The following is a 576,716-nucleotide window of genomic DNA, read 5'->3' on the forward strand; positions in this document are numbered from 1 at the left end:
GAGATGGCTCAGAGGTTAAGAGTACTGGCTGCTCTTCCAGAGGTCTTGAGTTCAATTCCCAGCAACCACATCGTGGCTCACAACCATCTGTAATGGGATCTGATATAAATCAGTGTACTCATATAAATGAAATAAAATGCAGTTGAGACTTCCTGGAACCTGTGAGGGTAATCCTAGGGAGGACTCCTAGTAGCGGAGGATATGGAGTCTGAACTGGTCATCATCTGTAACTAGGCAACACTCCCAGTGGTGGGACTGGGACACCCAACCAACCGCGAAACTTCGACCTACACAACCTGTCCTGCCTGCAAGATGTGACTGGACAGTGATGGCTCAGAGGTTATAAGAGTGGCCAACCGAAAACCGGCCTAACCATGAGAGGGAACCCATGCCAGACTGTGCTGGAAGTCGAACATTCCCCGAGCGGGGAGTGAGGATGGTTATAGGAAAGATAGAAAAAAGATACAGAGATAAGAGATAGACTTGGGAGGACTGCCGGTGCATGCTGCCACAGTTCCACATTTATTTTCCATAACCTTTTTATACCCCATTGTACCGTGGGAAGAAAAGCCACAAGCTAGCAGAAACAATTGCTGAAATATACACAGTACATCTGTTCTTATTCAAAAACTTCCCTGTTTCTTCCACCAAGGTCAATAGAATTTTCAGCCCTCCCCTTGAGGCTCAAGTGATTGCCTATCGTTCTGTGATTGCCTCAGCAGTTCAGGAAATCTGCCAACAGACCCTGACCTGCCTTGCTTGACTCTGTGTGGCTCCAGATGCTGCCAGACACTGCCTGGATAGCCAGGAACAGGAAGCTGGATGTCTCAGAGACCCAGGGCAGAACCAAACACAACTGGCAAAAGAAGAAAAAGAAAAAAAAGTCAATGAAGTGATTCCCAGTAATATTCTACTATCTTCATAGGTTGGTGCCCAGTCTGATTGTCATCAGAGAGGCTTCCTCCTGTAGCTGATGAGAGCAGAGGCAAGTATTATTTAGAGCTTGTGGGAACACCACAGAAGAGGGGGAGGAAGGATTGTAGGACCCAGAGGGCTCGAGGACACCGGGAGAACAGGGTCCAGAGAATCAACTAAGCAGGCCTCAGAGATGCTCACAGAGACTGAAGCAGCAATCAAGGAGCCTGCTGGGTCTGTGCTAGGTCCTCTGCATATATGTTATGGTTGTTGATGTTCTTGTGCACTTCCTTTCCTGGTGCTACAGAGTTACAAGGGTGAAATGAAATCTTGCTCACAAGAAAGCATGCCTACTTTAAGCTGTGAGGTTCTGCAGAGCTGCATACCAAATAATCACCAACACAAAGCTTCACACAGCAAAAGACTAATGACACCAAATGCCACTAAGCATTTGGAGTTTCAGAAATTGAGAACACTGCTAGTAGTATAGTCATCTTGAACGATGATAGTGCAATGTCCTCCCCCAATTGAAAGATGTAAACCATTAGCCTCTGATGTTACATTTCTACTAGTGTGTGCATTGCAGATGAATACAGAAGAGATATTCTTAGCAACATTCTCAGAGCCTGTGGTGGTTCAAATGAGAAGGGCCCTCATAGGCTCGTATGTTTGGATATGTGTTTCCCAGTTGGTGGAACTGTTTGGGAATAATTAGGGGGTGTGGTCTTATAGGAGGTGTGTTATCGGGAGTGGGCTTTGATATTCCAGCCTTTGATGTTCCAGCTAGTTCTCTCTCTCTCTCTCTCTCTCTCTCTCTCTCTCTCTCTCTCTCTCTCCACCTTCCCCTTTCTCTCCCCACCTCCCCTCCCCCTCTCTCTTCCTCCCTTTCCCCCTCCCCACCCCCTTTTTTTGTGCCTGGTGCTTACTGATCAAGATGTAAACTCTTAGTTACTGCATTAGTACCCTGCCTGCCTGCCTGCCTGCTGCCATACTCCCTGTCATGGTGGCCATGGGCTCACCCTCTGAAATTGTAAGCCCCAATAAACTCTTTCTTCTATAAGTTGCCTTGGTCATAGTGTCTCTCACAGCAATGGAAAGGTAACCAAGATACTACTTGAAGCCCTGATTTTTATTTTCTGCCTGCTGGTGAGATGGGATGCTTTTAATATATTTATAGTTAAAATTTTCTACTTGTTTTTTCATGGTGACTGGGCCTTTCCTTTGCCTCATTTCATCTTTTCTTATCTGTCCAATACAAATACCAAACCCACTGTTTGATTATGTATTGCAGATATATTTTCCTCTTTATCTCTCTCCACACAGCATTAGGCCAAGAGTGTGGACTTCAGGACCATCCCTCCAAAATTAACTCCTATCTTGGATACGTGACCTTGGCCAAGTTTTTGCACTTCCTCCAGTTCCCTCATCTGTGAATGAGACTGGAAAGGGTAAGAGGTTTGAAGTAACATTTTTGGTCCCTTTTCTGCTATAGCAGAACCTCACAGGTTGGACAATTTATAAAGGATAGATATTGCAATGGTTTATAGTTAGTTCTCTAACCCACTGGAACCATGATCACCAGATTAAATACTTTCTTTTAGAAAGTTGCTTTGGTTATGGGGTCTTGTCACAGCAGTAGAGAAGTATCAAAGACAACCCCCACCAAGGACAGAATTCAATTACCAGCAAATGCCTTTCCTCCTGTAGTGGACTTTACCCTCAAATGGTGAACCAAAACAAACCTTCCCTCCCTTAAGTTGGTTTTGCCAGGTGCTTTGTCAAAGTCTTTGGCAGTGGTCAGATCCTGCCAATGGGGCCTCATGGAAGGTGAGATTTAGCGTCTTTCCTCTCCTTGTGAGGGCGGGGCAATAAGGAAGTCATCTGCAACCTCACAGGATTTTGACTGATCTCAGACTTAGAGCTTCCATGCTGTGAATGGGAAGTGACTAAGCTTGAGGCTACCCACTTCTGTGGCCTAAACTGTCCCTTTTGACCCTTAAAAGGAAGAAAAATGTTCCATCCATAGTAGGAAGGAATGAAGAACATTTGTTCATGGAATGGATTTTACAGTGCAACAAAAATGAGTTCTCAGATGCATTGGGGGGATGTGGTTTTATTCTTAGGACCATAATATGAAGGAGGAGGAGGAAGAGGAAGAGGAGGAGGAAGAGGAGGCAGAAGAGGAGGAAGAAAAGGAGGAAGAAGAGGAAAAGAAAGATGAGGGAGAGGACGAGGAGGAGGAGGATGAGGACGAGGAGGAGGAGGAGAGGAGGAAAAGCAGCAGCAGCAGCAGCAGTAGTAGCTGCTGCCAGGTATATAGATAGCCCTGTCCACTGGATGCCCTATGACCACAGAAGGTGTGATGTGGGAATTTGCCAAGCAGCTCAAGGGAGTGGTGCTATGGTGTCCGGGCTGCAGGTGGCAGGGTGGCAGGGTGGCAGGGAAGGGAGCCCAGAGGCAGAGGGATGTTCTATGTGCCCTGGCTCTATCGGTGTTTGCTTTAACAAACTGGCTAAGCTGAAGGCCCAAATTCAAAAGATGCTTCTGAATGGTTACATATTTCTCAGTAAGGAAGACTGGAGAGGAGGAAGGAGGCGGGAGGAAGCACAGAAGCCTCCAAGAGCATGGTTGCCTGAGGGGGGAGTGGGGATAAGACTTTTCCCTGGATCTTTCATGTATCCAAGGATAACTGCCCTCCACTCCTCTATCCATATGCCTGGCCACCTGTCTCTTCCCTCTGCTCTCTTTGATGGGCTTTGAACCAGCCCATTGGACTGGCTATTGGCCCTTTCTTGTGATGTCTGTTTTCATTGCCTGGTAAATATCTGTGTTCCCACTTGGAGTTCTTTTGTTTGAATTTGTTTGTGTGCGTACTTGTTTACTTCATGTGTGCCTGTGTGTGGTGCATGAATGTGCTGAGTGCACATGTGCTTGTGCACACGCAGATGCCAGAAGAGGGCATCGAATGTCCTCCTCCGTCACTCCGTGCTTCCTTTATGCCTTTGAGGCAAAAGTCTTTCCATGAACCTGAAGCTCACAGAGTTTTAGCTAGGTTTGTGGTATGTGTTGGGGTCCAGTTGTGGTTCTACATCCTCTGTTTCTTCCTTTAGGGTGTCCAGGAGTCACAGCACACCAGGCTGGAAGGATGAAGTGGACTCTGAAACAGGTGGGGTCTGCAGGATCCTAGTCCGGCTGTGAGTGAGTGCAGGGGTGGCAAGGGGATAGGATTTTAATGAAACACCTCTCTTAGATGATCTTAACTTGTGCACATACACTTTATTCAGGGTGACTAAGGTCTCTATACGAACCTTGAAGAGTGGGAAGGAGTTTTCAGGGTGAATGTAAAATCACTGGCTAGAGTTTAAAGTAGGGTCAATACCTCATTTGTATGGAGAGGTATTCCAGGAATCCCAGGTACTTGCTGGACTGGTTCTTACTGGGAAAGGGGAAGGTGAACTTGTAGGTTTTCCTAGGGCTAGGTGTCCTTTCTCAGGTAGATGGTGTGGGGAGTGAGGCTCCCCAGACAAGAAGAGGAGCCCCTGCTGGAAAAAGGATTCCTCCATTTTTTCACCAAGCTCAGAGTTGCTATTCAGACATGGTAGACTTAATCCTTAGGTAACAGGGTTTGCCAACGTAGGCTGGCAGCTAGCTAGCCCTGGCAGTCTTCCTGTTTCTACCCCTCTCCACAGCAATGAGGTTACAGGAATATTCAGGACTTTGCCTGGCTTGTTACATGGGTTCTGGGGTCTGAGCTCAGATTGCCATTCATATACAGCAAGCACTAATATCCAACCAAGCAGTCTTGGGTTTCGAGACAGGGTTTCACTGGGTAGCCCTAGGCTGGCAATGGACATTTGTAATTCTTTTTTGCCTCTGTCTCACAATTATTGGATTACAGCACCGTACCCAGCCCGTAGAAACATTGCACCTATCTATTTATTTCCCTTCTTTCTTTTTCTTTCTCTCCCTCCCTCTCTTTCTTTCTCTCTCTCTCTCTTTCTTTCTTTCTTTCTTTCTCTTTCTTTCTTTCTGTGTGTCTGCCTGTCTGCCTGCATGCCTTCTTCCCTCCCTCCCTCCCTCCCTGTCTGTCTGTCTGTCTTTTATAATACTGGTTTGGTATTATAAATATTTGGTCACCCTGAATAAAGTGTATATGCATAAGCTGAGATCATCTAAGAAAAGTGTTTCATTAAAAATTTTTTTTATGTCTGGTCCTAGCTCAGTTCCATGGCTTCACACATGCTACATAGCCCTCACTGCTCTGAGTTCTTTTTTTCTTTTTAAAAATTTATTTTATTTATTTTATGTATGTGAGTACACTGTTGCTCTACAGATAGTTGTGAGCCTTCATGTGGTTGTTGGGAATTGAATTTTAGGACCTCTGCTCACTCAGGTCGGCCCGGCTTGCTCTGACCAATTCTGCTCACTCAGTCCCTGCTCGCTCTGGCCCAAAGATTTATTTATTATGTATAATAAAAAATACATAATAAAGCACACTAAAGCTGTCTTTAGCTACACACCAGAAGAAGGTGTCAGATCTCTTTATGGGTGGTTGTAAGCCACCATGTGGTTGCTGGGATTTGAACTCAGGACCTTCCAAAGAGCAGTCAGTGCTCTTCCTGCTGAGCCATCTCACCAGCCTGCTGTTCTGAGTTCTTATGAAGATTCTGGAGCATTTTTCTGAAGTTCAGTAAAGTTTCTTTGGAGCTGTCTGCTCCTATCTGGTATGGCTTTCATGATCTGTGAGGAGACTTGGGAGCAGAGCTCAGCCCAAAACAAGTTCACGCTGATATTGAGATGTCTGGTCTGGGAGGGAAAACCACAAAGGCAGAGTTAGAAGTCCTAGCTTTCTGCCTCTCTCTGCCTTGCTAAGGCCTCAAGCATCTTCCTAACAAGTGTTATGCTGAATTCTCTCAGCTCTTGCCTATCCAGGGCCACTTCCTGCCACCCTTCCCCTGTCCTGAGGCCTCTGACCATCTCACTTCCCAGAACTTGGAGTAGCTTCTTCAACCCAGGGTCTCCACTTGCTCTCCAGGGTTCAGGCTCACAGTTGACCCGCCAACTCTCTGTCTGCCCCTCATCTCTGGTCCCCCACCTTTCCTGTCAGAGTGTTCTCAGATCAAGATAAGGTGTGTAGAGGCACTTCAGTGTGGGGAATATCTGATCCTTGCTCCTCTGTCCCAGGGGAAGAGGAAGATGGAGGGTCAACTTAAACATAATGTGTTGAGGGCAGTCTTGGAGAAATGGAAAACTGGTGGTACAGAAGAGAGGGACAGGAAAGCCATGACTAATGTCCTTGAGTAGATATGACGGGACCAGTGGGCACAGCTCTTCCCAGCTGGGATTACCAGGCATTGGGTACAAGTTGAGGGTAGAAGGTCTGCCATGACAACTGGAAACATTGAATCAGTGTAGCTTACTTAGGGAAGGTTAAGTCCAAACCCTACTGTTTCTAGCTTCAGGCAGCAACAGTCTTACTCCAAGATTGCCACACAGATATGAAATCGATTCACTCCACTAAGGTCGAGGCCAGGCCTGGTCTGCACAGGGCCTGGCATCTTCACACTCTTGGTTCTGCAGAAATATCCAATGGACCTCTGACCTGGAATTCTGAGTAGTGTATCTGCTTTGGCACTGTGCCTGGCTAGTTCCACTAGAGGGAGTTATCACTCTTGGGCCTGGCTTGAATGTCTACATAGCTCTGATCCTGAGACCCTGCCTGGAAGGTTTAAATGACCTTGGCAACTCCACTATACACAGCGGTAGAGCATTCTGGTGGACAGCGTGGGCCACCTGCCTCTCCCTGCATGCTGGCTGCAGTCTGCCTGAACACAGGTGCTGCCACTATAGAGTCCAAATGGCAAGTCCAGAGAATACCGGGTCTTGGTGCTGGATGGTGGCCAGTGCTTTCCAGATTTGGTGTCTCCATAGGTCACAGGTCAGGGTCCACTCATAGAAAGATGTGTCCATATGACCTTTATTTTTAAACCACCAAGAGAATTTGGTCACCCAGGAATGGGCCAAGACAATGATCCTCTGAGAGCAATACCTGTAAGAGTCCTGGAATATTGGACTGGTTTTCTCCTTCTCTGGCCTTCAGATTTGTACCCTGTTGCTGTCCATTCATGGAGGCAAGGACAGTCTAGGAGAAAGGGCTCCAGTTCCTCAGCTCCAAGGCCAAGTCCATGACTTCTAGCTCTGTTCTGACTGTCATCAGTCAAGAAGCCTCCCTACCTGCAGGCTTTGTTGTCCTGGGGAATGGCACTTCAATGCCACCCACTCTGAGAGCTTAGCTGTAAGCTCTCTATGGAGGACACAGCCCTGTTCCTGTGTGGGCCTCACTGACTGGCACCTGTGAAATGGGTGTCTGGCCCAGGCAGCCCCTAACAGTAAAGGCTCCATCTACTCTCTATCTGTTCTTCTTCTCTATGGGAGAGGTTGTTGGCTCTTCTGGGGTTTTGGCTGCCTTCCTCTACGTGGAGTATCCTGGCCCTCAACTACATGTCAGACCTACCATATGCAGGCAAAACTGTGGGTGGAGATGTGGGGGAACTGGCTAATCTGATTGAGGGAGGGGAGTGGCCACTGCCTGGAAAAAAGACCACTCAGCACCCTCTGCCCTGGTGTTAGTGTCTACCAGGGTCCTGGACCAGCTCGAGGTGCTCAGCTCCTTGCTTCACAATGGTTGCTTCATCTCTGTTGGCATCTCTCAACATGCCTACCCTACAGATGGAGAACTGAAGCTCCGCAAGTTGAAGTGACTCAGTTGGACTGACATGGCTGGATACATAGTTGCCATTGGTTATGGTGTCAGATCAGAGGCAGTAAGAAAGAGGCACTTTCCATCTAGGAGAGTCCAGAAAGTTGCTAAAGCTGACAACAAACTAGACACCAGATAGGACTTGAGCAGAGGACAGGGAGGAAGGACAGAGTGCCAGTGCCCATGGCAGAGTGGGAAGTTCCCCAGTGTTCTTGCCTACCCTGCAACAAGAGCTTTAACAGAGGGGAAGCTTTGGACACAGAAGGGCAGGGGATGGAAGAGCTCAGAACTGGATCCTTCCTATAAGCCCTCCCAGTCACAGACGCAGAGAAGAAACTTCCAATCCAGGGAGGGTTCTGTTTGGAGAGACGCTGGAGCTCAGAGCTGGATCTGCTGAGACCTGGAGCTAGTTATGAGCAGAAACCAAAAACAGGTTTGCCGATGAGTCATCTCCGAGAGTACCCAGCAAGAGGCAGGGGGGATGTCCTCTTCCCTGCCCACCAGGCAGGGCCTGGCCCTTCCTGCTCCCACCACAAGCAGCTTGTGCCTCTCTTGCTTGCTTCCAATTCCAAGACCATCGAGCAGAGCAGCCTGCTGGATGACTTCCTGCATGGGCACCCACCCTTGTTGCTGTGTCTAGACAGCAGCTGCTGCCCATGTTGGTGGAGGGTCCAGGAGGGACGCAGCAGGGGGCTGGGGACTGGCTAGAGCTATGTCTGAAATCTTGTTCAAAACCACAGGCAGGGTGAACTGGTCGGAAAATATTCCTTCCTGGAGACATTGCAGCCTTGCCTCCTTGAATCAGCCAGCCACTTCCTTCCTGTGTGTATCTTATACATGCTAGGGGGGGGGGTGGGCTCAGCCCTGGTGTTTTTTTGTTTCAAGGTTTTTGTCTGTGGTATTCCTTTGGTGTGTTGTAGGGTACAAGGGTGGGGCTGCTTCTAAAGGGACTTTGTCACAGGGTTGTGGGAACTGCTTGGGCTGGTGTGTAAGGTGAAAGCTTTTGACTGTTAAAGTGAGGAAGAGCCCTGGCGTCACGTCTGGATCCTCGTATGAGGCAGTTTCATCACAGACAGGTCACAGGAGCTGGCTCTGATTACTTTACAGGTAACTAACTGCTTAAGAAGGCCAAACTGCTTAGGGCGTCAAAGGCAGAGAGGCTAGACTGACTTCCTGCCTCCCACGCCTAAGCCCTTCCGGCAGTCAGTGCATAGGCTCTTCAACACTGGCTCAGATCCTGCTTGCTCTTACTAAAAATCCTGCCAGCTTATTTCCTGAGAAGCCAGGGGGCTTTGGTTTATTAACATTTTCTTTCTCTTGGAGTGAATAGGGCTGCTCAGCAGCTGACACACCAGAAGTAATACAAGTTACCTGGAAAACCTATACACATATGTGCATATATAAACACACACACACACACACACACACACACTACGTGTTATGTCTACAAGAAGATACAAGTTTCAAGAAAAATCTGCATTTAGCCTACAGGTGATGACTTTCCATTGGCATGTGTACTGGCTAGTTTTGTGTCAACTTGACACAGCTGGAGTTATCACAGAGAAAGGAGCTTCAGTTGAGGAAATGCCTCCATGAGATCCAACTGTAAGGCATTTTCTCAATTAGTGATCAAGGGGGAAAGGCTCCTTGTGGGTGGGACCATCTCTGGGCTGGTAGTCTTGGTTCTATAAGAGAGCAGGCTGAGCAAGCCAGGGGAAGCAAGCCAGTAAAGAACATCCCTCCATGGCCTCTGCATCAGCTCCTGCTTTCTGACCCGCTTGAGTTCCAGTCCTGACTTCCTTTGGTGATGAACAGCAGTATGGAAGTGTAAGCTGAATAAACCCTTTCCTCCCCAACTTGCTTCTTGGTCATGATGTTTGTGCAGGAATAGAAACCCTGACTAAGACAGCATGTGTGCACATTTGTCTGTCCCTGTAGATGTCTGTACATACACATACCAGTGGCCTGACAGGACTTTTTGACTAAGCCATAGTGTGAAATTGGTGTGTATTCAATAGAAACCATACACTGAATAGTGAGTTTGGACTTTTTCTCAGGCTAGTGGTATATACTACAATCCCTTTTCATGATGCTGGGCCCCACCTTTGAGCTGACACATCCAAGAACTAGAGACCAGTAGAGGAAACAGTCAGTCATCCCTGTGCAGTGTGTGTGGCTACGCTGGAGGTAAACAATCAGCAGATTGGGGGGGGGGGTATTTTTCAAGACAGGGTTTCTCTGTATAGCCCTGGCTGTCCTGGAACTCATTTTGTAGACCAGGCTGGCCTCGAACTCCGAAATCCACCTGCCTCTGCCTCCCGAGTGCTGGGATTAAAGGCATATGCCACCGTGCCGGCGACAATCAACAGATTAATTGTACTTCACACATTTTTCATGTATGGTAATTTTTGAGTGAGTGCACACGTGTGTGTGTGTGTGTGTGTGTGTGTGTACTTGATATCCTTTGCATGAACCAATACCCATCCCACAGAATTACAGATTGTCTGATTGATACACTCTCCTTTTTACTGACAGTCACCCACTGAACTAGCACTCAGTTCTGATTGGGTCTCACACTGAGGTCTGGCAAAGAAAACCACAAATTGCACTTGTGGGGTCTCAAGGGCCCCCAGCACTTAGCCCTGTGCACCTATGCTCCACCCAGTCAAGCACAAGCACTCTGGAAGGGAGAAGCCTCTTGCCTCAGGCTGTACCATATGAACTGAGCCTTGGGGGACATCCTCTTGCCCCTAGACTGGACTTACTTTCTCTCTCTCTCTCTCTCTTAAAGATTTATTTAATTATTTATTATATGTAAGTACACTGTAGCTGTCTTCAGACACGCCAGAAGAGGGCATCAGATCTCATTACAGATGGTTGTAAGCCACCATGTGGTTGCTGGGATTTGAACTCAGGACCACTGGAAGAGCAGTCAGTGCTCTTAACCGCTGAGCCATCTCTCCAGCCCTAGTCTGGAGTTTCTTAATGGATGAAGCATTTCTGAAGTCCCAGGTATAGCTAGAGTTTGCACCTCCGAGACTTTGAGTCTTGCACTGCTAGCCCTTCTGAGCCTTTTTTCTTCTAAATGGAGGGTGGGGAGATATCCCCCGTGCAACTGGCAGCCTGCTCACATCTGGGAGCATGTGCTCACCACATCTGCACTTCACATGGTAGGAGTGCAGAGTGGGTTCATGCACCACTCTGGCCTGGGTGCGGGTGGGAGAGGGCATGCAGAAGACAAGAGTCTCTGACCTTGCAGAATATTCACTTCCTAGGAAGAAACCACAAACCTATCCAGAGAGGATAGCCTGGGGCTCCACTTGCCCTGTGGCCATGGAGTGCTCTTATACCATGTCATGTGACAACATTGCCTCTCAGGGAAGAACCTGAGGACCAAGCCCTTTTACAAGTAGATATTTTCTGTCTGGTGGCGGTAGTACATGCCTTTAATACCACCAGCTCTTGGGAGGCAGAGGCAAATGGGTCTCTCAATTTGAGGCCAGCCTGGTCTACGGAGTGAGTTCCAGACAGCCCAGGCTATACAAAGAAACCCTGTCTCAAAAAATCAACCAACCAACCAACCAACCAACCAAACAAAAAAAAACAAAAACCAAACCAAAAACCAAAACAAAACAAAACCAAAAAAGCCCACATATATATTTAACATTGTGTGTGTATGTACATATGTACATGTGCAGACATGTACATGTCTAAGGAGGATAACTTGTAGGAATTATTTCTCTCCTTGTATCATGTGGGCTCTGGGGTTCAAACTCAGGGCATTAGGTTTGGTGACAAGTGCCTTTACCATCTCCCTGGCTTGAATGATCATTTTAAATAGTAGCTAGCCTGGCAGGTCTCCCCATGTGAATGGAGCCAGTTATCCAGCTTACTGTCCTGGGAGGAATTCCGCTATCCCAGGTCTGGGCAAGCTCAAATACCATTGCCAGCCTTTAGATCACTCAGGCAAGCACTGGGTCTAAGGGTGTAGAGTGCACAATGTCCAGAGGCCTTACCTCCCTTGGGGTACCTCTTGGTGTATTAGGCAGCTTACAGCATCCCTGCCTCCAAGGGTCTGAATGATTGTCTCCTGGACACTGAACATAGATGGAGCAACAGTCTTGGACCAGTTTCCAGGTTTGCTCTAGCTTCAGAACAAGCACTAACAAGCTTGGCTTCACACAATCATTGCTGGGAGCAGTCATCTGCAAAGAGACAAGGTGGTGGCTGTCAGGTGGCTGTGTCCCGATGGGCAGTGGGGGCAGCTTGCTGCCTTTTCTCTATCTTTGTTCTGTATGATGGTCTGCTTTGGTATTTCTTCTGTAACGTCTGTAGCTTCCCACTGTGCATGGGGTGCTGCTGGGCTAGCTTTAGTGGCATCAGTGGGGGCAGACACACACAGGGGTGAACTCAGAAAACAGCTGGCAGGAGGTAATTCATGCTTCCCACACTAACCATCCTCCACACTGGGCCTTCCCTGACTACTGCTGCCAGGGTTTAGCAAATGAAATTCTTGGATGGTTTGTTATATTTGAATTTGAAATAAACATTGCAATGACGTAGTCGAAACATATCCTGAAGGTTTAGGGAAGTGTTTCTATGTTCTCTCTGGCAACTCTACCTTCAAGACCTCCATGGCTGGGCCTGTGAACCTGTGGTTTGAGGCTGCTGGCCTAAGTTAGCCAGAACTTTCAACAGGCAGCAGAGCCATAGACAGAGAGCAGGTACCTGAAGACCTCTATAGAAGCCAGACCATGTAGGCGGCAGAGAGCAGTTCTGTGCTTCCACATGGGTGGCCTGGGGTCTCCAGCAGTTTAGGAAATCCTGCTTTACTTATGTTTACTTGAGAAGACCTTCTGCTTCCTTGTTCCCAACAGTACCCTCATTGTGCGGTGGGACATGGCTCACCTTCTCCTTCTTATGCTAAGGAACCCAAATCAGCTGATCCAGGGGCCACCAGCATTAGAGAAATTTCTGCCTGTCCTGACCTCCCCCCAATCCCCTCCCCTTGACCTACAAGACGTAGGAGTGAGGGTCAGGAGAGGATAAGGTACTGGAGGGGACATGCAGTGGTAGACACACCCCAGCAGATGAAACTTTGTATTTCCAGCCTCCACACCAAGGTCAAGGAACTTGTTTTGTTTTGTTTTGTTTTGTTTTGTTTTGTTTTGTTTTGTTTTGTTTTGTTTTCCACTAGCAGAATGGTCTCTGGGGAAAGGACAGCTTCTGGAATTCGAGGGACGCATTTGAGCAGTACAGCCCAGCTCAGGAGAACTCTGTGCTGAGCTTGGCAATCCAAGCCAATTGGTCATTCTAGCATTTGACAACACTTGACAAAGTAAAACACAAAGCAAAACCACAGTGGTTTTGTAACATTGAACCCAGGAGCTCCAGATGCACTTGAGGTTACCCCCTTCACTCTCTCAACAATTCTCTTCCCGTTCCTGTGTGTTTTGGTCTTTATCTCGGTCCAGCACTCCCACAAGGTGATCAGTGGCTTCTGAATTAGAGAACTATGGAATGCAGAGCATCAAAGTCCCTGTGGTCTAAGTGTTGCCACTTGAACCCAGCCCTGGTCATATGCCTGGGCTAGGGAAGCAGAATTCAGGCTGGTGGTTACCCATGCCTCTGTGTAGACAACAGCTCTGTACACCAAGGGGGAAGGAAAACTGCTCAAGCTGCTGCCTCTCCCAGCATAGGAAGAAACTGGCGTAGCCTCTGGCAGCCAAAGCAGGCCCATTAATGATGGATACATTTCTAGACCTGAGCCTACCTGCTTGCCTGATCCTTCTAGATCCTTGGGAGATGAAACTTCTGGGTCCCTCCCAGTCTGTGGGGCTCTGTGCCATTGAGGTACCACACCAGACTGTCACCTTCAGGGGGAGATTCAGTTCTTTCTCTTCCCTGCCATAGGGACCAGGCAGAATATCTCCTTGGCAATCAAACCATAGGACAAATTCAACTTGGCCGGCTGCCTGCCACCAGGCCAGTAGGGGAGCTAGGCCTTCCTTGGCGTTCATACATGGAGATTTGTTATGGCTGGTGGCTGCAGTTTTCATGGCCTCTCTGACACCTTAGCAGATCTTTTGCCAGGGCGAACCCCATCTCATTAGGCTGGCTTCCATTCCCCGACCCCCTAGCAAGGCTCCTGGGTCTTGCTCCAATCTGCCTTCTTTGTTTGATATTCCTGGCCTGCTTGTTGGAGATGCTGATTTGAGCCATTTTCTTGATAATTTACTTTCAGTGGAAGAACAAAAATTGTAAATATCAGATAGATAACCAGAAGTTTTGAGGCTTGGATGCATTACAACAATGTTAAATCAAAATGATTGGCATACTCATTACCCCCTAGTGTGTCTCATTACTCCGTAGTATGTCTTAGGCTACAGTCAGTCTCCAGAACTTATTCTTGACATTCTGTATTTGTTTTTTCTCTTTTCTTATTATTTTTTTCCTTTGAAACAGTCTTTCTATGAAGTCCTGTCTGTCCTGTAGGTCCCTGTGTAAACCAGACTGGCTTTAAACCCAAAGAGATCCTGCCTCTGCCTCCCCAATAATGGGATAAAAAATCATTAAAAAATGATTTCTTGGAATATGGAAGCTGGGAGTGGGCCTACTCCTTTTCTCAGGCTGCCAGGAAGATGGTGGACATTCAGAAAGAGTGTGCTTACCCAAAGCAGCCTACAATCTTTCAAAATAAGAAACATATTTTTCTGGGAGAAACCGGCAAGGAAAAACTCCCTCGGTACTACAAAACCATCAGTATAGGCTTCAAGATGCCCAAGGAGGCCATTGAGGGGACCTACATAGATAAGAAATGCTTCTTCACTGGTAACTTCTCCATCCGAGGTCAGATCCTGTCTGGAGTTGTGATGAAGATAAAGATGCAGAGGACCACTGTCATCTGCCGGGACTATATCCATTACATCCGAAAATACAATCGCTTTGATAAGTATCACAAGAACATGTCTGTGCACCTGTCCCCCTGTTTCCGGGATGTACAGATTGGAGACATTGTCACTGTTGGAGAGTGCAGGCCCCTTGAGCAAGACTGTTCCATTAAATGTGCTCAAGGCTGCTGGCACCAAGAAGCAGTTTCAGAAGTTCTAAGGGGACTCTGGCCAATGCCCTAGAACATTATTTTATGTTAAAGTTATTTTCCAACTTAAAAAAAAAAAGATTTCTTCTTGTTTTTGAGATTATAATAAAATTACAACACTTCTCCCTTCCCTTCCCCCTCCAAAACCCTCCCACATACCTCTCTTGCTCCCTTTCAAATTTATGGCCTCGTCTCCCATTAATTGTTGTTACACACATAGAGGATCAGGGAGTCTGCTATGAGATTGTGTCTCCTAGGAATGTTAGGAGGTCACAAAATCTCCCAACATGACTGCCTAAACATGGCAGAACAAGAAGAACGATGATAGACATGCTAAAAGGGCCCGGACAGTACACGACATTTTGTTTCCTTTTATTATTCATCTCTCTTCAATCCCTCTGCATTCACCCCCGTCTCCAAGGCTCCATTCATCACAGAGAAGGGTTCATCTTACACGTTGGTGTCTACACTTCATCAAGCACCCTCTCTTTTTCAGCCTTTGCTAGCCTGAGCCTCCTTGGTTTCCCTGGGACTAGGAGAGCCCTAGTTCCAAGACTCAGTTCCAGACGTGAACGGAGAACAAGCTCCGGATTCCTTGAGGCTTCAACGCCTCAGCCTTGCAGTACCTCGGGTGGCTTCTGCGCATGCACATGCGACAGTCAGGGTGTTCAGCCTCATTTAAACCCTAGCTCACTGGCCAGAAGGACTCTGGCAACTCACCAGCACTAGGACGCCCCACCCCGGTTGTGGGAGGGGCTGAGGGTGGCTGGGACACTCAGAATGCTGGGGTTCCCCAGCTGTGTCGCCCATGTGGCCGTCTGGCGGGCAGCGGGAGTAGCCGCCCGTGGAGACCATGTCTCACAGTCCTCAATGTGCCAGCGGAAAATACAGGTTGAGTCAGTCCGGCCTCAAGGTCACTGTGACCTACCAGGAGCCAGTTGTGGGCGAGTTCCCTGGCTGCTTCGCGATCCTCTACACTGGAGAATGAGGGAGTATGCCTGGCTTCAGCTCTAGCGAGAACTTCTTGGGGTTTTGTTGTTGTTGTTGTTGTTTTTAAAAAGATTTTATTTATTTTTTATATATGAATGCAGATAGCAAGAACTTCTTAAACCTGGACGTTGCATAGAAGGTTGCAAACAATCTTTAATAATGTGAAGGAAAATAAAAATGATAAACTGTTTTTTAAAGTTATATGAATGTAAGAAAAAGCAAAGGGCATTAATTAGCAGCGTTAGTGAGTTGTTGGTCACACCGACTTGCTGGCTTTTAAATGGCTAAACAGCCAGGGCTTTTATAAAGTCTACTTGCTTCCTGGGCTTTCCTGTCAGCTCTTTCCATGCCATGAGCTATCAACGTTTAGTTGTTGAGATAGAGAACAAGTAGGGAGTATCGGATGAGGAGCAATCGCAATGGCTGCTGGACCGTGGAATCACTCACTGTGTTGGGTAATCCATGGCTGGAAGGAGATAGAAAGGAGATGGTGAGACACAAAGATAAACAATCCGATCCAAGTTATCCAAAATTACTAAGCAGTTAATTAGAAGGCTGGACTCAGGATGGACATATTGGTTGCAGAGGCTTCCCAGCACAGGGGTCTAAAGTTCATTACCCTGAGTGGCTCAAACACAGGAGTGAGCTGATGACATTGTGACTTATGCTCTCCCTCACACAAGCACTTGGAACTCCAGCAGATAAAGAAAAGTACCCCTGGAGTAGCTATCTACCTGGGTCATAAGGCTATATACCCACTGGCTTTCTACAGCTTTGAGGCACCTCCGGATGTCAACAACCAGGAGAGGAGTTTAGGCAGGTCTCATCCATGACTTGCAGTGGGATGTCTCTTTTTCGAGGCAGCCCTCAACTTTTTGTATCAAGACCAGATTGCTCGCTTACTCATTTATTGTGTGGAGATGGAGCCCAGGGCCTCATACAAACTCAGCCATGCTCAGCCACTGAGCTACAACCTGAGATAGTTTCCCCCTAGTAATTCATTTTCTGTTGTTGTTTTTATCCTGGTATGTGTATCATTTAAACACACTGCTGATATCTTATCTTCTTTTCTTTTGTCATTTAGGTCCTTTCTTCTGTCTGAGTGGCAATCAGGCTGGACTCCCTGGGAGGTCTGGGCAGTATCCTCCTGTTTGTGGATGGCGAATTTCCATGCTTCCTGCCACTGACATTGCCTTAGCTGAATGCTTTTGTTTTTAAGAAAGTCAGACTGTATACATGCGGTATCTATCATTTACAAACAGTGCCTCCTAAAAGTTAAACTTTAGGTGCTGGAGAGATGGCCTAGTCATGTTCTTCCAGGGAACGTAAGTTCAGTTCCCAGCACCCACCTCGGACACTCACAGTCTCCTGTAATTCTAGCTCCAGGCAATCCATTACCTTCCTCTGGCCTCCTCCACACATGTGATATACACATACACAAATACAAACAATAAAAACGGATCTTCAAAAAAAGTACAACTTTGGGGCTTAGAGATATGGCACAGTGGTTAAGAGCCAGTGTTCTTAACTACTTTTGCAGAGACCCAGGTTCAATCCCCAGCAACCACTTGGTGGCTTACAACCACCTGTAACTCCAAATCTAGGGAATCTGATGCCCACTACTGTTTTCTGCAGGCACCAGGCATGCACAAATTGCTTGAACATACATGCAAAACACCATAATCATAAAACAAGGTTTCTCTTGTTTTATGGCTGTCTTGGAACAGTCTGTAGACTAACTAGGCTGGCCTTGAATTTAGAAATCCGCCTGCTTCTGTCTCCCAAGTGCTGGGATTAAAGGAGTGCGCAACCACCACCCATCAAAACAAAGTATTTTTAAGATTACACTGTTGTCGTTGGCAGTTTACTATGCTAAAGTGTTCTTTTGTTTTTTTGTTTTTTCTGGTTTTTCGAGACAGGGTTTCTCTGTGTAGCCTTGGCTGTCCTGGAACTCACTTTGTAGACCAGGCTGGCCTCGAACTCAGAAATCCTCCTGCCTCTGCCTCCCAAGTGCTGGGATTAAAGGCATGCTCCACCATGCCCGGCTCCTGTGCTAAATAAACTTGCTGCCTTTTGATGTTTATTGAGAGTTCCTCTGTATAGCCAATATGTAATCAGTGTTTGTGAATATTGCTTGAGCACTGGGAAGTTCTCAAGTCTTACATAAAGTATGCTTGTAGACCATACGCTTCTGGCAACACAGTAACATATATGTCCTTTTTAGACTCAAATAATGGAGCTGGGCAATGGTGGCACACACCTTTAATCCCAGCACTTGGGAGGCAGAGGCAGGTGTTTTTCTGAGTTCTAGGCTAGCCTGGTCTACAGAGTGAGTTCCAGGACAGCCAGGACTATACAGAGAAACCCTGTCTCGCAAAACCAAAAAAACAAACAAACAAAAAAATGAAGACACAGTCAGCTCCCCTCCCCTCCTCCACTGCCTAGGGCACGGTTCTTCACAGATATATCCTACTCTTTATAGTAGCTGAACCCTAGAGACCCCTAAAGTCATCAGCTTTAAGCCATACTTTGTCACCTGGATCAAGCAGAGTATCCATTTTGCCCCAGGCTAGTGTCTAAGATTTCTTCAGCAGATAGTTGATCTCAGATGTCCAGAAGTTTACTGGATTATGCAAGAAAGCGTTATTCCTGAGCTTTGGGCGCTGTAGTAGTTACTTTTTCTTGCTGTGATCAAACACCATGACCAAAAGTGACTTCAGGAAGGAGCTTATTTTGGCCTATGGTTCCAGAGGGAATAGTCCCTAATGGTAGGAGAGGCGTGGCACCAAATGGCTGAAGCAGAAGGCTGAAAGATAGCATCTTCAGTCACGCTCAGAAAGTAGGAACTGGGCATAGGTGAGGCTATAAAAATCTCAAAACCCCATCGACTACTTCTTCAGCAAGATTCTGTCTCCTAATGATTCTATAGTTTCCTCAAACAGTACCACCTACAGGGGACCAAGTGCTTACATACAGGAGCCGATAGAGGCCATTTCTCATTCAAACCACAGCAGCTTCTCACTCTCAGGGTCTCAAACATGATACAACTGCAGGCAGCACTGTCCCTCAACCCCAACATCGATTCCCACCAAAGGTTCTTAAAGGAAAAAAAAAAGCTCACATGACAACTGATGTATATGAACAAACTTTCGTGCTGGACAGAGATGGGAGGTGGCTTCACTGACTGTGTCTGTTAAAGCAGGGCTATTTATTGCTCTCACTGGGGCTTATATATTTCTTTTGAACTTTCATTTTTTTATGCTCTGTGCTAGTTGGCTTCCCATTGCTTTGACAAAACATCCATATGGTTTATTTTTGTCCAGATGTCTCAGTCCATGGCTTCTTGGCTCTGTCACTCTGGGCCTGAGGCAAGGCTGAACATCCTGGTGGGGACTATGCTCCAAAACAGAGCTGCACACCTCTTGGCACATGGTAAACAAAGAGCAAGAAGAGGCCAGGGTCCCACTGTCACTTTCGAGGACCCTATCTCCAATGACCTCATGTCCTCCTAGGTCTCAGTTCAAAAAGGTTGTACCACAGCAGCACCACATCTGGCACTAGGCTTTAACACTAGCCTTTGGGACATTTCCTATACTAAAAGTGTTAGCTAGGTTTCTGTTGCCGTGATAAAAGATTTTGATGAGGAAAGGGTTTACTTGGTTTATAGGTCATCAGGGGTAGCCAAGGCAGGAACTGAAGCAGAGACTGGAGGAACACTGTCTACTGACTTGCTATTCATGGCTTGCTCAGCCTGCTTTCTTATACACCCAATGCTTCCCAGGGAAGGGGTGGGGTTAGAGGGTGGAGGGTGGTCGAACTGTCCTTAGGTTGGCTCCTTCCACATTAATCAGCAATCAGGCTTGCCTACAAGCAATCTGATGGAGGCATTCTCTCAATGGAGATTTCTCTTTCCAGATAACTCTAGTTTATGTTAAATTGACAAGAAAACAACCAGCGTGCTAACCGTGTGTACTGGCTATTTTTGTGTCAACTTGACACAGCTGGAGTTATCACAGAGAAAGGAGCTTCAGTTGAGGAAATGCCTCCATGAGATCCAACTGTAAGGCATTTTCTCAATTAGTGATCAAGGGGGAAAGGCCCCTTGTGGGTGGGACCATCCCTGGGCTGGTAGTCTTGGGTTCTATAAGAGAGTAGGCTAGGCAAGCCAGAGGAGGCAAGCCAGTAAAGAACATCCCTCCATGGCCTCTGCATCAGCTCCTGCTTCCTGACCTGCCTGAGTTCCAGTCCTGACTTCCTTTGGTGATGAACAGCAGCATGGAAGTGTAAGCCGAATAAACCCTTTCCTCCCCAACTTGCTTCTTGGTCATGATGTTTGTGCAGGAATAGAAACCCTGACTAAGACACCGTGGTTTCTGCCTCCACCGGAAGTGTGTTAAATATCCAACTGCAATTACATTTGTGGCAGTTTCTTGTATCATAACATCTTTTATTTTACACATTTGTTTTGTTTTTTTTTTTCGGGACAGGGTTTCTCTGTGTAGCCCTTGCTGTGCTGGAACTCACTTTGTAGACCAGGACGGCCTCAAACTCAGAAATCTGCCTGCCTCTGCCTTCCAAGTGCTGGGATTAAAGGTGTGCACCACCACTGCCTGGCTTATTTTACACATTTTAATGGAAAAATATTTTACATATAGGAAGGATCATGGGAAACTTTCAAGAGGAGTGTTGCCCTCACAGATTTCTTCCTCTTTGTAATACTGTTATTATACGTATCACAATGTCACATAGTTATAATTACACTGCATGCATGTTAGGTCTCAAAGAACCCCGAGATAAATGGCTGAGGTGCCCATTTAACATACCAAAGCAGACTCCGGTGCCAGTCTCCCTTGGTCTCTAAAAGTACCCTTTACAGAGTCATCCTGGCTGGCATACCCCACCTCCTGTCTCAACCACACCTAGGAGCAGTCATGTGCTCATTTTGTTGTTCAGCTGGTGCTGAAATCTAATGTATATACAGATCGTTTGTTTCCTTTGCTGTTCTGTACAACAGCTGAAGGTGTAATGCTATTGTGTGTGGTAGCCAAAGACTGCCATTCAAGACCACGAGAACCTAAGGTAACCATTTAGGTAGTGGGTAAGTCTCAGTCATTTTAGTTGACACGTGAGCCTTTTGGATTATATTTCCTACTTATTCTTCTCAGATCTCTGATGATACTGCTGGCTCACTGTTACTTTATGTCAATGGCAGCAAGCAAAACAATTTCCTCCCCAAAGCAGTCACTGTCTATTTAGTTCACACCGAAAGAGATTATTCCTTTACTTAAAGGAACTTGCTTTGTGACGGCTGTTCTCGGTAATCAACCACCTGTGTCTCACGGTAAATGACTAGAATCTGGAAGGAAAAGATTTGAAGTTTCAGTTGTAAAGGTCTAAGAAAGTAATTCAAGGTATGTAAAGGTCTGAGGATAGTGAAAGAACCTAGTGGGGAAACCCCCACCCAACTCCCGATTCAGCGTGCACCCAAGAATCACGAATAGAACACAACACCTTGATGTAACAACACGAGGTATTTTAATGGCGGAGCTCCGGGTCGAAACGTATCTCACACAGGAGACAGTGGATTCGACCACGAGGCTTGGAAGCTAGGGGTTTTTATAGAAAAGGAGTGGGGCTGGGGGAGGAATTGGCGCGGTTTTACATGATTGGTCCATTTAAACATCAGCAGCCTGAGGTCAGAGGGGTGGGAGATAGGGAAGCGATGGGCCTGCCCGGGCATGTCCTGGTCTGTTCTGCTATGTTCTCAGCCCCAGGTTTCAAAGCTCACAAACAACTCTTTGGGCTATTTGACATACATTACATGAATCACAGGTCTCAAGTTTTATTTCCTTTCATTCCCCTCTTCTTCTGTTTAGACTAATTCTAATCATAGAATTTTAGAGATTGGTGTCCCCTAACTCTTCATCTACCTGAACTATAGGTTGATATTGCCTTTGAAGAACCATGAGTTTTACTGTATCAATTCTACTCTGGATAAAAGCCATTCCTCTATTTATTATACAGGGGCCGAAAACTAAAGCTAAGCATATCATAAGGATTGGTCCAGCTACAGCGGAAATCAAAGAAGTTATCCAAGATGGTCGTGATTCAAACCACGACTCAAACCACCCCCGTTGAGCATCCCGTTCCCGTTTCCTTCGCTCTAATCTTTCTCTCAGTTTCTGCATAGAGTCTCTAACTATTCCTGTATGATCTGCATAGAAGCAGCACTCTTCTTTAAGGGCAGCACACAGTCCTCCTTCCTTTAGGAACAACAAATCAAGACCTCTCCTGTTCTGCAAAACTACCTCAGACAGGGAGGTCAAAGATTTTTCTAAAGCATCAATGGACTTCTCTATTGCCGCTAGGTCTTCATTGACAGCATCCCTCAAAGACTGAATTCCCTGTCTTCCTTCTATCAAAGCTGACACTCCTGTCCCCACTCCTACTGCCATACCTATTCCCAAGAATGCAGCCAGGGTTAAAGTAATTGGTTCTCTTTTCGACCGCCGGCCAGCATAGCTTTCTTCTAAACTGGATGCAGGGTGATAATATACGCGGGGTAACAGCTGGATCATGACACAAAAATCATGAGATGAATTAAAAACCTTAGTTGATACACAGGGAGTAAGTCCTGTATTGCAAGCCCACCATCCAACCGGGGAAGGTACAAGATAGTAATTAGCTTCCGTTCTGGACACGGACTGAATTTGTCCGCATAGGTGTTTGTGAGTGGAAGGTGGGGTGCCTATACAGAGACCTGGACTCCTCGCAGATACTTCAGTCAGGGTCAGTTTTTGTCCTGTTCCCCAAGAGCAGGAAGTATGGCTGCTGGTTCTGTTGAAATCTCCATTGAAAGCAATTCCTTCATAATAAGGCTGACCCGAGGTCAGGCATAGCCAGCAGTCCTCAGTAGCCCTTGGATCAGTTCTATTAAGGGCATAAAAGGCTCCTCTCACTAGGTTAAACATCCTCTGTCTTGTTGAAGGAATCTCAGGGGTAATAATTAGAGGTACCTGAGGAGTGGGAGGTTGGGTGATAGCAGCCATACTAAGAGGGTCCGCAATCACCGGAGTAGGCTGAGGAATAGTATGGGTGAGGGGTGTGGACTTGGTTGGGGGGCCTAAAGGATTGTAGGGGGTCTCTATTTTTAGTCTGATGGTGAACAATAATCCCTCATCATATCTTTCCTTGTAAATCCTAAGACCCCAGGTATACCCTTTTGTCCATCCCAGAGCTCTTTTCCCTGGTTCAGTAAAGGTGACACGGAGCGGATGGCACCAGTCAGTACACTCGTCTAGGTCGAATCCTCCAGGTACATAAGACGCTAGGGAATAGTTGGCTGTTACTCTAATATAGTCCCAGCTTGAGGAGGGCTTCCAGTGGGCTGTACCTGAAGTCTCGCAACCCCAGCTCTTGCAATAGAAGTCAGCCTTACCTCCACATGTTGGATTAAGGGATTGACTTCGGTGGGGCCCGGGACAGACATAGAAGGGATGGGTTCGAAGCATACTTCTATCCCTTTGGTTAGAGCAACCACCCTATGGGTCTCTCGAATGTTTTTCTACGTACGGAGGGGGTGTTAAAGGTGCCCTCTGAATGTCAGAGTACCCCTCCAAGTCCCATCCAGGAGGGGCTCCTATAGCCAACTTACAGATGTCAGGGAAAAGATCAGGCCACCAAGTCCACAGAGGGTGTACCTCGGCGATTGTCCATACAGCCCTACCCCCCTCATTGAGTACCTCCCACGTTTGTTGAACAGGACTGTGGGGGTTGAAGTCCTTTGGGATCGCTCTTACGAAGCAGGCGCAACTTAAAAGGGTTAGTAGTCTTCTCCAAAGTCCACTCATCATGGCTGACTCCAGGGGGTGCTCTCTTGACGTGGGATGCGTGGACCCAAGTGGGGATTCCTTCCACTTTGACCGCGGTGGGCGTTGTCAGTAGCACCAAGTAGGGTCCCTTCCACCTCGGTTCTAGGTTTCCCGCTCGGTGTCTCCTCACCAGGACTGCGTCTCCTACTTCAAACTGGTGCGGCACCTAGCCGGTTTCACCTCAGTGAAGTCAGTTTCCCAGTAGGCTCCAGGCCTGTCTCCTCGCAGTCGTTTTCCTTCCTGGAGCCTTCTACCACAAAGCTGCTTCCGTCTGTGAACCAAGTCATCGCCCCTGGCCAAGGTTGGTCTGTGAGGTCTGGCCGGATTCCAGTCTCTTCTGCCAGTATCTCTTCACACTTATGTGCAGGGGCCTCGTCAGCCTCAGGTAGTAAGGAGGCAGGGTTGAGAATGGCTGGGGGTGCGAAACTTACTCGCTCTGTCAGCAATAGGCTCTGGTAATGCGTCATTCGGGCGTTGGTCAACCAGCGGTCCGGTGGTTGCCTGACGATGCTCTCAAGAGAGTGTGGGGCCACTATGGTAACATTCTGGCCCATAGTCAGTTTGTCAGCATCTCTTACTAGCACAGCCGTGGCTGCTATCGCTCGCAGGCAGGAGGGCCATCCACTGGCCACAGAGTCCAGTTTCTTTGATAAGTAGGCTACCGGGCGCTTCCATGGTCCCAAAACCTGGGTAAGGACTCCCCTTGCCACTCCATTTCTTTCATCAATGTATAGGGTGAAAGGTTTGTTTAAATCTGGCAGGGCCAATGCTGGAGCCTGCAGCAGTGCCTTTTTGAGAGTTTCAAAGGCTAGCTGATGTTCCCTGGTCCAGGTGAATTCCCCTTTCTCTTTGGTTAGTGGATACAAGGGAGCTGCCAGTGAGGCAAATCCGGGAATCCAGAGTCTGCAAAACCCGGCAGTCCCCAGGAACTCTCTTACCTGGCGAGCAGTAGTTGGGGCCGGGATCTGCATAACAGCTTGTTTTCTGGCTTCTGTGAGCCACCGTTGTCCATCTCTCAGGACATATCCTAGGTAGGTCACTTCTATCTGGCATAACTGAGCCTTTTTAGCAGAGGCCCGATACCCCAGCTTACCTAACTCGCCCAGGAGGTTATGGGTCCCAATTTCACAGTCCTCGCGTGTTTCTGCAGCTAGGAGCAGGTCATCTACATATTGCAAAAGAGTCACCTGTGGGTTATTGGCTCGGAAAAGAGCAAGATCTCGGTGTAGGGCTTCATCAAACAAAGTGGGCGAGTTCTTGAATCCCTGAGGCAGCCTCGTCCATGTGAGCTGTCCGGCTTGTCCACTCTCGGAGTCTCGCCATTCGAAAGCGAACAAGGGCTGGCTGTTGGGGTGTAACCTCAAACAGAAAAAAGCGTCTTTGAGATCCAGGACTGTGTACCATGTCCGACCAGGTGGCAAGGTGCTGAGGAGGTTATAAGGATTTGGCACCGTGGGGTGTATGTCCTGAACTCTCTTATTGACTTCTCTAAGGTCCTGGACTGGACGGTAGTCACTGGTCCCTGGTTTTTTTACTGGAAGTAGAGGAGTGTTCCAAGGGGATTTGCATGGAACCAAAATCCCTTGTTGGAGCAGTTTGTTGATTTGGGGGCGTATACCCTCTTGAGCTTCTCTGCTCATGGGATATTGTCGGACCCCTATAGGGGTGGCCCCGGACTTAAGTTCAATCACCACGGGGGGGGGGGGACCAGTTTTGCCATCCCCACTCCTCCCGTCTCTGCCCATGCCTGAGGGTATCGATTCAACCAGTCCTGTAATCCCTCATGGGGCTTTACTTTATTTTGGTAAAGTCGATATTCCTCTCCTAGTTGTAAAGACAGCTCTAGAGTCTGGGGCACTTTTATTCCCCAGAAAACCTCCGGTCGATGAGAGGTGAAAGTTATTTGTGCTTTTAACTTGGTTAGTAAGTCTCTCCCCAATAAAGGCATAGGACACTCTGGAATGACTAGAAACGAATGAGTTACTCGATTTCGCCCTATGTCTACTACTCGGGATGTGGTCCATGGATACAACTTTTGTCCCGTGGCCCCAATCACCAAGGTTTTTTCATTTTTTTTCACTTTTCCTAGAGGTGTTTTGAGTACTGAAAATTCGGCTCCCGTGTCAACTAGAAAGTCCACAGGGGTCCCCTCCACTTCTAAGGTTACCCTAGGCTCGGGGAGGGGGTCCGAGCCCCGTTCCCCCTAGTCTTCATCTTCTCCAAGATGAAGACTTTACCTCTTCACCTTTACCTCTTGTTTTTTTTTCGGACAGTCGCTCTTCCAGTGGCCCATTTCCTTGCAATATGCGCATTGGTTCCTCTCCAGGCGCTGCCTGCCTTCTCGGGGTCTCCTTGGTCCCTGCTGTCTTTTGTCTCCCAGGTACCCTGACTGTCTACCTTTTCTTCCGTTATCTCTTTCTCCTACTGCGGCCAGGATCCTAGTCAAAACCTTTTTTTGCCTCCTGTCTCTCCTATCCTCATCCTCTCTTTTCTCTCTTTTCTCTCTCTCTAACTTTTCATCTTCTGTTTCTCTCCTATGATACACTTTCTCTGCCTCTCTAACTACATCTCTTATGGTGTAATCCTGCAAGCCCTCAATTCGCTGTAACTTCTTCCTAATGTCAGGAGCTGACTGGCCAATGAAGGCCATAATTACTGAGGCCCTTTGACCCTCAGACGTGGGGTCGAATGGGGTATATCTCCTATAAGCCTCCATGAGCCTTTCGAGGAAGACTGAGGGGGGCTCAGTCGCTCCCTGCATAACCTCTCTTACCTTGGCCAGATTCGTGGGCTGCCGGGCAGCACCTCTGAGACCCGCCACTAGGACCCGGCGATAATTGGACAGTCGTTCCCTACCTGGTGCCGTATTATAATCCCATCGGGGCCGGGTTAGCGGGAATCCTTCATCTATTTCAGCTGGAGTTTGGACAGGGCGCCCAGCCTCGTCTCGGACGTTTTTCCGAGCCTCAAGGAGAATTCTCTCCCTCTCCTCGGTTGTGAATAGAGTCTGCAGAAGCTGCTGGCAGTCATCCCAGGTCGGCTGGTGTGAATACATTAATGATTCAACCAACCCAGTGAGTCCTGCAGGGTTCTCTGAAAAAGGGGGGTGATTAGCTTTCCAGTTATAGAGGTCAGAAGAGGAAAAAGGCCAATACTGTAGGGGCTGTAGACTGTTCGGATCGGCAGGGGGAGCCCCAATAGCCCTGAGGGGGAGCGCCACAGTTGAATCCGCAGGCCCCTCAGGGGTGACTCCTCACCGGCTCCTTGTTCCTGTGGAGGGACCCCCTCCTCCGGCCGGGGCCTGAGGCAGGGGTCCCGAGGGAGCTGAAGGTTGGGGCTGGGAAGCATATGGTGGGGGTTGAGGGGTGTCGGGCCACTCAGGGGGTTCTTCAATCTCTGGATAGATCTTGGGGGGTTTCGTCACTGGTGTGCTGCGGTCATCATCTCCCCCGAGCGGTGGTTTCGGTTTCTCTTTCTCACCATTTTCTCGGATGGCTAGAATCTTGGTGCCAGGGCGGAGAGGCGGGAGGAATGGGCGAACCCACGGGGGTGGGTAGCGTGCCAAGTCCTCCCATACCGTGATGTACGGTTGCTGCTCTGGATACGATCCTGGCCCCTCCTGAAAAACAATGGCCTTCACAGCCCTTATGGTGGGTAAGTAAAAAGTTCCTTCTGCTGGCCAACCTACTCCAAAAACAGGCCATTCCGAGGAACAGAAAGTCATCCATGACTTTTTTTTCACTGTTACTGACAAATTTCGTCCTCTAGCCCTAACGTCCGTCCAATGGTCCTTAGTCAAAGATAAAGGAGTAGACACGGTCTGTCCCATAGTGAAGAATAAGAATAAACACAACACAATGACAGAGACGGAAAACACTAAGACATCCAAACACACTCGTCCGCGTCTGGACTTATACAACCAGCCAAACGCTACCTCTGACGGAGTGGGATTCCGCGTCCACTCCTCTGGCAGGAAGAGCACTCACTCTTCTTCACTCTGCCGGGCAACAGCCAGGTCCTCCTGACTGTTCCGTACCCTGGGCACTCCAGGGTCTCCCTCGGAACGTCTTCCAAGGGTGCAGCCTGTGGGGAAATAGACCATCGTCTTCCCACAGCCACTAGGGTCCTTACGGTCCTCAGTGGCAGCTGCCAGAATACAGAAAACCAGAACTGGTAACACAGGTGGGACTCAAACCCACAATCTCAGAATTGAAAAACCAAGACACAAGTTCAGCGGTTTCACACTTACACACTTAGACAACAGACAACATATAAGACTCACACAAACAAACGTACCTCCAAGGGGTCCTTCGGGGTTCTTGGGTGTCACGCAGATCTCGGTGGGACCTCCAAATGAAAGAACCTAGTGGGGAAACCCCCACCCAACTCCCGATTCAGCGTGCACCCAAGAATCACGAATAGAACACAACACCTTGATGTAACAACACGAGGTATTTTAATGGCGGAGCTCCGGGTCGAAACGTATCTCACACAGGAGACAGTGGATTCGACCACGAGGCTTGGAAGCTAGGGGTTTTTATAGAAAAGGAGTGGGGCTGGGGGAGGAATTGGCGCGGTTTTACATGATTGGTCCATTTAAACATCAGCAGCCTGAGGTCAGAGGGGTGGGAGATAGGGAAGCGATGGGCCTGCCCGGGCATGTCCTGGTCTGTTCTGCTATGTTCTCAGCCCCAGGTTTCAAAGCTCACAAACAACTCTTTGGGCTATTTGACATACATTACATGAATCACAGGTCTCAAGTTTTATTTCCTTTCAATAGGAAAGCTTAAGTAAACAAGTTATAAAGGTCTAAGACTGTTTCAAATTTCTTCCACTCTCACTATGTTATTGCTATATTAAGACTTCAAATGATCAGTCATTGAAACTCTTCAGTGGAGTTCTGATAAGCTATTAATCTAGCCGGGCGTGGTGGCGCATGCCTTTAATCCCAGCACTCGGGAGGCAGAGGCAGGCGGATTTCTGAGTTCAAGGCCAGCCTGGTCTACGAAGTGAGTGCCAGGACAGCCAGGGCTACACAGAGAAACCCTGTCTCGAAAAACCAAAAAAAAAAAAAAAAAAAAAAAGCTATTAATCTAGCTCCGGTAAAACACCGCTATTATTACCATTATCCCAAGTCCAACATTTTAAATTTCCTTTGGTTGTCAGAAAGTATAGTGTTAAAAGTGCTTCTTAATCATGCTAAAAACCATCTCTGCCTAGTCTATATATCCATCCCTCTGGAAAGAATGTTCAAGCTCTTAACCCAGAATCTATTTTTGGGGTCCCCAAGCTTTTGCTATCACTCAGAGGTATGAGACTATTGCCTTTTCTACAATGTGCATTTTAGTACAGATTACAAAGAATGGTAATGCTAATATGTCTACAATTTTTATCGACTTTGAAAACGTAAAAAAAAAAAAAAAATCATGTAAGCTTCTGGGTATTGACTTGGAGCCACTTCCTGAATGTCAAATGGACTCCAGATAAGCATTCCTGTCAATCAAAAGCCTGTGTTTCCCTATCTGCCTATTCCTAAGGGTGAGATAGCTCTCTCTTTTCTGGTCTTGGGACTCCTCTATACCCCTCAACTACCAGGACCTCAGGCTTGAAAGTTACAAATGTATACACAAGATAAAAAAAAAAATCCCGTAAGCTCCTTAACTTTAACTTTCTGTCTCTAGTCTATATTTTCCCAAAGGATTTCCAATCACCCAAACACTGCTCCAAAACTGCCCCAAATGTGTCATCTCTAGATGCATCTGATAGAATTTCCCACCAGCCTGAGCTGCTTCCAAAAAAAAAAAAAAAGCATCCTGGCCTGCTTCAAAGAGGCTTACTTAGCCCTGGGTGGTCCGACATCACAGAAAGCCGCCAGTACTTCCCCAGCCTGAGGTGGTCCCCGAAAACCAGGGCAGCTAGTGAAACAGATGTCCTCCCAGCCTGCCTCTCTCTCCTTGCTCTCTGGCCTTTATCCAGCCTTCCTGGGCCACAACACCAATGCCCAATTTCAGCAGGAAGGAGTTTCAGAAGAGATTACATTGCCCTTTATCATCAACAAAAGGCTAGAGTGGCAAGTCTCAAAGAAACCTGGGACAAATTGCTAACCAGAGGTGCCTATTTAACATATCAAAGCCGACTCTGGCCATCAGTCTTCCAAGTCCTTATTCTTGTTACAGATTTATCCTGGCTGGTATGCCCTGCCCCTAGCTTCAAACTTCCCAGCCCAGGGCTGGGCTTCCCTCACCGCCAAGCCTCTGCTCCCTGAATAACCTCAGGCATTTTGGGTTCTCACTTGTTGTCTTGGTTCTGCTGCTTTCCTGGTTCCTGTCTGTCCCTTCTATCTACAAAAGTTCTTCCCTTCAACCATATCTTGGAGTAGTAATCATTGCTGGGTTCAGACCAGGGACAAGGGACTGAGGTACATCCTTTGCATACCAAAGCAGACCTGGTCTCCAAGTTCTCCCAGCACCCCTCAGTCCCTACCTGGCATACCCTACCCTTTCCTCAGAGGCTCTTGACTATATAATCCAGGTGTTATGGTCTCTTTCCCCATTTTTCCTTTTCTCTGTGCACACACTTACTCTTTCTCTTCCCCATGCCCCCCTCTCTCCCTTCCCCTGGTGACTTCCCTGGCTTCCTTCCTTGTGGCCAGTAAACTTGTCAGAGAAACCTGTGTTTATATATATATATATATATATATATTTCAATCCAGCTTGAGTTGGCTCATATGACTGGTGGAGAAATAACCTATCAGTCATGTCCTTATTTTTCCATTCAGTATATAGTCAGGTTTTGCTTAAGGATGGGAAAAGTTCAAAAATTAAATACTTTAAGGAGATTTTCGTAGTTCTGCAAACATTCTATAGTGTACTCCCACAGACACGGTTAGATATAACCCACTATTGGTTGCCTGGGATGGCCTGCTGCCTCTCAGTTTCAAATTCACATGGCGTGTTATTGTACTGAATAATGTAGGCCACAATGTAGGCCACAGTACACAGTAATACGCATTTGTGAGAGTGAACATAGAACAGTGTGGTAGAAATACTCTATAAGAGATCAACTCTGGCTGACGAGATGGCTTAGAGAGGGAGGGAGCAAGCTACCAAGCCTCATATTAGATTGACCGTGGAAATTCTCTTGGTGGACGGTAGTACCTGGCTCGCACAAAGTGTCCACTGACCCTATACATGCACGCCATACATTCATGCCCACACACTCATATACACAAGAGTAAATGAATAGAATTTAAAAATCAAAAGAAAAGAATAAACAGGGACCCACCAATGCAGGCACACAATGTTAGATGCCTACAGGGCTGGGAGGTTCGGGGCTGGTCAGAAAAGGATTCTTTAGAGAGTCCTTCAGGCCTGGATCTGGGACGCCCATGCAGGATGCTTAGGATACAGGAGATTCAAAAACATTCTTCTTCAATAGTAAAGTTTTCCTTTCAGGAACCTTTTGATTTTATAAACTTTAAAGATTTAAAGAAAGAATTTTGACCCGCTTTTAATAATAAATACTAGCTTAAAACACAAACACAGCTGTGCAACTGCATCTGCTGCTTTGTATCTGCATTTTGTAAACGGTTTCCTTTTTTTTTCTTTTTAAGTAATTTGAACATTTTTCTGCTAGGAACTAAAACACACACACACACACACATGCACTCATACACTTACATATGCACACATACACATCTGGGCCTCCGAAAGGTCAGGGCTTTCATTGTCCTCACTACACCTCATTCCTCTGAAGGTATTTGGGGACAGCAGCATGCACAGAGGTGCCCCCCTCTCTTATGGCTGTGTCTTCTGGTATATCTCCTTGTAACCTCCCCAGCCTGAAACCTGCTTGTTCAGGGGTGGAATTGCCACTCAATCGTTCCGCCATGCCCACTGCTGGAGCTTGCCGCTTTGCTGTTCCGAAGCCATCACGTGTTCACCTGCAACCTTACTCCAAGATTATTTGGCGGGAATCGGGCCCTCTTCCCCTGCTTCATAACGGCGTGCGGAATAGTAAAATTGAGCTTTGATCAGAATGACTGTCTTAGCTGCATCTTTCTCTCGCCGCCTAGCCCTTCTTCTCTTCCAGGTTTCCAAAATGCCTTTCCAGGCTAGAACCCAGACATGTGAGCTGCTGGCCGGACACAACATCTCCTGAGCCCCAAAACTGTCTTACTGCTTTTTTTTTTTTAAATAAGCAGAAGGAAAACTCTTTAGAGTAATGATATTAAGTACAGCAGAATGACTCCCTCAACTACAGCCTCAATGAGTGTGATAGCCTGTGCCCCATGCCATTGATGGCTTCTCTATGATTCCAAGTGCAGTGTGCTTGATTACAGCAGCCTTGCCACACACTGTGATACCTCTGATCTCAGGGAGCTATAAGACTCTGTCACCTCCATTACAGTCTAGGGGACCACCATTGTATGTGTGGCCCACCATTGTCTGGACTGTTCGCAGAACAGGGTTGTAACTTTCTGCCTTCTAAAGAAGATGAGAGAAGGAAGGAGGGTGTGTGTGTGTGTTTACAGTTTCTGTTCTAGGGGTCCTACTTGTGTGTAGCTCTCTCCCTTGTTCCTGCAGATGCCGGGTTCACTCAGGGATAATGTATGTACGCACCCAAATTCAGCTTTACTGCCACTTACCTTCCTATGATGCCACTGGAAAACACACTGTATCCTGTGCTCTATGCCCAGCTACACAGGGTGTGCATATTGTCTTACACAGACTTTTCTTAAATAAGCTATGAGAAAAGCACTCTCTATAATGTCTCTTATAATTACACAAGATACTTACAAAATCACCAGTATTGATGCAATAAATGATTGTTATCTAATCATCTTACAAGGTCACTGGTTTCCTCAAGAAATACTTCCGTTAGTCCTTTTTATAAGCAAAGAAGTATTTTCTGCTAACAGTACCATCTGATCAATTTTAAAAAACATTTTAAAAAGGTTTATTTACTTACTATATATAAGTATACTGTAGCTGTCTTCAGACACACCAGAAGAGGGCATCAGATCTCATTACAGATGGTTGTGAGCCACTGTGTGGGTGCTGAGATTTGAACTCAGGACCTCTGAAAGAACAGTCAGTGCTCTTAACGGATGAACCATCTCTCCAGCCCTGACCAATTTTCTTTATTTTCATCTTCACCCTTGAAAGGTGGCCTCTGGCTGTCAGGTTCACGGTTGACAGTTTCTCTTTGAGCAGCTTAAGCTCACTATTTCCTTTTGGCTACCATAATTCCCCATGGGAAGTCAGCTGTTAATCTCAGTTTCTTTGGAAGCTACAGTATGTTTTTTTCTGGCTGTTTTCAGGCTTTTCCACTCGTCCTTGGCTTTCAGTGTGTCTTGCTGTTCATATACAGTGCCCTGTATTGACTGTGGATCTCAGAGCTCACCATGATTCGAGGTTGCTGAGCATCTTGAATTTGCTTTGTCTTGAATCAACTTTGGAAGTTTTCAGTATTCATTTTTTTCTTTTTTTCAGGATGTGCTTGCTGGTTTGCTTATTGGGCTCACACATAAATTCGAGGATCTATTGGCTTTTCTCTGCATTGGTTGGCTGTGCAGAGGGCTGTTTTCAAGTTATAGCACCTTTCTCCTGTGTGGAGAGCACTGTTGAGACCATCTAGAACAGTTTGATTTCCATCAAATTCCAGCATTTCCATTTAAAAGATTTTGCTCTTTATTGTGAGTGAAACTATTCTCAGGGTCACATCCTGGACCACAACAAGCCAGGCCTGGACACTTGTCCTTGATAAGCTAAATAAAACAGCAAAATTAATGGTGAAATAGAAGAAAAGTAGCGTTATTTCATGTGATCACACTGGGATGAGCGATCCAGTGACCTTAAGTCCATCTTTAGGGTCCTGAAGTAAAGTTGAGGTTTGTAGAGTTGTGGGAAGCCTCATGTGCCGTTGCAGAGTGGCAGTTGGCTACTGCTGGCCACCACGCATACATAGGCAATAAAGTTCTTTTGCCAAGATGAGGTTTTGAGAATTAACCAAAATTAACCAATCAGATGAGAGAGAAGTTAACCAATCAGATGAGAGAGAAGTTAACCAATCAGATGTAGGCATGCAAGTGAGGTGGTAAGCATAACCCAAGCACAACCAATCCGGGTGTGAGACACGCCTCTCCTAGGCCTATATAAGCAGCACCAGTTCTGGGCTTGGTGGGGTCTCTTCATCTCTGTAATTGAGCTCTCCCAATAAATGTGTGCAGAAGGATTCTGTTGCTGGCGAGTAGGGCTGCGCGGGCAAGAAGTGGTGCGGAAAACCCGGGAAAAAGAAACATCTTCAGGCACGAGCGAAGACCCCCTGCTACAGGGAGGATTCAGAACTGCATCATGGGGAAGGAGTGGTTAATAAAGTGTTCCCACAAAACAGACTGCTGAGAAGGATCCAGCGTGGATTCAGAACTCTTCAGCTGGGGAATGGTGGTAATAAAGTGTTCCTGCAAAACAGGTTGCTGCAGAAGGATCCAGTTGTTCACGTGTGTGTTCTTGCTGGTGAGACAATAGCGCACGAGATAGAGTGCCACAGACATGCGTATTCAGGTAGTTCTGGTCAAGTGTAGCCATGCCTATTGTCTACTCCTCATTGACTCTTCTAAAATGTGGTCCAACAAATTATAAATCTGGTTCCTGGATAAAAGTACTCCACCCCTGTCGGGCTGGTACAGGTTTTAGGTTTTCTCTTCTCCCACTTCAGACTCCTGGGGGATTTTGGTTTTAATAGCCTGAGAGCCAGAGTAATGGATACAGTATCCCTTTGCAACATCCTCATCCCTACAGGGCTGGCTTCAGTGTTTTCTTTCTGGTGTGTATAGTCATGCTGCTTTGTAAATAACTTCTTTCCATTTCCATTTATTTTCATAAACAGAAATAGCATCGATGGTTGCATATTAATTTTCTATGTAGAAGCTTCATTAATTTGTTTATTTAATTTCATAAATTTCTTCATAATTATGAGAGCAAACACTGGTTCTCAGCTTGATAGGATTAAGAACCAATGAAGAGACAAACCACTGGGAATGTGTGTGAGGGATTATCTGCTACTGATAGGGTTTGATTCATGATAATTAAATAAACAAAAGAAAAAATGTCGGACACAGTAGGCAGCAATAGGCAACAGACTTTATTAAAATGAAGAAACACATACACATACATGCAGGAACATACACACACACATGTATGTGTGCATGTAAGTGTGTGTGTGTGACCAAACAGAGAGAGGACTTAAGTTGAAATCCTTTTTTTTTTTTTTCTCAAATAGGGTTAAGAGTTTTGTGTGGGGCATTGGGCTATGCACAGACAGTCTTGTTTCCAGTCGAGTTGAGGTTTGAACCCCAGGACCTGGTGGTGTTAATTCACCTACATGGGACAGAAGGAATTCTCTCATGTCTCCTGGAACTCTGGCTCCTGTTGAAGTTACCCCCCAGAGCCTCCACAGTAGAAGTGCGTGGCTAGCAGTCTTGTAGGCAAAGTCCCAAGCTTCTGACCTTCAGGCTAGATTCCTCCCCAGTTACCTAGCAACAGAAAAGATAGCAACATACTTTAAAAAGGGCTGTTTGGGCCCTCCTTGCTCTCTCACTCCTCTCTCCTCTCTTTGTTGTCTCCTCTCCTCTCTCTTCTTCTCTCTCCCTCTTATTCTCTAGCCTTTCTTCTCTCTCTCTTTCTTCTTTCCTCTTGGCTATGGCTGGTCTCTCTCTTTTCTACCTTCTCTCTTTCCCCCTGCCTTTCTACAATAAAGCTCTAAAACCATAGGCAGTCTCTGCTCTGATCAAGGCCCACTGTGCTTGGAGGATGGGATAGGTTTTCTCCTAATGAGCCATTTCTAATCTCCCAATGGAAAGCCTTCCTGTGCTCCAGCCAAAGTACGCTGCGCTCACTCTTGCCTGTGTGGGAACCTCTCTTCCCTCAGCCCTCTCTCCTAAAACCCCAGGCTAGAGGGTGTAACCCCCGGCCCCTTTTGGCTTCGGGGGCTGCCCCTTGTCTACGCCCCGTCGAGTGGGTCAGAGGCTTAGATGTCCACCCGGGGCCCAGTGGAAAGCATCTGGCAGCCCTCCCACATCTGCCTGCCCAAAGCATAGGAGGAATTCTGGCTGGATGTGGGCTATCCTCCCTCCCCACTCTTTCCCCAGGCCCCTTTTTTGTTCCCACACTTTTGAGTGGTTTTGGTGGCCTGAAATGGGTCTCCTTCCCCTTGGCTGGTTAGCTTAAACAAAGATAGAGGAGTTGATAGTTCTAAGAGCTGCAAGTAACTGTGTTCAGGACCCGCCTTATCTGACCAGCTTGGTATGTTTAGCTGGAAGAAGAGTCATGCTGATAGGAGCAAAAGCCCACTAGGCCTGTGTCTCAGACTTAGTGACTGAGGAAGAAGTGAGGACCTTGCCACCCTCTTATCTATCTGTGGCCCCTTCCCATCTCTCTGCCTGTCAGGAATCAGTTTAGTTCTTGATCCCTGTGTGTGGAATAGGTTGAGTTGGAAGACCCACACCAAGTGTAGGTATCACTCCCCGGGCTAGAATTCTAGGAATTTAGATTCTAGCATCAAAAGAACACTAGCTGAGTCCAGGCCTTTCCTTTTTCTTTTTGTTCCCTCACCTCCACACCACCTCCTACCTCTGTAGAGACAGAGTCTCTCTGCAGAACCCTGTCTGTCCTGGAACTTACTGTGTAGATCAGGCTGACCTTGAACTCTCAGAGATCTGCCTATCTCTGCTTCCCCAGCACTGGGATTCTGAGCCTATAAAGGCCGTTGCTATTCAAATCACCACACCCCCTTCTTTAGATTTGTTTTGTCAGGCATTTTGTCAGAGCAATGTGTAAACTAATCAATACACTAATATCACTGTAATTCTAATGTCTGTCAGATTCATGAACTAGTCCACCACTGGCAGCTGAGGGGGAATTATTTTCACCATTCTATTTTTGTTTATCATTACTTCCTTGAGTTGGTCGGACATATTTTGATCACTGCTTTGAAACCTTCATTGTATGTGATGTCTGGTCACTGTCACAAATCCTTCCCTGGTGTGTCAATTATGCTTTCTTGATTCTTTGAATGTTTCAGAATGTTTTGCGGGGGACTCGGTAGCATACTCTGGCAGCTGTGGGTGCTAGGCCCCTCCTCCCAACAGAGCTATTATTTTCGTCTTTATTTGTGTGTTGAATGGCTGGATTGCCTTAGTGAGAGTCTATTCACTGCTCTCTTGTTCCTAGTGGCCAACATTTCACATCGCTCTTTAGCGTAGAGAAGGCAGCCCTACACATAAAGCAATTACCACGCTTCAGCTCCAGCAGTTGGCCGCCCACACTTTGTCTATGGCATCTTCCTCAGAGCACATCCAGGAGTTAGGCCCCATTAATTGCTCACTGATTGCTAGGCTGTTCTCAACAGTGCTATTTGGCATAAATGGCTCCACAGGGAAACCCAAACCCAACTGCTATCCTTGAAGGAGCTGTTCTGGAGGTCAGCTTTGTGTTTTGTTCTCTTCCAAGGGCCCCGTTCTCGTTCTTTGAATCTCTCCTAGAAAGGGGGGGTTGGGAGGGGGAGGAGGGGGACCAATGGTGTCCATCCTTCTCTGTAGGTGACACCCACATTTTAGGAGCTCAGTTGGATTGGTGTGGTTGGTAGCTTTGGATTTTCTCACATTGTGTCTCTCTGCTCTCCTCAGAGCACCTTGCCCAAAGCAGAGTCTTTTTTTTTCTTTTTTTAAAGATTTATTTATTTATTATATGTAAGTACACTGTAGCTGTCTTCAGACACACCAGAAGAGGGCATCAGATCTCATTACAGATGGTTTCGAGCCACCATGTAGTTGCTGGGAATTGAACTCAGGACCTCTGGAAGAGCAGTCAGTGCTTTTAACTGCTGAGCCATCTCTCCAGCCCACAAAGCAGCGTCTTCATCCCATAGCACATCCCTTAGCAGCACAGGAAGCTACTTCTGGCCACACTTACCTCAGGCAGCTAGAAACAGCACAAAGTACTGCCTTGTTCCCTCTTTGTAGATAGGATGGAATTCCCAGAGCAGCTTCAGAGGCGAGCCGAAGGACACATTAGAAATGGTAATGGGGAGAAGAGAGGGAACAGATCCCAGGACCACAGATCCTTGCTCTTCTCTGGAGTTAGAGATTTTCATCGAATGAATGCTTTCTGTTTTGTAGAGTATTTTAGGACAATTACTGGGTGTGTTAAGTGGTTGTTTCCCACCAATTTTATTGTTACTAATGCTGTGTCTCTTGGGTGTCTCTCAAAAGCCCATGTGTTAAAGTCTTGGCCCTCCAATTGTGGTGCTGTTGGAAGATTGAGTTGCTTTAGGAGGTGAGGCCTAAGGACAGGTTCTTAGGACATTTTTGGGTGCCCTTCTTCTTTTCTTTTGCCACCCCTGTCTTGTGATATGAGTGGCTTTGCTCTACCACAAGCTCATCGAATGCTGTGTTGTAGTCCAAGCTAATGGGACCAATCTGCCCTGAAGCAGTCAGCTGTCCACAGAACTCCTCATTGTGGGTCACGCCAGACATCTTTCTCTTGTATCCTACTGTACATTCTTATTTATTTTTAATTAACTTAAATTAATTTGTAAAAAATTTGTAAAAATATTTTATTTTTTATTAGATATTTTCTATATATTCATTTCAAATTTTATCCCTTTTCCTGATTTCCCCTCTGAACTTCCCCCTCCCATCCCATCCCCTCTCCCACTGTTCACTAAGCCACCCACTCCTGCTTCCCTGTCCTGGAATTCCCCTGTACTGGGGTACTGAGCCTTCACAAGACCAAGGGCCTCTCCTCTCATTGATGTCCCACAAGGCCATCCTCTGCTATATATGTGGCTGAAGCCTTGAATCCCTCCTTGTGCACTCTTTGGTTGGTGGTTTAGTCCCTGGGAGCTATTGGGGGTCTGGTTAGTTCATATTTTTGTTCTTTCTATGGCACTGCAAACCCCTTCAGCTCCTTGGGTCCTTTCTCTAGTTTCTCCATTGGAGATTCTGTGCTCAGTCCAATGGATGGCTGTGAGCATCCACTTCTGTATTTGTCAGGCACTGGCAGAGCCTCTCAGGAGACAGCTATATCAGGCTCCTGTCAGCAAGCACTTATTGGCATCCATAACAGTGTCTGGGTTTGGTGACTGTATATGGGATGGATTCCCAGGAGAGACAGTCACTGGATGGCCTTTCCTTCAGTTTCTGATCCAAACTTTGTCTCTGTATCTCCTCCCATATGCATTTTGATCCCCCTTCTAAGAAGGACTGAAGTATCCATTTCATGATCTTCCTTCTTGAGTTTCATGTGGTCTGTGAATTGAATCTTGGGTATTCCGAACTTCTGGGATAATATCCACTTATCCATGAGTGCACACCATGTGTGTTCTTTTGTGATTGGGTTACCTCACTCAGAATGATATTTTCTAGTTCCAGCCATTTGCCTAATAACTTCATGAATTCATTGTTTTTAATAGCTGAGTAGTACTCCATTGTTTTCTGTATCCATTCCTCTGTTGAAGGATATCTGGGTTCTTTCCAGTTTCTGGCTATTATAAATAAGGCTGTTATGAACATAGTGGAGCATGTGTCCTTACTACAAGTTAGAGCATCTTCTGGATATATGCCCAGGAGTGGTATAGTTGGGTCCTTAGGGAGTACTATGTCCAGTTTTCTGAGGAACCACCAAAGTGATTTCCAGAGTGGTTGTACCAGCTTGTAATCCCATCAGCAGTGGAGGCATGTTCCTCTTTCCACATACTTGCCAGCATCTGCTGTCACCTGAGTTTTTGATCTTAGCCATTTTCACTGGTGTGATATAGAATCTCAGGGTTGTTTTGATTTACATTTCCCTGATTGTGGAGAGTCGTGCCGCGAGCAATCTCTGTGGAGAGCCGTGCGTGCCGTGAGCAATCGCCATTATAAGATGGCGCTGGCCTCCGCTGTGCCTAACTAGTAAACAAGCCTTGTACGCAGGTGTGAGAGTGAACTCACTCCTAGTCACTGCCCATTCTCGGGGTGTAATAGTGGGGTGATGGGCGAGCAACAAATCAGGAGCTGACATGCCATATCATGGGGTTAAAACACCATGGCTGAGGGCTATATAAGCGACTCCATTTTCTGGGGTTGGGGTCTTCCCTCTTGAAGAAGCAATAAAGCTTTTGTTGCAGAAGATTCTGGTTGTCTCCTGTGTGTTCTTGCCAGCGGGAACAAAAGCTCGGGATACGTGGGGACTTTATACTATCACACAGGCGCAAGGGAGATCACTCGTTCGCAGGGCGGACCAGAACTGCAGGACATTACAGCTCTCTGGAAGGTACGTACAGTCTTGAAATTTCTCCAGAGTTAGATGCCCTTTTGATTGTTTGCACGGCGATTGCACTTTTCCTTTCAGTTTCGTTTTGCTTCCACTGCTGGAACTGCTGACTGGTTCCCAGTCAGGCCTGGACAGTGCCTGGACAGCGACCAGTTTCAGTCGCGGTCAGGACTGGACAGCGGCAGTATGGGAATCTCCCACTCTGTAATAGTGGCATTACGGTCTGTCCTGAAGCAGTGTGGCCTGAAAATCGCCACTAAGACTATAGAGGGATTTGTCAGGGAAATAGACCGTGTGGCACCATGGTATGCTTGCTCAGGGTCATTAACTGTCACCTCTTGGGACAAACTGGAGATCTAGTTAAGGAACAGCAGAATGGCAAACTTAAAGCAGGGATCATGCTGTTGTGGAAATTGGTGAGATTGTGCTTAACAGATGAGGATTGTCAGCAAATGGTAGAAGCGGGGCAGAAAGTTTTGGATGAAATTCAAGACAGTCTATCAGAGACATAGTGGGGAGAGAGAGTAAAAGTAGAGAGGAAACAAAGTGCACTGAAGAAATTAGGCCTTTCCACGGGCCTTGAGCCTGAGGGAAAGAGATATAAAGGAAAGAATGCCTTGGGAGAGTTTTATAAAAGGGATGGAAAGGGAGAGAAGAAGAGAGATCGAGCTGGAGAGGCACATAAGGAAAGGAGCCTCTACCCGCTATTAGATGAGTTCAAGGCACTAGCTGTCAGTAGCTCAGGATTGGATAAGGAACTCAGCTCCTCTGAGGAGACAGACTTAGAGGGAGAAGTGGCTCGCTATGAGGGAGAAAAATACCAGCCAGATGAAACACGAGCTAATCAGTCACAGAATAACATAAAGAAGGCAAAAGTAGCTAGAGACAAATGTCAAATCGCTATGCGGTCTTTGGGTCTGCAACCTCTGGGTCCTAGCACACCTCTGCCCTATGTGCAGAGGTATCATTCAGACCCATTCATTTCAAAAGAGGAACAGAGAAAAGTGCAGCAAGTGTTCCCAGTCTTTGAAGGCGCCGATGGCGGATGCGTTCATGCCCCGGTGGAGTATATACAGATTAAAGAACTTGCGGAGTCAGTCCATAACTATGGAGTCAATGCCAACTTTATTGTGGCCCAAGTTGAAAAGCTTGCGACTCTGGCAATGACCCCCGGCGATTGGATGACCGTAGTAAAAGCCACATCTCCTAACATGGTAATGTATTTAGAATGGAAAGCTTTGTGGCAAGACTCCTGCCAAGCACAAGCAATGGCCAATGCCAATGTTGAAGGGGACCAAGGAACATGGACTTTTGAGTTGCTTACAGGTCAGGGACAACACGCTAATAACCAGACAAATTATCATTGGGGAGCTTATGCCCAGATCTCAGCTGCTGCCATTAAGGCATGGAAGGCACTCTCTAAGAAGGGAGAGGCAGCAAGTGGGCATTTGACCAAGATCACTCAGGGCACCCAGGAGTTGTTCTCAGATTTTGTGGCTAGAATGACAGAAGCGGCAGGGAGAATTTTTGGGGACCCAGAGACAGCTATGCCTTTAATTGAACAGTTGATCTATGAACAGGCTACCCAGGAATGCAGGGTGGCTATTACAACTAGAAAGAGCAAGGGACTGCAGGACTGGTTGAAGGTTTGCTGTGAGCTTGGAGGGCCACTCACTAATGCCGGTTTAGCAGCTGCTATTCTACAAGGGCAAAAACGTCCTGACACGGCTGAGCTCAAACTCTGCTATAATTGTGGCAAACCGGGACACTTAAAAAAGGATTGTAGAGCCCTTGTCAAAAGGAGAGCACCAGGACTGTGTACTAAGTGTGGAAAAGGATATCATTGGGCTAGAGATTGTCGTTCAGTCAGGGACATTCGAGGCAGGCCCCTGCAGCCAGGATTCCCTCAAGCAGTAGATAATGAGACCATTCCAAAAAACCAGTACAGGGCCCCGAGGTCTCAGGGCCCAAAAACATATGGGACCTTGACAGGCAAAAGGTGGACCCCACAGTCCGCAGGGCAACAGAAGGATCCGCTGGGTTGGACCTCTGTACCACCACCCGATTCATGCTAATGCCCCAAATGGGGGTTCAGCCTATTCCTACTGACTATAAAGGACCTCTGCCATCTGGGAGTGTGGGCCTAATATTGGGCCGGGCCTCCCTTACCTTACAAGGTCTTATTGTTCACCGTGGAGTCATAGATCAAGATTATGAAGGGGAACTTCAAGTTCTCTGTTCCTGTCTTCAGGGTGTCTTTTCTATGTCACAAGTGGATAGAATAGCTCAGTTAATAATTTTGCCAAGCCTACATGGCTGTTTTCCTTCCTCTGGTGTCCCTCGAGCTACCAGAGGGATTGGTTCTACTGGAAATGATTCTACTGGAAATGACTCCAGGCCATTCTTAGAATTAGTTATAGAAGGAAAACAATTTAAAGGGATTTTAGACACAGGAGCAGATAAAAGTATCCTCTCTTCCCAATGGTGGCCAAAAACTTGGCCCGTTTCTCAGTCATCACGTTCTTTGCAAGGTTTAGGTTATCAGTCCTGTCCCACTATTAGCTCCCGTTCTTTGAGCTGGACAGCACCTGAAGATCAAACGGGACGATTCACTCCCTATGTTTTACCACTCCCAGTAAATCTCTGGGGGAGAGACATCTTACAGGCACTAGGACTGACCTTGACTAATGAATACTCTCTACAAGCTGTTCAAATGATGAAGAAAATGGGCTATAAAGAAGGAAGAGGATTAGGGAAAGGAGAGCAGGGTAGACTTGAACCTATCCCTCAAAAAGGTAATAATGGGAAACAAGGATTGGGTTTTTCCTAGGGGCCGTTGAGGGCTCCATGCCCATACCATGGCTTACAGAGGAAGTTGTATGGGTTCGTCAATGGCCTCTCTCCTCTGAAAAATTAGAAGCAGTCACAAAACTAATTTCTGAACAGCTACGCTTGGGTCATTTAGAGCCCTCTACCTCACCCTGGAATATACCTATTTTCGTAATTAAGAAAAAATCTGGCAAATGGTGCTTATTACATGATCTTAGAGCAATTAATGCACAAATGCGTCTGTTTGGACCAGTTCAGCGAGGGCTACCATTGCTTTCTGCCTTACCCCAAAATTGGGAAATTATAATTATAGATATTAAAGATTGCATTTTCTCTATACCTTTATGCCCTCAAGATAGGCAAAGATTTGCATTTACCATCCCAGCCATTAATCATGTAGAGCCGGATCAAAGATACCAATGGAAGGTCCTACCTCAGGGGATGGCGAATAGTCCCACCATGTGTCAACTGAATGTGCAATTGGCACTTAAGTCAGTTAGAGAGCATTTTCCATCATTACAGGTGATAATTTATATGGATGACATTTTGATTTGCCATAAAAATTCACAGTTATTGCAAGATGCATACCCTATATTAATAAAAATGTTAGGGCAATGGGGATTGCAGGTGGCCACCGAAAAGGTGCAAGTTGCTCGAATGGGAGCCTTCCTAGGGTCACTCATTTATCCTGACAAAATTGTTCCTCAAAAATTAGATACTCGCAAAGATCAACTACATACCTTGAATGATTTCCAAAAATTGCTAGGAGATATTAATTGACTAAGACCATTTTTGAAAATTCCATCAGCAGAATTAAAGCCCTTATTTGACATATTAGAGGGAGATACCCACATCTCCTCCCACAGAGCACTTACCCCAGCTGCATGTCAAGCTTTACAAACGATAGAAAAAACCTTACAAGATGCTCAATTACAACGCATTGACGAGTCAAAGTCATTTGAATTGTGCATATTAAAAACTGCACATTTATGAACAGCAGTCTTATGGCAAAATGGACCCTTATTGTGGGTCCATCCTAATGCTTCCCCTGCAAAAATCATTGAGTGGTATCCTAATGCAGTTGCTCAACTTGCACTTCGGGGGATAAAAGCAGCCATTACTCATTTTGGGAATGAACCTCATATACTAATTGTGCCTTATACCTCTGCTCAAGTTCAAACCCTGGCAGCAACAACTAACAATTGGGCAGTCTTGGTTGCCACTTATTCAGGACAAATTGATAATCATTATCCAAAACATCCAATTTTACAATTTGCCTTAAGCCAAGCCATAGTGTTTCCAGTAATAACAGCCAAACACCCACTTCCGGATGGGGTAGTAGTGTATACAGATGGATCCAAATCTGGTATAGGTGCATATGTAGTAAATGGCCAAGTAACATCTAAACAATATAATGAGACATCACCCCAGGTTGTAGAGTGTTTGGTAGTTCTAGAAGTCCTTGAAACTTTTCCGGGACTGCTCAATATTGTATCTGATTCCTTATATGTGGTTAATGCAGTTAATATGCTTGAAGTTGCTGGCTTAATTAGATCCTCTAGCCCACTTGCTCACATTTTTCAGCAAATTCAGTCAGCCTTGTTACATAGAAGACATCTTGTGTATATTACTCATGTCAGGGCTCATTCTGGCCTTCCTGGCCCCATGTCTCATGGAAATGACTTGGCAGACAAAGCCACTAGAATCGTGGCTGCTGCTCTGTCCTCGCAGGCAGAGGCTGCAAGGGAGTTTCATAAACGCTTCCACGTGATGGTTGAAACATTACGCCGCCATTTCACTTTAACCAGGAAAGAAGCTCGTGACATTGCCACCCAATGTCAAAACTGTTGTCAATTTCTGCCTACTCCTCATGTAGGGGTAAACCCCTGAGGCATCAGGCCATTACAGGTCTGGCAAATGGATGTCACTCATATTTCCTCCTTTGGAAGAAATCAATATTTACATGTTTCCATTGACACCTGCTCTGGTGTTATGTTTGCTACACCTTTAACAGGTGAGAAAGCCTCTCATGTTATACAGCACTGTTTAGAAGCTTGGAGTGCTTGGGGCAAGCCCACAATTCTTAAAACTGATAATGGGCCAGCATATACCTCTACTAAATTTCAGCAATTTTGTCATCAAATGGATGTCACTCACCTGACTGGCCTTCCTTATAATCCTCAAGGACAAGGCATTGTGGAACGTGCCCACAGTACACTCAAGTCTTATTTTATAAAACAAAAGGGGGGAGTTGATGACACTCTGCCCTCAGTGCCAAGAGTAGCTGTATCTATGGCCCTCTTTACACTTAATTTCTTGAATCTTGACGAGCAAGGTCGCTCTGCAGCCGATCGACATAGCTCAGACCCTGATAGACAAAAAGAAATGGTCAAATGGAAGGATGTCTTAACTGGTCTGTGGAAAGGCCCGGATCCTATTTTGATAAGATCCAGGGGAGCTGTTTGTGTTTTTCCACAGAGTGAAGACAACCCATTTTGGCTGCCAGAACAACTCACCCGCAAGATAGTAATCAAGGATGGTATGGAAGATGCTGACCTCCCGAGGACTGCTCCTGATCCTGACAATGCTGAACTTGTCTCAGGTTCCTAGTATGAGCGGCGAACAGAGATGAGCCATTCTCTCGAGTTTCCCTAAACCAATGCCAGTTCGCCATGATGCTATAGTTTTTACTACTAATAAAATTCTTTACTACTAATAAAACATTAGATTTACCATATCTACCCTATGATCCTACCCGAGCACCATTAGGAGAAAATCGCTCTTTATTAGAACAGGGTTCTTTATGCTTTCAAATTAATGGACCAGGAAAATGTATTAACCTCACAGCTCGAGCTTTGGGGATGTTAAATGAGCACCGAGGAGGTTGGGTAAGCACAACCCAAGATACTTCCAACGCAGATATAACCTTTACAAATCGGACCTTTTGGCAGGAGGCAATTTGGGTTAATGGTACATTTCTACCACCTAACTTTTCAGACAAAGAACGTCCCCACCAACCAAAAATAGCCCCTCATTGTAGCTTGGAAGATGAAGGGCTGATACTGCCTTGGTCTGATTGCAATCCTCCATCACTCATTGGGCAGATCAGAGTAAAACCTTTTCCTTTTCTCCCAACATGATAGATGACCCAGAGAAGGAATTTGTTATGAAAAAGGGACTTTTCATACAGGACTTTAAAATGCATCCCTTTCACAAGTGGGTGCTTTGTGGAGTCAATGGCAGTTGTACAGAACTCAATCCTTTGATCTTTATCCAGGGAGGAGCAGTTGGAAAGGCTTCTTTAATGGCATCTCAAGATTTGCTCAGTATTGGGGAATACATGATGCCTCCCAGGACTCTTATGGATATACTAATACCAGTGTAGAGATCACTGGGTTCAATAAAACTTTGGTAAACCAGATTAATTATCCATCTACCCCAGTCTGTGTTTACCCCCCTTTCTTGTTTATTCTTTCAAATGATTCATTTGAAGTGTGTTCCAATGATTCTTGTTGGATTTCTCAATGTTGGGATGTAACAAAGAACACCCGTGCCATGGTGGCACGGATCCCACGTTGGATCCCTGTTCCAGTGGAAACACCCTCCACCTTATCCCTGTTTCAACAAAAGAGAGATTTTGGCATTACTGCTGCCGTGATCATAGCAATTTCAGCCAGTGCATCTGCTGCTACAGCTGCAGGGTACGCTATGGCTAGTGGGGTTCAATCAGGCACAAAATTAAATCAGCTTTCGGCAGATCTGGCTGATGCCATCACTGTCCAAACTTCTGCTAGTACGAAGTTAAAGGGAGGGCTGATGATTTTGAATCAGCGCCTTGACCTGGCGGAGGAACAGATACACATTCTATACCAGATGGCCCAGTTGGGTTGTGAGAGAAAACTGGAAGCTCTGTGTATTACCAGTGTCCAATATGAAAATTTTACTTATGCAGCTAATCTGTCTAGACAGCTTTCCTTGTATCTTGCAAGAAATTGGTCCGAGGGATTTGATGAGACTCTTGAGGCCCTGAGGGTGGCAGTTTTAAAGATCAACTCAACGCGAGTGGACCTGTCATTGACAGAGGGCCTCTCCTCCTGGATTTCATCTGCATTTTCTTATTTTAAGGAATGGGTGGGCGTGGGTTTATTTGGTGTTGCCACCTGCTGTGGACTTGTGTTCATGCTCTGGTTGGTTTGCAAGCTCAGAACCCAAGTAACAAATGACAAGGTTGTGATAGCTCAAGCACTTCCTCCCATTGAGCAAGGGGCCTCCCCTGAAATTTGGCTATCTATGCTCAAATATTAGTTGACATTGGTGGCTGGCCTCTTCTGTAGAGTTCGCCCTAGGTCATTTAGTCGTTACTGTCACATAGCACTGCCGTATCCAGGGACGGGCAACTTTCCTCATGCACAGATCAACCTAAGACACGGGGCCCGGTGGCGATAGGGTTACCCTATGACAGGAAAGGCTGTGACATTGGAGGAATGACCTAAGACAGGAGCCACAGCGGATGGGCATAATTACACAGACCTAGTCCAGCCTCAATTTAATAAAATAAAAAGGGGGAGATGTGGAGAGCCGTGTTGTGGCGAGCAATTGCTGTGGAGAGCCGTGTGTGCCGCGAGCAATCGCCATTATAAGATGGCGCTGGCCTCCGCTGTGCCTAACTAGTAAACAAGCCTTGTACGCAGGTGTGAGAGTGAACTCACTCCTAGTCACTGCCCATTCTCAGGGCGTAATAGTGGGGTGATGGGCGAGCAACAAATCAGGAGCTGACATGCCATATCATGGGGTTAAAACACCATGGCTGAGGGCTATATAAGCGACTCCATTTTCTGGAGTTGGGGTCTTCCCTCTTGAAGAAGCAATAAAGCTTTTGTTGCAGAAGATTCCGTTTGTCCCGAGTGTGTTCTTGCCGGCGGGAACAAAAGCTCGGGATACCTGATGACTAAAGATGTTGAACATTCCTTCAGGTGCTTCTCAGCCATTCAGTATTCCTTCATTGAGAGTTTTTTTGTTTAGCTCTGTACCCCATTTTAAATAGGGTTGTTTGGCTCTTTGTACATATTGGATATTAGCCCTCTATCGGATGTAGGGTTGATAAAGATCTTTTCCCAATCTGTTGGTTGAAGTTTGACAGTGTCCTTTGCCTTACACAATCTTTACAATTTTATGAGGTCCCATTTATCAATTCTTCATCTTATAGCATTAGCTATTGGTGTTCTGTTCAGAAAAATTTCCCCTGTGCCCATGTGCTCAAGCACTTTCATTTTTATTAGATTCAATGTATCTGGTTTTATGCGGAGGTCCTTGATCCACTTGGATTTGAGCTTTGTACAAGGAGATAAGAATGGATCGATTTGCATTCTTCTACATGCTAACCACCAGTTGAACCAGCACCATTTGTTGAAAATGCTGTCTTTTTCCACTGATGGTTTTAGTTCCTTTGTCAAAGATCAAGTGACCATATGTGTGGGTTCATTTCTGGGTCTTCATTTCTATTCCATTGATCTATCTGCCTGTCATTGTACCAATACCATACAGTTTTTAATCATGATTGCTCTGTAGTACAGCTAGAGGTCAGGGATAGTGATTCTTCTAGAAGTTCTAGGGGGTTGTTTGCAGTTGTTATCAGTGGAGACGGGCTCTGCATGTGGGCCCTCTGGCCGTTTCCCTGGACCGCAGGTAGTGGGTGGCCATTGATATCAGTCTTAGATTGGCAATCTCTTGCCCAATGGCGGCCTCTCTTGCACTTAGGGCAAAGACTGGGGGGTGGAGGGGACTTTTGTTGGGTAGCAGGCATGGTTGAGACTAGGGTGCTCTGTCTTTGTGTAGGGCATTCTCTAGCAAAATGTCCAGGTTGGTTGCATCTATAGCAAGTTTTTTCTCCTTTATTTAGTTGTAAGGCAGCCCCAATAGCCAGGTTGATAGACTTAGAAAATTGTTGGGAAAACACATCTACTTCATTACAAAGCTTGATCATACCATTTATATCTAAACTCTTGGTTTTACCTCTCAGGGCAGCCCTACATGCAGAATTGGCGTTTTCAAGAGCAAGTTGCCGGACTAACAGACCCTCACTTTCCTCAGGTCCTAAAATTCTCTCAGCTGCTTCCTGCAATCTGGCAACGAATTGTGCATAGGACTCTTGGGGCCCTTGTATAATCTTGGTTAGGGGCATAGTTAGCGCCCCTGCAGCAGGGTCAGCATGCCAAGCTCCCAGGGCCGCCTGTGCCGTCTGGGCGAGGACATCAGGGGAGAGCCCTAATTGTTTTTTGTCTGCAGCAAAATTGCCTTTACCGTAGATTTTATTAGCAGTCCAGGAGGCTGTCTTACTAGTAGGATTCTTCCTATTATTTGCAGCCAAATTTTCTCCTCTGTCCACAAACTCTGACTTCCAAGTTAAATATTGGCCTCTAGTGAGGACAGACTGAACAACTTTATTCCATCCATTGGGTATCAAGTAGCCTTCTCCTGCTAAACCTTCTAATATAGATACTGTGAATGGGGCATTAACCCCATAATTTTTGACTGCTGAATGAAGATCCTTTACATGTCTCAGTTTTAGCTTTTTGTAGACTGGTTGGCTGTTGATGTCCAACTCTTCATCGGGGGACATGCCACCCTCATCGAAATCAGAGTTTGCTTGATCCCCCTCCTCATCACTCTCTGGTTCCCCCTGATCTTTTTCGGAGGAGCCAGTGGGGGGATTCTCATGTCCTGGAGCAGCCTGACGGGCTTGAGATCGGTTGAAGACAGGGAAGGTCAATATTTCATTCCCTTGTTTCTGAGAGGGACCCTTGCAGCCAGTTTGAAGGTTTTTTTTGGGGGGATGGGACCTTGAAGGTTCCCCATGAGGGCTCTTTGTAGACTCTGAGTCTCTAGACTGAGGTCTTGTAGCTCCTTTTGAAGCCCTAGAACATCTTTAAGATTGGTGATCTGAGTCTGAAGTTCTCTTTTAGTTTGAAGTAATCGCTGAACGGACGAAGGGACCAGCGATATAGGCCGAGGATTAGGCTGAGGATTAGGGAGAAAGGGGGGCAAGTAAGGAGGGGGGTGGAAATTGAAGGGCTCGATGGTAAGATAGGCACTGGGCCCGGGACCATAGTGGTCTTGTTCATATTTAAAGGCTTCCTCATCCAATTCTGCCTCCGAGGCAGGATCGAGGGTTTCATCTGACAACTCCTTATACAAAATGGGGTAAATTCTTTTTTGTCTAACAGGGGGTCGAACAGTAGCCCCTTTTCTAGAATCTAATGTAATTTGGGGAGAAAGAGGGGAAGGCAGGGAGTCCTTAGGGGCCGGGGCATCCGATGATGGCCGAGACTGATGATTCGCTGGCGGCTCAGTTTCGCTTTTGCGAGACGGTGATCGGGAGTTTCCTAAAAAGTCTTCAGTAAGGGCTAGGAGGCAGGGGCCTTCTCCGCCCTCTTTTGCCTGTTTAAGGAGCTCTCTGACGATTCCTCAATAGCTAAAAAAGGAGTCAGGGACATCTTCTCCTTGTTTTATTAAAGCATTGATATCTTTGCCTACTTTATTCCGAGTTAAAGGGTGTATTTCAGGACCATTCAATACCAACCATGGACATCTCTCGTCCACAAAACAAAACAAAAAAATTTATTAAATCCTTTTTCTTAACTCTTATCCCTCTCTCCTTAAGAGACCCCTTCATCTCTTGAATAAAAACTGCCTCTTTGGACAGAACCTTCCCCATGGTTATTGGAAAACAACTGAATGCCCAGACTTACCTCTTGACATCCGCGACACTCGAGAGAAGTGGCGGGGAACTGTCTCACTGTCTACGCGGTACCTCTTGAATCCATTGTCCGGAGGGTGGTCGTAGCTCGTGCCCCACGTCTGACGCCACTTGACCGGTCCAGCAGGTCCAGTTATTCGAGGGTCTTGAGGGGACCTTCTAAGAACCAAATGGGGGGATAGAGAGAGACGAGGACCAAGTGCAAGAATGACACAGAAACATTCTGAGTGGCATCAAGGTCCCACTGTATTGAGAAAGGCTCAAGGCTTAAATGCACAAGCAAAAGGGAAAGTACTTTTCAGCAGGAGGGGTGGGGCAGTAGAAATGCACAAGTAAAAGGGGAAATACAAGTCCTTATCAGCAGGAGGGGTGGGGCAGTGGAAATGCACAAGCAAAAGGGGAAGTACAAGTACTTATCAGCGGGAGGGGTGGGGCAGTGGAAGTTCTTCTTTTGGCAGTTACATGGGGAAGCAGGAACTTGGTGGTATCAGGGTGTGGTCAGGACATCGGCGCTGACTTAGGGCTGGAACATTCTGTGGTTGTTCTTGGAACAGTGTGTCGGTGGCCCGCTTTTGACCCCCTTTTCTTCTTGGGGGGAGAGGCCCAATTCAGAGATCAGGACAATAGTGTTGTCTTAATAGCTCCCAACAGATTTCCATATATTGAACAATCCCTGCATTCCTGGAATGAAGCCTACTTGATCATGGTGGATGATCCTTTTAATGTGTTCTTGGATTCGGTTTGCGAGAATTTTATTGAGTATTTTTGCACTGATATTCATAAGGATATAGAAATTGGTCTGAAATTCTCTTTCTTTGTTGGGTCTTTGTGTGGTTTAGGCATCAGAGTAATTGTTGCTTCATAGAATGAATTGGGTAGTGTTCTTTTTGTTTCAATTTTATAGAATAATTTGAAGATTATTGGTATTAGGTCTTCTCTGAAGGTCTGATAGAACTCTGCACTAAACCCATCTGGTCCTGGGCTTTTTTTGGTTGGGAGACTATTAATGACTGTTTCTATTTCTTTAGGGGATATGGGACTGTTTAGATCTTTTATCTGATCCTGATTTAACTTTGGTATCTCGTATCTGTCTAGAGAATTGACCATTTCATTCAGATTTTCCAGTTTTGTTGAGTAGAGGCTTTTGTAGTAGGATCTGATGATTTTTTTGGATTTCCTCAGTTTCTGTTGTTATCGCTCCCTTTTCATTTCCGATTTTGTCGATTTGTATACTGTCTCTGTGCCCTCTGGTTAGTTTGGCTAAGGGTTTATCTATCTTATTGATTTTTCTCAAAGAACCAGTTCCTGGTTTGGTTGATTGTTTGTATAGTTCTTTTTGTTTCTACTTGGTTGATTTCAGCCCTCAGTTTGATTATTTCCTGTCTTCTACTCCTCTTGTGTCTAATTGCTTCTTTTTGTTCTAGAAATTTCAGTTGTGATGTCAAGCTGCTAGTGTATTCTCTCTTCAGTTTCTTTTTGGAGGCACTCAGAGTTATGAGTTTTCCTCTTAGCACTGCTTTCATTGTGTCCCATAAGTTGGGGTATGTTGTGGCTTCATTTTCATTAAATTCCAAAAAGTCTTTAATTTCTTTATTTCTTCTTTGACCAAGTTATCATTGAGTGGAGTGTTCTTCAGCTTCCATATGTATGTGGGCTTTCTATTATTTTTGTTGTTATTGAAGACCAACCTTAGTCCATGATGACCTGATAGGATGCATGGGATTATTTTTGTATTCTTGTATCTGTTGAGGCCTGTTTTGTAACCAACTACATGGTTAATTTTGGAGAAAGTACCATGAGGTGCTGAGAAGAAGATACATTCTTTTGTTTTAGGATACAATGTTGTATAGATATCTGTTAAATCCATTTGTTTCATAACTTCTGTTAGTTTCACTGTTTCTCTGTTTAGTTTCTGTTTCCAGGATCTGTCCATTGATGAGAGTGGGGTGTTGAAGTCTCCCACTATTATTGTGTGGGTGCAATGTGTGCTTTGAGCTTAACAAAGTTTCTTTTCCTTTTAAAAAAAGATTTATTTATTTATTATTATATGTAATACACTGTAGCTGTCTCCAGATGCTCAAGAAGAGGGCATCAGATCTCATTACAGATGGTTGTGAGGCACCATGTGGTTGCTGAGATTTGAACTCAGGACTTTTTGGAAGAGTAGTAAGTGCTCTTAACTGCTGAGCCATCTCTCCAGCCCAGCAAAGTTTCTTTTATGAATGTGGATGCCCTTGAATTTGGAGTATAGATGTTCAGAATTGAGAGTTCATCTTGGTAGATTTTACCTTTGATGAGTATGAACTGTTCCTCCTTTTTTTTTTTTGATAATTTGAGGTTGCAAGTCAATTTTATTCAATATTAATATGGGTACTCCAGCTTGTTTCTTGGGACTATTTGCTTGGAAAATTGTTTTCCAGCCTTTTACTCTGAGGTAGTGTCTGTCTTTGTCACTGAGGTGGATTTCCTGTATGCAGCAAAATGTTGGGTCCTGTTTACATATCCAGTCTGTTAGTCTATGTCTTTTTATTGGGGAATTGAATCCATTGATATTTAGAGATATTGAGGAAAAGTGATTGTTACTTCCTGTTATTTCTGTTGTTAGAATTGGAACTATATTTATGTGGCTATCATCTTTTTGGTTTGTTAAAAGATTATTTTCTTGTTATTTCTAGGGTGCAGTTTCCTTCCTTGTGTTGGAGTTTTCCATTTATTACCCTTTGAAGGGCTGGATTTGTGGAAAGATATTGAGTAAATTTGTTTTTGTCATGGAATACTTTGGTTTCTCCATCTTAGGGTCTGTATGACATCTGCCCAGGATCTTCTGGCCTTCATAGTCTCTGTTGAGAAATCTGGTGTAATTCTGATAGGTCTGCCTTTATATGTTATTTGACCTTTTTCCCTTACTGCTTTTAATAGTCTTTATTTGTTTTGTACATTTGGTGTTTTGACTATAATGTGTCCGGAGGAATTTCTTTTCTGGTCCAATCTATTTGGAGTTCTGTATGCTTCTTGTATATTCATGGGCATCCTTCTTTAGGTTAGGGAAGTTTTCTTCTATAATTTTGTTGAGGACATTTACTGGCCCTTTATTTTGGAATCTTCTATACCTCTTATCCTTAGGTTTGGTCTTCTCCTTGTGTCCTGGATTTCCTGGATGTTTTGAGTTAGGATCTTTTTGCATTTTGCATTTTCTTTGTTATGTCAATGTTTTCTATGGTATCGTCTATACCTGAGATTCTCTCTTCTATCTCTTATATTCTCTTGGTGATGCTCAGAATCTATGACTCCTGACCTCTTTCTTAGGTTTTCTGTCTCCAGAATTGTCTCCCTTTGTGATTTCTTTATTGTTTCTACTTCCATTTTTAGATCCTGGATGGTTTTGTCCAATTCCCTCACCTGTTTGATTGTGTTTTCCTGTAATTCTTTAAAGGATTTTCATGTTTCCTCTTTAAGGCCTCCTACCTGTTTACTTGTGTTCTCCTGTATTTCTTTTTTTTTTTTTTAGGTATTTACTTTATTTACATTTCAAATGTTGTCCCCTTTCCTGGTTTCCCCTCCGAAAATCCCCTATCCACTCCCGCTCCCCCTGCTCACCAACCCAACATGCTCATACCCGCTTCCTAGCTCTGGCATTCCCCTATACTGTGGCATAGAGCCTTCACAGGACCAAGAGCCTCTCCTCCCATTGATGACCAACTAGGTCATCCTCTAATACATATGCAGCTGGATCCATGAGTCCCACCATGTGTACTCTTTGGTTAGTAGTTTAGTCCCAGGGAGCTCTGAGGGTACTGGTTAGTTCATATTGTTGTTCCTCCTATGGGGGTGCTAACCCCTTCAGCTCCTTGGGTCCTTTCTCAAACTCCTTCACTGGGGACCCTGTGCTCTGTCCAATGGTAGGCTGCAAGGATCCACCTCTGTATTTGTCAGGCACTGTCAGAGCCTCTCAGGAGACAGCTATATCAGGCTTCTGTCAGTAAGCACTTGTTGGCATCCACAAAGTGTCTGGGTTTGGTGATTGTATATGGGATGGATCCCCAGGCAGTCTCTGAATAGTCATTCCTTCAGTCTCTGCTCCACACTTTGTCTCTGTAACTCCTTCCATGGGTATTTTATTCCCCCCTTCTAAGATGGATAGAAGTATCCACACTTTAGTCTTCCTTCTTCTTGAGTTTCATGTGGTTTGTGAATTGTATCTTGGGTATTATGAGTTTCTGGGCTAATATCCACTTATCAGTGAGTACATACCCTGTGTGTTATTTTGTGATTGGGTTACCTCACTCAAGATATTTTCTAGTTCCATCCATTTGCCTAAGAATTTCATAAATTCATTGTTTTCAATAGCTGAATAGTACGCAACTGTGTAAATGTACCACATTTTCTGTATCCATTCCACTGTTGAAGGACATCTGGGTTCTTTCCATCTCTGGGATATTATAAACAAGGCTTTGATGAACATAGTGGAGCATGTGCCCTTATTACATGTTAGAGCATCTTCTAGGTATATGCCCAAGAGTTGTATTAATGGGTCCTCAGTAGTAGTGTGTCCAATTTTTTTGAAGAACTGCCAAATTGATTTCTAGAGTGGTTGTACTAGCTTGCAATCCTTTTTTTTTTAATTTTTAATATTTTTATTACATATTTTCCTCAATTACATTTCCAATGCTATCCCAAAAGTCCCCCATAGCGCCCCCCACTTCCCTACCCACCCATTCCCATTCTTTTGGCCCTGGCATTCCCCTATATTAGGGCATATAAAGTTTGCAAGTCCAATGGGCCTCTCTTTCCATTGATGGCCGACTAGGTCATCTTTCGATACATATGCAGCTAGAGACAAGAGCTCCGGGGTTCTGGTTAGTACATCATGTTGTTCCAACAATAGGGTTGCAGATCCCTTTAGCTCCTTGGGTACTTTCTCTAGCTTCTCCATTGGGAGCCCTGTGATACATCCAATAGCTGACTGTGAACATCCACTCCTGTGTTTGCTAGGCCCCGGCATCGTCTCACAAGAGACAGCTATATTTGGGTCCTTTCAGCAAAATCTTGCTAGTGCATGCAATGGTGTCAGCGTTTAGAAGCTGATTATGGGATGGATCCCTGGATACGGCAGTCTCTAAATGGTCCATCCTTTCATCACAGCTACGAACTTTGTCTCTGTAACTCCTTCCCTGGGTGTTTTGTTCCCATTTCTAAGAAGGTGCACAGTGTCCACACTTTGGTCTTCATTCTTCTTGAGTTTCATGCGTTTAGCAAATTGTATCTTATATCTTGGGTATCCTAAGTTTTGGGCTAATATCCACTTATCAGTGAATACATATTGTGTGAGTTCTTTTGTGATTGTGTTATTTCACTCAAGATGATGCCCTCCAGGTTCATCCATTTGGCTAGGAATTTCATAAATTCATTCTTTTTAATAGCTGAGTAGTACTCCATTGTGTAAATGTACCATAATTTCTGTATCCATTCCTCTGTTGAGGGACATCTGGGTTCTTTCCAGCTTCTGGCTATTATAAATAGGGCTGCTATGAACATAGTGGAGCATGTGTCCTTTTTACCGGTTGGGACATCTTCTGGATATATGCCCAGGAGAGGTATTGCTGGATCCTCCGTTAGTACTATGTCCAATTTTCTGAGGAACCGCCAGACTGATTTCCAGAGTGGTTGTACAAGCTTGAAATCCCACCAACAATGGAGGAGTGTTCCTCTTTCTCCACATCCTCGCCAGCATCTGCTGTCACCTGAATTTTTGATCTTAGCCATTCTGACTGGTGTGAGGTGGAATCTCAGGGTTGTTTTGATTTGCATTTCCCTGATGATTAAGGATGTTGAACATTTTTTCAGGTGCTTCTCTGCCATTCGGTATTCCTCAGGTGAGAATTCTTTGTTCAGTTCTGAGCCCCATTTTTTAATGTGGTTATTTGACTTTCTGGAGTCCACCTTCTTGAGTTCTTTATATATATTGGATATTAGTCCCTTATCTGATTTAGGATAGGTGAAGATCCTTTCCCAATCTGTTGGTGGTTTTTTTGTCTTATTGATGGTGTCTTTAGCCTTGCAGAAGCTTTGTAGTTTCATGAGGTCCCACTTGTCAATTCTCGATCTTACAGCACAAGCCATTACTGTTCTATTCAGGAATTTTTCCCCTGTGCCCATATCTTCAAGGCTTTTCCCCACTTTCTCCTCTATAAGTTTCAGTGTCTCTGGTTTTATGTGAAGTTCCTTGATCCACTTAGACTTGACCTTAGTACAAGGAGATAGGATCGATTAGATAGAATGGATCTATTCGCATTCTTCTACATGTTAACAACCAGTTGTGCCAGCACCATTTGTTGAAAATGCTGTCTTTCTTCCACTGGATGTTTTTAGCTCCCTTGTCGAAGATCAAGTGACCGTAGGTGTGTGGGTTCATTTCTGAGTCTTCAATTCTATTCCATTGGTCTATTTGTCTGTCACTATACCAGTACCATGCAGTTTTTATCACAATTGCTCTGTAGTAGAGCTTTAGGTTCGGCATGGTGATTCCACCAGAGGTTCTTTTATCCTTGAGAAGAGTTTTTGCTATCCTAGGTTTTTTGTTATTCCAGATGAATTTGCAGATTGCACTTTCTAATTCGTTGAAGAATTGATTTGGAATTTTGATGGGGATTGCATTGAATCTGTAGATTGCTTTTGGCAAGATAGCCATTTTTACAATGTTGATCCTGCCAATCCATGAGCATGGGAGATCTTTCCATCTTCTGAGATCTTCTATAATTTCTTTCTTCAGAGACTTGAAGTTTTTATTATACAGATCTTTCACTTCCTTAGTTAGAGTCACGCCCAGATATTTTATATTATTTGTGACTATTGAGAAGGGTGTTGTTTCCCTAATTTCTTTCTCAGCCTGTTTATTCTTTGTGTAGAGAAAGGCCATTGATTTGTTTGAGTTAATTTTATATCCAGCTACTTCACCGAAGCTGTTTATCAGGCTTAGGAGTTCTCTGGTGGAATTTTTAGGGTCACTTATATATACTATCATATCATCTGCAAAAAGTGATATTTTGACTTCATCTTTTCCAATTTGTATCCCTTTGATCTCCTTTTGTTGTCGAATTGCTCTGGCTAGGACTTCAAGTACAATGTTGAATAGGTATGGAGAAAGTGGACAGCCTTGTCTAGTCCCTGATTTTAGAGGGATTGCTTCAAGCTTCTCACCATTTACTTTGATGTTGGCAACTGGTTTGCTGTAGATTGCTTTTATCATGTTTAGGTATGGGCCTTGAATTCCTGATCTTTCCAAGTCTTTTATCATGAATGGGTGTTGGATCTTGTCAAATGCTTTTTCCCCATCTAACGAGATGACCATGTGGTTTTTGTCTTTGAGTTTGTTCATATACTGGATTATGTTGATGGATTTCCGTATATTGAACCATCCCTGCATCCCTGGGATGAAACCTACTTGGTCAGGATGGATGATTGTTTTGATGTGTTCTTGGATTCGGTTAGCAAGAACTTTATTGAGGATTTTTGCATCAATATTCATAAGGGATATTGGTCTGAAGTTTTCTATCTTTGTTGGGTCTTTTTGTGGTTTAGGTATCAGAGTAATTGTGGCTTCATAGAATGAGTTGGGTAGAGTACCTTCTGTTTCTATTTTGTGGAATAGTTTGTGAAGAACTGGGATTAGATCTTCTTTGAAGGTCTGATAGAACTCTGCACTAAACCCATCTGGTCGTGGGCTTTTTTTAGTTGGGAGACTATTAATGACTGCTTCTATTTCTTTGGGGGATATAGGGCTGTTTAGATCATTAACCTGATCTTGATTCAACTTTGGTACCTGGTATCTGTCTAGGAACTTCTCCATTTCATCCAGGTTCTCCAGTTTTGTTGAGTATAGCCTTTGGTAGAAGGATCTGATGGTGTTTTGGATGTCTTCAGGATCTGTTGTTATGTCTGCTTTTTCATTTCTGATTTTGTTAATTAGGATGCTGTCCCTGTGCCCTCTAGTGAGTCTGGCTAAGGGTTTATCTATCTTGTTGATTTTCTCAAAGAACCAGCTCCTTGATTGGTTGATTCTTTGAATAGTTTTTCTTGTTTCCACTTGGTTGATTTCACCCCTGAGTTTGATTATTTCCTGCTGTCTACTCCTCTTGGGTGAATTTGCTTCCTTTTGTTCTAGTGCTTTTAGGTGTGTTGTCAAGCTGCTAATGTGTGCTCTCTCTAGTTTCCTTTTGGAGGCACTCAGAGCTATGAGTTTTCCTCTTAGAAATGCTTTCATTGCGTCCCATAAGTTTGGGTATGTTGTGGCTTCATTTTCATTGAACTCTAAAAAGTCCTTAATTTCTTTCTTTATTCCTTCCTTGACCAAGGTATCATTGAGAAGAGTGTTGTTCAGTTTCCACGTGAAGGTTGGCTTTCTATTATTTATTTTGTTATTGAACATCAGCCTTAGTCCATGGTGATCTGATAGGATGCATGGGACAATTTCAATATTTTTGTATCTGTTGAGGCCTGTTTTGTGACCAATTATGTGGTCAATTTTGGAGAAGGTACCATGAGGTGCTGAGAAGAAGGTATATCCTTTTGTTTTAGGATAGAATGTTCTGTAGATATCTGCCAGATCCATTTGATTCATAATTTCTCTTAGTTTCTCTGTGTCCCTGTTTAGTTTCTGTTTCCATGATCTGTCCATTGGTGAAAGTGGTGTGTTGAAGTCTCCCACTATTATTGTATGAGGTGCAATGTGTGCTTGAGATTTACTAAAGTTTCTTTAATGAATGTGGCTGCCTTTGTATTTGGAGCATAGATATTCAGGATTGATAGTTCCTCTTGGAGGATTTTACCTTTGATGAGTATGAAGTGTCCCTCCCTGTCTTTTTTAATGACTTTGGGTTGGAAGTCAATCTTATCAGATATTAGAATGGCTACTCCAGCTTGTTTCTTCATGCCATTTGCTTGGAAAATTGTTTTCCAGCCTTTCATTCTGAGGTAGTGTCTATCCTTTTCTCTGAGATGAGTTTCCTGTAAGCAGCAAAATGTTGGGTCTTGTTTGTGTAGCCAGTTTGTTAGTCTATGTCTTTTTATCGGGGAGTTGAGTCCATTGATATTAAGAGATATTAAGGAAAAGTAATTGTTGTTTCCTGTTATTTTTGTTGTTAAAGTTGGCATTTTGTTCTTGTGGCTGTCTTCTTTTAGGTTTGTTGAGGGATTACCTTCTTGTTGTTTCTAGGGCGTGGTTCCTGTCCTTGTATTGGTTTTTTTCTGTTATTATCCTTTGAAGGGCTGGATTTGTGGAGAGATAATGTGTAAATTTGGTTTTGTCGTGGAATACTTTGGTTTCTCCATCTATGTTAATTGAGAGTTTGGCTGGGTATAGTAGCCTGGGCTGGAATTTGTGTTCTTTTAGTGTCTGTATAACATCCGTCCAGGATCTTCTGGCTTTCATAGTCTCTGGTGAAAAATCTGGTGTAATTCTGATAGGCTTGCCTTTATATGTTACTTGGCCTTTTTCTCTTACTGCTTTTAGTATTCTATCTTTATTTAGAGCATTTGTTGTTCTGATTATTATGTGTCGGGAGGTATTTCTTTTCTGGTCCAGTCTATTTGGAGTTCTGTAGGCTTCTTGTATGTTCATGGGCATCTCTTTCTTTAGATTTGGGAAGTTTTCTTCTATAATTTTGTTGAAGATGTTTGCTGGTCCTTTGAGTTGAAAATCTTCATTCTCATCCACTCCTATTATCCGTAGGTTTGGTCTTCTCATTGTGTCCTGTATTTCTTGGATGTTTTGAGTTAGGATCTTTTTGCATTTTACATTTTCCTTGATTGTTGTGCCGATGTTCTCTATGGAATCTTCTGCACCTGAGATTCTCTCTTCCATCTCTTGTATTCTGTTGCTGATGCTCGTATCTATGGTTCCAGATTTCTTTCCTAGGGTTTCTATCTCCAGTGTTGCCTCATTTTGGGTTTTCTTTATTGTGTCTACTTCCCTTTTTAGGTCTAGTATGGTTTTGTTCATTTCCATCATCTGTTTGGATGTGTTTTCCTGTTTTTCTGTAAGGACTTCTACCTGTTTGATTATGTTATCCTGTTTTTCTTTAAGGATTTGTAACTCTTTAGCAGTGTTCTCCTGCAATTCTTTAAGGGATTTTTGTGCTTCCTCTTTAGTGTCTTCTGCCTGTTTAGCAGTGTTCTCCTGTATTTCTTTAAGTGTGTTATTAAAGTCCTTCTTGAAGTCCTCTACCATCATCAGGAGATATGCTTTTAGATCCGTGTCTAGCTTTTCCGGTGTGTTGGGGTGCCCTGGACTGGGCGAAGTGGGGGTGCTGGGTTCTGATGATGGTGAGTGGTCTTGGTTTCTGTTAGTAAGATTATTACGTTTACCTTTCGCCATCTGGTAATCTCTGGGGTTAGTTGTTATCGTTGTCACTGTTTAAAGATTGGAGCAGAAGCTGTGTTCCACTCACCAGCAGTCTCAAAATCCTGCGGCAGGGGTCGTGGGTAGCTGACGGTACCCCGGTGCTGGTCCAGCCGGAAGAGGCCTGTGGTCCTACTCAGGCCGGTTTTCTGCTTCCCTAACTAATGCAGTCTCTGGTCCCGCGTGCAATTGGATTGGAGCAGAAGTGTGTTCCACTCACCAGAAGTCTTAAGATCTTGTGGTGAGTGTTGTGGGTAGCTGGCGAGTGTCAGCCGACCCTGCACCCCAGCTGCCCCAGTGCTTTTCTGACTGGAAGAGGCTTGTGGCCCTATGTAGGCCGGATTTCTCTCTCCCCAACCAGAGCAGTCTCAGGTCCTGCGTGATTGGACTGGAGCAGAAGCTGTGTTCCACTCACCAGCAGTCCCAAAATCCTGCGGCGGGGGTCGTGGGTAGCTGGCGGGTGTCAGGCAACCCTGTGCTCCAGCTACCCCGGTGCTGATCCGGCCGGATGAGCTTTCCTTTGTTCTTATTGGGCTCTTTCCTGATTGCTGATCTGGACTTTCATTCCTGAAGGATGCAAGTCTTCAAAGGCCATTTGTTGGATGCTAGTTTGCTATTAACTTTTATGCAGGGACATGGACTTCACTGTAGCCTACCACAAGAAGGCCCTGGGTTCCACACATTATCCCCCTGGTCCCACTATTTAGTTTAAAAACACACACACACAAAAACTAGTTTTCTTTAATAAAGGATTCAGTCCCACAGACAGTAGAGTAATGAATGACTTTATTTGTGTTGATTCAGTGGCTTACAAAGTCTCCAAGATTCTCAGCTTCCATCTTCCTGCTGGAAGATTCAAGAAGGGACCTAATGTGGGAGAAGAAAGCATAGCCTTTCATTTAGGAGTCATAACAAAAATGAGAGCTACTCACCAGGCCACCTCTCATCCCAGACTGTGGTGGCCACGGGCACGTCATGGGAAATGATGATGGATTCCAGCCCTAACTTTCATAAGACAGGACCTTACCCTTCAGACAGTTGTCTCCCTGTTGGAACCGTAACTAAATGGCAGACAGGGAACCAGCCTAGTCAGGCCAGCTGCATCTATCTGAATGAAATAGGATTAAAAGATAAATGACAAGGAGTTACAGTGACAGATGTACACATAGGAAAATACGGGGATCGATCTCCAGATATCTTGAAACTTTTGGAGGCATGTTCTTCCTCATCCAAAAAAAAAAAAAGAAATCCTGCATGAAGAGGCTCTTGAGACTCGGGGGGATGGGCAGCCTACTCTATGATGTCATCCTCATTGCCTAGAAGGAAGGTATAAAAAGAGCCCATGGTTGCAGGGGCAGAGAATATGACTTTCAAGGCAACACAGAGGTCTCCTTTTCATGGCCAGCTTACAGGCCATGGCTACTATGATTCTGTCACCTCACAGGAAAGACCTCTGTGGTACCCAGCTGATTACAAGGGATCCCTTCCAAAATGGAGGGATTTTCGACCTGGAATGTCCCACAGAAGTCTGCATTATTAAAGGCTCTGTCCACAGCTTGCTCTATCAGAAATGGACAAGAAGTTAGACTACTAGAAGTACCACTGAAAAGGAGGGAGGCTACAATCTTCTCCTCTGTGTCTTTCCAACCATGAGGTGACTACACCAAAGTCCACCATCCATGTTTCTCTCTATACTCCAGAGCAACTTGGCCAATCCATCAGAGACTGTCGCTTCCCAAGCTGGGCCCAAACCACCTCTTCTTTTATTTGTTTGTTCTTTACTTGACAGTACTGGAGAATGAACCTAGGGCCTCATGCACGCTCAACATGTACTCTTCTCACTGAGTTACAGGCCCAGCCCCAACCTCTTCTGTTTATGAATCAATGACCTTGGGTAAGTAACAGAAGCAGAAGCTGAGTGATGCTGAAGGAATGCAGTTGCCCTCCCTGGGAAGATGCGCTCTAGATTCAGGCTTACCTGCCTGTCATCCTTCTTCCATAAGCTATCATGAAGGGCTTCCAGGGCCTTGTCTGAGATTCTGGACTATGTTTGTTTTATAGCAGCAGGAGGATGCACACCCCCAAATGTCCCTGCGAGAGGATCAGCACTGGAGGCTGAAAGCAGAAGGCACAGGTTCACTCTTCTGGGTGCTTTCCAGTCCTGAAAATAATAATCAGTTGTTTCAAATGGTCTGCTAAGACCTTTTTCCTTCCCTGCAGCTTAGAGTTACAATGTTCTCCACTAAGTCTTTCCTCAATTGGTACCCAGATGTCCCAGGGAACCATTTGAAATAATGCTCCCTGCCTTAGTTAGGCTTTTACTGCTGTGAAGAGACAACATGACCACAATGACTCTTATAAATGAAAACATTTCATTGGAGCTGGCTTACAGTTACAGAGGTTTAATTCTATTATCATCATGGCAGGAATCATGCCAGGCTATGGGCAAACATGGTGCTGGAGGAGCCAAGAGTTCTACATGTTGATCCAAAGGCAACAGAAGGGGACTGAATTCCAAAGGCAGTCAGGAGAAGACAACTTGCACACTGGGCAGAAGGTAAGCATAGGAGACCTCCAAGCCCACCCCCACAGCAGCACTCCAACAAGGTCATGCCTAGTCCAACAAGGCCACAGTTCATGTGCCTCTCCCCATGGGCCAAGCATTCAAACACATGAGTCTATGGGGGAGGGGGAGCCAATTCAAACCATAAGCTTGTAGCCATAACATAATGCAAAATGCATTTATTCCAACTTCAAAAGTCTCCATAGTCTGTGACTGTCTCAACAATGTTTAAAAGTCCAAAGTTCAAAGCTTTTCCTGAGATTAATGTACTCTCTTAACTGTAATCCCCTATAAAAACAAAATCAAAAAGCAGATCACATACTTCCACATATCATGGCACAGGACATAGATTACCATGCCAGAATGCAGAGAAGGGAGCCCAGTGAGAAAATACTGGACCAAAGCAAGACTGAAAGCCAGCTAGGCAAACTTCAAACTCAGCACCTCCAAGTCTTATGTCAAAATGTTCTTCTTTGTTGACTACAAACACACTTCTTTCTCTTGGGCTGGTTCCACTCTTTGTTAGTAGTTTTCCTCAACAGGCTCTGGTATCTCTAACATCCTGAGGTCTCCAAGGCAATATACACTTCACCTTCACAGTTTCACACAACAGCCTCTCTAGCTGCCATGCAGGAAGAACCCTGCCACACAACTGGCCTCAGCGACTTTCCTTAGGCATCAAGGGAGATCCCATAGTCCCTTCTATTTTTGATTCTAAAGCTAGAGCCATGTGGCCAAAGCTGCCAAGTTCTGCTGCTTGCCAGGGTGAACCATGGTCCCCTTGTTCTATTACATCTTTAACAGCTTTCTGTTCTTGATGATTTCCTTCACTGCCTAAACTTGGCTGTTCTGGAACTTTCTCTGTAGACTGACCTTGAACTCAGAGATCTACATGCCTGTCTCCTGAGTGCTGGGATTAAAGGCATGTACTGCCATACCTGGACCTAAGATTTTCTTTAATTCCTTTTCACAAGATGAAAGCCTAGTTGGGGTGGGGTGGGGGTGTTCTTGACCCAAAGTCACAACTCCCTTAATTTCACTTAATGTCTTTAATCTGTTTATGACCTTGAACATAAGATTTGGCTCCATTCTACTTCCTGATGCTCCTTTAATCTCTGAACCATATGTTTTGTTTTGTTTTCTTTCTTTCTTTCTTTCTTTCTTTCTTTCTTTCTTTCTTTCTTTCTTTCTTTCTTTCTTTCTAAGCTTGCTACATTTAATCAAAATGCTTTTCATAAGAGTAAACCAGAAGACAGAGTATTTTAGGTTGTTTTGAGATTTACTTTGTCAATACAATTAATCTAAATCTCTTCATTTTAACCTTGGGCAGACTCTTTAGACAAGGACAAAATGCACCCCCCAATCTTCACCAAAATATCACAAGAAGGATCTCTAGGCAACGTACTAAAATTCTTCTCTGAAATTTCTTGAGCCAGGCCACCATAGTTCAAATCACCCTCAGCACCACTGTCTTCCATGCTTTTACTAGGATGGCCCATTAAGCCCCACTTAAAGTATTCCACTGCTTTCCTAATCCAAAGTCCCCAAATCCACATCCACTGAAACAAAAGCATGGTCAGGCCTATCGCAATACCCCACTCCTGATAACAACTTCTGTCTTAGTTAGGGTTTTGTTGCTGGGAAGAGACAACATGACCACAGCAACTCTTATACAGGAAATTATTTAATTGTGGCTAGCTTACAGTTTCAGAGTTGCAGTCCATTATATTCATGGAGGGGAGCATGGCTGCCTGCACACAGAGATGGTGCTTGAGGAACCAAGAATTGTACATTTTGATCTGAAGACAGCAGAAAGGGACCATAGGCCTCAGGCCAGGAGGAGTCTATTTGCACACTGGGCAGAGCTTGGGCATAGGAGTCCTCAAAGCCCGCCCCGCTTAGTGATGTACTTCCTCTTAAAAGGCCACAAATCCTAATAGTGCCACCTCCGCCCCATGAGCCAAACTTGAGTCTATGAGCTCATGTTGTCAGGACTGGCAAGGTTGTTTATGTGGACTGAGGGAGATGAAAGAACACTGTTCTACTACAGGGTCTGAGCCACCTGTCACACACACTGTCATGGCCTCTTGGCCTTTCTCAAGCTGGGATTCTCATATGTTGTCTGAATCTGACAGCAGCTTCTAGCTGCAGTTGGTCAGGCAGAGGAAATGCTGGACCCTGTCAGATCAAGGATGCCCAGACACAGTCATCAGTATCAAAAACTCCAGCAGGTTTGGTGGTTTAGGACCAAGGAGAAACCATGGATCAGGGATCCAGATAACTACATAGGCTTCCTAGAAACCAAGGGACAGTGAGTCAAGAAGCAGGTGGCAGTGAGTTACCCAGGGTAGGAGCTACAGACACCGCTCAAGTTCTGATCTTTCTCCTCCTCCTGGTAACCTCTGTCTCTCTGTGCCACTTGTGAGACGCGACCACCAGAACTTTCATCAACTGGACATCAAATGCAGAAGGGGCCAAACCTTCTTGTGTGAAGCCAACAGGCTTAAACAGCAAAATGTCCCTGCTGGGCTCCTGTCCTCTGCTCTTGGATGGTTTGAGAAGTATAGTCAACTCACTTGCTGGTGAGGACATTTTTGCTTCCAGAGGGCATGTTACTGCTCTTACGTGAGGTCTGGGAATCTGCATTTTAGTGAGAAAAACAAAAGTCTCATAAGATGATTTTTATTTTTTCTAAAATTAAGTCTTAGGGAGTTAACCACCTTTTATGTCTAATATGATGCTTTAGGCTAGCAAAAAAAAATTGCTAAAGTCACATGAGGTATGAGTTTTCTAGCTTTTCCTTTGGATTTGCTGTTAATTATCAGTCTGTTAGTTTAAACCTTATATTCTTACAATACTAAACTCATTAATTCTGCCCTTCATTCACAAACCAGTTTGAGACCAAAGATGATATTTACATTGGGCAGAAGCAGAAAGCAACCATCTGCCTCATAAGAGGTGAGTCCCATGCTGGGTTTGAGGCTTTGGAGAAGCTGTTGCTTGACTTCCTGGTGAGACATGAGAAAATTCTATTCACCACAGACCAGGCACTGACAATAGACCAAAGAAAGAATTCACTCAGTTCTAACTTAATAAGCCAGTGTGGGTTTCTTGGGGTTGTTACAAGAACCTGGGTGACTGCAAGCAGCAACTTCACAGAAAAACCTATCCTGGCAGGCAGCTCAGCAACCCAGACAGCCGCATTTTCCCAGCAATTGTTCCTGCTTCTATCACCATGGCTGGGACCTTGTGACTCATCACAGGAGTTCCATGCCTCTTGGAGGCTTTATTTAGGAGCTTCCCTCCTGCCAGGAATGAATGTCTCAGTTCAGAGAAAATAGCTAAAAATCAGGATCTGGGGAAGTGTCTTAGACACCTTAGATTCCAAGAGTGCAAAAAAGCTCATAGTGGGACTTTCATGTTTGGGGTTTGGGCAGTGAGAGAGAAACTCTGTAAACTGTCTCCAACCATGTGACCACTTCCTACTCCACTCAAACCAAGTGTCCTGACTAGTTTATTGGCTCTGTGGTTCTCCATTTGATGCTCCTGTAGCCCCAAATTCAGAACCTACTATGGTACACCCACCACAGTGAATCGAAAGACTGCGATTCACACTTTACCATCACACAAAGTGCCGAAGTTCCTTACCCTCTGAAGCCAGCAAGCATATGGAGGGAGCATCCAATCCATGCATTCCCAGAATCCATTCATAACTCCAGAAGCAAGCAACTTCTTCTTCTTCTTCTTCTTCTTCTTCTTCTTCTTCTTCTTCTTCTTCTTCTTCTTCTTCTTCTTCTTCTTCTTCTTCTTCTTCTTCTTCTTCTTCTTTCTTCTCCTCCTCTTCTTCCTTTTTCTCCTCTTCCTCCTCCTCCTCCTCTTCTTCTTCATCTCCTCCTCCTCCTCCTCCTCTTCTTCTTCATCATCATCTCCTCCTCCTCCTCCTCTTCTTCTTCTTCATCATCATCATTATCATCTCCTCCTCCTCTTCATCATCATCATCATCATCTCCTCCTCCTCCTCCTCTTCTACTTCTTCATCATCATCATCTCCTCCTCCTCTTCATCATCATCATCATCATCTCCTCCTCCTCCTCCTCTTCTTCTTCATCTCCTCCTCCTCCTCTTCTTCTTCTTCATCATCATCTCCTCCTCCTCCTCTTCTTCTTCCTCTTCCTCTCCTCCCCTCCTCCTCCTCCTCCTTCTTCTTCGCTTGTTTGTTTTTTCGAGATAGGGTTTCTCTGTATAGTCCTGGCTGTCCTGGAACTCACTCTATAGACCAAGCTGGCCTCGAACTCAGAAATTCACCTGCCTCTGCCTCCTAAGTGCTGGGATTAAAGGTGTGTGCCTCCACTGCCCAGCGCAACTTCTTTAAGAACAATCAACTCCCTAGGTTAGAATTGTTTTAGGTTTGTTGCATTTGGTTTTTTATTTGGTGCTTAGAGTATTAAAAACTCTTTTTCTAAAGTCAGGTATAGTGACTTATACCTCTATGCCCAACACTAGGGAGTCTGGGGAAGTAGGATTTTGAATTTAGGGCTAGCCTGTAATACATAGCCAGCTCCACATCAGCATGGACGGAGAGACTATTATCTATAGGAAAGATAAGTAAAAGATTCCTTTCCTTGGTGCTTCACCTCTGCCATCAGGAGAAGAACATGCCAGGATGGAAGAAAGAAAGGAGCAGAGGAAGGGAGGGAGGAAAGGAGAGAGGGAAGAAGAGGTGGGAGGGAGAAAGAGAGGGCTTCATTAAAAATAGATATCTACCTCCCTGTGGAAATAGCATTTGACAATGGTTTTCATGCTGCAGGATGGCCTCTAATTCATGTACTTTTATTGCCCTCTCTCTCCCCTTTCCCTCAAAAAGTAAAGAAGTTTGAGTGTTTTCTTTTATGACCCTCACTTACAGTTCAGCTGGCAGGTCAAGGTTTCATACAGGTGAGGGTCACAGTACACCTGCCTGCACTGCAGTGGCACTAATCTGCAGACACGGAAAGGCTGGCAGCAAAGGGCAGTGAATGAGGAGATGGAAGGCCCTGATAGAACCTGGCTGTCACAGTAGATGTTTTAGCTAATAGCTGCGCTGCTCCGAGTTGTTCTTCCAAGGTTTTAAGAAATTATTTTGAACTCAGGAGGCAGTACTCCTCTGCTGAACACTCAAATTCTGTGGGGGATAAAAGTAGAAATACTTATTATGTTCTGTTCAGACATTCAAATAGTATTAATGACTTTTCTGAAAATGGCATCAGAGCATCCAGCTTCTGGTCAGGAACATGGGTCATGTTAGCAACAGGAGAGCAATGGGTGGGGCCTGGGAGGCCATGCAGAATGAAGATGGAGCGAGGAGGAGAAAGGCAAGAAGACTTTAGTTTACATCCATGCCACACCATGAAAGGGGCAAGTGCTGAACCGGCCAGACCATGGTCTGCTTGTGCTTAATGCAGGTCAGACACTGAATTCCCTCACATACATCCCCCATTCAACAGGCATGAGGGCCTCATGAACACACTGAGGGAAGATCTGAGGAGTCCCAACAGAGTAGCCCACAACCAAAATGACCTTTGCTGTCAGTGGCAAAAAGAAAGACAGGGCAGGCGTGGTAGTTTATTTCTAAACAGCAATTGAACAGTAGCCAGTGTCTCCATTATAAAACAGGACTGCCCCATGGTTGTAGGTGTTATGGTTTAATTGATTGCATGCCTAGAGTTCACATCATAAATGGCTAACCAAATGTTTTATATTTAAGTAAAACTGGCTTGTAGCAAAGTGGCCATAATCTTTTTGTAAACAGCAATTCCAGTGAAATACCCTCCCTACTTTCCCTTTTAAAGATAAAACTGGGTCTAGTTAATAATGGTCTACCTTCCACCAAGATGGGGAATACTACCTCAAAACCTACTCCAGGTTGGTTTTATGTTTAGATTCAAATAACTGCTTATTCAACTACATTTCTGGAGGAGAAATCCCTGCATCATCTCATAGCAGAACAGACTCACCTGTTTCAGCTTATGTTCACAGCCTGTTGCAAGCACGCATTAAAGATAACAAAGTGGTCTGATTTTGTTCTTGTCTATTCTGATTTAGTTAGAATTCTCTGTATTTATAAAACTCTGTCTTTGACTTATGGAAAGACATTTTAGTGTGGCTTATATATAATATCAAATGAAGAATATTTAACATCTCTCATTTTTTTCTGTAAAATCTAAAAATTCCTAAGTGTGCCCAGATTAAAAGTCAGCAGAATATACCTGTCAGGTATGCCAAGCCCGTCTCAGCTGCTGAAGAGCGCTGCCTGCAAGAGTCAGTGACATCATTGCTGAGCATCAGGGTATCTGGAGCACTAGACAGGGGCATCCTTCAGACTCTGCCTTTGGGCATCTCTTGGAAATGGGTTACGATGACTCGGAGTGATGAACAAACCCAGCTTCCTGACACCTCAGTACACAGACAGCTCAGAGACCAGCTGACACTGGCTGAGGAGTAGTACCAGGAATTAACATGATTTGTCTCCCAAAGATGTACGTTAGAAGCTTGGTCCCCAGGATCTCAGTATTGGGAGATGATGGGCCACCTTTAAGGTGGAGTCTCTAGTAGGAGATACTTAAGTCACTGAACATTGAAGGAATGCCTTTGAAATGGATTAAGGCAGAGGCCTTGGAACTACTGAACAATGGAGAGAGAATGAATCATAACTAACACTAATCCCTGAGAGATTGAATCTCTTCCTTACATACTTGATCCTCTCACTGTGGAACCCATGAAAATTTCTTCACCAAAAGCTAACTTGTTACCAAGTCCTGCATAGCTATGGGGAAAGGACAGAGTGACACAGTTCCTGACCCGGAGCAGAGCTAGTAGGTTGACAGTTGCTGGGAGTAAGGCTTGTTTATATAATAATGTGCATAATTTACTTTATGTTCCTCCCTCAGGAAATAGTCTCCTTGCCTAGGTTAATGACTCCATGATAATTAGAAACAGCATAAGTTCAGGTTTCAAGTGTGTGTCTATGTTCCTCAGCAAAATGGTGAATGCTGTAACCTCCAGGACAGCCCTAAAGGCTGTGAGAAAAACTCTGAAACATGAGTTCAAAAACATATGAACAGAATTTCTCAACTATGCAAAATATAAGGATATAATATGAATTATATGAGGGGCTTCATGGACCTAAAAGAACAGAGGCAGCTGCACATGAGCCAGCTTGTCAGGAGATAAAGAGATTTAGAGAGTGTTGATCTCAGGATGGGATCCCACCCAGCTAAATTTATTGTTTGTGCTTACAAAGGCAGATGGATTCCTGAATTCAAAGTCAGCCTGGGATAGAGCAAGTTTAGGCTCAGGCATGGTGAAAATGGTGATCTCAGAGCAAGATCCCACCCAACTTGCTTATTGTCCATGCTTACAAAGGCAAGCAGATCTCTGAATTTAATTACTGTTTTAAAAAAAATGTACTTGCTGTCTTTTCTAAGAATCAAGGGGCTAAAGTCATAAGATGCTGATTCCTGGGTTAATCAAAATGGAATCTACAGTGGATAATTGAATTGATATGTAAATAAAAGACTGGGCTTTGGTCTGCAAGAGCTGAACTATCTGGATGAGCTGTCTGAAGAGCTAGCAAAAGCAGAATATAGGGCTGTCAGCTAGCACCTCTTCATTAGCTTTGAGTTATTCTTTTGATGCTCTCAAACACTCCTTCCTCAGGAACTCCTCTTCAAGCCAAGGCTGGTCCTTGACAGCCAGTGACACCCCATGGACCAAAAGTTTGAAGATTTTGCACAAAATAGACTTGCATTCATATGATAACCTTCAAAAGACAAAAATATATGAACAGAAGACATATTCGAGTCATAGGTCTTAGAGAACAGCTGATTATAAACGGTGTTAATAAACAGGGTCATTTCTAAAGGTGATGGAACCACTTTGTCAGGTATGCAAACTATAGTCACAGGAGTCTCTGGTCTTGTTAAAACCCACAGAACTGTTCTTCCTAACTGTCTCTCTCAGACTGTTTGCATCTGTATATAAGTCTGCAGATCTGTGTGTTGCACATATGTGTGCTGGTACGTGAGGCACTGTTTTCTTCTTGCTGTCCCTTGAGGCTCTTTATTCACTCGGACGCCACTTCCATGTCTTGTGGTTGCAGACATAGATGCTTCTAGCTCCCATCTCTAACCAACCAAAATGTAGCCCATGAGGGCTTCTTGGGACTGAGCTTCTATGATTCTACAGTGGCATACAGGGCAGGGTCCACTCTAGGTGAGTCATAGTCCCATCTCTAGCCCAGACAGTGAAAGCAGTTTCTGCTGAGCTGGAAGATACTGGAGACTCAGTTTATCCTAGACAGACAGTAAATAAACAGGAAACTCCCCAGTGTCCAAAGAAAATGACTTTCAAAGAATTGGATGAGATGGATACTCTTAAGAAAACTTGAATTCACCATTTACACCTTCTTTCTCATCTCTTTTTCCCAGAGAGCTATTTTATAGAAGGGTCTAGACAGCTGGCTCTAAAGGGATAGGATCCTGATTTTGTTAAATAAGACAGTAATGCAAGGAAATGAGGCCTGACACCCACACCCACAACACCACAGTGGTGTGTGGTATGGTTCTAATTTGCCCCAGCATTTTTGGCCATGTAGGAGAATATTTAGGAAGTGCTCAGACATAGGGAAGCATGGTGATGTCCTGACCAAAACAAGGGGATCTGTAGAATCCTGGAAAAGATGAACCAGATGTGTAACTATCTTCTGCTTTGCTGAACAGTAGGTATTTACTAACTTTCACTGCTGTATTGAGAGAACAGCTCTCATTTGATTTGCTCAGTTGTAAGTACATCTGTTGCAGGTAAAATCCTACTGAAGGATCAAGTATGGTAGCACACATTTAGAATCTCAGGACTCAAGAGGGTGAAATAGGAGGATCACAAGTTCAAGCCCAGCCTGAGCTACATATCAATTTCCAGGCCAGCCTGGTCTACAGAACATGACTCTCTGTCCCTAAATAAGTAAAAAATCCTACAGAGGTAATTGTTAAGTCGAATGTGTACAAACAGCTGTTCCCATGCTGGCACCTAGCAGGACAGAGATGAGTGGGTCCTGCAAAGCAGCGCATGCCAAGGATGACAAGATACTAGCCTCAAACACACACCATTGGAAAGCAGAGGACCAGGCACTGAGGAAATGACACATGCCCACCTCTCTGGATACCTCAATAAGGAGAAAGAAGATAGTGATCTGATGAAGCAGCATTCATTCCTAAGAGGCTGTGCTCATCAGAGCTCTGGCCAGGAACAGCAGGGAATGAGTCCCTATGAAGCATCCAACCAAAAAGACAAATGTGGGAAAAGTCTGCTAATTAAGGTCAAAGTCTACCATGACCACTGGGCTCAGCTCAATATGGGAGATTCCCTTCATTAGCGGGGCTTCTCTTTCTCTGACCTTGTCTGGGGAATTCTTTTTTTATTTTTTTTTTTTTAGAATTCTTTTTTTTCTTTTTTTTTAAATTAGGTATTTTCTTCATTTACATTTCCAATGCTATCCCAAAAGTCCCCCATACCCTTGCCCCACACTCCCTTATCCACCCACTCCCACTTCTTGGCCCTGTCTTTCCCCTGTACTGAGGCATATAAAGTTTGCACGACCAATGGGCCTCTCTTTCCACTGATGGCCAACTAGGTCATCTTCTGCTTGCATATGCAGCTAGAGACACAAGCTCTGGGGGGGGGGTACTGGTTAGTTCATATTGTTGTTCCACCTATAGGGTTGCAGATCCCTTTAGCTCCTTGGGTATTTTCTCTAGCTCCTCCATTGGGGGCCCTGGGATCCATCCACTTCTGTGTTTGCTAAGCCCCAGCATAGCCTCACAAGAGATAGCTATATCAGGGTCCTTTCAGCAAAATCTTGCTAGTGTATGCAATGGTGTCAGCGTTTGGAGGCTGATTATGGGATGGATTCCCAGAACGAAGACCAAAGTGTGGACATTTTGCCCCTTCTTAGAATTGAGAACAAAACACCCATGGAAGGAGTTACTGAGACAAAGTTTGGAGCTGAGACGAAAGGATGGACCATCTAGAGACTGTCTGGGGAATTCTAAGCCTCCACATATGCCTCTACCTGAGGAATGTCACATAGACTCAATTAGATTACAGGATCAATGTCCTTTCTCCTGATAAGAAGCTGTTCAGCCAGCACCTGAGATTCCTGTAATGCTTTCCCATGCTAATAAGGCATTTCAGGTACCCAGCAAATGAACTTTGTCCATCCTGGATGTTCCTAACCTCAGTCCCCCTCCCCTCAAACTTTATAAGCCTTGAATCACCCTAAGTAAAGTTGATCTGCCTCCTGATAGCTGGCCCCAGTGTGTCTCTTCACCATAGGGACTCACGGGGCTTTGACCCCATCCCCACCCTAAACCATACACCCCTCAACATCTCTACTCCCACTGCCCTTGTGGGCCAAATTGGTGGGTGTTCCATGAGAATGGGGAGACCCACAAACAGGACCTGGGGAGTCCAACCTTCTAGGAACAGGAGTAAAAAGCTACATTTCTGGGCTTAGGAGAAGAGCACTCCTTATCCCCAGTGCAGTGGTTTCAATGTTGCCCTTCCTCTAAAACCCTTCCTGAAGTCTAGATCACATTTCGGCAGTCTTTAAAGGTAGGAGTTTGAGATGGTTGGGTCACTAAGAAGGATTAAGGTAGTTCTTGCAAGACTAAGGTGGGGAAAGCAGTTATCTAGTTAGCTCCGGATAGGTGATTAGGAAGGGTAACTATGCCATCAGCTTTATGTCTTTTGAATGCACCCTCATACCCTCATGCCTTTTCCTGTCATGGGTTTCAAATGAAGGCCCTCCCCAGACACCAGGCAAACACTGCTTCGCACTCTTAGATTTACCAACCTCCAGCACCATGTGCCAAAATAAATTTCTATTCTTCATAAATCACCTGTAAGTCTCCCTTCTCCCCACAGTCATTGGCCACCAGCCCACAAGGACGAAAGGAGTAAAGCCCATGAACAAAGTTCTGACAGCCTGTAAGTACAATGGAAATAACAGACTTATCTCTGGGATCAGCTCTATGGAGACAGATCAACTTTAATCGGGGTGGATCAAGAGTTATATGCTTTGGAGATGCAGGTGGAAATATCCAGGGTGGGCAAGAGTCATTGGCTAAAGGCTGAAGTACTAAGATGCCTCATTTTGCAATGAGAAGTCATTTCAGGAATCTCAGGTGTTTGCTGATTGGGTTCTTATTGGAAGAAACGAAGCTGAACCTGTAACCTAACTAAGGCTACATGACATTCTGCAGGTAGAGGTGGTGTGGGGGGTTTGAGCTCCCCAGACAAGGTCAGGGGAGGAGAAGGTTTACTGACAAAGGAAGTCCACCATTTTCTGAGGAGTTCAGAAGGCTATCCAGTGATAGACTTTGACCTTAGCAGAACAACAAGCACCCAGTGCACATATTGTGCTACAGTAATGAAAAGCCATAAAAATACTCTCTCTCTCTCCCTCTCTCTAGATGCTGTACATTATTCCTTCCAAGACTGGCCACAGTAACTGAAGCCATGTGCTGTGTGCCTGCCTGGGCCCAGCTTCCTTAGCACAAAGAATGGTTGTTGGTAAGATTTCCAGGTCATGATAGATAACGTTGGCTTCTACTCAAGACCTAAGGTGCATTTGGCTGCTTCTAAAGCCTGTGCTGGGCTCCTCTGTGAGACTCAGGAGCTACACCGGGGTTTCCTTCACTCCCATATTCAAGGCTTTGTATATGTCTTGGAGCTCAGACTAACTCTGGTAGCTACATGGTGAAAGGAGAGATATGAATTAGCGGTTAGGAATGATAGTTGTCCTGCTTACGGACAACACTTCCCACCTGCCCTTGAGACTACACTTCCCAGCTGCCCCTGGGAAGTATGGAGGTCATTTCTGCCCCTATAAGAGGTCAAATTCCATCTTCCCCTGTAGACATCTTGCCATCTGACCACATGGGTAGTAAAATGCTCCGTTGCTATGAATAAGCATGGTCCTACCTAATGTCAGGCCAAGCTTCTGTTTCCTTCCACCTCTGCTTTCTCTACAGTTGCCTCTTTTTAAAGATAATCTAATGGAATTGACTTCCAAAGTTTCCCTCAGATTTCCATACATGCACTATAGCACATTTGCACCCACACAATAAATAATTAAATAAATAAATAAATAAGCAAAACATAGCTAAATTTATTTAAGTTGTTGTTCTCACTCCCAGGCTCAGAGGTGAGATTGCCATTTTCTCTCCAGTGACAGTCTAAGGCAGGACCAGCTAGGAACACACAGGCTGCAGGTGCAGTGGAGCAGCTGGGATAGGGTCTTTCCTGCCCCTATCTGCACCCAGGAGCAGGGGCTGTCCCAAAGCCCTCTGCACTGGTCTTGCCAGGGGAGAGCTGGTTTCCCAGGATAGCTGACACAGGCTTACAGACCCACAGGATGAACAAGCTCCAGCCAGAGACAGCAAGAACATCAAACACCAGAGATTACCAGATGGCAAAAGACAAGCTCAAGCACCTTACCAACAGAAACCAAGGCTACTTGGCATCATCAGAACCCAGTTCTCCCACAACAGCAAGTCCTGGATATCCCATCAGACTGGAAAAGCAAGGTTTAGATTTAAAAGCACATCTCATGATGCTGATAGAGGACTCTAAGAAGGATATAAATAACTCCCTTAAAGAAATACAGGAGGCTCTTCCGGTCAGAAAAGCACTGGGGTAGCTAGGGCGCAGGGTCAGCTGACACTCGCCAGCTACCCACAACACCCGCCACAGGATCTTAAGACTTCTGGAGAGTGGAACACAGCTTCTGCTCCAATCCAATTGCGCGCAGGACCTGAGACTGCATTAGTTAGGGAAGCAGAAACCGGCCTGAGTAGGGCCACAGTCCTCATCCGGCCGGATCAGCACCGGGGTAGCTAGAGCACAGGGTCGGCTGACACCTGCCAGCTACCCACGACCCCCGCCACAGGATTTTGAGACTGCTGGTGAGTGGAAGACAGCTTCTGCTCCAGTCCAATCACGCGGGACCTGAGACTGCTCTGGTTGGGGAGGCAGAAATCCGGCCTACGTAGGGCCACAAGCCTCTTCCGGTCAGAAAAGAACCGGGGTAGCTAGGGCGCAGGGTCGGCTGACACTCGCCAGCTACCCACAACACCCGCCACAGGATCTTAAGTCTTCTGGTGAGTGGAACACAGCTTCTGCTCCAATCCAATTGTGCGCGGGACCTGAGACTGCATTAGTTAGGGAAGCAGAAAACCGGCCTGAGTAGGACCACAGGCCTCTTCCGGCTGGACCAGCACCGGGGTACTGCCAGCTACCCACGACCCCCGCCACAGGATTTTGAGACTGCTGGTGAGTGGAAGACAGCTTCTGCTCCAGTCCAATCACGCGGGACCTGAGACTGCTTTGGTTGGGGAGGGAGAAATTCGGCCTACATAGGGCCACAAGCCTCTTCCGGTCAGAAAAGCACTGGGGTAGCTAGGGCGCAGGGTCGGCTGACACTCGCCAGCTACCCACAACACCCGCCACAGGATCTTAAGTCTTCTGGTGAGTGGAACACAGCTTCTGCTCCAATCCAATTGTGCGCGGGACCTGAGACTGCATTAGTTAGGGAAGCAGAAAACCGGCCTGAGTAGGACCACAGGCCTCTTCGGGCTGGACCAGCACCGGGGTACTGCCAGCTACCCACGACCCCCGCCACAGGATTTTGAGACTGCTGGTGAGTGGAACACAGCTTCTGCTCCAATCTTTAAACAGTGACAACGACAACAACTAACCCCAGAGATTACCAGATGGCGAAAGGTAAACATAATAATCTTACTAACAGAAACCAAGACCACTCACCATCATCAGAACTCAGCACTCCCACTTCGCCCAGTCCAGGGCACCCCAACACACCGGAAAAGCTAGACACGGATCTAAAAGCATATCTCCTGATGATGGTAGAGGACTTCAAGAAGGACTTTAATAACACACTTAAAGAAATACAAAGGAACACTGGTAAACAGGTAGAAGACAATAAAGAGGAAGCACAAAAATCCCTTAAAGAATTGCAGGAGAACACTGCTAAAGAGTTACAAATCCTTAAAGAAAAACAGGATAACCTAATCAAACAGGTAGAAGTCCTTAATGAAAAACAGGAAAACACATCCAAACAGATGATGGAAATGAACAAAACCATACTAGACCTAAAAAGGGAAGTAGACACAGTAAAGAAAACCCCAAATGAGGCAACACTGGAGATAGAAACCCTAGGAAAGAAATCTGGAACCATAGATATGAGCATCAGCAACAGAATACAAGAGATGGAAGAGAGAATCTCAGGTGCAGAAGATTCCATAGAGAACATCGGCACAACAATCAAGGAAAATGTAAAATGCAAAAAGATCCTAACTCAAAACATCCAAGAAATACAGGACACAATGAGAAGACCAAACCTACGGATAATAGGAGTGGATGAGAATGAAGATTTTCAACTCAAAGGACCAGCAAACATCTTCAACAAAATTATAGAAGAAAACTTCCCAAATCTAAAGAAAGAGATGCCCATGAACATACAAGAAGCCTACAGAACTCCAAATAGACTGGACCAGAAAAGAAATACCTCCCGACACATAATAATCAGAACAACAAATGCTCTAAATAAAGATAGAATACTAAAAGCAGTAAGAGAAAAAGGCCAAGTAACATATAAAGGCAAGCCTATCAGAATTACACCAGATTTTTCACCAGAGACTATGAAAGCCAGAAGATCCTGGACGGATGTTATACAGACACTAAAAGAACACAAATTCCAGCCCAGGCTACTATACCCAGCCAAACTCTCAATTAACATAGATGGAGAAACCAAAGTATTCCATGACAAAACCAAATTTACACATTATCTCTCCACGAATCCAGCCCTTCAAAGGATAATAACAGAAAAAAACCAATACAAGGACAGGAACCACGCCCTAGAAACAACAAGAAGGTAATCCCTCAACAAACCTAAAAGAAGACAGCCACAAGAACAAAATGCCAACTTTAACAACAAAAATAACAGGAAACAACAATTACTTTTCCTTAATATCTCTTAATATCAATGGACTCAACTCCCCGATAAAAAGACATAGACTAACAAACTGGCTACACAAACAAGACCCAACATTTTGCTGCTTACAGGAAACTCATCTCAGAGAAAAGGATAGACACTACCTCAGAATGAAAGGCTGGAAAACAATTTTCCAAGCAAATGGCATGAAGAAACAAGCTGGAGTAGCCATTCTAATATCTGATAAGATTGACTTCCAACCCAAAGTCATTAAAAAAGACAGGGAGGGACACTTCATACTCATCAAAGGTAAAATCCTCCAAGAGGAACTATCAATCCTGAATATCTATGCTCCAAATACAAAGGCAGCCACATTCATTAAAGAAACTTTAGTAAATCTCAAGCACACATTGCACCTCATACAATAATAGTGGGAGACTTCAACACACCACTTTCACCAATGGACAGATCATGGAAACAGAAACTAAACAGGGACACAGAGAAACTAAGAGAAATTATGAATCAAATGGATCTGGCAGATATCTACAGAACATTCTATCCTAAAACAAAAGGATATACCTTCTTCTCAGCACCTCATGGTACCTTCTCCAAAATTGACCACATAATTGGTCACAAAACAGGCCTCAACAGATACAAAAATATTGAAATTGTCCCATGCATCCTATCAGATCACCATGGACTAAGGCTGATGTTCAATAACAAAATAAATAATAGAAAGCCAACCTTCACGTGGAAACTGAACAACACTCTTCTCAATGATACCTTGGTCAAGGAAGGAATAAAGAAAGAAATTAAGGACTTTTTAGAGTTCAATGAAAATGAAGCCACAACATACCCAAACTTATGGGACGCAATGAAAGCATTTCTAAGAGGAAAACTCATAGCTCTGAGTGCCTCCAAAAGGAAACTAGAGAGAGCACACATTAGCAGCTTGACAACACACCTAAAAGCACTAGAACAAAAGGAAGCAAATTCACCCAAGAGGAGTAGACAGCAGGAAATAATCAAACTCAGGGGTGAAATCAACCAAGTGGAAACAAGAAAAACTATTCAAAGAATCAACCAATCAAGGAGCTGGTTCTTTGAGAAAATCAACAAGATAGATAAACCCTTAGCCAGACTCACTAGAGGGCACAGGGACAGCATCCTAATTAACAAAATCAGAAATGAAAAAGCAGACATAACAACAGATCCTGAAGACATCCAAAACACCATCAGATCCTTCTACCAAAGGCTATACTCAACAAAACTGGAGAACCTGGATGAAATGGAGAAGTTCCTAGACAGATACCAGGTACCAAAGTTGAATCAAGATCAGGTTAATGATCTAAACAGCCCTATATCCCCCAAAGAAATAGAAGCAGTCATTAATAGTCTCCCAACTAAAAAAAGCCCACGACCAGATGGGTTTAGTGCAGAGTTCTATCAGACCTTCAAAGAAGATCTAATCCCAGTTCTTCACAAACTATTCCACAAAATAGAAACAGAAGGTACTCTACCCAACTCATTCTATGAAGCCACAATTACTCTGATACCTAAACCACAAAAAGACCCAACAAAGATAGAAAACTTCAGACCAATATCCCTTATGAATATTGATGCAAAAATCCTCAATAAAGTTCTTGCTAACCGAATCCAAGAACACATCAAAACAATCATCCATCCTGACCAAGTAGGTTTCATCCCAGGGATGCAGGGATGGTTCAATATACGGAAATCCATCAACGTAATCCAGTATATAAACAAACTCAAAGACAAAAACCACATGGTCATCTCCTTAGATGCGGAAAAAGCATTTGACAAGATCCAACACCCATTCATGATAAAAGTCTTGGAAAGATCAGGAATTCAAGGCCCATACCTAAACATGATAAAAGCAATCTACAGCAAACCAGTAGCCAACATCAAAGTAAATGGTGAGAAGCTTGAAGCAATCCCTCTAAAATCAGGGACTAGACAAGGCTGTCCACTTTCTCCATACCTATTCAACATTGTACTTGAAGTCCTAGCCAGAGCAATTCGACAACAAAAGGAGATCAAAGGGATACAAATTGGAAAAGATGAAGTCAAAATATCACTTTTTGCAGATGATATGATAGTATATATAAGTGACCCTAAAAATTCCACCAGAGAACTCCTAAGCCTGATAAACAGCTTCGGTGAAGTAGCTGGATATAAAATTAACTCAAACAAATCAATGGCCTTTCTCTACACAAAGAATAAACAGGCTGAGAAAGAAATTAGGGAAACAACACCCTTCTCAATAGTCACAAATAATATAAAATATCTTGGCGTGACTCTAACTAAGGAAGTGAAAGATCTGTATAATAAAAACTTCAAGTCTCTGAAGAAAGAAATTATAGAAGATCTCAGAAGATGGAAAGATCTCCCATGCTCATGGATTGGCAGGATCAACATTGTAAAAATGGCTATCTTGCCAAAAGCAATCTACAGATTCAATGCAATCCCCATCAAAATTCCAACTCAATTCTTCAACGAATTAGAAAGTGCAATCTGCAAATTCATCTGGAATAACAAAAAACCTAGGATAGCAAAAACTCTTCTCAAGGATAAAAGAACCTCTGGTGGAATCACCATGCCGGACCTAAAGCTCTACTACAGAGCAATTGTGATAAAAACTGCAATGTACTGGTATAGTGACAGACAAATAGACCAATGGAATAGAATTGAAGACCCAGAAATGAACCCACACACCTATGGTCACTTGATCTTCGACAAGGGAGCTAAAAACATCCAGTGGAAGAAAGACAGCATTTTCAACAAATGGTGCTGGCACAACTGGTTGTTAACATGTAGAAGAATGCGAATCGATCCATTCCTATCTCCTTGTACTAAGGTCAAGTCTAAGTGGATCAAGGAACTTCACATAAAACCAGAGACACTGAAACTTATAGAGGAGAAAGTGGGGAAAAGCCTTGAAGATATGGGCACAGGGGAAAAATTCCTGAATAGAACAGTAATGGCTTGTGCTGTAAGATCGAGAATTGACAAGTGGGACCTCATGAAACTACAAAGCTTCTGCAAGGCTAAAGACACCATCAATAAGACAAAAAACCACCAACAGATTGGGAAAGGATCTTCACCTATCTTAAATCAGATAAGGGACTAATATCCAATATATATAAAGAACTCAAGAAGGTGGACTCCAGAAAGTCAAATAACCCCATTAAAAATGGGGCTCAGAACTGAACAAAGAATTCTCACCTGAGGAATACCGAATGGCAGAGAAACACCTGAAAAAATGTTCAACATCCTTAATCATCAGGGAAATGCAAATCAAAACAACCCTGAGATTCCACCTCACACCAGTCAGAATGGCTAAGATCAAAAATTCAGGTGACAGCAGATGCTGGCGAGGATGTGGAGAAAGAGGAACACTCCTCCATTGTTGGTGGGATTGCAAGCTTGTACAACCACTCTGGAAATCAGTCTGGCGGTTCCTCAGAAAATTGGACATAGTACTAACGGAGGATCCAGCAATACCTCTCCTGGGCATACATCCAGAAGATGTCCCAACCGGTAAAAAGGACACATGCTCCACTATGTTCATAGCAGCCCTATTTATAATAGCCAGAAGCTGGAAAGAACCCAGATGTCCCTCAACAGAGGAATGGATACAGAAATTATGGTACATTTACACAATGGAGTACTACTCAGCTATTAAAAAGAATGAATTTATGAAATTCCTAGGCAAATGGATGGACCTGGAGGGCATCATCTTGAGTGAGGTAACACAATCACAAAGGAACTCACACAATATGTATTCACTGATAAGTGGATATTAGCCCAAAACTTAGGATACCCAAGATATAAGATACAATTTGATAAACGCATGAAACTCAAGAAGAATGAAGACCAAAGTGTGGACACTGTGCACCTTCTTAGAATTGGGAACAAAACACCCAGGGAAGGAGTTACAGAGACAAAGTTCGTGGCTGTGATGAAAGGATGGACCATTTAGAGACTGCTGTATCCAGGGATCCATCCCATAATCAGCTTCTAAACGCTGACACCATTGCATACTCTAGCAAGATTTTGCTGAAAGGACCCAAATATAGCTGTCTCTTGTGAGACGATGCCAGGGCCTAGCAAACACAGGAGTGGATGTTCACAGTCAGCTATTGGATGTATCACAGGGCTCCCAATGGAGAAGCTAGAGAAAGTACCCAAGGAGCTAAAGGGATCTGCAACCCTATTGTTGGAACAACATGATGTACTAACCAGAACCCCGGAGCTCTTGTCTCTAGCTGCATATGTATCGAAAGATGACCTAGTCGGCCATCAATGGAAAGAGAGGCCCATTGGACTTGCAAACTTTATATGCCCCAATATAGGGGAATGCCAGGGCCAAAAGAATGGGAATGGGTGGGTAGGGAAGTGGGGGGCGCTATGGGGGACTTTTGGGATAGCATTGGAAATGTAATTGAGGAAAATATGTAATAAAAATATTAAAAATCAAAAAAAAAAGAACAAAGGAAAATTGAGACAGTTACAGAACAGGAAATTTAGAAATGTTTTCCAGGACCCAAAGGGGCTATAAAAGAGATATATTTTTTTCTTTGCTCTCTGTGTTTTTCTGTCTCTCTCTGTCTATCTCTCTCTGTGTCTCTGTCTCTCTGTCTCTCTCTCTCTCTCTGTATGTGTGTGTAGGCACACATATGCCTACAAATCTATAGCTCCATATCTACCTGCTGAAGACTCAAGCACATATGCATCAAATACTCTATAGACTGTGCTGTATAGAACATTACTAAGTATGTACATATAACAACAACATATAACATTACTCAGTATAGTTGTTTAAGTCTAAAGGTTTAAAGGCTGTGGGAGATGTGCAAAGGCTCTGTGTAGACACTGTCACTTTATATAAAGGATTTGAACATCTATGACTTGTGATATTTGAGCGGGGGGTGCTGGAACCAGCCCTTCTGACATGGGGACAACTGTACACTGTGCACACTGTATGTGGCAAGACACACACAGAGGGCCTGCTTCACGTTCTGTCACCGTTGTCCTAGCAACGCTTCTTTCCTTTCCAGCTGCAATTTGTTCCAGTTTGTTCCTTCCATATAGAAGAATCTTTCAGAGATTATCAACAACTTGTGCTCAGTTCCCAGAGCCCAGCTCTGTGAGCTGTGACCTCTGGGCCCCAGAGATCAGAGCTCCAGCTGAGCAGTACTCCTTCTTCCCTCTCCACAGGTATGGGTCCCCCGACTCTGTAGAACCCCCTCCTCTTTTCTTGTGTGGTAAGAGGGACCACACTCAGGTACTTGCATACTAGGCAAATGCTTTGCCATGGAGCTACAGCTGTGAGATGAAGCTGCCTCCTGCAGGATTTCCTTCCTCTGTGACCTCTGCTCCCTGTTTCTGTTTTTAGCCTTCCATCATTAGCTTGACTAGTTCTCCATATTAAAATATCTCTTTTAAATAACCAAGACATCCTTTACTTTGAAAGGGTTTATTTTATTTTTTATTGGTGTGTGTGTGTGTGTGTGTGCGTGTGTATTAGGAAGGTGTATGTGTGGGGTATGTGTGTGTTAGGGAGGTATGTGTGGTTTGTATGTTCATGCATGTGTGTGCATGCATGTATGTGTCTGCAAGGAGAGGAAATTCAATCCCCCAGCTTTAGAGTTACAGGCAATTATGAGATACCCAACATGGGTGCTGGGAACTGAACTAGGCACTATGGAAGAGCAGGAAGTATTCTTAACCACTGAGCCATCTTTCTAGCTCCCTGAGGCATCTTTGTTTTTCAAATGATATATGTATTCCATGGCATGGTTAAGATCCTCTCCTCCCTCTCCCTCTCCCTCCCCCTCCCCCTCCCCCTCCCCCTCCCTCTCCCTCTCTGTGTGTGTTCAGAGTAGAAATTGAGAGCCAGTATTAGTTAGCTAATGCCACCCCCCCTCCTGTGACCTTTTAAGCACCTTTCCAGACTTCCAGTGAGAAGCCAGCCTTCTTCGGTGGAACTTTCTGTCAGCCAGCGGAACTAAGAAGGCTCTTGTGTATCCTAGTGTGGGAGACTATCAGAGCCAGACACGATGGGAGCTTATTGGCCTCAACTGGACCTAGAGTAAATAGGCTTTTGTGTAAGAGAACCCCACAGGCTAGCCATTTGTGCTAATTCACCCTCCTAGCTCATGGAAGTCAGATGAGGATTTGTGTGCTAGCTTTCCTGGACTGGGGGCTCCTGTGAGGCAGGGGCCTGGCTCCTGTGGACGAGCAGATCCTGCAGAGTGCCCTGAGAACACACATCTTTGTACCAGACAGACCTAGGCTCAGGTCCTCACTCTGTCACTGGCTGTGCCAAATTCCACTATTCTCATCTATCAGATGAAGCTTTTGATTTCTCACTCACTGGATCCCACTGTGGGCAGGAGGATGTACCATGCCCCGTGGAGCCATTCAGTTACAAGGTGGGGGGTGGGGCAGGTTACCACAACCTTCATCACTACCCCAGTGCTGGGCATGGGGTGTAACATACAGTGGGCACTGGACACATGGCTGCATCTGAGTCTTGGCACAGTTCTGTGCCTGAGAGAGGTCCAGGATGCTGTCCTCTTCCCAAAGAGGGAAGAACATTTCTTCAGTTCTACTCCATGGAAATCAGAAAAGCACAAACCAAATTCTGTCACGCGTACAGCTGTATCTTCTTGTTTAGCCCCACAGCCCCTGGTGATTACCTGTCAGAGACCTCATCAGTTTTCATCCATGTAAGGAGTGTTCTAAGCATTTGCAAAAGCTAATCCTGGGATTCACATTTCCTCTAAGGGGAAAAAAATACTTACCCCTTTAAACAGGTATGTACAACATAAACGCCAGAAAGACCTTTTTTTTTTTTTTTTATAGCCCTGGCTGTCCTGGAACTCACTTTGTAGACCAGGCTGGCCTCAAACTCAGAAATCTGCCTGCTTCTGCCTCCCGAGTGCTGGGATTAAAGGCGTTCACCACCACGCCCAGCCCATAAAGACTTTTAAAATCTATTTTATATTATTATTATCATTGCTGCTATTATTATTGTTATTATTATGACTACTACTATTACGATTATTGTGTGTGTGCATGCTGCACTGGCCTGCACTTGGAGCGTAGAGGACAGTGGTTTGGAGTCGGCTCTCTCCTTCTACCTTAAGTGGGTTCCCGGTCACTTTTACCTGCTGAGCCATCTCACTGGTTTCACGATGATTTCCTCTGATGGCCTCTTGTCAGCTACATGGAAATGGGTGAGCAAATAAGTGGACCAACTCATGCTTTACAAACATGTCCATTTTATTGTTTAGGCATCAAAACTTCTCTGTATCAAGTAATGGAGAAGCCATGTCACATGGGTTACAGAGCTATTTTTTTTTTTACTTGAAATAATCTTTCATAAAAGAAAGAAATTAAATACTGTTTTTCTATACAAAAGTGCAGTAGTCATTACTGGAAGTTTTCTAAAATGAAAGCAAGGTTCACTACATATTGCAAAAATTGGTTCAGTGCTTTAATACTTTACAAAGGAACGACCCCATCACCTTAGACAGCTCTTACAATGGGTTTCTTCACCAACAATGGACCAGATGGAAGAGAAGACTTATACGGACTTAGCATAAACACTCACATGTGGGTAGAAAGGATTTCGAACAGCGTGGTCAAAACACGATGGTTTATGTCCCAGTTTGCCTTAGTGTTTGCCTTTGCCCATGATAACGAAATAAACAGAAAGCAAAGCAATCTGTTTCAGGTCAGTCAAACAGGAGGGAGGGAGGGAGGGAAGGAGGGAGGGAGGGAGGGAGAGAGAGAGAGAGAGAGAGAGAGAGAGAGAGAGAGAGAGAGAGAGAGAGAGAGAGAGAGAGAGAGAGAGAGAGATTTTTTCAAGGTTAAATGATCCTTTAAAGGAACTAGGCAAATACAGGGCAAGGAAGTCCTTTGTTATAGTCAGCTTCAATATCCCCAGTTACAAAGAGGCTTAACTGGTTAAAAATGGAGGTGGGTAGGGTGCAGGCTCTGTAGATGAGGCAGTGATGGGTTACCAAGCTTAGTCCCTGCTTGGACTCAGTTGAGCCTGCTTTCTGCTCCTAAGTGTTTCTTTATTTATGTCACTGAGGGTCCAGTGTGTGCCACCTGGGGTTGTAGCAGAGCTGAGCTCCGTGGACTGTATAGTGGCTCTGTTGGAGACAGGTTGGTCTTTGTGCACATGGCTGGTCTGTTTTGTATGCTCATGCCTACACAATAGTTGGGGTCGTGAGTGAGTGCTGACAAACTGCTCCACTCTTCCTGCCAAGTCTTACTTTGAACTCTGATGTGCTCACACAGAGGCCAAGAGCTGGGCAGCTCCTAGGTACTTGCCAGGGAGCCCAGTATCCCCTGGGAAGCCACTTCTCTTTGTTGTCTTGGCAGGAGCAGGGGCCCAAGCTGTTTGGGCAGCAGTGAAAGAAATATATATTTGTCAATTCAAGTATGGGGACACACGTGTATGTGCCATTTGCACAGCTAGACAGATGTAGAGGTGATTTATGACGGATGTCATGCTCAAGAGGAACCCTAAAGTATAGCATCCAGGAGATGAAGGCAAGAACCACAGAAGAGGGTTAAAGAGAACACAGTCACAAGAAGATGAAGGTCCAGTGAGCAGCTTGTAACAGTATTTTGCCAGTGATTCTTAGAGGAAAGTGAGTTTGGCCAAAGGACCAGGAAGTAAACAGTGTGGTTAGGTAGCTGTGAAAATACCTGGCAGAGGGAGCAGGCTTGGAAAATGGCTCTCCTAGGTGGGTGAGGTCGCCTGTCAGAGCAGGACATCTCCATTCGAGTCCTGGGCCCATGGAGGTGTGTGGCTTGGCTCTGTCCTTCCAGTGCACAGTCAATATCAAACCCATGGAGTTCCAGGGGGCCTTGTCTCTCACCTCTGCCCCAGATCATCAAAGTAATCAATTCCTTCTCTCCCACTGAACTGCATTTTGGTGACTGGAGAATGGATCCTTCATCTGGGCTAGGAGATCCGTGCCACTGTGTCTGGGACAGGAAGGACAGAGGGATACCTAGGAACTAACTAGAAAGGCTTCTTTGGAATGATCGGGGTCTCCAATGACATCATAGCCTGTATGATGGGGCTCCCCACAGTGCATCTCAGTCCATGAGCTGCGCAATACGGACTGTTCTCACTTCTGCTAGACCCAAAGCGCCCCCTTGCCCCTTTGCAAACAGCAGAGTCCACCACGAGGAAGGGCTGGCAACAGGAGCCGCTCAGAGTCTGACGGTGACCACCGATGCCATCAGTGATAAGCTATCATATCTAGTAACTTGGTATCTCCAATCTAGACGAGCCAGGCCACCTAACCAACCTATAGTTTTTAGATGGAATGGAAGCAGAAAAATCAGGACTCAGTGAAGGATGAGGCCATCATTTTGTGGTATATCAAACTAGTGATTTATTTCTTTTCTTTAACTGGTATTTATTTTATCTAGTGCTTGGAGTGTGCCAGGCACCGCTGTAGGCACCAGAACACAGCAGTGAACAAGACACACGAGAAGTCCTGCCTACATGGAACTTACATTCTACAGGGGCCTGGGGTCTATGATGTATTGAGTAAACAAGCGGTTAATTCACACAGTGATCAGCGGCTGGGAGAGGGAACGGAACACAGTCTGAAGGGTGGGATGCATTAGCCTCTTCAATAAAACAGTTGGAGAAGGCCTTGCCGAGGTGGTGGTGAAGCAAAGATGAGGGGACAGTGACGAATAGAAGAAATAACATGCAAAGGTCCTGGGGCCCAAGGGTGCCTGATAATTGTAGTTGGTCCAGACTCTGGCTACGAGCATAATTGGGCTGGGCAGGCTTTTGTAAGGTCTTAGCTTTTACTATGCTATGGGAAACTGCATTTCATGGAAAGCCATCCATCAGAATGTGGAAAGATATTCTGAACAGAGCTGATGTCACTGCTTGTTCTTAATATATTACCAGGTTGCTTTGGTTTTGGTTTTGGGCAGGTTCCACTTATATTCATCCTTAAAACCAACTAAAATTTTCAGCTTATGTCAGATAGAATATATATATATATATATATATATATATATATATATATATATATATACATACATATACATATATATATATACACAACATACATCCTTGAACTACTCTTTGGAGGATAAAAGTATAGAGGTGTGCATTACTTCATATATACAAAATTAGGATTTGTGATCTTTGTTTTTAAAGTTTTGCAAAATTATTAGAAATAGTCACATTATTGATTGGAGATGATGGCTTCTGTGCTTGTCCTGTAAGTTACATATTGCATATCCATATAGATCATGCATTCTTGCAGATGCCAAGGCATCTCTGTAGGGTGACCCCTTCATTCTTCTCTGCTGGCAGTAGAGTGGGAGTCAGGCTGGGTCTTTAGGGGAAGCATCAGCCTGTGTAGTGCTGACATATCTCACCCCATGTTGGGAACTCTCACAGATTATCTTGTCTCTCATTGGGAGGTGTCATGAGAATCTTGTATCCTGGTCTTCCTTAGCAGCATTCCTCACAGTGCCGGTCTGTTTGGGGTGAGATACCCCCAACATCACTGTGGAGTATATATGGCCTTTATGATGAATTTCCTTGGAGCTAGTCTTGTGAGAACAAGGTAAAACTTCAGAACCAGGACTTAGGCCAACAGAACACTAGTTCTGCCCAGTAAACCTGGGCAATAGGCAGGATCTGAAGTCAACAAGGAGGAAGCTGAGGTCCCTGCCCTGAAGACCTGCATCTGCTGGACCAGTGACATCTTTGATAGCAAAGAGGGCAGGGTACTCAGTGGTCTTGAGCGCTGCTACTTTAAAACTTTTGGGAAGGGCCTGCCTGCTTCCTGGTGCCAGGAGTACTGGCCACATCTGGGTTTTTCACAGTGTTTCTCTTCAAGGGCCAAGAACGGGAGACCCTGGTGCTCTGTCCACACTCCTCTATATCAAGGGGATTAAGGTCAGAGCTGGCTCACTCAGACACTGCTTCTAGGGCTTCTAGTAAGTGGGAAAGTACTCAAAGAACACACCTGAGGTAAGCCTTCTGCCTGTACCTAACGATAGAGACTCTCACACAACGGAACTGGAACAGTCTCCTTTTTTTTTTCCTCCACAAATTTTCCAACACCAATATCTATAATCCTGACCCTCTCCTTGTTTTATTGGATTTGTTTGTCTCGTTTTGTTTTTAACATATGCTAAGGGAAGGTGGTGTCTTAAAAGCTGGCCCTGTTCCAGAGACTTGGGTGTGGGGACTGCATGGGGGAACCCCACACCCTGAGGCCTGTACTCAGATGGATTCTTTTATCTTCTGTCACAGGAGCTACTTATGACAATAAGCTACCAGAATTTCTAAGCTAAGAGATTTTTGGAAAACTTTATCTTCGTAAAACAATAGGTTCAAGTAGCACTGGATACTCACAGGTAAGGAAGCGGGCACAGTTACTTAGTGACAAAGTTTTCATTAATAGGAATGACTGCAGCACCACAAACCCATACACAGAAAAAAACCAAAACCAAAAAAACCAGAAAAACAGAACCAAACCAACCAACCAACCAAAACCTCAGTTAAAAAGAAGCTCTTAACACAGTCCTGGTTTCAGAGGGCCCACATAAAATCTCAGACTCCGCAATCACTGTGTAGCCCTGCTCACCTCCAGTTCCTCTTCTAAGGGACAACTCTGTGAAAACAAGGGTGCAAGATATTGCTCTGTGGTGCATTCTGAGAATCATATGAAAATAATTTCTATAGTACCGTTTAAAGTTGGCCTGTCAAACTTGAACATAACAGCACATAAAGTCTATAAAGAGATCGGGCTGGAAAACTAGTCCATTCATTCTCGGGCAAGGCATGTGAAGGAAATGTGAAGTTAATTCTGATGTGATCTCCACAGGGGTTTACAAATAAAGGGGATTCTTTTGGACATTGGATGTTGCTTAGAAATACCCAAAACTCTCAGAAAGTATGGGTGGAGCTGATGGGGAGCCCTACTTACTACTGGCACAGGCAGTGTCTCTCAAGCTGGGCTTGCCACCTTCTTCTTCCTTGATCCACAGAGAGCTGCCAAGTCAAAGAGGGCTGTAAGGGAACTCAGCCCACCCGCTCCTGTCTCCAGTCACTAAGCCTGGCCAGGGAGCACGAGAGCCAGCTCTTTTGAGGATCACGAAGCACAGAAGCCACTCGTTCACATTGCACGACCCTTCTCACTTACCCTGGTTTAATACTGCACAGAAGGCAATGGCTAGTCTTAAACACTGGGACTGTTTGGATTAGGTTCCCAGCTGGTACCCCACCTTATTTAGTCCAATGAGACCAAGCGGAGGGGCCTGGGGTCCTTTATTTGGCCAGATTAGTAGGACTACATTCTGGGTCTATGCCCTTGGTTCTTCTGCACGGCACATTCATCATAAGATGGAAGAGGGAGAAGTAACCTGGCCACGAAGGAGATCAGAGTCTGCCATCATGCTTCAAGAGTACACAGCCACTGTCCTGTTTGGGAGGGTTTCCTCTATGACAACAAACTACGTTAATTCTCAATTTACCCTGTTTATTTATTTATCTATCTTCTCTGGCAGAGTGCATGAGAAAGATAAAGGATTTGTATAGCCAGCCATTTTAATATCACAGTATGAGAAAGACAAACACGAATGTCTACTTCCAGTGTATAAGGACTGGGCTTCTGAATGGACACGAGAATATTCGTCAGGTTGCTTCGAGAGTTGAGCTAGAGTGCTGTGCTGGCCAGAGGCTTTTGTGACCTATAGCTTTGGTGGGCGAAGCAGCTGCTCAGGTGTCATGTTCAAAAGAAACTGTCCCCCACTCCTCAAAGCTGCCACAAACCCTCTCAGCAAGAGATTTTTTGAGAATCAATTTTTCTTTCCAAGTAAAAGGAGAAACCCCAGTATTCTCAGGAACATGAATATTAGTAATCCCCACACATTTAAAGTATCGTGTTCAGCACGAAAAGTAAGACTTTGAAAAGGACTTCTTAAAGATTCTATTTAATAAATAACTTTGATTTAAGGAACCACTTTATGCAAAACTTGAATACATTACTGAAGACTCCTCAGCCTGTGGAATAATTAAAAACAAAAAAGAAATTACTCACAGGAGATACTCAGTTGTTTTATTATAAGTTTCCAAACAAGTAAAAAAAAATCCCTCCCCATCTTTTGAAAATTTTATTTATTTATTTTTGCTTTTGCTGCTCTGGATGTCAGTGGATGAAGCATCCTTTCAGGAGTTGGCTCCAATGAAGGTATAGCCCAGCTCCTGTGCTTTCTGAGGATAAGCAGGTGCTTTCTCATTTTAGGGCTATCAGGGGCTAGTCTAAAGCTCTCACAGGCGTGAAAGTATTGTCTCGTTAGCGAGAAGGTTACCCATCTCCTCCATATGTCCTGGAAGCAAGCTCGCTAGCTCTTTAGTGAGGACTGGCTCCTCAGTGTCCTTGGCCAAGAACAGTGGTCTGCAGAGGTAATCTTGGACGGAAGAGGCTGCATATTGCTGCTCAAAACAGGGTAGCTAAGGACACATTATTATTATTATTTTTAAATTTTCCTCAAGAAATGTAGGAGGCACCAAAAAGGAGACTGCTCGGAGACTTGGCTGCTCCCTCAGTGTGGCATGGAGCCAGGAGCAGGGCCGCTCTGGGAAGGGTCTCCACCAGCAGAGAGCCCTTTAACCCGGCTGAACCCTGACAGAGGCAGGTGGGGTAGGGGTGGTTCCCTTCCCTCCTGGCCTCTCTCAGCCCCTGCCCTAGGGAAGAAGGCTAGGCTGGGTTCAAAGCAGCCCAATGGGCTGACACAGTGACCAAGGGGTCAATTCTGTCCCCTCCTCTGCGGCACGGATGTGATCACACCTCCTAAGGGGCCCTCCAGTGACAGTTCATTCCATATCTTCAAAGGAGATATGACCAGTCTATCATGCTGGCTCATAGGTGGGCCGGTCCGATTGTGGGTTCAGGACCCCGCTTTTTTTGCACCCCAAGTGTCTCTGGGAAGCCCCTGTCACCTGAGCTGCCCGGCACTGGGAGCGATCGCTACACCTCACCGTGCCCTGAGAGGTAGGTTGTCCGGTGCCCATTCTGTGGTCGCCCGCAGCTTGGACGGCAGTGTGAATGTTGCTCGAGCGGGAGGGGTGGGGGAAAAGAGATAGGGGGTGCTGTGGGAGGAGGGTTTGCTTATGAAATGGAGGTGGGGAGTCCTAAAGGGCCAGCGTCAGCAGGTAGCAAGGTGACTGCTGGAGGTCTCCAGGGACCCAGGTGGGAAGCAGGTGGGAGCTGCAGAGGAAGCTCCACCTCAGGCCAGGCTGCGCGTTTGCTTCTACACCCTGCGTGCTACCAACTGCAGGCAAGTGACCGCTACTTGGAAGAGGTCAGTCCCTAGGTTAGGAAAAAAAAAAGCATGTAAAACACTCCCTTCTAAAAACAAAGGGCTGCGATTTTCTTTATTTCTCGTATAGAGGAACAAAAATACTCTTGCAATGGCTATTGAGTTTCCACAGGTACGAGGCAGATGCTAGGCTAGCACACCCACTTCCAACAGTATGACTTGTTTCCTATCCGTCTACTACCTGAGTGGCATCAGTGTAGGTTCAGGCACCATTAGGAACGTTTGACCAAACACGTACACAGCACTGATCGAGGAGGCGCCGGCCCTTGGGCTGACCAGAGCAAGTAAAAAAAGACCCACAGGATGGAAAAAGCAGTCCTGGACGGCTCAGGGTCGCGCCGCCCGCGCCTCGCGCCGCCGCCGCAGCTCCTCTCGGTAGCAATAGGAGCAGAAGTGCTCGGTCTCCGCGCGCCCGTAGAACGCGCAGTTCTCCCGCTGGCAGCGCCGCTGAGCGGGCCCCGGGCCTCCGCGGCCGCACTCAGCGTTCGAGCGCGCGGCCGGCGCGTCGGCGTCGGCGAACTCCAGCCCGTCGCGGGCTGCGCCAAAGCCGTTGCTGTAGGTCTGCGACTTGTGCTCCGCGGGCCCCGGGGCGTCCGCTCCGCCGGGCGCCAAGGACTCCACCGTATTGACGGTGCGCATCGCGCTGCGCGCTGGGCTGTAGCTCTGAGACCACAGCGAGCGGTTCTGCTGCGGGTACGTGGCGCACGGCCGTAGCGCGCCCACGGTCGGCGCGCACGCCTCGTCCCGGGCCGCCGCCTGCACGTGGATGACGCTCTGGCGCGCGGGCGCGGGCGGGCTGCGGCCGGGAGTCTGTCCGCCCGTACCGGGAGCCGCGCGCCGCGCGCCGCCGCCCGGACCCGGGGATGCCGCGCCGCCCGCCGCCCGAGCCGCCCGTGCGCTCGCTCCAGTCCCGGGGCTCGGCCGCTCCTTGAGCTTGAGCACCAGCTGCGTGGGCGGCGCGGCTGGCGGGCCGGGCGAGGCGCGCTCCGGGCCCGGCGCACCTTCGGCCTCTGGCCTGCGCGCCGGCCGCTTGGCCGTGGCGGTGGCCGTGGCTGCGGCGGCAGCGGCCGCAGCGTCCCGCCGCCGCTGTTCTTGCTCCGCGCTGAAGCGCTCCTGCGCGCTGGTCAGGTAGTAGCCGATCATCTCCTCGTGAAACTGGTGCCGGTGGCTGGTGAGCAGCAGGCCGGCGAAGATGAATTTGCGCTCGCCTTGCATGGCGGCGCGCAGGATGTTGAGGCTCAGCTTTACGTCCGTACTGTACTTCCAGGCATCGCCTCTTGACCCGCTCCCCTTGTCGGCCGGCGACGCTCCCGACGCTTTGTCCGTGGGCGATGGCGTGGTCTTCTCCGACGGCGAGGTGCTCGCTGACGCTCCCGATTCCTCCTTGCTGCCCTTGCGCGACTTGGACTTTTTCTCCTTGTTGCGCTCGGCGCTGTCGCCGTTTTTACCGTTGGCAGAGTTGGCACGACCCATCTTACCGTGCACCAGGCCGCCTAGCCCGCCCATGTTTTTCTTCAGCTTGATGCCCAGCGTCTTGCTGAAGCTGCCCAGCTTGTTGGCTACGGAGTCCGCGCGCGTCTTGTCCTTGTCCTTGCGCTGTTTCTCCTTCTCCTTGTCCTTACCATTCTTGCCATTATTGCTGTTGGAATTGCTGCACACAGAATCGCGGTCCGAGTCCAGCGATTCCGCCAGGGACTGTACATCCTCCCCTGCTGAGGCCGTTGGAGACTCTGGCTGTGCAAGGGGAGCCTGTGGGGAGGGAAGGCAGGAAAGGAAGGTTACATACAGAAAAGCTGTCCCCGTGTAGGCCCCAAGAACACAGGTGGAGCTGAGACTGGGATACTGGAGTTTCTTTGTGGGGACTCTGCTGCTGTAGGTGTTGGGGGTGGGGGCTGTCTACAAGAGAGGGATGGAGGCGTTTATGGAATAGGAGCCCACAGAGCACGTAACTGTTGCAAGGGTGGATGGAACACGGCTTCCAGATGTTGACAGAATGCTCTGTAGGGACCTCAAACTTCAGTGCCATCCTTTGAGGGAGGATGCATGAACTTTCTCTTGGAATTCACAGATACCCGAAAGTCTAGAATCCTGAGTGGATGAATAGAGCCAGAATGCCCATAACTTAGCTGGTGTCCTCAGTGTATTTTATAGAGAAACACTAGGTCCACACTTTGGCCTTCCTCCATGGTCAGACTACTGGCACCATTAGAAACATGTTTCAGATCTCCGTGTAAAGGCAGAGGGCAGCAAGGAAGACAGCATCTCTCCCACACAGATGGTTCACCTACTTATTCCAAGCAGGGGCTACGCACCTGGCCCTAAACCCTGTTCTTCATCTTGGACCCACCACTCCCTTTACCCAGCTATGACATGTTACTTCAGGGGTTCCCTTCTCTTACTACAAATGGAATGCTAAGCTGAGAAGGATGCTGGAAATGGCTTCCAGTGAGGATGTGGGGTCTTGTGCGACGGCACTAGTGAAGGAATGCCATGGAGAATAACCTGGACGACACTACCTGGGGGCAGCCAGTGAGGAGGGTGAGACCATGCAGAGCATGGCTAGGCCAATCTCTGGGATAGCTGGCAAGCCTGAGAAGGCTGTGGGAGGAGGTAATGCTGGGTAGGCAGCTGCCATAGGTTCTCCAAAGAGGGAGCTTCCTGTGAGGAGAGTCATTGGAAAGACAGCATCTCTCCAGCCTGCATCTGGGTGTGTCAGGAACTAGTACATTCCTGGGCAGGCTTTTTCTGCTCTTTAGAGGAGAAGCGAGAAGCCATTGCTCCTCACTTTATTTTTTTCCTCTGCTCAAGCAGGTTCCAGAAGGATGAGCTGCTGTGGCTAGGTTAGTAGAAGCAAGGCTGGCAGACCTGTGCTGACCACCACCCAGGCACAAATCCCTCCTTTCACTTGGGTTTGGAGAGAGTGTTGAGTTTTAGGTTGGCTTGCCGGGGATGGTAAAGAGTGTCAGCTTCAAGGTTGAAACAGGGAAAGGGGCCCCAGTAAGAGAGGGGCCTTGGCTGTGTGCCCTTTAGTAGTGGGGTTGTCTGCTGAGCTTTGTACTTGATATGGAGGTCACCAAGGTCTGGCCATGCATCCTGCTCTTTGTAGGGAAAAAATGTGCTCAGCTGGAAGGTACTGATTATGGATCTAGGGCTGCTGCCATTGCATACCACGTAGGTGCTACAGAGCATCATCCTGGGGCACAGTGGCACCTTCCAGCATGAGAGAGGCAAGATTCTGATTGTCACTGACTGGCTGTCTCTTGTGCCCCAGGAACATGGCGAATCAGAGCCACGTGGGGGCGCCCTACTTGGATGATGTCCAGGTGAAGCGGAAGTGAGCAATCAGAACAGTGGGGGCAGGAACCATTCAGCGGGATGTCTCCTTTCAGTACTTTGAATCCGCTGGATACATAAGTAAACGGATGTCAGGGAGGACCAATTATTTGCAAGCAATTTTCACAAATCCCTTCCCTTGGGAGTTCCCTCCCAAGATTATGAAAACATCAGTCACAAACTTAAAAAGAATCTCTCAGCATCTGCAAGCAGGGGCAACCCCCCTCCCACCCCTGGGATGGGTCCGCGGCTCTCCGCCTTCTGCTAGCTCCACCAGAGGCCACCTCCGCCTCAGGGAGGGGAAGGGCGCGCGCTGAGGACTAGCGCTGTTGGTTCCCTAGATTTTCTAAGGATCCACACACAGTTATAATTAATTCTGCTCTGCCGCGGCACATTTTGTTCCGATCTCAGCAGAGATAGTTTTGTGTTTTGACTTGCCTACGGTTTGCTTTGTGAGTGGGTGTGTTTATTCCTCTCCTGCTGTGTAAAATAAGAGGTGGAGGGGGGTGGGGGAGAGGGAGGGCCCCTAATACGCGCCCGCCTCCCACCAGGAGGAAGTGTTTGGACTAGGAGTCAGAGTAGCTGGGTCAGGTTCTGGGGCATGAAGGTGTGGGACCTCCCTGAGGCGTGGAGCCGAGCGCTGCGTGGGGGACATTCGGGAGGCACAGCATTGCCCGCACCGCGCAAAGCAGCTGCTGCCGGGTCACTGGGTGGGGCTTCGTGTACTCAGGCTCACCCGGGTCTCGGAGGGGATGCGGATCCACGTCACATTCATGTAGCTGTGTAGAAGGTTCAGCTTGGCTTCTAGGGACAGGATGAGGCTGACAAAAGAACACCCAGTGAGAAGCTCCGGAGGTGGCAGGAGCTCACTCGCGTGCAATCCTCTCCCTGCCCTTTAGTCCCCAAAACCCCAACAGGAGTCCTGTCACCACCACCCTCCCGCAGGGTGTTGAGGTCGGGGCTGGACTGCAGGGCAGGACTGACTTACTTGGCTAACCGGGCATTGTCGTTGTCATCTTTCCCCCATTCCCAGTCCTTTCCCGGGTCCACTGCAAAGTGCAAGGGCAGCAGCTTGTGTTCCGAATCCGTCAGAGGGATCACAGCTGAAACAGAAGAAGAGAGAGGCATGGTGACAGGCAGCTCTCCTGCCTGCCAGGAGGCTGGAGGCACCAGCAGAGTTCAGAGCTCAGAAATTCAAAAATAGCTGTCCCAGGGCAGGTGACCCAATGGAGACAGAAGGTAGACTCAGAACCTGCATACCACGAATGTTAAGACTACAGGTTTCAAACTCGACCACATCACCATTTTTCTATAATGTAGGCGAAGAGCAAGCAGGTGGAGGCATCACCTGGACTGACAGGGTCTCTTTCTGTTAGAGGGCAGGCATCTCTCTGCGTGTCAGGATGAGAAAAAGCTATGGCTGCTTTTGCTATTTCTGAAGAAAGACCCAGGTGGGTGTGGTGAACCACGGAAGGCCACTTTTGGATGGCCTGCTCCTTGCCTCCATTTCATCTCAGGGAAGGGCAGAATTTGCAAGTTGGGAGAGGTGTGTGCTGAGCTCTGCAGGCAAGACTGGAGGTGGGGGCTGCCCCCCCCCCCCAGCTCATCTGCGTAGGACCAGGCAGCAGGCTCCTACAGAAAGCATCTAGTGACAAGTCCAGGGGAGGCAGTGTTGGCCTAAAGCCCCATTTAAAAGGGGAGCAGAGAGGGAGCCTTCTGTGGCGGCGGCGATTAGGTGGGGGAGTTTGGCCTGTTACTTCTCAGAGGAGCTGGTTCACCACAAAGCATCTGGACAGAGGCACACCAGCCACCGAGCTCAGTACGGGTGGGGTCAGTATGTACCTAAGGGTGTACTGAGATCTGATAAGAGTTCCTGAGGGATCCCTGCTCCTAGCAAATGGAATCCTTAATGTCACATCTGCTTTCTCCTCAGGGTGTTGCCAGGGGTAGTGAACAGGAAGAAGTGTGGCGATGGTTTCCAAATTCCACCTTCCTAATGAGTACCAGTCTCCTTTCTGTCACTCCGCTCAGGATGCCCCACCCCTCTGGAGTCTCACCACCGCAGAGAAGCCCAGCTCAGGGCCTCTGGCAGCTGCTTTGTCCCTTTGCTTGCCCGTAGCCTATGATTCATACTAGCAGTGCTATGGCAAGAACAAAAAGGCAAACAAAACACAGAAAATCCAGGAGCCAATACTGCAAAGTTGAGAAATTAGATGCGACTCAATGCTGCCCTCTAGTGTTTCTAAAGAGACTGTGAGTGCAAACTGCTTCCTCCCCACCCCCCCTTTCTTCCCACCTAAACAGATGAAAGGCAGTTTTGTGGATCACCAGCCAGTTTAGGGGTTTTCCTTGTGTGTGGCCAGCAGTGGAGCACTGTAGGTAAGGTCTGACGGGGGAGGGGACTGGGACATCTCATTCTGCTTTGATGTGGCTTTCCTTTCCAGGGCCGAGCTCAGCCTGTCTTGTAGGTCAGCAAACACACATTGAGGCTTTGGCGTGGCTTCCTACCGGTGACTGGGGGCAGCAGAAGTGATCCTTAGGAACACTGCATCCCAGACTCACTAGAATTGTGTCCCCTAGGGATCTGTACTTCATACAGAGGGCCAACGCAAGGGTCCTGAATCAGGATGGAGGATTACGTTGTAAATATGCATCCCCGTGGATCTTGAAATCAAGGTGTTTTGGAAAAGATTATTATAGAGGATAATAACTTGTCAGAAATAATTCCTGTGGGTATAATTTGGGTGTTCTGGGTTAGGCTGTCTACCCCGTCATGGGCCAGCTGTGACTATACTTTCCATCCTCTTAGCAAGGGGGTGTGGTGGGGAGTGGTTTGCTTAGCTGAATGCACAGGCTGTGAGCAAAGTAATATGGTCAGTTCTGGGCAATATGGCCAGGCTTAGGGGACGTTTCCCTCTCTGCCCATGTCTCCTACACAGACAATGCAAGTATATGACGTCAGGAGCAGGCTCTTGAACCTCATTTGGAGAAGAACTGTCTGCTAACCAGAACTCCAGCACAGGTTTTGTTGACTTGGGAGCCCAACCTGTATGTTGTTAGCCACTATGATTTTGTCTGGTTTCTGATAAATTACCTAAACCAGGACGTCCCAGCTTTCTTACCTTACAGCTACAGCGTGCCTGGGGATTCTTACCCTCAGCAGACAGCCTGGACTGGGTTCCTGGTCTCTCCACTCTGAGAAGACAACTGAAATACATCTGAAGATTCTAGTGCTGGCTGCCTAGAAAGAGCCTGACAGTCTGTCCACTCTCGTGTCTTAGGGTGAAGACTACGTCCTAAGTGAGGGGTGGAGACACATAGCTCATACCTGATCTTTCGAGTATGAGCTGCTGCCTGTTTGAAGGCTGAGGGGAGGTGCAGCCAGGGACATCTCAAAAACAGGCTGTCCTCATGAGCATCAATTGCATTTCATATTTGTCCCGTTGTACATGGAAAAACATCTGCTTTACCCAGGCAAAGAAATGGCGGCATTGTAGGGCACCCCCTGGTGGCAAATGTCAATAACAGCAACAGCTTCCAAAATGGGCCTTAGAGGATTTACTCTTCAGTTTGCTTTGGAAAGAACTCTTTCTTACCTTTAGCCTGTAAGCCTACTACAGCATCTCTAACTGGCCCATGAAGATTTGGAGTTTTCATTCTATGAAACACAATGGATATTTCTGCTTGAGGTGTTTACCATTACAATGAGAAAGCATGGATTCTCAGCATGTCTTTAGCCTACCCCTGAGTGGATGGCTCAGCCAGTCTAAGTGACTCAAATTCGAAGGAAAGAAAAATGCCTCTGAGGGAAGATGGAGACAACTTGGAGGGGTTGACTTGACCCCAGTAGGAAGAACTTAGCTAGATGTGTTATATGCATGAAAGAAGAATGCAAGCCAGTGAAGTTATGCAGGTTCTTCCTCCAGAAAAGAGAAGTAGGAAACCAGTTGGCTCTTACAGGCTCCCATCTATAGGACTGAGCATGGTGTTCACAAAAAGGATGGGTGAGGGGCTAGAGGAATGTTTCAGTTGGTAAACTCTCCTTGCAAACATGAGGTTCAAAACCCAGCACCTATTAAAGGCTAGGTGCAAAAATTCATACCTGTAATCTCAGGGCTGGGGAGCTGGAGATAGGAGGAGCTGGGGCTCGCTGGACAGCCAGTTGAGCTACATCAGCAAAAGACCATGTCTCAAAGTAAAAGGCACAAAGGGACTGAGGAAGACACAATATTGACCTTTGGCTCCCATAAGCATGAGAACATGGGTGCACCCTCCACCTCCCCCAGCCCCACAGAAGATGGGCAAACATCCCAACGTGTGTTCTCTGCAGAGCTTGCGCTCTCTTCTCCACCAAGGAGCAGGAGCGCAAGTTGCAGAGCTCAGGTCCACAAACTCAGGGTACGGTTAGGACAGTGTTCTGTGCTACCAGGAGGGGGTGACCTGCCTTGTGTGTCCTGACAGCTTTCAACATGCTGTAGAGAAAAAAAAGTGTGCCTGTTTCCAGGAACGAAGTGATTTCCTCAGTCTTTTCTGCTTAGAAAAATGACTGACTTTCAGTAAAACAAAACAAAACAAAACAAAACAAAACAAAACAAAACAACCTTTGAGGAAGGAAGAAAGAAACCAACACTCTAATGTGTTGAGAAGACTCTAACACTGGTGCGCAGGCGTGAAGTTCTCTTTTGTTTGAGAAAGCATGACTCCTGCATGCCGTGGAGCTGTTTAATAGATAATTTGAGAATAGAAGTTTTTCTTTCAGTCTTTAAAGACACCACTTCATTATCTTTCACCTTACCTGTTTTATGAAAGTCATTATGATACTAGAGACAACGCTAAAGGGGCCAATTCTCTAAAAAGACACAACACTATGGTATGTATGCTCACGTCTCATATCACGTCAGTGTTAGAGCAGCCCACTCCACTTTATCTGCATCTGAATACCAGTGGGTGCCAACTTAGACACAACCGAGGTGTTGCAGCTATTGGGGACTGAATGTATCCATCTATAATACTGTGGGCACCATGCAGGAATTGATATCTGATTGTAGAGAGAAGAAAGTATCAAAGAGAAGAGCTATAAATAAAACAATAACAGTAAAAAACAAAACCAAAACAAACCCCACAACAAACTAAAACAGATGAAGAACAGTTTTGAGAGAGTCACAGCCAAGGAAAGACTATGAACATCAAGACTGACCAATCATTGTAAAAATGGCTATCTTGCCAAAAGCAATCTACAGATTCAATGCAATCCCCATCAAAATTCCAACTCAATTCTTCAACGAATTAGAAAGTGCAATCTGCAAATTCATCTGGAATAACAAAAAACCTAGGATAGCAAAAACTCTTCTCAAGGATAAAAGAACCTCTGGTGGAATCACCATGCCGGACATAAAGCTTTACTACAGAGCAATTATGATAAAAACTGCGTGGTACTGGTATAGTGACAGACAAATAGACCAATGGAATAGAATTGAAGACCCAGAAATGAACCCACACACCTACGGTCACTTGATCTTCGACAAGGGAGCTAAAAACATCCAGTGGAAGAAAGACAGCATTTTCAACAAATGGTGCTGGCACAACTGGTTGTTAACATGTAGAAGAATGCGAATCGATCCATTCCTATCTCCTTGTACTAAGGTCAAGTCTAAGTGGATCAAGGAACTTCACATAAAACCAGAGACACTGAAACTTATAGAGGAGAAAGTGGGGAAAAGCCTTGAAGATATGGGCACAGGGGAAAAATTCTTGAATAGAACAGCAATGGCTTGTGCTGTAAGATCGAGAATTGACAAGTGGGACCTCATGAAACTGCAAAGCTTCTGCAAGGCAAAAGACACCATCAATAAGACAAAAAAACCACCAACAGATTGGGAAAGGATCTTTACCTATCCTAAATCAGATAAGGAACTAATATCCAATATATATAAAGAACTCAAGAAGGTGGACTCCAGAAAGTCAAATAACCCCATTAAAAAATGGGGCTCAGAACTGAACAAAGAATTCTCACCTGAAGAATACCGAATGGCAGAGAAGCACCTGAAAAAATGTTCAACATCCTTAATCATCAGGGAAATGCAAATCAAAACAACCCTGAGATTCCACCTCACACCAGTCAGAATGGCTAAGATCAAAAATTCAGGTGACAGCAGATGCTGGCGAGGATGTGGAGAAAGAGGAACACTCCTCCATTGTTGGTGGGATTGCAAGCTTGTACAACCACTCTGGAAATCAGTCTGGCGGTTCCTCAGAAAATTGGACATAGTACTACCGGAGGATCCAGCAATACCTCTCCTGGGCATATATCCAGAAGATTTCCCAACCGGTAAGAAGGACACATGCTCCACTATGTTCATAGCAGCCCTATTTATAATAGCCAGAAGCTGGAAAGAACCCAGATGTCCCTCAACAGAGGAATGGATACAGAAATTATGGTACATTTACACAATGGAGTACTACTCAGCTATTAAAAAGAATGAATTTATGAAATTCCTAGGCAAATGGATGGACCTGGAGGGCATCATCTTGAGTGAGGTAACACAATCACAAAGGAACTCACACAATATGTATTCACTGATAAGTGGATATTAGCCCAAAACTTAGGATACCCAAGATATAAGATACAATTTGCTAAACACATGAAACTCAAGAAGAATGAAGACCAAAATGTGGACACTGTGCCCCTTCTTCGAATTGGGAACAAAACACCCATGGAAGGAGTTACAGAGACAAAGTTTGGAGCTGTGATGAAAGGATGGACCATCTAGAGACTGCCGTATCCAGGGATCCATCCCATAATCAGCTTCTAAATGCTGACACCATTGCATACACTAGCAAGATTTTGCTGAAAGGACCCAAATATAGCTGTCTCTTGTGAGACGATGCCGGGGCCTAGCAAACACAGGAGTGGATGTTCACAGTCAGCTATTGGATGTATCACAGGGCTCCCAATGGAGAAGCTAGAGAAAGTACCCAAGGAGCTAAAGGGATCTGCAACCCTATTGTTGGAACAACATGATGTACTAACCAGAACCCCGGAGCTCTTGTCTCTAGCTGCATATGTATCGAAAGATGGCCTAGTCGGCCATCAATGGAAAGAGAGGCCCATTGGACTTGCAAACTTTATATGCCCCAATATAGGGGAATGCCAGGGCCAAAAGAATGGGAATGGGTGGGTAGGGAAGTGGGGGGCGCTATGGGGGACTTTTGGGATAGCATTGGAAATGTAATTGAGGAAAATATGTAATAAAAATATTAAAAATCAAAAAAAAAGATCTGTGTACTGTTATTCCAGAGAAATTAGAGCAAGGCAGAGAAAAATGTTAAAAAACACATACACTCAAACAAACAAACAAAAACCAAACAAACAATCCCACCTATCAGGGAAGCCATGAGAACATCAACAGGGACAATAACAGCAGCCATGTAACAACAAATACATCCCTTCCCACAGCACATTAAAGCTCCCGAGAGCAAAGGCGCGTTTGATACAGAGAAAGGAGGATAAGATTTGGAGCCTACAGTTCAACGGTAGCAGATAAAGCAAAAGGTGAGATCTTTAAAGGGATGAAAGAAAAGCTGCTAATTCTTATTCCAGCAAAGCTCTGAGAGAAAGGTGATCAAAAGGTTTTTCAAACCCAAAGATGCCAGTTTTCCACCTGCTTATCTGCACTGGGGAGTGTGAAAATCTCACAAGAACAAGAAGGAAGGTGTCTCCAGTAATGACTTAGATTTACCTAGAGTGATGGAAATGGAATAAATGAAGGTGAAGTTCAAATTCCCTTTTTTCTTCCTTTTAGTAATTCTGAGATAACCAAATCTCTGCAGCCAAGACAGCAGTACCGGCTTTCATCCATGGTGAGTGTATGTGTGTGTGAGTGTGTGTATATGTGTGTGTATATGTGTGTATATGTGTGTGTGTGAGTGTATATGAGTGTCTGTGTGTGTCTGTGTGCGTGCGTGATGTGTATATTATGTGTGTTTAAGTGTATGTGTGTCTCTGTGTGTGTGTGCATGCATATGTGTGTGTGTGCATGCATATGTGTGTGTGTGTGTGTGTGAGTGTGTGAACAGGTGGTGCAGAGAGTGAGAGGATTCTGGGATGCAGTTTCTTTGCAACCCAGGAAGCAGACAGTATCACTTGAAAATAGAATCTCCTTAAAGAGTCTATCTGTAATCCCTGAATAATCTGGGCAAATAGAGTTACTAAGTACGATTAATCCAAAATAAGACATAGAAGGAAAACAAAAGAACAGGCAGAGCTAGGAGAAAAGACTAGTGAAGATGGTGGCTTTCTCCCATCCTTACCATTCATATAATTAAATACATGTCCAAAGATAATTATTGTTAGATTGGGATTAAAGCAAAACAAGCGAAGGCAGCTCGCACCACTAAACTAATTCCATAATGAATCTAAAGATCTAGGGAGTTTAAAAGACACGCTCTAATACAAAGAGCTAGGGGAAGCCACCCAATATCAGACAAAGAAGAGTTAAGAAAAATGGTTACAAAGCAGAGGACCATTACATAACAGCAAGTGGACCAGTTCTCCAGACAGTCATGTGCAGTAAGTTGCTTGCAAGTTCACCACACATGCACTAGCTGCCATACCTGCATCTCATGGGCCCGTGGGTGCCTGAGCAATGGCGTTCACTCGCTCACTGCCTGTGCTCTTTCTACATGAACACACCAAGGATGGAGTTTAATTCGTAAATTAGTCACAGTAAGAGATTCACAGCAATAACTAATGAAATACAACAGTATAAGATATACTGAAATGAAAGCAACGTGAGTGTGGTCTCACTGTTGACTTTTGGAATTTTCCATTTAATATTTTCAGGCTATAGCTGAATTCAGGTTATGGGAACAACAGTGAGCTGGGGCTGGGGGCGTGCTCTACCACGCTAACAACCATAAAGGAGAAAGGGCAAATATGGTTTTGCTGGACACTTGGCCACCCTTGTCTTAGTAGCTGACATCTGCCAGTCCATTGGTGTGTGCCCTATCCTAAGTCCCACTGGCCCAGAAACACAACATAAGCCTGGAGAGATGCCAGCAGCCGTCAACTATGTGGAGTGAACTGGCCGTGGGCTTAGAAAGGTGGGAGGATAGGAGTGTGCCCAGTTGCCAGCCTCTCCTTCAAGCCCTACCCACCCTTTCCTGAGCTACACAGCAGGTGCAGACACCCAAATGCTTCACCAGGCTTCCTGAGGGATCCGTGCTGGTGCTCTCTGAAGACCCTGGTTGCTGTGTCCAGGTATCTGGTGGATAGAACATTTGGCCAGCATCATTCAACTGAGGCATGCATAGAGAACATCCTATGTAGGGACAAGTGGCACCACCTGCTCTTAGGAGCCAGGAGCTCAGGACTGTCGTTAGGACTGGCCACTCCCTTTACCTGAGGGCATCATTAGCACCACAGATCCTTTCATTTCTGTATGGTTTCCCATGCCACCAGCTTGAGCTGTTGTGGCAGAACACCACAGACAAGGTGGCCTGTAAGCAACTGAGATTTCTTTTCTTCTCAGTCCTGGAGGCTAGAATCCAAGGTCAAGGTACAGGCAGATTCAGTGACTCTTAAGGGTGTGCTCTAGGTATGCAACCTGGTATAGAGCTTGTTAGCCATTAAGTTCATCCACAGGCTCTGGCCTCCTTTCAATCTTTAGTGAAGTTTGTGGGCCAAGAGTCAAGTGTGCCAAAACGTGACAGCCTGGGCTGTAAACTAGAAGCCCTGTTACCCTCACCCTGGCTCCTCTTTCTCCAGCAGGTGGTGGTGGAGTGTGAAGGAGGTGAGGAAGCCACAAGGAAATGTATAAAGATCAGATGAAGTTCTTAATGAGTGGACACAGCCATGTCAAGACCAGTGCCTCAGACCCATGGGGAATTAGCAACATCCCATTGTGTCAGGCACAGAATGGCAACACCTTTCTCTGGTCTAAGTACAGCTCTTTACAAATGACTGGTCAGTGTGTGCACTGTTAAATGCACTGAGAGTTAAAGCATGCCGTCAGGGCTGGAGGTGTGGCTCAGTGGTAGAACACTAGGCCCTGGGTTTGGGTTCTGGCATCGCGTAAAAAAAAAAAAAAAATCCTAATTTGTTGACCTGGAACTACTAAAGCACAGATTAATGTGCTCTGGGTTGCACATCAAATGTAGCCGACAAGCAAGCTGCTTACACACTTGCTGGCTCCCTGGAATCTCTAGATGCCTCATTCTCACAAGTGTGTGTTGTGTCTAACAGACAAGGTTGCCAGATGCTCTTGGTGAAGTTCTTTGTGTTGACTTACTGTTGCAATAAACAAATCGTAAACCTGAACATCTGTAGGCTTCCTCCTGGAGTCTGAAGCTGTCCTGCCCGGTGCTAACCTTCTCTCCTCTCCCAGAGTCTGACCTGATGCCCCAGGGTTTCTTGCTTTTGGTGTAGCCCAGATGTTTGCATTCAGGAGAGCTATCTAAGCAGCCACCTCACACACTCCTCCGTCTTTGTGAGGTACCACCGCCCCTGCTCCCCTTCTCTAACAACGTAGACCCCTGCATCACCAGGTCAAAATGCTGTGTGAATCCATGCACTGTTGACCTGAGACACCACTTCCTCAGGCCCCTCTCTAGCACTTGCATACTACCCAATCACTGGGCAACTGTCTTTGGGGGCCAAGTGTCCCCCTTTAGAAGGCATGGCATCCACTCTACTCATTGGCCACTCTAATGCTATGTCACTGTGGCCATTCCCTGGAGATGGGCTCTCCTTCCTCATGCCCCCCCCCCTCCTCTGTAAAGTGCGGATGGAAGATGATGAAGTCTAAGAAGTCACCTCTGGTAAGAACTAAGAACATGACCTGTGCGTGGAAAGTACATGGCATGAGACCACCCAGAGCCTGTGATTCCAGCCCTGCTGTTCTAGCCCAGCGCCAACATTCAGGGACAGAGAATGCCTGCACCCTCTGCACCCAGTGCAGTGAGACAAGGTAAGGCTGCACTTGTCTTCGTGGGCACTTTGCATGGAACTGATTGGTTATTTTGGGAATCTTGCCATTAACTGCAGACCTTTAAATATTTGAGAGCATTGCTCAGGACACATGCAACCCCCCATCTGTAACAGATACACTCTGATATGTGGGTGCCACATAGGATCTGAGCACCCACAGACTGTAGTGCAGATTAGCTTATCACACATCAGTGCTGTGTGTGGATAAGTGACCTGTGTTGGTTGGCCTTTTTAGTCAACTTGTCAGGAGCTAGGGTCATTTGGGCAGAGATTACTCTGTTGAGAGAATGCCCCATCAGATTGGTCTGTAGACAAGTCTGTGGGACATCACCTTGGTTACTAACTGATGTGGGAGGGCTGGAGGACCCAGTGAGCAGACCGTGTTACCCCTGGCAGGTGTTCCTGGGTGGCGTAAGAAAGCAGGCTGAGAAAGCCATGGAGAGCAAGCCAGGAAGCAGCACTCCTCCATGGTTTCTGTTACAGTTCTCTCTCCAGGCTTGGCTCCTGCTTTGAGTTCTGCTGTGACTTCTCTCAATGATTGACTGCTAACCATGGTGTGTAGGTCAAAACAAAATAAGCAAGCAACACAGACACAGACACAGACACACACAGATACCCCCCCCCCAACCAACCAGCCAACCAACCAAAAAAAAAAAAAAGAAAAAAAAAAACTCTAACCAACCAAACAACAGTAAGACAAAACAACCCCCTAAACAAACAAAAGGTCCCTTTCTTCTACCATTTGGTTTTGGTATCTTCTTAGCAATTGAAAGAAAACTAGGAGAGGAACTGGTACCGGGATCATGGGTACTGCTGTGGTGCACCTGACCACGACGATTGGGGAGGACTATGGAGATGTTAGGAACTTTGGATTGGACAAGCTATTGATGTCTTAGAGCTTAATGGTTAGTGGTTATATGGCAAATTGGAAGGTAAGAGTGTTGAGAAAGAAATGCAGATGATGGAGGCCTGGCTTGTGAAGTTTCAGCGGAAAGCAAAGACTCTATTAAGGCCACTCATGTGATAAATATATTTGAATTAAGAACCTGTAGTTCTTGGTCAACTGTAGATGAAGAATCAGTTATGATTAACAAGAGACCAGAGCCACGGAAATGAAGCCTTTGCTTTCCTGGGATTGACGCTGTTTAGCTGGGGCTGAGAAATCAGCTGTGATTAGTAAGACAACAGCATCACAGAGGTGAACTCTCCTGGAAATATTTCTTCAGGGTCATCGCACAGAAGCTGTGGTCCAGAGTGAGCCAAGGCTGCATCTCAAGCTGGAAGCTGAACGTGGTAATGTGTAAGAGTCTCCTATGATGCTGAGTTTCATGAGATGAAAGCTGCAGGATTTGAAGGGGTCAAGGCTTGGCATCATGTGGCAGGGTCAGGGTCCCTGAAGAGAGGCCAGTAGAGGCCATTGGTGGATATACAGACCAACTGCCATGGAGACACCAGCATGTTAGAGATGCCAGGGCTGTGCTGTGAGCACCAAGGACAGCAGCAGATGTGGAACAGTGCTTGCCTGAGCCTATGAGACAAGCTGTGTGCACCGGATGGCAGTGGTGAAGTAGAGCTCCAGGCATTTTGGAGCACAGACAAGCAGTAGTGAGTCCCAGATGTTGGGTACTGAGTTAACACCGTTGGAATCCGGTTTCTGTTTTGATTGTGAATGTACCTAGTGGCACCTCTTGGAATAGGGAAGTATGTAACTTAGTTTTAATTTTATAGGAGCCCACAGTGGAGAGATGTTGGATACTGTAAAAGAAAACTTGAACTTAATATGTTTGAATATTTTAAGTACTGTTGGACCTTTAAGGTCATATTATATTCTCTATTAATAGTAACACAATTTTGGGGACAAACAGGAAAAGAGAGGTTATGGATTAATACTGATGTGGTTTTGTGTGTGTCAAGTTCAGAAAGGATACATTTTTGTGTGTCAAGTTCAGAAAGGATACATTTTTGCTGGTTGGCCTTTTTTTTTTTTTTTTTTTTTTTTTTTCTTTTTGTTCAGCTTGACACAGGCTAGGGTAATCCGTGAAGAGGGAACCTCAGTGGAGAAAATGCCCTTATCGGATTTGAATGTAAACATGCCTATGGGATATTGTCTTGATTGTGATTTATGTGTAAGGGCCAAGTCCATAGGTGGTGGTACTACCCTTGGAAGGTGTTTCTGGATGGTATAAGAAAGCACGGTGAGAAGGCCGTGTAGAGCCAGCCAGCAAGCAGCACTCCTCCGTGGCATTTGCTTCAGTTCCTGCCTCCTGGTTCCTGCCCCAAGTTTCTGTCCTAACTTCCTCCTGTGATGGAGAGTTGTAAGGTGAACGACAGGTTAACCCCTTCCCCAAAGTTGCTTGCTTTTGGTCATAGTATTTATCACTGTAATAGAAAACTAAACGAGGACATGGCCCTTGGGTGTTGAAGGTTTGAACTCCAGGGTGGTGCAGGAGAAGGCGGATTTGAGGGAGAGGGTAGAGCTTGAGGGAGGTGGGACTATTTGGATCAAACCTCAAAATCCCAAGTATGGTTTCTACTGAACGTGTCTCTTCACAATTGTAGTTGAAAAGTCTGATTTAAAGTATTGTGAATTGGGCCTGTTTGCAATGAATTGACCTAGGTCTTTGGGCCCTGGATATTTGTCCCTGAAGGAGATTGTAGGACCATGGCCTTACTTTTAAAAGGAGAAACTTCTGGGCCCTAGCTATCCAGAAGTTCCTGACTTGATTCATCACAGTAACTTCCTTGGCCAGTGTATGCTGTATCTGATGGTCTGTCACCTACTTGATACATGTGTTTCCTGGTGCCCAGTCACCTGGAAACCACCTGTTACTCCTGCCACCTGTTACAGCCAAAGGCAACTTTTTAACGTGATACTTGGTAGGTTCTCAAAGACCCAAGCCCCCAAGTTACTCTATGATAGAAGCCACTAAATGTAGTAATAATTGAATAATTGTCCCTTGAATCTGAGGGACACTCCATGATTTTCAAATGGCTCTTACCTTCCAGAGGATGCCATCTCCCCCTGCCCCTTCATCTTTAACTTTCTAGAGCCATGTCCACAAGACTCAGGGAACCTTTCCAACAAAGACTTGGCCAGCAGGACACATTCCTACCTATAAAGCTGCCGGGCTTCCCCTCAGGGAGCTGGGTTATATAATACCCATTGTGGAGATTTGAAATAAATGGCTTTCACAGGTCCATAAGGAGGGACACTATTAGGAGGTGTGGCCTTGTTGGAGGAAGTGCATCACCAGAGGGTGGGCTTTGAGGTCTCAGAAGCTCAAACCAGGCCTAGTGGGTCACAGCTCCTTTCCTACTGCTGGCAGACCCAGATATGGAACTCTCAGCTGCCTCTTCAGCACCATGTCTGCCTGCCATGATGATAGTGAACTAAACCTTTGAACTGTAATCCATCCCCAAACAAATGGTTTTCTTTACAAGTGTTTCCATGGCCATTGTGTCTCTTCACAGCAATAAAACCTTAACTAAGACAACTAACTACCTCACCCATCAATCCCCAGGGTTCTCTTGGTCTTGAGAATGGTTCTAGCCCAACTACATACACTTGTTGGGCAGGTGGCACATGACTTCAAGTCTTTTATACTTAGGGTTTGATGGGTGTTCACTGCTTATCTAGAGGTGCTGAGTGTCGGTCCACCCTGACTACTGCACTGGAGCCATGAAACAACTTCTCTTATGATAAAATACAATATAAACCATGCTCACTACATAGGTAAAGAGTTCTATCAAGAATGGAAGATGAGCTGCAGCGGTCCTACGTCACTCCTGCCTCTGGCTGGGATGGCATACGCTGGGTCTCCCTGGGGTGTACTCAGGATCCCACCTGCCTCAAGTCTTTGGTCCCAGTTGGGTGAGCATGGTGGGAGACATGAGGGTGGCAGCAAGTCCCAAGCACATCTTTCCTGTGGCCTTCTCCTGAGACCTGAGAGCCACCATGGTGCCATGGCCCCAGGAAGTGAGTGCCCTCCCCATTTCTTCTGTGAAGGCTCTCAAGGCGTGTATCATAGTTGCATCTTATTTATCAAGCAAATACATGTTGAAGAAACCATAAGCAGGAGTGGGGAGGCCTGCATTCATGCCCTCTCGTGCTGCTGGCTGGCCAGTGACCCATCCGAGCCTGTTCTGAAGTATGGCCAGGCACTGGGTGGGCTGACGATGGAAGCTGTTGACAAATGGCCGTGTCTCCTCCTGCATAGCTCTTGTGTTGGCAGGGCTGCTCAGTGAGCAGAGCTTCATGCAGTGCACCTTCTTCTGCAGCAGCCCTCCATCATGTAAAGGCTTCAATGGGAAGCTACAGTGACCTTGAAGCTCTGACTAGTCCTCAGTGGGCGGTGCCTGTCTTAGTTACTTTGCTGTTGTTGTGATAAAACACCATGACCAATGCAACTTAGAAAGGAAAGTGAGTAATGTGGCTTACTATTTCAGAGTGTTATAGTCCAGGCTGCAGCTGAGAGCTCACACCTTGATCCACAACCTTGAGACAGATCCAGAGCTCTGGGATTCACACGTCTTTTAAAAGCTCAAAGCCTAACCCCAGTGACCCACCTCCTACAACAAATCCATACCTCCTAATCCTCCACAAACAGTTCTGCCAACTGAGGACCAAGTATTCAAACGTGAGCCTTTGGGGGAATTCCCATTTAAATTATCATGATGCTTCCTAGCTTCCCTGGAAGCTCTTGCAGAAGGGTGTGCCGTGAGGGAAAAAGCCTGGCGTCATGGGTGGGGTGGGGATGGTGACGCCAAGGGACCTCCTCCTCTTCCTCCTCTTCCTCCTCCTCCTCCTCTTCTTCTCCTCCTCCTTCTCCTCCTTCTTCTCCTCCTTCTCCTCCTCCTCTTCCTCTTCTCCTCCTCCTTCTTTTTTTTTAGAGATTTGTTTTAATTTTATGTGCATGTTGTGAATATCTGCATGTCTACATATCTAACTCATGATTGCCTGGTACCTTCTGAGGCCAGAAGAGGGTGTCAGTTTCCCTGGGCCTGGAGTTACAGGTGGTTGTGAGCTACAAAGAGCTGGGAACTAAACATGGGTCCTCTGCAAGAGAAGTGTTCTTGGTAACCGAGTCATCTTTCCAGCTCCAGAACCTCATCTTTGAGGATTGACGGGGGTTTGTAGGGAGTGTCACACTTCATTCAAGTGGGATGGCACTGGGATAGCATCCAGCATAGCCCAGGCAAAGAGCTGCTGGTTAAGCTGTAGGTTTGGAAGGCATGGTGGACCCAGAGCTCTGCAGCTGTCTGGGAGGCTCTAATTTGAACTCTAGTTACAGCAGGTTTGGAAACAGAGGACTGCACCACTGAGTCAGCTGCTGGGGGCCACTGCCAGGGCATTGGCACACTCTACTCTTGAATCTTGAACTGGACAGAGTGTGAGTGACCATTAGGTAGAGCCTGCACCCACAGACCGCAGCTGCGAACCTCTGACATCCACTCATCTGGCTGAGAGCCTAGCAGCCAGCTGTAGTGTCCCCAGATACGACCTGTTGGTGAAGGTCCAGTTTCTGTATCCAGGCCTCTCCCTGGATGAATGGGCATTGCAAGCAAGAGGTAAGATTCCCAGTGGAACTGTCTGGAAACACAGACAGTTCTTTTTCCTCCACTATACCTGCTTCTCAGTCTGCTCCATAACCAGGAAATGCCAAGCTGGGAGCTCAGCCTAGTGGAGGTAAGATGCTAGCACAAGTCCTTGAGGAAGGGCAGGATACATGGGCCTGCTCTGCTAGGTCATCAACACTTGACAGTGGCCTATCATCATCTTTGTCCATGCTAGTTTGTCTCTGGGTACCCCCTCTCCCCCACATCACCTCTGACTGCCAAGGCCAGTTCCAATCACTCTTTCTTCAACTACAGCCCTTGCCATTGGGCTAATAGTACAACATACTGAATTCTTATCACATGTCTTCCTGCTGGGGTTCCTTTCCCTTAGAAAAGAGAGAGAATTTATGAGGGATGCTGAGATCTGGTGCTTGGTGTGTGTTCATGAAACTGACTCTTGTTCCTGCATCACAAGATATAGGACCTCTGGCTAATGTGGGGAGTAGGGGACAGAGGCCCTTCCCCCAGCTTTCCACAGCTTAGCAGCTGCTGCCCCAGGTTAGGGTTCAGGTGGCACAGGGGATGGACCAGTGAGGCAGGAACTCCTTTATCTGAAAGCTTCTGCAGTCTCATTATAGCTGAGCATGCTTTAAAATATTACATAGAAAATTCCAGAAATAGTTTACAAGTTGAAATTGTGCATTGTTCTGAGTTGTGTGAAGAAACTTCCCACCTCTCACGCATGTAAACCACCCCTTTGTGCAGCGAGACGACACAGTAGATGCCGTCTTTAGCTGTCTGCTGTCAGTAGCCACCTGGGCGGTTAGCCTGACTGCTTGTGCATGCCTCCCCTTATCTAGGGCTCCAATGTACAAAGCAGCAATGATGGAGACCAGCAAGGAGAAGCTAGGAAGTACTTCCTTGAGGCAGAAGGGAATCTTTTTTCAACATTAAAAGGAAAGAAAATCACGTGTGCTACTAAAGTCCAGAGCCACAGCGAATCTATGTGTGAAGGAAGGGAGATATCTGCTAATTTTGCTGTGGTCCGGAAGCTGCCAAAGTCCAACCCATAGGAATGGTGAGTGCCTACAGTGGGGAGGTTCACACACAGGGACAATGTATTCAGGCTTTGGGCCATTCAGAATGTCATCTAGCCATGGGCATCTCTGCAGTGTTTCCCTTGGGTGATGGCAGAGCATCTACTGGTAAAGGCTTATCCTCTGTAAAGACTGCATCCTCTCCAGGGCTCTAACCTGGCCTCTGGTCACACAGTGGCCTTGCAGGCAGAACCCACGGGGACTCTGGGAGGATCCAGAGAGCTACTTAATTGCATTGTGTTCTAGGGCCAGAACCCAGGCTATGGAAAAAGTTTGTCCCCTAAGGTGAAACACTCCCATTCTGCCTTTAGAGGGATACAGTGACAAAGACAGCTTTACAGTCACCACAAAGGCATCTGGAGAGACTGGAGACCATGAACTTGATGGAGGCTGACTTCAGGGACTCTTGCTGACAAGGAGGCCCAGACCTGGCCCAAGCCACATCCTGATGGAGGCTTCTTTTGCCTTGCAAGGGCTACAGGACGAAGGATGGCAGGCACCCTTTGTGTGCATATGGTTTTAGTAATTTGGAAGCTGAAGCAGGGGGATTACTTGAGTCCAGGGGTTTGGAGGTCATTTTGAACAACGGAGGAAATCCTTATCTCAGACCATACCAAAACAGAAGCAGAACAAAACCCTAGAAAAGCCGGCAGGTACCACTGGACACAGAGAGACGGGGAAAAGCACTGTTCCTCCCAGACTTTAATGATGGAGAGTCTCTCTTGGTGATCAGTGGCAATGAGTGAGTGATGAGCAGACCGTTACCCTGGCTGCCGGGACCCATTTCTGGCTACACTGGCATGCGAGCTGGGGTTTGATTTGGCTTCTGGGGAGGAGGCAAGAAGCCTCTTTCAACTGCCTGGCTTCAGATTCCATCCCATAGATCTTTTGACTCTCTGACTGACCATCAGGCAGGAACAGATGTGGAAGGGCATACAATAAGGGCTGGAGGAGGTAGGGCCCTGGACTTGTGTCTGTGCCCCCACCTTGCCAGCTGTCCAGAGGAAGGGGCAGGATGTAGAGGCTCTGATCTACTCAGTGTAAAGGGTCAGGATGAACACCCCGAGCTTCCTGCTAGTGGAAGCCCTGAACCAACCACTTGGAGTTTCCTAGAACCACATCCAAGGGCAAGAACACATGCCATCTTCTTGACCTTCAGTCTCCTGTGAGGAAATCTCAGTCTGTACTGAAAATAAGAGTGGCAGTAACAAAGCCTTGTCCTTCCCTCTCAGACACTCACACATCCTTCATAGCTAACAAGACCAAGCCCTCTTTGCCAGCAGTGACAGTACTGAATATAAATATGACCCACTGTGTTTTATTGATAACTGCAAGTGTGCACTGTGCAGCAGGTGGCGCTGGTTCACTCAGCACATGAGTGCTGAAATGGCTGTTTGTCTATAACGATCTAAAGGTAGTGTTGTCTTTTTGGTTTAAAAGCTGACTACAGCAGGAGTGGGCATGAACAGCGCTAGTAAATTAAAGTCAGAGGCCAGCTGGTTACACACATTTTGCTACCCCATTGCAGGGCAGTCATAGGAAAATGTCAGGGAATGAGTTTGGCTGTGTTCCAATAAAACTATTTGCAAACTAAGTGCTGGGCCACAGCTTGCACAAATTCTGCAGGGAATTTGTTTCCATCTAAGGTGGATTGCATCTATATAAAAACTCATACAGAGCATTAGCGATAATTAGCTTTAGAGTTAAAAATCCCTCTAAGGACACAGACAGCATGCATTTGAAAAGGCTAGAGGTGGACTATTAACACGCAGCTCGGAGAGCATGATTCGGGGCTTGAGCTGCTGTTTCAGAGTTTGAGCTGCTGGTCCGGCAGTTTGCAAGATGCCCAAGGCTAAGGGAAAGACTCAGAGGCAAAAGGTCAGTTACAATGTCAACCAAAAGCGTCTAAACTGGAATGCTTAGAATGCTCGTTGGAGGGCAGTGCCATGGACCACACCAAATCTGTGCGGCAGAACCTGGCGGAGATGGAGTTGGTCATAGACCCCCAACAGGGCGGTTCCCCTCCGTAAGAGGAAGGTAAAGTCCATGGAAGTAGACACAGAGGAGGGACCCAATCTTGTATGGAAGCTCTATGTCGTAAATGACCTGGAGGCAGAAGCCAGCCTCCCAGAGAAGAAAGGAAATACTTTGTCTCGGGACCTCATCGACTATGTTCAGTACGTGGTGGAGAATCATGGGGAAGACTATAAGGCCATGGCTGGGGAAGAGAATTACTATCAAGACCCCCCACCCCCAACAGATTCAGAATAAGATCAATGTCTATAAGTGCTTTTACCCAACAGAATGGCAAGCCTTCATCAATTCTTTGCAGAGTAAGAAGATGGAGGTAGACTGAGTGGTACACACCCCCGGACCTAGGTCTATTGGACCAAAGAAAGCAAACCCAGGCTGTAAGGCAAGGGATGTAGAGTTTCAGATGATGCTGGCTAAGTCCTATGGAATCAGGTTTTACATGCACACTGTCTCTGTCTCTCCCCCGCCCCTCCTTCCTTCTAGAGAAGGAACTGTCCTTTTGTTTTTTTGAGAGAGAGCATCTCTCTAATAGCCTTAGTTGTCCTAGACCTCTCTCTGTAAACCAGGTTGGCCTTCAACTCACAGAGTTCCACCTGCCTCTGTCTCCCAAGTGCTGGGATTAAAGGCTTTGCACCACCACCACTTGGAGGAGAAGGAACTCTTTCAAGGCCATGGTTGTGTTTCGTTGGGAGCTTACAGAAAGCCAGGGCCTGCTGTTCTGTGTTCAGAGGGGATGCTCTATTTCAGTGTGTTCTGTACATGATAAAGGAGTATTTTACCTGTGTAACGTGATTAGGTGTTTTTGTTTTGTTTGAGATTGGGCTTCTCTGTGTAGCCCTAGGTAGGATTAAAGGTACACTTGTGGGGGGAAAAACAAAAAGAAAGAAAAAAGAAAAAAAAAGGAAAGGCTAGAAGCAAGGATTTTGAATACTTTCAACATAAAGAAGTAATGAGTATCGGAGAAGATAGGTATGTTCTCCCTGATTAGACTACTACACAGCATGTACACTGTTAGAATACTACACAGCATGTACACTGTTAGAATACTACACAGCATGTACACTGTTAGAATACTACACAGCATGTACACTGTTAGAATACTACACAGCATGTACACTGAGATACAACATGGTGCACTTGATTTGATGTGCCAGTTAAAGTTAATTAAAATATAGAGGATTTAGATACGCCTGAGACAGAAGCCAACAGCCAAGTATAGGCAGTGGCGTCACTCATTTCCAATGTGACTTAGGTGGACCCATTGCCTCTAACACATCTGCATTTCGACTAAGCATGGCTATGCAGAAACCACGGTTGATCCCTGCAGTGGCTGATCCCTGCAGTGCATGGACTCTAGGGAGTTGTCCATACACACCACATCTTCAGTGTCCCCCGCCCCCCACATCACCTTACCCCACTCTGTCTCAGGAGCCGGACAAACCTTGTTCTCTCTGTTGGTCTCTCTGTTCCATGGACACTAGGGCTGAGAAGTGCGCTTGATCGTAGGCCAGAACCAGGGGTGAGCAGTGGCACCTGTTGGGAGGCACCTCCAAGGGCAGGTAGATCCCTCCAAACGGGATGGGTGCAAATGCTATGGACACAGACATGGGGAGGGGGCGAGAACGGGGCAGGGGAGAGCAGGGCAGGGAATGCAGAGAGAGGGAAGGGAGGGTTGGTGGCAGGGAGAGGGGACAGGGGAGCAGAATTAGTGCTCAGGGCTAGGGCTAGAAGTTTCCATAGTGACCTGTCTGGATAGCCTGCTCCTGAGAGCCACACCACAGTCAAAGAGTGGCAGGGTTAGAGCTAAGACCACACCCAGGATGGTTGGTGATATCCCCCACCAGCTTGGCTAGAAGTCCATGCTGTCCTTTCTCTTCCAGAGTCACTGAAATGTCCACACACCAGGCAGGACCTATATTTCCTGCTTGTGTCTGGTGTGTATTTTGATAACAAGTTCTATGGAACAGGAAGGGTCAAGCCAGAGAGCAGTGGTATTGAGCTGTAGATCAGGTGGAACACGGGAAGTGGAGAGTGCATCTTTGTGTGACTAGATACCATCTTGTTCATTTTCTTATGAGAAGTGAGGGAAGAGCCTGAGAACCACGTCTGTGAATAGCTGCCCGAAGCAGTAGCTGTTTCTTTTCCTTTTCTCTTTTTTTTTTTCTTCTTCACTGAAACAGGATCTCATGTAGCCCCAAATCATTATGTGGCAGAGGATGGCCTTGAACTTGCAGTTCTTTTGACTTGGCCTCCCTGAGCGCTGAGATTACAGGCATGTACCACCATGCCTACTTTATGTAGCGCTGGGACGGAACCAGGGCTTCCTGCATGGTAGGCAAGCAGTCTACCCACGGAGCCACGCCCCAAGCCTAGCAGCTGGGTTTTTACCATGAAGAATATTGCTTTGGCCTCAGAGTGGGGATTGTACCCTTCTTGTTGCAGAGCACAGGGGCTTTTAGAACGTTCTCCGAGGATCTCTTAGTTTCCCCGCCTCTTTCACTCAGTCTGTACTAGGCAGGATGATTCTACCCATACAAGGATCCTGCTTTGAGAATCATTTAAGGAAAAGGAAGCAAGGATAGGCTACAGAGGGCTGCTGGCTCTGCCCCAGGGAGGAGAGGAATGCTGGGCAGGATGCATGTTCTGTGGCCTCTGCCCTCGTAGAAGCCACGGCCGTGCTGTCTTTTCTCTGGCATGAAAACTGATGCTTTATTGGCAGGACTCTAGGAGATGTATGGGATAGATTAAAATTTCAGCGGAGCTGAGTGAAATGTCACAAGGTCACTTGTTGACTGGAATGTTGTAGTAAAGAGATATTGTGGACAGTGTTATCTAAAAAGTGACCAACAAGAAGAAATGGCAGCAGGGGGGAGCTGAATTGCACTGTTGCTACCAAGGAGATTGGAAAATGAACCACATTGCAGAGAGTGCGGGGAGTGGGGTCTGCTGAGTGGGAAAGGATCTAGGGATAGCTTTCCTGGCTCTCCATCATTTCTGACTCTTCAGGGCATGGCCATCCCTGTGGCATCTCAGGCACTCTTACTACAGCTGACTCTCAGAAGCTCCGGGCTTAAGGATGGCGTGTGAGGGAGGGTATATGCATCTCCGGCTAAACCTGTGTGGGGATATTGTCTGGTCTGATCCTGAGCTTCAGTGTGCTTATCTATCCGGGGAAGACCGCAAAAGGCCGAGGGAGGGGACATTCAAGGAGAAGTCATGCACAAGCCAGGGTGTCCGTGGGCCTACAGCAGCAGCTTGCCTACCCTGAAGAGTCTTCACCACCCACCAGAACCTCTGCACTTTGCCTTCCTTCCTTTCCTCTCTAACAGTCTATCCTGCAGAACCTCTGGAACAGGGCCTGGGGCTTTTCAAGGGATCTGTGCTGTCTGTGGTGCTTGGCCAGATTTTTCATGGCCACCTCATGGTGTCATGCAGGGCTGGTGGCCAGGAGCAATTGCTGCTGCCCTGGAGGAAGAAACACATGAAATAATGCTATCTTTGTGTATGTCTCAGAGGGACAAGATGACTCTGCCTATATGCAGATAGACACCACCCTTCCTGGGCCACCATTAACTGTGGCTCCTCGAGGATCCTACCTTCTCCACCAGAGTCTCTTAGCATGGTGTCTGCCACCACCACAATGGGTCTCCGTAGTATGTGGGCGAGGACAAAGACGTGGAACTCTTCCAGGCTTTCATATACAGGGTCCTCAGAGTTGTCCACACTAGGAAACACAACAGAGATATCTTGTCACGAGATGAGACGGGGTAGAGAACAGAAGAGACAGGAAGGCTCTGTAGGGATTAAGCACCCCCAAACACTGGACCCTAGGACCCTTCTAGGAACAATTCCGGGAAAGAGATCATGCGAAGCCTGCCTGAATTCTGCCTTGGGGGTAGAAGGAATTTGAATGTACAGCCTCACTTTCACACCCTCCCCAGCCAGGGTCCAAGCTCCTGCCTGGCCTCAGGGATAGAGCTGTCATTCAGGCTGTGAGACTAGGACAGAAGACTGTGACCTAGATGTCCCTTAACAACAGGGACACCCTCCAAGGGAAGAGAGTCAGAGCTCTTAGATGACAGACCTTGTGTAAGTCTCTACACTATGACAGTGTACAGCAGGAGGTAGTAAATTCTTGGCTTTCCATACCCTGGGGCTCCAGGAATCAGTTCCTTGAAGACATCAAGGGAACAAGGGTGGCCCTTGGGGCTGGGATGACTGGGAAAGAGCTCCAGGCTGTAAATCCTAAGAAACGCACCTTTGGGGGGAGATCCAATGTTGCATTATGTTTTTCTTCTTTTTCTTTCTTCCTATTTTGCCTTTTTCTTTGGTGGCCAATGGACTTTATAGTCCAAATTGTGGCAGCAGTCAGAAGTCACAAAACCTCATATAGGACCACCTAAAAGTTATTCTCCAGCCTGCCACCTCTTTACTTTGAGAGGGGTCAGAGTATTTACAGAGCCACATTTGACACCCCAGGACACAGCCACCAAAACGAAGAGCTAACATCTGCCCACCAGGTTTGCTCACAGTGGTCCTACCAACACCTTCAGGATCCAGGATCCATCAGGGTTGTGAGCTTTCTGCTGAGGACTCCCTCAGCCTGCAATGCTGCTCTGTGTTTCTACAACTGCAACACTTCTGAGACACAACCGCAGGCCTGGTAGGTGTCTAGTGGAACTTTCTGAGTCTGAGTCTCTCCATTGCCTGACTGTGATGTTAGAAGATGGTCTGGGCTTGTCCTCTCAGGTGGCATGATATGAAGGTTGTTCTACAGTGGCAGGGCCTTGGTCACTGGCTCTTCTTCCAGCCACAACCTTTTGAGCTGCTCAGGCCACCTACTCCATCACCATGTGTTCCACAGGGGAGTTTGGAACCTCTGCACGTCTCCATTCCTTCCCAAGCCTGTTGGCAGCACTGTGGATTTCTGGTTTTATATTTTCATTAAATGGTTTATAATCCATTTGTAATGTCGTGATGCTCAAACACATTGATTTGGCCATTGTCACTTATATCAGCTTGGTCTGTGTCCTTATGGCTTCTCCTTGCCATTCATCACCTCATTGTTCCCTGGCATAAGATGATGGACCAAAATTCACCCTCCCACACACTACTGTCCTCTCTGTGTGTGAATCACTTACCACAACTGCCACAAGATATGTCAGGTTCACTAATACTTTTAACTGCAGTCTAATCTTGACCAAGTTCATCTTACTGATAACTCTCTGCTCTACAGTGGGAAACCACCTGGAAGGACCTCACCATCCTTAGCGTTTGATCTGCCTCCTGGCCTACACGTGGTCTCTCATCTCTGCTGCCATCCCCAGGACTGCCAATCCTTAGGTTTCCCTCTCCATGTGTATTCTTTGGTCGGTGGTTTAGTCCCTGCGAGCTGCATATGTAGCAGAGGATGGCCTTGTCTGTCATCAAAGGGAAGGGAGGCCCTTGGTCCTGTGAAGACTTGATGTACCAGTGTAGAGGAGTGCTAGGGAGGTGGGGCAGGAATGGGTGGGTGGGTGGGGAAGTGCCCTCGTGGAGCCAGGAGGGAGGGAGTGTAGAATGGGGGGTTCTCGAAAAAATATATTAAAAAAATAAAAAAAGTTTCCCTCTCTACCCTGTTTGGCCCTGGCACTTGATACAGTCTTTGTGTTCTCCCCCTGTCCCCGTCAGATGGCCTACCCTGCTTTGTTTACCTAATGGCTTGAAGATAGAGTTTTTTTTTTTTTTTGGAAAGAGAATAGTAGAATGTTTAAAACATATATTGCTTTAAACAAGTAGCTCTGGCTGGAGAGATGACTCAGTGGACACAGTCCCTGTGCAAGTGTGAGTGTCAGAGTTAGGATCCTTGGAACAGAGGCAAAAAAAGCCAAACCAAAACCAAAACCAAACCAAACAAACAAACAAAAAAAGCAGGCAGGTATGGTGGCTACTTGCAGTCCTAGCACTGTGGTATAGAGATGGGATTCCCAGGGACAGCTGACTAGCTAAGACAAACGGAATTGGTTAGGTCCAGGTGCACTGAGAGAACTTACCTCAATAAAGAGGTGGGCAACTGAGGAAGATACCAGTCATTTACTTTGGGATTCTACATGCAGCCTGTCTGGACACATGAGAATGTTCATATACTCACACCTTCCCCCACACAAATCAAATAAATATCTACATCTGTAGGCTCCACATCCAAAGATTTAACTGAGATGAAAAGCGCTAAAAGAATTGTATGCACTTTTTTCTTATTCCCTAAACAATACACTATACTTTCTTCTTCAGAAGTGCCTAATTTCAGGTAATTTGTTATAGAAATGGAAAACAGACTATAATATGTATTGTTATTACTCGTTTTCTCCCCCTGTGCTTCACCAGAAGAGATTTGGTCCTCCGGCAGCTGTCTGACATTTATCTTCTCCTTGGCAGGTGTGGGAAGTCCAACAGTGAAGGAGACACTGGACTGGAAGGGCCACCCAGGACTTGGAGGCATGGAACAGATAAGAGCTAAGGTCTCAGGAACAGAGACTTCAGATGTTCAAATATGCCTGTTTGGATTACTGTGTGATTTCATTACAACAAAGCAACAAGCAGCCCATGGAATTGTGGGTTTCTGCACTGAAGGGTCTTATGTAGGAACACAGTTCTAGACGGTGCTTCTGTGGGCTCTGCTGGAATTTATCCTCCAGCTAAAACCTCAAGAGGGTTAGGCCCAGTGGGTACAAGGCCCACTGTGGTGTGGTGTTAGAGCACAAAGGATGCCTCAGAAGATGAAGCAGAGGCTGGCCAGGAGACATGCATGTCTGTGTTCTTAGTGTCAGTATTCATTCTTCTTGCTGTGTCAGAGACCTTTTCGGGGTGATACCTTTCCTTCAGGATGATGAGCAAAAAAAAATCAAAGCATGTACCTTCTGAAACTGTATGGCTCAATGGTCCACAGTGCTGCTGTTGGTCTGGCCTGCCCTTCATTCCCACAGTAGGATACTGGAGCTGACCTGCATGATCAAACTATTCCTGAATGCATGCACAAGGCCTTTGTGCTAGGATCATGTGTAATAACCACGAATCCATTTGGGAAGCACTGAGGTGGTTTGATGATCTCTTGCCTTCCATGTGACTTGAAACCACAAAAACAATTAAGGAAAAACTCCACAAATAGCAGCTGGTGTCTTCATACCCTGAGAGGCAATGACAGCTGTGGCAACAACCACTATCACAGGCTACCTCCAGGCCTGGCCATGTCCCAAGTCCTCTACCTACTACTGTTTGCTCTGTATGATGAGCCTGAGGGAGACAGACTGGGCAGCTCTCCTGAGATCATGTGTAGGAGCCTGGATACATGTGTCCAGCCTCCCCCCTCCCATGTAGCTTCATTTGCAATGAAAATTCCCTGTCTTCTGCTACCTGGCTAGCATGCAGGGTCACTTCTCCTTCTCCTAAGCTCTTTGAGGCCCTGGAAGACCCATGGAGAGCAGGTTAGCACTCACCCACCACCTGTGCCACTGCCATTCTTGCTGAAGTGTGTGCGAGGCTCGCTGGAGGCCAGTTTTAGCAGCTCTGTCCACTCTCGCTCCCATTCCTCCTCAGTGTACACCAGCCCTGACTGGCGCAAAGGGAAGCTGGTTCATGAGGCAGCCTCTGTCACCTGCCCTCACCTCCTCCTCCCACAAAGGCAGTAGTACCAAGCCACCCAGGTTGGCCTAAGCCCCGTTAGGACACTGACTGGACATATCTGCAAGTGTCCCCTGTATGTTTTTTCAGAAATTCCAGTGTCTGATTTCAGAGCTGGAGAGTCCTCCAATCACCAAGATCATTCCTCTCTCTCTCTCTCTCTCTCTCTCTCTCTCTCTCTCTCTGTGTGTGTGTGTGTGTTTGTGTGTGTGAGAGAGAGAGAGAGAGAGAGAAAGAGAGAGAGAGAGAGAATGCGTGAACCTGGCTGAGGCTGATGGATGGACAGTTTAAAGGGCCATCAAACCCAAATGTAGGCAGATTCTTTTCCTAGTGGAGCAAAGTGCTAATGTCACCATGGCTTGGGGCTGCTGAGATTTCCTCTGGATTGAGGGCTTCAAGAGCTTCACAGAACAGTACATGACTATATAGTTCATTATCCATGCTGGGGCACTTGAAGTGAAGGAAGGCAGCTCTCCTAACCACAGCAGCACAGGAGGTGTGAGTGGGCATGTACTGCTGTCCCACAGGACTGGGCTGTTGTAAGGGGTCCCCTAGGGTGTAGCACAGCTGAACGCTGCACCTGATGTGGATGCTGCCTCCAGCAGAGGCGGGTACCAACCTCCTTGTTCTGCTGTGTCTGCTGCCACCTCCACCTCCGCTTCAGGGCTTCCCGCTCAGCACCCGTCCTCATCATGGTGTAGAGAGCTTTCCTCAAAACCAGGTCCCGGTCATGAAAGCCCCACATTCCTGTAGCAGGGAGGCCATGAAGGGCAGAGGAGGAAGGGACAAAAGAAGAGTTGAGCCGGAGGAGACTCAAAGGGCCACAGCTGAACAGGCTGACCTCCCACATGGGTGCAGAGGAAGGGACTAACATATCAGGAAGCCGTTTAGTCTTACCGTGGACTTGGATCCCCCTCCCACCACCACCATGCTGCTATGTATGTTTCCCACCAGCTTAGATATATGAACGAAGTGGTACTTCCTGTCCTAGCAGAACAAGGGCAGCTAAAGGTTGAGTGCTACCTCTCTCTGGGACCTAAGGTTCACCATTGTGAACACTTGTCTTGTGTTTGGGTGAAAGCGCCTCTGGGGACAAGTTGGTGAAAAGTTGGAGGGCCCTGAATCTGGATGGCTAATAGTGACCTGGCTTCTCTAAGGCCTACTAGAGATGATGTGTGAAGTCCTAGCACAGGACATCTCAGCTCTCTGAGCAGCAGTATCACTGCACATGGTTGGGACATAACAGGGACTTCTTAGAGAGAAGGACTCCATTTTGTTATGTGTTGAGGGACTGAAAAAACGAACCATATATTCCTGAGTACATACTGTGGGTGGTTGGGACATGGTCAAGGTACTCAACCATTGAGAAGAACATTGAAATGAGCTACAGCCATATAGTGACACAGGAAAAAAAGAGAATCTATCCACCTACCAACTCACTTTTCTACCTACCATCCATCCATCCATCCATCCAACCATCCATCCATCCATTCACCTACTACCTACTTAACTTTCCATCCATCCATCCATCCATCCATCCATCCATCCTTCCATCTATCTATCCATCCATCCATCCATCCTTCCTTCTATCCTTATATCATCGATGGATGTACCCACTCACGATTCTATAATCCACCCATCTATCAATCCATCTACCCATCCACCCACTTTCCATCTATCAATATTCTCACCCTTATACCAACCCCCCCACCTGTCTACCTCTCTACCATCTATCCATTCACCCACCTGCTCACTCACCCATTCACCTATTTGTCTGTCCATCTCTTCACCATCTATCCATTGTCTTGCCCACTCATCTCTCTACTGCCCACGCCTCATCCATCCATTATAGGTGCTGAGAATATTCCTAGCACAACAAACTTCCTACAATCTAAGAGCATATATTATAGGCAACTTATAAATGAGGTAGCTATTAAATGAGCTTATAATGTACAATGTTCACAACACAAGGAGAGACAAAGTAGGGAGGGGAGAGTGTGACAGGAGTGTTTGATATTGTGTGAATGGATGGAGATGTCAACAAGAACGTCAAATGGGTGAAGGAGGGAGCTGAGCTGGCAAGCAAAGCAGAGGGTTTTTCCCAGGCACTGCTGCATTTGAAAAAGGGCGAGAGCTAAAGGTGGTTAGGACCAGGATGGAGGGGAGGGGGCAGAGGAGAAACAGGCTGGCTCGCAAGGAGCTGGAAGCCTCCAGAGCAGTGGTTCTCAACCTGTGGGTCACTAAAAATCACCAGAAAACACAGATATTTTACATTTACATTATAATTCACAACAGCAGCAAAGTTATGTTTTGTTTTCTATATGATGCCTTCGAAGTCTAGGTACATTTTAGAATTATGTAATTTTAGAAGGTGGCAATGGAAATAATTTTATGGTTGGGGGGAGTCACTACAATATGAGGAACTGTATCACAGGGTTGCAGCATTAGGAAGGCAAGAACCGCTGCTCTAGAGTGTGACTGGAATTGACTGCAGGCTTGTAACCCTTGTTAGGCAATAATCCAAGACTGCTGTGGGCATTGTAGCATTTCCGGCTCTTGTCTTTCCCTACAGCACGGATGGAGAGAAGCAACCGCCATTGTCATGTTCTCGTCTCCAGACACATTCCCTCACCTTCTGGTGTTCCATGGACAGACTCTTTCCATGCCTCTTTCACGGCCTTTCTCATACAGGATTTCCTTGTCTCAATCATATTGACCTCCTGGGCTCCAGGACAAATACCATTTATTTTTGAAAAAAGAATTTATTTTTACTTGTGTGTGTGCACACACAACATGCATATACTCATGTGAAGTTGTCTCACAGGCCAGAAGAAGGGGTCAGATTCCTTGGAGCTGGAGTTATATGTGGTTGTGAGCCTCCCAACATAGGTTCTGGAAACCAAACTCTGGTCTTGGTTCTTGCCTAAGCTATCTCTATAGCCATTGTCTGTTGTTTCTATGTGTGCCCAATTACCCTGTTCAGTGTCAGGCCTGCGAAGCAGCTGTTCCCACAGTACCCATCCTATCATGCATGGATGCTTTGGGTAGCTGTGTCAGCCCAAAATGCAAAGTACAGGTTGAGTACCACTTTCCAAAATTGCCTGGGGTCAGGAGAGCTTCTGATTCTGGGATATTGTCATACAAAGAAACCTTGGGGATAGAATGCAAAATTAAAATATAAAGTTTATTGGTGTTGCCTGTGTACTTTGCTTACAGACCTAAAGATATTTTCTGTTATATTTTTAAGTGATTTTGTACACAAAACAAAAGTTTATGTTGTGGAATTGAATGCCTGTATCTTTCCCATTGCTGCCATCCAACCTATGGTCTTACTCTAGGTTCTGAGGCTTCTGGGCCTCTCTGGGCTACATGCTGAGGCACTCTGTGATGCACAGAATTCTTTTCAGTGTCCCCTTAGCCTGTCTTGTACTAGAAGGCCCCATGATGGTCTAAATCAGGTGTGGGCCTCACCCTGGCTCAGCTCACATCTTATCCAGGGGTCCTGTTCCATTGACAGAGAGCATCTTCTAGGATTGATGAAGAGCTATGGACTTGATGTCTAGACCCCAGGTACAAATCTAGATTTGCCTGTCACCTGGAGTCAGTCCTGTGTATGGAAGACTGGTCCAGAGGGATAGACAGAGATTCTAGGAAGTCCAGCATGACTGTGAGTTATCTAGTATTGCCAAGCACACCCATGTATCTGCTGATGTAGCTCCCTGGGGGAAGGTAGCGAATCATATGCTGTGTATCTGACTGTGATTACCTGAGTATAGCTACACCCTACGCCTTATCATCATACATTGCTGTCTACAGGCAGCTCCCAACTACCCTGTTGCACACACTGCTCCCAGGTCTTCCTGCGGGAGCCTTACCCTGCATAGCTCTGCCTCTGAACACCCCATGATTTCTGCCTTTGTGCCTTGTCTGTGTTGTCTCCTGCCTACAGTGTCTTCTACTTCTACTCTTTGAAGTTTCAGTAAAGCATACAGCATTATCCAGCAAGTCTTCTTAGATTGCCCCAGGCTACCCTGTTCCACCTGTTGTCCTAGAAGCTCCTGCTCAAGGCCTCCTAGCAAGACAGGTATTTACCCCACACTGTTCTGTCTCATCATCAACCCAGCCAGACCAGAAGGACCAGGATGTCACAGGCATCCTTCCAGATGACAGAAGCATAGGAGGCTCTGCTTGATAACTGTGCATCAGACAGATCCAGAGCCCCACTGGCCTCTGTTGGTGCCAGGGTGCTTACCTAGCGAGGCGGCATGTAAGAGGCAGTTCCCATCTCCTGTTGTGGCCAAAGGAAGAAGCCTTTTACAGCTCGTGCACACGGTAGACCACCAGTTCAGGCGACCTGGAAAGGAAGTTCATTTTAGAACAGATGCTCTTTTGGCAGAGAACAGGCATGTTATGTATGCATGAGCATGTGTGTGTGTGCACGTGAAAGATTTCTTTTTCTCAAATCATAAGGAGAAAAATGGGTGGGGGTTGGGGCAAAATAGGCTTTTCTTTCCCTGAGACCAAAAGTTACATAGTTTGTCGTAGTGTCTGTAGAGTATTTAAGACAAGCAGATGGATGGTGAAGAACAAGGAACACAGAAGCGGGTAAGATGTGCATGCCTCCTTAAAGTTAGCTAAATCTCAATCAGTGAGCTTTGCCAAGGTAGTGTATACACTGTAACACTCATAACAAGCTTCAGGGAGAATGAACTGAACCGTAGTCAGACCAATCCTAGTTGAGCATGGTTGGCATGTGCTTGTAGTCAGTGTTGAGGTTAAGACAGGAGGACTACATATTTGGGGCCAGTCTGAGTTGACCAGTGAGATCTTATTTCAAAGACAGATGAACCAACCAACCAACCAACCAACCAACCTACCAACACTATACGATGTACTCCTTGACCCTAAAACCAGATGGAGAATATATAGGCAGAAAGCACTCATGAATATGCAGCAAAAATTTCAACATGTAAACGAATAGTCCTCAGAAATGGACACCAAGAATGACACAGCAGGACCATGTAAGGTTGATGCTAATGATGAGAAGTTGGCTTAATACTTAAAAACAGATTAATATAACCCCATAATAGATTACAGAAGAAGCAGTTAAAAAATCATAACATGAATAGAAAAAATAATAAAAGTCAATACTCACATCTGTGATTGATTGAGACTAGCAATGGGGAGTACTACCTGCACTTGACAAGGAGCACCTGTAAAGCCCATGGAGCATTCTGAATGGTGACGGCATGACTGCTTTTCTTTTAAGTGAGGGGAAAGCCCAGGCTGCCCACTCTTACCATTGTGTGAACCTTCCCAGTGAAGGAAGCTAAGAATACCATTTTGCAGCCACAGATTAGAAAGGAAGAGGTAACAGCCTTATTTTTAGATGACATATTGGCATATGTAGAAAATCCAAAGGAAATTGCAGAATACTATAATTATTTTGTAAAGGTCACAGGATATAAGATCAATATTCATAAATTAATTGTATTCCTACATACTAGCAATAGTACATGAGAATCATGACAAAAATGTAACAGCATTTATAACAGCAGAGAAATGACTTAGGCATAGATCTAATGCCCCTGTTCAGCACTCTGGCTGGCCGGGGAGGGCAAAATGTTGACGAGAGGTTAAAGCTCTGAACACTCAGGGAGGCACCACAGTGACAAAGGGAGTTCTCCACACACTGAGCACGTGGATTCCCTCTAGACTGACATGCCAAAGGCATCCACACAGAGGGGTTTCTTACAGAAAGGAAACAATTAATGATATGGAATTCTGTACCTCAGATAAACTGGAAGAGATAATTCACTAGCATTAGACCAGCAGCACAAGCATTAATTATGGCAGGAAAATGACCCTGGGTAGCAGTAGAGTACGTACATGGAATAAAGAAACTTGAAAGACAAAGACGTTGCTAATAGTGATTACTGTATAATTAGCAACATCTCTTGGAGACTAAATTATATGTGAAGCTACAACAAATGTAGATGTCAGCTACAGCATTGATTATAGCAGTCTGTATATGTGAGGTGACGTCTAAGGCCTTGTATTGGACAGCAGATGGTAAAATACCAGCTTACGGGCAAACTGCAGTAACGCAAAGGTACATTTTCTAACCTGCAACATCTTTCCAAACTATCAACATAGTGGAAGGGAAGACAGAATAATAAAAAACCCATACCCTTAAGCAACTCGAAAGGAGGCGGGCTGCTAATACAACAAAAAGGCGAGATGACAGATCTAGATTTAAATAGTAATACATTAAAACCACTTATATTCAATGTGAATGAACTGAACACCCTAATAGCGATTCAGGATGAATAAGTTCTGTAGATCTACTGCACAGCCTGGCTCCCATAGCTAACGAAACCATAGTGTATACTCACAATCCGCTATGAGAGAGATCTTAAATATGTTCACTCTCACCATAAATGGCCACTGTCTGAGGTGGTGGGCATTCTAAGGAACACAGCTATGTTAGTCATTTCACAATATATATGTATATGAAACATCACCTTGAACACTGTAAATCTACACAGCCAGCCTGCCATAGTTTCTTGGGCACAGGATAAAGGCTCCTAGATCAGAGACAAATGACTTTATTATTCATAGCACAGCAAGCAGCAGGAGCATCATTTCAATACTGGATCTTCTTGCCCCCCAGATCTCACAGGGATGGTGGGAAGGCAGGCTCAGGTGGACACTTCTCTCAGTGGTCTGTGTTACTGCTCAGAAACCTGAAGTTTAGTAAACCTAATGCTTTTTGCATTTATAATGAGCTGCTAAAACCTCTGCTGAGAGAGAGACACAGAGACATACAGAGATATACACAGAGGAATAGACGGACAGAGAGACAGAGATACACCAAGAAAAAGAGAAAGAGAGCGGCAAGGAGAAAGGGGAGAGGGGACAGGAAAGGCAAAGGGGAGCGGGGAGAGGAGAGAGGGGACCCGGGGGCAGGGGATCAGGGAGCAGGGAAGAGGGGAGAGGACAGAGACTTCATCTCCTCTGGTGAACGGTGAACAAAGCTTCCCTTTCCTCAGAGCAGGCAACACCCCTCTTTATGAGGGCTTGCTTTGCTGACAGCTCTCCGCATGGTTCTAAACCCTGCTCCCGCTCCACTTCTTATGCCTTTCTGGTCAGGCTGTCAGGCTCTCACCCTGTGTGCAGCCAAGTATGTAGTGAAAAGTCCTTTACAGGTAAAGCCACACTATGCCTAAGGGACCCAAAGTCTTGCTAAACTTTTTCCCCTGTGGATTTTGTGGCTGCTTCCAGGGATCAGGTGGTGCAAATGGAGTCGCCTCTCAGAGATGACCCTGTGGGATCCTTCTTTGTCTAAATCTCAGCATCTCAGCATCTCAGCAGGTTTGGAAGCTTGTAAGATTCTGACTGTCTCTTTTTTCACTGGGTGAGGCAGACAGATCCACCATTAGCTGTTCCATTGATTTTTTGGGAGCAGGAGACTGTCAGTGCACTATTTCTGGTAGTAATTCAACTCGTATCACTGGACTAAATCTGACATTGTTGGAATGTATGGATAGGTTCACTTTGTTAGATATTTTGTGTATAATTATGTCGTGATTATTCATGAGTGACCCTGGACCTATTACGTGTCAAATGGAAATGGAACATCCAAGAATACTACTAACTAGCTTCTCGAGGCATCTTGGGATTATATGAAAAGTGGAGACGGATCCTTTTGGGGAAGACTTGCTTTCCCATGCTGATGCCCAGTGTAAAACTGTTGACTGTGTGAGTCTCTTAACACGGTCTCCTAAGTGCTGGGCTTGGCTCACTGATGCCTCTGCCGAGCTGAAACCTAGGGGTATTCGCTGGACTTTGGGAGCTCTTCTGCTCTGATATGAACTCCGCAGAACCCAAAATGGGCTCAGCCATCCAATCTCTGAGTAGGACTCAGGATGCTCCTGTAGATCTGGCTAACATATCCTTGATGAAGCTGCTTCTCTTTGTCATGATCCCTGGGCTGCTGTCAATGACACAGCAATTCATCTACATGTGGTAAGCTACATCCTGGTAGATTAAATTCTATAGAAGATCTCAGCTGCTAATCTAATGTCTGAGCCACTCATATTGAAGTGCACCCTCAACATTTGTTCTATGAGGAGACCAACTGGCATTGGCTGGCCTGCAGTGCCTATACCTCTCAGATGCCACCATGGTCACCTGCATCCTTAGCACATGGTAGCATTCCCACTATCTTGGGGGGGACAGAATAGAAGCCTCTAAGATAGCTCTTATGCAGAGATGGCCACTGTGCGCCATATACACCTGACCACTGTCATGGCAGAGGGGGATGCAGGGCTAGGCTCTCCTTGTAGCAGATTTCCATCAGGGCTTTTGGCACTCCCTCCCTGATGTTGACCTTTTCAGGAAACGGAGCTGCAGTTAAAGTTCAACCAAACAACTCTGGCCACATTATTACATTCTTTATCCATGTTGTATTCCACCACAACATACTCATCGGCTCAATGCTCTAGATGAAAATTCACATGGCAGCTTTGTCTAAATGTCATACCTAAGTGAAAACTAAAACTCACAACTTCCTGTTTAACTCCCCTCTAGAGACACTAGAGACACTGTGTCTCTAGTCCTGATTTTCTTCCATGGGGGTCTCCTAATGGAAAACAAAAGCCAGGTAAGAAACTTAGCCCCTCCACCCCTGTGCCACACAGACACTTGCCTTCCTGCTCTCTCCCCTAACAGGCAAATCCCCTTCAAGCCTACTGCTTGGCTTTTCCCATTTCTTGATATTTCAAGACACCTGGCTGGGACAGCACTCAGATGACAGGTCATATCACCTATATGCCACCACCAAAGACCTCTAGATCTCCACATGATGTCACAGTCTGGCTTTCAACTTTTGCCAATAGCCATTTCCTCCCACCTCCTAAATGCCTCTGTAGTCTTCTATGCCTTATATTTATATGCCCCCATGGCAGATCAGAAATATTGACCAGGGCCTCTTCACAGACCTACTCAGCTCTGAAGCAGGTCCAGAGATCAGATGTTTAACCACTGTTACTGATTGCATCTTGCTGATATGTCAGAAAGGAAATCTGCCAATAAAAGGCCAAACATATAGCCACATGCTCACACTTTAGCAAGCAGGCACCAGTACCTGACGTCTGACGTCTAATAGTAAGTGCCTTATGCAAACATCTGGAACACAAGTCCCAGTGACCAGACTCAAGAAAAGCAACATCTGGCCGGGCATGGTGGTGCACACCTTTAATCCCAGCACTTGGGAGGCAGAGGCAGGCAGACTTCTGAGTTCGAGGCCAGCCTGGTTTACAAAGTGAGTTCCAGGACAGCCAGGGTTATACAGAGAAACCCTGTCTCAAAAAACCAAAACCAAAACCAAAAAAAAAAAAAAAAGCAACATCTGGTATAAAATTTACTACTTAACAAGATAATGAGATGTCCACCACTAAATCCAGATATGCCTGTCCCATGGGATAAACTGACCCCCACACCCCAACTACTATAAAAAATTTCCATCCCTTGTTAGCTGGATATCTCTGTCTAACCTGTCTTCTTCTTCTTGCAATGCAGTCTTTGCCTTTCTGTGTCTCGAGTAATTCTTGTACAGCCACTGCCATCAGCTTTACACACACACACACACACACACACACACACACACACACGAGCTCTTCTCTGACCCAGGATTGTCAGGTCTTCTGTCAGTATGCATGAAACCAGGCAGATGGATGTAGTTATCAGCTGCAGGCAGAGTGAACTCTCAGACACTGCAGTTCTTGACACAAAGCAGACTTTTTCAGGTATGACATGAGATACTGAATTCAATACCCACTAGGGAAGAAAAGCTGAGAAAATATAACAGGATGAGCAGAAAATACTGGCAGACCAGGCATGAACCTGAAGTAGATGGAGCCTTCTGGGACTGCAAGCCTGTTTCAATTCAGTGCTCCCTGACTGGAGTTATGGGTTGAGCCTCCAGATGGAAGTGTGGGCCTCTCTAGAGAAAGGTAACACCATTTACAGCCTCCGGCTTTATCTGCATGATATCTAGATGCTAGTAAAAAAATCACTAGCCACATAAACAATGAACCTCTCAGGCTTAAAATGAGGTTAAGGAAAAAAGCCTCATAAGTCATCTAGATTTTGGATTAGCTGACACAGACTTTGACGTAACTTGGATAGAGTAAAAAGAAAAAGTAGAAGAAATAGATCAAATAACACAGTAGAACAAATATAATGTTCAAAATGTTTCCAAGTTGGAGATAATAAATTTTAGAAGGTCTGTAAGCACAAGAAATATTAATACAAAGTAAACCATGCCAAAACACACAGTAAAGCTGCTGAGAATTAAAGACAAGATCTTAAAAGCAGAGGAAAGCATTGAGAGGGTGATAATGAGATAAGGCCAGTGCGTAATGCACAGTCTTGGAAGTGCTGATAAAAATACCCCCAGACCAGGGTCTGTACTGAGACAAATCGTCTTCAACAGCAAAATGAGAGGAGAAAAGCAAGAGAAACAAGGAAGCCTCCTGGAAGGATAGACGACCCCTAGGAAACCACAATGCTAACACCACAGAGGAGCCACCTGGACTCTTCCTACAGAGGCAGGAAACAACACTCAACCTCGACTAAGGCTCGAGCCAGGCCTGTCCTGTGAGAGGTAAAAGGACAAAGTATGGGAAATCAAAGACGGAGGCTGAATTTATTACTAGAAGAAATGGTTTTATATAGAAAATACCTAGGAATCTACAAAAACTTCTTGACCTAATAAGAAATTCAAGTTTATCAAAACACAGGCTACAAAAAATTAACAAAACAATGCCAACAACAAACTTAAAATTGTAAAAACTTAAGTACATATCTGTCGGGGAGATCTGACAGATTCCCAGAACAATACAGGCTACTGCCATTGCTCTTGGTTACCCAGAAGAACTTGACAGCAAGATGCCACTGCTGAAAAGTCTCATACCTGGGCTACTGGACAGTGGAGTCATTAAGCTGGCACAGGTCTGGAGGCTTTGTCCATACTGGCTAACTTTCATAATGCCAGAAGGTGCTACACAGGCTGCTTTTGTGGAAAGTCTTACTGACTGTGAACACCATAGGCTACCATAAAGACGCCTGCTAAGTCACGCCTGTGGGTGCCATACTGACATGAGTGTTACAGGAGTAGCCAGCCACGTTCTGATTGGATGTAAGGCACGCCACAAAATACAACACATAGCTGGTATTTTTAACTGGACTTAGATCATAAAGTAGAACCCGTTATTCTGCTAAGTGGACATAGTATCAAACTGCCCTCTGAATACTTATCTTTATATAGACGGGTGCAGATCTTAATCCTCATCAGAGAAGCCGCTTTCCTTTTTTTCAATAGAGAGGTCTTAATATAGAGACTAGCAACTCATCCAAGTGCAGAGAATAAGATCTTGTGGAGTTCTCAGCCCTAAATAGGAATCTGAATCATACCTCCAAACTCAGGGATCGTCATGGAAGGGAGAGGAAAGACTAAAAGAGTCAGAAGCTGTGGAGGACTGCTGAGGGACAGTAATTTCCTGACAAGGCAGGCCCACTGGACAGAAGAATTCACAGCAGCTTCGACTGCACGTAGGAAACTTGCACAAGATCAGGAAAGTCCCAATGCCCGCAAGGACAGGGGTGATCACAAGGCCCAGCACTAGCTCAGGAGCTTTGGGTAACTGCTGGCTGCTGGGGAGGAGAGTCAGTTTCCATCAGTTTCCTTCAGGGATGTGTCCCCTTGATAGGCTCCCCATGCTATAGTGGATGGCTGTACAGCCAGGTGCAGACTGTCTACACTGACTAGATCCAGTGAGTTTAAAAGAACAGTAAATATATTTGGGAGGGAGAAATGGTGGTGAGGGAGGTGTTGCAGAGGAGGAAGCGGGGGTGGGCTTGAGCAAAACACATTGTATATGTTTTCGAAGTGTGCAATTTCAAGTAAAAAACCATTTTAGAAAAGTGATTAACCAATAAAACCTGAAAGAAAAATCAATCCTGAATACTCACGTCCCCGGTTGTGTAATTTATTATGAAGAAACAGTAGTCATCATAATGTAGACTTGGTGTAAAGAAGACAAATCAATGGAACAAAATGTGAAGGCCAAACAGACCCATGGTTACAGCCAAACACTTTTCTACAAAGCTGTGTGGACTACCAATGGAAGAATGAGATTAGAGTTACACAAGTGGTGTGAGCATTAATGGATACATGGAAAAAGACCTTCAATGTTGTCTTTTCACCTTAAGCACAAATTAATTTGAACTAAGTCATAGCCATAACCATCAAACTAAAACTTATAAAGATTCAGGGCCCTAAATAAAAAGCTAAAACTGCAATATGTCCTAGAAAAAAATGTAACAGAATATTATTGCCAAAGAACAAAACAGTGTCCTTGACATTACTGAAATAAAATGTCCACTCAGAGATATCAATGCCAAGTGAGGGGGCATGCATCTGAGAGGGAGATGAAGACGGACAGAGCAAACAACCTAATAACAATGGGCACACAACTTAACATGAATTCGATCATAAAGGAATTATTAATGGTCAAAGAGGACACAAAAAACATCCTCAATATTGATAGCCATCAAATACCACAGATTGAAACTGAGGAAAGCCACTGCTTCACACCCAGCAGAGCAGTCTGTCACAGCAAGACTGGAGACACACGGCAACTAGACTTCATGTACGTCACAGCTGAAAGTAGAAATGGCACTGTGGTGTTGGAAAACCTTTTGGCAATCACTAACAAACCGAAGCATATGCATGCCACACGATTCAAACATTCTATTCCTGGATATTTACCCGAGAGAAATGAAAACGGAAGGCATGCACAAAATCACCCAGAGCAGCCTCACTTCTCAGTAAAGCCAGTTGCTAACATATCAGAGGTTTTGCTTATGAAATAATTAGCACTTAATGATGATCTTGGGGTATGCCTCTAGTGAATTTATATTAGTTATTTTCTATATACTATATATTATAACAAATTACCTGAGGTTGAAAACAAACCAAAGCAATCTATTTAGCATGCATATTTTTATTCTTGACAATTTCATACACAAACAAACACACACATATATATTCCTTTATATATTCATATATATTATACATATATATATTCTATATATATAATATAAATTTTGGTCATTTTTATCCACATCTCCCTCACTCATTTTCCTCTGTCTCCTCCTGAGACCCTCCTTCATCCCAAAAAGTTCCCCTTTAACTTTGGTGTGCTTGTGTGTGTGTGTGTGTGTGTGTGTGTGTGTGCATATATGTGTGTAGTGTTGCTTGCATGGGCAAAGAGTTATTTACTGATACTTGGGCAACCTACCAGTGGCTATACCACTGAACAAGTGATATCCCATTGCCTCAGACACCTTCAACTGCCAACTGTTCTTGAGTGGTGGGCCTCAGGAGTCTCTCCCTAACCCATGATGAAATGTTGGCATCCAAATCTTGCAGGATACAAACTTTTGAGGCTGCAAGCTCAGGACCAGATAGATGTATCTGAAGGCCTCATGGCTGGATGACATCATGGTAGGGATACATGTCAGAGAACAGAGCTTTCACATACTGAGACAGGAATCCAGAAGAATTCAGGGGTCAAGCTCAGTCTTTTATAATGATTTATTATCATGGGAGATATCCAGGGACCCATAGTCACTACATTAATCCCTTTTGAGAGTGGTACCCCAAATGAAAAAAACCACATCTTCTTAGACATTATGCCTTAAAGGTACAGCTGCTACCTTGCAACCCTAGGCTTCCAACATGTGAATTCTTAGCGGGCACGCTGAAACCACAGCAACCATATAGTTCAGTAATTCACCTTGGTCTTTACTCAAGAAAAATGAAAACAGGAGTTGTACAGAAGAGCCCCAGCAGCAGGACTTCTCCACGGACCATTTGCTGATAGGTTGGGATAGCATCTTGGACAATCAGCATGATATGTGACCTCAGCCTGTCTTTGCACAAGGATCTGGGTCGAGATATCTCCATTCACTCTTCCTTGGGAAGCTCCTACACAGACTCTCCCAATGAGGGTGCAAAAGGAAAGCAGCAAGATGAGGTGAGCTACACAGGAGTGAGGCAGGCACTGTCACCAAGATGTTGCCATGGGTGACTGTTCCATCTGGATAGAGTACATTTGCACTTGACGGCTTTTCAAGAGAATGTGTTCCTAGATCATCGGACAATGGTATGCATGCACCATGTAAGTGACACAAACATCATCTATAAGCTGCTTCTTGGATATTAAAATTGTTCAATTTTAAGAACCAAGTTAACATATGCTCATGTATCTATACTTATACTTTTCATGTTTATGTATGTTTGTATGTATGTATATAAATTTGAATTATGTCTATATATCAAGTTTCTAATACTATATAAAACTACTTCTATACATCATTATATGTTATGTTAATTATATTTTACTTGGGGGATAAAGTACAGTACTTAGTCACCCCTCAGAACTTTCAACTATTTGTGAACTTCACTTGAATAAGAACATTTAATATAGGTATTCCAAGACATTGTAGGAAACATCTCAGTTGACATTTTTAAGGGACTAAGCCATGTATGGTGTCTCACATCTGTAGTAGAAGCACTTGAGAGTGAGTCCATAGTACTTTCTTGAGGCCAGCCAGCGTTACACAGTGAGAGTCCACGTCAGCCTAGGGTAACAAAGTGAGTCTCTGTCTCAAAAACGGGGAAAAAAATCCCCAAAAGATAGAAAAAGAGACTAATCCTAGCAAGCGTTGGACAGCTGCAGGCCACTGATTTGTTTGTCTTCATTTCATGTCTAGCTAGAGAAATGCAACTGATTTTTTTTTTAACAAAAAGTGTTAATGCTTTCAAAATAAAAACAAGAAGATATGAAGGTAAAGACTCCAGCTCAGTTGTAAATTAAGGTTGTCAAAAGCATATCCAGTTTAGAGCCAGCATGCTGGCAAGGTTTATTATAATAAGCTTGTTAGCAATCTTGTCTCAACTGGTCTCTGATCTGCTCCCCAGTGCTGCCTGGTTAATATTCAGTAATTCTCTTTTAATGATGTATTTTATTGGCGCAAACTAAGTACGCCCTTAACTGTAAATGAAATAGGTATTGCATGTAATAAAGTGCACACTACAAAATGAAATGGATATGAAGAAGCTGATGCTTATGCTAACAATGGGTACATTCTTACCACCTGCAAGTTATGTTACTGAAGCTGAATGAGAAGTACAATTAGGGGCCGTAATTAACAGTATCCGTGGATGGCCTGTTGGAGGCATAAGTGGGAATAATATTCAATCACTTAGTAACCCTCTGTCTCTAGGCTGTGTAATAGCAATCTGTCTCACCTGACTTTTAAAAGTTGAAAGTTCCAGGCTGGGAAATATCAAAACTATGCTGCTACAAATTAACAACAACAACAATAACAATAACAACAACAACAACAAAAAAAGGGTAAGATTTGTTATAAGAAAGGCATCTGTCTTAGTTAGGGTTTTACTGCTGTGAACAGACACCATGACCAAGGTAAGTCTTATAAAAAACAACATTTAATTGGGGCTGGCTTACAGGTTCAGAGGTTCAGTCCATTATCATCAAGGTGGGAGCATGGCAGTATCCAGGCAGGCATGGCGCAGGAGGAGCCGAGAGTTCTATGTCTTCATCCAAAGGCTGCTAGTGGAAGACTGACTTCCAGGCAACTAGGGTGAGGATCTTATACCCACACCCACAGTGCCACACCCATTCCAACCATGTCACACCTATTCCAACAAGGCCACACCTTCAGATGGTGCCACTCCCTGGTCCAAGGATATACAAACCATCACAGCATCATAACTGACACCTTCAATCTGAATGTAGGTATCCTAGCCCATGTCTTAAATTGTATCTATGGTGCAAGGATCCCAGCAACATTCATTCCATGAGCAGCTTGGAGAAACAGGGAAAGGAGCCGGGCGTGGTGGCGCACGCCTTTAATCCCAGCACTTGGGAGGCAGAGGCAGGCGGATTTCTGAGTTCGAGGCCAGCCTGGTCTACAGAGTGAGTTCCAGGACAGCCAGGGCTATACAGAGAAATCCTGTCTAGAAAAACAAACAAACAAACAAACAAACAAACAAACAAACAAACAAACAGGAGAAACAGGGAAGGGAGTGTGCTGGGTAGGTTTGGTCAACTTGACACATGTTATAGTCACTTGAAAAGAGGGAATTTCAACTGAGGAATTGTCTCCAGCATACTGGCCTGTAGGCAAGTATGTGGGGGAATTTTCTTGATTAACGATCTATGTAGAGGACCCAGCCCACTGTGGGTATTGCCACCTCTGGGTAGTTGGGCCTGGAGTGTATAGGACAACAGGTTGAGCATGCTACGGGGAACAAATCAGTGAGCAGCAGTCCTTTGAAGGTCCTGCTGGTGCTCCTGTTTGAGTCCTTATCCTGGGTGGATGGTCTGTGGTCAAGATGCATAGGCCAAGTAAGCCCTTTCCTCCCTTCTTGCTGATGATGTTTTGACACAGCAATAGAAAACAAAGTAGGCCAGGTATTATGCTAATGAGACAGGTAGTCTGCATATAAGAGGAAGAGCCCTACAGTTTGTCCAAAACTAGTGCTTCCCCTTCTTATCTTTTTTAATATAGCAGGGAGTGTGTCTCTCCATCTTCTCTGTCTCTTCCTATTTTACAGAGAAGGAAACTGAGACCGGTAAAGAGTAAATAACTTGTCCATGCTAGCAGGAGACACAGCTCATCCCAGGAAGATCAGGATGAATGATAGTCCCATCTACTTGGATGCACTTACTCTGCAAGCTTGAGAACCTGAGTTTGAATGCCCAGCATCCATGGGGAAAAAAAAAGCCAGACATGGCAGTGCACTCCTATAACTCCAGCACTGAGGGGTAAAGAGAGGCAGGTCCTGGGATTTTGCTGGTTAGCCACAGTGTCAGGTTTCGGGGTCAGTGAGAGACCTCACATCAAGGCAATGGGGTAGATAGTGATGGAAGGCACAATATCTGCTCTGGCTCTACGTGTACTTGCATGGCCTCAGATACCTGTATACTAGTGTCCATCAGTGACACAAAACATAAACACACACACACACACACACACACACACACACCCTACAGATGCTTTAATAAGGACCAAGAACTTGGAGAGCCCTGGGGTAAGATGGCAGATTAGAAGCTGCTTCAGTTGGATGTTGTAAAGGAGAGGGGTCAGGATAATAAAGAACAGACTCTGTTCCAAAGAAGGAAAGATGGAAAGAGTATTTGACTGAAAGGTACAGAGAAACTAAAGGTGTAGAGAAAAGGGGTGATTTGCATGAGGCTTCAGCTCCAGTCACTTCCTGGCAAGTCCAGGCAGCAACCCTGGAGAGAGCTAGGTAGCTCTACACGGGAACAAGCCATAGTTCTTGACAGCCTTCGATCCTGGTGGGACTGTGGCTTGAATGTGAAAAGCTCCCATCAGTCTACGTTTTGAATAACCTGTTCCCAGCTAGTAGTACAGTTTTGAGAGGCTGTGGAAACGTTTCAGTGTGTGACCTAGCTAGCAGGAATTGGTCTCTGGGGGCAGTGTCAGTTCGGACTGAGGCCCAAAAGTTCTGCTTACTGACCTGCAAAGATATGAGGCCCTCTACCACATGATCCCACTGCTGCGAATCCCACCACGTAGCCACTGCCATGCTGACTGAAACTATGAGCCCAAGGAGGCTTTCTTCTCGTAGCTAACTGAGACCGCCATGTGTTGTGGCAGCAGTCAAGGAGTCAAGTCAGTCTATTTTGTCACCCTCCAAGACTTGGAGGGGTGTGGCCTTTTACCATTTTGAGAAGAAAACTATTATTTAGGGCTAAGCTATCCTGGGGCGTCCAGATAAGAAGGTCCAACCCCAGGCCATTGAGCTTGGGATCCATCTGCCACCGTCCCATGTGACTGACAACTGCAGGAGGCAGTTAGGGAGAAGGCTGGTCATAGACACACTGAGTTCAGGTGGCAGGAGGTTTGGCTGAAGGAGTGAAAAGGATGGGGGTTGGTAGCCCTACTCTCTGCTATTACTTGAGGATGATGATGGTATGGGATAGCCCGGAAGTGGAGGTCAGCCGGTAGTCCATCCTGGAATCTCTGAGAACTCTGAAGATCCAGAGGAGGAATTTGACTTTGCAGGCTTCTTCCACGATGTTTAATGCTGAGCAGGTTTTTCAAAGCAAGGACACTCACTAGTCCTCTAAACTGTTCAGATCCCAGAGCTATGCTTGCTTCCTCCACTCCTGTATGCCTGGGAGACATGCTCTGGCTTGGACATTAGCCACGCCGAGGTGTTGGGGGAAAGCAGCAAGCTTATCCCACAGACTGCAGAGTTAACTGTGTCCAGCAGAGCTCCTGGGTACATAAAAGAAAACTCTCCGAGGAGAAGCAGTTAAGGCAGGCATGTGGCACTGGATTCCTTGACTCCAGCCATCAGCTTAGCTGGCCAGAAAGACATGAGTCTCCAACCTCAGTGGAGTCATTGCATTCCGGAGACAGATCAGTCAACGGGACAGAACTGAGTCCAGAATCAGAACACTCTATAGTCAACTGCTGTATGTCAAAAGCTTTCCTGTAATGTCACTGAGTATATAAAATCGCCCCACTGCTCAAACAGGAAGACACTTTACAAGGGGCAAAACCCTAAAAAGGCTTCTCTCTGTTCACTGCCTTTGTCAGATAACTCCTCTCAGCTCCATCTGCACAGCTGACACTGTATCCTGACCTCACGGAATACTTTTGTATTTGGCCCTTGAAAGATCATTCCTTTGGGAAATTTCCTTGGGCACTGGTGACTTATTCTTTTAGGGAAAGAAATTGCATAATTCCTATTTGGAATGGGGTATTTAACAGGGAACCTTGAGGAGAGAGTGATGGTTTAGATGGCTTAGAAGGTATGACACAGAGAGGGCTGGGAGCATGCAGAGCTGGGGTCTCCTCAGCTCAGCCATTTGGGGAGGCACAGGTAGATGCCCACACTCTCAGTGGGAGCTCATTTTTGTCAGGTGGAGGTCATTTTGGAACTGGTACGAGTTTGATGTGAGAGCTGGCAGTTAATTTACTGCACACATGTATAAGAGTCCTGCATGAACCTCCAGTATGTGCTGGGTGCTGCTACCAAAACCACAGATGTTACTGTGCCTACCCCACCCCTGAGGGTCTCAGTTTTGATTGTCACTTGCAAAAGGGTCTGGTTTCCTCCAAATTTCAGTGGAAGTTTGGAGCTTGAAATCATTAGGAAGAAACTAGAAACCAAATACATGCACTGTCTGCAGCTGCTGCATACTATAGTATGCAGCTTCAAGTAGAATGGTTAAAAGTAGAACACTCAGGAAACTGGGAAAATTCCTTTGCTTCCCAACATATACAATATGATGTAATATCTCACTGTGATTTTTAGCTCAGGAGAATAGTTATCTACAAATAAGAGCTCTTCATATGTGGCAGGCAGATCTCTAAAGTAGCCCTAAGATTTCACCTCTAAGTGCACTGGTGAAATCCCTTTTTCTTGAGGGTGGATGGGCCTCATGCTACTCTATGTGATTAGGTTACAATCCATGGTTAAGTGAAGAGACTTTGGGGAAGTCAGTTCTTGATTCTGGGTTGATCAAAGTTTTGTCTTGGGTTATCTTGATCTATAAGGAGGAGGGTGGTCAGATGGTCAATAAAGCAGCAGCGAGAGGGATTTGGAACAAGACAGTGAAGGATGGAACATACAGGGGAGGGGGAGACAGGACGGAGTCTCTGGCCAGTCTTGAACAAATAAGCAGTATGTATGCATATCTATGTCTATGCCCTTATCTGTCCATCCATCCACCCATCCATTCATCCATCCATCCATCCATCCATCCATCCATCCATCCATCCATCCATCCATCCATCTATCCATCCATCCAGATTGAAAAGTACTGGATAGCAAAGACGATAGTCTTCCAAGTGGTCTTTGACAAAACCAATCATTTCTCACTTTTTCTCACATCTAATATCCAGTAACTCTAGAATGTTCTAGAATCCTGAGATAAGGAAGGATGTGGTAAGACCAGCTCTGACTGTCACATTCTGTAACAAATGTCCTTCTGTTAGTCTTTGATATCTATAGTATCATCTGGCATACAGCAGGTCCTCAATGAATGTTTACTAAGAGAACAACTGTAGTGGTCTAGAGAACCTTTATGGCAAATATTTAACCACCCAGCTATCTCTCTGTATCCCTTTCTGCTTCTTGACTGTGAATGCCATGTGACTAGCTGCTTTGAGTTCCTGCTTCCATGACATCTCCAACAGAACGAACCTTTTCTTCCTTAGCTCACTTTGTCATGACATATATATTTTTTTCACAGCAATGAACAGCAGAAAAATGACTAAGTAAGAAAACTGGTACAGGAACTGAGACCATGGCTGTGGGTAAGCCTGAGCACATGGTAGTTCTTAGGGTGATGGACTCTGTTGTGAGTGGGATATGGAAGAGTTTGGGACTATAGGCCAAGCCCTTGGATACTGCAAATAGAGCTTAATGGGCCATCCTGTCAGGTGCTTGGAAGACAAGAATTCTGAAAGAAATGGCCAGTAGAAGCTGGCTCATAAAGTTTCGGAGACAAAAAAGAACTCTATCTGGAACTGGGCCAGAGGCCATTAATGAGCTACTTTGGCCAACAATCTGGCTTCAATCTGCTCTGAGAACTTGCGTGGATTTGAATTTAAAGATCATGGATTAATTTGTTTGGCAGATGGGATTTCAAGACAAGAGTGCATGTGAACTGTGGCACTGACTTTTTACTAAACCTATCCAGTGACAATGAAAAAGATTAAAAATTTGTGTATAAAGACATGCAGTCTGTTGAGGAAGAAAGGCACTTGAACAAATTAAACTCTGAAGCCAAGGGGTGCCGAAAAAGAGGCTGTGCTTGTCAAAGAAAATCATAGTTCATTGCCCACCCTGGGACAACAGGAGAAGTGTCCTGAGAGTGAGACCTCATCTGTCAGAGTTTATTTAGTGAAAATATACATTCATTGAAAGGAGACAGCACCAACTGACAGAGAGAACAGAGACTGCCACTCTGAAGGGGTCCCTGGCCCTCAAAAGCAGCTACCTCACCAGGGTCAGAATACAAGGTGGTAAAGATCCAGCTTGTGCTGGCAGCAGGACTTGGCAACATTGTCCTTATGGCACTGGTTTTGCAAGCATGAAAGATGCAAGGCTGAGGGGCCACGAGCCTTTGTACAATTTCAGAGAGAAGGCTCAGTCAGGCAGTGTGTAGAAGAGTTGGAGTCCTCACAAGGAGCCCCGGAAAGGCCATTGCATGAAACTGTGGAGGTTCAGGCTCAAGAATGGTGGAGAGCGTAGGGTGTCTGAGACCCCAGGACCATTCGACATCTTCCAAGGAAAGATAAAGTAAAGGTGGCCTAAGAGAAAGGATATGCATGCTACAGGGAGCAGAGCTGGAGGGGTGGTGCTATACAAGTCTTTTGAGTCCAGACGATTCCACCATGAGCCCCACTGCTGTGGGATTTGGTGTTTTTTCATCCTGTATTTTGGTCTTGCTTTGGTTTGTCCACTCCTCTCTATGTCCCCATTCTATGTCCTGAAATAGGGATATTTACCCTGTATATTATATGCTGAAAATATGCGAGTTATTTTTGATTTTATAGGAGAACACAGCTAAGAGGCTCCTTAAGTCTCAGGTGAGATGGGGTTTTCTTTAAAAAGGTGTTGTAATTTTTAAAGACTGACGACTTTACAAGTTGGACTGAACGCATTTTAGTTAGTTGTTATTTAAGATGGTCATAAGATTATGGGGACAAGGTATAGAAGGTAGTGACTAAAAGGAATTAGCTCTGGTTATCAAGTTCATTCAAGGTGGGGGTTGCAGTGATTATGGAGAATGCCAACTTGACAGGATTTGATATCACCCATGAGAGGAATTCTGAAATTCCACTGGGGAATACTTGTGAGAAGTTATTCAGACTAGGGGACAATTTCATTAGGTTAGTTGAGAGGGATAAGACAGCAAGACATGGAGCTGAAATGAAAGGATGGACCATCCAGAGACTGCCCCATCTGGGGATCCATCCCATAATCAGTTACCAAACGCAGACACTATTGCATATGCCAGCAAGATTTTGCTGAAAGGACCCTGATATAGCTGTCTCTTGTGACTCTATGCCATAGCCTGGCAAACACAGAAGTGGATGCTCACAGTCAGCTATTGGATGGAACACAGGGCCCCCAATGAAGGAGCTAGAGAAAGTACCCAAGGAGCTAAAGGGGTCTGCAACCCTATAGGAGGAACAACAATATGAACTAGCCAGTATCCCCCCCCCCCCAGAGCTTGTGTCTCTAGCTGCATATGTAGCAGAGGATGGCCTAGTCGGCTATCAATGGGAAGAGAGGCCCCTTGGTCTTGCAAACTTTATATGCTCCAGTACAGGGGAATGGCAGGGCCAAGAATCGGGAGTGAGTGGGTTGGGGAGCACAGTGTGGGGAGAGGGTATAGGGAACTTTGGGAATAACATTTGAAATGTACATGAAGACAATATCTAATAAATAAATAAATAAATAAATAAATAAATAAATAAATACATAAGAAATACAGCAAGACACACCCGGAAACTGGCCTTGGGTCCTGGACTGCATAAAAAGGAAGCTAGCTGAATACGTTCCTTTAGCTCTATGATCCCCGGGCAACATTTTGACTTGCTACCTGGAGCGTAGGCACCATGATATCCCTACTATGATAGATGGAACCTTAGAACTCTGAGCTAAAACCTAACCACTCTTTTCTCTTATGTAGCTTTTGACAGGATGTTTAATCACAACAATAGAAAAAGTAACTAGGACAAAGATCATGTGACCATGTTCCACAAGGTAAGTCCAAACAAACCTTTAACTACCAGGCTGATTAGACCAGATATGTCATTACAGCAAAACAGAGCTCATTTATTCAGGATGTAAAAGTAACAGACGTGCAGAGAATGCAGTTCACCCACTGGGCAATTCCTAGTGCACAAGGCTCATTGGCATCATGGGTCCTCCCTGTTTGGTATGCCCCTTTTCCTTTTAATTTTGGCTGCTGTCAGCCACTGGCTTTCTCAGTTTATTAGACTGTACATTCTCCATCTTGTTTTGGATTCTTCTCCCATTCATAGGCTCTCAGTGCTGGACAACCCCAGCTAGAGACTAGTGTCTTTTTTGCCTTTGCGTCAGAATCATACAGAATCCTTATCCTACACAGGGTGGTGACAGGGGCTCCACCGAAGACCCACTGAAGAGATTATCCCACTTCACAAATTTTACCATATATCATAAACTCCCATGATGATTCTCTTAGCCTAGATCTCTCCCTAATCTCAAAGTCACCTGCTTGGCTGTTCAGCAACTTTACAGGAATCTCAGGCTTTGCCTAACAGTGCAACCTCTTAACTACTGCCTGCTCCCAGCATGTCACCTATTCACATAATGAGGCAACCCTCTTGGGGCATACTTAAATCTTCTATAATAGTTCCAGCCACTCCCTCATTAAGGCCTTCAGGTTCAAACCATACCCTGGTTTTGTTTTCTGCTCTGTCTTAGTATATACTGACTTCTCATCGCTCCCATTGCTACCATCATCTACTAGAGCACCTGCATCTTTCCCATCCCTCTTGATTCGTCTCTTTACAACGTCATACTCCATCCTTGGCTGGCACCAGAATTCATTAGATGCTAATCAAGATCTGCAATTCTCCTGCCCCAAACCTTCTTGAGGCTGTATATTGTATTTACAGTTAAGACCCCAGAACATGAATGCTTCCCTAGGCTCTGAATCTCATCCATTTGACTTTCTTCTCCACTCCTGTAGCCTCTGTGGCACCTGTGCACATAGCTCCTGTTACTGTTTAAACTATGTCCAGCCTGTGATAGTATGCTCTGACTGCTTCCCCAGCTCCTCCTCCCTCTGGTTTGCACAGGCCCCTCCTCCTACCTTATGCCCACTTACCTTGCCCCCAGCATCTCTATGGCAACCCTTAGTCACTACTCATTTAACATGTATGGCCTAGCTCTTATCTTTCTTCCATACCAGAATATAATCAGCTCCAGGGTAGAGTTTTATCCACTTGATTTGTAGAAATAGTCTTCAACCTGCACAGGAATTTTTTTTTGGCAGCATATACAGGTATAACTGGGGTGACTCTGTCTTCATTTGATAGCTACTATTAAACTGATCAGATGAAAAGTATAAGCATGCAAGATGTAACAGCCCATGGGAAAATCAGTCAGTAGAGGCTGACTTCAAAGCCTGAATACCTCTGTCATATCTTAGACTTTCTCAGTAGGTTCCCTCCAGTCCTGTTATCCTCCACTGGAAGCAGGCATAGTGCCAATTTTAAGGCATTTTGAATATTTATGTTATCTCCAATCTCCTGTGTCTGTAGAAACCATGATTATATAGGTATGCTTCTGTCCTTTGGCCCTATGACATCTTGTTCACGTGGAGGTCATCTCCCAGATGAGGATTGTGCCTTCCCAAACCCTTTACCTCTGAGTCTTATGTGTGGATGCAGTAAGGTCACTGAGTGGAACAATGGATGCATCCTTGAGTTCTCAATGGCAGGATTGTTACTAAAGCATAGAAGACATTTTCCTTTCTCTCTTTGAAGATTCATTTTTAGCTGAAGAAGACCAGGTCAGGGCTGTCATGTGTAGAAATTTGTTTGTAATCCCAGGATCATAAGGCTGGGGAGGACTGGTCCCTCAACTTGTGGCACCTGTGTTTAAGGTACAGCTCTACCTTCCCCATCAATAGACCAGTAAGAACCAAGATGCAGGAGCTGCAACAGATTCTTCACTCAAAGGTGTTGGGGTTAGGGAAGAGTCAGGACTCAGAGGGACTCTAATGGTAGCCCTTGATTAAGGGCAGAGGACAGAAGTCCAGAGATGTCAGATGGTTGATAGGCTGGGTCAGGTCATGCTCCCCTAGCCCAGGGACCACCTTGCTTTGCCCACTCCTCAACTATACCCTGTTTGTAATGTGAAGGATGCCAGAGGTGTGATGAGTCCTATTCAGAGCTTGATCTTCAGACCCTTGTTGTGCCAGTGAACACTTCACGAATTGCAACTGTGAGATGGCCAAAATGTCCAATCTGCTTTCCCTTCACCTTGAAGACCCACCTTACCACGCTTGTGCCCATAGCTCAGCACCCAGAGTGTGCTCTGAACAGATGTGTCCACAATCACCTGACCACTGTCTTGTTGCCAGTGTGATGTCCTGGCTAGTCTGCACAGTAGAGGAAGACTGTGGTTAGAGTCTATTTCTCCAACATCTCCTCTCCCCAAGGTCATATCTCTCTCCACACAATTACTTATCCTTCCCCTCTGTGCAAGGCACAAGGGTAGCAATGGCCTTGATAGGCTATTTGTTGGTATGACACTAGTCTTTGGTATCCTTAAACCATGCACATTGCTTGGTACACATACCCTTTTCTGAATCTTGCCATCTTGTTAGTCTTCTTTTATGCCAGTATCTTGACTACCAATGTCCAACCTCTGAATCCTACTCTTACCTTTTTCTGAAAATAGGGATGTATGGCAATGCTCACTATGTCTTGGTCAAGAGCTGAGTTGCACTTCCTAGTGGATGCTGCTGACTGAGGCTCTCAGCAGAACACCTTTTCTGCTGTCTGCTAAGATGTCATACCTCTGAGGCTTCTCCCCCTTCTCTACTGGGGCAGGTTACCTGGAAGTCACACCCGCAGCCAGGCTTCTGGAAATGGAGGCTTGACATGGCAAGGGCTGGCTGAATGCCAAGTCAGAATCAGAAGGCCTTGTATTCCTATTCTCTGAGGAGCAGTGGGAACCACTGCTGGGGACACACCCTCAGTGCATGCTGGTAGCGGAGCCCTCCTGGGAAGTGCTTGGGAAGAACATACTCTTTTGCATATATATCTGAGAAGTCCTTTGATTTTCAACTTTGCAATTATTTATAATGCAAGCGATGATGCTGGTATTGTCTTGTCTCAGGAAGAACTTACATCTATCCAGACATTTGCTTTGAGTCAACTGTATTCATACAAAACCCAAAGAGGACACATCTGGCTTCCTCCCTGGCATCTGAGACACTTGGAAACTCAATCCACTTCTGTGTTTCCTCCACTTTCTGTGAAATTCCTGAAAGACTGGGATTTCAGAAAGAGTGACACATGCCTGTCTTCACAGAGCTCCCCCTGGCCATCAGCATTGTCAGCTTTGCAGATGGGAGGTTGAAGTTCTGGGTACAGGACTTCAACTTCCCATGTGCATAGGAAATGGCAGGGACACCTGTTTTTCTTCTAATTCAACCATATTTCTTATCCTTCTTCAGCTCCCATGGGGATGAGGGATGTAGAAGAGAGAAGCAGGGTCAAGCAATGGTGCTTATTTACAAGGGAAAGATGGGATTCAGGAAGAAGGGAAATGACCTTAGAGGCACCTGCACCCCACTCACTGGCCCCACACCCTGCCAGTGCTTTGTGACAGAGTACAATGATCTTTAGAGCAATGATGGTACAAATGGAGAATTCTGATGGCCAATCCCAAGAACCCCAATCTTTCTCCTGCTTAATAGGGAAAGAGTGCCAGGCTGCTCTACAGGAGTAGGGGTGCGTATGAATGGGGTTGCTAAGGAACAGGAGCCTGTAGGAAGCATACACACTCACCTGCTTGCTCCAGAGCTACCATAGTGGCCTGCTCGATCAGGTCCCGTTCGATGAAGCTCCTGAAGTCCTCACTGTATACGCTCAGGTCCGGCAGCTGGAATGTATAGATGGGCATCTCCAGTGGGAACTGCTCATTGTTGCACTCATTTGCCACGTGGGATCGGGCCAGGGAGACTATGGCTGAGCTGGCATGGGAGATCCCCCGGGACAGGCGCTTCTCTGCTGATGAGAAGGAAGGATAGCCTCAGGGACCATGTCACTGTAAGTGTGACTCTTGAGAGTGTATGCATCCATGCTTGAACACTCATGTACACACAGCACATCCCACATATATGCATACACATGGATGTAGATCAATACACAACACACAAACTGCTTCACATAAACACATATAAGTCACTTATGAACACATGATAAACACACATACCTATATAAACAAGCATACCTATATAAATAAGTGCAAATGTATGTGCATATTGTACGATAAAAATACACACCTACATGTAAATATGTATACTGCATACATTTGTGCACACTGTATACAGAACTACTAATAAATAGGTCTATAAATACACATGACACTTTTATTACTTATTTTTAAAATTAGATTTATCCATTTTATGTGTGTTTTCTCTGAATGTATGTATGTGTACTATGTGTGTGTTTGGTGCCTGAGGAGGCCAGAAGAGCACATTAGATCCCTTGAAACTGGAGTATGGGTGGTTGTGAACCATCTTGTGTGTGCTGGGAATCAAACCTGGATCCTCTGCAAGAGCAACAAGTTCATTTAACAACTGAACCATATTTAGAGACTCAACATGACACTTTTAGACAATACATTTATTTATAAACACATATACACAGGGACACACCATATAGTTTATACATGGATGAATATATATATATATGCATACATGCATATATATATATATATATATATATACATGCACAGGTACACAAATATACTAGATACTAGAAATGTGGATACATATAGCCTAAAACATACACTCATGCAATGCACTACACACTATGTGTATGCTATACACACATAAACATTGATATGCGTACACTACATATGCTATATAATATTTACACAGCAAGTATATAATATGAATACAGAGATACAGTTATGAGAACACTATACTGTACTAGTGTACACATATAGAAACATAAGTGCATACCACACACACACACACACACACACACACACACACACAAACACACATACACCTTTCACAAGTCAGCCTTTTTATTTTCTAGCTTGCAGCCTTTTTATTTTCTGCCTGCTGCTGGAGTAAACCTGGGGTGTGGCTCTTCCTCAGCTGAGTCACAGAACCACTGAGAGCAGTGCTGCGCACCCACTGACAAGCAGCAGGGCTTGTGGTCCTGATCTCCATTTAATTCCACTCGCAGAGCTGCTTTCGCCCAGCCTTGAGTGGGACCTGGGAGACCATCTTTGTTTTCATGCATTTATAGATTTAAAGCTCAGGTTGCACTGGAGTGGCTAGGCTTCTCAGACACTTGGTTACTGTATTTATGCTTCTCTGATGAGCAGTTTCTATGTGGGCATCCTGGGGACACACAGATGGAGGTTGTACACGCTTTTTCTTTTGTCCCAGAACTCTCTGGTACCATGCTCTACTCTGTTTTATTCTTTGTGGACTTTCTGCCCAAAGACTGAGTGAGAAACACAGAGGAGGATGTCTGAACTGTTGGAACTTGGGTAATCTAAAGTGGATCCATCTGTATTCTTGGTGCATACTTTAAAGAGGAGACTAGTGTTTAATGGGTAATGTTAACATAAATAAGAAATGTATTTTTTTTTTTGTAGAGCCAAGGCTGGCCTTGAATTTACTATCTTACTGTCTCAGCCTCTGGGTGCAGGGATTATAGGTATGCTCTGGCCATAAATAACAATCCTGGAGCATATGATGTAGGAACAGTCACTACAGAGTCAGTGTTTGTGGCATGGGACTTCTTATGGAAGAAGTCCTCTTATTCATTCCAGAGATAAAGGACCCTTAGTGTTTGAGTGAGACTGTGGTCAGAACCCTGTGTCAAATTCCTGAGTGTTTTCCAGAGAGTCCTAAGGTAGCTCACCTCCTTTCAGGATAGCATCCTTTGTGTAGGGAAAATAGCAGCCACTGCCTTCCTCAGAGCAGGACTTCCTACGTAGCCTCATTTATAATATCAGTGGCCAGAAATGGCATTCACACAATTTTGTCAAAACAGACTGTCAGGCAGAGGCTTGCCTTGACAACCTCATGCATTTTCCCCATTCAAATCAACAGAAAGGCATGGAGATTGCATGCTTCAGAATGAATGGCTTCAATTCACTTATATTTCATTCTGAAACAATATGATTAGGTTATCTTATATGTTGAGGAAAATCAAAAAGAGAAATGAAATAACAGAGGCTTTCAGGAATAGGAGAGACAGAACGGGAGGTCTGAGCTGTCTGTCACTGGGAGATACCCCCATTGCTTCTTGCATTTAGCTCACATATTTGATAGCATGAGCCAAGGTACTCCAATACCAATAAGCACTGCCTCCCCTCCTTCCTCCAATAGCTGGGCATCAGCCACAATTGGGATAGCTCTTAGAAACAAGCAATTTCTATAACAGTAGTTCTGGAAGGTTCCCTGAGGAGAAATACAGCTGTAGGGAAGGGGAGTGTTAAACCTAAGTTCAAACACTTAAAGCTCGGTAATTCTAATACTGGATGTATAACCAAAGAGAAGAACATCCATGTGACCTATCTGCATTCCCACGTGCTTTACAGCGTAATTCACAACAGTGCAGAAACAGAAGGAACACAAGTAGCTGTCAGCAGAATGGATAAAGAAAAATGAGCTTGACCAGGGTTACAAGTCCCTTCCGGTTGGCACCAGCACTGGGGCACCTTGGGCGCAGAGTCTGTGGACATCCCCAAGGTCACCACAGGACTCTCCACGGGATCTTAGGACCTCTGGTGAGTGGAACACAACTTCTGCCAGGAGGCAGGTTCAAACGCCAGACATCTGGGCACCTTCCCTGCAAGAGGAGAGTTTGCCTGCAGACAGTACTCTGACCACTGAAACTCAGGAGAGAGATAGTCTCCCAGGTCTGCTGATAGAGGCTAACATAATCACCTGAGGAACAAGCTCTAACCAGAGACAACTATAACAACTAACTCCAGAGATTACCAGATGGTGAAAGGCAAACGTAAGAATCTTACTAAGAGAAACCAAGACCACTCATCATCATCAGAACGCAGCACTCCCACCCCACCCAGTCCTGGGCACCCCAACATACCTGAAAAGATAGACCCGGATTTAAAAGCATATCTCATGATGATGGTAGAGGACATCAAGAAGGACTTTAATAACTCACTTAAAGAAAGGAGAACACTGCTAAACAGGTAGAGTACCTTAAAGAGGAAGCACAAAAATCCCTTAAAGAATTGCAGGAAAACACGACCAAACAGGTGATGGAATTGAATAAAACCATCCAAGACCTAAAAAGGGAAGTAGACACAATAAAGGAAACCCAAAGTGAGGCAACACTGGAGATAGAAACCCTAGGAAAGAAATCTGGAACCATAGATGCGAGCATCAGCAACAGAATACAAGACATGGAAGAGAGAATCTCAGGTGCAGAAGATTCCATAGAGAACATCGGCACAACAATCAAGGAAAATGTAAAATGCAAAAAGATCCTAACTCAAAACATCCAGGAAATACAGGACACAATGAGATGACCAAACCTACGGATAATAGGAGTAGACGAAAATGAAGATTTTCAACTTAAAGGGCCAGCAAATATTTTCAACAAAATTATAGAAGAAAACTTCCCAAACCTAAAGAAAGAGATGTCCATGAACATACAAGAAGCCTACAGAACTCCAAATAGACTGGACCAGAAAAGAAATTCCTCCTGACACATAATAATCAGAACAACAAATGTACTAAATAAAGATAGAATATTAAAAGCAGTAAGGGGAAATGGTCAAGTAACATATAAATGCTGGCCTATCAGAATTACACCAGACTTTTCACCAGAGACTATGAAAGCCAGAAGATCCTGGACAGATGTTATACAGACACTAAGAGAACACAAATGCCAGCCCAGGCTACTATACCCAGCCAAAGTCTTAATTACCATAGATGGAGAAACCAAAGTATTCCACGACAAAACCAAATTCACATATTATCTTTCCATGAATTCAGTCCTTCAAAGGATAATAACAGAAAAAAACCAATACAAGGACGGAAATCATGCCCTAGAAAAAGCAAGAAAGTAATCCTTCAACAAACCAAAAAGAAGACAGCCACAAGAACAGAATGCCAACTCTAACAACAAAAATAATAGGAAGCAATAATTACTTTTCCTTAACATCTCTTAACATCAATGGACTCAATTCCCCAATAAAAAGACATAGACTAACAGACTGACTACACAAACAGGACCCAACATTTTGCTGCTTACAGGAAACCAATCTCAGGGAAAAAGACAGACACTACCTCAGAGTGAAAGGCTGGAAAACAATTTTCCAAGCAAATGGTCTGAAGAAACAAGCTGGAGTAGCCATTCTAATATGGAATAAAATTGACTTCCAACCCAAAGTTATTAAAAAGACAAGGAGAGGCACTTCATAGTCATCAAAGGTAAAATCCTCCAAGAAGGACTCTCAATTATGAATATGTATGCTCCAAATGCAAGGGCAGCCACATTCATTAAAGAAACTTTAGTAAAGCTCAAAGCACACATTGTACCTCACATAATAATAGTGGGAGACTTCAACACACCACTTTCATCAATAGACAGATCACACCACTTTCATCAATAGACAGATCGTGGAAACAGAAACTACACAGGGACACAGTGAATCTAACAGAAGTTATGAAACAAATGGCCTTAACAGATATCTACAGAACATTTTATCCTAAAACAAAAGGATATACCTTCTTCTCAGCACCTCATGGTACCTTCTCCAAAATTGACCATATAATTTGTCACAAAACAGGCCTCAACAGATACAAAAATATTGAAATTTTTCCATGCATCCTATCAGATCACCATGGACTAAGGCTTATCTTCAATAACAACATAAATAATGGAAAGCCAACTTTCATGTGGAAACTGAACACTCTTCTCAATAATACCTTGGTCAAGGAAGGAATAAACAAAGAAATTAAAGACTTTTTAGAGTTTAATGCATTTCTAAGAGGGAAACTCATAGCTCTGAGTGCCTCCAAAAAGAAACTAGAGAGAGCACACACTAGCAGCTTGACAACACACCTAAAAGCTCTAGAAAAAAAGGAAGCAAATTCACCCAAGAGGAGTAGAGGGCAGGAAATAATCAAACTCAGGGGCGAAATCAACCAAGTGGAAACAAGAACTAGAATCAACCAAATGAGGAGCTGGTTCTTTGAGAAAAACAACAAGATAGATAAACTCTTAACCAGACTTACTAGAGGGCACAGGGACAGCATCCTAATTAACAAAATCAGAAATGAAAAGGGAGACATAACAACAGATCCTGAAGAAATCCAAAACACCATCAGATCCTTCTACAAAAGGCTATACTCAACAAAACTGGAAAACCTGGATGAAATGGAAAAATTTCTAGACAGATACCAGGTAGCAAAGTTAAATCAGGATCAAGTTAACAATCTAAACAGTCCCATATCCCCTAAGAAATAGAAGCAGTCATTAATAGTCTCCCAACCAAAAAAAGCCCAGGACCAGATGGGTTTAGTGCAGAGTTCTATCAGACCTTCAAAGAAGATCTAATTCCAGTTCTGTACAACTATTCCACAAAATAGAAGTAGAAGGTACTCTACCCAACTCATTCTATGAAGCCACAATTACTCTGATAACTAAACCACAGAAAGATCCAACAAAGATAGAGAACTTCAGACCAATTTCTCTTATGAATATCGATGCAAAAATACTCAATAAAATTCTCGCTAACCGAATCTAAGAACACATTAAACAATCATCCATCCTGACCAAGTAGGTTTTATTCCAGGGATGCAGGGATGGTTTAATAAACGGAAATCCATCAACGTAATACATTATATAAACAAACTCAAAGAGAAAAAGTACATGATCATCTCCTTAGATGCGGAGAAAGCATTTGACAAAATCCAACACCCATTCAAGATAAAAGTCCTGGAAAGATCAGGAATTCAAGGCCCATACCTAAACATGATAAAAGCAATCTACAGCAAAGTAAATGGTGAGAAGCTAGAAGCAATCCCACTAAAATCAGGGACTAGACAAGGCTGCCCACTTTCTCCCTACCTCTTCAACATAGTACTTGAAGTCCTAGCCAGAGCAATTCGACAACAAAAGGAGATCAAGGGGATACAAATTGGAAAGAAAGAAGTCAAAATATCACTTTTTGCAGATGATATGATAGTATATATAAGTGACCCTAAAAATTCCATCGGAGAACTTCTAAACCTGATAAACAGCTTCAGTGAAGTAGCTGGATATAAAATTAACTCAAACAAGACAATGGCTTTTCTCTACACAAAGAATAAACAGGCTGAGAAAGAAATTAGGGAAACAACACCCTTCTCAAGTCACAAATAATATAAAATACCTTGGCGTGACTCTAACTAAGGAAGTGAAAGATCTGTATGATAAGAACTTCAAGTCTCTGAAGAAAGAAATTATAGAAGATCTCAGAAGATGGAAAGATCTCCCATGCTCATGGATTGGCAGGATCAACATTGTAAAAATGGCTACTTGCCAAAAGCAATCTACAGATTCAATGCAATCCCCATCAAAATTCCAAATCAATTCTTCAATGAATTAGAAAGAGCAATCTGCAAATTCATCTGGAATAACAAAAAACCTAGGATAGCAAAAACTCTTCTCAAGGATACAAGAACCTCTAGAGGAATCACCATGCCTGACCTAAAGCTTTACTACAGAGCAATTGTAATAAAAACTGCATGGTACTGGTATAGCCACAGACAAGTAGAGCAATGGAGTAGAATTGAAGACCCAGACATGAACCTACACACCTATGGTCACTTGATCTTTGACAAGGGAGCTAAAACCATCCAGTGGAAAAAAGACAGCATTTTCAACAAATGGTGCTGTCACAATTGGTGGTTATCATGTAGAAGAATGCTAATTGATCCATTCCTATCTCCTTGTACTAAGGTCAAATCTAAGTGGATCAAAGAACTCCACATAAAACCAGAGACACTGAAACTTATAGAGCAGAAAGTGGGGAAAAGCCTCAAAGATATGGGCATAGGGGAAAAATTCCTGAATAGAACAGCAATGGCTTGTGCTGTAAGATCGAGAATTGACAAATGGGACCTCATAAAACTGCAAAGTTTCTGCAAGGCAAAAGAGACCATCAATAAGACAAAAAGGCCACCAACAGATTGGGAAAGGATCTTTACCTATCCTAAATCAGATAGGGGACTAATATCCAATATATATAAAAAACTCAAGAAGGTGGACTCCAGAAAATCAAATAACCCCATTAAAAATGGGGCTCAGATCTAAACAAAGAATTCTCATCTGAGGAATACCGAATGGCTGAGAAGCACCTGAAAAAATGTTCAGCATCATTAATCATCATGGAAATGCAAATCAAAACAACCCTGAGATTCCATCTCACACCAGTCAGAATGGCTAAGATCAAAAATTCAGGTGACAGCAGATGCTGGCGAGGATGTGGAGAAAGAGGAACACTCCTCCATTGTTGGTGGGATTGCAAGCTTGTACAACCACTCTGGAAATCAGTCTGGCGGTTCCTCAGAAAATTGGACATAGTACTACTGGAGGATCCACCAATACCTCTCCTGGGTATATATCCAGAAGCTGTCCCTACCTGTAAGAAGCACACATGCTCCACTATGTTCATAGCAGCCTTATTTATAATAGCTAGAAGCTGGAAAGAACCCAGATGCCCCTCAACAGTGGAATGGATACAGAAAATGTGGTACATTTACACAATGGAGTACTACTTAGCTATTAAAAAAATGAATTTATGAAATTCCTAGAGAAATGGTTGGACCTGGAGGGCATCATCCTGAGTGAGGTAACCCAATCACAAAAGAACTCAAATGATATGTACTCACTGATAAGTGGATATTAGCCCAGAAACTTAGAATACCCAATATACAAGATCCAATTTACGAAACACATGAAACTCAAGAAGAATGAAGACCAAAGTGTGGACACTTTGCCCATTCTTAGAATTGGAAACAAAACACCCATGGAAGGAGTTACAGAGACAAAGTTTGTAGCAGAGACAAGATGATGGACCATCTAGAGACTGCCATATTCAGGGATCCATCCCATAATCAGCCTCCAAATGCTGACGCCATTGCATACACTAGCAAGATTTTTCTGAAAGGACCCAGATATAGCTGTCTCTTGTGAGACTATACAGGGGCCTAGCAAACACAGAAGTGGATGCTCACAGTCAGCTATTGGATGGATCACAGGGCCCCCCAATGGAGGAGCTAGAGAAAGTACCCAAGGAGCTAAAGGAATCTGCAACCCTATAGGTGGAATAACAATATGAACTAACCAGTACCCCGAAGCTCTTGACTCTAGCTGCATATGTATCAAAAGATGGCCTAGTCGGCCATCACTGGAAAGAGAGGGCCATTGGACTTGCAGACTTTATATGCCCCAGTACCGGGGAATGCCAGGGCCAAAAAGTGGGAGTGGGTGGGTAGGTGAGTGTGGGGGAGGGTATGGGGGACTTTTGGGATAGCATTGGAAATGTAAATGAGGAAATTACCTAATAAAAATATTAAAAAAAGAAAAAGAAAAATGAGCTCATGTCCAGAAGAGAATGGGAGTTATTCATAGAAAGAATGAAAGTGTGTCATTTATGACAGTGTAGATGATCCTAAGGAACCTATGTAAGATAAGGCAGGCAAAACCCACAGATGTGGCTCAAGGCAGAAACAAAACAAAGTGATCAAGTGGAAAGCTAGAGTGGAAAGGAGGGAGCAAGGAGCGGGAGGGAGAGAGGACCTGGGGTTGGGAGTGCGTACAAACTGAACCTGCCTGGGGAATATATCCTAATGTCTCTTAGCTCACAGTGAGCACAGTTCACAATTGACTGTTGTTTTCAAAGTTGCCAGAAGAAAACATTTTGAATGTCTTCAGGAGAAAGCGATAAACGTGTAGGATGACAGATGTGTAGCCGCTCCATGGTTATTAGACATTGCTCTTATATCCTGAAACTTCATGTCACCCTATGAATACGTGTAACTATTGTGTGTCAAACACAGACAGAAGACTCAAGGCTGGTCAACCTGCAGCCCTTTCACACTGTGCTGGGGGACCTGCTAGAGCCCACACGGCCTGCCTTTTGTCTGATGCGTTCCCGTCTGAGGCACTGAAAATTGTAGCACCAGGTGCTCTCAGGGAAACTGAGGAAGCACCCGAGGAAGGCACGCACACATAAAATAGTAAACAAGGTACTTACATTACAGGAATCAGGCTGAATGGACGGAGCTTATAAATGAGCCCAGCAAAAGTATTCAGAGAAATGCGGAGAATATTGGGATGTGAGGTACTAATGATATCCTAAGAAGTAATCTGGAACAAAAGGGCAAGCATTGACTCACAAAGAACACACAGGACAAAGAAGGAGGTTAGAGTACCAGGGTGAGCCTGTCTCTCAGAAGATGCAAAGAGCTTCCAGAAGACAACCTAGGAAGGCCATAAAGGATTCAAGGAAATCAATGTGACCTGGGGAGTTCTGTTCCACTAACACAACTGTAGCAGGTCGTGTAAACCTTTTCAGGTACTAAAGGCTGAAGGGGTTTCTGAGAAAGTAAGATTTAAAGGGAAACATTCTTTTAAATGAATGTAGCCACATGGCTCTTAATGGACAGATGCCTTCTGAGAAATATGTCTCTCTGTGACTCCAGGAAGTGGCCTCACACAGACCTGGGTGACGCAGCCCAGGCTTTCAATGTGGCCTCTTTATGTCACCAAGAGGCAAGGTAAGTGCGGAGGCGGCAGCCAGTATAACCCGGAAGACTCTCACAGGAAAGCATTTGGTCAGCAAGATAACAATAAATAGCATAGTATAGGAAATATATAGATGCATATTTATGATACTCGCGCTGACATCATTTATTACCGGTGCTGTAATATACTAGGTGACATGCTGTACTGTCACATAACTAATAGTCCAGACCTGTTCCCACAAGCATCAGCCAAACCTTGAGTGATGTCTTATGGCATTGTGAAGCGGTCAGACTCTTTTGGCTTTGTTATGATCTTATGCGGTTGTAGCTATGGTTGGCCACTGCCAAAATGTTTAGAGCACATGACTTAAATAAATACAGGCAGCAGAAAAGAGTGTAAATGAGGGGGCGTGGTGGAAGGAGGGGTTAGGAGCATGTGACACACACAGTTCTCAGGGTGAGATAATGTGCTTATAATATTTTAGAAAGTGAACATAAACATAGACATGAATGATAAAAGGACAGTGGGAATTAGCAGATGACTAAAAGTTGAACATATAACCTTTGAATGTTAGAAAAAAAGAACCCTAATCAGTCAGAGAAGAAAAAATTATATAAGAAGCTTGACAAATAAAGTATGCAACATAAAGTACTTTTAAATAGTTATAGTGTATACTATACATAGTAGAGGTATAGATATGAGATAATTAAAGTAAACTAAATGGACTTAAATCTCTGCTTGAGAAAAATATTGTTTGGATGATAAAATAAAATCTCATGGAAAATTGCCTTCAAGAATCATACTTGGAATTGGGGTTGTAATTCTAGTATACATGAGGCTCAAGCAATATATACCTCCCACTGTGTTCAATGCTGAGAAGAATTAATAATAAATATAAAGAATAATATCTGGAGGGATGAGCCCCTTAATTTAGGTTATCCAAAACTAAGTGGTCAGCCTTGATATCATGCACATATGAACAATACTAAACATACTCAGTCAGTTTTGTTTATATATTTGTGTGTGTGTGTGTGTGTGCACGTACGTGCATGCATGTATACAACAATAATAAAAAGAGGCCATGAATTTAAGGGAAATGAGAAGAGAAATGAGAGGAGTTAGATGGAGAAGGGAAGTGATATATTTTTATTTTAATGAAAAACAGCAAATAACAAGAAATAGCAAGTACTCTTAGATGATGTGATTCCTCTGTGACAATAACAATGTATCTATCTGGATGCTTGGAAGACAGGTTAGCACAGAACAACCTACTTTCTCCAGTGTCTAGCCTTAGCAGCATCTGAATATGTGGATAGCAACAGCATTGGATGCAAGTATGCCAACTTGAAACACTAGGAGCCCATTCAATTACAATTAGAATTGCAATAAGGCTCACATACAAGCATAGCTCATAAAAGTAGTGAGTACGCTTGGGAAGGCAGGGGGTTTGCATTAGAGAGTAACGTACATGAAACAGACAGACTCCAGGTGAACAGCTAGACAGCTGCACGCTACACACACAGGGTCCACAAACAGATCTTGCAGTGGCCAAGACTTTAAAATATGGTCCAGTTGGCATTTAGTCCAGAGGGGAAAGGTGACCTGACCAATATCCGGGAAAGTAGCACTCTATCCAGAAGACGGCATCATAGAGACTTTGCTATTGTTTATAAGGGATTTCAAACTGATGGAAACACTTGAGGACTACATTGACAAATAGCAATAAGGTTTATCGACTATGTATTTTATTTCCAAATCCAGAGACAAGCACATAGGCTGGGGCATTAATTATGTTAACACCTCTGTATGGCAAACTCTTCTGAATAGAAAGCCATAAGCCAAATGATACAGTGGGAGATACACATGGATAGAAATCCTGTGCTTTCCTCTTACAGAGGAACTACAAGTTGATAAGGATGCCGATAGATAGAAAAAGGAACGACACAAGGAAACAGGCATGTAGCAGAGGAGAAGGCCACCTAGCAAGCACACCACAATGTTAAAGTTAAAACAAGATTCCAGGCTCCACTCTTCAAAATATGCAACCAGGCAAAGCCAGAGCCACACACAGAGCTGGCAGAAGCTGAGCGAAAAACTGGGTTTGCATGCAGTGAGCAAACACTTGATCAGGAAGACATTTATGGGAAAACAGAGCAAGCTCACTTCATGGTTCCAGCCTGCAGGGAGGGAAGTAGCAGCCTGAGATTTACAAGACTAAGCATTTCTTTAAAGATTTTTTTTTTATCATGTATGAGTGCTTTGCCTGCATGTATGTATGTGTACCTGGTGCCCTATGAGGTCATAATAGTGCATCAGATCCTCTGGAGTTAGAGTTGTCAGCTGCCAGGTGGGTTCTGGACATTGAACTCAGGTCCTTCTGGAAGAGCAGCAAGTGGTCTTATCCACTGAGCCACCTCACAATATTTATTATGTGTGTATGTGTGTGGGGACAGTCAAAGACAAACAAATGGCAAAAAGAAAAATCCCAGAACCAGGATGGTCATTTACACATAAGGTCTAAATATGTGATATAACAAAAGGTAGCAACTGAGAGAATGTACTAACTCTCACTGCCCAGGAAAGTAGGCGACTTGTAAACTACAAGTCTCCTTGGCTCTTGCTTGTTTGTATCTTGAACAAGCTCAGCAGCAGAAGAGAGTAGACTTGGCTGATTAACGATTATTAAGACAACAAGCACTGGGAGATGAGACAAAAACCTTTTGAGTTTCCTCTTATAATCACTGTTACAAGTGTATCTTGGTCTGATGATGTGAAAGAACAATTGAGAAGAAGAAACTCATGGAAGAATCAATCTACTACTGAATGACTTGGAGACCAAGCTGGAGAAGATGCCTGTCATGAAAAGCAGGAATGAATCTCCTCTAAAGGCTCCAGTCACACTCCTGCTTTCTGGAGATGGAAGCCACAGATGTTGCATTTTAGCCCTACTGTGAGGAGCAAGGCATTGAGGGGTCAGTTTGCCTCAGCTTGTTGATATTGACCACTCTGTTCTCCATACTGGCAAGCCCCTTGTCTGGTACCTTGGGCAATATCGTCCTGCCTCTGCAGGCAAGGCCGCTCCACCTTGTGCCCAGGCTGGGGCAATTCTCGCTCGGCCTGCTTGGCACACCTCCCTTCATTGAACACATGTGGCAGGTTGGCTGTGTGCACCTGTCGCAGTTGCTCATAGTCGCTTAGTGCAGCTGTCAGGTCCCAGTTTTTACCTGTGGATAAGAAACAACAGGAGATTATAACAGGAATTGAGGAATCCTAGATTTGCTGGAGAAAATGTGCCAGTCAGCATGTTAATGAGCAGTATCTGAAAGTAGAGTGTATACACACACACACACACACACACACACACACACACACACACCCCTGTAAACATTATGTCTCTAATGACCACCAAAGTGTACTGCTTAGTGAGAGGTGTACCAGAGGAGAAAATGCAGGCCATACAGCACTGGTTTCGGATACTTCAAAAGGAAGTGGGAAGTTTTACAGGTCAGGTTTGAGAAACAGCATGGCTGAACTTCTGAGTTGTTGCATACAATGCCACATGCTGACTTTGGGGACCTCTGCTCTGGAATGAAAATGGTCACCCTTCCAAGGTCTATGTCAAGGTACTAAAAGGGTAGAAACTTAAGACATTAGGTCATTAGAGGTGAGTCCCCACACCGAATTCTGGTAGCTTTATGAGAAGAGAATACTTGCACACATGCACACACATAAATACACAAGCAAAGATGCACACATTCACAAACATATGTGTATAGACACACACACTCACAAACACACATGTATTGACACACACAGATACACACACACATGTACAGATATATACATACTCACACAAGTATAGACACTCACAGATAAATGTTCAAATATACACATACTCATGGCACACATATATACACACACAGTCACACACATTTCTGCCATGACATGATGAAGCCTGGAACACCCCTTGCAGGAGCATACCCAAGCTGGTGGAACTTATAGCTTCTAAAATTAGAGGAGGGGAGGGAGGAGAATCAGAGGCATAGAGCATTGAGACATACCATAGGAAATGAACTTAACCATCTAAAGAAAAGAGAGAGAACAAAAGCAGAAATAAAAGTAACTACTAGTCAGTGGATGCAAGTTTTCTAAATACCTGAAAGAATTTTTGAGATAAAAAGCTAAGAAAACATAGTGATTGACATTTAAAGTACTCATTTTAAAGTAGAATGCATGATACAACCAATCTTATCTCACACAGCACCGTGGGAGTAGGCTTAACACATCATTTAAGGAAATGGAATGAATATTTGTTGTATGTAAGTGATATACATGGTGGTGCAGGCCTGACATCCCAGCTACCTGGCAGGCTGAGGCAGGAGGATTACACTTTCAAGGCCTGCCTGGGGTAAAAAGGGAGCTGAAGGTGAGTCTGGGTGACTCACTGAGACTGTATCAAAATAGAAAGTGTGTGTGTGTGTGTGTGTGTGAGAGAGAGAGAGAGAGAGAGAGAGAGAGAGAGAGAGAGAGAGAGAGAGAGCTGTGGATGCAGCTCAGGTATAAGGCTGGGGGAACATGCCCAAATCCTTAGGTTTAATATGTGGTACCACCAAAAAAATTTCACATCTAATGCAAAGCTATTTTTAAAGGCCACTACATGATGGACACCAGCCAAGGCAATACCAATGTAATCCTGCCCTTGTAACAATACAGAATTCAGGCATAAACCATTAAACAAGACTAAGAAAGTAACATGGCTAGGCTTAAGAGCTCGATTTACAACAGAGGTGGTTCACTGTTTTTCATTTTCTGTATGTGTGATGTGTGGCACACAGGAGGTTCTGCCTCCTGGAAAGGAGAGGCTGTCCCTCGCCTCTGTGACCTCCATGGCACATCCTACCTCCACTGGGCTGTTACACTGCCTTTGCACTGCCTTCCTTAGGCATGCTAGGACACCCACAGCCCAGGATGGCTTCTACCTTGGAGCCTGCTGACACTGAGACTAGCCCATCCCAACCATGCTTGTCTGCCCTGTCCCCTTTCTCATAGAAATCTTGTTCCCATGCCTCTCATCCCTCCATTTCCTGACTAACCTGGTACTTCCATGTGCTGGGCCTCCTGATTCACGAACAGACTTCCTACACCACGAGTCTGTGTTTGCACAATCAATTAAAGCAAATTCTAGGCATAGATGAAAACTCAAGATATAAACAGCTACATATGGAATTTAAAAATTAAAAGGTGGGAATTACCGCAAGGCTCTGAAATAAACACATGGGCATAAATGATTCCAGAGAGTACTGTAAGTGGGGCAGATCTGTAGTCTGGGCATGGAACCTACAGCCTCATGCAGACCTAGCAGATGTTCTACACGCCAGTTCCATGGGGCAGATTCTAATGTCAGCAAACAAACTGAGAATCAGTCAGCCTGGGCTCTTGTTTTAGACCTGATGAGCAGCCACACGGCAAACTTGGTGATACTCTGGAATGCTCCCCTCGACCCCCTCACAACTGAAAAGCTCTGTCTCAGGAATGGCATCTCATTTCTGCTCATCACCTCAGACTGAACTCCACCTTGAGGCTGTGTGGGATACCTTCCTCCATCCTCACAGGGATGGAAAGCAGGTTACCACCCATAGACACTGTTTCATGATTAATAAACTGGATATAAATGAACAAGCTTGAATAAGTAGCCTTCATTTGTAATGACAAAGCTGTTAGAAAACATAAAGGAATAGAATATTACAATTGTATTAATAAGATATGTTTATAATTTATAAGTTTTAACCCAAAGATAAAATACAGAGGACTATCCTTAAATGTAGGATACATATCCATCAATCTACCTCACCAGGCTACATAGTATTTCTAAAGGGCACACTAGGGAGTTTACATTCATTATGTTCTTTGTCTGAAAGATTAAGTATTATAATTTCTTCCTAAGTTAGCTTATACATTTACTATGACTCCCAAACCATAAGTAGAAGCCTGTGACTAGCAGCATTACACTCACACAGAATGAGGTAAGGTTAATGAATTAACTTGTCTGTTTGCAGCACTGGGGATGAAACCCAGGACCTTGTACATGCTTGGCAATCATTCTGCTACTAAGCTAGGAACCCTGGTAGTAAAGCTGATCTTTATCTGGAGAAGTGGGCCAGAACAACCAGGTTTGAAAAGAGAAGTCGCCCCAAAATCTCAAATGAATTGGAATGCCAGGACAAATGCCTTCCCGGGAGTTCCCCCAGAACTCCCAGGGACTAAGCCATCAACATCCAGCTGCATATGTAGCAGAGGATTGTGCCATGCATCAATGGGAGGAGAGGTCCTTGGTCCTATGAAGACTCTGTAGGCAACTCATATCATACATTAAAGGCTTATTTGCAAAATAAGTCAGTTAAAAAACAAAAAAAAAACAAACAAAAAACACGGAAAAAAGTGCAGGCACAGTGTCTGCAGAGTGTGAAGGCATTCAGAGTGCTGGCTGAACTGTGTAGTTATCAAATAGAGACATAAAGAGCCAACTGAACAAAAACTCAGGTGACAGCAGATGCTGGCAAGGATGTGAAGATAGACATACCTCCATTGCTGGTGGGATTGCAAGCTGGTACAACCACTCTGGAAATCAGTTTTGTGGTTCCTCAGAAAATTGGACATAGTCCTACCTGAAGACCAAGCTATATCACTCCTGGGCATATACCCAAAAGATGCTCCAACATGTAATAAGGACACATGCTCCATTATGTTCATAGCAGCCTTATTTATAATAGCCAGAAACTTGAAAAACCCCAGATGTCCTTCAACAGAGGAATGGATACAGAAAATGTGGTATATTTACACAATGGAGTACTACTCAGTTATTAAAATGATGAATTAATGAAATTCTTAGACAAATGGATAGAACTAGAAAATATCATCCTGAGTGAGGTAACCCATCACAAGAGAACACACATGGTATGCACTCACTGATAAGTGGATATTAGCCAACTTCTGTATTAGTTAGGGTTTTACTGCTGTGAACAGACACCATGACCAAGGCAAGTCTTATAAAAAACAACATTTAATTGGGGCTGCCTTACAGGTTCAGAGGTTCAGTCCATTATCTTCAAGGTGGGAGAATGGCAGTATCCAGGCAGGCATGGTGCAGGCAGAGCTGAGAGTTGTATGTCTTCATCCAAAGGCTTCTAGTGGAAGGACATTATACCACTGACTGTCTGAGCTGATTCCCAGTAGGTTGTAGGACAGCTGGCTCCATCCATTTGGAAATGAAATGACCATGTTGATATTCTGCTTAGTAATTGTAATAGGGAACTTTAAAATCTAAAACCACCGCATAATATCCCACTGCTAACCCTGTTCTGGACACACAACGTATCCTGGTGTCTGCTTTCCGATCCTCTATGAATTGCTCTTTTGTCACTCTGCTGACACAGCAGTAGTCCTGTCCACATTCCATGTGTCCAGCCTCTGTTTACCCTCTGGCTGGCCTTTTCTTCCCCCACTACCCTCCTCCAAGCACCTCTTGTGTCATGTTGCTGTTCCAGCCCTCCTTTACTTCTGGACACTGTCATTTCTCAGTGCCAGATCAGGACCTTGGTCTGATGAAACATTTGTGATTATTCTCTCCTTCTGACTGGAGAGTATCCAGGCATAAGAGGAGGGCTGCTGTGTGCTGACTTTCCCCGACTCCTAATACTTTGGATGCCAAGATGGTGGGCTATGGAGTTGTGGCAACCTTTTTGCAAGCAAACATGAGTTCGTCAAAAAAAGTCCAACAGCTAAGAACATCTAGAAATAAACAAACAAATGAGGGCCTGAATGAACCGACCATCTCTCATCTCTGTTATCTTGGCACGTTGGTGCACACCTGTAATCCCAGACATGAGGCTGTGGCAAGAGGATAATGAATATGAGGTTCAGCCTGGGCTTCATACTGTATTTCATGCTAGCCTCAGCTATACTGTGAATCTGGCACAAAAGTAAAGCAAGGTCATGATTTCTATGTGTATGCACGCATGTCTGTGTAAAGATAAATTATTAATTATAAATACATAACTCCATATATATACAGGTATACAATTGTGTATATTATATATTATATACATATATATGTATATATATATGTGTGTGTGTATATATGTATATATATACAAACACAATTATACACAATCAACTTTTATATACTCTTGATACTTGTGTCCAATATATTCCTAAATACTAAGGGGAAAAGTCAGAACAGATAATTCCAATGGGACCTAAGTGCCATGTAGGGTCACAGGGTCCATTGGGATACCTAAGAGGGGATGGTAGCTAAGATTGTGAGGGTGATCCAAGAAGCCAACAGTCTCTTGGTGAAGAGCCAGGACAGGAGCTTACAGAGGACTAACCTAGCAGCTAAGTCACCCAGCAGGCTGAGGCTATACAGGTGCAGGTCACAAGGAATGGGTGCTGGGAGGTGAGGGGAGAGATGTGGTCAGGCTGATGGCAGAAGCTGTAGGTGGGAGGATGAGGCTCTGGGAGAAGAGCAACAAAGGCATTCTAGATAAAAGTGTTATTTGGTAAATGTGGTTTGAATAGCTATGGCCCCCATAGACTCATGTATTTGAATGCTTGGCCCATAGGGAGTGGCACTATTAGGAGGTATGGCTTTGTTAGAGGATGGGTGTCACTTTGGAGGCACCCATGATTTGAAGTCTCTTATATTCAGCTGATACAGTCTCAAGTGATACAGTCCGTGGATCAAGATGTAGAATTGTTGGCTCCTCCAGCACCGTGTCTGCCTGCACACAGTCATGCTTCCTGCCATGACAATAATGGACTGAACTTCTGAGTCTGTTAAGCCAGCCCCAGTTAAATGCCTTCTTTCATAAGAGTTGCTGTGGTTATGTTGCAATCAAGTCTAAACTAAGACACTAAGCCTTTCAGTTTAGAAAGATAATGTTCATTTAAGAAAAATGACCCTGGTGAAACAGCAGAGGCTGTGGCAGAGAAACACCAGAGCTGCAGGGAGCTTAGGAGCTGACTGAAGCAAAACAGGACAGACTGTGATGGCATCACCAGTGAGAGTGGAGATGAAGGCTCTGGCTATAAGGATGGACTCTGAAGGAGAAAAAAGGGAAGAGACATGTTCAGGGAAGGATATGCAGATTCCAAGCTAGGTGCATTACATGGCTTCAGTTCATCCTAATACGACTCTAGGAGGGATTCCATTTTCCTACTCATTTTTGTCTTTCAAAGTAGACAGACAAAGAAGGCACAAGGAAGAGGAGGGAGAATAGGGACTGGACAGTGGGCTGGTGTGGTGGGAGGAAGCCACTGGCTTGAGTTTTTTTTTTTAACATCCATTTCTTCAAACGAGTTCACTTAGAATTTGAATGAAAGTCTCAGTTTAGCTTGCACACATAGTGTGAACAGCTTAAACACCCATCAAGCTAGAACAAGGTTGTGGTATTCAACAGCCAGCCTGCAGTGACAGAGAGCAGTGTTTCCTACATGAGAGCCGGCTGAGTGGTGAGTTGCAGGCATTCAGTGAGATGTCCCATGAATTACACCCTGTCAGTGGTGGAGCAGCCCTGCCTGAACTCCCTCTGTGACACTGGGGAATGTGTCTCTCTTGTTTTGTACTTTTGGCAACACTTGGAGGAACTAGTTGAGGTAAAAATGTAAGGGACATTATACATTTTATGATTTTAAAAGTGAAAACCCACACGGGCTGGAAATGGTTTCTTTGGCTCCTCGGAAGTCTAGCTGGAATTAGAAGAAAAAAGGTAGACATATCCTCCTGGGAGTTGGCCACAGGAACCAAGGGAGCAAGCAAGATGGCATGGCTGCACTCTCACTGTGAGTAAACAATTCTAGATTTGTCTGCAGTTGCTTGTCTTGTGGTTGTCATCACTGTAGTGACAGGAGTCCTGTAACCAGCATCAATGACCCAGGCTCTGCCAGCCTCCAGGAACACTCAACACTATTCAGTTCTTTCTGTCTTCTTTTTCTTCTTGGCACTGGGATATCAAAATACCTCTTATGAAACTTGTAAAGCATTTATTGACACATATTAATTGTGTGTATTGGTGGAGCCACTGTGATCTTTCCATACACACAGCATGCTCTGATTAGACATGACCTGCCTTTTCCACTTTCCTTCACTCAGACCCTTCCTGACTTCTAGGAGTCCCTGTTGTACACGTTCCAGCCTTCCTGTTTGAGAGGGAACATGCGACACTTGCTTTTCTGTCTGGCCTTTCTCACTTACCCTAATGTCTCTCAGTTCCACGCACATCCTGCACATGACAGGTTTCACTCTACACTGCAGCTGCGTAGTTCCTCCCTGTGTCCTTGCCTCACTTTGCTGACCCTGTTGCATAGGCAGGCTCCTGGGCTGATGGTGAATCCTCTGAGTCTATCTGCTAGTCCTTTGACTTCACCTCTTTTATCCTTCATGGCTCTTTTCCTCTTCTTGTGAAAGGCTTTTTAGTTCCGAGATACAACTCCCCACTTGCCCTAAGCTACTCAAGAATGTCATCTCGGTGCTGACATCCCTGGAGACTGGCCTTTCCACAAACCTTTTTTATTTTTATTTTTTCTTCTCCCTGTGCTGGGGATCTATTCCTGGGCTTCACAGTTCCCTGAAAGTTCTCTGTGACAGCTAGTCATCCAGGCTTCCTGGACAAATTCTTGACTTTCACACCCTATTCCTTACCCAGTGGCTTAACTTAGCTTCTCAAGCCATGACAGGAGTTTCGTCCACACGCTGGCTGTGCTGGGATCCCACTTTGTCACAGTAAAGCAAGTACCTTTTAGAGAAGGTGGCATCTCTGATTTCTCCCTTTCCTCCCATCTGGTGGACCCTGCTGTCTGCTCTCCATGGACGCCAACTAGCCTTGTAGCCAAGTCTCACTCTGTTTCTCTCCTCTGAGGTCCCAGAAATGGAAACTTCTGACTATTTCTCTAGTAACTGCAGAGTCTTCTGCATTGCCCCCAGCCTCTTACAGTGTACACTGGGGTGTCAGCCTCTCCTTTTCTCTTTCTCTGGCCATCCAGAGAGAGCTTCCTACCATGGGGCCTTAATACTGGCTGACCCTTCAGCTTGGAATATCCATCCCTGCTTCCTCTAGTTTCTGGTGGACTCTCCTGAGATAAATCATCCCCCCCAACCTTTTTTAAAAATATTTAGATGTCACACACCCTGGCATCCAGCAGCATCAAGAAATGCCTGCACACATGACACCCTGAAGGAACTCTATGGAAACCTGCTTGGAAACTCGGTTCATGTAGAAAAAAGACATAAGGTACATGTTTATCCAAAGCAGAGTGAATCAGAAAGCATACACTCATGCGCTTAAACAGTAGACTGCTCTGCAGCAAGGACAAGGCAGTTACATTTCATACAACACAGATGGGTCCCAGGAACACCCTGTCGCCGGGGAGAAGAGTGATCCTAGGGGGTCCTATGATCTTAGCTTTCATTTCTGAAGTTCAAACCTGTAATTCTAAACAACACACAGCTACAGATGCAGGTGTGTGTGATCAAGCACTGAAGGGAAGCAAGGGAAGAAGGAGAAAATGCAGGGGGCCTGGCTCCCTGTGCTGGTGTGGTGGCTAGGAAGAGACACAATGGGGCTCCAGTGTTTATGACTAAGCCTTCGAAACTGCGGTACGCGGGGTGAAGGTGAAGCTTGGTGCAGCATCTGCCTGGGAAGTGCAAAACCCTGGGTTCAATACTCATCTCTATAGACAACAGCACCAGCAAAACTCCAACCGACAAAACGAAAGCCAAACCTGTAATACTGAAATAATGAATTTCGTTACATATAACTTGGTGCCATCTTAGTAGTTTTATTTATTCTTCTCTCATACTGTACATCTCTACCATGTCTACTGCAACCTTCTCATCTCCACTCCTCCCAGTTTCCCTACCCCTGCCATCCCTTCTCCCCCAGATCCACTCCTCCTCCATTCTCTTTTAGAAGAGAGCTGGCCTCCGAGAGACATGAACTGAACACAGCATAACAAGATCCAATAAGAGTAGGTCCAGCCCCTCATATTATGGCTGGATGAGTGAGGCAGCCCAGTATGAAGAAGAGGGTTGCAAGAGTAGAAATAAGAATCAAAGACACCCCACTCCCTCTGTTAGGAGTCCCACAGAAACCCCAAACTAAACAACCACAATATATAGCAGAAGACTTAGCAGCCACCTATGTATTCAATAAAAATAATGAACTAGGGTCAGTTGAGCTGTGGCAATCAGTGGAGCTCACATCCCTTGTCATTAACTTGCTAACCAAAGGTCAATTCCTTCTACCCGTGGCAGCCAATCCCAGGAGTCCAGGCTGGGAGTGGTTCTGCTCCACACTGTCATCTAGGAATCCATGCATGCATACACACAGTTTTTGTGTGCCATCTTCAAAATGTACCAGCCCACTTGGCCAGGAAGGAAAGAACCCAAGGGCATAGTTTCTCCTGTAGGTCACTGAGATCTTTCCTCTGCTGTGTCTGCCCGTACAGGCTGCCAAGGCTGGGCTGGAATGTTTGTGCTTTTCTCCCTACCATTCCACTGACACATGATGTTCAAAGATCCTGAGGAATGAGTACTAGGGGCTTGGGCAGGGAGAAGAAGGGTGGCTCTTGGTAAACAGCCCGTTGTTGACATCTAAACTCCCAGAAGATGTGGGCTTAATCAGAATGTCATCAACCTAGGTAATGACTTGAATATAGGATACTCAATACCAATTCCTGGGTGTGTGCACATATCGAATGCATGTATACAACACATGTATGTACATATGCACACATACATTGATACACTGTATGTGTAGTCTGTACATGAAAACTGAGATGAGAGATACCAGAATTTCCTTGCAATTCTCTCTAAAGCCCACGGCGATGAGTGACCTTCATTTTCTCATTTTATTCTTCAACAGACTCACACTGATGTTAAGAAAATCCACATGGCTTAAGTTCATGTGTCTGGTAGACATGATTTGTTTGTCTGGATAACAGCTGGCTCCTTTTCATTATTTATGTTTTCTTGCTATGTGGCCCAGGTAGGCCTTAAACTGCAATCCTTCTGCCTCAGCCTCCCAAGCATTGGGATTACTGGTTCTGTGCGACCATGCCCAGTTTGACTTTAACTTTAATGAGTATGTTCACAACTCCAAATGAAAATAAATTGTGGGTTCGATCATTTTATATTGCTTATTAAATAATTTTGATATAAAAAGTTTCAATTTGGTTATATATCTTAAAGAAATAAAAGGAAAGCAGGTTAAAATTATATAGATTGTAGATGCTAACTCTGTTGACACAGTTCCACAAATTAAATTGTTTTATTATTTTTTCTTTCTTTTTTCAATTTTTTTATTAAATATTTTCTTCATTTACATTTCAAATACTATCCAGAAAGTCCCCTATACCCTCCCACATCCTGCTTCCCTACCCACCCACTCCCACTTCTTGGCCCTGGCGTTCCCCTGTACTGGGGCATATAAAGTTTGCAAGACCAAGAGGCCTCTATTCCCAATGATGGCTGACTAGGCCATCTTTGAAATTGCTTTATTATTATATGAATGTATATGTGCTTATGTACTTACATATTGAGATCGTATACCTAAGATCCCCACCTAAGCTTATAAACATAGCATGATTTTCAATTCTTCTCTACATTTAGAGCACAATTAGTCTCAGTGACTGTGCAATTGCAGGGAGAAACACTTTCATAGAAGCCTAAAAAACAGCTAAACGGAACAGCCAAAAGCTACAGGCAAGGACCTAAACAAGGATATTCTGCTTGGTGGCCCTGGGTCACTTAGCAGTACAGGAAGACACTTCTGGGTGTTGATGACATAAAAATGAATGAAGACTACTGGGCACTTTGTAATCAGCTAATAATTGGCTGAGCATGCAGGGGACAGCTGTGGTGACCAATGATGGCTGAGAGGTGTGTGTGAAAGGACAAGGAGTCTGCATAGGGGTTACACACCTATCATTTGTGAGTAATGGAATGGATTCTTCTCAAAGGAGAAGGAGAAAGGCAGTGAAGAGCACAGCATATACAAGGGACCGATGATTTGCAAAGCTTCTTCAGGGAATTGCACAGAAGTGACAGCACTGGAGAGACTGGGGCTGCACAGGGAAATAAAGACATGACCACAAGGTGGCAGTAGAACACACAGCTTTCCTGGAGATGCTCAGTCAAGCATTCTCTGGAAAGATGCCCACAGTAGGAGTGGGTGCAAGCACAGCAGGGGCCTGAGGGAGAGGGAGGAGGCACACATCTCCCAGAAGAGACAGACTGCAAAAGGATCCCAGGGGCTGTGACAGCTCATTTGCCATGTAGACCTGACTCTGCCACCAGGTGCCAGACAAAGCCTCAACTGTGACTCTGGGTACATCTCTGACTCTGGGTGAAGATATCTCTTGACAAGATGAACATATGAATCTATAGGCTGGGTGAAGTCTTCCAAGGGTGGTTGGGCCGCATCCAATTGTCACCTGAATGGAACAGAAATGCTTACCAGGGATATAGCTCTGCTGGCAGGGGAGAGCCTGCTGTCACCATTAATCCTCCTGTCCTACAGTCTCCTTACTGCAAATCATGGGCCCCTTCAGTCCCCACAACTGCATGTGCTACTACCTTGATTCCCTGTGATAGGTACATCACATTCCCTCCTCTCTCCTCCTTTTTCTATGTACATATATGTCAATGTACAGGAACTATGTAGACACAGACACACAAGCAGAGGCTCCAGGTCAGAGAGTTTGGAGTCAAGCCACACAAAGCTGATAAGTGTTTTATCAGTTCCTGGGGAGAGGTTAGCAGGCTAGGTAAAAGGTTCTAGATAAGTTCTCAACCTGTGGGTTAGGACAGGGGTTGCACATCAAATATCTTTTTTCCACCCTCTGTGGATATTTTTTCTTTTTTTGTTTTTTTATTGGATATTTTCTTTATTTACATTTCAAATGTTATCCCTTTCCCAGTTCCCCCCTCCCAGAAACATCCTATCACATCCTCCCTCCCCCTGCTTCTATGAGGGTGTTCCTCCACCCACCCACTCCTGCCTCCCCGCCCTTGATTCACCTACACTGGGGCATCTATCGAGTCTTCATAGGACCAAGGTCCTATCCTCCCATTGAAGCATGACAAGGCCATCCTCTGCTACATATGCAGCTGGAGCCATGGGACTTTCCATGTGTATTCCTTGGTTGGTGGCGTAGTCTCTGGGAGCTCTAGGGTGTCTGGTTGGTTGATATTGTTGTTCCTCCTATGGGGTTGCAACCCACTTCAGTCCTTTCTCTAACTCCTCTATTGGGAACCCTGTGCTCAGTCCAATGAGCTGTGAGCATCCACCTCTGTATTTATAAGGCTCTGGCAGGGACTCTCAGGAGACAGCTATATCAGGCTCCTTTCAGCATGCACTTCTTGGCATCCACAATAGTGTCTAGGTTTGGTAACTGTATATGGGCTGAATCCCCAGGTGGGACAGTCTCTGGGTGGCCTTTCCTTCAGTCTCTGCTCAACACTTTATCTCCATATTTGCTCCTGTGAGTACTTTGTTCTCCTTCTAAGAAGGACCAAAGCACCCACCCTGTGGTCTTCCTCATTCCTGAGCTTTGTGTGGTCTGTGAATTGTATCTTGGATATTCTGAGCTTTTAGGCTAATATCCACTTATCAGTGAGTGCATACCATTTGTGTTTTTTGACTGGGTTATCTCACTCAGGCTAGGTAAAAGGCTCTAGATAAGTTCTCAACGTGTGGGTTAGGACAGGGGTTGTACATCAAATATCTTTTTTTTTTTAAAGTTGACTTTTTCTTTCATATATTACATCCTAACCACAGTTCTTCCTCCCTCCTCTCCTCTCAGTCCCTCTTCCCCAGTGCCTCTCCTTCCTCCCTCCTCTCCTCAGTCCCTCCTCCCTAGGGCCTCTCTTTCCCAGATCAAGTCCATCATTTCCCTTTAGAAAAGAGCAGACCTCCTAGGGATATCCACCAAACTAGGGGTTGCCATAACTAGGGGTGGTGGGGAAGGACTCCATTTTCTTTAAGAAGCTGGCCTCTGAGAGTTTGACCATGCTCCAGTGAGTATACAGGCAACACGATTGGACTAATTTTTATTTTTTTCCTTTCTTTCTTTCTTTTTTTTTTTTTTCCTGAGGGTCATCACAAGGGTGCGGGGGCCGGGGGGGGGGCGGACATGGGAGGACTGTGAAGTGAGTGTGATCAGGGTGTGTTATGTGAAATTATCAAATAATCAATAAAGATATTATATTGGGGAAAAAGACTAGGCACATACCCTCATACCAAGGCTAGATGAGACAACTGAGTAGGGAGAAAAGGATCCCAGAAGCAGGCACAAGAGTCAGAGATACCTCTACTCCCACTGTTAGGAGTCTCACAAAAGTACCAGGCTGCACAACCATAGCATGTATGCAGAGGACCTAGGGCAGCTCCATGCAGGCGGCCTGTCAGGCACCTTGCTTATCAGATATTTTTACTACAATTCATAACAGTAGCAAAATACTACAATTCATAACAGTAGCAAAATTTATAGTTTTGAAGTAGCAATAAAATAATTTTATGGTTGGGGGTTACCATGACACAAGGAATTATATTAAAGGGTTACAGCATTAGGAAGGTTGAGAAGCGCTGGCCTAGATGATAGTTACCTCTGCTTGTTTGGACTGTGCTTAAGATAACTGGAGATTTAGGGTTGGAGGAATAGATCAGCCTCAAATTCTTTTGCCCAGTATGTATAAGGCTTTTGATTCCAAGAACCAGAAAAGGAATCAGAGATGTGAAATTCTGAGTTTGGAGATTGCAGGTTTTTGTGCTAACACATTTCATACTCCAACAAAGAAATAACCAAGCAAGGGGTTATAGAGTCAACCTTTGGATCAGTTAAACCACACAAGGCCAGCAGGACCGAAATGATAGTCTCCCAGTTAGAGCTTTATAAAATACCTAATTTTATAAAGTCTCAGATGGGTTGAAAAAAATATTACTTGATTTCAAAGGCAAATGAGTGAGTTCAGGGAATGGCTCTCTCCTACTCCACCACACCCTTCTGCCGTTCACCCAGGTGTCCAGGCAACACTCTGCTACAACTGCTTCTGTGGAGGAGGGTGGGGGTGTGCGGGAATAGCATGCCGTGGAGTAGAAAGCTGTAATTAACCTGTGGTTCAATCTTCTCACTGAGCTGAATCAACCTCCTTTTAGCCAGCCTGCAGCTACACACTGAGCTCAGCGACAGCAAGCAGCATCAGTGTCGCTAACCCAACTGGCATAATTAGGATACTTAATACTGCTCAGAAGAGTGTGTGTGTGTGTGTGCGGGCACGCATGCACGTATGTATCCATGTCTGTGTGTGCTTCCTGGCTGGTGAGATAGGCAGTTTTTCTCTATGACATGCTTGTGTGACCAGGTATTGCTCCACCACAGGCTCAGAACAAAGGTACCTAAAAATGATTTCCCTGAACCTCCCTAACTGTCAGCCAAGAGAAACCTTTCCTCTTTCTAGATCACCTCATATCTTTGTGATAGTGATGGAGAGTTGACTAAGACAACTGAGCCTCCTGGCTTTTAATTTTAAACTGGTGCTTCACAAGTAAGCCCAACACCGATGCTTAAGAAGCTTAAGAGAATGAAGTCAGCTGTCAGCATGAATCTGGATCTACGTAACAGCGAAAGCGGGCTCTGCTGAAGCTGTCAGAGGCTTCGGAGGGAGGGATGTCTGCCAAGGGCCCTCCTTGGGCAGTGCCTGTCCTTACTGTGTATCCAATGCTGTCAGTCTGCATGGGATTTAAGAACCCATTCCTTTCAGCTAAAATTGTTTTAGTTAAAATTCCCCAGGCAGGCTTGAAAAACTACAGTAAGCGCACAGTAAATCCCGGAGATCTGAGAAATAAATCACTTCGTGTGTGTGTCTTGGATGTTTGCCAAGCTAGCCCCCAGGAGGAGTCTTAACATGTCACTTGGAAGAAAAGCCTTACAGCTCTTTCTATCCAGTTTTTACCTGGAAGTCTACCAGCTCTCCTCCTACAGTGTCCATGTACCACAAGGGAGACAATGAAAGCCGTGATAGCTACTGGGGTCCAAGCCTCACACCTGGGCCTAAGACTCTCCTTGAAGAGGATTAGCCCATAAGGGATCCATAAGCCTAGTGCACAGTTAGCAGCTGTCCGTGGGTGGTCAGTCCATCCACACAACAGAAAGGCTGATGGGCTCTAAGGATATTTTCTGCGTGTTCAGAATCAAAGAAATCTTGCTGAGAGACTGAAGGCATACTCATGTATCAAGTGGGACTTGGGGGGAGCTGTGACTGTTCCCACTTCCCAAGTGTCCAGGAGAGCTTGGAGCAGCAGGCTGCAGAGATAGAACTGTGCTGTATATGGAAAGGAGGCCACACACTCCTCTCAAAAGACCATGTCCACCAAGGAGGTTGTGTCCACTGAAGAGGCTACATTTGCCAACTGTGTCTATCCAGGAGGCTCTGTCCATCAAGGAGGCTGTGGCCAGTACAGAGGCTGAATTTACCTGGAGACTGTCTACTGAGGAGACTATGTGTACCTAGGAGGTCATGTCCACCAAGTACGCTGCTCCTCTTCTTCTGGAGACCATTCATCAGGGAGTAAAGGTCTACCCAGCAGACCTCAAGACTTTCCACGGGACCCTAACTCTTCTCTGGAGACTGTGTCTACCTAGAGGGCGGTGCCCACCAAGGAGTCTGTGCACCAAGGAGCAATGTTAATGAAGTCAGCAGAAATTCAGGGGTGCCTAGTCTATGGTACTACTAAGGCAGCAGAATAGGTCCATAATAGGTGACTGCAGGCAAAGGGCCCTCCCGAATGAGGGAGTGCTGCAGCTATTTGGATATTACATTTTCAGATACTGGCAAGGTTGACCATACCACGGACCGGCACAGTTATGTCATCTGTCTACCTTGTAGTACACAAGGTAGGACTGTGAATACTAGATTTTGTTTTGGCGACAGAACCCTGGACAGTTTTCATCTGTAGAATGTTCTGAAAATCCTTAACTTAATTTTTTTGTGGTTGATTCATTGCTGGTAGGATACTGAATGCCCAGTTGTGTGCTCACAACTGTGAATGCTGGGCTTGCTTAGTCCACCACTAGCAGAGGCAAAAGCTGGAGAGTACCACCCCATCACACATCCTTCATGGCCCTTCCTCATCAGACCTGTCATTTTCTCCTGCCTACCGTATTATCACACGCTGAGCGGCTCACAGAAGCATGTGTTTATTTTCTCATGATTCTGAAAGCCAGATGTCCAGAGGCCTCAGTCAGTTTCTTTGTTCTAAGTCTGACAAGGCTGAGGTCAAGGTGTCAGCAGGACTGTGGTCCCCCCTGGATGCTGGTAAAAAAAGGCCTGATCTCTGGGGCCTGATCCTACCCCAGGTGGCTGGAGTACTGAGTTTCTGTTTCTTTGCAAGATATTAGCTAAAGTTCAGTGTCTAGATGCCACTCGGGATCTATGGCTGGTGGTTTCTCCTCTACTGTCAATAGAGCAATGGAGGGTTGTTTTGCTGTGAGAAAACTGTCTCATAGTCTGGATCCTTGCTGGGTGTGTGAGTATGTGTCTGTCTGTGTCTATGTGTGTATATGTTGTGTGCATATGTGTATCTATGTATACATGTGTGCATGTGCATATATATGTATATGTGTGGATGCATGTATGGTGTGTGTATGTGAGTATATGTGTGTGTTTCTGTATGTGTCTATGTGTAGGTGTATATGTGAGTATATGTGTGTGTTTCTACATGTGGCTCTGTGTGTCTGTGTCTATATGTGTGCATATATGTTGTGTGTGTGTACATCTATGCATGTGCATATGTGTTTGTGCATGCACACGTGTGTGCATGATACATGTGTGTGTATGTGTGTGTGTGTGTGTGTGTGTGTGTGTGCGTGCATGTGTGACTCAGAGGCTAACATTGGGCATTCTCAGGTGCTGTGCACCTACATTTTAAGGAAGAGTCTCTCATTGACCTGAATCTCACTGGTTAGGGTAGGCTGGTTGGCCAGTAAGCTCCAGGTAGTTATCTGTCTCTGCCTACCTAGTTCAGAGGTTACAAGCACACACTACCACCATACCTGGGTTTTACATGTGGGACATGAGGAACAACCTCTCTGGCTGTGAGGGTAATACTTTATTGATCACCACCTTTCCAGCTGTGGTGCTTGGCTTCCCAGAGGGGAAACATTTAACCTCAAGCAGCCAAGTTGAGACAGACATTCTTAAGATGAGAAAGCAGGCCAGTGATGGTATTTAGGTTACAACTTCCACTAAAAGCAAGGAAATAAGGGAAAGAAAAGCTACTTAATTGACCACAGCCGCAAAAGGAAACTCACCACAAACGATGCAGATAGGTTTCAAGAGTATTTGAATATGCTCCTTTATCCAAACAAAGAATGTGTTTTGAATGGGGCCAGGCCAGAGGAAGTGTCCCAGGAGTCATGGGGGAAGCCATTTTTGCTTTGCCATCTTAGGTTAAAAAAAAAAAAGTCTTGGGCCTGGTTATGGAGCTGAGTGATAGAGCATACACTTAGTATGTACAGGGCCCTGGCTTCATTCTCTGCCACTTATATATCTATGGGAATGGTAGGGCTCTTTCAAACTCAAGGGCCTCCAGGCAGGGGCCTCAGCTGCCACCACTGCTTTGCTGTTTGCCCTTTCTATGCCTGCCCTTCAAGATGCTCTCTGGGTAGCAAGGTGGATCTGTTATACCTGGATCCCACAAACACTTGGTAGACAGTGGTGCTTTTACTAAAAAGGTCTTCCCTTTACATCCCCCTTTCTTCTGGAGTAATTTTACAATGATCCCAGTCAGTAGCTGCTGTGCCCACACCATGGGAAAGCTTTCAAGGGCCCAACATAAGTGACCTGTCATCGTGACCATCAAGTAATTAGCAGTTGCCCCTCTGTGTAAGTTGGACCAAGAAAATATATATATTATATTAATTTAAGCAGATGTCTAAACTATATGTTTTTTAAGCTTAGGAGACCAGGAAAAGAGGCCTCCTCATAAACAACCTGAAGATTTCTCAGTTTCGAATGATCAGCTCGACTAGTTCCCATAAGCACTTCAGTTAGCTGGGTAGCTCAGTACAGGAGGCAGGGATGCTGCTGTGTCTCTCAGCTTAGCCTTGAACTTCTAGGCTCAAGTGTCCCTGCTGCTTAGACTGCCAAGTTAGGTGGGACTGCAGGTGTGTAGCACACCTGGCTTCTTCTCCATCCCTTCATTCTGAGGAATATAATCTAACTTATTCACCTTTTTTTTTTCTTGGCTTTCCAAATTGCACAAAAATTCTGGAAAATCATGCAGAGGACACACGTGATGTTAATTTCCCATTACTGGTTTTCCTAAGTGAGTTCATGCCACTTTGTTCAGGAGTAGTTTTCTACGATGAACAAGGCAAGGTACAGGGTTTGCTGCGGGAATACCTTGGCAGCTTCACAGTTACTGCAGAACTGCAAGTGCTGCTTCCCCTTTAGGTAGGGATGGGTGCTTCATTAGCAACTATGTGCTTGGCTTCTTTTCAGAAATCTTCTTAATTAACTTCTAATATATGCAAAGTGGTGAGACAGTGTCTAGCGCATGGATGTTAGCCACACTTCTATTTTTTTGTTGTTGTTGAAGTTTTGCAGTCTATTGGAGTATGGCTTCATTTGAAAAATAAAGGTTAATTAGCCACCTCATAAAAGGGTTTAATAAACCATCCCTTCAGTGATTATTGAAAACATGCTTGCACCTTCCTGTGTGTGAAGAGCTGTGAAGCTGCAGAAGCCAGTGGGCGGGTAAGATGGCTTCTGTAGATGGAATGTAGTCTTTACTGTCTGAGCTAAGTTCAGGTGTTAGTTCTGAACCAGTGGCAGTGGGCTCTGCTCTGTCCTTGCTGTGGAACCTCTGGAGATTTTCTTGGCTTCAGCTTCCCCAGCTATCCAGTAGGAAATCTAACCTCTCCTTTGCTAATTCACTGTGAGAAAAGAAATGATAGCGTATTTAAAGGGTTCGATGTCAAAGCTCCCCTATTATATATTCTATGATGATCTAGAAGAAAGGAACTCAAGGCCGAAACACAAGAAAAAATTAGGAAGATGACTAATAACCCTGATCTGTGCAGAGCATTCCATTCATGCAGAAGGATGAGTCACGCTATGTCCCCCACTAATGCTCCAACTTTAAGTTAATCAAAAGTTTTCATAAAGTGTCTTATAACACTATAAAGTGTTAATGGTTGTGACCATTAACAATGTTTTTGTTTTTCATTCTTTCTTTTTTTAACTTCCAATTACATGAAGAAAATAAATCCTGGAGTTTCTGATCTACGTTGGAGGGTGCTATGGGTTGACTGAAATGTTCTCCATAGGATTATTAGCAACCCACTACAGGTGGGACTTGAGGTTCTTTAGCATGGCCCATTTCCTGTCCATACCCGTATCTAAGAAAGCAGCCTAGACTCCTCATGCCCCAGTCAAAAGCTGTTTCTGATGCCATGCTTTCTCTACCATGAGAGCGACACTCTCAAAGCCATTTCCCCAAACAAACCCCTTTCCCCTAGTTGCTTCTTGTTCAGTATTTGGTTTCAGAAACAAGAAAGGTGACTAATGTGCCCTTGAATAAAGTGTGTATGTAGAAGGGAAGAGTCACTATGGATTAAACAAAAGCAGGGGTTGGTGGGTCTGGGGAAAGGGAAAGCCAAGGGCCTGAGGAGATTATGAAGCAAGAAGAATAGGCTGGGCCAGATGCTGAAGGGACCAAAGTGGAGGGGTTGGGGGAGGGGTGGCGGGGAGGAGCTCCTTCTGCAAGTCACTAGGGTGCTAGGTCAGTGGTTTATCTTTACCAAAACACAGGTTCAAATCCAGTGGCTACTGTGGCAGTGTTGGGAGCTAATCTTTAGAGCTAATCTTTCAATTAGTACCTTTCTCATGGGAAGGACACCTCACTCTGAAGGACTCAGTAAGTTATCAGCAGGACAGGCTGTTACAAAGTGCGGTTGCCCCCAGTGTTCTCCCATCTTAGTACACTAGTGTCCTTCTTCCTTCAGCCATGCCACTTCTCATACCCTCCCCAGGGGATGGGGAGACAGTGACACACTCTTGGACTTCCTGACTCCAGAATGACAGGTCAAAGAAGATCTCTATTGCTTACAAATTATCCAGCCATGGGTATCTTTTTATACCAACAGAAAATGCACTTCTCACAATTCCATCACTTTGGGGGAACAATGTCACTGGTTCTGACATTTTCCTTGGCAAAATGTAAGGGACAGACAAAGGAGAAAGGTGGCAGGTGGCAGGCAGGAACACCTTCCATCTGGAGGCAGATCCTGGTTGACTTTCTCTGTCTCTGTCTCTTTGTCTTGTTCCAATCTTGTCTCTCAGCCAGGGTCTGTATCATTATAACAGTTTTGATCCTAACCATCCTTCTTGTACAGTACTGCGATTCTTATGACAGGCTTTCCTTCTTTTGGACTTTTAATATTAAAACAAACAAATTATACGCACAAAATTATAACAGTTTGAGAAGGCTCAGGTCCCTTCTGTCCAGCTTTGTCACTGCAGCTTCCTCTGACCCTTCAGACTCCCGTCTCGCTTCCTGAAAGGAGGTGCTTTCTCCATTCTCCCAGCACACACCTCTGAGGCCTGCCTATGAGAAGACTTCAACATTGATAGCACCACCAAATAACCTGATGCTTAAAAGAACCCCTCTAATTTGGAACCACAGTCCCCTCACTTATCAAGAAGGAGCTGTGACCAGCAATGTTCAGGTGACTCTGATACACATTGTTTAACTGAATGCTGCAGCTGGACACCAGGCAGTTCAGGGGATGCTACAGGACTCAGGAAATGACCTCAGGCTATCCCAAACCCAGTGAGCTATCATCTCATTATGGCTATTAAAAGAAAGTAAAACAAGTAAAAAAGGTGTGGTATGTAGGGAAATGACAGCCCTTTCATATTGCTAGCTGGAATGCAAATTAGTATCACCACTATGGAAAACAGCATGGGGGGTTCTTGGCAAGTTAAAATCACAGCTACTCTATGAGTCAGTAGTCCCACCACGGGGCATGTGTTCAAAGGCAGTAAAGTCAATATATCAAAGAGCCATCTGTACCCCCACACTCACTGTGGCACTATCCACAAGCAAGAACTAGAAACAATGTAATTAATTACCCACAGTCAATTGAGGAGCAGATACGGAAAATATGATACACAGACACCCTGGAATGCTATTTGGCAATAAGACATGAAATTCTGTATTTTGTGACAGCAAGGGTGAATGTGGAGGATATTATAATAAGGAGGATAAGCCGGGAAGAGAAGGACAAATACTTCGTTAGCTTACTCAAAGGCTGCAGTTAGAAAGCTGAATTGGTGGGTGGGTGGGGGACTGGTTGGGGAGTGTATTGGGGTCTTTTTGGATAGCATTGGAAATGTAATTGAGGAAAATACCTAATAAAAAAATAAATAAAAAGAAACATCACAGATGCAAAAAAAAAAAAACCAAACAAACAACAACAAAAAAAGAAAGCTGAATTGGCTTCTCCTGTAACCTGCTTAAGGGCCACATGTCCCACTTGCCTTTCTGTGTCCCGTTCTGCATACATCCCTCAGTTAGGGAGGCTCAACTTGTCCACTCACCCCATCTACACCTGCCAGATCCCCATAACCCACGACTCTAGCTGAGGAGTTTAGACTTCCCTCATTGCCCCTACTACCCCACCTACCCCACAGATCCCCATTGCATATATTTGGCCCTTTCTTTGGGTAGACACAAGATTCCCAATGCTAACTATACCTACCTCTTCAACCCAAGAACCAGTCCTCTCCAGGGAGGGGCACTAGACCCAAACAACAACTCTATCCACCTCTGTAAGCTGCTACCTAATGACCATATACTTTTCTTGCCTTTTTGCACCCTTCTGTACATGAATCCCTTTGGTAGGGAAGCCTGACTTGTGTCACTAGCTGAGGAGTATCCTTGCTCTCATCTCTAGCCCAGGACATACTCCAACAACTCCACCCATTTCTGTGACTCACCTAAGGACCCGAGTCCCACACTTGCCTTTCAGGTGAAAAAAAAATCCCATATTTATATAGGTAACTGCCAGTACCCATGTGCTCATCTTTCTGAAGACTGATTCTGATAATCCTCTAACTCTAGAAAATCTGCTCCTGAGCTTACAAATCTCATTTAGCTCAAACTTAGCTGGGTCTACTTCTGAAACCCCATTTGAATATCAACACAGTATTGTTCAAAAACTGAACCCTAAGCCTCATGTAGCCTGACAAGATGGGATAATAGTCAAGAGAATATCAAACACCCATTCAACAAAAGAGAGAGAAAATGTCTCTACTAAAAAACAACACTAACTACCTATGTCTAAGTCCCATTGCAAAAATACAAATATGAATAACCAAAAGAAGCCTCCAACAAAAATTTAAGTCACATAGTAATGTGACTTGAGGAAACTGGCTTAGATAACATACAAGAGGATGATTTCAAAATAGCAATAATCAAAGAACTCAAAGAGGACACGAAGAAATACCAGAAAGAAGTACTGCATTCTGATTTTTAAAATATTTATTTTGTTTTATGTATGTGAGTGCTCTATCTGCACATACACCCATATGCTAGAAGAGGGCATCAGATCTCATTATAGATGGTTGTGAGCCACCATGTGGTTGCTGGGAATTAAACTCAGGACCTCTAGAAGAACAGCCAGTGCTCTTAACTGCAGAGCCATCTCTCCAGCCCCAGTGCATTCTGAATTTTACAGACTGCAAAAGCACTGACAGTTTAATAAAATAATGAAAATAATTCAAGATGTAAAACCAGAATTTAATAAAGAAATAGAATCTCTGAAAAAAAGCCAGAATCAAAACTTGAAATAATGAAAAAAATGGAAATTCAAATAAAAAATGTAGAGAAAAGCTGTAATAATAAATTGGATGAAATTGCACAGAGCATATCATATTTTTAATACAAGGTAGGGGAACTGAATCAATCTGTCAAGAAAATGTCAACTCCTAAACAAATGTCAAATCCAAGAACAAAACATGAAGGAATCTCTGGGACACTATGAGAAGACCAATCCTTTTAATAGTAAGTACAGAGGGAGAAAAGACCCAAGTCAAAGCCACAGTAAATATTCTCAACAAGGCCAATGAAGAAAAGCACCTTGGGGCACCAGGAATGGTAGTTAGTAGGGATAATACTGCTAGCTAAGCAACAGTTTGGTTTCTTCATGTTCCACTGAATAGAAATAAGATGTGTCTCCAGTAATGGGGGTCTTACTGTCAGGTTAAGGAGAATAACCAGAACCATATTGCATTGGCAATAGCTTATGATGCTTGGGGCGGGGGCTGTTTATGGGATTCCTCTCACTGAGGACTGAGTAAGCTGTAAACCAGTATTTGCACAGAGGTTTTACTTGGTGGCATAAGATACCTATTTTGGACATTGCTTCCCCCATTATATGGTGACTTCATTTGCATGCAATTGGAGGAGAAAAGTAATCAGCCATGCCACCTAGGTACAAACGCTGAGACCTGAAACAGTGACCTGATTATAATACAGACTAATACAATAGTGGCACCGATGTAATGGAAGTAACCAGTCAACTTTAAAAAAAATGGACTTAAGGCCCATCCCACCAGGTGGAACCCATACCCGACACTGCCAAAATGGCCAAGAACCTCAGATTTGATAGATCATGGGACACATAGGAAAACATAATACTATTATTCTGCTAAAGGAACATAGCAGTAAAATGACTCCTAATGGCATACTGCTATAACCATAGATCATTGAATCACTCAATCCTCATCAGAGACACTTCTCACAGTAGATGGGAATTAACAGAGGCCCACAACTAGACAATGTGCAGTGAGAGACTTTGGAACACCCAGTCATAAGTCATATCCCTTTATAAAACTCTTCCTCAAGCTCAGGGATCTATTGGGAAGAGGAGGCAGAAAGACTGTAAGAGTCAGAGGTGGTGGATGGCTCCAAAAAAGAGCATCTTCTAAATCCAATGGCAATGACATGCATATGAATTCAGAGACTCCGAAAGCATACAAGACCCACACAGGTCCAATCCAGACAAAATATCACAACTGAGAGGTCGAAGGGCTTATAAAAACCTACCACTAACCACAAAGGTATTTAATTATTAATGATACCTCCTGGGAAAGGGAAAGTTGTTTTCTTATTAATCATATCACTGGGCAGGCCTCATGCTCAGGAGTAATTGGCTAACATGAATTGGGCACCATTTTTAAATTTTTATAATCTTTGTGTGTGTGTGGTTGGTATTTTTGTCTTTTTGCATTTTAAAAAATGTTTTTCAGAGGTGGGGCATGAAGAGGTTAGTGAGTGGGAGGTATGGGAGGTGGAGGGAGAGTCTGGGAGGAATTGGGGAAATGGAAAGAAAATGATCACAATATATTGTCTAAAATTTTTGATTAACATAATAAATTATAAAAACATAGAAGAAAAGCTCCCTAGAGGCCCACCTGCTACCATGTCATATGGCATGGACAGGGGAAGACATCCAGAGGCCCACCAGCTGTGTGGCCTGCCTGTGTCGGAAGCCACAATCATGTGCAACCATGTGTGTGTGAGAGAAGCGGAACGGTTTGAGCATTATGAAAAGAGGTAGGACCAGAGACTCGAGGGTGGAGAGAAGTAGCCCAGTTGTGAGTAACCTGCCCTGCCACTTGAGCCATGTCTGTGTCCATGGCCATGCAGCAGCAGGGGTTTGTGGCTCATCTTAACCACTAAAGACCATGCGGCTGCCCCTGGTCTGGGCTGCCTCCTGGGACCATGTTGATGTCAAAGGGCTGTGCAGAGCCAGGTCTTCCCCTCACTGGTTGAAGCATTTTGGTGAGCTGGCTGTACCCCTCACTGGCTGCTGCACTCGGGAGAGTGGGCCCTGGTGGGGGGAGCATGGGTGAATCAGTCCTAAGAGCATGAACCCCTCTACTCATCTGCTGTGAGGTGGTGAGGGCGAGAGTGGGTGAGCTGGCCCTGCTCCTTACTGGTTACAACACTCAGGAGAATGGGCCCTGCACCTCACCTGGGCAGCACAGTAGAGCTAGCCCTGGTGGCGGGGCTATAGGAAAGCTAGTGGGCTGACCAACTCAGCTACCACCAAGGCCAGTTTTAGGACTTTGAGTTGGCCCAGACCAATATCTGAACTTCTGGAGCTTGTGAAAGGGTAGCCCTGTAGATCCAAAGTTGCAAGATCTCCATGACACAAGGCAAGGATAGGATATCTGAGAGGAATCCTCATTCTGTGTTAATGGTATAGCAGAATCCAGAGGCCCCAAACCAGACCAATGACTCATTGCAATGAACATATGCAGGTAAAGGTATGTGAACAAAAGGGTATACTGTGGGACACACTGTGATACAACAAGATTTCAAAAGATGTTTTGTTTATTTTTGTTTTTTATTTTCTTTTGTGGAGGATGTTGTAAGGATGGAGGCAGATGTGAAAGGGCAAGGATTGGGCTGCATGATACGAAATTCACAAAAAAAATCAATAAAAAGTTAAAAAACAAAAACAGAACAAAAAAATCCCTTCCCATAATCTAAGAAAAGAAATGATTATGAAGATCCAAGAGATGTACTGAACACCAAACAGACAGGATCAGAAAAGAAACTACCCATGTCATATAATAATCAAAATACTAAATATACAGAACAAAGAATATTAAAAGCAACAAGAAAGAAAGAGCAACTCATGTACAGGGCCATCAATATCCCAAGGGACTTCAACAGAGAGCATGAAAGCCAGAAAGAACCAGACCAGCATTTAACAAGTTATAAAAGACTACAGATGCCAGCCCAGCAAAACCATTAGTCATAATTGAAGAAGAAAGGAAAAATTTTCATGATAAAACAGATTCAAGGAATTTGTGACTACTAAGCTGGCTTTAGAGAGACTATTGGAAGGAACACTTAGGTCTGAAGAGATTGTGAAACATACACATACACAAGACAGACAGGACAAGGAATGAATCAATTCCAGAACACTGAATCAAGAGAGGTCTAATGGAACTCCATAAAAGCAACAAAATTACAGGAATTAACATACACTGTTGAGTAATAACTCCTAATATTAACAGTCTCACCAGTCCTAATGAAGAGGCAAAGACTATCAGACTGCATTAGAAAATGGGATCCGTCTTTTTGCTGCCTTCAACAAACACACCTCATGTCCAACTACACATACCACTTTAGGGAAAAAAGGACAGATAAGGGTATTCCAAGCAAACAGAACAAGAAAACTAGTACCTGAAATCATTATAATATTCAACAAAATTGCCTTCAAACCAAAACTAACAAGAAGAGGTAAAGATGGCCGTTATGTCCTAATAAAAGAAAAAATTCAAGAATAGTGTATTATAATCCTAAACACATATACACGTGCACGAAATTTTATTTGAGAAACACTATTAGACTTAAAACCACAGATCAACCCCAATAAAGTGATAGTGTATGAGCTCAATACCCAATTATCACCAATAGTCAGATCTTCTGAAAAGAATGCAGTTAAATGACATCACAAATCAAATGGACCTAACTTATCTACAGAATATTCCACTGAAACACTGACAAATACATATTTTCTCGGCAACCCATGCAGCTTTTTCCAAAGCAAACAATTTACACAAGATAAATCTATACAAATATAAAAGAATTAAGATTATATCCTGCATTCTATCTTAGAACTATTTATTAAAGATTGATAAAAGATAAAGATAAAAGGAAAGGAAGAACGTGCATAAATTCATGGAAGCTCTACAACACACTAATAAGATCAAAGTCAGGTGAAAGGAGAAATCAAGAAGGAATTGTAAAATTCCTATTACTGAATAGGAATGAAAATAAGACATACCAAGATCCATGGGGCACAGTGAAAGCGGTCATAAGAGAAGAGCATATACGCCTACATCAAAAACCTCTTGAGGTCTAGAGTTAATGATGCACCCAAAGGCCCTAGAAAAACAAGAATAATATCCCAAAAAAGTATGTGGGAAGAGATAATCAAAATATGGACTGAAATGAATAGAAATGAAGAAAAATACAAAACCAAAACAACAACAAAAGCATAAAACAATGAAGCTAAGTGTTAGTATTTTGAAGTGATTGGTAAGATTTACAAATTAACCAAACCAGTCAAAAGAAAAAGAGAAGAAATCAAAAGTAATAAAATTAGAGGTGAAAACTGAGATATTATGACAGAAACTGATGAAATTCAGAATCATAAGGACATCCTTTAAAAAAATCATATTCCAGCAGACTGCAAACTCTAAAAGAAATGGATGGATTTCTAGACAGTTATAACCTACCAAAGTTAAGTCAATATGAAGTAAGTAATTTAAGTAGACCAGAACACCCAGTGAAATAGAAGTAGCAATTAAAAATCTCCCAGTTGAGAAAAGCCCAGGCCAGATGGATTCAGTGCAGAATTCTGCCAGCCTTTAAAGAAGAACTAACATCAAATGTTCTTCAAGAGATTCTGAAAAATGGATAAGGAAGGCACATCCCCAAAGTCCTTCCAGAGTCCTACTCTGAAACCCAAATCAGAGAAGACTCAATTGAAAAAAGAGAAAAATTATAGGTCAATATCTTTGATGAATATAGACACAACATTTCTCAATAAAATAGGTGTTTACTGGTCGCTCTTTGTGGCTTGTCCAGCTTGCTTTTGTTTACGCACCAGGACAATCTGCCTGGGGACAGCACTACCCACAGTGGTTTGGGCCCTTCCACACCAATCATTAACTCAAGGAAATTCCCACAGCCTTGCCTACAGGGCAATCTGAGGGTGACATGTCCTTAATGAAGGCTCCCTTTTCTCAGGGGACGAAAGAACTATTAAATACATAAGGGTATCATTAGAAACAATTTAGTCCAAACAATGGTCAGAGAAAAAAAAAAGGCCGGAGAAAGTAAATTAAGAAAGCCTGACTACTATATCAAGCAAAGCTTTCAATCACCACAGATGAAGAAAATAAGATAATCCATGCTAAAGCCAAATTTAAATAATAACTATCTGCAAACCCATCCCTAAAGAAGGTGCTAGAAGGAAAACTCCAACCCAAAGAGGAGGTGGAAAGCACATAAGAGCCAGAGCAGATGGAGGGCTCCAGGAGGACATGCCCCTCTCCAGGAGAACACGCCCCTCTCCAGGAGAACACGCCCCTCTCCAGGAGGACACGCCCCGCTCCAGGAGAACACAGCCCTCTCCAGGAGGACACGCCCCACTCCAGGAGAACACAGCCCTCTCCAGGAGAACACGCCCCTCTCCAGGAGAACACAGCCCTCTCCAGGAGAACACGCCCCTCTCCAGGAGAACACCCCTCTCCAGGAGAACACCCCTCTCCTGGAGAACACGCCCCTCTCCAGGAGAACACCCCTCTCCAGGAGAACACAGCCCTCTCCAGGAGAACACAGCCCTCTCCAGGAGAACTTGTCCCCCTGAATCAGCTAAGCAAGGTGCATATGACTTCGCGGAGACTGAAGCAGCAAGCACAGGGCCCCCAGGGTCTACATCAGGTCCTTTGTGGATATATAATAGCTTTTAGCTTAATCCTTTTATAACATCCCTGACTATGAGAATGACTGGGTTCTGATTCTTGGGCCTGCTCTTGGGACTCTTTCATTTTGTTTGGTTGCTGTGTCTAAAGTGATGGCTTTTGCTTTATCTTATATTTTATTTTGTCATGTGAGAAACGGAGTGGATCTTAGAAGCCTGTTCTTTTCTAATGACAGACAGAAAGGGAGTGGATCTGGAGGGGAGGAGAGGTCCATGGGAGGATACTGTGTGTAGAAGATACTCTTCATTGCTTTCCCCATCCTATCTCACCTCAAGATTATGGCTTGCAGGCTGCTCGCTCACAGACGATGCTCCTTCTGAGATTAGCCAAACCTATGTCATTGACCCAGTTATACATAATAAACCTACCTCTTGTTTACCTATATATAATAACTCTACCTTTCTATTTAACTATACATAAAAAATGTATTGAGCTTCCAGGATGCTGAGGTTTGTCCAGCAGAGAGTTCAGACCACCCCATGACAGCTTTCTCTCTGTCTTTTCTTTATTCCCTTGATGGCCAGGCAGGTCAGTTAAGCACTGGACTAGGCATGGCGTGAAATGTTAGTTCTGAAAGATCAAATAGCAGGAGTCCATGATCTCAACAGCTCTCTGGAAACAGAAAAGCCAGCTGTGTGGACAGCACTATGGCTACCTCAGGAACTGGCTGGGGCCTAGTCCTTGAAGGTGGGGCAGCAGTCTGTGTCTGACAGTAGGAACACTCACAGAATCCAACCATATGCTAAAATGCATAGATTAGTACAGAAAATACAGTTTTTATGTACCTTAATTTAAAAAAAATGAAGAAAACCAGAAAAGGGATAATAGTGCTTAGACTCCGTGTAAGAGGAAACAAGGGACATGAGATGAAGACACTGGCTACGGCTGCATGAGCCACCTGCACAGATTCTGGGGCACCTTTTCTCGGCCACCATCATCCTGAACAGGTAAGTTGGGGTCAACTTAGTTAAAAACCTCTCCCCCCAAAACCTCTAAGGATAAAGGGATAAAATAAATGACCACTCTCACATGATAGGCAGTGGAGTCTGACATGGACCAGCGCTATAGTACCCTCCTGCCCATTTCTAGGCAGATCCTAACAGCGGTAGGGATCTACAGGAGACTGATTTCACATGACATGAGGACAGGGCAGCCAGGACTACATTTTTACTCACATACATTGCTGAAATCATGAGCTAGGCTAAAATTATGAGAGGCTGAGAGGACTTTCAGACCCTGTATGGTAGTTGAATAGGTATGGCCCCCAAAGACTCATGTGTTTGAATACTTTGCCCATAGCAAGTGATACTATTAGGAGGCATGACCTATTAGTAGGTGTGGTCATGTTGGAGGAAATATGTCACTGTGGGGGCGGGTTTTGAGGTCTCCTATGCTCAAGCTATGCCAGTGTGGCACACAGTCTCCTGCTATCTGCATATCAAGATGTAGAAGTCTCAGCTCCCTCTCTAGCACCATATCTGCGGTGCTTCCTTTCATGATCATACTGGACTAGACCTCTGAAACTGTAGGCCAGACTCAATTAAACACTTTTTTTTGTTTTTTGTTTTTTGTTTTTTTCGAGACAGGGTTTCTCTGTATAGCCCTGGCTGTCCTGGAACTCACTTTGTAGACCAGGCTGGCTTCGAACTCAGAAATCCGCCTGCCTCTGCCTCCCGAGTGCTGGGATTAAAGGCGTGCGCCACCACGCCCGGCAAACACTTTCTTTTTAAGTTTCCTCCATCAGGATGTCTCTTCCCAGCAATAAAACTGGAAGACACCATGCATGAGGATGCCCTTGGTGCTCCAACAAGAACGTCCAACTTTCAGTGGCTACCTTTGTTCATGAAGACGCCTAGTAATTCAGTTTTCTCTAAATGACCTTGAGAATCACTGTGACTTATGCTGCTTGATGGCTCCCAAGTCCACAAACTGCAGGGCATGCATCCAAGACAGATCAGTCTTGAAAACACAGTGCCCCTCCTCCCCATGCTTGAATGTCCTGAGTGCCCATGACCAGCTTTTCATTTTCCTTGCTTCAACAGCATCATAACTCAGAAGGAAGAACCGAGGTTAACTCTGGTCTGATGAGCATGGCTGAATAGGGCTGCAGAAATATCCCATGTACACCAGACACAATTTTTCATGTCACAAAAGCTTTACTTAAAAGCCTCAAGGTGCATTTGATTTCCTGGCTACTACATGGTTCTTTCACTGATAACTTTGACCTAAGATATTGGTGTCTCATGTTGTGCTAAGACAAAGATATGAAGAGACAGTTTCCATGGGAACCATCTTCTTGAATGTTGTCGAATTTCTAGTTCATTGAGTATATTGTCCTTAAAAATGATTGTTAGTTAGAATAATCCTCCTGACGCATTTGCTGACACAATCTTCTCTGTGTGCACAGTCACAGCTCATAATCCATGTCCTACCCTAAATACTGGCAAGCAGAGTAAAGAATTCCATCCCCAACATAAACACTTCATTTTGCTTCAAAAGTGGTCAAATGCTGCCCAAGTGACACCTTTGTCAGACAATGAAGACCTTCTTATCTTCTCTGTCTGTTGAAAGATGTCCAAGTCTGAGTGGGTGGTTTGGGGACAATGAGGTCTACATACCTTCCAGCAGATCTCTGGCCAGACCAGGTTCTGCCCCCGTGGACCGAACAAAGTCTGACAGGACTGCGTCCATATCAAGCGTCATAGGATCATGTAGAAGTGCTGCCCAGCACTCAGCCGAGGGCGGGTTTGGAAGCAGGCTAGAGACCATCCATCTGCAGGAAACAAGAGAAGGGTATCTCACCATGCAATGGACCAGAGGGGTGTGTAAGTGCGAGCTGGAGAGAGAACGTGCACACACACACACACACACACACACACACACACACACACACTCACACTCACACACACACACACACACAAACACACACACCTCAGAGGCCTAGTAGGCAGAAGAAATCCCTACCACCTTTGTTGTCCAGTTGTAAATCAGATTCTGAATAATTCTCTTCTTTTACACACAAGATGTTATATCATTAAAGTCAAACTAAAGCATCAATCCTCTGCAGCACTGTGAGATGGGGCACCGGGATCTGACTCTCTGTTTTCTAGTATGTAGAAGGCTAATTTGTTGGCTATTATGAGAGCCTCTCAGTTCAGTTCTGGCTGACTGGAATTCAATACTTATTCATGATGACTGCTAAAATGTCTGCTGCCTCCTTGAGTCTTCACACTCACAGTGACAACACCACTGTACTCATAGGATGTTGGATATTCTGAGCACAGCAGCTGTAGGCAGGTGTGGGGTTTGGGAGGGCAACATGGGTGTTTGAAACAGCTAGAGAAAGCAGTCCTTGGGTGTGTATCACCTGGAGGAAGCAGCTTTGGAGCTACTTGGGTTCCCAGTGAGGGCTGATAAAACAGAGGCCAAATGTAGCCCTCTGTTTTTACAGATAAAGTTTTATTGGAGGTCAGCCACAAGCACATGAATGAGTTGAGTAGCAGAGAGTGTGAATCCCCAGACTTACAGTTATCACTAGGTGGGGTTTATGGGAAGTTCACTGATGCCAGGACAGATGGTGCACAGTTTTATACTATCAAGTATGTGGTTATTTTTACACACTACATAGTATTATTGATAAATACCTTTTGATCCTCTTCCTATAATAATAGAGTGGGAGTTTTCAGTGAGCAGGTTTTGCATCTTTGGAGCTAGGTACACTGGCCTTATGTGGCTGGCTATAACAGGGTGTTCACTGCTGTGAGAAGGGAAACTCCTTTGTCCAGGATGTGGGGACTAAGGTCTCAGGCAGGAGTCCATACTCTCAGACTTAGCCATATGTTCTGTCTTATCTACATGTGGCTGTTAGTTGGGAGTACATTTTGGTTGGTGTGACTAAACATGAAGAAATGGTTGGACCTGATGTATGTGGCACCAGTTAGGAGACTCCTTCTTCCTTCGCCTCATGCAGTGCAGCTTCAGCCGCAATGGTCTCCTCTTCTGTCACTGCCACCTGGGGATAAATGAGAGCATAAGAGCATGGTCTCTCCTCTCCTGTGCTTTGTTCTTTGTCAAAGGAATCTGCATTTAAGGTGAGGCCAGTTGCTACCACAGGCACTTCCTGGACAGCTGATCACCAGCTCCCACAAGTGGATGCTGGCAGAAAAGAATGGTCTTGACTCACTTTGGCAAGCACTTGGGATCACATTCACAGGATAAAAACATTGTAAACCTTGCTAGTGATTACTGGTCAATACACTTGATCGGAGCTACCATTGTAGCCACATAGTGCAGTGACATTGGCTGCAGCAATCCGCTTTCACCTGCAGAACATTTCATCTTCCTAAATGGGAACCGGCCCCACTAAACACCAGCTCCCAATTACTACTTCTCTCAGAACGTGGCGACTTTCACTTTACTACCTACCTCTATGAATTTGACTGGTTACTCCTATAAGTAAACTCTCATAGTATTTGGCTTTTTGTGATTAGCTTATTTCGCTTAGTAGAAGTTCATAAAAGTTCGTGTACATTGTAGACTGTCAGAATTTGAAGGTAACTTCAGATGTAAGACTTGGAGGAGCTAAGTTGTGTATGGCCTCCGAGTCTTCTCCTTATGGATTATTTTTCATCATATGGTGAAAACACAAGGGAAGAATGCAAGCAATAGTCACACCCAGTTGTGATGCCTAAGAACCACAACTATTACCAGCGTATTATGACATCCCTAACATGCAATAGTGGGACGTATATTTTGGTGGTAACCAACAGCTATGCAATAAGATTTAAGGCCATCTCAATAGGAGGGAGTTGTTGCCTGATACCGTAAACCTAGATGACTAACCATGGCTGCTGAGGCCACAGAATATAGAGAGAACTCACTACTGCCAGTTTCCACTTTCCCAAACAGGTTTAGTCCCTAACTGCTGAATACTTATACTTACCCACAGATAAACGTAGCTTTCATCTCTCATAAAAAAAGCTTCTCTCTGCAGCAGATGGAGACCGTTATAGACACTAGCAACTGCCCAAAATGCAGAGAACAACTGACCACAGTGTGCCCAGTCCCAGTGAATATATTCCCAACAGAATGATGAAAATTCCACTTGGCCTTCATCGTAGGCTTGAAAGCCATTTTATAGTTAAGACAAACTACATTCATTCCTGTTTATGATTAAATTTGTTTCTCAATGGTTGGGCTATGCTCTACCTGTAACCTTAACTACAAAGGGTTCTGTACGGTCCACTCCAGGAAATGGCAACCAGGCCTTTGTTTCAAAAGGTTATTATGATCACATTGTTATAACTGCTTGTTCTGACTACTTTGCAACTATGTCTTTGTTTCGGGAGGTTGTTATAACTATGCTTAAGCTCTGCTTCAGTAATGTTGCCTATTGCCTGACAATCCTCCCCTTACTCCTGAACTACAAAACCATCTTACCCATGTCCAGTGCTGAACTCTTGGGCCCTGCCATTCAGAGAGACAATCCTTGTACACACATTAAAAAACATGCTTTAATTAATTGCTTGCTTTAGTTCATTTGGCCATGATTTGGGTCAGTGGTCTTTTCTCTTACATCTATGGGATTAACAAGAACCACTAATATTACAACTCATGGATTCTGGTGAAAGAGGGGGAAGAAAGACTGCAGAACCAGAAGATCAGGACTTCTGTTGTGAGATAGTGCCTTCTAAACATGACAGGAAAGCTTTACCCATGAAATCTCAACAATATAGTTGCTCAAACAAGACCAGCCAACAACAATACCAGTTGACATGACAAAGCAGATTGAGAAAATCTCACAAAGGTCCTCCTCTAAATGAAGAAGTACAGGCATTTAATGCCTTCTGAGGGAGAAAGAATCAGTTGTTCCCCAGTAAGAGTCCAAAAACCAAGTGGCCAGCCCTAAAAAGATATACATTTGAGCAACCTAAGTGAATATAGTAGGTTGTATGTACATATTTATTCATTTATATATTTATACACATAATGCATAGTATATTTAATATATGAAATAAAACAAAAGAGGGCATGAATTTGAGTGTGGCATGGAAGGGTTGAGTGTGGGGTAGGGCCATTATATGAATACAGTACACATACATGAAAATTTTAAAAAATAAATGAGTATATATATACCAATGAACAAAAGAGGACCATTTTCAATGCAGGCATGAGCCTTTGACTCTGGAGGGTGGCAGGTGTTGGACTTCATCCAGAATTTCTGACTGATGCTGGGAGGCATGTTAGGGACTTATACACCTGCTACTGCAGAAATATGTTCAGAGACTGCTACCTTCAGGTGAGGGTTGGCCAAATTAGTGGGAGCAGGGCTCATGTAGATCTCCCTAATGATATTACCCACAGAGTGCAGGGAGGGAACGACTACGGAAGTCTGGAGTGGAGCTTGGTTTCAGGTTCAAGTAAAGGTCCCAGGGTGGAGCACAGGCTGGGGCCAATGGCTCACCAGTGGTGAACTTTCACTGTATCTAAACTGCCTGATTTGGGCAAGTGAGTGGCTCCCTAGAACCTTGCTCTCTTGATCTGAAAAATGAGACTAAGAACAACCCTGCCTCTCAAAATTGCTGAAAAGACAAAAGAAAATGATGTTTAATGAACACAGAATTGAAACAAATAGCTGTCTAGTATTAGGGATCTGCTCTATAACTGATGTATTCACACATCCATTCTATGAAGAGTAACATCAACAAGGGTCACATATGTTTCAGTCCATCCCACTCCACAATAGAGGAGCCCGTTGTAGTGAGAGGCTCACAGGTGCACAGATGACATTGGTAGCTACATTGGCTGGTTTTGTGTGTCAACTTGATACAAGCTGGAGTTATCACAGAGAAAGGAGCCTCCTCTGAGGAAATGCCTCCATGAGTTCCAGCTGAAAGGCATTTCTCAATTAGTGATCAAGGGTGGGAGGGCCCACTGTGGGTGGTGCCATCCCTGGGCTTGTAGTCTTAGGTTCTAGAAGAAAGCAAGCTGAGCAAGCCAGGGGAAGCAAGTCAGTAAGTAACATCCCTCCATGGCCTCTGCATCAGCTCCTGCTTCCTGACCTGTTTGAGTTCCAGTCCTGATTTCCTTTGGTGATAAACAGCAATGTGGAAGTGTTAGCTGAATAAACCCTTTCATCTCCAGCTTTCTTCTTGGTCATGATGGTTTTTGCAGGAATAGAAACCCTGACTAAGAAAATAGGATACATGGCACCTCAGCTCAAATGGTGACATTTCTCTTTAAGTCATCTGCCTGTTCCATCCCTGTGACTTGGGACAAGTTCAGTGACACAGACTTCTGTGCATGCAGCTAAAAATGACAACTTGAGTTTGATCCCTGGGAACTGACTTTCTCTACATTGTCCTCTGACCTCCACACACATCTCATATAACATTTGTACACACAGACAGACAGACAGACAGACACACACACACAATGTAACTAAAGCATGTTTTTCAATGAAAAGATTTAATATGCATACAAGCAGACAAAAGAATATATGATAAATACCAATGGACCACTGAGTTATGGAAGTAATTTATAGCTAATCTTATTTTTTCCATTTGTCCAACCATATCACTTTTGACATCATTTTGAAAAAGAAAAACTTTTAGCATTCCTTCATCCACAAGTAGATAAGTATTTTTCTAAAAGACTCTAAAGCATAACCACAGTATTATTATCCCACCTAGAAATTAACAATCCATTTTCAAGGCAATTAATATCTAGAAGGTAGAAAACTGTCAGCGTCTGACCAGAACCTCTGGGACACAGCCTAGAGAGTTCTCTGAGGGAGGTTCACAGACATAAATACTCACATTAAAAAATCAGAAATATCTCAAATAAATAATCTAATCATGTAACTCAAGGTCCTAGAAATATAAGAGAAGCAAAATGCAAAGCTGTAGATGAAAAAAATAAAGACTAAAGAAGAAATTATGAAACAGATGAAAAGAACAATACAAAGAATCAAAGAGTTCTTTGAAAAAGTTGTAAGTATGACTGACAAATCTTAGCTACACTAACCAAAAAGAAAGAGAAAGAAAACATAAAGTAATTAAATCATAGACAAAAACAGAGTTGTTCTGATGAAACCTAGAGGCTGATAGAGAACACTTTGAAAACATATTCCCAAAAGACAGAAAACCTAGAAGAAATGGATAAATTCTTTAACACATATAATCTATTTAGATTGGATCAAAGAGACAGAATCAACTTAAACCCATAACAAGCAAGGACACTAAAGCAAAAACAAAACCAAACAAAGCATTAATTTAAAGCTTTCCCACAAAGCCTGGGACCCGACAGATTCACTCCTGAATCTTACTGCGGAAGACAGGACACAAAACAGAAAGAAACACTGCCAAAGTCAGTCTACAGAGCTAGTGTTAGCCTTACAAAACCCAAAGAAAAACCCGTCAGGAAAAAAACAAAAACAAAACAAAAAACCCAACAACAACAAAAAACCCAAAGACTACAAACCAATTTAGCTGATTAACTAATATAGAAGCAAAGTTTTTCAATAGGTACTTGCAAAACTTAATAAACCATTAGGAAGATAACAGACAACGATCAAGTAGGCTTCAGTCTAGGAATGAGAAGTGGGTTCAACATACTCGCACCAACAAATTTTAATATACTACATAAAGAGATCTAAGGAGAGAATTCACATGAAATCACACGCAGAAAAGAAATTTCTCAAGGTTTAACATCCTTCCATGATAAACATTCTTAATAAACAAGGTGTAGAAAGAACAAATATCAACAGAATAAAGCCTACATGTGACAGTCCTCTGGCCAACATTTACTAAATAAGGAAAAGCTGAGAGCACTGCTGAAGGTTAGGATGAGACCCCAGTGCCACTCCCCATTCTTATTCAGCTCAGTGCTCAGTCTTAGCTTAGAGCAATTAAAGAAACAACAGGGGTAAGGAATAAGAAGGAAGAAGTCCCAGGCTTCATATTTACATATGACATGACACTATGCTGAGAGGTCCAAGGAATCTAGAGGCCATCAAACTCTCAGATCAGATAAGCACATCCTGTGAAGTAGCTGATGCAAACCCTACGTACAAAAGTAGCTTTTCTAATCAGCAGCAACAAATTGCCAACACAGAAATCGGGAAAAACATCTCCTTCATATGAACTTCAAAAATTCCAAGGAATAACTCTAACCAAGGAGGTGAAAAAAATCTCTACAATGACAACTTTAAGACTTTGAAAAATAATAAACAGAATGACATACCAGACACTGGAAAAACCTTCCATGCTCATGGATTAGCAGAGCTGATATTCTAAAAATGGCAATATTGCTTCTCAAATCACCATCCTGCAGACAGGCATGGGACAGGTGATGAAGTTGTTGAGCAATATCTACAGTGTGTAAGGGACTCAGGGTGGCGCTTAAAAGATCTCCAAAACTGATGGGAAAGAATTCCAGGAAATTTCCATGGCCACAGCAATAGAATTTGCTATAATGGAATTCAATGGCTTTCATGAGAAACTGATATGATATCCCTATAAATAATATTATTGTGGGTGGCTTAATACTTTCTCATTCTGGGAACCAGTGAACGAACAAGGCTGTGAGACGCTCATGAAGTAGAAACTTGCCTATATAATTTGTAGTTCTCCTTCCTGTTACTCTTTTAACATGTTTTCTATTTCTAAATTAAAATATTTTAAAAATAAGCACACTTTTCTATAACAAAAGTGGCAATATTATAAAAAGTGGTATAGAGATCAATGTAGTTCTATCAAAATTCTAATAATTGTTTGTTATCATATAACTATAAAATTAATAAAATTCATATGAAAATATAAAAGCCAAAAAAGAAATGTGCTGGTTACCATAATATCTGGCTTTAAATTATACTATAGGGCAACAGTGACAAAGATAGCCTTGGTTCTGGTATAAAAACAGGGAAGTGAAAGAGAAGTCCCAGAAATATACTGAGGCAGTTATAGCGCCCTACTTTCTGACACAGGTGTTAAAAAATATATATACTAGCAAAAGGGAATCTTCAACAAGTAGGCTGGGAAAATTCTGTATTCATATGCAAAAGAATAAAATCTGATCCCTATCTCTCAGTTGCACAGAAACAATTTCCAAACAGATCAGAAACCTGAACATATTGTAGCTACTAGAGGAAAACACAGGGAAAATACTGCAAGATACAGACATAGCAAGGGCCTCCTGCAAAAGTCTCCATCAGTCCTGGAAATAACCTCATGATCATTCACAAATGGAATCGCATGGTATCAGATGGAATCAGCAGAGTGAGACAGCCACAGACGGGGAAAAACACTGTTATCTATATTGCACACATATGGTTAATATGAAGACGTATTAAGAACTTCATAGTCAAACATAAAAAATTCCTAAATCTTCCAATTGATAAATGGGCTTACAAATGGAGAAGACTATTTTCAAAAGCAAAATGCACAAGTGGCCCAAATAAATATTTTTCAAAGTGTTCAACATCTTTAGCCACCAGGGAAATGCAAACTGAAAATACTTTGGGATTCCATCTCACCCCAGTCACTGTGGCTGTCATCAAGAAAATAAGTCTTCGTTTCTCAGGCCTTCCTTGTTTAGCTTCTTTGGGTCTGTGGAGTGTAACATGGTACCTGTATTTTATGGCTAATATCCACTAATACGTGACTACATACCATACATATCCTTTTAGGACTGGGTTACCTCACTCAGGATGATATTCTCCAGGTCCATCCATTTGCCTGCAAAATTCATGATGTCTTTATATTTAATAGCTGAATAGTATTCATTCCATTGTGCAGACATACCACATTTTCTCTATTCATTCTTCAGTTGAGAGACATCTAGGTTGTTTCCAGTTTCTGGCTATTACAAACGAAGCTGCTATGAACATAGTTGAGCAGATGTCTTTTTGGTATATTGGAGCATCTTTTGGGTATATACCCAGGAGTGGTATAGTTGGGTCTTGATGTAGAAATATTCCCAGTTTCCTCAGACACCACCAAATTGATTTCCAAAGTGGTTGTACAAGTTTGAAGTCCCACCAACAATGAAGAAGTGTTCCCCTTGCTCCACATCCTTACCAGCATGTGCTGTTTCTTGAGTTTTTGACTTTAGCCATTTTGGTGGATATTCAATGGAACTTCATAGTTGTTTTGATTTGCTTTTCCCTGATGACTAAGGATGACTGACACAGGGGTGGAGAGGGTAAGGAGGTTTGGGAAATCTCCAGGACAAGACAGAGACCTGGGATAAAGGAAGTACCCAAGAATCAATGGAGGTTATCTTAGCTGTGACTCACTACATTGGGGATATGGAATCCAAAGTGGCAACCTCCTGGAGCCAGGCAGAAACCCCAGTGGAGTGAAAGAGACACCAACTCATCATCAAACCTTTCAACCCAAAATATATCTTGTCTACAAGAAATTCAGACATTGGGGATGGAGCAGATATTAAGGCAATGGTCAACCAATAACTGGCCCAACATGAGACCCATTCCATGGGCAAGCACCAGTCCCCAACACTATTAATGATACTATGTTATGCTTGCAGACAGGACCATGTTGTCCTGAGAGGCTCCATCACTGCTGACTCAGACAGATACAGACACCCACAGCCAAACAGTGGATGGTACTTGGAGACTCTTATGGAAGAATAAGAGGAAGGATTGCGGGCCCAAAGGGCATAGGGACTCCACAGAAAACTATCAGAGTCAACTAGCCTGGACCCTTGGGGCTCTCAGAGTCTAAACCACCAACCAAAGAACATACACAGGCTGAACCTAGGCCTCCCTGCTCATGTAGCAGATGTGCAGCTTGATCTTCATGTTTGGTCTCAAACAACTGGAACAGGGGCTATCTCAAAAGGTGTTGCCTGTATGTGGGCTTCCTTGTCTGGCCTCAGTGGGAGAGGAAGCACCTAGCCATGCAGAGACTTGAAGTGCCAGGATTTGGGGAATATCCAGGAGGGGGCCCACCCACTTAAAGAAAAAGGGGAGGAGGAATGGGGGGAGGATTATGCAAGGGGGTGACCTGGAGGGGGGTAGTGAGTAGGGTATAAGGTGAATAATTAAAAAATAATTTAATAAAAAAGAAAGAAAACAAGTAATGGCGAATGCTAGAGATAATGTGGGAAAGGGAAGTCAGTAGTTGGGTATGTAAAATGCTATAGTCACTATAAAAATCTGTGTTGAGATTTCTCAACTAGAACTACCATGTGATCTAGCTGGGATACCATGTGATACCACTCCCATGAACACACTCAAGTTTTAGGTAATATCACAGATACTTGCATATTTATATTTATTGCTTCAGTGCTCATTAACAGTAGGAAATGAAATCAGCCTAAATATCTACCAATATCTGAATAAGTAACATGTCATACTTACACACAGTGGAATCTCAATCAGCGTAAAGACAAACAAAATCATGTCATTTGCAGGAGAATGGGTGTGACTGGAGATTTTTATATTCATCAAACTAATTCAGACCAGAAAGACCAATACCACAGATTCTTTCATATATAGATCCTAGATATGTGTGTGTGTTATAAGTTATAAGTGAGACCATGAGAGCGTAGACCGATGTCTTAGTGAGAGAGGTTGGAAAGAGTCATTTATGTAATGGAGGCTATTGTGAGGTGGACCAACGAAAACAAAGTGGCATGGAAATACCATAAGGAAACCCATTACTTTGTAGCTAATTAAGACACTAATAATTAAAAATACCCAGAGTGGGCAAATTCCCAGTGATTTTAAGTGTTACAATAGCTTTCCAACGTGCTTGAGCCAGGATTGGAGAATGAGTGATGGGCTGGGATTGGTTTGACTAATTTTAACTTGTAAGTTTTAGTCTATCTTTTTTCTTTTGGTTTGTTGGGGAAAGAAAACCTAATAAATTCCTAGAGAGTTTCACATTTCTTGATTGTTCTTAATGTGCCCGGTGGCCTTAGCGCTTCCTGCAAGTTAGCAATTGGTTACAAAGACTGTCAGATACACATTCAATCTGTGTATGTTTTGGTGTTGTCTTTTCCTATTAGGGACCTAAATTGTTGAATCCCTAACTTGGGAGCAGCCATTGCCTGGGTCACTGCCTCATATGCCATTCTGTTCCTCAGTTTCCTGTTTGTCGAGCCTGTAATTCTGTCATTCTTTCTTCATGTATCAGCTGGATTGTGTGTGTGTGTGTGTGTGTGTTTGCATGAGTGTGCATTTGTGTTGAGGCCTTGAGTAGATCTTTGGGTATTTTCCTTTGACAGGATTGCTCTATAATTTATATTTTGATACAGTGTCTCTGTGAACCTAGAGTTCAATGACTCAGCCATACTGGCTGGCCAACAAACTTCAGAGCTTTGCCTCTGTCATACCCGCATCATTGGTGAGGTTAAAGGCACACTGCCACATCTGTATTTCTATCTGGGTGCTAGGGATCCAGACTTGGGTCTTCGTGGTTGTGCAGTACAGCAGAGGCTTTACTAAGTCATCTCTCCAGTCTCTTTGCTAGAATTCTTAAAGAGAAACTTCCAGTACCTCTACCATTTGAACATATATGATGGGCTTCAAGCAGGGAAAGCAAGGCCCATGCTGAGCTGCTTTTGCTTCATTTCAATGGCTGAGTGGCTTCGCTGGCTTCCCTCACTGACCACAGTACTTCTGGTTTCCTTTTCTCTTCCTTTCTCCCCCTTCCTTCCTTCCTTCCTTCCTTCCTTCCTTCCTTCCTTCCTTCCTTCCTTCCTTCCTTCCTTCCTTCCTTCCTTTCTCCTCCTCCTCCTCCTCCTCCTTCTTCTTCTTCTTCCTCCTCCTCCTCTTCCTCCTCCTCCTCCTTCCTCCTCTTCCTCCCCTCTCCTCCTCCCCCCCCTCTTCCTTTGTGTCATTCTAAGAACATGCCTAACACATGTTAGGTCCTAGACTTGATCCCCACTAGTACTACACACAGAAAAAACCACATAATTTTTGCATCATAATCTTAATATATCTGATACAGTTCAGTCTACTAAATAAATGCAGTTAGCATTTTTATAGATGTTCAAATTGGCCTCCTTTTGGCCAGTGAAGCCACTTCAGGTTAGCTCTGCTGTTCTGAGCCAGACTGATTTGATTCTGGTGTGGATGAAAGGAGATGACAAGATGTTTTAGGTTCCTTTTGTACGTTTACTGTCCCAGATCTGCAATCTGATATTTTGACATATCCAGTAGGAAGGTTTGCTTTTCATTTTTTAAATAATATATACAAATATGCCTAGTGATAATGGATTTTGAGAGTTTGGTGCACCAACTGATGCTAGATTAGTCAATGTCTATAGGGCTTTTTAGTGGATGCAGGTATGAAATATATTTAAGATAAAATAAAATTTGATTACTTGAATATTTCCAATTCAAATGGAAGACTTCAGTGTTTTCGTTTTTTAAAGATTCATTCATTTTACGTGTATGAGTGCTTTGCCTGCATGCATTTATATACCATATGTATGTAGTGACCACAGAGGTCAGAAAAGTATCATTGGATATCCTTCAATGGGATCTACAAATGATTGTGAGTGCTGAGAACTGGAACTGGGTCCTCTGTAAGATCATCAAGTCCTCTTAATTGATAAGCCATCTCTTCCCTTTCAGGGTTCCCACTTAATCTCATTTATTTAAATATGACCTTCTTTGCTTACCTTTAACCCTATTCCTGAGTAATGTCAAGAGTGACAGAATATTACACAATTATTCCATGTATCCTGCAAATTCTACAGAACTTCACAATCATAGGGGCTGGGGAAATGACTCAGTGGGTAAAAGTATATCATGTACAATCGTGAGGATCCAAATTCAATTCTCCAACATCCAAAACCCAGACATAGCCATGCATATACCTGAAACTCCAGTACAATCTGTGTGTCAGGGGGTAAGAAGACAAGAGGGCTATTGGCCCTTGCTGGCCATTACTCTAGCTTGAGACCCTCTCTTAAAGGACTTAGGTAGAGGGAGATAAAGTAGACTCTTCAGAATTGGTTCTAAAGCTTAAGTTGTAATCCAAGACCTGAGTATCCCTGTCCCCAGCTGGCTTCAACTGATAATAAATAATTGCCATACAGCCATTGATTGGGAAGGGAGATGGGTGGGACTTTTAGATTTCAAGGGCAAGGGACAGAGGGAGGGAAAAGAGAGGAGAATCACCATGACTTGGAGGAAGACAGATCAGATTTAAGAGCTGCAGGAGAAAAGTCATCCAAAATGTAGGTGGAAAGGGAAGGTGATCTTATGGGAGGTGGGCGGCTGCCCAGAAGGTAAAAGGGCAGCAAAGATAAAACACAGATTTGGAAGATGTTAAGCCAGGAATACTTGAGGGAAATGTATGCTAGCCACGGGGAGGAACAGAAATGCACAGTCATTGAGCTAGTCAAGGCATAACAAAATTAGCTGGCATGCATCTTCTATTAGAGAATTCAGAGAGCTCTTGGGTGGGTGAAGCAAGCACATGTCCCACAGGGAGCCAAAGTGGTTTAACTAACAGATGGCACCAACGCAGTAGGCAAGAACTCACTTTTAAAAATTAATTGGAGATTCCAGAATGGAATACACACATACCATGTTATAAGTTTAGGAGGAGGGGAAAATTGGTTTCTCATCGAGCTGAGCCGAGTCACATGGTTCCTGTGTAAGCTGCAAAACTAGAACACAGGAACTCAGCCTCCGGCATGGATTTACCCTGGGTTCTTCTAACAGGTTTCTCGCTGCCCCAGGGAGCTTGAGGAATAAGACTCTGGGAGCCCCTGCTATGCAAAGAGACTGGGAGCCCCTGCTATGCAAAGAGACTGGCTGCTTGGAGGAATTCATCCTTTAACTGAACTGTGCATCTTACACAATCCCTACGAATGTCCTCATAGTACTAAAATTTTGTCTGCAAGATTCATATATTCCAGAATTTGCAGCTCTGACAAGATTCACCCACAAGGACACTGCAATGACCTGCTGCTCCAGCCCCCTGCTTCCTGATGCTGTCCAGAGACTTGCTTCCAGAACAGCTTCAGGAATTGCTACTGATTCCCAATGAACCTGGTTCATACAGTCTTTCAGACAGATCCAGTCAGAACTTCAGTTAAGTCCTTCTCAACATACAAAGATGCTAAAGCTAGCATTCTTAAGTCTAACCAAATTTCTAAGTTTCCTGCCTCTCCCCACCCCTTGAAAGAGTTTTTTCATTATCCTTATTCAGCAGGAAGAATTTGTGGAGAGCTGGCATTCTGATCCCTTGGGTTTGGGTGTCTGGTTATAGTTATTTTATAAATTATAAATAAGTTGTCATTTTAAGGGATAACTTGGAAATGATCATAATTTTGAACACGAAGGAAATAGATGGGATTGTCACTAAATTTATTCTAGAACAAAGCATTATATAGCCATAATCTTACATTGGTAGAAATTTTTATAATTGATATGAAATTGAAGTTATAATTTTTATATTGGTACAAAATATATATATTGACATAGAATTAAGGTTTTCATTGGTAGAAATTTTTATAATTGATACAAAATTTGAAATTAATATTGTTACTCTTAGATAGGCATTGTGCCTATACAACTCATTTATACAAGACTTACACCCAGTTCTTCTAATAGCTTCTTTTACAAACTGTTTAGGATGATTAAGTAACACAAATTAAGGGCCAGATAGTAAACTCATGGTTATATTAGATTCTGATTTAGTTATAATAAAGTGTTTTCAATATTTCTCAAATAGAAAATGCTAAGAGTAGTTAAAGTTTAACACTTCAGATATACTTTACATAGTCTTCAAAAAAATCAGAAAATCACAGAATATGACATTTAATACTATTTCATTATTAAAGATCATTTGACAATGAGACATGTCTGCTCCTGACAGCTTCTCCATTCCCCTTCAAATAAGAACTGAGCATCAAAACCTCCATATGGAGTTGTTCAAGTTATGGCAAGATAACCAACCACTGGATATAATTATCCTATTCATCTACAGGCAAAAAATACTGCCCAACAAAGGACACCCAATGCAGGATAGTTGAAAGCTTAGCTCTGCCAATATTAAGTAAAGAAGTCCTTTATAGTTCCTGCTTCACTTCAACTTCTGTCAGATGGTTCTGGGCCAGAAGGCTGAAGACAGATGCTTTTACATTTTGAGGAATGGGGGACTTCCAAGTAGTCGGCTGTCTCTACAAATTGGTTAAGTTTGGGAAGATATGCTTTGTGCTTCCTAAACATGATGATAATAATTTATTCTCAGATTTCTGATAGAGTTGCAGACTAGGTATAGTCTCATAATCAAACTCAAGTTGTTTAACATTGACGAAGATGATATAGAAAGGATAGTTTTCAGGTGGTAATACATGTTAAAGTCAGAACATAATTCAAATATAGAATTGTAAATATTTTAAGACATGATAAATTTATCTAATTGACATATATGATGGACTGAATGATAATTATATATATCATACTTTGTAATTTACATAATTGTTATGGTTATGCTCAATTTGTTTATTTTAATTTAATTTATTTATATTTCAAATGTTATCTCCTTCCCTGTTTTCCCTCTGCAAACCCCTTATCCCATTCCTGCTTACCCTGCTTCTATGAGGGTGCTTCCCCATCCACCTATCCACACCTGCCTTACCATCCTAGCATTCCTTTACACCGGGGCATCAAGCCTTCACAGGAACAAGGGCCTCTCCTCCCACTGATGCCTGATAAGGCCCCTTCGGCTCCTTCAGTTCTTCCCCTAACTCCTCCATTGGGGTCCCTGTGCTCAGTCTGATGGTTGGCTGCGAGCCTCCTCATCTGTATTGGTCAGGATCTTGCAGAGCCTCTCAGGAGACAGCTGTATCAGGCTCCTATCAGCAAGCACTTCTTGGCTTATGCTCAATTTGTATTTGAGAGAAGAGCCTTTCTTTTATTTGGACAGAAATGGTGAGATGTTGGGAATTAGTTCTAATGCTTTGTCTTATTTTGGCTCCCAAAAGTCACACTTCCAATTCTGAGGGTCCCTGCCCCCAGCTGGCTTAATTGGTAATAAAGAATTGCCATATAGTCATTGACTGGGCAGGAAGAGGGGGCAGGACTTTTAGATTGCATGGACAAGGGGCCAAGGGGCAGGAGGGAGAATTGCCATGACTTGGAGGGTGAGGGGTCAGATTTAAGAGCTGCAGAAGAAAAATCATCCAAAATGTAAGTGGAAAGGGAAAGCAGCCCTATGGGGGGTAGGGGATTCCCAGAAAGTAACAGGGCAGCAAAGATAAAACATGAATTTAGCAGATGTTAAAGATGGAATACTGGAGGGAAATGTATGCTAGCTGTGGGGAGGATTAGAAATGCCCAACTATTGAGCTCTGTGCAGTTTGGGTTTATTTATAGCCCTTATTGCTATGATCTTAGGGAAATCAGACTATGGACAAACTATTCTTACGTAACTGAGTAATGCTCCCCATGTGGCATTGCCACAGAGGAAGTAAGCTGAGGGTTTCTGTTGTTTCATTCTGTGGTTAAAGACTTTCAGAGTTAATTTTATAGAATTGTTTTATAAAATAGCAAAAGATCACTAGTTGAATCTTAAAACTTAGCTACATCTAAAGAAGTATGACTTCTATTCTGTGCTCTCTGCCTTATTTCTTCCTTGTCTTATATTTTTGAGTTTAATCATATGACTTGTCCTTAATTCTAAGTGAATCTTTAAACTTTATATTTTAACCTCCTACTAGGTGAATAAATAATGTGCCCTACAGTCATATTTTAAACTTCATGCTTTTGCCTCTGGATAAATCTGAATTTCATAGGTATGAAACTCTCTCACTGTAGTCTCAACTTAAACCCCTCTTAATATTTGTGACATTGAGCATCTTTCATGCAACCAGATCAATGGCCAGTTCATGTTTTGTGACCCTTCTGATTCTCTAGTGCATTTCTTCCTCTGGTCTTTTACACTCCATTATTAGCTCATTTATTTGATTTCTTCTTTGATATGCAGACAATATTTTTTCATGCTTTGATACACCTCCTTCCCTTGTGTTTTCTCCTTGTAACTGAGAATTTTAAATTGAGAGGAGGGGAATGAATTGAGCAAAACAAAGAGGATTTTTGGGCAGTGGAACCATTCTGTGTGATTTGATAATGGTAAAGATATATTATTTATTTGTTCAAACTTGCAGCATTCACAATCCTGCCATTATGATGTGTCCATGTGCACTCACCAACTGGTGGGGAATATTAATGAGGAGAAAATGGTGACGTGGGAAGTAAATGGAAACTCTTTGCACCTTCCACTTAATTTTCTCTATGTATTAAAGTATCTTCTATATAATTGCTTGTCCTTCAGTGTGTATGGATTTAGGTCTAAAAACCATAGCCAATGACAAATTAAAGAGGATATCATCAAAGCTTCCTTTCATAGTTCCATAGTTTAAAAGTATTTGAAGCTCTAATGAAACGGAAAATTCTACTTATGAAAAAAAAGCACATTTGAGATGTTCCATTACTGTAGGATGAACTGACATTTACCACATATAAATACACACACACACACACATATGTATATATATTGGTTGGATTTATGTCAAGGCATTTGTGAAAGATATCTTCTCTGCCCCTATTATGTGTGTCAACTATTATATTTATAAACAAAGCTACTGAGTTTCCTGAGTTGAATGTGTATCTTGAGGGTCTGGAGAGATGGCTCAGTGCTTAAAAATATTGGCTATTCTTCTAGAGGACTCAGGTTCAATTTACATGGCAGCTCACAATCTTCTGTAACTCCAGTTCTGGAGATTTGATGCCCTCTTCTGACCTCCCTGGCATCAGGTATGCATGTGGTATACACACACACACACACACACACACACACACACACACACACACACACACAAACACATACACACACATGTATTTATATATGTATTTATATATAATTAGAATATATAATAGGATATTACACATAGACATACACAAACACACACCTATTTCTTGCTTTCAACTTACATGAACACCAACCATCCTCTCCCTCAAAAGGAAAAACCTACGAGGAATGATGAGCACTAATTCAGATGGAATGATTGGACCTAGAAGTGTTCTCAGTAAAGCTAAGGTGCATGAAGCTGCCTGTCCTGATATGTAAGATCCACACCCTTGCAGTTGTGGTTAACCTTCCAGAGTAGATTTGATATGAGATATGTCATTTCATCTTTGGAAACCTGTGGCAGGGCTTTGCCATGGTCTTTGAGGCTGTTAGCTCTGGAATATGTGTAGCTCCCTTGTTCTGGAAGATCTATGTTCTAATTTTTCCAGGATCAGCAATCTAGCTGTTACACAGGTATGAAATGTGTATCTGAATTAGACCACTGTGCCCTCAACAAGGGATCTTCTTAGAACCAAACTAGCCAAGCAGGTTGATCCCTCTGCCACGGGTTGGTCTAGTCATTTTATTCAGCTTTGTATCTAGATGAAGATACAAAGGGAACAACAGCCTAGGTCTGGCTTTTCCCATAGCTTCTCACCATGACTGAGCTGGTGCTGTGCCAGCCTACCTATCTTATTCTTACTCTGCGCAAACCTCTTTGGAGGGAGGGCTAATTTTTAGTTGTCTTATCACCAACAGTTAGAGTATACCAGATACTAAATGAATATGCTGAAGGATCGAACAAAAGGGACCAGAAACTCTAAACTCAGGTTCTTTCTAAAGAAAATTTATTTATTTATTCACTTTATATCCCAATATCATGTCCCTCCCCTGTTGGCAATCAAGCACATCCATTGAAAGCTAGAAATAGCTTCATTACAGGCATCTTAACAGCCAGCTCTCAAGGGACTCAGCAATGAGACACGTCATTTCTAGTGGCCCAAGAGGTGACAGTGTCACTCCTGTGTCTGTCCCTTTGAGTATGTGTCATGGGCTCAACAAAAGCCTCTTTCTCCCTGCCCTTCTCTCTTCTCTCCTCCCTCTCCCAGAGATTGCCTCTATTTCCTCCTCCCAATAAACCTCCCATGTGAGACCTGCTGTATGGTGTGAATTGTTTGCTGCTTACTTCTAACATCCTCTCTTCCCAGTCCCCCCCTCACACAAGTCCTCCCCCAATCTACCTTCTCCTTCTCTTTGAGAAGGGGGAGCCCTCCTCTGGGTGTCACCCCCTATTACACCCTCCTCCACATAACCAGTCACTGTGGAACTAGGCACATCCATCCTCTTCTCTCTGAAATTCAAGTTCTTACTCCATTCTGATGGGTAGAAATGAAAATAACCACAACCCAACTTAGACTGGATTAAGCATAATGCTATTACCTATAATTTTATTTATATCCATTAGAATTAAAATAAGATTTTTGTGGGTATCGTTTTGTGGTCTTGAGGATGGAAGCCAGAACTTTGTACAGTCTAGCTGAACATTTAACCACTGAGCCACTTCTAGTCCCAATTCAGGTTTCATGGTTGTTTTTATTTTTGTCATTTGGGCTGCCACACCCAGTACCCTATGCAAGTGAGAAATTTGCTCTATCATGGAGCCACACCCCTGGCCTAGGAGAAGAATGTGAGGAGAATTTAGAATGTTTGAGTAAAAGTCAAGAATATAGACACTGTTGAAAGCTCAGGCAGGGGCTTCCATCCACGAGGGCTGTGGGAGAAGGGCAGAACCAGCCATCTGTGCTGGCAAGGCTGTATCCTAAGGGCTGTGAGAGTTTCTGAGACAGAGCTGACACATGTGCTTTAGGGAAAGAGGCAAAGCTACAGAAGTTGGTAACAGAGTGATCCACACAGGCATGGTCAGTGAAGCAGTGGGAAGGTACTTGCTCACATGCTGGAGCTTGCCCACTCTCTCCACTCTACAGCCTACTGCAGACAGACTCATGACTCAGCAGGAACCAGGGGAAACTCTGGCTTCCAGTGAAAACAGACAGCACTCTGAGCTCAGGGAGCGTCATGCATGATCAACACCAGAGAAAACAGACAGCACTCTGAGCTCAGGGAGTGTCATGCATGGTCAACACCAGAAATACTTTCAGTCCCCTGGCCTGAGATCTCCAACCTGAGCAAAGTTATGATGACAATATGGCCCACCTGAAGGAAACTGCTGTCACCCAGTCTGGCCTGTGAGAAAGTATCAGCTTACCAGGCAGAAGGTAACAGGCTGTCCAGTATAGCCCACTCCCATGGTGTTTTCTTCTGTCCCTTCGTTTTAAGTCAGGGACTATAACCACAAATCTACTCTGTATCTTGGGACTGTGGAGTATGAAGCATGAGGAGAAAATGGACATAAAATTTGGGAAGAGCCTGGTACCATCAAACATCTGCACTTACCTTAGCCTGCACTTGGGGTTTTATTATGATTTTCATATAAACTCTGATTCTTTCAAGTCAGTTATGACAAATCTTTAAACTTGTGCATTATTGATAAATGAAAGTAAAATGCTTTGGATGTCACAATTAGAAATGAAGTAACAGTGAGAAAACAAACTCAAGACAGCTGTTACTCAGAAATGTACATGTACCACTACCAATGAAAGATGGACAATGGCATCTAAGCTGCAGATAAAGACATGAAAGACCAAGCAAAGCCTGGGTGCTGCAGGGCTCAGAAGCTATAGGACTCAGCACCTGCAGGGACCCTCTTCTCTTGGGTCCATACTGAGGAGACTGCTGAGCTGAAAGGGTCAGGTTTGAGTGTAAGAAAGTTTCTAGAAATTCTACACTCATCATAGGGAGGTCTCATCCAAGACTCATGAGAGAAAAATACATTTTTATCTTATTAAATTCTCCATTATTTCTTCTGTCCCAAGTAGACAGACATAGTTCCGATGCTGATAAAATATAACAAAAAATTGAGGAGAAAAATCATACAATCATCTCAAAAAGTGTGAAAAGTCATTTGCTTGTATATCATCTTGAAACAAATCAGAGGTAGAAGAAAGTTTCTTTTGCCTACTAAAGAACACAGATCGAAACTCATAAGAATGAGCAGAACTAATAATGAGACCATCTAAAATTCAGAGCAACTTGTAACTGATAGGAAACAGGGAAAACTTTAGATAGCTGGAACAAGACCAAGACATAAAACTCAATACTTTTTTCCCCATTTAGTTACTGAAGCATTTTAAGCACAATAAAAAAATTCATTTTATAGAAGCCAACACAAACTAGTCTGTGAATCAAGCAAGGGAGCACAACAAAAGCAAGAGACATTTTTATTTTGTTCTTTTTCAGAAAGCAACACGCCTTCCCTGAGGTATAAAACTTAAACACAGACAAAAGACAATGTCTGAATGATGTTGATTTTCCTTATATTTGAATGCAGTCATCATGGGAGCTATTCATTGAGGAGCAGCTTAATAAAACGTAAGTGGATAGGCACAAAACTCTAATATAGTTTGATAAAGGAAGAAAGTCATGTCGGAGCACATGTCAAACCTGTGGCCCGTGGGGCTCCAAGAAGCAGAGGGTAGCTATGAAAGTGGTCCAATAAAAAGCTGTAACTTCCTTCAAACAGAGCAGCATTATTTTTAGGTGATACTAATTATAACTCAGCTACATAGACCTCAGGGACAAACTTTACAGATAAGAATGTAGTGTTGTAACGTCAATGGTTCGACATGCTTGAGAGGAATTCGTCTTCCTTAAATCCCCATCATACATGGAAGTATGGTGATTCAATAATGATAAAGGAGAGCAGAGGGGAGGACCAGAAGGGTGTGTGTGTGTGTGTGTGTGTGTGTGTGTGTGTGCATGCGGGCGCACACACACTTAAATGTGTACGACTGAGTGAGAGGAGAAAACCTGGTATAGGATCCTGGCATATGTGCTTGGTTTACTGCCTAAGACCCATCCACTTCCTTCTTCACTACTATGCTTGCTTTTGTTCTATGCTTTTGGGTATGATGGCTGCATCATACCCAATCATGTGATGCATCATGGTTAGCAACTGATCAAGACAATTTGGATATGCTCTACCAGTTTTTCTTGCATCTAAAAGCATTCAGGTGGCCATTTTCCCCATGAATGTCTAAAATTCAAGAGGAAACCTGCTGGTCTCTGTGTGACAAACATTTTGCTTTCTTAACAAAAGAAACACACATAATGCCTTCCTTTTCCTGTCCTTCTTTGAAGAGATGTGATAAACGAACCTGTGATTATGAGGAACAAACCCAGATGCTGCAGCTGTGACAGCCTTGAACAGCTTCCCTAGTGTCAGTCAGCATCAAGTGCTGACAGTCCTGTGAATACAGGCTGGGTAACTCTCTTGTCACTTGGGGATGAGAGTTTTGTTAGCTGAAAGAATGACAGAAGTGGAGAATCCTAAGTACATGGAATTCCAAAAGGAAGAATCATCCTTAAAGTGAGTTGGACATCTTTTAGGAATTTCAATGTCAACAAGTTCCATAGAAATTCATTAACAAATGAAATGCTTTCTTGTCTGTTATTATTATTTGTTAAACAAACAAAACTACAAGTATGTCAGAGGATGAATATAGGTGAGTACACTTGGGAGCTTAAGGTAGAGTAGACTGCAAGTGCTGGTGATGTGGAGTTTGGGTCTCTTCATGAACACACAGCATTCACGTTTTATGCAAGGTTGTACCTTGTGCTGGCAGCCAGATTTGGTAAATTGTAACAGTCACTCAGGTGGTACTGGTTTTGAAGGCATTAGGGGGTCATGGAGAACAGTTGAGGCTTGATACTATGAGAGACCAGGAGAAGCCATTGGTGAAAGTGCAGCCTCTGTGTCAGTTGAAGTCCCAGGACTGAAGGGTTCATGCAAAGAAGCTGAGGTTTGGCACTATGGGGAGAGTCTATGAGAGGCTATTGGTGAAAGTGCAGCCCAGTTGCAGCAGAAGACCCCATTGTTTTGGAGATGTCAGTACCATGGGATCACCACAAAGTATAGCAACAGCACAAGCAGTGTTCCATAACCTGTGAAGGTGAAGCCTGGCGTGCCTTGGAGACCCCAAGAGATGCCAGAGCCATAGGATACCTGCCAGGGTGAGCTCCTAATAGGGGTAGAATCAGCCCAAGAGAAAGAAGTGTGTTGCAATCAACGAATCTGAACGGAATCAGAGATCTGGAGAGTGCTTTGGCAGGCATTGAGATGCAGAGTTTGGAGTTTGTCCAGCTGGTTTTTGGTCTTGGTTTGGTCCAGTATTTCTGTGCTACTTTCCCTACAGTTTGGAATGGAATGTATATCCTGTGCCATGATATGTTAGAAGTATGTGATCTGCTTTTTGATTTTGATTTTAAAGGGTATTATAGTTAAGAGAGCACATGAATCTCAGAAAAGACTTTGAACTTTGAAACGTTGTTGAGACTGTGATAGACTATGGGGACTTTGAAGTTGGACTAAATGCATTTTGTAATTGTGTTATGGCTACAAGCCAATAGGAGTCAGAGAATGGAATGAGGTAGTTTGAATAGGTTTGGCTCTCATAGACTCATGTGTTTAAATGCTTCGCCCTTAGGGAATGGCAATATTAGGAGGTGTGGCCTTGTTGGAGGAGGTGTGGCCTTGTTAGAGAGGTTTTTCACTGTGAAAGTGGGGGTTTAAGGTCTTAAATTCTCAAGTTATGCCCAGTATGAAACACATCCAGTCTTCTACCAATTGCCTGAAGATAAAGATGTAGAACTCTTGGGTCCTCCAGCACCATTTCTGCCTGCATGTTTCTATGCTTCCTGCCATGACGATAATGGACTGAACCTCTGAAACTGTAAACCAGCCCTATTTAAATGTTTTCCTTTATAAGAGTTGCCTTGGTTACAGTGTCTCTTCACAGCAAAAAAAAAAAAAAAAAAAAAAAAAAAAAAAAAAAAAAAAAACCCTAACTAAGACACCATGTTAAAGCAGAGATCTGGGGAAATGTTTTAGAATTTATCTGTCCTCTAATACAGGAAAATTTTAATAAAAGCTACAACACCAAAACCTCAAAATTTTAAATGTGATTTAAATGTAAATTTAAATACAAAACATGTAATAACATTTTCTTTATTACATAAGAGAATGGGAAAAATTTTTAGAAACTACATAATAAAGAAGTGATTGGAGTTAGAGTCTGTGTCTGGTGCTCGCCAGTAAGGAGAAAAAAGACACATGGGTTGATAAAAAATTGAGTGGGTGATTTATAGGCAATTCGAATGACCAACAGACAACTAACAACCCTGGTAGTAATTAGGGAGAGGTAAAGTAAACCCCCCAAGAGCCATTGCCCTTTATCGCTCATCACAGTGTTAAGGGAAAAGTCTGAAACTCCAAGTCCTGGTGAGCCAGATTGACTGTCATGTTGCTGGTGAACTTTGTAGGCTACTAGTATGGTCAGGGGGTCATCCTTTCAGTAGCTAATGCTTCATTTTAATGTGTTTAACGTTGTAAGTCAGTAATTCCACCCCTGAGCACTTTCTTATGTGTGTGTGTAAGCACATCTGAGGATGCTGCACTGAGCTAGAGGCAGAACAGGCGTTATCTACACAAGGTTGCACTTCTGGTGTCAATGTGAAATCTCCCTAAGGCACTTGGAAAATATTGACATTTTATAATATGATTAAATAACACTAAAGGGGGAAAGACAAGCTCAGATAGGAAAATGTGCATAGGACACTGGATGTACCCACAAGGTGACAATAATTTTCTACTTCTTACTAAGCATTATGTATTGCTGCCATGTCACAGAGACTGACACAGAGGAAAGCCCCAACAGTACTGTCAAGCTCCTCTTCCATGCCTTTCAGAAACTCAGTTTTCACCGAGTCCTTGCTTTGTGCCACGTGACATGGATACACTCCCAAATTAGGCATGGTCTGACTTCTAGGAGTAGCCAAGCTGATAGTGTTAAAAATTAAAGTAGGTACCTTACATGCTGTTTAGTGTCAGAGAGAAGCAGGATAGTGGGGAGGCACTTATAAAAATTCATCACCCTAGACAGGAGACAGGAAACAGGAGACAAGAGACAGGAGACAGGAGACAGGAGACAGGATACAGGAGACAGGAGACAGGAGACAGGAGGATACAGGAGGCTTTGGGGATGTTATGGGATGGCAGCAAGCCCCAGGAGCATTGGGGATTTTGCAAGGAAGCAACGGGATGGCTCCATGTGATTGAATGTGTGTGTGTGTGTGTGTGTGTTTATGTCATGCAGAACCATGAAGTGCATAGCCAGGGAAAGAGGGAAAAAGGTGTATACAGAAATGGTGAACAACAGCAAGGGCATTCTGCAGAAGTTAGAGCGTATGACAAAATTCAGATGGGGTAATCCAAACAAGTGGGTAGATGTGGACAGGGTAGCCCAAATAGTGTGGAGAGATAGACCCATACATCAATGTAGCAGGAAGCACACAACTGACTTTTGACACAGATCGGACAGCAATCCAATGATAGGAGAGACTTTCCAACACATGGTGCCAGAATGAATATGTAATAAAACATAATAAAATAGCCTACATCTCATACTCTGTGCTACAATTGACTCTAGTCAGGCTGCGGGTCATGTGCATGTGTGTTCACACATCCTTGATGAGCATGTTCATATGCAATTCTTGTGTATGTGTGTTTGTGTATGTGTGTTTGTGTGTGTATGTCCATGTGAGTTTATGCATGTGTGTGAGCTTTTGTATGCCAATGCCTGTGGGTATGGGTTGTGCACTTTGCATATATGCTCATTATGGGTAAGAATGGGTAGACATGTGCATGAGCAGAGTGTGTACTGAGTTTCAAACAATAAACATTTGCAACCAGAGCCCATCTATTGCTGGTGGGGAAAAAACAACCAGACATGGGGGCTCTTCACTTATTTTCAGGAAATAACTGGACTTTTACAAGCAGAGGAGAACTTCAGAATTGGAGCTTAAGTAGGCCTATTACAATTGAAAATGTATATATCAGTTGCCAGTAATAGTCAGTGTTCAAGCATCTGCGTCTCCAAGCAGATCAAACTAGTTTGCCCAAATAAATAAGTAAATACAAAAAAAGGGCAAAAAAAAAAAAAAAAAGCCATAGGCATGCAAAGCCACCATCCCTATGACTTGAGACTGTCTTAACAACTCTGGCTTCTATGGTTCTTTTGGGAATTTCATAGACTAGTGAACAATCTATACTATTTTCTTATTTAGTTATTTGTATTTTTATTTTTTTTAGACACTAGAAATATACTATATCCACACAGGCATTTCAAAGGAGCTAGGGACACTGGTGTCTAATCTTGGGTCTTCACTGCTTTCTTTAAAAAGTATTTTCTGCCTCGTTGGGACTGAACCTAGAGACTCCCTCGAGCTAGGCAATTGCTTTATCTTTGATCCATGCTCCTGGGCCCAACTGCTTCCTATTTGATGTGGAAAGCACCATCTGCAGTAGTGTGGCTTCCTCAAGCACAGGGTTAGTATTGAGGAACAGCAAGAAAAGGCTGGCCTGTTGCAGCTGATGTTAGTGTCTAGCACTGATTTGCAGATATATCCTTAAACTAATAAACTTACAAGCCTAGCAAAGCACTCTGAAGTTCCATTTCCTCACAAATTTGCTAGAACAGCAGAATAATTCATAATTCTTAAAAGGTTGTTTCAGTATGGATAAATAGGAAGTCCAAGATTTCAGGATCCGCTGTTTAGGTTGATAAAGGAATTGCAGTCCCAAGCAGAAAGTTTATTTGCATATATTCCTCTGAGAAGAGAAAGCAAAAAACAATTTCACTCTAGTACTGGGCAGTGGATTAAGATCGAGCAAGTGGTACCCAGCTCGGGGAGAAACAGTCTCTGAAAGTCTGAAGCATTGATTCCAATTAAGGAAATTGTTCTCTTTTGGCCATGGAAGGAGTGGGTCTTTCTGAATTTAACATTGTCCTGCAGATAAACTGCCTGCGAGTCCAGTCTCTGTAATCAATAGCCAAGGACACCACTAAAGCTGTAAAGAAGGGGAGTCATTCCTTGAGTGTGAATCAAGAAAGGGAAGATTAATACATCCAAGAATGGGCAGTGGAGGAAGGCTGGTGATCTCTCAACAGAAAAAGGGACAAGCAAAAGGTCTGCTCAGAGTTGTACATCTGAGGGCACACATCTTCCACATCAGACAGCCTACCATTACAGTAAACAACTGGCACCTTAAATGAAATGTGTTTATATCCTCATATTGCCTATAGAGCAGCAACCTGCATGCAACTTGAGTGGATTCTCTCCCCAGGCTGTCAACCCAATGCTGGTTAGGGCTATGATCTCAGGGAAGGCTCAGCTAGAAAAGCGTCCCATACTAAGACCCCCATCATTTCTTGGCTGGACTGCTGATGAGGATTGTCACATGCTGGGAGGCCATCATCCTTGTGGCAGCCATCACCTTGTATTCTGTTTACCAAGGACCAGTCACTGGGCCCCTGACACAGAATGGTATATCAGGAGGCAGAAATATTGGGGATCCTTGCCAGCTGCTGACTGCCAGAGTATCCACACTCTGAATCAAGTTCACCATGCAGGCTAAAGGCACCTAAGAATACTACACGGTATCTCATCACTTAGCAGCCACCATATTTTACCTGTTACCCAAAAATTTATACTCCAGTTAGCAGAAAGAGGGAAATTCAGATTTCTTAACATTTTGATATCCTGCTCCAATATAAGCTGGTAAGCCTGCTTGATCTCATTCTAAAACTCTTGAAAAGCATCATAAATATTTAATGATTCACCTCTGATAAAAATTCAAAAGTCAGAGGTCTGTGGTAGAAATTGATAATTATGATTTTTATTGCCTAATAAAAAGCAACCTCGAATGGTTCATATTTCTCTGTAGAAGTGGTTTAACTTAGTGTCCTACACCTAGGCGTTCTTTTCTGACTATATATAGCTTAGCTACTCAAAAGCGCCTTCGCCCAGACGATTTGCCTTCTGCTTGGCTCCCTTCTGAATGAATACGTGAAATGAAGATTTGAAATGTGCTGCTGGGTGATTCTGTCTGAGAATTCAGCATCTGCACAGCTTAGCAGTTCCTTTGTACACTATTGAACAATGATTTTAATAGAAACTGGCCTTCCTTGAGAAAGTGCTTAAAAGCTTCCTAGGCTCATGCAATCTTGGTCAGCTCCTTCATACATTCACGGTGACACAGTATCTGTGTGGATGCAAGTTCTTCCCATTCCTGAAGATTTTAGAATCACCTTGGGCTGGCCCAGCCTTTCACTTCCTTCTCATGCCCTCTTGCTGTGGGCTGAGTCTTGTTACCATGGATGCTGCGGAGGCATCAAAGCTGAGTTCTGAGAACCAGCGCTTTCTTGACTGGCAATCCTTTGTCGTTGGTCCTACAGAAAGGAGGCACACAAGGAACATGCCAGCATCTAGGCATGTGCTGGCTACAGGGGCAAGACACCCAGCATATCTTCTGTAAGTTCACCTTGGTCCACTGTTCTCTGTTTACTCATTCCCTTTCATGGCCACATAAAGGACATCATAGTGTCTTAGAAAATCCTATGGTTCCCAGGGAAGTTCATGGTGTATGTGCACAAAACAGATGAGCACCAGTGACAGAGACATAGGCATCTGCTGGGGCATGGCCCCAGGTCCACTGGCCTTGGCAGGGGATGGAGGAAGACATGCATAGCAGGAGCTCAGGGCAGTGACCATCTGCCAGCCCTGAGCATCCTAGGCACCCATTCAGTTATTTCAAGGGGTAGTGAGCATAGAGTGCTTTTACACCATCAACTTTCACACTGAAGCTGCAAATAGAATCCTTCCTAATGCTCACCTGTGGGCAAGTTCATGCCTGGAAAGCCCTTCCCTGGTACTGCATTGTCCTAAGGAAGGAAAACTCCCAGTACTGGACAAAGGGACTGACCAGGGACTCTTCGAAACATATCTCCTGTGTTGTCTACTTCATTAACAGACCTTTTCCTTTTATTTTCTGTAACTATTCTAATCAGCTGTGCACTAGCAGTGATCTATAAATAATAATCTAACCTGTAAGGAATGTTTTATCACACACATGCATGCTTTCCTGGGTTATCTGCACACACACACACACACACACACACACACATACACACACAAAGTGTGATATGAGGGGCCAGAGTGAACGTTAGCATAATTACAATGTAGTTGGGTGGGGACAGTGTTAAAGCTTGAGGGTGTCCCTGACAGTTCATGAGCTGGATGCATGCTCCCTGGGGTGGTGGTGCCAAACCTGTAAAGATGGGGCTGGGTGGAAGGTGTATGGGTTCCTGATGCATCACTCTTAGAAGGGGTTGACACTGGTTGGTAGATCAGCTCCTGGAGGGCAGGCCACACACTTGCTTCATCCTTTTGGAAGCTTCTGTTTCCACTGTCATGTCATATTGCGAGTGTCAGGGGTCTGGAAAGTCTAGAAGCTCAGGACTGCCTATGGAGAGAGCTGTCTATCCCAAGTGACCACAAGTCCTGTGGGGAGGGGCTTCTCCTTCTATTTCCTTTCCTGGAACACAGGCTATCATATGAATTGAAATTCTAGAGGATATACTTGGGGAATGAAAGCAGAGGCAGCCTGGTTTCCATCCATGCATTCAAATGCAATGTGAGTGAGCTCTTTTGTGTTTATGTGGGACCAGAGACAACTCCACTCATCTATGTACTATTTTGTTATGTCTGAACCTTGGAAACGAAGGAGGCATAGTCCTGTTCCTGGGGAGTGAATTGGGGGTCAGGGGATCGGCGGTGGAGCAGTTGCACACCAAGGGCTGATAGGGAGGCAGCTGGAGGTGATGATGGATGCTAGGAGGCCTAGGACCTTGGGTTTTCTGGGCTCCCTGGAGTCCTGGAGGAGGACATGCGACATCCACAGGCCCATCTCCCCAAGCTTGGCGTGCAAGAGGCAGATAGAGAACACACAGGGCACATGGAGAGCACAGGACGCAGCACCAACCATCATGCTGTGTGACCATCAGCCCTCCACATCCTTGATGAATTATATGGCTAAAGTGGGACAAGTACAATTCTCAGAAACAGCAAATCTTATCTACTCTCCTTTGTAGGACTTACCACCGTGTTTATTGTGCTGGCTACTTTTATGCCAACTTGATGCCAGCCAGAGTTATTTGGGGAATGGGAACCTCAATTGAGAAAATGTTTCCACAAGATTGGCCTGTGGGTAAGCCTGGGAGCATTTTCTTGATTAATGATTGATGTGACAGCTGACTGTGGTCAGTGTCAGCCCCAGGCAGGTCCTCTTGGGTGCTGACTTCATGGTGAGCAAGTCAGTAAGCAGTACTCCTTCATGGCTTCTATTTCAGTTTCTGCTTCCAGGTGTCTGCCTGAATTTTCCTCAGTGATAGACTGTTACCTAGGACTGTAAGGTCAAATAAGCCCCACTTCTCCCCAAGTTGCTTTTGGTCATAGTGGTTTATCACAGGAATTGAATCCCTACTTCAGACAGAAATTGGGAGCAGACTATGGGGTACTGTGACAAGCCTGACCGTGTGTTTTGGCATCTGAACTTTGGTTTGGAAAGGCAGCAGACTGCTCAGTAGTCAGTGGGCTGTTCTGTGGCAGCTCAGAAGACAAGCATGTGGATAATGATGCAGAGATAGAGGCCTGACTTGTGAAGTTTCAGAGGGAAATAAAGACCCCCAACATGATAGTTTGAGAAATATTTTGAATTAATAACCACCAACGTAAAGGCTTTGCTTTGCTGAGACAATTGATGCTGGGGTCCAGAAGGAGCCAAAGCTGTTCCTGGAAGCCAAACTTGGCAATGTGTATGAGTTTCTCAGGTTATACTGGTTTTGGAGACATGGATGAGTCATGGAGAGTAGCTGGGCCTTGGTTCTCTGAGGCAGAGCTGGAGTCTCTGAAGAGAGAGCAATGAAAGTATAGCCTCAGCTGCAGTGTAGGCCCAGATGGAAGTAGTCCTGGAGGGAAGTTGAGGCTTGGTACTCTGTGGCACAGCCAGAATCCCTGAAAAAAACCCAGGAGAAGGCAGAACCCTGCAGTGGTAACCACGAATCTAAGGGAAGCCAGTTCGATGGACAACTGCCATAGATAGCAAGTGTATAACGGAGCTGACCTCAGCCCCTGAGACAAGCTGTGTGTGCCTCTGATTGCAGAGCCGGGGAAGTGACTTTGGCCAGGCAGGCCTTTTGGAGCCCAGGGGTCATGAGTGTGTCCCAGATGTGAAACACTGAGCTGTTTGGTTTGGTTTTGCTCTGATTATAACTGAATTGTGATTCTTCCCGCTTGTAGTTAGAAAGTATGCCTTGTTTTTGATTTTATAGGAACCCACAGTTTAAAGACTTTGAAATTTTATAGTGATTTGGGAATTTCAAAGACTTTGGATAATTTAAGATACTTTTGGTATTTTAGATGACCTTTGAGTTTTAAAAGAGACTTTGTGTAAAAGAGAGTGAACTTTTAATGTGCTTGAAAACTTAAAAATTGGGACTTTGAAAAGTTGGAATGCTTTACATTATAATATGCATGTTATCTTGGGAACAAATGAGAAAGGACTTATTCTAATTGAATAGTGACATGTTTGTTGACAAGAGGTCAATTGTACTGGTTAGTTTTATGCTAGCTTAATGAAGGTAGAGTTATTTGCGAAGAAGGCATCTCAACTGAGGAAATGTTTTTACCGAACTGTCCTGTAGGTAAGCTGGGGTGGGGGTGGGGCATTTTCTTGATTAACATTTGATGATGGCTGGGGTGCTCAGCTCACAGTGGGTAATGCCACATCTGGGAAGGTGGTCCTGAAGATGTCATGATGAACAAGTCATGAGTCCTCCATGGCTTCTATTTCAGTTCTTGCTTCCAAGTTCCTGCCCTGCCTGAGTTCCTGCGCTGACTTCCCTCAGTGATAGAGTGTTACCTAAAAGTGTAAGATGAAATAAACTCCTTTTTCCTCATGTTGTTTTTGGTCATGGTATTTTATCATAGCAATAGAAACTCTAAGTCACACACATGGTAATATATACATAGTGTAGTTTCTATGCTAGCCTGTACTCCCACAAGTGTTTTTCTTGATAACATTTTCAAAAAATTCTCAAGGAAGGTTCATTACATGGCAAGAGGTATACTTAAAGCCATAGACTTGGTCCATACAGGAGAAAGTTAGCACTCTTCAGACACACATCTAGTTATTACTGGTGACTGAAAAGCCCTGTGGGAGTAGATGAGGGAGTCCTGGGAATAGGAGAAGGAACTGAGGTGACCAAGTAGGTTGGAATGAAGCAGGATGGCAGGTGCCATCTCCACCTCCCTGGGGCACTGTAGTGACAAATACTTCCTGTTGTGGTGACTATGCTTCTAAATGTCCATGAAGATCATAAGACCTGCTGAACTTTGCCAAGGGTTGTTCTAAAGTTCTTAGCAGGAGTGTGGCACTGAGTCTGAACTCTGTCCATTTTCCGTGTTCCTCATGACTCATAGCCAGTTCTCAGTGAGACAGACAGACCACAGCTCCTCCCACACCACAGGCCTCCATAGCATCACTTAGCCTAAGGACACGTTGAAGGCTGAGTTGATCTAGGTTTTTTGCTAGTGTGTGACAGACAAGAGGTGCACACCACAGTCTCATCTCACCCCTTCTGTTGACCATAAAAAATGCATTCTGCTGTGCAGTGATCTCAGAAGCATGGAAAATATGAGACAGGAGAGGATGTGTGAAATCCAGACTAATGGGTAAATTAAAAACCCCTGTGTGACTGTGGGGGTTGCTAACGCTATCCAATGAAAACCAACCACAGAAGACAATATCCACAGGGTCTCATTTTGCCAAATTTACTAATTGCAAGAAATAAAAAAGGTAATTTATAAAAGGGATGTTTGACAGAAACCATTTTAGGAGAATATCACAGGGCCATCTCTTATCAGGGCGGATGACAATACCCTGATGGGCTGTTCAGGTAAACCCAGATGCTTATCTGAATCTAAGGAGAAGGAAAGAACCCAGTCAGTTTGTATCAGAGTCAGCTGTGTGAGTGACTTAGATGTTTCAAGAGTATCAACACAATAGAAATGGAGATATAGTGTAGTGGGCAAAGCATGTGCCTAGCATGCAAAAATCCCTGGTTTTGATCCCAGCCCTGCAACAGAAAACAAAAAATCCCATATACATAACTTGTTCCTGGCCATGGGAGTAGCTCAGCTGCACACTGCCTGCCTAGTATTGAAGAGGTCCTGGGTCCTGGGCTGAATCTCTGGGGCTCAAACAAGCAAGCAAGCAAGCAAGAAAGCAAGCAAGCAAACAAACAAACAATAAGAAAACCTGCAATGAAAGAAGCGGGTATGTGCACAATATTTTGTGGTGTCAGCAAAGACACAGACAAAAACAGGGCAGAAAAATGGCAGAGATGTACATGGCAGACAGGGAAAAAACAGTGAAGACGAGTATTCTCCAGACAACCAAGGGCATTTGAATTGGGACAATATACTGGGCACCGTTCTGTCCACAGCTTGCTTTGATATGTTTCTGATACAAAGTCTGAATGAACACAGGCACCTATTATAATCTCTCTCTGTTTAACCAATCAGTAAATCTGGGTAAAGACTTATTAATGAGTTTTCACTGTCCTAGTCTTTAGATTTTTTTTCTGTATATTTGAAGTTTTTAATAATAATAAGCAACAAGGCAAAAGGGGAATGAAAGCATCCATTCCGAGAGCTATACGATGAAAAGCCCCTGCTCATGTGGGCTGCACAGAAACTGTGGCTCTGGACAAGCATTAGAAGGAAAACAGTGTCTTAAGACACAGCCCATTTTCTTTGGTTCTTAATCACGGCGCTCTGAATACTCACAAAACAAGTCATAGCGCCAACAGTGACAACGCCAGTTTTCATGAGTGTGCATCAGGGTACCTGTCAGTCACAGGTCACATTCTTCTCAAGACTGGTGCCATTCTATGCTCAGATTGCACTACAGTGTTAAGGGCATTCCTGGCCTCTCTTCCACTGCACTCCTGTGAACTCTAGCAGGCTGCATGGGGTCTGACCTCATCTCCTGGTGGTCTGCTCTTAGGAGTCTGAGGTCTTCTGAAGCAGCCCCCCTCACCCTGCTACCAGAACCCCAGCATGGGACTTACTTTTCAGACTCCTCACTCTCTGGAGGTGAGTGGCACTCAGGCATTTGGGTCAGCATGGCTCCGCCTCTGGTGGAAATGGCCCATTGCTGCCACAGGGGAGGAACGAGAGCCCAGTCAGCTCCTGAGGACTCTGGAAAAGCAAGGGTAGAGAATGTTCAGTGTGTCGAAAGTGCAAATTAAATCTCTTAATGATGCAGTATACACTCGATGACAAATGCCTCATCCAACATGGTGGGGTGGTCACTCTGTTACCAAAGTGCAGCCCTGACCCAGGAACCATTTCTCCTTTTTGAAAATAAAGTGTTCTGAAGATGTATTTGACTATTATTAAAATGATCTATGGCTATGTGTCTGCACCCGCATGTTAGATATGCTCATGTGTGTGAGGATGCAGAAGCCAAAGGCACTGGATACCCTGGAGCTGGAGTCATAGGTGGTTGATGTGCTGCCTGGTGTACATGCTGGGAATGGAACTCAGTCCTTTACAAGAGCAGTGTGCACCTTTGACCCCCAAGGCATCTTTTCAGCCCCTCAGGAATCAATCATTGTTGTAAGCTTCTTGGCCCTGTTATCAACAAGTATAGGACATGACTATGTTTCAGGAATTTTGCTAATCGAGCATGAATAATTAACATAATTTCTCTTGATGTTCTTTTCATTAGGGGCCAACTTTGAGTAATTCCCTGTAAATGACTTGTGTAGGCAATACATTTTTAGAGTTCTTTAATAAAAGTCAGAAGAATAAAATAGAGATTAAGTACAAGGGCTTGAGTCTCCACAGTCAGAAAATGGCCTTGAAAACTGGAGCTCTCACATCTGAGTCCTGACCATTAAAAGTCTCTGGTAAATGAAACAGTGTGGTTTGTGATAAAGACGCATGTCCATTGACAGAGCATGGAGCCCGGATGTCTACTGACACTTAGATGGTCTGTGATTTTTGATTAAGGTACCAAGACAATTCAATGAGGAAGAGATAGCCATTTTGCTACAGGAAAACTTAGGTATTAATATACAAAAGATGAGGTTAGGTCCTTAATAGCGTACCTATATTTGAGGCCTAAGATAAATCATCATCATCATCATCATCATCATCACCATCCTCTCAGAGGGAAAGCCTGGGAAAAAGCATTATAGCATTGATTTTTGACAGGTGTTACTTCGTACGGCAGAAAAGACAGGCAGATGTGAGTGACACAAGCTGCTCCCATGAAAACTACTATGAAGATAGTGAGTAGAGGCCGCACACTGGCATAACATTTACAAAGTACATAGGAGACTAAAAATTAGCATCCATTTTGTTCAAAAGTAACCTTTGTGAGATAAGTCATTTCTTCCCTATCCCATTCCACCTGCCCTGGCCTGTGGTTGTCCTAGACCCACAGCCTGGCTCCACACCTGCAGCCAAGAACCAGGTTGTTCGGGAACCACCTGTGCCTGGTGAGTTGCTTACTCCTTTTTTCACCCTTCACCCCACCTGTTGCCATCTTCAAACCACAGGCCTAGCTCTAGACCCTTGACCTATAGACCCACTTTCATTGTCTGACTGGTAAGACACTCCTTTCTTCTCTGACCTTCCTTCCCCTCTGACCTTCTGACTGCTGCTACTTATGCATCTACAAGCAAAGCTCAAGACCTAAGTTTGGGAGCCATCTTTCCCTAGTCTGATTAAATAGCTTATAGACTATCTTTACCTGGCCTAGCCCAGGTCTTTCATCTCTTGCACTTGCCAAATATAAGGCATGCAGATTGTCTTATAAGACCTACAACCAACTCCACATGCCCAGGTCATATCACAAAATCCAAACCAATATGAATGACCAAGACAACATGTCTCCCATCAAATTCACTAGTTCTATAGAAGTGTTCTCCAATGCGAATTACCTAGAGGACACAGAATTTAAAAGAACAATCATAAACTTTATGAAATAAGTCAAGGGGTTTAAAGAAGACATGAACAAAGACTTCATTGAATACGAAGAGGATAATAATAAACACTGGAGTGAGAGTCAAGTAGAATACTAATACAGACTTAAATGAAATAACAAAGGTAATTCAGGGTTTGAAAGATAAATTCAACAAAGAGATTGAAGAAAAAAATCTCAGAAAAAAATCAGAGAAAGACAAGTATAAAGAATGAAGCAGAGGACAGACGATCAGGACTTGAAGATAAAGTAAAGGATCTGGACCAAACTGGCAAAGGATGCGAAAACATAGGAAAGGAATGTGAAGGAAATGAGGGATTCCATCCGATGATCAAACCTTCAAATTACAGGCATAGATGAGGAAGAAGAACCCCTAGCTAATGACATACATCAGATCTTCAAGAAGATTATATACATGAAGCAAATAGAACCCCAACGAGATGAGACCAGAAAAAAAAACCTCCAAAAAGAAAAAAAGAAAAAAAAACCCTCACAGCATACCATAGTTAAACATCTAACTATACAGAACAAATAAAAAAACCTTGAAGACTGACAGAGAAAAAAACACATCACGTATAAAGGAAAGTCCATCAGAATATTAGCTAATTTCTGATTGGAAACTCCAATAGCCAGAAAAACCTGGAGTAATGTATATCTAAGTTCCAAAAGACCACAACTGTCAACCTAAACTACTATGTCCAGTAAAACCATGTGCCATAGTTGGAGGGGAAAGAAACAAAATCCAGGTGTGAAGAAAAAAAATCATATCCACCACTACCACCACCACCACCACCACCATCACCACCAGATACCCACTAAGCAGAATTATTGGGAACAATACTTAGAACCAAAGAGAGGAAAAAGCATAACCAAGAGACTCTAGAAAGAAAACAAAGCTACAATTAACAAATTACAATTAAGCAAACCAGAAGAAAAAGAAAGCCAAAATGACTGTAATCTACATACACCTTTCAATAATAACTATACATATCAAAAGCCTTACTTATCTAATCAAAAGACACAGCCTAGCTGAGCTGATTAAGAAACAAATCTCTTCCTGTTGTCTGTAAGAAAGCTATCTTAGCTTTAAAGTAAAGGATGAAAAAAAAAGTATCCCAAGAAAATGGGATCAGGAATCAAGAAGGCAGGACAAAAAGAATGGACCATCTAGAGACTGCCATATCCGGGGATCCATCCCATAATCAGCCTCCAAACCCTGACACCATTGCATACACTAGCAAGATTTTGCTGAAAGGACCCAGATAGAGCTGTCTCTTGTGAGACTATGCCAGGGCCTAGCAAACACAGAAGTGGATGCTCACAGTCAGCTATTGGATGGATCATAGGGCCCCCAATGGAGGAGCTAGAGAAAGTACCCAAGGAGCTTAAGGGATCTGCACTCCTATAGGTGGAACAACAATATGAACTAACCAGTACCCCGGAGCTCGTGTCTCTAGCTGCATATGAATCAGAAAATGGCCTAGTCGGCCATCAGTGGAAAGAGAGGCCCATTGGTCGTGCACAAACTTTATATACCTCAGTACAGGGGAACCACAGGGCCAAGAAATGGGAGTGGGTGGGTGGGGGAGCGTGTAGGGGATTTTTGGGATAGCATTGGAAATGTAAATGAAATAAATACCCAATAAAAAAAAAACAAGGCAGGACATAGATTTAAGCTCAAACTAATCAGAAAACACAAAGAGGGACAGTTCATTCAATCAAAGGAACAATGAACCAAATCCACGTTACTTCCCTAAACATATGTGCATCATACTGTGGTGCACCTAATCTTATATAAAGCATCTTAATGGAATAAAAATCATGGGTGAACACAAACCCAATAAGGTTATTTCAAATACCCCCACTTTATTCAAAAGATAGATTATCGGGCAAAAAAACCCCAAAACCCAAAAACCAAAAAAGAACTAAACCTCAGAATTACATCAAAAGGACATAGTAGATATCTACAAAACAACCCACTCAAATCACACACACACACACACACACACACACACACAAATGAAACCCCATATATTCTACCCGCACAGCTCATGAAAGCCTCTCTAAAACAGACCATATGCTGGGACACAAAATAAACCTTAGCAAATACAGAAAACTGAAATAATTCCAGGTATCCTATATGACCATTATACAATAAAACTTAAATAAAACTGACAGCAAACAAAACTCCAGTAAGTGCATAAACCCATGGCGATTAAACAACTTATTACAGAACAATGAAAGGCCAAAGAAGAAGTCAAGAAAGAAATAAAAGTATTCCTGATACTAAATGAAAATGAAAGCACAACTTCCCCCACCCCCACCCCTCTGGGCACATTGGAAGCAGTTCCCCAAATGCCTACATAAAAAATCAGACAGAGCACACACACACACACACACACACACACACACACACGTGACTTGACACTACTAGAGAGAGAATTTGAAAAAATAAGAACAAACCAAATCCAAACCCAGTCAATGGCAAAAATTAATTAAAATCAAAGCAGAAATCAATGAAATAGAAACAAAGAAAACAATTCACAGAACCAAAGAATTTAAGGGCTGGTTCTTTGAGAAGATAAAATTGATAGACTCTTGGCCCAGTTAACTAGGAAAGAGATGACACAAATGAATATAACGTTTGGGATAAATAAATAAATAAATAAATAAACAAATAGGGAAACATTGTATCAGATACCAAAGAAATATTATATTGGAATTATATTGGATATTATAATGGAATGCTTTAAAAAAACTGTATTCCACTAAATTGAGAAATCTAAATCAAAATAAAAATGGATGAATCATTTGATTCTTCCAAATTACCAGGTATAAGAAACATCCCTTTGAGTGCAGTTCAATAGACTCCATGGCATCTTTGCTGTCCTGGGTTGCCTCTCAGAGGCTGAAGTCAAGTCCCATCGCTGAAGCCATCACACACTTAGGACACAGGACTTGGATGTTTTGAGCTGGATCTAATCCAAAAGCCCCTTTCCTTCAGTGTATCTTCAACAGTGCCATAAGCTACCATGCAAGGTCCCAAGGGAGGGAGCAACTAATAGCCTTACTGAGCTGTGACAGCAATGACCACCATGGGAAGATATCCAGAAAGGTAAAGTGAGTGGCATCCATATGTTAGTAGTAGCCAATAGCAATCTGTACTGGCTATTTTTGTGTCAACTTGACACAGCTGGAGTTATCACAGAGAAAGGAGCTTCAGTTGAGGAAATGCCTCCATGAGATCCAACTGTAAGGCATTTTCTCAATTAGTGATCAAGGGGGAAAGGCCCCTTGTGGGTGGGACCATCCCTGGGCTGGTAGTCTTGGGTTCTATAAGAGAGTAGGCTGAGCAAGCCAGGGGAGGCAAGCCAGAAAAGAACATCCCTCCATGGCCTCTGTATCAGCTCCTGCTCCCTGACCTGCTTGAGTTCCAGTCCTGACTTCCTTTGGTGATGAACAGCAGTATGGAAGTGTAAGCCGAATAAACCCTTTCCTCCCCAACTTGCTTCTTGGTCATGATGTTTGTGCAGGAATAGAAACCCTGACTAAAACACAATCCAATTGGACTCAGGGCACACTCAACTGGAGCCAAATCTTGCCTGATGCTAGAAACCTAGCCAACTTCCTAAGGCTCGTGAGGTCATGGATTTTAGAAGACAATCTCTTACTACCGCTTTGCTAGACAAGCATAATTCCTGAGTGTATAAGGATAATGGTATACACACTTATAAGTGTGGCTCTCACCCCTCATCAAAGAAACTTCTCTTTACAGTGAATGGAGACCATTACAGAAAACCACAGGTAGACACAACATAGAGATCAAGAGATTCTGGGGGATCCAGTGCTGGTGGATAGAGTTGTAGCATGCATGTATCGCTCAGAAAACAGAATTGTTTCTCCCAGAAGTGGCTAAACAAGACCTGGGCAATGACAATATCAATAGTCATGCTAATGCAGAAGGGGCAACAGTCTCAGGGGTGGCGGGGTACCACCCCTAGACAGAACTTTAGCTAACTAATGACTGTGAGAGAAGAAGAAGAAACCTATCTCAAGGTTGAGCTTTCTGATTGGCTACCCAATGCAAAGTGGTCAGCCCTGAAATCACAGACACACAAACAACAGCAAGGAAACTTAGCAGGTTGAATTTTCATAACTGTGCGTATATTTATGTGTGTGCAACATTAATAATCAAAGAAAGAGAGACTATCAATTTAAGAATGGGGCATGGGAAGGAGTGAATGGAGAAAAGGGAGGGAAATAATAGAATTATATTTCAATTAGAAAGATATTTAAATATAGCACCCAGAATATTTAGAGAATTCTAAAATAGAAGAAAATAAACAACCAAGTAGAAAAATGATCTAAATAAATAGTAATTTTGAAAGTACAGAAGAAAAAGTAAGTGAAAAATAGAAAAAAGCCCTCAAAATTTCCCATTTAATCAAAAAATATATAAAATTCACAAAGCTAATATTGTGCCTACTAGTCCTCAGTGCCAAAGGAGACAGGCTAAGGCCAGTTGTGTGTTCTCCTACTTCCAGCATCTCTTTTGTTTGCCTTTTTACCTAGAGGATTTTTCAAAAGCCCCTTCTGCCCTCATTTCACTCAAAGGTCCTACTTGGAGAAATCTGAACTTTTTTATTAGATATTTTCTTCATTTACATTTCAAATGCTATCCCAAAAGTCCTCTATACCCTCCCCCCACCCTGCTCCCCAACCCACTCACTCCTGCTTCCTGGCCCTGGCGTTCCCCTGTACTCTTAACCCAGCCTCCAGCCCAGGGGAGTGCCCTCTGCTTCCAGGCTGGACATCCTGCCCAACTGAGGGTACCAGCTCTCCAAAGATGCTTTCAGGGTGGCTGAAGAATGAAGGCTGCTTCAGTCACCTTCTCTCATCCCCTGTCAGGACAGGCACATGAAGGATGACTTTCTCTCTCATACATACTAACAGCCTTAGGGCCAGGGGGTTCCAGGCAAATGGACTAAGTTTGTACACTGGCCTCTCAGGCTGTCCCTGGATTAGTATGGCCCAGGTATTTTATATTCTGACCAGGTGCCCACTTCTGCCTCAGTCAGGCCTGCTGGGACTCACTTTTGTTCTGGTTCTCGAATGGAATCCAAACCTGTAATGTGCGCTGGCTAGGTTTTCAGGAAATCTAAATTCAGAAAAAGGCTAATGGCTTCTGAAAATAAAGAGTAGGTTCACTTCACCGTCAGATGCTGGGCATCCAGAGTGCATCAGGGATGAATTATGTAGAGACGCAGAAAGCCAAAGAGCTTCTCAAAATTCCATGTCCCTAAAGAGGAACCCAGGAAAGTTGCTATTGATTTAAAAAGAAGTTTGGACCTGGAGAAAAATGAGCATGGGGCTACTGGGAGGAAAGTTATCAGCCAGTATCTAGGTTAGAATGAGGTGTGTACTTCAGTCCTAGGAAGAATAACAGTTACAAAACTCAAATATCCTGTTAGGTGGGGTATAGCTCAGTACTTGCCTAGCCTGTGTGAAGGCCTAGTTCCATGCCTAGTACTGAGACAAAACAGAACAAGTCAGGAAGACCTGGGCTCATCTCTAAAGAGCAGCTTGGCTGGTTGGGATAGGCACACCCTGAAGACCCTGCCCATCAGGAGACTGGGGCTGCTTGTGCCTGGGACTGTGAGCACAGTGGGCCATCCAGAAGTTCCAGTGAAAACAGACTTCTGACCTTAGTGCTGACACATTATAGTCCCCTTTTCCACAGCCCATAGACTCAACACAGGTCCATCCATGTCCTGGAGGCCCCTTCAGATCTGCTCTATACATTTTTCTGTTAACCATAAGATTTGGACCATTTCAAGGGTCCAAGTGAGAAAGACAGGGAGCAGAGGCCTGAAAATGCTTTAGAGACCTATAGGATTTCACTGCCCTAAGGTAACACCATTCTTTTTTAAAAATTGTATATTTTCTTTATTTACATTTCAAATGCTATCCCCTTTTCTGGTTCCCTCCCTCCCCCCAAACCCCCTATTCCATCCCTCTTCCTCCTGCTTCTCTGAGGGTGTTCCACCCATTCCCACTACCTCCCTGCCCTTGCATTCCCCTATAATGGGGGCATCAAGCCTTCACAGGACCAAGGGCTCTCCTCTCATTGATACCAGGCATGGCCATCCTCTGCTACATATGCGGCTGGAGCCATGTGTACTCTTTGGTTGGTGGTTTAGTCACTAGGAGCTCTGGGGGGTGGGGGGGTCTGGTTGGTTGATATTGTTGTTCTTCCTATGGGGTTGCAAACCCCTTCAGCTCCTTCAGTCCTTTCTCTAACTCCTCTATTGGACTCTCTGTGCTCAGTCCAATGGTTGGCTGCCAGCATCTGCCTCTGTATTTGTCAGGCTCTGGCAGAGCCTCTTAGGAGACAGCTATATCAGGCTCCTGTCAGCAAGTACTTCTTGGCATCCACAATAGTGTCTGGGTTTGTTGTCTGCATATGGGATGTATTGCCATGTGGGGTAGTCTCTGGATGGCCTTTCCTTTCATCTCTGCTCCACACTTTGTTTCCATATTTCCTCCCATGAGTATTTTGTTCCCCCTTCTAAGAACTGAAGCCCCCACACTTTCCTTCTTTTTGAGCTTCATGTGGTCTGTGAATTGTATCTTGGGTATTCTGAGCTTCTGGGCTAATATCCACTTATCAGTGAATGCATACCATGTGTGTTCTTTTGTGAATGGGTTACTTCACTTAGGATGATATTTTCTAGTTTCATCCATTTGCCTAAGAATTTCACGAAGTCATTGTTTTTAGTAGTTGAGTAGTACTCCATTGTGCAAATGTACCATATTTTCTGTATCTATTCCACTGTTGAAGGACATCTGGGTTGTTTCCAGCTTCTGGATATTATAAATAAGGCTGCTATGAACATAGTGGAGCATGTGTCCTTGTTATATGTTGGAGCATCTTTTGGGTATATGCCCAGGAGTGGTATATGTACAGTTTTCTGAGGAGCTGCCAGACTGATTTCCAGAGGGGTTTTACCAGCTTACAATTTCACAGAAAATGGAGGAGTGTTTCTCTTTCTTCACATCCTCAGCAGAATCTGTTGTCACCTGAGTTTTTGATCTTAGCCATTCTGACTGGTGTGGGATGGAATCTCAGGGTTGTTTTGATTTGCATTTCCCTGATGACTAAGGATGTTGAATATATATATATATATATATATATATATATATATATATATATATTACATTTCAATTTTTTTCTTTAAAAGGAGTGAGTTGTGTATAGGGGGGTTAAATGCTTTATAGATAAGAAAAAAAACTGTGCTAGAACCAACTTATTCATCATCATCTTCATCTTCTTCCTCCTCTTCCTCATCCTCCTCCTCATCTTCCTCTTCCTTTTTTCTTGCTCTTTTCAGCCTTGACCACCCCCTTTTTCACTGCATCAGGTTTTCCTTTAGCTCTGTAGGCAGCAATATCCTTCTCATACTTCTCCTTCAGCTTGGTAGCCTTCTTCTCATACGGCTGCTTGTCATCTGCTGCAGTGTTGTTCCACATCTCTCCTAGTTTCTTTGCAACATCACCTCTACTGGGGCATAGAACCTTCACAGGACCAAGGGCCTCTCCTCCCATTGATGACCCACTAGGCCATCTTCTGCTGGGAATTCTTTGTCTAGCTCTGTACTCCATTTTTTTTAATAGGTTACTTGATTCTCTGGAGTGTAACTCCAGGTAACACCATTCTAAAGGCAAACTATAGGCTCCTATCTGAGCTACAAATAAAAGCAAGTCAGCTGCTAGGAAATATTAGGCACCAAATAAATAGCTGTCACCAACTAGGTCACTCAGGAAAGAGGAGGGATACTGCTTCACTGACCCCACAGACACTCTGGTGTCTGGCATTGTCTATAATGGCTGGCCACCTGGCATCCTGTTTATACCTCCCTCCCCAACCTCCACCTCATACTTTCACATAGAATTTGCTGTATCTTTCTCCCCATTTCCCTCTTTATCTGTCCAAGCCCCCATCTGCCCCTTGTCAGCAGAGGTACCCATAAGCCTTACTTTTCCTGGAAGGCTTTGCTGACCATTCAATCAGTGAACAAAACCCTCTGGTTTTCTTTTTTTTTTTAATTGGGTATTTATTTCATTTACATTTCCAATGCTGTCCCAAAAGTCCCCCACACGCTCCCCCACCCACTCTCCCACCCACCCACTCCCACTTCTTGGCCCTGTCGTTCCCCTGTACTGAGGCATATAAAGTTTGCACGACCAATGGGCCTCTCTTTCCACCGATGGCTGACTAGGCCATCTTCTGATTCATATGCAGCTAGAGACACAAGCTCCGGGGCGGGTGTACTGGGCATATATCCAGAAGATGTTCCAACCGGTAAGAAGGACACATGCTCCACTATGTTCATAGCAGCTTTATTTATAATAGCCAGAAGTTGGAAAGAACCCAGATGCCCCTCAACAGAGAAATGGATACAGAAAATGTGGTACATTTACACAATGGAGTACTACTCAGCTATTAAAAAGAATGAATTTATGAAATTCCTAGGCAAATGGATGGACCTGGAGGGCATCATCCTGAGTGAGGTAATCCAATCACAAAGGAACTCATACAATATTCACTGATAAGTGGATATTAGCCCAGAAACTTAGAATACCCAACATATAAGATACAATTTGCTAAACGCATGAAACTCAAGAAGAATGAAGACAAAAGTGTGGACACCTTGCCCCTTGTTAGAATTGGGAACAAAACACTCATGGAAGGAGTTACAGAGACAAAGTTTGGAGCTGAGACGAAAGGATGGGCCATCTAGAGACTGCAATATCCGGGGATCCATCCCATAATCAGCTTCCAAACGTTGACACCATTGCATACACTAGCAAGATTTTGCTGAAAGGACCCAGATAGAGCTGTTTCTTGTGAGACAATGCCGGGGCCTAGCAAACACAGAAGTGGATGCTCACAGTCAGCTATTGGATGGATCACAGGGCCCCCAATGGAGAAGCTAGAGAAAGTACCCAAGGAGCTAAAGGGATCTGCAACCCTATAGGTGGAACAACCCTCTTGTTTTCTATTTATTCCTGGTAGCGTTTGAGTATGACTAGGCTGTCAGTATGCTGTGCAACAGAACTCAGCAACTGACTCCTTGCCTGCCTGAAATGCTGCATCCTTTGCGCATATCACCCTAAGTGTCTGGTCTCTGGTAACCATGACTCAACTCTTTAAGAATTTATTCTCTTTTGATTCTGCACATGAACAAGATCACGTGGCATTTGTCATTCAGTGCCTGGCTCATTTCACCTAATTTAAGGGTTCATCTATGTTACAAATGGCAGGATTTCCTCTATGTTTCAAGGCTGGATAGTATTTATATATACCATAGTGGTTCCCAACCTCCCCCCCCCCTCTCTCTCTACACACACACACACACACACACACACACACACACACACACACACAGAGTTTTTGATGTATCTGTTTTTGTATTATCCCACAACTTGGTTATTATGAATAGTTTAGATGTATTTTTTTTAATTTTTAATATTTTTATTACATATTTTCCTCAATTACATTTCCAATGCTATCCCAAAAGTCCCCCATAGCGCCCCCCACTTCCCTACCCACCCATTCCCATTCTTTTGGCCCTGGCATTCCCCTACACTGGGGCATATAAAGTTTGCAAGTCCAATGGGCCTCTCTTTCCATTGATGGCCGACTAGGCCATCTTTCGATACATATGCAGCTAGAGACAAGAGCTCCGGGGTTCTGGTTAGTACATCATGTTGTTCCAACAATAGGGTTGCAGATCCCTTTAGCTCCTTGGGTACTTTCTCTAGCTTCTCCATTGGGAGCCCTGTGATACATCCAATAGCTGACTGTGAACATCCACTCCTGTGTTTGCTAGGCCCCGGCATCGTCTCACAAGAGACAGCTATATTTGGGTCCTTTCAGCAAAATCTTGCTAGTGTATGCAATGGTGTCAGCGTTTAGAAGCTGCTTATGGGATGGATCCCTGGATACGGCAGTCTCTAAATGGTCCATCCTTTCATCACAGCTACGAACTTTGTCTCTGTAACTCCTTCCCTGGGTGTTTTGTTCCCAATTCTAAGAAGGTGCACAGTGTCCACACTTTGGTCTTCATTCTTCTTGAGTTTCATGCGTTTAGCAAATTGTATCTTATATCTTGGGTATCCTAAGTTTTGGGCTAATATCCACTTATCAGTGAATACATATTGTGTGAGTTCTTTTGTGATTGTGTTACTTCACTCAAGATGATGCCCTCCAGGTCCATCCATTTGGCTAGGAATTTCATAAATTCATTCTTTTTAATAGCTGAGTAGTACTCCATTGTGTAAATGTACCATAATTTCTGTATCCATTCCTCTGTTGAGGGACATCTGGGTTCTTTCCAGCTTCTGGCTATTATAAATAGGGCTGCTATGGAGACGATGCGGGGGCCTAGCAAACACAGGAGTGGATGTTCACAGTCAGCTATTGGATGTATCACAGGGCTCCCAATGGAGAAGCTAGAGAAAGTACCCAAGGAGCTAAAGGGATCTGCAACCCTATTGTTGGAACAACATGATGTACTAACCAGAGCCCTGGAGCTCTTGTCTCTAGCTGCATATGTATCGAAAGATGGCCTAGTCGGCCATCAATGGAAAGAGAGGCCCATTGGACTTGCAAACTTTATATGCCCCAATATAGGGGAATGCCAGGGCCAAAAGAATGGGAATGGGTGGGTAGGGAAGTGGGGGGCGCTATGGGGGACTTTTGGGATAGTATTAGAAATGTAATTGAGGAAAATATGTAATAAAAATATTAAAAAAAAATAGGGCTGCTATGAACATATTGGAGCATGTGTCCTTTTTACCGGTTGGGACATCTTCTGGATATATGCCCAGGAGAGGTATTGCTGGATCCTCCGGTAGTACTATGTCCAATTTTCTGAGGAACCGCCAGACTGATTTCCAGAGTGGTTGTACAAGCTTGCAATCCCACCAACAATGGAGGAGTGTTCCTCTTTCTCCACATCCTCGCCAGCATCTGCTGTCACCTGAATTTTTCATCTTAGCCATTCTGACTGGTGTGAGGTGGAATCTCATGGTTGTTTTGATTTGCATTTCCCTGATGATTAAAGATGTTGAACATTTTTTCAGGTGCTTCTCTGCCATTCGGTATTCCTCAGGTGAGAATTCTTTGTTCAGTTCTGAGCCCCATTTTTTAATGGGGTTATTTGACTTTCTGGAGTCCACCTTCTTGAGTTCTTTATATATATTGGATATTAGTCCCTTATCTGATTTAGGATAGGTGAAGATCCTTTCCCAATCTGTTGGTGGTTTTTTTGTCTTATTGATGGTGTCTTTAGCCTTGCAGAAGCTTTGTAGTTTCATGAGGTCCCACTTGTCAATTCTCGATCTTACAGCACAAGCCATTACTGTTCTATTCAGGAATTTTTCCCCTGTGCCCATATCTTCAAGGCTTTTCCCCACTTTCTCCTCTATAAGTTTCAGTGTCTCTGGTTTTATGTGAAGTTCCTTGATCCACTTAGACTTGACCTTAGTACAAGGAGATAGGAATGGATCGATTCGCATTCTTCTACATGTTAACAACCAGTTGTGCCAGCACCATTTGTTGAAAATGCTGTCTTTCTTCCACTGGATGTTTTTAGCTCCCTTGTCGAAGATCAAGTGACCGTAGGTGTGTGTGTTCATTTCTGGGTCTTCAATTCTATTCCATTGGTCTATTTGTCTGTCACTATACCAGTACCATGCAGTTTTTATCACAATTGCTCTGTAGTAGAGCTTTAGGTCCGGCATGGTGATTCCACCAGAGGTTCTTTTATCCTTGAGGAGAGTTTTTGCTATCCTAGGTTTTTTGTTATTCCAGATGAATTTGCAGATTGCACTTTCTAATTCGTTGAAGAATTGATTTGGAATTTTGATGGGGATTGCATTGAATCTGTAGATTGCTTTTGGCAAGATAGCCATTTTTACAATGTTGATCCTGCCAATCCATGAGCATGGGAGATCTTTCCATCTTCTGAGATCTTCTATAATTTCTTTCTTCAGAGACTTGAAGTTTTTATTATACAGATCTTTCACTTCCTTAGTTAGAGTCACGCCAAGATATTTTATATTATTTGTGACTATTGAGAAGGTGTTGTTTCCCTAATTTCTTTCTCAGCCTGTTTATTCTTTGTGTAGAGAAAGGCCATTGATTTGTTTGAGTTAATTTTATATCCAGCTACTTCACCGAAGCTGTTTATCAGGCTTAGGAGTTCTCTGGTGGAATTTTTAGGGTCACTTATATATACTATCATATCATCTGCAAAGAGTGATATTTTGACTTCATCTTTTCCAATTTGTATCCATTTGATCTCCTTTTGTTGTCGAATTGCTCTGGCTAGGACTTCAAGTACAATGTTGAATAGGTATGGAGAAAGTGGACAGCCTTGTCTAGTCCCTGATTTTAGAGGGATTGCTTCAAGCTTCTCACCATTTATTTTGATGTTGGCTACTGGTTTGCTGTAGATTGCTTTTATCATGTTTAGGTATGGGCCTTGAATTCCTGATCTTTCCAAGACTTTTATCATGAATGGGTGTTGGATCTTGTCAAATGCTTTTTCCGCATCTAACGAGATGACCATGTGGTTTTTGTCTTTGAGTTTGTTTATATACTGGATTACTTTGATGGATTTCCGTATATTGAACCATCCCTGCATCCCTGGGATGAAACCTACTTGGTCAGGATGGATGATTGTTTTGATGTGTTCTTGGATTCGGTTAGCAAGAACTTTATTGAGGAGTTTTGCATCAATATTCATAAGGGATATTGGTCTGAAGTTTTCTATCTTTGTTGGGTCTTTTTGTGGTTTAGGTATCAGAGTAATTGTGGCTTCATAGAATGAGTTGGGTAGAGTACCTTCTGTTTCTATTTTGCGGAATAGTTTGTGAAGAACTGGGATTAGATCTTCTTTGAAGGTCTGATAGAACTCTGCACTAAACCCATCTGGTCCTGGGCTTTTTTTAGTTGGGAGACTGTTAATGACTGCTTCTATTTCTTTGGGGGATATAGGGCTGTTTAGATCATTAACCTGATCTTGATTCAACTTTGGTACCTGGTATCTGTCTAGGAACTTCTCCATTTCATCCAGGTTCTCCAGTTTTGTTGAGTATAGCCTTTGGTAGAAGGATCTGATGGTGTTTTGGATGTCTTCAGGATCTGTTGTTATGTCTCCTTTCTCATTTCTGATTTTGTTAATTAGGATGCTTTCCCTGTGCCCTCTAGTGAGTCTGGCTAAGGGTTTATCTATCTTGTTGATTTTCTCAAAGAACCAGCTCCTTGATTGGTTGATTCTTTGAATAGTTTTTCTTGTTTCCACTTGGTTGATTTCGCCCCTGAGTTTGATTATTTCCTGCAGTCTACTCCTCTTGGGTGAATTTGCTTCCTTTTGTTCTAGTGCTTTTAGGTATGTTGTCAAGCTGCTAATGTGTGCTCTCTCTAGTTTCCTTTTGGAGGCACTCAGAGCTATGAGTTTTCCTCTTAGAAATGCTTTCATTGTGTCCCATAAGTTTGGGTATGTTTTGGCTTCATTTTCATTGAACTCTAAAAAGTCTTTAATTTCTTTCTTTATTCCTTCCTTGACAAGGTATCATTGAGAAGAGTGTTGTTCAGTTTCCACGTGAAGGTTGGCTTTCTATTATTTATTTTGTTATTGAAGATCAGCCTTAATCCATGGTGATCTGATAGGATGCATGGGACAATTTCAATATTTTTGTATCTGTTGAGGCCTGTTTTGTGACCAAATATGTGGTCAATTTTGGAGAAGGTACCATGAGGTGCTGAGAAGAAGGTATATCCTTTTGTTTTAGGATAGAATGTTCTGTAGATATCTGCCAGATCCATTTGATTCATAATTTCTCTTAGTTTCTCTGTGTCCCTGTTTAGTTTCTGTTTCCATGATCTGTCCATTGGTGAAAGTGGTGTGTTGAAGTCTCCCACTATTATTGTATGAGGTGCAATGTGTGCTTTGAGATTTACTAAAGTTTCTTTAATGAATGTGGCTGCCTTTGTATTTGGAGCATAGATATTCAGGATTGATATTTCCTCTTGGAGGATTTTACCTTTGATGAGTATGAAGTGTCCCTCCCTGTCTTTTTTAATGACTTTGGGTTGGAAGTCAATCTTATCAGATATTAGAATGGCTACTCCAGCTTGTTTCTTCATACCATTTGCTTGGAAAATTGTTTTCCAGCCTTTCATTCTGAGGTAGTGTCTATCTTTTTCTCTGAGATGAGTTTCCTGTAAGTAGCAAAATGTTGGGTCTTGTTTGTGTAGCCAGTTTGTTAGTCTATGTCTTTTTATAGGGGAGTTGAGTCCATTGATATTAAGAGATATTAAGGAAAAGTAATTGTTGTTTCCTGTTATTTTTGTTGTTAAAGTTGGCATTCTGTTCTTGTGGCTGTCTTCTTTTAGGTTTGTTGAGGGATTACCTTCTTGTTGTTTCTAGGGCGTGGTTCCTGTCCTTGTATTGGTTTTTTTCTGTTATTATCCTTTGAAGGGCTGGATTCGTGGAAAGATAATGTGTGAATTTGGTTTTGTCGTGGAATACTTTGGTTTCTCCATCTATGTTAATTGAGAGTTTGGCTGGGTATAGTAGCCTGGGCTGGAGTTTGTGTTCTTTTAGTGTCTGTATAACATCCGTCCAGGATCTTCTGGCTTTCATAGTCTCTGGTGAGAAATCTGGTGTAATTCTGATAGGCTTGCCTTTATATGTTACTTGGCCTTTTTCTCTTAGTGCTTTTAGTATTCTATCTTTATTTAGAGCATTTGTTGTTCTGATTATTATGTGTCGGGAGGTATTTCTTTTCTGGTCCAGTCTATTTGGAGTTCTGTAGGCTTCTTGTATGTTCATGGGCATCTCTTTCTTTAGATTTGGGAAGTTTTCTTCTATAATTTTGTTGAAGATGTTTGCTGGTCCTTTGAGTTGAAAATCTTCATTCTCATCCACTCCTATTATCCGTAGGTTTGGTCTTCTCATTGTGTCCTGTATTTCTTGGATGTTTTGAGTTAGGATCTTTTTGCATTTTACATTTTCCTTGATTGTTGTGCCGATGTTCTCTATGGAATCTTCTGCACCTGAGATTCTCTCTTCCATCTCTTGTATTCTGTTGCTGATGCTGGTATCTATGGTTCCAGATTTCTTTCCTAGGGTTTCTATCTCCAGTGTTGCCTCATTTTGGGTTTTCTTTATTGTGTCTACTTCCCTTTTTAGGTCTAGTATGGTTTTGTTCATTTCCATCATCTGTTTGGATGTGCTTTCCTGTTTTTCATTAAGGACTTCTACCTGTTTGATTAGGTTATCCTATTTTTCTTTAAGGATTTGTAACTCTTTAGCAGTGTTCTCCTGCAATTCTTTAAGGGATTTTTGTGCTTCCTCTTTATTGTCTTCTACCTGTTTACCAGTGTTCCTTTGTATTTCTTTAAGTGTGTTATTAAAGTCCTTCTTGAAGTCCTCTACCATCATCAGGAGATATGCTTTTAGATCCGTGTCTAGCTTTTCTGGTGTGTTGGGGTGCCCTGGACTGGGCGAAGTGGGAGTGCTGGGTTCTGATGATGGTGAGTGGTCTTGGTTTTTGTTAGTAAGATTATTACGTTTACCTTTCGCCATCTGGTAATCTCTGGGGTTAGTTGTTGTCGTTGTCACTGTTTAAAGATTGGAGCAGAAGCTGTGTTCCACTCACCAACAGTCTCAAAATCCTGTGGCGGGGGTCGTGGGTAGCTGGCAGTACCCTGGTGCTGGTCCAGCCGGAAGAGGCCTGTGGTCCTTCTCAGGCCGGTTTTCTGCTTCCCTAACTAATGCAGTCTCAGGTCCTGCGCGCAATTGGATTGGAGCAGAAGCTGTGTTCCACTCTCCAGAAGACTTAAGATCCTGTGGCGGGTGTTGTGGGTAGCTGGCGAGTGTCAGCCGACCCTGCGCCCTAGCTACCCTGGTGCTTTTCTGACCGGAAGAAGCTTGTGGCCCTATGTAGGCCAGATTTCTCTCTCCCCAACCAGAGCAGTCTCAGGTCCCACGTGATTGGACTGGAGCAGAAGCTGTGTTCCACTCACAAGCAGTCTCAAAATCCTGTGGCGGGGGTCGTGGGTAGCTGACGGGTGTCAGCCGACCCTGCGCCCCAGTTACTCTGGTGCTTTTCTGACCGGAAGAGGCTTGTGGCCCTATGTAGGCCGAATTTCTCCCTCCACAACCAAAGCAGTCTCAGGTCCTGCATGATTGGACTGGAGCAGAAGCTGTGTTCCACTCACCAGCAGTCTCAAAATCCTGTGGCGGGGGTCGTGGGTAGCTGGTGGGTGTCAGCTGACCCTGTGCTCTAGCTACCTGGGTGCTGATCTGGCCGGATGAGGCCTGTGGCCCTACTCAGGCCGGTTTCTGCTTCCCTAACTAATGCAGTCTCAGGTCCTGCGCGCAATTGGATTGGAGCAGAAGCTGTGTTCCACTCACCAGAAGTCTTAAGATCCTGTGGCGGGTGTTGTGGGTAGCTGGCGAGTGTCAGCCGACCCTGCGCCCTCGCTACCCAGGTGCTTTTTCTCTAGATGTATTTTTGACAAAAGGTTCTCACTTCCTTTGTCTATATAAATAATGGAGTTGTAGGGTCACATACTATTCCTATGTTTAGCTTTTTCAAAAACATCCAAAATGTATTCCATAATGGCTAAACTAATTCATACTGTCAACACCAGTATGAGTGGGCTTCCTCTTCTTTATATTTTCTTTAATGTTGTTATTTGTCTTTTTAAAAATAATAGTTACCCAGTTATGAGAATGTATTTGTATAGTCAACAGGCAAACTTTGAATAAATATCTCTTCTCTTCTCTTCTCTTCTCTTCTCTTCTCTTCTCTTCTCTTCTCTTCTCTTCTCTTCTCTTCTCTTCCTCCCTCTCTCTCTCTCTCTCTCTCTTCCTTTCTTTCTCTTTTTCATTTTTGTTTTGTGTTGTTTTGTTGTTCTTCTTGCCCTGCCCTCCTCCTCATCTTCCTTCTTCTTAAGTAGCCTTGGCTCTGCTGGAACTAGCTATACAGATCAGTCTGGCTTTGAACTCACAGAGATCTGCCTGCCTCCCAAATCCTGGCATTTAAGGCATGTACCACTACTCCCTGGCTGAACACTTGCTTTTCTAGTTGCAGTGGAGTAGAAATAAAGGGAACCACCTCTCCCCTTCAATGTCCTGCAGTCAGAAGGAGGAGACAGACATGGATACCAGTAGCTGCACTATCTCTTGCTCAATACTTACCATGAGGGTATAGACTCTATAATGAAGAGGGTAATCCAAGTCCAGGGAAACCACTTGCTGTTACTTGCCTCAGAGGACACAGGGTTTTTCAGAGAGAAAGAAGCACATATTTAGTCATTAAACACAAATTGAGAATTCCTACAAGAAGGAAGAGAAAAAACATCAGAGGGATCTGGTCCTTGCACTAGCTGGGTGCCTCAGCTCAGGCATGGGCAATTCAACATGTATGCAGTTATGAGCTCCTGGTGTCTGGTGGAGAAGATGATACTGGGGAAAGGCTGAATGCAAACACAGGCCAGGCAGTTGGTAGCTTGTTGCTAATGGAGTCACTATACATATAAGGAATGGAAAAGGATTTGGTGAAATCTAGTATGGATTCTGTAAAGTACAGAATGGAAAAAGAAGCAGGTCGTCCTCCCAGGAGGTTGAAGGCAAGGCAGGAGGATGTGTTATACAGTACATTACAGGGAGCTTGTGCACAGACAGGTGGCAAGTGTGGTGCTCTGAGGCCTGAGACCAGCACGGGAATTTAAGAGCTCATGCTGGACTCTGGAAGCTGCCTGCTTGGGTATATCAGAGTTGAGGCTTCCATATGTACAAGCATCTGCAGAAAGAGAAGGAAATGGTGCCTGGTGCCTTGTAGCTCATCCATATTCCACCACTCTGCCATTTTCATTATTTCACTTGCCCTTGGTGGACTCTCCACCTGCAGCAGTTCCCACACCTGACAAAAGATGGCTGTGGGATGCTCTTGGCACCATGGAAGACAGAGGCTGAGGAGGCTCAGGCTTAGGTATGCTTTGGGGGCCCAGTGGGTGAATTTGAAGAGTCTTGGATTTGATTCGGATATAGGCAAATTCTGTACAAGCAATTCCCACTCCTTCATAGCAGTCCTGTGAAACAAGGGTCAGCTAGCAACCAGATATTACCTGTCCTACCAAGAATGCAACCTGCATGTGTTACCCGGCAAGTCAGCTAGGATCTGCACATCAACTGGCCTCACTGCTGTGATTCACAATGCTATATCCAGCTGTGAAGGCACTGGCTACTTGATTTGCAGGATGCCTGATGCTGTGGAGGTGTTTTGCATGGTATAAGGCCCATCTTTCATAAGCGAGCCCAGAGTATACTACTGTCCCCCTTAGACAGCATCACTTGTCTTTCACAGCAGCAGCCTGCAACTCTCTCTGAACCTCCAAACATTCTTTCCCAATTCTTGCCAAAAGTGTTTCCTATTTCGCAGTGGTTTAGATTAGGATGTGATAATTATGTCTTATTCAAGGTGATTTTCTACCCTATATTTGGAGTGAAAAGTGTCTATGATTTTCTGTTCTTTTGACCCAGAAGACGTTCACATCACATCTAATCAGCTGGTACACGTTTTACTCGATTGTACTGGAATTCATTAAGCGTTCATAAATTTTACTTATTGTATCCCTAGTTTGGCTGTTCTTTCTCAAGAGAACCCCCAATCTCTTGAATCTGAATGAAAAAAATGTAGCCTATGGGTTTATATGTTCAAATGCTTGGTCTCCTGTGCACAGTGCTATTTGGAGAGGTTGTAGGACCCTTAGACGGTGGTGACTAGCTGGACAAAGTGGGCCACAGGGGGCAGGCTCCCATCCATTGACTCTCTGCTTCCTGATTGTTGATGCAATGTGACTCAGTGGCTTCTTGCTCTTCCCTCATGTCCTTTTCTGTTGACACCATGGATGCATCACCTCTGGATGCATAAGCCAGCATACACCCTTGCTTTCTTTAATTATATTTTCATTAGTTCTGTGAGAATTTCATACAATGTATTTGATTATATTTGTCTAGTTTCCTCTCAGATGCATTCTCCCTATCCACCTCCTCCCCAGTTTTGTGGCGTTTCTCTCTTTAAAAAATTAACTCATTGACTCCATTTTGTGCTATCTGTATACTCCTGGTTTTGGGGCCATCTACTCGAGTGAGGTCACTCTATCCAGGAGCCACATCCTTAAAGAAAACTGACACCCACCCCTTCCTCCAGAAGTTACCAACTATCCATAGCTCTTTGGCTAATGGTGGGCACGCATGAACCCTTTCTCACTTCATGCTAGAATGTTGGAAGGCTTGGACTTGTGTGGATAACCAGTCTGCGCATAAATATAGTGGTCCTGTCATATCCAGAACATACTGTTTCTCCCCCATCCTCTCTGACTTCAGGCTCTGAAACTGTCTCCTGCTTTGTGATGGTCCCTGGGCTTTGAGGGAAGAACTGTGGTGGAGCTGACCATGGCAGAACACAGCACTGGCACATATTCTCTGTATTTGGCCAGTTGTATAACCATCCCTTTCTTAACCTGCTTCTTGTCAGGTATTTGATTGCAGCAATGAGAAACTTAACTAATACACCTTCCAATACTGCTCCCTAGGCTTCCTCTCCAGGCCTCAAAGCTCACCTTCTCTCTGACCTTTCCTTCCAGCTGGTTTATGACATCCTTGGCCTGGCCTGCACATGGAACTGCCTCTTCTCCTACTGTGTCACCTGGTCAACTCCTGAATTCTTCTGGAACATCCTGTCTTCCTTTTGAAGACAGAAATAATAGTGCCTAACAAATAGCTTGCTATAAGGAACTAGGGAGAGGACATGCAAGCGGGAGGGAAAAGTGCTATAAGAGTAAATTCCAGAAGGCCTGGGATTGCCTGGATTACTTTCATGAAACAAGAGCATCATGGACACGATGTATGAAGCACAGTGATCGATGATGCTCATGAATCCAAGGAGAGTTTTAGGGGGGTTGTGCCAGTTTGTCAGCATTGCTCATTGACAGCTATGAGGATAAATGGTGTACAGAGCTTTGTGGGCAGTGTGTAACATCAGACGTGGATCTGTTGTAACGCCTTACCTACCTGAGCAGAAGAATATGAACAGCCCAGGCTGTGACCCCATTTTGACAGCTTATGCCAATGGGTAATACTGAGAGGGAAGTCACATTTGGTACATCCCACAGAAGTAGGAGAGTGAGAAGGAGTCTGTGTCAGGCTCAGTGTTCACACTTACTGAGAGGGAGCTTTAGCTGCTGTGCAGGGCCTTATCTAGAGAGGTGGTGCTGTATCATGTCCTGTCTCAGCAACAAACTTATAGAGTTGTAAACATTGTGCTTCAGGACTTGCGCCATGTGCCTCTGTTGCATTAGAACCCATGTGACTACCACTGTTAGAGTGATACTATATCTACTGTCTTTCCATACATTCATCAAACGCAATTGCATGTTGAACTGTTTATGAATACATTTTCCCTTCCTCTCTTCATCACTTAGCTCATTCTGTCGACCCCAGTATACTTTAATCAAATCTGAATCCTGGCCTTACCACTTGACTGAAGTAACGGCCACAAAACCACCACTTTCTGATGATTGAACTGACTTTCAGCTTCCAGTTCATATGCTATTCATGACTACCATCTGGAGCTGGGCTTCACAGTGGTTCTTCAGCTTTGGGACACTGCATCTCATACTACTGCTGTTTGCCTTCCTGATCCCTTCTAGTTTCACAAACTAGGAGTATTCCTCCCAATTCCTTGTGTTCATCAATTGTTAATAATCACCTATGTTAAGTGACTGCTGCCTTTCTGTTGCCCTGGTCTCTTTTCCTTCAGTTCATATGTTGTAGAGACCTTTGTTCATATGTTGACTTATAAAGATCACTGATTCCTCGGAGTCATTAAAACCAAAGCCACTTGGTGGAGCACCCGACTGCTCTGTAAGGCAACAAAACCTGACAAGATTCTTCCTTGCTTTCTTCCTCCTATCTCCATGGCTCTTTCAGCTGTCTCTCTTCCTCTATGAGCCATTCTCCATCTCTCCTGTCTACCCCCTTTCTCCATTTCTCTCACTCTTTACCACTTTTCCCCTACTGAGATGTTATAAAGTCATGACATTCAGCAAATGGCTTCCCGCAGCTTTAGGAAAAACTACCCATGTTCTTGGTGTAGCCTTCACCAGATCACCTGACTTCAGGTACACAAATTCAATTTAGTCATGAGAAAACATCAGATAAACTCAAAGGTCATTTCACAAAATAATTGATCAGTACTCTTTGAATGTGTGAAGGTTAAAAAAGATATGGAAATCTGAGGAACTGTCACAGGTGGGAGAAAATCAAAGGGACCTGGCAACCCAATGCAATATGGGACCTGGGCTGGATCCCAGAACAGGCAGAGGATGTGGGGAGAAAATAAGTGAAATGCCAACAGCATTGTTAGTAGATAGATTAATGAACACTGTTCTGCTGGTGTTAATTCCTGGAATTGGATTACTATGGTTCTGTAAGGTAGTAATGTTCAGGAAGACCAAAAATAAACTGGAAATCTGCACTCTAAATAAGTTATCTCGAAGCCTAAAATTATTTAAGATAGGCTTGGTGAACTTGGTATGGTGGCATGTGCTGGTAATCCCAGAACTCATGAAGCTGAGGCAGGAGGATCACTGAAGGTTAAAGGCTGGCCTGATCTACATAGGTGAGTTCCAGGTGATCCAGAAAGACCCTGACTCAAAAGAATTACTAAGCTAACAAAAGGCTACACATTACAGATACCAGCAATAAAAGAGGGTTATCACCACACTCTGCAGATATCAGAAAGACAATGAGGAAGTAACAAGTTAATGGACAGCCTATACATATGTTTAATAATTTAGTGGAAACAATAATTTCTTGGAGAGCCCTGCATTCTCAATCCATTTAATGTGAGACAGATAATTTATGTAGTCCTAAAACTATAAGAAATCAAATTCAGAATGTAAAAAGTCCCTTAAAGAAATGTGTAGGCTTACATGACTTCACTGGTGAATTCTATGAAACATCTAGATAAGAATTAGCAACAATTTTATACAACCTCTTCCAGAAAAGAGAGCAGAAGGGAAGATTATCACATTTCTAGAAAGACAATATCACCTTCCTTCCTGAGCCAGATAGATTATGTATGCATTATAGATTCATAACTCTCATAAATATACATTTAGAAAACATTTAACAAATATTAGCTAATAGAATTCAGTATTACAGAAAAATAATTACACATTATGATCAAGTAGAATTGATTTTAGGAATGCAAGGGTGATTCAATATGTGAAAACCTTTTAGTATAACTTGCCATATTAACAGACTAGGAGAAAAATGACATGAGCAGATAATGATATAGAAAACAATCTGCCCAACTTAACATCTCTGCCTGATAAGACTCAGAGATGCAGGAACAGAAGAGAATTTTCTGTGTTTAACAAGCAGTCTAAACACCCCATATTAACATTGTAGATCATGATATTAAAACAATGTACTTTACTTCTAAGGTTGGGAATAAGACAGGGTATCTCTTCTTCTCATCCTGATCTGAGTGCTAGGAATCCTAGCCAGTGTCGATAGATAGATCGATCGATAGATACAATAGATAGAGTACATATTAGAATAAAAGGAATCAAACAATGCTTGTAGGTGACATAACACCCAGTGTAGTGAATTCACATAGAACAAAACCTCCTAGAAGCAATTTGCAAGCACAGCAAGGTCATAAGATACAAGGGTGTACATGTAATCAATGTATTTCTCTATATTATTGCTAAACAATAAGTTCTTATTAGGTACTTAATACTTACTTAAGTTAAGCACTTAGTTGTAAGTCTAAAATAAAAAGACAGTTCTAAACTGGCCACCATAAATCAGAGCTGAAAGATAGTAGACACAAATGAATGTAGAGTACATTGTTCAATAGATTGGAAGATTCAATGTGCTAAAAGATGACAAGACTGCTCAAACCAAAATTAGATCCAGGGTAATGTCTGTCAAAACCTCATATAATTGTTTTTGGATAGAATCAACTATATTATAATATTTATATAAAAATCAGAGAGGCTATAATACTTAAAATAAAATTGAAAGGGGAAGAATAAAGTGGTAGAATTCAATGTAGCCAATAATACAGAGCCTAATAAGAGTTTGGTATTGATTGAAAGCAGATATTTTGTTAGAACACAACAGAGAATCCCATCTAGACAGATACGAGTAAGTTAGCTTTTTTTGTTTTCGTCTTTCAGGAGATGACAGTCTTTAAAGTGTTTTATTAGTTCAGGATTCTGAACTACAGTGTGCTTTGATCACACTCACCCCTTCGTCAACTCTTCCCCGACTCCTGTTCCTTATCTACCCAGAGTTGTGTCCTCACCACCCTTAGCCCACCAAGACCGATTTGTGTTGTTCACTGTTCCTGAATGTATAGCCTTCCACTGGAGCGTGGTTTACTGACCAGGGCAATACTCTTAAAGAAAATCGACTCTTCCGCTTCCAGCAGCTTATACTTACAAATATCCCCTTTGCTAGGAACTTCATGTCTACCTCTGCCTCCATGCTGGAGTTTGATCTGGCTTGAGCTTGCACAGGTCTTATGCATGCTGTCTCAATTGCTACAAATCCACACAGACCACCATTTTCCTGTGTTCATAAAACACTGTTTCCATGTAGTCTTCTAGCATGTCTAGCTCTTCCACTCTTTCTGCTCCCTGTTCCACAGTAATCCCTTTGTTATAGGAATAAAAGCAATCTTGTACCCAAATTGTTTGCTTGCTAACATATGGTACTGGAAGAAGTGGATGAGTGAGCATGGGTAGACTTTAGTCTTACACTGTAAACACACACACACACACACACAATATGTATGGTATATGTACAAAATTAAAACAAATCATAAATTTTTGTCTTAGTGTTCATATTGCTGTGATAGAATACCATGGCCAAAATCATTGTGGGGAGGAAAGGGTTTATTTCATCTTACAACTTTCAGGTCATATTCCATGTTGGAGGGAAGTCAGGACAGGAACTCAAGGCAGGAACCTGAACGCAGCAACTAAAGCAGAAGCCATGGAGAAATGCTACTATCTACTAGCTTGCTCATCTTGCTTTCTTATTCAGCTCAGGTTTACTTATCCTGCTTTCTTATTCAACTCACAATCACCTACTTAGTTGGGCAGGCCCTTCCCATATCATGCAGTAATCAAAAAATGCCCTAGAGACTTGCGTACAGGCAATCTGATGAAGGTATTTTCTCAGCTGAAAATCTTTTTCCAAGATGACATTAGTTTGTATTTTGTTGAGAAATCCTAACCAGCACAACTTAAATGTAAATATGATCATAAAGCATTTAGAAAATCAACAAGAGGGGACATTTATAGATGCAGGATTAGGAAGGGAGTTTATTTTAGACGTAGTATCTAGAAGTAGAGTAATTGACCAACGTGAGTGCGTCAAAATTTCAAAGGCTTGTTCTGTAAAGGAGGGTAAAAGAACTGCTAACAACTGAGAGCAAATACCTGTAAGCTGTGCATCTGGCCAAGGGCTGCTATGGATGCCGCATAGAGACTTGACTTCTCAAAACCCCAGAGTAAACAAAATATAATGAGAAGAAGCACAGAGATCCATGTCACTGAAAGGTTATGGCTAGCAAGTGAACACATAACAAAATGTTAAGCATCATTGGCCACAAGGAACAAGCAAACGAAGACAGAATGAAGTACCGCTGCACACACATTAAAGGACAAAAGTAACCAACACTTGGGTGCTGGTGCCCATCCAGGGAGTGGGTCACTAACTCCATGGGCTTGTATAATACTAAATTCTGACGAGTTGCTGGGAGCGGGTCACCCATGCAACAGTGAGCTTCTATAATATCAGTGATGGTGAGGATTACAGGGAGCAGGCCATGTATGCTGTGGACTTGTATAACACTCTGTGCTGGGGTAGTTGGAGAGTAGGTGGCTCACATTCTGGCTATATAAAAGGAAATCAGCACTTTCACAGTTTCTCAGAAAACGGAGCATGCAAACATCTCAAAAGGTACTGACTAGTCTAATGGGCATGTATTGCATGGAAAGGAAGCCTATGCTCACACCAATACTTGCACAGGAATGTTCAAAGCCACATCCTCCAGAGCTAAATGCTACCTGGAGTCTTAAGATGAACAGTGAAACCAAAGTAAGGCACAAAATATGGACAACTACCAAGGAGGTATAGGGTATAGATTTTTGATGTCTCAACTAACTGGATGAATATTCAGAGAAGTGCACTGAATGTAAAAAAAAAAAAAAAGCCAAATGTTTATTATAGAATTATATGAGATTTTTAACTACAATTTTTTTCTTCCTTAACTTTCCTCCTCTAAACTCTCCCACCTATCCCACACTTCTCTCCTTCAAATTAATAACTTATTTTTTCACTAATTGTCATTGCATGCATATTCATACATATTCCTCCATGTAACTTGTTCATGACCTTTGCAGTTCATATAATGGTACCCACATGTATGTCTTAAGGGTTGATCATTTGGCACTGGACCTTCAGTCCTCTGGTTATATTGTTGATTTTATGCTGTAATTCTGTCACACATGTCAATGACAGTTGTTCTCTAAGGTTTTATATTCTACTGCATCTTCTCTTTATTTACATGTGTGAGGGTGGAGGATTCTCTGCATGGTTTACACTAAATGAGGCTAGCAGTTCATTCAGGGCTTTCCCACAGGAACACACTTGGAAGCACAAGGCCCTTTGCCATGTGACTCAGACCATCTCCCCATGATAGTTTGGTATCAGTGTGTCACCTGTATCCAGGTCAGATTTCTATTCAAGGTGCTGTGGAATATGTTTTCAGTGTTTGAAATACAATTTCAAAGAACTGTGACTTTATTTAAAACTGAAAGCTAGTAATAGCACCTGTATTACAGGAACTTATGACACTGGAATTACATTTCTCAAGTTTCAAAAGTCTTGGGGAAATGGTTGTGATGTGTGGAGGCAGCACACAATGGGGATGCAAACTGGGGTGTCAGTGGGTACTGAATATTAAGTCAGGAGGCGATGAGCCAAGAGAGTGTAGGTATAATCCAAGAATACACACCCACAAATATAGATCCAGGAGGGTCTAGAAGTAATTGGGGCACAAAATGAATATGATAAAAACATACCATATAAAATTATTAAGGAGTAAGTTAGAAAACCCATGGATATTAAAGCCAAAAAGAAAATGGTTCCAGGTTCCCTCATATCCAAACCTGAGCATCTATTACAAGTCTGGTATTTCACATATTTACAGGAATCTCATCCTTGATGATAATGTGAATAAAATTACTCTAAACTCTCTCTTGATATTTGTGTGATCTGACTTCTTATATTTGTGTATGTGGCCTATATCCAGTTTCAGTTGCCTTGACACCACCAATCATTACTCAAAAAAAAAAAAAAAAACAATTACTTTTGTTGGTTTATGACATCTATTCTCTTGCAGTGGTTTTATTTTCATTGTGGTACCAATTTCATGTTCTTTTTTTTTAATATTAATTTTCAATCCTGTATACAAAGGGATGGGTTTCTTTATGTCATTTACATCATCTTACATCATTATATATTGCTCTTATTCACCCCTCCCCACTGCTTGCCCTCACTCCCCCTTTTGCTGCCCCCTATAAACCCTATGCTTTATGCCACCTGTATTTCATTGCACATTGCTCCTTTTTATGCTCTCCTCTTTAGCTGTATCCCTCTATCTCACAGTTTCTTTTTTTTTACTTACCCACAGAGACACACAACACAGACACACAACACACACACCATTACAACTGTGTACATAAGAGAACACATGCAGCATTTTTCTGAGTCTGGCTTACTTTGCACAGATGCTGTGACTTTTCTTACTCAGAACTGCCATATGAAACTTGTACCCTGTGACACATGTCCTCCCGTGCACTTCTTTAAGCATTTGTTATCAAGATTGGTGGACATTATGGCTTCCATAAAAACTGCAGTCTGTTTTCATATTAGCTTCTGAAGTACTGATATCTGAGCTTTCAGTGTCCCCATCTGTTGCAATTTGGCGTGGTTACTCCTCCAGGGTTTTAGCACTGACCTTTTAAAACCTTCTTAGCAAGAAATAATGTAGCAATACGGGAGTAGTGGAGATAGAGCATGAATGTCAGCACTTTCTAAATTCCAGTGGCTCCATTAATTCCCCAAGGCCATCTGACAGAGAGAGGGGTCATGGGCCCTAGGCTGACATGCTAGATGGTGGCAGAGCTGCTGAGAGATGAACTCTAGTGGAAGGTTATAAGGTCACTGGGGTATCACCCTCAAAGGAGACTAATTAGCTCTCGTGAGAATCTTGGTTAGCTCCCAGGAGATCAATTTATTATTAGCCCAGCCCCAAATGCTCTTGCTTCCTGTCTCACCTTGTGACCGCTCTCTCTTTTACACATTCCTGAGTCCATGCCTTGTCATAGCCAGAAGATCCTCATCAGAGTCAAGCCAGTGATGGTTCCATGCTCTTGAGACTTTTGTAACTATAAACTAAAAAAAATAAGCCTCTTCTCTTAATATATTTCCCAGCTTTCAGCATTATGTCATAGGAACAGAGAATCTTCTACCATGTTTGACCACAGGCTGGATTTCTTAGTATAGGAATAGTTTACACAACAGACAATTAAACAGAACAATAGCCAGTGGACAGTAGGAGAAAGGGGTCTAGGGGTGGCTGATAAAGGTGTGAGAAATGCACTGCCTGGCAAGCAGTGCAGATCAAACAGGATACTTCAGCTTTTTATTCTCATGAGATCAGCACCATTTGAGAGTATGGTCACCATCTGGTGAGAATGAGTACCACATGGCATGAGTGCAAACAGAGGTTTAGTGCCAGTGGGTACTGAATATACTGAATATTAAGTTGCATCTGCCCTTTGAATCACACTTTTTGAATTTTATTCTCCAGAAGTTAAGAGTCCCAACAAAGAAACATTATTTATACAAAGGCTTCCCACCTATCATATATGGTATTTAACGCTTGAATATTCTTATCAGGATTGGGTAGTGCCTTTCTGAAACAGACGTAACATGCTAACACATTCCAACATTACATCTTCCTCCTCAATCATGCATCCTTTGCAGCTCTCTCCTTTAAGAATCACTTACATTCATTATCAAACAGGGAGCTGATAAGATCTGGGTCTCAGTTCTGAGCTGACCTTTTAGTGTGCTTAGTAAGAATATAGGCTAGCAATCCAGGCTGACTGGAGAGAGAGAGAAAGTAAGTTTGCAGCCTTAATCATTCCAATGTCTCTGTTGTGTTCTCAGGGCCCTTCATGGGGATCTGCAGCATAGACAAGGTCAGAGATGCTTGTGTCTACCAAGGACAGGGTAGGCATGGTGGTGAGAAAACCAGCTGCTTTGGGAGACACTGGCAGAGGATGGAAACAGTGACACATGGATGCCTGTAAGATGTTCCCAGTGCTGAGAAATGTCCGAGGATAAGGGAAAACCCATGGGCAGGAGAGTGAAAAGGGCTCTCTGGGACTATGGCAGAGACAGGTAAGAGTTTAAGCCCAATGCAGGAGAATCAGGGATGGGGTACAAACACAAACTGAGAACAAGGGAAAAAGAAAGGAGAGGAAAGGAGTCAACAAGGAAATATTAGAGGAAGCAGGACAGTAGAGGAAGAGGAAAGTAGGAAAGAGAAGGACAAAGAAAAGAGGCAGAAAAAATAAAGGAAGAGAGAAAGAGAATGAGCGGGGAAAGAGGAAGGAGGAGAAACAGAGGACACAGAGAACACATCCTAAGATGTGCCAAAAACACCGAGGACATGAAAGTTCCCACATGTTCCTGCAGAGGGTTCACTAAGCCAGGCTTTCCAGCTCCACTGGTCAGGTCAAGGGCATACTATAGTCAGGGACCATAGGATAAAAGCCCAAGGGCTGGAGGATCAGAAATGGGGCTCAGAAAGCTAAGAGCTAGTGAACAAGCTTGGATACCAAGCCCTAAGTGTACTAGAGAAGAGGGGAGGAATTCTGAAGGTACAGACATCCACAGAGTTACCAGCAGAATCTGGGCTGTGGACAGATCCAGCCAGGCAGGGCCTGGGGTACTTGGCATAGGGAAAGGTGCAGGGGCAGCTATAAGATTCCATGACACTCATCATATTTATTAAAGAGTCCTCTCTGATCCCAAGATCACTGTAGTGAATTCTGTAGCCAGAACACCAAAGGGGATTGGTATCCCTGAGGAATAGAGCACATTGTCCAAGTGGAGTCTGCAGCCAGAGTGCTAGACTATGGCTGACCATGAAGCTGCTTTCTCCATGTGAGTGCAGGCCAGGTGAGGTGGAGCACAAGAAGTCTCAGGATACACTTTTGTTTTATGTATCTTCCTGTGGGGCTTCTACATGCATCCTGCCACCCATAAAACATTGTGAAGCTCCCTAAAAAAAAAGTAGGGTTTTGTGAGTATGCACACATAATCATGTGTTTATAGATGTGTAGATGCATATTATAAACACATGTGTCTGGAAATAGCGAAGAAAAGAAGCTGTAGTGGAACATACGGCCTAAGTTCTTTGGTGAGACAAAATGAAATAAGATAAAGCTCTCCAAATAGCCATGTATGTATAAATGTAAGAAAATGTACAGAAGTCCAGTGTGCCTTGGGCAACAGAACTGAGCCTAGAAAAGACTAGAAATGGAGTCCTTTGTTATCATGAGCAAACTCTGACTTTGTAATAAAAACAAAGAAGAAAAATGTTGCTAGTCTATAACCTCTCAATGACAGGATTCCAGAGAACTGTGATTTTCACCTTTGTTCTTTTATGTATTTTCCAACTTTCCATAATAATTATCTTCCATTTTTGAAGGAGTTATATGTTATTTTTATTATAAGAAATTATAGACATTAAATAAACTCAGTGGCATTCAGCATTAAAATTCATTTGTTATTCATCCTACAAAAGGTATTTTTCTAGTTGAGTCATGGTTGATCCAGCTGAATGAACAGGTACCCAAGACCATAGTTTTGTATATACCTCAAGAATTTTTCCTAAAATACCAGCACCTGTCACTGAGCCACTAGTCCCTAAATTCTAATCAATGACATAGCCATGGAGTACAGGCCTGGAAAATTCTTAGGAGCCACATTAGAGCCATGCAGAATATTTCTTTCTATCGTATCACACCCTTGATGGACCCTCATCACTACACAGGATGAGAACGAGTCCTCAGGGACAGGAACACCGAGGGCACAGTCAACACCCGAGGACAGGTACACAGGAAGGGCCTGCCTGGGCTGTAAGGCATGCCTGGACTGTAGCTTGGTTCCAAATATTCCAAGAAGGGAAAGCTGTAGAAATTCATAGGGCTGCCTCTCTAGACAGAGAAGAGAGAAAGAGACAACAATACAACAAGAAGAAGTTTCTGTGGTCCCTGTCAACTATGGGTGAAACACTCAGACAGAAAATCCAGAAGGAAAGAAGCTCTAGAGCTGACATAGTAGTCACTGAGAACCCTGTGGATAGAATGGGTATAACAGGCAGATCATTCCACCAGGACTAGCAGAAGACACACTTCTCCAAGTCTACAGGTTTTCCAGGATAGACTTAACAAGTCTAGCAAGGCTGAGAACATATCAAACATTTCCCTAAGCACAGTAAAATTGAACTAAAGGTCATTAAGGAAATTAAGAGAATTCACAGAAAATGAGAAAAATAAAATAATTCACAGAAACATGGAAAATAAACAATGATCTCTTAAACAACTACTGTGTTTAATCAACCATTCAAAGATAATACCAATATTCTTAAACTATTCAACAAAATAGAAGGGAACATCCCCTTCTCAGAGATAGTATCTTATAATGTAGCCCTAGTTTGTCTGGAACTCACTATGTAGACCAACCCGCACCCAGTCATGTGACAGTCTTCTTGCCTCTGTCTCCCAAATGGCACAAATTATTCTCTGAGGTTATCATTGTTGTCATCATGAAATAAAGATAGCACAAAAAATTAAGACCATGATAAACATGGGTGAAAATATCACGAACAGAATACTAGCAAACCACATGTAATACTGCATCAAAAAGACTGCTTGCCATTACCAAGTAGTATATACCTCTAAGATGCAAGGATGGCTCAGCACACGAAATTATCCAATGTGATACACCACACAAAAAATAGAAGGAAGACTAAAATCTGCAAGGTCTGATAGACATAGAACAATCACAAAAATCCAACAATTTTTAATGATAAAAGCTGCTATAATTTAGGACCAGAAGGAATTTACCACCACACAATAATGGCCCCTGTGGTAAGCCTCATGACATCATAAGGATAAGGTCAAAGACAAAACAAGATGCTCATTCTGCTACTTCTATTCACAGGATTGTAGGAGTCCTAGACAGATTACTTAGACAAAAAGGTATGAACGGTCTGCAAACTAGAAAGGAAGACATGAGATCATCTAGGCAGAGGAGCCAATATAGAAAGCAGAAAAACCACAGAGAAAAAAATACTAAAAGTGATCAATGCATTTATTACAATCTCAGGATATGAGAGAAACAGAGCACCATCAATGAACTAATACAAAAGAAATTAAGAAAACAACCCCATTTACAATACCAGCCAAAGGGATAAAATCCTTAGGAATCAACTCAACCAAGAAGTTAAGGCTATAAAACACTAAATAATGAAATAAAAGACATGGTTATACATAAAGAGATCTCATGTTCACAAATTGAAAATATAAATGTTACAATGTCGATAATACACAACTGATCTTGAGAGTCAGTGCAATCTTTGAAAAACATCATAATGGAAATCCAATTGAAACATAAAAAACGAAACTGTAAATTTGTATGGAAAAAAAGACCTTGAGTACACAGGAGAATTTGAACAAGAATAAAGTTGGAACCATTATACCTCCCAATTCAAGTGTATTAAAAGCCTATAATAGTCAAAACCACATGGTACTGCTCTAAAAGTAGACACGTGGATGGTGGGGTGGATTGAAAGTCCAGACAGAGCAATACAGATCCAGTCCAATGATCCTTTCCAAGGCTGCCAGAACACCTGATGAGGAAAAGGCAGTCCCTCTAACAAATGGTGTTGCAAGGCTGGATAGTCATAGCCAAAGAAAGAAAATGGACTTAATCTTACCTTACACATTCAAATCTTGCCCCAGATATTAAGATGCAGGCCACATACATGATGAAGGATAAAAACGGATTAAGTTATCAAATATAAGTCCTGAGAATTTAAAGTTTTTTTTTTTTTTTCAAAGAGAGCATAAGGGAAACACTTCTTGCCTTCAGCCTTGGAGCTGCTTCTTGGCTGTGATCCCAGAGCATTGACAAGACAGACTTCATCAAACTAAGATGCTTCCATAGAGAAAGAAAAGCCAGTGGGATGGAAGGTAGGTGGCAGGATGGGGGACAAGGTTTGCAAACCATACAAAGGGGCTAATTTTCAAAATCTGTAAAATATATCTAATTCATGAGCAAAAGCCCATTGCACAATCTATTAAACATGGGCAAAGAACTGAACAGACATTTCTCAGAGACAATGTAGAAATGCCCAGCAGGTATATGGGAAGTGCTTAGCATGCTAACTATCTAAGAGCTGCAACCCAAAACCACAAGGTGTCACTGCGCGCCTGTCAGTCAGGGAGCTGTCATCTACACACCCAAGGATGACAACTGATCCCAAGATGAGAAAATAACATTTTGTTTGGTCACTATGGAAAACACCATAGAGGCTCCTAGACAGGAGTAACCTGGGCAGCCATATGGCACCCAGTTACATTTTTTTTTATATATAATGAAATGGGAGTAATCACTCTCTGATATAAGACAGGCATGGTAACTCATGCCTGTAATCTCAGTAATAGTGAAGCTGAGGCAGGAGGATTAATGAGAGTTCCAGGCCATCTGGTGCCACTACACTGTGAGCTCTTGGCTATCGTGGGCTACAACTTATCTCCAAAAAAAAAAAAAAGAGTGAAAGGGACTTGACACACACCATCTGCTATACACCTGGGGTTATATAGAAGGCACTCACTATTGAGCTATATAGATCTTTGTACAAAACAGAGAAATCAGACACCAGTGTGTAAAAGCATAGGCCACTGATTGCCCCTCCTCCCTTTGGGCAAAAACAGCTCTACTGAGAAAATCTACCCACATGTCACATGATTCATCTATTAAAGTATACATTCCAGAGGTTGTTGGTTGTTGATTGCTGGCATGTTACACTGTTGGTTTTTTTTTTCTTTTTTATTTAGGGAAAATTTAAATAAACTGTGTCATTTAAAGCAAACAATTTAGTGACATTCAAACAGACTTCTTCAGAGAGCTGCATGCCACCCTTGTACAGAGACCATGGTAAGCTTTTCTGTGTCGTTCTCTTTAGTGGATGTGCTGGGGAAGCAAGTGCTTGGTCTCTGGCAACGTCAAAGATGAAGCTAAAGGGAGCGAAAGCATTGCAGCCATTTGCAAAGTGGATGTCAATCAGCAAAGTCTCACCACTTTAACCCCAGTCTCACATTTCATAGGCTATCAGTCAGGATGGGTGGGAGATTTAGAGCTGGTGTTCTGAGATAGGGCCTTTTCATGTAGCAAGGCTGACCTCAAACTCTCTCTCTCTCTCTCTCTCTCTCTCTCTTAAAAGATTTATTTTTAATTGTTCAATGTATATGAGTGCTCTATCTGCATGTACACCTGCATGCCAGAAGAGCATTACATTACAGATGGTTGTAAGCCACCATGTGGTTGCTTGGAATTGAACTCAGGACCTCTAGAAGAGCAGGCAGTCTTATCCACTGAGTCATCTCTACAGCCCCTCACCTCAAACTCTTTATTTTGCTTCTGTCCACAAAGTGCTATGGTTATAGAAATATCCTCCAACAGCTGGCTATATAGTAGGCTTATGTATAAAACATAAACCTATGAGATGTTAGAATAAAATATTTGGGGCATAGGTCTTTGTGACCTTGATAATAAAACCAATACATTAAACATTATCAAAGTTAAAGCTCCATGAAAGATCCTGAGGCATAAAAGTATTTATTATATATTTCCAAACAGCTACACAAAAGGATTTTGAATATTTTTCAAACAGAGAAATGACAAATGTTTGAGGTACTGGATATGATGATAAGTGTGATTTGTTCATATTATACATTGCACATACTTATCAAATGCAATGCTGAGACCTACAAATATGCATGTATATATTAAATATATAAAATATAAATATATATTAAAGTAAAGAGAGAAGTTATAGGCTGAGACAGACTTACAAACCATATACTTGACAAAAGAACTTAGTCAAATTTATAGGGAACTCCTGAAATCCAACAAGAAAGACAGATGATCAATTAGGGCATGGGCAAAGGAGAAGAAATAGCCCTACCCTGTGTTGGACACATCTACATGTGTTGATGCTCAGGGCCTTTGCTTCTTTGGCTAGTTCTGTCCTTATGCCTTACATCAGAAACCACTCAAAAGCCCTGCCCACAGCTGTCCCTCTCCTGACTTCCTGACCAGCCCCTGTGCTTCCCTGGGTGGCCCCCTGTGACATGGCATGACATACCACCTTCTCCCAGGAACTGTGAACAACTGTCCACTTCTCCCTCCCTTCCCTTTTTCCTTACAGTACCAGGAATCAATCGCAGGGATTTTCCATGCTAGGCAAGTGCTGAGTCACACCCTCAGCCTTCTCTTTACTTTTTGAAAGGTGGAGGAAGGGCTTCTCATTAAGTTCCAAGCGTAGCCTTGCACCCACTCTGTAGTCTAGGCTGCCCTTGAGTTTTCTATCCAAAGGAACTGGTGGTAAAGGCCTGTGCTATTATGATGCATCACAACTATCTCTTCAGTGGCAGTCAGTTCCCTGAACTACTGACCTTATTAGTTGACAGATTTTCAGCTGATACATAATCATGTATTCCTGAGCATGTGCATGTCTGTGTTTTGGCTCCTTGAGACCCCACTGACACCAGACTGGAGCAATTTCTTGCTTCAGCCTCCCAATCTCTGTGATTACAAGTATAATCCATAAAGCCCAGATCGATCCTTTCCTTCCTTCCTCCTTTTCCCATTATTTTCTGCTCCCCCCTGATTATTTCCTTTTATTCTTGTGGGATTGATCCTAGGATCTTGTCCATACCAGGTAAAGGCTTTAACGCTTTAATCCTGAGCCAAAGCTCTAGTCCTCACACCATCTTAAAGCAACTTGTCTTGGAGATTACGACCAGATTTCACATACTCAGGCCTCCCCCATTTACAAAATATACTTCAATTCTTAGTCACAGTCTTTTGATTGCTTCATCAAACCCAGAATTAGAAGGGATCATTAGAATATGAATAAAGAAATGGAGTTACCATTTCCAATTTGCTTCCCACTGGAAAGAATGAATCCAGCAAGGCTCTGTTCCCTCCCTTACACATTGTATGATGTCCCCCACATCAGAAGTTATAGGGGGAAGATAATAAGTCTGTGTCCATTGTCTGAGGTTATGAGTAATTCTTCCTACTCTGTTTATGGCTCAGAAGAGATGCCAGAACAGACGAGACTGTGGAAATCACAAAGACAGGAGTACATAGTGATGAACAGCTTTATGCCAAATACCATAACCTGGCTAGCTTAGGGAAGAGCAAAGCTAGAATTCTCTAACCATACACAGGGTGAGGGTGTTAAAAACAGCTTTGACTTTACTAGTGAGCAGAGGAGGCAGGCTCTTGGTTACTGCCACAAGGTGCAGACCATGAGAGGATGGGCTCTGGGTAGGCCAGCTTTAGGCTGCAGCCTATTTCCTGAGGAGGTAGCGTCATGCAGGGAGCAAGAGTGCTCCTTGGTGCCTCTCATTCTCCCTAGGCTGCGAGCAGCATTGCCTGTCCCTAATTTTCTATGTCTCCCCTCTCCTGCTTTTTCTTATTTATCACCACTGTCCATGTTTCTGCGAGCTCGCTTGCTATAAATCACCTTGAAGGCACTAGATCCTCTGGGGGAAATACATTCTACAATGTCAATTGTGCGATGGTATCGGTAATATCTACTGAGTCCTGAAAAATGGAAAAACACGGATCCAAGACTACAAAAGGTTTCACCTTCTCAGCAACTCTTAGAGCAAGCTGTCTGCAATGGCCTCGCTGGCTTGAATTTTGAAGGGGGAGTCTCCTGTTTGCTCAGAGGTTCAAAGTGTATCATCGGTCTTTTAAAAATCATTTTACGTTTTAAATGTTTTTATTTATGCACAGAGACTGTGACACTACATATAAAACCTGTCCATGCCGACCTTTAGTCACAGATTTAAATGGCTTAAACGATAATAGTCTGAAAAGTACTTTTTATTTTAGAACTTTATAGTAAAATCTGGACAATCAGAATAAAAAATATTTGATGTGATGGTCAATGTTATAGAATAAATTTCTTGGGATAATGGTAAAGAATTCTTTCAAAGCATATACACAGTGCCAACCTTGGCACTTTGAAAAATTCTTGTGTGGAAAGATCAGGGACAACTACGGTACTTAATCAAAACGTGTTTTCTACAGCAGACACTGAATAGAAAGTACTTTGGAAATGCCTTTCTAATTAATTTTGTAAAAAGTAGAACATACAAATCTTATCTGAATTCGAAAAGATTCATTCCAAGAGGTACTCAAGTTCTGTTAAAAACCAAAACAAAACCTGGCCTCATAGAATTTTTATCATCTCATTATCTGATGATGTCTTTGTCTTTTTGGCCCATCTAAGGTGTCTAGAATTTGGGAGTAGATTCTAGATCATTTTCTCCTGCATAGGATTTCCTGGTGAAGTGCCTCACTTTGGGAAGCAATATTTGGTGTACATCCTACCTAGGTAAAAACCAAACACAGATGTTATGCTATATGTAGTTTCATAAAGGAGGGAGATTTGGCAAAAGCAGCATGCAGAGTATTTGATAAAGGACTCCGTTCCACAGCAAATATAGTGAGGTATCCTGATACCCAACTCAACACACACACACAGATCCAGTTCTAAGTAAATGAGAGTCCTGATTGTGAAGGGGGAAACTAAGGCCTGGGGGTTAGGGAGAGGGCTCAGTGGATAAGACTTGATAAGCAGGTGTGAATCACCAGCAACCACGTGAAGAGCACATATGTATGTGCCCATAACTTCAGTGTTGGGAGCATGGAGATAGGAACATTCTGAGAACTCCCTGTTTGGCCAGTCTAGCTGCAATGGGGAGCTCCTGATTTAATGTAGGACTTTGTGCAAGGCAATGCGTTGCAAAGAGATAGAGGATGATACCTAATGACTTATCCTGGCCTCCACATGGCTCGGTATGAGATAGAGGGGTGGGGGACAGAGACAGACAGAGAAATAGAGGGACAGAGAAAGGGATACCGAGAGGGACAGAGAGTCAGAGACAGAGAAACAAAGACAGAGAGACACACATAAAAACAGAGACACACAGAGGGATAGAGAGACAGAGACAGAGAGACATACAGAAAGAAAGACAGATACAGAGAGACACAGAAAGGGACAGAGAAACAGAGACAGAGAGACACACATAAAGACAGAGACACACAGAGGGATAAACAGAGAGACATCCAGAAAGAGAGACAGATACAGAGAGAGACACAGAAAGGGACAGAGAAACAGAGACAGAGGCAGAGAGACACAGAGAGAAACAGAGAGGGATAGAGAAACAGAGAAACAGTGACAGAGAGACACAGAGACATGATACAGAGAGATAGAAAGAGACAGAGAGATAGAGAAAGAGAAAGAGAGAGAACATGAATTACAACAACAAAACCTCAATAGAAGAACTTCTTCATGACCTTGGGATGAGCAAAGCTTTCTCATACAACATAAACTTTTCATTATTCATATATATGGAATATGACAAGGCTTTTCGCTCTGCCTGAAAGGAGACCTGAGCAGTCAAGAATCAAAGAATGGTTGCTGAACTGTTGTTCCCCTATCAGTGAAAGTTGGGGATCTGGGTGAACTTGAGATGACACTGTGTGAGGTTAAAGGCCTATGACTCATGACTCTCAAATCCCACTCACCCCAACGTTATCCTATCCCCAAGCTCACAGTAAGGCCCAAGCAATACCAGCTAATATGTGTTAAATCACACAACTGTCACTTGTAATCTTAGGAACCCTTCAATCCCACCCGATCCAGCCCCAGACACATATCCTGGGGATACTGGCTCCTGGGGGCAGTGACTATATGAAACTCCATCCACATCACTTGACATCCAGTCCTTGTGTATCCTGTTGACATACATTCTGCAGCTGGGTGACACTCCACATCTGGCATCTGGTGCTGGTTTATTGACTCTTTATTGGCTCTTGAGGTCAAAGGGTATTCAAAATCCCTTCTTTGGCATACATACACTACACAGATGAGGTCAGAGATAAACTCTGTAACCCTGAAAGGATACCTTTCATTATATAAGAAGCCGCTGCACACCTAGCTAAACAGAGATCACCTCAGCTATCCAACCAAGAGAATCATCACTGGGTGTTCCAACTAAACTTCAGGAAGCACCTAGTTCCTTCAAGTTAAGGTGATGGGCCACCAAGAGCTGATCCAACTGATCACTCAACACACATGTGCCAAAAACCTCAACCAATGAATTAACTCCAGATGCAGAAGTACCAATACAAAAAGTCAAGTAACATGAAAAGCCAAGGCAAAGAATCTTCCTCCAAAATTACCAATCCCATAGAAATGTCCCTTAGTGAGAATGGCTTAAACAAAATCTCAACAGTTTCAAGGACAACAGTTCAAGGAATTTATTTATTTTTCCCTTTAATTAAGACATTTTTATGAAAGGATGGACCATTTAGAGACTGCCGTATCCAGGGATCCATCCCATAATCAGCTTCTAAACGCTGACACCATTGCATACACTAGCAAGATTTTGCTGAAAGGACCCAAATATAGCTGTCTCTTGTGAGACGATGCCGGGGCCTAGCAAACACAGGAGTGGATGTTCACAGTCAGCTATTGGATGTATCACAGGGCTCCCAATGGAGAAGCTAGAGAAAGTACCCAAGGAGCTAAAGGGATCTGCAACCCTATTGTTGGAACAACATGATGTACTAACCAGAACCCCGGAGCTCTTGTCTCTAGCTGCATATGTATCGAAAGATGGCCTAGTCGGCCATCAATGGAAAGAGAGGCCCATTGGACTTGCAAACTTTACATGCCCCAATATAGGGGAATGCCAGGGCCAAAAGAATGGGAATGGGTGGGTAGGGAAGTGGGGGGCGCTATGGGGGACTTTTGGGATAGTATTGGAAATGTAATTGAGGAAAATATGTAATAAAAATATTAAAAATAAAAAAAAGACATTTTTATTTGAAAATTCAAGACTGGCACTAGTTGATAGTTATTGCATAGTGTTGATTATGCTTTAGAAATTGATATAGTGCTATTGCTTTGTGTATCCTTGAAGAATTTCAGGTTTTCAAAATGCAGGTTTATTTGCCGGAGGTATCCTGTTAGAACTGTGCCATCATTTCCTGGGTCATGATTAACATATAACAAGTTCTCTATATTTACAGGTTTTGGCTATATTAAAATATATCACGTATGGCATCATTAATGATACTGTGCTTCTTTTTTTCTATTTATTGTTTATTAGATATTTTCTTTATATACATTTCAAATGCTATCCCGAAAGTCCCCTATGCCCTCCCCCTGCCCTGCTCCCCTACACTCCCACTCCTGCTTCTTGGCCCTGGCATTCCCCTGTACTGGGGCATATAAAGTTTGCAATACCAAGGGGCCTCTCTTCCCAGTGATGGCCGACTAAGCCATCTTCTGCTACATATGCAGCTAGAGATGAGAGCTCTGGGGGTACTGGTTAGTTCATATTGCTGTTCCACCTATAGATTGCAGACCCCTTCAGCTCCTTGGGTGCTTTCTCTAGCTTCTCCATTGGGGGCCCTGTGTTCCATCTTATAGGTGACTGTGAGTATCCACTTCTGTATTTGCCAGACATTGGCATAGCCTCATATGAGACAGCTATAATTGGGTCCCTTCAACAAAATCTTTCTGGCATATGCAATAGTCGGACAAGGAATTTAAAGGGAATATTTTAAATAGGGTCAATGATTTCAAAGAGGATGCAGATAAACTCCTGAATGAATTCAAAGAGCACATGAAGAATCTGGGTGAATTCCAAGAGAACACAAGCAAACTGCTGAATGAAATAAGGAAGTCTGCCCAGGATGTGAAAATAGAATTTGATAAAGAGAAAGAAATACTGAAGGAAAAGTAAACTGAAATTATAATGGAAGTGAAAAATTCAATAAACCACATAAAACCCTCAGTGGAAACCTAAGTAGAATGAGTCATGTAGAAGATAGAATTTTGAGTCTTGATGTCGACATTTGCCCATTCAGTCAAAGACAATGATAACTTAAAAAATAAATGGAAGATATGAGCTCTTTAGGACATGATGGGAAGATGAAATCTGTGAATTATGGACACAGGAGGAGAAGAATTCTGTGCCAAAAGCACAGAAAATATTTTCAATAAAATCATAGGAGTAAATCCCCCAAATCCAGGGAAGAGAGACCATCGGACTAAAAGAGGCATGCAGAATACCAGAAATGAACAAACACCACAGAAGAGATGGACAAAAAAGAATGTAAAAGTTGGAGGACAAGGCATGCTGTGAAAGCTGTCTTCTAGATGTCCCTGTGGATATCACCATCAACACGCCTGGCAGCTGTGACTACTTCCACAAGACTGCACACAGAAGAGGTGTGATTCTAATAAAGTATCAGTGTGTGTGTGTGTGTGTGTGTGTGTGTGTGTGTAGGATAAGAGAGGTTAATGATATGAATATGAGGATATTGGGAATATGATAATAGAATACATGAATGAAACATGAACAAAGCATAAATGGAAAAATTGGTGAAAGCACACTGACAATTAGATTCCCCAGAGTGTCTAACATTAGAAGCACTTGAATACCAATTGCTGACAGAACAATCAGAGCCCTCTAGCTGGATTGCTGAGAATGAACTTGGTAAGACAACTTGGAAAAATTGTTCAGTAGTGCCTACTGAACATCATCACTACTGAACATCATCCTACACATTCTAAAATCCATTAATTTTAGAATTTTGTGATAACCAATCACCGTCTAGATGTCCTCATGGCTGTCACTATTAGAAAACAGGAAGGTATTGGTTATTACAGTATTACTCATACTGTTAACAGCTGGCAGAGAACTCATGGTCTGTTGGTAGTTTGGGATATATCTTAGTTTCATTCCTTGTTACTGTGATAAAATACAAAAAGACTTAATTTTGGCTCCCAGTTCCAGGTTCCAGGTCATTCTAGCTGGGAAGTCACAGAGTGGGACCTTCAAGAAGCTTGTCACATTGTATCCACTGTCAAGGAGAGGTATGGATGTATGCTTGCTGCACAGCTCTTTTCTCCATTTATACAGTCCCGAATCCCTGCTCAGGGAATGATCACTGCCACTTTAAGGTGGGACTCCCAACATCAATTAATGTAACCGAGACAATCTACCACAGGAATTGCTCAGGGACCCTTCTTTGAAGTGACCCTGGCTTCTGCTAAGTTGACAGTTAACATTAAGTACATTGCATTTGGGAAAACTGGAATTTAATCACACATGGACAATTGCAGTATGTTGATAATATGAATGACAGATCATTTATATGAATGATCTGCTGGTACATTTAACAAATATGACAGGCTGAATATTCAATTTTTAAATTCTAAGTTTTAATATTTTTTTAAAAAGAATTAGATAGATGGGTGCTGTGTTTCTATCATTTCTACTCCTTCCTTTCGGGTTTCCTTTCCCATGTCTGTGTCCTTTAATCACTCTTAAATTATCAATTACTTTGTCATTAAATGTTATCATTTACACACACACACACACACACACACACACACACACACACACATGCACACCCTGCTGAGTCTATTTTGTGTTATGATGAGCATGCTTGATCTCAAGTTTGAAATCCTTCCAAATTTGATGCTTTCTTAGAAATTACATGATACCATAAATGAAAAATGCCACATGATCTCACGTGAAGGGTTGAGGTCAAATATCCTAAACACATTGAAGGAAGGTAACAATATACATAAGTCTTGGGTATAAGATGTGTATGAGACCTAAGCGAATTCTGTGTTTATATTTGGTTCCCATCTCTAAGATTTCTGATTATGCAAATATTCCAAAGTTAACAAAAATAAAAATCAGAAGCATTTCCTTCCTAAGAACTTGGCATTAGGGATACTCAACCTATATTTGATTCTACTTACCACATTAAATTTAAAAATTGGAAAAGGGGCCAGGCATGGTAGTGCATGCCTTTAATCCCAGCACTTGGGAGGCAGAGGGAGGCAGATTTCTGAGTTCGAGGCCAGCCTGGTCTACAGAGTGAGTTCCAGGACAGCCAGGGCTATACAGAGAAACCCTGTCTGGAAAAACCAAAATAAAATAAAATAAAAATAAAAAAATAATCAGCCTCCAAATGCTGACACCATTGCATACACTAGCAAGATTTTGCTGAAAGGACCCAGATATAGCTGTCTCTTGTGAGGCTATGCCGGGGCCTAGCAAACATAGAAGTGGATGCTCACAGTCAGCTATTGGATGGATCACAGGGCCCCCAATGGAGAAGCTAGAGAAAGCACCCAAGGAGCTAAAGGGGTCTGCAATCCTATAGGTGGAACAACAATATGAACTACCCAGTACCCCCCAGAGCTCGTGTCTCTAGCTGCATATGTATCAGAAGATGGCCTAGTCGGCCATCACTGGAAAGAGAGGCCCATTGGTCTTGCAAACTTTATATGCCTCACTACAGGGGAACGCCAGGGCCAAGAAGTGGGAGTGGGTGGGTAGGGGAGTGGGAGGGAGGGTATGGGGGACTTTGGGATAGCATTGGAAATGTAAATGAAGAAAATATCTAATAAAAAAATAAAAATAAAAATTGGAAAAGAAATCAGTGGGCTCGAAGTCATGATAGTCCAAAGAAAGGACAGAAGAAAAAGGAGGCTGGCTGGGAAGTAGGTGCAAGGAAGCAGGAGTGCAGCAATATTCCAGCTTCTGAGATGGTGATTACAAGGGCACAAGGAAGGTTTTGTAGCTCATGAAACTGTACACTTTGATATGTGTTTTCATAGGTGCATATCATTCTTCAACAAAAGTGAAGAGCAAGACCAATGAGGTGGCTCATTGAGTAATGGTGCCTGCTGCCAAGACTGACAACCTGAATTTAAGCCCTGGGACCCACGTGGTAGAAGGAGAGAACTGACTTCTAAAAGATGTCCTCTCACTTCTGCATGCCTCTGTATGTGCATGTTCTCTTGAACACACACACACACACACACACACACACACACACACACACACACACACACCCATTCATGAATGGACCTCAAGGACACACAGGAAGCAAGATGAAGACCCAATGGAGGAAATGCGGTGCTCAAGTCCATTCTATCAAATGCAGAGAGGCAGTTTTCATGCTCCCAAGACTTCCTGATAAATGTCTCCCGTAATGACATGTGCAATTTGCACAGACTCTGTGGGCTTGAGAGGTCACTTTGCTGGAATCTGCTAAGAGTGCACATCTTCTCTTTTTTTAAATGAAGCATCTGACTGTAGGAAAGCCACACTTATACCCTGCATGATGCTGTTCAAATGTTCTCATTTGATTTGTTTTTGCCCATTTCATTTACTGTTTTATTTCTAAATAATTGTGGACACACAGGGAACAGTAATAAAGATGTGCCTTACAACCAGGGTCCAGCAAGACTCGTATCAGACATGGACACTGCATTCTTTATGTGAGATTGATCTGCAGACTGCATTCAGGTTTCATCTACTGTATCAGTGAGCTTTCTGCTGTTATCCTTGTAATTCCTGTTGGTGTACTGTGAAGAAAGGGGCTTATTTTGGCTATCATACATGAAGGTGTGCAGTGAGGGGCTGTATTTGATGACATCTTTCTGCTGACAGTGCAGGCTGTGACTAGGGGAGTAGCAGGTGGTGTGCACATGGGCAAGCACATGCATGCAAACCCTGGCCTTTCTACTTATAAGGCTAGAAGGACCCAGTCACATAGGGCTTACCTGGTACTAACCTCCCCTGAAAAGTCCTGCCTCAAACCAAAATAGTTGTATTAAATGTTTAATACCTCACTGGGGAATCCTAGAGAGACAAAGCCATGCCTGTGCCAGCTTTCCACTATCCCCTTTGTGGCCAAACAATCTCTTTGTGTTCTAGGATCCTGCCTTACATTTCAGTCGCATGATTCTAATTTAGATTTTAAAAATCAGAAGCCATTACTCAGACTTTCCTTTTATGACCTTGGCATACTGCTTGGGTGTGGAATGTCCCTCTCTGTCCTGCAAGGCTTTGTTATACTCTTCTCGAAGGAATCCATGGAAGTGACACAATCTCCAATGAACATCAGGGGCATGCACTGCCATTTTGTCTATTATTGATGATGCTAACTTTTATCTCTTTGTTAAGTCTTCATTGTTGTTTAGTGGTCCACCACTAAAGAATGCAGACTGTTCCACTTGTAGTTAATATTCATCTTGAGGATGATATGTGTTTAAATAACCATCTCTCACTCAGCTGCATGTCCTTCCTCCATCCCTGCTTTAGACTCAGGGATTCATTTATCTGCACCAATGAACACTCAATGACTCTTAGATGCTGACTTCCTAATTTGTCTGCACTTTACTAACACAGGAGTCTTCCCTTATCATTATTTATTTCTTATTTCATTCACTAGTTTTCAGCTTGTTTCTTGGGACCATTTGCTTGGAAAATTGTTTTCCAGCCTTTTACTCTGAGGTTGTGTCTGTCTTTGTCACTGAGGTGGGATTCCTGTATGCAACAAAATGTTGGGTCCTGTTTACGTTAACCAGTCTGCTAGTCTGCTAGTCTATGTCTTTTTATTAGGGAACTGAGTCCATTGATGTTATGAGATATTAAGGAAAAGTAATTGTTGTTTCCTGTTATTTTTGTTGTTAGAGGTGGAAATACATTTGTGCGGCTATCTTCTTTTTGGTTTGTTGAAAGATTACTTTCTTGCTTTTTCTAGGGCATAGTTTCCCTCCTTGTGTTGGAGTTTTCCCTTTATTATCCTTTGAAGGGCTGGATTCATAGAGATATTGTGTAAATTTCGTTTTGTCATGAAATACTTTGGTTTCTCCATCTATGGTAATTGAGAGTTTTGCTGGGTATAGTAGCCTGGGCTGGCATTTGTGTTCTCTTAGGGTCTGTATGGCATCTGTTCAGGACGTTCTGGCTTTCTTAGTCTCTGGTGAGAAGTCTGGTGTAATTCTGATAAGTCTGCCTTTATATGCTACTTGACCTTTTTCCCTTACTGCTTTTAATATTCTTTGTTTTGTGCATTTGGTGTTTTGACTATTATGTGACGGGAGGAATTTCTTTCCTGGTCCAAACTATATGGGGTTCTGTAGGCTTCTTGTATGTTTATGTGCACCTCTTTCTTTAGGTTAAGTTTTCTATAATTTTGTTGAAGATATTTCCTGGCCTTTTAAGTTGGGAATCTTCACTCTCTTCTATACCTATTATCCCCTTAGGTTTGTTCTTCTCATTGTGTCCTGAATTTCTTGGATGTTTGAGTTAGGATCTTTTTGCATTTTGCATTTTCTTTGATTGTTGTGTCAATGTTTTCTATGGAATTTTCTGCAGCTGAGATTCTCTCTTCTTGTATTCTGTTGGTGATACTTCCATCTATGGCTCTGATTTCTTTTCTAGGTTTTGTATCTCCAGAGTTGTCTCCCTTTAGGTTTTCTTTATTGTTTCTACTTCCATTTTTAGATCCTGGATGGTTTTGTTCAATTCTTTCACCTGTTTGGTCGTGTTTTCCTGTAATTCGTTAGGGATTTTTGTGTTTCCTCTTTAAGGACTTCTATCTATTTAGCTGTGTTTTCTTGTATTTCTTAAAGGGAGTTATTTATATCCTTCTTAAAATCCTCTACCAGCATCATGAGATATGATTTTAAATCCAAATCTTGCTTTTCCGATGTGTTGGGGTATCCAGGACTCGCTGCGGTGGAGGTACTGGGTTCTGATGATGCCGAGTAGTCTTGGTTTCTGTTGGTAAGCTTCTTGCATTTGCCTTTTGCCATCTGTTAATCTCTGATGTTAGATGTTCTTGCTGTCTCTGGCTGGAGCTTGTTCCTCCTATGGGTTCCTTCCCCTGGCAGGAAAGGTGCACAGAGGGCTGCGGAACAGCCTTACCTCCTGGGTGCAGATGTCGACCCCTAGGACCCTGTCCCAGCTACTCTGCTGCTTCTCTGGCTCACTCATTAGTTTTCAATACAGACATATACTTTTTCACTAGTCATCTACTTAACAAGAAATAGCCTGTTACTGTAAGTTTTAGCTTGGGACTTAAATGAGTGTTTCAGTATCTATCTGGTTTATATTTTCATTATTTGGTATTTGTTTGTTCCTGAAAATCAAGTTTCACAAGCATACCAATACTCTTCTGTGCTTTTATACCTATTCATTCATTTATTCATTAGTCTGTCTGTCTGTCTATTTGTAGTGCTGAAGTTTGGGCCAGGGCCCTGCACATTCTCATTACCATACTGAGCCAGCTCCCTGCCCCTTTGCAATTTTTCTTACAGGGACATTTTCTGGAGTATGTGTGCTGTGTTAGGTAGTTTGCTTTCTGTTGCTGTGATAAACACCATGACCAAAAGTAACCTGAGGAGAAAAGTGTTTATTTGGCTTACAGGTCACAGTCCCTCATCACGGAAGCCAAGGGCAGGACCTCAAGGCAGGAACCTGAGCCAGAAAATGAAGCAGAGACCATAGAAGATCTCTGCTTAGTCTCCAAGGCTTGTTCAGTTTGTTTTGTCATACAACTCAAGAGTATCTGCCCATTGATGGCACCACTCATGGTGGGCTGGGACCTTTAACATTAATTGTTAATCAAGAAAATATGCTATAGACTTGCTTATCGGTCAATCTGATAGAGGTAGTTTCTCAACTGAAGTTCCTCTTTCCAAATGACTCTAGCTTGTATGAACTTGACAAAAACTAACAAGAGCATGTGTATAGTGTGTCTTCACATCTGTAAGAGTATGTATGCACATGTATATGTCTGAGCATATATCCAAAGTTGACTTCAAGAGTCTTTCTCAATCACTTCCCACTTTATTTATTGGAGCAGGGTCTCTTGGGGAAACCCAAGGTTCCTGATCTTGATAGTTTAGATATAGCTTGCCCTGTGGACACCCTGTGCTAAGGTTACAGAAGTCACCATGCTTGCCTGGGGTTTAGGTGGCTTCCAGGGATCCAGTCCTTATGCTTGCATGGTAATTCTTTAGTTACCGAGTCTCCACTCTAGCTCCAGTATACACTTTTTGCTGTTTAACTGCCATCATGCTTTAGCCAGTTCACTCTAGTTTAGCGAGTTCTCTCCCCTCTCCTTTCATACCTGGCTTCTATGATGATCCCTGGTTGCTGTACTCTGCATAGTGGCTACTAGCATAGGTTTAAGCACTGGGTCTGTCACTGAAGTTGCTTTGTTTCTTCTGTAAGTGCCTGGCAGGTCCGTAAAGGAATTCACACTTGGTTCTTGGATAAATGACTAAGAAAAGCAAAAGCAATGGGAACCTGGACACCAAAGAAACTGTGATTTTAGAGGATTCTATGAATTAGGTCCAATCATATTGACTTATTGTTGACTTTCTCTATCCTTGATATTTTAAGGGGAGGTTGGTTATTTTGAAATGTATAGTAGTGTTTTATTATATTTTTGTCAGTTTCTCATTATCATTTATGTAGTAAGATCTGTAACATATTTTAAAATCCTGATTCACTTTTGGGCCAATATATACCCTATACTTACACAGTAAATATGTAAATCTCAGTTGCAGAGAGTCTCTGTTTGTAATGCTCACCTCTGAGCAGCCCTGCCTCACACTTCCATTTGGCCAGGTCACAGATGTACCTGGTGTTTCCCTGGTGATACCTTTGGTGTTTTTCTTTTCCATCATCTACCTGACACATCAGCAAGCTCTTCTGAGTTTCAGGCATGACTGGAAAAGCCTCCCCTCATTTGATTCTTCTTATTTTACTTTAACTGGCAAAATAAGTTTACAATTCTATGAGATATGGAGTGTCTTGTTACAGGAATCCACTGTGTGACAATCACATCAGGGTGACCAGGACATTAATCACCTTCATGCTGAAACATTTAAAAATACTATCTACCAGTTACTTTGAAATATACGACACATTACCAGCCAAAGTCACGTACTGAGCAACAGTGCACCAGAGCGTACTCATGCTGCTGACCCCGTTAACCAGCATCTCCTATCCACTCATCATCTTTATCCAGTATCCTACTCCCACCTCTGTGAGACTGATTAGGTTCTAAAAGTAAGAACATGCAGTATTGGACTTTCTGCACCTGGTTCATAGCCACATTGCTGCAAGTCATAATGTTTTTGTCTTTCCAGAGTTAGTTAAGTATGACACAGAAAATTCATGTTAACTTGAGTTACAAGGAGGCTACAGATGTGACTCAGAGGTTCAGAGCACTTGCTGCTCTTACAGAAAGGACCTGTGTTCAGTTCCCAGAACCCACACGGTGTCTCTCAACAACCTGTAACCCCAGTTCCAAGGGCCACAATGCCCTCTTTTGGGTTATGTAGGCACTGGGCATACAGGTGGTTAACATACACACATCTAGGCAGGCATTCATGCATATGAAATACAAATAAATAAATACTTTTAAAAAGTGAAACAGGTAGCGCTGCCTGTTCTTTACCTTTTTAAATGGGTCAGTAAAACTGGATAAAGAGGCCATTTCCAACAGAAGAAAATCCAACGGCATTATGCAGTTAACAATCAGACTTTTTCTGTTCTTATCTGCTTTCAAGCTTACTGGCTAATATTTTCCATATCCAGAGTTAATAACACATCTGTTCTCTGAGAGGCTTAATAAAAATACTAATGTTACTAGTAAATTACTTAATCTACTCTAAAATGGAGAAAAGAAGAGTCAAAACACTAACTTGAAAGAGCACAGTCATGTGTCCACATTTTACAGATTGTTCACGTCCCACCTGTGACACATTCAATAGAGTTGCTATTCACTTATATATGGTCTGTGTGTGGTATATGCATATGCATATGTGTGTGCACCCAGGCATGAGTGTGTCTGTGTAGGGTAAATGTGCATGTTGGGCTTTGAGATAGTTAGTGTGCCATAGTGCAGTATAGGGGAGCAGAAGTTCTTCAGTGATGTAGGGACCCATCATCGGGTTTGGGTGAAGCCAATGTGACATTTGTAATGATGTCCTGCTGCACAGTCAAGGAGAGCAGCTGTGAGGGACCCCTTCAATGTGTGTGCAATCCTGACTTTTGATTTATTAAGATGTTATCCATGTCATCAATACCCATAGAACAAACAAACCACTGCTGGCTTTTCAATGCACAGTAAACATGCACTGATATCAGGTTAAGAACCAGCACCTCATCACACATTTTATCTAGCCGCCCCTTCAGAGTCATGCTGTGAACTCCAAGTGCAAAATCATGAGATGATTTATAAATCAATGCAATTATCACTTACTTTCTTCCCATAAAATTAATATTTTTTTACCTTACATTAATAAGACCACCTGTAAAATGTATCTTACAGAGAATCCAAAAGACATATTTTAAGTACAGTGTAGCTATATAAGAGGATTTAACCTTAGCCTCCTGGGGTTAGAGCTGTGTCTTTTTTTTTTAACCTGATTTCCCACCATAGTATGGCACTTGATTTGAAGTGAGTGTTCAATAAAAGTCTGTGGATTGGGCACATCTGTATTTAGTAGCCATCACTTGAGGTTCTTGGTCCCTAGATGTCTCAGAACATGACTCACAGCATAGAATGTGAGTTCCGATAGACAGCAGAAGCTGTCAGCTCTAAGCACTGGTGTGCAAAAGTGTTTCCCAATGCATGTCTGGCCATAGTGCAGTCACTGAGCAAGAAGGGTTGTTCTGCATACATCTCCTTCAGGGAGACAACAGAAAAGGCATGGGATGACAGTTGAAAGACGAAATCAGTACAGAGGACCATCTGGAGCTTCTGGGACCAGTGAGAGAAATTTTGCTACAGGAAATTATAGTATTCTTATATTTTTTAAAAATCTAACTAAACAGAACATGATCTATGTGAAAATATAGTCATGAAATATGGAGTGCAAAAGGTAGAAACCCTCTCCTATATCTCTACTACTAGCAGCAGAAAGCTTTAACTGAAGAGCTTGTGTTTCCAGTCAACAGATGCCACATTAGAGCTGCACATGTTCCAGTTCTAAGGACTCTTATCAACCCCTGTCCTTCTCAATGATCTCAGAGGAGGCAAGAGACCTAGAGAGTAGATAACATTCTAGTGATGGTGACACATGGAGGACTCAAGGACTTCCAATTAGTTATCAGAAGGGAAAAGTCTGGGCTCCCAGCCTATTGGGTAGTCCTAGAATCTTTTGAAGGCTGTATGGATAAGAAGAGAACTGGGAAGATGCTGACAGGTACCACACTTGAGTCCACAGTATTAGTGAAGAGGAAGGCAGGCCTTCCCAAGGATGGGGGAATCACCCTTTTCCAGGCAAGTACCAGAAAGAAGCCAGAATGCCTTTCAGCACAATCAACCCTTGATGGAAGTGACAGTGCACCTCAGGCGAGCATGAACTGATGCCGTCTGTAAGTCTAAGGTCCATCCTGCATGTGTGGGGCACTGGTGGACAGAGCCCTCACCAGAATGGACATGCCATGCAGAGACAGACTGGTGAGCTGTAGACCCTCTGGGATTTCCCTGTATATTCATACATCTCTTAATTTAAGAGAGATAATAAAGAGCACAGCACAAACATATAATCAGGTCATTTGCTTTTCATAGCATATGTTTGCAAGGTGCTTGGACAAGGTGTGGTAACAAGGATATTGCTGATTGGAATTTACTCTTCTCTAATTACTCCTAAGTTTGGTAAGCATTTTATACACATGGATGGACCATATGCCTGTTTCATTATTTGACATACCTATGTGTGCACTTTTCTTGCTTATTTTTCTAATTGATTTAAGCCACTATTTATTTATTATATACATTCCATCTCAATTAATTTTTTTCATGGTTGGCTGTATTTTTTAAATCTCCAGAAATAGAAAATTTAATGAAATTTCTATTGTGTCTTTAGGATTGTGTGTTTTGTTGCTGGCTTGGGAAGTCTTTTCTATCAAAATAAACACTACTTTCTTATATGTCCTGTTATTTTTCACTTATTGAATGCACTCTTGTCTGTGGTTAGAGATTGAGATAATTAATTGCTTTCACATGGATGATGGGAGTGTCACGAACCAGTACAATGTTTCACCTGTTCATCACTGAGTTCATTGTACCATAAGTATCATACACTAGCAATACCTTTGATGTTCCTAAGGGAGTGTGCAGCAGGAACTGGGATTCAGCAGGAGATGGCGTCAAAGGACGGATACTGGATTTCTTCAGTGCACAGAGCTTTCATAGAAACAGCTACACATTGGTTTGGGACACTGTTACTTAAGCATTTTAATGTGTGGGCAAGGATGGAAGTGGGGCTGAGTGAAAGCGATGACTGACTTTGACGGAATTGACTGTGGATTATGGCTGTTTAAAGGTGGGTCCACACACTGTCAGAAAGCAAGACACTGAGTGTCCAGGCAAAACACCTAAGGCTAGGTCTGACTACTGGCCACCTATAATTAAAAGAAAGCTGCATCTGAGTTTTACACAGAGTCTATTGGCCGTCTCATAGACATCCTTGATTTTGAAGTTGGTGAGAGTTTAGCACATTTCCCTTGGGAACGCTCAATTCTCATATGTGGGTACCAGTAACTCTGAATCAAATGCTCAGAAGAATGGACTGTGCTGGGCATTAAGCCTACCCTTACTGTCCACTGCCCATTTGCTTCTAGACACTCAACACAAGTGCTCCTTTTGGCCTTCCTGCCCACATGGACATGTAATTTGCTCTGTCCAGAGAAACATTTAGAGCAGATGCACTGAACTACCCATGTTCAACACCTCGAGTTTTGCTCTTCCTCTTCCTCCAGGAGGAAAACAGACAGCCATTCTGGCTGCTTCCTGAAAACAAAACTTTATAGAGTGAGTTGTGGAGGTGCAGGTCTATTTGTTACTGACTCAATCATTTGTGGTTATAATTTTACATTTTGATTCATGCATACACAGAATAATGACAAGATTGGGTAATCTTTAAATTGGCCATATTTGAACTTTCTGCAGAGCTTTGCAGGTCTCTTGTATGGAGCCTCCCTTTGGCCATTTTACCATTATTGCAAATATGAGACTATCACTGACTTCTCTCCCGTGTCTTCTAGCATTAGAAAATGATTCATGATTTTTCCATGTCATCAATTGATGAAACTAGTAGACTGGGCATTGGCTGCCCTCTCCTGTCAGAAGCCACTGGTGGTTTAATTATAGCATATCTCATTTTTTAAAAAAGCACTGTGTCATTTTTAAATTTTAAGAAATTATTTATTTTTAATTTGTGTATATGAATGTTTTATCTCTATATGGACACATACTATGTACATAGTATGACTGGTGCTGGTAGAGGCCAGGAAAGGATATCAGATTCCCTGGAACTAGAGCTACAGATGGTTCTAAGCTCTCATATAGGTGCTGGGCATTAAACTGGAGTCCTCTGGAAGAGCTGCCAGTACTCTTTTATTTGTTTTTTTTTGTTTTGTTTTTTGTTTTTGTTTGTTTGTTTGTTTGTTTCGAGACAGGGTTTCTCTGTGTAGCCCTGGCTGTCCTGGAACTCACTCTGTAGACCAGTACTCTTAATGGTGAACCATCTCTCCAGCCCTCAGGCTAATTGGTCTAAAGTTAGTATTGGGTCTTCCCATTTCTAGCTATCTTCACTTCTCTCCATCTGCTCCATGGAGCCAGTCCAGTGCAGCTGAGGTAACCCCACCCCTTCTGTTCTTTACCCTGCACACCACAATTTATTCCCTACTTAGCAGCCTGCATAAACTCTGATAGTGGGGCATGCCCTATCCTGGCCTAAGTTTTATGGTCTCCGCTGACATAAAGAACACAGTGAATGTTCAATGATGAGACAACATTGTCATCCAGCCTCTGGCTAGACCCTTACCTCGATTCATGTGGCTACTGTTGCAAAGGGTTTCTTTTCCTAAAACTCTTAGGAGTTTTATTGCTTGACTTGAATATTTTTGTTTGAGTATCAATTTATTTATTTATTTACTTTTTACTTAGCTTAGAAGGCTTCTTTTTTTTTTTTAACCTGAAATTTTTATCATTTAATATGGTATTTCCTTAAGTCATCAAAATAATTTATAATAGTTAAATACCTCTTAAATATACATGATATCTTCTGAAGCTAAAAGTAGCACGCACTGAATCAGTTTTAAAAATCTATCTGGAATATTAAACATGATAGAAGTAGAAAAAAATCTCTGTGAAGTCCTCTATGAAGGGAAATTGTGACAAGTTCCTGATTAGACAGAAATCTTTCCATCTCCAAGGGAGAATGTACAGTGTAACTGTGGCTTTACAGAATGAACTGGGTAGTGTTCCTTCTGTTTCTATTTTGTGGAATAGTTTGAAGAGTATTGGTACTAGGTCTTCTTTGAAGGTCTGATAGAATTCAGAGCTAAAGCCATCTGGTCCTGGGCTTTATTTGGTTGGGAGACTTTGAATAACTGCTTCTATTTCTTTTGTTTGTTTGTTTGTTTTTTATTTTTGTTTTTTTGAGACAGGGCTTTTCTGTGTAGCCCTGACTATCCTGGAACTCACTCTGTAGACCAGGCTGGCCTCGAACTCAGAAATTAGCCTGCCTCTGCCTCCCAAGTGCTGGGATTAAAGGAGTGTGCCACTCACTACACCTGGTCCTTGCTTCTATTTCTTTAGGGGTTATGGGACTGTTTAGATAGTTTATCTGATCCTGATTTAAATTTGGTACCTGGTATCTGTCTAGAAAATTGTTCATTTCATCCAGATTTTCCAGTCTTGTTGAACATAGTCTTTCGTAGTAGGATCTGATGATTTTTTGAATTTCCTTAGGTTCTGTTCTTATGTCTCCCTTTTCATTTTTGATTTTGTTAATTTGGATACTTTCTCTGTGCCATCTTGTCAGTCTGGCTAAGGGTTTAATCTATCTTGCTGATTTTCACAAAGAACCAGCTGCTAGTTTTGTTGATTCTTTGTATAGTTCTTTTTGTTTCTACTTGGTTGATTTCAGCCCTGAGTTTGGTTATTTTCTGCCATCTACTCCTCTTGGGTATATTTGCTTCTTTTTGTTCTAGAGCTTTTAGGTGTGCTGTTAAGCAGCTAATGTGTGCACTTTCCAGTTTCTTCTTGGAGGCACTCAGAGCTATGAGTTTTCTTCTTAGCACTGCTTTCATTGTATCCCATATGTTTGGGTATGTTGTGCTGTCATTTTCAATAAATTCTAAAATCTTTAATGTCTTTCTTTCTTTTTTTCCTTGACCAACTTATCATTGAGTAGGGCATTGTTCAGCTTCCATGTGTATATGGGTTTTCTGTTGTTTTTGTTGATATTTAAGAGCAGCCTTAGTCCGTGGTGATCTGATAGAATGCATGGGATAATTTCAATCTTCTTCTATCTGTTGAGGCCTGTTTTGTGACCGGTTATATGATCAATTTTGGAGAAGTTACCATGAGGTGCTGAAGAAGGTATATTCTTTTGTTTTAAGATGAAATGTTCTATAGATATATGTTAAAACCATTTGGTCTATAACTTCTGTTATTTTTAATGTATCTCTGTTTAGTTTGTGTTTCCATGATCTGTCCATTGGTGAAAGTGTGGTGTTGAAGTCTCCCACTATTGTTGTGTGAGGTGCCATGTGTGCTTTGAGCTTCAGTAAAGTTTCTTTTATGAATGTGAGTGTCCTTGCATTTGGAGCATAGCTGCTCAGAATTGGGAGTTCATCTTGGTAGATTTTTCCTTTTAAGAGTATGAAGTGTCCTTCTTTATCCTTTTTCATAACTTTAGATTGAAAGTTGCTTTTATTCGATATCAGAATGGCAACCCCAGCTTGTTTCTTGGGACTATTTGCTTGGAAATTTGTTTTTCAGACCTTTACTCTGAGGTAGTGTCTGTCTTTGTCACTGAGGTGATTTTCTTGTATGCAGCAAAATGTTGGTTCCTGTTTACGTATTCAGTCTGTTAGCCTATGACTTTTTATTGGGGAATTGAGTCCACTGATGTTATGAGCTATTAAGGAACAGTGATTGTTGCTTCCTGCTATTTTTGTTGTCAGAGGTGGAAATAGGTTTGTGTAGCTATCTTCTTTTGGGTTTGTTGGAAGAAGATAACTTTCTTGCTTTTTCTACGGTGTAGTTTCCTTCCTTGTGTTGGAGTTTTCCCTTTATTATCCTTTGAAGGGCTGGATTCATAGAAAGATATTGTGTAAATTTCGTTTTGTCATGGAATACTTTGGTTTCTCCATCTATGGTAATTGAGAGTTTTGCTGGGTATACTAGCCTGGGCTGGCATTTGTGTTCTCTTAGGGTCTGTATGACATCTGTCCAGGATCTTCTGGCTTTCATAGGCTCTGGTGAGAAGTTTGGTGTAATTCTGATAGGTCTGCTTTTATATATTACTTGACCTTTTCCCCTTACTGCGCTTTAATATTCTTTCTTTCTTATGTGCATTTGGTGTTTTGATTACTATGTGACAGAAAGAATTTCTTTTCTGGTCCAAACTATTTGGAGTTCTGTAGGCTTCTTGTATGTTTATGGGCACCTCTTTCTTTAGGTTAGGGGAGTTTTCTTCTATAATTTTGTTGAAGATATTTACTGAACCATTAAGTTGGGAATCTTCACTGTCTTCCATACCTACTATCCTTTGGTTTGGTCTTCTCATTGTGTCCTGGGTTTCCTGGATGTTTTAGGTTAGGAGCTTTTGGCATTTTTGCATTTTTATTGACTTCTGTGTCAATGTTTTCTATGGTATCTTCTGCACCTAAGATTCTCTCTTCTATCTCTTGTATTTTGTTGGTGATGATCTCTTTTATAGGTTTTCTATCTTCAGGGTTGTTTCCCTTTGTGATTTTTTTTGTTTCTATTTCCATTTTTAGATCCTGGATGGTTTTGTTCAATTCCTTCACTTGTTTGGCTGTGTTTCCCTGGAATTCGTTAAGGGATTTTTGTGTTCCCTCTTTAAGGGTTTCTATCTGTTTACCTATGTTCTCTGGGTATTTCTTTAAGGGAGTTATTTATGTCCTTCATAAAATCCTCTATCATGAGATGTGATTTTATATCAGAGTTTTGCTTTTCTGGTGTGTTGGAGTATCCAGGGCTTGCTGTGGTGGGAGAACTGGATTCTGATGATGCTAAGTAGCCTTGGTTTCTGTTGCTTATGTTCTTGCCCTTGCCTCTCGCCATCTGGTTATCTCTGGTGTTAGCTGTTCTTGCTGTCTCTGACTTTGGCTTGTCCTACCTGCAATTCTGTATGTTAGTACTCCTGGGAAACCAGTTCTCTCCCAATGTTATTTGGATATGAAGTGATGTGGCCTAGGATCAGCTCCAGGTGCAGATGGAAATGGGAAGGATCCTGTTTCAGGCTGCTCCTTGGTTCCTGTGTCCTAAGGGTGCTGGCTAGGATACTCTGAGCAGAGTGGTGGTCGTACCTGTGCTCACAGGCATGTCTGCACTCCTGAAGACCAATTCTCTCTGGGTGGTATCTGGGTATGGCACAGGATCAGCTCTGCTTGCTCGATTAGAAGGCTTCTTTATAGCATTTTCTTCCTTCCTTCCTTCCTTTCTCTAAATTGAAAACAAATTCTTCTCTCATACAATACATCCCAACTATAGTTTCCCTTCCGTTTCCTCCTCCCAGGTTCCTTACAACTTCCCTTCTCCCCTACATCCACTCCTCTGTTTCCCTTCAGAAAGGAACAGGCTTCCAACAGATGACAGCCAAACAGGACAAAACAAAGTGCAATAACCCAAGGCAAAAGCCCTCTTATTGAGGCTGTACAAGGCAACCCAATAGGAGGAAAAGAGTTACAGACATACCTCCTCACACTGTTCGGAGTAGCACAAGAACACCAAGCCAACAGTGATTTATGGTGTTTTATACATATTTAGTTTTGGTTGACACTCCCCACACCTCTCTCTCATACTTTCATCCTGAATTTCCTGTCCCTTTAATCTCATCCAATAACCCTTCCCCATGGGAGCCACAGGCATGGTTTCTCTAAGGACAGAGCCGTGCATGGCTAACACAGTCCGGGACCACAGGGCCTCCTTCAATTCACAGCTCCAGTGTGGCCTCTTAGCCCTTGCCAGACTTTCCAGACTCACTGTCCACATGTGCTCTGCAATTCTTTTCTGACTTTGAATGTCCCCAGTTCCTTGCTGCTTGTCTGCATTCTGCCCTCATTTATCTCAATGTCAATACACATTTTATTTTTCTGTCTTCCTCTCAGGGTATTTATTATCTTTGCAGTGGAATAAATATTTGTGTCTTCATAAATTCCATGTACCAAAAGCCAACCCCACTCAGAGTTGGGACTTAGGAAGTAGTGAGATCAGGGACACAGCTCTTCTCCTTCTCCTTCTTCTCCTCCTCCTCTTCCTTCTTCTCCTTCTCCTCCTCATCCTTCTTCTTTTTTCTTTTTTCTTTATGAGACATTTTCTTTATTTACATTTCAAATCTTATCCCCTTTCCTAGGTTCCCCTCCAAAAGTGCCCTCTCTCCCCCCACCCCTCAATCACTAACCCACCCACTCCTGCTTCCTGTCCCTGGCATTCCCCTATACTGGGGTATAGAACCTTCACAGGATCAAGGGCCTCTCCTCATACTGATGACTGACTAGGCCATTCTTTGCTTCATAAGCAGTTAGAGCCATGAGTCCCACCATGTGTTTTCTTTGATTGGTGATTTAGTCCCAGGGAGTTCTGGGGGTACGGGTAGTTCATACTGTTGTTCCTCATATGGGGCTACAAACCCCTTCAGCTCCTTGGGTACTTTTTCTAGATCCTTCACTGGGGACCTGTGCTCTATCCCATGGATAGCTGTGAGCATCCACTTCTGTATTAGTCAGGCACTGGCAGAACCTCTCAGGAGACAGCTTTATCAGGCTCCTGTCAGCAAGCTCTTGTTGGTATCCGCAATAGTGACTGGGTTTGGTGGTTGTTTATAGGATGGATCCCCAGGTGGGGCAGTCTCTGGATGGTCATTCCTTCAGACCTCTGCTCTGAGCTTTGTCTCTGTAACTCCTTCAATGGTTATTTTGTTCCCCCTTCTAAGACAGATCAAGGTATTCACACTTTGGTCTTCCTTCTTCTTTCATGTGTTTTGCAAATTGTATCTTGTGTATTCTGAGCTTCTTGGCTAACATCCACTTATCAGTGAGTCCATATTATGTGTGTTCTTTTGTGATTGGGTTACCTCACTTAGGATGATATCCTTCAGATCCATCCATTTATGTAGGCATTTCATGAATTCATTGTTTTTAATAGCTGAGTAGTACTCCATTATGTAAATATACCACATTTTCTATATCCATTCCTCTGTTGATGGACATCTGGGTTCTTTCCAGCTTCTGGCTATTATAAATGAGGCTGCTATGAACATAGTGGAGCATGTGTCCTTATTACAAATTGGAGCATCTTCTGGGTATATGCCCAGGAGTGGTATTGCTGGATCTTACGGTAGTACTATGTCCAATTTTCTGAGGAATCACCAAACTGATTTCCAGAGTGTTTGTACCAGCTTGTAATCCCACCAGTATTCCTCTTTCTCCACATCCTTGCCAGCATCTGCTGTTACCTGAGTTTTTCATCTTAGCCATTCTGACTGGTGTGAGGTGGAATCTCAGGGTTGTTTTGATTTGCATTTCCCTGATGATTAAGGATGTTGCACATTTTTTTTTTTAGGTGCTTCTCAGCCATTCAGTATTCCTCAGTTGAGAATTCTTTGTTTAGCTCTATACCATTTTTAAAATAGGGTTGTTTGGTTTTCTGGAGTCCAACTTCCTGAGTTCTTTATATATATTGGATATTAGCTTCCTATTGGATTTAGGATTGATAAAGATCTTTTCCCAATCTGTTGGTGGCCTTTTTGTCTTATTGACAGTATCCTTTGCCTTATAGAAGCTTTGAAATTTTATGAGGTCCCATTTGATGATTCTTGATCTCATAGCACAAGCCATTGGTGTTCTGTTCAGGAATTTTTTTCCCTGTGCCCATATAGTTGAGGCTCTTCTCCACTTTCTCCTCTGTAAGTTTCAGTGTCTCTGGTTTATGCGCATTATTGAGCTTTGTACAAGGAGATAAGAATGGATCAATTTGCATTCTTCTACATGCTAACCGTCAATTGAGCCAGCACCATTTGTTGAAAATGCTGCTTTTTTTTTCCCACTGGATGGTTGTAGCTCCTTTGTCAAAGATCAAGTTCACTTGGTACCTACAGGATTTGCTCAGAAGCTACCTCTGACTAAAGGCTTCTCATCATCTATTTCCTCTTCCTGACTATTTATGCTCCACTGTGTTGTGCTCTCTGTGCCAGGCTGCATTGATGCTGTGTCGGCCTTGCCTGGAGCACTGCCTGAAAGTCACTCAGAGGAGGCAGAACACAGTCCATAATGGGGCTCTTCAGTCCTCAGTGTTCTTTCTGGGTGGGAAATAGTGGGATCTGGGACGATTGTTGTGGTTCCCAGTCTCCTGTATACCCAGGCACCACTGGCATACTGCTGGCAACAGAGGTCCCTGGTCTGTGCTTCCCCTCCAGGCATACTTGCACCAGGAAGGAAGGGGAAGGCAGAGCCCTGGATGGGGACAGAACTCGGTTTGGTTATGAGTGCATGAGGAGAGGAGAGAAAGTGAGAGAGAGAGAGAGAGAGAGAGAGAGAGAGAGAGAGAGAGAGAGAGAGAGAGAGAGAGAGAGAGAGAACCCTTTCTGGGAGATTTAGGATTGGCTTTTTACCACAGAGGCCTGCCCCCACCCCTCCTTTATGAAGAGATGGCCCTTGCTTGTCCAAACTGCTTTATTTGATGGCAAATGTGAATTGATACACTGTACTCAGAATTAACCAAGGATTAAGTAAGTTGTTCAGAAAGGAATGCCCAGGTAGGGAAGCTCATGGGCTGAACACTTGCGGTCTATCTAGATATCTCAATAGCATGAGAACTTCAGGGTTCTCTGCTGTGTGGCTTTTCTCAGGTAGAGATGAGTAAAGGGACTTAGAATCCCTCAGACAAGTTCAGAGAAGAAACCCTGCTAACAAGGGAGTCTTCTATTTTGCACCAAGCCTAGAGGCTATCCAGTGGTTATGGTGGACTTCAACCCTAATTAGTAGAGTTTTCCCATAACTCTGCATGGCTCATTCCTATTGAGCCCTCGGTTTCACCTCTATACTCCTTCTTCTAGGAAGCATACCAGGATGTTTAGAACAAATCAGCTCTTCTGGTCTCTCTCTTCAGTGTATCATCAGTTCCATTAGGAGGTAGAGATCACACCTGTCTGTGTCTCTAGTGTCTAGCATTCATGGGGCTATTATCAAGGTTCCACAAATCCCCCTATTTCTTTGATGATTAACTACTGACAAGATGCTACTGGAGTGTTCTCATGCAGTAAGTTTGATAGCAAAGAAGTCATGAACTCATTTCAGCCACAGGTGGAAGAAACAAACACATCAACAGAAAGGTGACAGCACCCAGATCTTCTGACCCAGGTGAGCAGAGGCTACCTGAAGCCACAAGACAGTCAGGCCAAGGTGAGCAGCCCTTGATGCAGGAAGATGTACATGACAAATGCTTTCCCTCAAACAATATATCCTGATTCTGGTTTCTTCTCCCTCCACGCCTCCTGGTATCTCCCCACCTCTGCTCCTATCCAGGATCCATTCCCTTTCTGTCTCTCATTAGGAAACAAACATGCTTTTAGAAGCATGGAAAAATAAGAAAAAACAAAAACTAACCCATCAGCATTGGGCAATGTGGCAAAACACATACACAAAGTAAAAAGACATTAACTCAGTTAAAAATAGCTGGAATACAGAGACAGGCACAGTGCTAAGAAGCATTCTAGCAGAGAACTGCCATAAACTGATTAGACCCAGAAAAATTGACCATGAAAAACCTGGCAGAAGACAGGGATACAGAAAGAAGGGTCAGACAGCTATATCCTCCTCAGACTTGGTCACAAGTAGCAACTCAGCAGTCATTGCAGAACATTTTTTTTTTTTTTTTTTTTGGTTTTTTTCGAGACAGGGTTTCTCTGTATAGCCCTGGCTGTCCTGGAACTCACTCTGTAGACCAGGCTGGCCTCGAACTCAGAAATCCGCCTGCCTCTGCCTCCCGAGTGCTGGGATTAAAGGCGTGCGCCACCACGCCCGGCCGCAGAACATTTTTATAGACCGACACATGATGCCTGCATTTTCAGTGTGGGTGTGAATTTCTGAGCTGTTCAAATTTAAAACATAAGCATTTGTTGACTCAGTGGTTTCACTTAGAGAAATATATCATATTGAAATAGAAGCATTAGTGTGTTTGAGGATGTTCAATGATATTTAATGAAGAGATTTTGAAGTAAGAGGATCTAGAGAAGACCATAATGCTTTCCAATGGAGGAATATTTGGGTAAATTGGGTGTATTCATATGTGTTAAAGGCATTTAAAAGTAAATTGGACCCGACTTATTGATGTGGAAGGATGTTGTGTTGTGTGCAGCTCTGCAGTTTACGAATGGACCTTTAGTGTGGCATGCATAGTGAAAAGGCAAGAGCATGATCCAATTCTTATTTACAAATGTAGGCACAGGTGAAGCTGGCATTTGTGTATAATATTAGTGCAGGATAGCATAACCTGAATAGCATTTCTAATGTTTTAAAATTCACTTTGCTGGAAGGAAAAACTTTATTATCTTTGTGACAACAAGCATTTTGTAAAACAGTTTTCCAGGCCCAACTTGAGACCCAACCCATGTGCAAGCACCAGTCCCCAACACTACTAATGATACTCTGTTATGCTTACAGACAGGAGCATGGTGTCCTGAGAGACTCCACCCAGTAGCTGACTCAGAAGGACACCCGCTGCCAAACAGTGGATGGAGCTTGGGAACTCTTATGGAAGAATAGGAGGAAGGATATCAGCTCCCAAAGGAGATAGGAATTCCACAGGAAGACCAGAGAGTCAACTAACCTGGACCCTTGGGGCCCTCAGAGTCTGAACCACCAACTAAAGAACATATATGGGCTGGACCTGGGCCTCCCTGCTCATATGTAGCAGATGCACATCTTGGTCTTCATGTGGGTCCCAAACAACTGGGAAGGGGGCTATCCTAAAAGCTGTTGCCTGTCTGTGAGATATGTTCTTCTAGCTGGGCTGCCTTGTCGGGCCTCAATAGGACAGGAAGCACCTAACTTTGCTGAGACTTAAAGTGCCATGGTGGGGGGATATGCAGGAGGGGCCACACCTGCTCAGAGGAGAAGGGGAGGGAGTATGGAGGGAATAATTGTGGGAGGTGACAGGGAGTGGGGCAGTGAGCTAGATATAAAGTAAAAAATATATGTATTATGTATGTATATGTATATATGTGTAAAAATATGTAAAAAAATTTAAAAAGGTAACAGTTTTTCAGGGAAATCAAGTGCATCTATTGTTTCAGGGAGGGGACAAGCAAGAGGTATTAATGCCCCAGATGTGGAGCATCTTGGAGGTGTGCAGGGGAACAGGGCTGAAGTAAGAGGGCTGAAAGCCAGGAGAGAGGAGCTCACCGTGAATGGTGCACCATTCTGTGTAACTAGCATTGTGGCAGTATTGAGAGGTGAGGAGTTTGGTGGAGAATGGAAATAAGAGCACACACCTGTTCAACATAGGGGGAGTAGCTCCAGCCACCCTCACCCTCTATACTTGAGAAGCAAAAACACTCAGAGAAGAGAAAGAAAGCCATTGCCTGATCTGCTCTGAGCTAAGGCATTACAATGAAGCAGGGCAGGATCCTTAGCTCCCACAGTCCAGGAGGACCATCTGTTGCAACAGCTTTCCTCTGAGGTCAGTTATATTAGCTGGCTGGTGCTGTGAATTGCCTTGAGAGTCAGAAATCTAGTACCTGGACCCCACATGGTGATGTTTCCTGGGCCTGTACACTGAGGTACCTGCTGCCTGTCCGTGGGAAATCCAGAAGCTGCAGCGTCTTGGGTTCAGGAGAGTGCAAGCAACAATAAATCCAATGGCTTGCATTCACTCGGGACAGAATCACAGTCTATGAATAGCATTCCATCTGTAAGACTATTCCAATTACTCCTCTAGATGGCCTCCAGGTTCCTTCAAAACAATCTGCTCCCATGTGGATTCTAGACTCCCTTAAATGCTACCCTGTCTGGGAGCAGCAACTAAGTAAAGTTGTCTCTAGGGAAGACAGTGTATGCCAGGAGGGACTTTAGAAATAGCTACATTCCTGGGAGCTGCAGGATTCAACTCCGTAATTTCTGGATGGATTCTGGAAGGTTCTGGGGCATGAGTTATCAGCACAAGGCACTTTTATGTCAAGTGCTCTGGATCAAGTGGCTTGAGAGCTCTCTAAACCACTAAGCACTTGGGGCCAATGTGGGAAGCTGATAAATGCCTGCAGCTTGGTCAATTTCTGTAAAGATTACAACTTGAGTTGTAATAGCTTTCAGTCTGCAAAGTCATGCAGTTCAATACCGAGTTTCCCGAATTGAGCGTCTTTGCAGAGAACAACCAAATATCTACTCTTGCTCCACTTTTCAAGGTAAAATAAAACAAAACAAAACAAAACAATATAAAATAAAAGCATGTCTTGAAAATTGTCACAGGTCATTGCAAAATCGAGAAGAAAATAGCAATGCCAGCCAGCACCCTTTAGCCTTTTTATTAGTTAAATACTCAGCGTTGTCATTTCTAAGGAAATGTTAAGGTAACTTTGTGTGTCCTTCCCACATCACAAAAGGCAACTAGAAAGCCCCACATCTGTTTAACAACAGCACTGGAACATCTCCTATGGGCAGGCCCTTCTGGGGATCCATGGGCATCGGTGGGCAGAAGAAGCAGAGTTCCTCGGGGCTTCTTTTATACCCAAGGCATTCATTCCCTGCACAGGATGCAGAAGATGGCTGGGTACTATGGTTAATAATGTAAGCAGGACAAAGGGAGAGCTGAGGCATGTAGGAAGACATTCAGAGCAGGTCTCACTGAGAAAATGCTTCTTTAAGAGGAAGGTCCCTGAGAAAGCCGTGTCTGTACTCTGCAGACTGAGGACAGATTAGGACTCGGTTGGAATGGTATATAGATTGACAGCCACAGTCATTCCCTAAATAACTATTTATCATCCACCTGAGTATCTGACCTATCATCTTCTTGAATGTCAGGCAACATTTTTGGGATATATTTAATTACCAGGCTACTAGCTAACATTACCCCACAGGTAAGAAAGAATGTCACCAGATAGCATCTGAAGTCTAGTAGACATTCCCTACTCTGCTGTGACTCATATCCTTGATGCGCCCACCAATATATTCGGTAAACACATTGACTGTAATTGTTCTCTGACTAATGAGACCTCACGCAGTCACAACTATGATGGACCATGCCATTCAGAAAAACCTGAGTCTGTGCTTACAGGCAATGGTCACTCACATTTGACTCAGAAGAAACTCTAACTCCCTTAGGAGCAAGGGCTGTGCTTTATGTCAACAGTCTGTAACAAAAGGGAGAAGGAAGCAAGCCAGTGCAGGAACCTTGGGGAAGAGCCACTTAGGCTGAGGACCTACAAGTGGGTACATGTATCTGAAGGAAAGTGTATGATGTAGAGGTAGCCAGAACTGAGGTTCTAAGGCACAGGAAGCTCCACGATAATGGTTTCCCCTCTATGTGTACCCAGGAATCACTACAGACTTACAAGCTAAGGTAGTGGAGCTTGAATGCTTAGAGACTCTCTTTGGCTGCTGTTCTGTGTGCAGATGGCGGGGGGGGGGAGGTGGGAAGTAGGAGGAAGGAGAAGAGCTATGAGATGACTCAGGAGGCCTCTGTCTCATCCTCAGGGAGGAGGAGAAGGGACCAAGGGATGGCAGCAGGGTGATGATGAAAAGAGGCGAGATTCTGGATGTACATTGAAAACTCAAATTTAGATAAAAATCTTTTAAAATGAAGTAGAAAAGAGGAAAAAGAACCAGTAGAGGTAAGACATACAAAGAGAAAGTACTTAATGAGACTGCTGAATGTAAACTCAAATATGACACTAATTAAATGCAAAGAGACAGATGCTCCAGTTAAAAGCAGCAGGTGGGCAACTGAGTGCAAATTCAACTGTAGACTGGTTGAAAGACATCTAAGACATGATACAGAAAGGATGCAAATGGTATAGAGACACACCAGGTAACCTCAGCCAGTGGAAACTGCTGTCACTCCTTAATAGCTGACAGAATGGACTCTGACACAGCAGATGTCTACTAGGAATACAAAGAACCCTAAGTAGAAAAAGGAGATTTGAGCATATCACTGAAAGCAGTTACCTTGATACAAATAGAATCATGTCACAAGAGCTTCATATTACATGTGTGTGTGTGTGTGTGTGTGTGTGTGTGTGGTGTGCATCTATGTGTACGTATGTGGAGGCAAAAGGTTAACATCAGATGACTTCCTCATTTACTTTCCACCTTACCTTCTGAGACAGGGTCTCTCACTGAAATAGGAGCTCACTGCTGTAGCTAGATTGTCTGGCTTCCAAGATTTTCCCATCTCTGACTCCCTTCCCTCTTCTGGGGTTACAGACACATGCCACCATATGCAGTTGTGTTGGAGTTTGAAACTAAGAACCTCTTGCTTATGAAGCAAGCACTTGCCCCAACTGAGCCATCTCTCCAGACCCTCCAAAATATTTTTACAGATGGAACATTATACCTTGAGATATATCATTTTAAAGTGTTCAAAGGATAAGAACATACAAGGTATGCTCTCTGAATCTTTTCATCAAAGTAAAAGATTACCAGCAGGTTTCCATATAGTTAGAAGATATAATATATACAGCAAAACAACTAGAAGATTGCCCTCAGAAGCTAAGGGTGTTATACTGGCAGTGGGACAACTGAAAAGACCAGACAAGAACAACTATAGCCAGATGACTGTAGCAGCCAGGCAATGGGTCTTTGATAGATATGGCATGGCTGTGACCACCATGAACACATGACATAAGACTGGCACACATGCAAATGTGCAGTCACACAGACACTATTTGGGGAAAAGAAAAGGGCTTGTATAAATGGGCAGGGGATAGAAAGTCATCTTGGGGTGATGAAGAAAATAACAATTTATCAAATACAGGTAAGAAACTGTTAAAAAAATAAATAATTAAATTAAAAACCAACACAGGAAATTAGAAGACAATAATAAAAACTGGAAGCAAATAAAACAGAAACAAAAATATAGAAGAGAAAATAGGGGTAATAAGCCAGCCACTGTTTTCTGAAAGAGGAATACTAGAATAAAACACTAGGGTTGGGGAATAAGGTTCAGCTTTCAAACACAGCAGGCAGTGCTCTACTTTTAAGCTATAGCCCTCTTCTCGTTTTGAACAGGCTGTATATTGAGCCTTAAGAACATCTCAACCCACTTTAAAATGCTGACCCAATATGGTAGATGTCAACTGACACGAGAGTGGTGGGATTGGACTGCAGTGATCAAAAATAAACTATAAAGAAAAGTTCCATATAACCAGAAACTAGATAACACACATGTACATAGTTCCTGAGCTAAAAGGAGGAAGCACAAGAAAATATAAAATAATTTAAACATAAATATAATAAAATGTAAAGTTTTGAAAATATAGCTAAATTGTGCTCAGAAAGAAATTCATAGATCTAAAATACATATAGGAAAACCTCCAAAGCTTAAAGTCAATAAGCAAGTTCACCTTAAGTATATATGAAAAATAAACAAGTCAAGACCAAATGTAGTAGAAAGAAGGAAAACAGAAAGAGGTTAAAACAGTAAAATAAGAAATAAAGAATATATTGGTAATGCTAGCACTTGGAAGGCTGAGGCAGGGAGATCACCAGTTAGAGGCTTCTAACTCAACCATTTTCAAAAAATGGTGCTGTCACATTGGATGGCTGCATCTAGTAGAATGAAAATATATCCACATTTATCACTGCACACAAAACTCAACTCCAATGCATTAAAAACATCAATATGATGTCAGATATCCTGAATCTGATAGAAGAGAGAGTGGGAAATAGTCTTGGACTCATTGACACTGGAGAAACTTTCTAAACAAGACACCTACAGCATAGTCACTATGAAGAGAAATTATTAGATGGGAAGTCATGAAACTGACTACCTGTATGTCAAAAAGGACATCATCTATACAAAGCAGTAGGCTACAGAATGGGAAAGGATCCTTACTGCTTTACACATCTGACAGATGGTTAATATATTGTAGCTAGACTTTTAGCTACTATGTGTGTTTTCTTCCACCATTTCAACCACCTAACACTAGATAGGAGAAAAAAAAAAGGATAAATGGGAAAGAGGCATCCTTATTGTTAGATTACTTCCTGCTGATTAGGGGTGTTGAGTTCTTTGGGGGCAAGTATGATCTTCAACATCAGGATACCTAATTTCTTCTTATAGTTGTTTCTTTGTTTCTTAAAAAAACTGCAACTAACAGCAACCAACAAAACTGCAAACCAACTAACAACCTACCAACAGCTCCTCTTGGAGTCCTAGCATTTATATGCCTTCTGAAAAGTCCCCAGAATTCCAAACACCATACAACAACACAAACTATCTGCTGTTGGCAAAATCACACCCTTGCTAGAGCACAAGGCAAATCAGAGTCAGTTGCTGTGAACAATCTGAAGCAGCCCCATATCCCACTCCTGGGTTTAAAATAAAGACAAATTCTTATAATATTTTTATATTTTTAAAGAAACAAAAATTCTTACTGTAATCGCTAAAATATAAGAACTAGACATAATAACCCAACTAAAATTTGTATGTATGTATGTATGTATATACATATGTATACACACACACACACACACACAAAGTTTTCAAAAGTAGAAATACAAATGACTAAGAAATCCTTATAGAAATGTTCAACATCAAAAAAAAAAAAAAAAAAAAAAAAGCCGGGCGTGGTGGCGCACGCCTTTAATCCCAGCACTCGGGAGGCAGAGGCAGGCGGATTTCTGAGTTCGAGGCCAGCCTGGTCTACAAAGTGAGTTCCAGGACAGCCAGGGCTACACAGAGAAACCCTGTCTCGAAAAACCAAAAAAAAAAAAAAAAAAAAAAAAAAGAAATGTTCAACATCCTTAGCCATCAGAGATATGCAAATCAAAACTACTTTGAGACTCCATCCTATGTCTGCCAGAATGGCTAAATTCAATAACCCAAGTGACAGCTCATGCTGATGAGGATGTGGAGTAAGAGGAACATTCCTCCATTGCTGATGGGAGTGCAAATTCATACAGTCATTATGGAAATAAATGTGGTGGTTCCTCAGGAAGATGGGGATCAATCTACCTCAAGTTCCAGCTATAACCTGAGGATATTTCATTCTACCACTGAGATACTTGGCTCAAACCTGCTCATTGCTGCTCTATTCAAAATAGCTAGAAACTGAAAACAACATAGATATCTTGCAACAGAAGAATGGATAAATAGTATTGCTCAGTTGTTCTTTTTTTAAAGTCATCATGAAATTTGCAGGCAAATGGATAGAACTAGAAAAAATTATCCCGATGAGGTAGCAAGATCCAAAATGACAAAAGTGGTATGTAGTCACTTATATATGGATTTAAGCCTTTAGGTTTTAAGCCTTTAATAGATAGGCATAGTTTTATCTGAATAACCACAGAAGTTAGGTATAGAGGAAGGATCTAGCGAGAAGGGAAGGATCTCCCAAGGCAGGGGAAATAGAATATATAATTACAGAAATGGGACAGAGGACTAGAATAGGAGAATGGAGATGAGGAGGGGAAAAAGGGTAAGGGAACGCATACAGAGAAGGATATCTAACACTAAAGAGTGTGTGTGTGTTTATATACACAGGCACACACAAACATATATATATATATATATACACACATAAACTTATATATGTATGTATAAACACACTTTATATATTGAAATATGTGTTTGTGTATGAATGAAATGTAAATGTACTCACCAAATAACAGGGGAGTCCACACCCTATCTAGACATCTTACTCCAGGTTACTCTAATGGAGTTGTTGGCAAAATGGCTCCATGGAACCCCCCCCCCAAAAAAAAAATAATTCAGGCTATTGCCAAGGTTTTTGGTTGCTCTCCCCAAGCTGATGGTAAGGCCCCATTGCTAGAGGCAATGTCCTATGGACTAGTATCCACTGTTCTGGAAGGTACTCTGCATGCTACCAGAGGAGAAAGGTAAACAACAAACCTGCTACTTCGGTCTACAATGGTGTCCTTTCTGCATGATATGCTGGTGCAATAATAGCACAAAAGCTGTAAGAGTAACCAATGACTATCTGATCCGATTTAAGGCTTGCTTCATGAGATGGAACACACACCTAACAGTGCTTGAGTGGTCAAGAACATGAAACTAAATAGATAGGACCTAGGAGAAAATCAATTTGTTCTGCTAAAGGAACATAGCAATAAAATGATAATGACGGTCTGTTTTAACCATAGATCGATGTCTGGTGTGGATAGGCATATGTGTTTGTGGGTATTCTTGTTTCTCTTGTTGTCTTTCTGTTTTGTTTGGTTTTTGTTTTTTAAAATTCTGGTTTGTTTTTCTATTTGCCTGTTTTGTTTTCTAAAGATAGAGAAAGAAGATACAAAGTTGGGTGGGTGGGAAGCTAGGGACATAGAAAGAGACAAGTGAGAGGAAACTATGATCAGAATATATTTAAATTTTTTATTTTGAATTTAAAAACAAATAAAAAGAGACAGAATTAAACAGATTCATATTTGGTACATTGAAAAGATGTTGATATCAAAAGTTGATGAGGAAGGGAAGTGGGGGCAGACTGTGGGCTGAGTTGTATTACATCATTATGGTCATGGATGAAATGGGGGAGTACCTTTAGATTCTATCCACACAAAATGGAAATATGAGATTTTATATAAATATGACAAATTAGGCAACTTTTGAGTGGATACATTTCTTTAAATATCCATTTTACTAAAGATGACATGCAAAAACAGAAAGTCTGAATAGCATAGTTTACACTGAATTTACATCTGTTAAATTGTATTCATCATTAAAAGCTGTACAAACATAAAAGAGATTAATTCAATGCTGAGTTTATTAAACAAACTCTACAATAGTTCCTAACGTTTATGTGAAGCCTTAGAATATGATATGAAGTATACCTCTAATTTTATGATTGAAAGTACAGTCATTCATATAAAATCATTATTCAATGACACTATAAAATAGAAAGATAATACCAACAATATATTCCAAATAAGGCTGAATGAACATTAAAAACCAATAAACATTACTATATCAAGGGCAAAAGGAAAAAAATAAAATGATCAACTTTAACAGATACTTTTAATGCTAAAAATTTGGAATTAAAAATAATCTCTCAACTAATAGAGACCATTTAGTTTTTGAACAATTCTACATCTGTCTGACACCCTTTTTCTGAGGTGCTCAGATAAGACCAGAGCTGGCCCAATGAGAGAGCTCACTGGAGGCTCCACCCACTCTGCCCAAGAACCCTATGTATGAGGCCCCCAGCCCACACAGATGAACTCCACAAGAGATCTGGCTTCTCCATAGCATTATAGACCCACCTGGGGACTCTGGCCCTGTGTGCAAAAAATCCTCAATGGAAGGCAAAAATGATGAACTAACTCCAGATACCTAGATCACAACACAGAAACACTAGCAATAAAAACTACAACAAAATGTCCTCCAACCCAAACCACCAATCTCATAATCATGGTCCCCAAAAGTAACTTGGATGAAACTCAAGGCATAGAATTCAAAAGAACAACTATAAACGTGTTCAAAGACGTCAAAGATGACATGACAAAAACAAACAAAAAACAAAACAAAAATCCCAAACAACAATGAAAAACAACAAACAACTCCCCCCTCCATACATGCACACACATACAAAAGAAAACCTGGCTGAACATAAAGAGGGAAAAAATAAGCTCCTGATTGAAGTTCAAGAACCCACACAAAACCAGCTGCACGAAATGATAAAGCCAAGTGAGCACATGAAAACTGAATTCACTTGTCTGGTAGGAGATTAGCATGGCTGTTCTCTGAGAGGCTCTACCAGCAGGTGACCGAGTCAGGTGCAGATACTTACAACCAAGCATTGGACTGCTATCAAAACCACCTATGGAAGAATTAGGGGAGCGACTGAAGGAGCTGAAGGGGATGGCAACCTCACAGGAAGACCAAAAGTGTCACCTTGGATTCTGGGGTAGTCTCAGAGACTGAGCCACCAACCAAAAAGCATATATAGGCTGTTCCCGGGCCCCTGGCATATATGTAGCAGAGGACTGCCTTGTCTGGCCTCAGTGGGAGAGGATGTGCCTAATCCTGCAGAGATTTGATGGCCCAGAGAAGAAGGATGCCTGGAAGGGAACCCTCTCAGAGGGGAAGTGGAGTGGGAGTGAGGTGAAGAACTCTGGAAGTGGGAGACCTTGAGAGGGATGTAAATAAAATAATTAAAACGTAATGAATTTAAAATATAAATAAAAAGGGGAACAGAACTACACAAGAGAACTCACACTGAAGTGACTGTAAATGAAGAACTAAATCAGCCTAATAAAGAACCTAATACAAAGCCTAACCAACAAAGCAGATTTTGTAGAAAACAGAATTTCGGGGCTTGCAGAGAAGGTAGATCAAGTAGATCATTCAAAGAAAGTAAGAAATCTTTAAAAGTACATGAACAAAATATTCAGGAACTTTGGGACACCATGAAATGACAAAGTCTATAAATTTGGGGCATAACAAAAGTAGAATTCCAACTCAAAGGCATAGTAAATATGTTCAGTAAAGTCACACAAGAAAATTTCTCAAACATAAGAAAAAGACACAGTTAACTTTTTATAGATATTATCTTATAGTGAAGGGATGAAAAGAATCATGCAAATTGGACAAAGAAACAAGCAGACATTGCTATTCTAATAAATAGACTTTTGGCCAAAACTAATCAGAAGAGATAATATAGTCACTTCACTCTGATCAAAGGAACAACTTCAACAATCCTAAATATATTCACACAAAATTCGGGAGTACCCAGCTTCATAAAATAAATTCTCTCAGACATTAATATCCAGATTAGCCCCAATACAGTAATAGTAGATGACCTCAATACATTACTTCCACCACCAGACATGTAATCAAAACAAAATAGAAACAGAGAAACATTTGCGACCAAGTGGCTCTCACAGATACCTACAGGTATTCTCAACAAAATACTTTCAAAACCAAACACCAGAACACACCAAAAAGATCATTTGCCACAATCACATAGGACCTATTCCAGAGATGCAGGGAGAAGTCAACATATATAAAACAATAAGTACAATAAACCATACAAGTGGATTTAGGGACAGAATTCACATTGCCATCTCCATTGACAAAATCAAACACTCCTCCATGGCTAAAGCCCTAGATAAACTAGAACTGGAAGGAACCTACCTTAACATTAATAAAGGCTCTGTTTGACAAACCCACAGCCTACAACATCATAAATGGAGGAAAACTGAAGGCACTACATTAAAACTAAAAACAAAAATTCAGGAGTGTCTACTTTTCTCTGTCTCTGTTCACTGTAGTCATTAAAGTCTTAGCTAGAGCAATAAAACAAAAGAAGGAAATGAGGATATGAATAGGAATGGGAGTCAAATTATGTTGCTATACACAAGAGATCCTAAAGACAGACTCTTAGACTGCTCAGTACTTTCAACAAAGTCTCTCCCCTCTGCCCACCAGCTGTGTGTGTGTGTGTGTGTGTATGTGTGTGTGTGTGTGTGTGTGTGTGTGTTTGGAATGCACATAGTAGGAAAGTGCTTTACTACTGAGCTACACCCCATCCCAAATCCTAGCTGTCACAGGTCATTGAAAGGAAGTGGCAGGCGATTATAAGGAAGAAGAATTCAAGGATGCAGTCCTGTGATCACAGAACTTCTGGCTCACGCAGAACTGGGTACCCATGAACCTAGCATTAGAAAGAACACTGAATTCTTTGGTAATTCAGTTATGAGACTAGCTACAGCTGAGCTCAAGCTTGTCTCTGGTGAGCAAGATCCAACAGTAGTGAAAAGGCTCTGAAAACCGATGAGGCACTGGAACTGTATCCTAAGAATCAGAACTTGAAGTCTGAACCAGCATAGGCTGAGTGTGTGATAAAATAAGCAACTGAATACACTGGCACTATGGTTTTTTTTTTGTTTGTTTGTTTTGTTTTTTTCAGTCTTAGCTAGCCATGGTTGAGCAGGTAGCTGGGACAGCACACATTTTATTTTTATCCTTACAATTTCTGATAGCAGACCTCAGCAACATCAGTGTTCGATAGCTGACTGTCCTTGTTGAATGGCTCACCTTTTCAATGAAAGGAAGCAGGTAATGGCTTCTCTTTGCTTTCTGATTTGCCAACATCATCATCCAGATACAATGAATTACTTGAAAATGGCCATACAGATAATCTGTAGCTTTCATGGTGACAGTGTGAAAGGGACTTTATTGTATTAACGTATTATATAGTATATTATTATAAGTGCTCCATTGTATTATGAGTGGTTATTGCTCATTTAGCCCTGTGCCTAACTTTAAAGTTATTGTAGATATATATGCATAAGAAAAAGTGTATTCCCCACAGGAGTCAGGTTTATTTGTAGCTTTAGGTGTCCACTTGGAATCATAGAGTATGGCCTCCTTGGATAATAAAATGGTCTTCTGGATTCAACATGCCAGAAGTTCAGCCCAAACTACTTTTCATACAAACATTAAAACAAACAAACAAACAAACAAACAAAAAAAAACCCTCCATTTTTTTTCTTATAAAGGCAAACATTGAATTGGGGCTGGCTTACAGTTTCAGAGGTTCAGTCCATCATCGTCATGGTGGGAAGGGTGGCAGCAGGCAGGTAGACATGGTGCTGGAGGAAGAGCTGAGAGTTCTACATCTTGAACTCAAAGCAACCAGGAGAGGACTCTATTCTACAGGTAGCCAGGAGGAGGCGCTCTTACACACTAGGTGGAGCTTGAGCAGAGGACCTCAAAGTCCACCTACATAGTAACACACTTCCTCCAAAAAGGCCACACCTACTCCAGCAGGACCATGCCTCCTAATACTGCCATTTCCCGTGGGCCAAACATATTTAAACCACCACAGAGACTATTTTCTATTTAATTTTTTCCATCTACTTATCTCCACCCTGCTCTTCCTCCCTAATACTCCAACCCCAGCTGTTCTTTTTATTTATAATTACAGTAGTAATAACAGCACAGTACTAGCTTTCCATGTCTAGATATCACAGAGACTATAAGAGATAAGAAAAAATATATTAATTAATTAATTAATTTCCTAATTTGGGGGGTTGTTTTAATATATACATATGCAATTGTATTGAAACAACTCTACCACACCCTTGAAAGGCATTTTCATTGTTATAGAAGTTCATGTGGACAGTAAATTTCTTTACGTATATTGAAGATACAATTGGCTTTTTCATTTTGTCTTTTGGTTATAGACATAATCAGTTGCCATTTTAATATGGTGTTATAGGTAATTCTTTTTTCTTTTGTTTTTTTTGTTTTTGTTTTTGTTTGTTCTTTTTTGTTTGTTTGTTTGTTTTTAGAGACAGGGTTTCTCTGTGTAGCTCTGGCTGTCCTGGAACTCACTCTGCAAACCAGGCTGGCCTCAAAATCAGAAATGTACCTACCTCTGCCTTCCAAGTGGTGGGATTAAAGGCATGCACCACCACTGCCCGGGTAATTCTTTTTTCTTATGTATTTGGTTTTTTTTCTGTTTCATCAGTTGTCTTAACTTTCAATATACTATACTTAAGTATTTATTAATTTAAATGTAATTTATTTATGTAATTTTGTAATCCAGCAACTCAAAGACAGAGTCTTATACATGCTAGGCAAATGTTATACCACTGAATTAGAACTCAGTGAGTTTAAAAAATTATTATTATTCTTTAATCTTTTTTTGGAGTCCATCGTTATCCCACTCCAGGTCCACCCTCCAACAGTTCCTCATCCCATTCCTCCTCCTCCTCTCCAAGAGAACGTCCCCACTCCCCACCCAACCCTACTCTGACAGGCCTCCCCATTCCCTTGGGCCTCAAGTTTCTCCAGGGTTAGATGCATCTTCTCTTACTGAGGCCAGACCCAGCAGTTCTCTGCTATACATGTGTTGGGGACCTCATATCAACTATATATATGCTGCCTGTCTAGTGGCTCAGTGTCTGAGAGATCTGGGAGTTGAGAGATGCACAGGACTCAGAGGGAGGGACCTTAGATGAAATGCCCTACAGTGGGGAGAGGGAACTTATAGAGTCCACCTCCTGTAGAAAGTCAGGGCATCAAGTGGAGCAATGGGGTTTCCATCCCACAGTCAAAAACGACCCAGAATTGTTCCTGTCTAAAAGAACTGCAGGGACAAAAATGGAGAAAAGAATGAGGGAAAGGAGATCCAGTGATAGGCCCAAATTGGGATCCACCTCAAGGGGAGGCCCCAAGGCCTAACACTCTATTACTGATGCTATGGTGTGCTTACAGACAGGAGCCTAGCATGGCTGCCCTCTGAGAGGCCAAAATAAGCAACTGAAAGTGTCAGACACAAATACTTACACCCAACCAATATATGGAAGCCAGGGACCTTTGTGGTTGAATTAGGGAAAGGCTGGAAGAAGCTGAGGAGGAGGGCTATCCCATAGGACTAACCTGGACCCTCAACATCTCTCAAAAACTCCCAGAGCTCCCAGGGACTAAACCACCAACCAAAGAAAACACATGGTGGGACTCATGGCTCTAGCTGCATATGTAGGAGAGGATGGCCTAGTTGGTCATCAATGGGAGGAGAGGCCCTTGGTCCTGTGAAAGTTATATGCCCCAGTATAGGGGAATGCCAGGGCCAGGAAGCAGGAGTGGGTGGGTTGGTGAGTAGGGGGAGGGGGGAGGAGGTAGGGGGTTTTCAGAGTGGAAACCAGGAAAGGGGATAACATTTGAAATGTAAATAATGAAAATATCTAATAAAAAAAAGAAAAAAGAAAAATTACAGGACAACACAAATCACCTGAGACAAAAAGAGATATTGGTTCTATGAGGCAAAAGCAGGTATTATAACCCTGGCCTAAGAGATAAGGAAAACCACATTGAAAAGACTTAATTAAATTCTCAGAAATGGTACAAAATATAAATAAGAATCAAATGAAAACTGCACATGATGGCACATGCCAATAATTTCAACCCATGAGAGAATGATACTTGTTTAAAGCCAGTGTGCCTTGAGAAAAACAGTGAGAGCAATAACAAAACAAAGCAGTAAAGTCCTACGGAAAACATCACAGTGCATAAAAAGCATAATTCACTGCATGTGTTACCTGGCAACAAAGATGGTGGAGGAAGGGCAGAGACTCAAACGGAGATGAGTGGAAAGCAGGAAACATCAACATCCAAGCTGTAAGGAGATTACAAACATTAGGGACACAAACCCTCAGAGGATGGAAGAGTGGAGGCATGGAGTTCCCAGAAGAGGGGTGGGGACCTGGTGCAAACATATGTGAGATGCCATTATACCATTCATAAACTGAGTGAGAGACAAGCTTATGGAGGCCAGAGCTTCAGAGAACCATCCCCCAGCAGGACAGAAAAAGCCTCAGTCTCAGACAAACTACAACAAACAGCTGAGAAACCAAGACAAGGCAGAAGTCCCGAGAGTGGCCAGGAAAGACTGCTGTGCACACACAGTGGGGACCATCTGAACCCAACCACAGGTCTACAAGGATAAGGACAAGAGCTAATGTAAAATTTTGCACATGGGTAACAATTTCAGTAATGGAGATGAAGCCTTCTTGGACAAAGGAACTGGGAAAATGACTCACTGGAACTGCTCTAGAAGAAGCACTACCAGAAGTTCCTTAGGCGGGCAGGAACTTATTGAAAAGGGAAGCCTGTAGTTTTAGGCAGTGGCATAAATGGTATGCTGTGGGTAATAACAGGTTGTCCTTATCATTTCCATTAAATATATGTGGTTGTAAGTATCTGATAATATTTATCAATATCTTTATCGGTATATTTATCGGTAATAGTATCTGATGGTATTTTTAGTAGAGTCTTACTTTCTGTTACCCATAATCAACTATGGTCTAAAACCACTAAATACAGATTTCTAAGTAACAATTCATACATTTAAAACTGCATCCCAATTTTGTCACTGGGCCTAAAGGAAGGAAGAGAGATGGCTATTAAAGAATTAAATCCTCAGAAAACGAGAAAATTCCAACTTCCATGTCTTTTATGATGATGTAATTATAACTGTAACTAGATGATTATGATATATTTTCACAGGTACATTTTAACTGCCTTATTGAATAAGTCACATTAAATATTAATAAAACTGAAAAAACAAATTTTTTTAAAACAAACAAAACAAAACAAAAACTGCATCCACTCTTACTAGCACCATCATCCTAGCATATTAGTCATTCCTTCATTCAGAATATCCACTAAGTATACACTATCTTCCCTTTAGTTACCTAGTAGTCACATTGGATCTACTAGTTAGATTATAGCAGTGTTGGTGTTCAATAACCCATATCAGCCTGACACTATGCCACACTGCTCTGAGCTTCATCTAATGATGTAGACCCTTTATGACCTTGCATTATCACATGAAGAAGGGTGAGAAAAGTACAATGAAACATTTAGAAAGACAAAGAGAAAGCACATATTCATATAACAGTTACTATAGCATCTTGCTATAACTTCTATTTATGGTTACTCACGTTTATCCCTGACTGTGTCTAATGTAGACATTAAAGTTTATCATGTACATTCAGAGATAAACAGTATATTTAGGAAGCAGTACTATCCACAGTGCCATGTTCAGAGTCTAGCCTCCATGGGTTCAGGTGAGACTACTGCAGAAATCTACCACATAGAGAAGATAAACTGAAGGGTTCCAGACAACATGAAGTTTTCTAAATTCTATATTATGTAGTAAAATATCAATCCTACATGGACAGTGAGAAATTAGTACAAATACTATATCTTATGAAATAACTGAAGTTAATACAAGATGGTAGAATCAAAAATAGAAAACGTAGAGCCAGGAAGTGCCTGCTTGCATTCAGAGCACTTGGGAGACAGAGGCAGGCGAATCTCCCTGAGTTCGAGGCCAGCCTGGTCTACATATGTGGTCCCAGCTATCTTGGAACCCTTTGACAGAATGTGTTAAAAAAAAAAAAACAACAAAACAATTTAGAAAAGTTACATTGGAAAATCAGAAAAGATTTGTGTATCATCTAGACATAAATAAAATATTATATTAAAGTATAAATAATTGAATCAAACTGATTAAAAGGCATAGATTCTTGAATTGGATGTACAAAAGACAAAGAATCAAGGGCATACTTTTTATGTATAATGAAATAGGTAGGTCAAAAGGAAATGATGGTGAAGATGAGCCATGAAGTAACAATACAACCAGGGCTGGACCAGCTGTATTAATATGCACCATGGAATCAAACATATTAGGTTTTAGAACAATGGCGAGAGTCCCAGGAATTAGAGAGGTCATATGTAACAATGAAAGAGTCAATTAATCAAGAAGAGTTAAACAACCAAAAATGTGCATGTGCCCAACAACAGAGCTGCAAAATCTACTTGGGAAATAGCATAACAGCTTTTTATACCATTAAACATACAGTTATACAGGGATCCTGTGGTCTCATTGATTTGAGAGAAATGAAATGTTAGTTTTTGAGAAAATCTATACAGGAGCATTCATATCCCCAAGTGGTGCCTCTTAAATACCTTTCAAAAAACAAATGCATAAACTGTGATATGTGCATATAGTGGCTTACTATTGAGCAACAACAATAAATTATGCTAATATGTTCTAAATTAAAAACACCTTGGATATGACATATTTATAAAGAGAAAAGGGACATTCTGTCAAAGGGTTTGAAGATTTCATTCACGATTGATTGCTTGAATTGCTTTGAACTTGTGTTAAGGCAGTCCATGGTGATGGAAGCATGTGGAGATTCAAAATAAATCACTTTCTAATCAGGACCTTGAAAAAAGGGAGCAAACGGGCTAACGTCCCAATAACCTCTTCAAAATCATGTCTCATGTGACTCACAGATCTCACACAAGGTCTCAGCTCTTAAAGTCCCACTTCCTCTTAGTAATGTCATGGTGAGAACCAGACCCCTAGGATACAGGCCTTTAGAGAACATTGGCATCCAAACTACAGCAGAAATGAGCTATTGATTCTCACAAAGATATGAGAGTTTGATTCTTACAGAAGATATGAGTTATTGATTCTCAGAAAGATATAGCCCAAACATCCTGGGCTGAATTAAAGAAGCCATACCCAATGCACTTGTCATATTTAGTTTTTGTAAACTTGATATTAACTTAGACATATTAAGGAAAGGGGAATCTTAATTGAGAGACTGCCTTCATCACTTTGGTCTGTGGGGCATGACTGCACAGTTTTTTTCACTGCTGACTGATGTGGGAGGACCTGGCCCACTAAGGACACATACCTGGGAGGGTGGGTCTAGGCTATACCACAAAGGCAGTTGAACAAACCAGAGAAGCAAGGCAAAACACAGTCATCCATAATTTCTGATTTAGTTTCTAGCTTCAGATTTCAGTCTGTGTGCCTGCCCTGATTCCTCTCAGTGATGAATTCTAGCCTGGGTGTTATACAAGAAAATGAACCTTTTTCTTCCCCAACAGAGAACAGCACTGACTACTATGATTCCATTCACAACAAAACTATGCACATATCCCGAACAGATCAGGTTTACCAGTAAAAAGTGAATTGCTTATGAAGTGCCTGGTTGACAGACATTTGTGGAGTGATGAAACTAGTCTATATGCTAACTGTGGTCATGAGTGAATGAACTCAAACACTTATCAAGCTCAGAACTGTATACCAAAACGTTAACTGTACATTGTGCTGAGTTTAAAACTGAAAGCAATAAATATGACGACTATCAAGTAAGCAAGGAATGAAATACATAAGTTAAGATCCCACTTGAGAAACTAGAAAATGAAAAAACTAAATACAACACAAGTAGATCAAAAGAAACAATACTTAGAATAGTAACAGATGACATGGAAAACAAAAAGAATTACCACAAAATACCAGATATTGAAAAGAAGAGAGAAATTACAAAGAGGATGAATGGAATGTGAGTCACCATTCCAAAACCCATAGATGTGGAAAGTATTTTGTTTGGTATTATGAACAATTTTGTGCAAAGTCAAAGAACATCTGACCAGGTGTGGTTACTTATACCTTTAATCCCAGCATTGGGAAGGCAGAATCAGGCAGATCTCTGTAAATCTAAGGTCATCCTGGTCTACATACTGAGTTCTAGACCAGCTCTCTCTACATAGTGAAACCCTGTCTCAAATAAAAGTCATATGACACATTGCTGAAGAATACATACATTGAGTTGAGGAGATGGCACAGGGGGTAAAGTCCTTGTCTTCCAAGGATGAGGATCTGAAATTGATCTCATTACCCATTAAAAATAAAATGTCAGGCATAGTGGTCTGTGCTAGAGATCTCAGCAGTGGACAGACAGAGAAAGGTAAGACTCTGGAGATCACTGGCCAGTCATACTAGCATTCTTGGAGAGCTTCAGTTCAATGACTTAATCAAAAAAAGTAGATAGTGCCTGAGAAATTCCAGAGGTTGTCCTCTGTTCTCCACACATTCAGGTATACATATGAGCACATGCAAGAACATGTCCACTAACACACACATGTTCAAAAAAACAATAACAAATTACTAAAGCTCAAATAAGAAGGAAATGGAAAATCTCAATAGACCCCAACCAGTAAATAAATTGGTTGAGAAATAAAACTCCTTCACACAAAGTAAAACATGATATAGGAAAAGATGCAAACATTGACACATTCTCCCAGTGGTGCAGGAAAACATGCCATTAATCTCCACAAACACTGTCACACACTACAATAGTAAGAACATAATTCAAGACATTCTAGGAAGGCAGTTGTTCCTTCTTATCTTCATCAAAGTCCTCACATGAAAACAGACCCAGAATATCCTACAGGAGCACAGACATGAGAGAACCAAAGCAGCAACAGATCATGCCACGACTAACCTGGACTTACTGCAGCAATATCAACTTGGTTTAACATTGGAAAGTCTACTAGCATGGCATTAGTAAGAGAATGCAAGCAAGGGAAAGAGCCTTGCACAACAACCTCAAAAGATCAAGAAAACCCAAAGGAAACCTCTGATGAAGGCCATTATTCTATTTTGTTAAAAGCAGCCAAAAAACTAGAGTACAAGGCCCTCCCCCCAACCAAAGGTGTCCTTGTAAGCCCCACATCTAACATCATGTTGAAAGATGAGTGAACTCAGAACCTTTGGGCAAGAGTGAAGCAAAGAACTCCTGCTCGTGACCTTTGAAGCACCATGTTAGCAGCTCCAGCATACAAAGTAACAACAGTAATAAACTGAGGGATTCTATATGAAAGAAGAAACCTGACCAGATTAAATGCAAACATTAAGGAATTGACAGAAACACTCTTGTTTGAGGTGAAGAGGTGGCAGGGGTATATAGATACTGAAGGATCAAAGGGGCATTCCTGGAGAGCTGAGGAGTTTGTCTTATGCTTTGGGGATAGTTGTTCAAACATGCGTTTCTTATGTCAATGTTAATACACCAAATGGAAGTACTAAGTTGAATCTCAAATCCACATCCATTCACAACTACCTGCCAAGCACTCTCTTCCCACCAAATACCATGAGGATCTACCTAATTGCTTACTTAGGTCACTGCTCCAGCATATGGGCACATGCATGACTCCTTCTCTTTCTTTGTACCCCATACACAGATCACCAAAGATGCCCGTGGATTCTACTTTCAAGCCAATTGTGAACTCAGCTCCACTGCTCATCTCCAATATTCTGTCACTTCTCACTTCAGATAGTGAAACAGCACCACAGGGAACTCTTAAAATGGCCAAGTAGAGAGAGCATTATCCCCAGCCCCAGCTCAGCCTGGTCAAGTCCATCTTCTTAATAACTTACAGAATCTCAAATCTCTGGCACGGTTTAGAAGCCCCTGCAGCAGATATCCCTTGGTAACCTCCTTAAGTCTGCCCAACAGGACAAGTCAGCCTCTGATGAGACTCAGAATCTGACAGACTCCCTCCTGCTTTGTAGTGATCCTCCATGCTGTCATACGACCGAGAACCCCATCAGGCTCAGCAACAACATCTCAGTTGTGAACTTCTCACCTTCCATAACTTTTAATGAAATCATACTTAGAGTGTTGATTAATTCACCTGCATGCTACCTTCTGCCTCCATCCTAGCATTGCTGGTTGGCACTGCTGTACCTTTCATTCACTCTATGGACTCTACCTCTTCACAATGCCTGCAGAATGGTGGTATGTATTTATTCCAGGATACAGTGAATACAGGAAACATTAATAAACAGACATGTCTGAGGCACGCTCAGATTTAATCTGATGGCTCCCTAGTACATTGCTTATACCATGGCTTCCAACACGTGTTCTAGTGGAGGGATAGGAATACAAAATGATGCACTACATCTTCAACCCACAATTTGTCCTGCCTACAAGATTTGCAGGGATGAAGATATAGCCAAGTTTTAGGGAGCGGCAAGCTAATGATAGGCCCAGCTTGGGACCCATGGCATGAGAGAGAGTCCATCCCTGTCACTATTTAAGATACTCTCCTGTATGTGCAGACAGGAACCTAACATGGCTGTCCTCTCGGAGACTTTACCCAGCAGCTGATGGAAACAGATGCAAAGACCCATAGCCAAACATTAGGGAAACCCAGGGAATTTTATGAAAGAGGTGGAGGAAGGATTGAGGAGCCAAAGTAATTAATTATAAAAAATAAAAAGAAGAAAAAAAGGGTGAAAAGGACTGTGACAATGTGGCAGGTTGGGGAAACTTGGGAGGAGTTGTGGGAGAGGGGAAGAACATGATTCAAATACACAGCATGGAAAAGTTTCATTAAAAAGTATAAAAGAAATAAAGGCAATATGCTGGCTAGTTTTTATGTTGAGCTGAAAAAAAAAAAAAAACCTAGGAAGCTTTAAAACCCCAGCTTTCTTTTTTTAAATTTTATTCCTGTTGGAAGAATTTCATTCCAAAAAGTTGGAGGGAAGAGACATACATTTGTAATATTTTTTTTTTTTCGAGACAGGGTTTCTCTGTATAGCCCTGACTGTCCTGGAACTCACTTTGTCGACCAGGCTGGCCTCGAACTCAGAAATCCGCCTGCCTCTGCCTCCTGAGTGCTGGGATTAAAGGCGTGCGCCACCATGCCCAGCCATTTGTAATTTCTAAAGCCACAACCACCTAGGTAATACTAACATTTAGAAAATTGGAGAAACCATCAATACAAAGCTTTTAAAATAAAAGCTTGCAACTATGAACTTGTAAAGGGGAAAATATATTCCTTATATTTGAAGAACACATGTATGAAGTTCAAACGGCTACTGTAATATCCTTGACAAGCTCCAAATATTCAGCCCTGCTAAGTTCTAATGATGGATGAGGTGGGCAGCCACACTGTTAATATGCAATGTGGTAAAGGAGGAACTCTGGAATATAAAGACAGTGGTATCATATACATACTGTTCCAACAATGGTAGGTGGTTTCTCTGTGCTAACACAGCTTAGGTGATCTCTCTCTCTCTCTCTCTCTCTCTCTCTCTCTCTCTCTCTCACTCACACACACACACACACACACACACACACACATATGAATTGCTATTGCTATATCTACACGTGTAAACCTACAGATGAATCCCACAAACATTTGATAGACAGCTACTATATTGTAGGTAGGAGCTCTGCTCAACACAGCCTAAAAGAAATTGAAAGTGAGCTGTATTCAGATAGAATGCGTGCTGGCAGTCTGCCAGACAGAGCATTGGGTTCTTTGACAGAATCATCTGTGGAGACAACATATTCCACACCCATTCCTCTCCATGGGTTGTCTCACTCGAGTACTATAACAAAATTACCACTGGATGTGTCACTGAAATAGCAGACATTCATTTCTCACAGTCATGGAGAAGTCTTATCATGGAGAAGCCTTAGACCAGAACACTAGTAGCTTACTTATGTAGTGAGCACCTGCATTCTAGCTCACAGATGCTGCCTACTCCCTGAGCCTTTGCAGCATAAATGGGGCAGGGGAATGCTTAGGGTGCATGTTATAACAGTACTAACTCCATTCACTGGGGCTCTGCCTCCATGACCTTCACAGCCCTCACCTCCTAATATTAAGGTGAAGACTTCGACATAGAATTGTTACAGGAAGCAAAGACACTGACTCCATTATAAATTGTAAGCCCAGCTTCCATTATCTATCAACATATAAATTTAGGTGACTTCATTAATCCTAGTGTTTCAGGGTTTTTTTTTTTTTTTTGTTTTCCCTCTGCAACTTGACAAGAGCAAGCTAGGTGCTGAGGTTTTTGATATATTAAAATTATTTGAAATATACAAAGTTATATGTGGACTGATGCATGCGCTTTGTTCCATTCATATAAACAAAGTCTCCCAGCATCCACAACATACTCATATTCCTCACAGATAACAAATGAGTTGGTGGGAAGTCAGGTGAGGTAGCTTAGGCTTGCTTGATACTTTAAGAACTACAAGAAAAAGAGCTGATTACCAGTACCTGCACTGCATAACTGTCATAACTCAATGGAAAAGTTAGGGCAAGGACTGAAGGAGCTGAAGGGGTTTTGTAACCCTATAGGAAGAGTATCAACCAACCAGAACCCCCAGAGCTCCCAGGGACTAAAGCACCAACCAATGAGTATACATGGAGGGAACCATGACTCCAGCTGGATATATAGCAGAGGACTGCATTATCAGGCATCACTGGGAGGGGGCCCTTTGGTCCTGTGGAGGCTAGATGACCCTGGGTAGGAAAATGCCAGGGTGCTGAGGCAGGAGTGAGGGGGCAGGTAGGGAAGCACCCTTATAGAAGCAGAGGGAAGGGGGATGGATGGGACAGGGGGGTTGTGGGAAACGTACATAAATAAAATAACCAATAAAAACTGGGAAAAAAAAAGTAACAGCACAAGGTAAGAGTGAAACAAACAAACAACCCAAAAATGAGCATATGGAGATGGGCCCAAAACAGCCATCAGCCATATGCAATGGAGGACAGCTGTGAATGGCTTCCTTCCTTCCTGAAATAAAACCTCTGAAAGGTGCTCCCCAGAAATAAATTTTGGAATTAGCAACTGAACACACATAGCTGAATCTACGGAAGTTGGATGGCTTCCTAGATCCTGCTGACACACACCACAGTAGCAAGATCACAGGAACCTGGAAATGGCCAGCTGCTCCTGGGTCACAGCAGGGCCGGGCACTGTGAGCAGCCCTGTGCTCATGCTACACCATGACCTGTATCTGTACCTAGGAGCTGGGTCACAGCAGGGCCGGGCACTGTGAGCAGCCCTGTGGTCATGCTACACCATGACCTGTATCTGTACCTAGGAGCTGGGTCACAGCAGGGCTGGCACTGTGAGCAGCCCTGTGCTCATGCTACACCATGACCTGTATCTGTACCTAGGAGCTTCTGCCAGCTTTTTTTTTTTCTTTTTCAATTTGACTATTTCATTTTGATTAATATTTATTAAGTGTGGATTTCAATCATGCTCAGTTGATTTCACCAAATGTATATAATGTACACTAACCATAGTTTCTCTCTTAGCCTCACTTTGGTACCTGGTATCTGTCTAGAAAATTGTCCATCTCATCCAGGTTTTCCAGTTTTGTTGAGTATCGGCTTTTGAAGTAGGACCTGATGATTATTTTTGTATTTCCTCAGATTCTGTTGTTATGTCTCCTTTTTCATTTCTGATTTTGTTAATTAGGATACTGTCCCTGTGCCCTCTAGTTAGTCTAGCTAAGGGTTTATCTTTATGTTTCTTTTTTTAAAAAAATCCATCAAGATCAATTTCTGCTGCCAAAATATTCTTGGATGTGTAGTCTTCCACTGGAGCACAATCACTCTTCAACTAAACTGATGTTCTCTCCTCCAGCAGCTAACAACTGCCAACAGCTTCATAGTTAAGGGTGGGATGATGTGCCAGCTCCTTCCTCCATGCTAAGATTAGGTTTTATCAGACTTACACAGGTTTGGTGCATGCTTTGCACCCACTGTGAGCCATATGTGCAGCTGCTCTGCTGTGTCTAGAAGATAATGTTTGGTGGTAGTCCTCCACCACCTTTGGCTCTTACACCTCTGCTCACTCGCTTTCCTGCAATGAGTCCTGAATCATGGAGACGACAGGAGGAGTATGTAGAGACCTTTTTTTTTTTAATGGCTGACCATTCTGCAGTCTCTTGTTCTCTGCACCTTGGCCAATTGGAGGTCACTGTGTTAAATCACCATCTATTAAAGACAGAAGCTTCTCAGATGAGAGCTGGGAGATTCAATGATCTATGAGTACAATGACACGTTATTAAGAGTTGGTTTAATACTGTGTCCATTTAATATCATAACAGCAATAGGTGCCTCCCCAGGGGCTATGAACTGTCTAGGTTTTGGTCCAGTATGGTGCCAGGTATTTCATTTTGTGAAGTGGACTTAAATTCAGTCAGAAGGAGGTCAGTGACTCCTATGATGTTCATGTCACTATCACACTAATGAGCATGTCTTATCAAGCCAGTCATGACTGTCGCTTTCCAGTTTCACATCTTGGAATGATTCCTTTTCTCCTCCAATAGCCCGCATAGCACCTTCCAGCACTAAGGAAGCAAGAAGCGCTCTTCCGGTCAGAAAAGCACCTGAGCAGCTGGGGCGCAGGGTCTGCTGACACTCACCAACTGCCCACAACACCCGCCACAGGATCTTAAGACTTCTGGTGAGGGGAGCACAGCTTCTGCTCCAATCCAATTGCGCGGGACCTGAGACTGCATTAGTTAGGGAAGCAGAAACCGGCCTGAGTAGGACCACAGGCCTCATCCGGCTGGATCAGCGCCGGGGTAGCGGGAGCGCAGGGTTGCCTGACACCCGCCAGCTACCCACGACCCCCGCCGCAGGATTTTGGGACTGCTGGTGAGTGGAACACAGCTTCTGCTCCAATCCAATTGCGCGGGACCTGAGACTGCATTAGTTAGGGAAGCAGAAACCGGCCTGAGTAGGGCCACAGGCCTCACCCGGCCGGATCAGCGCCAGGGTAGCGGGAGCGCAGGGTTGCCTGACACCCGCCAGCTACCCACGACCCCCGCCGCAGGATTTTGGGACTGCTGGTGAGTGGAACACAGCTTCTGCTCCAATCCAATTGCGCGGGACCTGAGACTGCATTAGTTAGGGAAGCAGAAACCGGCCTGAGTAGGACCACAGGCCTCATCCGGCTGGATCAGCGCCGGGGTAGCGGGAGCGCAGGGTTGCCTGACACCCGCCAGCTACCCACGACCCCCGCCGCAGGATTTTGGGACTGCTGGTGAGTGGAACACAGCTTCTGCTCCAATCCAATTGCGCGGGACCTGAGACTGCATTAGTTAGGGAAGCAGAAACCGGCCTGAGTAGGACCACAGGCCTCATCCGGCTGGATCAGCGCCGGGGTAGCGGGAGCGCAGGGTTGCCTGACACCCGCCAGCTACCCACGACCCCCGCCGCAGGATTTTGGGACTGCTGGTGAGTGGAACACAGCTTCTGCTCCAGTCCAATCACGCGGGACCTGAGACTGCTCTGGTTGGGGAGAGAGAAATCCGGCCTACATAGGGCCACAAGCCTCTTCCGGTCAGAAAAGCACCTGAGCAGCTGGGGCGCAGGGTCTGCTGACACTCGCCAACTGCCCACAACACCCACCACAGGATCTTAAGACTTCTGGTGAGGGGAGCACAGCTTCTGCTCCAATCCAATTGCGCGGGACCTGAGACTGCATTAGTTAGGGAAGCAGAAACCGGCCTGAGTAGGACCACAGGCCTCATCCGGCTGGATCAGCGCCGGGGTAGCGGGAGCGCAGGGTTGCCTGACACCCGCCAGCTACCCACGACCCCCGCCGCAGGATTTTGGGACTGCTGGTGAGTGGAACACAGCTTCTGCTCCAATCCAATTGCGCGGGACCTGAGACTGCATTAGTTAGGGAAGCAGAAACCGGCCTGAGTAGGGCCACAGGCCTCACCCGGCCGGATCAGCACCAGGGTAGCGGGAGCGCAGGGTTGCCTGACACCCGCCAGCTACCCACGACCCCCGCCGCAGGATTTTGGGACTGCTGGTGAGTGGAACACAGCTTCTGCTCCAATCCAATTGCGCGGGACCTGAGACTGCATTAGTTAGGGAAGCAGAAACCGGCCTGAGTAGGACCACAGGCCTCATCCGGCTGGATCAGCGCCGGGGTAGCGGGAGCGCAGGGTTGCCTGACACCCGCCAGCTACCCACGACCCCCGCCGCAGGATTTTGGGACTGCTGGTGAGTGGAACACAGCTTCTGCTCCAGTCCAATCACGCGGGACCTGAGACTGCTCTGGTTGGGGAGAGAGAAATCCGGCCCACACAGGGCCACAAGCCTCTTCCGGTCAGAAAAGCACCTGAGCAGCTGGGGCGCAGGGTCTGCTGACACTCGCCAACTGCCCACAACACCCGCCACAGGATCTTAAGACTTCTGGTGAGGGGAGCACAGCTTCTGCTCCAATCCAATTGCACGGGACCTGAGACTGCATTAGTTAGGGAAGCAGAAACCAGCCTGAGTAGGGCCACAGGCCTCACCCGGCCGGATCAGCGCCAGGGTAGCGGGAGCGCAGGGTTGCCTGACACCCGCCAGCTACCCACGACCCCCGCCGCAGGATTTTGGGACTGCTGGTGAGTGGAACACAGCTTCTGCTCCAATCTTTAAATAGTGACAACGATAACAACTAACCCCAGAGATTACCAGATGGCGAAAGGTAAACGTAATAATCTTACTAACAGAAACCAAGACCACTCACCATCATCAGAACCCAGCACCCCCACTTCACCCAGTCCAGGGCACCCCAACACACCGGAAAAGCTAGACACGGATTTAAAAGCATATCTCCTGATGATGATAGAGGACTTCAAGAAGGACGTTAATAACACACTTAAAGAAATGCAGGAGAACACTGCTAAAAAGGAAGAAGACAATAAAGAGGAAGCACAAAAATCCCTTAAAGAATTGCAGGAGAACACTGCTAAAGAGTTACAAATCCTTAAAGAAAAACATGATAACATAATCAAACAGGTAGAAGTCCTTACAGAAAAACAGGAAAACACATCCAAACAGATGATGGAAATGAACAAAACCATACTAGACCTAAAAAGGGAAGTAGACACAATAAAGAAAACCCAAAATGAGGCAACACTGGAGATAGAAACCCTAGGAAAGAAATCTGGAACCATAGATGCAAGCATCAGCAACAGAATACAAGAGATGGAAGAGAGAATCTCAGGTGCAGAAGATTCCATAGAGAACATCGGCACAACAATCAAGGAAAATGGAAAATGCAAAAAGATCCTAACTCAAAACATCCAAGAAATACAGGACATAATGAGAAGACCAAACCTACGGATAATAGGAGTGGATGAGAATGAAGATTTTCAACTCAAAGGACCAGCAAACATCTTCAACAAAATTATAGAAGAAAACTTCCCAAATCTAAAGAAAGAGATGCCCATGAACATACAAGAAGCCTACAGAACTCCAAATAGACTGGATCAGAAAAGAAATACCTCCCGACACATAATAATCAGAGCAACAAATGCTCTAAATAAAGATAGAATACTAAAAGCAGTAAGAGAAAAAGGCCAAGTAACATATAAAGGCAAGCCTATCAGAATTACACCAGATTTTTCACCAGAGACTATGAAAGCCAGAAGATCCTGGACAGATGTTATACAGACACTAAAAGAACACAAATTCCAGCCCAGGCTACTATACCCAGCCAAACTCTCAATAAACATAGATGGAGAAACCAAAGTATTCCACGACAAAACCAAATTCACACATTATCTCTCCACGAATCCAGCCCTTCAAAGGATAATAACAGAAAAAAACCAATACAAGGACAGGAACCACGCCCTAGAAACAACAAGAAGGTAATCCCTCAACAAACCTAAAAGAAGACAGCCACAAGAACAAAATGCCAACTTTAACATCAAAAATAACAGGAAACACCAATTTCTTTTCCTTAATATCTCTTAATATCAATGGACTCAACTCCCCGATAAAAAGACATAGACTAACAAACTGGCTACACAAACAAGACCCAACATTTTGCTGCTTACAGGAAACTCATCTCAGAGAAAAGGATAGACACTACCTCAGAATGAAAGGCTGGAAAACAATTCTCCAAGCAAATGGCATGAAGAAACAAGCTGGAGTAGCCATTCTAATATCTGATAAGATTGACTTCCAACCCAAAGTCATTAAAAAAGACAGGGAGGGACACTTCATACTCATCAAAGGTAAAATCCTCCAAGAGGAACTATCAATCCTGAATATCTATGCTCCAAATACAAAAGCAGCCACATTCATTAAAGAAACTTTAGTAAAGCTCAAAGCACACATTGCACCTCATACAATAATAGTGGGAGACTTCAACACACCACTTTCACCAATGGACAGATCATGGAAACAGAAACTAAACAGGGACACAGTGAAACTAAGAGAAATTATGAATCAAATGGATCTGGCAGATATCTACAGAACATTCTATCCTAAAACAAAAGGATATACCTTCTTCTCAGCACCTCATGGTACCTTCTCCAAAATTGACCACATAATTGGTCACAAAACAGGCCTCAACAGATATAAAAATATTGAAATTGTCCCATGCATCCTATCAGATCACCATGGACTAAGGCTGATCTTCAATAACAAAATAAATAATAGAAAGCCAACCTTCACGTGGAAACTGAACAACACTCTTCTCAATGATACCTTGGTCAAGGAAGGAATAAAGAAAGAAATTAAGGACTTTTTAGAGTTCAATGAAAATGAAGCCACAACATACCCAAACTTATGGGACGCAATGAAAGCATTTTTAAGAGGAAAACTCATAGCTCTGAGTGCCTCCAAAAGGAAACTAGAGAGAGCACACATTAGCAGCTTGACAACACACCTAAAAGCACTAGAACAAAAGGAAGCAAATTCACCCAAGAGGAGTAGACGGCAGGAAATAATCAAACTCAGGGGTGAAATCAACCAAGTAGAAACAAGAAAAACTATTCAAAGAATCAACCAATCAAGGAGCTGGTTCTTTGAGAAAATCAACAAGATAGATAAACCCTTAGCCAGACTCACTAGAGGGCACAGGGAAAGCATCCTAATTAACAAAATCAGAAATGAAAAAGGAGACATAACAACAGATCCTGAAGACATCCAAAACACCATCAGATCCTTCTACCAAAGGCTATACTCAACAAAACTGGAGAACCTGGATGAAATGGACAAGTTCCTAGACAGATACCAGGTACCAAAGTTGAATCAAGATCAGGTTAATGATCTAAACAGCCCTATATCCCCCAAAGAAATAGAAGCAGTCATTAATAGTCTCCCAACTAAAAAAAGCCCAGGACCAGATGGGTTTAGTGCAGAGTTCTATCAGACCTTCAAAGAAGATCTAATCCCAGTTCTTCACAAACTATTCCACAAAATAGAAACAGAAGGTACTCTACCCAACTCATTCTATGAAGCCACAATTACTCTGATACCTAAACCACAAAAAGACCCAACAAAGATAGAAAACTTCAGACCAATATCCCTTATGAATATTGATGCAAAAATCCTCAATAAAGTTCTTGCTAACCGAATCCAAGAACACATCAAAACAATCATCCATCCTGACCAAGTAGGTTTCATCCCAGGGATGCAGGGATGGTTCAATATACGGAAATCCATCAACGTAATCCAGTATATAAACAAACTCAAAGATAAAAACCACATGGTCATCTCCTTAGATGCGGAAAAAGCATTTGACAAGATCCAACACCCATTCATGATAAAAGTCTTGGAAAGATCAGGAATTCAAGGCCCATACCTAAACATGATAAAAGCAATCTACAGCAAACCAGTAGCCAACATCAAAGTAAATGGTGAGAAGCTTGAAGCAATCCCTCTAAAATCAGGGACTAGACAAGGCTGTCCACTTTCTCCATACCTATTCAACATTGTACTTGAAGTCCTAGCCAGAGCAATTCGACAACAAAAGGAGATCAAAGGGATACAAATTGGAAAAGAGGAAGTCAAAATATCACTTTTTGCAGATGATATGATAGTATATATAAGTGACCCTAAAAATTCCACCAGAGAACTCCTAAGCCTGATAAACAGCTTCGGTGAAGTAGCTGGATATAAAATTAACTCAAACAAATCAATGGCCTTTCTCTACACAAAGAATAAACAGGCTGAGAAAGAAATTAGGGAAACAACACCCTTCTCAATAGTCACAAATAATATAAAATATCTTGGCGTGACTCTAACTAAGGAAGTGAAAGATCTGTATAATAAAAACTTCAAGTCTCTGAAGAAAGAAATTATAGAAGATCTCAGAAGATGGAAAGATCTCCCATGCTCATGGATTGGCAGGATCAACATTGTAAAAATGGCTATCTTGCCAAAAGCAATCTACAGATTCAATGCAATCCCCATCAAAATTCCAACTCAATTCTTCAACGAATTAGAAAGTGCAATCTGCAAATTCATCTGGAATAACAAAAAACCTAGGATAGCAAAAACTCTTCTCAAGGATAAAAGAACCTCTGGTGGAATCACCATGCCGGACCTAAAGCTCTACTACAGAGCAATTGTGATAAAAACTGCATGGTACTGGTATAGTGACAGACAAATAGACCAATGGAATAGAATTGAAGACCCAGAAATGAACCCACACACCTATGGTCACTTGATCTTCGACAAGGGAGCTAAAAACATCCTTTGGAAGAAAGACAGCATTTTCAACAAATGGTGCTGGCACAACTGGTTGTTAACATGTAGAAGAATGCGAATCGATCCATTCCTATCTCCTTGTACTAAGGTCAAGTCTAAGTGGATCAAGGAACTTCACATAAAACCAGAGACACTGAAACTTATAGAGGAGAAAGTGGGGAAAAGCCTTGAAGATATGGGCACAGGGGAAAAATTCCTGAATAGAACAGTAATGGCTTGTGCTGTAAGATCGAGAATTGACAAGTGGGACCTCATGAAACTACAAAGCTTCTGCAAGGCTAAAGACACCATCAATAAGACAAAAAAACCACCAACAGATTGGGAAAGGATCTTCACCTATCCTAAATCAGATAAGGGACTAATATCCAATATATATAAAGAACTCAAGAAGGTGGACTCCAGAAAGTCAAATAACCCCATTAAAAAATGGGGCTCAGAACTGAACAAAGAATTCTCACCTGAGGAATACCGAATGGCAGAGAAGCACCTGAAAAAATGTTCAACATCCTTAATCATCAGGGAAATGCAAATCAAAACAACCCTGAGATTCCACCTCACACCAGTCAGAATGGCTAAGATCAAAAATTCAGGTGACAGCAGATGCTGGCGAGGATGTGGAGAAAGAGGAACACTCCTCCATTGTTGGTGGGATTGCAAACTTGTACAACCACTCTGGAAATCAGTCTGGCGTTTCCTCAGAAAATTGGACATAGTACTACCGGAGGATCCAGCAATACCTCTCCTGGGCATATATCCAGAAGATGTCCCAACCGGTAAGAAGGACACATGCTCCACTATGTTCATAGCAGCCCTATTTATAATAGCCAGAAGCTGGAAAGAACCCAGATGTCCCTCAACAGAGGAATGGATACAGAAATTATGGTACATTTACACAATGGAGTACTACTCAGCTATTAAAAAGAATGAATTTATGAAATTCCTAGCCAAATGGATGGACCTGGAGGGCATCATCTTGAGTGAAGTAACACAATCACAAAAGAACTCACACAATATGTATTCATTGATAAGTGGATATTAGCCCAAAACTTAGGATACCCAAGATATAAGATACAATTTGCTAAACGCATGAAACTCAAGAAGAATGAAGACCAAAGTGTGGACACTGTGCACCTTCTTAGAATTGGGAACAAAATACCCAGGGAAGGAGCTACAGAGACAAAGTTCGTAGCTGTGATGAAAGGATGGTCCATTTAGAGACTGCTGTATCCAGGGATCCGTCCCATAATCAGCTTCTAAACGCTGACACCATTGCATACACTAGCAAGATCTTGCTGAAAGGACCCAAATATAGCTGTCTCTTGTGAGACGATGCCGGGGCCTAGCAAACACAGGAGTGGATGTTCACAGTCAGCTATTGGATGTATCACAGGGCTCCCAATGGAGAAGCTAGAGAAAGTACCCAAGGAGCTAAAGGGATCTGCAACCCTATTGTTGGAACAACATGATGTACTAACCGGAACCCTGGAGCTCTTGTCTCTAGCTGCATATGTATCGAAAGATGGCCTAGTCGGCCATCAATGGAAAGAGAGGCCCATTGGACTTGCAAACTTTATATGCCCCAATATAGGGGAATGCCAGGGCCAAAAGAATGGGAATGGGTGGGTAGGGAAGTGGGGGGCGCTATGGGGGACTTTTGGGATAGTATTGGAAATGTAATTGAGGAAATTATGTAATAAAAATATTTAAAAAAAAAAAAAAAAAAAAAAGGAAGCAAGAAGCTTCCAGGAGAGTACTAGATAGATTTTGTCATGTTCTATGACTCAACTATATGGTGTCTTCAACAGGGAAGGTATTCATCAAGTTCTGGAGGGTTACCAGGAGCGGTGCAATAGCCTGTAATGTTAGAAGGTCAGAGGATTTTCACAGACAAACACTATATGCCAAAAGAATTAACCTTTTGTCTCAGCTCCAAACTTTGTGTCTGTAACTCCTTCCATGGGTGTTTTGTTCTCAATTCTAAGAAGGGGCAAAGGGAAAAGAAAAAAAAAAAAGATGGGGCAAAGGGATGGACCATCTAGAGACTGCCATATCCGGAGATCCATCCCATAATCAGCTTCCAAACGCTGACACCATTGCATACACTAGCAAGATTTTGCTGAAAGGACCCAGATATAGCTGTCTCTTGTGAGACTATGCCTGGGCCTAGCAAACACAGAAGTGGATGCTCACAGTCAGTTATTGGATGGATCACAGGGCCCCCAATGAAGGAGCTAGAGAAAGTACCCAAGGAGCTAAAGGGATCTGCAACCCTATAGGTGGAACAACAATATGAACTAACCAGTACCCCCCCCTCCCCCCAGAGCTCATGTCTCTAGCTGCATATGAATCAGAAGATGGCCTAGTTGGCCATCAGTGGAAAGAGAGGCCCATTGGTTGTGCAAACTTTATATGCCCCAGTACAGGGGAACGATAGGGCCAAAAAGTGGGAGTGGGTGGGGGGGGGAGTGGGCAGGGGAGCGTGTGGGGGACTTTTGGGATAGCATTGGAAATGTAAATGAAATAAATACCCCACCCCCCCAAAAAAGAATTAACCTATTTCTGACATTGGGATTTTTATTTGTTAGTCCTTATGTCTAATAGGGACATTGTTGTCTTTTATAGGGTGACTCTATTTTAATTCTCTGTCTCTGTATCTTTTTCTCCCTCTCTCCCTCTCCCTCTCCCTCTCTCTCTCTCTCTCTCTCTCTCTCTCTGTATGATTTCCATATTTCTTTCCAAAAGGCCTTTATTTTCTGTCTCAAAGACTCAACTGCTTAAAAACTAATATGTATATATAAAGTTATATAGGCCAATGAGCATCATTCCAAATAGGAAAAGGCACTCATTCACTCCACAGTGACCACACTGTGAACATCATGCTAGGTGCTCAATGCATGCCAGCGCGCTGACTTCCTCATAGTAGAGGAGAACACACAAGCAGCAAATCATAGTGTGAGTCCGTCCATATATCTGTGAACAAAACAGTGGACCTGGCTGCTAGGCAGGAGACTGGGGAGGCCTGCACAGAGGCAAGCTTTGACATTTGAGAGCCTTACAGAGAGAAATCTATTTGTGTTAGAGCTTGAAGAAGGGGTTGTGGTCAGCTGCCAGACATCTAGGAAGAAACCCATTCTTAGGATTTTTCCTTTTGTGCAAAATGTGTAATGTTTCCCCCTCCCACAAAAGGAGAGTAGCATTAGCCTGAGTCTTTGGGGAATTTCCTCTGTTTCTCAATTTAGCATTTTGGGTTGCTGAAGAGTTCTAAGCAGAGATATAGGGGTGAATCTCTCACACAATAAGCCACCTGTGGAGAGGCTAAGGACAGAAACCTGGCTTGTATGAAAGTACTGCAGCCTGAAGTGGTAGGCAGAGAGGAAGGGAGGAAGCACAGAGATGGAATGTAGGGAGTTAAAACAAACAAACAAACACACACACACACACAGATCTTTACTTTCCTCTGGCTTGTGTCCTGCCTAGGAAGGCAAGTTCCTGGGGTGCTGTGTACCTGAAGAACCCCCTAGTTGAGTCTATTTAGAGAATAAGCAGTTCCTAGATACAGAAGTTTTAATGGTCAAGTCTGGAACAGTAGCACCTAAGGGATCTCAATCTCTCTGCCGCCGCGCTGTAGAGGGACAGATTTGCTGGGGCTTAAAGGAGACCTGTGCAGAGATTCAGCACCAGAAAGCCCAAGGATGTTACGGCTAGAAAGACAGACTTGGAGAAAACAGCAGAGAGAAAGACGTACAGATACCACACACACACACACACACACACACACACACACACACACACACACACACAGAGGACATAAAACTATGCCAGGAAGTTTGGTAAAGTAGAGCAGGTCAAAACCCAGAGAATCAGTGGGCACACCTGAATCTTAGGTGAGTCCCAGCTCCCTGCCAGACTCCCGACTTGGAACACATGCTATGCTTCTCACATTAAAGAAACATGTCCTATGGTCACATAGGACCAAAACAGAGTTCTCCATGCTAATGTGGTGCCTAGAGGTCCAGAGGGCTTAGCCAATAAGCTTCCCTTCCTAGATATTCCTCTCTGCAAAAGGTATTTAATGTCAGGCCCACCCTGAGAAGTGGGGTATGGTTTTATGCATCCATTTTCTGCCATGACAATAAACTGTTTAGAGAACCATGCTGATACCTAATGTCCCATAGATGGTCTTTGTGCTCCCAGCCACAACTGCCACCACGCCTGTTGCTGCCAAGCTAAGGACAATCATCCCTACTGGGACAAGCCAGAACAGGATGTCTAAGAGTCAGAGAACCCCACAGCAACACTCTGAAAGAAAAAGACTCTCTAGGCACAAGTCAATTACAGTGCCTTCTGATTGCTTCAAAACAAAACAAAAAAACGTATTAATTATAAAACAAATAGAGGACAACGAATGGGCACAATTAGTGTAGATAGCTAATTACTTTTCTGTGTTTTCCTAAGACAATATTAGAGATACGTAAAGCAGGAGGTGCACCAGATGCTGCAGTCGGCCCAGCAGGCAGATGCCTGATCTTGTGTCCATGCTGAATATAGGGACACAGACATCTCCTGTATTTGACGCAGCTAACCTTCCAAATATGAATTTATACCCTTTCTCAACTGCTCCCTTGAGAATTCAGATAGAGCTTCTGGTGTACTTAAAATATTTCTGTGAGTTTTGATCTTTGGGTATTTGTACTTGAAATACATCTATTGGTTTTCTGATTAGAAACTGCTTCTCTCACTCCGAATTTATAGCAGCCTTTCTTTCCTTTCCTTTTTAAATTAAGATGTATAGAATAATGGTTTGCACCATTTATCCATTTGTATCTTGGAGCACACAATGGGTCTTGCCCACCCCTTTTTTGCTTCTGTAGTAGAAGGGTCAAGAGATCACCCTGGCTAACCTGGATGCTCTCTGGCTTATAACCTGGCAGGATTCTGCCCCTGCCTGGAGTATCAACTCAAGAATATGCCACGCCTGTTTCATACAGGCAATGCCAGTACAAACCTGCCTATTAGTTGTACTGTCGATGTGACAATGCTAGAGAAAAACAGTTTGAAAGGAGGGAAGATGTATCTCAGACTCCCAGTTTTAGAGGTGTCAGCCTGCCATGGTGGACACCATATTTTGGTTTCTTTTGTTGTTACTGTGATCAAACGCCCAACTGAAAACAGGTTATAGGAGAAAGTTTTATTTGGCTGTCAGTTTAAGGGGATCATCCCATAATGTGTGGGAAGGCATGGTGGTAGCCAGCTTGCTCACATCTGGGCAGGTGAAGGGTCAGAGAAAGGCAAATGTTAGTGTTCAGGTCATTCTTCCCCCTCCCCCCAGTTCTGAGATAGGGTCTCATGCATCTGAGGCTGGCCTCGAACTCAGTATGTAGCCAATGATAATTCTGAACTTTCGGTCTTCTTGCTTTTACCTCTCAAATCCTAAAATTATGGACCTGTGCCAGCACATCTGGTTTAACTCAATGCAAGAGAAACCCAGGGTTTCATGGATGCTAGTCAAGTTCTCTATCAACAAAATTGATGCTGCAGCCCTGTCTTCCCCCATTCTATTCAGTCTGGGACCCCAGTCCATGCAATAGTGCCACTCACACTCTCAGCTTGGCAGAGAAAGAGAGAAGCCTGTACTCTATCGCTTTCTCCCTTTACCCCTTTTATTCCATCTAGGTGCCCCAGCATACAGGACCAGTCTTCCCTCTTAATAATTCTATGGATATACCTTCAACAGCCTCTGAGAAGTATCTTATCAATTCCCATGTACTGCTTAATCTAATAAAACTGACCGTTAAGATTAAGCACCTTAGTACCATTTGGGCAAGAGATTACCCGTGGGGCCTTGGACAAATTATACAATTGCATGTGACCCCATGTCCTTTTGTAAAATGGGAAGTTTCATCTTTCTCATGGAGGTATTCCTTTGATTAAATACCGTCTTAGTCAGGGTTTCTGTTCCTGGACAAAACATCATGACCAAGAAAAATGTTGGGGAGGAAAGGGTTTATTCAGCTTACATTTCCACATTGCTGTTCATCACTAAAGGATGTCAGGACTGGAACTCAAGCAGGTCAGAAAGCAGGAGCTGATGCAGAGGCCATGGAGGGATGTTCCTTACTGGCTTGCTTCCTCTGGCTTTCCTCTGGGTCCCAGCCTGCTTACTTATAGGACCCAGGACCACTAGCCCAGGGATAGCACCACCCACAGTGGGCCCTCCCCATTTGCTCACTAACTGAAAAAATGCCTTCCAGCTGGATCTCACGGAGGCATTTTCACACCTGAAGCTCCTTTCTCTGTGATAACCCCAGCTTGTGTCAAGGTGACACAAAACCAGCCAGTACAAGCACCATGCCTCTGCTGCCAGGCCTCCTATCTGTGATGGATCCTTATCCTTCTATAAGTTTTCTTGGTCATGTTGCTTTATTACAGCCACATAAAAGCAAGCAATACAGTAACCAAAGACTTTATGGTTCACAAGATGGACCTCATTCCTGGTACTATTAATTAACTGTGCTGCTCATGGGCCCTAGCGGAGAACCAATAGTGTTATTCTGACTAAGTTTTTATCTTTATACTCATAGATTTGTGAGGTTCTCAACCCTCATTATAGAAGCTTTTTCTTTCTTTTCTTTATTTTTTTTTTACAGTAGATGATGACTAATATAGAGATGTCTAACTGATCAACATTCAGAGACTAAGAGAATTTAGTGCTCTGCTCTAATTGGGACATTTGTATCACATCTCTTCCCTACAAGTTTGAGGTTCATCATGATAGATTGGGAAGAAACTCTGTAATAAGAGCCGGAGATAGCGGACATCTGTAGGGAAACAGTATTTGCTTTACGTGGCAGAGCTACTACATACACCAGCACATGGGAACTCACAGCACTTGGGACTACAGTCACAAGACTATAAAGCTCAAGCTAACCCAAATCCCACATGGGTAGGGGAAGGGGTCATGAAGTCCACCCCTAGCTAAGAGAGCTACTGGCAACTGATGGCTGCTGGGGTAGGAGAGTCATTTTTCTTCAGGGACGTGGCCTCTGAAAAGCTCCAAATGCTCTGGTATACCCATGTACATAGTAGCTGCTTGACATGAACACTGTGGGTTTTAAAAACAAAAGCACATGAAGTAGGGAGGGAGAGTGGAAAGGGATAAGGGATGAATTGTAGGGAAGGGATTGGAGGCAGATTTGATCAAAATTATATGGATGTATGAAGCTCTATGAACTTATAGGAAGGCAATCTTCAAATAATCAGATTAATAAATGGGCACTCTTGGATTTCTAGAGAAAAATCTCATATTGATTGCAAAGAATGAAGGTATCTTTCGAGTAGTTATACTTTTTTCTTTCTGTGTACGAATGAAGTGGTCTTTCGGACACTGAGAGATCTGCAGGAAACTTTGCATTAATTCACCTGTTTGTACCAATATCTTTTAGGACCACAGACCACAGAAGCACACATGGGTTCCTTTAAGAAAGCAAGGGCGGGGGCTGGTGAGATGGCTCAGTGGGTAAGAGCACCCGACTGCTCTTCCGAAGGTTCAGAGTTCAAATCCCAGCAACCACATGGTGGCTCACAACCATCTGCAATGAGATCTGGCACCCTCTTCTGGAGTGTCTGAAGACAGCTACAGTGTACTTGCATATAATAAATAATAAATCTAAAAAAATAAAAAAATAAAAGAGGCCTTGAAGGGCTATTTAAAAAAAAAAAAGAAAGAAAGCAAGGGCAAATGTCCTAAAAGCCAGATGAGACTAGGGGTGGGGATAGGTGGACCTCAGAGCAGTGACAGAGTTCTTTCACACTATGAGGTGCTCATATGGTTTGATCTTGATCCTATTTCTTGTTTTTCATCCAACAATTTAGATCATCAGATACAGGGGCCTGGCTCCTGTGCTACAGTTAGATCACTCCAGAAGAAAGCTCCCAAGGAACTACATTCATGATCTCAAAAGACTTATTGTCCTTCAGGTACCCTTCCTTGTGCCAATCAGTCATCCCCAGCTGAAGGTGGGAAGCTTGGTAAGGGACAGGGATGGGTGGGGGCAGGGTTGTACTTATCAGATATCCCTAGGATATGAAGGGGGCTGGAAAGGCCAACTCTAGAAGAGAGGTACTGACAAGTGTCCACCCCAGCTTACTAAAAGATTCAAAAGAAGCAGACTTCCCTCTGGAGGAAAAACTGGCAGACAGTTACACGTAGACAGTCCCACTGCAATACTTGCAATCACTTTCTCAGTATCTTGTCTGCCTCTTAGTGTACCAAACTGAGACAGATGCAAGCCAGTTTCAGGACTTTCCTTGGGCCATCTTCCTTTTCCCACTTCTCTTCTGCTTTCCTAACATTTCTATAACAACAGCTCTGTCTCCTCTCTCATAAAGTGGTATTCCCTTGTCTATGGCAGGTATGTTCAAAGATTGAAACTGCACACAAAACTGAATTATATAGATTTTCTTTAGCCTAAACATACATACCTATCATAAAGTTCAACTTATATATTAGAGATTGAGAGTAATCATAGCCAATCTTAAAAATGGAATAAATAAAATGATAATTGTAATAAGTATTATGCAAAATGGACTTTTGCCACATAATATTTCCAGACCACAGTTATTTAAGAGACTTTAGGATTGGAAAGAAAAACTGCAGAGAACAGGGAAATAGATAGGTTATTTAAGTGTAATTTCAACTACCTTTGTCATGTGACTTTTCCTGAGGAGATGTGAGAAAACATGTATATATTTATCTCGGATTTTAAAACAATGGCATTCACACAAGACTGTAACTCTAGCTTGGTGAGCCAGTGAACTCACAGGAGCATCAGTGTCCCAAAGACAGCTATGCTACAAGGAACTCCCCAAGGCAACTTATATGTAGTGAATAACATGGGCCATTGCAGTGTCTCATGTCCTGTACTGTGCCCATGCACAACAGCATGGGAGAAAAGTCTTCTGGGCAGTACAGGCAGCCACATGACCAACAAGTATCACCCCAGTCAGTTGGTTAGTCCTCCATAAACTTGGGGGGAGGAGGAGCCTTGTGAGGATCCCTTGAAGGCTTATAAGCCCTGTGAACCTCTTTCTCCTATGAGGGAATGCTAAGATGCTGACTTTTGGGAGGGCCTCCTGTAGGATCAGAATTGCTCTGGCTTCAGTCATTTTGGCTATATGCAACCCAGGGGAAACAATATCCATATGGTGGGCACCAGAAGTCCTAGAGGGCCTGGAAACCAAAGTATAAGGCCTGCCTCCAGAAACTCTGAATTCTAGAGAAATCCTTGAATATGTATTTCTCTTAAGGGCCTAGGCTGTGCTGACACTTCAGGTCTACAGTGCACACTCTGATAACTCCACCCCCCATTACTGCCCCCTCCCAATGCATCTCAAAGCATTTATTTATAGACAAGAACATGGATGTCCTTAAAGGAGGGGCTTAAACCAAAGATCAGGTTTTGACTATATGTTTATGATCTCTCTCTCTCTCTCTCTCTCTCTCTCTCTCTCTCTGTGTGTGTGTGTGTGTGTGTGTAACAACAATCAAAGAAAAAGAAGCCATGAATTTGAGAGGGAGTAGGGTAAGTGTGGAAGGGGTTGTAGGGAAGAAAAGAAAGGAAGAAATAATATAATGTTGTAGTTAAAATAATAAAAATAATTAAAATGAGAAGTTAAATATAAAAGGATAAAAGGAACAAAAGAAGAAAGATAGGAAGGAAGGAGAGAGGAAGGGACATATGACAAAATAGCTTAAATAAAATAAAAACCAGCAAAAGAAAATTTAAAGCCCCCTGAAGATCAGGAGGAGGGTGAGTTTGACCCTTGATGGGGAATTTCTGGACTTAACATGTGATCTCAGTTGTAGAATGTAGTCATGAGGGGCCTCCCAGTCAATGTCATAGCAGCCACTCAGATGAGACAACTGACTCATGTCCTGCATATCCTCTGAGCTCACTGGCCACCATCTGCTAACGATGACACTGTCTGCCCTGCAGAAATCCCAGAGGCTTTGGGAATGGAGACCTACCAATGCCCATGGAAATGCTATAAGAATCTGATGGTTGAGGTTCTTCCTGGTAATATTTACCCTGAGTGACCATGGGAGAAATACTGGGCTGAGTGGACGCTTTGGGTACTAATTCTGATCTTTTTAACTGTGAGTGCCTAAGTGAATTAAGTGGTTGATGTGTTAAGCTGTGTGTGCTAAGCTGTGTTAGAAAGTGGGCTGGTGATCTTGCTTAAATTTTTCACATTTTCTACCCTACCTTTCCTTGTGTTTTGGGTTGACTGCTATGTCCTTCCGTTTGAGTAGGAGTCAAATGAAGGCTTCCATCTCTGTTTTTGTTGGAAGAATAGGCACTGCACAGATAGCTGTGACACAGGCATGTGACAGATGAGTAAGGTACCAAATGTCCCAGACCAGCATAGCATCTGAAGGCTTTCTATTCAGCTTTGTGCTGTCTGACGTGGGTTTCTAAAATCAGCCACCAAGTGTGTCTTATATTAATTAGCCTTCAAGGGTATTACAGACATGCCCCTGCTGAAACACTGCCTTCCTTGGGCACTCTTGACATTCTGCGTTCTCCCAGACTTCCTGCATCTTCACTGTGGAGCTCAGCTGGGGCTTCCTGTTTTCATGAACACACTCCTCACTGCTTCCCTTGCTAAAGGCCTGAGACAGCATGCAGAGTAGAGGGAAGGCCACAGAGTCTCCCCCAGCGCTAATGCCTCTCTGAAGCTCTGCACTTTCAACATCTCAACCTCCTGCCTGACATTCCCACATATATCATACCATATCTGCCTAGCTAAATCTCTGGCTTACGACTCCACAGGCTGAAATGAGTTCCTCTTCCCTTCTCAGTCTCATGGATGGCAATAGCAGCTACCCTCATAGGTTCAGAAGATCCCAAAGGTCCTTCTGATTTACAAAAAGGTCATTTCGTTACTTTCTAAAGCATACAGCTCTGATTAAAAATGACTTAGAAACTTTTCTTTTCCTATCTAATCTGGGGATTTTCCTGTTTTTCAAAATGTCTGTTTGTATACTTCATCTACTGTGTTAGTTTCTTTTCTTGTGGTAAAATGTCTGACTAAAGCAAGTTAAGGGTGGAGGTGCTTGCTTTGGCTCTCAGTTTGAAGAGATTCAGTCCATTAGAACTGACATGTTTGCTTGTGGGAACATAATACAGCTGGTCACTTTGCATCTACAGTCAGGAAACAGGAGGAGAAATGTGGGTGCTGTTTCTCTTCTTTGTTTTCAACAGTCTGGGAGCCTGGCCTATGGGATAGTGTCAACCATACTCAGGATGTGTCTTCTCCCATCAGTTAAATCTCTCTGGAATGTTCTCGTGAACATCCTAGAAGTGAGTGTACAAGGAGATCCTAGATCAAGTCAAGCTGACAGGGAAGACCGACCACCGTTGGGCTCTTCTCTGCTCCTATTAACTTGGAATTCCCATCTTTCACTTAACTTGATTTCTAAGAGAGCCCTTAATCTGAGATTCTTAATTCTGAAATGACTCTATCACATGTTCTCTTAAATCTTTCTTTCAGAAGTCCCTCCTATCTTAGCTTCCCTGAATTAAGCTCTCAGGCCTGTCTTCCATGGGTAAGCCTTTATTTTTAACAGTTTGATGTGGTTTGGTATCACTCCAGTTCTGCTTTCCTTTATAAGCTTTCCCCTATATAGGAAGTTTCTAAAGTTTCCATTTAAAATCTGTATTGATTTGTGGCTATGTTTTAATGTATATTAAGCTCCTGCCACACTAAGGTCTGTCTCCCAGATCCCTCTGCCTATTTGTCTGTAATTGCCTCAAGACCACATTTTTTTTTTAATTACTGTGTATTTGTGGTATACTTAATGTCTATCAAAGCAAGCTCTTCTTCCATGGGCTACCAGTTGTTCCTTTAAAGAGATTATTGCACTAAGCAGAGAGCAAGTGGCAATCTCAACCACATATTTAAATGTAAAGTAGTTGCTTGTTGTTTTTTTTTAATCAGTCATTCTTAGTATACTATGGGGTAAATTGGTAAATGATTGATTCATGTATCTAACAAATATAACTAAATATATGATACTTATTGCCTGCATTGCTCTAGATGCCGGAGCCTGAGTAGGATCAAAGATCCTGATCCTCTTCCATGAACTTATACTTGAATGATAGGAACCAGGGACCACTCTATGCCTGACCTCTCCCTAGCTCAGTGTCAGGGTGAAAGCCCAGAGGCTCCCCTCTGGCTCCTGGAGGGAATAAATGTTTACAGAGGACAGAACCACCCCTAAGCTGCAGGTGAACAATAAGTAACAATGAGCACCTCTCCTGGCTTTTATAAGAAACCCAGACACACAAGTTAATTTACTGAAGATTTAATTTTGTAAAAAGTCAATGCATTTAGCTTAAGTGAAATAGCAGGTCATTTCCTTTTCTCTCTCTAGTCACTGGTCGAACTGTGAATAAAGATCTATGGAAATGAAAGCAAAGTTATTGCTGCTATGAATCTTCTAAACAATAAAATCTACTTATTTTCATTATGTTTAGCATTGAAAATGAAACTGTCTTATAAAAGACCAACTTGGGAGTAAAGGAGATTTAGATAAATGCAGAGCTCCTGCTTCTCCAAGGTGGAGAGCTGACAAGGCAGAGACTTGGTACAGAGAAATGGCTCCTTGGCTAGCTTCTCTCAGCCATACGGTGACCATATGGTGGTGGAAGTCCTATTCACTAGATCTTTCCTCTGAGCCTCTTCCAGCCCCTGGGTAACCAGATGGTGGCCTACTCCTTCTTCACTAGGTAGCCCCTCTCTCAGCTTCTCCCAGTCACACAATGACCATATGACGGCCAAGGTCCTAATTCACTAACCCTCCCTTCCTTAACCTCTCCTACTTAGTGAGCATTTGGTGGTCGAGGCCTTTATTCACTAGACCACCCCCAGACCTCTCGCAGTCCAAAGGTGACCACATGGTGGTTGGATCCTCATCCACCCAACTCCTTTTGTGGGAAAGCTGAGTCTCCCTGAACATCTGTGCTTTCAGTTTTCTCAAAACCAGTCCTAGCAAGCCCTCTTCCGATGTCCTCACTGGCCATAGCCACTGTAGACACACAGCTGGCTGGAAGGAGGGCATGCTCCCAAGAGTTGGGGATGAGAAAAATCAGAGCTGTTAGGTTGGAAGGAGAGCCTGGCTGATATGCTCAGAATTTCTTTCAGTAGTAGCTAGTGTTTATAGGGTAGCAATTAGCACCTAGTACACACTTTCCTGGGGACAGCAGGCCCCATGATATGAGACTCAGTACAGAAGCACATCCCCCTTTTTGGAAGGTTTGACAAATGCCACTTTAGCTCTATTTACAAAGGGTATTAGGAACACAGTCCCTGGTGAGACTCTATTTCCTAGTCCTTACTCAGTAGTGTTTACTTCAGTAGGCAAAGGAGCACAATATCTAACTCCTCAGAGAACAAGGGATATCATCACTTGTCACATATCCTCCCTCAAATATAGTGTACTCATTCTTTCTTGAATATTGGCTGCCAGATAACTGCTTTAACTGTCTGATGTCTTGAAGGCCTCATGACAAATCTGTGAAGATGGTGCAATAGCCTTACTTTACAGAAGATTCAGCTGAGGCTTAGAGATCTGGATCCAGAATCAGCAATTTTCAACCATACTTACCATAGACAAGTCTACAATATCCAAGGCTCTCCAGAGAAGCAGCAGTATCATCAGTCTGTCTGTCTCTGTCTCTGTCTCTGTCTTTGTCTCTGTCTCTGTGTTTGTGTGTGTGTGTGTCTGTGTGTTTATATATCTACCTATCTACTTAGTTTAAGGAAATAGCTCACATACATATGAAAACTATCAAGATCAAAATATGAAAGGCAGATTGTGAGATTCCCATGGAACAGCTGAAGATATAGCCTGAGTTTGAAGCCACTATGAAGGCAGATTCCATTTTCCTTTGGGAGACCTGTTTGTGTGTGTGTGTGTTTGTCACAGAATATTTAGTTAATTGATTGGCTGAAGCCTACCCAATTGAGCCTTACTCAAAATGTACTGATCTAAATTTCAATCACTTATTTAAGAAACCAAAGCAACCTTTACAACTATATTCAGATGTATCTGACCAAATGGCTTGGTATTAAAGCCTAATCAATTTGACACATAAAAGAACTGAAACAGAAAAATCATGGCCATAATCAAAAATACCACAATGTAACAAAATGAGAATTAAGGTAAGCAGTAAACCCCCAAGTTTATGATGAATCACCATTTTGTATATCACTTACACTTTCTATGCTATTTCTAATATAGAAATTTCTGTTTTATATTTGGATTTAGATAGTGATTTTTTTTCAAAGATCACTCCTACATACACATGAAAAAGAAAAGATATAATCAATGTCAATGGGTAAAGACTTCAGAGAAGTTTGATCCAAGGTACATCATAGGAAACTTCATCTTCTTGGAATCCTATATGTGACCTCAGGAGCTGATAGGTGACTGTTGAATGTTTTCTAAGACAGTGTGCTATCTGGTAATTAATGTCAACTTGACACAGGTTAGAATTATTTGGAAAAAATGTCCTACCAGGCTGTCCTGTGGGAAAGCCTGTAGTGCATTTTCTCAATTGATGATTGATGTGGGAGATCCTAGCTCACTGTGGGTAGTGCCACCCTAGGCAGGTGGTCCTAGCTGCTGTAAGAAAGCAGGATGAGAAAGCCATGGGGTGCAAGCTAGTAAACAACATTTCTCCATGGCCTCTGCATCAGTTCTTACCCTTACTCCCTTCTGTGATAGGCTGTGATTGGGGAGACTAAATGAAATAAACCCTCTCCTCCCCAAGTTGGTTTTGGTCATGGTGTTTTACCACATAGCATTAGAAACCCCATGACAGACAATATTTCAAACTACCAACACTCTCCAGTAAGCTAGGTGATAGTGGCAATTCCTTTTTTTATTCTTGTCTGTGTTACAAAATGGAACAGAGATCCCAGTTCTTATAGGATACCTCCCATCTTGGATTCCACTCAGACACTGATTCTCACTGGAAGCATACAAGTTCTTGCTTCATCATCATGCCTATGTCCTGTTGCTGTGTTATTTTCATTTCTAATGCCTTCTCTCTTGACTGTAAAATCAAGAATAATGCTCCTGAAGATCTTTCCCACAAGCAAAGGACTCATACAAGGGAATGGTACCACGTAGTCTGCACATGCAGAGCCGAGCTGGCCACTCATGAATATCTCCTGGACTTTAGTGTGGATTCAGTGAAACTCAAGGGGTAGTAGAGTGTCATCATCGAATCAGTAAATTATGACATTGAGTTTATTACTATTCTTGCATGTTACTCCTTAAAACTATAGACTTTTCCAAGGCAGCCTGATACCCTGTAACAAAGTACCTCACCTCTGGGCAGGGTCACCAGACTCTTCCAGAATCTCTTGACCCTCCTGTTAATGTTCTGTTCTAGCTAATGAGCCTGCCTCCGTTTCCCTGGCAGCCTTTTCACAGTCTCATGGTCTCATTAATCTTGCCCTCCATAGGCAATGTGGAGTTTCAGAGTGGAGAATAAAATGAGTTTAAGAACCATGAATGCTTTTTGCATTTTGTTCTATCTGGTTGAGGGCCCAGTGAGCATGGATATCCAGTGAGATATCTGGGGCAAAGAAGCACTATCACGCTGCAGACGGTTCATTTTCTAGCTGACCTTTCTTTTTTTTTTTTTTTTTTTTCCTCGGCAATTGTATGTCTTGTTTTTGAGACAGATTCTCTTATGGAACCGGTGCAAGGTTAATCAGCTCAGATGCCTGGCCAGTGAGCACCAAGGCTTAACTTGTCTTCACATGCCACCATACCCAGCTTCTTTCCTTCTTCTCCTTCTCCTTCTCCTTCTCCTTCTCCTTCTCCTTCTCCTTCTCCTTCTCCTTCTCCTTCTCCTTCTCCTTCTCCTTCTCCTCCTCCTTCTCCTCCTCCTCCTCCTCCTCCTCCTCCTCCTCCTCCTCCTTCTTCTTTTTTTGAATTAATTTTTTTATTAGGTATTTTCCTCATTTACATTTCCAATGCTATCCAAAAAGTCCCCAATACACTCCCCCCCAACTCCCCTACCCACCCACTCCTACATTTTGGCCCTGGCATTCCCCTGTACTGGGGCATATAAAGTTTGCAACTCCTATGGGCCTCTCTTTCCAGTGATGACCTACTAGGCCATCTTTTGATACATATGCAGCTAGAGTCAAGAGCTCTGGGGTACTGGTTAGTTCATAATGTTGTTCCACCTATAGGGTTGCAGATCCCTTTAGCTCCTTGGGTACTTTCTCTAGCTTCTCCATTGGGAGCCCTGTGATCCATTCAATAGCTGACTGTGAGCATCCACTTCTGTGTTTGCTAGGCCCTGGCATTGTCTCGCAAGAGACAGCTATATCTGGGTCCTTTCAGCAAAATCTTGCTAGTGTATGCAATGGTGTCAGTGTTTGGAAGATGATTATGGGATGGATCCCTGGATATGGCAGTCTTTAGAGCTGACCTTTCTTTATCTAAACATAAGCTATCTACTTTATAATGTTCTGACAACATGCCTAATTCTCCTGGAACAGAAAATTGCCAACACTGCTCCTTCCCTCTCAAAAGTGGCCTGTTTTGAATATTCATTTATACGACTGTAAATATATATTTTTTGAGGCATAGCCTCACTATGTTGCCCAGGTTGGCCTTGAATTAGCAACCCTCCTGTCTCAGGCCCCAACTGTTGGAGTACAAATGTTATCTAAATTGAAGACATAAATTCTTCAAGGACAAATAAGTTCACCGATATGTCCCATGGTCCTTGTATTCTTCTTTATTCTCAGCACAGTCACAACTAAGGAACTTAAAGCAACTCATGACAGCAACTCTTTAAAGTTGGAACATGGCAGCAAATCTAGAACACACTCCTCACTGTCCAAAAACCAAAGTTCTCTTCAGCTCTTCTTTGGCACTAGAGGCCATCTGAGAAAATCTCCACAGGCTCAACAACTTCGACTCCTTCCCAGAGCGAGTTCCTGAGCCCTGGTGGGAGACATGCTGGGCTAGATGAAGCCTGGTTCCATAACTCTCCTTTAGTGTAACATCTTCCCTGTCTCTTCTGTAATACTGGAGACCAGGCCGTATCAACACTGCACTGCGCTGGCTCAAGACATTCTTCTCAAAGCAACATGTGTAAGAACTTGAGTAGGAGTCCCTTTCTAGTCCCACATGACTCCCAGGAGGTCTGCTTAGCTCAGATGTCTGGCAGCCCTCTCAGTTTTGTTCTCTCCTCGTGGCCTTTCTGTCTTCTTTACTGGAGGACAAGCTCCCCAGCATCTGCCCTTTCTTTCCTCCCCCACTGTGCTGTTTCCATGATGAAACATGCACATGTCAGGAGGTATGGTGATCAGCACTATTTATTGCTTGGGTCACATCAGTAGGAAGACATGTCTTGCACTCCAAAGAAAGTGATTGCCTTTTATCTCCTCTATTTAATCCCGAATTTCAACTCATGCTTACAAATTATAAGCTTCTGGCTCCACAAACAAAAGATGTACTGCAACTGCCAAAAGTCTGAAGAAAGTGCCAGTCTGGGCATATCTTCATGTTCTGACACTTCAGCCCAGAGCATTCCCCACAGAACATTGCATTACTGTGGTAGTGTAGCCACGCAGGATGCGGCAGACTGGATGGATCCAGCACCAGTCATTTCTCTCATAGATATGGAGACAGGAAGTGGAAGACCACAGCGCTGGTAAAGTTGGCTTCTCCCATGATTTCTATAAACCAAATCTTTATCTGACCCTGTCTGCTGCCTGTCTGAGGGTTCACTATGTGGCATCATTTTAATATAATTACAATGCCTCTTTTTGCACCTTAAAAGGATTGAATCTAAGATTTCAAAGGGACTTTGAATTCTGTCAATGTTCAAGTCCCTTATAGCATTGTGTAGTGTTTATATTTATACCACACACTGCCCCCTCTATAATTTGTTTGTTTGTTTGTTTGAGATAGGGTCTCACTACATATCCCTGACTGGCCTGGAGCTTTTAGGGAATACAGGATGGCTTAAGATTTGCTGCGATTCATCAATTTCTCCTTCCAGAGATCTGAGGTTCCAGGCATGTGCCAGCATGCCAGCCATTCTCTATTTCTCTTTTTTTACTTCAATAATGTATTTATTATTCATTCACTTTATATCCTGTTCACAGGCCCTATTTCCTCCTCTTCTCTCAGTACCACCCTGACAAATGCCTTCCCCCTTTATCTTTCCTCTTCTCCCGAGAGAAGGTAAAGCTCCCCTTGGGCACCACCCCATCCTAGGACATCTATCATAGCAGGACTAAATATATTCTCTCCCACTGAGGCCCAACCACACAGTCCATGTAGGAAACCACTGGCAGGCAACAGAGTTAGAGACAGCCCTAGTTCCAGTTGTTAAGGGACCCACATGAAGACCAAACTGCCTGTCTGCTACAAATGTGCTGCCCCTACATTCTCCCTGGTTGTTGGTTCAGTCTCTGTGAGACCCCTTGGGTCCAGGTTAGTTGACCCTGCAGGTCTTCCTTGACCCTTCTAGTTTGCTCAATTTTATTCTCCACTCTTCCACAAGGCTTCCTGAGCAGGGAGCCCCAGGGAATATGGTGACGAACATGGTCATCTCCTATAGCTAGGTGGGACTTCCAGTGGAAGGAGGGAGACATCAACCCACACACAGAACCTTCAACCCAAAATGTACAGGGATAAAAATAGAGCAGAGATTGAGGGAATGGCCTACCAATGACTGCCCCAACTTGAGACCCATCTGACCCTGTCTGCTGCCATGTGAGAAAGCCAACCCCTGACACTATTAATGATTTTCTGCTCTGCTTGCAGATAGGAGCCTAGCATGGTTCAGTTGAGGCAGCAGTTGATGGAAGGAGATGTAGAGACCCATAATCTATTGTGTATCTTTTAACTGTCTGTGAGTTATAATGAATACAATGCAAATTTTTACTGTGCTTACCACAGTGCTTAGGAAATGATGTCAAGAGAAGAGTGTAAATGTTTTATATAGATGCAATTTTTGAAAATATTTTGACTTGAGCTAGAGAGATTGCTTAGTGGGTATAGACACTTGCCTGCACATCTCAGAACCTGAGATGATCTCTGGAACCCACGTGGTGGTAAGAGAGAGCTATCTTGTGACCACCATGAATATGCCAATGGCCACACAACTGTGTATAACAGTAAAAATTTAAATGGTGTTTGTCTGTTGGTGGAAACTGTACATGTGAAACATGTGGCTTTGAATGGACAACTGTACAATTCTGAAGACCCAAATGTCCCTGGAGTCACATCAAGGGTTCTAAGGATTAGAAATCTTAATACACGGTGTATTCAAAATAGGTGCATGGCCCATAACATACATGATTATACCAACAATTGGACTGGAGGTGGCTCCATTTTACAGATGATATTTTTGAAAAAGTGATGCATACCCAAAGCTGCTTGATTTCCTACCCATGGGGCTGTAAAGTTTTCACTCAACAAACACTTGCTAAATACTACCAAGGCCCACTGTGCACTTGCTATCTAGGGGCCAAGAATGTATCTGTAGACAAGTTAGAGTTTACAGACTGAGATTACAAAGGAAGGAATGTATGCCTAGTACAAGGACAATCTAAGTGTCATGTCCAGCATCAACAAGAATAAGATCAACAGGTAAAGAGATCAAAGCAACCTCTGGCACAGCAGTATCATGAAGAAGTCTGGGGAGTGCAATGGACAGAACAGATGGTATCTCTCAGGCATTGATGCCCCTAAGCTGTAGCAAGAGTGAGGCAGGGAAGAACTTAAGTTGAGTGGAAGATGACAGCAGGAAACATGCTCCAGCCTCAGGTATGCTGGAAGAATACTGTGTAGCTCACTGAAGCCTGGCCACAGTCCCTGCTAGCTCACAGTGTGAGGATGGCAGAACACGGGCAATGGGTGTTTTGCTTCCTTGGCCTCCAATGACTGAGAGTCAGCAGGGGGCCTAGAAATAGGCCACCTACTGTAGGCTCCTGTAGCTATTGAGACCCCATGCTTGAAGGACTGTCTACTGGGCCAGTGGGCAAACTGTAGGCCTCTCCATGTCTAAGGGAGAGCTGTGACCTCTTTTCCCAAGATGCCCCAACATAGGGACCCAACCCCCCAAACATGACCCAAGAGTTAGAGTGGTGAGGCCTAAAGCTACCCCACATTGGATACAGGTGGCTCAAGCTACAGTAGGCCTATGGTGGTGGTAATTAAGCCAGTGTGGCTGTAGAGGCTGTTGAGGATGGACAGCCCCATAATTGTTCTTAACGTGTACATGAGAAAACATTTGTTGAAGGAAGCAAGATTCTCCATTGTCTGGCCCCTGCCTGATGGACTTAGGATGAATGCTTATGTCCCTCAACACAACTGTGTTTGGAGATGGAACTTCTGGGAAGTAGTTGGCTTAGATGAAGTCATGAGAATAGGAGCCTCAGGACAGAATTAGCTCTCTCCCAGGAAGAAGAATGTTCTCTTCAACTCCATGCACATGCAAGGCAGACAGGCCACATAAGGACACAGGAAGAAGGCATATGTCAGCAAGGATAGAAGCAGCTTCTCACTGGACACAAAATTCACCTACACACTGACATTGTGTTTTCTGCTTTTATGTATGTAAGTTCACTGTAGCTGTTTCAGACACACCAGAAGAAGGCGTCATATCCCATCCCATCAGATGGTTGTAAGCTACCATTGTGGTCACCGGGAATTGAACTCAGGACCTCTGGAAAAGCAGTCAGTACTCTTAACTTCGGGGCCATCTCTCCAGCCCTGTTTGCTGCTTTTAGATCCAAGAAAGATAAATGCCTGCCCTTTAAGCTACCAGGCTGCTGGCTTACTTCTGTTATTGTTTTTGTTTGTTTGTTTGTTTGTTTGTTTGTTTGTTTTTTCCAAATACCTGGTTGACTATCGTTTGTCCCAGAACACAGAGCTCTCCTTCAGTCAACATGTCTCAGGCCAAGGAGGGCAGTGGCCTAAAGACATAGGTAGCACTAAGAGGTCTAGTATCACTTCACATACAAGCCAATCTGGCCTAAGGGTTAGCAAGGGCACCCACATTAAACTTGGATCCAGGAACACCTAATTCACAGAAACAGAGATGATGTTTATTAGGCCAGAAGCTACAGGCAGTGGGGAAGCTGGCACAAAGTTCTGACAGGCTGAGATTTGGCATGGTATTTGTGGACAGATGACTATAAATAACACACCCAGGCATATGAATAGATGTCTTCCATGAGCAGTTGCTCACCAAAGGGGAGCCTTGGGTATCAGACATCAGACTCCTGTTGATGGTGCTGAGGGACTTCAGGTAGGAACTGCTGCCTCTTGGAAGTTGCAGAGTCTGTTCAGCACAGTAACTACTAGGCGTGCTCTGCAGTTCTCGTGCTTCATCATGAGTTATCATACATTGTCTCATGTCATTCTCTAACATTAGCACTAGATCACACTTAGCCCCACTTTCAGATGAGTAAACTGAAAATGAGAGTAATGTTAATTATTTATAATAAGATGGACAGGAAATGATAGAAGAGTGACTGAAATCCAAGTCTGTTCTCTCCCTTTTGTACAGTTAGCTTACACTTATCACCCATCTGTCCATCCATCCATCTATCTATCCATCTATCCAGATGTTGAGCCTACATATACCCTCCATACTTGGGAAACACAGCATCACAGACCCTTCACAGCAAGGACTTGTGACTAAGTGGGATGGTCAGTTTGTTTGTTTGTTTGTGGTCAACTTAATATAAGCTAGAGTTATCTGGGAAGAGGGTACCCAACTGATGTAATGCCTCTACCAGGGAAGCCTATAGGAAAGTCTGGAGTGGGATTTTCTTGATTAATGATTGAAGTGGGAGGGCAGGTGGTCCTGGGTTAATATAACAAAAGAAAGCTGGGCAAAGCAAAGAACAAAAGCCAATAAGCAGCTTTCCTCCATTGTCTGGCCTCTGGTTTGATTGTGTTTTTGCCTTGACTTCCCTCAATGATGGACTGTGACATGGAAGTAAAAGCCAAATGAAAAAAAAGCCTCTCCCTCTCCAAGTTGCTTCTGATGTGTGTTACAATAACTGAAAGCATACTAACACGCTGACTAGGAAGCAAGTGCTATACCCATGGTTTCAAGGACTCAAACCTAGGGATATGCCAGTAAAGTTCTCAGTACCATGCAGCCGGTCTGATTGGACCCATAGGGTAGAGAGGAGGCAGAAATGAGTCTCAAGTATATATCTGGGCCAAACAGTACCTCTCCTGGGATGATGAGCACCAGCCTACCTGACACACTGCCAAAGCCAACAGTTTCCCATCTAAAGCAAAAGGAGCTCTCTCCTATAACAGGGAATACTGTTTTTTGCATTCCCAGACCCATGAAGACATTACTCCACCCTCTACCCCAGGGCAAAGCCCCACCCAGTGCAGCCCACACCAACCCAAACCCCAGGGGGGGGATTTCCTATGTTCTCAATTCCAGCCATTTTTCCTCTACAGACTGCTCCTGTTGCCCAAGTAGTATTCTTTTCCTTCTTTGTGTCATTAGCACAAACCCACCCTTTAAACACAAAAACAGCAGTCAGTCTTTGGGTGGCCTTCTATACTAGTTATGTTGGCTCTGTGTCTTCTTCTCACAGTCAGCATTTATGTTAGGGCACTTTTCATTTCCACCACCATCCCAATGGAAATATAAGATGGGCAGAAGATTTTGTTCATTAGAGGGTACCAGATTTTTAGCACAGGACTTCAGATAAGGCTGGACTGTAGGATGGAAGGACAGACCAATGGATGGGTATTCCAGAGGAAGCTAAAATCACTCCTGGTGGAGGTGAGGAATGTCATGGAAGGGCTGGAAGTGCAATGGGTAGGAATGTAGAATAGGACCTGAAAGTCCCTGGCTGGGCTGATGTGGAAGTTCAGAGTATGTCCACTCCTTGACAAAGAACCCCAGAGACCGTCAAAATCTGACCTGTTGAACCTGAGGTCTACCCAGACAAGTAGATTGTGGTCCATCTGAGCCAATCTATTTCTAGGGACCCTTGTGTCACAGTCTTACCCTGTGTATTTAGCATACTGAGCATCTTAGGGATGCTAAGTCAAGAAGGAGAGGTCTTGAGGATGTGGGACTATATGACTTTTAGGACCCAGCAACACTGCTAGCAAGGACAGAGAAAAGAGCCTATCCTATGGCCCTCATAGTCTGTCTGAGGGCTACCCCAAGAGTCCTGTTCCTGTTTCACAGAGCCAGGCCTGGGTCCCAGTCTAGTTTTCTGTTTCCAGGTTCTTCCTTGTCACAGAAACTTCTTATTCCCAGAGGTATAAGCTGAGAGTGTTGGGAAGGCAACACCATACCTAAGTCCTACCCAAGGGAAAGGAGGCCCAGGGCTTAATGTGATTGCTCCTGAGACTTCTGACAAGCAGATGGCTGAGCTAACTGTTCACTTCTACTGACAGGAGTCAGCCATTCTGCAGATAATCCAGGCTGCAGAGTACCACCAGTCTACTAGTGGAGTTCTGGGGCCTTTACATGCTAGGCATAGAAACAAGAAATAGAAATAAATCAAGCTCAATTTCAGTTTCTGTCTCTCTGTCTCTCTGTCTCTCTGTCTCTCTCTGTCTCTCTCTTTGTCTCTCTCTCTCTGTCTCTCTGTCTCTCTGTCTCTGTCTCTGTCTCTCTCTCTCTCTCTCTCTCTCTCTTCTTCTTCTTCTTCTTCTTCTTCTCCTTCTTCTTCCCTCCCACCTCCCCATGAATACTGCCTATTATCCAGCAATTTCATTATCTGAAAAGAACAGAATTAGGCTTCTTCAAATTGTTACAGAAAGCGGATACAACCAGCAACTCCACCCTACAATTAATTCTCCTAAGGAACAATCACTGGGGCACTGGGGCAGAACCAAGGCAGAGCATGGACCTGAGTCAGCCTCCTGCTTGCTTTTGGGTGCAAAAGATGCAAGGACAGAGCCTGCTTGTGGCTCTTGGGCACTGGGGCTGGGGGAAGGTGCTCTGCCCACACCAGTCAGACAGGCCTGCAGGACTAGCAATAGCTGGCTCCCTTCCAACAGCAGGTGGCAGCAGGAGGCCCCAGAAATCAGGACCCCCAGAATGCAGTACTAAACAGCTGGAGGCTCCACAAGACAGTGCTGGGCTGTTTCCAGCAGTTTTCACCCAGACTAGCACTTAATGTGCCATCACAGACATGCAGATAGTTTCTCAAAAGGCACAAAGCTTCATTATTGGAGTAATAGTAGTATTTTAAAAAATAAACAAATTACAGGAAATTGTCTACTTGGTTTGTGCTAAGATTTTCTATGGGTAAATTGTACGTGTGTGTGTGTGTGTGTGTGTGTGTGTGTGTGTGTGTGTGTGTATCTGTGTGCTTGTGGGGGAGGAAGGCAAAGAGAGAGAATGTGCACACGAGAACATTGTATGGGAGTGTAAATAGGAAATATGAGATTATTGAACTACTTTAAATGTATGGCTGAAAACCAAGAGAAATCAGAATGCCTTTAAATCCTAAATTCATAGTATAGGAGGTTCTTTTATATAAATATTTATAACATTATAAATTTGTTAGTTATTATAAATTTAGATTAAAAATATGTGTACACACACACACACACACACACACACACACACACACACACGTATACTCCAAAAAAGTTGTCATCTACACAAGGAAGGTTCAGGATTCTCATAGTGTGATGACAAATTGTACATATGTGACATGCCTCTGTATCATACAAGCTTCATGTGCTAACAGTGTGTTCTTCTTCATTTTGCTAGAAAAGAATAATGGTATTCAACTACACATTATATATGCCAAGATTCACATTAGAAGCAAAGTTACTGCTAGGGTAGATTTGTGCTGTGAGATTAAGAATACTCTCAGGTACACATGATACCTCACGTGTGCAAAAATATTTTATAGAAAAATGAAGAAACATAGTCGTGGTTATTTGTATACTTATCAGACATTGGAAGCTAATTGTCATCTCTCTGGTACTAAAGTACTACAATGACTTCAGGTCAATTTACTCCAGCCTGAACTCAATCCTGGCTGGGAGCTGGGGAACTACTGCAGGGAATTCCTAGCTCCCTGTCTAGAATTAACATTGGAGCCCAGCTCACAGGGCTCTAGGCACCTCAGGAAACCCTTCTAGCTAGAGAAAGGTCAGCCATCTTTGTGGGTAAGATCTGACTGAAGGGTGGTTCCAGGACATGAGAATGGAGAGCTGAAAGTTACTAATCTACATAACCAGAAATTGTGTTCTAGAGGAGACAAATGCTGCTCAGAGGAGCCTGACCTTCCATTCAGTGGACAGTGACTGGAGCTCTCATTTTCTGATTTATAGGCCACAAAGTGTCTTGCCACCAACTGTGCTGACTGCTCAGAGCAAGTGAAGAGGCAACTTCCATATTAATCTGTGCTGTTTCAAAATCCTAAGGTGAATGATAAAAAGTAAAAATCATTTTCCTTTTAATTTTTCTAAACTCAAAAAACACTCTTAAAACTGAAAAAAAAAAAAAACCTTTGTTCATTGCATTTGACTCCTGTTATTTATTGTCCTTAAGTCACTGATAGTTCAAAGTTCTCTGAAAATAAGATCGATACATCACCCTCCCTGCACAGCAATCTTGGAGCCATCCCCTCCTCTCTTATTCAAGGCACCAGGAGCTATAGCTCAAGGGAAAAGCCACTGTGTGCCTGGTTCTGATGCTCTAAGGCCTTCACACAGAACAGCAGAACTGACATTACAGCCTAAGCTTGGCTGGCTTAGGCTTCTGGCCTCATCTCAGGAGTTTTCTACAGAAAACCTGAATCACAGGAACACCACTGTGACCATCTGTGGCAAGTGCCAAGGCCCTGGTGTGGACAGATCAGAAGGAACCCCATGGAGACTCACATCCTCACAGATGGATGATGGCACAAATATAGAGGAGGGATTGGTTCTAGCATTCTACGGCACAGTGGGTATCTACAGAGGGTTACTACTATTCAGGATGTAATTTGCAGGACCTGGAAGGTCTGAAGGTTCCCAGCACATGAAATGGCAAACATTTTGAAGATGTCTGGTGTTTTGAATGAGAATGGCACTCAAAGGCTCACATATTTAAATACTTGGTCCTCAACTGGTGGTCTTTTGAAGGGTTAGGAGGTGTGGCCTTGTTAGAGGAGATGTGTCACAGGAGCTGGCTTTAGGTTTCAAAACACCCCACTATCCCTAGTATGCTCTCTGCTTCCTGTTTGTGGGTAAAGATGAGAGCTCTCTGCTGCTGTTCTGCTACCATGCCATCACCACACCATCACGAACCCTTACCCTCTTGTTTAACTGTAAACCCAGTTAAACAAATTTCTTTTATAAGTTGTCTTGGCCATAATGTTTTATCATAGCAATAGAAAACTCACTAATACAAGATAGAAATCACCCGAATTGACAATTACACAGCACGTATAGTTTATTATCTGTAATAGTCATAAATATGTACAAATATGTCAATTAGAAATTTAATTTTATGGAAAGATACCTTTTAGCATGAGCAAAAGCTCTGAACTTAGAGAGGCATGATACAATGGGACATGTCTACAACACAGTCTAATGCTCCCTCGTCATGGTTGAGATAGGTGTGGTACCTAGGGACAAGTTTAACCAACCCTCTAAACTACAGTGGGATGGAGTGTGACTGGACTATGGGGTAACTGTTTTGCTTGAAATCAGTTAATGCAACTTAGCTGTAGTGCAGTGGTAAGGGTTCCAGCCTGTACAATTTCACGAGTCTCCAGATTTTAGGACACACACACACACACACACACACACACACACACCCATCAACAGGGCTCCACAATGACCACTAGGATTATACTTCAAAATGGGGGCGCCAGGGGATATTTTCCTGTGCTGAATCTCAGAAGTGGCTCTCCATTCTTTTCTGCTTCCCCTTTCTGTGACCCTACCTCTCTTGCCACCCTCTACTGAAGACAGCATGAAGGTACAGGCTGCCTATAACCTGGAGAGTGCACCCAGGGCACAGTGGCCTGTGATGGAGGTTCCTAGAAAGGCCCTAGAGCAGTGCTTGGGCTCCTCTCAACTCTCCCCAGTACCTACTGAATGTTTTGAAGTTCTCTGTCATGTAGTGTCTTGTATACAAAAAGATCAGCTGGGGCTCCACATATGCCTATCTCTTTTCCTTCTTTCCCCCACAGATACATCTCCTATCTGTGTAGGTCCAAGAGAGAACATGGCAGTATCTCACAGAAAAAGTGATCTGTCTTGAAACAGGCATACCTAGAAACTGGCAATCTTATATTTAGTAAAATCTAGGATTAGTGGCACCACCTCCCTCCCTGTACCTGGGTCTCTATGAGTACAAGAACTCCTGCATTAGCAGGATGGGTGTTTCTCAGATGTCCAAGCATTCAAATATATGACCCTATGGAGGCCCAGGTTTCCTCATTGAGACTGACCTCTGCAGGTTGCTCTCTATTTCCTTTTTTTTTTTTTTTTGGTTTTTTTGAGACATGGTTTCTCTGTATAGCCCTGACTGTCCTGGAACTCACTCTGTAGACCAGGCTGGCCTTGAACTCAGAGATCTGCCTGTCTCTGCCTCCCAAGTGCTGGGATTAAAGGTGAGCGCCATCACTGCCTGGCTCTATTTCCTTTAAAACCCAAGGATAGGAAGCAGTTCTATTCTCAGTACAGGAAAATAGAAGGTGTTGGGTAGGATTTTTGCTTTACTGGCACAATTTTCCTGGTCTCATTCAGTCTAAAAGCCGTGTGTTTCACTTTGTAGTAATCTCTGGTTAGGCTTTTCCCTGGAGCCTCATTTATGTGATGTTCAGGAGCTTAAAGTAGCACATTTGGACAAATGGAAGATTCTCATGAGCCACTAAATCTGTTGATTTTCCCAACAACACATTTTAAAAAGAGACAATTCTGACCCAACTTCTCACCCACAGGAAAGCAGGTCAAGTTCAATTTAGTGAGTATATTGAACCAGGCATTTGGGCCTCTGTATCAAAACAGACCTTTATACATTTTTTTAATTTTTTTTTTTTTTACTTAAACCATCTGCTTTCATGCAAATTCCGTTGGAGGGCCTAGTGAGTGGCTACACAGCTCAGAAAAGTCAGGGACTTCTGTGATCCCAAATGCAAGGGCAAAACACCCCATTACTCAGCCACTAAATTTTGTTCTGCCTCTTGTCCTAAGGTTACACAGAGAAAACAATTCAGAGTGTTGCAAAGATAACATCAAGATGATACCAAGAGACATGACCACAGAGAATTTTTCAATCCCTGAGAAATAAGCTAAACCTGAAGAGGCAAGCTTCCTTGTGGGAAACGGTGCTGGTATCTGAGCCCTGCTGAATCAGCTTTGAGGGCACCGGAGAACAGGAAGGAGACCCAGCCAGGTACTAAACTCATTCCATCACTGAGATGCATACTTGTTTCCTTTTGTAAGAAGTGGGTAGAACTTTTGTCCCCAAAGATATCAGAGTCTTCCTCTTGCTCAGAGACCACAGAGACTCTGACCCAAGTCAATACATTTCGCCTTCCTTTATTTGACACTTCACATGTCTCTGTAAATATTGTTTAATTTAATATCCATATAAGCTTATAGGGTCCTGCTTTAACAGGTAAAATTGAGCTAAGAATCTAACTTACTCTTAGATCTATGAGAATGGTCCCTTCATCACTGAATTCCACATTCCTATTCCTCACTCTTCTCTTCTAAGACACATGTGTACAAGTACACATTCATACACACAAACTCATATACATACTCTTACACACACTTACACTTGCACACACAAACACACACACACACACACACACTGTTCATCTGTGAAGAGGACTTGTGCAGGTGTGAAGTTCTGTCCATGTGAATCATTTTGAGTTACTAGTATTTCCAGTTTATGAATGTGTAAAATGTGTTTTTTTTAATTCTCATATCAATCTCCCACTAATATGTTCCTAAAGGGAATTATCTCTGCCTGCCTCCAAATTGCCTGAAAGAGACATAGCACAAAAGGCAAAAGCATTCCCAGTCTCTGACTTGGCTTTCAAGTGAGAGGACTGACATTCAAGGCTTACAGTCCTTTGGACAGGTTTACAGCAAGGGTTACCACTGGCCCCTAGTGGCCATTGTGACAGAGCCCCTTTCCCTACCTTGTCTAGTGTTGGTCTGGCATGTATGCAGCAGTAGAGACCATGGATGCCTTTCTTCTAATAACCACGCTAAGCTTAGGGCCCTTATATTTTCCCAGATATCAAATGGATAGGAAATCATACACTAAATAAACAAATTGAAAAGGGGGGGGGGAGGGAAGGGAGAGGGGAAGGGAGAGGGAGAGATTGAGAGAAAGTGAACTCTCACAGAGTGCTTAATTGCCCTGACTTTTCACCTGAAACTGTCCCTAAGAATTGAGAAGAAACTTAGCAATGTAAGGACCCTTTGCTTGCCACATGCTGATTTGCATCTACTGACCTGGATAGCTTCCCTGCCTGCTGGCACTATTTTCATTTATCTGTTGAAGCTGTTGATCTCAAATTGGGTGGCACTTTTACCTGGAGAAGGAGCCCAAAGAAGGGGCATCTCAGTATTTTGTCACCCAGTTGAGCTACAGATGCCTAGATGTGATCATGTAAAAGGCCGAACACAAGGAGCAGCACGGCAGGACACAGCAGTAGTGGTCTGAATGCGCATGTCTCTCCTCCCACAGGCCCAGGTGTCTGCAGACTGTTGATGGCACTGTTGGGGTAGGTTTAGAAGATATGGCCTTGCTGGGGGAAGTATGTCATGGGGTGGAGATGGGTTAATGTTTCAATCCTGCTTGCAGTTTAAGATGTTAGCTCTTAGTTTACTGTTCCAGCTGCCATGTTTGCCTGCTGCTATTCTTCCCTACCTTGGTGGTGATGGGATCTTGCCACTCTGGAGGCATCAGCACAAATGAACCCGTTCTTCTATAAGTAGCCTGGGCCATGGTATTTTATCACAGCAACAGAAAAGTAATATAACATCCAAGGACACACTAGTGGTACTTACATTTGTGGGTAACTGTTGTGGATAGCCCTGGGGCTAATGATATTTGATGTTAAATCTGTTCTCCTTTGAGGGGTTGCGAATAAGGAGTCAGCACTCAGGTGATTTCTGTAAACCTGCTTCCCACCTTAATTTATAAAATAAAGGAGAGCTGATGATTGGGCAGATAAAAGGGAGGGTGGAGCAGAAGGTAAGAGAGAAGGAGAAAATGGAAGAGGATGCAGAGCAGAAGCACATGGCCTGGAGAAACCGAAAGTTCTAAGGAGTCTCATAGATGTATGTGGAAGATGGTAGTGTAGTGGGAGATCTGCCCAATCTAGGTGCACAGCATGTAATCATATTAACTGTGTTGTGTTTTCATTGCCGGGGGCATATTTGGGAGAAGATTTACCGCAACAGGTAACCAACAGTCATTTAATTGGACTTAGGCCCACTTTATAGGAGGGAATTCATGCCTGGTCCTGGGTATCTAAACAATTATCTTTGGCTGGTGAGATCATGGACTGTAGAGGAGAATCTATTACTGCCAACTTCCTAAAACAGCATTCTGAATACCTATCCTTCCACCCATAGACCACCTCAGAAATCAATAAGTAGTCACTGTGGGGTTCCCAGCTCCAAATGATACATCCACAACACAATCTCTACCATAGGCCTTAGTGAAAAATCAAAGAAGATAGGGGCATAAAGATTGTAAGAACCAGAAGACCAGGATGTCTGCTACAAAACAATATCTTCTATATAAGACATGGAATTGTAACCACAAAATCCTTACAGCATGGCTGCCTCAATAAGACCAGCCAAAGAAAGCACCAGTTGACATTCCTATGTGAATGGGGGAAATCTGTTACAGAGCTCAAACCTAGATGAAAACCTGTAAGCAATTAGTTGCTGCTAAGAGAGGAAGAATCAGTCTCCTTTAGAGATGAAGCCCCTAGTAGGTTATCCACTCCTAAGACACAGATACATATGAGCAACACCAAGTGTACTTATGTATTTAGCAACTTGCCTATCTATCTATCTATCTATCTATCTATCTATCTATCTATCTATCTATCTATGATAATTCATACATTTATCTATCTTATATCCATCTATGTATATATCTATCATACATAGTACATCTATCATACATCCATCTATGTATGTATCTATGTATGTATGTATATATGTATGTATCTATCTACTTTCAGGAGCCTCCCATCTTGATTTCAAGGGAAAGGGTTTTCCAAGGTTACATTTGCTGTCAAGTGCATTTTGGGGACTGAACTGAGTCTTAGTACTTGCCTTGTAAATACCTTAACAAAAAATTCCATTAGAAGTGGCTGACTTAGCAGTTGACACACACACATACACATAAATGTCAAAGCAAGAAAGTACAAGAGCCAAGCCATCTTTCTAGTGGAGCGACTCTGCACTTCTGTTCCATGAGTCCCTGAGGGGCTTCTTCCCCTGGAACAGTCTGACACTGGTAACACTATCTTCAGGGGCTATCACAAAAATTTCCTAACACTTCCAACAGCCTCAGGTGAGATACGCTTTAAGAAAACACTTAGTGGACACAGGAGGCCCAAGTGTGGGCTATTCTTCATTCTGAAATTCTCTGCTTTCTGGGTAACTCCTGGTCAGTCACAGGTGCAGAGGCACCATGCACTTCCCATGGGCTTTGTTTTATGTGTTTATAAGGTTAGGAGTAGAAGAGCATGGTATAGTCTGCCATTGTTCTCATTGTCTATTTAGATAGTTTATAGGTATGAGTGTCTTGACTGCATGCACATGTGCACCACATGCATGACTGATATAATTTATAGGTATGAGTGTCTAACCTATATAGCACATGTGCACCACATGCATGACTGAGGTAATTTATAGATGTGAGTGTCTTATCTTCATGAATATGTGCACCACATGCATGACTGGTAGCCTCAGTGGCCAGAAGACAGCATCAGTTTCTTGGAACTGCAGTAGTGGACGTTGTAAATCATCATATGGGCGCTGGAAACTGAATCTGGGGGCCTTTGCAAAAGCAACAAGTGCTTTTCACTGTTAAGCCATGTCAGCCCATCTTCCCTTACACTTCTAAGACAAGGTTCCAATGGAGTTCATGCTGAACTCAACCCCATCCTTTTGCCTCAGCCATCCAAGTGCTAAGATTACAGGTGTAGACTGTTATGCTTTGCTGTGCTTCCCTGGATGGATTCCAGAATAGGACATCACATTTTCCTACTTTTTCCAGGAGTTGAGCTGAAAACTCCACCTCTGTCATAGACTGAATTGTGTCCTTCAAATTCTTATGATGAATTCTTAGACACTAATTTGGATATGGCTTGTTAGAGGGTGCCCAAGGTAATATGGTTAGAAGTCTGGGTCCCAAAAGCAGTGGTATCCTTAAATTTGTAAGAAGAAAAGGAGACAAGTCAGTTTCATTCTGTGTCTAGAAGATGCCATCTGAGCAGAAAAGGTGGTTTTCTTTAAGCAAATTCAAGGGAGTGGTGCAGTCATTAGACACCTAGATCTGAACTTTCACCTTCCAGAACTGTTAGAAAACAAACGTATACTGTCTAAGCCTAAAAAAAGACTAAGACCACAACAACAGATAATGCCAGAGTCTTCCATGTCCTCTGCTAAAATGATATATTTTAATAATGACTCTAATTATTGGGGGCTAGACTGGCCTGGACTAAATTGGCCTCTTTTTTATTTACCTGAAAGCTAGTTCTCTTAGTTCTGCAAGGTCAGCCAGCCTAGGCATCTGTGCCCAGGAGTATCTGACCCTCAAGGACATGGAGCATGGAGAGGCATTTCTCATGCTAGAATTCCCAGATGAGAAATCATCCCATCTAACAAGGTGAAGGTCAAGCTGCAGAGGGCATGTGCCATGTGCATATGGACAGAGCCTGGGTTGCATCTGCTTCCCAGAGCAGGGCCCCAGGGATTCCCAGGAAGTTGGGAGGCCAGCAAGTTGAACTCATTACATACAAACTAGACACTGAAGAAATTACATGGATTCTAGCTCCTGTCTTAACCCCTATCATTAAGGACAATTCCAATTACATTTGGTGGAAAAGATGATGATATTTCTGGCCAGGAGAGACAGTGATGGCTGCATCCAGGGCATTATGAATGGAAAGAGGCAGAAGAATGAAAGACAGCAGGAAAGAGAAACTACTGGAAGCTTCTGATTGACCTGATTGTGTGTGTGCACATATGCATTTGAGGTATGTGTGTGCAGTACATGCATGTTTGTGGTAGATACGGGATGAGATTTGTGTGGTGCTAATAGTATGAATGATATGTAGTGGTTATATATTTGCTAATGTGGCATTGTGGTGTGTGTACATGTGGGTCATAGTATATAATATATATGTATATGTGTAATACATGTATGTAATATAATGTATGTGTGTATTATAGAAAGGTCTCTATGATATGAAGGATACGTGAATTTCAGGGTATATGTGTTTGTATACATCATACAGTATGAAACTGTTAAGTATGTAAGTATATGGTTATATAGTATGTGTATCTCTATATAAGTACATGTTTATATTTATATGTGTGTATGCATGTAGGTATATAATATGTATATTGGGAGGCCATGAGTGACATTTATAGATTGTGTTGTATATTGTGTAGTACACCCATGTATATATCTGCAGGTATGTAATACATATGTGTGGGGAGGGCATGAGTGATATTAAAGTTGTGTTCTATATTTTATATATATATATATATATATATATATACATACATACACACACACACACACACACACACACACACACACACACACATATATATATATATATATATATATATATATATATAAAAAAAAGCCGTATACTATAAGTATGCACAAGTGTGGCAGAGAGGGGAAGACAGACAGAAGCCACAAGCATAATAAGTTCTCTACCCTGTAAGCTCAGGGATCCTTGTGCTGATTAAACAACACCATAAAGATGCTTTCCTCTCATTCTCACAACAGCTGTCTTGCTGTGTTCCATTCGGAGGTGCACACGGGCACACAGAGGGCTGCCACCTGCCCAGTTCCATGGGTTGGAATGGGAGACCCCTGCAGGCCATCATCCCAGCCATCTACCATGGTCAGTGCCCTTACTCATGGCAATCTGCCTTTCCAGCTGGGCACAAAGCAAAGTTAGCAATCATTCAGTCTCTTGGTCAGGCAGCCACTTATCATTCACTCCACCCAGCAGGAATGGTGGTAGTGAGGGATCTGCTTGCTTCTCACTACTCCTGTGTGGCAGTCACCCCCCAGGAGACCCAAGAGAGTGGTGGACACTGACCCCACTGCCTTGCCCCCTCACCTCCCCCCCCAGCCATGCTACAGGCAGAGGTGGTGCTAAGTAAAGCTTCTACCTGCAGGAACATCTCATGAGCCTATTTCTCCTACATTCTCCAATTCAGTGTTCCATTTTATCAAAATGGTCTACCTAGTGTTGTCCCAGGAAGGTTCACCCACCCACTCAGCACTCACCCCAGAGGCCCCCCTGGCCGGCCAGCACACTTACCTGCTGGGCTCCGGAGCATACAACAACTGCCCTTCACTAATTCTTTCCCAACAGCCACGCCAGCCACTGTGAGGTAATTTGAATGTAGAAGGGACAGAATTTAAATGATTTCTCATTTGCAGTTGCCCTTGCAGGAGGAGAGGAGACAGCCTGGAAAGAACATCATGCCATGATAATAGTAACTCCCAAGGAAACACAAGCCTTGGGCTGGCTTCACGGGCTAGAGAAAGTCATCCAGTCCCACTCATGCCTGGAAAAATTCTAGAATAACTGTGTGGACCAAGAGTCTGGGCCTTAGGATCTCTCCACTGAGAGCTGAACTAGAAGGCAATGGACAGACTAGCCACCTCCTCCCACTCCTAGCTTTCTTCAGCCTCACCAGGCTTTAGAATCATCATCTGGGCCAGGCAACAGGGCACAACCATAATCTTAGCATCTGAGAAACTGAGGCAGGGAAATTGGGAGTTTGGGTCCAGCTTGGACTATACAGTGAGAACCTGTCTCAAAAAAAAAAAAATACAGAAAAAACCATATTACCATCTAGACAATATGACTACAGGTATGAAGAGTAGGTTAGTCAATCACATGCTAAGTATTGAGAGCCTGACCCTTGGTTTTCTATATCCATGGCCTTAAAAGTAAGAGATAAGCCTCCTATACTGAGTTTCTCCTTACACATATATGCATACCACATCATGTATAGTCTCTCAAAACCTCATAAACAGATCCTCAGGGCCAGGACCATCCCAGCTACTTCCACATCAAACGCAAGACAGAGGTATTGCTACTTGAGGATTCTTGTGCCTTGCACAAAGACAACTCCATTCTGGAAGTGATTGAGCAAGCCAGGATATACAAGCATGCACATGTGCCCATGAAGACAGTAGTGTTCATGTGGGTGATGGTGCTGATGCATGAGTCAAAGACAAGATGACGAGCATTCCACTCACGACTCTGTAAGATTTGCCTTGTATGTATTAGGAATTCAATAACTCACTGTTTAAATTAGACTGGGAAGAGGAGCAACTACAGGATTTCCCACGTGACATACCCTGCGCATCTGTTCACTTCTCCATAAACACTGGATCTGAGGAGTGCATGTGACAAAGGGGTTGAGGGAGTACTTTGAGAAAACAGGACTGAGGAATACTGGACCCCATGGAAGTGATCAGTACTTTGATGGATCCTTCTCAGCCTCGGGTATAGAATGGGCACAGTGAATAATTGCAAAGAGAAGACAGAACACAGTATTTCTCTCAAGCTTATTAGATAAACAGCCTGATTTTATTTGTAAAGGGATATATTTTAACATCGTTAAACATAATGGAAAATTTCCAGTTTGCCACTCTGTACAGCTGTCTAGTTTCAAAATGTTTTGATAAACACGAGTCTCCTGGAAGAGCCATACAAATTCTGTTCCTGCCTTTGCCATGCCACCTAGACTGGGAGCACCTCTTGTTTACATGGACATGCCTGAAAAGACGTTTTCACTGGGAATTCTGGGAAACGGCCAGAGAGATAACCACAGTGCTCAGTTCTAAGACATGACTGACTTGATAACAGTGCAGAGAAAAGGAGACAAAAAGCACTCAGGACCACTGGCATAGTAACTAACACTCCAGTCGCTGAGACCCATCGCTGTTTAACAATTAAATTCTCAGTCCCACAAGTCACACACGTCAGTCTGACTCACCACTCTCAGAGTAGCATCAACTTTATTTCCTGGGTTCACCCTATCACAAGAAGCTCCAGGGTCAGCTCTGAACATGTGTTGCACAGGCGGGTACTGGGCCACTGGCAAGGGCATTGATGATGACCACGAGGGACTTGTTACAACCCTATGCATGTAATACTGTTCAATGATCCCTGTTCAGTCCTAGCACAACTAACAGGTAGAGAAGGCCTTTAACGCTAGTGAGAGTCACGTTCTAAACATGATGTCTAAGTTCTCTGTTCTATGTTTGTTGAGTAGTTTTTTTTTTTTTTTATTGATGTGAATCCATCCATATATACAATGGCTAAGTATGGGTTCATAATTCAACACACCACCTTGGTGAAGCTACAGTGATCTTCCAGCTACAGAAATCACATTTTCTACTCTATTCAGATATTCTGTCTCCAGGTGGACACAATCAACTTGCCTTAACACTTGATCCCTGTTCCTTAACGGAGGCACTCAGAATTCCCGAACCCTGGCGCTACCTTCTGCCACACCCCCATCCTGAGATACCACTTTATTATACTTGTAATCACACAAATCCATGGGATGTAAAAATTTGTCAAAACAGTCCCTGCCACAGTGGAGCAGCAGGAACAATTATGATGAGCTTCTGATTTAGCAGGGAAAGACACATGTCAGAGCAGAGGGCTGTGAGCCCCACAGAAGAAAGATCCTGCTGCGGGAAACATGGGGCCCACATCTGTTTACCAGTGTCCTCATCACAGCCATTCTTCAAGGTCAGCTAGAATGATGTGTGACCATCCTATCTCACGGATGAGCAAATGTATATCCATGATGAACTAGTTCAAGGTTACCTGGTGTATGTCAGTACATGGGCTTCCAGTGTTCCTAACTCTCCTGCATCATCAGCCTTCCACCAAGGTCTGAGAGGAGCCAGAATAGTCTGCAGGAGTTTTCCTCTGTGATGATCCTCAGACCAGGTCCGTCAGTACTCAACATCAATGAGGTTGGAGACAGTGCTTGGAGTATCCCAGCTTATCCTTGCCTGTCCCAGCTAGGTTTATGTCAACTTGATGCAAGCTATAGTCATCTGAGGGGGGTGGGAATTCAACAGAGCAAATGCCTAAATAAATTCAAGCTATAGCCTGTAGTCACCTTATTTATTTATTTATTTATTTATTTAGGTTTATGTCAACTTGATGCAAGCTATAGTCATCTGAGGGGGGTGGGAATTCAACAGAGCAAATGCCTAAATAAATTCAAGCTATAGCCTGTAGTCACCTTATTTATTTATTTATTTATTTATTTATTTATATATTTATTACTTGTATTTTTTCACAGTCCAGCTGTTGGCCTCCTCCTAGAGTTCCTCATCCTATTCCTCCTACCCCTTGTCTCCAAGAGGATGTCCCCTCTACCCCCATACACACACCAGCCCTCCCCACTCCATCAGGCCTCAAGTCTCTCGAGGGTTAGGTGTATCTTTTCCAACTGAGGCCAGACCTTGCAGTCCTCTACTGTGTATATGTCAGGAGCCTCAGACCAGCTAGTGTATGCTGCCTGGTTGGTGGCTCAGTGTCTGAGAGAGCTCAGGTTTGGGTTAGTTGAGACTGCTGGTCTTCCTATGGGGTTGTCCTCTTCCTCAGCTTCTTCCAGCCTTTCCCTTTCACAGGGGTCGGCCCAATGGGTATGTGTAAGTATCTGCCTCTGTCTCAGTCAGCTGCTTGTTAGGCTTCTCAGAGGACAGTCATGCTAGCTAGGCTCCTGTCTGTAAGCACACCACAGCATCAGTAATAGTGTCAGGCCTTGGAGCTTCCCCTTGAGATGGATTCCAAATTGGTCCAGTCTCTGGATCTTCTCCTTTCCCTCAGTCTCTCCTCCATTTTATTTTATTTTATTTTATTTTATTTTATTTTATTTTATTTGTCCTGCAGTTCTTTTAAACAGGAACAATTCTGGTCAGAGTTTTTGACTGTGGGATGACAACCCGATCCCCCCAATTGATGCCAGGTCTTTATACTGGAGGTGATCTCTATGAGTTCTCTCTTCCCAGTATTGGGCACTTCATCTAAAGTCTCTTGCTTGAGTCCTGAGAGTCTCTCACCTCCCATGTCTCTGGTACTTTCTAGAGGGTCCCCCCACTTCTTATCCCTTGAGGATGAATATTTCCATTCATTCTGCTGGCCCTCAGGGCTTTTCTCCTGTCTCCCTCTACCCTCACCTCCCATACCTGATCATGTAGGTATTGATGGTAGAGGGTCCAGTCCATTGTGTGTGGGGACACCTAGTGGTCTTGGGTTCTATAAGAAAACAGGCGGAATAAGCCACAAGAAGCAAGCCAGTAAGCAGTACTCCTCCATGGCCTCTGAATCAGTTCCTGTATCCAGGTTCCTTCTCTGAGTTCCCAGCCTGGTGTCCCTCAGTGATGGACTTATAAGATATAAAATGAAACAAATTCTCCCCACCCCCAGTAAGTTTCTTTGGGCCTTGTATTTTATCATAGCAAGAGAAGCCCTAACAAAAACACTGCCCTTGTCAGAAGATGAAAAGCAGCAACAGCTTTGCAAGTCTCATTAGTCTAAGTCCTTGGGTAGAATGTCCAACTGAAGACGTGTAGTTCTAGTGTGTTCTTGAAGTACACAAAAAGGTATTCTATTTATTCTTTATAAGAGGTAAGGCATGCTTGGCCCAGGGCATGTCACTCTTATGAGGTGTGGCCTTGTTGGAATAGATGTGGCCTTGTTAGATTTGGTGTGTCACTGTGGGTGTGGGTTTTAATGCCCTTCTCCTAGCTGCTTGGAAGTCTGTCTTCTCCAAGTGGCCTTCAGATGAAGATGTAGAACTTAGGTCCCCCTTAGTACCATGCTTGCCTGAATGCTGCCATGCTCCTGCCTTGATAATGCACTGAACTTCTGAACCTTTAATCTGTCCCAATTAAATGCTGTTCTTACAAGAGTTGCTGTGGTCATGGTGTCTGTTCACAGTAGTAAAACCCTAACTAAGACAGCAAGCTATATGTAACACTAAAGCATTCCCCTTTATCCATGGATATACAACCTATGACAACAGTTCAATTTGTGCTGAACATATATAGATACTCATTTGTATGGGATATGGTTGATCTGTAAGGAGGCATGGCCTTAACAAAATCTGTCAATGGCTCTTTAGCTAGGGGTGAGGGCTTGTGAACCCCTCCCCCACCATACTGGACCATACAGACTAGAATGAATCCCATAGAATGAATAGCTCTGCAATGGGTTTTGTTTCCTTTGCTGATTTTTAAATTGATACATAGTAGTCACGTACTTTTTTGGTGTTATAATTTGATATATGTGTGTTGGGAAAAAAAAAAAACAGAATAAACAAAACAAAACAAAACACCAGATTTTACCTCAAAGGTAGTCTACTCTGGATAGTTAACTCTAGAACCAAATGTGATTGACCATGGTCCAGGAACAAGGATGCAGATTATTTCAAATGGCATGTTCTAATGTGGTAAGAGGTTCATGAAGTTTCTACAGTAACAGAACAAAGCCATAAATCAAGGCTCTTTTCAAATACATTGCTAGCAACATCAGGCAGGAAGGATGGTGTGCTTAGCCTCTGCATCAGTGAAAGGTAGAGGCCTGTATGTCATTTCAAAAGACTTCACCTAACAGTTGAAAAGGCTCAAGGCGAGATCTCAAGCAGCTAGTCACATTCACATCCACTGTCAAGAGCCATGAGAGGATATTCACACCCACGGTCAAGAGCCATGAGAGGATATTCACACCCACGGTCAAGAGCCATGAGAGGATATTCACACCCACGGTCAAGAGCCATGAGAGGATATTCACACCCATGGTCAAGAGCCATGCCAGGATAAGCTCATCCTTGCTTGCTGCTAACTCTTACCCAGTTCAGAACTCAGGACACAGAAGCAGGCAGTAAATGGCCTCCTAGGGGCCAAGGTAGGCCAAGACATTAGGTAATTTTGCTCTCCACCTACATTCCAGCTCTCTACAATCACTGAAGTTCTTATCAATCAGCCCATTCTGCTTTCTGGGAACTCAGTAACACAATGTGCTATGTGACTGGGGCAAGCTTAGCCACAAGGATTTCTAGTGCTCTGCAGCACAGTAGGATGACTACAATTTTAAAAAGTTAAATATCTCAGGAGGAGTTGGAAGAGAAGGGGTCAGTGACCACCAATACAAAAGCAACAGTATTTAAGGGGGACAAAATCCTAACTGCTGATCTTATACAAAGGCAAAGCTTGTTTTCTCCTTGGGGTCTTAACTGCTGTCCACCTACCTCACCCAGGCACATAGTGCCAAGGTTCAAATGCATGTGAGTTTCAAAGTCAGTGGGTCAACATTTAAATCCCAGGATGAGCTATGAAGAGATGTTCCTCCTCTTCACAAAGTGGATAAATGCTCTCATAAGAGACATTTCTCAAGGATGCCCCCCTCTTCCATCCCTCCAGGCAGGGTCACAGTGGCCATCTGTCCTGCTTCTCACCATGTGAGGATACAGCAAGCCCCCCTCCACGGAGCAGAGATCCTTTTCTACTCACAGAATCACTGATACCTTATTCTTGGTTTTCTCAGCATCCATAACTGTGAGAAATAAATGTCCATTCATTATAACTCACTCAGTCTATAGTATTTTGCTACATCAGTGGGGATAGAGTAAGACTGCCTGTCCTATGTAGGGGCTACCCTAATGTCATTTTTCTTTTTATCCTATTACTACTAGTACACCACCACCACCACCACCACCACTACTAGTAGTAGTAGCAGTAGCAGTATTTAAAACAACTTTAAATTTAAATATATTTGATCATATTTTCCCCTCCCTCAAACCCTTCTAGATCTTTTCCCTAGATCTTAGATTACTACCTGTCTAACTTTAAATTCATTCTCTGAAAACAAGCAAAACCCAATATAATAACAATATCCCCAAACCAAGAAAGAATAAAACCACATCTAAAAAGAACAAGAGAAAACAACCCCCCCCCCACCAAACTATAAACAAATAAAAGAAACACACACACACACACCAAAAAGCTGATGGTCAGCTACTCCTGAACGTAAGGCCTGTCCTTCAGGGCTTCATATATCCAGTGTTACACTGTTGGAGAAAACTGATTTTCCCTCTCCCAGCAGATATAAGTTAATGTCAACATTTTTAACTTTTCTTTAAAAACAAAACATATACAGAGAGACACTTGCTCAATCATGTTCATTGCTGCTCTATTCATTATAGCCAGAAATTGAAAACATTCTAGAGGTCCCTCTGGTACACTTATATAGTGGAGTATTACTCAGCCACTAAAAAATAAAACCATGAAATTCAGAGGTAAATGAATGGAACTAGAGAAACCCATCTTGAATGAGTAACCCAGATTCAAAAAGAGAAATACAGTATGTATTCACTTGTAAAGGGATATAAGCTATTAAGTCAACAGTAATCAAGCTACAATCCATAGGACCACAGAGGTTAGGTTTACAGGAGTGTTTTACAACCTTCCTAATTCTGTGACCCTTTAATATAGTTTCTTGTGCTATGGTGACCCCTGCAACCATAAAAGTATTTTGTTGTTACTTCATAAGTGTAATTTTGCAACTTATGAATCATAATGTAAATATCTGTGTTTTCTAATAGTCATAGGTGAGCCCTGTGAAAGGGTTGTTTGACCATCAAAGAGATCATGACTCACAGGTTGTGACCACTATTGTAGAGTCTTTGGTTCAGGAAGGTAAAGGTACTCTGCATGCTACCAAAAGAGAAGGATGAATATCCACCCAGTTACAAACCTATTGATGGAACCCATACTTAACACTGCTTGGTTGACCTGAGACTAGCTTGCCCAGAGACTTAGGGTAAAATGGAATTCTACTGTTCTAAAACCAAAAATAAATGTAGCAATAAAATGACTTCTAATGACATTCTGTTATTCTTATAGATCAGGTCCTCACTCAAGCCATCTTCAGAAAGGCTTTATCCTTCAGCTTATGGGAGGACTATGTAGACCTACAAGAAACACTCAGCCATAAATGGGATGTATCCATCAAATCCCTCCCTCCGGGCTTAGAGAACCATGCAGAAAAGGAGACAGAAGCAGTGTAAAAGCCAGAGGGGATGTAGGATACCAAGGAAACAAGGTCCTCTACATCAACATAATTGATGCACCTATGAATTATAACACAGAGACTGAGGAAGCACTCCAAGGGCTTGCGTGGGTCTGTTCCAGAGAAGGCCCTAGAGCTGAAAACAGAAGTGGACAACATGTCCCCATCTCTAACCCAGAAGCAATTGGCCAAATTTGAAATAACTCTTCTTCATAAAACAATAAGAAATGGATCCAAGAACAGGCTTTATGTCACAAAACGTAAATTTTTTTTGAAGTACTTAGAAGAAAAGCCCTGGCCTCATGGAAACTAGGCGAGTACTCTATCACAGACTCCCCACGCTAAAACATGAAGTTTAAAGGGAAGGGCTTAAAGCAGGGTAGACCCGTAACTGCTGTTATCTACTGTGAGTAGGAGGTTAAATATCTACAAGTTTATTTAAGGTAGACAAAATGGCTTGATATAGCACCTGAAAATTAAGAACAAGGCACCTGTGCCCAAACCTGATGGGCCCAAGGAAGCTCTAGGTTAGACGTGGGAGCACAGATAACAAGGAAGAACATTTTTGCCAGTCTTTTGTGGCTCTAAAATTTCCTGGAAAAAGTTTTGAATTGTATATTTCATTTATTAGTTCACAGGGATATTTTGTAAATGCTCAGGTGGAAGAGCATAATTAGAAGGAGCCATATATTTCAAGAACAAATACATCGAATCTGGAAGAATAGATGCTATTAGTGGTTATCTGTGAGGAACTGTGAAATGTCAATGGATTTTACTTCATCCACAAAGACTATTTTCTCTGAGTGATGGAGTAGTATGTGCATAACTAAAAACATACTTTTCTTCAAACTTGTATGTGCTTATATTTTAGTATATGATATGTAAGTGTAACATTTTTCCTTTTATTAGATATTTTCTTTATTTACATTTCAAATTTTATCCCCTCTCCTCATTTCCCCTCTGAAAAAATCCCTATCCCATTTCCTCTCCCCCTGCTCACTAACCCACCCACTCCCGCTTCCCTGTCCTGGCATTCACCTACACTGGGGCATAGAGCCTTCACAAGACCGAGGGCCTCTCCTTGGTGTCCCACAAGGCCATCCTCTGCTACATACACTGCTGAAGTCTTAGTCCCTCCTTGTGTACTCTTTGGTTGGTGGTTTAGTCCCTGGGAGCTCTGGGGGTACTGGGTGGTTCATATTGTTGTTCCTCCTATGGGGCTGCAAACCCCTTGAGCTCCTTGGGTCCTTTCTCTATCTTCTCCACTGGGGACCCTGTGCTCAGTCCAATGGATGGCTGTGAGCCTCCTATAAAGGTAACATTTTATAGCATATATTTTAATTGTTAAAATTGTAATTACAGTATATATGGTTTTGTAATTGCCTTTCAGGCACACATGTATTTTAAATATCCAGTCCTTTGCTTTCACCCCAGTGAATGGGCAGTACCTTCCACATGACAGACAGACAGAATCTGGAATCTGAATGGCAGAAGAGAGCTCTTGCTTTGTATGTTACCTGCCTACTGAGGTTGCTCAAAACAAGCTTGCTTTGGTCCTGTTCTGCCCTTAAACATTTTGTTGTCTTCTTCCATCTAACATCACAGGAACAAAGAGTGGAAGCGAATGATAATAAAACCAGACAGAAATCCAGAAATCCTCACACCAGCAGAGAACGGAGGCTACATATCACTACCAAGAGACAGATGAGGCTGTCTCCAGATATATATAAGAATTTCACATCTATGGGTTTAAGATAAAAAGTATCTGTTGCTTTCTATTGTTGTGATAAACACTATAGCCATAAACATCTTGGGGAGGAAAGGGTTTTTTTCAGGTTACACCTTATAGTCCACCATGACAGGAAAGCCAAGACAGGAATTCAAGGCAGGAACTGAGAGGCAGAAACTGGAGCAGAGGCTATGGAGAAACATGGCTTACTTATCTGCTCCCGTGGTTCACTCAAGTTGTTTTGTTGTTGTTTTTAAAAATCTACCTGTCACTGCCTACAGTCGCCTAGATCCTTCCATCAATCAGTAACCAGGAGACTGTCTTATTGACTTGCCTACAGATCACTGATGGAAGCATCTTCTTTTTTTTTTTAATATTTTTTATTACATATTTTTCTCAATTACTTTTCCAATGCTATCCCAAAAGTCCCCCATACCCTCCTCCCCACTCCCCTACCCACCCATTCCCACTTTTTGGCCCTGGCGTTCCCCTGTACTGGGGCATATAAAGTTTGCACAACCAATGGGCCTCTCTTTCCAGTGATGGCCGACTAGGCCATCTTTTGATACATATGCAGCTAGAGTCAAGAGCTCCGGGGTACTGGTTAGTTCATATTGTTGTTGCACCTATAGGATTGCAGATCCCTTTAGCTCCTTGGGTACTTTCTCTAGCTCCTCCATTGGGGGCCCTGTGATCCGTCCAATAGCTGACTGTGAGCATCCACTTCTGTGTTTGCTAGGCCCCGGCCTAGTCTCACAAGAGACAGCTATATCAGGGTCCTTTCAACAGACTCTTGCTAGTGTATTCAATGGTGTCATTGTTTGGAGGCTGATTATGGGATGGATCCCTGGATATGGCAGTCTCTAGATGGTCCATCCTTTTGTCTCAGGGAAGCATCTTCTTAGCTGAGGTTTGCCCTCCCTAGATGACTTTATTTTGTGTTGACCTGATAAAAATTAAGCAGCACAGTACCCCATGTAAGGAATTAAATACCTAGTCCCCTCCTTTAAATGACTGACTGGAAGTCAATGTTTTCATTCTTGCATTTCTCTTGGGCTTTCTTTAGACAGTATTCTTCTCCATCTATATCTATATATCCATCCATATATATATGTATATGTATATGATGTATATGTATATGTATATGTATATATGTATGTTTATATATAAATTTTACTTTGTACTTTCCAGGGCTGAGCCACATAGACATAAGCATTGGAATTGAACATGCCAAGCACTGTATTGAATGATTCACGTGCATGTCTTCATTTTAATACTAACTGCCCTTCAAGTCAGGGTTAAAGGAAAACAGCATTTGTCATCTTTACACACACATACACTGGTGTTGGCTGAAGCCTTTGTCTCCTTGCCTGGCCAGGGACTTAGCCACATAAGATGGACAGGTACTTCTATCCATCCATTGGAATTTGGGAGTCTGAGTTCAAAGATTCCTTTCATTCATTAATCAACTTCATTATGATATACTCCACTTACACAGACTATTTAATATGGATAGTTCAGTGGGTTTTATCATAATTTCGGAGTGATGTAACTATGAGAACAATCTAATATGAGAACATTTCTGTCACTCTGAAGACACCTTGTGATCTTCAGTCATTGGCTATGCTCACTGAGGCTTCCCAGACTGGGAAGCCACTAATGTTATCTTCTGACTCTATAAATGTGCCGTTTTCTCTCATGTAAGTAGAATCATACAATGTATAATTGTTTGTAGCTGGATAACTCCACTTAGCATGTTTTTGAGGACCAGCAGAATGTAACCCAGCACTGCATTTCCTGAGTAATATGCCATTATATACCACAGAAGACAAGGTGCCATGCACATTACATTCTAATTATACAGGGCATCAGTAGATAGACAGTTGGCTTGGAATCACCTTTGGGAGATTAACACATAATGCGCACTCAGGAAAAAGCTTTCTGTGGACATACGCATGGGAAAGTGCTGGGTCAGATGGAAATTCTGTTTGTTTCTTTGGTACTATCCAACTGATTTCACAGAGATTTAGCATTTGATTCTCACCAGCAATGCATGGAAGCTCTGATTTCTCTGCCACCTTGCCAACACTTGTCTTTTCTTTTCTCATTATAGATATCCTACTGGGTGTGAAGTGATTGCATTGTGGTTTTGATTCACAAGTCTCTAATGACTGGTAACACTGTGCATTTGTGTGTGCCCATGGGACAATGTGTGTCTTCTTCTTCTCCTCTTTTTTTTAAGAATAAAATGATTTATTTATTCATGATCTCAAAAGTTATTTTAAAAATTTAAAACAGTTTTGTCAATATTCTGTAGGGATTATACATATATACTAGAGCACAGGACTATTCCTGTATTTTTTTTTCTTTACATATACTGGGCTCTCTAAATAGCAGAAATACTATTTTTGAGAATGTATATAGGAGGTATAGGCCTCTCATCAGATCCAACTTGCTGATATTTTCCTCTGTTCTGTGGGTTGCCTTTCACTGCTTCAAAAGTAATGTTGTTGTAGCAGGAAGAGGTTGACTGTATCTATATTGTTTTCTGTTGTTGTTTTGATCCTGTGTGAGGTAAAGCATTTAGGGATGGCTATGTGAGGGAACTCGGGAAGAATCAACCAGTAGGGATCTCCAGAGTGAGATCAAAACCAGGTGGGGCAGGCAATGACCTGGGTTACCACAGCAGGCCTCTGTTAAGGTTCATCTGTCCTGAAGCTCAGAGCTACATCTCCTAGGATTCTTTTTTTTTTTTTTTTTTTTTTTGAGACAGGGTTTCTCTGTATAGCCCTGGCTGCCCTGGAACTCACTTTGTAGACCAGGCTGGCCTTAAACTCAGAAATCCACCCGCCTCTGCCTCTTTCCTAGGATTCTTTAGTCCCCAGTATGAGTCCCTCCTCCATCCAATGACATAGACGCAGCAAAGAAAATGGTAAGTCTGACCACCATAGCTAGTTTACAAGTAAGATAAGAGAGGCTCCAAGATGATCTGGTCATGAGGTGGTGCTGCTGAGATATGTGCAACTGGCTTGTGTTCCTTGGACAACCTGCTTTTCTAGTTACTGACAAGGAACATGAAACCCAGAACTCTTTACTTGCTGAGATCATGGAAAACTTTATTTAAATAGTATACTGTAATTGTCAGTTTTGGGTACTTTCTAAAGTCTGCAGAGATGTCACGTAAAATCTTGCCAATCTTGTGGGGACCACATGGGAAAACACTGGAAACACCCTGGTCAAGTTTTCAGGAAAGATCTATCTACAAATGCAATCTAAAGTAGAAGGTAAAATGTATACCCTAACAGAAGCATACAAGGTTTTCATGGATAATAACTGGCCAAAAAAAAAAAACCCACCATAAAAAACAAACAAACAAGCATGCCCCAAACAACAGCAACAACAAACCCCCAAATCCCTCACAAACCACCTCAATCTTAAAATTCTCCTATATGGAAAATCTTTAAGATTAAACATACCCTTTTTTGGGCTGGGCAGTGGTGGTGCATGCCTGTAATCCCAGCACTTGGGAGGCACAGGCAGGTAGATTTCTGAGTTCTAGGCCAGCCTGGTCTACAGTGTGAGTTCCAGGACTGCACAGAGAAACCCTGTCTCGAAAAAACAAGCCTACAGAGAGCAAAGAGGGACAAAAACCTTTCCCAATGGGTCATGAATCCCAAAAGTTAAGAACAACGTTCAAAAGATCCATTGGCCACATAAGAATACTTTTATCAGTCTTGAGGCTTGTGGGTCAAAGACCAAAAAAAAAGAAAAAACAAAACAAAACAAAAACAAACAAACAAACACCCCAACACTTAAAGAGCACTCTTTCTGGATGACACCCTGGGAAGCTCTCCAAACATAAGCAGGACCCTGACCATATCCACCAATATTCCTGAGCTGGGCTTCTAGGAAAGGGTCTGTCTCAGTCCCAGGGTACAGAAATAGACAGCAACACTTATGGCAACCAGGGAAGCAGAGCCATGCACACACAGTAACACATCTATACATGTGACTGTCAGCATGCAACCCATCTTGCCATCAGGTAGATACTTCAGTTACTCATAGCCCTGCTCCCAGGCATTGCTGTGTCTGTGACAGAGGCAACCGCACTGTAGAGAAGATGTGGATAGACGTCACAAGAATACTTCAGTTAAGACCTCAGCTCAGGGACACCGCTTCCCATACCTTCAGGGTAGGCTTTGAAATTATTTTCTCCTTAAATCAATACAGATGCAGGTCTTGGCTGTGATTTTAATGTCTCTGGCTGCTCTAGTACCTGAAGAAATCTCCCAGAACAACTTTTGTGGCTTATCAGAAGATGCCAGAATATCAAACTGGCCAACCCCACAATATAAAATGTGGGTTTCATAATGGTTCCAAAAGGCAGTCTATGCTGAAAGCACTAAATTTAAAATAAAAAAATATGTCATGGCAGATATTTTATTATGTGATTTGTCACGCATTTATCAATTCATTCATTCACTAACTCATCCTTATTTATCCACTGATCATCTTTCAGACAACCCCAGAAGCCGTAGAAAGGGAAAACCAAACCAGCCCCCACCCCAAATCTGAAGAACAGTCCAAGTCCGGAAGGCTGTGGTGTGGGGCGGGATCACCCAGTGGACAGACCACCTAATGAAAGATAAGTAAGTCAAGGAAAGAAAGCTCAGTGGTCTGGGGTGGGGTGGATCATGTTCAGGATCAGGAACCACATTTCCTTAGCCATATTGGCCTTTTTCACACACCTCTTCAGAGAGACCTGTCTGAGCAAAGCTGTACCTAGTTTTGAATCCCTTCACCTGCTCAGTCTCCATAGCAATACCTGTCACTTTGTCACGATGTTCCACTCCCGAGTACCAGCTCAGCAGGAATTCTCCATCCCTCTAGCACACTGCCCACTTCCTCACAAGGGTAATGAGAAAAAGACTGTGATGGCAAAACAGGACGATCACTGAAGTTCAGACAAAATTTCTTCCTAAGAGACATTTTGCTTCAAGACTGATTTAAAGGTAACAAGAATGTTATAAACTTCATTATTACAATGACTGTTCTCAGCACAGAGACTATTCCTTGGCTCTTTTCCTCCTTAAGAGAGGACATTATATATAGCTGTCCCTTTGGTACCCTGGAGGGACTGGATCCCAAGATTTCTCCCACACAGGCAGGGTCTGTGGATACTCCAGGTTCTATATAACGTAACCAAGCATCTATACACAACCTAGCACATGGTTCTGGGTGCTCTAATTCATCTCGGGTGGACCTCAGTGGTAGTTATACTGCACTGATGAGCTAACATGGTGAAAAGGACATCTGCATGTGTTTGGAAGCAACATTTAAAGTTGAGATCTGGGGCTGGTAGACTTGACAGATGCAGAACCCAGAGATACAGAGGGATGACTACACCTTAGGTTTCCCTTCTACTCTTCCATCATGACTTTCCTAAGTTATAGTGTGCTGAGCAAGGCTGACATCATTTGTATTATGAGCTGCCAATGTAACTCTGACAGACAGGTCTTCATCTTATATTAAACACATCCAAGGTTCATTACCACCCAGCAATGCCAAACTCTTTCCTTTAATCCTAGTTTGGTGAGATTTTGACATCTAACAGTTTTATTGCAAATTCCTATTCAAAAATACTCACAGAAGCTCAGTTCTATGACTAATGGCATGTGTGTGAATGTTCTTCCAATTGTTTCTGAATACTAGGGTAATTTCACTAGATAAATTACTGCCCTCACTCCCCCGCACAATGTCTCACTCAAAATCTGCTGGATATTTCCACTTCCTGTGTCCTGGGATCATGCTGATGGGCACAGGCTGATCCAGCCTGATTCCACTCTCCTCCTTTTTGTTTTTCTTCTCTCTCTCTCTCTCTCTCTCTCTCTCTCTCTCTCTCTCTCTCTCTCTCTCTCTCTTTAATAGCCTGGATGCTAGGTGAGAGCTCCATGGAAAAGAAGTCACTGGTCCACACTGGCCACTCTGCAAGGTTACTTAAATGTCATCATTTCTTTGAATGGCAGTCAAGTCTGACCTGCCCATTGATGTGGTGTTCTTGCATTGTATAATTAATTTCCCCGTCTTTTCTTAAATGCTTTTCTGGGACATTAGAGTCTGGTGACCCTCTGTTCCCAGTAGAGTGTCTTCATGTCAAGGACTAAGCAGTCTGTGGCTTCTCAGCTACTCCCCAGTCAAGGCCATCTTACTGTTTTCTGCCTCTACCACCTGAATTCCACAGATTCAGCCATGTTTTTTTCTAACTCATTCACTTCTCTGAGTTTCTCTCTGGTGCTTCAGTGATTACTTCACTGCCATTTCCTTTGAGAGGATGGACACTTATTTGTCCCATTTGTTGGGTTGGTCTCTGAATCACCCACATTCTTTCAGCCTTTTTGCTCATGTGTTTCATTTTTCCCCCAGGCTTTGCTTTCTCTGTATGCTAATTAATTTTTAGTCCTTAGTCATCTTGGTGTGGGATCAGCACTTTATGGAAGGATACTATGGAATGACTTGAGGAAGTATGCTGAGAGAGTTTATGGTCTTGATTTGAATCTATCTGAAATTTTTTCTCCCTGACTGTGCTCCATTTTGCTTTGACCTGGAAACCTCTCTCCTTCTGGTCTGGCTTCTTTAAGGACTGGGTTGGTTAGTAACAAGGCTCCTATTACCACAGGTCTTCTAGGCAGCAATGAATTATCAAAAGAGCCCATATCTCCTTCTCCTGATTCCTCTTGAGCAGGCCCTTAAGTAAGGAGCCAGGAGTAATACATTAGCATTAGTGGGAGACCATCTGGCCACTATTTTGTTGCATTTGAACACCTAATGACATTGAACTCTGTTGTGGCAGGGGAAAGGTGTTCATTCACTTAAGCACTTGAGAGCCCCCAATCCACAGAGTATGTCCAAAAATTCTTTCTTAAAGAGATATATCATATTACTGACTAATTAATCAAATGAAGAATCTGAGGGACTCACAGAGAGTTGGGAGTGAAAATGCACTACACACTGTGAGATACGAGTAGATTATATAAGTCAAGGCAAGTCTCCTCTCAGAGTGATGCTATCTTTTGGACAGGACCAGTTGGTACTCTGTAATTTCTTAGGCTTCCCATAAATTCTAATATTCAAGTGTGTCCCAGCATTATGACTTGTATGGGCCAAGTTGTGGATGGGTGAACTGGCTACTTTATTTTTCATCTGTGTCAGTTATTGTTTCTTGTCTTTTCAGAAATCATACCTTTAATAGATGAATAAAGGCCTCCTCCACTTTTATCTTGGTTTTATCATCTCTGACCTACTACAGGATGGTAGGTAGCTCCAGGGCATGGAAACTGCCATGACATAATACTTGGTTTGGGTTATTACTGTAGAGATTACAAAGCTCTCAATATTTGCCAAGAGCACGAACCTGACAGCCTCAGGTACACAAAAGTGTGGATACTGCAGAGTCCATCTGTGTAGACTCTGGCCATTACCCAGAACATAATCCCAACCTCTAAAGATCCTAGCCCAGCACAACCTGGAGGCACATACCACTAATGCCAAAACAACTGTGGCACAGGCTGTGTGGAACTGGAAATTCAGAATAGAAGCCTAAGCAGAACTCCTCAAAGGCAAGAGGTTGGTCCTCAACATGCAAGTCTGTAACTTGAGATCCCTTTACACTGCACCTCAGCCAGGACACTCCAAAGAGTCCTAGAAGCCACCACTTCCCACCCACTGCTGCTCTCTCCTTCTGTATGCCACTTGCACTCACAGTTACTATTTTTGTTCCTCCGTGTACCTATTCTATCTAAAATCAGAACCTTTGAGAGGGAAAGCTCTAGCTAAGTCTGTAAACACTTCTAAAACACTTCTAATAAATGACTTTAAATGTTCTGTTCATCAATTGCAAATCACTGATGTGAGACCTCACAGCTGAGTCATGCAACAAAAATGGAAAAAGAGATATCTATTCATTTTCTGAGCACCCAGATGCCAACACAGAGATAAGTCAGAGTGGCCATGTGTGTAGTTACAATAGTTTAGATCCCACAATGTGCTTGCATCTGCTTCTGACAATGGCCTTGGTCAGTAATCTCTTTATTTTGCATAATGAATATAAAAGCTCAGATAGGTAATCTTTAAAAGATTTGAGAAAGTTGCAAAAATAAGATAGCCAACATTACCAACAGAACTAAGTAGGTGGCAGATATGCCTTTTTGTTCTGTCACTGAATTAAAGATTTTAGTTAAGGTTGTTGCATCCTGATGGTCCTTCCCTGACTCCTCAACTATACCACAGCAATGTACCCCAGTGTCAGAATTGAGTCAGAGAAACGGTTGCTGAAGACCTCCTATGAGTGCATTGACTTTCAGCATCATCAGAACTCACCTTGTCACCCAGATCCATGGGTGACATCATCTCTGCTTATGCAAAAGGGACATGAGTATAAGCAAATAGCATTATCTTCTCATCCCACTAGGGCAAAGCCACTACAACACCAGGGTCAGGGTTTTGGGATGACCACAAGAAAGGTGTAGCCACCAGGCATTGTGGTTTGTCAAAGCTACAGATGAAGTGCTTGAATAGCCAAGATATAGCCCCCTTACCTTATCACCTCTTCATTTTCAGCAGGCGTTTCAACATCATCATCCAAATCAATGAATAATCACATAGGAAAAAATACCCCAAGCCTTACTTTACACAATATAGAAGATGAACCCCAAGCCACAATATAAAAATTTAATTATAAAATACCAAGAGAAAAGAAGATTATGTAGATGGCTTTGAGAATGCAAAAGTTCCTTAAGTCATAGAAATAATAGGCATAACTATAAAATAAGAAAACAGATTATTCAATTTTTAAAAGCTGCTCATCCAAAGATGTAATTATAAGTCAACAATGCAAAGGTAACCTAATAAAAATGGGTAGAAGAACTGGATAGTATTCACAAAGGAAGATTCTGTGAATTTGGAATACAAATTAAAACTGCGGTACATTATTACATATCTACTGGAGTGCCTTGAAGGGCATAGGCTGACAATACCAAAGGCTGGCAGGGACACAGAGTGACTAGACTGACCTGTTCATTGTGAGCAGGAGTGTGACATGGTCTACCTGTCTCTTATAAAGTGCCTGGGAAAGCAGAAAGATCAGGCCTGGGAAGTATAGAGCAGAGAGACTGCCAACATCTAAAAGTCAGGGATCATGGCCCAGGAGGGCTGCAGGCCTGGGTCTTGGGTGGCCAGGGTGGAATATAGGTTTTAGTAAGTAATAATTCAGGAATATTGGACGGGAGAGTGTGCTAACCCCATAGAACTTTGGAGTAACTTGAATATTGAGCTGCTTAAGGCATATTAAAATGGAAAGCTGTTTGTCTTTTACTCGGTAACTTAGAACATTGGGGCACATTAGCGAGGAAACCATGTCACCTCCTCCGGGTAGTGTTAATCACTGACTGTAACACCCCATGACCCAGGGATTCCCCTCCTAGATATTAACTCAGGAAAATCCAAGGCATCTGTCACATAAAACCTTGCAAAATGTTCACTGCAGACTTACTCGCAAGTGCTCCAATCTAGAAACAGCCCAAGAACCCAACAGTACCCAGGCACAGTGAGACAATGGGTCTTAGCAATGAGAGGAACATGTGACGGTCCACAGCAGTACAACAAGCTGCAGCAACACTAGGTAAAAGGAGAATGTGTGCCTAGTATCTAGTTCTTCCACGTGGAGCTCTAGAAAAAATTAGCCTGTGATGAAAAATCAGAAAGGTAGTGGCCTTATGCATAGCGTGGACATGAAAGGGCTATCTACTGTGGTGTCTATATCTTAATAAAGATATAGAATATATAGGCATAGGCATTTTTCAAAACTCACTTCATTTTTTCATTTTTTGAGAGAGGAACAGGTAGGGAACAGATAAATTTGTTGGGAGGCTGAGCTCTGAACCAATGTTGAGTGAAACCCCCCTCTCTCCAGGCTGGCCTGAACTAGAAGTGCTTCAAGCATCTAAACCTCCATTCACATACCCAAGACACACTAATGATAAGATATGGATAAACAGAGAAAGGCTACAGAGTCTGCAGGCACAGTAACCTTAAAGGTGAGAGAATCTCAGGTGCTTGACATTGTGACATGTTATTTACAGAATAAACACAAGTTTGGACCCAGCAGCTATGAGTGGCTCTTCTATTTTGCAAGAGAAACACACTTAAAAACAAGTGATGGAACCTGACCAGCGCAAACTTTACCATCTTAACTATTTCTAATATCTAGAGTAATGGCATGAAGAGCATTTTCAATGCTGTCAGTCACCACTAATACTCATCTCTTCATCACTGAAAAATGAAACCCTGGCCACCTTAGACGCTAACACCCCATATCCCCCATGATTTCCATTTGATTTTCTGCCTCTATAATTTATGACTACATGAAGCATCTCACTTATTTGTCTGGGTTTGTTTTAGACTGCCTTACTTTGCCTATGAAGACATATACTCATGGTTTGTTTCTCAGCACTGCAGTATGTGTCAGAAGCCCTTTCCTATTTAAGTCTGACTGTCAGTCTGTTGTATGCCTGCAGCACTTGCGTCTATGTTCTTATCCACCATGGAACCCTTGGATGCTGGCTGCCATATTGCTGATAGGAATGATGTAGCTATGAGCCTGGATATGCAAATGTCTGTTTGAGTCCATTTCTAATCCTTTTAGGGCCATCCCAAGGGTGGATGTCTTCAATGATGCTGAAACCACGTTTAATTTTCTAGAGTCACATAAAGTTTCAACCAGAAACTGTACCATTCCATACCCTATCCACAAGGTTAAAGCTTCCAAAGTCACATCCTTGCCAGCATCTATTTCCTAGTTTTTATGACAGTAATCTTCTCAATGGTTAAAAGGTAGCATTCTTGATCCTTTTAAAAGGACAAAAGGAAACAGGAAATATTTATAAAATAAATCGTCTTCACTTGGAACAATCTAGACCTATCTCTGAGAGCTGTAGAAATGTTCTTGGTCAAGGTGACAGAATTGGTATAAGGATGTTTCCCTCCTATTGTCACAACACAACATTGGCATTCCCTTTGCTACTGTATCAGCAAATCAGGAAGATATTCAACCTAACGACTCAAAGTCCAATTTCTAGAAAATATATATTTGTGTAGTCTAACCAATAAAACCTATTTAGGCCAATATCAAAATGGAGCACATACAATCCATGAACATTTTAAGACCCAGAATAGATTCAAATGTCCTCAGAATTCCAGAGATTGGCAAGAATCAAGTTTCTCCCTTCCACATTTTGAGTGAAGAAAATAGGCCAGCATGAATAAATGTTTTAATTTATATTGTAAAGTAGATATGGGGAATGGTAGGAATCTGAACATGGGTTTCTTCAATCACAATTCCAACTGGAGAAGAGGAAATACAGTTTCTGAGGATGAGGAAAGATGGCTGAGATGTTGGTAATTTGCTTAGGGATTTCACCCCAACCCATCTCTATCCCAAGCTCCACATTCTTGGGGTCTTCATAAATGACACAAGGATGCAGTGGAAGACTTTCATGATGGCTACTAGCAAACTCCCTACATGTGTTTTCTGATCTTATATTAAAGAGGACTTGGCATTAAAAGAGGGGTGATTTTCAGAGTCACTCCTGGCAGAGCTGTAATTCTAATTGGCTCCGGCTGCCTTAAGCCCAGCCACAGATACAAAGAAGAGCTGATGGCATAGTCTCCCCCAGAGTTGGAACAAGTTCACAGAAGCAGAATACAATATCACATGTGGGTCTGTCAGCATCTTGGCACAGAGGAAAGGCAATGGGGGCTCTGGAGGTCGATGCTGATGTAAAGAGAGAGCAGACTGGATGCTTACTGCCTTCCCTCACTAGACCACCTCTTCCTGGGATTTGGGATCTTAGGTTAATAGGGAGGTTCAATTCGCATATGATCTTTAGACCCATAGACCAAGTACTATGTATGATGTCAGGATAATGCTGACAGTGGTGGCATACTCTTGTATCTGCTTCTATGTCTGACCCAGGAAGAAGGTAACATGTTACCTGTAGTGTATGGACACTAATTTAGGCAGCATCCTAAAAGGAAAAAATGCAAATAGAACCAGGGGACGATGTGTGGATGAGTAAGAATCTTTCTGAATAATTAGTGGAAAAGCAAATGAAGTGAGATCATTGTGAACAGAAAGTGCGAAGAGCAATGATGGAACAGGGCACAGAGAAGCTTCAGGTCAGCTGTGTCCCCAAGACCCCACTGAGATGGCCAAGACCACAGGATAGGTTTCATATCTGCTACAGGTACCAATGGCAGAAAGGAAAAACAAAAACAAAAATGCAACAAGAAACTCCAGACATTTCACAAGGTCTGCCCTCATATTCACCTTCCTGGAAACCACAGCCTTCTAAATTCTGCTGCTATCTAACTTTGCTAAATAAAATGACTGCTAAACCAGGTGTAGCGGACATGAGCACACCTGCAATCCTAACAACTGAAGGACAGCCAGGGGAAGATGATGAGTCGAAGGCTAGCCTGGGCTCCATACTGAGACCCTGTCTCATGAAAATCGATGCCGCAGAGTTGTGACTCTTCTGCAACTTCTTTGTTTTTTATCCTCAATGAAAACAAACAAGAGACAGAAAAAAATGTATAGATGTCAGCCAGATTGTTACACAAAACACTAAAGTGAGCTTGAATTCTTTTAGATTAAGGATGAATGCTCCTGTGTGTCTTGTGAAGTATTTGGGGTGATGCTATGCCAGGGATAACTTTCCTTATTCAAATGAAATCTGCATTAACAAGGCAAGCCACATTAGCACTTTTACACTTTAGATAACACCAAAGGAAGCAAACTGATTCAACCTTCTTAAAATCCTGTTTCTGCCAAGCTCCATAGTAAAAGGTAAAACATCAGAACCACTGCTCTCTCCGCGTGAACAACATGGATGCTGGTAGCCTGGGCTGTGCTGTCACTCACATATAATGCAGTTACTGTGTTACATTTTAGAAACATTATTACTATATTTTCATTCTTGTTCTTTCAACCATCTTATTTTAGGGACCTATAGGTAGACATTTTATACAATGCACGTGTGGGTGCTGTTGGACCACTCTCTGTTAAGCACACATCCTCTGTGATCACACCCCTGAAAGGAAGGCTGCTTCTTTTCTGGCACACACAACTGTCTTGCAATTATCTGACCAACAGCCATATCTCCAGTGAGCTCCAAGGGTGGTACCTGGTGTGAAATCTTCTAAACCACCCTTTAAGTTTCTGATTTTAAAGGTTTTTTTCTAATTGGGCTCAGACATGTTGAAATGTCTTACACCCATGAACATGCAGGGAGCACCATGAGGGCTCAAGTGGATTTAAGAAAAAAAGTACATGAAGTTGGGATAGAAAGTAGGGAGGGGACAGGAAAGGGTTTTGGAGGTGCGTGTAAGAGGGGGTGGGCTTGACCAAGATGTCTTATATGCATATATGGAATCCTACAGGTAAAAATGTTCTGAAGCAGAGCCTAGAAGACAAGGTTTGTGCTACAAAGGGCAGAGCTGAGGAAGTGACCCAAGCTCTCAGAGGAGCCCAGAAGATTGTGAGTTGGATCCCAGACACTGGACACTTGGAGATTGATTTTTGCTTTTGATTGCGACTGTGCCCTGATATTTTTCCCTCTTGAAGGAAGAAAATATGTTAGTGGAGCCCACAGTTATGAGACTTTGAATTTTAAAGGATATTGGACATTTTAAAGGAATTGAACTTTTAATATACAACACTTTGGGACTTTTTAAATTATTTAGATCTGTGCATTATAATTATAATTGTAATATGCAGACATGTTATTTCACAATTCTCTGAGACAGAACAGTTTTTAATATAAAGGACAGTACAGTGGCCTACTTTGTACACATAAGATAACTTCCAAAGTCAAAGCAGGTACCAGAAATTCGAAACAACTTTGACTCCTGAATAATCTGGGTTTTTTAATTCATATATACTTATGATACAATGAAAATTAATTTACACATTAGGCATGCTATGAGAGTAACAAGAACAGAATAATAAAAACAGACACACTGTAACACGTTATTTAGAACAAGGACTGTTCCTAAAGTATTACATAATGCTGCCTTCTAGAATTTTCCATTCAACATTTTTTGTTTGCAGTTGACTATAGGGAAATGCAGTTTCAGGGGTAAAGCTATGACTAAGAAAGGGCTACATATAGATGCCATCTATTAAACTTGGTCTTTTCCATTGCTTTTGAAATATATTCTTTTTACTCTGTACTTTTCATGAGAAAAATTTAAAAATTCTGTGTGGAATTTCACTCATGATTCCTTTCACTAAAGTCCTTTCTAAGAAAAATATTTTGTCAAATCATTTTATGGAGCAAGAATTACCATAATACCAACCAATCAAACCAGAAAAAAAATGTATGAACATTCCTAAGAAGCAGAGAATATATAAGACAGCTATGTACCAGTGCCCAAGGCTAATCTGCTGTTAAGAAAACCAAGCAATGTAATCTACTGTATTAACAGGCTAAACATAAGATCTATCAGATTATATCAATCATTTCAGAGAAACCATTTTGTGATATCCAAGACATACTCATGAAAAACTCCCAGCAAACAAAATAGAAAGGACTTTTCTCAAAAAGGATTGAAAGCATGCATTAAAGGAACTATCTAACATCATTAGTTTATACCCGGAACCAGAGTGGTTTGCCATTAAGAACAACATTCTGCGAAGGATGGCCACTCCTGTGCAGAGGCATCAGTCAGCCTGACAGTGGAGGTCCAGCCAGAAAACAAGACACAAAAAGGAAAGAAAAAACACATAGACTTTGAAATAAGTGAAGTTTGTCTACTGCCAACCACACAAGCCATCTAGAAAATTCTGTATAATCGAAAGAAAATCTTTTCGAGCTGAATAAACCCAGTCAAATCACAAAGTACAAGATAAATATACCAACACTATATGTTGTTTTCATATACTAAATATGAAATACTAGCAATGAGCATATAAAAACTGATATTAAACAGTGGCCCAGTCACTCAAAATAATATGAGATGCTTATGTGTGAACTGAATAAGAAACAAATCAGACTTATAGGTTACAAAATAATGACAAAAGAAATAAAGGAGCATCTGGGTCCATGAGGCAGCACACTATGTTCGTGGACAGGAAGACTCCAGGTGGTGGAGGCAGCTGCAAAACAATCCATTAATCAAAATAAAAAAGACTCAACAATCTAATTCCAGTTCTGCACAAACTATTCCACAAAATAGAAGTAGAAGGAACTCTACCCAACTCATTCTATGAAGCCACAATTACTCTGATACCTAAACCACAGAAAGATCCAACAAAGATAGAGAACTTCAGACCAATTTCCCTTATGAATATAGATGCAAAAATCCTCAATAAAATTCTCGCTAACCGAATCCAAGAACACATTAAAGCAATCATCCATCCTGACCAAGTAGGTTTTATTCCAGGGATGCAGGGATGGTTTAATATACGGAAATCCTTCAACATAATCCACTATATAAACAAACTCAAAGACAAAAACCACATGATCATCTCGTTAGATGGAGAAAAAGCATTCGACAAGATCCAACACCCATTCATGATAAAAGTCTTGGAATGATCAGGAATTCAAGGCCCATACATAACCATGATAAAAGCAATCTACAGCAAACCAGTAGCCAACATCAAAGTAAATGGTGAGAAGCTTGAAGCAATCCCACTAAAATCAGGGACTAAACAAGGCTGCCCACTTTCTCCCTACCTATTCAACATTGTACTTGAAGACCTAGCCAGAGCAATTTGACAACAAAAGGAGATCAAGGGGATACTAATTGGAAAAGATGAAGTCAAATATCACTTTTGCAGATGATATGATAGTATATATAAGTGACCCTAAAAATTTCACCAGAGAACTCCTAAACCTGATAAACAGCTTCAGTGAACTAGCTGGATATAAAATTAACTCAAACAAGTCAATGGCCTTTCTCTACACAAAGAACAAACAGGATGAGAAAGAAATTAGGGAAACAACACCCTTCTCAATAGTCACAAATAATATAAAATATCTTGGCGTGACTCCAACTAAGGAAGTGAAAGATCTCTATTATAAAACCTTCAAGTCTCTGAAGAAAGAAATTAAAGAAGATCTCAGAAGATGGAAAGATCTCCCATGCTCATGGACTGGCAGGATCAACATTGTAAAAATGGCTATCTTGCCAAAAGCAATCTACAGATTCAATGCAATTCCCATCAAAATTCCAACTCAATTCTTCAATGAATTAGAAAGAGCAATCTGCAAATTCATCTGGAATAACAAAAAACCTAGGATAGCAAAAACTCTTCTCAAGGATAAAAGAACCTCTGGTGGAATCACCATGCCTGACCTAAAGCTTTACTACAGAGCAATTGTGATAAAAACTGCATGGTACTGGTACAGTGACAGACAAGTAGACCAATGGAATAGAATTGAAGACCCAGAAATGAACCCACACACCTATGGTCACTTGATCTTTGACAAGGGAGCTAAAACCATCCAGTGGAAGAAAGATAGCATTTTCAACAAATGGTGCTGGCACAACTGGTTGTTATCATGTAGAAGAATGTGAATCAATCCATTCCTATCTCCATGTACTAAGGTCAAATCTAAGTGGATCAAGGAACTTCACATAAAACCAGAGACACTGAAACTTATAGAGGAAAAAGTGGGGAAAAGCCTTGAAGATATAGGCACAGGGGAAAAATTTCTGAATAGAACAGCAATGGCTTGCTCTGTAAGATCCAGAATTGACAAATGGGACCTCATGAAACTGCAAAGCTTCTGCAAGGCAAAAGACACCGTCAATAAGACAAAAAGGCCACCAACAGATTGGGAAAGGATCTTTACCTATCCTAAATCAGATAGGGGACTAATATCCAATATATATAAAGAACTCAAGAAGGTGGACTCCAGAAAATCAAATAACCCCATTAAAAAATGGGGCTCAGAACTGAACAAAGAATTCTCACCTGAGGAATACCGAATGGCTGAGAAGCACCTGAAAAAATGTTCAACATCCTTAACCATCAGGGAAATGCAAATCAAAACAACCCTGAGATTCCACCTCACACCAGACAGAATGGCTAAGATCAAAAATTCAGGTGACAGCAGATGCTGGCGTCCTCCATTGGTGGTGGGATTGCAAGCTTGTACAACCACTCTGGAAATCAGTCTGGCGGTTCCTTAGAAAATTGGACATAGTACTACCGGAGAATCCAGCAATACCTCTCCTGGGCATATATCCAGAAGATGTCCCAACCGGTAAGAAGGACACATGCTCCACTATGTTCATAGCAGCCTTATTTATAATAGCCAGAAGCTGGAAAGAACACAGATGCCCCTCAACAGAGGAATGGATACAGAAAATGTGGTACATTTACACAATGGAGTACTACTCAGCTATTAAAAAGAATGAATTTATGAAATTCCTAGGCAAATGGATGGACCTGGAGGGCATCATCCTGAGTGAGGTAACACAATCACAAAGGAACTCACACAATATGTACTCACTGATAAGTGGATATTAGCCCAAAACTTAGGATACCCAAGATATAAGATACAATTTGCTAAACACATGAAACTCAAGAAGAATGAAGACCAAAGTGTGGACACTGTGCCCCTTCTTAGAATTGGGAACAAAACACCCATGGAAGTAGTTACAGAGACAAAGTTTGGAACTGTGACAAAAGGATGGACCATCTAGAGACTGCCATATCCGGGAATCCATCCCATAATCAGCTTCCAAACGCTGACACCATTGCATACACTAGCAAGATTTTGCTGAAAGGACCCAGATATAGCTGTCTCTTGTGAGACTATGCTAGGACCTAGCAAACACAGGAGTGGATGCTCACAGTCAGCTATTGGATGTATTACAGGGCTCCCAATGGAGAAGCTAGAGAAAGTACCCAAGGAGCTAAAGGGATCTGCAACCCTATAGGTGGAACAACATTATGAACTAACCAGTACCCCTGAGCTCTTGACTCTAGATGCATATGTATCAAAAATGGCCTAGTCGGCCATCACTGGAAAGAGAGGCCCATTGGACACACAATCTTTATATGCCCCAGTTCAGGGGAACGCCAGGGCCAAAAAAATGGGAATGGATGGGTAGGGAAGTGGGGGAGAGTGTATGGGGGACTTTTGGAATAGCATTGGAAATGTAATTCAGGAAAATATATTATAAAAATATTAAAAATTTAAAAAAAGTCTCAACAATCTAAAGTAGTCAATTCCCTACAAATTGTTATCAAAAATACCCCAAAAGATGTTTTCATATACATAGACAAGCTAAGTCTAAAATGTCTATGAAAAAAAACAAAAGAAAAAATCATCTAAAATAGTATTAATAAAATATAAGGAGAGAAATCATGATACATATTATTAAGGCTTACCCTGATGTGAGTGATCAAGAGAGAGTGCTGTGGTAGGGACATGTGTACACACAGAACAAGGGGGTGGGGCTTAAAAAGAGAAGGTAATTTATCTTTATTATGTTATTGAGAACAATCTTTTGATATTTTTAAATTGACACCTATTTATTTATGATACAGAATATGATGTTTGGGTGTTGTTCTTGTTTTGTATACACATTATAGAAACAAGCTAGCATGCATCATCTTGGCAGCCTACTTCCCATTAACCAAATATCAAAGATAAGATTTTTTTTAACCATTAAATAGTCACTATTAGGGACTTAAGGTCACCAAGATTAACTCCTCCAGTTTGAGATTCGACTTTCCAATTAATTGGCACCTTCTGTTTTGCTTAAAGCATTCAGGACCATTTGTGGTTCCATATGTATTTTAGCTTTCTTCAAGTTTGTGAAAAATGACTTTGAGATAGTGATAGGAACATCACTGTAGATTGCTGTAGGTAATAAGACATTTTAGAAAATCTTTTATAATTATTCTTTTAATCCATGAACATGGGATATCTTTCTATTAATTTATATCTTGTTTTCAATTGCATTCATCAAGTTTTTAGTTTTCAATGTAAAGGTTTTAACCTCTTTTGTTAACGTTCTCCTAAATATAGTGAGATCATCGGTGTTTAATAATAGGCTAACCTTATGTATAAAATCCCTGAAGAGTGCAAAACAAAACAAAAACTTTAGAGCAGATCAAGAAATCAAGTAAAGTTTCAGGATATCAGCACACAGAGACCAGTAGCATTTCTGGGTGCGAGCAATGAACTATTTAATAAAGGGATTAAGAAAGCAGTCCTATGCATAATAGCAGGCAAAGATGAAAAACAATTCAGCACACAGAGTCTCTTAAGAATCAGTGCTGGAGTAATTGATACACACAGGCAAAAGCTGCAACTTTAACTAAAATATCAAAACTTCTCATTTTAGTATATGTGCTGCCGAAGCGAGCACAATATCAAAACTTCTTTTTAAGAATTCTAGTATACTTTGCATCTGTTTTGGTCAGCTGCTGGGAGGATCCTCTCAGAGGACAGTATGCTAGGCTCCTGTCTGAATTCAGGCTGACAAATAACAAACATGAGGAAGGCAGGCCTGCAATGTGTCCCTATTGATCCTCTAAGGACAGGTCAGCACATTTCCCCCCAAATTGGAAGGGGCTCATCCTAATCCTGTTGCCTGCCTGTAGCTCCTACTCCCTTAACTGGGCTTTCTTATCTGGCCTCAGTGGAAGAGGATGTACCTAGTCCTGCAGTGACTTGAGGTACCAGTGTAGTTTGGTTCCCTGGGAAGGACCTCCCCTTTATCAGAGGTGAAAGAGAGAGGAGAAATTCTATCTCTGTACATCAGTCCTTCTAAGTTTCATAAGAACCAGGTCTCAAAGTCAGGCTGTTTTGCTGTTGTTGTTGTTGTTGTTGTTGTGGTGGTGGTGGTGGTGGTGGTGGTGGGTTTTTCATCTCCACCCTTTGGTCTAGGCTTGGCTTGGCACTGACATGGCTGCCTGACAGTCATGGTTTGTTGTAAAAGAATGCTGTCACCTGTGCAGTGTGGAGACTGCAATTGTAAACCTCAGAGAAATACCAAAGGACCTGTTGCTTAGCAGATCCAGGGCATTCCCCATAAAATCTCTACCTTCAGTCATATGCTAGGTACAAGAGAAATTGGTTATGCTGCAGGGTGGTGGAATTTCACCAGGTTTGTGGACAACAGAGTTAGACTGAGATCAGCCGTCTCCTTGCTCATATAAAGTCCTTGGTTAAGGTCCCTTAGAGCCAGCCTCACTATCTATCTATACAATAGAGTACTGTTGTCTCTGCTTTAACCTGCCTCCGATTACAGGAGGTGATCCTACAAGAAGGGGTAGAGACTGGACAAACTCTGGGCTGCTTCAAAATGCAGCTCCTGAATGTGGTGCTCTTGGCTCCTGGAAGCTTCCCTAAGGCTTCCCGGTGCACAGCAAAGCCTTCCCAGGGAACCAGACTACACTGGTACCTCAAGTGGTACTGGTAACACAAGTGCACAGTGGTTCCATTCTGTTTGCCCACATCACAGACTCCTCATATCTACCTGAGTCAATTTACAAGGGGCAGGGCATGCTCCCTTGGAAGACACTGAACCCAGTAAAGATGAAAGTGATACAAACAGGAATAGGAACAAAATGTCCTCCTAAAGGTGAATCTCCATATACCCAATCCTCTCCCATCTGATTTCCAAGAATAACTGCTTCCTAAGGTGTCTTTGGATCCCGTTTGATGCAGTGTCAACTCCAGTGCACAGCATAGCCACCCTAACCTGATTTGTGTTGCCTGGAACACCTCATCCTACCTTTTACCTACTGGAAATAGAATTTCTGGAGAGCTGACTTATATCCTGGCTGAAGATAACATATAACTGTAATGGAGAACGTCTGCATCTAACAGAGTATGTCCAGATATTTACCAAAAAACATGATCCAGAATGACCAAAGCCACAGAGTTCATGGCACTACAGAGTGGGAGCCACCCCCATATCTCAGTACACATTGTATTCTCATACATCACTGAAGAAGGAGGAGCTACATCTATACATAAGGACCTGTACAAGTTCCACACAGTACTGGGTGACATGTGCAGGATGGGAAAGGATGTCATAGAGCCCCTTGTGCAGAGGACTAAACAACTAAGACAAGTCTCTGCAGTCAGTAAAGGACAGTGGTTAGACAGTACTGGCACTAGAAAAGCTGGTAGTGTACCCCATGGGTGATGCAAATTCTGTGTCTTGAACTAGGTGTGGATAGCAAGGCATATTCAATAACTGGCCACATAAAACTCTTTGCATTAGATAGGCAAGGTTAAGAGTGAGCCTGTTAACTGGGGTGACCCAGACCTTGCCCTCAAGCCTTGGTTTTTACTACTAGTTATGTTAGCAAAAAGGCAGGCTTTCATAGCCAGGATTGGGGCAAGTCCCTCAAGTAGCTGGTTTCAACACAGTGCACTCACTGTGTATCCCACGTATGTGGCCAGGATGTAGAGTTGTGGCAGAGAGAAACTGAGCTGGCCAGGATTTAAGATGTGCTGTGTGGGAAAACAAAAGCGCATCCTGAATTCTGATGAGATTCGTGACTCTCTGAGTTTACTGTGACTCACCTGTGATCTCTGTAAAACCCTGACCTACTTAAGGCCAGGAGAGTGCCTTCAAGTGACATTGCTGTTTTCCTATTTGAAGCATGTATCTTACGATTTAAGCAAGAGCAGAACAGATGAAAATCCCAGACTCATTGCTGGGCCCAGGGTTCCTAGTCACTAGCTTGAGCTTGCTAACAGCTCAGAAAACTCCAGTGCAAATGCACATTTAGCTGAAACTTTGGGCCAATGGGTGTGACATCCCTGTACATACGTTCCCCCAATTGCTACTCCCCTCCCCTGCATGTTGAGTGCCATACTACTGCAGATCTTGGTTCCTGTTAACAGCAGAGATGCTAGGAAAAGAGGACCTTTTGACTTGTCCATTGCTCTGTTCTCAAAGCTGGTATGAGGACTGAAAGGCTGCCCTACTATGTCACTCTAAGTAAGGCTCAAGGGAAAGTCTGCAATATCTGAGGTCCTCAAATCTACTCTCAACACTGCTAGATATATACTATGTGTGTGTTATATTTCTTCTATTATTTCATTCTCTAAATTAGTTATTTTATAAACTTTTATTTACACATGTTATTTACATAAATATAATGTTCTGACATTGATTTCTTTTTCTATACCAATACTATTTTTTCAGCTTTCCCTTAAATGAGTAAGCTCTGTAGTTTCCATATAACATAATGACTGCTTCCTGCCTGTCCCAGACAAGAGGAAACAATCTTGCTTTCTGAAAACATCTGTGTATGTATCACCATGAGCCACTGCTTGGCTGGGATCCATTACCCCTACCCCCACCCCTGTGTGACAATGAACAAATCCTGGACATGTCACAGTCATTGTTTTGGGGCTGTTGGTACTTTTGTTTATGTATGTGTGTTTTGTTTGTTTTGTTTTGTTATTATTTTAGTGGTGGTGCTCATAACTCAAACATAGTGGGTTAAGGACTGGCAGAAGCCTAGGAGCACACACATTTGTCCCAGCAGGGCAGGTTTCATGCTTTCACCAAAGCCACCCTTCAGGCCTGGACAGCAGAGTCACCTCACTCCTAGGTAAACCACACAGCCCTGATAAGGCTGCCCCTCTAGGACAGGAGGGCCACAGCCTTATGCATGAAAGCTTTCAAATCAGAATTTATGAAACCTTTCAGGAAAGAATTCTCCAAGTTCCAAGGACATGCTCACACCAAGTAAAGAGGAAAGTCAGAAGATAGTGGAAAGCCTTGGCTATCCTTTTTATTTGGGGGGGGGGGGGTGTGAGACAGGGTTTCTCTGTATAGCCCTGGCTGTCCTGGAACGCACTCTGTAGACCAGGCTGGCCTTGAACTCAGAAATTTGCCTGCCTCTGCCTCCCAAGTGCTGGGATTAAAGACATGCACCACTACACCTGGCTTGGCTATCCTATTATTTGGGGACATCTTCCACAGTTTCTCTCCTGAATCCTAGACTACACATCATACTGGGACCCTGTGGTCAGGAGACTGATTGTCCTGCTTCCTCCTTCTACACTCCTTCCTCTTACCGTTTAACCTTTACACATAGCAGCACAGGCTCTAACAGAACAGAAAAGCTAGAAACTCAAACTGGTACAAGTGTGTGTTTTCTAGTAACAACAGAGATGTCAGTTTGTCATTTCTTTTTTCTTTTTCTCTTTTTCTTTTTCTTTTTCTTTTTCTTTTTCTTTTTCTTTTTCTTTTTCTTTTTCTTTTTCTTTTTCTTTTTCTTTTTCTTTTTCTTTTTCTTTTTCTTTTTCTTTTTCTTTTTCTTTTTCTTTTTCTTTTTCTTTTTCTTCCTTCCTTCCTTCCTTCCTTCCTTCTCTCTCTCTCTCTCTCTCTCTCTCTCTCTCTCTCTCTCTCTCTCTTTCTTTCTTTCTTTCTTTCTTTCTTTTTTGTCAGCTTTATCCAAAGGTACACACAGGTATCTTCTGGGTCCTCAAGCACACCTCCCAGAACTACTGTGGGCACCTCTGCCCAGTACCACTTAAAGGGTTGGTACATTCTGCTGCATAAAAATATCAAACATGAAAGCAAACACTTCCAGCCTTCCATAAAGCAATTACTTGGTGCCAGATAGATAGCTAGGTGGGATCCTCAGGTGACAGAGAAGGAAGGCTTTGCCAGGCCAGGAGCCATCTCTCAGAGTGTCACACACTGACTCAGGAACCACAGCACAGGCTGTGCCCCCACCAATGGGCTAGAGAGAGAGACATCCTGGACAGCTGTCATAAGGAGTCATGTCCCATAGCTCATGTCAGACAGTCCACTGCAAGCAGAAAGCTTGCTGCACTGGCTCTGTTTCACACAGCCTATGGTCAGCAGCCTCCTTAGTGGTGTGCCCCTGGGACAGTGTAGAAGCAGGCTACTTTCTTGCCTCCTAACATCTCTCTGCTCCCATTTTACTGATTGTTTTAAAACAATAACGATAACAAGTATGACATCATTATGCCAGCTGTTCCCCATCATGCAAAGGAGGGAATCCTACTACTTCCAAGGGAAAGCATAAATGTGGCTTCCCAGGTGACTCTGCACAGGTTCAGTGTCTCAAAATGAAAGAGTTTACAAATTCCCCATCTTCTGGGGCCCTCAAATATACAAAACAGGAACCAGCATGCATGAAAAACCATCTGGCCAGTCTGACGTTCCCACATACCCACTGCTCTGCTCCTGTCCTCTCTGGAGCTAGCTGCATGCTGGCTTGGATTATATAACATATTCTAGGAAGATAGGCAGATGGCTCCAGACAGGGCCAGCATTTGTAGATTCCAAGACTGGCTATGATGTTTGGGTCACCCAGTGAGTGACAGACTAAGGAGAGACCAGCTTGGAGAGTATGACATCTAGTTCTTTCCTTCTAAGACCCTGACAGCACCTCTGCACATACCTCACTCCTATACCTGGCTCTGTGTACAGGGCAGCATAGTGTCTGACCTCACACATCTGCTGGAGTGTGCTCCCAATATGGGCGGAAGAGCCTCTGACATCAGTGTGGGAGCACTATGCCTGGAGCCTAGCCTTGGCATGGGTACAGAGTTCATCTTACAGCTGCTGATCTTCCCCCTCCATATTGGTCAAGCTCTCCAGCCTCACATACAACCCTGCAAATCTGTAATCCACATCCTCCCAGATTCCATTTTCTACTGTCCTTCTTGTGCTTCTTCTTGTGCTTCTTGTTCTTCTTGTGCTTCTTCCCAAATGCTTAACTAACTCTTTAATACTTCCCAGTTCAAAACTCCTCGGAATGCCACTTTCAGGAAGGCTCATCTCATCTCAGGTACAACTTGACCTACTAGCCAGTCTTATCCCCTCTCTTTTTCATAAAGGCTCAGAGAAAATGGATTGTCAACATTTTGGATGTGCTGCCAAGGACCTAGTTCAGAAAGCTAGAATAAGAACACTACCGAAATCAGACCAAAAAACGTAGTGAGGGAGCCACAGGATTTTCTAGATGATAGGGTTGAGGTAGGGGGTGTTGGTGCTAATGCTTTGAATCTGTGTGTCCAGATGCTGAAGGTCCTTGTCCCCAATTGGCTTTTGATCTATCAACAAAGATGCCAGTGGCCAATGGCTGGGCACAGGGCAGGACACTTAGAGTTGCAAAGGTAGGACACAGAGAGAATTACCAGGACTGGGGGAAGAAAAATGGGATGCAGTAGTGGTAGGAGATCAAGCTACTCAACCATGTGAGACTACAGGTAAGTGGTTAGTGGCTACTTCCCCGATTGGGCCTGGGGTAGCATGGAAAGGTTTAGGAGTACCCAGCCTTTGAGGTAGCTAAAGCATTTTAAAACTAACTGATGCACATGCATGTGTGTGTGTGTGTGTGTGTGTGTGTGTGTGTTTTCCATCCTCGGATCCAAAGAGACCCTGGGTGGGTGACTCGTAGTGTGGCCCACCCAGGAGCACAAAGCTGTGCAGCCAAAAACTCACTGCAATGGAGGGCAGTTGGTGACAACATAGACAGCAACGGCCAGGGACTACAGCTCAAGAGGACCTGTCAGGCTGCAGGAGTGATTCAGAGTTTCTTCCTGGAGCACATCCACATGAGAGCCACCATACCTCCCTGGGAAAGCCTCAATCAATAATCCCTTCACCAACCACAACCCACTCACTCCCGTGTAGGGCTGTGTAGCCACCAAAACCTTCATTTGAGCAGGATATTGAATGGCATGCTCAAGAAAGAAAACAACACCTGGGGGTGCTGAAGAGATGGATCAACAGGTAAAGTGCTTTGCACTAAAAATGTGAGGATCTGAGCTCAGATCCTGAGCATCCATGGAAAAGCTGTGCACAGTAACTTGTTTATAATCCCAGACCTGGGGAGGGAGTGATGGAGGATCCCTGGGGATTTCTGGCAAGCCAGTCTAGCAGAATTAGCTAGCTCCAAGCTCAATGAGATGTCTGCTTCAATGAGGTGGAGACGCAGTTCTGGAACGATATCTACCAGCCCATGCACACATGTGTACACAAGCCTACCAAGAAAATCAACAATATACTAACTGGATGAAGCATTCTCTGCACACATGATTATTTCCTTTCCAATGGCTACTTTAAAATTATTATTAGCAAGAGATTAATGGTAGAGATAGAAGTCACAAAATAACTGAGAGTTGTCATTAGTCCCTGCTGGACAAAATAGTGGAGACCAGTCTCTTCCCTCCCCTATACAGAAGCCCAGTGCCTAGGTGATCTGGTGAGCGCCTGAATGCATGTTTGGCTGAGTCTGTACGGAAGCTGGCACTGCATGTCAGACAGAGTATGCAAAGGTTGATCAAACTACAGGGGAACTTTTCATATATGTTTGACCCTTTAAAACATTATCAGGACTAATTGCTCCTGAGAAAATCTCACCTCCTTACCAATTCACAGAAGAACAGTGGCCATTGCACACACCTAAGTGGTGCTGAGAATTCTTCAGAAATGAGTAATGCCATATGCCACGTGTGAGGAGGCATGCAGTAGGACAGTAAGGAGCAAGCAAAATGAGGGTGATCTTCTGCTAAAGGCAACATGTAGTGTTCCTACCATTTATTGCTGGAGAAGAAGGCTATCTCTGAAGCCTCCGGGTGGCTTAATAATGTGCACTCCACTCTAAGGAAGCATTAAAATAATTTTGGATTTCCAAATTTGCATATAGAATGGGTCTAGGGCAGCCATGCAGAGTTATGACGGGCACAGAAGGTGTCAGGAGCTACATTGTGAGAGCAGCTTCATGAAGAAAGCTAAGCAAGCAGCATGACCTTGATGAAAGTGTCCTGTGGTGAAAAGACTGCAACCAGTTCTTCAGGACCTCAGACTTCACAGGCACAGGGTTTTGGAGGCTATTCATTCTGTGATAGGAGGCCATGACCTATAGATTGAGTCTCATGCCTGCAGGGAGAAGTCCAGGAGCAGGGGTTGGGGGTGGGGACTACAGAAGGAGGTCACTGAGGGGACATAGAGGCTAGAGCTTTGAATGAAAGCAACACTGGGCACCTAGGGAAAGCCTGAAGCCAAAGCAGGGCCACAGTAGCCATATACTGTATGACTGAGACGAAGAGTACACACAGGTCAGCCTACTTGAGGGGGTATCTAACTCAGAACTTATAAAATGTTCTGTTGTTTTTTTTAAAAAATGGCTATAATTGAGCTTGCAGAAGTTGTAAGATCTCAAATAGCTATGAATCACTCAACCGACTTTAGACCCATCCTCCTTTCTCTTCTCTGACTCAGTCATACCCCAATGTGTCACATGCTGGCTTCCATCTAGAGATTGGCATTTTGATTGTCTGTTTATCTATCTGAGGATCTTTCAATGTAGCCCTGGATTTCCTGGAACTCACTGTGTAGACCAGCCTAGTCTCAAATTGAGAAAAGACCTGCCTACCTCTGCCTCCAGAGTACTGGAATTAAAGGCATATTTTCAATCTTTTGATGTAATAATAAGAAAACAGACTTACAGGAAAAGCAACACATCTTTTGTCTCAGTTTAGTCAGCAGAGCCCTTTGATGAGCCCAAACCTTGGGCAGGTCTGATAAGTGACCACTGGGTTTTCACAAGCCTTGCCACATGAGTATATCATTCCTGACCCATATATTCATGGATCCACTTCCCAAATAATTTATAACTGTTTAACACCAATACACGGGCCCCCAGAACATCTGGTTTATAGATAGCTCTGTCCTATGTCCACATTCATTGTACCTCTAATATATACAGAATACTCCTACAACCCCCATTTATAGACACACCAATAAAGGCCCAGCCAGAGGACTATATCAATGACTCAGCAGCCAGAGGATTATTTAAATGACTCAGCAGGTAAAGGGGCTGAAGCTTGATGCCTCCAGTTCAATTACTTGGTTGAAAAAGAGCCCCGACTCCTTTTCTTGTCTTACCTGACCTCACTCACACATACCACAGAAAATCTATGTCCTGGCACACACAACCACACTTTGATAATTTTTTAAAACTGTTCAGCCAGAGTGGACCCTCCGTTCAAAGTGTCACTTGGTATCCAAACCCTCTAACTCAAGGGTCAACATACAAAGTGACCACAAGATATTTGGGGGCCTGACAGAAACAAAACCCATCTTGAGGAAGCAGCTGTAATCAAGCAAGGAAACACACACACACACACACACACACACACACACACACACACCAGCAACTATACAAACACAGGCAAATAGACAAGTTCAGAAAATAGGACAAGGCATCAATCCATAACCTTCCCCCACCCCCGAAAGCAATTCAGGGGATAGATGATCCATGTTTTCTTGGAGACTATAAAATAACACTTTGTTTGACGGATCTAAGTGTTTTGAAAAGTGTCCAAATTCCTAAGTATTATATCATTAAAAAGACCAGAGTGATGGGAAATGGAGGAAATGCCTGAGCTTATCACAGAATCCAAAGGCAAAGCAAATGGTCTGACAGTGGACCTGATGTGGTGGACTAGACAGAGGGCAGAATGGTAAAGCAGGCAATGCTGAATGAACTACTGAGGAAGTACCATAGGGGATTCGAGGGAAGGGTGACAAGAAAGATGGAAGAAAGCATACGGTGAAAGGGCCAATAAGTGGCTGCATGTAGGGAAGGGAAGGAAAGACATGTGGTGACAGGGAAGCTTGTGAAAAACTACACCTAACCTGTCCTGGGACTGATGACAGGTATGTGTCCTCTACTAGAGGGGGCCCCAGAGAGCCCAGAGATGTGACTTATCTCCTCAGATAACAGACTTCAGGACAGCCTCATTTTCTACATCCTCAGTCTTTCTGGTTGTACAGAGGTGGGATACAGTCCTTTCCAAATGCCTGCTTGTAATCTCCTGCTTCTCCATGTTTGTACCAGCACTGTGATGGAGTCAATCATTTGAACCCATCCCTAGATTCTACAGACCTCCTGCTGACAGAGATGCTAGAACTCAGACTCCTAGCTTCTATGAAGTCATGGTCCATCAATTCTTCATTTCAGGGGTGAGAGACCCAGTATATTCTAAAGACCAGGAGGCACTTAGAGAGAGAGAGAGAGAGAGAGCATGCAAAAATATGCTGAGCTTCAGCTCACTGTCTTTTTAAAATATGGCAGCTCCAGCAACAGAAGCCATTAAGGGAAGCTGCTCCATCCCATCTACACCAGTTGGCTGGCAGGTGCCCTAGAGATACTGAAATGACTGCACAAAGGAGCCCATATCAGGTTAGGCTGGAGCAATATCCCCATCACCCCTTATTCCTTGGAACTGAAGATATCCTACTTCTAAGATGCCATAATCTTTAAAGAGATTCTGAAAACCTTAGTTTTTTTTTAACATACAAGTATTTAAATTATTTTAAACAAATATAAGTTACACTGCAAAACAAACAAACAAACCTACAAACAAACAGATAGAAACAGTTTGGATCCACACATGTGCATGTACAGTTAATTAGTGAACACATAAAGCAAGCTCTAACTAACCCAGAAAAAGTATCCCCTTGATATAAGAATTAAATGATGTTTAGAAAGACAGTTTATGCAGAGTAAAAGAGGAAACCAACAACTGGCCACTTAGTTGATTTATCACTATATTTCACTTACAGGAGGCTATGCAACTTAACTAGATAATGTAGGCAAAGCACCTGGCAACCAGTGGTAGCCCATTATGCTACTTAGACATTACAGAATAAACTAAAGGATATAAATTAATGAGTTAATGAAATTATTATGGCAGTAAATGTTCATTCAAGGTTTTATGTATTGGATCCAAAAGGTCACTTGGACTCTAGGCACATTTGGTTCATTCCAAGACCACGTGAACTAGGCAGGGTACTTGGTGGCCTGAGAGGAGGACTACAGATGCCCAGTGTGGTACTTGCCTGCCTCCCTTTCCGCCAAGCTGCTGTGCAAGGAGGGGCCAGCCTGGCTACTGGGATGCCAAATCTCTAGTACAATAGCTTGTCTAATGTAACAGAAGGGTTTCTGTGAAGAAGCATTCAAGAGTGAAATACAACTCTACCCCAGTGTTACCAAACAGTGCCCAGCCCCCTTGCAAATGATGACCCATTTCTCTTTCTCAAAGCACAAGGTGTCCCCCAAATTGAAAAGCAAAACCCTGAACATGCACACAGTCACCCACCTCATAGAAGCTGCCCAGCACCTAGTGAACAATTTACTCCTCCACATTTCCTTTGAAAGCCCCAAAACAGTAAAAAAGGAAAGAAAACCAGAAAGAGGAATATATTCCACCTCCAATGAATCAAGCAGACATGACCACAAACCACAAACCACCAAGTAAGCATTAGACCAATGAAGCCAAGAAGAGATACATACAGCAACTCCAGAGTCACCTCTGAATTCCAGGCAGGCAACACACAAGTTATGCTGGAGAAAATGACCAGGCCATGATGTAACTGGAGTTACATCATGTTAAGCTGTGGAGCCTTGGGAGCAAGGCCACTGTGTCTATGGACTGGACTTTGCTCAGGGCAAAAGGAAGGCAACAAATGTAAGAGAAAAGCAACAGTGGAAAGACCTTCAGCAACAATTTCCAACGTAAACACTTAAGCAAGGCATGTGCCCTGCCTTGAGCAGAAGAAATCTATTCAGAGGAAATACTCTACACAACACAAATCACACCCTGACCTACCTTCATCCCACCCTCACTCCAAAACAAACACCCAATCATAGTGAATATTTCCTGAAGCCACAGAATCTCCAGCATGCAAAGAGTAAAAGCAAATGGGAAAACACTCAAAGGAATCAGGTCTGGAATCTTGGAGTCAGAAGGGTGAAGGACACCAGGAGAACCAGTTGCTGATTAACTATAGAGGGCTCACACCGGCACACGGAGACTGAAGTGGCAAGCCATGGGTCTCATGGGTCCTCTCTACATATATTTTATGGCTGTTAGCTTGGTGTTTTGTGGGACTACTAACAGTGGAGATGGGTGTGTCTCTGACTCTTTTGCCTGCTCTTGGGACTCTCTTCCTCCTGTTGGGTTACCTTTTCCAGCCTGGATGTGAGGGTTTATGTCTTGTCTTATTGTATCGTGTTTTGTCCTGTTTGGCTGTAGTCTCTTGGAGGCCTGTTCTTTACTGAAGAGGAAATGGAGGAGGAGTGGATCTGGAGGAGAGAAGAAAAAGTCACACATGTGTGCGTGTGCATGTGCGTGTGCATGCACACGCTGAGAAGAGTGGAAGGAGGGGAAAGTGGTCAGGATGTATCGTATGAGAGAAGAATCTATTTTCAATTTAAAATATTTTGAAAAACAAAGGAGAGAATTTTCCCCATTCTCTCTATTGGTTTCCTATCACCACTATAACAAATTACCATGAAATGCATGGCTTACAACAGAAGCATATTTTCTTGGATTTAAGGAGGTCAGAAGTCTACAACTGGTCTCCCTGACTTAAAACTGCCCTGGGAAGCGCAGCTTGCCTCCAGGCTGCTCCTTGACCATTTACAGTTTTTCAAGGCCCCTGGCTCATGAGTCCTTCTAAGAAATGCATCATCACCTCTGCTCCAATGTCACATTGTCACATCTCCTTCTCCAGCTCTGCCATGCTTGTCTCTTGTGATGACTTGAGACACACTGCATGGTCCAGGATCCTTTTCCTGTCTTAAGGATTATATTTAATCACAGCTTCGTACCTCCCTGGCCAACCAAAGTGATATATTAGGAGAAAAAGACTGGGGTTGTTACCACGCCCATCATAGGAATGCATTTTTTTCTTGATCTTTCCATCTTCCAGAGGCAGCCATCACTTTGATTCATAGTCCTCTTCCTTCAACAGTGTCAGGTACAGTTCCTTTCATGTAACCATCTCTTAAGTCCTTACTCTTCTGCCCCCCTCCATCTACCTCTACTAAAGACCCTGTTGACACACAAGCATATGCAAGCAGGCAACCTAGAAAAAAACTCCCCATTTGATATTTCTGAAGTTAATAAATATAATTTATATAATTTTGCCCCCTCTTTCCTCCCTCCAACTCTTCCCATGGCCCTTTACAAATCTATCACCACTTTAACTGTTATTGTTTTACACACACACACACACACACACATACATACATATATATATATATATATATATATATATATATATATATATCCCACTGAATCCACTTAGGCATTATATGTATTTATGCGATTTCAGGACTGACTACTTAGTATAAGATGATCTGAATTAGGGAGCTCATCTCTGGGTGGGAAAGAGTATTTCTCCCACCCTCCGAATTCCATTGTTGCTTGGACTTATTTGTTTAAGAGTGGGACCCTGTGAGATTGCTCCTTTCCATGTTAGCATGTTTACTGGTGTTCTTCCTGTTTAGATCTTGTCTAGGAAGCCATATTGTTAAGGTACCATGACTATATCTTCACGTCATTTCTAAGGGACGTACCCATACAGCAGACTTTCTTGGCTCTTACAGCCTTTTTGCCCACTCCGCCACTATGCTTCCTGAGGCTTAGGTGCAGGTGCTGTATTTCACAGTTGCTCTCTGCATTTTGAACAGTTGTGGTTTTCTGTAATGGTCTTCCTCTGTTGGAAGGAGAATTTGCTTTGGTGATGGGTGAGAGCCACAAGAATGCAATTCAGAATTATGCTGAAAACGTCCCAGTTTAAAATCAGCCAATTAGCAATCTAGGTCCTAAATTCAACTTGGGCTTGGAAAATCCCATGATCCTCTGTCTTGCAAGGTGTTCCATTCACAAGTTCAGGGGAGAGAAATATTGATATGTTTGAGGGGCTATTGTCCAGCATAGCATATGCTCCACAAAACAGAAAAAAAAATCAAAGAAGAATTTCGATAAACCAACCAAAAAGATACACAGGTTGGGAAAGAAACTAAAAATAAACAGGACAAATGTAAAAGCCACATTAGAAGCAAAAATAAATAAATAAATAAATAAAATAAAGATAATCAACAAAAATAGAAATTGAACAAGATAGGGGCATATATAAAATATAGAGTTCATTGAAGAGATGACATAGACAAGACACAAAAAGAAACTATTTACATGATGTTAAAATTATTGAGTTATTAACAGAAGAAGAAATATTAATGACATAATACAAAAAATCTTCTGAGATAAAGTGAGTTTTGTCTTATTACCAGGCTACACTACTAGGTTTAAAAGAAACTGATAGAAAAAAACAAAAACAAAAACCTGATTCGCTTCCACAAGCATCCTAGGGAAATTCCTAGAACCATAAGTATTCAGAGAAGAAAACAGGTTGACTGTGACTTTCTGCACAGTAACACTCGGTCACTCATGGGTAAAGGCAAAATAAATGTTTCCATTTAATCTTACAGAAAATGATGTAACTTGACAGTTTGATGACCAGGTAAGAGATACTGCCACGTCTGTAACAATTCTCTAAGTGGGGACTGTTGTGCATTTGAGAAGAGGGCAAGGAACCCTGACACAGAGCAGGAGGATGAAAATGAAGTCTAAAATGAACACTGAACAACTGAAAAGTAAACTGGGCAAAATGAAGACTAAGAAATAAGCATATAAAACTAGTGTTAAAGAGGAGAGCTGTTAGTATTTTTATGGGATTTGTTTCTGTGTGTGGACGTGTTTCTTCTTATTTTTTTTTTTAAGTTGTTTTTTGTTTTGTTTTGTATTTGTCTATTTCGTTCTTTCCTACAGAGAAAGAAGACATCAATTTGGGTGGGTGAAGAGATGGAGAGGATCTGGGAAGAGATGGGGGAGAGAAACCCATCCATGATCAGAATATATAGTGCAGTGGCTATTCCTGGTTGCCAACTTGACTATATCTGGAATGAACTACAATCCAGAATTGGAAGGCTCACCAGTGATCCTAATCTGGAGGCTAAAAGATACAATTTCCTGACCTGGATCTTGGCATGTAGATCTTGAGGCATAGTGGCTATGAATTCCAGAAGATTAAGACAGGGATACCTCTGAGTTCAAGGTCGTCTGGAATTAAAGGCTTGGTGGCACACACCTTTAATCTTGGCCACACTTTCTGCTGGAGACTTACATCAGGACATTGGAAGAAGGAAGATTTACTCTTTTCTCCACCTGCTTGCCTTGTGGGACTGAGCAACTGCTAGATCCTTGGACTTCCATTCATAGCTGCTGCTGACCTTTGTTGGGAGTTGGACTGCAGACTGTAAGTCATCAACAAATTCCCTTACTCTATGGTGACTACCCATAAGTTCTGTGACTGTAGAGAACCCTGACTAATACAGAAGTTTGGTACTGGGAGTGGGTTAGTCCTGTGACAACCTAACCATGTTCTGGGGAGTACCATGGAAAGATTTTGGAACTTTGAGATAGAAGAGCCATTGGGATGTTAAGAGCTTTGTGTGATGTTCTGCAGGAGCTTGGAAGATAATGTTGAGAACAGTGCAGAAGATGGAGACCTAGCTGGTTAAATTTCAGAGGGAAGATTAAAGACTTTTATCAGGACCATTGCTGATTTGATTGTGAAGATTCTGTAGTTTTGGTTAGCTGGGGCTGAAGAATCAACTGTGGTTAACAAGATACCAGAACTACTAAAGCAAAACTTTTGCATTACTGGGACTATTGATGCTGGTTAGCTGGAGCTAAGAAATTAGCAGTGATTAAGAAGAGACCTGCATCATCGAGGTGACATCTTCTGGGAAGTGGTTTTTGAGTGCACAAAGAGGCTGTGTTCCAGAGATAGCCAAGGTTGTACCTCATGCTGCAGCAGGACCTGGTAAAGTGTAAGAGTCACCCAGGTGGTACTGGTTTTGAAGGCATGAAGGGGTCCTGAAGAGCAGCTGAGGCTTGTCACTGTGAGAGGTCATGGAAGGCACTGGTGAAGGTGCAGCCTCAGTTGAAATTGATAACCAGGGCTTGAAGAGAGTCATGCAAAGGAGTTGAGGCCAGGCACCATGAAGAGATTCTATGAGAGGCTATTGGTGAAGCCTAGTTACAGTGGAAGACAGCAGTGTTTTGGAGATGCCAGTACCATGAGATGACCACCAAGAACAGCAGCAGCATTGGAGCCTAGAAGACAAGGTGTGTGCTACAAAGGGCAGGGCTGGAGAAGTGACCCAAGCCCTTGGAGGAGCCCAGAAGATCATGAGTTGGATCCCAGACATTGGATGGCTGGAGTTTAATTTTGCTTTTGATTGTGACTGTGCCCTGATATTTTTCCCTCTTGAAGTAAGAAGATATTTTAGTGGAGCCCACAGTTAAAGAGACTTTGAATTTTAAAAAGACTTTTAATATTAAAAGATATTAGATATTTTAAAGGGATTGAACTTTTAATATATCAAGACTGTGGGACTTTTAAGGTTATTTAGATCTTGTGGATGAATAAGAAAGTAAGGGTTGAGGCTTAATAGTGATGTGTTTGTGTCAAGTTGACAAGGGGTCAATTGTACTGGCTGGTTTTATGAGTCAACTTGACACAGGCTGGGGTTATCACAGAGAAAGGAGGTTCAGGTGAGGAAATGCCTCCATGAGATCCAGCTGTAAGGCATTTTCTCAATTTGCGTTCAAGGAAGAAGGGCCCCTTGTGGGTGGTGCCATCTCTGGGGTGTAGTCTTGGGTTCTAAAAGAAAGCAAGCTGATCAAGCCAGGAGAAGCAAACCAGTAAGTAACATCCCTCCATGGCCTCTGCATCAGCTCCTGCTTCCTGACCTGCTTGAGTTCCAGTTCTGACTTCCGTTGGTGGTGAACAGCAGTGTGGACGTGTAAGCTGAATAAACCCTTTCCTCGGGCTGGTGAGATGGCTCAGTGGGTAAGAGCACCCGATTGCTCTTCCGAAGGTCCAGAGTTCAAATCCCAGCAACCACATGGTGGCTCACAACCATCCGCAACTAGATCTGGCGCCCTCTTCTGGAATGTCTGAAGACAGCTACAGTGTACTTACATATAATAAATAAATAAATCTTTAAAAAAAAAAAAAAAAAAAAAAAAAACCCTTTCCTCCCCAACTTGCTTCTTGGTCATGATGTTTGTGCAGGAATAGAAACCCTGACTAAGACATATAGCATAAATTTTCAATAAAAAACCCTAAGAGCAAAAACCAGTAAGTGAAGTTACCTGAGACATAAAGCAGGTTATTCAAAAAGTGAGAATTTATAAATTATAAAACAGGGGAAATAAATGGGAAGCCAAAGGAAGAGTTGGCAGGCATATTAGTCCTCGCCAAAGCCTAAGGGGGTCTACAGCAAGTTTCAAAGCACAGCAGTTAGCAAACAACAAACACATTGGTAAACAGCAAAGGCAACCAAACAGACATTGCACAGATTTTTCCCAACTTTATAGTGAATGGATGGATACTGGGAACACTCTCCAAATCCATTTCCTTTCGTTTCTGACAACCTAGATATGTTCTGGCTGGCCAGGGAGTGAGAGGATACATTTTCTCATATACACAGGGGTCTGCTGTAGGAGCTACCATACCTAAGGGGGAGTTAAGTAATGATAGCCACAAGCTGCTACCAAAGAAGGGATATTTTAGAAAAAAATGTATGTTCCAGGAAATAAGATATTTCACTTAAATTAAAAAAAAAACACATAGTCAAATAAAGCCAAAATATACTGCATACTTTAAAATTTAAAATAACACATTTCTAGACTAAAAATATAACAATGTCCAATAAATTCTATATGAGTCTGTATGTTTCAACTCGGAAAACTGAGGCACATACATCAGCATCTGTAAGATCATTCTAAAAGTATGTATTTAGAGCAATGACTTGTGGTGCATCTTGGCAGAGAAATGGGGACTGACGCTCATAAAATGACATATTTTACTATTCTCCCACCTCCTCTGAATTGATTCTTCTAATCTGTCCAAATATTTCCCATGGGACAAGGAGAGGACAATGAAAGGACAATCAGGATGGCTTTGATTCACAGCATCAATCAAGGGCCATGCTCCTGCCTTCCCTTGTACTCAGAAGAACCTACTGAGAGGGTGTGGGGTCTGGAAGTCAGTGTCCTAGTTTTGTCCTTGTGGGTGTAAGTATTTTTTTTAAGGAGATACTTAGAAGTTCCCATTTAGCAGATGATTATCTTCAAAACACTAAGAACAGAGTGGAGCTCACCCAGAACCACCTTCCTAATATTCCTACCCTGCTCCACATGACATGTTAACACATCCATGTAATCTATGTAAGAGGTAAGTCTGTGGTGCACACTGGACACTATGTGCACAATCCTTAGTGTACTCCCTAAAATGCAAAGCCTACAGGCCGACCCTGCATTGATGAAGGGTATGGACTGTCCTTTCTGATTCTATAATGTATTGACTGTCTTGGAGTATTACAGGAGTCAATAAAGGAGGGTCTTGTTGGACTCTCTTTGGAGCACCAGTGGGTCCCATGTCTGGTGACCACTGACCCCTCCCATTTTCCAGGTCACCTCTCTAAAAGTTGCCAATAAAGGCTAATTACCTTTGAATTATCCCCACAACAATCTTTCGGAATGGCTGGACCTCTCCTCTTCCAGTATGGAACTGTCCCAGTGATGGGGTAGGTCTTATTCTCTCCTCTTGAACCAAGTTGTCTCATTCACACTGGAAGGGAATTAATTGCCCAAGGTGGTTTGGCTCTGGCCAAAAAGATGCTGGGAACATAGCCAACCTGACAAGTGTTGCCTTAGATCTGCTGTCACCATTGAGGTAGTTTGTATTTGTTGGAGACACTGAAGATGGGAGAGGGACTGACTCTACTTAGAACTAACAGCAGGAGACAGCACAAATGGAAGGTGAGTCATGTGTGCGATGGTGGGTCTAAGTGTTTCAGCCAGGTCTGGCCTCAGGGTTCATGAGCTTCTCTCTGGGAATCGGAGCATACACACCCTCCCTCAGGTCACTGTGTGAAGATCACCTAGAAGGACAATGAGCCTAGCCTGAGAGAAACCTAGGACCCTAGGGGACCCAACAAAAGGAACAAATATAGACAAGGCAGGCAGGGTGGGATGGGGCCTCAGATAGACTCTGATCTAACCAAGGTACTGAACATGGGATGTGTTTGCAGACAGTCATTGGCAAAGCACTAGAAACAATAAGGATAAGTCAGTAATAAACAGGGCTCCTTAAGTATCTATCACCAGCCTGAGACTTGGGGAAATGGTAACTGATAAGGTGTGAGAATACAGGACTGATGGCCTAACAACCATCTGGTTCCACAGAACTGTTCCTTGGGGGCTGTGCAGAGATGATATTGGCCTACACTCAGCAATGGAACATGCCACCAGTCTCTCAGGCCATTCTCTCCTTTGGGCCATCCCCCCCCCCAACCCCAAGGTCATGTGTCAGCTAACATCTCCATGCTAACTTCCCCATGTTGCCTGATGGGCTACTCTACTCAATCCTTCTACCTTCCTTCAGGACTTTGACTATTGCTTCTGAAAAGTATCTAGAAAAATAAGAACATTGTTAAACATATTTTGAGCAAGTTTGGTTTTATACAATGTATAAAAGTGCAGCTAGACAACAATATGAACTAACTGGTACCCCCAGAGCTCGTGTCTCTAGCTGCATACGTAGCAGAAGATGGCTTAGTCAGCCATCATTGGGAAGAGAGCCCCTTTGGTCTTGCAAACTTTATATGCTCCAGTACAGGGGAATGCCAGTGCCAAAAAGTGGGAGTGGGTGAGTAGGGGAGCAGGGTGGGGGAGAGGGTATAGGGGACTTTTGGGATAGCATTTGAAATGTAAATGAAGAAAATACCTAATAAAAAATTGGAAAAAAAAAACAGTTCAGCTAGGAGTGAAAATAGGGAGATGAAAGGTAAGACTGGATGGACTCATCTCCTCCTATAGGTGTATCCAGATGCTCTGAGCCTGAACTAAACTTATACCATGGATCCAGCATTCCACCGATCTATGCACTGCCCATTTAAAGCCTTCCTGCACAGCCTCTCCAGCACCTTTAAAGCAACCCAAAGGTTAGGCTGTGTCCTCTTACACCTTAGGTCACCAATGCTGCTGACAGAGAAGCCAGACATTTGCTCCTGGGTGATTTATCTTATCTTGCTTTGTGGTGCACAGATTGCTGTTGGGAATCTGATATGGGTGGGGTGGGCACTGTCTCTTGGCAAGATGAGGAATTATGGGCACAGGTATTAGGAATTTTGATATTGTTCCTGCTAGTGGGCTCAGCAGCTCTGTGAATTCAAATGGGTGGTCCTGTCATAGCAGGGAACAGAGAGTCAAATTAGGAAGAAAGCACATAAATACTTCCTACTTTGGGCTAAAGGGGTACCTCAGTTTGACCTGAGACTGCTCCTGGGTGTGCATCATGAGCATCAGGCCTGAGGCAGGAAGAGCCATGAATTCTCCATTTTGAACAGGGACTCTTCTGCAGAGGGCATGGTGTTGAACTGTATGCCCTTACTGTAATGAGCACAGCATGTACATCACATTGCTATTAACTGTAGTTAGTGAGGTTCACACTAAAACTCTTTAATGCAAACATTTTTATGCCAACTCTATATTATTACGTTATATAATATCATAATCTGGTTGGTGCGTGACAGCTTTACTAGATCATCTCACAGATGTCTCCCAACTTCTGTCTTAAAGAGTCCAATTTCCCATCTCTGCTACCCCTGAGCTGCTGTGCAGGAATGGGGAGAGCCTTCCTCCCTTCCCAGATTCCTGACACTTCTCTGCTTCCTTTTAGTCACATGGACCTTCCTTAAGGTCAATGTTTTTTCAATCTCAGTATCATCTGCTGTCATTTATCCTGTTGGGTACCTAGCCTGATAATAGAAACCTCCAGCATGGTACACAGACATCAGTGTTTTTAAAGCATCCACATGGATCCTATGTTACATGGAGGATGCTGCTGGGCCCTACAGAAAGGCAAGACAGCACCCTTCTCTCTCTCTCTCTCTCTCTCTCTCTCTCTCTCTCTCTCTCTCTGTGTGTGTGTGTGTGTGTGTGTGTGTGTGTGTGTGTGTGTGTAACAGAGAGGCAGAAAAGATTCCGAGCATTAGAATTTACTATATTTTTTCAAGTATACTATAATTTTTTACTATATTTTAATTTTTTGTCTGTTTGGTTTTTGAGACAGAGACATGTCATATGTTGCCCAGGCTGGCCTAGAATTTACTGTGTTCCTGCAGATTCATGTCCCTCTGACTCCATCACTGAGTACAGGCATGTTCCCTGTATGGCTGCTACTCTTTTCTAGGTAAGTTGGAAATCTCTAATCTGAAAATCAGAAATGTTCCAAATCTTCAGTGATTTTAGTGTAGACATGACACTCAATGCAGAAAACTCCATACTGAGCCCCATGTGATATACTACGGTCTAAATACAATGTAATAAAGGCACTGTTTAACATAGCGTTTAGCCTGTATGCATAAAGTGTACACAAAACAGAGAGTAATGCTATGTTGGGACTTGGGTCCTATCCCTAAGACATCCTATTAGATATAACTAAATGTTCCAAATTTGAAAAGCCTTCCAAACTCTACCCATCTCCAAGTTTTCAGATAAGGGATTCTTAAAAAGTCAACCTGTCTAAAATGTTCACCTAATTGATCATTTTAATGACTCACAACATGGCCGTCTGTTCCTCCATTACATTTCTTTTCTTCCCTAAAGGACTGTTTCAGATGTGAGTCATTGCTGTGACCTTCCAGAGTCTCTTTCATAACATTAATGTTTACCATGCAGTAAACTGCTGTGTCTTATTTAAAAAAAAAAAAAACTATTGTGTAGTAAGTTGTCTTATTAAACAGACAGAGCTAATGTTCCCTGTGGCTATGTACAATATCTGTGACACATGGAATGGAAATATGAAGCACACTGTTTTTATTACTGTTGCTCACCATCTAAACAAAACTTTGTCTGCTATTGTACTGGGAGTTAAGATTCTAAGTGTTTCAAATTTTATATGAACAACATTTTCAACTACTATGCTTCTAGACTCATGGGAGCCAAGCAATTCTAGAAAGAATAATTAAATTTCTAATTTCAATTCCCGTAGGGCTACTAAATGCATTTGACAAACATGAACTGGGAGCTTGTTCTGAACAAGGTGCCTCCGAGATAGACTAAGGCTTCTTTGGTGGATCTAACTACCAGCAGGGGAATGAATGCTATCCACACAGCTCCCTGCTAATTCTAAGTACTCATTCTGAGGCTTGTTATTTCTCACAACTATTAATGTGTCAGCAAATAAGTACTTTTATGAGACATCTGATTTTTCTAACATTTTTCTCTCACAGCAACATGTCCAGCTTTTCATACCTTGGCTAATCACCACTTTGGGGGAAAACTAGGGAATTAATTTTTTGTATCAAATCATGGAGTTGGATGGGACAGAAGGCAGACAGACACATCTCTTTATGTGGACCTGTGAAATTAAGACCTATAGTATAAATCCACAGTGGGCTTTGTACAGAAAGCAGGTCCTTTGTTAGTTTTCCTCCATGTGGGAATAGGCGCTCCAGAGGCAGGGAAGAAGTGTGATGTAAGTGACACAGCACACTGATCTTCCTCCAAGAATCCCCACTGGCTAAGCCATGGGATGATCAAGAGAATCCACTTCTTCCTGGACTCCTAAGCCTCTCACCTATTTGTGCTTTACTGTAAGAATCTGTTACTGAAGCACACACCCACCAGACTACCAGTTTGGCAAGTCAACTATGTTAGAAGAATCTCACCTGATGCAGGTCGATGGCTCAGGGGAGGAGCTCAGACCCAGAGAACATGCTCTGCTTGATAAGCTAGAGTCAAGCAGGCCTTCAAAATCAAGTAGAGCTTTGAGCCAAGGTCACACGCAACACATCAGAGAATAGAAGCTTTACAAAGGTGTGCAGACACTAAAGCCCATCTTTGTAACCCACCTAAGCCTTTCAGTTTGACAATCTGTAAACCACACTCAAATGACAAAATTAAACAGAAAGGCACATAACTTTCATTCAATCTAACAAGTGATTCAGATTTGCAAAGGATCTTCAGCTTTTTAATGTATGTCTGTGTAACCCCAGAAATGGCATGATGACCACTGTGCCCTGCACTACAGTCAAGCCCAGGACACATGGTACAATTGCATCCCAAAGCACCAACAATGCAAGCAAACACCCTCAGGGTGGAGTAGTGGAACTCACACTACCACCCAAGGGGGGAACATGGCAAGACCACCCTGTCTGCCATCACAGCTTCCCTCCTTGGCATCTGCTATCAGGACTCCACCTTCAGAATGCTGGTCTCTTACCTCTCACCTTCTAGTTCCTCCTGTGAAGGACTAATCAGCTCTAAGAGCAGGAAAGGCTGTTCAAGAATGATCCTAATCAGCAAGGCTGTACAGGTCTGTACATGGGACCAGCAGCACCCTGTGAAGGGGATACAGTCTGATTCTCAGAGTTCACCATCCACTCTGATTTCAAAGAATTTCAAGGACTGTTATCAGAGATGGCTGATGAGGATTGCTTGGCCATCGAAGACCTTCTACTTTCTAAACTTACCTCTTTCTTCTCCTAAAAAGTAAAAACCCAGTCAAAGCAATTCATACAAGCAATGCTTAGAGTTATTAGGCACACACTGTCATGGAACCAATGAACAAAGGGAAGAAACTAGGCTGGAGTTGAGACACACACATTCTCAAAGCCCTAATTTATCTACTCCATCCATGGAGCCTACACAAGGTCCAGAGAAGTAGTCTGCCTATAGGGTCACCAGGGATTGTGCCCAAAGTCACACAGCTGGTCACCAGGTCCAAGCAGTCATCTGCTCTATTTGGTTTTGCTGCTGAAAAAAAAAAAAGATGCTATCAAGGGATGGAATGAATTGAAAGACAAACAAGTATCCCAATTAATATATTTTGAAAACAAAATATTACTAATGCATATTTTAGACATTGATAGAATGTCTGAAAAATGATTCATGTGATTGTGTGGTTTGCACTTCAGTAATATTGCTGTGGTTTAAATGTATTTTGAGTGTGTTCCTCAACAAGTCATGCTAGAAACCTGGCCTTTAGTGTGAACAGTGATGTGTTGAATTGTAAGGAGGAGGACCTGGAACAAGATAAGAGATAATGTCCTTGGGTACAACCTTCAGAAGGGACTAGTGAAGAGCTCAGGGACTAGTTCTCTAGAAAGCAGGTTGTTAGAAAGTGAGATTAGCCCATGTTCTTGTAACCTTCTGTCCTACAGTCAAGGGTGCCTTCACCAGAGGACACTTGATCTAAAGCTTGCATTCCCTAAACCCATAAGCCTACTTTTTTTTAAAAACACTTATTACCCAGCTCTAGGTATTTTATTATAGCAATGGAAAATGAACAGATAAATACTATACTAGTTTCAAGTCTCAAATCATCATTGAAGGAATTGAGAAGAAACGGGTTGCAACCATGGAGGACATTTTGACCATCTGAATCCAAAGATAATCCTATCAGCTTCTCGAGTGGACAGAGGAGAGCCTGGGGAAGCGGGTCCCACAGCATGCCCTGTGCAGCCTCTTCTCCAGCATGCCCGATGCAGACATTGAGTTGAACAAACCTTCAAGGGTCGCACATTACCTCAGGGGACAGTGAACAAAGGCTCCCCCCCCACACACACACAGAGCTGGTACTTGGGACAGGTATCTGTGCCTGTGTCAGGCAGCCTCCTTCCAAGTGTGCCTTTCAAACCTAGTTCAGTAAAGGAGGAACTTGAGCCAACCTCACCATGGTATAGGTGGCTATCCTGTAACTACTTGCAAGTGAAGTAAGCTAGTAAAATGAACGAAACAGAACAGACAAGGAAATGAACCGGAAATGTCTCATTTTATGTTTCCTAAATCAAACACGGCAATCCCAGCCACCTATAGCCATCCAGTTATCACACTTCCACAGCATTGGTAAGGCAAACTTGGAACAGAAAAATTATGCTCAAGTAGAAAATAGTTTCTTGGGAAGAAAAACTCAATTCTCTGAACCTACAAAATGGGTCTGCTTAGTTTAACATGTAAGAGCTGTGTTAGTGTCCATGTGTACTTTGTTCTCAGAGAATGGAGTGGTTACAGCAAAGGCCAGGGCAGCAGGCACTGGCATTGCATGGAGTTCCCAATTTTACCAGATAAGCATTTGGGGATGTGGGAAGCAAAGTGTTTTCCTTTGTCATGAAGAATCTGGGGCATGATCAAGGTGTGCCTTGCCCAGAGAGGCGGGCTAAGAGATGCTGCATGGTTCATACGGTCCCCATCCTTGTCTCCACAATTCTGCTTTAGTTCAGATATGTTATGTACAAGCCAGCCAGCGAAACACACCTTCACTACATAGTCAAGGTGACAGGTTGCATCCAGCCCTTCCCTAGATATATTTTTTTATTCTCTCATATAACACATCCCAACCTCAGTCTGGCCCTCTCTCTATTTCTCCCAGTGTACCCACCCCCGTTCTTTCCCTCAGATCCGCTACTCCTGTTTCCCTTCAGAAAAAAATAAAGCAGGCCACCTAGAGATATCAACGAAGCAATGGTATAACAAGATGCTACAAGACTAGGCACCAACCCTCAGATTTGAAGACATTTATAGACCACTTCACCTGCCTGTTACTATAAATGGTAAAAGCGAACCCTACCTTAAATTGTAACAAAGGTGGCTTCTCCTGGCATTGTTCTGTCATGTCTGCAATAAGACCATTCTATTCTTAGTCTTACACACAAACTTTCTGGGACAGAGCAATTGATCAATGGGCAAATACTCTTTTCAGGGTTCAAAATATTTTCAAATTAACTATAAAAAGAGACATGAATATTTTCTTTCCATCTAAGTGCCAGTAGGTTTCTGGATTCTATTTGAGCAGAATTTTCTCTGGTTGCCCTCGGCTATATAGAGTAGTAGCTTTATAAGTAATTTGCTAACCTTTGTTTTTAATGTCTAGTGGCATTTTATCCATGCCCATCTGCAGTACTCAGTGTAAAAGGCCTGGCCCAGCAGAAAGCTGAAAACTATAGCATTACCATTTGCCCCCTGGCAAACCAGTAATTTGGTCTTCCAGGCAATTTCAAAGGAGTAGTAAGTATTCTTAAAAGCCAGGGTACCTGGAGAATTCTCTAGTGTGGTGTCCACTAAACTTTTCTTTCCAGCTCTGAGAAATTACTTTGGTAGGTGGGATCCATCAGGAGCCTTTGGGGTTCAGTAGCACAGCTGCACACTACAACAATTACAGAAGTCATGAGGCATGCCCACAGGAGCTGCCTAAGGTAAGCCTCAAGCAGACCATGGCCATCTGAGTTCACAGCCCATGAGGCACAGCCTCTCAGGGTCACATGACCAAATAACTGGAGGCGTACATTATGGACATAGCAACCACATTAAGATTTTTTAAAAAGTAGTTGTTTACTTTCTCTTGTTCTCATTTTCTAGGGGATAAAGCTTAGCATTGATTAAACATTTGCTTTTTTTCCATCAGAAAGACCTCAAGGCTAATAACTCTGCCAAGGAGGGCAAGCAGGATCACCTGGGAAGTACCACAACACAGAGAGCCTGGGTTTGGTCAGTTGGAAATGAACACCAGGGGCAACTGTTGTGAGTAGGAGGTTGCCAAGGGTGGCTCTCACCAGCACACAGGACTGCAAGTCACTGAGGACAACTCTTGTCTCCAAAACAGCACTCCTGAAATCAATGAGTCCTCAGCCTCAAGGCGTGGTAGGCACCAACAGCTATTCTTCAAAGACAGGGGCAATTCAGAAGGCTCACACTGATGGCCCCCACATCTGGCCACTCAAGTGCATATCCTCTCTGTTTTCCATTCCTTGGGCACACAGTAGGGGAGGAGAAATTAGGAGATTATGCATGAGATACACATCCATGCACACACAGAAACCACCCATCCATGCACACACAGGAACCACCCATCCAACATACATACTTGGTAATTCTCTCCAAACATCTGGTAGAGGCACAGTCAAGGCACATCCAGCACGCCCCCTGCTGGCTTGGCAGGAGCTGACTCAGCCTTTATTCTATGGGCCTAAGTCAAGGATGAATGACCTTAAAATCCAGAGGGACAGACAAAAATGGCAAGATAAGGCAATTTGGGCTTCTTAGAAATGAAGGGCATAATACTCAACTAAATACATTTCAGAGGTGTTTTCAAAATGTTACAGGAAAAATGTTACTAATCCCTATACATCTAGAGGAAACAGTTGCTGTTGAGTATTCATAGTTACAACGAATAAATTCTCACAAGTCTACAGGTGGAGAGACCGTGGATACAAAGGCCACCATAGTTTCGGAGACTCAATTTCCACAGTCCATGGCACTAAAACCACTCACCCCTGAAGGCACTTTAAACACAGAAGGATCTTGGCACCTGACACAAGCTCAAGTTCACAAGGCAACCGGTGTAAGAGAAATACCACAGAAGAGCAGTACCTGTGGCCAATTTCACTCCATGGGTTATTCATGCCGCTGTGAGTAAGTTTGACATTATCAAGAGGTCAGAGACTATGATGTACACATTGCTCACTCACTGGTGGCTGTTCCCTTTCCTCCTCCAGCAATGGAGGGGGGGGTGGGGGGTGGGTCTCAGAATTTTACTTCCCAAAGGTACATCTGCTACCTAGAATCTAGGCACAGTTGAGATTAGTATGTAGCCAGACTCCATGAAGTAATGATTTGCATTCACGATCATCCTGAACACCAAAAGTCTACAGTAACCACTATTTCCAGGGTTCCAGATTCAAACCTTCCTGTGGCATATGGCACTAAGTTCCTTGCAAACCCAATATGATCACACTAATAATTTAAGGCATCCTTATTTTAACCAATTAGGAGGTGCCATTAATTATTAAATACAAAAACATCAATACTTTGGTCTCTTATTAGATCTTCTTTTGATACAACGGGCCTAAGTAGATGTTCGGACTGTCTTGGGAACTAGCTTTCGGCTGTTCCCATAAGAGCAGATACTAATGGCATACTCATATAATCAAATGAGGGCATGCTGCTGGCATTTATTGAGGAATTTTCTTCCAGAACTTGGTGTGCTGTGTAGATCTCAGGCTCTTATATTCCTTGAACGCTTTGGATAGGTCTTGGGGTCTGGTGGGACACACAAGTGCTAAAAGAGCCCTAGAGTAACCAGCACCTCTCCCAGGCACACCCTAGACGGGGATGTTGGTGATGGAGGAGCCCTTCAGATTCACCTGAAGCAATCAAGGCCTGCAACGACTTAGAGCCCATTGTCTGCCTTTGCCTGGACACAACACTAAATAGAATTTTTTTTAAAGAAGTGTTTCCCATACAGGTCATTTTCATTAACAGAGATAAGGCAAGGTACAAGCATGTACTGCCATACGTGATGGATCTGTGTGCTCTGGATCAGCTGATTTCCAGACCTGTAGGGACACATTTTCTTTCAGCCACTCTCTCAAATGTACTAATCTTCAAGCCAACAGAATAAAAACTGCACTTTATGAGGTTTTCGAGTTTTGAGCGCAGAGAAGCAAATTCGATGGCTAAGATTCTCAAAGAGCTGCAGTAGCTGTACCGGTCGGGAGGAGGGTACACTTGAGCGGTTATGTCCAATGAAGGAAAGTTTTAGTTAATGATGACATCACTGACATCTCCCAAATTTAAAGGAGCACTTAAAGCACAGCAGATACAATTTTCCCCCTCCAGTGAGGAGATACTAGGGAAGGCCTCTGGGTTCAGAGCCAAATTGCATCAACCCTTCGCAGCTGGCCAGTCAGACCCAGAGAAGTACGCGGGGGCCACCGTGACCCACGTAGCCATAGCCCCTGTGCAAGCCGCCTCAGGCGCCGCTCTGAGCTAACCCTGCCCTTCGGACCCCCAACGCGCCCCCACGGACCGAGGGCCCAGTCCCCGCGCGCTTGCCATCACGTTCCAGTGCGGAACCGCGAAAAGGGCCAGGAGGGAGCCGCCGGAGCCAGCGGGAGCGCCGCGCCCTACCCTCTCCCGGCTGAAGCCGGAGCCGGTGCCCGTGGCGCCCACGAGATCCCGAACTGTTCCCGCAATGCAGACGCGCAGTGTGAGCCCTGCGCCCCCAGCGTCCTGCAGCCCCTGCCCAAGCCCACTCGCCTCCCGGCCAAGCGCAGGGCGACCCCGCGCTGCGCGCCCCATCGCACCTGCCCGCTGCGCCCGGCCCGCCGCCCGCCGGCAGCACCGTGGCCAGCGCCGCTTACCTGCCGCGCAGCCCGCCGGTCCGCCCGCAGCGCCGCAGTCGCCGCTAGCCGACTTCCATCTTCCCTGGCTTCGGGAAAACCAGATCAGCTGTTCCGCTCGCGCCCAGCCACGGCCCCCTCCCCAGCTGCCGCGCGGCGCCCGGGCCTCTCCTCCCCCGCCTTCCTGGCTGCGCCGCGCTCCGCCCCCCGCGCCCCTCCGCTCCGCCCGCGGTCGCGCGCAGCGCCCGCCTCCCGGCTCCGTCCGCGGCCCCGAGGCGCGCGCCCTGCCTTGACGTCACCGCTTCCACCGTGCCCCGCCCCCGCCGAAGTGGTGCGGGTAGGGGAGCGCGCGTGCTCGTGGCCACCGTTGGCCTCGGTCGCGCCGAGCTCTGCGAGGACGCGCTAGGACCCGCTGTGTCCCCATGCACGCGCTCCCATGTTTGCCCCCTTAGGGTGTAGCCTTTTGAGGTTGTCCCTGAACTTAGAGAAACCCACCCTCACCTCCGCCCTGTTCATCCTTTCTCTAGTGGTCTGCATTCACCTTTGGTTTCTTTCTCTGGGCTGGCTCTCTTTTTCTAAACACCCTAAACTTTGGCTGTTTCCACGCCCCTCTGACCTTCCCCTGTTTCTTTTCCCATTAATAATGTTTACATGATTGTTTTAGACGTTTCCTCCATGGTGACTGTTTAAGACTTTTCCTCCAGCCTGATATCAAGTGGATGCCGCTGCTTTCTGCCCTCTCATTTAACCCTCTTGGTGTAGCTTTTGCCTGTTAGGTTCAGAGCTGGGCGTTTCCACATTCTTGGTCTCTTGTTCAAGAAACTGAAATAACAGTGCATAGGTACAGCAAGCTAACAACAAAACAAGGCCATAGTACAAATCAGAGATATACACAGCCGACAGCGGGCCACATCAGTGAGCACACTCAAAGGCCCTTATTATTTGGAGGGTTCATTCTATGGTCTTCCAGAAAAGGAGACATTTAGTTGCTAAAGGATGTAGCGTCAGTGGTTCTCTGTTTTGATTGACAGAGCAGATTATGTAAGCCATTTGTCACTATGCACGTCCTTTCCTATAATGTGTTTTATTTTAATCATATGCACACCCAACTTTGCATAGTCATAGGATGGTTAAATGGTGTGTTCTTCCTAAAAGTTCACTGAGAGCACATCTTTCCTTGTTGCATATACACACAAGACTAGTTCAAACTGGATTAGGATTCCATTCTTATATAGCTGGAATATGACTGAATAGAAACTGTTGATGTCTAACAGGCTTTACAGGAAGGAAAAACCTATTCCACTGTTTAGAGTGGGGTGCAGATAACAATTCGGTGCAAATGGATGTTCAAGGTTGGGAACGGGTTGCTAGTGCATCGTTAGGAGAGGTGTGTATAACTAAAGTTCCAGATTGCTAAGCTGTGCTTTATGTATAACTTTCTCAACTTCTCTGAGACACTATTCTCCATAATTTATCAAGATCAGGATTTGAACTGCTTTGTGTTGAGAAGGGGACTCAAGCTGAATAAGGCAAAATCCTCTTTCCTGTTCTGTTCCTAAGGCTGTTATATCTCCTGGATCTCCATTGGTGAATGCTCAGAAAATTTCTCATACTACAAGTCAAACTGAGCACTCCCTTTGCCTGTTTGGTCAATCCTGGTGGCACTGTTGAAGGAAGGCCATTTGGAATTGAAGTTGTTGGGTTCTTAAGACATAAACTGCATACTTATTGAGAAGAGGAAGAGTCAGGGAGAGGATAGATATCCATTAGGTAAGGACACTGGAAAGCCCAGGTCTGTACTGTCAAGTTGTACTGTCCAGGGTTCCAAGTCAGAACTTCTCCTGGAGAAAAGATTTTTTTTTTTTTTTTTTTTTTTTGCCCAGACTTGTCAACATAAAAGGACCTGCTCAATGACCACATAAAATTTAGGTCAATTGTACAGAATAAATGGTTATTTAGGGCGCTAATAGTTCAAGATAAATTTAGGTCCTACCCTGCAATGTGTTAGCTCTCCACAACCACAGATCAGACATCTGCCTTATAGAATTCTTAACATACATGTGCTATTTAATTCTGGGAACTTCACTTCAAAGTTGTCCTTTCACTGCTCTGGTAGTTTGACTTATAGATGCCCTGTATAGGTTCATGAGTTTGAACACTTGGTCACCAGTTTGTGGTGCTGCTTAGGGATGTTAGGGAGCATTTGGGAGATAGGGGTGCCTTACTGAGGGAGTGTGGCACCTATAGCACACTTTGAGGATTTATAGCCATAACCTACTTGCTCTTCTGTTTTCTCTCTCATTCTCATTCCCTCCCTCCCCTCCTCTCCCCTCCCCTCCTTCTCTTTCTCTCTTTTGCATGTAGATGAAAATGTGACCAGCCAGCTTCCTGCCTCTGCTGCCATCTCCAGCCTAGCCTGTTGCCATGCCTTCTACACAGTCATGGATTCTATCCTTCTGGAGCCATGTACCAAAGAAAACTCTTTCTTCCTTAAAGTTGCTTTAGGTCATGGTGCCTTACCACAGCAAGAGAAAAGTAATGAATAAACCAAGTGTTACATTTTACTCTTGAAGAGACCCAATGTTGTCTTACAGCCCGCAGAGCAAGGGAAACTCATTCCCAGATGCAGTTAATGGGCAGAAAGGAAGTCTTCAGGAGAGAGAAACAGTTGACAGAGCCATTAAGGAATAGATCCCTAGATCATATTGAATCACGTGTCTTGATCAGGATCTGGTTTTACTTTATTTTGTATTCTATATCTAATATATCATTAATATGTATAATGCATAACTGGAATATTAGACCTAAAGTTAAAATAATCAAGAAAGGAAAAGGTAAAGAAGGCATATGAATTAGTCCAAAGACCTCTGTAAAAATAAATACTGCTTAGTCATGTAGATTACATGTGCCTCCCACATCTAGAGGAATTTTTACACATGTAGTCTTAGAGTAGAAGTAAAATTGGAAGTTTGGCTGGGCAAACAGATACAATAGAACCCAATTAGTAGCACTCCACTAAAGCCAAGATTAGCATTATTTTATCACTAAGATGATGTCAAAGAGAAGTCCAAATATCTTGAACAAATTTTAAGTATCAATTTAAAAAGTATTTTAGAAGTATAAAACATGAGGCTTAGAAACACTACCCTCGAGGCTTAGAATTTTAGTTACTTGGGGCACCCAGCCACCACTATGGCAGAAGACATGTGTCGCCTGCTTTCCTGAAGTTCATGAAGATTTTGCAATAAATCTGAAATAGAAAAAGAAACAGGAATCCAGTTTATCTGTTGAAGTGTCATAGAACAGGAAGTGCTTAGAAGTATCCGGTAGACTCCTTTTCTTCCAGGTTGAGGGGACTCCTTTGTGTGATGGCTTTTCCCAGTGGATGAAATCACCTAATTTTATTATTTTATTTTTTCTTTCCTGGGGACCTTAACATGGAAAAACACTGTGACCATTTCTGAGTGTTAGCTATTATGCTTAAAAGTTCCTTATAATAGAAGGTTTCTCTTTAGTAAAAATGGCTTACAGACTTTTGTTTAATTTTGTATAAGATGTCAAAAAATTATCTTATGAGAAAATAATGGCTGTTGCACAAAAGCACAAATCTCTGATTTAGAGGAACTAATAGAAGTATCTTTGGCTAAAGAAACTGAAAGATTTAGTCAATTTTGAGAGTTATTGTAATTCAAGGTTGTATGGAGAGTTGAGTCATGGTATAATAAGAAAAATTTTCCAACTAGGTTAATATTTGTAGTTAGGAGTGCCCCAAGTAGAAGCAATACTTTTTGTAGACTCTCTTTTAGTATGGATTAATGTTAATAATTAATAGTTAATATGGGGACTATCTGAAAGTAAAAGCCTTACCCCAAAGGGGGAAAACATACAAAGTTATCATTTGTAGAAGGTCGAATCACCAAGCCCTTCCCAGTTCAGTTGAAGATAAAGCATAACATGCTTACTCTGTGGGCCAGATCTTGGCAAATATTTTTAAGCAAACCAACATTGAAGAGGACATTTTTATAAACAGAGAATCAGGCATCAGTTTTACTTGATCTTACAGAGTTATCTTTAACTATTGTTCCATCAGTTATGTCTGGGGACCAAAGGAACTCAGAATGGATTAAGTTCTAAGTGAATGTGTATTGCTTGACATGGGCACAGCCATGTCAATAACTCCAGTGTCTCAGACCCATGGGAATTGGCAGAGCCTTCCTCCAGATCCCCAGAGTGAAGCTCTCGGGGATGGTTGCCTTCCTCTGATCTAAATGAGAATGTTGGAATGTGCAAAAATTAGCAATTGCAGTATCTTCCTCTGGGTTGTTTACAACCTGAGATTTCTTGACTACAGAGACCTCCTACAGAGACTAGCTAATCCCTCCTCCTGCACTCTACATAACAGAACACACCAAGGTACCAAGCTGTTGAGTATTTAACACTACTCTATCAGAATGAAAACAGCCCACCTGACCCAGGCTTTTCTGTATGTGTGTGTGACTGTCTTGTCCTTTCTTCGCCCTCTCACTGCTCCAGTCACAAAGGAAACTTCATCTCAGTTGTTGACTCCTTTGATGAAATTCTGCCTAAAAGTTGGTGGAGAAGTTATATCTCTAGTTAGGAGTGGAAGGTTTATTATACTAAGTTTAAGTATAGGCTCCTAACAGGCCCTATTCCTAACAAAATAAGTCAATGAAGTTCTACAATCTGACAGTGTTAGTTTGCTCAGGGTTTAAGGAAATAGGAGAGAGGGAGGATTCATAAGATGTTTCATAAATTAGACGAGTTTCCCTTATTAGAGAAGGATGATTACATCGGCTTTTCTCATAGAAAAAAAAGGGGGGCATTCTATTAGTTACTTTTCTGTTGCTGTCCAAATGAAACTTAAAGAATAAAGAGTTTATTTGGGGGTTCAGAGTCGTGTGTGGGGAGGGCAAGTGGAGATGGCCATGAGAATGAATGGAAATCAACAACTGAATGGGGGAAGGGGGCAGGTAGAAGTATCACCAGGAAGAGACAGAGAACTGGGATAGGAGAGGTACCCAATAATCAACGGGGGGTGTCCTTAGCTGTGACTCATAGCACAGGGGATATAGAGACTGGGGAGGCTACCTCCTGTGGCCAGGCAGGAAGCCCAGTGGAACAACAGCAACCCACCCATGAAACTTTGGACCCATAACTAATCGTGTCTATAAAAAGTATAGGGGTTGGGATTGGAACAGAGACTGAGGGAACAGCCAATCAATAACTGGCCCAACTTATGACCCATCCATGGGCAAGCCTCAGTCCCTATTAATGTTATGCTTGCAGTCAGGAGTCAAGCATGGCTGTCCTCTGAGAGGCTCCACCCACTAACCGACTCAGACAGATACAGACACCTACAGCCAAACAGTGGATGGAGCTTGGGATTGGTTGAAGAAAAGGAGGAAGGATTGTAGCCCAGAATGTGGATAGGAACTCCACAGGAAAGCAGGAGAATCAACTAACCTTGACCCTTGGGGCTTTCAGAAACTGAACCACCAACCAAGGAACATACCTAGGCCTAGGCCTCCCTGCTCATAAGTAGCAGATATGCAGCTTGACCTTCAAGCAAGTTCCAAACAACTGGATCAGGGGCTATCCCCAAAGCTGTTGCCTGCATGTAGTATATTCTTCTAGCTAGGCTGCCTTTTCTCACCTCAGCAGGAGTGGAAGTGACTAGCCTTGAAGAGACCTGAAGTGCCAGGGTTGAGGGAGACCCAGAGGGTCCCCACCCACTCAGAGGAGAAGGGGGGTGAGAATTGGGGAAGGATTGTGGGAAGGAGTGCCCTGGAGGGAGGTGTTGAGTGGAATGTAAAGTGAATAAGTAAAAAATAAGTTTAAAAAATTATTTAAAAGTTTATTTGGGCTTATTATTCTAGAGATCCGGAGCACATTACGACAGGGAAGTCATGGCATGTTAGTCAGGAAGCTAGCTGGTTCCATTTCAGTCAAGTTAGTTGATTCTTCTGTCCTCCACATACAGGAAGCAGAGAGAAAGAACAGGATATGTATCAAGGTGATAAACCCTCAAAGCCTGGCCCAGTGACATGCTTCATCTAGCAATGTTGCACCTCCAAAAGGTTCCATAACAGCATGTACTGGGTCTCCTCACAGAGACTGCAAACCTGCTGCATGTCCCCTGGCTTTATTCTGAAACCACAGAGGAAGAATCCATTACTTTCTCAGTCTTGCATCTTTTGTACCCTCAAAGCTGGCACCGTCAGGATGATGCTATCCCAGCTCAGCTGTCAGTTGGGGAGAGACTACTGCCCCTCTGGACCTCAGATGCATCCGTGTTTTGTTCCTTCCACAATTAGAAAGTTGTCTGCCTAAGTTGTCTCCCTTAGGGCACCTTTTCTATCTTTCTATTGTAAGGAAAAGACTTCTCTTTCTTGACATTAATCTCATCAACAATCATTGCTTCTTTTTTAAAGCACATAAGTTTACTATAGCCTTAAGATTTCCAGTACTGTATTCTTCTCCTGACTGTACATTTCAGTTCTTTCTGCAACACTTCTATATTCTTTTACTGCAGTCATGCACAAGAATAAGCAGTAATAACCATGCTGTAGGTTCCACATTATGCTGCCTTAAAACTTCCTCCGTGCAATGAATCCATCCACTGCTTTTTAAATAGAGGTTCACATAAATTCTTAGGACATGACTAGAAAACAGCCATATTATTCTCCAACAGCATACAAATGACCTTCAGCTCAGTTCCTAGTAGAGACCTTGTTCCCCTCTGAAATCTCATGAGTCCAGGTTCCACTGTTTGTATCATAGTCTTATAGTCTCCTATTAGAGCAATTTACTAAGCTGTTCTTAGGGAATTCGACAGGTTTTCTATTTTTCTTTTTTTCTTTTATTAGATATTTTCTTTATTTACATTTCAAATGCTATCTTGAAAGTTTCCTATACCCTCCCCCCGCCCTGCTCCCCTACCCACCCACTCCCAATTCTTGGTCCTGGTGTTCCATTGTACTGGGGCATATAAAGTTAGCAAGACCAAGGGGCCTCTCTTCCCAATGATGGCTGACTAGGCCATCTTCTGCTACATATGCAGCTAGAGACACGAGCTCTGGGGGTACTGGTTAGTTCATATTGTTGTTTCACCTATATAGTTGCAGACCCCTTCAGCTCTTTGGGTGCTTTCTCTAGCTTCTCCATTGGGGGACCTGTGTTCCATCCTATAAATGACTGTGAGCATCCACTTCTGTATTTTCCAGGCATAGCCTCAAATGAGACAGCTATATCAGGGTCCCTTCAGCAAAATCTTGCTGGCATATGCAATAGTGTCTGGGTTTAGTGGCTTATTATGGGATGGATCCCCAGGTAGGGTAGTCTCTGGAGAGTCCATCCTTTCATCTTAGCTCCAAACTTTGTCTCTGTAACTCATTTCATGGGCATTTTGTTCCCTATTCTAAGGAGGGATGATGTACCCACACATTGGTCTTTCCTCTTCTTGATTTTCTTGTGTTTTGCAAATTGTATCTTGGGTATTCTAAGTTTCTGGGCTAATACCCACTTATAAGTGAGTGCATATCTAATGACTTCTTTTGTGATTGGGTTACCTCATGTACTGGCTAGTTTTGTGTCAACTTGACACAGCTGGAGTTATCACAGAAAAAGGAGCTTCAGTTGAGGAAATGCCTCCATGAGATCCAACTGTAAGGCATTTTCTCAATTAGTGATCAAGGGGGAAAGGCCCCTTGTGGGTAGGACCATCTCTGGGCTGGTAATCTTGGTTCTATAAGAGAGGAGGCTGAGTAAGCCAGGGGAAGCAAGCCAGTAAAGAACATCCTTCCATGGCCTCTGCATCAGCTCCTGCTTCCTGACCTGCTTAAGTTCCAGTCCTGACTTCCTTGGTGATGAACAGCAGTATGGAAGTGTAAGCCGAATAAACCCTTTCCTCCCCAACTTGCTTCTTGTTCATGATGTTTGTGCAGGAATAGAAACCCTGACTAAGACACCTCACTAAGGATGATATCCTCCAGATACATCCATTTGCCCAAGAATTTCATAAATCCATTGTTTTTAATCGCTGAGTAGTACTCCATTGTGTAAATGTACCACATTTTCTGTATTCATTCCTCTGTTGAGGGACATCTGGGTTCTTTCCAGCTTCTGGCTATTATAAATAAGGCTGCTGTGAACATAGTGGAGCATGTGTTCTTCTTACTAGTTGGAACATCTTCTGGGTATATGCCCAGGAGAGGTATTGCTGGATCTTCCGGTAGTACTATTCGACATATTTTCTAACCTTGAGTTCCCATGTCTCCTCTCGTCTTGCAAAAACAACATGGTCAGGTTTTTCATAGAAATGATCCACTTCCCCCAGTCCCAGTTTCTGTATTAGTTACTTTGGGTGTGATAAAATACTGTGTCCAAAGCAATTTAAGGAAGAAAGGGTTTATTTTAGTTCATGGCTCTAGAGTGTTAAAGCCCGTTAACAGTGGGGAAGGTGTGGCATGCTGGCAGCAGCAGTAAACTGGGTGATCATATTTTATCTACATTAAGGAAGGAAGGTCAGGAGAGAGAGAGAGAGAGAGAGAGAGAGAGAGAGAGAGAGAGAGAGAGAGAGAGAGAGAGAGAGGAGCTAGACAGAGAGACACAGAGAAACAGAGACACAGAGAAATCGACACACAAAGAGACACAGACACGAAGAAAGACAGAGACACACAGAGAGAAACAGAGAGAGAAACAGAGACAGAGAGAGACAGAGAAAAGAGAAGAGAGAAAAGGAGAGAGGAGGGGCAAAGAATAAAGCTATCGCTGGGAGTGGTGGCTCATGCCTTTAATCCCAGCACTTTGGAGACAGAGGCAGGCGGATTTCTGAGTTCGAGGCCAGCCTGGTCTACAAAGTGAGTTCCAGGACAGCCAGCGCTATACAGAGAAACCCTGTCTCGAAAAAAACAAAACAAAACAAAAAAGAATAAAGCTATCAACTCTTATCAACTCTCAAAACTTGAACCCAATGATGTACTTCTTCCTCTTAAAAGTCTTCCTCTTAAAAGTTCCATAACCTGCCGGCCGTGGTGGCACACGCCTTTAATCCCAGCACTTGGGAGGCAGAGGCAGGTGGATTTCTGAGTTCGAGGCCAACCTGGTCTACAAAGTGAGCTCCAGGACAGCCAGGGCTACACAGAGAAACCCTGTCTCAAAAAAAAAAAAAAAGTTCCATAACCTTCCCAAATAGTACCACAAACTGGCGATCAAATGTTCAAATACCTGAGTGTATGCAGTACGTTTGTCATTCAAGCTCCCATAGTCCTTGAGCCCTTAGCCTAGAGGTTGCATTAGTTTGGAAAGATGAGTTCTGAAAAGTTTTGTAATGAAGTCATTCCAAAGGAGGTGGTAAAGCTCATTCATACTGCTCGTGCAGACACATTTACTGGGCTGTGTAGACATTGACCTTATGTTCTGTCCTGCTCAGGAAAAGGCCTCATGTACTGAGTTCCATGACCTTGTTATCCTATCTTGGGAGTGTTGTAGTGGTAGATGCCCTAATGACTTTTCATTGTAGGACACGTACACCTGCTGCTTAGTGGTAAACAACCAAAAATTTAAATATAGAAGCATTCAATCAAGGGCAGAAGAGAAAATGATCCCCAATTGAATGGGAGTTTACGTTCTATCTTAATAATAGTGTGCTTTCTTCTTTAAGCAAGCATAAACTACTCAAGTGAGGATAAAACACAGGCATCTATGATGTTGTCAGTGTTTGAACACACATATAAACACACAAGCATCTATATTTATCCATCTATGCATCCATCTATCCATCCATCCATCCACTATCTATCTATCTATCTATCTATCTATCTATCTATCTATCTATCTACTTATTTATCTTACTATCATCTATCTATCCTCTCTCCTCCTTTGGTTAATCTTCTCTGAAAATACTATCACAGAGACACCAATAAATATGCTTTTCTAAATTCATAGGTTTGTCCTATCCAATCAAGATTAAGGAGACAATATTCAAAAATATAAAAGACTGCTCATGTTGTATGCAGAACCTACATTTTACATTAATTCTTTACTTCTAAGGAAGTCAACTTAAGATGTTTTTCTTTCAAATGTCATGCTTTGCTATTTGTAGGTAAGCAACCCAGATCAAGGCCATGTAGACTTCCTTCTATTTTTTTCCTCTAGAGTTTTGTAGTTTTATGTTTAGTTTGTGATTAATTTTTAATTAGTTTTGTGGGAAATGCAAGAATGGTCCAATCTTGTGTTCTCTGTTGTGTGTCATCAATCTATTGACAACTATACCTTTGTGCCTTGATATCTATTGATTCATAGTAAGTTCTACGGGTGAGGAGCGTTTCTTCTTTAACCTGTTCTTCTGCTGTGTTGTATTGTCCACTGCAGGGTACTCTACCTTCTCAGAAGACTTTAGAAGTGGTTTATACACATCTGAAAAATAGTTTTCTTGAAATGTATTTATATTCCTGTGATACTGGATGTTAAATTTGTAAGACTCAACATTTAGACTTTGAATCCTCCAATCCATTTATTTGAAACACATCTCCACTTTTTAGTTCTATTTTAACTTTTTCAGATATGTTTTGTAAATTTCTGCATATATTTCTTACTCATATTTTGTAATATTTGTGTGTGTATTATTTTTTGGTGTTACTATAATTTGATTTTTTTCCCCCATGCTGGAGATCAAATCAAGGATGTTGCACGTGCTGCACAAGTGCTGTACTACTGAGCTTCATTCCCAATCATTGGCTCCCTTTAAGGATAAGTTTCCTCCATGCAGCTCAGGGTAGTCTGTTACACAGCCATGCTTCTGTTTCCTGATTGCTGAGATTATGGGTACAGGCCACCATGCCCTATTTATAAATGATGTTTTTAGGTTTCAGTTTCTCAATGTTGGATGGAGGAAAATAGTTGGCATATATCAATTTGTATCTTGTGGCCTTGATATACTTTCTCTTAAGTTTTGGGATTGTTTTGTAAATCCACAAAACATACAGGATATCGTCTAATGAAATCAGTATCTGTTTCATTTCTCTTTTTTTCTTGTTATATTGAATTAAGTGGAATTTCTGATACTATATAGGATATACAGGTATAATGAGGTAGAATATTCTTGCCTTGATACTGATATTAGGAGGAAACATACAGTTTCTTGTCACTAACTATGATGTTGTCTATAGAGTTTTTTTTTAACATTCCTTATTAAGCTGAGAAATTCCTAGTTTTCTGGAAGGCATTTTTCATCAATCACAAATGACTGTTTAATTCTAGCAATTTTTCATAATTATGTATTTAATTATGTATTAAATTATAGATCTTTAATTCAGTTTATTGACATATGGATTACATAGATTTATAGAAGTTTCAGTAGCTACACATGTAAATATTATTTGATCATGCTGAACCTGCTTTTATGTGTTGTTACCCTCAACTTGCTAGTAGTAGTGTGAATTCTTGCTCCTTGTAGAAATGGGAGCTAATAAAGCTGCTTTCCTACCAGTTTGTGCAAGGCCTTTATCTCATTTTTGAAGTTGGGAAATGCTGATATCATAGAATAAAGGAGGGGGTTCTCTGCACTTCTATTTTCTGGAAGATATTCTATAAAAGTAACATTTCTTCACTAAATATTTGATAGAATTAACTAGTGAAACAATCTGTCTCTGGTGATTTGATTATGGGAGCAGGTCCATCAATTTTTTTGTTGTTGTTCTGTATACATTTTAGTAGCTGTATCTTTCACAGAATTAGTCAACTTATCTAAACATTCAAGCATGTGTGAATAGAGTTATGCAGCAATTATCATATTGTTTTTACAATCTATGAAATCAGTGCAGTTCCTGTTGTGATAAAACATGCTGATAAAAGTAACTTGAGGGAGTAAGGGTTTATTTTGGCTTAGTGTTCTAGGGTATAGTTCATTGTGGAAGGAATTTCAAGGTAGCAAACGCCTAAGCAGATTCAGAATCAACAAGAAGAGAGAGGTGAATACATGTGCTTACTGCACTTTCTCCTTTATTTGGTCTAGGTTCTAAGCCCAGGGAATGGTGCTGCCCACTATAGGCTGAGTAGTCCAGTCTCAATTTACTAATCAAGATAATCCCCACTACCATGCCCAGGACCCAGCTCCATAGTGATGCTAGAATCTGTCAAGGTGACAACTGACACTGACCTTCACATTGTTTTTCTCTATTGTTTTCCTGTTTTCAATTTAAATCATTTCTTCAATAACTGTTTTCTACTTGTTTCAGGCTTTAATTACTTTTCTTTCTCTAATGTTTTGGGTAAACACAAATTTCAAGTATTTTATGTTTATCTTTAAATGAATATGCATTTGATGCTGCATGTATTTTCCTTCAAGCTGCATTTGCTACAGACAATAAACTTTGATGTTATATTTTCCTTTTCATTTACTTCACTTTATTTTTTTCTTGATACTTACTCTTTGATCAATTAATATTCTAAATATAATATTTAATTTTTAATAATTTGTAATTTTCACACTTGTCTTTTTGGTTTGGGATTTTTAGATTAGTTGCACTGTAGGCCTAAAATATAGTTATGCTTTCTACTATGTGATATGGAATGGGTTCAGTCCTCATAGATGTTCCATGTTCCATGTAAGCTTGGGGGAATCTCCTTTGTCCTATTAATTACTGTTAGGGCTATATATGTTGTCAGTGTTCAGGGCAGTTATATTTTTTCTGATTTTCTGACTAATTTATTAATTATAGATAGAGGAATGTTGAATTACATATCTGAAATAGAAAACTGGTTATTTTCTTTCTTAGGCTTATGATTTAATATTATACTATTTCATCTTGCATGTTTTGATGCTCAGTTGTTGGGTGTGGACCTGGGTACCAGAGGTTTTCCATGGAGATCTCTGTCCAGGCTGGATTCGAAGGTTCCAGCGAAGGGAATCAAATGCAGGCAGGAAGACGAATTCTCTGCCTCGCCTTCCAGGTCTCTGAACTGAGTCGGGTCGGGCTGGGCTGACTAAAAACTGACAATCCAGTAAGGAGTGTGGCGGGACCTCGGGTGGCTCTTCAGGAGAGATCTCTTCCCAAGTGTTACATACAGCTCTTGGAACAAAAGATTCAGACGAAGGAATAGTTCTCACATACCTTCAATTCCCTGGATGGATTTATATGCAGTTCTGGAGATGATTCAGGGTTTGACAGGTACCTCTCATTGGCTTGGACTGAGAGTTTGGGGAAACCTTATTTGCATGTGGGAAGGCTTGGTGTTATTCCTATGTGACTGATAGCCATGCCTCTCCTGTGGCGGCTGTGGGGATGGTAACTTTGACAGGAGCCAGGGGTCCAGGAGACATGGTCAAAAGCCTACTGTCCCATGTAGGTGGAAATTACCACCCATTGGGTTTCACTGGGGTTCAAGATCTAGCCTCAACTGGAAACCAGGCTGTCTGTGTGTAGCCCATTGCCCCACAGTTGGGTATACACATCTAGGATTATTATGTTTCCTTCCTTCCTTCCTTCCTTCCTTCCTCCCTTCCTTCCTTCCTTCCTTCTTTCCTTCCTTCCTTCCTTCCTTCCTTCCTTCCTTTTCTTTCTTTCTTTCTTTCTTTCTTTCTTTCTTTCTTTCTTTCTTTCTTTCTTTCTTTCTTTCTTTCTTTCTTTCTTTCTTTTTGTTACAGTGTTCCTGCTTTTTTTTTGTTTTTTTGTTTTTTTGTTTTTTTGTTTTTCGAGACAGGGTTTCTCTGTATAGCCCTGGCTGTCCTGGAACTCACTTTGTAGACCAGGCTGGCCTCGAACTCAGAAATCCGCCTGCCTCTGCCTCCCGAGTGCTGGGATTAAAGGCGTGCGCCACCACGCCCGGCTTTGTTTTTTTTTTTTTTTTTCCTGCTTTTTTTTAATTGGATATTTTCTTTATTTACATTTCAAATGTTATTCCCTTTCCTGGTTTCCGCTCCAGAAATTCCCTATCTCATTCTCCCTCACCCTGCTTCTATGAGGGTGTTCCCCAGCCCACCCACCCACTCCTGTCTCCCTGTCCTCACATTCCTATACATGGAGCCTTCACAGGACCAGGGACCTCTCCTCCCCTCCCACTGATGCCCAACAAGACTATCCTCTGCAACATATGTGGCTGGAGCATAAAGAAAACTTAATTTTTAAAATTATAAGTTGCTATTCTGTTTTGTTCCTGATCTGAAGTCTGTTTAAAATAAAACTGGTAAAGCTACTATAGTCTTCTTTTTACTAGAATTGCTGCACTGCAGCTTTCATCATCTTTACCTATAAGCAGTAAGGTTTGCGTTAACAGGGGCTTCATATAGACAAAACATAGTTGAGTCTTCTTTCGTAATTCATTCTGACAACCTCTGTGCCATGGGCTTTCTCTGAACCACAATGTGGTCTCAAGATCACAATCCCCTCCTCTAGTCCCTCCCCCGACCCCAACTCCACACTACTTCAGTTACAGGAACTGTCACCAGCCAGTCTGTCTTTGGTGTATAGACCAGCCACATTGAACATGTTGTTGGCCTATTTTGTTTGACATTCAGACACATTTGTGACTGTTTTCTAACGTGTTGTACTGGCTTTTAATTTCTAAAGCTTCTTTGATTTTAAAATGTTTTCTTCTTTCAAAGATTGTTATTTAAACGCCCTTCTCCCCTGTGTGTCATTAAAAAACCCCCTCTGACCTTTCCCAAGGGCTAGAGTTAGACTTTGCCACTGGGTAAGGCCTTCCTAGGCTACCCCAAGCCCTTCCTGCCTTCACTGGTACTCCATCCTGACCATGCTGTAGGTCATGAGACTTGACTGTGCTTTGTTCTCAACTCACCCTCTCTAGGCATCCAGCCTACACAGCTTCCCAGACAAGAGAACTGCTCAGAACCTTCCCAAGCAGACCAAGCCACCACCCTTTCCTCCTCAGATGCCTCTGTGAGCAGGTAAGAGATGTACTCTCCTAGGATGCATCCTGGGAGTCCTGTCTGTCTATCTAATCTATCTATCTATCTATCTATCTATCTATCTATCTATCTATCATTTATCTATCAACCATCTGTCTGTCTGTCTATTCATTCTGTGAGTTATAATCCTCTAATATAAGATCTAAACAGAGAATTTTAAAAAGAGAAAATACAAATAGCTAATAAACAATTTAAAAATGTTTTACATACAGGATAGGGAAGCAGGAGTGGCTGGGTTAGTGAGCAGGGGAGGGGAAATGAGGAAAGGGGATAAAATTTGCAATGTAAATAAAGAAAACATCTAATAAAAAAAAGAGAAAAAATGTTTTGCATCATTATCCATAAGGAAAATGTAAATTAAAACTACTTTGATGTTTCATCTCATTTCTGTCAGAGTAGCTATCATATATAAATAAAAAGACAACAAAAGCTGGAAAAGATGTGAAATAAGAGAAATGCTTATTTACTGTTGGTGGAAGTGCAAACTGGTAGAGCCGGTGTGGGAATCAGATTAGTGGTTCCTTAAAAGTATGGAAATGGATCTATCAACTTACCCAGCTATTCCACTCTTGACTTAGATCCTTAAGATAAAGGTACTGAGTCAAGTATATTCAACAGTACATTTTCACGTTAGAAATGTGTTGCTTAGTTTCTAAATAGTGGGTTTTGTCAGCTTTTTTTCCATTATCAGTTTCTAGTTTATTTGCTTTGTGATTGGAACACATTTCCTTTGACTTAAATCATGTTATATATTTTAAGATATGGAACTCTGTATAAGAAAATGCCAGGAAAGATCTTCACAACCATTTCTATTGGGTTTTGTGTGAACGTAACACAAATCTAGAATATCTGGAAGGAGGGACTCTTGGTTGAGAAAATGCATCAAGACTGGTCTGTACCCAAGTCTATCTGGCATTTACTTGATTAGTGACTGATGTGGGAGGGCCCAGCCCACTGTGAATGGTGTAACCCCTGGGCAAGTAATTCTTGGGGGTTAGAAGAAAACAGTCTGAGCAAGCCACAATGAGTAAGTCAGTAAACAGCATTTCTCCATGGCTTCTGCCTCAGCTCTTGCCTCCAAGTTCCCTCCCTGTTTGAATTCAACTTCACTCTGTGATGTCTCCAGTTTTACTCTGTGATGGACTATGAGATGGGACCATAATCTGAAATAAACTCATTTCTCCCCAAGTTGTTTTGGTTATTGTGTTCTATCCCAGAAATAGAAACCCTAACTAAAATAGAAATTTGGTACCAGATTGTTAGGTATTACTGATAGAGATCTATCTGTACATGTGGTTCTGGAAGGATTGTGGAAGTACCTTGGAACTATAGATTGGAAAAGCCATTGAGTGTGGTGTGAGTTTAAAGAGTATTGAGTATTCTGTGAGCTTGGAAGAGAATTGAGATTAAACACAGGCAATGGAGAGGCCTAGTTTATGAAACTTCAGGGACAAGTTTGAGAGTCCCTTAAAGACATCATCCTGTTGCCATTGGGTACCACATGACCACTTCTCCTGCTTAGTGCTAGGATCCCATCTTGCTTGCACCTGTGCCGGTCTTGTGCATGCTGCCACAGTTTCTGTGAGTTCACGTGGACATCTGGAAGATACTGTTTCCTTGGAGCTCTCCATTTCCTATGGCTCTTACACCCTTTCCACCTCCTCTGTAAAAGTCTCTGCACCTTCAGGGGACAGTTTGGAGGCCCCATTTAGGACTTCATGTGCCATTTAGAATTGAATATTCCAAGTGTCTAATTTTCTGCACATTGTACAATTGTGGGTCATTGTGTTAATTTCTATCTACTGTGAGAAGAAGTTTCTCTGATGTGGGTTGAATAAGGCACTGTTCGATGAGTATAGCAGTATGTCACTCAGAGTCATTTAATGCTATGTTCCTTAAGAAGAAGAAGAATATTACATTTTTTCCTAGGCCAGTAACCCATCCAGTTTTAGTTTCTTGGAAACCTTAGCAATAGCCAGTATGTTTTGAGGGAAATCCCCTATGGGAAGAGGAAATGAGTTCCATTAGTAGCTCTGACAGGTCTCTGGGTAATGGGTAATGATTGAATTAGAACAGGAAGTATTGCTGGCTGTGGTGTTGGTGATGCATGTAGTTTGCCTAAGAAGGATTGGAGTTAGAGGACTAAGGAGATTGGTGAAGATTTGATTAGAGAGGTGATATTGGATATTCCTAGGCCTGAGTATTCTTAGTCCTGAAGAGGAATACAAATCCAGCAATCATGAGCAAGGATAGAGTTAGTGCTTGCCAGGACATAATGGGTGGAACTAGGCAGCATCACAGCAGAGTGAGGTGGTAGGTCCCAGAACAGAGTGCTAGAGGTTTAAACTGGGGTATAGGGGCTTGAATAACAACTGCAGAAGGTGGGTAGTGGGGCAGAAATAAATGAAGGTCTTTATCTCCTGGCTATACCTCACAATCATCAGTAATGATTCTTGCCTCTTGTTGTTGGCATCAACATGAGTTGTAGGGTTTAAGGATTTATAACCTTACTGATGCAACCTGTGTGTGTGTGTGTGTGTGTGTGTGTGTGTGTGTGAAAGAGAGAGAGAGAGAGAGAGAGACAGAGAGAGAAAGAGAGAGAGAGAGAAGAGAAATTATGGAAGAGGGAGTCTTAGATATCTGAATAGGCCGTTTCACAATTCTAATTACAGACAGTAAAATTCTGTTGGTTGTCATAATCGCCAGTCTGGCTTATAGTTTGAACAAAAGTATTTATCATAGCCTCTTTTCCATCCAAGGCCACCACAAGTGAACCAGGTCTCTGGTCTCATTATTCTGAAGGCATCAAAGTAAAGGGACACATTTTTTTTCCTTTGGTTCATTGGGAGTGGTTGGCCACATTTGTATCCCCAGCTGCAGTGTATCTGGAAAACATAACAGTGCAAGGTGAGGTCTGGGTCAGCAGGACAGCTATGATTATTGTAAGGCAGAGGAGCAGGATTAAGATGGCAGTGGACATATTAAAATGGGTTTTATGGTCATTTAGAGGGGGATTTAAGGGTGAAGGGGGAACACAGGAGGGATGAAGTGGGGATGGTCATGTATGACTAAGACTGTAATCCAGAGGATATAAAAAAGAGTTAGAAGTAGATTTTCCGGAGCTCTTGACTCTAGCTGTATATGTATCAAAAGATGGCCTAGTCGGCCATCACTGGAAAGAGAGGCCCATTGGACATGCAAACTGTATATGCCCCAGTACAGGGGAATGCCAGGGCCAAAAAAAATGGGAATGGGTGGGTAGGGAAGTTGGGGGGGGGGGGAGGGTATGGGGGACTTTTGGGATAGCATTGGAAATGTAATTGAGGAAAATACGTAATAAAAAAAAAAAGAAGAAGAAGTAGATTTTCTTTCCAGGCCTAGTCATTTGGGGTTACAGTGACTTGTCCTACTGACAGAAGAGCTTCACTCAAGAGTGCTCACAGAAACCAGTGGAGGACCACAGAGCATCACAGGGAAGGGTTAGGGGAAAATATAGAGCTAAAATAAAGAACTTATCTATAGTGAATGGAATAAAAGTTCCTTGTAGCCAGAGCTCTTCTAGAGCTTCCAGGAGGTCCTCAAAGGTGTCAGTATGTTTTGGAATCGGCCACAGATCCATCTGTAGACTTACGATAATTGATCAGAGCTATTGTAGAGTGAGAGCCTTTAAAAGAGTTTATATTGGAACTTTGTGTTTGAGAATGGGGTTGAGACTTGGTTGTTTCAATGACAAGGGTAGGGAGTGGTGCATGGGGGGTCTTGGGAGGATATAAGCTGGTTAGTGTGTTGGAGAGAGGATATTAGGGAAGAAGCTTGAAGGGAGAAAGTTTTGGGTCTCTGAGGGGCAGACAAATCTTTGTGGAAGGGGCTAATGTAAGGAGGCTTCTTGACAAAGACACTTACCTTAAGTAATACCTAAGTAGACATTTTTATCCAGTCTAGCTTTAGCTTTAGGGTGAGTTTACTGAGTTTATTTCAAAATATGCTTGAATATTTCAACTTTTTCTGATTATTCCGAATGATAAGATATATGAAATTTCCAAAGGAATGAGAAGAAAATGGGCTATCTGTTGAGTAATGGAGGAGGTGAACTCAGGGCCATTATCCATTTGTATGGAAGAGGGTAACTCAAATTGGGGGAGTGTGATGTGATAAGTAAAGGTTTGGACTATTGTGTGGACCTTTTTGTTAGTAGTGAAAAAGACATCAATCTATCATGAGAATGTGTCCACCAAAATAAAATGGTATTTGTGGTTTTTTTGGCAAGGGGCTTGTGTGTGAAGTTGATCTGCCAGCCCATGCTGGTTTAGAGTCCTTGCATCTGGTGAGTGGGAAATGAGGGGGTTTGGATGTCGGAGGTTGAGTTAGTTTATTGGCAGGTGTAGCAAGCTTTAGAGAGCTGTTGTAAAAATTTTTTGTCTGGGGGTTGTAATGCTGTGTGGTTTTGAACAAAGGTTATGAGGGACTGGGTAGAGGAGTGAAATAGAGATTGTAGATAGGACAGGATGTCTTTAGTGGATTCAGGGTTGTTTGATAATGTTTAAGACATGATCTTGGGTAGGGAGTTTGTGAGGTTGAGGAAGGTGAGTGCTATGTCTTTACCCAGCAAGTCAGAATGATTTTGAGAAAGGGAAATATGTCATTTGTCCTTGTGATATCCTCAGTAGTAAATGATAGCTGCTTGAGAGGAGAGAACTGCCTCCAGGAGGTTATGTATGAAGATAGTGTTCATGATAAGAATCCCTTTGGGAGTAAGGAAATCCATTTCTTTCCATACAAGGATCCTGGAATAGATGATATTACGGCATATTTTATGTCATTGTATATATTTATAGAGAGATCTTTGGCCAGTGTGAGGGTTCTAATAAGGGTAGTTTGGCATGTTGAGAAGTAGTGTGTGAGGGTTTGGCTTCTTTGATGAAATAGATATTGGGGAATGGAGATGTTCTAGGATTCTGGCTTATCTAGCACTAATGTGGTATTTTCTGTGAACTTCTGGCTATAAATCAATCAGAGGTAGAGGTATCCATGATAGGGTGGTTCTGTATTGTTAAAGGAGCTAAGAGATAGGTCTAAGGACTTAGTGTGGAAATGGGTCAAGGGGGTACAGTCTGAGATGGGAGAATTTGAAAGAAGAGATGCAGGGTTGATACTGAAACAGAGTTCCCATGATGAATGCCTATATCAAGGGGATAGGCATGGAGGAGCTGGATGCTACAGAGAGGTAGCAACTTAAGGGCTCAGTGACTGAGGAATGTGTAGAGTAAATAGGAGTCTACTGAGTTAGAGTTTGTTAGCCTCAAGGTTAAGGAGAACAGCAGCTGGCAGGATCTGTAGGCAAGAAATTTAGCTATGAGCAACTAAGTACAGTTATTTAAAGACATATGCCATGGGAGAAAAGGTTATCTCTAGACTTTTGGCATAGGAGGGCTAGTGTCTAGCTCTTACCTGCATGAACAAAGACAAATAAGGGTTTTGTAGGGTTTTGTAGACTGAGGATGGAGATGAGAGCTAACACTAGTTTGAAAGTCTGGATCAGTGTGGTTAGTGAGAAGGGAGTTCATATAGGGTTCCCCTAGAGGCCATTGAAAGAATGTGAACTATGAGAGAGAATCTGGGAATCCAAATATGAAAGATGTTAGAGCCCAGAAGAAAGAGACATTCTTATTTAAGGGTAGTATAGGTTGATTTAGGAACAGGGATGTTCTTTCTAGAGGAATGAGCCTAGACTGGTGAAAGATGGATAGGCCTAAGTATTGGGCAGTGGCTAGGGTGATTTGGTCCTTGTGTTTTGGAAACCAGGTAATCCTAGGAACTCAGGGCATTAAGGAGTTAGGAGGTATAGGTGGGACAGAGTTCCTATAAGGGGCTATAGAGATGGAGGTTATCAACGTATTTTAAGAATTGGCTTTAGGAGAGATCTATGGTGGAGATGTCCCATTGTAGAGCCTGGACAAAATGATGAGGGCTATCCTTTAAACACCAGGGAAGCACGGTCCAATTAGCTGTTAAGAGAAAAAGGTGCCAGGGTCTTCCAGGTAGCCAAAATAATAAGGACTATGCTTTAAGTCTTGTTGAAGCTCAGTCCAAGTTAGGTATATAGAGAAAAAGGTGTCAGATTCTTCCCAGGTGAAGGCAATAAAAAGCTGAGATGAACTGGTATGGTAAAGAGAGCATTGTTGAGGTCAAGGACTCAAAGGATAATCGACTTAGGTAAATCTTATACCACGTGGAAGGCACCATTTGGATTTTTTGATCCCAAGGATGGGAGTATTTGTGTGAGAAATTAATTAATAGGAGGCAGGCCTTGAGAAGATGCATGATGAGGAATTTAGGCATTAGCGAGCAGTTGAAGCTGAAGGATATTGTTGTTAATGTATAATTGGGATTTTGAGGTCAACTTCAATAGAGCCATAATGGAACTCAATGGGAAGATTATAACTATGCCATATGACTAGGTTTACAAAAGAGAGGGATGAGGGGGTAGGGATCAAATTGAAAGGAGTTTGGGTAAGGAAACTGGTTAAGCTGAAGTAGAAGGTTATGGTGGTATCCAGGGGAAGGATTAAAGCAGCTAACTTTAGTTTGGAGGAAGTTTTTGGCCTAGAAGAGGCACTGGGCATTATGACAAAATGAGAAAAGAGTAAATAAGGTGAAGTTTTCAAAAATATTCAGGGCAAAAGAGAGGGTATGATTCTAGTTGGAATAACTTAGACTCTGGTAATAATAATAGGAGACTCCACACTAGGACCTTTCTAGGTTATCAATAGAGATAAGGAAGCAACTATGTCTAGGACAAAAGAAATCTAGGGTTGACTTCCAGTCGGTGACAGCACCGGATCACCTCGGAGTCGGTGGATAACCCCACGGTCCCTAGAGGACTCTCCACTTGATCTTAGGACCACTGACCAGTCAGCTCCACACTCCTCAAAGGAGACACCACTTCCAGGCACTGTAACACGCCCAGGATCTTTGACAACAGGATCCCAGGATAAAAGGAGCTTGGTCACATCAGTATTTCAGGGACTCAGAGGAACTTGACTGCCAAGAACTCTGACACACCCAGAATCTCAGGTTCACAGGAGCCCACAAGCAAACAATCACAGAGAACATTGGACTCTGAGGAGTCCTGAATCAACTGGGATTATAGGAAGGACAGGCTCCAATCAGATATAATGAGGACAGCAAGTACTTGAGATAATCAGATGGCAGGAGTCAAGCATAAGAACAGAAGCGACAGAAACCAAGGTTACTTGGTATCATCAGATCCAAACTCTCCCACCATAGCAAGTTCTGGATAAACCATCACACCAGAAGAGCAAGACATGGATCTAAAGTCACTTCTTATGATGATGATGGAGGACTTTAAGAAGGAAATACAGGAAAACACAGGTAAACAGCTAGAAGCCTTTAAAGAGGAAACACAAAAATGCCTTAGAGAGTTACAGGAAAATACTACCAAACAGGTGATGGAATTGAACAAAACCATCAAGGATCTAAAAATGGAAATAGAAACAATAAAGAATACCCAAAGGGAGATAACTCTGGAGATCGAAACCCTAGGAAAGAAACAAGGAACCTTAGATATGAGCATCAGCAACAGAATACAAGAGATAGAAGACAGAATCTCAGGTGAAGAAGATTCCATAGGGAACATGGACACAACAATCAAAGAAAATGCAAAATGCAAAAAGATCCTAACTCAAAACATCCAGGAAATCCAGGACACAATGAGAAGACCAAATCTACGGATAATAGGAGTAGATGAGAATGAAGATTTTTAACTTAAAGGGCCAGCAAATATCTTCAACAAAATTATAGAAGAAAACTTCCCATACCTAAAGAAAGAGCTGCCCATGAACATACAAGAAGCCTACAGAACTCCAAATAGACTGAACCAGAAAAGAAATTCCTTCCAACACATAATAATCAAAACACTAAATAAAGATAGAATATTAAAAGCAGTAAGGGAAAAAGGTCAAGTAACATATAAAGTCAGGCCTATTAGAATTACTCCAGACTTCTCACCAGAGACTATGAAAGCCAGAAGATCCTGGACAGGTGTTATACAGACCCTAAGAGAACACAAATGCCAGTCCAGGCTACTATACTCAGCCAAACTCTCTATTACCATAGATGGAGAAACCAAAGTATTCCATGACAAAACCAAATTCACACAATATCTTTCTACAAATCCAGCCCTTCAAAGGATAATAACAGAAAAAACCAATACAAGGACGGAAACTACGCCCTAGAAAAAGCAAGAAAGTTATCTTTTAACAACCCTAAAAGAAGACAGTCACAAGAACAGGATGCCAACTCTAACAACAAAAACAATAGGAAGCTACAATTACTTTTCCTTAATATCTCTTAATATCAATGGACTCAATACCCCAATAAAAAGACATAGAATAACAGACTGGCTACACAAACAGGACACAACATTTTGCTGCTTACAGGAAACCCATCTCAGGAAAGAAGGCAGACAGTACCTCAGAATGAAAGGCTGGAAACAAATTTCCAAGCAAATGGTCTGAAGAAACAATCTGGAGTATCCATTCTAATATCGAATAAAGTCGACTTCCAACCCAAAGTTATCAAAAAAGACAAGGAAGGGCACTTCATACTCATCAAAGGTAAAATCTTCCAAGAGAAACTCTTAATTCTGAATTTCTTTGCTCCAAATGCAAGGGCAGCCACATTCATTAAAGAAACTTTAGTAAAGTTCAAAGCACACATTGAACCTCACACAATAAACGTGGGAGACTTCAACACCCCACTTTCATCAATGGACAGATCCTGGAAACAAAGACATATGGACACTAACAGAAGTTATGAAACAAATGGATTTCACACATATCTACAGAACATTTTATTTTAAAAGGATATACCTTCTTCTCAGCACCTCATGGTACCTTCTCCAAAATTGACCATATAAATGGTCACAAAACAGGCCTCAACAGATACAAAAATATTGAAATTGTCCCATGTATCCTATCAGATCACCATGGACTAAGGCTTATCTTCAATAACAAAATAAATAATAGAAAGCCAACATTCACGTAGAAACTGAACAACAATCTCCTCAATGATACCTTGGTCAAGGAAGAAATAGAGAAAGAAATTATAGACTTTTTAGAGTTTAATGAAAATGAAGCCACAACATACCCAAACTTATGGGACACAATGAAAGCATTCCTAAGAGGAAAACTCATAGCTCTGCGTGCCTCCAAAAAGAAATTAGAGAGAGCACACACTAGCAGCTTGACAGCACATCTAAAAGCTCTAGAATTAAAGGAAGCAAATTCACCCAAGAGGAGAAGACAGACATTAGGAAATAATCAAACTCAGGGGTGAAATCAACCAAGTGGAAACAAGAAGAACTTTTCAAAGAATCAACCAAATGAGGAGCTGGTTCTTTGAGAAAATCAACAAGTTAGATAAACCCTTAGCCAGACTCACTAGAGGGCACAGGGACAGCATCCTAATTAACAAAATTACAAATGAAAAGGGAGACATAAAAACAGATCCTGAAGAAATCCAAAACACCATCAGATCCTTCTACAAAAGGCTATATACTCAACAAAACTGGAAAACCTGGATGAAATGGACAAATTTCTAGACAGATACCAGGTACCAAAGTTAAATCAGGATCAGATTAATGACCTAAACAGTCCTATATCCCCTAAAGAAATAGAAGCAGTCATTAATAGTCTCCCAACCAAAAAAAGCCCAGGACCAAATGGGTTTAGTGCAGAGTTCTATCAGACCTTCTAAGAAGATGTAATTCCAGTTCTTCTCAAATTATTCCATGAAATAGAGACAGAAGGTACTCTACCCAATTCATTCTACTAAGCCACAATTACTCTGACACCTAAACCACACAAAGACCCAACAATGATAGAGAACTTCAGACCAATTTCCCTTATGAATATCGATGCAAAAATACTCAATAAAATTCTTGCTAACCGAATCCAAGAACACATCAAAACAATCATCCATCCTGACCAAGTAGGCTTCATTCCAGGGATGCAGGAATGGTTTAATATACAGAAATCCATCAAAGTAATCCACTGTAAAAACAAACTGAAAAGACAAAAAACACATGATCATCTCGTTAGCTGCTGAGAAAGCATTTGACAAAATCCAACACCCATTCATGATAAAAGTTTTGGAAAGATCAGGAATTACAGGCCCATACCTAAACATAATAAAAGCAATATACAGCAAAACAGTAGCCAACATCAAAATAAATGGTGAGAAGCTGGAAGCAATCCCATGAAAACCAGGGACTAGACAAGACTGCGCACTTTCTCCCTACCTATTCAACATTGTCCTTGAAGTCCTAGCCAGAGCAGTTCGATAACAAAAGGAGATCAGGGGGATACAAATTTGAAAGAAAGAAGTCAAAATATCACTATTTGCAGATGATATGATAGTATATATGTGACCCTAAAAATTCCACCAGAGGAAGCCTAAACCTGATAAACAGCTTCAATGAAGTAGCTGGATATAAAATTAACTCAAACAAGTCAATGGCCTTTCTCTACACAAAGGACAAACAGGATATGAAAGAAATTAGGGAAACAACACCCTTCACAATAGTCACAAATAATATAAAATACCTTGATGTGCCTCTAACTAAGGAAGTGAAAGATCGGTGTGATAAGAACTTTAAGTATCTGAAGAAAGAAATCAAAGAAGATCTCAGAAGATGGAAAGATCTCCCACCCTCATGGATTGACAGGATCAATATAGTAAAAATGGCTATCTTGCCAAAAGCAATCTATAGATTCAATGCAATCCCCATTAAAATTCCAACTCATTTCTTCACTGAGTTAGAAAGGGCAATTTGCAAATTTATCTGGAATAACAAAAAACCTAGGATAGCAAAAACTCTTCTCAATGATAAAAGAACCTCTGGTGGAATCACCATGCCTGACCTAAAGCTGTACTACAGAGCAATTGTGATAAAAACTGCATGGTCCTCGTATAGCGACAGACAGGTAGACCAATGGAATAGAAATTAAGACCCAGAAATGAACCCACACACCTATGGTCACTTGATCTTTGTCAAGGGAGCTAAAACCATTCAGTGGAAAAAAGACAGCATTTCAACAAGTTGTGCTGGCACAGCTGGTGGTTATCAAGTAGGAGAATGTGAATTGATCTATTCTTATCTTTTTGTACTAAGGTCAAGTCTAAGTGGATCAAGGAACCCCACATAAAACCAGAGACACTGAAACTTATAGAGGAGAAAGTGAGGAAAAGCCTCGAAGATATGGGCACAGGGGGAAAATTCCTGAATAGAACAGCAATGACTTGTGCTGTAAGATCGAGAATCCACAAATGGGACCTCATAAAATTGCAAAGCTTCTATAAGGCAAAAGAGACTGTCAATAAGACAAAAAGGCCACCAACAGATTGGGAAAGGATCTTTACCTATCCTAAATCAGATAGGGGACTAATATCCAATATATAAAAAGAACTCAAGATGGTGGACTCCAGAAAATCAAATAACCCCATTAAAAATGGGGCTCACCCAGTACAGGGGAACGCCAGGGCCAAAAAGTGGGAGTGGGTGGGTAGGGGAGTGGGTGGGTAGGGGAGTGGGTGGGTAGGGGAGTGGGTGGGTAGGGGAGTGGGGGGGTATGGGGGACTTTTGGGATAGCATTGGAAATGTAAATGAGGAAAATACCTAATTAAAAAATGGGCTCAGAGCTAAACAATGAATTCTCACCTGAGGAATACCGAATGGCTGAGAAGCACCTGAAAAAATGTTCAACATCCTTAATCATCAGAGAAATGCAAATCAAAACAACCCTGAGATTCCACCTCACACCAGTCAGAATGGCTAAGATAAAAATTCAGGTGACAGCAGATGCTGGCGAGGATGTGGAGAAAGAGGAACACTTCTCCATTGTTGGTGGGATTGCAAGCTTGTACAACCTCTCTGGAAATCACTCTGGCGGTTCCTCAGAAAATTGGACATAGTAGTACCAGAGAATCCCACAATATCTCTCCTGGGCATATCCAGGAGATGTTCCAACTTGTTATAAGGACACATGCTCCACTATGTTCATAGCAGCCTTATTCATAATAGCCAGAAGCTGGAAAGAACCCAGATGTACCTCAACCAAGGAATGGATACAGATGATGTGGTATATTTACACAATGGAGTACTACTCTGCTATTAAAAAGAATGAATTCATGAAATTCCTAGGCAAATGGATGGACCTGGAGGTCCTGACTGAGGTAACCCAATCACAAAAGAACTCACACGATATGTACTCACTGATAAGTGGATATTAGCCCAGAAACTTAGAATACCCAAGATACAATTTGCAAAACACATGAAAGTCAAGAAGAATGAAGACCAAAGTGTGGTCACTTTGCCCCTTCTTAGAATTGGGCACAAAACACTCATGGAAGGAGTTACAGAGACTAAGTTTGGAGCTGAGACAAAAGGAAGGACCATCTAGAGACTGCCGCACCTGGGGATCCATCCCATAATCAGCCTCCAAAGGCAGGCACCATTGCTTATGCCAGCAATATTTGGCTCAAAGGACTCTGATATAGCTGTCTCTTGTGAGGCGATGCCAGTGCCTGGTAAACACAGAAATGGATGCTTACAATCAGCTATTGGATGGAACACAGGGCCCCCAATGGAGGAGCTAGAGAAAGTACTCAAGGAGCTAAAGGGATCTGCAACCCTATAGGTGGAACAACAATATAAACTAACCAGTTCCCCCAGAACTGGTGTCTCTAGTTGCATATGTAGCAGAACATGGCCTAGTTGGCCATCATTGGGAAGAGAGGCCCCTTAGTCTTGCAAACTGTATTTGTTCCTGTACAGGGGAATGCCAGAGCCAAGAAGTAGGAATGGGTGGGTAGTGGAGTGGATGGGAGGGTATAGGGGACTTTTGGGGTAGCATTTGAAATGTAAATGAAGAAAATACCTAATAAAATATACATTAAATAAAAAACAATGAATTTATGAAATTCCTAGGCAAATGGACGGATCTGGAGGGTATCTTCCTGAGTGAGGTAACCCAATCACAAAAGAACTCACATGATATGTACTCACTGATAAGTGGATATTAGCCCAGAAACTTAGAATACCCAAGATACAATTTGCAAAACACATGAAACTCAAGAAGAATGAAGACCAAAGTGTGGTCACTTTGCCCCTTCTTAGAATTGGGCACAAAACACCCATGGAAGGAGTTACAGAGTCAAAGTTTGGAGCTGAGATGGAAGGATGAACCATCTAGAGACTGCCGCACTTGGGGATCCATCCCATAATCAGCCACCAAACGCAGAAACTATTGCACATGCCAGCAAGATTTTGCTGAAAGGACCCTGATACAGCTGTCTCCTGTGAGGCTATGCCAGTGCCTGGTAAACACAGAAATGGATGCTCACAGTCAACTATTGGATGGGACACAGGGCCCCCAATGGAGGAGCTAGAGAAAGTACCCTAGCTGCTAAAGGGATCTGCAACCCTATAAGTGGAACAGCAATATGAACTAACCAGTACCCCCAGAACTCGTGTCTCTAGCTGCATATGTAGCAGAATATGGCTTAGTTGGCCATCATTGGGAAGAAGGGCCCCTTGGTCTTGCAAACGTTATATGCCCCAGTACAGGGGAACACCAGGGCCAAGATGTGGGAGTGGTTGTGTAGGAGAGCGGATGGGAGGAGGGGATGGGGGACTTTCTTGGTAGCATTTGAAATGTAAATGAAGAAAATACCTAATAAAAATTGGAAAAAAATGAAAAAGAAATCTTGGGTCTGGCAAACATTACTATCACTTACAGTTCCCTGGAGGAACCCTAAGTGGTGACATGGGGCCTTGTAAAGAAACCTTATTATTGCAACTAATGTGGTTAGGATTTGATATTTTGGGTTCCATCAGAGATGGCTGGGAACCTCTGGGGACAGTCTAATTTCCAATGTTCCCACTGACCACAGTTCTGACAGTCATGAGGAGGGGATCTGGGACTAGGGTAAGCTTTAGCCCAGTGACCTGGTTGGTTGTATCTGAAGCAGATCAACCAAACTTTGCTCTGCTTTCAAGGGGACTTTGTGCCCTGGAAAGGAAAGGTGGCTTGCCTCATGGGTTGGGCAAACCATGGAGGACAGGGGCCAGAAACTGATATTTATTTAGCTTTATGGTCTCTCTTCTCTGTTGTTAAAAACCTTAAAGGTGGGGCTGGAGAGATGGCTCAGTGATTAAGAGCACTGACTGCTCTTCCAAAGGTCTTGAGTTCAACTCTCAGCAATCACACAGTAGCTCATGACCATCTGTAATGAAATCTGATGCCTTCTTCTGGTGTATCTGAAGATAGCGACAGTGTACCAGCATAAAACAAACAAATCTTTTTTTTTAAAGTTGCAAATTAACTAAATTTATTAAAAAACAAACCCTAAAGCCAATGACTAAGGGATTTCTCTATGGGGGTCTAGGGCCCCTTTCTAATTTGTAAAGCTTGTACTGGCTATCTGGGACTGACTGGCCAATAAAATAGATGTAAAAGAAGAGGGAAGCATCAAGGGTTGGAATACCTAGGTTGGTGCACTTGGGTAGAAGTAAGGCCAGATTTTCCTCAGGTCCCTGGATCATCTAACTGTTTCAAGGCTGACCAACGTGTGAGCATTTTGTTGCATGCCTTCTAAAAGAGATAATTGATTTCAGCTTCTGAATGCCAGGATCTTCCCTGTGGTAGAATCAGAGGTCAGGACCATTGCTGAAAGCAAATCTTGGTCTTCATAGGTTGGGGCTAAGTGTCAAATGTGCTCTTTTGTATTAGGGTTTCGGGTCAAAGTGAAGCTATACTAGATGTGCCCCTGCACTGCAAGTGAGGTCATGGGATTGGGTAAGGTAGAGGAAGTCCTTCTTGCAGTTAATGGGTTTCTGGAGAATGATCCTATTCTATGGGAAGTTTCTCTAATATCAGAGAGGGATACAGGCACAAGAACCTAAGTGGGGCCAGTAGAACCCACTACATTCTAAGCTTGTTTATGAGACCTTGAAACAGAGGGATAGACATGCTGGAAGGGGAGGGAGAAGGGAGCCAGTAGGGGGTTTAGAAGAGGCAGCTGGGGAAGAAGTAGAAGTGGGAGGAAGAGGGAGCAGAAGGGGTCAGAAGGAGTGGTAAAAGGGTGGGGTAGAGGGGTCTATAATGTCAGGGCTCATCTCTGGGTTGAAGTCACTGAAGGAAGAGGGAGAAGGTAGGTAGACAAGAGGAGACTAGGGGAGAAGAATTTGATAAGAGGGAGGAGAAACCTTCTGAAAAGCTTTGGACATAGGAACCTCAGACCACTTACCATTCTGTTGTGTAAAATTATTGACTTCTGTTAGACATTGGAAACTGAAAGTATGGAACTCATTCCTTGATTTGGGCACCAACAGTGTTCGATAGAAAGTGTACCTGTATGACATAGAAAGGAGATGACTCCGAGTCTGACAGAAGCAACGTGTCTTTTAATAGAGACAGTGAGGGGCAACAGCCTCACAGTGGGCATGGGGATTGCGAGCCAGGACACGGGGTCTTGAGATTTTTGTAGGGTTCAAAGGGGAAAGCTCATGAAGTAAGGGATTGGTGGAAAGTCTTTGAGCCTTAGGTCTGCCTCTGGGGGTTCAGAGAATCCTTTATGTTGGCAGTTATTCCTGAGGGGAGGTGTGAGGAGGGGCTGTGTAGAGATAAGGGGTGGTTCCAGGGCAAGGGCTTGCCAGAATGAGATACACTTACCCTTTACTGTTATTTGGTGAATTCATCTTGATTCTTTTCATAGATGTACAGATTTAGGAAGCTTCTATAAAAGAGGATTTTCATATGGGTTTTCAAATGTTCTTTACTTCACTGGGTCTACCACACACCAGGGCTGGCTCCATGCCTGGAGTAGTTGGAGAACACAAAGCAAACTCAATGGCATTTCTGTGGATTGTTTTTACTCTTATTAGTTTTTTTCTCATTTGTTTCGATTTTTGGCTTTTCTGAGGTTTTGTTGTTGTTTCTTGCTTTTTTATTTTTCATCTTTCCCTTTCTTAAGAGAGAAGGGGAGAGGGAGGGAGATAAAACATAAAATTGGGTAGGTAGGGAGGTAGATATGGAAGGAGGATATAGGAGGAGTTGAAGGGAGAAGCATGATAAAATATATAAAAATTATTAAAAATATAAATAAAAGACGCCATGTATAGAATAAATTTAAAAAGACTCTATACAAGCTGTTTCATAATTTGAATTACAGATCTGTGTTCTGGTCAGATATGGCTGAAGAATCACCTGTGATTAACAAGAGACCAGAACCAGTAAGGTGAATCCATTGTGTTGCTGGTCAGCTGGAGCTGAAAAATAGCACTGATTGAAAGAGACCAGCATCACTGAGGTGAAATCTTCTGAGAAGTGTTTCCTCAGGGGCAGCACATGGGACCCGTGATCCAGAGGCAGCCAAGGCTGTATCTTGTGCGGGCAGTTAAACTTGGTATTGTGTAAGAGTCATGAAGTGGTACTGATTTTTGAAAGCACTAAGGGGTCATGGAGATCAGGTGAGGCTTGTCACTGTGTGTCAGGGCAGGAATCTCTGAGAGGCCTAGAGAAGATATTGGTGAAGAAACAGCACAGTTGTAGCAAACCACCCAGAGTTTTGCAGATGCCTGTACCATCAGATGACTGCCAAGGACAACAGCAGCCAGAGAGCAGAGCCAACCTGAGTCCAGGACAAGCATGCTGCAGGTTACAGAGCCTTTGGAGCTCAGGGGATCGAGTAGGTCCCAGATGGGAAGCACCAAAATCATTAAGCTGTTTTTATTTTATTTTATTTATTTATTATATGTAAGTACACCTAGCTGTCTTCAGACAGTCCAGAAAAGGGAGTCAGATCTCATTACAGATGACTGTGAGCCATCATGTGGTTGCTGGGACTTGAACTCAGGACCTTCAGAAGAGCAGTTGGTGCTCTTAACCACTGATCCATCTCTCTAGCCCTCAGTAAGCTGTTTAATTTTAGTTTTGCATTGTTTTGACTATTGATTTTGACCTGAAAAATAAGAATGTATTTAACTTAAATTTGATTTTACAGGAGCCTATAGGTAAAACATTTTGGAAGTTTAAAGACACTATGGAATTTTAAACAGACTTTGGATATTTTAGAGAGACTGCATTTTTAGAGAGATTTGAACTTTGAAATACATGGAGGATGTTTTAAAAAAGGACTGTGTTATAGCGTTACATATATTTTATACTGTGATATTAATATTAATATGAGATCTTGAGGATGAACAAAAAAGGAGAGGTTATGGACTAAGAAATGCTATGCTTGTGGGTCAAGCTAACAAAGGTCAGTTGTACTTTTTTGTTGTTGTTGTCAAGTTGACATAAGCCTAGATGGGAAGAGGGAATCTTAATTGAGAAAAAGCTTTTGTAATGACCTATAAGTAAATCTGTTGGGTATTTCCTAAATTAGTGATTAATATGGGCAGGTCCAGCCAACTGTGAGTAATGTCACCCCTGTGCATGTGGTCCTAGAGTGTATAAGAAAGCAGTCTGAGCAAGCTGTAAGGAGCAACTCTGTAAAATCAGCTCTGCTTCTAGCTTCTTGCCTTGTTTGAGCTTCTGCCCTGACTTCCCACAGTGTTGGACTCTGAAATAGGCCTGCAAGCTGAAATGAACTGATTTCTCCTCAGGTTGCTTTTCATCACAGCAATGGAAGGTTACCTAAAACACTGACCAGAGTTTGGAGTAGCCCCCTGTAAGAGATGCTATTTTAGCCTTCTCATTTAAGTAACCAAGACTCTTAGTTTCTTAAATACAATGCCCAGGAGGGCTGTTATAAAGAGCAGGGTGGTTATAAAGCGAAGTGGGCTGCTTTGTACCAGTGTGTAGGTTACAAAGTTAGGCCTATACCCTGAGGTATCTGACCTCAGCACTGTGAATATCTTCCTCTGTGCTGTCGAAATCATTATTTACACCGTGGGTATTTAGGAGTTGTCAGACAGTGCAGTGTTCTAAGTCACGTAATGGAGTACATTATTCTAGACTGACTTAACACTTTTGCTATATTCCTTTTTTTTTTTTGTTTTTTTTGCTTCTTTTTTTAATTTTTAATATTTTTATTACATATTTTCCTCAATTACATTTCCAATGCTATCCCAAAAGTCCCCCATAGCGCCCCCCACTTCCCTACCCACCCATTCCCATTCTTTTGGCCCTGGCATTCCCCTATATTGGGGCATATAAAGTTTGCAAGTCCAATGGGCCTCTCTTTCCAGTGATGGCCGACTAGGCCATCTTTCGATACATATGCAGCTAGAGACAAGAGCTCCGGGGTTCTGGTTAGTACATCATGTTGTTCCAACAATAGGGTTGCAGATCCCTTTAGCTCCTTGGGTACTTTCTCTAGCTTCTCCATTGGGAGCCCTGTGATACATCCAATAGCTGACTGTGAACATCCACTCCTGTGTTTGCTAGGCCCCGGCATCGTCTCACAAGAGACAGCTATATCTGGGTCCTTTCAGCAGAATCTTGCTAGTGTATGCAATGGTGTCAGCGTTTAGAAGCTGATTATGGGATGGATCCCTGGATACGGTAGTCTCTAAATGGTCCATCCTTTCATCACAGCTACGAACTTTGTCTCTGTAACTCCTTCCCTGGGTGTTTTGTTCCCAATTCTAAGAAGGGGCACAGTGTCCACACTTTGGTCTTCATTCTTCTTGAGTTTCATGCATTTAGCAAATTGTATCTCATATCTTGGGTATCCTAAGTTTTGGGCTAATATCCACTTATCAGTGAATAAATATTGTGTGAGTTCTTTTGTGATTGTGTTACCTCACTCAAGATGATGCCCTCCAGGTCCATCCATTTGGCTAGGAATTTCATAAATTCATTCTTTTTAATAGCTGAGTAGTACTCCATTGTGTAAATGTACCATAATTTCTGTATCCATTCCTCTGTTGAGGGGCATCTGTGTTCTTTCCAGCTTCTGGCTATTATAAATAGGGCTGCTATGAACATAGTGGAGCATGTGTCCTTTTTACCGGTTGGGACATCTTCTGGATATATGCCCAGGAGAGGTATTGCTGGATCCTCCGGTAGTACTATGTCCAATTTTCTGAGGAACCGCCAGACTGATTTCCAGAGTGGTTGTACAAGCTTGCAATCCCACCAACAATGGAGGAGTGTTCCTCTTTCTCCACATCCTCACCAGCATCTGCTGTCACCTGAATTTTTGATCTTAGCCATTCTGACTGGTGTGAGGTGGAATCTCAGGGTTGTTTTGATTTGCATTTCCCTGATGATTAAGGATGTTGAACATTTTTTCAGGTGCTTCTCTGCCATTCGGTATTCCTCAGGTGAGAATTCTTTGTTCAGTTCTGAGCCCCATTTTTTAATGGGGTTATTTGACTTTCTGGAGTCCACCTTCTTGAGTTCTTTATATATATTGGATATTAGTCCCTTATCTGATTTAGGATAGGTAAAGATCCTTTCCCAATCTGTTGGTGGTCTTTTTGTCTTATTGATGGTGTCTTTTGCCTTGCAGAAGCTTTGTAGTTTCATGAGGTCCCACTTGTCAATTCTCGATCTTACAGCACAAGCCATTACTGTTCTATTCAGGAATTTTTCCCCTGTGCCCATATCTTCAAGGCTTTTCCCCACTTTCTCCTCTATAAGTTTCAGTGTCTCTGGTTTTATGTAAAGTTCCTTGATCCACTTAGACTTGACCTTAGTACAAGGAGATAGGAATGGATCGATTCGCATTCTTCTACATGTTAACAACCAGTTGTGCCAGCACCATTTGTTGAAAATGCTGTCTTTCTTTAGGTTTGTTGAGGGATTACCTTCTTGTTGTTTCTAGGGCTTGGTTCCTGTCCTTGTATTGGTTTTTTTCTGTTATTATCTTTTGAAGGGCTGGATTCGTGGAGAGATAATGTGTGAATTTGGTTTTGTCGTGGAATACTTTGGTTTCTCCATCTATGTTAATTGAGAGTTTGGCTGGGTATAGTAGCCTGGGCTGGAATTTGTGTTCTTTTAGTGTCTGTATAACATCCGTCCAGGATCTTCTGGCTTTCATAGTCTCTGGTGAAAAATCTGGTGTAATTCTGATAGGCTTGCCTTTATATGTTACTTGGCCTTTTTCTCTTACTGCTTTTAGTATTCTATCTTTATTTAGAGCATTTGTTGTTCTGATTATTATGTGTCGGGAGGTATTTCTTTTCTGGTCCAGTCTATTTGGAGTTCTGTAGGCTTCTTGTATGTTCATGGGCATCTCTTTCTTTAGATTTGGGAAGTTTTCTTCTATGATTTTGTTGAAGATGTTTGCTGGTCCTTTGAGTTGAAAATCTTCATTCTCATCCACTCCTATTATCCATAGGTTTGGTCTTCTCATTGTGTCCTGTATTTCTTGGATGTTTTGAGTTAGGATCTTTTTGCATTTTACATTTTCCTTGATTGTTGGGCTGATGTTCTCTATGGAATCTTCTGCACCTGAGATTCTCTCTTCCATCTCTTGTATTCTGTTGCTGATGCTCGTATCTATGGTTCCAGATTTCTTTCCTAGGGTTTCTATCTCCAGTGTTGCCTCATTTTGGGTTTTCTTTATTGTGTCTACTTCCCTTTTTAGGTCTAGTATGGTTTTGTTCATTTCCATCATCTGTTTGGATGTGTTTTCCTGTTTTTCTTTAAGGACTTCTACCAGTTTGATTATGTTATCCTGTTTTTCTTTAAGGATTTGTAACTCTTTAGCAGTGTTCTCCTGCAATTCTTTAAGGGATTTTTGTGCTTCTTCTTTAATGTCTTCTACCTGTTTACCAATGTTCCTTTGTATTTCTTTAAGTGTGTTATTAAAGTCCTTCTTGAAATCCTCTACCATCATCAGGAGATATGCTTTTAGATCTGTGTCTAGCTTTTCCGGTGTGTTGGGGTGCCCTGGACTGGGCGAAGTGGGAGTGCTGGGTTCTGATGATGGTGAGTGGTCTTGGTTTCTGTTAGTAAGATTATTACGTTTACCTTTCGCCATCTGGTAATCTCTGGGGTTAGTTGTTGTCGTTGTCACTGTTTAAAGATTGGAGCAGAAGCTGTGTTCCACTCACCAGAAGTCTTAAGATCCTGTGGCAGGTGTTGTGGGTAGCTGGCGGGTGTTAGCCGACCCTGCGCCCTAGCTACCCCGGTGTTTCTGACCGGAAGAGGCTTGTGGCCCTACTCAGGCCGGACCTCTGCCTCCCCAACCAAAGCAGTCTCAGGTCCTGCGTGATTGGACTGGAGCAGAAGCTGTGTTCCACTCACCAGCAGTCTCAAAATCCTGTGGCGGGTGTTGTGGGTAGCTGGTGAGTGTCAACAGACCCTGGGCCCTAGCTACCCCGGTGCTGTTCTGACCAGAAGAGCGCTATATTCCTTTTTAAATTCATGATTGCCAATGCAGCTTATGTGGATTCAAGACTTTGAAAGAGGTGACCAAATCAAATGAGGCCACTGAGGTAGGACCTGATCCAATACGGTTGTTGCTTTAATCAGAAGAGGAGGTTGGGACATAAAAACATAGCATGGATGACTAGAGAGCATCGCCAAGAAGGTGGTCATCTATAACTCAACTAGGTCTCAAGGGAAACCAACCCTCTCATGCCTCAATTTTGGGCTTCTTCCTGCTAGTACTGTAGGCAAATAAATTTGTTCTTCAAACTATCCATTGTAAAATTTATTCTGCCTGTCAAGAAAATATCACATATTTATTAATATCTTTCAAAAACCACAATCTTCTGTCCATATATAACATCTGGCTATCTAACCTAATGAGATCTCTTTGTTATACAGATTTCTGAAAGCCAGCATTCTGTTTTTTTTTTTTTTTTAACTAGCAAAATTTATTTTAAAATATACAACTGAGTATTGATATTTTTGGTCATCAAAATAATTTATAATTGTTAAATGCCTCTTTATAATATTTATAAATAGTTATATTTATAGTATATACTATTTGTAAAATAGTATACATTATATATAAAATAGTTATTTAATAAATGATATCTTCTGAAGTTAAAAGTAGTATGCACTCAATCAGTTTTTAAAATCTATTTGTAACATTAAACATGATAGAAATAGAAAAATATTTCTTATGAGGTCCTCTATGACAGGAAATTGTGACAAGTTCCTTATTAGATGGAAACCATCCCATCTCCAAGGAAGAATATGCAGTGTAACTGTGGCTTCATAGAACGAGTTGGGTAGTATTCCTTCTGTTTCTATTTTGTGGAATAGTTTGAAGAGTATTGGTATTAGTTCTTCTTTGAAGGTCTGATAGAATTCTCCACTAAAACCATCTGATCCTGGGCTTTTTTTTTTTTTTTTTTTTTGGTTGGGAGACGTTGAATAACTGCTTCTATTTCTTTAGGGGTAAGGGAATGTTTAGGTGGTTTATCTGATCCTGATTTAACTTAGGTGTTCAGTATCTGTCTAGAAAATTGTCTATTTCACCCAGATTTTCCAGTTTTGTTGAGTATAGGCTTTTGTAGTAGGATCTGATGTTTTTTTTTAATTTCCTTAGTTTCTGTTGTTATGTCTCCCTTTTCCTTTCTGATTTTGTTAATTTGAATACTGTCTATGTGTCCTCTGGTTAGTATGGCTAAGGTTTTATTTGTCTTGTTGATTTTCTCAAAGAACCAGCTCCTGGTTTGTTGATTTTTTTTGTATAGTTCTTTTTGTTTCTACTTGGTTGATTTCAGCCCTGAGTTTAAACATTTCCTGTCATCTATTCCTCTTGGGTATATTTGCTTCTTTTTGTTCTAGAGCTTTCAGGTGTGCTGTTATACTCGTGTGTATGCTCTTACCATTTGGAGACACTTAGAGCTATGGGTTTTCCTCTTAGCTCTGCCCATACCCTCAAGGGTTTTCCCCACTTTCTCCTCTTAGCTCTGCTTTCATTTTATCCCATAAGTTTGGGGATGTTGTGCCTTCATTTTCATTAAATTCTAAAATCCTTAGTTTCTTTCTTTATTTCTTCCTTGACCAAGTTATCATTGAGTAGGGTGTTGTTCAGATTCCATGTATATGTGGGCTTTCTGTTTTTGTTGCTATTGAAGATCAGCCTTAGTCCATGTCGATCTGATAGGATCCATGGGATTTTTTCGAATCTTGTATCTGTTGAGGCCTCTTTTGTGTCCAATTATATGGTCAATTTTGGAGACAGTACCATAAGGTGCAGAGAAAAAGTTTTATTCTTTTTGCTTTAGGATGAAATGTTTTATAGATAGCTGTTAAATCAATTTGGTCCATAACTTCTGTTAGTTTCAATGTGTCTCTGATTATTTTGTGTTTTCATGATCTGTCCATTAATGAGAGTGGGGTGTTGAAGTCTCCCACTATTATTGTGTGAGATGCAATGCGTGCATTGAGCGTTAGTGAAGTTTCTTTTATGAATTTGGGTGGCCTTGCATTTGGAGCATAAATGTTCAGAATTGAGAGTTCTTCTTGGTAGATTTTTTAAAACGAGTTTGAAGTGTCTTTCTGTATCTTTTCTGATAACTTTTGGTTAAAAGTTGCTTTTATTCAATATTAGAATGGCTACCCCAGTTTGTTTGTTTGGACCATTTGCTTGAAAAATTGTTTTCCAGCCGTTTACTCTGAGATAGTGTCTGTCTTTGATGCTGAGTAGTGTTTCCTGTATGCAGCAAAATGCTTGGTCCTGTTTAGGTATCCAGTGTGTTATTCTATGTCTTTTCATTGGGCAATGGAGTCCCTTGATGTTATGAGATGTTAAGGAATAGTGATTGTTGCTTCCTGTTATTTTTGATGTTATTTTTAATCTTTGTGTGGCTATCTTCTTTTGGGTTTGTTGAAAGATTACTTTATTGCTTTTTCTAGGGTGTAGCTTCCCTCCTTGTGTTGGTGTTTTCCATCTATTATCCTTTGTAGGGCTGGGTTTGTGGAAAGATATTGTGTAAATTTGGCTTTGTCATGGAATACCTTGGTTTCTCCATCTATGATAATTGAGAGTTTTGCTGGGTATAGTAGCCTGGGCTGGTATTTGTGTTCTCTTAGGGTCTGTATGGCATCTGCCCAGGATCTTCTAGCTTTCATAGTCTCTGGTGAGAACTCTGGTGTAATTCTGATAGGTCTGCCTTTATATGTTACTTGACCTTTTTCCTCTTACTGCTTTAAGTATTCTTTCTTTGTTTTGTGCATTTGGTGTTTTGATTATTATGTGACAGGAGAAATTTCTTTTGTGGTACAATCTATTTGGCGTTCTGTAGGCTTCTTGTATGTTTGTGGGCATCTTTTTCTTTAGGTTAGGGAAGTTTTCTTCTATAATTTTGTTGAAGTTATTTACTGGCCCTATAAATTGGGAATGTTCACTCTCTTTTATGTTTTGTTTTTTTGGTTTTTTGTTTTTTGTTTTTTTGTTTTTTTTTTTTCGATACAGGGTTTCTCTGTGTAACCCTGGCTGTCCTGGAACTCACTCTATAGACCAGCCTGGCCTCGAACTCAGAAATCCACCTGCCTCTGCCTCCAGAGTGCTGGGATTAAAGGTGTGCACCACCACACCCAGCCTCTTTTATGTCTATTATTCTTAGGTTTGGTCTCCTCATTGTGTCCTGGATTTCCTGGATGGTTTGGGTTAGGATTTTTTTCATTTTGCATTTTCATTGACTGTTCTGTCAATGTTTTCTATGGTATCTTCTGCACCTGAGCTTCTCTCTTCTATCTCTTGTATTCTGTTGGTATTGCTTGCATCTATGACTCCTGATCTCTTTTCTAGGTTTTCTATCTCCATGGTTGTCTCCCTTTGTTATTTCTTTATTGTTTCTATTTCTATTTTTAGATTCTGGATGGTTTTGTTCAGTTCCTTCACCCATTTGGTTGTGTTTTCCTGTAATACTTTAAGGGAATTTTAGGTTCCTCTTTAAGAGCTTCTAGCTGTTCACCTCTGTTCTCCTGTATTTCTTTAAGGGAGTTATTTATGTCCTTCTTAAAGTCCTCTATCATCATGAGATGTGATTTTAAATCAGCATCTTGCTTTTCTGGTGTGTTAGGGTATCCACTCTTCACTGTTGTGGGAGAACTGGCTTCTGATGATGCCAAGTAGTCTTGGTTTCTGTTGTTTATGTTTTTGCCCTTGCCTTTTGCCATCTGGGTATCTCTGTGTTATCTATTTTTCCTGTCTCTGACTGTGACTTGTCCCTCCTGCAAGCCTGTGTGTTAGTACTCCTGGGAGATCAATTCTCTCTGGGAAGAATTTGGATATGGACAGCCGTGGCACAGGGTTAGCTCCAGAGTGCAGGTGGAAACTGGAAGAATCCTGTCCCCAGCTGTTCCTTGGTTCTTGTGACTTTTTGGATCTGGGAAGGTCCCTCTTGGGCCAGCAATTTGAGCAAGGGTCATCTTCCATGTGCTCACAGGTGTATTGGCACTCCTGGGAGACTAGCTCTCTCCAGACAATATTTGGGTATGGAGTGCTATGGCACAGGATCAGCTCTGGGCTTTGTGACACAGGATCAGCTCTGGGTGCAGGTGGAAACTGGAAGGATCCTCTCCCAGGCTGCTCCTCAGTTCCTGTGTCCTGAGGGTTTCAGGTGGGTTCCTTGGAGCAGAAGTGTTGGTCTTACCAGTGCTCACAGGTGTGTCCACACTACTGGGATACCAGCTCTTTCCCAGCAATTTTTGGGTATGCCAACATTCTTTTTCCTCCCACAACATAATACTTTTATTGATTCTTTGGGAATACATGACACCCCTATATCCATTTCCTAGTCCTTCACAATATTCATTTCCCTGACTTTTCCTGCCCTCTCCTACCCTTCTTACTACCCCCAGCCAAAAAAAAAAAAAAAAAAAAAAAGTCCAGTTTATGTTATCTATATATTCACTGGGGCATGGCCAAACTCTCAGAGCAGCCTCCTAAATAGAGCTGAACCCTTCCCTTCCCACATCCCTGTTGGAAGTCATCTACTGTGGAGAGCGATACTCCAGCACCCTATCATAGTTTTAGGAGTTCTCTTTGATGGCTTCATGTCTAGGCTGATACTATTTTGGTGGGGAGGGGATTAGAGTGAAGGCAATAATCGCCACATAAGTCTTCCATGTCCCTCTTTCTCAACTGGGTGCCTACAGTCATCAACCTTACTGCTAAAGTAGCTTATTTGCTTTTTATGGACTAAAGAACATGGATTATATGGTTCCTCATGTTTTCTGGCATCAGCTCAGATCATGAACAGGGCTCCCAGTTGCAGTATGGCCATGGTCCTGAATAAAACCCTCTGATGCAATATGGATTCCTGGTACAATATAAACCATGAATATCTGCCTGGGGCCTCAGACATCAACTTAGACCTACCCTTAATAAGACCAAAGACCCAGTTTTGGCCCTTGCACCACCACCTGCAGCAGGACCCACAAACTTCAACACAGGTTCAAGCTGTAGCTCAAACCATTGACATCTGTGTGGCTTTTGGTGCAAGCATGGGCCAAGGCATCAACATAGACAAGGCCACTTTAAGGCTATGGACCCAGACATAGCCGTTGCAGCAGCTCAGACCTGGTCGCAACTATGTTCTCAGGTGGCAGCACAGCCCACTCACATCAGTACTGTCCCCAGGGAAGCATGGCCCATGGACATGAACATGGACACAGGCCATAAATATCCTCATGCTTTCAGATGACAACACAGTTCTCAGGTACCAATCAGAACCTTGGCTACTTAGGGCCACTGACCCACAAATGGCCACAGCAGCATCATGGGACATGATGGTTCTTTGAGGAGGTCTAATCTAGAAAGCTGACCATTCTTAAATCAGGCCTCCATCATTGCCAAGATTTAGGGTGATACCACATTCAGGAAGCTTGTTTGGGGGCTAAGTCTGCATTTCCTTAAACTCCAGCCAGCTTCACACAATCCTGTTAACTCCATTGGATAATAACATGATCCACCATTGACCTCAGCCATCTCTCTCTCACCTGTCACTGCTGTCAGGTAGCCAGTTCCACTTCTCTCCATAGTGCACGCACACTCTGCCCCTCCCTCACTACTACCTCTCAGTCACTCATTCTCTCCTCACTGTGGTCCCTGACATGGGGCATGTTGCAGAAACCAGCCAGCTAGCCTGGCTTCTTAAAATATAGCTACCGGGTGTTCCTGTGAGGCTAAGGTAAAAATGTACAGCATACACTTTGGGGGCTGCATGAGTGCTTTATCATTTTCCAACAGTGTCCTTACTGATAAACTGCATCCTGTGGCTTTTGAAAGAGGTGTTTCTGTCCTTAAGGATATCTGAGCCACAAGCCCTGAGATCCAGGTATCCATAGGACACCCTGAAGGATAGAACTGGTAGCCTGATGCTTTGTAACATCCTGATATGTATGTGAGACTGATCACGTATGGAAGGCTGCTAAACACAACTAATATACACAAATGAGCCATGTTATGCTGCTGAAAATTCATGTGATAGACCCAGGAGATTGCTTGTTTTACGTTTAATGGTCTGAGCACTGGGGATAAGTATGATTCCTTATAGCTGTAAAAGGTCCATTCCAGGATAGTCTTTCACCCACAGATACCTAAATCTGAAGATGTTCAAATTTCTTAGATAAAATGTTAGGGGGTACTGTGGGTAATGGATTTACTGGGGGAGGGATTTGTAATGGTGGGACAGGGAGGAGAGGAAAGAGGTACTGCAATTTGAATGCAAAGTGAATAATAAAATAGATTAATGGGGAAAATGTTATGGTGTTATGGGACCTTCATATAACCTACACAAACCCTCATACAGCCCATAAATCACCCCTAGTAGACTTACAAAGGCTAATACTACATCACCAATGCAATGGGATTTGTTATTCTGTATTGTTTAGGGAGCAACAATGACAAATAGTATCCATCATGTTCATTGTAAACTGTTTTTCAAAAAGAGAAAGGAAGGCAGAGGTTTCCCTTTACTCTCCTCTGGGTTGACCCACTTATACCTTTCCTTATGGGAGGATAAGCAGGTAAACTATATGAGAATACAGGGTTCCCAGATATGCCACAAATACCCGATCCACAAATGCTAAGTCCCTCATATAAAATGGCATCATATTTGCATGTAACCTACATGCAGCCTCCCACATACGTTAAATTATAAAACCATACAGAATGTAAATGTTATATTAATAGCTACTGCTCTATATTGTTAGGTAATAATTACCAGAAGATATATGCATTTGTTCAGTACAGAGGCAATCATTTTTAGGAAAATTTCAATCTGCATTTGCCTGAACTTGTGGATGCAGAACTTGCCTTAAATGGAAGAGAGTTTGGTGAAGGAAAGGGAAGAAGATGCAAATATACTATAATAGCCAAAATCTAATTAATAATAAAATAAATAATGTGTATAAACATGAAGCAATAGTTTTTGAAATTTTGAGATTCATGCCCTATTAATTTTAAAAATATATGCTTTAGAGTAAAATTTAAGCATACAAAAGAGAGTTGTTGAGGATAAACTTTACTGCCAGCACATCAATGTGAAAACAGGTATAATCCTAATCATAGTTGGAAAACTGTAGATGCCACTGAATGCTCTGACAGCTAGAAAGAACACCCAAAGGAACATAAAATTGTTGTTTTTTATTTCTATGGCAAAGGCATAAATGACAACAAAAACTACATATTTAAATGGCAATAATAACTATAATAGTCTCTTGTGCTGAACCTACACAATCCTGGAAAAGGAATCACTCCTGTAGGAGAAGGTGATGACAGTTCACTTAGCATGGAGATGAACGAGTGGGGAGGCCAGAGGCATGCTACGTTTGCACATTGTGTGAGCATACACAGAGAAAGCAGTGCTTTAGTTGAGAGGTTAGGCCATGACATCACTAGTCCTGGGGAGCTGGTTATGTTTTCAGTAGCAAGCAAATTTTCTTTCCAGTTGAGTGGGTCTAGAGTCCAAGTACAGAGCTGCTGGTTACTGCCAAGGTATGTGCGCCTCTGCTGCACCCTTTGGGTTACCATGCCATACTGGTTGTTGCTATGGTTCATTGATAGCTGTCATAGTTGAATGGAACTGTTGGTTGCTTCTTTCCTTTGAAAGCCTTCATGGCACCTTCTGGTTCCATGAAGATAGTCCTCAGGAGAGGGAATTTCAGATCAGACAGAAAATGGAGCCTCTGGGACTTGTCTCCAAAGTACATGTTATCTTCAGCAATAGGGCCCTTCTTCTGCTACTGTGGAAGAACCAAAGTTATTACCTAATAGGCTGTATGTTTAGAGTGTCTCTTGGACAACCATGACTTGTAAGGTGAAGGAGGGTTCTCATGCTGGGTGTTGGAGTTTTTGTTAAATGGTCTTTGCTCCTGGATGGAACATTCTTTGTCAGCTTAGGTGAGGAAACATCATGTGAACCAAATGTGTATATTGATATATCAACTTGGGTGTATTATAGGCATTCTTAGGTAGACAGTTAATATTATGATTCCTTTTGAAAGTTTTAGACATCCATAAACTGTTCTATCCTACTTCTGTGTTTATCCCACCTCCCTAATCAGAAACCCCCATGTTGTTCATTTCCCTCCTCAGGTGCCCACCCCACCCCTGCAGCACACCCATGCTTCCTTTTAACTTTTTCTGGTTTCTGCAGTTACTCCAAGATCTTAGAGGAGAACCCATAACTCCTATTTTTCTAAACATGCATAATATCTAATTATATAATTGTATATACTAATTCTAAACACTTGTCCTTATACTTACAGGTAGAAAACTTCTCTTTGCAACAGATGGAGACCATTACCAAAAGCCACAACCAATATAAATTCAGAGAAGAAACTATAATGTTGCATTCAGTATCAATTGATACATCTACAACACAAATCCTGCACCCAAGGCTCAGGGATCATTGCAGAAATATTGTAAAAGCCAGAGGAACAAGGTGCTTGCTGTGAGATGTGTCTTCTAGAAATGTCAGAGTTACACTGATCTATTTCACCGATGTGACTGCCTAAGCATAAGCTAAACAAGAATAAGCACAGTAGACATGCTAAAGGGGATGTGGGAAAGCTCGTGAGGCTCAACCCTACATAGAACACTACAGACAACTAAAGGATGCTGAAGGTGGGAGAAATGGTCTTCCCCAGGGAAGAACGCAGCAGTTGGTTATTCAATACCAAATGGTCTGCTCTGAAAATGTAATACAAGTAACAGGACACAGACTGGACAGGGTGTATTTTTGTATTTAGGACCACAACTAACACCATCAATGAGAGAAAAAGAGGCATGGATTTGCACAAGAGCAAGGTGGGGGCAGGGCAGGGTTTGAGAAGACAAAGGAAAAGGGGAAATTAAAATGACGGAATTAAAATATCACGATTTATTTTTAAAAGGAAGTGAGATAAAAGCCTTTAACCTCATCCAGGAAGCTTTCATCCAGGAAGCCCTAAAATGACTAGAAAATGATGAATTCTCAGCCTGTGTGTAAGTGAACCATGACATTTCAGCAGTGCCCCAGGCTATCTCCCTAACTCCTGCCCACCTCTCTCACAGGCCTGTGCCAGGACTTCACTTGTCACCTTGTTCCCACTCTATGAGGAGGCAGGTTGATACTTCAGCTCCTCACATGACAGTTTTACCTCAAGACTTCTTAATCTCTCCTGAAGATTTACAGCTTACTGAGCAGCCCAGTTTAATGACCCTGTTTCTAGGGTTAACTCATAGGCAAATGAATCATTTTGGCTTTTACCATTGAAAGAAAACCCTTGCCTGTCCAAGACTAGCATTCTGAAGTGTCTGTCCTAGCAAACTGCCATTAGATACGATCACTGACGAGGTTCTGGGGGCATGGAGGATAAGGTCGGATGGTAGTACAGTTGAACTCTAAATGTGCAAAATCTTTTGGATTGTAGATGCCTACCTTCTTTCTGTGTCCTTATGTGTGGGAATAAACATGCATGAACTCAGACACATGCTCTCACACACAGAAGAGAGAGGGAGAGGGAGACAAAGATACAGAGACATGGGCACAGAGATGCAGAGATGAAGACAGACAGAGGGATGGGGGCAGGGGGAGGTGCACCAACTCTGGTGACTCATATTTTAGAAACAATGTGGCCTTTACTCTCATGACTTTGTATGTAATTGAGACTCAAAGCCATACCTCCTAGTAAACCAGAAGGGATCAGAGCTTCAATGTGTACATTTTGAGGTAATAGAAACATTTGATATATTATGGTTGTAAATATAGAAAAGAACTGTGGTTATACAGTAACCACAAAATAAACAGTAAAGGCAGTGCTCTATTCTTGTGGAGCTGAGGCTGGACATTTGACTCTAGGAGACAGGATTTACTCTGTAATATGATGCTGCTTCCCAGGAAAACTGGCAGTGTTAGTGGTTTTCAGAGTGTTATGAATGCAGTACATGCTGAGGCTATTGGCAGCACTGGGAATACTAGAAATTTGGAAATATTGGGGAAGTAGGGAGGGCTGTGAAACAGGAGTATGAAAATACACAGAGACCTGGGAATCTTGGATAATGCCGAGATTCTGAGAGTATTGTGGGTATTAGAAATGTGGAACATGATAAAAGTTTGGAATATTGAGAATAGTGGGAGTTGTAAGATAGGTTGTTGGAAACACTGGGGAGATTTTGTGATGTTGGGAATATGGGAGTTTTAGGAACATTCAAAGAATGTTGCCTCCATTCCTACAGAACATTTGTTTACCTTAAGAAGTGTAGTACTACTGCCAGTAGGATGTGCTTCCAAAGCTGAAGGGGTGTTGGCCATAGGCTCTTTTCTTTTTACCTCCTTCCCTCCTTCCCTTTGCCCTTCCTTCTTTTTCTTCCCTCCTTTTCCTTTCTCTCTCCTTCCCATCATCTTTCTGCTCTCGTTTTCCTTCCTCCCTTCCCCTTCGTCTTTTTCCACTTCCACTTCCCCTTCCCCTTCTTCCCTTTCTTCCCCTTCCCCTTCTTCCCCTTCCCCTTTCCCTTCTTTCCTTTCTTCCCCTTCCACTTTCCCTTATTCCCCTTCCTTCCTTCCTTCCTTCCTTCCTTCCTTCCTTCCTTCCTTCCTTCCTTCCTTCCTTCCTTCCTTCCTTCCTTCCTTCCTTTCTTTCTTTCTTTCTTTCTTTCTTTCTTTCTTTCTTTCTTTCTCTCTTCCTCTCTTCCTCTCTTCCTCCCTCTCTCTCTCTTTCTCTCTTTCTCTCTATCTTTCTCTCTTCTCTTTCTTGAAACAGGATTTTGTTATGTTTGTCTGTGTTAACCCTGAACTTATTGTGTATCCTGGGCTTGTCTGGAAACCATGATCCCCAATGCCAACAACATGGAAATTGTTAAAAAAAAAAAACCCAACAACCCCAAAACAGAACTAATATGTAATCTACTCCAGGTATGTTTCTGAAAGAATCTTAGTTGGCATACAATAGAGTATTTGCATCCCTGTATTTATTGTGGCTGATCTACTCACAAACACCATTCACAAACAGCAAAGGCAGGTTGATCCAGAAGAAACAGTAAGGCTCTGCCAATTGGCCCAAGACAGGGGAAGCTGCAAGAAGCTGTCAGAACACCACCAGAAGTTTTTTTGGTGTGTTTCTCTCTATGAAGTCATGATCAACGATAATCAACCTAGAATGGTAAGGTGCACCAATACCACCCAACATCATCAGTAAAGACCAATATAAAGCCCAACAGTGACCAGCAAAGAATGGCAAGCTGTGTCAATATCATCCAGTGTCATCCACTGTCCATTTGGATATATTCTGATCCTTTCCAAACATCATGTGTTCTCTCAAGCATCTGCTCTAGCCCTTTTCCTAGGCTGTCTCTAGAAAAACACTATGTGTCTGTTCTTCGCAAGACATCTGCCCACGTGTCTGCTTCAGTAAAAACATAAGACAGTTTCAAGAAAGATATCACATGATACAACTGAGTTTCCAAAGAAACCAGGAATTTCCATTTCACAAAGGGCTAACAAAAGCAAGCTCTCCTCAACACTCTGGTACTTAGATGTGTGTTCCTTCTTTGAATCTAGGAAGATACCTGTGGTGGTTTGAATATGCTTGGTCTATGAGAAGTTCTACTGTTAGGGGGTGTGGCCTTGTTGGAGGACATGAATCTCTGAGCTGGGCCTTGAGGTCCTATGCTCAAGTTCTGTCTAAGACAGATGAGTCTTTGTGGGATGGTAAAACCATTCCAGGAAGCTTGGCAAGGTAGAGCAGGTTGAGACCCTGAGACTTGGTGAGCACATATCTGAGACTTAGGCCACTTTTTGCTCCTTGCTAGATTCCTGGCCTGGAAACATGTGCTACACTCCCAACACAAGGAAATGTGACTTGTGGTCACATAGGCCCAGAACAGTTCTCAATGCTAATGAGGTACCTAGAGGCCCTGAAGGGAAGCCAATAAGCTTCCCTTCCCAGATATTCCTCCTTGCAAAAGGTATTTCATTTCAGGCATACCCTGAGAAGTGGGTATGCTATACTATTCATCCATTTTCCACAATGACCAGCCAATAAACTATATGGATAAACACGGATTGTCTCTTTCATCTACCACTGCCAGGGGAAACATGCAAAAGGTCTTCACCTACAGAGCTGCAGCCAAATCTCCTGTAGAAGGCTTCTCTACAATTGAAGCCTGCCTCCCCCAAGCTAAGGACAATCACAGATGAGACAAGCCAGAGCTCCCCTTTCCCCCAGCCCCAGGCTAGCCACTATCCCCAGTCTTGGGCCTCTAACTCTGTTCACGATTCTTCTGCAACTCCCAGTGGTGTCTGGATTTCCAAGAGTCAGAGAACCTCATGGCCTGGCCTTTCAGAGTGGTGTCTCTGTGTTTTCCTACAACTTAGCACCCCCTGGCAACATGGAATAAACACAGTCAAACTCCTTGCATTTCACCTCCCCAGTGGTCATGCCCTGAGGTGGGTGAAACATAGACCTACAAGTCTTCTCCTGGCTGCCTTCAGATCAAGATGGAGAACTTGTAGCTTCTCCAACACCACGTGTGCCTGGATGCTGCCATGCTTCCCACCATGATGATAATGGGCTGCACCTCTGAAACTAGCTGTAAGTCAGCCCCAATTAAATGTTTTCCTTTAAAAGAGTTACCTTGATCATGGTGTCTCTTCACAGCAATGAAACCCAACCTAAGACAATACCCAAATCAAAGTCCTTTGGGGAATAAAATGTCTAGTCCCCAGAGGGTAGTACAGGACAAACATTAAGAGTGACCTGGGGTGAGTGGTGGTAGCACTGAGAACATGCAAGTCATTAAAAAGGGGAACAGGTGAGGCAACAGAAAGGCAGTCTGAGACCTAACTGGCTAAGAACAGCAGAAAGGTTGCAGAGGAAGGAAGCAGGGGGCACCTGTCTCGTCTCTGGGACAGACTTTTTCCATTGACTTCTTAGTATTGGAGGTAAGAGACATGGAGGCACAGTGGGGACCTAGTTAGTGGATCCTTGTTATGGCTAGAAAGGCAGGTGAAGGGAAGCTTGAGACTTGAGAATTTTGGAAATGGGTGGCTTTTGTAGGGCTAGACAAATATAAATACAGCTGCTCCCACATCACCATATAGGGGAAACTCTAAAGATTAGAATGGGATACCTTTATAGCCTGTTGCTATCACTGGATGCAATTTCCAAATACAGGTTTATTTATCTCATCATTCTGAAGGCTGGGAAGTTGCAGGGCACAGTGTGGGGGCATCTGCTGAGGGCTGCCTGACTGTATCATAATGAGGAGGAGGCAGCTCCTGGTGAAACAGAGCTGATATATATGCAGCTAGAGACACGAACTCTGGGGGTACTGGTTAGTTCATGTTGTTCCTCCTATAGGGTTGCAGACCCCTTCAGCTCCTTAGGTACTTTCTCTAGGTCCTTCATTGGAGGCCCAGTATGTCAGGATGTCAGGGTCAGGAAGCAGGAGTGTGTGGGTTGGGGATGGGCGGGGGGGGGGGAGGATATAGGGGACTTTTGGAGAGGAAACTAGGAAAGGGGATAATATTTGAAATGTAAATGTAGAAGATATCCAATTAAAAAACAAAACAAAAACAACAACAAAACAAAAACCCCACCTGATTTGGCTCCCCTTCCTCTCCTTATTAACACTGTGTCATGCAGGCCTCACCCCCGAGCTCCTATAACCCCAATTACCTCCCAAAGGCCTCACTTATGCTATTGTTATATGAGTTTGAGTGGTAAGTTTCCAACATTAGAATTTTGGACATTTAATCCTGGAGGGGACTGTGGCTGATAGAATGACAAATGAACCTCTAGGGCAGCATCCCAAGGACAAGGACAGAGGATGGGCCACATTCTAAGCCCCATATCCTTGCTCCATGGGATCTCCCTGCTTGCTGCTATTGTGTGCAGGGTCCTACCTGCAGCTATTGTGTGCTTTCTTCTTCACATTTGTCCTTTCTCTAAACATCTGGAGCATGTGGTCTCTGCCTGGGAGATAGGGAAGAGCAGGCTCTGGCTGTCCCCACAGTGACCTTAAAGCAGATGCTTGCCTCTGCCTGGGCCCCTTTCCTCTAGGCCTTTTGCTGTTGGGAGGCAGGGAGCACTGCGATTACTTGGCTGAAGCTGATAAAACAGAGGCTGGTGTGTTGATTCGTAAAGTCTCCTGACAACGAACGGTTCCTGAGCTTCTGCCCAGGGATGCATGGCTAGATTTTCTCTCTGTGGCATGAAGGAAACAAGAGTGAAACAGTCCTGTCTGCCCCATGCTGAGATCCTAGTTAGGGGAGGGGACCAATGTTCCCAGTACTCGAATCTCCTTAGACTGGGTATGCTCCAGTGGGGTAGAATCTCACCTGACTTCCATATTAACTTTTATTTCCTTTGTCATCTCCTGTTTCCTTAAAACATCTGTTTTCTTGAGTCTTTTACCACTGTCTCAGGACACATGAAGCTTTTTATACTCACCTTTTTCTCCCTGGCATGAAGTTGGGACTCTTAGTTCTTTCTGATTTTTCTACCAGCAATCCCTGGACCACATTTTACTTCTGATGGTGTAGATCAGACACTGCTGTGTTGCTTCTCTTCCATCTGAGCTAGCTGTTGTTTTTTTTTTTCCTGGCAAGCAAGGGTGGATTTCTTTTTATTCTCAAGATTTGGGGATTCTACTAAACTCCTATGGGAAATATTTGTTTTGTTTTTGGTTGTCCTGTCTGGTTGTCAGTGTAGCTTTCCAACTTGAAGATCCAAGTTGAAGATTACCTTCCAAAAAAACATTTCTCTTAAAACATTGTCTCCTATTTTTCTTTCTGGAAGTCATCTATATTCATGCTAAATATCTCATATTCCAACTCTATAATATTTATAGAGTTATATAGCCTTATACTTCTACTTATTTGGAGAACATCTCATTTAATTTTAGTTTTAGCTGACCGTTAAGATCTGTACATGCTTGCAGGGTGTGGGGGATATCCATGGGTGCCTCCACCTTTGTGGAGAGAGGGAAGGGTGGGGGAGGAACTGTGTGTGAGGGACCAGGAGGAGGGGAGCAGCAATCAGGATGTAAAATGAATAAATAAATGAATTGATGGAAAAAAGGATCTGCACTTGTGTATGGAATATATCAAGATCATAGGCAGGTCTTTCTGTGCCAAACCTTCCTGCTACTTTGGAATATCCAATATGTGATTGCTAAGGGTCATCACCCTACTCTGCAAGACTGTAGAGTACATGTTTCCTAAGCAACGGGAGCTCTGTAGGCATCTTGTTTTTCCAGAGCACTGTGCTTTTTAGCAGTAACTGTCCAGTTTAAAAAGCATTTATTTTATTATTTATTTTGTGGGGGAGTGTGTATGTGTGTGTGTTGTCAAAGGACAACTTTTGGGAGTTGGTTCTTTCCTTCCTCCATGTGGGTCTTGGCTGTCAAGTTCGGTGGCAAACACTTTTACCTTCTGAGTCATCTTTCCATTCCAATCCTCCAGATTTGACTTCTTGCATTAAGACTGAAGATATGAACTTCTTCTTTTTAAAATTTTTTTATTAGATATTTTCTTCATTTACATTTCAAATGCTATCCCAAAAGTCCCCGATTCCCTCCCCTCACCCTGCTCCCCTACCCACTCACTCCCACGTCTTGGCCCTGGCATTCCCCTGTACAGGGGCATATAAAGTTTGCTAAACCAAGGGGCCTCTCTTCCCAATGATGGCCAACTAGGCCATCTTCTGCTACATATGCAGCTAGAGACACAAGCTCTGGGGGTACTGGTTAGTTCATATTGTTGTTCCACCTATAGGGTTGCAGATCCCTTCAGCTCCTTGGCTGCTTTCTCTAGCTTCTCCATTGGGGTCCCTGTGTTCCATCCAATAGCTGACTGTGAGCATCCACTTCTGTTTTTGCCAGGCACTGGCAAATCCTCACAGGAGACAGCTATATCAAGGTCCTTTCAGCATTTGCCCAAGAATTTCAAAACTTCATTGCTTTTAATAGCTGAGTAGTATTCCATTGTGTAAATGTACCACATTTTCTGTATCCATTCCTCTGTTGAGGGACATCTGGGTTCTTTCCAGCTTCTGGTTATTATAAATAAGGCTGCTATGAACATAGTGGAGCATGTGTCCTTATAACAAGTTGGAACATCTTCTGGGTATATGCCCAGGAGAGGTATTGCTGGATCTACCTTTAGTACTATGTCCAGCTTTCTATGGAACCACCAGACTGATTTTCCAGAGTGGTTGTACAAGCTTGCAATCCCACCAGCAATGGAGGCATGTTCCTCTTTCTCCATATCCTCACCAGCACCTGCTGTCACCTGAATTTTTGATACTAGCCATTCTGACTGGTGTGAGGTGGAATGTCAGGTTTGTTTTGATTTGAATTTCCCTGATGATTAAGGATGTTGAACATTTTTTTCAAGTGCTTCTCAGCACTTTGGTATTCCTCAGTTGAGAATTCTTTGTTTAGCTCTGAGCCCCATTTTTAAATGGGGTTATTTGAATTTCTGAAGTCCAGCTTCTTGAGTTCTTTGTATATATTGGATGTTAGTCCCCTATCAGATTTAGGATTGGTAAAAATTCTTCCCCAATCTGTTGGTGGCCTTTTTGTCTTATTGATTATCTTTTGCCCTACAGAAGCTTTACAATTTTATGAGGTCCCATTTGTCAATTCTTGATCTTACAGCACAGGCCACTGATGTTCTGTTTAGGAAATTTTCTCCTGTGCCCATATCTTTGAGGGTTTTCCCCACTTTCTCCTCTATAAATTTCAGTGGCTCTGGTTTTATGTGGAATTCTTTGATCCACTTAGACTTGAGCTTTGTACAGGAGATAAGAATGGATCAATTCACATTCTTCCATATGATAACCAGCAGTTGTGCCAGCACCATTTGTTGAAAATGCTGTCTTTTTTCCACTGGATGATTTTAGCTCCCTTGTCAAAGATCAGGTGACCATAGGTGTGTGGGTTAATTTCTGGGTCTTCAATTCTATTCCATTGATCTACCTGTCTGTCACTGTACCAGTACCATGCAGTTGTTATCACAATTGCTCTATAGTACAGCTTGAGGTCAGACATGGTGATTTCCCCCAGAGCTTCTTTTATTGTTGAGAATAGTTTTTGCTATCCTAGCTTTTTTGTTATTCCAGATGAATTTGCAAATTTCCCTTTCTAACTCAGTGAAGAATTGAGTTGGAATTTTGATGGGGGATTGCATTGAATCTGTAGATTGCTTTCGGCAAGATAACCATTTTTACTATACTAATCCTGCCAATCCACGAGCTTGGGAGATCTTTCCATCTTCTGAGATCTTCTTCAATTTCTTGCTACAGAGACTTGAAGTTCTTGTCATAGAGATCTTTCACTTCCTTAGTTAGAGTCACACCAAGGTATTTTATATTATTTGTGACTATTGTGAAGGTTGTTGTTTCCCTAATTTCTTTCTCATCCTGTTTATCCTTTGTGTAGAGAAAGGCCATTGACTTATTTGAGTTAATTTTATATCCAGCTACTGCACTGAAGCTGTTTATTAGGTTTAGAAGTTCTCTGGTGGAATTTTTAGGGTCACTTATATATACTATCATATCATCTGCAAAAAGTGATATTTTGACTTCTTCTTTTCCAATTTGTATCCCCTTGATCTCCTTTTGTTGTTCAATTGCTCTGGCTAGGACTTCAAGAACTATATTGAATAAGTAGGGAGAAAGTGGGCATCCTTATCTAGTCCCTGATTTTAGTGGGATTGCTTCCAGCTTGTCTCCATTTACTTTGATGTTGGCAACTGGTTTGCTGTATATTGCTTTTATTATGTTTAGGTATGGGCCTTGAATTCTTGATCTTTCCATGACTTTTATCATGAATGGGTATTGGATTTTGTCAAATGCTTTCTCAGCATCTAAGGAGATGATCATGTGATTTTTGTCTTTGAGTTTGTTCATATACTGGATTATGTTGATGGATTTCCATATATTAAACCACCCTTGCATCCCTGGGATGAAGCATACTTGGTCATGATGGATGACCATTTTGATGTGTTTGGAGTCGGTCTGTGAGGATTTTATTGAGTATTTTTGCATCAATATTTATAAGGGAAATTGGTCTAAAGTTCTCTTTCTTTGTTAGATATTTGCGGGGTTTAGGTATCAGAGTAATTGTGGCTTCATAAAATGAATTGGGTAGAGTACATTCTGTTTCTATTTTGTGCAATAGTTTGAGGAGAGTTGGAATTAGGTCTTCTTTGAAGGTCTGATAGAACTCTGCACTAAACTCATCTGGTCCTGTTTTTTTTTTTTTTTTTTTTTTGGTTGGGAGACTATTAATTACTGCTTCTATTTCTTGGGAATGTTAAGAATGTTAATCTGGACTCCAGCACCGGGGTGCCTTGCCCGCAGAGTCTCCGGACACCTACAAGGACCCACACAGGATCCCCCACGAGACCCTAAGACTTCTGGTGAGTGGAAAAAAGCATCTGCTCCAATCCAATCGTGCCGGACCTGAGACTGCACTAACTAGGGAAGCAGATAACCCGGCCTGATCAGGGGCACAAGTCCTTTCCGGTCCACTTCAGCACTGGGGTGCCTTGTGTGCAGAGCTTCTGGACACCCTCAAGGTCCTCACAGGACCCTCCACGGGATCTTAAGACCTCTGGTGAGTGGAACACACTTCAGCCAGGAGGCAGGTTTGAATACCAGATATCTGGGCACCTTTCCTGCAAGAGGAGAGCTTGCCTGCAGAGAATACTCTGACCACTGAAACTAAGGAGAGAGCTAGTCTCCCATGTCTGCTGATAGAAGCTAACATAGTCACCTGAGGAACAAGCTCTAACCAGAGACAACTATAACAACTAGCTTCAGAGATTACCAGATGGCGAAAGGCAAACGTAAGAATCCTACTAAGAGAAATCAAGACCACACACCATTATCAGAACGCAGCACTCCCACCCCACCTAGTCCTGGGCACCCCAACACACCCAAAAAGCTAGACCCGGATTTAAAAGCATATCTCATGATGATGGTAGAGGACATCAAGAAGGACTTTAATAACTCACTTAAAGAAATACAGGAGAACACACTAAACAGGTAGAAGACCTTAAAGAGGAAACACAAAATTTCCTTAAAGAATTGCAGGAAAACACGACCAAACAGGTGATGGAATTGAATAAAACCATCCAAGACATAAAAAGGAAACTAGACACAATAAAGAAAACCCAAAGTGAGGCAACACTGGAGATAGAAACCCTAGGAAAGAAATCTGGAACCATAGATGGGAACATCAGAAACAGAATACAAGAGATGGAAGAGAGAATCTCAGGTTCAGAAGATTCCATAGAGAACATAAGCACAACAATCAAAGAAAATACAAAATCCAAAAAGATCCTAACTCAAAACATCCAGGAAATCCAGGACACAGTGAGAAGATCAAACCTATGGATAATAGGAGTTGATGAGAATGAACGTTTTCAACTTAAAGGGCCAGCAAATATCTTCAACAAAATTATAGAAGAAAACTTCCCAAACCTAAAGAATGACATGCCCATGAACATACAAGAAGCCTACAGAACTCCAAATAGACTGGACCAGAAAAGAAATTCCTCCCGACACATAATAATCAGAACAACAAATGCACTAAATAAAGACAGAATATTAAAAGCAGTAAGGGAGAAAGGTCAAGTAACATATAAAGGCAGGCCTATCAGAATTACACCAGACTATTCACCAGAGACTATGAAAGCCAGAAGGGCCTGGACAGATGTTATACAGACACTAAGAGAACATAAATGCCAGCCCAGACTACTATACCCGGCCAAACTCTCAATTACCATAGATGGAGAAACCAAAGTATTCCATGACAAAACCAAATTCACACATTATTTTTCCACCAATCCAGCCCTTCAAAGGATAATAACAGAAAAAAACCAATACAAGGACGGAAATCACGCCCTAGAAAAAGCAAGAAAGTAATCCCTCAACAAACTAAAAAGAAGACAGCCACAAGAACAGAATGCCAACTCTAACAACAAAAATAAAAGGAAGCAACAATTACTTTTCCTTAATATCTCTTAATATCAATGGACTCAATTCTCCAATAAAAAGACATAGACTAACAGACTGGCTACACACACACAGGACCCAACATTCTTCTGCTTACAGGAAACCCATCTCAGGGAAAAAGACAGACACTACCTCAGAGTGAAAGACTGGAAAACAATTTTCCAAGCAAATGGCCTGAAGAAACAAGCTGGAGTAGCTCTTCTAATATCAAATAAAATTGACTTCCAACTCAACGTTTTCAAAAAAGACAAGGAGGGACACATCATACTCATCAAAGGTAAAATCCTCCAAGAGGAACTCTCAATTCTAAATATCTATGCTCCAAATGCAAGGGCAGCCACATTCATTAAAGACACTTTAGTGAAGATCAAGGCACACATTGCACCTCACACAATAATAATGGGAGACTTCAACACACCACTTTTATCAGTGGACAGATGTGGAAACAGTAACTAAACAGGGACACAGTGAAACTAACAGAAGTTATGAAACAAATGGACTTAACAGATATCTACAGAACATTTTATCCTAAAACAAAAGGATATACCTTCTTCTCAGCACCTCACGGGACCTTCTCTGAAATTGACCATATAATTGGTCGCAAAACAGGCCTCAACAGATACAAAAATATTGAAATTGTCCCATGCATCCTATCAGACCACCATGGACTAAGGCTGATCATCAATAACAACATAAATAATGGAAAGCCAACATTCACGTAGAAACTGAACAACAATCTCCTCAATGATACCTTTGTCATGGAAGAAATAAAGAAAGAAATTAGACTTTTTAGAGTTTAATGAAAATGAAGCCACAACATACCCAAACCTATGGGACACAATGAAAGCATTTCTAAGAGAGAAACTCATAGCTCTGAGTGCCTCCAAAAAGAAACTAGAGAGAGTATACACTAGCAGCTTGACAACACATCTAAATGCTCTAGAAAAAAAGGATGAAAATTCACCCAAGAGGAGTAGATGGCAGGAAATAATCAAACTCAGGGGTGAAATCAACCAAGTGGAAACAAGAAGAACTATTCAAAGAATTAACCAAACGAGGAGTTGGTTCTTTGAGAAAATCAACAAGATTGATAAACCCTTAGCTAGACTCACTAGAGGGCCCAAGGACAGCATCCTAATTAACAAAATCAGAAATGAAAAGGGAGACATAACAACAGATCCTAAAGTAATCCAAAACACCATCAGATCCTTCTACAAAAGGCTATACTCAACAAAACTGGAAAACCTGGACGAAATGGACAAATTTCTAGACAGATACCAGGTACCAAAGTTAAATCAGGATCAAGTTAACGATCTAAACAGTCCCATATCCCCTAAAGGAATAGAAGCAGTCATTAAGAGTCTCCCAGCCAAAAAAAGCCCAGGACCAGATGGGTTTGGTGCAGAGTTCTATCAGACCTTCAAAGAAGATGTAATTCCAGTTCTGCACAAAATATTCCACAAAATAGAAGTAGAAGGTACTCTACCCAACTCATTCTATGAAGCCACAATTACTCTGATACCTAAACCACAGAAAGATCCAACAAAGAGAGAGAACCTCAGACCAATTTCCCTTATGAATATAGATGCAAAAATACTCAATAAAATTCTCCTTAACTGAATCCAAGAACACATTAAAGCAATCATCCATCCTGACCAAGTAGGTTTTATTCCAGGGATGCAGGGATTGTTTAATATACGGAAATCCATCAACGTAATCCAGTATATAAACAAACTCAAAGACAAAAACCACATGATCATCTGTTTAGATGCGGAAAAAGCATTTGACAAGATCCAACACCCATTCATGATAAAAGTCTTGGAAAGATCAAGAATTCAAGGCACATACCTAAACATGATAAAAGCAATCTACAGCAAACAAGTAGCCAACATCAAAATAAATGGTGAGAAGCTGGAAGCAATCCCACTAAAATCAGGGACTAGACAAGGCTGTCCACTCTCTCCCTACCTATTCAACATTGTACTTGGAGTCCTAGCCAGAGCACTTCGACAACAAAAGGAGATCAAGTGGATATACATTGGAAAAGAAGAAGTCAAAATATCACTTGTTGCAGATGATATGGTAGTATATATAAGTGACCCTAAAAATTCCACCAGAGAACTCCTAAGCTTGATAAACAGCTTCAGTGGAGTAGCTGGATATAAAATTAACTCAAACCAGTCAATGGCCTTTCTGTACACAAAGGATAAATGGTCTGAGAAAGAAATTAGGGAAACAACACCCTTCTCAATAGTCACAAACATTATAAAACACCTTGAGTGACTCTAAGGAAGTGAAAGATATGTATGACAAGAACTTCAAGTCTCTGAAGAAAGAAATTAAAGAATATCTCAGAAGATGGAAAGATCTCCCATTCTCATGGATTGGCAGGATCAACATTGTAAAAATGGCTATGTTGCCAAAAGCAATCTACAGATTCAATGCAATCCCCATCAAAATTCCAACTCAATTCTTCAATGAATTAGAAAGGGCAATCTGCAAATTCATCTGGAATAACAAAAAACCTAGGATAGCGAAAACTCTTCTCAAGGATAAAAGAACCTCTGGTGGAATCACCATGCCTGACCTAAAGCTGAACTACAGAGCAATTGTGATAAAAACTGCATGGTACTGGTATAATGACAGACAAGTAGACCAATGGAACAGAATTGAAGACCCTGAGATGAACCCACACACCTATGGTCACTTAATCTTTGTCAAGGGAGCAAAAACCATCCAGTGGAAAAAAGAGAGCATTTTCAAAAATGGTGCTGGCACAACTGGTGGTTATCATGTAGAAGAATGCGAATTGATCCATTCCTATCTCCTTGTACTAAGGTCAAATCTAAGTGGATTAAGGAACTCCAAATAAAACCAGACACTGAAACTTATAGAGGAGAGAATAGGGAAAACCCTCAAAGATATGGGTACAGGGGAAAAATTCCTGAATAGAACAGTAATGGCTTGTGTTGTAAGATCGAGAATCAATAAATGGGACCTCATAAATTTGCAAACTTCTGCAAGGCAAAAGACACTGTAAATAAGACAAAAAGGCCACCAACAGATTGGGAAAGGATCTTTACCTATCCTAAATCAGATAGGGGACTAATATCCAATATATATAAAGAACTCAAGAAGGTGGACTCCAAAAAAATCAAATAACCCCATTAAAAAATGGGGCTCAGAACTGAACAAAGAATTCTCACCTGAGGAATACCGAATGGCAGAGAAGCACCTGAAAAATGCTCAGCATCTTTAATCATCAGAGAAATGCAAATCAAAACAACCCTGAGATTCCATCTCATACCAGTCAGAATGACTAAGATCAAAAATTCAGGTGACAGCAGATGCTGGTGAGGATGTGGAGAAAGAGGAACACTCCTCCATTGTTGGTGGGATTGCAAGCTTGTACAACCACTGTGGAAATCAGTCTGGTGATTCCTCATAAAATTAGAGATAGTACTACCAGAGTATCCTGCAACACCTCTCCTGGGCATATATCCAGAAGATGTCACAACCGATAAGAAGGACACATGCTCCACTATGTTCATAGCAACCTTATTTATAATAGCCTGATGCTGGAAAGAACCCAGATGCCCCTCAAAAGAGGAATGGATACAGAAAATGTGGTCCATTTACACAATGGAGTACTACTCAGCTATTAAAAAGAATGAATTTATGAAATTCCTAGGCAAGTGGTTGGACCTGGAGGGCATCATCCTGAGTGAGGTAACACAATCACAGAAGAACTCAAATGATATTTACTCACTGATAAGTGGATATTAGCCCAGAAACTTAGTATACCTGAGCTATAAGAGACAATTTGTAAAACACATGAAACTGAAGAAGAACAAAGACCAAAGTGTGGACACTTTGCCCCTTCTTAGAATTGGAAACAATCACCCATGGAAGGGGTTACAGAGACAAAGTTTGGAGCTGTGACAAAAGGATGGACCATCTAGAGACTGTCATATCCAGGGATCCATCCCATAATCAGCCTCCAAACAATGACACCATTGCATACACTAGCAAGTGTTTGCTGAAAGGAACCTGATATAGCTGTCTTTTGTGAGACTAGGCCAGGGCCTAGCAAACACATAAGTGGATACTCCCAGTCAGCTATTGGATAGATCACAGGGCCCCCAATGGAGGAGCTAGAGAAAGTATCCAAGGAGCTAAAGAGATCTGCAACCCTGTAGGTGCAACCACATTATGAACTAACCAGTACCCCGGAGCTCTTGACTCTAGCTGCATATGTATCAAAAGATGGCCTAGTAGCCCATTACTGGAAAGAGAGGCCCATTGGACACACAAAGTTTATATGCCCCAGAACAGGGGAATGCCAGGCCCAAATAGTGGGAATGGGTGTGTAGGGGAGTGGGGGCGAGGGTATGGGGGACTTTTGGGATAGCATTGGAAACGTAATGGAGATAAATATGTAATAAAAAATATTAAAAAAAAAGAATGTTATACTGATCCTGATTTCAATTTGGTACCTGGTATCTGTCTAGGAAGCTGTACATTTCATCCAGGTTTTCCAGTTTTGTTGAGTATAGCTATTTGTAGTAGGGTCTCATGATGTTTTGGATTTCCTCAGGATGTGTTGTTATGTCTCCCTTTTCATTTCTGATTTTGTTGATTAGGATATTGTCCCTGTGCCCTCTAGTTAGTATGGCTAAGGGTTTATCTATCTTGTTGATTTTCTCAAAGAATCAGCTCCTGGTTTGGTTGATTCTTTGAATAGCTCTTCTTGTTTCTACTTGGTTGATTTCAGCCTTACGTTTGATAATTTCCTGTCGTCTACTCCTCTTGGGTGAATTTGCTTCCTTTCATTCTTGAGCTTCTAGGTGTGCTGTCAGACTGATAGTGTATGCTCTCTCTAGTTTCTTTTTGGAGGCACTCATGGTTATGAGTTTTCCTCTTAGGAGTGCTTTCATTGTGTCCCATAAGTTTGGGTATGTTGTGGCTTCATTTTCATTAAACTCTAAAAAGTCTTTAATTTCTTTCTTTATTTCTTCCTTGACCAAGATATCATTGAGTAGAGTGTTGTTCAGTTTCCACATGAATGTTGGCTTTCTATTATTTATGTTGTCATTGAATATCAGCCTTAGTCCATGGTGATCTGATAGGATGCATGGGATAATTTCAATATTTTTTATCTGTTAAAACCTGTTTTGTGACCAATTATATGGTCTATTTTGAAGGAGGTACCATGAGGTGCTGAGAAGAAGCTATATCCTTTTGTTTTAAGATAAAATGTTCTGTATATATCTGTTAAATCCATTTGTTTCATCACTTCTGTTAGTGTCCATGTGTCTCTGTTTAGTTTCTGTTTCCAGGATCTGTCCATTGTTGAGAGTAGGGTGTTGAAGTCTCCCACTATTATTGTGTGATGTGCAATATGTGCTTTGAGCTTTACTAAAGTTTCTTTAATGAACATGGCTGCCCTTGTAGTTGGAGCATAGATATTTAGTATTGAGAGTTCATCCTGGTAGATTTTATCTTTAATGAGTATGAAGTGCTGCTCCTTGCTTTTTTTGACAACTTTGGGTTGCAAGTCAATTTTATTCGATATTAGAATGGCTACTCCAGCTTGTTTGTTTGGACCATTTGCTTGGGAAATTGTTTCCCAGCCTTTTACTCTGAGATAGTGTCTGTCTTTATCCCTGAGGTGTGTTTCATGTAAGCAGCAATATGTTGGGTCCTGCTTGTTTAGCCAGTCTGTTAGTCTATGTCTTTTTATTGGGGAATTGAGTCCATTGATGTTAAGAGAAATCAAAGAAAAGTAATTGTTGCTTCCTGTCATTTTTGTTGTTAAAGTTGGGGATCTGTTCTTGTGGCTGTCTTCTTTTTGGTTTGTTAAAGGATTACTTTCTTGCTCTTTCTAGAGTGTAGTTTCCATCTTTGTGTTGGTGTTTTCCCTTTATTATCCTTTGAAGGGCTGGATTCGTAGAAAGATATTGTGTGAATTTGTTTTTGTCATGGTATACTTTGCTTTCTCTATCTATGGTAATTGAGAGTTTTGCTGGGTATAGTAGCCTGGGCTGGCATTTATGTTCTCTTAGATGTGTATATCATCTGTCCAGGATCCTCTGGCTTTCATAGTCTCTGGTGATAATCTGGATTAATTATAATAGGCCTGCCTTTATATGTTATTTGACCCTTTTCCCTTACTGCTTTTAATATTCTGTCTTTATTTAGTGCATCTGTTGTTCTGATTATTATGTGTCGGGAGGAATTTCTTTTCTGGTCCAGTCTATTTGGAGTTCTGTAGGCTTCTTATATGTTCATGGGCATATGTTTCTTTAGGTATGGGACGTTTTATTCTATAATTTTGTTGAACATATTTGCTGGCCCTTTAAGTTGAAAATCTTCATTCTCATCTACTCCTATTATCCGTTGGTTTGGTCTTCTCATTGTGTCCTGAATTTTTTGAGTTAGGATCTTTTTCCATTTTGCATTTTCTTTGCAATCTCCAGAATTGTCTCCCTTTGGGTTTTCTTCATTGTTTCTTCTTCCATTTTTAGGTCTTGGATGGTTTTGTTCAATTCCATTGCCTGTTTTGTTGTGTTTTCCTGTCAATCTTTAAGGGATTTTTGTGTTTCTTCTACCTGTTTAGCAGTGTTTGCCTGTAGTTCTTAAAGACTTCTACCTGTTTAGCACTGTTCTCCTGTAATTCCTTGAGGGATTTCTGTGTTTCCTCTTTAAGGACTTCTATTTGTTTGACAGTATTCTCCTGTAATTCCTTGAGGGATTTTTGTGCTTCGGATATGAACTTCTTTTGTTGCTGGTGCATCTGCCTGTAATTCTCTCATGACTTCTGTTCTCTTCTGCTTCCTCCTTGAGTCCATTCAATGCAAGTCATCTTCCTCTGTGTTTGCTTTGAGTGCTCTTTGATGTTCCCTTTGCTAAGTTGTGAGGTATAATGAAAATTATATCCTAATATAATGAAGCATCTGTCAGGGAAGCCCGTAGTACTTTTCAGAGATAAGAGGCAATGGAAGGTGACTCTTTGGCAGCCTAGTAGGGCCTTGGCCAGCCATCTCAGATGGCTTGGAACCTTAGAATATTGGCTGGGAAAGAATATTGCTTTATAGTATGAAGCTGGGGATACAACTTCTAACAGATACCTTGATCTACTGGTAGCTCTAGTAACTTTTTTTTCCAAAATTTTATTAGTTATTTTCTTCATTTACATTTCAAATGCTATCAAAAAAGTCCCCTATATCCTCCCCCTGCCCTGCTCCCCTACGCACTTCTTAGCCCTGGCATTCCTCTGTACTGGGGCATATAAAGTTTGTAAGGCCAAGGGGCCTCTCTTCCCAATGATGGCCGACTAGGCCATCTTCTGCTACATATGCAGCTAGAGACACGAGCTCTGGGGTTACTGGTTAGTTCATATTGTTGTTCCACCTATAGGGTTGCCGACCCCTTCAGCTCCTTGGCTACTTTCTCTAGCTCCTCCATTGGGGGGCCCTGTGTTCCATTTTATAGATGACTGTGAGCATTCACAGTGCCTTCTGTATTTTCCAGGCACTGGCATAGCCTCACAGGAGACAGCTATATCAGGGTCCTTTCAGCAAAATCTTGCTGGCATGTGCAATAGTGTCTGTGTTTGGTGGCTGATTATGGGATGGATCCCCAAAAACCAAGAACACTGGGCTCTAGTAACTTTTTAAGGCATACTTCGAGAGGATAAAGTCTATAGTGGTTTGAATGAGAAATGTTCCTCAAAGATTTATTCTAATACTTGATCCCAGTTGGTGGTACTGTTCAGAGAGGTTTAGAGTACATGGCATTGCCAGAGGAACTACACCACTGGGGTGGGCTTTCAAAGCTTAAATCCTCTCACTACTGCCAGTTTACTCCCCTTGCCTTTGTGCTTGTGGTTCAAGATATGAACAAAGAGTTCCCTGCTGCAGCCACTATTTCTTTCTGCCATAATGTACTGTATTCCTTTGGCTCCATAAGCCCAAATAATTTTCTTCTTCTGTGAGTTGATTTGGTCATGATGCTTCTTTACAGCAATGGAAAAGTAATTAATATGCAAGTGAGTACTGAGAGCAGGGCATTGTTATGAAGAACATGACCATGTTGATTTTTAGAGGACTGTGGAACGATTCAGAACTTTGAACTAGAGAAATGGCTAAATGTAGTAAGCAGAGCTTAAGGGACATTCTAAGAGGACCCTGGAAGTCAGTAGTTCAGAGAACAAAGTGGACTGTTGAAGGCTAGCTCAAGCGGTATCAGAAGGGAATAATATTACCAACTGGGCATGAGGCTATTTCTTGAATATTTTAGTAAAGAATGCTCTGTCCTTGATTTAAGTACTTGCCCGAGGCTAAATTAAAAAGTAGTAGACTAATTTCTTTTTTAAAAAAGAATTTGAAATGTTTAATTGTAAATATGTATGTAAATATATCAATATATATGTGCACAAATATACACATATGTGAAAACAATATTTTTATACAAACACTTTTAAAATCTATTTTTTTTCTATCTCTTTTTTTAAAATTAGGTATTTTCTTCATTTACATTTCAAATGCTATCCCAAAAGTCCCCCTTACCCTCCCCCGCCCCACTCCCCTACCCACCCACTTCCACTTCTTAGCCTTGGTGTTCCCCTGTACTGAGGCATATAAAGTTTGCAAGACCAACAAAGGGGCCTCTCTTCCCAATGATGGCTGACTAGGCCATCTTTTGCTACATATGCAGCTAGAGACACGAGCTCTGGGCGTACTGGTTAGTTCATATTATTGTTCCACCTATAGGGTTGCAGACCTTTTTAGCTCCTTGGGTACTTTCTCTAGCTCCTCTATTGGGGGCCCTGTGTTCCATCCAATAGCTTACTGTGAACATCTACTTCTGTGTTTGCCAGGCACCGGCATAGCCTCACAAGAGACAGCTATATCAGAAGAAGACTAATTTCTTGGCAGGGGAAGCCTAATATTGAATTTCTGGTGTAGGTATTATTAATGACTTCTATGCAGGTTTACAATAAAAAATAGCAAATGAAGCAGAAAGATATACAAAATGTATTGAAGGGAAAAAGGGCACCTGGAACCTTAATGTGGCAGCTAAGGCTTGTGGTGAGAGATTAAATTAGTTCCATTAAAGGAGAATCCTCCTGCTTGGCATTAGAATAAAGGGAAGGATGCCCACAGGGTAAGACTCCACCAAGTTTTCCTTCCAATTTGCAAAAGGAAAAGGCCTAAGAAGTTTTCTAGTCCTAGAAAGCAACTGTTAACAAAAGTTGCTGCTAATGTGATTAAAAGGAGTCAGGGTCCATCCCAAACTAGCTGGAGAAGTTGGCAGTGTCATTCACAGGGTGCTGACCTCAGAGGCATGGACAACGCAAAGGTAAGGGTCATGGGGTAGTCCTCTGTGGTTTCAGAGGGCTGCTGAGGCCAGGCAGCCTTAATATATTTTCTTTATATACATTTCAATTGAAGACCCTGATAAGATAGGATAACTTGAAAGACCACTATAAAGCCTGGGTTGCATTGGAGAACCCAAGACTTTGGAGATGTCAAAGTCAGAATATATCTGCCAAGGGAAACGGCATACAGAGAGTGGCACTAATCCAAGAGAAAGGGATGTATGTTTTGGGTAGCAAAGATAGAGGGATGGAGCCATATAAGTCATTTGAAATTAAACTCCTAGAAATCAACACTGGACATAGAGCTATAGGATTTGGTGTTTTTCTTGCTGGATTTTGGTCTTTGGTATAGTATTTCTTCACCTTGCTCCCATTATTATCCCATTTGGAATAATAATGCATATTTTATGCCATTATGTATTGGAAATATGTAATTTGATTTTTTTTTATTGTAGAAGAGGCAACAGTTAGTGAGGTAACCCAATCACAAAAGAAGTCATTATATAGGGACTCACTGATAAGTGGATATTAGCCCAGAAACATAGAACACCCAAGATACAATTTGCAAAACACAAGAAAATCAAGAAGAGGGAAGACCAACGTGTGGATACTTCATTCCTCCTTAGAGCAGGGAATAAAATACCCATGAAAGGAGTTACAGAGACAAAGTTTGGAGCTAAGATGAAAGGATGGAATATCCAGAGAATACCCCACCCCGGGATCCATCTCATAATCAGCCACCAAACCCAGACACTATTGCATATGCCAGAAAGATTTTGCTGAAGGGGCCCTGTTATAGCTGTCTCATATGAGGCTATGCCAGTGCTTGGCAAATACAGAAGTGGATGCTCACAGTCATCTATTGGATGGAACACAGGGCCCTCAATGGAGAAGCTAGAGAAAGCACCCAAGGGGCTTAAGGGGTCTGCAACCCTATAGGTAGAACAACAATATGAACTAACCTGTACCCCCAGAGCTCGTATCTCTAGCTGCATATGTAGCAGAAGATGGCCTAGTTGGCCATCACTGGGACGAGAGGCCCCTTGATATTGCAAACTTTATATGCTCCAGTACAGAGGAATGAATGCCAGGCGAAGAAGTGGGAGTGGGTGGGTAGGGGAGCAGGGTGTAGGGAGGGTATAGGGAACTTTCGGGATAGCATTTGAAATGTATATAAAGAAAATATATTAAAAACAAGAAAGAAAAAGAAAAAAGAATGCAATATCAGAGAGAGAGAGAGAGAGAGACTGCCTCTTAACTGTCAGAAGAGACTTTGGACTTTTAAACAGTGCTGAGACTGTGAAAGCTCTAGGAACTTTTGAAGTTGGACTAAATGAATTGGATAAAATGCATGAGACCTACTTGCATCATTAACAAAAATGACCATTGCCTAACTGTAAGCAATGGTTTCTTGTACTGAATTTATTCTTTGAAACTCCAACATGCCTGCTATACCAAACATGACAGTGCAATATGCTTTCCTCTGCTTGTTGGACAATCAGGAATTGACACTTTACCTAAGATAACAGGGAGACTCTCTTTAGATGTGTCTGAAAACAGAAAGAAGACTGCTTTTCTCATTGGAAATGAGCATGGATAGACCCCATGCACTTTCAGCTTCTTTTTGCCATCTGTCCTGCCTCACTCACACTGTGGATGTCAGTTAGAGATGCTGAAGAAAAAACAAACCAAAATCACCCCCCTCTCCCCATCCAAGCCATAAAACAGAAACAGAAACCAAAGCCAAGCCAACAGAGAAGAGATACAATATTGGATCCATGGACCTGCTCTTGATACTGGCCTAAGAGTAATTTCTTTCTTGATCCAAGCTAGTTTCATCTCATTTTCTGTCATTAAGAAGTCAGGCTATTACAAAGCACACATGCACACATCCCACACACCACTGATTCACCCTCTACAGGAGTCCATGGTTTCACTTTCTAGTTTAGTTTTCTAAGACCAGCTGTGGCTCAAAAATATTAAGTGGAATATTACAGAATCAAACAACTCATAGTTTTTATATAGCTATCACTCCACTCTGTTTCCTACTTATTGGTTATGTTAGTATTGTTAATTTCATAGGGTATCTAGGTTGTAAGTTAAGTTTTAGCTTAAGTGTATGTGTAAAGGAAAAGAAATGACACAATTCATATGATTCATAACTACCTGTGGTTTCAGGCATCTATCTACTGTTTTGGAATGTATTCCCTGAAAAAAAGGACTCATTGCAGTAGGCAAATCCGTGTATGATTATAAATCAATGCTACATGAATAAAGATATGCAAATGACACAATGTCTGTCATTTCCTATCAAATAGACTCTGTTCTTGTTAATGATGTCAGACAAATGTAGGACATATAGCACAAAGTTCAAATAACATCAATCTAGTAGAAATGATTATTGCCTAAATATGAACTGTTGAGTTTTGGCCTTGTCTCTTTGATTTAAAGGTAATAAGAATGCACACTTCTAGAGAACAAAATTTTAAAAACCAGTTTTTACTTGTAGGACTCATAAGGAGCCATAAAACATTACATTAGAAGTCAAGAACTCTCATTTTGCTTCAAAGGAAAGAAAGGCCCAGGGTAGAACACTACTATATTAGTCAGAGTTCTATAGAGTAAGAGAACAATAAAATGAGTATATATTATAAAGGAGTTTAGGAGACTGGTTTAGAAAATGTGGTCTGAGTAATACAATGACTGTCTTTATACTGGAGCAGCTGAGAACTTGGTAAGCTCATGAGACTGGATGGGTCAGCAGTCCCGATATGGCACCAAATGCCTGGAGGATTCCTGGAGAGATGTTGGTTTTCAGTTCATATTAGAAGGCTGAAGACACTGGGCTCTGAATCATCATCATCATCATCATCATCATCAGCAGCAGCAGCAGCAGCAGCAGCAGCAGCAATAGTAGCAGGGTTAGAAACTGGGTAAAGATGTGAAGGAAAGAAGGCAAAATGCAAAGGCTTTCCCTTCAGAATTCCTTATATCTGGGCCACTGCTTTAGGAAGGTGCTGATCACATTCAGAATGACTCTTCCATTTCAAGTAATTTAATCAAGAATTCCTATCCAGGTGGGATATAAATTGGCCCATAAGAGTCACACACACACACACACACAAAACTCAGAATGAATAAAAACAAAGCAAAAGATTATGGTATCATAAAAAAAGCCTAAGTTGAAAGGGGAAGTATGAGCGGCAGCATTTCAGGCTCAAGAGTTGCAGCATTGCCCACTCTAAGACCTTTATGTACGGAAATGCCTATCTTCCATCTATCCAGAGATTTAGAATGCTTGAGACCCTGAACTTAATCTCTAGCACTAATGCACACACACACACACACACACACACACACACACACCCCACTCTATCAGATAAGAATTTAATATCACCCAGCCACAGATGCCATAAAACATGAGGAAGTCATGAGATATGGCTGAACCCATGACAACATTCATATGGTTGAGTTATCATATAGCACAGAGCATGGGGGTTACCTTATCTCTCTCATGTGGTTTGGTTATTGTCTATAAAATAATAAAATATTCATCAATAAACTAATATACATATACAATATGTATATTGCACTAATATATTGTGTCAGCAAAATATATTAATGTATAATTAGCACATACTAATCCTTTATTTGAATCTTTAAGCAATCAATACTTTCATATGTCAGTTAACTATGAACATGATATTTGATGCTGGTGAAGGTATTTCTCTGGTCTGTAAGCTACTTCTCTGATCTTCAATACTCATGCTTTAAAATGAGGATGCTATCTACCTGTCTGTGGAGAAAAGTTAAGTGGCAGTAGTGCCTGTAGCATAGGGCTGACATCATGGAAATCAAATAACAAAGATGGCCTCCCAGTGATTTCTGATGAATATGGTGACAACACAGGGTTCTCTTTCTGAAAAGAAAACTATGGTTCCTTACATTGTAAAGGAACCCTATAGCTATGACATGCAGGTAGCATAAAGCGTCTGTAGAGAAAAATTACAGTTTGATTTAAAGGGAGAAAATATGCTCATCTAGCTCAGTGTTGCACACAGTCATCTTACAACTTGTTTGGCTGCTCAGAGGGAGGATTGCTGTCAGTGTTTATGACACAATGAATTTAGTGACCCCAGGAAGCTTTGTTTGACAGATTTGAGGCACGAGATTGGCAAATTAAAAAAAAAATTATAGAGAGCATAGTAACAGAAAATATTTGTGAGATATTATTAATTCTTAGGTAGACCTGAGGCAAGTGCTTAGAAGCATCTATGTTTTCCTCTTGATAGGAAGTTTATTAAAAAAAAAGAAAAAAGATGCTCTAAATCCATTTGCTGTTGGTGGTTTCAATTATATGACTATCTAATACAGGGCCAAATGATCTCAAACAGTATTTAAATGGAGATTGCTGGGAAGATGTTTATATAGCAGGCATTGGTGAAGTCTGCTTTTTATGTTGTTCCTAGTCCTGAGATAGCGATTCCCATACTGGGCCAGAATATTTAAACTCACCATGTATACTCCTTATAGAGTACTTGTGTTTTCTGGTAACCACTGGGTGGCAGCTTGAAAACAGTACCTTGAAGGGCAATTGAAGGAAACATGGAGATACATTGCAAAGGTCCTGCTTAGTAAGCTGATGAGTTCATTTGCTAGAAAATGTTGATCTTGACCTCGGAATGGCTCATTTAGAGCCATAGGTTAGGTACCAAAACCATCTAAAAGACAATTTTTGTGAACTGAACAGGATTTCTGGTGGTGGAAGATGACTGTATGCTCAAGGTGTGTATCTGGTGGAGTTAAGTATTTGCAGAATGTGTGGTAGATAGCACTTGGGGTAGCCATGGCAGGTTGACTTGAGGTGGCAGGGTATATGATTTCTTAACAAGGGCATAGAAAGGATCTTAGACACAGGACCAAAGACAACAGGATCAATGAACATGGGGACTACTGAGCGGGTTGGAAAAGACCAGTGTTGCTGAGAACCAGCTTGCTGTCAGAGGAGGTAAAGCAGGGGTGTGGCACGAAGGACTGGGGCTGCTATGCTGAGTCATAAGCCTTCCTTCTTCTCTCTGAGCTAAGGAAGGATAAGACTGAGTTCTTCAAAACACGTTTGACAACCAAGTACAAATTGCTGCTTACATTGCTCTCCCTTGTTACTTTTCATTGCTAATATACTTAATTGAATGTAATTAGTTTGTTAACTATTTTGTATTTAAAAAAACAATAACCAATTTAAACAAATACTATTTAATATATTATGAGTACATATTTATATATAAATCTGCAAATATATTAATATACTTGTATTTGAAAATTATTTATGTTTCATGTTTTATAATATAGTCATAAAACACTCAATCAAAAATAGTTTACTATTTACTTTAATCATGCCCCTCTCCTACATCTTGTTGCTATGGTTGACCACAAAGTCTATGATCCAGTGTTTTCAGAGTACAGAGACAAGATTTTTTAGAATGATCATGTGCGGCCAAAATATGGTGGTCACCGCATGGAGAATATGCTGTCAAGTTGTCTCATATGTTAATGAAACAAACGCCCACTTTTCTAGCACATTCTTGTTTGTGAGATTTTTTTTTTTTCCCCTGAAATATAGAACCCATGACAGCAAGTCAGACAGTGGCTCTGGGGTTGGCATGTATAACGTCTCCTAAGGGCAATGTGAGAGACAGCTCTGTTGAGCTCTAAAGGAGCTTCAAGCCTCACATATTGTTCAAGTATTGAAAAGAAATCTAGTCATCACAGTCACTGAAATCTAAAGGCGAATGTAAGTATACTTTATTCCCATACAAAACGTGACTTGCTTGATGGCTAGATATATTAAGACTGCTATGGGACATATGCTCTGCTCACTTACTTTGCATGACCTGGCCTAGTAGTACCATATCTGGGAGTAGCACATAGCACATGGTAAACATTCCTTTTCTTCTTAGGATGTCCATTTAGAGCAAAGAAATAATAATGCTGCCAAGGGAGGACTTTTGATCATAGCACAATGAGACTCATTGTCAGATGACCATGTGTATTTCCATACCTACACGTTATCACTTGTTTTTTCTTCTTTTCTCCCAATAGATTTATTTAGAGAATCATTTTCATGTGAAAATATTTCTTCTCCTCTGGAAAAAGGAATACCAGGTCCAGCGGAGTGGAACTAACTACATTAGGCATATACAGACCCAGGTAAAGAAAATTCTGTCTGGATAACAGGCTTGGGATTTGGGGCTAGGTTTATGCTCTCAGGAAAGCCAGTCCCTTCCTTAAAGTGCTGTCTGCCTGGTATGTGCTTTGTCCTCTTTCCTTAATGAGATCTGAAGGAACAGAAGCACGATTTCTGCTAATAGTCTTGAGCAGGCATGCATTATCTGGGTGGCATTTTCCTCAGGTAGGGCTGTGGGTATTTTTATTGCTGTTGGCTCATTTATATTTTAAACATCTGTTAGACTACAGTGAAATGAACTCCTTCTTAATCATCACTATGGAGAATGAATAAATACATGCACTTATCTTGCACAAAGTAATTGACTATGAAGTATTCTGTGATCCTTTCATTAGGATGATGAGGTCCAAAAATAGATGGCAATTATGTTTATTGGAAACTAATAAACCCACCTAAAGTGTAAAACTTTCCTTTAAATTCATTCGTTTCCAGAGAGGTTGGAACAGGGATGTGGTTGGGTGCATGCACTCATATGAAAGGAGTTGGGAGGGAACACACAGGGCCTGATTTATTTTCTCCACTGTCTTAGATACTTTGTATGAATACAAACTATTAACTTACCTTGTATGTTACAGTGTTTGAGAAGGTCTTCTACTCTTCTGATATTATCCTTTGGACTGGGGTCCAGTAGAACTAGCCTTTCTGTTTCCATGGGCTGTTCTGGCCAAGCATCACTTGGTATATAAGAACTAGTGTGTAATTCTCTGCTTCTGCTGAAGCCATAGAGTTGCATACTCAGAATTCTGACTTGATGCCTAGTAAACCTATCAGTATCAGCATGAGTTTGTTCCCTTTCTTCTATCTGATACCCCACTTGGCATTACTGCATGGCTAGGGAGCAAAAGAGAGAGTAGAAAGTGATCAGGATCACAATAATTCCTTTGAGGATATCCCCCCAGTAACTGAAAGACCTCCTACTGGGCCCCACCTGTTAAAGCTTCCACCATTTCTCAACAGCAGTACTCTAGGAACCATGTCCTTAAAACATAGATAGGCCTTTGGTGTACATTTGATATCTCCCAATTATGTTCAACCTGTAGCCCTTGGGCCAAAAGGACCTTTAGATAGCTGTGAGTTTGACCCAACACAAAGTTGTAAACTCAATGTATAAAACAATATGACCATGCTTTTACTCTGTTCTTTTGAAATTCCATTGCTCACTTCTCAAGTGTGAAGCTTGTAGAGGACAGTGCTATGTTGTCCCTGATTTTAGTGGGATTGCTTCAAATATCTCTTCATTTAGTTTGATATTAGCTGTTGATTTGCTGTGAATTGCTTTTATTATGTTTAGGTATGGGCTTTGAATTCCTGATCTCTCCAATACTTTTAACATGAAGGGGTGTTATATTTTTTCAAATGCTTTTTCAGCATCTAAGTAGATGATCATGTGATCTTTTTTCTTTGTGTTCATTTATATAGTGGATTACATTAATGGATTTTAGTATACTGAACCAACCTTGCATCCTCGGGATGAAGCCACTTGATGGTGGGGAATGATGGTTTTGATGTGTTCTTGGGTTCGGTTTGCAAGAATTGTCTTGAGTATTTTTGCATCAATGTTCATAGGCGAGGTTGGTCTGAAGTTCTCTTTTTTGGTTGTGTCCTTGTGTGATTTAGGTATTAGAGTAATTGTGGTTTGATAGGATGACTTAGGTGGTGTTGCTTTTGTTTCTATTTTATGGAATAGTTTGAGGAATATTGGTATGAGGTCTTCTTTGAAGAACTGCAGGAACAAAAATGGAAAAGAGCCCGAGAAAAAGGACATCTAGTGACAGGCCCAAATTAAGATCCAGCTCAGGGGGAGGCCCCAAGACCTGACACTATTACTGATGCTATGGTGTGCTTACAAACAGGGGCCTATCATGACTGCCCTCTGAAAGGTCCAACAAGCAACTGAAAGAGTCAGATGCAGATATTTATACCCATCCAATGGACAGAGAAGCTTGTGACCTCTGTGGTTGAATTAGGGAAAAGCTGAAAGAAGTTGAAGATGAGGGAGACCCTATAGGAAGACCATCAGTCTCAACTAACCTGGACCCTCGAGATCTTTCAGACACTGGACCACCAACCAGGCAGCATACACCAGCTGATATGAGGCCCCCAACACATACATCAGAGAACTGCCTGGTCTGGACTCAGTCAGAGAAGATGGACCTAATCCTTGAGAGACTTAGGGCCCCAGGGAGTGGGGAGGTATGGTCAGGTGGGGAATGAAGAGACAGGGATGGGGAGGAGATGTGGGATGTGGAACAGTCAGAGGGTGAACCAGGAGGGGGATAAAGTCTGTACTAAAGAATAATAAAATAAAATAAAATAAAATAAAATAAAATAAAATAAAGATAGAGCAGAGCAGGGGTAATTTTAAAGCCATTATGGAAACTCTCCATGTGGCAGAGCCTACTCATGGGTCCCCTTCCTTAAGTTGAATTCCATGCTGCTAGTGATGAATCCCCATTGAATTTATGAACTCAAACTTGAACTCAAATTTCAGTTCCCAGCAGAAAATGAAACTCATGTGTCGAACTTTGTGTGATTTTCCAAGCACAGTCCAACTTGTGCTGCTCTGTGAGCATCCTGAAGAAGTATGTAATGACAGTTACCTTCTGCCTCTCCCTGCCTGCAGAATAAGCAGCTCCCAATGGGATGCTATCTTTCATCTTTAGAGCTATGGTGCCTGTCACACAGTGGAGAATTTGGCTGGGTGTTCCCTGAGAATCAGACCTAGTCTGGGGGCAGGTAAAGTAGTGCAGGGAAGCAGAAATAATAATCAAGGGCCACCGAACTTTCTGTTTTACACGAGCTTGTTTCTGCAAGGTGGAGTGTGTTCAGTTCCCACACTATCACACAATTGCATGTGTAGGTCATGAGCCCATGATCAGCCAAGCTACAGAAGGGTTTTATCACTTTGCCTTTTTTTCTGTAACACATCCCTACTATGCTGACGTCTCTATCTTAGCAAACATTCTCGGTGTGTTTTGTAAATGATATTTTACCTTAAACTCTGGCTTCTACATACTAGTTGTTGGTATGGAAGTATACGGAAGTATCATTGAGTTGACTTATTTCAACATTTCTGAGTTCACTTATAAATTCTACATATTTATTTTTGTATGTCAACACCATCCTCAGCTATACAGACTTTCTTCTTCTTTTTCTTCTCACTTTCTAAATAATATTGTACGACAACTGGCTACTCAGAATTTATGTTGTATTAGACATTATATATGAAGTCTAAGTGATTTTGTGTGTGTGTGTGTGTGTGTGTGTGTGTGTGTGTGTGTGTGTGAAATCAAACCTAGGACCATATACACATGTTAGGCAAATGTTATACCTCCAAGCTATGTTGCCAGCTCTATAGGTGATCTAGAATAAAAGGAAGATATACATCAGTTACAACCAAATAAGATGCCAATTTATGTAAGTGTAATATGTCATGTCTGTGGGAGATTCTAGAAATAAAATCCTGTAGATAGCAAGGAAAATTGAATTATCATTTATTACTATTAAAAATTGTTACCCCTTCTAATTTTGCTTTCTACCCAAATTTTTGACATTAGGGTGCCATAGAATTTTAAAATTTGATTAAACTTCTTTTTGATGATTTTGTATGTATATAAAATACATTCTGATTACACCAACTCTCTCTTTTTAAATTCATCATTTGAGAATTTATACACAAATATAAGATATCTTGATTATATTTAACCGTGATTACCCTTCTCACTCTATTTGAATACAACATGTGGTCTTACCTGGTCTTTTGTTATAATATACCCAGTAGTGGGGCTTGAGAAATGACTAAGAAGTTATGAACATTTGATATTTTTGCAGAAGAGCTGGGTTAGGTTATAAGCAACCAAAAGGTAGCTTAGAACTTTCCTTCACTTCAGTTTCAGGGAATCAGAAGTCCTTTACTGGATCCACAGGCATCATCTTGCACATCCATGTAAGCAAAACATGTATACATGCAAAATTAAATAAGTATTTTAAAATGAATATGACCCAGTGTGTCCTATTTGTTGAGTCTTCATGTGTGTGGCAACCATCATTGTCCACATCCCTGAAGGAAAATGACTCATCCTTTTCTAGCTGTCATCAACTGTCAACAGCATCTCTCCTAGTGGTGGGGCCTCATGATTCCTTCCCCAATTCCATGGTGGAATTGGTGCCTTGAGTTTATGCAGCCCTGCCCAGGCATAGTGGCCCTAAGACAATATTTCACAATATTTTTGTCACTGTCTAACTTTCATATTCTTCCAGACCCCTTTTATTATTTTTCTGTTGCTGTGATAAATTAGTCTGACCCAAAAAAATGTGAAAGAAAAGGTTTATTTCAGCATGGCAACAATAGGGGAGTTATAGTGTCAAAATCAGGAAGCAGGCTGATAATCTTTAATTCACATACAGGAAGGAGAAATAGAGAGAGTGAGACCGAGAGAGACAGAGAGAGACAGAGAGAGAGTCAGAAAGAGAGAGAGACAGAGACATACAGAGACAGAGAGAGTCAGAGAGAGACAAGGAGAGAGGCAGAGTGGGAGGAAGTGGGTCAGATGATACAATTTCAAAGCTCACTTCCAGTCATGTACTTCCTCCAGCAAGTTTTACCCTCCTAAATTTTCAATAACCTCTCCAAACATCACCTTGACCAACTAGAACCTATAGAGAACATTTCTCATTTAAACAACCACATTTTAAAAATTTTTTATTAATCATTTTATTCATTTACATTTCAAATGATATCCCCTTTCTGGTTACCACTCTACTACTTCCCACCCCATTTTCCCTCTCCCTCTTCCCCCTTTGCCTCTATAAGGGTGCTCCTCCTCCTGATTACCCACTTCTGCCTCACTGCTCTAGCATCCCCCTATGCTGGGGCATCAAGCCTCCACAGGACCAAGGGCCTCCCCTCCCATTAATGTCAGATAAAGCCATCCTCTGCTACACATGTATCTGCAGCCATGGCTCCCTCCATGTATACTCTTTGGTTGGTGGTTTAGACCCTGGTAAACCACAATCTGTTCCTGGTCTCTGTGGTTAGATCATTGACCAGCTTCAAAGATCCCATAGTCTGCAACAATCCCAACACATTCAAAACTCCAGAGTCCAAAATCTCTTCTGATAATCAAGACATATTCTTAACTATGATCCCCTCTAAAATGAAAACAACCACAAGACAAAATGACGTATTTCCAACATACAATGGTTCAGAATATACACTCCTTTGACAAAAGGGAGGGAAGGGGTCACAGTGAGGAAATAATAGATCAAAGCAGGACCAAACCCCAGAAGGGAAACCACCAAATCCTGCAGCTCCATGTCCAGTATCTGGTCCTTCAGTGTCAAAATATTTGAATGGCTAACACCCCTTCAGCTTTTCTGCCTATAATGTACATCTCTATCTTTGGATAGTGCCATGCCCTGTAAGTCACTCTGTGGGACCCCGACTTAGAGCATTTCTCCCTGGAAGGTAAAGCCCCTGGACGTTCCCCAAGCTTGTTTTCCCTGATCTCTAAAAATACAGCCAGAAAGAAGCTCTTTGTTCTCTATAGCCAGCAAAAAGCCTCTTTTGTTTCAGTGCCTTATAGCCAGAGATGCGATAATTGTAGGAAGACCTACAAGGACATAGAGATAGACACCAGAGAGGAGGCTGCAACTCACTGCCCCCTCCCAGAAAGGAACTGAAGCCAACTCTCCTCCCAACTCCTCCCAACTCCTTTCAACTCCTCCCAACTCCTCCCAACTCCTCCCAACTCTCCTCCCAACTCCTTCCAATTCCTCAACTAGCTGTTAAAAGCCCCCAACTGTCACCGCTCAGGGTCAAACTCCCCTGCCCTGCACAGAGGGACTTCGTCCTCAGCTAGCTGATAATAAAACCTCTTGCAGTTTGCATCAGGTGTGGTTTTCTCTCTGGTCACTGGGGTGCTGGCCAGCTCATCCTGGGACTTGTGAGGAGTCCCAGCTTCGGGGGTCTTACAACTCTTCTTGAAAGATTATTTCGTAGTCTTGGTATATCCACCATCTTGGAGTCTCCATTGCTACACAGGATTCACCATTTCAACTGTACCCAGTGGCTTTTTAGGGCTTCCTCACAGACTTTGATCTTGCCACAGGTTGCCTGGCCTCATCAGATCTCTGAAAACATCGAAGACGAATTCATGAGCCTCGTCTTTCATTTTTCTTGTATTAAAAACCAGTACCAACTAGATGAGACTGACAAGTTCTGCTGCCAGCCTGGCTCCCTTAGGCATCAGCTTTTCCTGTGTATTTATTTTCCACAGGTAGAAAGCCCCACTGAGCTCTCTTCTTTCAGAAGTTGAAGTTTTAGCTGGGTAGAGTCTTACCTCAGGGTATCTTTATTTTCGTTCGACTGCACCTTCATCCAAAGGCTTCTCTTTAATGGGTCTCGCTTCTTTACAAATTACAGCCTCCTTTTTGTCACATGACTTAATGGCAAAGCTTCATAATGGTCTCTTCTTTTTCATTTTTTTGGGGTTTTTGTTTGTTTGTTTCTTTGTTTGTTTGTTAGTTTTTTGAGACAGGGTTTCTCTGTATAGCTCTGGCTGTCCTGGAACTCACTTTGTAGACCAGGCTGGCCTCAGACTCAGAAATCCACCTGCCTCTGCCTCCCAAGTGCTGGGATTAAAGGCGTGCACCACCATGCCTGGCTGGTCTTTTCTTTTTCAAGTTGCACATTTTACTTTCTTTCTGCCCCACTTATTGCTTGTTTTCATTGTAGAGCAGAATAACTAATGAACATGCCTCAGATTTGGTATTACACCGAGTCTGGAATTTCCTCTGCTTAAGAAATTAGTCCATTACTTTAAAATTGAACTTCATGCAAATTTTCAAGGCATAGGCATAATCTAGCTAGATTATATACAGAGGATCACACAAATAACCCCTATCCCAGGCCCCAGTAAAGTCCTTGCTTCTTTCTGAAGCTTTGAGAATTGGCATTACACTGTCTGTGTTTTTCTCAGTAATCCTCAATTCTAATGTTTCATGGGCTATATCTCCAGCACTAACAACTTTCTCAGCCCTAATAATTCAAAAATTTTCACAAAATATTTCAAAGGCATAAAAATCACAGGGTCAAGATTATCAGAGCAACAACTCCACTACCAATTATGTAACAGTGCTTTTTTCAATGATAGCATATTCTTATAAAAAGCAAGTTATAGAAGAAAGGATTTATTTTGGATTACAGTTCCACAGGAATGGAGTCCCTTATGGTGGAGTGTTGCGGCCTGCCCGCAGTCCACAACACGAACGGTTCAACTGAGAATGGCAGTTCGCTGAAAAGAGAGGAATCTAGACGGGGCGGAAGAAAGAATGGAGCTAAGACAACATCCTGATCAAAGCTCAATTTTACTATTTCCAGACACTCAGTTATAAAGGAAGGGGGAGGGAACCCAATTTCCCGCCAAGTAACTCAGGGTCCAGTAGCAGGACGAACACGTGTGTGCCTCCAGGCAGCAAAGGCAGGGTCCAGCAGTAGGCGTGGCAGGACGAATGAGCAGGTAGCTCCACCCTTGAGCAAGCAGGTTCCAGGCTGGGGGAAGGGAGGCCACATCTCCTCCCATTAGTTAACAAAACAAACAAACAAACAAAAAAAAGAGGCTGGCCTGAGACAGAAAAATTATTTATGTTCAATAGTTCTGCCTGAGTTCTTAGGGCTAAAGAAAAAAACCTGTTTCCGTGGGATTCCCTAACTTTTCTAATGGTAAACTGTATTTGGCTAAGACTGTCTTTATTATCCTAGTAAACCACTAACAGAATAGGCTCTGACTTTATAATGCTAATTAGTGCTGAATAGGTAACTACCTGTTTGCATTTTAAGTAGGGCGTTGGAACCCTGGCTGAGTTTAACTAAACAAATTTAGAATAACACTGAGCTGATAATCCTCCGCAATTTTGGATGACAGGCAGGGAAACAGGGAGAAGGGGGTAAGACTGGCTGGCTCCTAGTACAAGGCCAGTTGGCTTTTTTTTATTTGGGTGGGAGGCAGTGAAGGGCTTGCCCTTACGACAGTAAGGTCTCCAACCTCTCTCCCCCCTATTAATTAAGTTTAAATAGGCAATGCTTAACAGAGGTGATCAAATGATTTTTTTTTCATCCATAGATGAGTGGGCCTTTAACCTTGACTTGGGTGGACATTGACCTGATTCCTCTCGTGAGTGTTATAACAACTCACATCTGTGGCTCTTGGTATCTTTTGGGGAGGGGAGGCAGAGCCTTAGGTATTTTTGTTTTTTTTGCTGGAATCAGATACCAACCTCTTTCAAATCAGGTGTGTCGCACAGGGAACTCAGAAACGGTCAAGCTGGACCTTCCCTCCGCAGTAATCTCCTGCGCCAAGCGGTACCCATACTGTATTCATATGATTATGAATCAGTAGCGCAGTTCTGAGCTATGCGCGGTCTCTATATGAGACTTGTCAACCTCAGATTTAGCAAGGCCTAGACAAGAATTATGTCAGTATTAACACCATGGATTGTGGTTAAAATAGGAGCTGAAAGTCTTTCCTCTTCATCTCAGTTATTCCCTAGCCTGAGGAACCAAGGACACCTTGCAGTAACAGCAAGGGTGAAAAGCCAGAGGCCAGCTAAGGGACTAAGCCCCTCTCTATCAAAATAAGAACTAATCTCTGTAAATATATGAAATTTCTACTTCCCTAGCTCTCCTGGTAAATCTAAATCCTATCTCAGGCTGAAAGCCACGTGCTGGGATGTCCTTGGAAGGGAGATTAGCAGTACCACCTGTTTGCTCTTAGGGGCGGAGAACCGGAGAATGTGGATTGACCTGCTTGAGAAAAGAAAGAAATCTAAACAATGAGAGAGTAGCACTGTAAATTTTCTGTTTGGAGAAGTCAAGGTACTTTATTTAGATGCAAATTGTAAAACTAAAGCTAATCTCCGGCCTCCTGTAGGGGAATTGGCTCAGAGGAAAACAGTTTCTGGGAGCTTCCACTCCCAGCTGAATTCTAAGCACAAGAGGAATTTTAGTCTTTAGAATGATACTTACGAGAAGAGACAGAATCTGTGTTTACCTGACGAATTAATCTCTCTGGTAGCCACCGTGCTCCATCTTCATCTCGTGAAAAAACACAAACCGAGCCTCTTCCCCAGATTAGAACTGGATCCGGACCCTTCCATTTATTAGTCAGGGCGTCCTTCCATTTTACCAATGCATAAGAATTAGAAGTAACTGGGTGCCAGTGGCGTTCCGCTGCAGACTGACCTTTAATGTCAGTTTGCAAAAAGTTTAGGACAAATAAGGTGAAGGCAAGATGAGCCTTTGGTGACCTTGGGGGAAATGCTCTGAATTAACTTTGCTAGGTAATTTAGAATATAGGAATCTCTAATAATTGAACTGAATATTAGACCAGTCTAAGATTGAGTTAGAATGGCTGGTCACACTGAAGAAGAGTGAAAAATCATTATGACTCTATTAAATGACTAATTTTACTAAGTCTGAATATACAGTCTCTGATGTACTATTGCCATAAAGTTAAAAGGCTAGAAGCTAGTCTAAACTGGAAAAATGACAAGCAAGGATGGATCTAAAACATGAATTTAATCTTTTAGTCCTTTTAATCAGGACACTGAGTTAACTTACCTGTCAGCTCAGCACACGAATTACCAATATGCTTCTGTAGAGTTCTGTGGAGAGAACCTGTTTTTCCCTTTCCTAATAAGGTAGCTGTTTTAGGATCAATCTATAAGCCAATAAGTAGACCCTTTTAAAATACTAAAAAGCATTTATTAAATTTGACATTTTAATCTCAAATTTTGAAAATAAAGGTATGTTTTAAATAGTGTGCATGTAAATGCACTAAATAGTATATATGGGGATACAATTTTTCTCTTTTGTCTTTTAAGAGGTTCAAGTTTAAAATTTTACAATATCTAACCTTTTGAATTAATAACTTGTTGGACAAAACATTTACATATTTGGCTGTAAAGGGGCAGTGACTAATTGCACTTTCAATCATTTTTTTTTTTTTTAAGGAACGGTTGTAACTAGAAAGCTTGAAAAGTTATTAAGAGTCACACGTGCATAATTTATTTATTTATTAACTAGAAATATGTATAAGCAATTGTAAATTTGAGAATAAATAGTATCTGAGGGACGAACAATTTTAAGTAATTATGAGCTCAGAGATATAGCATTGAGTATTAATATATAAATTAAGGTTTGATTGTTCAGCATTTTAAAACACCATCTACAGCACACAACCAGATTATTTGTGTTGGGAACAGGGGCAACTGTGTCTTAAGACTTTGCCCCACAGCAGCTAGTTGGGCCCACGTGGGCCAACGATTGGCTGGGAGGATGAGAAAAATGACTTTACAATAATGCTTTTTCTGGCCGAAGAATTGTCTTGGGCACAACTAATTTTTAATTACCAATTAACAACAATTATAAAAGCTTTCTTTATTTTTTGTAAAACCTTTTGTAGTAAACTAAAACACTAAATAATAAAAGGATACTGTCTCTGAATCTTTTGGGTGAGAGCAAGGATTTAAGGTAAACTTCCCTTGAGAAGCATTAGTTAATAAAATACTTTCCACTTAGGAAACAATATATACTGAAAGATTAAAACTTTTGGCTTCTTGTAAAGAAGCAGAAACAATAAACATTTTTCTTACATAATGTAAAGCTATATTAGCCATACGTAGAGGCAAAATTTTCTAGTGATTACCAGTTTACTAGAAGCAAAAATCTTTGAATTTAAGCATTATTTTAAACATCTGAATAGATCTGTAACACTGTTAAAAAGAAATTTTCTTGAACACAGGGAAAAACTTTTTTAGGCATTGTTTGCAAAACAAAAGAAAGGGCCACAAGCCGCTCTGGGGCTGCCCAGAGCCCTGTATTGACTCAAAGGTAAAATACTTTTTAATCTGAGCATAATCTTAAATTTGCAATCAAACTGCAAGCTGCAGTCAATGGAACAATGGCAGTTTTAACCATAATTTTTAAGTTTTTGTGCAAGGTTAGGATAATACCTACAACTTTGGGAAAGCAAAACCTATGTTTAAAACAATTTATCACTGTTACAATCAATATTAGAAGCATTACTATCATATTACGAAGTTTGGATATCAATTAATACCTATGAATACCTATTAAAGCAAGCTTTAACGCTTTAATAAAGAGGCATTGCTTTATATCTTATCTAAAATTTTACTATTTAGGATAGGAACCACATTAATCATTATCTAAACTAGAAATATCTTAAGAGACTCAGCCTCTGAAGCTTAATCTCAAACTCTAACTCGCTTAGCCGTGTGTCCCTATGAGTAGCACCTCCCAAAGTGGTGACTATAGGTGAAGCGGGAGATTCGCAAGAGGACCAATTCTCATTAAGGTAATGGGCAATTCCTCTATCTGAGTGATTTTTGTTAAAATTCAGTCCATCATCAGAGTTTCCACATTTATCAATTTTTGAGTTAAGAAGATCTTTTTCTGAGGAGGCCTTCTCTGATAGGCACTCCTCCTGAGATACCGCAAGCTCCGCCTGAGGGCGATTTAGCCCTGGAGAAGTTGCATCTTTTATAGCATCATTTACAAGCGCCCAGAGACCTAGGGTAAAATTATCTGTCTGAGCGATATTCAGGGCCTCACCAACTTTCTCCCAGGTTCCACAATCTATCGTTTCTTCTTCCTTGAACCATGGACAACAGCTATCTATCTTATCTAAAAAATTTCTTACTAATTGTACTTCAAGCCTTACTCCTCTGGCCTGAAACAACTCCTGAAAACTAAAAACAACCACCTGATCCATGACTTTAAACCCTTCCTTCTTCCACCTAAGCAGCTTTCTAAAAAGCTGCGGCACACTGCATGTCTCCGTATCTAGTTCCGATTAACGAGCTGCTGACCCCAAGCAGAAACAGTGTTGGGTCAGCACTGATTCAAACTTGATTCGTATCCTACCGCATCCTCAGCAACACTTTACAAAACTGAAATTTTAGGCTAGCGCTAGCATGTGTACCTGTCCGTTGCTCCGATGCTCCGATACGAAGATCCTTTCCTTTCTTGTGGAGCTCCACACAGCAGTCGTTTCTCTTAGCATCCCTCTGCCATGCTTCAGGTCCCAGTTCTGGCGCCAACTGTTGCGGCCTGCCCTCAGTCCACAACACGAACGGTTCAACTGAGAATGGCAGTTCGCTGAAAAGAGAGGAATCTAGACGGGGCGGAAGAAAGAATGGAGCTAAGACAACATCCTGATCAAAGCTCAATTTTACTATTTCCAGACACTCAGTTATAAAGGAAGGGGGAGGGAACCCAATTTCCCGCCAAGTAACTCAGGGTCCAGTAGCAGGACGAACACGTGTGTGCCTCCAGGCAGCAAAGGCAGGGTCCAGCAGTAGGCGTGGCAGGACGAATGAGCAGGTAGCTCCACCCTTGAGCAAGCAGGTTCCAGGCTGGGGGAAGGGAGGCCACAGTGGAGGTGGCACTGTGACAGAAAAGAAGGCATGGAGGCACAAGCACAAAGTAGACTAAGCTCATTTCAGACACATTCTTAGACACAGGAATCAGAGAGACAGACAGACAGAGACAGAGACACTGAGACAGAGAGAGATGGACAGATAGACACAGAGAGAAAGCAAGGGAGCAGGAAGTGAGCACAAGTTATAAAACCTCAAAAACCTATAAAGCCTCCCCCCAGTGATGTAATAATTGCTTTAGCAATGCTCTACCTCCAAAGGATTCCATAGCTCTCCAAAGAGTGACACCACATGGAGACAAAATGTTGAAATACATGAGCTTATCAGGGACATTTCTCATACCAATCACCACATCCCTCTTTTTACAATATTCTCTGAGCCTTACAGAGGTGGATATACATGTCTCATCTAGGGCACTTGATGCCTGTAAATCAACAAATGTAATTCACAACATACAAAGACTAAGGGAGAAACCATATGATCATCTCATACGGTACAGAAATAGCCTTTGACAAAATCCAACACCCCATCCTGATTTCACAACATAATAAAGACTAATTTACAGCAACCTCACAGCCAACATTATTTGAAATGGAGAGAACCTCAAAGAACTTCCACTAAAATCAGAAACAAGAAAAAGATACACACTCTTTTCATTATAGTGCTTAAAATCTTAGCTAGAGCAACAAGACAACTGAAGAAAATCAAGGGGATAAAAATAGAAAATGAAAAAGTGAATATACCCTTTTTGGAGATGATATGATTATATATATAAAAGATCGCAAAGACTTCATTATTTTTAATTACTTATTTACTTAATTAACATCCAAAATGTTGCACCCTCACAGTATCCTCTCACACAGTCCATTTCCCCTTCTCTTCTGAGATGGTGGGGTCCCCTGGGAATCCCCCAACTCTTCACTAGGAAACTTCTTATTTAATTGCTTACTTACTTAATTAACATTCCAAACACTGTTTCTTCTTGGTCCCCCCTCACAGAATCATTCCCTCCATACCTCCTCCCTCTTTCCTCTGAGTGGGTGCCCCCCAAGTATCCCCCCACTCTTCACTCGGAGACTTCTACAGTTTATAAATACTTTCAGCAAAGTAGGATCATACAAATTAACACATGAACACATTTAACCTTCCTATATACAAATTACAAACATACTGAGATAGAAATCAGGAAAATAATTCCATTCACAATGCCATGAAAAATACTTTGGAATAATTCTACCCAAGCAAGACTTGCACAATGGAAAATTTAAGACATTACAGAAGGAAATCAAAGAAGACATCAGAATATTGAAAGACATCATACACTTGGGGACTGGTAGGGTTAATACTGTGAACATGGCCATTCTACTAAAAGGAATCTGCAGATTCAACACAATCTTCATCAAATTGCCAACACTATTCTTTACAGAAGTAGAAAAAACAATTTTGAACTTTATATGGAAACACACCCCCATACATACCAAACATCTCATGATAGCTAAAACAATCTTGAAAAATGAAAGACTTGCTGGAGGTATCACTATGCCAGATGTTAAGTTGTACTGCAGAGCTATGTTACTAAAAACATCATGAGAATGAACATGTTGACCAAAGGAATGGGATCAAAGTTCCATACATAATTCCACACACCTATGGACACTTGATTTTTGTCAGAGAAACCAAAATTGCACACTAGCGTTATGACAGTGCCTTCAAGAAATGGTGCCAATTTAATTAAATAAATGCAGAAGAATGAAACAGGTCCATCTACATAACCCTGGACAAAACCGAACTTCAAATGGATCAAGAAGCTCAACATAAGACCTGGTACCCTGCATTTGCTAGAAAAGAAATTACATAGACATGCTAAAGGGCTTTCTGAATATGGTTCTTATAGCACAGTAATCAAGTCCAACAATTAATAAGTGGGGTTCATGAAGATAAAATCTCTGTATAGCAAAGGACACCATCATTTGAGTAAAATGGCATTCTACAGGATGAGAACAAAGTTTTTATCAGTTACATATCTGACAAAGAATTAGTATCTAGAATATACAAAAAGCTAAAAACAAAACTAACCTAAAAACAGACAAAAAACAAAAATAAAAAAAAAGCCTTTGAACATCAAAAAACGAATTTTTAGAATGGGTTATATGGGTTAGCCCAAAGGTTAACAGCACTTGTTGCTCTTGCAGAGGACCCAGGTTCAGTTTCCACATGGTGGTTGTAAGCCGTTTATAACTCCCATCGTAGGGAATCCAAAACCCTCTCCTGACATCCATTGGTTCCAGGACCTCAAGTGGTATATATAAATATATTCAAGCCAGATACTCATACACACAAAATGAATAAACCTCAAAAAGTGGGGGTATAGAACAAAATAGAGAGTTCTCAGAAGGTGAAACTGAAATGGGTGTGAAACACTTAAAAATGTTCAAAGTTCTTCACCATCAGAAATAATGCGAAATTAAATTTACTTTGAGATTTTATTTTACCCTTGTCAGAATGACCAAGATTAATAAAATAAGTGACATCGCATGCTGGTAGGAATGTGGGGGAGGGGGAAAGGAGACACATAGTCCTTGGTGGTAGGAGTACAAACTAATACAGCCACTCTGGAAATCAGTGTGGTAGTTCACCAAGAGATGAAGGCTCTTCTACAGAAGAAGATCCACCTATGTCACTCCTGGATATGAACCCCAGAAGACTGGACCTTACTATGTAGATACTTTCTTATCCATATTGATTACTGATCTACTTTTTCCTCTTTTTAAAAAATAGATATTTTTTCTTACATATTATTTCCTGATTAGAGACCCTCATCCCTCTATCCCCCCAGATCCTCCCCATCCTCCTCTCCCATCTGGACCCACTCCCTTTTTGTTTCCCACTAAAGCAAACAGCCAACAAGCTTCTAAGGGATAATAATAATAAGAAACAAAAATGACAATTAAAATTGGACAAAACAAACAAACAAACAAACAAACACCCAGAAGGAAAACACCCAAGAGAAGGGTAAGAGTCAGGCTCACTTGCAGTCAGGAGTCATGCTCAGTAGCTCTCCAACACAAATTGAACTTTGTGGTTTTTTTTTTTTAAATATGCCTTTGTTATTGTTCTTGTTGATTTTGTTTAAGAGAGAGAAACAACATGAGGTCAGGTAGGTGCAGAATTCCATCTGGTCTTGGAGGAGTTAAGGAAGAAAAAATATGAACAAAATATATTGGTTTAGACTCTCAATAAAACATTAAAATATTTCCATATTTATGTGTGTGGATCTGGAGGATGTTAAAGGAGAAAAATGAGGGATAGATGAGACCAAGTATATATCTACATCTCTATCCCTAACTATCTACCTACCTATCTATCTTAGTGTATGTGTGCGCGTGTGTGTGTGTGTGTGTGTATGCTCCAAGTTCAACACCCATAACAACAACAACAACAACAACGGAAACTAGGATCCACATATCCACATATGTTGTCTTTCTTTCTGGGCCTGAATTACCTCACTCAGGGTGATTTCTTTCAGTTTTATTGATTTACCTGCAAATATGACTTCAATGTTTCTTTACAGCTGAGTGATCTGCCACTATGTATGCGTTCTACATTTTCATTATCCATTCATTTATTTGTGAACATCTATGTTGATTCCATTTTCTAGCTATTGTGAATAAAAGAGCAATGAACATGGATGTGCAGCTGTCTCTGTAGTGGGCTATAATGTCCATAGGATGGATATATGTTCAGGGGCACTGGAGCTGGATCACATGGCAGTTTTAGTTCTGATTTTTTTCTTTCTTTAGAGAAGCATTGAGATTGGTCTTCAAAGTGGCCTTATTAGTTTATATTGCGGCCAACATTATATAAGAGTTCGCCTTTTGCCACACCTACACCATTCGTTGTCACTTGACAACTTTCCTGAGAATGACCATTCTTCTGAGGTGTTATGGAAATCTTAAAGTGGTTTTAATTTGCATTGCTCTAATGGCTACTGATGTTGAACACATTCAAAGTGTTTTCTAGCCATTTGCATTTCATCTTTTGAGAATTTTGAGTTCAAGTTCATAGCCCAGCATTGTCAGTTTTTTCTTTTTTTTAAATTAATTTAATTTTTACATTCCATATTTTCTTTCCTCCCCATCCACCCTCTGACTGTTCTACACCCCATACCTCCTCTCCAGCCCCCTCTCTCCATGTGGATGTCCCCACACCCCCACCCCACCTGACCTCTAAACTCCCTGGGGTCTCCGATCTCTTGAGGGTTCAGTGCATCATCTCTGGGTACTTTTTAAAGAGGACATCCAGGAAGTTCTCTACTGTATGTGTGTTGGGGACCTCATATCAGCTGGTGTATGCTGTCTGTTTGATGGTCCAGTGTTTGAGAGATCTCAGGAATCCAGATTAATTGAGACTGCTGGTCCTCCTACAGGATCACCCTTCTTCTCAGCTTCTTTCAGCCTTCCCTAATTCAACAACAGGGGTCAGCTGCTTCTGTCCATTGGTTGGGTGCAAGCATCTGTATCTGACTCTTTCAGCTGTTTGCTAAGTCTTTCAGAGGGCAGTCATGATAGGTCCCTTTTTGTGAGCACTCCAGGGACCCATGGCTCCAGCTGCATATGTAGCAGAGGATAGCCTTATAAGGTATCAATGGGAGGAGTGGTTCTTGGTTCTGTGGAGACTTGATGCCCCAGTGTAGGGGAATGCCAGGGCAGAGACGTGGGAGTGGGTGGGTATGGGAGCACCCTCATAGAAACTGGGGGAGGGGAGAGGGGATGAGATAGGGCATTTTGGAGGGGAAACTGGGGATAACATTTGAAATGTAAATAAATAAACTATCCAATTAAAAAATAGTTGTTGTTGTTTTTTATAGAATATACTCTGGCTATGGTTTCCCCTCCTCCTCCAACTTCTCCCACCTCTGCACCTACCAAATCCATAACTTTTCTTTCTCTCTCTTATTAGAAAACAATCAGGCATTTGAAAGAGAAATAGAAATTTTAAGTGCAATAAGATAAAAACAAACAAATAAACAAGGCAGAATAGGACAAAGCAAATGAACAAGAACAAAAAAAAAGTCAAAGAAAGTCGTATATGTGCAGAGACATACACATTTGCACACACAGAAATCCCATAAAGACACAGATTTGGAAACCATAATATATAAGCGAAATACCCATTGGGTTTGAAAAAAGTACCCAGACAATATTTACGGTTCTTTTTAGTTATTTGCATACTCTAGACACTAATCTTATGTTAAATGAATAACTTACAAAGGTTTTCTGCCATTTTTTAGGGTGCCTATTGATTTACTTCAGTTTCCTTTGCTAGGCAATAAGTGGTTTAATTTCATGAGATCCCATTTGTTTGTTATTGCTCTTATTTCCCGTGCTCTGGAAGTCTTCTCCAAAGTTCTTTCCTGTGACTATCAGTGGAAGTGTGGTCTCTACTTTTCCTCCAGCATGTTCAGGATATCAGGCCTTATGTTGAAGTCCTTCCATTTGCAGATGAGTTTTAAGCTCAGAGAGAGCTATAAGGACTCACTTTCACTATCCTCTATGTGGATGTCCAAGGTTCCCAGCAACATTGGTTGAAAATTCCTTTTTCTCAGTGTATGATTTTTTTTTGTCTCTTTGTCTAAAATCATGTAGCTGTTGTCGCACAAATTTATATCTGAGTCCTTAGGTCTATCCTACTGATTTATATGTCTGTTTTCATGCTTCTACTACTATGGCTTTAGAAAAAATTTGAAGTCAGGTATAATAATACCTTCTACCTTATTTATTTTTGTTCAGTATTTGGCTGTTTCTTTGGCTATTCTTGGTGTTTTGTGTCTCCATATACATTTTTGATTGTTCTATCTCAGTGAACAATGGGGTTGAAATTTTTCTGGAAATTACATAAAATCTATAGATTGTGTTTGGTAGGATTATCACTTTCACAATATATTTTTTAAATCCACAAGCATAGAGGACCATTCCATCTTCTAGTGGATTTCTCAGTTTATTTGTTCAGCATCTTAAAATTTTCATTGTACAGGTTTCTAGCTTATGTTATGACCAAGGAGGTGGGAGATGTGCTCATGTATGTAATGTGAATAAAATTATTTGCCTTATGTCTTTTTCATTTTGTTTGTCAGTGCTATATAGCCAGGCTACTGATTTCTCTGTTAATTTTGTATCCTGCCACATTGTTGGACTTATTTATTAGCTCTAAAGATTTTTGTGGCATACTTGGGGTCTCTATGTAAAGATTACTTAATATTAAAATAGAGATGCCTCGTGTTCTTCTTTTCCTACTTGTACACATTTATTTCCTTCTCTTTTCTTACTGCACCAGCTGACACTTCAAGTATTGAATATGGAGAGAGTGCACACCCTTGGCTTGATCCTGATCTTAATGAGAATTCGTGAGCTTTCCTTCATTTAGCGTCATACTGGCTGGACTTTCATTTTATATAGCCTTTATTATGTTGAGGTATGCTCCCTCAATTCCTTGCCTCTTCATGACCTTTATCATAAAGGCATTTAGCATTTTGTCAAACAATTTTTTATGCATCTAACAAGATGATCATAAAATTTCTGTCTTTAAGTCTATTTATGTGATGGATAGTGTTTTAGATTCACTCATGTTGAACCACCCCTACTTCTCTGGAATAAAACCAATCTGGTTATGTTAAATGATTTTTTTATATGAGCTTGAGTTTTGTTTGGTGGTATTTTATTGAGAATATCTACATCTATGTCAGGGAGACAAATCTGAAATATTCTTTTCGTTTATTTGTTTTGCCAGTATCTAGTTTTGGAATCATAGCAGCACTGTGATGAGAGTTTGGGAGCCTTCTTTTCCTATTTGATGGTGTAATTTGAATATTGTTGGTATTAATTCTTCTCTGGATTTCTGGCAGAATTCTGTAGTAAAGCCATCCAGTCATAGAATTTTTTTTTCAGTTGAGAGGTGGTTTTTAAAAATATTATTATTATTATTATTAGATATTTTCTTCATTTACATTTCAAATGCTATCCCCAAAGTCCCATATACCCTTCCCCTGCCCTGCTCCCCAACCCACCCACTCCTGCTTCCTGGCCCTGGTGTTCTCCTGTACTGGGGCATATAATCTTTGCAAGTTCAAGGGCCTCTCCTCCCAATGATGGCTGACTAGGCCATCCTCTGCTACATATGCAACTAGAGACACAAGCTCTGGGGGGTATTGGTTAGTTCATATTGTTGTTCCTCCTATAGGGTTGCCGACCCCTTTAGTTCCTTGGGTACTTTGAGAGATGTTTTTATTACTTCTTCAATCTTGTTTCTAGTTATGGATCTGGATTTGCTTAAATTATTAGTTTTCATTTTGGCTTAATTTTGGTATGCTGTATGCATCTAGAAATTCATCCATTTGTTTTAGGTTTTCTATCTTAGTGGAATATTCAGTTTCAATGTGTAACCTTATGGTTATTTGAATTTCTTTGGTATCTATTTTGCTATCTTTCAGTTCATCTCCAATTTTATCAATTTAATTCTTCCTTTATCACTCTTTCCCTCTTTCCTCCTCTCCCTTTCTCCCTTCCTTCTTTCCTTCCTCCCTCCCTTCCTCCCTCCTGTTCTTCCCTCCATCCCTCTGTTCCTCCCTCCCTCCATCTGTTCCTCCCTCTGTCTCTTTCTTCCTTCTGTCATTCTGTTTATTTGGCTAAGCATTTGTCAATCCTGTTTATCTTGTCAAAGAACAAATTGTTCATTTCATTGATAGTTTTATTTTTTATGTTTATTTCCATTTCATCAATCCCAGCCTTTATTTTGTTTATTTCTTCCTGTATCCAGTTTTTGAGCTACTGATTGTCCTTGCTTTTCCAAGCCTTCACATGCATCATTAAATTATTAAAATAGAGTTTATCATTATTAGTAGTAGTACTATTAGGATTATGGTTCAATTATGACACTTCTCCATTCCATTTCCTCACTCCAAACCCTCCCATATATCATCCATGCTTTTCATCAAGTTCATGGCCTCTTTTTCAATATCATCATTGCATCTATCTATCTATCTATCTATATTCCTAGATATAATGTATTTATTTCATATCATATTATTTGTCTGTACATTTGAAGGCTGACTGTTTAATAATAGACAACCACCTGTGTGTCTTTCTTGGGGAAGGCTATTTCTACAACTCCCAACTTTCTTCAACCAGTTGCCCATAGTTCCTTGTGAGGATTGAGGTCTTGTGGCATTTTCCCCATACAGTTTGACATGTCTGTTGCTATCCTCCTTGTTCAGCAAGTTATTAGCAGTCATGCTGGTGGTATTTTATTGAGATAGCTTCTGACATTACTAGGAGACACAACCTTATAGCAAAATTGTCTGGCACTTACACTCTTTTTGCTTCTTTTTCTCATGTTCTCTAAGCTATAGGTGCAGCAGTGTTTTGTAGGTGTGTCCATTGGTAATGGGCTCCACAACTCTGCATTTTTATTGGTTGTAATTTTTTATAGTGGTCTGGTCTGTTTCAAAGAGAAGTTTCCTTGCTGAGACATGAAGACTACACTTCTCAGTAGGTATAAGTACAAGTGTTTATAGACTGTTTATGATAGAGATTTTCCTGGTTTAGTAAATTAGAGGTTGTAGATTCTCTTCCAGTAACCATGACTTCAGTAGAACTGGGAGTTTAGATAGGTTTCTAAGACGAGGAATGATTTTCCTTCTAATTGCATAGGCCATAAGACCCATTAGAGAGCTGTTGGCTACCACTAAGGTATGCATACCACTGCTGCAGTCTTAGGGTTATTGTGCCATGCTGATCATTGTTTAGATTCATAGGCAACAGAGTAGGGTAAGGCTCTTGGTTACTTCCCTCCTTCGGTGGCTTGCATGGCATTTTCAACTATTATAAAGATAGTCCTCAGGGGGGAACATTTAGGTCAGTTCCTGCTCGGGTCTCTGGACCCTCTTTCTAATGTGCATGGCATCTACAGCAATGAGGACTTATCTTACATCTCTGAGGGATGATCAAGGTCAACAGCAGTGGACTGTATGACTTGTGAGCCTCTTGGATAGCCCTGACCAATAATTCAATAGGGGGCTTCTCATGTCTGGTACGGTGTGTGTATTTTCTTTGCTGGTCTTTGGCTCTTGGAGGGAGATCCATAACTCCAGATTTTAAAAGTTCATTAAAACTATAAATGTACATTTATAAACAGAATTAGATGCATTGTCGTTTTTATAGTGCCAGTAAATATAATTCCTTACTGCTTTTTAGATATCCTTATCAGTATATTACTCATTTTTTCCTTCTCCTGTATTTGCCTTTTTCCCCTTCCCATTTTTCTTCCCACATCACTTATATCCTTCAATTCTCCTTTACCCTCCTCTCACCTTCAATGATTTATCTTCCTACCTTTCCTAAGAAGTCCCATCTTACCCACTTCCATGGTCACTTGTACCCTGCTAGTTCCCTCAGTATTGCTCTCCAACTATCCTATATTGTTATAGTCCCATTTTACTTTGCTCGTTTTTTGTTATCACAGGCCACATCTGAAGATTTCAAACTAGGAGCCTCCAATATGAGAAAAAGGTGATGTTTGTCTTTCTGAGTCTGTGTTACCTTGTTCAATATTACCATTTCTAGTTCCATCCATTTATGTAAAGTGTATGATTAAATTTTCTTCTTTACAGATGAACAGTATTCCATAGTGTATATTTACCACACTTCCATTATTTATTTTTTGGTGGTAGGACATTAAGGTTGTTCCCATTTTCTGGCTATTGTGAATAGAGCAGCAATGAACACTGTACAGACCAAGCAGGTTATATTTAGGGATGTATATGTATACAACATGTATGCAATGCATGTAACAATAATTAGTGAAAAATGAGATTATGAATTTGAAATAGAACAAGAAGTGGCATATGGGAGGGTTTGGAAGGAGGAAAAATGGATAATGATGTAATTGTATTATAATCTCAAAAAGAAAAGAAAATATCTAACATGCTGTGTAAACAAACTTAAGGGAAGAAATCACATTATCATCTCAATTGATTCCACAGAAATCACATCATCATCTCAATTGATTCCACAGAGACAGTCAACAAAATTAAACATGCCTTAATAATAAGAATTCTGGAGAAATTGAGTAGCACACCTCAAGATGAGAACGAGTATATAACACCATCCTATCACCAACAGTACATTAAAAGAAGACAAATCTGGATAATCTTCTATACAATCTATAATGAATAAAAAATGCCCACTCTTTCTTTTCTTATTTAGTGCAATGCTCATGTCTTAGCTGTTAGACAAGAGAAAGGCATAAGGAGGATAAAAATAGCAAAGGAAGAACTCAACTATCAGGATTTTAAATTGAGGTCTTTGATCTTTCACCTTGTACCAAATCAAATGAAAATGGATCAAGAACCTTAATTTAAAACCAGCAATATTAAAACTACTGGAGAAAAACATAAGGAATGGTCTACAAGACACCAGGATAAGTAAGAACTTTCTGAACAAGACGCCCAATGCACTGTAACCATCCCTGAGCATCAAAAGACCAACGAATGATGAGAATAAATAGTCTCTGCACATAAGGGCAGAGCATATAGACAGCCCACAGAGTGGGAGACAATCTTTACCAGGGCACTGCAGACAAGGGGGTAATATCTCCAGACTTTACAAAAAAAATGCAGAAATTAAATACCAAGGAAATCAAACTGGAAATTAAAACATGAGTTAGTTAATTGAAGAAACAGTTTTTTAAAGACTCACAAATGGCCAATAAAAAGAGTCAAACACAGCCACTTGTAACATGGTTCAAGAATGGAGTCCTGTGAGGAGAATTCCAAGTGCTTGTGAGAAAATGCCAAGAAAAGAGTCTTGTGACCTCAGTTTCTTCAAAACATGGGATTGTTTTGTAATGTTTTTTTCATACTCCTCCCAGGTGGAATGGATAGGGGTGAGTTACTACAGCTGTTTGTTATTCAAATGTCTCTATGGAAAAATATTTTCCTCACATATAGCTTATCCTTGCAATTGCGTACAGCTTGAACTCATGAAAACATTTTTCAGGTGTGATGGTTTGAATATGCTTGGTCCAGGGAGTGGCACTATCAGGAGGTGTGGTTTTCTTGGAGTAGGCATGGCCTTGGAGGAAGTGTGTCACCGTGGGGGAGGACTTTAAGACCCTCCTCCTAGCTGTCTGGAAGCCAGTCTTTCCTGGTTGCCTTTGGATCAAGATGCATAACTCTCAGCCCCTTCACAGTTATATCTGCCTGGCTGCTGCCATGCTTCTGGCCATGATGATGATGGACTGACCCTCTGAAAGTGTAAGCCAGCTCCAATTAAATATTGTCCTTTATAAAAGTTGCTTTGGTCACAGTGTCTCTTCACAAAAATGGAAATCCTAAACATCAGGTAACTTTTTTTTTTCTCACAGAGTACAAATCTCCAATGCTCTGAACAAAATTGACTATTGCATGATATTTTAGTTCACCTTATTTTTAAGCCCCACTCTCTACCAGCTAGAGCAATAGACAAGTGGCACCAGGAATCAGGAACCTGAAGTCATTGTGAGATATGCTGGTGCGACTCTCACAGAAGGAGCTGAGTGAGCATACTTGAACAGAAATTAGGGAAGGCTTTGTCTTATGTCAAACTTGTGCATCATTTTTAAAGAAAAGAGGAGCACAAAAATTCACTCTGGTTTCCAGAGAAAGGAACTTCAGATGAAGTATGAGACAGAGCCTGAATGAACATTGGAAAAGCACATAAGAGGAAGAGATCCCTGTTCAATTGTTGGGTAATTTGGGCATTAATTCAGACTGTTATCAAAATATTTAAGGAAGATAAGGAGGTTATTAATCCCAAGAGAAGTATAGTCTCTTACCTGAGTATGTTTACAATAATCATAACTTTTAAATCGCTGATAATTCCTGGGAATACTGGCTCATTGTCCCTGAATCTCACAGAGTAACATGCCAGAAGTTTGAGAAAACCAAAACATTTGTATTTTTCTACACAGTTTTAAAATTGTAACTGTATGATTGTTGCTAAATAAACATATTTCAACTACTTTTAATTAAATTTGTAGGTAAACAGATAGATCTGGGCACAATCATCCTGAGTGAAATAACTCAAACCCAGAAAGACAAACATCACATGTTTTCTTTCATATGTAGATATTAGCTTTGAATCTTTAGATTATGTGTGTTTCATATGGACTATCCATAGAATTCTAGAAACTACTAAGTGCTATGGGGTGGAGCTCTGAAAGGGAGGCAGATATGGTATTATGATAGTAAAGGGAAACAGAGCTAAACGAGGTGGAAAAGAAGAGAACAGTGTAGAGGAGGAAGTATGGGGAGGGGTAACTAACACTAAATCCATTGAAAGAGCCATATGAAAATTTACTACTGTTGAAGCTTACTAAATTGTATACACATACATATAAAAATTAGTTAAGTGGAGTTACCCTATAACATAGGGACACTATTCCTATTAGACATAATTGGTTAGCAAATAGAAATCCCAGTAACAGAAGAGAGTTACCTCTTTCGGAGTTGTTGGCTAATTGGATTCTCATGGGTCCTTGAAATTAAAGGTTATTGGCACTGCCCATAGTTACCCTCCAGAAGTTGACAAAAAGACCCTATTGTTTAAGACAACACATACTTGATTCATAAAACATGTCTCACCCAGCTAAGAACCCTGAAAGCTACAATAGTAAGTGACTGGCAAGATATGTCTGCTGCTGGTACAAGGGTGCACAAATGTTATGGTGGTACCCAAATACTTTCCTTTTGAATTTAAAGGCTTGCTATACAAGATAAAATGTACTATGATTGGAGCCAAGAACTTGTGGTTAGATAAATCATAGACCCTAGGGAAAATCTACAACTATTCTGCAAAATAGCGCTTACCTGATTCCCAGCGACTTAGCCTTATACCCAGAGAGAAGAACATTTCTCAACCCTCATCAGAAATGCTTCTTATTGCAGTAGATAGCAATTAATACAGAGATCCACAACTGGTCGGTATATAGAGAATAAGGGACTGTGAAGTACTTAGACTTAAATGGACAACTGTGTCATACATTTTCCCCTCAAGACTCAGAAATGGCTACAAAAGAGGTGGATTGTAAGATCCAGTGGTGGTTTAATGACTAAAATGAAGTTATATTTTTCTGGATTCAACTGTGTAGTTGTACAATGAAGTCACAGAGATTGTGAAACAGTGAATGAGACTCGTGTTAGCTCAAGACAGATAAAAATCACAGCCTGGAAAGGAAGGTTGGAATGAAGTCGTACCTCTAGCTGAGGGCCTGTTGTCAAGGGGTAGCTACAGAATGAGGAAGAATCCATTTTCTTTAAGGATGTAGACCCCATATCCTTGTGTCTTTGGGTTTCCATCTATTAAAAAATAAGACAGAAAATTGGGTGGGTAGGGAAGTGGGGTGGAATCTGGGATATAGGGGTGAATATGATCACACACATTGCATGAAATACTTGGAGAATTAATGAAAAATATTTTTAAAAGATTAAAATCATGGAAACACAAAATAGTCTTGACTTCAGTTTTGGGGTCTTACAGATGGTGGGTGTGTTTAAGGCTTTAAAGTACAAAGGAAATGATATTTATATTACTTGTCAGTCAGCAATTATGCTTTGAAATGTGTTTCTTTCAAGAAAAGCATGTTTTGAGAGACACTGTGATCTCAGTGCCTGAGTGTTTTATCAGATGCATCCATTATATGTGTGGTCAGCAGAGGTTAACATACCAACTTTCCAGGAAACTGATGCTCTGCTCAGTTTGTCCCAGTCCAAATGTCTGGACGTGTGAATGTAACAAACCTGTATCCAGTGACGTCTCCAGGGCTCTAATTTTAAATTTTTATTGAGAATTTCATGCATGTTTTCATCAAATCCACCCTCATACTTCCACTTTCAAGGCTCTATTTTAAGTTCCTTAAATAATACCAGTGCATTCTGATTCACTTCCTTGATAATTATTACAATGCCATATAGAATTCTTCCTAAATGTGGACATTTAAAATTACGATGCTATATACAGTAACATTCTAATGGGGATTGGGGGATTAATGAAGAATCGCTATCGTAAATAAATATAAAAATCAGCATTCTAAAGGAGACTAGTTCTAATGTATGATATGAACTCTTGTAAAATGGAAACCATCAAGATGTCAACAGGTACACAGCCAGATCGACAACAAAGTGCAGAACACCCCAGGGAATAAAAATATGGTAGTGCACTAATGAAATTCAGAATTGTCGATGACATGTTTTATTTTAAAGTGTTATTGCAGAGGAGAGGAGAGGGAATACCGTTAGCGTTCTCTGCCTGCAGCTTCCAGGTCTGTAGCTACAACCACCCTCAATTCAAATCCTCTGGAAAAAGAAAACCATGTGCACTCTCATGTGAGGATGTACCTCTCTGCTATTATTCTCTCAACAGCACAGCGTACTATCAACTATTTGCCCACCATTTGTGATGTCCTGAGTATTATGAGTTATATGGAGATGGTTTAAAGTGTGCAGGAAGATGTACCCAAGTACTATGTAGAAACAAAAACCAAACCAAACCAACAAAAAAATTAAAACCCCCAAAAATAAACACAAAAAAGGAAAAACAAACAAAAACAATAAAAAACAAAAGTATCCTATGATTAAAGGAACTTGGATTGTGTTACCTGAGGATTCCTGAATATGGTCTTCCACAGTCACCATGATAACGGAAGGACACAGTGAGCCAGATGGTCTGACTCTAAGATCTGCAAGTGTCCCAAAATTAGGCTAACAAGGCTAACCCATTAACAAGATGGTAGACAGATGTTTCTGGAGTGCACTCCCTTACAGGAACACTAATGTGAACACTAAAGGCACCTGACAGTGCCTTTACAGGAGCTAAGGAATCCCAGTGAGAGATGCCAGCACCTGATGGTGGGATATGTGGGATAGATGAACTTGGGCAGGAAGGAGGATGGTGCTAAAAAATCTGTGTTACCTTCCCTTGTGTCTAGGCAACGGCAACATAAAGCCTGGAGAGAGACAGTCTCTATGTGGAAGGAGAATGGAGAGAGTATTTTATTTTTCTGTTTTATTTTTCTATTTTATTTTTCTGTAGACTCCTGTCCCAGTGCATCCAGTCCCAGGTTAGCCTTCATGGCTTCAGGTTCCAGACTGGAAACTAAAAACTCATATCCTCATGGCTGCAAGCACCAGGCTGGGTATGTCTCTGGTCTCTGTTTCTACTGAAATGTTCAATTCATTTATATTTGGCGGTGTTATATGATTCAACCTTTAATTTTACTATTCAAACTTTTCATATATTTTTCAATATATTTGTTACTTCTTTCCTCTCTTTTCAAAATGTTTTAACTGTGTGCATTATATATGTGTGAGTGCATCTGTGTACAGCACATGAGAATCCAGGCATGTGTGTGACATGCTCTGTGTGTGAAGGTCAGAGGACAGCCTCTACTCTTAGTCCTTGCTTTCCTTGTTTTGAGGCCTTTCCTTTTCTTGTTGTATACAAAGATAGCTGGCCTGAGAACTTCTGGGAATTCACCTGTCTCAACTTTTCTGGGATTATGGAGATGCAATACCATATCTAGCTTATGTGAGTAGGTTCTGGGAATTGAATCAGCGCCAGACCATGCATGGCGAGTGCTTTACTCACCAAAACATCTCCCTTATAAGTGTTGTTTTTGTGTATGTGACCCCATTTTATTACTTTTTTTTTACTATATTAAAAAAATAGGCCATGGATTTGAAGGGGAGCAAGGAAGGCCGTGGAGGGAAGAGAGAAATGGAGGAAATGATAATAAATAAAAATAAATAAAAGAAATAATGACTTTAAAAAGTCACTTTTAGTGGTTTATCTGAATATTACAGATAGCTAATTAGAGCAAAAAGCAGCAGTTTGGCCCCATCAAAGCTATATTCCCCTGCTGTTCTATGCTACTTTTAATATTTAAATGATCTCTAAGCAACGGGAGCCTTGTATCCGTCCACCCATTAACCCATCATTGTGCATAGATATATGATCAAATGCAATAATAATATAAAATACTTTATGTAAGTGCATTTAAATAAGAAAGAGCATTTTCTTTAAAGTGTTCTATATGATGTCATTTTCTTTACATGTGCCTTCTTTGTGTATAGACCAAAGTCACTGCTTGGTCTTGTCCCTTGCAATCTGCTCATTGGGTCTGTCTTTATTAAAGGGTAGTTTGGTTGACTGCAGAATACCTGGCATACCTTCTTCAGTCCTTTGCTTTGCTCCCTCCCTGTTTTCGATGCATCATCCCTTCAGAACAAATGCTAATTTGTTGTTCTTCTATACTTGATGAGTCATTTTTCTCTTGCTTTCAAGAATTTGTTTTTCCGCAGTCTCATTATATTTTTAAGGTGTGATTTTTATTTGAATTTATTTTAGAGCTTGTTGACTGTGCTGATGGGTTATATAAATTAAATCTGACATCCTTCCAATCCCTGTTTACTTCAAAGGTCTTTCCTCCTCTCCTGTCTTCTTTCCTGGGGTCTCTGTTCAATTTCTTTTAAATATCTCATTGCAACTGGATAATCAATGTTGACCTATCTTGAAGTTCACCTCTTTTTCTTCTGCCAACTCAAATGTGTGGTTGAACCCCTCTTGTGAATTTTTTATGCAAAGCCCTTTAACCTCACAACTAAAATTGTTTAAATCGGTTGGTTTAGCAGTTAAAATTGTTTTACTTTCTAGATATATACTGAAACTCTCCATTTTGTAACCACAGTGGTCCTACTTTCCTTTTGACATTCAAATGTAGTTTCTTCTAATTCTATGCCTGTTTACAATAGCTACATTGATGTTCTTGCCTGGGGAGTCAGTCTGGGCATCTGGTTCCATCAGAAAGGTTCTGTTCACAAGTTCTTCTCCTGCCTGCCTGTATTCCAAAGACTGGGAATTCTAGAGCCTGTACAAACTGCAATATTCTCCATACTCCATTTCTCCTACTACCCCCAGATTACTGGTTCTGGGACTGACTTTTGCTTTTGTTATTAACAGACTTATCTGTGATAATTCTCTATGTTAATCTCCTCTAGCCCACACATCTGAAGATGTGTCTGCTCATGGAAAGAAAAACTGGTTTCCATTCTTAAGTCTGACAGCCTGTGGCTGCACCTAGGCAGCATTTCTTACAGACCTGTGCATAACACTCTTCACTGACTAAGGCTGATGGCTTTGCATCTGAAGCAGTAAGTACATTGACTGTCCATGGAGTTTAGAAGTCTTCTTTGGTCCTTGGTATATTCTGGCTTCTGTTTCTGGATAAGAAATACTCCACTGTCTCCTTTATGTTACATTCAGTTAGAAACAGGGAGATGGTTTTCTGTTTTTCTCAGCTGTAAGAAGACACTAGAATCAGAGCTGAACTGTTTCCCACAACTCTGTTTGTTTCAAAGTCTCAGTTCTAGGCTCAGGCTTCTGGTAAGGGTCTGACCTCTGCTTCCAAGATGATGACTTGGATTGAATGGACATCCCCAGAAAACGGAAACAAGGTCTTCACACAACAATAGAACAAAAGAGAACAACCTAAAACAATTAGGATCTTCATAACACCATTACTCTTTTTTTATTAGATATTTTCTTTACTTACATTTCAAATGCTATTCCGAAAGTTCCCTATACCTTTCCCCGGCCCTGCTCCCCTACCTACCCACTCCCACTTCTTGGCCCTGGCGTTCCCCTGTTCTGTGGCAGATAAAGTTTGCACAACCAATGGGCCTCTCTTTCCACTGATGGCCGACTAGGCCATCTTCTGCTACATATGCAGCTAGAGACACGAGCTCTGGGGGTACTGGTTAGTTCATATTGTTGTTCCACCTACAGGGTTGCAGACCCCTTCAGCTCCTTGGGTACTTTCTCTAGCTCCTCCATTGGGGGCCCTATAACACCATTACTCTTAACCTTACCCCCTTCCGCAGCAGGCCCTGCCTCTCAAAATGCTTCCCAGAACATGGACTTTGCAACACAAAAGCTTGGACACATTTGGACAGCAGTGTGTGTGTGTTTGTGTGTGTGACCCAGATCTTTTCTGGTGACCTTTTTGTGTATTTCCTGATATGACTACTTCCCTAGAATACATAGCTCATGACCCTCTATAAAATTACTCTTTAATATCTTGTATTTACAGTGGTCAATGTTTTAAACATGTTTAAAAACATATTTACATTTGGTCTTTAAAGGCCTGGACTCTTATAAACACAGTGTTATTTATGATAGATCTAGGAAACTCATAAACTCTCACAAAGCTGGTTAAACTTAGCCTGTTCTCATATCCACACTGTGGAGATCTCAGTCTTTCGTTATCCACATGCCACAGTTTATTTCTCTTGTTCTTGCTATTACACCTGTCTATGTCCTACTGCTCTCAGTGCACTATGAAGCCAATTGAGCAGCAGGATCTCTCAGTTGTATCTCCAGGCTTAGCCTATCTATCCCTAGCATACAGTCACGTGCACAGTCAGCACTCAGTAGTGTTTGGTTCAGTGGAGTCTTCATCTTCCTGGACAATTCACCTGTTTTCTCACCTCCCATTCTCCATATGGGCCAAGAGGCCCAGAGTCTTCGAGGCCTGAGTGTCTCTGACATTCTCTAGCTTGTGTCTGTGAACATGTGCGGATATTAGTCATCTTATGCAGAACAGGATATATCTGTCACTTCTCCCCATGTGAAACCCTCCCTTCAACAGGATTTATTTTAAGAACTTTGTGAGAAGAGATAATTTCACAGGCAACCCTGTGAAAATCCAGTTTGTCAACATTAAATTCCTGTTTCATCTGACTGTTCTGACCGCTTGATCACCAGGGGGCGCTATTGATCAGGAAGCTCACCCAGTCCCCGCTGCTGACTGTAGGGCTGACTAATGAAGCTATGTGACCATGCAGGTTCCCTAACCTGTATCTTGACAAAATAGGCGAGTGGTGTTTGCATCATATTGAGAAGCACGCTGTGTCCATTTTTAACTGGTGGTAATCTTTGACACCCTGCGTGCTGGATGGCCACTCTGGCCCTGACTCACTGTTTCTGAAGTGGCTGGGCTCAGCCAGCTCTTCACTTTTCTCTAGGTAGAATTGAATCACATCAGAGGACTTTTTTCTTTTCCCTCACTGATACACAGAGAAGGAGTAGGGTGTCTTCCTCCTCCACACTCTGGGGCGGCTCAAATTGGGTGAGAAACGCCACGGGCCTGATTCTATGCTGCCTCAAGCTGTGCAAAGTTCTGTGCATCAGCTGGGAGGAATCGCACCCCTTCCTCCACACACCCACACCGGAGTTTCTATAGCAACTTTGGAAGAGGAATTTCCAGGACTGCAGATCCTGTCACAGTAACCCAGTGCAGGAAGAGAGTGTGGTTTGAGGAGGGAGCTAAGGAGCCAGAGCCTAGAGCAAAGCTGGCAGTGTGGGGTGATGATCTACAGACAGCCAGGATGCTGAGGGGCCCGGAAGTCTGTTCCCTCCTGGCTTCCAAGCAACTGGCAACTCAGATGCAGTTCTTGAGCATCTTGTAGATAGTAATTGCACTTCAAAGGTAGTTACAAGGATTAAATGGGGGAGATTTGTAGGCTTCTCATTTGATCTTTTCTGAGAATCCCTGCAGGCCAGGCCACGTTGATTCCAGGGGAGGGCTGCTTGTGGGTGTCTGTAGAGTAGAAAGGCAATTATACAAGTGGATAGCTTGATGAAGAGACAAAAATATGAATATCAAAGCATTCTAGCCACAGAAATGCTGTTTTCTCCCCACTTTTATAATGATACTATTTATGGTAGAAAGGTTTCTTTTAGCTTTTAACTCTGTTTGGACCCCAAAAGGAACCTTTCAACTACATACCACTTCACATCACACATAAACATTCTAAATCTGAAAATCAGCATGATTGTCTCTTAACACCTAGGTAATGAGCATTAGGCATTTATTCCAGTCGCGAGTCTATATTGCAAGCTTCCTACACCACACACCCTGGGGAGTAGGGAAAGAGAATGCTCAAAACCTTTTCCCTTATAGGCAGGAACCAGCAAGAGAGATGGGACTTGTGAACCATGTCAGCCACCGCTGTGCACCTTCAGAAGATAACAGACATGCCTGGGAAACCTGTGAACTGGCTCTGTGGGACAGCATTGGTGTCAGATGGGCCTTGAGTGGATGCCATGCTAATGCAGAAGGCAGTTCAGTCAAGGACAGAGGCAGAGATGCTGGGTACTTCTGAGGTGTCAAGAACCCTGGAGGCAGAGTTCTTCCAAGGCTGACCCCATTATGCCTACGATCCCCCTAAGCTTTCTTCAGTAATCCTCTGACCTCCTTTCTCTCAAGTAGGCAATAATCCCTCTTCTTTGGCTTCTGTGAGGATTAAGTAAATCAAGAAGCCATCAGTCTCAGCTCCTGGCATTTAACAGATTATATGAAAAACAATTTTAAATGTAGAAACCACAAACTGTGAACGTTATGAGTGGATTCAGTGCAGGAATAAACCGAGGGAATTACCTGTGAGTGTGGGTGGGAATTAGATGAGAAGATAGCTTTGGGACATTTCTCTAAAATTCGGTAATAAAACATCGGCTGGCGGCTCCTACCCAGGTTAAGTGAGACACTGGGAGTTCACCTTGAGACTTTCTTCTCACACTAGGGGTGTTAGGACAGGAAACCAAGCTTTTCTTTCACACAGATGTGTCTGGGCTGAAGCTTTGTCCCCATGCCCTCAGCTTATTTATTTTCCCCCCTTTTTTTTTGAGAATATATACTTTTCTCATACAACATATCCTGATCACAATTTCCCCTCCCTCTATTTCTCCCAGCTCCTCCCCCACCTCCCCTCTGGATCTGCTCCTTTTCTGTCATTAGAGAAGAACAGCTTCTAAGAGATAACAAGCAAATGTGACAAAATAAACCACGATGAGATAAAACAAGAACTATCACATCACGGTTGAGTAAGGCAACCCACCAGAAAGGAAACAGCCCCTGAAATCAGGCACAAGAGTCAGAGATCTACTCATTCACACACTCAGAAGTCTCATAAAAATACTAAGCTCAAAGCTGTAGTATATACACAAGGGCCTGCTGCAGAGCTGTGTAGGCCCTGTGCTTGCTACTTAGGTCTCTGTGTTCATGTGAGCCTTGGTCAGTTCATTCAGAGGGACTTCTTCTGGTGTTCTCCATCTCTGCTGGCTCTTACACTATTTCCACCTCTTCTTCAGTTGGGTTTCTTGCGCTCTGAGGGATAGATTTAATGGAGGCATGTGAGCACCCGACTTGCCAGCAAAACAGACGCCACAACAGGATCCTTCTGCACACGTTTATTGGGAGAGCTTGATTGCATAGGTGAAAAGACCCCGAGCCCAGAACTGGCGCTGCTTATATAGGCCTAGGAGAGGTGTGTCTACACTCGATTGGTTATGCTTTCAGTACCTCATTTACATGTCTGCACCCGATTGGTTATGCTTTCAGGACCTCATTTACATACCTCATTTACATGTCTACACCTGATTGGTTATGCTTTCAGTACCTCATTTGCATGCCTCGGGCCAGGCAGTGACTCCGCAAAAAAGTCTACTGCACATGCACACATTGGTTGTTTACCCAAACTTATGGGTGGTGGCCAGCCGTAGCCAGTGCCACCTTGTAATGGTGTATGTGGCTTCCCACAGAGGCATCTCACTTTGAGCTGTGCATTCCAAGGACATTGGCAGTGGGTCTCTCTGCCTTTGCTCCCATTTGCTGCAGAAGGAAGCATCTCTGATACTGACTGAATAGGGCACCAATCTATGAATATAGCAGAATATCATTAAAAATCATTTTATTGATACTTTTTTTTTCTTCTGCGGCAAAGCTTTATTGCTTACTTCTCTTTTTTTTAATTTTTAATATTTTTTATTATGTATTTTCCTCAATTACATTTCCAATGCTATCCCAAAAGTCCCCCATACCCCCCCTTCCCTACCCACCCATTCCCCTTCTTTTGGCCCTGGCATTCCCTTGTATTGGGGCATATAAAGATGGCAAGTCCAATGGGCCTCTCTTTCCAGTGATGGCCGACTAGGCCATCTTTTGATACATATGCAGCTAGAGTCAAGAGTTCCGGGGTACTGGTTAGTTCATCATGTTGATCCCCCTATAGGGTTGCATATCCCTTTAACTCCTTGGGTACTTTCTCTAGCTTCTCCATCGGGAGCCCTGTGATCCATCCAATAGCTGACTGTGAGCATCCACTTCTGTGTTTGCTAGGCCCCGGCATAGTCTCTTATTGATACTTTTATTAGTTAGAGCAGTTGTGTTTGGTGTGGTAATTTATACTACCAGGCATCAAGGAAGATGTAGGGAGAAAAATCTCTCTGCTCTTTGGGAGCTCAGGTAAGATTGGGAGGAGGTACTGAAGAATGGAGCTTCAGGCTTGACAGGCCCAGCATCTGATGAGGCCAGTGCTGTTGACCCACCTCCCTTGGTGCCCTAGGTCTCTGAGGCCAGCACTGTTGAGCCACCTCCCATGGTGCCCTAGGTCTCTGTGAACATTACTGGATTTCTCTTCTAACTTTCTTTTGCTCCTGAAAGAAGATATCTGACATTTTCTTCAGGTATCTCCCTTCAGACTACTGTCTATACAGTCCTCCTATGTTCAGGGGACAGGCATATGTGTAACCACATGGACAGCTGTGAGGTACAACTTATCCTCCAGATGTTATATTAAAGGGTTCACATGCTATAGGGATTTTACAATAAGATTTTGCAATAAGTAGTATTGGGCTCAAATCAGAATACAATAGAAAAGTTGGAATGCGTAGTCAAGGATAAGGTGAGGATAGAAAATAAGGTATGGTGAGAAGAGGGTTTGTGAGGTAAAGGTACATACTACCAACACTGAGGTCCTGAGTTCAATTCCTACAACCCACAATGTGAGAAAGAACCAACTTCTACTACCAGCTGCTCTTTAACTTGAACATGCAAGTCATGGCATGTGTATGAACATACATATACACACACACACACACACACACACACACACACACACACACACACACACATGGGGGGGGAGGAGAATAACAACAAGAAAATTGCTAAACTGAAACTCAGGAGCAGGGGAATTCTGGTTAATGTACCTAGCAACTAGCAGGATTTCAGACCATGGGCACTGTGGATATCACCTGGGGCAGGGGTGGGGATGAAATACCTGATTATGTAGCCAGGGAGAGAGATCATATATTAAAGGTGTAGGATTCCAATGCTCTCTGCTGCAAAAATGGACTCATAAGTACCAAAGTCAAAGCTGGAGAAAAAATTCAATGGGGCTGACTGTAGGATCCACTAGATTTGACTCTGTGTCTTTGCCTGAGATCTCACCTTGCTCAGCCTCATCTGGTTTCTTGTCTGTCCTCTTGTCTTTGGCCAATGGTTCTTCTAATATGATTATTAGAAATCCCACTTCAGGATCTTCTCTTGAGTACACAATCTCTGAGACAGTTGGTTTAGAAATGATTCTGGAAAGTACATTTTTAACAATATGTTGTAAGTCCCATACATCTACAAAGTGTATACTGATCATACCCTTCTATTATAGTATCTCCAAGTTCCCATAGTACATCCTACTTGTATTCCTCTCAACTTTGTGTCTTGTTTTATATTTTGTTTTTGTTATTGATAACACTGAGTCCAATTAGCTGCCCATATGTATATATGTGTATGACCATCCACTGGGGCATGAGAAACTTACCAGTTGCCACATCCTCAATGGAGAGTGACCTGACCCTTTCTCCCTCCGCAGTCATCAACGCCAACAGCTCTTCGGAGAAGGTAGGGGATAGGAGTCCCCCCGCTCCCATCTGCACTAGACTTTTGACTGGCTTGATTTTGTGCAGGTCTTATGGAGTAACCACACCTGTTGTGAGTGGATGCATACAACAGCCATGTCATGAACAGAATCAAGCATTTCACGACTCTCCTGCCACCCACTTCTGTGAAGTTTCCCAAGCTTTGGATGGTGGGAGGATTCTATAGATGACCCATCCTTAAACACTCAGAGTTATTTCTGTTCAGCACTCAACTTAGGGCAGTTGTAGGTCTCTGCATTAACTACAACGTGCTGCAAACGATCAGTGCAAATCTCTGGATCAAAACATCAATATGTAGAATGCAGTTTCACAGCATGATAGATAATTCAACAAAGTAACAGAAGCAGGTTCTTGCCTAGGGACTATGATCTCCCTAGTCATGGTTTTGTAACATGTTCTACAGCACCAGGATGAAACTCCTCCTGTGCTAGAGGCTTTATATCCAGTCCTAAAGCAGTTGCCAGTATTGCATCTGTGGGCATGTCTTACCATTAGGTCAGTGTTGTAGCATGGAAGGTCCAGCCCTAGAAAAGACCACTAATTTATTTTTATTGGCTCAGTAATGATCCTGAGAGGTAGATTATAAGGCTAAGATTGTGAACTGAATCTTATTACTGGTGATAGGTGAGGTATTCATAATCAAGATGATGTGAGACACGGTACAGTTGGAAATTATGCTTAGCTTGAGCCAGTGCTCAGGATTTAGGACATTTGAGAGACAGTAACTACCCAGACAATAGAATTTCTTCATCTGCATGGATGTCATGGGTGAATTTAAAAGAAGAAAGAGCAACCAAAATTGGCTAATGATTGACTTAATAGTATTAGTTTTAATTGCAGCTGGGAAAGTTGTGGTATTGTAACTAGTGTTTTCAACATAGCTTCTAATAGGTGATATGTGGGTAAGGATTGGGAAAATGCATTCTCTTTTTAAGAATATAGAGTTTTCCATTTGTGTGTGTATATGTACTGTATATATGAATGTATGTATAACATTGTATTGGTATATGTGCATGTCTGTGTTCAGGTACATGTGCCCACTGAAGCACTTATAGGGCTCAGAGGAAAACACCAACTCTTCTGGCTATCACTGTCCACCCTGTACCTCGAGACAGTGTTTCTCAGTAAACCTCAAGCTTTCTTGGGTGTCCAGCAGTCTCAGTTCCCTGCCTCACCCCAGAGCTAAGGTCACAGGCACATGCATGACCATGCATCACTTTCAAGAAGGTACGGGGGATCTGAACTTAGATTCGTGTGCATGTTTAGCAAACAGTCTTACTCACTGAGTCATTTCTCATACACAAAGCCTGACTTTATTTTTTAGAGCAATCTTGTATTCAAAGAGAGATTCAAGAATTGCAGAAGCTTCCCATATATTCTTTCTACCTCACAGATGCCTGTTCTGTTAAGCAACTGCCATTTATTATAGAGTTATCTTAAATATTTTCTCTGAAGTGTGACCATGGCACAGGGCTGAAGCTCTGATGGCTGGAGCAGAAGGGTCACCTGAGCCCAGGACTTTGAAGTCAGCCTGGGCTATAACATAGTAAGTCTTGTAACACAAAGAGTTTTATTTTTCATGCATTTAGAATTACATAAGAAGGTATTATAACTTTTTTCAATTGTCACAGGTAATTGAAGAAAATCATCTGGGAAAATGTGTTATTTTCATCAATTTAAAAACATTCTACTTCACTGATGCCCACATATTTTATTTCCATTTTCTTTCTGTTGATAGTTTGGCTTATTTAGTAGATGGTTAGTTTTCCTTTGGGGGAAGCAATAGGCTGGAGAGATAACTCATCAGTTAAACCACTTGCTGCACAAAAAGCAAGATTGATTGAGGACTGATGTAGAAGGACCTAGTCCATTGTAACTTTCTTTTGCTACTTTGTGGGTTCTCCTTCTCTTCCTTTTAGTCCCAAACACTAAGTAGGAGAGAAAAAGGATACAGGGGGGAAGGTGGCAGTGAATATCATTAGACTGCTTCCTGCTGATTAGGGGCATTGAGTTCCTTGGGGGCAAGTTTGATTTTCACCATCAGGATATCTAATTTTTTATCTCTGCAGAGGACTACTTGACAAACTGCAACAAACTGCATCCAACCACCAGGCAGCCAACCAGGCCCTTCTGGGGGGGGAGGGGGAGAGGCTCTAGCATTTATGTAACCTCTAAAGTGTCCCCAGAATTCCAAACTTCACTGACTCATGAAAACTACCTGCAGCTGGCAAAACCACGCCTCTTTTAGAGCACAAGGCAAATCGCAGTCATCTGCCATGAACAATCCGAAGTAGCCCCATGTCCCACACCTGGGAGTCTTACAATACTTGTGTGTTTTTAAAAAAATGAAAATTCTCACTAGAGTCCACTGTGTGCTCTTCAAAGAAGTGGTCATGAGTTGTATCAGAAAGTGTGCCAAGGAAGCCATGAGGAGCATCCTTCTCCTTGAGATCTATCTATTTCAGTTCCTGCCTCCAGATTCCTTTCTTGAATAATTGTCCTGAATTCCCTCAGTGATGCTGTGTGACCTGGGTGTTAAGATGAAATAAAACCTTACTCTCCAATTGCTTCTGGACATAGACTATAATCTCAGTAATAGAAAACCCAACTAAGACATTAACTGAAGATATCTTTAAATTCTTAGTTGGTATGCAACACAATGGGTTTCATTATGACATTTCATGTCCAGCAATATAATTTGCTTGTATTGTCCCTTCCTCTATTTTCCTCTCCTTTACCCTGTTCTTGGTCCACTTCTTATACTCTCAAATATTCTTTCCCCCCATTCATACCATATATATATATATATATATATATATATATATATATATATATATATATATTTGAGAAAAACATACAACATTTTATCTTCTGTACATCATCCTCTCTTTACCAGAAACCCTCTTCTTTGGACTCCTCCTACATCCTCTGTTTTAGTCCCTTTTCTATTTCCATGTCATATATTTTACATATAACTCTAGATTCTACATATGATAAAGAACATAAGTATTTGCCTTTTACTTAACTTGATGTGCTCCAACTCCATCAATTTTTTTCTGAAAACAATAACACAATTTCCTTCCTCTTTATAGTTGAATAAAACTATAGAGTTCTGTGAAATGTTTTCCCCTGGACTTTTTAAAGTTCCATGTCTAATTTTAAAATCTTAGCTCCATTTTTTACTAGGGAGCTATGGAGTCAAAGTAATTTGGTCATATTTGAAGTTCTCCAGTATTCTCATCCATTTGTACTCCTCCCTGGTTTCATTCTGCTGCCAATGGATATCCAGTTTCCAAATAACAGTTTCTGAAGAGGATGTGTTTTCTTCAATGTGTTCTTCTGATACCTTTGTAGACTATAGCAGTTTGGTGTGTCTCTGAGCCTTCTATATTTTTCTAGCCTATGTGGCCTTGTGCTAGTATCATGTGTTTTTTATCTTTCTATTGCTGTGATAAAACTCCATGACAAAAGGCAACGTAAGGAAGACACTTTGTTTAGACATATGGTTCTAGATATCAAGGGTCAAGGTTGGTGGTCTCAGCAGGAAACAGAGCTCAAATCCTCAACTGCAAATGCAAAACAGAAAACCAGGGTGAGGCCATATGATTACAAAGTCCTACTTCCACGACATGCTTCCTCCACCAAGGCTGTACCACATAAATGTTCCCAAACAGAGCCAAGATCTAGAGACAAGGTATTCAAATATCTGAGCTTATGAAGCCGGGGATATAACACTCAAACCACCATATACACTCACTGGATTCCATGCAGCTTGTGGCCATATCATAATGCTAAATTAATTTAGTTCAACTTTAAAAGTTCCCATAGACTTTCACAGTTTCAACAGAGACAACTGTCTCTTCTGTGACTCAAGGCCCTTTTTAGTTGTAAAAAGCAGAAGAAGAAAAGAAGGAGAAGAAGAAGGAGAAGGAGAAGAAGAAGGAGAAGGAGCAGCAGCAGCAGCAGCAGCAGCAGCAGCAGCAGCAGCAGCAGCAGCAGCAGCAGCAGCAGCAGCAGCAAACTACATACCTCCAACATGTAACTGCACAGATTACACCATGCTGGTTGTGTTGCTACAGTGCTGGGGATTGCTTTGGCTATTCAGGCCTTCTGTCCTAACATGTGAATTTTTCTTTATAGTTCTTTGGAATGTTGATGGTGCTTCTGTTGAATCTGTCAGTCACTGTAGCTAGTTTCATGCAGGGGACCAGCCTCGGCTGAGGGTAGGGCCTGGAGAATGGTGGATGCAAGAGTGTCAAAGGGAAGGAAGAATCAGACATGGGACGCCTTGTGCTTTATGAGAGACGGGACAGAGGAACCACATCTCTGTATGGCTTTTCCGACTCTGATGACTTTTGTCTCTTTCCAGCTTTACTTATACATAAAATAATTTCCTCAGAAATTTTATGCATTGATTACACAGTTTTTCAAATATATTTTCTTCTAAAATCTTCCTTGATTACATAAGAATATTGAAAGAAGAACAAAGCAAGCAAACAGCAATTTTATAAGAACTAAAAATTAACATTATGATAAAATCAATTTTCTTTAAACTCAATATGTTCTTAAGATTGGTGTTGTAAAACCTAGCGGTTACAGAAATGCTAGACAGAATGACTCTGTCTAAAGTTGATTTGTTTCATTTTGGCTTAGGATTAATAGATCAAAAGTTATTTCCTGCTACCTATTTTATCAAACAACTTTCTATAGAAGTTCAACCCTTATTTAATTCTTTCTTTTCTTCCTCTATATTTCTTTTATATTTGATATAAGACCACTGTCCTTTTTCTTTGATTCTTTCTTGTTGTTGTTGGGTTGGTTTTTTGTTTTTTTGTTTTTTGTTTTGAGACAGGGTTTCTCTGTGTAGCAGCCCTGGCTGTCCTGGAACTCACTCTGTAGACTAGGCTGGCCTTGAACTCAGAGATCTGCCTGCCTCTGCTTCCCAAGTGCTGGGGCTAAAGGGGTGTGCCACCACTGCCCCACCTTTTTCTTTGATTCTTAAAGTATAGTCCATCCCCTTTGCTTAAGCATGGGCAGTCTATCAGCAAAGTTCTGGTCTGACAAGTCTGTTCAGAAGGCAGGTAGTTCCCTGAGCCAGGATGCCTTCCTCGGCGTCTCTGTTTTGAACCCTTGTTTCAATACAATCCCTATCTTTATTAAAATTCTGTAAAGAACAGAAGAGGAACAGGGTTTCTAAAACTGGCTACTTTTACCTTCAGGAAGGTACCAAGGCTTGTCATAAGCTTGCATGATCAAAATCTCTTCCTATACATACAAGTTTCTTGTTTCTAAAGTTGAACCTTAAAAGCCTAGTAATTCAATTACAGCTTGTCAGTTTCTAAAACTTCCCTAAGTTTTTCTTCTTTAATAATTCTTCTCAAACCCCTTTTTCCCATGCTTGCTAACAACACTCTTTAGTTATCTGAATATATATTGAAGTAATAAGTTCTTAAGAAAAACTCAATTTTTCTGCATAACTGTGTTTTTCCAGGGAACTTTCATTGATTTCATTCTTGTTTTCACTAGCATTTTGTTACCTGAGTCTAGCTTTTGGAGAGAGGCCTTTAACAGCAAGAAGCATAAATACAGCAAAAGGTGTGCAGCAAATATCCACCAATGGTGGTGAGGATAAGGATATTAGAAGGTAAAGAGAATAGAAGGTAGAGAATATAAGAAAATTGGGGGTCAGGAAGTCTTGCACCAAATGTTTCTAAGGCCAACCAAGCTCATTAGGAAGAACAGTACCTTATATACTATTTCCAGGGAAGAAATGGGACAGTCAACAGAAGCTGTCATATAATGGACAAAGTCAGTAGGAGGTTAATCAAGGAATGCTTCACAAAGGGAATACTGGGTATCCCAAGAGCATTATTGAGCAAGAGTGCAAAGGTCTTTGGACTAGTAACTCCAGTCTTTTTGAGGGGGGTGTGGGGAGGACAATTTCCCAGAAACAAAGACCTTAACTCCTTTGCCACCCAGGCCTCAGCCTCGGACTGACCTTGCCAAGTTTGCTCTGGAGCAAGGACATGGAGGTTTGCTCCTTTGGTTCTTTCACGGGTGCTTCTGAGAACTCCTTGGGTTGGTCTGGCTCTCAACGCCTACTAGAGCCACTTTCTTAAACCAGTCTAGTATCTAACTGCATTGTAGCTGCATATCTTTACGACCATAGAGGAGTGTAGTTGTCACTTCTCAACAAAGAAGTTTCTTTTTGCAGTTGACTGATATCATTAAAAATATCAACAACTGGTCAAAATGCAGAGAACAAAGGATAATGAAGTACCCAACCCCAGCTGATACATCTACAGCACAGCCCATGCATCCCAGGCAAAGGGGACATCAGAGAAGAGAGGATGGAAAGATTGTTAATAGCAGAGGCAGAGGACCAGGAAATCTGCTGTGAGATTGTGCCTCCACGATATGACAGCAAATCGTCACCTATGATACCTCAACAAATATGGTCATCTAAACAAGAATTGAGCAAGAACAAGACCAATAGATATAGTAACATGAAAGGGGAAAGTCTCTAGAGAACTCACCACCAGATGAAGGGTTTCAGACAATTAACTGCTGGTTAAAGGGGAGAATCAGTGTTCTCCAGGAACATGGCACTGTCAAAAGTTACCCAATCTCAAATGGCTAGTTCTAAGCACAAATACACATGAGCTAACACTAGAGTGAGAAGATTACATGTGACTTGCTTAATGCTTACTGGTGGAAACTTTTTGTCAGTTGAGATACTCTCTACTGAAATGATTCTAGCTTGTATCAAGGTGACATAACATTTAGCCAGTACTTTGGAGTCAGCTGCAAATGCAGGTTGGATCCTAACATACTTAGCAGAGCTGGCCAGTAGGTGGAGCATACACACAGGCCAGATCTGAAGAGCTGAGTGACTCAATATGAAATTGACTTGATATCAGAAGCACAGCTCAAAATAGGCTGTGGGTGTAGGTTTCATGTGGGAATATCCCTTCATTTGTATGTAAACCCACTTCACGATCATCTTTCAGAGCTGGGATAAATTTTTAAGGTGCATGATGATGATGTACTGGTCAGACAGAGATTTTTTTTTTTAAAGTAGCAACTGTTAGGGTAAAGGCTTGAAAGGAATGACCGGCCTTCCTTCCTTCCTTCCTTCCTTCCTTCCTTCCTTCCTTCCTTCCTTCCTTCCTTCCTTCCTTCCTTCCTTCCTTCCTTCCTCCCTCCCTCCCTCCCTCCCTTCCCTCCCTCCCTTCCTCCTTCTCTTCCTTTCTCTTTCCATCCTTTCTCCCTTTCTTCTTTCTTTCTCTCTCTCCCTTTCCATCTCCCCTTCTTTCCCTTTTACCTTCCCTTTCCTTCCAGTATCAATACTGTATCCAGAACCTAGGTTAGGCAAGTGCTCCACCACTGAACTACACCCCCATCCATCAAAATTATCCTAATGGTGAAAGATTAGATGTTTTCTCCCTAAGCTTTGGGAAGATGAAGGATGAACACACTAACAGCTCCTAGTCAGCACTGTTTTAGAAGCCTAGGAAGACAAGTAAGACAATAAGTAAGTAATAAGGGAAAAAACAAACAAACATGAAGTTCCTATGCTAGAGTCAAACTTTCCAACTAAGACTCATTTTCTCTTTTTGCTAGGTGATTTAAGAACAAAACCTAGAGCATATTCAAAGAAACAGCTGTAACCTATATTGATACTACCATGGCACAGTATATACCTGGCTTTACAAGTAATGTTTTTGCAGGTGATTAGTCATAATCTCTTTACCAATCCTCTTCAATGATTATCAAGAAACTTGATTATTGTCACAATGAAAATCTTGTATTTCTCTGGCATACATCAGCTAATAGATTTCTTTTAGCACACAAAACGAAAGGTTCAAATTAAAATTTTAATGCAATGAAACTCTTGCAGACACCAAACCCAACACTATTGATGATGCCAAAAAGTCCCTGCTGACAGGAGCCTGGTGTGGCTGTCCACTGAGAGGTTTTGCCAGAGCCTGACCAATACAGATGCAGATGCTCACAGTCAACCATCAGACTGAGCCCAGGAATCCCAATGGAGGAATTAGGGGAAGTAATGAAGGAGCTGAAGGGGATTGCAACCCCATAGGAAGAACAAAAATATCAAGCAACCATACTCACCAGAACTCCCAGGGACTAAACCACCAACCAAAGAATACACATGGAGGGAACCATGGTTCCAGTTGCATATGTAGTAGAGAATTACCTTATATGGCATCAATGGGAGGGGAAGCCCTTGGTCTTATGGAGGCTTGATGCCCCAGCATAGGAAGATGCTAGGATGGTGAGGCAGGAGTGTGTGGGTAGATGGGTTGGGGAGCACTTTCATAGAAGCAGGGGGAATGGGGGATTTCACAGGGGGTTTGCAGAAGGGAAACCGGGAAGTGGGATAACATTTGAAATGTAAATAAATAAAATAACCAATAAAAAAAGAAACAGGCAAACAAACACAGGCCCTAAACTGAATAAACAGTTGTTTCTCCAGTATCTTGAAATATTCATGTCTTATACTGAAATGTTGATGAAATCTAGGGGAGGCACACAATTTGGCCCAGAGATGTGATGAAACTATGAGAGATTGTTGGAGATAGATGTTTACAGTCAATTCAGGAACTGGAATAGTATAGGACAGCAGAGAGGGTAGAGATGGTCATTACTAAGCAATAAGTACTGAATCAATTAATGTTAATGGTGGAAAAGTACCCCTCTGCCACACATTGTGTAGGAAATCAGTCCCAGGTGGAGTTTAGGTAGACATGTGAAAGGCAAGGTGAGGAGTCTGCTGAAGCTGGCCGCACCAGAGTTCAGTCTGAGCAAAGACTCCACAACAGGGCACACAAAAGAAAAGAAATTGCTACTGTATTTGAATTAGGAATTTTGTGTTACACAAAAGTAAGCCATATGAAAACTGAGACAAAAAAAATCAAGCAAAAACAAACAGATAGTCATCTATTTATAATGCACATCTGGGAAAACATTGCAATTTCAAAGATCCTCAAAGATTAATTAGAAAAAAAATCCCAGAAAACTAAAGTTTAAAAATGAACAATTGGCTTAATTTACAAAATGAAAAGGAACATTCATAAAATGGGTCAGCCAAATGCCCTCAAAACATATGCAAAGGTGATCAGTTTGACAGTCAACAAGGATATTATAACCTTAGACACTATAACTTCTTGTTCCCATGGCTAATAAGGCCATGCCGTAACAGGTTTGGGTGTGCATTGAGAAGTCTCACTAAATCATAGCTGCGGTGAATTGTGTGCCTTACCCTGAGCCCAGTTGTCTAGCTCTGGGCATGTTCTTCAGTCCAGAGGAGCCTTGCCAGACTCCAAGAGTGCCCTACCTCCTTGTGGAAACCTTCAGGCAGGGGGCTAGGACTAACCAGCTTGGAACTCTGTTCCACCAATCCCATCCCAGTCATATTGGTCTGCCACACCAGTTGGGTCCAATTGTGACATAGCCTGCAGAGTGGGGTCTGTCTGAGGCACAGCAGAGTCAGGTACCCGGACCTCCATTCTCTGGCCTAAGGCTCCCCCCTCCCTTCCTGAGAAATCCTGCTGCCATCAGGATCATCCAGTCATCACAAGGGAAAACTGGGTGCCTAAAGGACGTAGTAAGAACACAATAAACAAGACCCAGGGCATTATGGCATTACCAGAACTCAGCTATTCTGCTACAACAAATCTTGCTTATCCTAATGTAACTGAACAAAGAGAGTCTTAAATCCAATTATATAAAGGTAATAGTGGCCTTTAAAGAGGACATGAATAAATCCCTTAAGGAAATACAGGAAAATACATTCAAACAGTAGAGGCATTAAAAGAGGAAGCAAATAAGTATAAGGAAATACAGGAAAATACAATCAAACAGGTGAAGGATATAAATAAAACTGTCAAGACTTGAAAAGGGAAATGGAAGCAAGAGAGAAAACACAGACCTAGGCAGTCCTGGAAATGGAAAACCTAGGAAAGATAACAAGAACTGCAGACATAAACATCACCAAGAGAATACAGGAGATGGAAGAGAGAATCTCAGGTGTAGAAGATTATGATAGAAGAAGTCAATAAATCAAAGTCAAAGAAAATGCAAAAATCTAAAAAGTTCATGACACAAAATATCCAGGAAATTTGGGACACTATGAAGAGACCAAACCTATGTATAATAGCTGTTGGTGACAAGGAAGGAAATCTGCTGGTGTTACCGTGCTTCACAGCATGAGGCTATGGCTTCTTATGGGCCTCAGTATGAATAGGTCCCAAGGCCTGCTTCTTTGGCTCAAGCACCTTGTGATGTCATTTCTGCAATTATTCTCAGTATTTATCATTCTCCTTATCTATTTACTGTTCCTTCTCTTTCTTCCTTCCTTGACTAAACTGGTATTTGGTGACCTGACAAGACCTAATAGGAACCTGTTTGATATCCAGAAATTAGATGTTACCAATAATATTAAAGTGGAGGCTGTTCATGAATTCAAGAGAAATCTATGTTACAGTCACTCGCTCGAGGTGGAAATGAAAGTAACCTAGAGCCACATGCAGAGATGAGCAATTCTGCAGCTGTTGCCCCAGTCTTAGTTTCAATTCTGTATAATAAAAACAGGACATTTTTATCATAAAACTGAGGATGGACTAACATACAGATATTTCCCAGAAAGTTAGCAATGGGTTCCTTGGGTTCAGGGACGATGGTGGCAGCCCCATAGGAATTCTCCGTACAGGTTAGGTGAGGATGTTTTTGTAGACAGACAGATGGGGTCCAAAAAAGTACAAACAATGCAAGGTCAGCCGTATGACCTCATGTTTGCCCTTTTAGGAAACCATACTGTGTCACACATGCCTGAAAGATACTGACTTTGTAACTGCAATACTGCTGCCCCAACCTCACCAGAGACTGCTGGTCAAGATATATAAAAAAAAACTTATACTTGCTGCAAAACTTTTATATTTGAGATTGTATAGCTCCTTTTTTTTATGCTCTAAATCTGTATTACTCTGTTTCACAAGATAATGTTGGCCTAGGAAAATAGATAAGCATTTACCCATCCTTCTATAGCCCATCGTCCTGTAACCCAACTTCCTTGTATGATTTCAGTAAATAATGGGCTGAGTCAAGTCTATAGGAGCATTTCTGACTCTGAATTTAGAGGCTCTCATGGTAAGATCAGCCTGTCAATATTGTATTTCAAATGTGTGTTTTCTTATTCGCCTACCAGGTTTCCATAGTCCTTGACGACCCCTAACTCTTGTTGAGGCTGGACCCCAGCAAATAGGAAGAGAAGGAAGAGAAGACTCCTAGCTCAAAGGCCCAGAAAACATTTTAAACTAAATCATAGAAGAAAATTTCCCTAACTTAAAGAAAGAAATGTCTATAAAGGTACAGAAAGCTGACAGGACACAGACTGGTATAGTGAAGGCGTAAGGATAGCATCTCACTCACAAAACCTTTGACCCAAAAATATGTCCTGCCTACAAGATGTGCAGAAACAGACAGAGAAGAGACTGAGGGAATGGCTGACCATTGACTGCCACAAATTGAGACTTATTCCTGACATTATTATGTATACTCTGTTATGTTTGTAGTCAGAAGCCTCGCATAACTGTCCTCTGAGATGCTCCACCCAGGACAAAAGGGGAAGAGATGCAAGACTCACACCCAAACATTAGATGGAGCTGGGTAGTCTTAAGAAACAGTTAGGAGAAGGATTGAGGAACCCAAAGGGGACAAGGACTCCACAGGAAGACCAACATAATCAAATAACCCTTGGTGACTCCCAGAGGCTCAATCACCAACCAGAGAGTGAGCACAGGCTGGGTGTAGGCCTCCTGCACATATGCAGCAGACCAGCAGCTTGCTATTCATGCAGGTCCCTCGACAACTAGAGCAGGGGCTGTCCCTGAGCCTGTTGCTTGCCTGCCTGTGGATCCTGTGCCCCTAAATGGACCACCTTTGACCTCAGTGGGAGAGAATGTGCCTAGTACCACAGTGACTTGATGTACAGTGTGTGTGTTTCTGTGTATGTGTCTGACAGGGTATCCACTAAACCTCATAGAACAGTTACATGTGTAGGTATAAAACTCCACGCAATGCATTAAAATAGGGGCTGCAGATATGACACACACTTAAGGACACTTGCTGCTTTCAGAGGACCAGAGCTCAGTCACAAATAACCAGGTAGGATGGCTCCCAGCCACCCACAACTCAAGCACTAGAAGATTTTATGTCCTTTGGTGGCCCCCTTTAGGGTCAGCATGTACACATAGACATACACAGACACACAGATACAGACACACATATAAATAATAAAATAAAAATTTGAAAATCCACTAAGATATGTTTGAAAATATATTCATAGTTACATTGTGCATAATAATCAAAACTTAAAGCTTTCCAAATATTCATCAATAGCAGTATAAGCAAATATATTCTATTAAGATTTTAATGGAATTTAGTCTATTTAATAAATATTATAATGCTATAAAAAGGTAATACGTTTTTTACAGTATTGTATAGATTAACTTCATATATTTAATGTTACTTAAAGAAGCCAGACACAGAGTATACACTGTTACTTATTTATGTAAAGCTCAAAAACATATTAAAAAGTCTACATTGATAGCTTCTTACGCAAGGAGTGCCTTTGCAGTGTGTTTACCACAGGAGATGGGACCTGATGAAATGCAACATGATTTTGTGTGTGTGTGTGTGTGTGTGTGTGTGAGTGTGTGAGAAGGAGAAGCAGAGAAAACATAAAGTTGGTAGTTGGGGAGGATCTGAGAGAAGTTGTTGGAGAAGATAAATATGATCAAAATGTATTCTGGGAGAATTTTTTAATAGAAAAAGAGAAAAATTTTAAAAATGCAGTAGGGACTTGGGATTAACCATGGTTTATGAACCTTAACAGTTCACTGGTAAACATTTACCTTTGAATAGTTGTTAATATCAGCACCGGGACATTTATAATTTTGGTTGTTATTTTAGTGGGATATAATTCAAGAATCACTTTCTGGTTCTGCTTGGTTTGGTGACTTAAAACATTTTAGTTTTTGCAAACAACCCCATCCCATTGAGCTCTTTACATGTACAAGAGTAATTTGAGCCAATTATAACCAATGACATACATTTGTAAACAAATGAAAATGTGTTTGTGTGTGTGAGTATATATATATATATATATATATATATATTCTCCTTTTGTATAGAAATGAAAAGAAATCAAATATATTATGCTTCAGTTTTCTTTTTATCATAGTCATGGGTATAAGTAGTAGTTATAATATTCAAGGGTCATAATATTTCATATTGTAGAAGATTAAAGTACTCCACAAGTTATTTGCTAGTCCTCCTACGGGGAGGTCTAACATCTACCATCATGACTCTCGGTTGGGCTGAATGACGTACGTGCCCAGTGGAAGGAAGCACAAGCTATCCCTCTAGAGCAGCGGTTCTCAAGCACGCTAATGCTACGCCATTTTACTTCCGTTCCTTATGTTGTTATGACGCCATCCACAAAATTATTTTTATTACTCTTCATAACTAATTTTTGCTAGTTATGAATCATAATGCAAATATCTGTTTTCTGATGGTCTCAGGCAGCCCCTGTAAAAGGGTCATGTGATGCGGCTCACAGAGGGGTCGTGACACACAGATTGAGAACCGCTGCTCTAGGGGCTTCTTCCCTGTTTTTCTGGGATCCAGACTACATGAGGAGAGGAGAACCAAAGGACTCTGCATTGAAGTCCACATGGGGAAGTCCCACCTTTGCCAGCCACCTGCATGGACAGCTTTCTCCATGAATCTCTGGCCACAGCAGACCTCTCAGCCAATGTTGCAAGAGAATGTGACTATAGACTGTTCCCATCAACAGAGAGCACATTTTAAATTTTTGAGCAAACTACACTATGAAGATTGTTTTAGTCCACCATGTTTGGGAGGCTGGTTATAGATCAGATGCGTGACCAGAAGCACAGAATCAGATTATGACAATCTACTTGATGCTTAACTATGACATTCTATATGTCAGGGTTTTTTTTTTGGGCGGGGGGAGAGTCCATCCCAAGCTTCAATAATCTTGCAGGAATCATCCTTTTCATCGTATGTCTAACTCCTAGCTTTTATGAGGTGCCAAATGATCTGGTTGCTGTGTTTTTGATGCTTTTATTGCATGCCAATGGCTTTTCTTCACATCATGTCCTATGGGAAAGACACCATATTTGGGGTAGATTCTGCAGAAGATGCACTCTCCTCTCTGCACACATTAGGGAGGGCCACGCACCCAGTTTCCAACATAATCAACCACATGAGACATGTTCCTTTAAATTTTAACCTTACTTTGAGAACTCATGCAGTTAGTGACTTTGCTGCATTGGTCTCCTTGTATGTTGCAGAAAACCCAGTATGAGCAATAAAGGCAGTGCTCTGGTGAAGACAGTGATGGAAGACCATACAGGACATGGACCTCCTCAGGCTCATCCTCCTTGACCAAGGAGCACCTGCATCAAGAAACTGCAACACTATTTCTTTTTTATTTTCCCACAGAGAAGGTCAGTGGCCATGATTTGCTAGACCAGGCTGGAGATGCTGTGCAGAAAGTCCAGGTCCTACACAGCCTGCCAGCCACTACTGTGCAACAGTACCTATTAGTTGCTACTGAGGCATCACAGTTCCATCTGAACCACTGGAGACAATTAGCTCCAAAATCACTTACATGATGCTCATTATTCTGGCTTGTAAAATACCAATATCTAACTTCAAACTTTTCCTGATATTGCACTTTAATGGAGGGATGTCACAAGGAAAGCTTCTGTGTTCAAAGTGGAAATAGAACCCGTAGTGAGGCAAGAAAACCAAGCTGTGGATGGTATTTACATCATTCTGCGTACCGTAAAAACAGTCTTATTTGAGCAGTATGGTCATCAGTAAGTGGGGAAAGAGCCACCTCTTGGTGACAATTCCTCCAGTTAAGATGACAGGCAGAATGAAGCACATGTGTGATATTAGCATCCAGGACAATGAGGAGGAGTATTGTGGGTTGGAGGCCAGCCTTGACTACACAGGAAGAACTTGGTTTAAAATAAACAAGCAGGAAAAATTCAATAAACTAGCAAATGGACACTTACACATTCATAATATCTGAGAATCATACTCATATACTTTTTCCATTAACTACATCAACACATACCCTGATATGTTTTACTTTGGGTTAAGAACCTCTATAGAAAAATATACTCAAAGCATTATAGATTAATAGGTGGGACTGAAAAAAATAAGCAAGGGAAAGCTGGAAAAAGAAAGTTTAATTGTTAAAATAGAATAAGTAGAAAGCAAAAAGGTAGACTTCAGCCTTCACACATTAGCAATTTCATTGAATGAAAATTGTTTACATATACCAATTAGAAATATATTAAACTAAGTGGATATTAGCCCAGAAACATAGAACACCCAAGATACAATTTGCAAAACACAAGAAAATCAAGAAGAGGGAAGACCAATGGGTGGATACTTCATTCCTCCTTAGAATAGGGAACAAAATACCCATGAAAGGAGTTACAGAGACAAAGTTTGGAGCTAAGACTAAAGGATGGACTATCCAGAGACTACCCCTCCCAGGGATCCATCCCATAATCAGCCACCAAACCCAGACACTATTGCATATGCCAGCAAGATTTTGATGAAGGGACCCTGGTATAGCTGTCTCATATGAGGCTATGCCAGTGCCTGGCAAATACAGAAGTGGATGCTCACAGTCATCTATAAGATGGAACACAGTGCTCCCAATGGAGAAGCTAGAGAAAGTACCCAAGGAACTGAAGGGTTCTGCAACCCTATAGGTGGAACAACAATATGAACTAGCCAGTACCCCCAGAGCTTGTGTCTCTAGCTGCATATGTAGCAGAAGATGGCCTAGTTGGCCATCACTGGGAAGAGAGGCCCCTTGGTATTGCAAACTTTATATGCCTCAATACAGGGGAATTCCAGGGCCGAGAAGTGGGAGTGGGTGGGTAGGGGAGCAGGGCGGGGGGTGGGGGGAGGGTATAGGGAACTTTCGGGATAGCATTTGAAATTTGAAATGTATATAAAGAAAATATCTAATAAAAAAGATTTAAAAAATAAAGAAATATATCAAACAAAAATTCAAGCGCCATATGAGTTGTTGGTCAGTAAACTCTTGGAAACCCTCAAAAAAATCTTGTTATTCCTTTTAGTTGCTCAACAAACCTACTGGTTAATATTACCGATTAAGATCACACACACACACACACACACACACACACACACACACACACACACACACACACACACACACTCTGGTTGAAAGAATTAGAGAAAAGGAGCTGAAACTGAGCTGTAAATCCCGCCCCCCCCCCCCGCCCCCGTTGGTTAGCTTTTACCTGCTAGAAGGTGCTATGTAGGCTACTGGGAGAGTGACTGCATCAATGGGAACCAAAGAGCGTCAATACCAACGTGCCGGGCAACCAGGGTGTGCTCGCTTTTGCAACAGTGGCACTACTATTAGGGGAATAGCAAGCTGCCCTCGGATTAGATTTGAGGCTTTATTGACAGGAAGAAACCGGTTTGTGATGTTAACTAAGCCAAAGAAATATGACTGGAGAAGTTATAGGCCCCGTAGGGAATGTACTACGGTTGCTTATTTAAACTGCCACTGTGTCAAACTGCCTTCCAGATATCTCCCTTCTTACTCTTACATAAACGGCACCTTTGGTCTTAAGGAGAGAAACCTCTCCTTTCTGTGAACTGCGTGGCAGTGAACGAAGACTTACGGCTTCTCATGATGCCGAGAATAAGCAAGAATGCTCAGCCCTAAACACAACGTTCATGCTACTCCTTTTGAAGTTCAGGAGCATTGAGGAAGAAGCGGGTAGAGAGAAGATGAGAATTGGAAGATACAGAGAAGGGTTACTAACTGCCATCCTTTGGGTGTTACACAGCCATTGCAGTATTGAACTTAAACGGAGATGCCCAAGACTGGCACTGTCAACAAGCTCTTATGCATAGGGGAGGGGCTTATGAGGTCCTATCACTCCATTCGACTGAAAGACTCTGGGAAGTCATTTATGTCAGTTGTGTAGCCATTGAAGAGTCCACCAAACTGCAGTGGGTAGTTCCATGCTCACACAAAAGTCCTTGACTAAACTCAGTAAGTCATAGAACAAAACAAAATGATATGCATATAGGAATGGAAAAGAAAGGGGCTTGTAGACAAGAGAGGGATGATAGGGGCAGGGGAAGTGAGAAATGTGTGCATTTTATGGGTGTATGAAAGTGGAAAAAATACATTGTCTAAGATAGGACCTCATTGGCTAGCCTGAAATTCACTGTGAAGCCCTGGTTGGGCTGAAACTCGTTATGTAGACTGGGCAGACCAGGAAGTCATGGAGGTTACCTGCCTCCGTTTCCTGGGTGCTGAGATTAAGGGCATGCACCATGACACCTAGTCTGAAAGAGCAAGTATAATTAAAAAGTATTTAAAACCCCAAAGCAAAATGACGAAAGAGCACAAAACACTCTACTACCTAGGCTAACTTAATGCCCAATAATAAAACTTAAGCCTCAGCTTTAAAACAGCAAAATTATGAATAGACAATGAACTGAATAACAGACCACACATAAAAATTATTTTGATGGCCATTTCTGCTTCTGTAAAGGTGATGGGTACTTTTCTCAGTTCCCCACACCTAGTGCAGATAAAACAGGTGATGGGTACTTTTCTCAGTTCCCCACACCTAGTGCAGATAAAACACCTTGAACGTTTTGCAGAAATAAAATATGAAAAGTGTGGAAGCCAGGGAGATGGCAGGCTGGCTACAGAACTTGTGTCCTGAGGAAGGAGCTGGTGACAGTTCCTGGGGTTTTCCTTTCATTTTGCACCCTACACTGAGTGCCAGGAAGCCAGCACCCCAAAAACATTAACAAGACAGCACACACAGGAGGCCAGTTTTCTGCAATCAGAAAAGCAGTCTATGCAAGACAATATTTTCAGGCAAACTGCACTGTTGTGGTTATTATTTTTTGAGGGGTTTGCCCTCACTTCAGATAATTTAGTTCCCAAATCAAAGACACAGATCTTTAGATTTATAATAAGCTTTAGAGCATTAGAGCTGGGTAGGTATCTATGCTATTTTCTGTTTCCCTGTCAAAATCTCTGAGATAATATTTGCCGTGTTCCTTTTAGGTTGCTCCTGCTCCATCAGGTCAGCGCTCATGGCCATGTGCTTAAGATCCATGCTACCCCACGGTGACTTCTTCCTTCTTCTTCTTTCATTCTCCTTGTGGTCTTTGCCTGACCTCAAGCTCTGGGAATCTTTCGCAAGCTCCTCTCTTCTGCCCATTTGGTGTATATGAGGATCTCCTCATCAGGGGTAACCAGATTGGGGGGGGGGGCGGTATTTAGTATTCAAATACATAGCAGCACCTGACCAACCCCCTACACCGCACAAATACCTGCATCCCAAACTCTACCTGTGAATGCCAAAGACAACCAGTTAGGAGGCTTCCAGCCTTGCCAAACTATAACATGACAACGTAGCTGATTTTCACACATGTGGGTAGCAGAGAACGCCTCGTGGAAGGAATCTTTACACATGATCAGTGCTAATTAAGCTCTATCTACTGTCAGCTAGTGGAGGCCTCATGAGGATCGGTAATGAGGCATCTTGCTTTTCCCTGTCTCTAACATGATGGTGTTAGAAGATGTGGTGTGAGACTAGCCCATCTTGGTGGGGTGTCAGCAGGGAAGAGTAGGAATACAGCCTCATCTCCCACCTAACACTACTGAGGCTCAGCCCCCTCCATCCAGTGCTACAAAGGCTGGCTAAAAGGAAAAACAAAAAAAGATTCAGTTTGGTAAATGTAATAGCCCAAATATGTACATTTTTAATTCAAAATCATTTATCAAACCAAGAATGAGGGAAACTTCAGTCTGAATGTAAAAACAGTCAAGTAGGCACTTGTCTTCTTTGTGCTGCTATAATAAAGGACCTCAAACATTAATTTATAAACAAGAGTTTATTTTCTCAGTTTTGGAGCAGAGAAATTCGAGGTCATGGCTCTTTAGTTGAGAATCTGAGAGGGTTTTTCCCCCCCTGGTTCTCTCTCACTGCATCCTCACAGGGCACAGGGGGCTAACACTGTATCCGTGCAGGTGAAAAGCATAGAAGCCAGGGCATCTCTGGATCTCTCCAGCCCTGCACTGATCCAATCCCAGGGGCCTTAATCACCCACACAGACCCCACTTGTGAATACTGTTGCAATGGGAACAAAATTAGCAGGAGTTTTGGACAGACACAAACAGCAGACCACAGCAATGTCAAAACTAAAATGACTCTGATGTTGAGACTCCCTCTGTGGTTGGGTCACACCATGCTCCCCAACCTGGACAGCCACCCAGGGCAGCCTGGCAAGCCTGGATCTCTCATGCAGCTGAGGCCGAGAATGGAGAGCTACAGATCCCTCTAGTGCAACAGAGCAGGGGCTGCCGGATGACCGCGCTCATGGCTCCCTGCACTTAGGCACATTTAGCAAGCTCTACTACAGATTCCTTATAGGCAGCTTGGGCCTAAGGGGAAACTCAACACCCACACCTGCATAGGAACTGACTTGTTGTTGTGTTTTCTACCGGGAGGATGTATGTAAGTCATTGAGAGCTGCCAAAGACACTGTCTGATGCTGGAGCTATGATTTTTATTTGGGCTAAATCCTAGAAATTTCATCTATGGTGCCATCAATTAGATAGCTTACTCTTTGGCGTCACCTAGTGGCTGAAGGCTTAAGATACAAGTCCAAAGCCTAAAGTGTGTTCTCTGATTTTTGAGCTTCTAGAGGAGGGTTGTGAGCCTAACGATTTTTCTCTGGGCTCGCTTTGCAGCTGCTTTACCAAGCACTCACAGACTTTGCTACCAGATTTCCAAAATGGCACAAACTCATAGAAATAACTAGCAAACCGCTAGCCAAATCTCATTGGCCTTTGCCCTTTGGCCTAGGAATCCAGGGAGCTGTAGCAAAGCTAAGGCATAAAGGATCTCAAACAGTGCTATGATTTGTTGTAAAAAAAATGACTCGAAGATTCCCCTCAACTGATGAGAGGTCTGATTGTGTGGTTTAGACCCACAGGTAAAAACCAATAACCTTGAGCCTCAGAGGCAACAGTTCTATCTTCATGGGGGTCTGGGACTGAGGGACCATTGGCATGGCTAGCTGTTGGGCACAAGAGACATGAGCATTGTCAGGGATTTTCTACTCTTACTTGGCTGCCCAACATCAAGTTTGTGTGCTGTAGTGTCTGGTTTGTACTCCTGCGGAGTACCCAGCATGTCCCTTGCTGCTGTGTGCCCACATGCTTGGGTGCTTGCCTTGTGACCTATGTCATGTGCTTGCTATTTTATTCAGTATCCTGTGATCCATCTGTGTCCAGTCGGTGGTCCTCTCATGTGCCTCTGTCTGTGTCTGCATTTAAGGCTTACCGTTATGTTCCCAATTGCTTCTCATCTCTGTGTGCATTGGCATCCAAACCCCAGTTTCCTTTATCAGATGCCAAACGCATCTGCAGATGTTGGTTCTGATACTATCCCTGTTGCCCTGTGCCTAATGTAGGCATCCCTCAAGGTGTGCCAAGTGTAAGTTACTTGGAGTTGCATGCCCAGAGTGCATGGTGTGTGCACGCCCGGCACTGCCTGCCTCAGCTTGATAAGCAATGTTGTTTGCTTGATAACTGTCATAGTTTGTGCTCTGTTGCTACGGTAAACATTGTTGCCAAAAACAACTTGGAGGGAAAAGGGCTTATTTCATCTTACACCTTGATCCATTATCAAGAGGAGTCAAAGTTTGGGATTCAAGAAAGGAACCTGAATTCGGGAACTGAAACAGAGACCAAGGAGAAATGCTTACTGGCTTGCTCCCCCTATTTTGATTAGCTACCCCTTTTTAAAGAGCCTAATCCCACTTGCTCAATGTGTGCACTCTGTGTGTGCACCCTGTGTGTGTGTGTGTGTGTGTATGTGTGTGTGTGTGTGTATGTGTGTGTGTGTATGTGTGTGTGTGTGTATGTGTGTGTGTGTGTGTGTATGTGTGTGTGTGTGTGTGTGTGTGTGTGTGTGTGTATGTGTGTGTGTGTGTGTGCACGTCCCGTGCCCTAAGCTGTATACCTTGTGATATTCTCAGTCTGGTTCCTGAGAAGTTTAGTCTCTGTCTGTGTGCCAGTGCTGAATACCTTCAGTTTTAACTGGGCAGCACTCAGGGTCACATCTGGCCTTTGGCCAATCCTCTCCCTCCCTTTTGCCCCCCAGTGAGCTCAGAATCCCGGGAACATGTGTCTGGCCTCAGTTTTTCATGTTTGACTTTTTCAAACAAACACCTTCCTCACTCCTTATACAGCCCATTAACTGAAATTGGGGCATGCTGTGATAGTACAGAGGTCTGCCTTCATGGCTCTACTCTTAGGACCACCCTTTGACCATGTTTCCAATGCAGGCCTTGTCTTCGGGGCCTTTGGGGCTGGCAGACCTTGGTGGAGCAGGCTTTCCTCCATCCTGTCATGTTCTTCCCTATGGAGACTCAGTTTTTCCTCACAGCTCTCACACTGCCCTATGACATCACCCTTCTTCCAGTTTGAGGATAAATTCCACCTCCACTCAACCCCCTGTCCTGTCTCATCCTCAGTTCCTGTCCTTCTCTGACTGGGTCTCCCTTGCACAAGTGCTCAGACAGACCAACTTACATTTGTTCTGGCAAAAATGTGACATCTATATAAAATGGATCTGAAAGGCATTATGTGAAGTGAAAAATTTGCTCGCACGCGCGAGCGCACACACACACACACACACACACACACACACACCCCTCATGTTCTCTCTATAAGAAAAAAAAAACATTTAAAAAAAGGTTTATCTCCACGTTTTTCTTGGTGGTCTGGTGTTTATGGTTAGGAGCTCTCAAAGCAGAAGAGAGTAGAATGTCTAGAAGGGATGAAGGGCAGTAGAGGGAGGGTCGATCATGAAGGAAAAATGAGGTCCTGTGCCCAGCGAGGTGACAGTTCACAAGAGGCCTGTTCATGCTCTATGAAGAACAAAGAACTTGAAGGAGAAAATGATAAGAAGGAAATGCTAACCTGACATAATTCTGAGCTTATTCATCGAAATGTCACAATGTACTGGAAATATGGGGAATTATATGTTAATTGAAAAGAGAATTTAGAAAAATAAAAGCCACAATTTCAAGCCCCCATTCTGCATTTCAAGCTGGATGTCAGTCTGCTGACACTGAAGCCAGGGTAGTCCTGATCCCATGAAGTTGGAGGTAAACTGGAGAGCTCCCCTCCTACCTCCTAGTGAGCCTGGGTGGTGGTTACGGGTTCACTCATCCTCGGCTCAACGTCATGGCTCTGATTGTTGCAGTACCAGAGATAACCACGGGGTGGCAGAGATGCCCCTCTATTTTAGGGCACTGTTCCTTATAACTTGCTGGAAAAAAAAATATCCCCGGTATAAGAGAACCCTCAGATTCCTTCTGTAAGGATGAGGTGGGGGATGTAATCAAGAGAAATATATGATATTTGTGAAAAGTAGACTTTAAAAGTACAAACCAGTGATTTAAAACGACACTCTAAAAACTTGTGCTTGGTTGGGGCCATTAGAGAACATAATATTTAAACCAGGTGTCTGGGTGTTTTATTTGTAATGTCCCAGATTTGCTGTGTTTCTCCTATGGCAGTCTGGGGCCTATTACCTTCCGACCTCTGTTCTGCCTCTGGTTATTGGTGCAAGGGGTGTGGAAAAACATGGCTAGCTATGACCTGTGGGGTTTTCGCATAGAAGGAAGAAAAGGCCTGGCACTTCCAATGGATCTTGATGGCATTCAGCCCAGGAAGTATGTTTACTACCTGTGTTCTCAGTGAGCTCTTTGCTTATTCCTATTGTGTAGGCTGTTGTTCTGTCTTGGGTCCCCTGTATATTTTGAAGTTTTGGTTTTTTTTTTTTTTTTTTTTTCGCTGTAACACTACTCTCTTCTTCTATTGTGGTTATGAATGTGTTTTCTTCTCCTCTCTCTTGACTTAAAAACCAAGGGATGGTGATGGGGGCCTTAATTCTCTAGAATCCTGCAAGCATGGGAAACATGCCTTATCATCTCTGGAAGCCTCTTCCCACAGGGAGGTGCTCTTGCCTTCTGAGCAGATCTGAGAGCCAGGTAAAGGTGACTGTGCCATTCCCTCTCCGAAAGCTCTGGGGAAGAGCAGATCATGTCCCTGGTCTGTGCCAGCCAGGATGAATCTATAAAATCAAAGGCGGTACAGCTTTGAGGATCAGCATTTTCACTTTTGCAGGTCTTTTTTTTTTTTTTTGACTTTGCTGAAAACAGTGAAATTCGTAGAAGTCACAGATACTGGATGGACACAGAGTCCTATTTCCTAGACTCACAGGGGTCAATTCTCGCACCCTCAGATGGACTATAGCGTTTAATATGCAACTACACGTTAGCATTTAGAAGACAGAGTGGTAGGAGAATGCACAGCATCATATTTATAGGCAGATTTTAGAAGAGGATACTAGTGAGGTATGACATGGACAGTAAAGAGTGATATTCAGGACAGAGAAAAGATTACAGCATCAAGAGTCCTGTCTCTGCTCCTGTGAGCACAGGATCTGCCCCCAGGGGACCTGATATCTCTCTCAGTGTTTACTTGTGTTAAGTCCATGCACATGGAACATTGGGGCCCTCCACACCTGATCTGCATATAATCACAGGGTACCCTCTGTGTGATCTGCACTGGTGGTATCCCTGTGAGGAAGGTCAGTGTGAGTATGTAATCCCTCTGAGACTGTGTTTGGTATACGGATAGTGTGAGCTTTTAGATTGATCTTTGTTCATCCCTTTGTACACAGGAATAGTTAGTTGCCTTTCCCACCCAGGCGTCAGCCAAAGATTGCCTTTAAATCTCATTGACTTCCTATAAATCGGTTCATCATTTAGTGAACTTTCAGTGATGAGATGTCTTAGTCACACACCATGGCTAAGTCAACTCTTATAAAAGACAGCATTTAATAGGGGGATTACTTTTTGTTTCAGAGGTTATCGTCATGGTGGGGAGCATAGGTGGCAAGCAAGAGTGGTGCTAGAGAAATAGCTTAGAGTTACATTCTGATCCATAGACAGAGGGAGAGACTCTGGGCTTGGCATGGGCTTTTGAAACCCACCCCCAATGACACAGTTACTCCACCCAAGCCATACCTCCTAATCCTTCTAATCATTTCAAATAGTGCCACTCCCTGGTGACTATGCATTCAAATATAGGAGTCTATGGAGCCTATGTGGGCCACTCTTAATCAAACTGTGGGAAGTACCACTTTTTGTCTTGGTCCTTTGTCCTTGTCACACACCAATTCTTTTGTGAGTCATGTTTTCGGCTCCTTCGTGCTATTGCCATACGAACTACATACAAACCTCCCATGGTGGTAGGTAATCTATTCAATAGCGTGGCAGGAAGAAGAGTGTGGTTCTGGACTTTGGAGTGACTTAGGGGCTGGCAGATACACAGGGATGATTTTACTGTCTTGGCAACAATAGTCACAGGTATTGTAGAGCTGCAAGCAGCTTTTGTGTTCAGGGACTGACTTGAATTTTCATTTATTTAATTTAGCAAATGGGTATGGTTAGGTATCAGGAAATACTAGCTAGGGTCAGATCTTAAAGGACTAGGTAGAATTCTGATAACAGAAGGATCATAGAACACTGTGAAATACAACTAAATTTTAAATCTGATCTATGCTTATTTATTCTTCTGAAGAAACTAGGTAGGGGTAACTACCAAAGAAATGGAGACCTTGCGCTCAGGTAGATCCATATGGGCAATGGAGCAAGTTGGGTCTCGGCACTGGTCCTGGGTGGGGTGGGGTGGGGTGGGAAAGATGCATGGGTACAGAATGGACATTGGGTGGTTCTTTCTTGGAGGCGGGGGTGGTTCCAGCAGGCTTAGACAGGAAGCAGTGTGGTAGCTCAGCATAGCAGGGTAGAGCTCAGGGGTCCAGCTGCCTCTTCAATTTACTGTTGAACTTGAAATTATATATTTGGTCAAGGGCCTTCTCGCTTGAGATAGCTTTTGCCCATAGGGGAAAGGCAAGAGTACCTTTTCACAACTGAATAACACTAATGGTAGTAATAACTTTTAATAGCTTCTCCCAGTCTGTCCTTAGGAGGCAGTGTGCCAGCCCGAGGCTCATAATCTCATTAACTTGGAAATAGTAGGTGTGGGCAGAGTGGTCCATGTAAGCAATTACACAGTTTTATGATATGGCATTAATAGATACATTTGACAAACATTTACTTAGCACCGTAGCCAGGTCAGATCACCCAGGGCTCGTGAGGACAGAAAGCACAGACTGGTGTGTGGACATATTGGATGCTGACCTATTCATTGGTCACTAATCTGTTCCAGAAAGAAACAAAGATCCATGGGTAAGCCTCACCCTGCCCCCAGGAAAGGGTGGAGCCCAGGCTTTTTCTAGGCTGGTTTCTTAGTGTCCTTCTCAAACTCTGTTTTTGACAGCAGAGTGCTTATCTCAGAGAAACACTGGACCCCCAGAGGAACCTTGACAGTATTTCATAACCAGAGAAGAAATGCTGACAACAGTCCCGCTGCAAACCCATACAGGCAATCTTGGCCAGCTGTGCCTTTTACTGAACCACAGAGCAGTGCAGACAGAGTCATTAGGAAATTACAGGCTGAGGATTAGCTGAGAAAAGGCAGGAAATTGAATGAAGTCAGTGTAAGGGCAGCAGGAGGCATTTTTCAAGTTGTCTTCTTGGATAGACCTTTGAAGTGTAGCCAACGATTGTATATCAAAGATATGTATATCGTGGGCACACAACTGAGGAGGACAGAACTTTCTAGATATGGCCCCTTTCCAGCTTCATCTCTACTGTCTGTTTGTGATGGGCTCAGAGTCCAGGGGCATGGATCCAGCCAATCTGCTGTTCAGGGTTGGTTTGTTGCTATGTTAAATGCTAAATTCTGAACCCCAAGATCTGGTGGCCATTCAGAGGAGTGAATCCTCAAGTTTGTTGTGTAATCCTTGTTTGGTTAATAAAAAGCTAGAGCCTGTGATTGGGCAGTACAGAGAGAAAGGTAGACCCTGAGAATCTAGTGAGGGATCTTGAGAGAGACCACAGGGCTCAGGGAAGTAGACAAAACAGGAGATGGAGAGAGCAGGAGGTCTCTGTTGGACCAGGAATACGTGGCTGAGATAAGTGCACCTCGAGGACAGACTGATGGAACAAAAGCAGCCTGGGTAAGACTCAAGCAGCAAATGATAGAGCCATGTGGTTTGGATATAGGTGAGAATTGCACAGAACCAGCCCAGTCTAGGCTTACAGCTTGTAAAAACAACAACAACAAAACAAACAAACAAAACCCCCAAACAAACAGGTTTTTGTGTCTTTTATATGTGCCAGCTAGAATAAATATTTCATTAACAATCTGCAGTCGGCAAAAGTGATTCACTAGGCTTCTTAGATGATCGCAGGTTCCTTTATGCCTGTCTACCACAAATCACCACAGAGGTGCCAATGGTGGACAGTGCCTTACCCTCGTGCTTGGAAAGGATGAGCAGGCTCCAAAGGCCACTTTACCTGATGATGGAGTCTGTCAGGGTGCAGCACTGCCACAGCACCATGGGCCACTCGCCACTTGCCACATGTCACAGGACACATGCTTGGCCTTGTCTGCCCTTCCTTGTTTAGGCAGCTGGACTCTATTTTGCCACCTCTGACAGTGACAAATATGTTTTGTGGGAACTGGGGAGTATATAGAAATGAGATAGACTGCTTTGAGCACCTGCTTCCCTGGCCTTGTCCAGGGCCTTCATGAATATCTCTGTTCAATGTCGGAAGTTCATGCTCCAGGGGGCTGAGCATACTTGACCTGTCTGCTGGTCTGTATGTTTGATGCTCTGCCTTAGATGCCCATGGACTGACTGGCCACTGCCACTTACCATAGTTACTTCTCTCTTAGGATGTGTCAAACCTCCAGCCCCATGCTGCCCACAAGAGTAAAGCAGGAGCCAATTCGATTTCTATGGCTACACAGGAAACCTCAGACAACTTTGAAGACCCTTATTGGGGAAGGGGCACCAAGAGCTCCTATCCCATATTAGCTTTCCACTTGAGGCACTTGAGACACTTGGGAATGCTGGACCTGACAATCACTCTAGCAAACAATTCTCTGGGGAAGGTATCTTTACAAAGGTGTAATTTCATCCTTGTGATTCAATTTTGGTGGGTTATATGTGTCTATACTATTTTCTGTTTCTTCTGTTTTCCCAGCTTTTAGATTATAAGGTTTTAAAGTATTCCCTGAAGATCCTCCAGATTTCACTGGCAAATGTTGTAATATCCTGTTCATCATCTGTGCATTTGTTAACTTGGGTCTTTTTTCTTTGGTGTTCCTAGGGACTTATCAATTTTGTTTGCCTTTTCAAAGAACCAATTCTTTGCTTCATTGTTTCTTTTCATTGTATTTTTCTTGTCCAGTTTCATTCATTTTTGTCCTGATCTTTGTTATTTATTTCTGTTTTCTGCTTTTAGGTTTGGGTTGTTCTCATTTTTGTAAGACTCTGAGGTGCATCATTAAGTTATTTGAGATCTCTCTGATCCTTTTAAAGACATGGTGTCGTGTAGTTCACAATGACCCTGAATTTACTATGCAGGCAAATTTAAGCTACTTGAAATCCTGATCTTCCTGCCTCTGTTTCCTCATTGCTGGGATGACAGGACTGTCAACATACCTTTAAAAGGTTGCATGGGTGGAACAATAGAGGAGAAATATAAATGAGACCTGTAGGCTTCCCTCACTTCCCTTGCCCTTAGTTAACCTTCAAACACATTCTTTATGTGCTAGCTGGTTTAATCCCCAGATGCTATCTCCAGGCAGGCATATTTGAGCCTGGATTCTCTGGAGTTCTCTAATGACTAGTGAATAAATCTCTTGTATAAAAAGGGGGAACAATATGAAAGAACAATGCCATGCTGCCTAGATAGGGGTTTTGTGATTACATACTTTCCTCTGTGTGTGTGTGTGTGTGTGTGTGTGTGTGAGAGAGAGAGAGAGAGAGAGAGAGAGAGAGAGAGAGAGAGAGAGAGAGAGAGAGAGAAAGAAAGAGAGAGAGAGAGAAAGAGAGAGAAAGAGAGAGAGAGAGTGAGAGAGTGAGTGAGAGAGAGAGAGAGATGGTATTCCTGCTTTAATAAGGCTGAAAGAAAGAATAAAGTCCGAGACAAAAGATTCTTTGCTTTTCTGAATACTTACTAGCAGTGATTTAGAAGACAGAACCCCTAGAACATATATGCATAAAATATTTATTGTAGGAATTGGATCAGGAGTCTGTGCAGACCAAGAAACCCCTCTTGGCTTTTATAAGCTGTCTGTAAGTCAGAAATGTATTTCAGAGTCCAAAGGCCTGGACACTGGGGACAGCCATGCAGCAAAGCAGAAGACAGTTTCTGTTCCTCTTGAGTAGAGAGAACAGGTTCTCCCCTCCAATGTTTGGTTCATTCAGGCCCTCAGTGGACTGAGTGACATCCACACACACTGGAGAAAGCATCCTGCTTTATTCAGTTCATCATAAGGATCCTCATCTCTTCTGAAGACATCCTCATGGCCACACCAAGAAGTAATAGGTTGTTTGTTGTCTGGGCATTCCATAGCTCAGTCAGCATCCGCCATAAAGGGTGACATTAGGGCCAGGAGATTAGGAGGATGAGAGTCAAGCTCATGATGCTGACTTTACTCAGGAAACCAGAGGAGTCTAGAAGTCAAGCAGAGCATAGAAGTCATGATCCTAAAAATGATTAGGTCTCAGACTCTGCCTCCCGAGTCCTGCTGCTCTGAGCTGCTGCTGAGTTGCAGACATACAGCATCCACATCAGCCTCCCCCACTTTGCTGAGGTTGCAATTCCTCTGCTGCTCTCTGCCTAGATGAATTCTGCATGGGCTGCTGAGCGGTGTGATTGGGGTTGCACTGATATGAACATTCCTTCCAGCCTGCGAATGTGAGCTGAACACATTCCAATTCTGTTAAGGAAACTGGAGATAATTTGGAGTTCTATTGAATTGAGTCCTTTGCAGAAGTGAGGAACATTTAAGTGGATTATGATTTGATATTCCTGGCCATTTGCTGTTAGATGGTGGAAGGACTGGAGGTAGTAAGTAGTTGAGTTGCTTCATAGCATGGAAAAATGGCTTGTTTCCGGCTCATCTAAGTTCCACCGCCTTTGTAAAATGATTAAGCAAAGCATCAATGAGCCACTGGCATATGTTCAAGGCAACAACACCCCTATGTGAATGTCTTACACCCCAGGAACTGGGCTGTGTTCTGAGGATATAAAGCCACAGGAGGCAGGAACAGTAGGGTGCTTCTCATCTTCTGCCTTATTACAATAAGCAAGACACCTGGTACTGTGGGACACTGAATAGAGGGCAATCAGCTCTTTGAGAAGGTGCTTGGTATTAAGGTATGCTGTAGGAGAGGTTGCCTTTGACCAAAGGCAGACTAGGTGGGGCATGTGACAGAGGAACCAGTGACATGAAGGACAGGCAGAATGCAGGGAGATGGGGGATGGGAAGAGGAAGTATTTTAGAATGACATTGATAATAGTGAAAGGTGGAAGGGCACAGGTTGCTCCCATCATGTAAGGGTCAGCAGACAGTGCAGATAGAGCCTGCTGTGCCAGAGAAATGGAAAGATGCCATGGAATGTTCTGGGGTAAACTGGAGGGAGAAAGTGAGAGAAGAAGGGATAGTGCCAAAGGCTTAGAGCATAAGAGCATCTCTCACAGGAATGGAAGATGGAGACAGGAAAGAAAACCAACACATTTGTTTAAAAGAGAACATTGTGTTTTAGGGTAGCTAGAAAACATAGCAAAACAGAACTGAAAGCTCCTGGACACTCGACCTCACTTTCCTAGTTGATGGCGTCTTATATGGGTATAGGCAGTTATCAAAGCCAAGGAAAGAGCATTGATGTGTCACATAAACTCCGGCTTTTTTCAAATCACCCACCAAGGTGCTCAGTGCTGAGTTGAAGTATAACAGATGCAGATGCAGCTCAGGCTCACAGCATGCAGGAAGACACCATTGCTAGTCTTCTCACCGATGCTCTGTGCTTTGCCTTGTCTGCTTGTTGATGGATATTCTTTCCCATCTCCTCCAATGTCATTTTATTTAGTTATTTTCTTTCTACCTTTTATTTCTGCTGCTAATAATGTAATTATATAGATTTGATGGCTTGTTAAGAAAAAGAGGCTGAAAGCCCATATCTTCTGATGGTATAATTCTGGAACCACACAGAATCTGAAAGAAACCCCCTATTGGGCTTCTATAGAAGATTTCTTATTTAGATAACTCACTAACCCCTTAACTGCATGGATGAGTTTAGACATTTATCTACTTGTGAGGGAGGGCAAAGCTTTAATACCATTTAAAGGTCCTATCTCTTGATATCATATAGTGGGAGTGACATTACAGAATGAGCTTCTTTTTTTTTTCTTTTTCCATTTTTTATTAGGTATTTCCTTCATTTACATTTCAAATGCTATCCCAATAGTCTCCTATACCCTCCCCCCCTCTACTCCCCTACCCACCCACTCCCACTTCTTGGCCCCGGTGTTCCCCTGTACTGGGGCATATAAAGTTTGCAAGACCAAGGGGCCTCTCTTCCCAATGATGGCTGACTAGTCCATCTTCTGCCACATAGGCAGTTAGAGACATGAGCTCTGGGGGTACTGGTTAGTTCATATTGTTGTTCCACCTATAGGGTTACAGACCCCTTCAGCTTCTTGGGTACTTTCTCTAGCTCCTCCATTGGAGGTCTTGTGTTCCATCCAATAGATGACTGTGAGCATCCACTTCTGTGTTTGCCAAGCCCCGGCATAGCCATACAAGAGACAGCTATATCAGGGTCCTTTCAGCAAAATCTTGCTGGCATATGCAATAGTTCTGCATTTGGTGACTGATTATAGGATGGATCTCTGGGTGCAGCAGTCTCTGGATAGTCTATCCTTTCATTTCAGCTCCAAACTTTGTCTCTGTAACTCCTTCCATGGGTGTTCTGTTCCCAATTCTAAGAAGGGGCAAAGTGTCCACACTTTGATCTTCGTTCTTCTTGAGTTTCATGTGCTTTGCAAATTGTATCTTGGATATTCTAAGTTTCTGGGCTAATATCCACTTATCAGTGAATACATATCATTTGAGTTCTTTTGTGATTGGGTTACCTCACTCAGGATCCATCCATTTGCCTAGGAATTTCATAAATTTATTCTTTTTAATAGCTGAGTAGTACTCCATTGTGTAAATGTACCACATTTTCTGTATCCATTCCTCTGTTGAGGGGCATCTGGGTTCTTTCCAGCTTCTGGCTATTATAAATAAGGCTGCTACGAACATAGTAGAGCATGTGTTCTTATTACCAAATGGAACATCTTCTGGATATAACAGCATGAGTTTCTAAGAGGAGAGACTACATTCAAACCATAGCATCAATCATGCATATTGTTGGAAGTCAGCATAAGTAATCCCAAATTGACCCTGCCTGAGCCTGCATCTTTCTTTTTCTATTTTAAACAGCTTCCAGCCCTGTTCATAATGGCCTTTACAGTCTTATGGTGCCCTCTCTTTTTACCCACCCCCTACTGTTTCCTGTGATTTTCCATATGTACTAATATCTTAATTTTTCCCCTTGTGGCTTAAACCCCGTATTCTCATAATGCTGCTAGTAGATGCCTTTGAGTTGATGAAATGACTTGCTGTTTCCATCCACTGGACTCTCATCCCAATAGGATCAGCCTCATTGCAGCTTTGGGGACAGGAAATCAACATCTGCTTACACTTTGTACAAGATCACAGTCATACTTGTTTCCTGATAGCTCCTTTTCTGTTCTACTTTACATGAGTTTGCCTTTTGCTTTCAGCCTGGAGAATAAATAGCCCCTCCACCCCTTTTAGTGATGCACTTAACTTTTATGGTTCTAAGTTTCACTCACAATCTGCCATTGAAATTGGAATCTCTCTTTTATCGGAGAGCATACCACTGGGGATCGTCCTAACAGACCAACATGACAGTTCTTCCTTAGCACTCCTCCTCCATAACTGATGGGGCGACTCTTCTCCTCATATCCCCATACCAAGCATCAACAAGCTTTGGCTTCTCCAACAAAACATGCTTTACTTCTTTCTGTTTCACCTGTATCCACTGACAGTCCTTCCTGATCACGAAAGCTGCCTCCTTGATCACCTCCACTTCCTATGCATCCTGCATTCAGAGGCTGGGTAGGCAGGCTTTGGCCATTGTAAGTCAACTGATGTCATTTCTTTGCTTAAGGCAACAGGCACTTTCATCCATTGCTGGTGGGAGTGCAAAATGGTGCACAACATGATTCAGGGCAAGTGGGAACATCTATCAAAATGAAAAATGCACCTGGCCCTTGACTCAGCAGTGCCTTCCAGGAGTTTGTCTTCTGCATGCATTTGCACACATTCAAAATGATATATGTGCAAGCTTATTCTCGGTGGCATTGAAACAACTCAAACCCCCCCCCCCCCCCCCACCGAAAGGAAGTCAGATAAATAAGCTGTGGTGTAATAACAAAACAGAATACTGTGAACCAGTAAAAATACCAAAATAAAAACAACCAAGATGCTTTCCATATGTTACTAGAAAAATACACGTAGAATATATGGCCATGAGAAAAGAAAGTAGTAGACAGCACTTTCTACTTGGATACATTTTATAGGAGAGAAGATTAAGTGCACTTGCTTGAGGGGTGTAGGTGGGCTGAGCAGACCACAGCAGGAAAACGAGACTTGCTACCATTGAACATGTTTTGATTTAATGTTGGGCCTCGTTGAGTGCATTTTTAAAATGTGTATGAAAATGGATGACTTGTTGAGATTCAGTAAGAGAATCTTGTTGCATGGCTACAGTTTCTCTCATCTTTTGCTGCTTCTTCTTCCTCCCAAGGCCCTGGGAACATCCTAGGTGTCCAGCCCATAGACATCTGCAGCTGCCACACAGCTAAACTTTCTTTCCGTGTACCAAGGCTGAACCTTTCTAACCTGGATTTTCACATTTTTTTTGTTCTTCTTTGTCAAAAGTGAAAATATTGCTAAGACCTTTCTCAGTTTCTCAGCCTCATTTTTGTTTGATTTTTTGATATTTTCTCTGATATTTTCCCATTCATCTTTCTTCTACATAAACCACAATTTCTGTCCCATCTGTCCATCCTGGGTTTGTGCTTACTCTGTTTCAGGTACAAATTGCACCTTACAAGATTTCCATTGTCTGTCATGTTGCCCTATCTGGCTATAGATCCTTTATCTTTACTTGATGCCTGTTACTTTTCATATCTATCTATCTATCTATCTATCTATCTATCTATCTATCTATCTATCTATCTATCCATCTACACATTTTTATCCCTGCTTCTTTTTTCTTATATTTTTTTCATATAATATATTTGGATTATAATTGTCCCTCTCCCACTTCTTCCAGTTCTTCTCTGGTTCTTCATCCATCTACATCCATCCATTTCTGTCTCTCATAAATAAAAATAAAATATAAGATAAAGCAAAAACAAAAATTAGAAAACAATCAACATTAGGACAAAACAATCAAACAGAAGAAAAATGAGCTGAGCTATGGAAAAGAACATGAGAAACATATAGAGGCAGTCACACAGGAAGACCATCTTTGAGACCCAAGAACAAAACAAAATCCATTCTTTGTATTGACTTTGTACTAGCTAAAGGAACAGAATTGCTAGAACAAAACACAAACAAAAGGGGATTTATAGATTGTCTTACATGATATGGTCTGAGTAGTTCAACCATGATTATCAGTTATCTCTGTGCTGAAGAAGCTAAGAAATTCACTGCTCAGTTGACTGGCCTACATGCCTCATCAGTCCCAATATAGTATGGAAGCCCCAAAGGGTTTCTGGTGAGTCACTGATCTACAGTCCATTTGGTCTTTAATTACCAAAGAGACGGGGCTCAGGTGTTAGTGAAGGACAGCAACAGCAGAGGCAACAGCCTAGTAGATGTATGTATCAGCAAGTAGCAAAGGTAGGCAGGTCAAAACAAGCTAAGCTTTGTTCTCAGATATCTTTATATCTGGGCTACTGTCAGAAGGCGCTGCCTACTCTGGATGAGGAATGATTTTGATGCTTACTGAATCCTTCTAGTAACTACCCTCACAGGCTCCTCTGGGGCCATTTCAAAACATATGTTAAAGTCCTTTGAGGAATGTTTGACCTTTTACTACCCTGTAACTTAAATATGACAATGCAGCCTTATGACTCTTCACTAATAGTATTAACTCAATTGATACTACAATGTAAGACAAAAAATATAAATAAATAAAGGAAAGAAAAGGTGGCTATTTGACCAATGTATTATGTTACATGTGCATAAGCATGTCTTCACAAAATAAGGTAGAAACACTCCTGGAAGTTACAATTTTGGTTCTGCAACTTGTCACATGATTATAGTTGGTATTTATAATTATAATTTTGCTATTACTGATTTCATGTTTCCTCCACCCTCAGGAAACATCAGTAGGTCTTAGATCTTCATCTGAAGGGGTGATACACACTATCATTCCTAAAGGGTCTAGGTAATTTATCATCCTGTCTGCATTAGGTTGTAGTTTCCCATTGACTTTAAGTACACATTTCTTCCACACTATTGATGCTCTCCTTGCCTCCACTGTAAAAAACTTTTTTCAGTTTTCCAGTCAGTTTACAAGATACATTTTTCTACTTATTTATTTGGTTTTTCTTTGAAACCCTCATCAGCATTTTGTAATTTTCAGCATGTAAATCTCCCATGGGTCTTACTTTCTTCTTTCTTCTTCTTCTTTTTTTTTTCAGTGTTTTTTTTTTTTCTTAAATTCATCTCTAAAATTTCATTGGAGAGGAGGTAATTGAAGAAAAAAACAGTTCCCCTCTGAAAGTCTAGACAAAAATCCTGCTCTGACTTTCTTAGCATGATGATTCAAAGACATTGGGAGCCCAAAGTAGCCAGGAGGGTAACTTAGTTTCTATCTCAATGGAATATTTGTTGTTTCTCTTGGTAGAACACTATCCCATCTAGAACAAAGACTTCTAGTCTAGAAGAGCATAAATCTGCAGGAATATAAGGCAAAAATGCATGTGCTACTAGAAATAATGGTGAGTGGTAGGTACTATATTTATTTCCACCCCTTTGACCCTGGGATCTATAAATTTTGGTTATATATGTAATAGTACCATATATTGAACCCTGATCAAGAGCATATCCAGCCTTCCTTAGAACCATGTTTCATCACTCCAAATTTTTATTTTGGGCTTGACTATATTTAAAAGGCTATTCTACTCAACTGGTCCATCAAACCATCTGTTTCAGGAGCATGGAGAATATCATAAGACCAGTGAATTGCATAAGGTCACTGCTGCACAGTTTTATCTTAAGTGAAGTGGGCACCCTGGTCAGAAGCAATGCTATGAAAAATGTCATAATAAAGCATTTTGTAAGTCCACAGATGGTAGTTTTAGAAAATGCACTAGGTTCAGGAAAAGCAAATATGTAACTGGAATAAGTATCTACTTCAGAGAGGACAAAGTTCTCCCTTTTCCACAAAAGAAGTAGTCCAAGGAAGCCAGTCAACCAGCCACCAGGACATTGTCTGATCAACTCAAGGAATGGTGTCCCATTGGGGGTTCAGTGATGGTCTCTACTGAAGACAAATTTTGCACTGAGTAGTAGCTACAGCCAGATCAATCTCAGTGACTAGAAGACCCTATTGTTGAGCCTATGAATCATTCCCATCCCATCTATTATGTTAACTTTTTAAATGAGTCTATATGACAGTAACAGAGATAACCGGGAAAGACAGATGATCATTCCCCAGACTGGCCATCTCATCTCTATGACTGTTAAACTTTTCCTCTGCTGAAGTCATCATTTAAGGAGCATTTACACAGGACACAAGCTTTAAGTCCTTTGCCCATTTGACGAGATCTATCTCATATCCTTTTCATGAATATCTTATCAGTTTTCCAATCATGTTTCTTTCATGTCCAAAACCATCTAGCCAACCATTGGTTACAGTCCATGAATAAATATATAACAGCACATCTGGCAATTTATCTTCCTCAGCAAAATGTACAAATGTGCACTGCTTAAGCTTTTGTCCACTCTGAAGATTTCTCTTCACCACTTTCATTCAGGGTTGTTCCAGAGAAAGTTTGTAATACTTCAGGTATCCTGGTGAAGCCTGCATAGTATGTAGAGGTATTTGTAAACTAGACTCCATTCTTCCTTCCTAAGTCTTAACCAATCATAGAGTATCCCCTATGTGACCTTAGATACATGCTCAGGGACAGAAGACATGGTAGCAGGAGTTATACAGATAATTTGGCAATTTTATATAACTTATTTGTGGGTTTATGATATTCTGAGTCTGATAATATATTGAAATGTTCTGTTTGATAATAGATCGATAGTGTGCATGTACATCTTTATGACCTGGTAAACCAGGTGACACCCATTTCATGGTGGGCAGCTCTAGTTTCATGATGTTTCCACTCAGGACCCATAGGGGGGGCAAGAGTTTTCTCTCAAAAGAGGAATAGTTGCAAGGGCCTCTGTTATGAGTGCTCCAAAGGGCATCTATATCTGTCACTCAAACTATAAGAAACACTGGTTCTTCTGCATAATAGTTCATAGAGCAGAGCAGCCTGGAACTACTGAAGAGCCTGTGTCTGTACCCACTTTATAGTACCCAAATAGAAAACAGTCTTGTACCCCCAGAGTCTGCTCTGTACCCTATTCAATAGTAGCAGTTTTCTGGGTACTTGATATACAAGATAGATTAAGAACCAAGTGAAGAACGTGTTTTAACCACAGGCTTTTCTACCTGTGCCTCAGTTCCCAAATTAATGACTCTGAGACTTATTATTTATTAATAAATGCCTAGGCCACAAGCTTTGGCTCATTACCTGACTAGCTCATAATTCAATTATCCCATTTAAATTAGTCTAAGTTCTGCCACATGGCTAGTTACCTCTCCTCAGGTTCATTGGTCTGTCTCCTCAGAGTTTGGGGCAAATTTCTATCCCAGAGTTCCTCTCTTCTTCCTGGAACTCCTACCTACTATTTCCTGCCTCAGCTAATAGGTCATCAGCTTTTTATTGACAAGTGATGCTTCCATACAGTACACAAGAGATTTTCTCTACAATTTGCTGTCTCCATAATCCAAATAGTCTGATGAAACATTGTGATTTTTTTCATGGTGGTGGAATAGACCAAGTACAATAGTTCATCTGTCAGAATATTACTGCATGCCCCACACCACTGGTCTCCTGGAAATTTCACTGAGGTTGAAGGTACCTGAAATTTTGTTGGATTAATTCCCACTATCTGGTGGGCATATACTTAATCAATAAGTCCAGGGCAGTCACTAACTCCTATCTTGGTTCAACCAGCAAATGACATCAATGTAATGGCCAATTGTGATGCCCTTTGGAAGAGATAATCAAGATCTTTGTAAATGAAGTTATGAGACAATCCTGGTGAATTAATATACCCCTGAAGTAGAACTGTAAAAGTTTACTCCTGGTCTTGCTAACTGAAAGCAAATTGCTTCTGGTGATCCTTACTGACATGTACAGACAAAAAAGCATTTTAAAGTTTAATAGATGGATACCAGATACAGGAAGATGTGTTAATTTACCAAAGTAAGGAAACTACAGTTGTAACAGGCTAACAGTTCTTTGGGAGAACTATGAAAGAAAGTTTAATAGTAAACATTTTGATGCTATACCAAAATTCCCCTCTGAGGGATATAGCCATCCCATCATTTGAGAGGTTCTGCATCTATAAAATAACTCAAGTCTTGAAATTGGTTGAAGGGACATATTTTTCTACTTCTATGATTCAAGGTAGGCTTTCATTGATTTGTGTTGGAATTCCTTTGATTAAGTAGAACAGTGATTCTTAACTTGTGGGTTGCAACCCCTTGGGGGTCAAACAACTCTTTCACAGGGGTCACCTAAGACTATTAGAAAACAGATATTTACATTAAAATTCATAGCAGTAGCAAAATTACAGTTATGAAGTAGCAATGAAAACATTTTATGGTTGAGGGTCATCACAACATGAGGAGCTGTATTAAAGGGTTACAACATTAGCAAGGTTGGGAGTCACTGATACAGAACAAGGAAGATCTTAGTAGTATTCCTGCTATTTCACATTTGGGGACACAGTGAGTAATTAACCAGAACCAAAGAATTACTTATATTAGGCTATTATGGACATTGCTTTGCTTGTGCTGCCCATCGTGGTACTTGCCTTCAGGGATCCAGGGTTGCCACGTGGCCTGTGCTATACTGGGATCCAGGTAAACCCATCCCAGCTATGGCCACCACTGTGAGATCTGCCAGCCAGAGAAAACCAATGTCAGATTCTTAAGCATTCTGATGCCCTTGTCACAAATTGGATGGTTGCACTATTAGTGAAGAGCGCATTTCCCAGACACTTTCCTTGGGGGGGGGGTGCATTTTTATATGGCAAAGCCACTCCAGCATTTTAGTCTCCCAAGCCCTTGAATCCCTTCACCAATGCTGAGCTGCAGGAAATGACAACTCTCCAGAACACTCATCTTTTGATCCACACTTGAACCAACCAAGCAACTGTTGGCACCTTTTATTTGACTATGTCAATTGCAACATTAAATTCCAAATCTCTGTTCAATGGGCACATATCCATAAGCTCAGCTTGATCTAGTAGTGTGTTCCTTTGTTACTCTATAAATGCTAGAAGCAATCAGCTCACAAAATTATATTCTTCACTTTTCCACAAATATGCAAAGTTTTAAATGAGGAGTCACTAAATTCATAGTTCCTTACAAGAGGAGAATCAGTCTTAAATACATTTATTTTGTGTGGTACTTTATGTAGTTTTACACCATAGGTTACCAGTGTTCTACATGGTACATGGAGTGTCCTTAGCTATTCTAGGTTTAATAAAGTTAGAAAGACTGCTTCAGATATCACCAAACCCATTATATAAAATCCAACCTTACAATTCTGTTTCTCTAGAACCATCTTCTACAATCTGTATTAGGTAGGGCTTTCTAGAGGAACAGAACCAATAAAATAAGTACATATTCGAATGATATTTATCAGACTTGCTCACAAAATATAGGCTAGATAATCAATCCAACAATGGCTGTGTGTATGTCAGAGAGAATAAGGACCTGGGAGATGCTTAGTCCAAGAAGTTTGATGTCATATCATTCTCTGAAGGCCACGAGATTCTAAGAGAATTTCTTGTCTTTAGTCTAAGTCAGAAGACCAAATAATCTGGGTTGCAGTGTCAGTTAAGAACCTAACAGCAGAGGCAGCAATGAGGTGGATGCATGTATCATCAATAATAAAAGGTGGATGTTTGAAAGAAACCCTGCATGGCTTTCTCCTTGGATTTCTTTATAGCTTGGATTCTGCCAGAAAGTGCTATACACTGCAGGGGAGGGTTATCTTCCCACAGTAATCCTCCCGGGAATTCAGAGCTCCAGACACTGGGCGCCAGTACTTTATTTCTGGCCTGTGTGATTTGTCTTTCTGATAACAATTTGTTGATATTCAGCCTATGTTTCTCTACAGTTAATGTTTCTTTGGCTACGTTCGAGATTTTTCTTGGTAGTTTTCAAAACCTTGCACTGCCCCCTCAGAAGCATGTCTTTTAATTGACCTCAGACCCAATCAAGTTGATAACCAATATTAACCATTATGCGGTGCAAACAGGAACCTTACTTACCAGTTCAAGTGACTTTGAAATTGTGCATGCTTGTGTTTTATCTCAAGATGAAGGCAGACACCTTGGTGGAATCTCTGTTTTATGGCATGTTTTGTATAGGTAGGTTATCTTATTGGTTAATTGTGCTGTCCAGGGCACCTTTGCCCTTTCTTGTTTTCTGTCAAGTGGATATCCAAGTCACAGGGCAGTGGTGCTGCGCTCCCTAGGGATCACTGTGGGTGACATTTAGGAGCATTGCATCTGCCTGGGGCACAGGTCTTTTATTTTCATAGCAAGTCACTTTCTCTTTTTAGGCATTTTCTTTCCATTTGAGCAAACCTATTATATGTCATATCACTTTCTAGTTCTCATTTTAATAATAATTTTAATAAGGCCATTGATGTGTACATTATGCATGCATATATATATACACTATATTATATATATGTATGTGTATATATTACATATGTATGTATATATATACACACATACATATGTATGTATACATATATATAATTTTCCTATCCTCTTACACTCCTAAAACTTATCATCTGATTTTGAACTGAGTTTTTCTGATGGTGTTTACTGCTGAACCTTGCTTTAAAATACACTCTGTGAACCTTGGTCCTTTCATCAGTGTGTGTGGCTTTCCTCCTCAGTAGTAATTACTGACAATCCAGGGCCTGCAGCCTGATTTTCCATTCCTAGTTTCTTTCCTCTGGTTTCTGCTCTTTTTTCGGTTTCATGTGCCTCATTGGAATGCTTTACATGTTCCATGATAGCTTGTTGTGGACCTGTTGAGTATCCATTGGTGTGCTTCTCATTGGCATCTCTCTGGGCTTTATGGTGTATGTATGGGATGTGGCACTGTCTCTTACTGTCACCATTTTCTATTCTGTATTAAGCATGACAACACATCTTTTCTGGCCTCGTTACCTTCTTCACTGTTGCATATCATTGCCTGAAATTTTTGAAATGTCTACTTTAATAACTAAATTGATTTATAAAATTCTTGTATAATGAAAGGGCTAATATTCCATCTTCTTTCCTAGTACTCCAAACTTTCTATGATATTTGCCATTTATTCTGTTTGACTAACTTCCCTAGATATTCTTTAGAATAAGCTAAGTGGCATTAACATTCTTACGGCTCTCTCCCCTCTCTGTTTCTATTTCTCTTCCTCCCTGAAGAAAAAACTCACCAGATCTTGGACTCTCCCCTGAAAATTCCTTCCTTTTAGGACTTCACAAATGTCTACTAAGTGTTTCTGGCCTCCATGATTTCGTATCTGATAAGAATGCAATTGATATTCAAATCTATGTTCCTGTTGTTATCGTTTTACTTCTTGTTGGCTAGACTTTCAGATTGGTTCTTAATCTGTAGTTTTTTTTTTTTTTTTAAAGTTTTTGTTTTTTGAGACTGGTCTCACTCTGTAGCACTGGCTGTCTAGAAACTTTAAATCTGACCAGGTTGGCCTCAATCTCACAAAGATCTGCCTGATTCTGCCTACCAAGTGCTGGGATTAAAGGTGTGCTATTAAACTCAGCTAGTTTTCTAAACTCTGATATTATTATTATATTTCTTTTCTTTTCCTCTCTCACTCTGTCTCTCTGTCTCTCTCTGAGACAAGACTCTTGTGTTTCAGAACAGCCTAATAGTTCTTTCAAGTCAGAGGATGGCTGAGTTTCTGATTCTCCTGCCCCTGTCTGCCAAGTGCTGAGATTGCAGGTGTGTGCTACCATACATAATTTCTATGATACTAAATGGAAACAATGCCTTTGTCAGGGTAAGTCTTCTAGTTATTGAATGGACTCCCATTTCCTATTGTTATAGGTCTTGATATGATTTTTGTGTATTTTTCTCTTTAATCCTAGGGGCACTGGAAAGTAGTGGTTTTCATAAGTTTTAGAATTTTCCAGCTGTTATTTTTCTTCAAGTACCCTTTTCCCAATGGTGTCTGTCTCCTCTCTTGGGATTTTGATAATAACATTTTGGAACTCATGTTATAACCTATAAATCTCTGACCCTTGGTTTATTTTTTTTGCAGTAAATTTTCGCTCTTGCACAGACAGGACAACTTTCATTGATGTGTTTTCACTGATTCAATTCTCTGATATTTTCCTTATTTTTCAATTCTGTAATCACTTGGTGACTTCTAGTTGCTTCTATTTTTTTTGGTAAGCTTTTCTGCTTTCATTTCTTAATATACATTATATGGTATATAATGTATGTATAATATACATATATAAACTCATATATATGCACATTTTATACATGAACATAATATATTTTGACACATAACTCCCATTCTTTCCCAAACTCTTTCCAAATCTCTCAACCTCATTGTCTGTCAACTCTGTGTTCTCCCTCTTTTTATTTTGTTTTTTTAATTTCTCAATTCTTCATTCTATCTTTGTTTAATTCCATCCATTGTATTACTACATTTTGCTTTTTGTACATGTATATAAAGCATTCCAGTTATTCTCCCTTCATCTTCATCTATTTCCCTGCAACCCTGACAGCCTATCTTCTTCCTTCTCTTCTCCATGTTCATTACCCTGTCTTTGGTGTACCTCCGAACACCTTGGGTTAAGAACCTTCTATCAGAGCCTGCTGTGTTCATGATTGGGAACTCAACTGGGCACCTTCCTCTTCCTCTCCTAGAACCTGGTGGTTGGCAACAGTTCAGCAGTAAATGGAATTCCTCTGAATTCATTCCTTTCCGATAGTTGACTGTTAGGAGGGATTTTAATGTCTGAGTTCAGAGCCAGTAATGACAGCTGCTATGGATTCATGGGTATCAAGACCACATTTTGCTTAGAAAACCATATTTCACACAGCTTCTCTCTATCTCCCAGCTCTTAGTTATGGTTTTATATTTTTTTTGTTTTATTTATTCACTTTACACCCCAATATCAGCCCCCTTCTCCTCCCAGTACTTCCTCACACAGATCCTTCCCCCATTCCACCTGCCTCACCCCCACCTTCACTTTGAATACCTCATTGTTTCCAATTTCTGCTGCCCATATAATCATGGATGAGAGGCTATTAGAACATGGTTCACCTTCCAGGAGACTTATCTTTAAAGAAAACTGATTCTTCTCCCCAGAAACCATCAATGGTGAATAGCTATTCAGTCAGGAGTCGGGGCTCCTGAGACCCTCTCCCTCCATGCTGCAATTTTGATTGTGTGTATACTACCACAGCTGCTTTGAGTTCATGAGTATACAGATCCTGTCATAATCAGACGATACTAATTCGGTCTAATATTCCTCAATCTCTGGCTCTGACAATCTTTTTGACCCTCTTTCACGATGGTCTTTGAACCTTGGTGGGATGAGTATGATACAGACACCCTATCTGTGTCTTAGTATTCTACAGCTGCTCCAGTTTTACACTTTGACCAGTTGTTGGTTTCAGTACTATCTTCCATGCACAAGGAAAGTTCTCTAATGAGATGTGAATGCTGTAGTAATCTATGGGTACAGAGACACAGATTTAGAGTACAATTTGATGCTGTGTCAATTTAGCAAAATAATGGTAGTAGCTTCATCCTGGGGGCCTATAAGCCAAACAACCATGGATTCTTAGTCAAATTTAAAGTACCAGGAATGGGTTTCCTTAAGTGGAGCTGGCCCTAAATCCTGCATTCCAGACATAATCTTCTTTACCTTCACTGTGGAGAAGAATTAATTTTGATCCCTGTCCCCCAGTAGTCTGGACCAATCTCCATTCCTAACACTATAATTCCCTTCTTAATATGTTGGTTTAAGGGTATCAGAAGTCCCAAGAGGCAAGGGGGTGGGTCGGAGCTTCCAATTCAATGGAATTTTTGTTGTGTCTCCTAGCAGGAGCACTCCCCTCTTGGTAGCCGAAACTTTTGAGTTAGCAGAACTTAATGTTTCAGGAAAAGGAAATAAAATGTGTTCATGGGCTGAGATCCCCTATTGATATTATTCAAACTATCCAAATAGCATTTTTTTCATTTGATCAAGAATTTCTCTGCTCATACAGAAGGAACAAAATATAGTAGGCTTATTATCTATTCCATTCCTGGAAATAGTGCAATTGATTCTGCAGTACCATATGTCCATATGTGTCATGCCATCATAAAGATTACTTTGTCTGTACTGCCATTCTCTATGATCCATCTGTCTTCTGCATGGGCCAAATAGGAGAATTAAAAGGAGATGTGGTGGGAAATACCATCATGAGTCCTTGATGATGGAACTAATTTCTATAGTTCCTTCAGGGATTTGATATTGTTTGGTGTTTGTTTCACTCTTCTCTCTGATACAGACAACTGCAATCTCTTTCACTAGGTCTTTTTGACTGTAGTAGACTTTACTCCATAGGTCACACAGTCAATATAAAAATCCTGCCAACTTCTACAAATATCTGTTCAAATTATACATTCCAGAACTGTGGAAATAACCACAGGATGAGTTGAGGGATCCACTAGATCCACGTCAGGATGCTGGGGGGTGGGCAGCTAACAGCAAAACTCTTAGGTATTTTATCAAGATCTTTCCTCAGGGAAAGTTGGCCTTCCTATCATTCAGGGGGTTCTGGGTCCACAACCTGACTTAAGTCTGGTAACTGGCTTATGGGTCAAGCTTTCCTATTGCTACATTTCAATGTAGAAATTTTTTTTCTGCTTATACAGATGAAACAAAAATACAGTAGGCTTCTATTCCATTTCTGGAAACAACATGATTGATTAGCCAGTGCCAAAGGTCTGTATAAGTCATGCCACCATAAAGATTACTTTCCTTGTGTTGCTCATTACAGGTCAGGCCATTATGGAAATTGTGCTCCCATTGTAATAACTATGCTCACCCTGCACCTGATGACTCAGTATTGACACCTGGCTCCTGATTTTCTGGGTCCTAATTAAATCCACTGCATTTAATTCATTCAATTGAACAGCAGTGTCTCCAAACCTAAGGTCTGTCACAAGGAGAAGAGCAACCACAAAGCTCTTCAAACATGCTGATGTCCTTGTCACCAGTTTATATCTTACAGCATTAGCAGGTATGAATTCTGGACTTCTCAGTGTGTAGGATTAGGATCCTCACAATGAACACATTCAAGTTCCCTGAGCCTTAAAATTCTTTCATTAAAACTAAGCCAAGGGATATTAAGCATCTCTAACTCCTTTTGAGTAGTCTATCTTTTGAGAGATGCTTCAGCAAACCAATCAAACTTTTGGCATTCTATTAGACTGTGTGAGCTTAATCATTAATCCTGTGTATAAATCCTTTTATCTCCACTCAATAGGCCCATATAGATAAATAATCTGATTTAGTTTTATGATTCTTCTACCACTAACACCCATACTTAAAATCCATTCCTACACATATTACCCAGACTTTTACTTGAACGAACTAGCAAAGTCATCTGGTTAGTGATGTAGTGCACTCTCTCACAGACTATACTTTCTATCTCCCATCTAGGAGACTTCTTAGCCTTGAGTCTGGTGATAGATCTAGAGGTAACTCTTGGTAGGCACTGAGTTACAGCAGTATTGTTTTGCCTGGCTTCTCCTTCAAGGAAAGTCACCACAAGTTTGGCAGGCAATGAATGATTAATTTCCTCAGCCAAAGGCAGAGAGGGCAATTCTGTGGTGGTGGTGGTGGTGGGGCTGCATTCTCTGCTAATGGTGGAAAGACTACTTCATCAGGTGAGATAAAACTTTCAGTATCTAAGGGTTCAAAGCTTTTAGTCTCAGTAGTGTCCTCCAACATATTTTCACCACATGTTATAGGCTCCTATTCTTATCTATCAATGTCCTTATTTTATCCACTGATATTCTCCTTGGTTGGGACTTAAATTTTGGCTAGAGGTTAGTCAACACTATAAATGAGGCCTTGGGTTTGATTTTCTGCTAACTTCATATCTATGGCTGCTAAAGAGATTTTCTTTGGGGCCACTCTTTAAAAACTTTAGATTATTTATCTGAACCTGAATCCAGTTATTTTTTTCCACTGCATTCATTCTTTTCCATTGTCAGTTTGAGTTTCTGAGAACAACTTGCTAGCAATGTGTTTTTCCTTATTTATCCATAAATTGTCAAAAGTTTTATATAGAGCGTTAGTAAATTGCTTGTTACCCACAGCAAGCTCTTCAGATATTTCTAACCATAGGCTTTCAGTGTTCTTCATGCTAAAAGGTGACTCTTCAGTAGCTGTAGGTGTAAGCAAATTGCAAAACATTTCCCAAATACTTAAAAAAATTATCCTTACAATTTGGTTTCTCAAGAACCGCTCCCAGCACTACAATTCATATTAGTCAGGGCTCTCTAAAGGAATAGAGTAGATAAAATGTGTGAGTTATAAATGTTATATCTACATATATACTATTATACATATGTGTGTGTGTGTGTGTGTGTGTGTGTGTGTGTGTGTGTGTGTAAAGAAGATTTATTATTGGTCTGAATGGTGCAGTAATGGCTGTCTCTTGATGAAAAGGCCAAGGGACTGGTAATTGTTCAGTACACAAGACTGGATGCCTCATCAGTTCTAATGTGATGCAGGAGTCCTAGGGGGAGTTTTGGAGAGTTTCAGTCTTCAGACTATGTTGGAATTCTGAAGAATTATATTCTAGTACAAATGAATGAATGTCTCTGCAATTGGACAGATGAACTTGCCAACAAGAGTAAGAACAATCAGGTAATATCCTCAAACTTCCTTCACTTCCTTTTATGTGGGCTGCCACCACAAGGTGTGACCAGATTTAAAGTGGGTCTTCTGACCTCAAATGATCTAATCAAGAAAATCCCTCACAGGTTTTGCTAGCTGTTGGATTTTAGTTGATTCAGAATGTAGTCAAGCTTATGGATTCAGTGCAGAATTCTACCAAATCCTACAAAATCCATGTAAACGTACAACAACTGAAAGAAAAGTGTAGGCAATCCCTAATGATCCTAGACACAAACTCTTTCAATAAAATACTTTCAAATGAAATTCAAGAACACATCTGAAAGATTATTCACCATGATCAAGTTGGCTTCATTCTAGGCATTCAGGGAGGGGTGGTTCTACATAATAAATGAAAAAAAAAGACAATTTAGCACATAAATAGATGTGTTTACAGAAATCATATGATAATTTCCATTAATGGAGAAATAGTATGACAACATTCAACAACCCTTTATGATAAAAAAATGCTAGAGGTACTAGAGGTTTAGAAAAATGTCTCATGACACAAAAAAGGTTTTACATAAAAATGCTATAGTCCATAGGGCCACAAGTCTCTTCCGGTCAGAAAAGCACCTGGGTAGCTAGGGCGCAGGGTCGGCTGACACTCGCCAGCTACCCACAACACCCGCCACAGGATCTTAAGACTTCTGGTGAGTGGAACACAGCTTCTGCTCCAATCCAATTGCGCGCGGGACCTGAGACTGCATTAATTAGGGAAGCAGAAACCGGCCTGAGTAGGGCCACAGGCCTCATCCAGCCGGATCAGCACCAGGGGAGCTAGAGCGCAGGGTCGGCTGACACCCGCCAGCTACCCACGACCCCCGCCACAGGATTTTGAGACTGCTGGTGAGTGGAACACAGCTTCTGCTCCAGTCCAATTACGCGGGACCTGAGACTGCTCTGGTTGGGGAGAGAGAAATCCGGCCTACATAGGGCCACAAGCCTCTTCCGGTCAGAAAAGCACCTGGGTAGCTAGGGCGCAGGGTCGGCTGACACTCGCCAGCTACCCACAACACCCGCCACAGGATCTTAAGACTTCTGGAGAGTGGAACACAGCTTCTGCTCCAATCCAATTGCGCGCAGGACCTGAGACTGCATTAGTTAGGGAAGCAGAAACCGGCCTGAGTAGGGCCACAGGCCTCATCCAGCCGGATCAGCACCAGGGGAGCTAGAGTGCAGGGTCTGCTGACACCCGCCAGCTACCCATGACCCCCGCCACAGGATTTTGAGACTGCTGATGAGTGGAACACAGCTTCTGCTCCAGTCCAATCACGCGGGACCTGAGACTGCTCTGGTTGGGGAGAGAGAAATCCGGCCTACATAGGGCCACAAGCCTCTTCCGGTCAGAAAAGCACCTGGGTAGCTAGGGCGCAGGGTCGGCTGACACTCGCCAGCTACCCACAACACCCGCCACAGGATCTTAAGACTTCTGGAGAGTGGAACACAGCTTCTGCTCCAATCCAATTGCGCGCGGGACCTGAGACTGCATTAGTTAGGGAAGCAGAAAACCAGCCTGAGTAGGACCACAGGCCTCTTCCGGCTGGACCAGCACCGGGGTACTGCCAGCTACCCACGACCCCCGCCACAGGATTTTGAGACTGCTGGTGAGTGGAACACAGCTTCTGCTCCAATCTTTAAACAGTGACAATGACAACAACTAACCCCAGAGATTACCAGATGGCGAAAGGTAAATGTAATAATCTTACTAACAGAAACCAAGACCACTCACCATCATCAGAACCCAGCACTCCCACTTTGCCCAGTCCAGGGCACCCCAACACACCCGAAAAGCTAGACACGGATCTAAAAGCATATCTCATGATGATGGTAGAGGACTTCAAGAAGGACTTTAATAACACACTTAAAGAAATACAAAGGAACACTGGTAAACAGGTAGAAGACAGTAAAGAGGAAGCACAAAAATCCCTTAAAGAATTGCAGGAGAACACTGCTAAAGAGTTACAAATCCTTAAAGAAAAACAGGATAACCTAATCAAACAGGTAGAAGTCCTTAATGAAAAACAGGAAAACACATCCAAACAGATGATGGAAATGAACAAAACCATACTAGACCTAAAAAGGGAAGTAGACAAAATAAAGAAAACCCAAAATGAGGCAACACTGGAGATAGAAACCCTAGGAAAGAAATCTGGAACCATAGATACGAGCATCAGCAACAGAATACAAGAGATGGAAGAGAGAATCTCAGGTGCAGAAGATTCCATAGAGAACATCGGCACAACAATCAAGGAAAATGTAAAATGCAAAAAGATCCTAACTCAAAACATCCAAGAAATACAGGACACAATGAGAAGACCAAACCTACGGATAATAGGAGTGGATGAGAATGAAGATTTTCAACTCAAAGGACCAGCAAACATCTTCAACAAAATTATAGAAGAAAACTTCCCAAATCTAAAGAAAGAGATGCCCATGAACATACAAGAAGCCTACAGAACTCCAAATAGACTGGACCAGAAAAGAAATACCTCCCGACACATAATAATCAGAACAACAAATGCTCTAAATAAAGAGAATACTAAAAGCAGTAAGAGAAAAAGGCCAAGTAACATATAAAGGCAAGCCTATCAGAATTACACCAGATTTTTCACCAGAGACTATGAAAGCCAGAAGATCCTGGACGGATGTTATACAGACACTAAAAGAACACAAATTCCAGCCCAGGCTACTATACCCAGCCAAACTCTCAATTAACATAGATGGAGAAAACAAAGTATTCCACGACAAAACCAAATTCACACATTATCTCTCCACGAATCCAGCCCTTCAAAGGATAATAACAGAAAAAAAAACCAATACAAGGACAGGAACCACGCCCTAGAAACAACAAGAAGGTAATCCCTCAACAAACCTAAAAGAAGACAGCCACAAGAACAGAATGCCAACTTTAACAACAAAAATAACAGGAAACAACAATTACTTTTCCTTAATATCTCTTAATATCAATGGACTCAACTCCCCGATAAAAAGACATAGACTAACAAACTGGCTACACAAACAAGACCCAACATTTTGCTGCTTACATGAAACTCATCTCAGAGAAAAAGATAGACACTACCTCAGAATGAAAGGCTGGAAAACAATTTTCCAAGCAAATGGTATGAAGAAACAAGCTGGAGTAGCCATTCTAATATCTGATAATATTGACTTCCAACCCAAAGTCATTAAAAAAGACAGGGAGGGACACTTCATACTCATCAAAGGTAAAATCCTCCAAGAGGAACTATCAATCCTGAATATCTATGCTCCAAATACAAAGGCAGCCACATTCATTAAAGAAACTTTAGTAAATCTCAAAGCACACATTGCACCTCATACAATAATAGTGGGAGACTTCAACACACCACTTTCACCAATGGACAGATCATGGAAACAGAAACTAAACAGGGACACAGAGAAACTAAGAGAAATTATGAATCAAATGGATCTGGCAGATATCTACAGAACATTCTATCCTAAAACAAAAGGATATACCTTCTTCTCAGCACCTCATGGTACCTTCTCCAAAATTGACCACATAATTGGTCACAAAACAGGCCTCAACAGATACAAAAATATTGAAATTGTCCCATGCATCCTATCAGATCACCATGGACTAAGGCTGATCTTCAATAACAAAATAAATAATAGAAAGCCAACCTTCACGTGGAAACTGAACAACACTCTTCTCAATGATACCTTGGTCAAGGAAGGAATAAAGAAAGAAATTAAGGACTTTTTAGAGTTCAATGAAAATGAAGCCACAACATACCCAAACTTATGGGACGCAATGAAAGCATTTCTAAGAGGAAAACTCATAGCTCTGAGTGCCTCCAAAAGGAAACTAGAGAGAGCACACATTAGCAGCTTGACAACATACCTAAAAGCACTAGAACAAAAGGAAGCAAATTCGCCCAAGAGGAGTAGACGGCAGGAAATAATCAAACTCAGGGGCGAAATCAACCAAGTGGAAACAAGAAAAACTGTTCAAAGAATCAACCAATCAAGGAGCTGGTTCTTTGATAAAATCAACAAGATAGATAAACCCTTAGCCAGACTCACCAGAGGGCACAGGGAAAGCATCCTAATTAACAAAATCAGAAATGAAAAAGGAGACATAACAACAGATCCTGAAGACATCCAAAACACCATCAGATCCTTCTACCAAAGGCTATACTCAACAAAACTGGAGAACCTGGATGAAATGGAGAAGTTCCTAGACAGATACCAGGTACCAAAGTTGAATCAAGATAGGTTAATGATCTAAACAGCCCTATATCCCCCAAAGAAATAGAAGCAGTCATTAATAGTCTCCCAACTAAAAAAAAGCCCAGGACCAGATGGGTTTAGTGCAGAGTTCTATCAGACCTTCAAAGAAGATATAATCCCAGTTCTTCACAAACTATTCCACAAAATAGAAACAGAAGGTACTCTACCCAACTCATTCTATGAAGCCACAATTACTCTGATACCTAAACCACAAAAAGACCCAACAAAGATAGAAAACTTCAGACCAATATCCCTTATGAATATTGATGCAAAAATCCTCAATAAAGTTCTTGCTAACCGAATCCAAGAACACATCAAAACAATCATCCATCCTGACCAAGTAGGTTTCATCCCAGGGATGCAGGGATGGTTCAATATACGGAAATCCATCAACGTAATCCAGTATATAAACAAACTCAAAGACAAAAACCACATGGTCATCTCGTTAGATGCGGAAAAAGCATTTGACAAGATCCAACACCCATTCATGATAAAAGTCTTGGAAAGATCAGGAATTCAAGGCCCATACCTAAACATGATAAAAGCAATCTACAGCAAACCAGTAGCCAACATCAAAGTAAATGGTGAGAAGCTTGAAGCAATCCCTCTAAAATCAGGGACTAGACAAGGCTGTCCACTTTCTCCATACCTATTCAACATTGTACTTGAAGTCCTAGCCAGAGCAATTCGACAACAAAAGGAGATCAAAGGGATACAAATTGGAAAAGATGAAGTCAAAATATCACTCTTTGCAGATGATATGATAGTTTATATAAGTGACCCTAAAAATTCCACCAGAGAACTCCTAAACCTGATAAACAGCTTCGGTGAAGTAGCTGGATATAAAATTAACTCAAACAAATCAATGGCCTTTCTCTACACAAAGAATAAACAGGCTGAGAAAGAAATTAGGGAAACAACACCCTTCTCAATAGTCACAAATAATATAAAATATCTTGGCGTGACTCTAACTAAGGAAGTGAAAGATCTCTATGATAAGAACTTCAAGTCTCTGAAGAAAGAAATTAAAGATGATCTCAGAAGATGGAAAGATCTCCCATGCTCATGGATTGGCAGGATCAACATTGTAAAAATGGCTATCTTGCCAAAAGCAATCTACAGATTCAATGCAATCCCCATCAAAATTCCAAATCAATTCTTCAACGAATTAGAAAATGCATTCTGCAAATTCATCTGGAACAACAAAAAACCTAGGATAGCAAAAACTCTTCTCAAGGATAAAAGAACCTCTGGTGGAATCACCATGCCGGACCTAAAGCTCGACTACAGAGCAATTGTGATAAAAACTGCATGGTACTGGTATAGTGACAGACAAATAGACCAATGGAATAGAATTGAAGACCCAGAAATGAACCCACACACCTACGGTCACTTGATCTTCGACAAGGGAGCTAAAAACATCCAGTGGAAGAAAGACAGCATTTTCAACAAATGGTGCTGGCACAACTGGTTGTTAACATGTAGAAGAATGCGAATCGATCCATTCCTATCTCCTTGTACTAAGGTCAAGTCTAAGTGGATCAAGGAACTTCACATAAAACCAGAGACACTGAAACTTATAGAGGAGAAAGTGGGGAAAAGCCTTGAAGATATGGGCACAGGGGAAAAATTCCTGAATAGAACAGTAATGGCTTGTGCTGTAAGATCGAGAATTGACAAGTGGGACCTCATGAAACTGCAAAGCTTCTGCAAGGCTAAAGACACCATCAATAAGATAAAAAAACCACCAACAGATTGGGAAAGGATCTTCACCTATCCTAAATCAGAGAAGGGACTAATATCCAATATATATAAAGAACTCAAGAAGGTGGACTCCAGAAAGTCAAATAACCCCATTAAAAATGGGGCTCAGAACTGAACAAAGAATTCTCACCTGAGGAATACCGAATGGCAGAGAAGCACCTGAAAAAATGTTCAACATCCTTAATCATCAGGGAAATGCAAATCAAAACAACCCTGAGATTCCACCTCACACCAGTCAGAATGGCTAAGATCAAAAATTCAGGTGACAGCAGATGCTGGCGAGGATGTGGAGAAAGAGGAACACTCCTCCATTGTTGGTGTGATTGCAAGCTTGTACAACCACTCTGGAA

General features: G+C 42.6%; 1 protein-coding gene and 2 pseudogenes across 3 annotated transcripts; 2 read left to right on the forward strand and 1 right to left on the reverse strand.

Moving 5' to 3' along the window:
- Window positions 1-14,316: 14,316 nt before the first annotated feature.
- Window positions 14,317-14,794, forward strand: LOC110298939 (small ribosomal subunit protein uS17 pseudogene; annotated as a pseudogene).
- Window positions 14,795-91,525: 76,731 nt separating this feature from the next.
- Otud7a (OTU deubiquitinase 7A) lies at window positions 91,526-415,611 on the reverse strand. 3 transcript variants are annotated; one of them, XM_029480172.2, is made up of 15 exons: window positions 415,461-415,611; window positions 227,910-228,039; window positions 222,027-222,167; window positions 195,842-195,935; window positions 194,542-194,696; window positions 163,332-163,514; window positions 150,340-150,561; window positions 127,871-127,972; window positions 124,238-124,365; window positions 123,435-123,550; window positions 119,559-119,686; window positions 117,404-117,553; window positions 97,277-97,391; window positions 97,025-97,109; window positions 91,526-94,704 (listed from the first exon to the last, which is right to left on the reverse strand). In XM_029480172.2, the coding sequence occupies exons 5-15, from the start codon at window positions 194,690-194,692 to the stop codon at window positions 93,283-93,285; spliced, it is 2,802 nt and encodes a 933-aa protein (XP_029336032.1). In that variant the 5' UTR covers window positions 194,693-194,696; window positions 195,842-195,935; window positions 222,027-222,167; window positions 227,910-228,039; window positions 415,461-415,611; the 3' UTR covers window positions 91,526-93,282. The 3 variants fall into 3 exon arrangements, with proteins under 3 accessions (XP_029336032.1, XP_029336033.1, XP_029336030.1); XM_029480173.2 differs by lacking the exon at window positions 222,027-222,167 and having other exon boundaries at window positions 150,340-150,558; XM_029480170.2 differs by lacking the exon at window positions 222,027-222,167 and having other exon boundaries at window positions 415,461-415,610.
- Window positions 115,771-116,284, forward strand: LOC110298735 (nucleolar protein 16 pseudogene; annotated as a pseudogene).
- Window positions 415,612-576,716: the final 161,105 nt, after the last annotated feature.

The sequence above is a fragment of the Mus caroli genome, unplaced genomic scaffold, assembly GCF_978045245.1.
Source record: "Mus caroli unplaced genomic scaffold, Mus_caroli_1 scaffold_8, whole genome shotgun sequence".
Classification (NCBI taxonomy): Eukaryota; Metazoa; Chordata; class Mammalia; order Rodentia; family Muridae; genus Mus; species Mus caroli.

What these genes read in the sequence shown, in the direction of transcription:
- Otud7a (XM_029480172.2), bottom strand. Translation starts at nt 194,692, where the DNA reads ATGGTCTCTAGCCTGCTTCCAAACCCGCCCTCGGCTGAGTGCTGGGCA. An exon ending in GGCCAGAGATCTGCTGGAAG is followed by an intron (nt 163,515 to 194,541) that starts GTATGTAGACCT and finishes TCTTATCCACAG; the next exon opens with GTAAAAACTGGGACCTGACA. An exon ending in AGACCAACAGAGAGAACAAG is followed by an intron (nt 97,392 to 117,403) that starts GTTTGTCCGGCT and finishes CTTCTGTTTCAG; the next exon opens with CTGTGATCCCTCTGACGGAT.